The sequence below is a fragment of the Astyanax mexicanus genome, chromosome 1 (assembly GCF_023375975.1).
Source record: "Astyanax mexicanus isolate ESR-SI-001 chromosome 1, AstMex3_surface, whole genome shotgun sequence".
Lineage (NCBI taxonomy): Eukaryota > Metazoa > Chordata > Actinopteri > Characiformes > Acestrorhamphidae > Astyanax > Astyanax mexicanus.
This window is the reverse complement of record NC_064408.1, coordinates 83,420,777-83,997,492: the sequence shown is the minus strand read 5'-3', so window position 1 is coordinate 83,997,492 and position 576,716 is coordinate 83,420,777. Positions and strand designations below refer to the sequence as shown.

Here is a 576,716-nt window from a genome sequence, read left to right as displayed (position 1 = left end):
GCAAATGAAGCTGCAAAGCTTTGATTGATGCAGATGTAGAGACAAATGAATGAAAAATGCAAGGCTAATTCACTTTCTACTGTGAGGGTTGATCATTTCCTTCTTGTACTCTAGACTAATTGTGATGCTGAAGGCAGCGTATTGTCACTCTGTTCAAGAGTACACACTGCACTGCTATTCCATCAGTCTCATCTTTCATATTTAATCTCAACAAATCTTAACACAGAACAGCATCCTGTCTGTATGAATATTCCAGTTAAGAAAATTGAGATTACAGTATATAGTATATACCACCAAAATTTCCAAAGGTGTTCCTTCCACAATTCCTTTCACTCTGAGAAGATGAATCAGAGGATGGCAGGTCTGAAAAGATGTAGAATTAAGGAGATACAGAAAAATAAACATACATTTCTCAGACCGATCATCCCAAAATCCAGACCTCAACCTCTTTGAATGTGTATGGGATGTCCGAACTTTGGAGGTATTGAAAGATTTCCAGCAGATTTCTGCAGCACTAAACACTGCAGAACTGAACATCTGATATTACTAAAATTTAGCTATTGATGCTTCTGTGTTGTTTTCTGTTGAATATATTTCCATATATTTTTTCATTATATGCACTAAGCTTTTTTAACCATTTCAATTTCTGCTCAACCTTTTGTTCAAATACATTTTAGGTCACTGTATCTTGTGAAAGAAGGTGGTGAGCGTGACCTGATTGTGCCATCTCTAAAAGTCAGATATTCCACTTTAGAAATATTTAGAAATACGATGAGCATTTTTTTTATTGGCAGAATTTTATTGAACAAAATTATATAATTCCATACACATACACTTAATTTATTTACCACCTTATTTTAGATTAAACTATTAAAAAGAACAGAAAAACAAAAAAATACTGATTGTTTTTATTATTGACCCAAACAAGTAATACACACATTTTTGTAATTGATGTAGACTTTAAAGGGTTAAGTCTAAACTTAAACCTAACCCAGAGCTTAAGCTCGGAAACCAATTCGAAATAGATTTGGTCTTTCAAAAATGTAAATAAAAAAGAAACCTCCGATTTTTTTTTCTGTACAAAGTCACAATGTTTCTACTCCAGTATGTATTAAAACAAGGTCTCGCTTTCACACATACAAACACACACACACACACACACACACATTGAAGACGGCCCATTTAACACATCAAAGCCCAGAGGCTGTAGACGTTGGGCTAGAGGAAAAGAGAGATGCAACCAGTGTCCCACTTTAATCTTCTTTAGCCAGCCATGTGTGGAGACATACACACATGAGAACAAATTCCATTCAGGGCAAAGATGCTAACACTAAAGGGGTGGATAGGTCCTTTACACCTTAAAGCACTCTACACACACACACACACACACACACACCCACGCATGCGACACACACACACACACAGACAAAGCCATGCCATTTCAAAAAGCATTTGAACTGTGTTAAGAGGCATAATGCACATCCTATTAATTATTAATCATTTCTGGTCCAAAATAAACACTTGGCTCCAGACTCCTCCAGTCTTACAGCGGAGAGATGAAAGAAAGAGAAAGAAGGGCTCACCCCTCCATCAGAGTGAAGCACAGACATCCGGATTAAATTGGGGTCATGAGCCCCTTACTATCACTCTTTTATTAAAACACACAGATTCACAATCCAGACGTGTGGATGGAATTCCACACATGCCACTCGCTGTTGTGTCATAAAGAAGCAGCTAAGATGGCTGCCGTCCACAAACCATTACTCTAGTATTAATATTTTAATAAAGGTGCTACAAAGGCGTATTTGAGCTGTGCTACAGAAGAACCACTTGGTCCTACAGTTTATAAATGACTATAGAGTGAAGTGTTTCCTGATTCTGCAATGATTTGTAATTGGCTAACCTTGAGGTTTCATCTTGCAGAATTTATTTGTTTGAAAAAATGTAAATAATATAATATTCGAACAATAGACTTAAACAGCGCATTGTGAATATATAAGTGTGCTAACTTGATTCATTACAATTTTTAAGTTTCCATCTAAGACATATCTATCTATTCAGCCCTTTAAAAATCACTAAGTAAAGTAAATCAGTTGAGCTGCTGGTGAAACTAAACACATTCATTCAGTCTCTGCAGTTTGCATTCCCCAGTCAGCAGCAGTGAGTACATATTGTGCCAGCAGTGGTGTCAGGAGGGAAAAAACACAAACTGACAACAGATTATATATAAAAAAGTGTTAAAAATCCAAGCCCCATTGTTAGGTAATATCAATAAAGGTGAATTGCCACTTTGACAAAAGGTCTGTGTCAATCGAACAATTTATTAAAAAAGGGGTAAGGCTAGGTAGTCAGAGACAGGCAGGGTCAGTATAAACAACATACAAGAGTGAGCAGGCAAAAGGATCATACACGGTGAATCCAACTGGTAAAGGGCTAAACAAATGTTTAGTAGAACTGCTAGCAAGCAAGATTCAATAACCAGCAAGGAGCAACTGAAACAGAGGGTTATTTATCTTAACAAGACCAGGTGTGAGCAATCAGAAGCTCGGAGAGAGTGAATGCCGGAGTGTCATGTGATCAGTCCAGAAGAGTCCAGAAGATCCGGTGTGAGTGCATGCTGGGAGTTAGAGTCTTTAATGTGTGTATCAAAGTCCAGAGCAGGCAGACTGATGACATCAGGACTGACAGTTATATAAAACAAGACTTAATAAAACTATAATGCACAGTTTACCTCCTCTATCACATTCAAAACTGGGTGATGAAGCGTTCTGAATTCTGAATCGATATGTTTTTTTTCTCCCTTGGCTATTTATACAACCTGCACCCTGATTGGACTCTTGCTTTAACTTACTGACAGACAGAGATTGTAGACATTTCTTCAGTTTCTACCCACAGCCGGTTTAGTGTGTACTTTATGTCCACTCCATGTGTTCAGTGACGCTCTGACCCTAGGGCTGAAAGAGGGGCTCTGAAATGTCTCTTTGTTTGGGAGACTGGATTAGTAAAGCTCTAAGTCACTGCATTTACTGACCATATTGCTCAGAATTAGTTAGTATGAGGTCATACACTACATGCCATACCCACAAAGACGCACACAAACACACATCTACACACACACACAGTACCTGTACAATGTACAGTGTCAGGACATGTACACAGGGAGCAGCTGGTGGGTTTAGCATTCCACATCAGCGTCAGGGTGCTCGAGTGCTAACGGGATTGGGATAAGCCATTCAGAGTGACAAAGCAGAACTGGGGGACCCAGCAGACCCCCCATTCTCCTCAGCCGCCACCTTAGACCCTAAATGTTTCCTCATTAGTTCACTACACTGCCACAGTTGAGGTTTAAAATGAGGAGATGTTTCTTCTACAAGCTGACTATGAAAAACTACACTCTTTGTGTGCTCCCTATACACCCTCCCCTTTAGAAAAAAAAACTCATGGAATCTCCTTAATATTCAGTATACATTAATTAATTCAAAATTCCCATGCATTTTCAGACCATTTTTGTTTAGATCCATGTGTCAGATTTTACCACAATGTTAAGGGCATTTGGGAAACTGGATCCAAATAAAGAAAAGGTGAAGGTCATCTGCAGGGGTCAAAATCTATATAAAATTTATTTTTGTGTTCCCAGCTTAGCTGTTTAAATTTAATATAAATACATTTAATATACATTTTCAAGATTTACTCATAATTAACATATTATTTCAAATATAGAGGAATGTTAAACTTCATTTTACAGTACTTTTTGTTCATACTATATAATTTCATATATAGTATAATGGATTCTTTTGATGTGAGGGGTTTTGCCTTGTCTTCTTTCATATATATATTAGATCTTTCAATTACTTATTTGGCTGTTTTTAAGTTATTTAAACATGTCTAAGAATTTTGGATAACTTCACCCCTTTAAAAAAGTAACCTTTGACATCACTAATATCACCACTCTTACGGTTTCTTTTTCAAGGGACAGAAGACACTTACTGCATGTTTAGCAATAATTTATATGAATTTTACTACAGTTTGATCATACTGTCTCAGTAATTAAGTTTAAGCTGTCCACCTTGTCGTAGTAAAGTACCATATTAAAACAATAATAGAAAAAATATATATATATCTTTAAAACAGAACAGGGTCACCTCGAGCAATTTAATTGTAGGTCAATATGTTATCATCAAATTGTCCACTTTGTTATTTTGCGATAACTCCACCACTTTACGAAAGTAATCTTTGACATCAGTGACATCACCACTCTTACATTGTTTTTTTTTATTTTTTATTTTTAATGGACTGGAGACACTTGCTGCATGTACATCAACTGATAATATGAATTTCACTAAATACTGATTATATTGTCTCCATGCTTAACGGAGGTATAGCTTAAGCTGTCTACCCTGTTGTGGTACCATAAGTACCATAATAAAACAATAATAGAAAAGAAAGCAAATCTTTGAAATAGAACACCATGAGTAATTCAAAATATTTGCAAATCAAGGTCAACATCGAATCGAATTTCCATTTTTTTCTAATACTGTCCACCTTTTTGTGCAGCTTGCTATAATATGGTGGATGCATGGTAGATTTTTTTTTTTTAAATATAAAGTAATTAAGCGTATGCTATGATTTCTCTTATAAATAGCCAAAAAAAATAATTTAAAAAGTTTATAATAATTTTTGGAAAGTTTTTTAGGTATTCTGATATTGATCCATGTGTGTGAGAACACAAAATGAGAAAAAAAAGTTCACTTAAGGCAGGCAGCTGCACTGGGTGAATAGTAGGTAAGAAGAAATGAGGTTCACTTGAGGAAGTGTTGAAGCTCAGCTCATGTGAAGCCACTCTAAGCCCTTTAGTTGAGGACCTGGCTAACAGCAGGAGGGCATCTGAACTCCTCACAAAAGCTGAACAATCCACATGCGGATATCTGCTTCATGCTTCTTATAGAGGAAAATTATTAGAGATAGAAGAAATCTCTCCAGGCATGTGAGCATTTCTTTAATTGGATGGCTCTGAGAGTAAAGTGAACTCTTTAGAGTCTGTATGGATTCCTGACATGATTGTGTGTGAAAGAGCATGGTGAGTGCCTCAAGGGTGTACTAGCATGCCTTTTCCGTTTTATCGCTGTATCACATTCCACACACACAATGAACAGAGCAGCACCCCCTGTGGGTCTCGACTGACAATACCACAATCTCTCCACATCCTTTCATTGAGGAGACTTAGGAAAAATGCCACTGAAAGCCAGGATGATGGATGGAACACATTTTAGCAGTAATGATCTATGCTGTGGCAGAATATAAAACCCACTCTGACCAGTAGCTCCATCACAGGTAATCTCACTGGGCCAGGAGCAAGTCTGTGTAGAGATCAGTGGTGGTGTGTGGGGGGCTTTGATGGTGAAAGCTCAACTGTACATGGCTGTGATAGACACATTTCAGCCTGGTATGAAAAAGCCTCAAGTGACCACATTACTTCTCTTTGGGCATCTCTGATAGCACCATATAATGTACTCTAAAAGCCCAGCTACTAGGATGTTGTGGCCGCTGGCTGATTGTTGGTTATTGATTCAGTACAGGCAGATAGGTACAACTGAGAGCAGCTATCGATTCCCACTACCAGAGGAAAGATCCTTAAAGATGGAGGAGAAATGATAGTTGGCAAAATGCTTGAGGCATAAAGCTTAGACACTGAGCTGAACTGAAGCATATAGCTCAGAGTCTACACTGATCTTAACTAACGCATATTGTTTAATATCAGACCTGTACTTTTTTGATGTGATGCCATTAAACAAGAAATAACAAAATTTGAAAGCTGATGTCATCAACAGTTTGATGAGTTCCATCTTCTTCCATCTATGATTCATCTAATTCATCAGCTACCAGGTTTGGTAGGTGATTTTGAGAAGGGAGATAAGCAAACAATCCACAGTTGGAAATGGATCTCCTAGATTGGACATGATGATGACCCCTGGTGAGAAAATTCTACTCTCCCTAAGGAACTAATAATGATAATTTGTTTAAATGTTGGGGTTGGAAAAAACATGTTGTTCCATGACTCATATACTCAGTCACATCAGTGCTACCCTCAAGGCTACATCTTCTATACCTTTAGATTAAACGTATAACTGTAATAAACCTGTTGTTGTTGATATAAAAAGATTTCACCTGTGAACGTCGATAGTGAATCTGGTACAAAACCAGCCATTTAAATTGCTTGTGTCTAGAGCAGTGTTTCTCAACCAGGGTGCCGCTCTGGCTTCATCGGGGGTGCCGTCAAAATATTGCGCATCACCTGCATATTTCCTTTCCAGAGTCAGCGCGTGTCGGGGTGTGTCCCAATTCACAGGCAGCATACTCTGGAGGATGCGACCCACAGAGATAGGCGGTGTATTACTGCGCAGCTGTGATGCAATCTGTCTTCGAATACAGCCTCCGAAGGATGCGGCCCCTAAATTGGGACACACTGTAAAGTTTTTCCCCCACGCGATGCACTGCGAGAGTAGTGTGAAGCGCTCAAGCTCGCATGAAACGTTTTTTTTTTAAAGAAGACTGCAGGTTCAGATAACTCTGAATCGGAGCCATTAACTTCTTCATCCAGTGGTAGTTCAGCAGTAAGTGTAGCAGAGTATTTCACTCGTTTGAAAAGTCTGCAGGTTTCGCGCTAATTGTAAATAACCCCCCACCCCCCCCTTCTCACCTGAAATAAAATATTCCGCCAGCAAATCTCCTCGTTCTCACCTGAAGTATTGCGCCAGCAACCCCCCCCCCTACCCCCCCCGCCCCATTTGTAAACTGGGGTGCCTTGAGATTTTGCATACTTTTAAAGGGTGTCGTGATAGAAAAAAGGTTGAGAAACGCTGGTCTAGAGGCACACACTTACACTGACATGCCAAATGTCATGGGGTATGGGACTGCCAGTTTACATTGGTAATGATAGTGGCTGGTGATATATAGAATTGTCTGTGCAAACAGACATGTGACTTTAGCAGAAATCACATCCACAGTCTATGCTTCAATGGGACATAGCACTAATCATGATTAATATTATCCTGCTATTCAATGTGAGTGGCATTGTCTTTGCCTTGCCATGAGCATGCTAACCAGTATTCAACATCATTCACAAAGTAACACCTCACAACGTACACAGGTGTGGGCATTCTCAAGACATCCCCAAAGGTGACATATCATGATAAATGTACATACTGTTATACCATGACTTCAGGAAAAAAAACACCCACCTGTACAATAAAGCTAATTTCTGTCAGTAGTATGTTAGCACAAAGCTAACAACTATTCACTTTTAAAATATTGCTAATTCAGGATTAAATACAAACATTAAGAGCTTGATTTTACATTTATAAAACATTGCTATGTTTTATTAGGCCTTCTGTAGTGTGACAGTATCTCCCTTTGTAATAATTGCTGCCATTGTTTCACATTTACTACATAAAATTTTGATCAATCTACTGTTCAAACCGATAGCCAGAGATATATGTAAGACAGAAATTCTGAGTGATGTTTATTTAGACTGAAACAAGGGAGGTCCCTGTCCAGTCCTGTGACTCGTGATTGGGGCTGATCCAGGCATCTTTTAATGGATTGGGCGTCAGCTATTTTAATCTCAATCCATTTTTGCATTCACTATGGTTTTCAGAGTGCCATCTGGTCTCTTCCAGGCACAATTAACAGACATTATTGCCCAGCTGACTGCACTGATGAGAGTTCTCAGAAGATGAATAAAAGAGTTTAAAGAGTTTTAAAGACTCTGTGAGCTAAGTAGGTAGGTAGGTCAGAATGGATGGAAGATATTAAATACACTATAAAACAGTAATACAACAATCAGCATTAAACTAAATAAATCAGTCCGGAATGTCTCATTAGATAAACTATGACTATGCCTATGGCTAAAATATGATTCTATCAGCCACTCTTTTAGTCTGTATGGGAAAAACATACAAATCACAATGCCGATAACTGTAGACATGCAGGTTTATCATGACTGAGTCAGAGAGAAAACAGTGAAAGTTCATGTCTGAGCAGAAAGGAACAGGAAAAGACTCTGGACAGAGAGAGGAGTCACACAGGGGTGAACCCCAGACAAGCGTTCTCAGAATGGCAAGAGGTAAAAGGCTGATTTTAAGAAACACTGAGATGATTTCTCTCTTTCTGTGCTTTTATGTTTGTGCTATGTTTATACTGTTTTTATGGATGTGGTATGTTGCTGGTTAGCTAAGTAGAGCTAGTAAAAATGTTCATTTAGGTAATAGCTAACTCTTTTAGGTAGTAGCTAGCTTGTTTGGGTAATAGCTTACTAACTAGTTAGATAACTGCCTTTTCCATGCACATCACTTGCTATTTGGTGAACTTGTTTCATAAGTGAAGTTGAGTCCAAAAAGGCAGTGATGTGCAGATGCTAAGGCCCAACATGCTTGGGCAACTACCCTTTTGCCGTCCTTGGCTGATATTGCCCTTCCGAGGGAGGGGAAAAAATAAAATAGGCAAATATGATTTCATATTTCAACAAGATTTTCTTTATAATTCGTAATTTTGATTGAAGTTTCGTAAAACAAAGTTTTCAGAGTCAATCATTCAGATTCAGACACCTCGAGAGATAGGCAAAAGGGAGGGGCGCGGGCGTAGCACTCTTCACTAGAAAAAAAAAAGCGCAGCACACGACCGGGCGGAGCTTCAGCCAACTAGCAGAGGAGTTTGAAGATGCCGTGGGAGTAGAGCGACTGCCCTGAAGGTGAGCTTGAAATGTAGCCTTCACAGTATTACAAGACATGATCACAATCAACTTCTCTAAAATCCGATGTCGTCGAGTTTAGGACGTTTAGTGATCCTAAATAATCTGACAGCCACCTACTGTGCCACGTTTAGGTAGCAAAAAAACCCGAAAGCCAGCTTGCTTGCAGTCAACGTTTTACACGGCTCAGGTTGTTTTGTGGGAGGCTAACCAAACTAAGTTACATGCAGCTGATAACATTTCATTTTATCATGCAAGATGAATGACGGACATAAAGCACGTTTTGTTAATGCAGAAAATTCGAAATGCCCACGGAAAAGAGACGAATACAGGAGAGAGAGGGACCCTTTTTTTGGGCGCGGGGGGTTGGTGGGTGGTGCCCATTCTTCAGGTTAGAGCAACTGCCCTTCAAGATTCCTGTGCACGTCCCTGCAAAAAGGTGTATTAACTTTACTGAATAATTCATTATCTGGGGCAGATTTGGTCTGAAGTGCATTTTTACAATAAGTTTCATAAATCAGAAAACAGTTTAATGATGCATTGCTAATAGGAGGAACAGCAGAATGACAGTGAACATTTACTCCCGGCCTGTAGGGGGAGCATCAGAATAACACAAACCCAGGGTTGCATAGTGTGCCTTTAAGACATTTGGATTGGATTGGATTGGATTGGATTGGATTGGGGACAAAATAATCTGATTGAAACATGCCTACCTAAAAAAAATCAAATAAAAAGAATCATAATTTCTGTGCTGTTATGGTGGAATTTAAAAGCACTATTAGCACTATTAGCTTGCTCTGAATATCGTGTTTGTTTCCAGTGTTTTACAGGAGGTTCAGTTTTAAAGTCCATTAATTGACATTGTCAATGTATAGCTTAAAAAGAAGGGATTTATAAACAGACATTAACATTGGTCATTTCTGTGTGGTTTTGTTGGTGTGGGTCTACCAGACTTACCTTGTGAGCTAAATTTGCTAACAAATCAAGTTTAGATTTGTCTTTTAATGTTTGGTCTACCACTTTCCACTTTGAGTAAGGTGTTTTTAGTAAGTAGTTGTGTTAGAAAACTAAAATGTAATTTTATTAAGAAAAGAACGTGGTTTGGTTCAGTGAGGTTAACCACAAATGTTAAAATTAAAAGCTAATTTAATAAGCAGGCGCTTTGGAAATGAGTCCCTTTTTTAAATGTAGGGTTGTTTTTTAATGTAACATGAACAGTTACTTTTGCAGAATGAGTGTGTGTGTGTGTGTGTGTGTGTGTGTGTGTGTGTGTGTGTGTGTGTGTGTGTGTGTGCGCGCGCGTACATCCTGCAGGCTTTGTCTCCTTTTGATTAAAAGCTAGTGGAGTAAGAGTTTATACTCCATTGAACTGAACCACAGTAAGAGCAATTCCATTTCACATACTGGTGGATTTTTTTTTTTCATTTCCAAAGAAGAAAGAGAAAGAGAAAGAGATTCTTATGGGACAGTGCATTTCCACTGGCACTGACATATTTGGCAAAATCCGCATTGGAGAGAGAGCGAGAGAGAGAGAGAGAGAGAGAGAGAGAGAGAGAGAGAGAGAGAGAATGAGGGACGGTAAAATACAAAGGCAAAATTGGTTCCTCGCATCAGGGGATTCCTTTGATTGAAGCTGACACAAACACACATGCACAAGCATGCATGCACACACACACACACACACACACACATTCATACGCATACACACACAGGTTCTTATGCGGCACCTGACACTGGCAGCTGCCTTCTGTGGTGACATGTTCTCACTTGCCATTCCAGCTAGCCAAGCTGATCCTGACAGGGGACACAATCACATCACACACACGCACACGCCCGCTCTGCTGGAGGTGGCAGTTTCATTTGGGACTTGGAGGTGAAAGGCAAGCTTCTATTAATGTTCCCATTTATCTCATTTATATCCTGTTATTATTTGTCACTTGTTTGACATTAATCCAGAAAGTGGCTTAATATTTAAACAAAAAAAAATCTTACATTTTTATTGGGATCTATACAGCACACCTAGGTTATATTTTGAATAAGGCTGCATGACACCCAACTGACATAAACATACATAATCAATAATATATTATGTTAATTTTATTAAGTTAAGAAAACAAATACATCAATTGACACAGATTTGTGGTGACATTAGGTTGTAATTACATTTGCTGAGATGAAGTGACATAGCATTGTGGTACCAACTAACTTTGTAGCTCTTGTTTTCTGATGTGTCGGTATCTAAATGAGTATGGTATGAAACAGCATATCAGATAGGACTACTATAAAACTGAATTAAGGAATATGCTTAAGTAAATGTTACAATTTTACAGCACATTTCCAGAAACCCAAGGTCACTTTACAATCAACATTCCACACAATCCTTTACACTCAGCACTCTCATGCTAGTAGAATGTGGGAGGAAACCATGCTTGAATCCAGGACCCCGGTGAAGAGATGGGTGGGAACAAGATAACCACCAAACCAACATGCTTGATGTATACAGGGAATTAATTTATGAAGCTTTATATTTCATCTGTCATGTCTGGTGCTGAAAGCATGTCTGAGTCTCCCACATCCAGCTCTATCTGCGATTCCCACAGTAACAACTACAATACCCAGAACGCACCACTCCATGACACAACACACACTCCCGATCACATGACACATCACATGACACCACCAGGAAGCCCCGAGTACTGATTACTCAGAGTATTTAAGGACCATGCTCACGCTCACACCTCGCCGAGTATCTGTTTGGTAAATCCTACAATACAAAGCGTTTCTCTTGCCCTTGCTATTTTCCGTGTATGATCTTGTTTTTGTTTTCTACCGACGTTGATTTTTGCCTACTCCCTTGTGTTGGATATCCGTGTATGACCTGGACTGTTTCTAGTACTTTGGATTTTTGCCTACCCTGTGATACTGCCTACCTGTGTATGAACTCTGGACTGTCTTCCGTTTATGGTATGGTTTCTCTACACTGTGTATTATTGGTAATGACCCTGTTTCCGTTGACTACCCCTGTCTGCTCTATAACTTTTAATAAAGTTATTTTATTGTATCTGCACCAGTCTCATTCCTGTCTGGCCCTGACATCATCTGTATCACATGGATGCAAGAATTCACTTGGCAGTGGTGAGGTTGGGCACTGATGTAGGGCAGCTAAGCCTTGCATCCATAAAAAAAAGACTACACATATATAGATGTAAAATTACAGTACAGTTGCAAGAAAAAGTATGTGAACTCTTTGGGATGACTTGGATTTCTGCATAAATTGGTCATTACATGTGTTCTGATCTTCATCTAAGTCACAACAATAGACAAACACAGTCTGCTTAAACTAATACCACACAAACAAATTATATGTTTGTATGGTTTTATTGAACATAACATGCTAACATTCACAGTGCAGGGTGGAAAAAGTGTGTAAACCCCTAGGCTAATGACTTTTCTAAGAGCTAATTGGAGCCAGGATGTGATGAGATTAGATGTGTTGATTAAAGTTGCCTTGCCCTATAAAAACACACACCAGTTTGAGTTTGCTGCTCTTAAGAAGCTTTGCTGGATGTGAATCATGTCTCGCACAAAAGAGCTCTCAGAACAACTACGCTCAAGAATTGCTGACTTGCATGAAACTGGAAAGGTTTACTAAAGTATCTCTAAAAGCCTTGATGATTATGTGTCCACAGTAAGACAGACGTTCTACAAATGGAGAAAATTCAGCACTGTTGTTCTCTCCCTGGGCGTGGTAAAGTTCTGTTAAGATGACTGCAAGCGTAGAATGATCAATGAGGTGAGGAAGAATCCTAGAGTGCCTATCTTTGGCACATGCTAACATTTTTGTTGACAAATCTACAATAAGGAAAACATTAAACAAGAATGTAGTTCATGGCAGGACACCACAGAGGAAGCCATTGCAGTCCAAAAAAACATTGCTGCACTTTTTAAGTTTGCAAAAGAGCACCTGGATGTTCCACAGCAGTACTGGCTAAATATACTATGAATAGATAAAAAAACAAAATTGAGTTGTTTGCAAGGAACACACAATGCTATGTGTGTAGAAAAAAAGGCACAGCACACCAACTGTGAAATATGGTGGAGGGGGCATCATAGTTTTGGGCTGCTTTGCTGCCTCAGTGTCTGAATGGATTGCCGTCATCAACAGAAAAATGAATTCCCAAATGAACTAAGACATTTTGCAGGAAAACTTGACCATCTGTCCACCAACTGAATCTCAACAGAGGATGGATGATGCAACAGGACAACGATCCAAAACGTAGAAGTAAATCAACAACCGGCTTCAACAAAATAAAAAGCGCCTTCTGGAGAGTCCTGACCTCAACCCAATAGAGATGCTGTGGCATCATGACCTCAAGAGAGTGATTCACACCAGATATCCCAATAATATTGCTAAACTGAAGAGAAAAGGTGCAAAGTTCCTCCGGAACATTGTGCAGGTCTGATCTGCAACTACAGGAAACGTTTGGTTTGGTTTTTGCTGCCAAAGGAGGGTCCACCAGTTATTCCGTTATTAACCAGTTATTAAATCCAAAGGTTCACACACTTTTTCCATCCTCACTGTAAATGTTAACATGTTGTGTTCAATAAAACCATGAAAACATATACTTTTTTGTGTGGTATTTGTGTGACTTAAATGAAGATCAGAACACATTTTATGAACAATTTATGCAGAAATCTCAAAGAGTTCACATACTTTTCCTTGCAACTGTAACTGTTGAATTTGTATGTGTTGAACTTGATGGCATGATCTTGTGGTATGTTTATGAGGGATATGGTTCAGGTGTGTTTGTGGCATATTAATTTAAATTTGGTCCAAAATGGTTGATTTGATATATTTTTTGATTGATATACTTATTTGATTGAATCACATAAATGATTATAAAGTATCTTGGATGCACAATTACTGTTATTATTATGTTATATTGAATAAACAGTAATTATTGTTAAAATACAGGATTGTGGCATGTTATATGTTAAACAAAAAAATACAAAATGCAGATTTATTTTCTAATTTATGTTATTAAGAAAATCAATAAAACATTATTTACACAGGGGTGTGAAAATGTCTGCATGTGACTTTTGGTCCACAAGAGACATAATAATGAAAGTAACTGTGAGTATATGTTACATGTACTAAGTATGAATGACCTCATATGTTGACATTGGATAAAAAAAAGCAATGTGTGTGTCTGTGTGTGTTTGTGTAGGACCAGACTGTAGGGGTCTGCCTGGCCTAGCTGGTCCTGTGGAGTTCCTTCTTCATCCCATGCAGACTGTCTCGGACACAAGCTGCCACCCCAACCCCCCTATTTAGGACCCCTTTCCCCCACAACCCCCCCCCCCCTCCATTCTGCGATCGGGCACCCATTTGGCTCCATTGTCTGGGGTGTCCGCACACATCTGTCATGCATGGGCAACATTGGCACTGACAGATCAGCTATTGTCCCCTCAGCCGAGGGGAGGACGCAGCCACAGTTTGGGGTAATTGCTGGTCCTAATTAGTCCGTCACACGCACGCATGCACTCACACACCCACACACACACACAGTACACATATGGAGACCTAAACACACACCCATGCACACACAATTGTTTTTTTAATTAAACACCATCCTGTCTCTAATGAGCAATCCATGCAATCCATATCGGCCCATAAGAACCAAGCCAGACATTGCGGATTTGGAAAAGTTCCACTGGCGCAGACAAAACGGCGAGGTGTCACATGTTGCCATGGATTCTGTAACCTGATGGCAGGAGCTGGATTGGCTCACTGTGGGAATACCCAGGAGCCTCTCTCCACCTGGCCTCCTTTACTCAGCCTGGCTCAGCACAGTTCCACAGGAGCCAGCAGCGCTATCACTGCCTCACACTGCACACACTACACCTGCTCTAATGATCAGCAAGGCCAACGAGGAAAACGTGTGACAATATCAGTGGAAATCACATGAGAATCTGACCTGCTGACCTTAGAAACGTTTATAGAAGATCCAATAGGGGTTTAATGGTGCAAACAGTAAACAATTATGTAGGTTCTTTATTCTAAAGCACATTTAAAATGTGCTGTACACTTTTGATCCAAAGAAAAAAAAACATACAAAGACACCAAAAAAATCACATATTTTTTGAAGTAGATAAAAAAGCGTATGCTGTTTCAGAGTCTCATTGCTTCTGTAAAAAAAAGGCTTGATCCCTCTCAGGCTTTGGCCAAGACTGTGAAACAGTCAGAAACCGCTGATCAAAATACCCCAAAGACCTGGAATGGGAGAGGCTTAAGTATCTAATGTCTAGTAAAATGTATGACAAATAAAAAAAAAATGTAAAAGCATACTAGGCAACAGTGGGTTGGTTTTCTTAAGGGGTGCACCCTACAGGATGAGAGTAAATGTTCACTGTCATGCTGCTGTTCCTCTGGTTCCTCTGGTTCCTAGCCCCGTGATTTATGTCAACCAAATGTGACTACATCCTGTATCGGTTTCTGATTTATGTAGCTCATGGTAAAACACACTTCAAACTAAATCTGCGCCAAATAATTATTGGTAAAGTAAATACACATTATTGGACTTAATTTTTTCAAATAGCAAGCGATGGAAAAGCAGTTATCTAGCTAATCTAGCTATTACCAAAACAGCTGACCTTAAACCACATCCTTAAAAACAGACGGACAAACACCTTAACAAACAGTGACTGCACAAACATGCATAGAATGATAGAAATCATCTCAGTGTTTCTAACAATCAGCCTTTTATCTCTCACCATTTGGCGAAGAGAACCTTGATTCACAGTATGAAATGCATTGACTAACTGGAAAATGTTGCATAGTGTGCCTTTAAACCGAACCCCATAATAAACAGGAAGCCAGTGGAGACAGGTTAAAACATATTGGCATATGGTTAAACCAAATGAACTCTAATTAAACATAAACCAAAGCCTTAAAAACCTAAACATCAATTTAAAACATGAACATCACTTTAACCACAGTCTCCCCAATATCTAATCTTCAGACTAAATAATAAAAAGAAAAGCACAGCATGTTGATTAAAAGACATGGTGGTGGTGCTTTAGTTTGTGTTGTTCTGGTACGAGTAGATCAGACACAGCAGTGCTGCTGGAGTTTTTAAAGACAGTTTCTACTTCTACCTAGCAGCTCCCAATTGTAAAGTTAGAGACAGACATTCATCTGTTGCTGCACAGTTTGTGTTAGTCATCCTCTAGTCCTTCGCCAGGAATACAGGAAGCTATTGGCCAGACATTTCTGGTTGTTGGATTCTTCACAGTGCATCAGCACTGAGGTGTTTAAAAACTCCAGCAGCACTGCTGTGTCTGATCCACTCCTACCAGAACAACACACACAGAACACATGCCAGTGTCACTGCAGTGCTGAGAAAGACCCACCACCCAAATAATACCTGCCTTCTGGTGGTCCTGTTTTGTCCTGATCATTAAAGAACAGGGTGAAAGGAGGATAATAAAGTATGCAAACAAAGAAAAAAAGTACAGTCTTTAATCAAAGAACTTCAAACTGCTCCAAAATGGTGAGTAAAGCTGATAAACTGGACAGTGAGTGGTCATAATGTTCTGACTGGACTGTGTATTATGTTCGCACATAATTCTTCCACAATGCCTCAGAGACATTTAACAACAGTACATTAAACAATAGCACACTTTTTCTGATGTAAGGAAAAGTAATGTTACTTCCGTTTTCACCCAGAGAAATGTTTTTTTTCTGTTAAACAATGAGCATATTATTTCATCAGGTGCTGCTAAATGCACTATGAAAGGGGGATTGCATCATATGCGCTTGGTGGAAAGCAGCCCACAAAGAGACAAGGTGCTCTCTAGAAATAAACCTTACGGCACTCCCTGAAGGAACAATTGGAGACAGAAATTCCCAGATGAGTCTCTGTCTCCGGCAGCTTTAGACAGAGGAGCTCTGTCTGCACTCTGAAAATGTGTGAAACAGATTCCTACACTGAAAAAAAAAATCTTATTTAAATTTGGGAAACCAATTGCTCTAAAAAAAAAGTTAAATAAATATAACAGATATTTTTAAGTAACGTTTACGTAATGTTTTCAGGTATGCAGCAAGGAGAAGCAGAGACGGTGTCACGTCTGGTGCTGTAGGCGCTTCTGTTCCTTCCACTCTGAGCTCCAACGGAGGTTTGCAGTTAGACAACTACACTACCCAGAACGCACCACACGCTGACATCACACACACCTACTCACGTGACACCTCACCTGCTTCCGCCAGGAAGCCCGGAGTACTGATTACCCCAGAGTATTTAAGGACACTTCACGAACACACACTGGTTTCTACCACATTACAAAGCGTTACCTTCTCTGTGATTGTTTTTCTGTGTATGACCTTGCTTTTGTTTTTTCGACGCCGATTTCTGCCTGTACCTCTGATTGTGGATTTACTGTGTTTGACCTGGACTGTTTAACGTTCCCGATTTTTGGATTATCTCTGATGCTGGCTTCCTCGTGTATGAACTCTGGACTGTTTCCCGTTTATGGTATGGTTTATTCTCTGAGGCTTCTCTTTACCGGTGCTCTACTTTGTTTTTGTATCACTACTCTTTATCTGCGAGTGTCTGTATTCTGTGCACACCATGACAGGCGGACATATATGTGAGGTATTTATTAAACCAAAACAATAAAACAAAACAGAACATAAGCGTTAACTCAGTTTAATGTTTAGAGTTGTTCTGACCTTAAATAGCATAGTAACACCGAATTGTACTAAAAAGCTTACAATACTAGCAATAGGGGCATATCGTTTTTACAGTTGATGTCACAAAGTAAGTCTACACCCATTATTCAAAAAAAAAAAAATATGCAAGTAACTTATACTTATATTAAAGGAGAAATGGATTTGGGCTGTACATGTTAACAACTACAAACTTTTGTCAAGGAGCCCGTCTCCATTCACCCCTATAACAGGCTTACAGTGCTAGTGATAGGGGCATAGTGTTACCAATGCGAAGAAATCACTATTTTTACACCACTAACAAGCTCAAAGTAGCTCCTCACTTCATTGGGAGAATTTTGAGGGTCCTGACATATAAACGAGGCCCTGAGAACTTTAAGCGTGCACAGATAGTTTATTAAAAACACTGTTTATACACACAGAACCTTCAGGTATTTCTGCAGGCGCCACCATCTTGAAATCAATTCACAAATGAATTGCATGGAGCTGCTTTAAACTTGGTGTTAATGGTGTAAAAATAGTGTTTTGTTTCCATGGGCAATGATATGCCCCTATCACTAGCATTGTAAGCCTGTTGTAGGAGTGAATGAATATAACCAATATAACCATTTGTTACAGGCATCATTTATTTGCATAATGGGTGAAGTTTAAGTCTGTGCAATTAGCTGTAAAAAGCATTACACAACTAAGCTTGAGTTGATTTAGTAGTTTAATAGTGTCATTGAATGTTGAGATAGCAGTGCTACTGTGTCAGGATGTGCAGAGAGGAATAGAGAACAGTCAGCTGTTCATTGGTCAAAGTCTCTGAAGTCATTATCAAATGAAAATGTATACTTCAATTTTTTGTTGATACTTCCTAATATGTAGTTTGTTACATTTTTCTGTTTTTATGTTCCTTGCTCTCCCTTTTCTGCTGTAAGACTGAGGATCTCTGCACTGTGGGACTGATAAAGAATGATCTTGTCTTATTGTTTGTTTATTTATGTTTACATTAATACATCAATAATGCTGAGATTTGTAGTCTGCTCTTGCATTTCATGTATGACATTTAGACTAGTACTTAGCCTACTGTTCTCTAATGGCTTCTGATTGTTTTTCTGGGAGCATGGCAGATATATTTCTTTAATCTCTTTTTTTCCTTTCTTATTGTGAATTGTCAGTTGTGATGCCCTTCAACTAAGCGCATCTGTGCAGTTTTTTCTTTCCTCTGAAATGCTGGGAGACACTCTTGAGCAGTAGTTTTGAAGGCTGCATGCTTTTACATTTTACAGCAGTGATTTCATCCTGGAAAAAAACATCTTTGCGAAATGAAACATCCTTCGTTAGAACAGAACGGGAGGTTAATTCTTTATTTCCAGCATGAAAAGAAAAACAAAAGATAGAGTTTAAAGGAGGATTTCTGCTGGGTGAAGGACACGGCAGACGAAGGAGTAGGTTGGACTGTGAGAATGCAGCTGGTGGGGTCAGACTCCCACCTGCATGGATGTGTGCGGACACTCAGAAGTCAGAGTCAGAGGGCGAGTATGTGTTCTTCATCGAGGGACAGCGAGATTAAAGCTGAAGCAGAGTGTTGAAAGCAGGAGCACCCGCTGTAGGACGAGTGAGCTGAATTCAATTAATTTATTTTACAGCTGCAGAATCTCCCAAATAGCATACAGTAAACCATAAACACCACTAAGCACTATTGAGAGAGTGGAAACCAATACATAGAGATGCTAGTCTCTTCATAAACATTACTTTTAACAACCAGAGAAACATGGATAATATATCTTAAAATGATTCACATTTTATTCAGAAACTTTACTTCCATGCTTTATGTGATCTACAAAACATAGCATTTTTCTTGGAATAACAGAACAAAGGATTTAATTAATTGATTGAATAACTGAGAATCTAAAAAAACACCACCTTTTACATTCAAGTCCCCCCACAGTTTACATTTTAAAAGTACTGAACCTAAAAATGAATAAACAAATTCAATGCTTTAAAAACTGATTATATGTTCACTTTATTGGAACTTTCAAACTTGCACTCATACGGTTTTAAGGATGAATTGTTTATTTAATGTTTTTCATATCCTTGTATTCAGATTCAAATTTCTCATCTAGCAACTGTCCATAAATCATATTATACAAATATATTGTATTGTGGTCTGGTATAGTTTATCCAAACATAACTGTTTTGCTGTACTACGTTCATACAAAATTACATGCCACTGTACACATCCCATCATACTGGTCCTCAAAGGTCAGGCCCTGTTCCTAATGGATTCACTGATCAAAGGTGTGCTGGTGATTCTGCTCCCAGCTGTGTTCAATACCTGTCCAGTGTACTCAACCAATAAGAGCTTAGAACTGATCCAGGAATAGCACTGATTCTTCTAAACTTAGACCATGAGATCATTAATCATCTTCACATTTCTCCTATTTCCACAAGCAGGCGTTCTGCACTTCAGCACAAGCATAAGCTCTTAATATGACTCATATAGGAGAGAGCCAGAGAGAGAGAGAGAGAGAGACAGAACAGAGTTGGGGCAGGTGCAATGTACAATATATTTTTTCATGAAAAAAAAGCAAGTAAATTCCTTACACTGAATAGAGACCATTAGTAAATGTTATCCAAATTGCATGTTTGCTATTATTATTAATTATTATATAAAAAAAAGAAGTTCACTCCTCTGTACATACAGTCCATATATGCCAAACAAGCCGCTCTTAAAACTGCTTCAAATTCAATCATCTGAAAAAAGTGATTCAGCGTAGACTGCTTTTTTGAGTTCAAATATGTATGGTTGGCTAACTTTTTCAGCTCTTATTGTGTTTTTTTTTTGCCAATATTTACAACAAAAAAGATTATTTAAATACATGTATCATGTCTATTTGAATGTGTATCTTGGTCCTAAAAAATGAAATGCTTATTTTCCAGGAAACATGCAACTACTAAGCACTAATGGCACATAAAACAATTGGCTATATAACAAATAACAAGCTACAATATTGTTCACATCAACACTTTGAAATCTAATGTTCATATCGCTATTGATGTTTTAACTGTACAGCGTGTAGCTCCTTTATCTTTAGGACCATCCCAGCTAACAGAAAACGTTCTAAGAACAATTAGCACTGTTTTAAAAAAGGTTACAGAAATTATGTTTCAGGAACATTCTGAAAATGTGTGATATAATAATGGTTTGCATGACAATGTTATTAGAAGGTTTCTCAGAAAAAGGTCTAACTAGACAAATACTAATGTTATGAGAGCTTTAAAAGTAACATTCCCAAAACTAAAAATAAAACCAAGATAAAAGTGGCGTTGCAGCAGCAAAAACAGGATGTCTAAAAACTTTGAATAAAAACATTCTAAAACGTTTAGAAAACTAAGAATGTTCTGCTAACAGAAAATAGTTGGCAAGTCTACTTAAAGTGCAAATATCCAAACATAGAGCAAAGAAACAATACAACTATTATGATAGATATGAAGGATAGCAGGCACAATACACAGACAGGAGGGTGAAGCATTAACACAGCACTTGTATGACTAGAAAACTGAGGTCTTACATTAATGTGATTATGCATTTGGCTTGTTAACTGATGTTAAATGATTTATCACATACTCTGGAAATTATCTGTTTCTATGGGGAATGGATTACTGTGATGACAGAGACTGTGATGCGGGCAGAGTATACTGAACCAAGCACGGAAAAAGATGATGTCATTGATGCGATGTTCCTGTAAACATACATGGAGGTGCTGTGCCAAATACAGTACAGCACTGCTGTCAGAAAAAGCACCCCTCTTTGGAGCATGTGCTATGTCACCATGTATGTAACCGTCACTGAGATAACCGTCTGCACTTTTATCAAGAAACGCACTCCCGAGAGAGGGTGCTTTTATGGTGGGGGTGCTAAATTCGGCACAACACTGGCTAGCCCACTGAGCAGTGAGTGAATAAAGCGTGCTCGGGCACTGATTGTTTAAATGCAGTGTGAGTGCAGGCCTGCGGAGGGGTGGGAAAGAGGCAGATCCCAAACGTGCCTATTGTGAGTACACCCTTAAAACATCTTAATATGGCACTGTGTGTTTGATTCATGGAAACAATTGTGGACAGTCTTGGAGAGGCTTGGGGAAAAACCTTTGCAGACAGTTATAAGAAATCTACATTGATGTACACTGTGTTTAGCGTATTGTATATCTAGTTGCGAAAGTTGAGAAAGCCTTGAGAAATGTTATCTCTCCCAGATGTGAGAAACATCTGCATTCTATCACATGCAGATTAGTTTCTGACACACATATAGTGTTTAATTGTGTGTGACTATTCTCTCAGCACGTGTGAGTTTGTGTGAACTTGACTCACTAATTAATATCTTGGAGAGAGTGACTCAGGCGCTGCTGTAATCAATCCAGCCTGGGACGGCTCCCGCACGGAGGGAGGATTTCTGCTAATCCCAGGTTTAGTGAGAGATCTAGTTGAGCATATTCTCTGGATTAACGCTACACAGGCATTATGCTCAGGGATTTTTCCCTCAGCCCATCTGTGGCGTTCACACATTCACAGCAGAGGAGAGCTGAGATGAATGAGCTACTGTGTCTCAGTGTGTTTATTTTCCAGCGTTTAGTTAACGCTAATTTAGTTTAGTTAGAATGCTAAGTATACAATTAGCGCGTGACTAACAATTCCTTTACATGATCTCAACAGTTGCTGTTGTCTAATAAGCCTTCCTTTTCTTTTTATTCGAGTTTCAAAAGAGGAATCACTATTAGAATGTGTTTGGATCTCTGTGTTGTTCTCCTCAGAGCAGAGCTGTTATTTACTGATGGTAATATTTAACCTGGAATAGTGTATCAGCACAGGCAGCATGTCTCCAAAATCAAAACCTCAGAACGAGACTGTACACACCTGCAATCTAGTCAGTATTGCACTCTTTAAATATTATGGAGCCCTATTTTAGCGAACGATTTAGGGCGTGTCAGTGTATCTTTGCTATCATAATGTCAGGAAAAATATGCCTTGCTAATTATCTTAAATAATGATGAGTGCGTTTTGGACGTTACACGAAATAAACCAGTTATTGTGTCACTTGCCATTCTCTATAAGAGCCAGGATCGCTCGGATTTGGTGGATTGGTATTTTTATGGCACAGCGCTTCGGAGCATCTCAGGAGTGGAAACTAAGATGCTCATTTACGCTGAGAAAGTGCGTGAGCAGGTCATTTATGGGAGCAGCAATGTTATTTTATTTAATTCTGTATTCTGTTTATTGTTAATGTAAAAGTTGGGTTTGGCAAGGCATGAAAATAGACTGTTCGCGTGGTGTAGAATAGCAATGAGCATTGCGACGCACCTTGTGCAGGGTGTGAGAAAGAACCCTATGTCTATTTTTATTTTGTATACAGTGTATTTTACATATTGTTGTATTTTTGATTGCTGTGTTGCTATCAAACATACCTGAAGTCCTCTTTCCAAATGAAATGTCCTTTTAGAGAGGTATTGCTAATATAATAGAACTCTCTGGAGTAGATAAATCAAAAATGCAAAAAGCAGGTTAATGCAAAAAGCAGGTTAAACCCCCTTTTTATAGTTTTTTTTTTTAGAATTTCTGAATTAAAATGAAAGAGCAGGTATGTAATGCATGTGTTTGTCCATAAAATGAATGCAAAATTACATTACCTCAGGACATGGTTGTAAATAATAAGTACAACTCTGTCCTCCTGTGTCTGACCACTAACAAACAGTGAAACATGAAGAAAGAAGGCGATGATCAAACTAATATCTGAGTAGTCCTCCTCCCCATAGCATCTGCCCCTACACACACCCACACACACCGGTCTGCACAAATCAGGCTAGTTAAACATGGCACACTTTTACTGCCTCTTCTGTAAATACCTGCCAATCTCTGGAGCGCCAGCACCTGGAAAATCAATCAGCTTTATTTACCCCCTTCCAAACACAACAAACATAGGCAGGAAGCAGGAGAACGAGTATTCAGTGTGAAATAATAAAGTAAACTGCTTTTTCTTTAATATCCCACAGGCTGTATAACTGTAATGTGCAATATCGAGTTATCTGATATGACACGGGTGTAAAGCTGTAATTCATGTCATGTCCTAATAAACGGCCGGTGAACCTGCAGATGGCCTATTTTAGTTTCTTTGGGTAAACTTAATAGAATCTGGATACACTGAAAGCAAGTTTACATCAAGTTTATTCATGAAAAATTGCAATGCTCATATGAGCATGCAAGTCCAGTGGGAAGGGATTAACAAATTCACAATGCTTGATGTCAGAAGCTTCAAGAAGAACAATGCATGTGTGTGTGTAATGCTCACAATAGACCTTAAGCTGAAGCAGATTGTCTGACAACAAATATATTTTTATTACAGTCTTCAAACAGCAATCCTGCAGTTTAAATCTAAAATCATGCAGATTTAAAGCCTATTTTAAGCATAACAAAAATATATTTTAAAAATGGGGCTGCTATGGGGATGTTTATGCAGACTTTTTTGTCAGGCAGAGAAGTGCATTTTTTTTGTTATTGATGTCAAATATTAAATTAGGTCATGTTTCATTTTAGCAGTTGGGAATGTTACTTTTTATTTCAGGCAAATCTTGACAAATCTTACAAGTACATTTTACTACTGTATGCATGAAGCAACATGTAGCTTCACTCCAATGTCAGTAGCCTAACCTGAATTTCGTTTTTTTTAAGGTTCAGCTTTTTACAACATGGGGCCCAGCTAGAAAGCATTATATACAGGAGATGCTTTACATCAAGATGATTATTGTATATTGTAAAGCTCATTCTACACAATCACTCAGTTATGATTCACATTGTACCGTGTTCACACTGTACTCTACTGTCATGTCTGGAGATCTAGCCTAATAGTGTTTTGTTTTACTGTACAACCCTGTATCAGTATAATGACAGTAAAATGAATTGAATTGAATTTAATTGAAATGTCTGTTAAACTGTGTAAAGTCTGCTGTATTTATTGTAGTGTTCTAGTTATATGTTGCACAATTTCTTGCATGTTTGCACTTTGTGTTGTCCATAATATACTGTTAATTCTCTGCTGCACCATGCTGGTTCTGAAGGAACATAACTTTGTTCCACTGTGTATTGAGATGGAATGAGAATAAAAGCCTCTTGACTTGACTTTATCAGTTTCTAGTAAAGCGTCACTTATTCTGGCTCAATGTTCTCATTGGCATCAATAGTTGAAACATTAAAGACCATACTGACATATGGCAGAATGTAGATAATGAAAAAGAGAGGGGTATGGTTTGATCTTTGGGGTACATCTTGTGCAACAGCATCAGTAGCAGATTTGTGTTTTGTTTATGACTATAGACAAATCTTCCTCACTTCCTCACCCAAGATGGCGGCGCGTCCCACCCAAGATGGCGGCGCGTCCCACCCAAGATGGTGGCGCGTTAACACGCAGCGGCCGCTCCGGGTCCGTTAAATGGTGCTTTTGTGTTACTATTTGTCGTTTTTTTCCGTTTATTTCCTGCAAATATGTGCATCGGAACACCCGTGCACATGTTCTACCACCGCCAGACCCTGCTACAGTGGAGAAATCAGCCAGAAAACACGCTACCGGACGAGGTTCTGCAGACGCTACTTGAGCTTAGCCTGCTAAGAGACCCAGGCCGCCAGCCCGCGGTGTTTCCTGACGCCGGAGCCCAGCGGAAGTGCCATCGCAAGCGGTGGCTAAAGGCTAGTCCTAGCCGGCCGGCTATACCATCGCTCTTTCTGGCAAACGTCTGTTCCCTCGACAATAAACTGGACTACATCCGACTCCAGCGAACTACCCAGCGTGAGTTCAGAGACTGCTGTGTTTTGTTTTTTGTGGAATCGTGGCTGAACGACAACATTCCGGACAGCGCCATTCAGCTAGCCGTGCTAACCGCGTTCAGAGCGGATAGGAGCGCGGCTCTATCCGGGAAGACCCGCGGTGGAGGCGTGTGTGTTTACATCAACACGGAATGGTGTAACAATGCTGTGACTGTCGCCAAACACTGCTCTCCGCTGGTGGAGTTCCTGATAGTCAAGTGCAGACCTTTTTATTTAGTACGGGAGTTCTCCGCCGTGCTAATAGCAGCTGTTTACATCCCACCCAGCGCTAGCATTGGTGCTAATGCTAAAGAGGCTCTGTGTGAACTCTATCAGACTATCAGCGATCTGCAGAACAAACACCCAGACGGACTGTTTATTATCGCCGGAGATTTCAACCACGCAAATCTCAAGTCAGTGCTCCCTAAATTCCATCAACATGTGGACTTTGCAACGAGAGGAGCGAGCGCGCTGGATCTTGTTTACACAAACATCCCCAGCGCATACCGGGCGGAGCCCCGCCCCCACCTAGCTTTCTCGGACCACATGTGTGTTTGGCTGACTCCAACATACACACCACTCATCAGACGCTCCAGACCAGTTCAGAAGCAGGTGAAAACCTGGCCGGCAGGCTCCATCTTTGCCCTTCAGGACTGTTTTGAGTGCACTGCATGGGACATGTTTAGGGAGGCTGCTACTGAAGGCGATTCTGTTGATTTGGAGGAGTATGCAGCATCAGTCACTGGCTACATCAGCAAGTGTATTGATGATGTCACTGTCTCCAAGACCATCACCACACGCCCAAACCAGAAGCCTTGGATGACTGCTGAGGTACGTGCGCTGCTGAGGACCCGCGACTCCGCCTTCAGAGTGGGTGACAAGGTGGCCCTGAGGAAAGCGAGAGCCAACCTGTCATGAGCCATCAGAGAGGCAAAGCGCGCACACGCCCAGAGAATCCACAGCCACTTCAAGGACACGGGTGACGCATGGCGCATGTGGCAGGGCATCCAGGCAATCACCAACTACAGGACATTGCCACCGTCCTGTGAATGTGATGCCTCCCTCCCTGATGCCCTGAACAATTTTCATGCACGGTTTGAGGCACAAAACAACACGTTGGTGAAAAAGACCATGCCCAAGCTGGACGAGCAGGTGTTGTGCCTGACTGCAGTGGACGTGAGGAACACTCTGCGCAGAGTCAACCCACGGAAAGCTGCAGGACCAGACAACATCCCCGGCAGAGTGCTCAGGGAGTGCGCAGACCAGCTGACAGATGTCCTCACGGACATCTTCAACATCTCCCTGTGCAGCGCCACTGTCCCAACGTGCCTCAAGTCCACCACCATCGTCCCCGTGCCGAAGAAGTCCACAGTGTCCTGCCTCAATGACTACCGTCCCGTTGCACTTACACCCATCATCATGAAGTGCTTCGAGAGGCTAGTCATGAGGAACATCAAGACACAACTGCCCTCTTCACTGGACCCCCTGCAGTTTGCGTATCGTCCCAATCGCTCCACGGACGATGCCATCACCACCACCCTTCATCTCTCCCTCACCCACCTGGAGAAGAAGGACACTTACGTCAGAATGCTGTTTATAGACTTCAGTTCAGCATTCAACACCATCATCCCACAGAACCTCATCAGGAAGCTAAGCTCGCTCGGCCTCAACACCCCCCTCTGCAACTGGATCCTGGACTTTCTGACGGGGAGACCCCAGTCAGTCCGGTTCGGGGGCAGCACCTCCAGCACCATCACACTGAACACTGGGGCCCCCCAGGGCAGTGTCCTGAGTCCTCTGCTGTTCACCCTGCTGACTCATGACTGTGCTGCAAAACACAGTTCTAACAGCTTTATCAAGTTCGCCGATGATACAACCGTGCTGGGTCTCATTACCAAAGGCGACGAGTCAGCATACAGAGAGGAGGTGCAGCGGCTGACAGACTGGTGTACAGTCAACAACCTTCACCTGAATGTGGACAAGACAAAGGAAATGGTTGTTGACTTCAGGAGAGCACAACACACCCACTCTCCACTCAACATCGACGGGTCCTCTGTGGAGATTGTTAAGAGCACCAAGTTCCTTGGTGTCCACTTAGCAGATAACCTCACCTGGACCCTGAACACCAGCTCTACAGCCAAGAAAGCCCAGCAGCGTCTCTACTTCCTCCGGAAGCTGAGAAAGGCCCGTCTCCCTCCACCCATCCTCACACTCTTCTATAGAGGGACCATTGAGAGCATCCTGAGCAGCTGCATCACTGCCTGGTTTGGGACCTGCACTGTCTCTGACCGCAAGACCCTCCAGCGTATTGTGAGGACAGCTGAGAGGATCATCGGTGTCTCTCTCCCCTCCATCACGGACATTTACACCACCTGCAGCATCCGCAAAGCAACCAGCATTGTGAATGACCCCACCCATCCTTCACACAAACTGTTCTCCCTCCTGCCTTCGGGAAGAAGGTACCGCAGCATCCGGTCCAGCACAACCAGATTCTGCAACAGCTTCTACCCCCAAGCCATCAGACTCCTCAACTGCAGAGACTGAACTGATGGTTTTTCTGTACATGCACACACACTCTTACCCCACTTACCCCAGAAAATGGAAAGCACTAAAAACCCTACTACCTCACTGGACTCTATTACACACTGTGTAATAGAGGTAATTACTACCTCACTGGTCTTTTTTGCACACTGCATAATTTGCACACTGTCTTGATATTTATTATTCTTTTTCTGTATTGTGTTGTATTGTCTGTCTGCACTTTTGTACTGTTGCACTTATTGTTCTGTCTACACTGTGTTTATGTGCACCATGGTCCCTGGAGGAACGTTGTTTCGTTTCACTGTGTACTCTGTATATAGCTGAAATGACAATAAAAAACACTTTGACTTTGACTTATATATATCCAGCACTTAATTAAAAAATAAATATCCCAATGTAGAGGGTAGACTTTTTAAGTCTTCCTTGCCTTGAGTTATATTGTCATTGTCAAAAGCAGCAGATTTTACTCAAACACTGTAAGAACAGTTGGCCAGCCTGTATTCCCCATGTGCGCCCATTATTTGTCCTTGTTTTGTAGTGGAGGACATTTTTTGTGATGCCCTGTATCGATGCTTTCTTTCTATAGAAAACTAGGACTGGATTTGGTGAAGGAGTGTATGGACAGCTGGCCTGGCGTGGACAAGGAGTGCTAATGGTTAATGAATAGGTGTCACCTGCTGCCTTCACACACAGACAGAGCAGGTTCACACGAGGCCCGGCTGCTGCAGGGAGAGCCAAGCAGCTTCTTTTTTTTTTGCCAAAGCCTTAGCCTATACACCACTCAAGGTGGAAGATTCAAAAGAGCGGGTTTACAGGCTATACGGATGCACCGTGTGGTAATAGAACAAAGCCTTGAATTGCCATATCTTCTGTTCTCTCTTTCTCGCTCTCTCTCTTTCTCTCTCTCTCTCTCTCTCTCTCTCAACCTCTGTAAGCCATGCTCTGGAGTGTTGTGTGACAAACAGAGCCATTTGTGATGGCACAAAGCCAAGCACTTTGAACCAAAGCCAAAAGCAGGAGGGAAGCTTCAGACAGGGACAGAATAACACTTGCTGGGAGAGCAGGTTGCTGAGGCAGCTTTGGCCCCAGAGCCAAAACCAGTCAGACATATCATGTAGGCATCTGACGGGAGGGACGTCAAAAGAGAAGTATGTTCCAAAAAATATTGTCTATAAATGTACTCGGGCAATATCCAAATGATTATATACAGCAGAGGCATATTGAATGTGCAACTCTGTCTGCAGAGAAGAGCCTTGACCGAGAAAAGAACCTCAAAGCAGAGCTCAAATCAGAATATTTAATTTATTAAATGTTATTTAGACGTGATTTCTACTTAAATGAGCATAATTAATTTCAAATTTAAGTTAGCTAGCAATAATGCAAGGCTTAGTCTATTTTCAGTGAAAGACAATACCAAACCACATCCAGGATTAACAATCTGAAAACTAAACAACTGCCAGTTTCAGAGACCAGGGTGCCTGTGATGGGTGCCAACCCATGTCCATCAGACAAGCCACTGGTTTAATGTCTGCCTTAATGGTTTGTACCAGAGCTACAAGGCAAAAAAGGAATATGTGTCTAAGTCATCACACAGTTAGCACTTTTGTCCGGGTTTTCGGTAACTGCTTATGTGGATTCTAAAATTGGAAAAGACTGTTTTTATAAACTTATAACAGTAGCTAACATTATTAGCTTCCATGTTGAAATCTGAATTTTGTCTATTTTGTATATACAGTACCAGTCACCTTTCATTCTGTGTTTTCTTTATTTCTTTAATTAAATGTATTTTCTATATTGTAAATTAATATTAAAGACATTAAAACAATTAAGGGACACATATGAAATTACATAGTAAACAGTAAAAAAAAATAGTTTGTCCTTCACAATCCCCCTGATCTAAACCCAACTGAGATGGTGATTTGAAATGATTTGGGATGAGCTGGAGCTTCACAGTGTGAAGGAAAAGCAGCAACTACTGTTCAGCACCACCAGAAACTCCTTCAAGATGCTGAGAAAAATATTCCAGGTGACTCTCCCTCATGAAGACACTGAGATTAAAATAGCAAGAGTCTTCAGATCTGTCCTCAAAGCTAAATGTGGTACATAGAAGAATCTAAAGTATAAAATATATTCTGGTTTGTTTAACACTGTTTGTTTACAAAATTATTCCACATGTGCTTCGTATATCTTCAATGTCTTCAATATTAAATTTACAATGTAAAAAATCATAAAATGAAATAAAACACATTGAATGAGAAAATGTATGTCCATACTTTTGAACGGTACTGTATATTTAGGTCAGAGTGTGACGATTTACGCTCACAGTTCCCAGTTGCTAATAGTTGACTTTTAGCTCCTACTATGTTAGCTACATAATGCTGAGTTCCATTTACCTCCAGTTAAGCTTTCATTTTATTTTACACTATTTCACAATAATCCCACAAAACAGGCAGCAAAAGACTTTGGAATTTACCAAAACTTGTTTGACAGTTATTTGGCAATGTTTTCTGGTGACTCCAACCAAAATATGTGCGATTATTTGTTTCCCAGCTTATTATTTTTAGCATCCCAGCCTGCACACAACCGACCTTCAATGTTAAAATGAGTTTGAAATATGACTAAAGTAATGTCTGTTGTTTCAACGTTGAAACAACGCTGAATCAACATTTAATGTTCAATGGTTGTGCTAAAGTTTTACATTTCAGCATCACCATATAATTTATAAAAACGGTGTTTTACTTCTATTTGCAGCAACTGCTTTTTAATTTAACATCATGTTCATGTTCTAATAGTTTTACTGTTTTAGTGTTTTTAAGATCAGATGTTCAGTAATCGGATTGGTAGTGGTGGGTAATTTTCGTTACACTCAGATTAACTGCAGTGATGTAAGTTTATTGTTAACACTTTGTTAATCATAAGATTTTCTTATTTTTGTGAGCTATGGTTTATTAAAGGTAAAACGTATGACGTTGAAAACAACAATGAAATATCAACGTTGATTTACTTTTCAAAATCAACATTGATTCAACGTTGATTAAACCATAACATCTACATTGATCAACGTTTTATTTATTGTTGAAATGCCAGCTGGGATTGTCTGACATTAGCATTGTTAGCAATGCTAGTTGTTGATAATGCAATATGTCTAAAGGAAACATGTCCACAGATTGAAGCTGGGCAGTAGTGTGTGTACAACTGACTTGATGAGACTCAAATAGATAGAAGTGATAATTAACTGTATAACACTAAAGGCTTTGCTACAGAAAGTTGGTGAGGCTCTCCTGATATTCTCAGTATTAAATCTGAGGAATGTTTTGATATTTTCTACTCTAGAAATTCTAGAATTCACACTCAAATGAAATTCAGCATAATCATCATATCACTAGTGTGAAACTAAATGTAGCAACTTTCAGACACTACAAATATCGGCTGATCAAATACATTTTTGAGCATTTTGAGGATGATTTTTTTTTTTTTTTTGGCAAACATGGACCAGAGCTGGATACTTCTTCACAGGTTCTGTAACAGACGAATAAATAAAGCATTAACGCCACCTAGTGGCTGCATAAGGTAAACAGTGACTTAATGTTGGTAACGAGATTTTTTCAAGGTGAAGCAGAAAAGCAAAGGATTATTTTTCAATTCTGAGTTTAAGTGGCAATCTTGTCTCCATATTGGCCAAGGTCACAAATGACAATAGACTTAGAAGTACATGCTGCATAGCAATGTCAATTTAAAGTTAACAGTAAATGTAGCTCAATGTGTTAAGCTCCTGTAGTCACAAATGCTACAAATGTAGTCTCCCTTTTTCTGTTTTCCATTGTTTCATTCTTTTTAATCTGGCAGTTGTTCTTATATATATATATATATATATATATATATATATATATATATATATATATATATATATATATATATATATATATAAAAATACATAAATTGTCTGGTTTTATAAGTTGTAATCTGTTCATATATATATATATATATATATATATATATATATATATATATATATATATATATATAAATACATAAATTGTCTGGTTTTATAAGTTGTAATCTGTTCTTATATATATATATATATATATATATATATATATATATATATATATATAGTTGGATGTTTTTTTATTTAACAATTAAAAATAAACTATAAAAACTATAAAAAAATAAAGTACAGCAGTGATTACACACTTTAAATCACTGAGCGTAAAAACACAATAGAGACCTTAAGCTAGTTTCCATAGTAGTCCATTGTGAAATGCTTATTTATTTTTAAGATTAATTGTCTCTGTTTAAATGTCTTATAAATTAAAAGACTGATTAAAAAAATTGTATCAATCAAATTAGACACTCTCGGAATTGATTACTATCAGCCCTGTTGAATGTAACAATCAATTAAACTGAATCTATATTAAAATAACTATGAATTTGCTCTGTAACAGAAATTCATTCCTGTGAATATGTGGTCATCAGTTTGTGATCTGAAGTTCCTCACAATTGGGTTAGACAGCAAGACAATCATCATCAAGCACAAAAGCACAAGAATCTTCTTATGTATGGCTCAAAATAATCAATAGGGAGTTTTTTAGTAGCATAGTCAAAGTCCTGTCTGAAACACAATCAGATTAACATGAAATGATAACAAAAACATATTTATCATACTGTGCTGGAAACACAGAAGGAATGTGGTCTCCATCTTTGAATTTATCCATACAGTGAACACACACACACACACATACACACTAGTAAGCACACACATTTAGTGACATGTGCTTGCCGGACTGTGCAGCCACTACTGCACTGCATCACTTTACGTGAAGGTTAGGGCTTTACTCATGGGCCCAACACACATACACACATACACATACAACAGGATTTTTATTGTGTGTGTGTGTGTGTGTGTGTGTTTGTGTGTGTGTTGTCTCCCATTCACACAAACAACATTTTAGGATACTGAAATTAGAGGTTTTTGAAAATTCTTGCCAGGGTGGAGTTTTTTTCATAACCCATTGTGCCGTGTTTTCATGTCAATGGGCAAAACACAGCTTACTGACAAGTTTGGCATTATGAACTTGCACATGGTTGTTACCAATCAATGAGTGGAGTTTTTTTTTTCATTAAACTGTGATAAAACATCCAACACTCACAATATAAAAAACTAGAAAGCCTCCACCTCTATGCCAGATCAGTGTTGTGTGGGTTCTTGAGAGACTGAAGCATTTTATGCAGGTATAATTCAGGTTCTCACCTTATTATTATATAGTAACACAATTATTACTTATATATTGTCAGCATTCTAGAGTGGAAGTAGAGTTTTTTTATTTATTTAAATACTGCTAGAGTTAAAAAGTAAAGAAAATCTCCCATAACAACATAAAATATATTGGTCCTTATGGACTGGGCTCTAAACAAGCAGTTAAAGTGCTTAAATGTGGTTGAATTAAAACAATTTTGCAAAGAATGCTGGGCCAATAGTCCTTCACCTCAATGTCAATAACTAATCTCCACATAAATATTTAATTTCTTTTCCGTTTGCTGCTGCAATAAATACATGCACAACCATTTGATATTTATCATTTGTCAAACATTAAAATGCATTGTAGTGAATGCAAGGAGTGGATAATATGACCTGGTTTAAATAGCCTGCTGCATTTTTACCAAGAAAACATACTATATTTCTTTGCACAATTCAGACTTAAGTGGTGTTACAATGGCCAGTATCGCATCAAGAGTTAACAATGGCTATATTGTGCAACCCTGTATCTTATGTTTCCTTTACCTTCCCTTACTGACTGAAGGACAAACAGATCGATAGAGTATATCAGGATTTTTCAGAATGCACACATTGCCATATACAGCACATCAGGGTCACAGCTAATAAGACCTAGGAGTTAACAAAATGTATTTCTAAAGCACGCAAGAAGAAACCTTCATGGAGTGCATCCTTGAGTGGAAACAATTAGAACAGATCTACTATGGGTTAGGAATGAATGGGTTTGGGAGGCCATAGGGTTAGATAAAGGTCAAATCTTTCTCTATCTGGGAAAGCAATTTCCAGCTTGAAAAAGAAAAAACAATGCAGAAAAATATTTGAAATATCGAGTCAATTTCCTTTCTTTTCATTATTCACAATTAACTTGTTTATTTACTATTGACCATAATGTACTTCTTTGATAAGTTTATTGTGGCATTTAAGGAGACAGAACATACCACTAAAAGAAACTGTATGTTATCCATCTAATGAGTGATTTACAAATCTAGTCATTTAACTTACTAATGGTTTAGTAGTTCAGTAGTAGTAGTATGTTTGGATGAACAGCAGGTGGCGATCAGGGACCACTAATTTATTTACTGGGCCTGGTGGAGGATCAAATGATTCTTAAACAACTGGTAGCTTTTAACTAGGTGTAAAAACATAAATTTAAGATAAAAACCAAAAATACATAATATCTCTACATTTATAAAATAAATAAGATCAGTTTGAGCACAAGAATATGTTTAATAATTTGGGAATTAATGTCTGATTCAAGAAGTCTGGTAATACTTTCAGATTTAGCCTATTAGAGGACTTTTGTTATAGGTAACTTTTATTATTCTGTAGCTGCTGTTTATTGTTTATTTGGACTTATTAAGATGTCTAGACTGTCACTGTTTTACAGATGTGATATATAAAAAATATATATCCAAATTATATTATCAGGAAAACAGCTGCTTTAATGGCGGTGTGTGTACTTGATCTCTTCAGTTTTGTGTAAAAAGCCAATGATCAGCAGATCAGACCCACCTGAGACCTGAAAACAGCCCACCTTAATCTCACACAGGTCCACTCTAGGCCTTATATGCAGAGTACAACACAGATAGAGCCCCTGTTTAACTTTAACACATTAACTCCACTGTTCCATACTGTTCCAGTCACTGACCTCAATAGATGAGACCAACGACCATGGTGATACTTGTAACACTTGGCCAAAGTCCAAAACGATTTTCTGCCAAAATAAAAGTCTCTCCCTTAAAATGGATAAAATTATTTTTTTTCAGTAAATCAGTCAGTTAAAAAAATTATATGAACTATTTTAAGAAAATGTAGAGTTTTAAACGTTTATTGGAATTTGATAAAAGCATTAATTCATGTAGAGAAATTGTTTTAAAAGCAGTGACTAAAACAGTTTTGCACTGGGTAAATAATGACAAATATTTTACAAGTGTTTCCTGAAATAGATTAAAATAATATAGTCACAGAAAAAATTGTATTACTCAACCACACTAGTTTTAGTACTTCTCAGTTTTTGTGTTTTGTTATTTGAATTGGGGTGACAGCAGATAGAGGAGAGAGGCAGCATATAGAGGGGACTATGCTGCAGACAGGAAAGAGAGGCAGCAGACAAAGGGGTAGAGGCAGCAGATGGAGGAAGAGGCAGCAGATAGAGGGGACTATGCTGCAGACAGGAAAGAGAGGCAGCAGACAAAGGGGTAGAGGCAGCAGATAGAGGAAAAGGCAGCAGATAGAGGGGACTATGCTGCAGACAGGGAAAAGAAGCAGCAGACAAAGGGACGAGGCAGCAGATAGAGGAGAGAGGCAGCAGATAGAGGAGAGGCAGCAGATAGAGGGGTGTAGAGGCAGCAGACAGAGGGGAAGATGCAGCAGATAGAGGGGAAGAGGCAGCAGACATAGTGGAAGAGGCAGCAGACAGAGGGGCTGAGGCAGCAGACAGAGGAGGAGATGCGGCACATGGAGAACAAGAGGCAGCATATAGAGGGGTGGAAGAGCAGCAGACAGGGAGGAGAGGCAGCAGATAGAGGGGAGAGGCAGCAGATAGAAGGGGGAGGCAGCAGACAGAGACCTTTCCCCATAGGAATCTGTTTAAAAGTGTCTTTTGTTACTTTTTGACTTTCAAAACTTTCAAACGGCTCTACAGGTCACAATAATTCCACAATAATGGTTTAAAGAGGTAATTTCTAATAAAACAGTGTAATAAAACAGCGTGGCTAAAGAATATTTAATTTACTAACAGTTCTAATTTTGTTTATTTATTAACAGTTTTTTATGATTATATGTATTATTACACTAAAGTACCGAGATTTTCTGTTAAATTAGCATGCTAATTAATATTACTTAAAATAACACTAGTGGTAAAATGAAATTCCACATTACGTGATGTTTTTTCTCGTCATAAGCGGGCTTTTATTTTGACGGGAAAGTCATATGACTGTTCTGAAACTGCCGCTCATTTCACGGATCTACTCAAATGGTAAGTTGTATCATTTCCTGCTGTGATTTTTCTGCTGTTTCAGTGTTGGGAAAATTAAGGCAGTAGTTTAACTGGGTAGAATAATCCTGTATCTAATGCTTTTAACTTGAGGTTTATACCAGTATCCCAGTCTTATGAGCTATTCTGGTGTCTGTTTTTTTGGTTATGCATTTTCCAGGTGGCTCTTCCTGTAGATAAATGTATTATCTTTTATAGTAGTGCATAATGAACATTCACAGTACATTTGCCAGTATTGAATTAACACTGTGAGTCTCAAAACCAGCACACTCATGGTTACTTTAATACCAACAGTGCTGATATAACACTGGCAGATTTAATATGATAACTGTCTACTGCCAGATAGTCATTGAATGTTTGATAAGAAACACCTGCAGTATATTAATTGCTGCACAAATGATAAGTCCCCAATATTCTGTACATATTCCCTATTGTACGTAGTAATAATGTAGAGACTATATGAATCCTATATAAAAATACAGCAAAGCTAAATAAAGGCTAATGTGGCTTTACTTCTAATAAAAACACTGCCTGGTCCACATTATTTCTCCATATCTCCACTTTCTTTTATTTTCTTCACAATTTCTCCCTAATTTACACAGCTAACTACCCAATCCACTCATTAAGACTGCCCCTATTACTAGTCATACCCCAACACCAGGAGGGTGAAGACTAGCATATGACTCCTCTGATACATGTGAAGTCAGCCATCGCCTCTTCTTGAACTGCTGTTGATTCAGCATTGCCGAGTAGCATCACAGCGCACTCGGAGGAAAGAGCAAAGACTCGGTTCTCATACATCAGCTCAAAGACGCCTTGTGCTGAGCGACATCACCCTTTGGTGTGATGTGGGAAGAGAGCGCCGTCTACCCAGCCAGAGAGAGCAAGGCCGATTGTGCTCTCTCAGGGCTCCGGTAGCCGATGGCAAGCTGCATGAACAGGATTTGAACCGGCGATCTCCTGGTCATAGTGGCAGCACTTAGCCTGCTGGACCACTCGAAACCCATCTCCACAACTTTCTTTATGGGTCCACAGTAGGGCTGCCACAAACGATTATTTTTATAGTCGACTCATCACCGATTATTTTTTATGATTAGTCGACTAATCGGATCATACGTTAATTGAATATAAAACACAGTTTATCACAATAGAATGCAGCTGCTATTATACAACCAACATTAGATTTCAGCTATATGCTAACTAAAAATAAAAACAATTAAAATCATAGTTCATTAAAGCTTTAATGAAATATGCAGCTTGTTGTAACAGACAATTATTTTACTGTTTAGCATAAAGTGTAAACAACTGTGTAAAATAAGGATAAGGCACTGGCATTTATGAAACATCTCAACCGTGAGGTTGTTTGAACTATTATGAAAAAAAAGTATATTAATAAAAAATGCCTCTCTGTCCAGATATTGTGTACATTACCGTACACAGGGCAGCGGTCTGCACAGTGGCAGCGGTCTACACCACACATGACTGATCTGTGAGTTTACTGCACCGAAAAGCACTGAAAACAGAAGCCACTGTCAGAATGAAATATTTCTCTGTAGTTTATCGGTTTGGGACGGCATTTGTGACAACGTCTGGGTCCGGATCCGGATCGCGGTCCGCCTATTAGTGACCTCTGTTTTAAAGCTATCAAGATGAGTAAGTTAAGTACTAAGTTAACGCTCTGTTTACGCTAATTTTAGCAGCTAAATAGCAATTTAGCTTCTTCGTCATTTAATCAGCCACAACATGCCTCCTTTTCAGGTGCTCGTGCATCGCGGTTGTGCTGCCGAGGAAGGCAAGTTCTTCATTGCAGATATTGCATTGCACGCGTTTCACTTTTATTTTCTTGGTGATCCCACACTTTTGAGTTCTGTAGCGGGGTAGCCATGAAACCAGAGCCTGTCTGTATAATGTCCTGAGATGTCGTCCACTACCTACCCCGGTTTCCACTACTGCGCATGTGCGTCCAGGACAGAAAGGCAGTCGCAGCAGTTTGGAGAGAAAAACAAAGAAAAAAAAAAAACGACTAATCGACTATTAAATTAGTCGTCGACTATTTTAATAGTCGACATAATCGTGACTAGTCGACTAATCGTGGCAGCCCTAGTCCACAGATACATACTGGGGGAAAAAGACAAAGTCTCTATGGGCTACTTAAAATAAGACAGACCCGAGTGTCCAGAAGCTACAGCTGGAGAATGAGTGAATAATTTACTGTGAGCCTCCACTATTGTTATGCTAAATTACTCTAAATTGGGCTTATGTAATCAGAAGCACTCTTAAACTACCCTTGTCTCATTCCCACCATGGAAATATTTTTGTTTTAGTCCGTCCTGAGCCACTACAAGTGTTTATGTGTAGGTTTATATGCCTACACACTGGCAACGGGGAGGTTTAATAAGCTGAATACAGTGAAGAAGCACTTCAGCCCTGGATGATTAGGCTAATTTGGCGTGTTTAAAAACATGTAGCCATCATCATGCCCTGCCTTTTTAGAGCTGAACCTTGTGGAAGCAGCTCGCTGACAGGTTATGAACATTATTATTATCACCAGAATCGTGCCACTGCATAACCTGGCGTTCAGTGAGTGTTGGTGTGTGTGTGTGTGTGTGTGTGTGTGTGTGTGTGTGTGTGTGTGTGTGTTTGCACTATAAGAGTAGTACTTTCTCAGCATTCACACAGTCTCATTCTACAAAAGATATTAGATTCATAGTTGATCATACTAGTCTCATGGCCACCTTTCAGGCTGTCTTTATAGTGAAATTCATGCCCTGCACTGCTTTAGCTATAGATGACATGATTGCGAAGCTATTGGAGAGTCTTTAACCATAGATATTTGAGGAACATTATTCTTAAACATAGGCCTATTACCACAATGCTGACCGTGATTATCCTTGCTGGTTGGACTGTAGTGAGCTATTCACCCCAGGCATTGATTTTCCAGCACTACATGAGTGGCAAAGGGCTGAAGCTTTCAATTTACACTCACAATACACCATTACACACCTTCTGATCAAGGTCAGGTTAGACCATCAAACATACATACTTATATATATATATATATATATATATATATATATATATATATATATATATATATATATATGTATATATATATATGTATATATATATATATATATATATATGTATATATGTATATGTATTTATGAATATCACACTTTGTTTTGTGTATATATATATATATATATATATATATATATATATATATATATATATATATATATATATATATATATATGAATATCTCCCCTCTATAGACCTTTTATAGTGAAGATCTGATGTGTTTGAAAATGGTATGTGATGCTATATATGAATAGTGATGAATAGTGACAGTAGGGAATGTTTAATAAAAGAGGCTTGATTAATGCTCCATATTAAGGCCATATGATCTACTAGATGTGGTGAACATAGACCGGATTTTGTTTTATAAAGTTAAAAATGTGTGGAATTTAGAGCAAATTAAATGACTTTCCGTATATGTAAGTTTATATATATCTGTGTGAAATTTACACAGATATATATATATATATATAGTTTATACAGATATATCCTGTGTATGCCCCCTTTCAACAGCTCAATTCTACATCTAATGTCAAATATGTCTTCAAAACTTCAATATATTTAGGTTAAAAGGAAAATAGTAATCTGATATTTCAGAGAGCCACTGCTTTGACTGTAAACCCAAACAGAGATGTTGATGACTGTCCCTTATATTTTAAAATAAGATTAAAACTATTTATAATGTTAGTTTATGAACATAAAGGTCAATGAAATGCTGTGTTCGCAAGCTATGTATTTTTAGCACTGCACAAAAGGTAGTAATGTCTCATTACAGCTATATTATTATTATTGTATCGTTATTTATTATAAATTAATTTGCTTTGAAGTATAAAGTACAAATCACATATAAATGACAGCATCAATCAGTAAAAGAAATTAAATTGAATTTGTTTTCATTTTAAAGATACTATGCAGCGCAACCCACTGCAGTACAATACTGGCATTTTCTAGCGGCTCATTTGCCTATTTCCAACCTTCTGCAATATCAGTATTTCAATGGCCAGTATACTAAAGATTGCTGCTATGTTGTGTAGCCGTGGTCCTGAAGTGTGGAGAGAATGGAAAAGAGAGGGCTAATGGTGAAGCAGACGGTAGTGCAGGGGTCTGAGGGCTAAGGTGGATTTACAATGCTCCAGCTGGCCGGCGTCAGGGTGTTTAGGCCTGAAAAGGCGTCTCTTATGCAGCCTCCAGGTGCCCGTCCGGCTTCTTTCACAGCCGTGATGACCACAGAGAAACGAGCAGAGATAAGCGGAGAAAATGGAGCGGGAGGGGCCTGCGGAGAATGGGAGAGAGTCTGAGGGAGTAAAAGAAAGAGGGGCAGATAAAGATGAGCAAGAGAGAAAGACGTGTTGAATGAATGCGTTGACCCACAGAACACAAAACGCAAACACTACTCACTCTCCAATACACTCACAGCTTGTGGTTTATATAAAGAGAAAGACAGACACAGACACACACACGCACACACAGGCCCACTAGTATTGACAAAAGTATCGCTCGCTTGTTCTTTGGTGACGCCATTCATGTGGAAGTCACAATACATTGAAACAGCATGTTATTGTCCACTCTGAGTAATTCTCTATGACAGAGTTTTAATTGTTGTATGTTGAGCATGTTGATTTCCCATGACATATTTAACTGAACTTAAAGACCCTTTACTGATGGGACCATTAGTTGCATTCGTGTTTTCAAAGCATTTATATTTGGTGTCCCACATCATATTCTATTGATCAGTCAGAATGAGCCCACTGAAAGAGGCACAACCTAAACAACCTAAAACTTGGATTTTAAAATATAACACACACAGCACTATGTTCTTAAAACATGTTTAAAAAATGGCAGTGAAAGGTGAAAAGGTGTATTTTTCAAGTGGTTAAAAATATGTTAGTGTGGGGACATATAGACATGTTTTCTGCTTTCACTTTCAGTCAAAATGCAACATAGCTTCAATGCACATCACTGGCATTTTTAATTATTTCATGCGCATTATGGAAAAACAGTATTGAAAAACCTGCCCATTCAAATTTTCTGGTACCAAATTCATCCCAAAAGTATTGGATGGAGCTCCATCATTCCAGAGAACACAATTCCACTGCTCTTAAGGTCAATGCTGGTGGGCCACAAACCCCTCTATAGCCCACACCTGGCATTTAGCCTGGTGCCAATAGGTACATTTTTATCTGCTCCAGAGGGTCCTATTCTATTGGCAAAACTTATTTACAAACTAAACAGGATTTGTTTGCATATTTTTACATCTGTGCCAGCAATGGTGCAACATAAAGTAGCTGAATGTCTTCATTATGAAGGGTGTCTACAAACATGTGTTTATATATTCCACATCATCGCTGTCCAATGAAAAACATGCAGCTTAACAGGAGCAAGATAAAAGCTTCGTAACTTTCAATAGAAGTCAACGTAAAAATAATTTATTTCGGGTCATTTTGGAAAATTTATATTTGTTTATTCATTAAGACATTTTGACACAGTGTAAGGGACAGTTCAGTGTGTGTTCAGATTATGTAGTAAACTAAAAATTAATCTCAACAAAAAATTAGATACTTGTTTTTCATTTGGAAAGTACTGTTTTTTCTAATCTCATAGAAACATTTACATACTGTTACAGATTAGCCCCAGCCATTCAGACTGAACTTAAAAACAGTTTTAGCTCAGACTGCCATTGGAATAAGGCATGTTAAAAAGAGCAGCAAATTAGAACAGAGCCAATTTGTGAATAATAAGCAACATAACATAAACAGATTCTGTATTCTAGTAATAAAGTAAGTAATAAACCAACTATACACACACATATACTGTTATCTCTCTCTCTCTCTTTCTCTGTGTCTTTTTCTCTCTGATTGTCTGTAGGACAGTGTGTGTTCATCTCTGCGTGTGCTTGCCTTGCGACTGGGCCCGGGGCAGGAGCTGCTGTCCAGTCTCCTGGCTTTTGTGGAGGAGCAGAAGCTAAAAGCGCCGTTCATCATCACTTGTGTGGGAAGTCTCACCAAGGCAACACTGCGGTTGGCCAATGCCACAGCCAATAACACCAATGAGGTACATGGCAAAATCCCTGTACTTTTCACTATATATTTTTTTTGTTTTTACCTGTTGTACATATCTTTGTTTTAAAACTACTCTTATTGCCTTTAACAACACTTGAAATAACATTCTTATATGTGCCCAATAATGAACAAAATACTTTATGCAGTATATATAAAGATATGTTAATATAAAAAAAACTGCAAATTAATAATTTTCAGTGGCAAATTAATTAATGCATAAACATTGAATCACTAGACTGAAGTGATTTTCAATCGTGGGTTTTTAGTTTCTTTTTGAAAGTAGAAAAGAAGTAGAATTGTGATTATCTACACTATAAATAAACAGTTGTTTTATATAGTACTAAAATAGGATAGCATTAATTTAATCTCTGATTTATTGTTATTTAAATTCAGAAAGTTCTCAGTCTTCCAGAACTGTATATAAGCCATGCGTGTAACCAGCACAAGAGGGGGCATATATTCCATGTAAAACTGGAACTGGAAATTCTACTGTCTGATAATATTTCTAATTTGGATTATTAAAATAATAAAACTATCAGCCCAGGGATTGAACCCTGAGGCACACTATGTGAGCAGCTAATGCGTTGTCAACCCAAAACCTACCAATAGTCTAACTGTGAAACAATTGCTGTCTATTAGTGAGAAATATTATTAAGTGCAACATCAGTGAAGCCAATTAGCTTTTCAGGGGCAAAATGCCAAGATACACTGTGGCGTAAGAGGGAATAAGGTTGAGTAGACCCAGATTGCTTAACACAGTCAGCTACATCCAACCTCTGAACCCTTACTGATATCTAGATGTTCTTTTAGCTGGGCTAAACAGTGTGCTCACATAAATTGCCAATAAGAGAAAGTTACGCTTTGTGCGTTCAACCATTTTTAACAGTATAACATGGACAGGCCATGTTATACTATATCACATATGCAAAAATGTGGGTGATTTTAAATAATTGGATTAAAATAGCTTTTCACTTTTTCAACAGTAGGTAGTTTAGGGCACAAAACTGTCAAATCATTGTTAGGGATGATAAATGTTTCTATTCATGTCAAGAAAGACACTTTTGTTTAACACAAATTTGATGAGTTGAAGCTAAACATACCTGCAGCATTAGCACACAGCTGCTATTAATTAAATATATTGGTATGTATCTTTGTTAATTGTGTGGAGATAATACTTTTGACATGCCGTGTGTGTGTGTGTCTGTGTGTGTGTGTAGGTGATTCATCTACAGGAACGGTTTGAGATTGTATCTCTGGTGGGCACACTGAACAGAGAAGCTCATTTGCATATCTGTCTGGCTGATAAAGACGGCAAAACCATTGGGGGTCACGTGCTGGGTGACCTAGAAGTGTTTACCACAGCAGAAGTGGTCATAGGAGAGGCCACTGGCCTCCACTTCACCAGAGAAATGGACAGCAGGACCGGCTTCCCGGAGCTGGTCATTCAAAAGCGGTCAGAGCAGATTTAGCACATTTACATTCTGATCATTTTACAAAACTGAATATTCACCCTTTTTGAGCAATTTGACCGACTTAGTGCCTTGATCTTGATCACAAGAAACACGTCAGCAGCTGATCAACTACATTTGGTGTATGAGGGAATTGTGAAAATTTGGTGTCATTAACTGTTATTGGACTATTGTGTGATGATTTTTATGTGGTTTCTGACAATGTATAAAATATAGTTTATTGATGTAGTCTTGACACCAGTGTGCTCTAACTTTAACTGTAACTGGACACTGATTGATTGCAGAACTCTATGCAAAATGTGCAAAATAATTTGTACATTATTACTCTAAATTAAAGGAATTGCTTGGTGAAAAATAAATCTCTTTGACCAAAATTGTATTAATATATTTGTGTATGAGGTTTGCATCTTTTGTTTTACCCTATATCTTCAAAATTTTTGTCTAGTCCAGTTGAACATTATGCGGCAGTTTCTCGGACAGTTTCTTAAGCCTAATAAAATGAAGATTTATCATTAAAATGACAATACTGCTTCAAGACTAGCCTTAATCTCTGTCTGAGAAACCAACCTTAAAAATTAGTACTGGCATTCATTTTGAATCCTGAATGTGTAAGATAACAATATTTCTAGATATGTTTGTCACAACCATTGTAAGACTGGTGATTAAGATCAGGCCTATGTTAATGCTACATTGTTGGACACTGTAACACATAGATTGTACTTGACTTTTTTTGTTTATCCCTATTAGCTCTAATAATGATAGCAGCTATGCTTTTGGGGGTCCATCAGACATAAAACACACAAACATTATACATACATGCACAAATAAAATATATACATGTATCCAAATGCATACAAAATAAAGGAAAAGAAACATAGGTAAGTAAGAAAACAAGTTAAATGTAATAAAAAAGTAGAAAAAATCCAGTAACCTCACTATTCCCATTGACAGTAATTTCCCTACTCTACATTTCACTTTTATTTACTTAAATGTAATGGTCAGGAATCAGTTAAATAGGGTCTTTTTAGTTTTTGTTTTTTTTTAACCATACTTTATTATCAATTTTGAGCAGTGAGTCAGGTAAAAAGTTCCATTCTATAATAGCTCTGTAAATCACAGTTTGACACATGTAATTAGTTTTAGCTCTCTGTAATTAAAAGTAGTTTTTTGTTGAATATCTCTTTGTATTGGTTTCTCTCTAATTTATGCATATTAATTGATCGTAAAGGCTCAATGGATATTTTAACTCCTATATGTATGTAGTCATACAAGGTCCCACAAGGTTTGTCTTATTAATATCATTCTCCCTTAATCTGCATTAATTGTAGTTTTGTTAGGTGATTTTCGACCACGCTGCTGCACAGTAATCTAGATTAGACAGTACTAATGACTGTTACTAGCTTTAAAGCTTTTGATGGAAAAAATCCTGAACATATTCTTATTACAGATAAACAGAGTTCTTATTAAAGAGTTGAGCTTAGTAATGACTGTCATATGCTGCCATCTTTGCTAAACTACAGTTTTGTTTTGTTTTTTTTGCCCTGCTAGAGCTGCCCTGGTCTGTTGTAGATGCCGTTACTGTGAACGCAGAGTGTGAAATGTCTTAAAAATTACGAATTCCATTACTCAATACAGAGTGAAGCTCTGTGTAAAGAAGCGAAATAAGTGCCTTAACTCTGTTTCTGCATCTTTGTGAAATGGAACATCTGCACTCAATATTACTATGCGTAATGTGTGTGTGGTGAGAGGTGTAAAGCACTCTACAGCACTGGAAATGTGTTCTCTGGAGTGATGAATCACGCTTCACTGTCTGGCAGTCTGATGGAGGAGTCTGGGATTGGCAGAAGTCAGGAGAATGCTGTTCACTGGACTTTGCAGTGCCAACAGTACAGTCTGATAGAGTAGAGATAATAATGGTCTGAGTTGTTCCCATTGTTCCAGTGGAAAGTAGTGTTTGCTAAAGCACACAGACACATTTAACTGAAGTTTGTGCTTACAACTTTGTGAAAACAGACCCTGTCCTGTTCTAGCACGTCCTGTCCAGACCTCAAACTGCACTGAACACTGTTGAGATGAACTGGACAGTTGGATGCAAGCTGGACGTCTTATACACGTGTTATTGCCTGACCTCACAAATGCTTTGAATGGGCATAAATTCCCTCTGACACCCCCAACTGGAAAGCCCTTCCAGAGGAGGGGCCAGCCTTCTACTAATGATAAATTGCTTCCATTAATTGTAGCTACATCATCCTTGTAGCCTGGAACATGTAACATGTCTTCAGCCAGGTCAACAATATTTAGTGTAACGAAAAAAATATATATATCAAAGTTGACCCCATAAATAGGCATGGGATTTATGTGAATGCTGACACCTTACAATCAGATAGTTTGGAGATTTAGCCTGCATAATGGTACATTGTAAGCTATTTATTATAAATATAGTAAAAACTATATAAAAAAAAACTAATTAAAGTTATGAGATTATGAGACCACTTAACAATTATGTGTTTCTTTGATTTTACCAAATTGAAAACCTCTGGAATATAATCAAGAGGAAGATAGATTATCACAAGCCATCAAACCAAACTGAACTGCTTGAATTTTTGCACCAGGAGTGGCATAAAGTTATCAGAAAAGCAGTGTGTAAGACTGGTGGAGGGGAACATGCCAAGATGTATTAAAACTAAAATAAAAAAACTGGGTTATTCCACCAAATATTGATTTCTGAAATCTTAAAACTTTATGAATATGATTTTTTTTTTTTTTTTTTTTTTTTTGCATTATTTGAGGTCTGAAATCTCTCTTTTTTGTTATTTCAGTCATTTCTCATTTTCTGCAAATAAATGCTCTAAATGACAATATTATTATTTGGAATTTGGGAGAAATGTTGTCTGTAGTTTATAGAATAAAACAACAATGTTCATTTTACTCAAACATATACCTATAAATAGCAAAATCATTGAAACTGATTCAGAAACTGAAGTGGTCTCTTTTTTTTCCAGAGCTGTATATAATACCTATATTAATATAGTATAAAATGTTTTTAAGTCACTGATTACAAAACAAAATCCTTAAAAATAAAAATGGTATCTGACCTCAGGACATTAGTAGGAAAAACAAAAAATTTAAAGATACATTTGCTGCTAGTCAATCAAAGATCATCTTGACTCTATGCCACTAAGTGTGCATTTGTCTAAAGCTGGGAAAAGGAACAGAAGCTTGATTAGATCATGCCTTTAGATTAGATGGCGTATTGTTTTAAGAGATTCAAAGAACAAGACATTAAAACCAAACAGTTTTCTGTTTATCAGCTGTGATGAGGCTGTGATTGTATAATGAGCTGTATTCATACTGGAGTCATACTTTAGCATCAAGCCTTTGGCTCAGAAAGGGCTCTTCAATCAGTATATTTTATAACTCGGGGGTTTCATCGATAGCATCAGGAATGTTAAACCCTTCATATTTATCACCAATCTGCGCACTGTTTCACAATTATGTAACACATGAAAAAGAAGCAATTACACAAAAGTGGACATGTTGGTTATTTCCTGCTAAGCAGCTATTTGGAGTGACCTTCAGTGACCTCACGCTCTCAATCTGCACAGAAGATGTTGAGTAACAGCCTATTTATGATTAGCCTGCTCCTGTGGTCTTCACCTGCCTCCTAAAACTGAAGAATCAAGTCACAGCCAATGATAGCACACCGTGGACAGAATTACGTGGAATATAAATGAGAGGTAATGACTGATGAGTGTGGTGGCACAAGGCCATTGTGAGCATTTAGATAAGAGTAGTGCTTGAAGAAGCTGCAGAGCAACATGGACAAAAAAAATGTGTTTCCCCCTCCAATCAAGCCAAAGACAATGGTACAAACTGATGCTAATGAACTCTGGTGAGTTGAGCTTAACCTTGTTGGACATACTCAGCATTCAGCACTACACACACATTTACAAAGCATGTGGAAAAGAGGCAGATACTGTAAGTGCTTCACTGGAATTAGCATCACTTACCTATTCAGCAGAGTGGCTGCTGGCTGGGATTTCAGCAGCTGTTTAGGGTGCAGTAAAGCTCCCTCTCTCTCTGTCACTGCACCATGCTGCTGCTGATGTCAGAACATTTTTTTTCAGGCTTATATCTGGCATGTTTTGTGTGTTTCTGCCTGCACTGATTTGTTGACTCAACAAGCCATACTTATAAAATTCAGTAGCTTCTACCTAAAATATTTCATGTTTTTAATCATATGCAACTCTGATGTGTTAACTTAAATAAATACATTGAATAAAATAAGTTTTTTCACTTTCCATTGAAATTTCCCACTGGCTCCAGGCAGCATCTTTTTGCATACTGGGCGTGTCCTTTTGTCACTGACACTTACTATTAATGTGTAGTCATTCCTACAAGCCACCTTCTCTTAGGTGTATATGTCAGTTTCATGAAATAACTGACTGCCTAGCATCAGTGTTGTAGTCTTCTCTGCTGCTGCTTTATGTTAGTTAAAACACTCATAAAACTTAAAGAATCATCTACACATACAGGCTGTAGAAGAAACCTCACTGAAGGTCTGAAAAGTTTAGTCGTTCAATATTTGCATACATCTCTTTCTAGAGAATATATTTAGGCAGTCATTTTATATATAAAAAAACGCACATGGTAAATTTGGAATCAGTAACTCACTGTTTTTTTTTTTACACAATTAATTACGCCACCAAGTTTGATCCCAACTTCCGCTGTAATCTGCCCCGCCCAACATGCAGATTTTTTTTCTAGTTTGGTTTGCCTGTGGTAAGAACGTGATCTCATCTCGATCCGACCCAGCTATCAAATATACTTCTTTTTAATTGAGCTAAACTGCTGATAAGGTGAATTTTAATCATATATATATATATATATATATATATATATTACCCAGATAGTATACTGCTGTGAACAAAGCAATCTCTACTGCTCTGTGCTGTTTACACGTGTGGTATGTGCAGTGTTCACTGCACACATCTGCGCTGCGCATCCCATTGAAAACACTTTGTTAAAAAGCGCACCGTCAAATGTTTAGTGTTCTGTGTAAAAGAAGTTTCTCGCTATATTTACTTTCTTGGTCCTGTGCTGAACAGCTCTGACCAATCAGTGGAGACAACGTGCTCGCGTGGTTTATTGGTGCCTATTTTGGTGCGTTAGGTTTATTCCTGTGTGAAACCAAACCAAACAGAGGGAGAAAACGCTCAAAATAAACAACTCACCAACTGATCCGGACCATAGAAACCAACTACAGGTGTAAAAACGCCATACACACTAGTATTTTAATTGACACCACTAATATGAATATTATTGCATTTTACATTTTATATACCGTACTTTTCACACTATAAGTGGCACCTAAAATCCTTTAATTTTTCCTCAAATCATCGGTGCATCTTATGATCCAGTGTGCCTTATGTATGAATTTAACTAGCAGTTAGCTGCTAATGCTCCAGTCTTAATGCTGGAGACATTTGGGAATCCAAGCTTATTGTAAATAAACGGAAGCACTTTACTTACCCAAATTAACGGTTTTTAGGAGAGATATACACCCAGCACTCGTTTGAATTTGAAAAAAATATTTAATTACAGTTTTGTTTACTTAGCTTTACTTAACTTAGTTAGCTAACCAACCACCACCACCACCCCCCCCCCCCCCCCACACACACACACACACACACACACACAGTGGCAAGACCTGCTGAATTAGAATTTCTATAGTGTCTCTTACAATGTGCCTTATAATCAAGTGTGCCTTATGTATGAAAATAGACCAGAAAATAGATGTTCATTTATAGTGTGCCTTAAAATCCAGTGCACCTTGTAGTATGAAAAATATGGTGTATATTTACAGTAATCACAGGCCATCATGTACAGTAATTCCATTCTCAGCTCTGGCAGCTTTTGTGTTGGGTAGTTTCTAGAAACTGTAGCAGACTGCAGCAGCATTCTCCCTCTAGAACTCAAGCGAAAAATATGTCCATGGCGCATGAAACCACATAAATGTTATAAGCGTAACATATAATAAAAATGCAAATTAAGTCAAGTGCAGCTCTTATATATGAGTGGCCAATCTTAGTATGGATGAAGCTCCCCATTGGATCCCCCAGTCAGCTTGAGAACGAAATACAACTGTCTAACGAAATTAGCGATCAGCACTAACCCCCAGCACCTGCTCTCGATTACTGTCACCCCTCAGACATATGTTTTTAGATGCTGTCCTGTCACAGACAATGCTGGCGGCATGCAGGGGCCATGTGAGGGGGGCATGTGCGTCTAATGAGTGCAGAGTCTACAGGTTTGTAGAGGGAAGCTAACAGGAAGCTGCCAGACACAGGCCTAAATGGAGCTCCCTCGAGTCGCCAGCACAAAGCCTGTTCCTTCAGGCATCTTTGAGCTTTTGTTTGGGTTTGTTTGCTCAGCCTGTTGGCCGGGAGCGTTGGTGGTCTGCCCTGACCCCACATCTCCCACCCCCCCAACTGCTTATCCTACACATTCACACATTCAGCTCAGAGAGAAATGCGCTGGGATAAATGAGAGGAGGACCAACACTGCGGTGATTTGGGTGCTGACTTGTAGAGAGCTATTATGTTTGATCTATGTCCAGAACCTGTCCGCAGATTCGTTTGTTCTGTATTCCTGTTGAATTTTTACAGGCAGAGGTATATACATTACAGTAGCATGTAACATTATGGGGTAACTATTGACAAAATGTATGTTACTGTTACAAAAGGACCTGATAGAAAAAGTGCTAACCTCATGCATGGTCAGTATTTACTAATAACTCCTTCTATCTCTATTTGTAAACTTATCATTTTTATATCCAGCTAAAACATGTAGGGTCAGTTTTTTCAGACAGGGATGATGCCTAGTCATAGAATATATTTTCTGTTCCATTTAAAATGCTATGTAGTCCAAGACTAAGAAATTGCCCCTTAAATATATTTATTTTCATCCAGTTTTCCCTGAAAATGGCTTCTATTTCTGTTAGATTCCAGTACTCATTTGCAGGGACTGTGGTTTTTAGGTCTATCCACATATTTTCAGCAATGTATATGTCAGGGGCCATGGCAAAATCTCCAGCTTGTGCCTATTGAGGAAGTCCATGGTAGAATTTGTGGAATGTTTAGAATCATTATCCTGCTGTTAAAGCCATCTTTTTTCATCATTTTAGCCTTTTACAGATGATGTGAAATTTGCTTCCAGTAATTAATAATATACATCCTTCCTTTCATCAGTGTCACTGGCTTCATCGACCCAAATCATAATCAATTTAAATCTCCACTCTCAGGAGCTGTACTTTTTATCAAATAATGCTGCGTTCTTCTTCAAACATACCTTTGCTTATTGCGGTCAAATGTTACATTTAACGTAAATTGGTCCACAGGACTATTTTGAGGTTTTCTTTTAAAGATGCTTACATGAAGGCCATATTTGTGCATGAGCCACAACAGTGTGCCACCACTGCAGAGTCTACTAAATGTTACTTTTTCAATAAAATGAAGTTTTGCTTTGACTTTCTACCAATTCTACAAGTGGTTCTCTTAGGACGTTCTCATACCTCATGCTCTGAACCAAACCAAATCAAATACATTTCTAAACTTAGAATGTTTTCCCCTTATTATACCAGGTTAATCTACACCTGCAAAATGCAGTTTAACTCAGACTTGCAGATTACAACTAATATTTGAGTTTGCTTGAGACTGGATCCCTTTCTCCCATGGAACAGCTCAAACTCTGTAGATGATTGTTTGTGGTGTTACATATGGGACCAGACCAAGACCACCTCCTTTAAAGCATCTGCAGTTATTTTGGTCCACATACAAGTTAAATTACTGCATTTACACCTGCCCAGTCTGATTTAAACAGATTTAAGAGTTTAGTTTTGTAAGACCTCAACTGGCTCCCCACATATTAACTGACATTTCTCCAATGCATTCCAAATGGGGGAAGTAAAAGACTTATGTTTTTATAGTGTTCTTGTGCTTTATAGACCTCAATTAATTAAACTTTCAGAGTGCTATTGTATGTGGCTGAATGTACAGTAAGAGTAAATAGCCATACCCAACTGTAGCCTTGCAAGACTTTGCCTCAACTACAACCATAAATCAATTCTGTCTTGACTGTTCTTAAACTCGACTGTGGTCAAACATGAAAGGTACGACTGGAAATAACCACACTCTTATACTCTTGTATGTTTTATATATATTATTTTTTTAACTAATTACTTAATAATTTAGCTTTATGACCTTAACTCTCTTTTGAACTGTGTCACAATGGCACAAGGTCTTGGAGGTGGTTTGTATTTTTTCAGGAATCAGGAAGGTCAGAGTGTTTTCATCAGCGAGTGCTGTGAGCAGAACGTGACCCTCACTGGCAGATAAACTTCAATGCTGTTCTGCCATTGGGATCGATGAATATTAACCACTCTTTTCTTCTCTTTCAACTTCTTACAGACTTTAAGACATTTAAGTATAAACAGGGATATACAGGGCCTGGTTTCTGTGTTCATAAAGAGCTGATCAATACCATGATGAGAACTTGTGATTGTCCTTCTGCCAGACAGGCTGGAGCTGATCACGTCTTCTGAGCTGGACAAAAGGTGATAACTGGATGTAGTTATGCTGATGTAGCCATATTGATAGATTCTATCCAATCTAGAGGTCTGTGTTAATTTAGGGAAGACGGCCAAGCGTCTTCACCCCCACCCCCCTTTTTTTTGTTTCTCTCTCATTTTCACTCCTTTTTTCACGGGGTTGTGAATGTGAATATCAAGATATTATTATACTATGTGTTGACCCTTTGATGTTCTTTTACACTTTTATAATGTAATGTATCTCTTCCTTTATGTTTATTTTTATTTATCTGTACTTCTGAAACTTTTTAAAAATGATTTCAATTATTTTTTTTATAACCGGCAAACTTCTGATCATAGTGGCAGCGCTTAGCCCGCTGGACCAAAGAGTAATGGCAAATGGGTGTGGAAATAGTTTGTGATTGGCTGGAAGGATTTCCATGACAGTGATGTCAGACTGTGGAGAATTCTGGGAATTGTAGGGAGAGGATTGGACAAAGAGGGAGAGGGAGAACCTGGATGTGTAAAAAAAATACACAGTTTAGCCAAACTATTGTTAGAACTCAACATTTTAAAAGATCCTAACTTTTGTGTCTAAATCCATCTGTAAAACATAAAAAAATCTGACATAATTCTCTCTACACCTAACCTGACTCTCTCTCTCCCTTTCTCTTCCCTCTCTCTCTCTCTCCTCTGTCTCTCTCTCTCTCTTTCTCTGTATGTGTGTCTCACTCTGTCCTCCATAAAGCTTAATGACCACAGTAATGGCCACTGCCTGTTCCACCACTGATGGACCATTATCATGCCCATGTCCATTTCATCTCTTCCTTTTACAGCAATACAGTCCGACTGGCCATATGCCGCTCTCTCTGATAAATTAAATCTGTGACAATTCTCTCAATGAGCCACTTTAATAAAGGGTATGACACTCGTTCACAGACATTAAGGGTTGCGTCGATTGATTGATTAAAATGTGCTGTTTTAGATTATTGATTTTCTGATTTTCTTTGTTTCATAATGATAATAATCAACATGGACAAATCAAAATTACATCACAGTAGCAATGTTGCTTCTGGGTGGATAATGTTGCATTTCATAACTTCAATTAACAAGTTATTATTAAAGGATTACAAATCAGTTTTCGAGGAGATAATAAAGCACTAAGAAGAAATGTTCTTTATCTGGTAGTAAGAAATGATACAGATGTTATTATAATTAAAATTTAAATTGTTTGGATTTCATTAATATTTACAGCTACCTAAAACAGAATGTTCAGCCATGACCAGTTACTAATTGGGAAAAACCTCCAACATGTGTGTTTGAAAACATTATAATTTATAGAATCATAGATTATTAGTGTATTTGTTTCTGTAGTGTGTACTTGGTAATTCTATTAAAATATAAATATCTTTTTTAATGTTTATTAAATATTTGCTCTAGAATTATTATCATTAATGCTGTTGTGTTGTGTTCTGCTGTCTTGGCATTTTGAATTTGGGCTGACTTTGGGCACTGTGAAGCAGCACAAACTGACTGTAGGATGAAAATCCCTGTAGCATGGAGGATGAGTAACTATATATTTGCATATAACTATAAATCATATGATGAACACTGCAGCCAGAATCATTAATGTTATCTCAGTTTTACTCAGTAAGATAAGTCTAATAATGTGCACAGAGTTTGGCATCAGAACAGATACATAAGAAATACAAGCTAAACAATATGCTTTCTCAAATTCCTGGTAATTACTTATCAAAGTCCATTTATGCTCTTTGTGATGTTGACAACCTTCCAAACTATTCTGACATTGGTCAGAAAAAAACACAGGGAGTTCAAAGTAAAATATGGGGCAAGAGAGGCGGGGTCTAAAGAAGCTGAACAGAATAAAATCCTGTCTGAGGACAATTTGGTTTATGATGTGACAGTCGTTATAATGTATCTGTCGATTGTAACCATTTGTTGTAATGTGTCTGTTATAATTACTGTTTTACTGTTAAATCAATGTTTATTCACAAACAAACAGAGAAAAAAACATGGTTTCAATTCTGCAACTTAAAGTATCTGTTAATTATTGATATTGCATCCTAAACAACACTTAAATTACCAACAAAATCTGCATATTTAATAGTGACTTATTTGCATTTATTATTTAGGCTATACACTGTAGCATGAAACACAATGATGGAATGATGTTTTTATCCTTTTTTTCACCTGTTAATGCTGGGGTGAAAAGCCACTGGGTCTGTGAACGGCACAGAGCAGAGAACTTGACCTGAGCTGAAGAGCACACTAGTGAATGCACCCAACTAAACAGTCTGGAGTACGTGGTGAAAAGAAGTGTAGCTCCATCAACCATAACACAGTGTCTGACACTCCAGGTCATATAGTCTCGTCTGACAGTACTGGAACGGCAAGGCCAGCTCTTTTGTTTTTGCTGTGCTCTGAAGACTCAGTGGCGTCTTATTTAAAAAAAGATGAGTATGATTAATAATATAGTTTCAGATTTTATTTTCATCTAAATGTGTTAAACGATTTAGAACATATGATTTGGGTGTTTTGACTGAGCCATTTTGTAAGTGAGCAAAACAGAGGGATGGTATCACAATCTAACATTTGAAGAAGACTGTTGACTTTCTGTAGCTTTACTGCTGCCTTTTTATGAATGTGTTGGTCGTGTTTATAATTAGTGCTAGACACTTTGCATTGAAGAGTAGAGTGAGAGAGCAGAGTGAAGGGTATCTGCCCACCTCTCCTCGTCTCTGATGGGGGGATTTTTTTTCTTTTGTTTACTCTCCACATGCCCTTCAGTAACGCACACTTCTCAGTGTCAAACTTTATTCAAGCCCTATTATACCGCATCCTAAAGCTGTTTATGAAATATGAAAATCTGTTCAGCGGTGTCATTGTTTACTCTTGTGCCTCTTGAGATGGCGTGGGAGAGCTCTTAAGAACTTTTATAAATTAAAACAAAAGACAAAGAATAACAGAAGCATGTCAGACTGGATTTCATGAAAATATGTAATCAGAAGGTCAAAAAGAGGACAGACATCACTTACACAATATTACACATCTCTTATCCTCTAGAGATTTGACTATGGTTATGTTAGTGCAGTCAAATTTGATTTTCATTCTTTAACCTCATGATAAGTATCTTAATGAAGAGGACATCTCATTTCGCTTTCCAAAATACTGTAAAACTGTAATATACAGTTGTGCTTCACAGTATGTACTGTATTTTAGCCTACTAGAAGATATCAACCTGATATCTTCTAGTAGGCTAAAATATATAGATAAAGTGATGCTTAATGTGCGTAATGATTTTCTAGCTAGGTTTGAATTTTGATTAAATGTCTGCCCAACGTCACTTGCGGGGTCCAGGAGATCTGCAAAGTGATTGGTAAGTGGGATAAAATTTGCAGCACCGCAGCTATAGCAGATCCCAGGATAGAGCGAGTGTGTACACAAGCTTCCTGAGAGTTGACAGAGCTCGGCCAGGTCAGTTAGATTATTGGAGGCAGAAAACAAGACAATTTGAATTAAATCCACTTTATTTATCCCCGAGGGGCAATTCATATACGGCACACAACACTAGACAACAATAGATAAAAACATAACATACCAACGATAAATGTTAAGGCAATTAATGTGCAGATGTAGCAGGTTTGATGCCGATAAAAATTCACATATACTTTTAAATAAAGATGCACATGCAACTAACAATTATTTTTATAGTCAAATAATCTGAATCTAATCTTGATTTTTTTTTTCGCTGAATATATCATGAAGATAAATTTGATTTTAGCATTTTATTTGATGAACGGATTGTTTTGGAACTGCTGGTCGAGCTGCCACATTCCACAAGGTGGAAAACGTTAAATGCTAAGTCTAACTTGTTTGCTAAACGTGAGTGAGATACAAATTTACAAAAAAAAAAAAATCTTGTTTAACTACTCTAACAGACTCTAAGAACACTGAGTGAGAGAAACAAATATAATTAACTTACATATAATTAACTTGAATCTGCTTCACCTGGCTTTCTGTCCAACATTAAAGGGTAGCAACTCTACTTATGTGTGTAATAACATAGACTCAACTAATCAATTATTAAATTATCTAAACAACATTAAAAGTGACTGATGCACTTAACTCTATTTAAATTCTTAAAAAAATGACTGCACGTCAACAATTGATTAGATTTTTGAATGTACTGACCGAACTTTGCAGGCAAGATAAACCCATAATATGGTGGACTAAGCAGTCAATGGCAAGACTAGATTTTGTGGGTGTGTACATGCATGATGTGGTTAAATCAAGCCCAGACGTTTTATTGGGAACTCATCTTCTGTGTTCTGCAAATTTGCAAAACATAGTATTAATACTAATATTTTTTATGATGTGCGGTAGTTGTAAAAAGAATGTTTATATTTTAATAATTGTACTATTTTACCCACTTCTATAAAGTAAAACTATCTCATTCTACCAGCTTCTTTTAAGCAACGATTATTAATGGAATAATATTATGGAATAAGTTTACAAAAGGTTTACTAAAAATGGAGATACACTGATTTATTAATTTTTTTACTAACAATGGAGATACACTGAATAATGATGGATAATGAGAAATATTTAAAATTATTTTACTTCTCAACATTGGATTTTTAAAGGCAAAGAGAGCTAGGTTAATGGAGGCAGATAAACATGAAGCAGTAAAGCAATAACCCTAATAGCAGGTGAGAAAAGATCTTTAACTGTATACCAGCAAGGTTCACCAAAGAGGTAAGTGTTTCTAATAACGTGGCCTGTAAATGTGAACAAACATACTGTAAGACTTTCTATTCATATTCTGGTCTGTTTGGATGATGATAAAAAAGGCCTTGTTCACCAAGGCCAACAGGCTGGAGCAAAAACCCTGGAGGAGAAAAAGCTGCTTTGGCTGTGAGCTGCTGAAATACGCTATTGTGCTCCCCATACAGAGGTCAATTCACAGGGCACATGCACGCCAAGGTTTTACTATTGATGTTCTATATTGTTGTTTATGGCAGCACAACTAGTGCTATAGAGGTGATAACATTAATGTAAATATTTACTATTCTATACTATATCATTCGTATTCATACGTGCAGGATTTATCATCTTCCTGTATTGTGATAATTATTTCAAGAATTCAACATGTATTTACATTACATTACATTACATTACATTTGGCAGACGCTTTTGTCCAAAGCGACTTATAATATTGAAGTGCAAATAATAGAAGAGGTTAAGTACAAAAATAATAGAAGTTAAAAATAAAGCATCTATAGATAGGGCCTTAAGGAGGTCAGAGGGAAATAATGGGATAGAGGAGTAGAGAAGAGGAAGAAGGAGATGAGGTTAGAATTAGTTAGTTTGTTAGAGGTGTTAGGAGAGTAAGTGCTCTTTGAAGAGCTCTGTCTTCAGGAGTTTCTTAAAGATAGCGAGAGATTCTCCTGATCTGGTAGTGGAAGGTAGTTTGTTCCACCATTGGGGAACTCTGTATGAGAACAGTCTGGATTGCTTTGTGTGAGTGTTTGGCAAAGCGAGGCGACGTTCATTGGAGGAGCGCAGCGACCGGGAGGTAGCGTAAGCCTTCAGGAGCGAGTGCAGGTAGGAAGGAGCCTGTACTGTCATCACCTTGTAGGCGATTGTAAGAGCTTTGAATTTGATGCGAGCAGCAACCGGTAGCCAGTGGAGCTCAATGAGCAGCGGAGTGACATGTGCCCGTTTTGGTTGGTTGAAGACCAGACGTGCTGCTGCATTCTGAATCATCTGTAGTGGTTTTACTACGCAGGCCGGGAGGCCAGTTAGTACGGCATTGCAGTAGTCGAGGCGTGAGATTACCACAGCTTGTACCAGGAGTTGGGTGGCCTGTTGCGTCAGAAACGGTCAAATTTTTCCGATGTTGTAAAGCGCAGAGCGGCAGGATCGAGCAACTGAGGCCACATGGTGCGTGAAGAGAAGCTGGTCATCAACCAGAACACCCAGGTGAGAGAGAGAGAGAGAGAGTCGATGGTTATGGCAAAGTTGTGTTGAATAGAAGGTTTTGCTGGTATGACCAGAAGTTCAGTCTTTGAGAGGTTTAGTTGGAGGTGATGTTCCTTCATCCATGCGGATATGTCTGAGAGACACTGTGATATTCGTGCAGAGATTGAGTGATCATCGGGTGAGAACGACAGGTATAGCTGAGTGTCGTCAGCAAAGCAATGGTAGGAAAAACCATGTGAGCGGAAGGACTTATTTATTGGATAAGGTAGATTATGTCCACCTTAGAAGTTTATAAAGGTTTGCTGTTTGTGTTTAACACATATTCTTTACATGTTTGCTCTGTCCACACTGAAGCGTGGGCCCTCTTAAAGAAGAATCCTGTTTTTAATCCTGTTTTCTGTCTGAACTGCCCTTTGAACTCCATCACAAACATGCAGACTGAAGGCAAGGGATGTAGCAGCTGCTAGGTATTGACTTACGCCTGTCCATTAACTATGTGAGCCAGTGTGTATGCATGCCCTAAAGGATATAAAATAGTTATTTTTATATGTTGTTGCTGCTAAATGCTAAGAACAAGAGGCATTGGCATGCAGCAACACCTTTTATTCTAAAGATACAATGGCAAACATGTTTTATGAACCTGAAAAACTAAAGTAGAAAATAGAAAAAAAAAGACTTAATTTCGTACATTTAAATGGTTGAGATGCAGTGGCGTGCAGACATAGACATCAAGTGGTGCTAAACTCTGCCCTTTATCAACCAAAGTGCCCTTTTGAAACTTTTTGTTTAAAAAATATATATATATATTATTATTAAGAATTTACTGAGGCCGGTTTGAAATGATCTTTTGAAAACCTAAAAACGATTAAAAACCAACATCATCAACCAATCATCAATCAATCCACCCCCAACCCCCCCACCCCCGAGCACTTGCCCAAAATGTCTGTGTACGCCACTGTTGAGATGTGAACAAAGCGTGTTTGCTGTAAAACGTTTCATTGTTAAAACATACTGTGACAGAATTGTTCACAATGGTGGTGAATGTAACCAGCTAACAGGTACATTATAGAAAGTTATTACAAGGAGTGGTTGGTTTTAACGATCCGTTATACTTTCTGATTCGTTTCTTAGAATATTAATAATTTATCTGTGTTGATTCTGAATTTTCTACTTGTTTTCACTGTGGTTGACACTTGATGTCTGTTGACTTGGCTTGACATAGTTGTAAAAAGGCACATACAGTCATATGAAAAAGTTTGGGCACTGTGCATCGGTCAACAATACAGCACACTTTGCACAAGGAGAAGCTGTATGGGAGAGTGATGCGAAAGAAGCCATTTCTGCAAGCACGCCACAAACAGAGTCGTGTGTGCTTTTGCATAGCTCAGGTGACTCTGTTTCTTGCAGAAATGGCTTCTTTCGCATTACTCTCCCATACAGCTTCTCCTTGTGCAAAGTGCGCTGTATTGTTGACCGATGCACAGTGACACCATCTGCAGCAAGATGATGCTGCAGCTCTTTGGAGGTGGTCTGTGGATTGTCCTTGACTGTTCTCACCATTCTTCTTCTCTGCCTTTCTGATATTTTTCTTAGCCTGCCACTTCTGGGCTTAACAAGAACTGTCCCTGTGGTCTTCCATTTCCTTACTATGTTCCTCACAGTGTTAACTGACAGGTTAAATCTCTGAGACAACTTTTTGTATCCTTCCCCTGAACAACTATGTTGAACAATCTTTGTTTTTAGATCATGTGAGAGTTGTTTTGATGAGCCCATGATGCCACTCTTCAGATGAGAATCAAATAGGAGAACAACTTGCAATTGGCCACCTTAAATACCTTTTCTCATGATTGGATACACCTGGCTATGAAGTTCAAAGCTCAATGAGGTTACCAAACCAATTTTGTGCTTCAGTAAGTCAGTAAAAAGTAGTTAGGAGTATTTAAATCAATAAAATGATAAGGGTGTCCATACTTTTGCACCGGTCAAATATTGGTTTAATGCATATTGCACATTTTCTGTTAGTACAATAAATCTCATTTTAATCCTAAAATATTACTGTGTCCATCAATTATTAAATATATCAAACTGAAATGGCTGTTGCAAACACCCAAATATTTAGAACTAAAAATGATTAAGATTAATAGGGGTGCCCAAACTTTTTCATATGACTGTACAGGGAATTGTAGGGGGGAAAATAATCTCTAAAGATTTTCCAGTATTTTACCATCTTCATAATATATATATTGAGCAATATATCCCTAAAATAATACCACAATATTTCAATGTATTTTTTATGATACAATAATATTTTGGCAATATGATAAAACAGAACAATATTTTATTAATTTGAGAAATATACTACTGCAACAAAATATTAATATTTTGCATGCATATAAACTGCAAACATTAATAAAAAAGGTAAAGCTTCAGTAAAAGCAAATCATATACAAAATATCAAAGAATATATTGCAAAACATACAAAATAGACTTTCAAAACAGAATAGCATCATTATCGTGAAGTGAATTTTATATTGTTTTAATATGGCACACCCTATTTGCATTCATGATAACCCTTTTACAGACACTATATATGAATTAGAGTAAATACATTTCCCTATAATTAACTATTCCCTGCATAGTTAATGTATCACATAGAACATGTTTATGTTTATGATGCTGTAACAAAAATCTACAAATATATCTTGTACACTTCCAATAAAATTTAAATACAGTATATACACTGTGTATATCTGTACAGTGACCTTGCTCTATAAATTGATCATACTGATCATCTTACAGTGTAAAAACAGGATGTATTGATATCTCCTAACACTTACAAAACTATTACATTCTCTTCATAACTCTCAGCTTGACTGATCCTAAGTGTACAGTTGCTCAACAAAACCCTACCACTGTCTTTTTGTTATTCTGGCTGGCACCGTCTTCATTCCTGTCTCAGAAAGACTAGAATGGGGTCTGAAAATGTCTAATGCACCAACAGAACACAATGCTCTGAGGAGATAAAGTGTAAATTGACATATAACCCTCTAGAAATTATATGTTTCAGGTTGTCATTGTGAACGCCAGAAGCCTCTTGTTTGGGGCACTCCTGCTGTAATAGAAAAGAAAAGCCAAATGGATTTGCTCTCCTCTGTCAGGCTAACACATTGCAACCAGCAGAACTGGCCCAGCGGCACCTTGAATCAGGCATTGCTGCATTGGCTGTGACTGTGCAGTGGAGTAAATGAGATTTTGGAGTGGGCAGCCACTCCTGTCTTTCTTTTTTGGCCCCGATTTTTCAGTTTCTGATTCTCAGGCCAAGAATCCATCCTGTAAATGGTAGCAAACTAGGGCTTCACAGTGTACTTTTTGCTCATAGTAACTGTGACTTGGCCACTGCAATTCTGATATCACAGATGAATACAATACATAAATGAAAATCCAACCACTCTGTGTTTCTAACCGCATGGTGAGGAGCTGAATGCTGAAACTGCATGCTCAGAATAATTAAGTCTGTGCTTCATTCAAATGCAACTGACCTGAGATCAGTTTTATCCATAGAGTGAAAGGTTGTTTTGTGTAGTGCCCAATACACACAGTATCACAGCATTGATCCAAAAACACACTTAGCCACACCCTAAAGATGCCACATATTAGTAGGTCTGACCATCCCACTATAGGTAAAACAGGCGTGCGCTTTAGTTAGCCATACGGTAATGTACACTGGTTAAAATGAACCTCTGGACAACATCATCAAAATACAGGCTCGGAAAATAATTGAATCCCACTCAAGCTAGAGGCTAACAGGGGGAAAACGTGTTTGTTATTAAAATCCTTTATGCTGGATGCTCATTCTCTGCATTTCCATGCTAATGGGAGGCTAAGGGCTCTCACACTCGCATATTAGTGGCCATATCAGGCCGCCTGCCAGTGTGGTGTCTTGCTTTTAACAGAGTGCTTTCAATTCACATCAATTTAGCCCAATTAAACTGCTTTGCGTCCACCAAGAGTGCTTTAGAGCTGTGTTTCAACCCACCCCTTTCAATTAGGCTGAAGGAAAAAGATCCTAGTTTCAGCAATTCACTGAAATATTCAGACTTTCTCTATCTGGCCACTCTAAGGTATTGTTAACCAGTTGTGCTAGTTAGGGACGTATGTGAATACATATATGACTTATTTTTAATAATAGAAAATTAAGCTAAAGGCTACGTAAAGTTTTGTTGGCATAAAACATTTTAAGCTACAGATCTACTGCCAGATTTTTTTTTTAACTGTATATCTTGATACATTTTTGGTTCAGCTGTGCAGTGTATTCACCGTCAAACACAGAGGAGCATGCAACATAAACTATAACACAGCTGCAGTCTAGACCCTGTCCACATGTAGATGTATATTTTTAAATAATGGAGGTATTTCTCTCCATTTCTAGCAATATATCTGAAGATCTCTTTGCAAGCATGGCTCTAAAGTAGCAAGATTGACTCAAAAGAAAACAGCACATGCAGCTAATGCCACACAAAGTTTGTGAAGTATAAAATCATTCCACAAATAAACCAGCAGCTTTTACGTGCATCTAAAAGCCTAACCAAACATGAAGATATTCACATTGTGTTGTTGAAGTAGCAGATGTCCATGACTCCATATTACACACACACACACACACACACACACACACACACACACACACACACACACACACACACACACACACACGTGACTAACCTGACTAACACCAGATAAAAAAAATTAACATTGCAAATATTTTGGGTAAATAATGTAAAAATATTAATTCCATCATGAACAAGACCCCTGAAATATTCACTGATGTTCAATAAGGTTCAACTAATTTTATTAGGTCTCTTTTGGGTCAAAGTCTTTTCTACTTTTGTTATTCTTTCTGTCTTTTGTAGTGTATCAATTTATGAAACAAACTAAATAAACCAAAGCAAATCAGAAAGCAAACACAGGTAGCAAAATGTAAACCAAATAAACAAAACAAAGTAAACTTTACTACGAGAAGAGACAGTAAAAACCAAACAAAAAAACACTAGATTAAGAAAACAAAACTAAGAAGATTAAACAACAAGAAAACAAGAAACATAACAAGCAGCACAAAACCCTACAGACCTGACAGAAGCACTCAAAACATACAAAAAGCTACACAGCATAGTAGCACTTAAAAGATCCAACACAAAACACTGAAACAAAGGGACTTAAATACACAAGGAGGGTGAGGAACACCTGGAACTGGTAATAAGGGGGAGGGGTTACAAACAAGACACAAGTTGACAAAACTTATAACTCAGATTTATTGATTGCTATCAGGATGTAAATAAAATTTCCATAAATAAACAATATCTTAGGTAATTTTTCAGACAAATGATCTACTATGCCTTTAAGAATAAGATATTTTCTTAAGGCACTGTTGAACAGTGTGTTGGTAGACTGGCAATATATACTTGAGGTGGTAGATGTCCTTGTAATGAAAACGGAGGTTGTTTTGTACATCGAATGCGACTGACCTGAAAGATCAAAGTATAAACAAAGATTTCAGCTGTCTTATACAGATGCATTTGCAGTAACTTAAGACTTTTCTGCTCATAGCAGACATTTCTGCACACACACACAAACAACATAATAGTGAAACTTTATATTCAAGTTCAAGAGGCTTTATTTTCATTACAATTATATACAAGTACACGGTGAATTCACATTCCATTAAGACTACAGAAAAGGGAAAAATCATAGAGCATAAAAAAGTATGTTAAATGTGAAAAGTGCAGAGATATGTAACATAGGTGCAGAGGAGTAGGACCTGCAGGAGGTGCAGAGATATGCAACATAAAACAACATGTATTTTACAGTCAGCTTGAAACACATATAGGGCCCTTTTTTAATTATTTATAGGAGAGCTGTCAACTGTGCACGGCACAGCTTGATTTAGGGTGTGTCGTTGTGTCTTTGTTATCTTGAGGACGCAAACAATACTGTTTGTGCGGCTCGAAATGCACAAAAGGCGTGTACTAAGTCTCCTAATTAATCATGGGTGTGTTTTGGCATAATGTAACCATGATAAACCAATCAGCATTTTACCTACCATTCCCAGGTGAGCTTGGCACAGAGCACATCTCTTTTACGCAGCTTCAGCAGAGGAAATTTACCTGTGCATTCATGCACTGCAGCATGTCCATGTGTGTGTGCAAGTGAGGGTGTACGCATGGTGAACGCGCACAAATAGCGCTTTGCATCTGGGTAGTCAAGATAGAAATGGATGTCTGATAATTGACTGTTGTCAGAGTTTACATCAGTCAGTGGCACGCTTGTGTTTTTTGCCTCTAAGATAACGACACACGCAGGCCGAAGGCGTTACACCCCTGCGGACGGGGTGTAAGATAGCAATGAGGATCACGATGTGCCTTGCAGTGGGTGTAAGATCTGCAGGCTTGCATAATCTGTCAGATACGGGATTAAATGTATGTTCCTGGACAGGTGACAGTGTAGTAGTATAGATGCTGAGGGTTTGTCTGCATTACATAGTTTTCTATGGGTCATAACAAAACATTTCATGTCACTGCTTTATATAATAAGGATTATATATAGATGCCTTAGATGTCTACATCTTACATATCCTTGCTGACCAGACAGAAATCTGACCAGTAATCTAAACATCTACCAGTTCTTCAAACCACCCTGCAAAAATCTGCAGATGCAAGCATAGATTTTGGTTTGGATCAACTTAGACTAATATAGAATTCATGCTGTTTTAAACATTTTTTGAACTGGATGTTTAAGCATTATATAATGAGTGGACAAATTTATCATCCAAAAAGTTTTCTTCTGTATATGGATATAGGTCCAAAAATAATGATTCTGTAGTGAAGGTTGTTAAACATTGTAAATGACCTGTATTACCATTATTCACTAAACATTAATTAATTAATATCAACCTTTCTTTATTTAACCACTGACTGATTTAAGGTATCACAACAGAGTGTTTCTTATCAATTCTTCATTACAGTAAATCAATTAAGCTGCTGGTGTAACTGAACAAATTCATACAGTGTCTGGAGTTCACAAAGAAGTCAGGAACCAAGCCTGTTTTTTTTCTAGCCAGAACATTATTTATACTGCACATCAATTAACAGTACATACAGTAGTATATTATGATGTTTTGTTCTAACAGTGCTGACATATTTCAAAGCTATCACTTCACAATGACTTCAATGTCCAGCCCATCGTGCTTGACCACTAATGCACTGGGCAAATGATATCAAAAATGGGTAGAGCCATATGATGGTAATTTCCTTTCTTATTTTGAGTCAGAGAGAAGCTTTTCAGTCTCATTTGACATATCCTGTTGGGCAAAATATCCTTGTCCATTATCAAATATCAAATAAACAAAATAATGGAGTATAAAAGCCATTTTGTATCATTTTCAACATAGTTTAGTTTATGCTATCTAGTCAATTATTGGTATTAGCACACTTTTATATGAACAATTTACCCATCAGTTGTCCTCAAAACTGACTTTTTCAAGCTGGGCCTATTTTTACATTTAACAACATATCAAAACAGGCCTTTACAGAAGGATTCCCTACTGACCATTTAATGCTGTCTTTTAGCGATTCATGGTAATGGTGAAATAGACCTAGTGGCCAGGCTAATGGGAAGATATTGTTACTAGCCTTTAGTAGTACCACAGCATTTACATATGTTTACAATGATTAAAGGATATGCTTTACAAAGAACAAACATGCAAGAAAATGTTAGAAGTTGTTTTATCATATCTCAGGATGAGCAGGAACTTGTACATCCATAGCTAAGCTAACCGTGATTGTGTATGAATATCAGGCTGCCCCTGGTTCTCATTCTTTTTGCTAAACAAAGCGGACTTAAAGAGGTTCCTCCTCAAAGACATCCTCAAAGAGGCCCATGGTTCAAGACCCTAGCTCAGCCTTGGAGGTGTAAATTGATCTTTTGTGCTGTCGGAATTCATCTTAAGCTTTTCATGTTGAGGCATCCAAAACTTTTTGGACACACAGCCAGCTAATCATGGGATCGAATAGGAGTGGTAATAGTAGCCCAATAATGGCTTCTCAAAAGCCTGTTAGAAACAGTATCACCCCCTCTACAAATGTGTGTGCTCAGAGGGAGAACAGTGAGAATCCCAAAACTCAAATGGAATTTTAAAACTTGTATGATCTTTTAAGGTAGCAGAATTGAAATAATTAAGTCTCTCTTTAGAATTTGGGAAGTTGGGAAGCTGCCACCCCCCTGTGAAAAAGTCCTCCCAGTTGTAAATCTTCAATTTTAATTTCCATTTGGGTAAACATCATATTTTATGTATATATTTAAGTCCACCCCATAACCCTATTCTTACCTAAAATATAATGTTTATATTATAAATACATTAAAATGAAAAACTACGTGCAAGTCCTGTAATAACATGAATGTTGGAGACTTCTTCATGCATGATGCACCATGACCTTCTTGGATTTTCTATCATTCCTTTGAGGGCTTGGTACATTCATATATGTAAATGGTCATTGTTCAGTAACTAAACAATGAATGCAGTTAATAAATCTACTTGTTTTCTAACATGAGTTGATGTTTAAAAGAGACTGTCCGGGTCTGAATCCATACTTCCTTGTGATAACATCGTAGAAAGATTAACTCCATCTTTAATGTAACACAGCTAATAGTAAAGAGTAAATAAGTAATAAGACATGAGACAAAACAAATGAGTGAGGTACAATAATGAATTGACATTAGGGTAACAGAAAAGAAGCGCAAGCTCAATCCACTTTTAGGCTTATTATACATCATTAAACAGACAGGTGATACCAAAGCTAATATATATTAAAAAAATCTGGCAGTTGTTCAGTACATTGTGGCACAGTGTCATGATGTATGGACCAATAGAAATGCTCCGAACAACTTGCAATTTGATATTTTTACATTGATGTTCAGTGAATATTTTTAGCTTCTGCTATAAATTTGCCATTTTAGAGATACAAGGTTTTTGAATGACAGTGATGTGTTGTATCACAAAGGCTAAACACACTGATTGACCTGTTACAGATGCATCATAGCAAGCACAGATTATGTCAGAATTATTAGTAATAAATTAAATTACCTGTGAATACCTGAAGCCAATTCAAATCCGTTTAGTTCAGTTTTTTTTTTGTAATTTTATGCAATTCTTTTACAATTCTATATGTTTAATTCAATTAAATGTATTATACTTGTGAAATCAATTACATTCTAAAAATCCAATTATCTACACAAAAACTAAAGTAAACAAAAACTAGAAGTAAGAGTAAATACTAATGATCTCTAAATTTAAAGAATTCATATTTTATAAAGTAAACATTGGCTTATGCTAAGCCTTCGAATGTTCTGCTTTATGTCCAGAAGCAGTACACTGAAGCACAATAACAACACGTTTGCCATGCGAACCGAACGCATTTATGCTCCTTTGTGAAGCACCTCATTATGTACAGGGCCGATTCATTAAGTAATTGGTCTCCAGTTGTTTACATGAGTATTAAGGTTGTCCATTCAGGGGCCTTTGAGAGACACATTGTCCCAATGTTACACGTTATGAATACAGAATGAGGGTCTGGACCTGAGTTCACAAAGCACGCTGCTGTTTCAGGAGCAGCAACACTTCTCCACATATATTGACTAACGTCAAAACACACGAAGGGAATTCTGATCCCAGACCTGCTCTCCTCTCCTGAGACGTTTCCTGAGCGCTTCCTGCAGTCTGTGAATTCTCATTGGCCGGACGCATGGCTCCAGTGAATGACAGTGGAAGAGTATTGAGAGCCGGGCTGCATTGTAATGACTTTATGGCAAATAAAGCTCGCAGATTTAATGCATTCGGCCTGCACAAAACAGCGGCCATTAGCACATTTATCTGTGCTCATTTCTCTATTATGGCCTTGGAAATGAGAAATTGATATTTCTTTTCCTTTTTTAGCCTCTTTTTTTCCATGAATGCTTGAAAACTGACTGGTAATTAGAGATTAGCGCTGAATGTGGTGGGATGAGCGTAGCGAGAAATTGATGAAAATTGAGGTAAAATTCAATGTCAGTGCCCTTGCTTCAGCTGGAGCACACAAAACAGAGTGAACCAGTCTTTCAGATTGCTTAGATTCACAAGGACCTAGACACTGAATTCCTAGTATTTTGATTCAATAAGATTCAATTCAATCATGTCATGGAAGAAGCAGCCTATTCCAGCTAGAAGAAGAGGTACTGTACCTACTAAACACAAAACGTTAACGTTTTTGACTGACATCAGATGTGGGTAATAATTATTAATTTTTATTAAATTTCATGTAAATGTGCTGCATGTGTATTTGCTGGAGTATTTTTATAGATAGTAATACTTTTATTTTAACTCAGTTATATTAGCAAAGAAATGTTCTTTTTACTTTTATTTTATTTTATTGCATTACCTTTAGTTGATTATTTGTTGAAATTGCATTTCTAGTTTAGTTTCTGACACCTCTCACTTAAGAGCTCTTCTGTTTTATTTCTCAGGATAAATAGATCCAACCAGAGTGCTTAGAGAAGATATACTAAATATTATATATATATATATATATATATATATATATATATATATATATATATATATATATATATATATATATAAAGAGAGAGAGAGAGAGAACGAGAGAAAGAGAGAGAGTGAGAGAGAGAGAGCTCTGGACCACTTCAGTTTCTGAATCAGTTTCTCTGATATAGGTATATGTTTGAGTAAAATGATCGTTGTTGTTTTATTCTATAAACTACCGACAACAACATTTCTCCCAAATTCAAGATAAAAATATGAAAAATGGCTGAAATAAAAAAAAAAGATGCAGAGCTTTTTTTAGCTTGTGATCATCCATCTTCCTCTTGATTATATTCCAGAGCATTTCAATTTGGTAAAATCAAAGAAACTCATCATTTTAAGCGTGCTTTTATTTTTTCCAGAGCTGTATATATACATGTGTATATACCTGTATGTATGCACTCACTTACAGCTGGATGGAACCTACAGCAGGCAGCCAACAGTTGCATTAGCATTGACCAACTTAAGCCACAAGGGGACAGTCAAACTTTGAGTGGGAAAAAACACTTATAGTTTTGAGAGCCTACCACCTGCTCCTGTGCTGATCCATTACTTATATACAATATTTACCTGCACTGCGTAAACGAATACATTCCAGTTACTACATTCAGTTTTATATTCACATAAAACACATAATACGTATATTAAATTCAGCAATTTGATTACATGCAAATCAAATTAGCGCAATTACAAAAAACAGCAAGGAAAAAACAAAAGACTCCTCCAGCACGGTTTTAGTCTCGGTAAAGGCTTTATATAATACAACCCCAATCAATGTTGCATTTTGTACAGTATATAACTAATAGTATTAGTGTTAATCTATGGGAATTCAGCTACTATAGGATTTACCACATTATGCTCACAAGCAAGTTTTTTTTTGGTTACAAGCCAGATATATGATTGGTGTAAAAAGAGTCCCAAGGTTTACCATTTTACATTGAAAAATGTTATTTTTGAATTGTTGCACTGCCCATGCTGTCTTTTACAGAGTGACGAACCCCCCCCCCCCCCCCCCCCCAATCTATCTATAATTCTGCAAAAAATCAGTCTCTTTTTTTTTTTTTTTTTTTATTCAATCATTGCCAATTAAACAAATATTTGGTTTGAGAGGTGTTGCTGGATTCAAATTCAAACTGGGCATTAAAAAACAAAAACAGTATTATTTTTAACAATTATTTTAGTATTAAAAAATACGTTTTAAATTATTTGTACATTGTTGCATTCTGTTTTTATTGATATTTTGGACAAAGACTGTTTAGCCATGGTGAGCGTCATGCACAAATCAAGGAACCTCAAACATTATGGAATAAATATACATTTTTGCACAAAACATTTGACTGCATCAGCATTGGGTGGTACATTCTTCATTTGGTATGGCAATTAAAATGTATCCAGTAGTGTGCGTATCATAATACCATTATGTAATGAAAAGACGCAGGGTAAAATTCAGCTCTGTGTAGTTTAGACACATTAGACATGTTGTAAATGGTTCTCTTTTTTCATTAATAGGAAGAGACTACTGAAATGCGCCGAGATGTGGTGATCCGCTGCTTAATAGTGTACTTCTCTGAAAGTGTAGATGATCTTATTAAGGATTACCATGTAAGTAAACTTACAGAGATTCATGGTTCTAAATAGTGTTTGGGCAATAGCTTTGCAGCTGCTTGTGAATATGGTTTTCAGTCACAAGATAGGAATTACACAGCAATTAACTATCAATGTATCAACATGTGGTGTAGAAGTCCATTCACACCAGAGGTGCTGCACCAAAAGTACCATGGAGCTGTGGGTGGCTATATAGACTGCATAGCTTAATATCCCTCTAGATGGCCACTGACCACGTGCTAAAAGGGGCCCAACAACAATACTAGTTAGTGTAAATTGTAAATGTCGCTAGTTTAATTCCTCTTTCAGGCTTAATGTGTAAAACCCTTAATTTTGAAATGCAGAAATTCGTCCAAATGTAGCATTAAATATGCTTTTTTTTATTTTAGGGTGCTCCATCTGATGAAGTAAAAGAGGATCTTGCACAGCATACAATCAAAATTGTCACCAAAGGTGGTTCTACGGAGGATGACCTGTTGGATGTTGGGATTGTGCTGGAAGGCAGAGAAGTACTGTCTGGGTTGTCCAGTGTTGCAAGGGCGTGTGCCTTGTTACTAGGTCTGATCTATGCTGTGAACCTTAGTTACCCCAAACAACTCAGGTACACGTTTGAATTTTGTCAAATGATGCTGTTAGAACTGGACAGTGGGAAACTTTCACCAAAAGTGCACGCACTGAAGTCCAAGTTGCTGAGTTAAATGTGTGGATATCAGTGTCTCAAAAGAGGTATGTGCAAGTTGCTAAGCAGTAGGTCTCAGGGACTTTTGTTTTGTGTAAAGTGATGCTATTTTTGGCTAATGACATGTTGTCATGTTGTAATATTGAAACATTGTCTTGACTACAACTTTCAGTTTGTTTTATGCACTTTATAGGCTAACAGCAGTGAAAAAAAAATATTTTAAATGGATTTTCTTTAGTTTTGTGTAACTTGCTGCAATTTATGGTCACTGATGTTGTTGGCATATTCTAATGACAGTGTTGTCTTTGTAAGTGTAACTGTAGTTCCCCCCCCCCCATACTTTTACTAGTCAGCCATCAATCATTAGGATTTTAAAACTCCTAAAATGTTTGGATTTTTCAGATGATTGACTGTTAAAGTTGACTGTTAAAACTGGCAAGCTTTTGTTCATTTAAAACTATACAGCAGGTCTCAAGGCCTCTTTAAGGAGTCTGTTGCATGTTTTGTTCATTTTGCACTTAATCTGAATCTGTATGTTGGACTGAGAAACTGAGTTTTTGGTTTCAATTCTTAAATATTTTAGGAATTTAAAAATACTGTACCTCAACTTCATGCATTGTTAATGTATGAGTAAGAAATGTATTAATAAAAATAAATTCAAGTAATACATTTTGTATAAGTCAATTTGTACATTTATAATTTGTTAAGGTGAATATGTAAATTGAGCTTGATTTAATTGAGTTAGACTAACTTAATATTTAAAGGTGAATATGTAAATTAAACTTGATTTCATTGAGTTAGACTGACTTAATATTTAAAGGTGAATATGTAAATTAAACTTGATTTCATTGAGTTAGACTGACTTAATATTTAAAGGTGAATATGTAAATTAAACTTGATTTCATTGAGTTAGACTGACTTAATATTTAAAGGTGAATATATAAATTAAGCTTGATTTCATTGAGTTAGACTGACTTAATATTTATAGGTGAATATGTAAATTGAGCTTGATTTCTTTGAGTTGGACTGACTTGATATTAAGTTGTATGAGTCTAATACAAATGAGTTGGTGTAACAAAATATTTTTAGTTGAACTTACTTAAAAATTCATCAAGTTGAATTTACTTAAAAAAATTGGTGCAAAACGTTGCCTTGATTTTTTTAAGTAAATCCAACACATGATTTTTTTCAGTGTACATACAATGTTCACATTGTTAACAACCTATGCGCTCACTGTTCTTTTTAAAATGTTCTTTTGTATTGATATACCTCCTTCACTTCATCATATTTAACCCATGTTTTGAGACAGTTTTCTTGAAACAGATCATCTCTACTATTGAAGGTAATAGGAGTGCCTTCAAATGGCTAGTGGACGCTTTCAGTTTGTGTGAAGACTGTAATTGTAAAACACGTTATGATTAACATGATTTTTTTAGTCTATTTGCCCTGACAGATCCCATCATATACTTAAAGTGGCACTTTGGCCGAAATGAAAACCATAGCCATCCCTTATTCTGACGTAAACATGCATACTTATGTCCCACAGTGGAGCTGCAATTTATCTTGAAGGTGGGGGAACGTTTAAATAAATAGCAGCACTAATAGACATATGTCATTTTGTAGTGGGCACCATGTTGTTTATGCCCACATTTGGTGTTCCGTGTGTAAGCTAAATTTTCCAATGGGGAGAATTTTTTTTATCACCTCAATCACATAAATAAATAAATATGCTCAGAACCCTATAGAAAATGAAAAAAGCTACCAATTACTGTTGCATTAGCTTAACTGTAGCAAATTCTTATTACGACTCTTAAACAATCTCGTAGTTCAGAAAATCCAGTGATAATCAGAAGAAAACTGTACGCAGAATAAAACATATATGGTTATGAACATATTTATTAATCACAGATTGTGATAGACCCCATTCATTCTGCTCATTGCGCAATTAAGCCTAGACACGGAACTCCAAATATGGGCGTAGGACTACAGAATGCTATGGCTATGTTAGTCACTATTGTGGGAGATTATCATGCATTTGTGTGGTGCATCTTGGGTACAGAACTGCTATATCGTTCACTCGATTTAATTATTTTTTTTATCCACGGCCCCTCCCGGGCTCTGTACCTTGGGTACTGTAGTAAAAGAACATTAAATACAAGAAGTACAAGCATTAATTTTGTCCAACCAGTAGGGCTCTGAGATACATTGTTAAACAACAGAATTATACACAGCATACACAAATAGCATACGTGCTGTTATCATGTCTAAAAACCTTTTAAATGGTCCTTATTTTAGAAATCACACAAGCAAATATGCTACAACACTGTGACATAGTACGAGGGGAAGGGGATGATAATTTAGACTCTCCATTGAACTATGGTTTTAATGTGCTTTAGGAATTTGGTTTAATTCATCGTCTAATTAGACAAACTGTGTGTGTGGTACTTTAAAATATGTGTACAAAAGGATGCATTAATGAACATGGGTTCGTGGAAGTAACATGAAGAGAGCGCACACTGTTCACTTATGAGGAGAGAAAGAAGATAAGGACTAGTCTCTGCATATGCATCAACCACATCAAAGCCTCTGCATAGAAATGAGTCTTATACCAAGAACCTCATATATAATCCCATGCCTGTTAATGAAGCATCAGCTCACTACTAGAAATGCAATTAAAGCACATTAGCCCCATGCTCACTGCATGACCATGACGCTGACCTGCACATGAACTGTCTCACTGTCTAATTGGGTTAACTGTGAAATGAGGAGAGTGACACAATTTTAAGTGATATCCCTTCCACAACAACAAAATAATAAAGTGATTCCAGTTTGAAAACATTTAATATTTACAAGAGGAAGGCATAGTGCAGGTAAGTGTACATTTTAAAACAGATTTAGTAAAATGTAGAAATGTAGTACAGGATTTAGTCAGTGCACAAAAATGGGTAAACCTGAATGCTGGAAAGATTCTTCCCCCTGCTTGGGGCATGAAGAAAAAGTAGTCTTTGTAAGTGTGAGCAGAATCTGTTATTTTGTTTCGTATCAATATTTAAGGTTCGTCTCATCAACCTCCAGTTTAAATGATTCTCTGATCCTAACCACTTGTAATTTTGAGCTGCAACAAAAATAGCAGCAACTATTAAATTCAGCATTAGGGTACCTATGTAAGTTTAAGACCAGCTTTTGAAAGTAGTTGGATTTGGATGGTCTTCAATATTCAAGATGGCCTTAGCTGGTCAGAAAAAGAGCTTGTAAGCTCTTGACCAGCATACCCAGATAGCAAAAAGTGATTAAATAAACTTAAAATTTTCTCTAATGCACTGATACAATGTTATGGTTTTATATAGGTTTTTGTATCAAACTTATATTTAATACAACTTATATTATATATTTTTAGTATTTTTATACTTATACCCTTATACTCTTTGTATTTATTTTCTTATTTTCATAAGAGCTTCATGTAAGGCTGAAGGGGGCTGCTTACTATTTGTTAAACAATAGCTTGCACATCACTTTAAATGGTACAAACTAAGTCTTTATTATAATCGAGAATCGCTAATTTATTTGAAGAATATATAATGCTTGTTCAAGCTTACTCACACAGGTTGTCTAGCTTTTTAAGCCACATATAATTGCAGCAATAATGCATTACCTAATTGTAAATAGAGAGAAAAACAGAAGTGAATAGGAATAAAAAGTATTTCACCGGGGGGTTCGTGGTGTTTCTACAGAGCCTCTAAGGTAACAGCATAATCAAAAAAATAAAAATAAAGAAACAATATAATGTGTGGCCACAATTTATTACAGTGTGGGAACAAGAATCCTAATGTGTGGCCATGACTTTTTAAGCTGCGGAAACAAGATCCTAATGCGTGGCCAGGTTAGGCGAGATCAATTTGGAATTTTGGAAATGAGATAATACATTTGTTGGGATGAGTTATTAAGGCGTGGGAATAAAATGCTTAAATACTGGCCATATAAGTAGTTCCCACAACTTAATAATTGTGACCACACATTATAATATTATTTTTCTTTTTACATCATGGGTTCCTAGGGGCTCTGTAGTTTCTGACCAAAACCACTCGAATACAAATCACATCATACTTACAATCTCCAAAGCGTTGGATTTAAAAGCTGCATAAATTTGTGTTTCTTCATCTAGTTTGCCAATGCAGTTCCTGTTATTTGCCATATTTTGACTCTACATTAAGTAACAAGCAAACTGCAAGTGCTTTTCCTGCTTAAGCACACTTGATTCCATTCAACTGTTAACTGTCATATTTAGTAGGCCAGTTAGAGCAGGGGAATTAGTTAACTAGTTACTTAAGCTTGCTGGAGTTTGCCCTACTATGAGACAATGTTTAATAATGGTTGGTTGTCTATTATAAACATATAAAGCTGTAATCCACCAAAACATGTATGTAACACATTTAATGTTCATTGCTCATGCCTGGTCAAGCTTACTTATACAAATTGTCTAGCTTAGTCTGATCAACACTGGTCATGATCTAAGCTGGTCAGCATGGTGTGCTTATTATTTTTTTTTTTAAGTGTGTGATGTTTTTGAGAAAGGCAGGACTCCCGCTATAATTAACTATCTGGTGTGATCTGGTCAGGTTGATGAATGAGTGGATGTAGCTGTGTGTTTGAGACTGTGGGGGGCGCGCTGATCTGCTCTGCTCCGCCGCTGCTGCTCTTGAACCGGAATAAACCCGGCCTGTGTTTGAGCTGTAGCTCTTTAGCTGGTTAAAAGCACGCTGCTCCGCTGCGCTACAGGCTCCCACTCATCCCGAGCTGTTTTTAAGTTTCACACAGATATATTATTTTAAAAACACGGTCAGTTTAAACTCGTGGTTTTAAAGAGAAGATGGGAGTGCCGGCGTTTTTCCGCTGGCTGAGTCGGAAATATGCGTCTATAATTGTGAACTGTTTGGAGGAGAAGGTAAGCTAAGCTAATGCTACAGCTAGCGCTAGCAATAGGCTAACGCTGCTGAGGAGAAATGCCCTGTGGAGAATAACACGCACTTTTTAGTTAGCTAACAGAACACTAGGGGGAAATATATGTAGGTTAGAGTCTGTAGGCAGTTTAATAAACCAGGTTTTAACATAACTCTGGAGCTAACGGGCTGAGTGGTGTTGTTAACGGTCTCTGAGACAACGGAGTCTTTTGATACACAGCGGTTAATTAAATAATCAAGCGTTAGCTAACTGAGGATACTGCTAAGCTAACTAGCTAAAACGTTAATGTCTACGTTCAAACAGCAACTGTTCACAGCTAACCAGAGCTAAGCTAAGCTAAACTAGCTAACTCTGCCTTTATGTTATGCTGGAAATGTTATGTTACCTATGTTTAGCTAGCTAGTTATTCACTAGGCGCTAGTTAACTAACGTTAGCGTTAAAAAAATATATAGAAAAAACGCGTGGCAATAGGGGTGTGCAATATGCCCCTAAAATAATATCACGATATTTTATGGTATTTTTTTGCAAAAAACGATATTCATGGCGATATGACTAAACTAAACACTAACGTTACTGCAACAAAATAAATATATATATTTTATTATTGGATACGATATGATATGGCACATCCCTAACTGAGAGATAAAAAAATATACTAGTATTTTATCAGATTTCTAAATTAAGTTAATGATCCAGTCTCATATTAATAATGGACTCCAGATATCTCCATATATCCAGGACTGAAGTAAAGTAAATAATATTATCTGTCTGTAGTAAATATATCATGGGAAATGAGAACAGTGTGCTGTGTTTTTTTTTTTTTTTTTTTTGCTAAAAAAGTAGTACCCTGATGTGATAATTAGTGGTTGGTGATTTAATTCATAAAATTAAAAAATGTTGCAGGTATTATTGCACACAATAAGATATGACCCCTAGCCATGACTTTTTAAGGCGCTGAAATGAGATCCAGCGAAACCTCGTATTTCAGAGTTGTAAAATCTGATTTTCTAAATTGGGGTCTTGTCAAAAACTCTCCAATTAAAAACTATTAACCTACAGGAGTCTCTAGTTTAGCCACATATAAATGCAGAAGTGATGTAACACACAATTGTAAATAAAGAGGAAAACACAAGTGAACAGAAATAAAAGCATTTCTCCGGTGTGTGTTTCTACTAAGCCCCTAAGGTAACAGCAATAGACATTAAAAATGAGGGTGCAGAAATGAGATCCTAGTGTGTGACCATAACGTGTTAACGAAATAATTAAATCCTGGCCATGTAAGTCATTCCCACAACTTAATTATCTTGTTCCCACGACTTAAGTTGTGATCATACATTTATTATTTTTATTATTATAATATATAAAGTAGACATCCCAAGCTGCAAAACACAATTTCCTCTCAGTTTGTGGGGAAAAAAAGTCTTGGTCGGCTGCTTGCACATTTGCATTCACTCCTGGGACACTCATTTTAGATTCTGGGAGATTTAATCTGACTTGCAAGGATCAGGGAGCAATTATTTATATACAGTAGATTCCTGCAACTTCCGAGAGATTTAGAACATCTGCATTACGTCACCTTAGGGGCTCTGTAGTTTCTGACCAAAACCACTTAAATACAAATCACTTATGAGCTTGTTTTTTGTCTAGTTTGCCAGTGCACTTTTTCCTGTTATTTGCCATAATTTGCACCTAAATTGTAGCAAGTAACAAGTAAACTGCACGTGTGTTTCCTACTCAAGCACACTTGATTCCATTCACCTGTTAACAGTCATGTTTAGTAGGCCTGTAAGAGCAGGGGAATTGACTAACTAGTTACTTAACGGCGTGCTGGAATTTGGCCCCCATTTTAACACCCCTTTGCAAAAGAAGCTAACTAACCTATAGTACACCAGGGATCATACCAAGCTGCACCAAGTGGACCATATATAGTACCAAAAATTTTGATAAACAATATTATTTAACGACCATTAAATTACATAATAAAATAGCATAATGAAAGACATTTTTTTTATTATTATACATAGTTAAAACAATGAACTGACCAAACAGTTAGTAAAACCACCACATTAGACTCATGGCACATTTTTTTAATTATTTTTTTTAATTCAATGCCCTATGCCGATGTATACAGTGTAGCATACATTCTTTTGTTTTACTTGGAAGTAACTGTGTCCATTGTTTTTCTTTCTTTTTTTAGTCTAAGGAATGCAATGGAGTTCAAATACCAGTTGACACCAGTAAACCCAACCCAAATGAGGTGGAGTTTGACAACCTCTATTTGGACATGAATGGAATCATCCATCCTTGTACACATCCTGAAGACAAGTAAGTATCTGAATTAGCTTGGAAGATAAATGTAAAAAAAGATGGTCAGTATTTTTTCCAGACAATGTTTGCTTTACTTTTCAGGCCGGCACCGAAAAATGAAGATGAAATGATGGTTGCCATTTTTGAGTACATTGATCGGCTTTTTAACATCGTTCGGCCGAGGAGAGTTCTTTACATGGCAATCGATGGAGTTGTAAGTATGGTCTGATTTTTAAATGTTATTTTCAGTTTTGACAAGTAGCAGCAGGGCTCCAGGCTAACATCATCTCACTGTACCATAAATAATAAAATAGCACAAAGTTAAAAAAAAAAAAAAAAAAAAAAGATTAAAGCTGTTTTGGGGCACTTTTGGAACAGAGAATTTGTGTGCTATAAAACCAGTTATAAGCAGTTTTTAAGGAAACTGCCTATTGATGATGCTTATTATATAACAATAATGTAAAACTGAGATAGTCTGTGATTACCTGTATAGAATTGCACCGTGGAGCTCAAAAGGTAAAGAACAAAAAATTGCTGCGTATCCAGCACTAAAACATTATAAACAGGATTCCCTTAGTCAGCTTTTTGATGGCTGCTGCTGTACTTCTACAGCACTTGTTGTGTGTGGTTAGCTGTATTAGTTGCTTAGCCAGCCAGCCAGCCAGCCAGCTAGCTAGCTAGCTAGCTATCTATCTAGCTTTGCTGCTCATTGATTTAGCTGAAAAATGTATTATAGACTGCAGTATTATTTGTTTAGTAGGGTTAAAATCTTTATTATCTTCCACTTGGGGTGTTATTGGTCCTGCATACATGATCTGAAGAAACAAAACTCCAGACTGACTCAGCTAAGTTGAACCTGTAACTGGTCTGGCTGCTAATGCGTATTTTGCCTGAAAATTGCCCAATACCAATACATAGATGATCAATCTTCCCATCTCTAATGTAAACTCACAATTTAAAACCAGGAGAGAGGAGCAGTTTAAATGTTTTTAATGGCAATGTAAAAAAAATAAATCAGGAAATCTGCTGTGTTGCATCATGCCCTTGCTAACCAGTTATTTTACTGCAGTAATGTATTTGTTTTAATATAATTAAATAAAGCTTTACTTTTATTGAGTTTTATTTACTTTTTGTTCTGTTAATTTGCTACATTTAATCATAATTCCACTTGAACTTACATGAATAAACAATTGACATTATGACAGTAGAAAAATATACAAGTAAATGCAATTGTAATGTTAAAAATGAGCAAGTAAATTGTGACTGACTGATTGTCAGTTTGGGATAGCTGACAAAAATGCTGTATTGCTGTATTTTGTGCAGTATGTCCTGATTATTTTAGTAAATGAGGCTGGTTGCTTTGCATGATTTTTTTTTTTTTTTTTTTTTTTAGGCGCCTCGTGCCAAAATGAACCAGCAGCGATCCAGAAGATTTCGAGCTTCCAAAGAAGGAGTGGAGCTTGCAGAAGAAAAACAAAAAATGAGGGAAGAGATTTTTCAAAGGGGTAGGATCATGCTTTGAGTATCCTGAATGTTGCTGTATTGCAGTACTAACTGCATGTATATTAATATACATAGCCTTAAAGTATTGATGAGACCTGTACAATGTTTTGAGCATTATACTTGAACAAAAGTACAGTATTTGTGAAATCACGAATGCAGAACCCATGATCAGTCATTTTTAATGGTTTTACCTCAAGTTCACTGGAATGTGTGTGAGCACCATGTTATTCGTAATTCTTTTTGATATAATGGTTTACTTGAATCCTTAAATAGGAAACATTTTTCGGTTCTTATTTGACACGAATAGTTTATCTGTCCATCTTAGGTCTGTTAAGATTTGTTTTATTGATGAAATCATTTTAATTGGAATGTTTTTTAAAGCATCGTTTGTCCTTTTCAAGGTGGGTACCTGCCTCCTGAGGAAATCAAAGAGCGATTTGACAGCAACTGTATCACTCCAGTAAGTTGCAAAATCCATCAAAGATTTTATCTTAAAATAGGACTGCTGGTGTTATTTAATCCAGTTTACAGTTCAGTCACTTTTGTATTCAAAATAAAAACTAAGCATTTTTGATTGTTTTCATTTCTGTTTTGTTTAAAGGGCACTGAGTTCATGGACAACTTGGCCAAATGCCTTCGATATTATATTGCAGATAGATTGACCAATGATCCTGGATGGCGTACTATCACAGTAGGTCACATGACACTTGATCACTGAATTTTAGTGTTTTGTCATTAAGTACTAGTTCTGTGTTTTTTTTTTAAGGTTGTATGATGTTGGAGTATCTAACATTGTGCCATTTTGTTGTTTTGCAATATTGTGCAGTTAGGGTTGCAGCGGTAACCGGTTTCACGGTATACCGTGGTATTAAAATGCACGGTTATCATACCGTGTGTGTTTGCTTATTACCGGTAAAACGCAAGCCAGCGGAGAAACTCACCCGCGCATGCGCAACTCTGCTCCGCTTCAGCTACTCAGCACACAGCGGTGAGAACAGCAGAAAGTGCATCAGACTAGAGCTTAGATTCTCTGCCCGAACCAGACCTGACCCGAGGACCGACCCGAGATCGGGTCCGTTCGGGCCGAGATTTCCCACCACATTCCTCGGGCCGGGTCGGGTTGGGCTCTAGAAAATAGTCTGAGATGTAGGCATCTGTTTTTTAATTATATATTTTATTTTTAAATAAAGCTCTGGTGTGATAATCACAATGTTAATGCTAAGTAACCAATTATTATTGTTAATGAAAACGAACCAAATAACGAAAACTGAAAGTGAAACTTAACTAACTTATTTATAAGCGCTGTTTTCACTCCCGCAGTTCTACAGCGGGAGGTGTTGTGCCGATTCTGTCCGCGAAGCGGGAGTCGGATTGAGCAGGGAGTCGGATTCGGCATAACAGCGGCAGCGCGGCTGCACCTCGCGGTCCGCGGTGTTAGTTGTAAGCGCTCGCGCTAGCCGCAAAATATGACAGAAAACACTGAGAAACTGCAGAATTATGAATTGGACTAAAATGAGCACGAAGAGATAAAAGAGAACCTTTACCTGTGAGTAGCTCACATCAGAACACGCTCTCTCTCTGTCTCTCTCTCTCGCACGTGAACTTCTCCGCACTGTGTTTAGCTGTTCTTAAAAATCATTTTTATTAAATAATAGTTCTATGCTTCTATGTTAGTGTTAATTAACATAATTCTGATCATATTTCGCTCATTCAAACAGCCTGAAAACAGACTTGTAATCTTGTAATCAACAAGCTTGTAATCAATGTGGCCGTAGTCACAGCTAAAGGAGGAAATACATCAAACCTGTTCTCCCATCTCCGAGAACACCACCCCGCTGTGCAGCGCAAAGTATGTGTTCAATTTATAATTTAAATCTGAACCTAAATAAAACCTCTTTGTAGTCGTGCACAACCCATGCGGTAAGCGCCCGCAAAAGCGCCGAGTTATCCGAAATTTGGGCACGCAGGTACAGGCGTGAAGTGCGTGCTACGATGGATTCACGTGTCCGTGTAAAGGTACTGGCCGGACTGGATGTGAAAGACGCCATTCATTTACATGCGTTCATTTTCAAATTCTGACGTGCCTGTTTTTCATATGTTGAAGGTTTTAAGGTGTGAAAGCCTTAAAATAGAAATCTCTATTGTGAGGATCATGTCAGAAATAAATCCCCTCTTTCTGCAGTATCTGGTTATATACCAACTTTTTTTTATATATATATACACTCTTAATGCCCTTAAGAGTAGTGGAAAAACATGGTTTCCTTCACCTGATGGTGTAGTTTCTACAATAAATAGTTAATTGAACAAAAAACCTTTGTTGTAATTTCTTTAAGGGTCAGTTTAATAATATATGTAACAAACTGTGATACCGTGATAACCGTGATACCGCGGTATTTTCCGAGACGGTTATCATACCGTGAAAATCTCATACCATTGCAACCCTATGTGCAGTATTGAAAAAAAGAATTTACACCAGATTTCTTTTGAAGTCAGTGATTCAACATCAAGTTAACAATTCCCTCTGTCTATAAAATATTGGAGTAAATATTTAATCTGCCTCTGATAGATATGGAAAAATAACCGTACAAATTTCTCTTTATATTTAGTACATTTTAGAAGGACAGTTAAATTTGCCGTGTGAAAGCATCTCCAGCAGTATTGCTATTGCACATTTTTAACAATACGATTTTATTGGGGTGTTTGTTTTATTTGTATTATATTTTTAGGTCTTTCTGTCTGATGCCAGTGTTCCTGGAGAAGGAGAACACAAGATCATGGATTTTATCAGGAGACAAAGGGGTAAGCCCGTTAATCTTTGTACTGAGGTAAAAGACACTTGCTTAGTTTACATCCACATTTGCCACGAAAAAAAATATTCATCTCTGCTTGAAGATTGTAGACATTTGGAAATACTGAGCTTGAAATGCAAATGAGGCTTAAATTGTCCAGCTAAATAGCAAACTGTGAAAATGTGTTTTTTTTTATGTTTTGCCACAACAGTCGAGAATTATAGAAGAGTTATTCGGTATTTCGGCTTTTGTATATCATTTGGCATTTTGTACATGTTGCTACTATGCAAATAAATTCATGAAAAATGTTAATATAAAGAGGACAATCTGGTTATTTAGTTTTGGCGTATTTATTATGAAGTGTTCTCACATAATAGCTTTGTTTTTGGTAAAATAGTTAAATATACATTTGCCACTTTCCCAGGAGCTTGTTTTCTTTATGTTGGTTTAAGGGCTGAACAGTTATTAAGGATCATATAATGCAATAGAAGGGACTTATTAATGGTCATATAATTGTGTTTTAAGAATATGCATTTTCTCTTCAGTCCATTTCCACCATTCCCCTGTGTTGTAGTGCACATCTTAAGCTTTATTTACTTGCACTGATACTAAATAAATGTATTTGTATCTGTTGTTTGCAGTGTATATTACTGTGAATTTCATACTTCAGAAGTTTTTTTAATAGACCTACATTTACTGACCATTTAATTAATTATTTATTCCCCCCCCCCCCCCCCCCCAGCTCAACCAAACCATGATCCGAATACTCATCACTGTCTCTGTGGTGCTGATGGTAAGTGATTTTTTATTTTTTTTTTCTCTTATTCATATCTGCATCCCCTTCTGTCTTTTTAACCCGTGCAGCTGTTGATTTTTAATGAATGGAAATTTGTTCTAATATGTTTCTCGGCTCTGTTCCGCACTGTAGATAAATTGCAGTAATATGCTTGCTGATGCTCAAGAGGGATTTATTGAACTGGTTTAGTAATGGGTGGAACAGTCTGACTAAACCGCTGTGAATAGCAGCAATTACTCTGGACATGTAATATAAAGACTAGCAATTGACGACATGTGATGCGCTTGGTGGAAAAAGGAGGAAAAATATTGCTTTGAATGAGCTATGAGTGGAGCTTGGGGTGTTTACTCCTTTCAGCATTTTTAAATTATGCCTGTTAGTGAAAGCTGCTTCTGTGAGAATGTCTGTTAGAGGATATTATTTGCGTGTGTGTAGTAGATGTAACTAGATCAGTGATTTAATTCTTATCTCATTATTTCATTCGGCGACTGTCAGTGTGCGCACCATAATAGAAAATACTGTATTTACTGTGAGTAATGTGGCCCTGTGGTAAAATGTATTCCTGTGTCGTGGTAATACAACCCTGTACGGCATAGGAGTTTTAAATTAAATTAAATATGCTTTGTGTACTAAAACCTTATGTGAAATGTCCTGGCAGTTTTTTTTATTGATTATTTTTTGTAAGGCTTAATGTTATAAATACTACAGTAAATTGTAACCTTATCAACAAGTTTGTTAAAATGAAAGACTTGTGTGTACTGATGTAGATGTTTCTTGTGTTCTCTAGCTGATCTGATTATGTTGGGCCTGGCCACTCACGAGCCCAACTTCACCATCATCCGAGAAGAATTTAAGCCCAACAAACCCAGACCATGTGGTCTGTGTGGACAAATAGGCCATGAACTTAAAGACTGTCAGGGAGTGGCTAGAGAGAAGAAAGGAGAGGTATAACGGTTGTCATTAAACTTCTTGTTTGGGTCTAAAGATTGTTGCATTATTTGTCTAATTACCAGGCTAAACATGTTTTTGTTTCTACAGCACGATGAGTTTGCAGACACAATTCCAGTGTCGGAGCAGGAATTTATATTCATTAGATTGTCTGTTCTGAGAGAGGTGAGTTTATGTACATACAAGCACATGCACAAGTGCATAAACAATGTTGTAGTGTCAAAGTGAATTGACTGTATAGAAGCAGAAGTTAATACCCCATCATGCAAACTGACTGGTTTTATGTAGCCTCTTTTTTCCATCTGTGCTGCTGCTAGTACCTTTTCAATTTAATTTGTTCATTTGTCCTTGAGTCCTTTTTGTTGTTGCTCTGGCCGTTGACGGTTGTTGCTCCTTTTTTAGTATCTCGAGCGAGAGCTGACTATGGCCAGCCTGCCTTTCCCCTTCAACTTTGAGAGGAGTGTAGATGACTGGGTCTTCATGTGCTTCTTTGTGGGAAATGATTTCCTGCCTCATTTACCCTCTTTAGAAATCAGGTACATCAAAATGACCTTCATCTGCTGTGCTCTGTGTTGGGAGTGTGCTAGGTTCCCGCTATGCTTGACTATGGTAGTTTTTCTTTGTGCGTTTTGTGTGTAGACTGAATTTTATACAAATTGTGTGTCCAAGTTATTCTTACAGTAGTAGTGGCACATGGCCATTTATGTATACATCCTTCAGAAAAGCTTCTGCTTTTCAGTTTTTTTTTTATTATTTTGGTACATATGTTTTAAAAGCATTTTTGCTGTGTTGAATTATCAATGTTACAAGAAATGTTTCTCAACCACCTTCAGCAGATTTGATCCCGTTTCAGATTCTTTCTCTGATCATTTTTTAAATGTGTGCTTTTCAGAGAGGGTGCTATTGATCGACTTGTGTCCATTTACAAAGATGTTGTTCACAAGACTGGGGTAAATTAAATCATTTTTGTGCATTTCTTCAGCTTGGCCATGCCTGATCACTTGAATACTGTATAAATTATGTTTTCGTCTAGGGTTACCTCACTGAAAATGGCTTTGTGAACCTGGAGCGAGTAGAGCTCATAATGCAGGCTGTTGGAGTTGCTGAAGATAACATCTTCAAGAAGCGCAAAGATGACGAGGTATGTACAAACGGTAGCAATGAAAATACACAAATTTTCACTGGAAGAGCAGTGGTTACAGCTGTATCTTCTAGCTGTGGGTGAGTTTGTTGAATACTGAATAAAAAAAAAACATTTTTCCTGCAGGAGAATTTTAAAAGGAGAATGAAGGAAAAGAAGAAACGAATGAAAGTAAGTGGAATTGGTTTGTATTTATTCAACTTGCCTTTCTTTTGAAATATGGTTTTCCTACGTGATATAAGTTATGTCAAGGTAGTTTGAATAAACCTTTGAACTTTGCACGCGTTCTGATGCACACACTGTATGAATATGGTTGCGGGGCAAGGTCGTTTAATTTAATTGACTGGTGCTGAATACTTTTTCATTATTTGACTCTGCAGTTATGGAGAAATATTCACCCATAATGAATAGTGCACATGGTTGTGAGTATGCACATATAATTGAAAAGAGCATACATTAGTTAACTGAATTGCTGTAGTATTGAGATTTCATGATTGTTCTGGGGGTAGGGCTGGTTGGAGGTGAAAAGAGGTTGATGGAATAAAACTGGCAATGTCATTTAGTCACTTGTGGTTAGAATGCACTGTAATAACTGTGAGTGTCGAATGTGATTAAAGTGTAAAATGCATGGAATTGTGTTTAAAACCTTTTTAAACCCAAATCTCCAGAACCCATGCTGTTTACATTTGTGTATTTGTTCAACATTCAATTCAGTCATTAGCTTATAAAATACCTTGAAGGCAGTGAGCAATGGGAAAACATGCATTGAATGTATTAATTTGTTCCTAGGCAGAGCAGGGCCCAGCATATCTCCCAGGAGGTCAGTTTGCTCCTCAAGCTCTAGGGGGAAGAGACCGACCAATGCCAGTGCAGAATGCACGTCACGCCGCCTTTGACATGAGGATGCAAGGAAACCGCAACCAGCAAAACAGGGTATGTCCTTTTATATGCAGCACTTGTGTTGCTGAAACTTGTATTTCTTGATTTTTTTTTTTTTGGTTTTATATTTTGACTGGAGACATTTTTCATATTTTATGATAACACTGGCTCAGGTATAATAATTGTCCTATGATTTGTCCCCTGCCCCAAACAGGATGCTGCTTCATCTCTGAAGGCCATGTTGAAGAATGGGAGCAAGGCATGTGATTTTTTTTTTTTCCCTGTCTGTTTTAATCAGTGTACATTTAAAGCAGGATGACCTTATTGTGGCCAAAATATAAATTCATCTCTTCAGAAACTCCACAGTAGTTTATAGTTCCTAAAGCAAAAATTGTTTAACAACTTCGTTAGTGAACATGCATTTTGTAAGTGCTACTTACATCTCCTCATGGCAGCAAAGAACACTTTGTATACATCTGCCCTTATAGTAATAGAGAAAAATGTTTTTTTTAGGTTTGTTTCAGTATGATCTATGTATGTATAGGTTTTTGTAATATATGTTTTGCAGAGGAAAGCGTACATCCACTGTGGGTTGAGCTTCTTAGACTAGATGACAATGTTTATCTTAAGGCAGTCCGAGGAAACTGTGTAAAAATACTGTAGCCATAATGCTGCCGGAGGCTCCCTTCTGTTCCTTATCCTGAAAGATGGCCCTTGCTATTCATGTGGGACTCTCATTTTGCACAATTGAATATAAATGCATAGGTCTGAATATGTGACCTTGTATCTTTTTGTATGCAACTGTAATACTTTTGCATAATGCATAATTGCAGACACTGCCCTTTTCATATTAGGATTCTGCGGGGACTAGCGATGGCATGGACAATCGTGGAGTGAAGAGAAAAGCAGAAGACAGCGACAGTGAGCCAGAGCCTGAAGATAATGTCAGGTAATAAGCTGCTTGGATTGCACCATTACAACTCATTAATCTCTTCTTCAGTTATGCCCCAATCCCCCCGCACAGCTCTACTGGTGGTACCTTCTCTAAGTGTCAGTGATTTAATACAGAAAAATATTCTCTGAAAATTCCTCTTTGCAATAACCAAAGCTGTTAAATCCACTGGGCTAGATTGGTATTCATGGCAGCTTTCCTTGGCCTATTGGGGCCATGTAGAGGATTGGCTAGACAGATGTCATGCGTCCTTGATTGTGAAGAGAGTGCTGCTGCATTTCCACAGCCTACCAGAAAAGCCAGGCCCAGCACTAAGCTGAAAAAATGCATTTCTCTTTGCTCGTCAATGGATTCTGTCACATCTGAAATTTTATGAGGAGTTGAATATGCATGGAAAAGAATTAATGTTCTTGACGCATTAAAAAAACCCTTAAACTACTGTACTGGTTAACTTAAAAGAAGTAAATTATTCCTTCCCCCATGTCCGCTGAACTGCTCACCATTAATGCTTTGTTTCTGCTCTCAATTTATGCTTTACATGTTGCTGTGTTTGCTAATTTTATGTTGCATGTTCCTCAGGTTATGGGAGGAAGGCTGGAAGCAGCGTTATTACAAGAACAAGTTTGATGTGGACGAGACTGATGAGGAATTTCGCAAAAAAGTGGTCAAGTCCTACGTGGAAGGCCTATGCTGGGTTCTTAGATACTACTACCAGGTCAGTTTGAATAAATAGCGAAGATGGGAAGATAAGTTAGGACTTTAAAGTGAAATGTTTATAAGATTTGTTTTTGTGTGTATATATGTATTAGTGTAGTAATTTATATGTAAAGATTCACCCTGGTTCATTTTGTGTTTACGGTCTAACAGTATGGGTTCAGTGTGCTCAGTTGTTAGGTCCCACTTTTTTGATGGGGTAAAAGGTGAACTTTTATAAATATTTTATTTTGTGTTTATATTTATTTAATACAGTATACTGTTGCAATATATTCAATCATAACCCCTGTATTATGGAACATGTCGCCAAGTCCTTGTCAATACACAGCCCTATGATAAGGACAGAAAACTTAAAAAGCATTTCCGAGGTGCAGCAACAGAGGGAGCTCTTCATGCTGCATACTGTGTTGCTCCTACATGATATCTCGAGGCTGGTGGCAGAGTGAAGTAGAGGTCCACAGTAAATGCTCGCACCAAACTTCTACTTAATCTGTGAAAAATGAGTGCAGCCAACCAAAAAAAAAATTTTAGTTGCCTAAACTAATTTTATTGTTTTATTGTATTATAATTCATATTTGTAATTCTAACAATTTTAGATCACTCAATTGTATGTGTGTGCATAACCTGCCCATGTCTACATGGAAAGTGCCATTTTTACAAGCTTGTGTTTTGTTTTTGTTTTTTTGTTTTTTTACATTTTATGCTAAATCTGAGCGTCGTTCTTTATCGAGGCATTGGTCATACAATGAATCAGATCCTGTTCCTTTCTTCATATCCAGGCATAGAATTGTAGAATTGCCTCTCACCCTTCTGTTTGCCCACCACTCATGGGATCAAACAGCCTTTTCTGTGTTTGCCTTGTACTTTGGAAGATCTGTGTTATCTAGTCAGTTGTAAATGTAGGTCTTGATCTTTTAGCTTTAAATTCAATAATTAGTGGTCTATTCTCTCCAGCAGATTTCAGTCTGATTAGGGCTCAGGGCTGAGGGATTTGTATGCAGTAATTGGGAGCTGTACACATGCTGGGGCTTGTGTTTGACTCCACATGCTGGGCTGTGGAGAGCGCTCCCCTGGGAACTGCTGAATGGATTCATTATGAGGTCTCGCTATAGACGTGTCTGTTACCCTACGACACGCGTTCATAGATTTACTGCAGCCTGACTCAGATGTGTGCCTGCGCACACTCAAACCTGAATAGTAAATGAAGATATGTTTTCAGGGGCTAATGTAGAAGGCAGGATATTTTTTTTTCCTCTCCGTAGGGGTTAGGGATATTATCCTTGAATAATTAAATAATGAATGCAAATGTATTTTTGTTCTAAAGGATGGCATAGCTTAGCTGACCTTGTATTTCCTTACACTTGACCACAATCATATTCACAGTGATTGTAAACAAGCTTAAAACACAAAAGTGTGATTTGTGTGATATTTGTATTGGATGTTTAGACCTAGGTTGTTAACGACCCTCAACCACACAAACAATTGCAGTTTATTATTTAACTTAATGGAAGGTCACTTCTCATGAAATGCAAATTCCAACCCCCAAGGATCAGGCACTTTTGTGATTTTGCCTCTCTAAACTCCTTAAATCGTTTTCATCTGTGAATTTTAATATATTTTTACATTTACATTTTGCAAACAAAGTGCACCTGCAGATACAGATGGAAAAAAAACTGCTACCCAAATACTCCCATCCGTGTTATAGTAATTTTATATTCAAAGTTCTTACACTCTATTTAAACAAGAGCAATGACAGTTTAATGAAACATGCATTTGTTCTTCAGGTGCTTTGATATACACAGTATGATCAGAACAGTCAAACAATTAAAGAGTTCACTCTTTATGCATGCTAACATAAGTTGAAACACTATTGTGTGTATATATCTCTGTATACCATCTCCTCCAAGTTAAGTCATTTTCTCTTTCACAGGGTTGTGCATCCTGGAAGTGGTACTTTCCGTTTCACTATGCACCGTTTGCATCTGACTTCAAAGACATCAAGGACATGTTCAAGGAGTTTGAAAAAGGGACCATGCCTGTAGGTGGAATGGCAAAACTTAATCTGTTTTCTCCTGCTTTAAAAAAACAAAAATAAATTAAATCCATAAAATCAAACTGGTAAATGTTCTTTGTCAAGAGTACAGCATTGGTCAAACTAGGTGACAAACTTTTTAATTGACACTAATGTGTGTAATAATTTTTTTTTGTTCTCTATACACGGAGCTGAATTTAGTTATGGGTTACATTTTACACCCTGTTGGGTCATGTTTAAGATACCTTGTCATTCTTATGTGTTTCTTACTTTTTGTAGTTCAAACCTCTTGAGCAACTAATGGGAGTATTTCCTGCAGCCAGTGGAAATTTTCTACCAGAAACCTGGAGAGCACTCATGAGCAACCCCGTAAGTGTAATATTTTGTATGTGAACATTTCACATACCTAAATCTGGTGGCTGTTGGGCTTTTTAAATGATCTTAAAACGGGTCTGGTTTACCATCATTGGTTTGATCTTAAGATTTCCTGTTATTTCTGCTTTAAACAGGACTCTTCAATCATTGACTTCTATCCTGACGACTTTGCAATTGATCTGAATGGAAAGAAATACGCCTGGCAGGGTAACCAACAAATTCTACTACAAATATCTTACATTATCATGGCTGATATTGAATTTTAATATTGGTCATGTACTTTTGAAGGTGTTGCATTGTTGCCGTTTGTTGATGAACGAAGGCTGCGGGGAGCCTTGGCAGATGTCTACCCAGATTTAACCACAGAAGAGAGTAAGTGCTGAAAGAACCAGTTGATTAAGCTTTATTAAGAAGCAGTCTTTTAAATTAAATATTTGTGGTATTTTATGATTGATTGATGTGAAGCAATATGAAAGTACTTTATATAATAAGGAGTAAAAAAAAAACTGAATACCGTTTCATGTGTCTTGGATCTCTGAGACAGGAGCAGTTGTCATAATAAAAATGTTTATTATATGCCCTGTCTCCCTTTTTTAAATTTCAGTCAGAAGAAACAGTCTGGGGAGTGATGTGGTTTTTGTGGGGAAATCGCACCCTCTGTGTGACTTTATCAAGGAACTCTATTCTTCAGAATCTCGTGAGGTATGTAAATTTTATGCAATTTACTGAAAACTACCCAAAATAACTTTTCAAACTATTTTAGATTGTTTGCATGTTGACCCGTGCTTTGTGGGTATTTTATAGAAGCATTGGAGGGCAGTGCATTTACTTATCTGTACTAATCTGTTTTAATCAGGGCACTGAGATTCCTGCGGAGCTGTGCCATGGAATCCAAGGTACATTAAATCTTGATGAAGATCCTATTCTACCAGATAAGTAAGGAACAGACACTTTTTTTGGTTTCTTCTCACATTTACTATTTGGTCCTGCCCTTACCCTATGACCTCTTGGTTTAGGGAAAATGAGATAAAATCTAACTAGATTCTTTCTCTTGCTCCTCCAGACCGGTTGAGTCTCCCATCCCAATGCTGAGAGATATTCCATACAGTAGTGCAGTGGGGTGAGCTATGTACACCTAATTCTGTTTAAGTTAAACCTTTTAACCAATACAGCTTTTAAATTTAAGTTCTTTCATTTTTTTTTAGTTCTCTTGCTGAAGATGTTCTGTTGCGCAATAACCACCTATGTATGCCTGCTATCTTTAGGCATTTATGAGGTTGCCTTCTAACGAGAACCTCCTTTTACCATTGTACACTGACTTCTATGGAATCCCTTTTCTAGATCGTGTCATACTCACTGAATATACAGTTTGGACAAGGCTGTTGCTTGTATTCTGGCCTGGAACAATTTGCGAAATACTTTCGCTCAATTTCTCAGTTCAACAGGCTTTGCACATAATGCTTGGGATTCTGATGGCCCAGCCTTTGATTTTCATCACTGAGGAATTCAATAAAGATTTTTTTTTATCTGTAGCTGGGGATATAATTGTGCTTTTTCTTGCTTTCAGAATCAAATTCAAGGATCCGCAGTATGAAGGAGGTCACGTGTTCAAGGCTGTCGTCCTTCCCGGGGCTAAGTACGTATTGCCCCTCTCTTCTCAGTCATTAAGTGGAGGAACGAATGATTCAAGGTATTAGAGTAAACTTGGGAATATTTTGGAGGCCGCCAATTGATGACATAAAATGGAAGTCAAACTAACACTGTTTTTAAACGAAAAAGTGCCCTTTTAGAGCACATTACTAGATTTATATGTTTATAGCTTCTATGCACCCTGCTCACCCAGCCCTTGGTCATTTAAATTGTGTATGAATACTACTTTGGATACATGTGGTGCATGGGTCCATTTCGGTCTGTCTTTATCAGGTACTGTAATGGATTCTTTTTGTCTAACATGATTTAATATTTGTTTCCAAAAAAACACAATTTCATTTATATTCTGCTGCATTAAACTGTTACATGCCAAATCGGGCACTTTCTGACTTTCCTCTTTAAATGGTTTGCACGTTCTATCTTGAGTTAATTGCACAAGCCAAATTGTTGGTACAAATTGGGAAACCAGAAGTGATTTTTCAGGTACACGCACATTAACTGTAATGTGTTAATTTTAATGTACATTCAGAATGCCAAATAAGGTGTTAAAGCCTGGAGACTGGGAAAGGTCGAACAGAGGGCCATGGAAACCTCAGCTGGGGTTCAATCCCAACCGTCAGCAAGTCCACCTGGATCAGTCTGCCTTCAGGACATTAGGGTATGTTTAAACATTTACTTATTTTTACATAAAGAAATACCCTTTCAAAAAAAAAAAGTTGACAAAGTGACTTACCATTATGCTTTACCATTATGCACATAATCTTTTTGTTTTAACAATTCAGGAGTGCTAGCATAGCAGCTTAAAACTTAATTGAACATCTGGCAAATTCATCTGGCCTGAATGTTAAATGATGAATTATGCAACATGCTGTGCAAGTGTGATATATGCAGATTTTTGGCCACCATAGCCTTAATTTCTTAATGAAAGCCATTACTGGGTTTGATTAGACTAAGCTGACAGGTGCTTGTTCAAAAACCAAATGTCCTTTTTTATTTCGTTTTTGTATCGTGCACCAATGTTACAGACTGGTATCCGATTTATGGTTAATTTTGTGTAATTATGTTCGCGTGGTGCAGGACATTTTTACAAATGAGAATATATATTTTTATTAATTTTATTTATTTATTTATTTAAATACACAGCCATCATGTAAACAGATATCAGCAAGGAAGTGGACAGCACAGCCAAGGACCACCACGTGGTGGTCAGTACAGCAATGCTCCACCTCCCAGTGTATATCATCAAGGAAACTACAGACCACCGCTCAGAGACCACCAACCCCCATTTCAGCGTGAGTTCTTTTTCTTGCCATCTTAAATATGACTGAATTTGATCATGGAAATGTTTTAGAGACAGTCCTTGGAATTTCTGAACGTGTCTGCCTGGCAGTAGGAGCAGGAGGAGAGCTGTTTGGCTCCAGCATAGTTACATCCATATGTCCAGGCAGTGTAGCCTGTGATGCGTAGCCGTAGATTCCTCTTCCCTACGCTGTGCTTTTCCATACTCACTTTGATGTGCCAATTTGCAAGTTGATGAATAATCTCATCTGGCTGTTGATAGCTTGTGGGCGAGCCGAGGCCATCCTGCTGGCACTTAATGCAAATTTGTGTGTGTATGGGTGTGTTTGTGTGTGTCTCCCTCTCTCTCCTCTCCCTTTCCCACCCCCTTTAGCCTGGTCACCCAGATATGACACTTTTCTTGACCCTGCTGTGCTCTCAAACTATTGCTTCAAGTCAAATCTACTCTGCACAGTAGGGATTTTTATATGTACGTTCTGTACCACATCAGTTGCAGATGATTAAACAAGACAGACTTCTCCAGAATCTTCCAAGTTCCAATCAACAGACATTTTAGTTAAGTTGCTTTTAATTGTGGAAGTGTGTTGGGGCTGGATACTTCAACAAGACAACGACTCTAAACACTGTTCAAAATCTACTGAAGCATTCATGCAGAGGAACAAGTACAGCCTTCTTAAAAGCCATCTCAGTCCCCAGAGCTGAATATTACTGAAAATCTGTGGTGTGATTTTAAAGCGGGCTCTTCATGCTCGGAAACCTTCAAACCTGACCTAGATGTTCCATGAAGATGTTTTGTAAAGACGAATGGTCCAAAATACCTTCAAGCAGAAGCCAGACTCTCATTGGAAGCTATAGGAAGTGTTTAGAGGCTGTTATTTCTGCCAAATATTGATAATATTGAAATTTTTCTGTTGAGGTGCCCACATTTATGCATCTATCTAATTTTGTTTGAAGAATTATTATTGCACAATTTCTGTAAATCCTGTAAACTTCAATTTGCTTCTCAAATATGACCGTTCATCTGCTGTATGATATATTTAACTGAAATTGCTGATCTGAACATCCAGTGATTTTTAAAGGAAATCAAAATGATCAGGGTGCCCAAACCTTTTCATACAACTGTAAATGTGCGGTGCTATTATCAAAAGAGGTAATACCAGTAATAAAGTTGTTGGAGTGGTGTGAGGACTGATCCTTGGTGACCCTGTGGTGCATTTATCATGAATAAATGACCCCCAGCAAATGGTAAAACATCCAAAGTAAATTTAAGAGTGTCCTTGTGTACATTCATGTATGGTCTTTTTAGGGAATGCTGTGATTAGATTTTTACAGTATTGAGATTTAGTTGCTCTAAGAACCTTAATTTTAGCACTGTATGGTCTGAGCGGAAATATTTAAATGAATGCAGAGATATTCTCACCTGCATGACTTTATTCATATTTGAAGGTCTCACTTTGTTTTTCTTGTCTTTTTTAAGTTAATAAGCCTGGAGTATGCATTTTGTAAAGATTTACTTTTTTCCCTCTTTAATTTTTTAAATACTTAAACTTCATAGAATTTCGGACAGTCAGTTTCCCACCATTGCTACCCCTTTGTAAAGGCAAAGTTTCCCCAAGAGCAGTGGTGTATAGGTAAGCCTCGGTACTGTTTGTATCTTTAGCCCAATGACACAGATTGCCCATTATGTTTGTGATCCATCGTGTGTGGTTGGGGGTGGGTGAGTGCATGTGCTGGCTCTAATGGAGTGTGTTTGAGTAGATGTTGCAGTGCACTGGAGAGGGGTGAAACCCTAGTTAACTTCCCCTTTTCACTGTGCCTCTACCTCCTGCAGTGCCGTAGCAGTTCAGGGGCTTTAGACTTTTGCTGGCTTTAATTGAAGCAGCTGGTGGTAAGTAGGGCATTACTGGCTTTGAGTTGACTATCGGACTGCCATATGTGTATTGGTGGAAGTGAAAGTCATCGGTCTTGGGTTCTAATAAGTTATGTCTGTGCAATGTCCTCCATGTTAATGATACTAGGGGAAGGCTGCAATATGCAGATGATTCTGCTAACCCTCTTGTGTAGTGGTTACAGTTCTAGTCTAAGGTCTGAAAGTTTACCCAACTGTTTTGTGCAGCATTTGCCTGATGGGTGACTGCAAATTGTCTCCCTGCTGTGCGAGTGGTCTGTTTGGTGGCTTCGGGAGTGCGTCAGTGTTTACTAAATGTGGATTGGGACGATGTAATCCCTGTGTTCAGTTAATGAGAAGACAGTTTACAGGGGATTGTTGATTTAATCCTATTTGTGCTTTGAGTCACCTGCTCTTCACTCTTTTATACTCATTCATTTGTTAACTGTAGTCTGGGTTCATTAAACCACAACACAATATATTAGTTGTTTGCCTTGTATTTGTATTTTATTTTTAACAAACCAGGGGGTGTAAAAACTATAATTGGAGTAAAAGTGGGTGGTCTTCCTTTTGTTTTGTTTTTTGTTTTTTCCCCCCTCCGGGCGTGTGGTCATTACATTTGAAACACCACACTTTCAAATGTGGAGATAATTGGATCTCCACAGTTGACTATTAAAACCTATACTGAGCTAGCATCTGCAGGCAAGTCTGTGTATAGACATAGATGTTTAGATGGAACTGTTCCAGAGGCCAACAACCCATCTAAATGAATGCTCAAAGAACGGCTGTGATTCAGTTGGTGACCTTTCTGGGGCTGATGTTTGGCCTTCAGGTCTTCAGAGCAGTTAGATTGTGTTTGTGTGCTATTTAAGTAAACAGAAGCCTGACTGCAGGTGTGTGGTTGCTATTATGGCAAATATGGAAACATTTCTGTTTTCAACAGAGGACTGAAACCCATGCTTGAAAATGACAGACTTTTATATTTTGCAAAAGCTCTCTCTGTCTCTCTCTCTCTGTCTCTCTCTCTCTCTCTCTCTCTCGGTCTCTCTCGGTCTCTCTCTCTCTCTGTCTCTCTCAGCCACTCACAGGGCCTGCCCCTATAAAACAAACAAGTCTGAGCTGTGCAGCTGGTTATTGCCTTGGCAACGGTAGATTGGGAAGAAGCCGCTTGCTACTTTTTGAAAGTGTGGCTTTGTGAAGGGGTTTGCAGCGCTGGAACTAGAGCACTTGAGCCTTCCACAATGCCGCCAGATGAATGCTTAGTTCATTTTGTAGGAGAAGAAATGCAAATGCAGCATTTTTTTTCCTCCCCCTCCCTTTTCTCTCTGCTGTCTCCTTGAAGTACTGTCTATTTAAAAAAAATCATATAACAGACTTTAATTGTATCAGTGCAGCAGTTTTCTTATTTAAGTTTTATTTTAATTGCCCGGTTATCTATTTTTAATCCATAGGTCAAAGCGAATTAAAAATAAAATTGGTGTCAATCATTCTGCAAACTGGAGGATTTTTTTTCCCTCCTATATAACTGAAAGAGCGCATAATATTCTTGCTGTTCTATTCATGTTAAGCAATGCATCTAAACTAACATTTAAAAATCATTCCAATAGATTCCAGGCAACATGGATTTCCAAGAGCACATCCCCCGTCTCAACAGCAGTACCCAAGGTAAGGTTACGGCTTTGTCTGCCCTCTATATTCACCATATTTAAGCTATGTCGCTTCATCACACACACATTACTTAAGGTCATCACTGAGCTCCTTTCCACAATGCATCCATATACATACATTTCCAACATTGTTCCTGGAGGACTTGTACAGGAGGACAGATGTGCAATATCTATACACTTTTCTGCACAAATGTGCAAAAGTTTGCTGAATGACTAGACCTGTTAGTTTCAAGAAGTGTTCTGTCAGAATATGTGCAGTTACCTTTTTTCCACCCCTCCCCTTTTTTTGTAAAGATACTTGGTTTCTTCTCCTCACCCCCCTCCTCTGTATATAGGCTCCATGGGGGGCTTAGGATGGAATTAGTTTCGGACAGGCTAAACAAATTTTCTCCTGAAGAGGTTTGCTGGACTTAATGAGGCAGCACTAATTCTGTTGCACCAATATCTCCTCTGTGCCTGGGCCAGTGTGGTCACACAGACTGCCCATTGATTCTGGCTCCAGACCTCTTCAAGTCCTAATCAGCTTCTTTTTGGTTGAACTTTTTAGGCCTGCCAGTCCCATTGTAGGCTCATGTCACCTTAGGTCAGTAGTTATTAGTGGCGACTGCGCACAGTTTCTTCAACTACTTAGGACAGACCCAAATGAAATGCATAAGAAGCCTGGAGGAGGGATTATGGATTCCACTGCCTTTTGCTAAGGCAGGCATTGGAAAGAATGTGACATGTTTGAGTAATGAGGGATGGGTAGCATTCTTTTTCTGCATCTTTCATCTCAGTTGTAGCACAATTAGTCAGTATAGGTGCCCTATTTTATGTATTGCCACATGTTGCGGACTTTGTATTCATAGCAACCAACACACAGACCATTTTAATCTTACCAGGAAATGCTTAGAGAAGGTGAAAGTCTTGTGCCACATTAGAACATATAGTTAATAGTTTAGCTGGACGGTATGCTGATGGAGAAGAGGGATTTGATTATTTATTTATTTATTTATTTTTTTAAATACACACTTCCGTACCATATGCCTATTTTTTTTTTGTTCTGGAAAAATTACATCTGCTAAAAATGGAAACTATATATATATATATATCACAAAAATGTCAAATTGACACTGAATTTGACACATGTCAGATTAAACCATAACTCATCATGACTAGGGGGGAGTTCTAATTGGTGTTAGATAATGTGCTCTTAAAATACTAAGGGCAGAATTGGAATGAACAAGAAGCTCATTTTCAGACACACATTTTATGTCTCTAATGGCAGACATTCAGAATTTTGAAGATAACAAACAAAAGAGACTTGCTAATATACTATAAAATTCATATCAGATCATCACTAGTTTATTTTAAGTCAGTGTTTTCACTTGCATTTTAGGCAGCCTCGGCAGACGCACACTCCTACACCTCCCCCTTCAGAACTAAATGCTTTTGAGGAGTGTGGGACAGAGCTGAAAGACAATTTTCTTTATATTTTTTTATGTGAGAAGAGTGTAAATAAATTTTTTAGCATCACTTAATTTGTTACACTACATAACTGTTTTCCTGGCTAAAATCTATAAACTGGGGCTAGGATAGTAATGTTTGCTGTTCTAACTTGGCCACAGTCTTACAAAAGACAGGCTGCTTATCTGTGTAAATTGAGTAGCACTGCAGAGGTAATTTTAGATTAGATTTTTTTTTTTTTATTATTAAAATTCCAGTTCTGAGGTACATGTATGACTGGAATAGCACAACTCAACTAAACGATGTAATGAAATTATGAAAATTGTACTTCAGAAGTAAATGTGTTGGTTTGCCTGTCAGAATATTAAGGAGTATAAAATTAATACAGTTACGCTTCTTTATTTAGTGGTAAAAAAAAAGTGCCAGAATATATAAAAACCTGCAGAAAACTGTGGTATTTTTGGTTCATCTCAAATTGCAATTTAATCAAAGCAATCATTTATAAGCTCTTGATACTTTCCCCCTGTGCATGAGCAATGTCCCCTTAATCCACGTATGTAGTCAGGTGATACACTCCTTACATGGAAGCAACCAAAGAAAAATGCAGTGTTGATTAAAATAATTGTTCATTAATTATTGTGGTTAAATGTCCCATTTATCCATGATGATTCCCCCAGCACTAATATGCAGTATAGCAAAACCATTCCTTCCTGCCATTGTCTTCTGAATTAAAATCAACTCTTCTGAAATGTAGTTCTCTTCCCAGTTTCCTTGGTAAAGGTTTTTCTGGAAACAAAAAAGACTTTAGTAGTTTGATTATGCTTTTTCACCACACTTCTGAAAGATTTACAGTAAAAATCAGATTCTACTTTTTATGTCTTGGCATGCACGTTACTTTTCATTGTATACATTTATTTGTATTGTTTTGTGATGGTTCTAAAGTCAAAAGTACTTTACGGCTGAGAGAAATGCAGTCATAAATATTTTATAAAATAATACCTTTTGGACAAGTTTTTATATGTGGACTTCTACAGACTGTACATGCCAGCATAATAAAATGTTCTGTTTAAATTATTGTTTCATAGATTATTTCCGTGATCAAGGTCACGCACATTTTTATTTTCATTATTTTTAATATTTTTGCTTCATCTTCTCAGGCCTCAGTATGGAGGTCAGGGTTGGGACCGAGCAGTGCAAGCTCAAGGCTCTGCCTACCAGCACAACTCGCAGAGAGGTCGTGGAGGACCAGGTGGCTACCACCAGCACCCACAGCACAGAGATGACCGTAGACCACAGGAGGTATTTATAACGCTTGTCCAAAACCTACAGATTTTGCATTTAATTTTTATTGAAGTTCATTTTTATGATTCACTTCACCAGGTTAGATGGTGTTTGTGCCGCGTAATCGCAGTAAATCGGGAACAAGCTAAATTTCTTTTGGCAGTTTCATGCACTTTAGTTTAGTCATTAACCACTTCTCTCTCATATTTGGTTCTTGTATTGTTTCATACTTTTTGTTTTTTTGTTTTGTTTTGTTTTTTTCTCCAGGGGTACAATTCTGCAAGAAATTATGCCCTGCCTCCACAGACAAGACGATACAACTGGAATTAAATGTTCAGCTTTCTGTATTGGGGATAATTGGTGTTGTGGGTTTTTTTTCTTTTTTCTTTTTTTTTATTAATGAAATACTTTAACATTTATGGGCTGTTGGTTTGTAAGATAGTACAAAGGAACATGTTCATATGTACGTATTTTTAAAAAATATGCGTCTGTAAACACAATTTTACGTTTTGTTTTTATCATTTTTCTTTCTTTAAATGTCCTGCTCCCCCTATGTCCTAAAATACTTGTGCAACTCCCCTGGAGCCTCTCATTTTAGCAGTCAAAATAATGTATTATTTGACTGGATGTTTGACATAAATCCTCTTGACAGGTTGAGCTTTTGGCCCTGTGTTTTGTCTCATTGGCTGAATATTCATAAATGTATCCTAATGAACAATTATACATGTAGATCTCTGCTTTGAAAGCCTAGTCTTTGAATGACAATGAATTAATTGGTTTTAGTCAACGGTGGTCTTCAATTTGAATTCCGCTGGCCAGACATTTTTCATTTCCAAGTTTTGTCTGTGAATTATTTTGAGTGGCCCTATTTTATTTTTAGAAGCCTTAATGTTTGGTCCATTCAGTGGCTCTAGGTAATATTTTTACAGTATGTGTTGCACCAAATGTACAGCTTTTAGTTATAGCTTAGTCTATAGCTCAGAAACGTTTGCTTTTTTGAACATTTTATTTTTGGAGCTACTGGATTAATGCAGCTTGTATGTAAGGCTCCTTGGCAGTTTGTGATGTTAATCATGTAATCTGAACATTTGGTTTAAAACTCCACTTGTCTGAAAATGCTAAATATAAAAAATGTGTGAAGGCAACAGTGTAAATGTATTACAGGTGCAAAAGTGTTAAGGTTTATTTACTAAATACTAAAAGCACCTAAATCTTGCCAAAAGGACAAGAATAATTTGCAATAAACATTAGACCGGTTTAGTGATTTGCCAGCCTGTTCGACTACAGTAAATGTTATCACTGTGTAAAGCAGACGGAAGAAAATGTTTTGTTTCCGAGTTAGTACAGAATGCTTTATTCAAACTTTTGATTAACAAAAAGGTAAATTTTGAGCTGGTTTACTTTTTATTTCTCGAGCAAATGGGTCCTCAAATAAAAACTTGGCAATAAAAAAAAGATAGAAAAGCTCAGCCTTTTTTACATAACTGTTCAATGCCCCGCTGTGATTCTCTTTCGTTTACGCGAATTGAAAATTTATAATTATCATTTTCATAGTGTTGTAAGAAAAAAAAACTTTCGAATGTCCACGTGGTGTTAGAACTGAATCGTCATGCTGTGTAGCTTTTTCTTAACTTAAAAAAAAAGACAGAACAGAGTAAAATCGGTATCCAGTATTAGATATGCAGCCTACATTGCCCTTCCATTTTTATTCTAAAAATCATATTTTACAAAGTGAAAATGAGATTTGATGTTCTGTCCGGCACGTCTCTTCTATCATGAAATAAACAAAATAATAGAAATCAGTCCGAGACTGCAATTCCGAAATCAAACCAATAAAAATCCACACATTTACAAGGCAGCGCGTCTTTCGCGTATCAGTCGTTTGTTCTTAGACTTTTTCATTTTCCCCAGGTCGGGCAGTTTTCTGTCCATCGACAATAAACAAGGGACAATAAACGTTATCGTTTCTGAAGGAATCCTCAGTCTACCACGTCCTGCCGTACAGCAGGTTTGAGCTGACCATGTTGGCCGTGTACTCCGCCAGCGCGTCCGTCTGCGGCAGGCCGGTCATGTGGAGCGCAGGCGGGCTCGGAGTTGCTATTTCCTCCAGATCATCCGCAGACCCCAGTGTGTCCACGGTTGGAGGCTGCCCTCCTACCGCCCCCATCACTCCACCGGCCACGTTCTGTCCCTGATGGACAACTGTGGACGCATTGCCTCCGTTCTGGCACGGTTTTCCATCCTTAACCAGCACTGGCACTGCCACCCTTCTGGGGGAGTGCTGCTGCTGCTGTTGGGCGCAATGTGTTCCCCCGTCCTGGTGCTGCTGGGCCACTTTATCCTTCGCCTGCCGCTTCATCTTGTACCTGTGGTTCTGGAACCAGATCTTCACCTGATTGGGCGTCAGGTGAATCATGCTGGCTAAGTGCTCGCGCTCAGGTGCCGACAAATACCGCTGCTGCTTGAACCTGCGCTCAAGCTCGTACACCTGCGCCTGGGAGAAAAGCACGCGGCGTTTTCGCCGTGGCGTCCCGTGCAGACTGACCACGGTCTTGGTGTCCATCCCAGCCAGCGCGCCCACTGCCATGCCCGCCGAGGAACCCATGAACCTGGAGACTGGAGAGAGAGAGAGAAAGGGCAAGGGATGAGCTCTACACCAAACTGACCACTTGTTTACTGCACTCTTTAATCTGTTCTTTCTAAATTACATTGGTTTGGTTTGATTCAGAATTAAAATATAACAGTAGCTGAACGATATGTTTATTTTTTTTATCAACCCATTTGGACTAATTATTTTAAAATGTAATTTTTTTTTTCTGTCGATCAGTGTCTTCCAAATTTCCTTTTTACTGTTTACAGTTATGTTCAATATTCTCCCAAAGTAGTTGAGTATATGTTAAAATCGTTGAACAAATAACTCATTTTTGCGCGCGCGTTGACTTGGAGTTGCAGAAAATAACTATTAAAATATGCGATCCTCGGATGTTCTAAATTGTTCATCTGTGTGACGCAGAACTCTTTGTATATTCTACAAAGCTGTGGCAGTTCCAGTTGTCACATAACTCTGTTGTTTTGTTGAAATAATGCATTTTAAACTGTATATAAATCTCCAGTAAAACACCGATGAGGTTAAACTTACTGGTAGGGTACCGTGGCTCTGGGTTTGCTCCGTACCACGCCGTGGCTGCCGCTCCATTCCGCATGCTCTCCTGATAGGAGGGTAGCTCACCCACATTGCCGATGGTGCCGTTGCAGTATCCCCCCACCGCGGCGTGCGGGAACTGGGCCACTGCTGGTGCCATGTGGTAGGAGGAGGCCGCGGGACCGTGCTGTTGCTGCATGGCCGCCTGACACGCGTGCTGCGCCGGCCGGTACGCGCTCTCCATGCCGGCAAACTTCCTGAAGGTCTCCTCGATGGGACTGAGAATGTCTGTGACCGAGAAAGGGGTCGAGTGTTTGGGGCTCAGGGACATGGTGCGCTTTTGCCCCCCCAGTAGTCGGTGCGTGAGGAGCGCTCGGAACTGCAGGAGCGCCTTGGAGAGGGAGACGAGCTTGGACGCTCTTATCTCAGCTCCATTGGAGCCTCACGCATAACCGTGGGCTTTGCGACAAACAGGAGGCGGAGCTACGAGCATCATGCAAAGCCAACAATGACCATTCACAGTTAGTTTTTTTTTTTTTTTTAAACATCACAACTGAAGAACCAACGCATATTGCATATGGAGCAAGAACTATTCAGGATGTGTTTGGATATTGAAAAGTAGGATGATATCACCTTTACATAAATTGGAGCTACAGACAGTTTTGTAAAAACACCAATACATTAGTCACACAGTGTGTACATTGCAAACGCGGATGAAAAGAAAATAGCAGTAATAAACATCTTAAATTACAGATAATTTCAAATAAGAACGTATAAGTAAATGCAATTAATGACCGCTTTATAAAGTGTTTTTCAACTTTTATCCCTTTAGCTGTACTGTCTTGCCGCCAAATTGGCTTTTAACTGTTTAGGGTGGCGCTTCACCAGCAGACTACTTTCTTTAACTCCTGATGACTTCATTAAAATATTAAAGATTTTACTGCTGACTTCTTATTAACAGAATCAAGTGTTCCTGGAATCCAATCTAGTAACTGCTAGGTTATGATCAATAGATTGTTCGTCTAGTCAGTGGATTGATGGAGAAGTGTATAGTTAAGACCACAAAACCATAGGAACAAAAGGCTGTAAATGTGTTTTTGTACAGCCGTAGAAGAATTCAATTAAGTTAAACAAAGTTTTTATCAATTTATTCGAACAATAGAGCACAGTGACTTTAAATCTCTTTAGCGAAACATGGTCGCTTACTTTAGTGTATTCACCCAGTGTTGATGTTATTAGCATCAGACGTTTAAACACGATTCATCATCACCGGTTGTTCAGGTTTTCCTCATGCTGATCTAGAAGCCTCTTAACTTTATGGAGCCTGAAGTCAGAGGGCATGGCCAGGCCACTACATTCAGCTGAGAATGGGCTGCGCATCAGTCTGCAAAGAGCAGCAGGACACTAGGAGAAACCCATGCACACCGAGGAGAAAACGAAACTGTGGGAAAAGTTTGGGAAAAAAATCTTGACCCGGCTGTATAGCTGTATTGAACGCTGAGGTAAAAGGTCATATTCTTTATTTATTGTTGTGAACTATTAACATTTTTCGCAATTTGATTTTCGATTTATTGAATAGTTTGTGTGTGTGTGCACTTGTGCAGGAAAAAACGCATTCACACAAACTAAATTACAAATTATTATTATTATTGCATTATTTTCATGATTAACACATTAATAATTATTTGTACTATTTAGTAAACGCATAACGCACCATCGAATCTTTTAAGGATGCCTAGGGCATTGTGGCACAGTTTCTATGTGTATACAGATCTCTGCTCGTACACGTTAACAAAAAATTAAATGGGACATGGTGAGGTCAGTGTTATAATTTGTACATAAATATTTGTACAAAATACAGTTCAATATTTTATATTATAACAATGTTGACTGGAGCGTCTGCTCAAACAGTATCACTTATACGTATATGATGTGATGTTTGCTTTTTAGTTTTTTAGGTTTAAAATAGGTACACTGTGCAGGACAATAAACAGTTTAGGTATTTTCTATTGTTGGAAAATAAAATGTTCCTGAAACAAGAGAATTTGAGTGGTCAGCATAGTCGCTTTAGTCACTTCAGGGCCGTGTAGTCTTGTGTCTTGGGCCCCTTTACAGACCGTGAGCTGAAATCCTAATAAACATCTCAAAGCCTAGATTTAAGCATTCTGCTAATCGCTTACTGTAATGAAATGAATTCTCGCAAACTCCGGAAAGCCAAAAAGCTGGAATGATATAAAGCGAACTTTTAGTTGCTAGTTAGTTTAGTTGCTTGTTGTTGCTATAATAATAATAATAATAATAATAATAATAATAATAATAATAAAAAAAACACTTTGAAACAATCATTGACTTCCATCTCCATTAGATCAGTTGATTGCCGATGTTAATACTTAACATTTTTTCTTTTTATTTATTTCCCCCTGCTCCTCTTGAAATTAAACCAGGTGTGTGTGTGTCTGTGTGTGTGCGCGCGTGTGTGCGCGCGCGCAGAGTGGCGCTACCTTCGTGTGATGGGGTGAAAGGTCCTGCCAGCCCACTTGAGCGACCCTTTTCTTCAGCGCCTGCCTTGCTTCCTCCCGCAATTAATGTGCTTTAAGGATGGAGATGATGCTAATGAAGGCGCCAGAAAACGAGGCGCAGCGAGAAACGACCAGGACATTTTTGAAGTTTTGAAGATATCGAATTTAATGGACTGTTTTAAAGGAATAGACCAGCCTTTAACTGAAGGCCTGAATAGCAAATAACGTCGCAGACACAGTTTAGGCCTTACTTTGTGCTTTCAGCGTATCGGTGTTGTAGAGGTAAGATTGTAACCATTCATTTAAAAGCATATCTCTAAGGCACAGTGCTGACACTTTAAAATGAATTTAATTTAACTTTATTTAATTTAAAACTGGTTTAATTAAGCATATTTAGGGTTAGATTACTAGAAAAAAAAACAGATTTAAAGACTAGTATAAATATAGCTGGTAATTATGAGTAGATTTAAATAGAAACCGAATCTAGGCAAATAATAAACAACTTCGAAACCTAATGCCTAATTAAAAATAAAAAGGAAAATCTTAATTATTCGTTTTGTTTTCTAAAAAAGTTATTTAGGGAACTCTAATTACTACGTCAAATAACTCTTTTGATACATTTTATTAAGACATGTTTAGCAGTGTAATTATATGTGTATACGCTTTTGCTCCAACTTGTGTATTTGTTCTAATGATTATAGTTAGTATAGTGTATTATAAAAAAAATCTTCGAATTTGCAACTTTTGGGTTTTTTCTTTTCTATGAAGAACATGAGCTATTACTGATTTACGTTTCTAAATTTACTGGATTATTATAAAAAAAACCTTTAAATGTAATATACCAATTAAATGTTTTCATAGGATTGCATCCAAATGCACAAACCTGTATGTTGTTTTGAAAAGTCAACAGTTCATTACAATGCAGATTTAAATTGTAAAAGGCACGGATCAGTACCTTACTCTGATCTAGATGTGTTCAATAATTTCATATTTTTAGGATTTGAGTATGATCTAAAAATCGAAAGCAAAAAATGTCCTACAGGTTCCTCTAATTGTAGATTTAATAATATTTTCACCTATTGATTTATAGCTGCTGAACTGACAGGTTTTAATGACCTTGAGTTGTACAGCTAGTGAGGGACATTAGACACAATAACATACCCGGTATGTGGTACGATCGATATTGAAGTAAATAAGTTGTGGGACAGCTTTCATTCTAAATGTTAAAGTGATGCACCAGTGGTTTCTACTTGTTCTTCCAAAACAAGCCCATACCCCCTCCCACCCCCCTCCTAACAAATCTCAGAATGGTGGGAGGTAAGTATAAAAGTTATCATGAGTTTCTTCTGCATTTACTCACATTTGTGGTGAGTAAAATTCTGAGGCACAAAATAAAAATCATATACGATAAAAGAAATGTTTTTGTAAGTAATACTTCTAATTTTGTAAGGGAGTAATTATTAACTTTAGATACAATACAATTAAATAAACATATTACTTTATTTGACATTTACATATTAATTTATATATTTCTTTTAGTGGGTTTGTTGATAGACCCAATTGACAGGAAATTAGCTTATTCTAACAAACTATTTTTTATAAATTCCACTGCAGTTGTGTAAGTTTATTTCGCCATATATCTTCATACTGTTTGCCATTTCTTTCTTCTTTGACGCAAGTATTTCACTTGAATACCTATGGTTAACTTAATACATGTAGATTGTCAAAGCAAATGTATCTGTTTTATTTATACAACTTGTGGAAGAAAATATATGTACCGTATCAGTCTTCATGAATAAAAAATAAATCCGATTTTTATTACAATGCCTCCTTATTCGCATTTTATTTTATCGTCTAACATTTTGAACAGCTTTTCCACGTTAGTACATGACAAATATAAATAAATAAATTAAAACAAAATTTTGCTAATTGCTATGGTGTGTTTTGGCAATTAAAAAAAAATTAATACACCAAAGTGTTTTTGTCGCAAAACACCTTTGAGTCACATATTTCCCTGAAAGTGCCATTTATTAGTACTGTTACTTATGTTCAGCTGTTGACTTAAATAGGAAACGAAAAACGCGCTTTTAAAAAAGAGCAATTTGGAACATTTCTATTGGTTTATTTATCATTAACTTTAATGACATGATATAATGATATATAATAAAGATATAAAAAAACAGCGCCCAGATTCAAGTTACACCAAAAGGTGAAAAGCGGTAACAATGCAGATATAGGATTTAGCTCGCGCGAAAGAGAAGCAAACACAGTTTGGACGACAAAATTTTGCACGCCTTTTTTTAAATGTGTAAAATTAAATGAAATGCACATTAAAATGTTAGCTTAAATGTTAGCTTATTAGCTCAGGATTTGTTTTGTAACGATGTATAGTGTAACTTATTAAGAAAATTTATTTAACTCCATAATTTCTTACATCCATGACGGAGTCTGTACCCGAGATCTGTAAAGCCTCTCTCACAGTTGTCACAGTCAGTGAGTCAGTGACTCACTGACTGTAACAGTCAGTTACTCACAGTCAGTGAGTAACAATACATTCTGATTCTAATACAAAAATCTAAATTATTTATCATCAGTACACTGGTAATCAAGCAGATTTGATAGATACTCTGTTAAGTTATTAGATCTCTGCTGAGGCCTAAATTCAAAGTGAATGAGAAATAATGCATGTTGTTTTTTACTGAGACATACTTATGTGTGAAAATATCAAGGAGGGTCTATAAGCTAGGTATGTTTTCTCTGGAAGAGAAAAAAGGGGAGTGGTAAGACGGGAAGGTGAAACGTGACATTGGTTAATACTGTTAATATTTCTTTAGTGTATAGTGACGTAATAAATCACTGAGTTTGATAGAAGGGTAGGAAATAATTAATTTATATAATTAAATTTCACTGAAAGGTCAAAAAAGCCGAATAAAGGAGAGTATCCCTGAACTCAAATCTACAAGTGTGCCCTGCAGAATTTCAAGTATCTTTATTGTTTTATGACTGAAGCATTCAGTTGGCTTGTGTTACATGATTTAATGGACCTGCTTAGAAAACGAAACATACAATATATTATTACATGCTACAGTCTTCAAATATTTCAGTTACAGTTATTATTACATGCCCGTTTATAGAATTGCGAGATAAAAAGGCACACTAAATTCTATACAGAAGTATACATTAAGCCGTTGTTTATTTATGTTCTGAGCTAAACAACATCATCTTAATCATAGAACATACATGTTTCTTTTTTACGTCACATACAAACATACAGCCTATTGTTATTCATTGCTAATAAAAGTGTCAAAATGAAAATATAAAAATATATATCAGTGCAACGTTTTTTGCATGTTGGCAGGTAAGAAACCTAGTTGTAATTATCAGCAATTAAAAGTTACGCATGACCTAAAATTGGTCTAAATATTATGATCCTGAAAAAAAATTCAATTCTGAGAGTATATTATCTCACGTATCTTATTCTCTTCATGCACTTATTTCTGATCAGGGTCACGGTGGGTCTGGAGCCTACACAGTATGATTAGTCACAAGACAGGAATATCCTTTGACAGAGTGCTTGCCCAGCGCTGGGTAATCTTGTGACTGCCATGCGTCTTGTGCTTATATAGTAGTAAATTGACATATTTAAAACACAGCAAACATAATTTCATGTTAGAATGTTCAGTATTCAGTATATAAAATATGTTCTCTTAAACATCTTTTATAACCAATCCTCCACTTTCAATGATATGGGGCTTTGTCACATTCCGTGCTAAATTTAACATTGGTTTAAGCTACATCTTTCTCTCTCCATTTCTTTTTCTGTTCTTATCTTCCCTTTGTCCTACCTCACCCCTTAATCCACGTCCTTCCCCTATTTTCTCTCTTTCGCTCTCTCTTCTCTTTGCTTTTGCTTGCCCTATCTCTCTTCCTCTCTCTCTTTAATCCTCTGCTCTTGTGAAGTGCAGTAGGCCAAGCAGCTGTGTTCCCCCTGCACTTGGAGAGGCTGCCCATTCAGTCCACTTTAACTGCAGGGTCCAGACCACCTGGCCCCCCTGCAGCTGACCTGCAGCCGATGTTAATTTCACTGACAAAAATAATGACTAAAACCTTTGTTGACTGCATGATTTCCCATGAATACAATAAAGAAACAAAAACAATGAATTGTTCATTTAGTATTTACATCTGCAAACATGACACAACAAAAATGACACAGGTGCCAGCTGATTTTGTGTATTGGGTTAACAAGCTGTTAGGATTGGAAATGTTCACATTACTGTACATTGTTAACAGCGTTTACTTAAGTACAACTGAAACAAGCTATGTACAATGCCATTTTCAAGAAAAAATAAGTACTTATAACAAACATCAAAGGCCAAAGGATATTTTCAAGGGACTTTTTAAAGCATATTTGAACTATAAAGAATTTTCTCTGTTTTTAATCGTTTTCGTGCACATTGTGACACAGTGCTCGTACTTTCAATACAGAACAGTTCAGGGCCCAGTTTCCCAAAAGCTTCTTAGCTTTTACAACATTTTAACATGTAGAGAGATAGCGATCAGTGTGAAGCTCACTCGACTGTTTAAGAATCATCTTAGTGCTAAGAACCTTTTGGGAAGCCGGACACTGCTTTTTATTTCCTTTTGATAGAGTTTCAGTACAGAGAGCCTAATAAAGGAAACTTTCAAATAAGGGAAAGAATATGATCACATTCTAGCTTCTTCCATGAACGAGCACCTCTTGCAAGAACATTGATTGTTTTTCAACTGTTTGGCTTAATCAGTAGGCCTTTAGGCTGAGGTCTGCAAAGTGTTATTCACAACAGGATTAGGAAAAAAATCATAAAGGAAGCCAAGATGAACATTCACTAACTTATATAATGATTTTCATCCATAATCAGAGGCACCATATGGGGGATTTAGGAAGACTCTAAGGCCCTATGACTGACTAGGGCCCTAAAAACGTGTAACAATTAAACTGTTAAACTTTCTACCTTCATGGAATGTTTAAAACATGTTCTTGTAGTAAAATAAAAAAATAGTTTTAAAAAGAAATAGAATCTTAGAAAGACCTGCTCATTAAACTCTATGACAGAAGAGGAAGAAAAGAGCGACAATATTTTAAAATGGAAAAGGGTGCAGCAAGTGTGTGTAGCCTGTGAGCGTGTAGACTGTGAACTGTTGCCTTAGTCCATAGTAAAATAGACTATTTAATTTAGAGTTATTTAACAAAGGTTTCAATCCCCTTTCAGTCAACATTTAATCAGTGCAGGCAGCTATTCATACTAAATGAGTGTGTTAGTTTGGTGCTGGTTTAGCTGTCACCCCCGGAGGCCAGTGCTGGCAGTGCTTAATTGCCCCATGTATGAGTGTGTAAATGAATGCTTGTGTGTGGGATGGACTGGTGCACTGTGCAGAGTTTTTTTTGCCTTAATTCCAGGTTTGCTTTGGACACACCATAATCCTGAACAGCCACAAAAATGTGACAGTTGGATGCAACATGTGTTTTTTTTGTCTACAATAAAAAATAGACCATTTTAAGAGGATGACCAATTTGTGTATCATTTCTGTTTTATCTAATTTCCTTTTTTTCAACAGGGCATCTCTGTTTTACTGTAGATTTATAAATAAGGTCAAATAAATAACTGAAAGTCTGATTAAAGCAAAATTACATTACCAGAGAAACACTTGATTTGATTGAATATTTTAATATAATTATTAATAGTAGTAGTCATTATGATGATGATGCACAAAAACTATTAAAATTGAACATTTCATTTAATATCTACATCTATTTATATATTTATATATATTTATATCTACATTTGCAGCTAGTTATTGAGCAAGTGAATTCTTCTCAAATGAACTTTGATAGGGAAATGTCAATTAAATGACCACCTCATTCCATTTGTATCTCTTTAAATAAAGGAATTGTTCTATTTTAAAGAGCACTCATTGCTGATGCAGGTGTTTAGTTACCCACACTGTTTGTAAAATCTCCAGATATTTACTGCTAATGCAAGCAACATTAGATGCAAGAGGCTCTCTGTACTACTGAAGTATAACAACTCACACAGGTCAACATAACAGTGAGACTTACTGCAGTCTACCACAGTTCTATCACAATACATAACTGAACTCAGACTTAACTGTGCTCAGTACTCTCATGATAACTATCCTTTTGCAGCACTCAGTTGTGTCAGGTTGTGTCAATTCATTATTTCAGATGCTAGTACTGACTATAGCGGGAAATGGAGGACCATTCTACCCTCCCAGAGAGAGTGAAACAAGTTATGCTCTCTTGGACTGCCAGGTATGGATGGATATGGCATCACAAGGGATCAAGACTGCAATGATAAAGCTTATACTTGATGGTTGCACCCTATGAAAACCGTATGGTTCCCTTCGCTGTAAACATTCTTTCTGCAACTTCATTTTCTTATTGGGTACGAAAGGACCAATGACTACAGTTTCTTTTGTCTTTGGGGTTTCTTTTATTTATTAGCAATACAATACAATACAATAAGATCTTGATGCTATGAAACCAGTCATCACACATTTTGCTAAGCATACAACAAACAAAAAATGTAAAAGCATTGTATTTAAAGCCATTATGATGGCCCAAGTATTAAATAACATTAGTTTGTTAGCTGATTTTGTAACAATGGACTGCAGCATTAAATGACCTTCTGAAATAAATACTGTATGGACGTATAACATGAAATATTAAATTATAGGTTGTGCCCAACACCCTTACAATGTTGTCTTCAGACATGTTTCAGTCTGATTTTCTGGTCTGCCATATTTAACATTCTTATGTTTTTTTTGTCAGTTTTCAAAAGGCCTGTTCCCTATCAAGACAATGTGCTGTTTGAGCCTAGTATGCAAGCCTTTAAATCTTTATATGTACCTACATTACTACCTCGTTAACATAAAGCCATAAAATTTAAAAAACACCTCTTCCATAGACTGTAGTATACAGTCATATGAAAAGGTTTGGGCACCCCTATTAATCTTAATCATTTTTAGTTCTAAAAATGATTGGGGGGTCTAGTACTACCTGGTTTTTGGAATTTCATTGTTGAGTTTATTTCTGAACTTTCCAGACTAAATCAGACTATGGTTGTGTCCAGCTTTTTTGTCATTATGGGATGATTCTGTTTTTTATTTGAAGCTAGTACAAAAGAAGATTCTTGTGGCATGCTCGAAAGCCCATATAAAGGTTATTTTAAGGCAGTACTATAAGCCTAATAATCAGCTGCGTAACTTAAGGCTACAATAATGTAATTATTGACCATTCTGATATTGAAGTGATCTATAACCATGCTACATGAGACTATTTTAAAAGCAGTAAGTAACTAAACAGAGGTGTTTGGATTGTGAAGGACCATCTTTACTTAAAGTGGTTATTTTGTATGTGATTATTTATGTATGTCTGTAGTGCATGTGTTTGTGTATGAACTGGTGCAAAATTGTGGTTTGACAGGTCTTAGTCAATCTAAGCAAAGCCCAATTACAACATGGTCCAGGCTAAAATTATGCAGGTCTTTAAGTCTTAATATGTTTATGTTACTACTACTACTTTACATAAACAGCCGTAAAAATAAATGTGGTGGAGGCATGCTGGTATAAATATCCAGCCAACAGCGTCTTCTGATTAAAAAGTAGAGTATGATGAACACAAACTGTGCAGCAACAGATGAGCTTCTGTCTTTGACTTTGCGGCTATAATTGTACACAAGGTGTATTAACTGTGTAGGAAGTTTCTAAAAGAGTGAACAGTGAGTGCACAGAGTGTTTTAAAACTCCAGTTCTCAGTTTCTGCATCGTATTGATAGCATCTTCTTTGTATGATACAGCTTAAACTTGCATTTGTGAATTGGAGGGTAAAATGTGTTCACAGACAATAATTTCTGGAAGGTTTCCTGAGCCAGACAACAGTGTCCCTTACAAACATACTCTGCTTTTTTGATGATATTATGTACATTTTTGGAAATTGAGACACAATTTTTAAACAGTTTTTTGGCAGATTGGTGTACCTCTGTCCATCTTAGTTTCTGAGATAAATTCTCTTTTTTAAATTCGTTTTATGTTATACTCATTCTGCCTTTTGTTATCCTGACCCAAATACTTTGAAATGTTTTGCTGCCATCTAATGTATTTTTTCCACTTTTAATCACTTTTAATATGTGCTTTTGATATGTGCTTTATGTATACTCTATTGCGAATAAGCCTGAGTCTGTTGCAACAAAAATTAAACATTCGGTTAATTTAGGCTGTAATTGGCTCAGTAAAACAGTAATATAGCACTAAAATTTAAAAATTCACAAAGCGTCCCTCAAAATAGTCTATAATTATTTATAGTTATCATTCAACACCTGATTTGTCAAGTGAATGCCTGTGTAGAATAAATCGTGCTCGTACAAATCCAAGCGCTGGCTAGAGGTAAATCTGGAATCTGATATTGGCTTTGTGCTTCAAACTAGCAATCAAAATATATCGATTACATTAGTCAAGTTAAGTGCTATATATACATGAAATATATAAAACAATAAAAAAACTACTGGAAATTGAGAACCAAGTTCTTCACAGGCTACAACAGCCCACTCGGAATTCGACAAAGGATATGAATGTAGGTCAATGCTGCCATCGTGTGGTTCATCTCGACACTGACGGAACAAGTACTTAAAACTGAAACCTGGAACAATAAGCTGAAAGTTACATGTCTTCCAGCTTACTGATTCTTTAAATTCGCTAATATTTAGTGTGTACATATTGCAGAGTTAGTCAAAAGAAAAAATACAACTTTTAAGTAGCATGAAAGCACTTTTTTATTTTATTTTAATTAAATATGAATACAATCTGATCAACAAAATGTGTGTTCAGTGTGAAATATGCAGCCCTATGTCCCCTTTACACACATAGAACGTTCTATATTCGGGAGTTTACCACAAATTTATAATTTACAGTGCAATGCATTTGTTTCTGTTCAACCATGAAACTGATTAATAACTCGAAGCACACAAACAGTCGCTTTTCTTAGATAGTTGCTTGCTTTTGTAAGAAAATAATTATAATGTTTAAATGGTTCTGCTACGTTGTGTCAAAATTATTTTCGAATTAAAAAATGTTAGCTTTGACCTGTTTTCTTATAGGACGTGTAACTCCAGTTTGGATAAAGTTTCAAACTGTCTCAGAGTTAACTTGTTTCTTAGTTTACTTAATGATTTGTTAAGTAAGCATTTTCGTCTGTGTTACAACGTTCTATTTCTCGCTTTCGAAAAAAAACCTGTTTTGTAAATGTAGTGTTCACATCGTCGTTTTCTGCGCTTTACTTAAAATTAGGTAAAATTCTTTTGGAAGGGTTACAAACTTAGCAAAAAAAAACCTACTATATCAATTTAAAAAATGGCACATTTTACAAATATTTTAAAAGCCCTTTAAATGTAAACTTTTCCTCGTTACAAAAATGCCCATTGAGGTGTTATAAAGCAAATGTTCTTTTGTTAGTTTCAGAATATTATTTCCTTTTGATATGAAAACAAAATTAAGTAAATTAAGATCTCGTTGTGTGTCTGCAAGCATCTTTCAGTTTATATCATTTAAACCTCCAGTTTCCATCAAAAAGGCAAGAAAACTCTGGTTTTACAGTAAAGTTCGTTACGAAGAGCTTTAAAACTGCTCTTTTGCCAATGAAGCTTACAAGGCATGCAACCTGATCCAAAAATGCATGACCATTCATACACTCACACAAATAAATGTACCAAAAGGAATTTTTCGGGGAGGATCCAATAGAAAAGCCATTTTGGATTCCTCATAGAACCGTTAAATCCGTTAAATTAAATTGCTTTCTAAAAAAAAAAGGGTAATTCGATGGTATATGGCTCCAAAATTCCCATTTGGTCTTTATCTTTTTAGAGTGTGCCTACATCCCTTTCCAAACCTTTTCACCAATGACCGCCAAGTCACCATGACCAGGGCTGCACGTGAGCCAGATTCGAGCAGACAGCGGAGTTAAAGTTTACTGGATGGAAGTGTTGCGCTCCCAATGGAAACTGTAGTCCCGTATGAAGAAGAGGAGCAACGAAGTCATGAGGCTTCACGCTACAAGTCCTGTGATCTCTCAGCAGTATGGGCACGGCCAGTTCCCTCCCCCTCTCGGCCCTCTTCATCTTGTACCTGTGGTTCTGGAACCAGATTTTGACCTGGGTGGGCGTCAAGCGCAGGCTATGGGCCAGGTGTTCTCTCTCAGGTCCGGACAGGTATCTCTGCTGCCTAAAGCGGCGCTCCAGCTCACATGTCTGCGCTCTGGAGAACAGCACTCTCCTCTTCCTCATCCTCCTCTTTCTTTCGGGCCCCTCTGTTGTCGCTCTGGCCTCGCTGCTTTGAGATCCTTCTTCAGCCTCCAAACGGTCTTCTGGATCAGCTTCTCCCGGGCAAACTGATAATAAATAAATATATTATTTTTAGCTAATCCAGTCACCTTGATTTACCGCACCAACCTTTTAACCACTTTAACCACATTATAAAATACCTTTCAATGACGACACTGAAGCTAATTCATTTAGGGTTTACTCATCATAATGCAGCGACACTTTCAAAATAAGAATTCTATTGTGCCATATAAACACATACATGAACATCTATAAATATCAAGATTTGGCTTCTGGCAATCCTAACCTGACTTTAATTCAGAATGAATGGCAAACTATTTTGATGTAGTTTGACAAGGGAAACTGCGTCTATTCGCATCCCCCGTGTACGTCCTAATAAAAAATAATATTTATCAGTAAATAAAGAGACTTACACGGAGACTGATACTCCGAAGTTCCCATCCAAACAGAATTTCTCGTGGAAGTCCCAGTGTCCGCGAGCCTCTGAGAGGTGGCTGGTGGATCTTCATCTTCAGTGTCCTCCGCTCCAAACTCTTCTTCATCGTCATCATCATCCACATCCTTTAAGTTCAATATATCCCGCACAGAGAATCCCATCTTTGTATTACTCATTCTCAAATAACAAAACAACAACGTCTAAAATATCTTAATTGGTCTCCTTCTTGTCAGGTCTTTCTAAGGGAGTCTTCACAAGTTAACTGCATCAAAAAACTCTTTAAAAAAGAAAAAAGTAAAATGCAATGAGACAATCCTCCGTTTTTGCTGTAAAATCTGTGTTCTTTTGGTTGGGATTTATCCGGCATGAGTTTTCCCAGCAGCGGAGAAGAGAGAGAGACGTTGATCAGAGTGACCCCATCCTCACACTGATGGAGTCTTTAAGGTCGCTGAGAAACGCTGGAGCATCACAACCTGAAGCCAAAAAAAGGAATCGAGGGCGGGTCTTGGAGTCAAGTGGATGAACACGGTTTTTAGTGCTTAATTTTAGGCAGGTTTAAATAACTAGAATTTACAGTATCTAGCTTTGATGCATCCAGAGTACACTGAGTGAGTGTGGCATGATGTGACCCAATCAGAAAGGTACTAAGGATTGATTTGGCCCCAGATTTACATATCAGAAGTGTCCACTGCACAAATGGAAACCTTTTGTTGCCAATAATTAGCTTGTGCTTATGCCGAGAAAAAAAAAACTTTTTGAAATGCAATTGGTTGGGGACATTAGATATCGGTCGTAATGGACTGTCTGTGGTGAAACGAGACTTGTTTGAAATGGCAAGTGGCCAATTTATGGAAACCTTTTAGGTCAATATTTTGCTACGGGATTAAGTCAAGTGGCATAAACATCACGAGCGACCTGTAAGGGGAAGAACAAAAGGCTGTTACTGAGCTCACTTATGGCTGCATGCCGTTTAAATGAACGTCATATGATCTGGATTGTTGATACTTAAACCGATCTTAAGGGCCTTTCGCCTACACTGAATTCCTACCTTTGGTGCTTGATAGTGCTGATGTGATTTACATATTCATTAGACTGCATATGGAATATAAATACAGGGGGCACACATTCAAACCCTGTAGAAGTGTCTTTTTCAATTTCCTCTTATTTGATCAACACATTTTTACATTATTAACCAGTGCAGAGTGAATATGACACTACTTATGTTGACTGTTGTTCATTTAATAAAATACTGATATTTTAATTAGGTTTATGATATTACCATTTTAATAAGTGAAAGTTACTAAAAAATATATATATATATATATATATCTTTGCAATATATTAATAAAAAAAATATTGTATTATTGTTTGCGCATATTGCAGCAGTAATGCCTTAATTTAACATTAAGTTGTTGAGGCTAATTATTTCTTGATGCGATGAAACCACACTCCTACTTACTTTTCGCAATGGGGCTGTTTTATTCATTAGGCTAAATAAGGGTCATAAACAACTAATGCAATGTAAACATACTGGGCATTTGGGCATCGTCGTGTTCAGAACATTTCTAGGGGTCACACACATGTAACGTATGTATGTATGTAGGCCTATGTATGTATGTATGTATGTATGTATGTTCTTGTTGCTGAACATTTCACACAAGATGGATTCATGTTGTTTAACCGTATTGTTTTTTTTATGTCCTGAGCTTGTATGTGATGTGGTTGTGGATGGCTCTCACTTTTTCTAGCCCATCCTGGGTGGTCGTGCTAAGCAAACACATATACAAACCGATTTCTAAGCTTCGGGACAATAGGAGGAGTGCAGACCAATGTCCGGCTCGCTCTGGAGCTTTTTGTGCTCGATCAGGTTTTGCATTTATTTGTGGGCTGATTGACGCCCCTCACAAAGCGCCCTGAGAGCGGGGGGATAAATCTGAGGTTGCTCTGTGTTGTCATGGTGCTCTCAATAGACTGGACCTGCTTCTCCATTTGCGTCTAAGGCTGGCAGCTCTGCAGAATTTTTGGATTTTACACACACGAATAAGACCTGCGATGCCTATTCCTGTACACATCACCATGCTGTTTGTTAGTAAACACTGATCTAATCCAGAGAGACAAAAGCGTGCCCTTGCGTGGACATAACACAATAATCGCACTTTAATTTGCTTTGACATTTCTTCCAGTTCATGGTAACTAGCTTGTTTTTCCTGTCACAATGTGTGCACATATTATCACCTGTGTTTTCACAACGCTTTATCCTATTTAAGTTCTAGAGAAATGTACGAGTTTTGATCTTCTATTTGCTATTTAAGGCATGTAGTCCTCATTGGCCTAACCCCCAACAACGCGTTGAGCTGTGCTATTTGTCACATATTATTTTGTGTGCAGTTTTTAACAAGAAGACTATTAAATATTTTAACATTATAGAATATATGTTACACAATAAACTGAACGCCGGGCTCTAAAGGAAAACTGTTTTGTGTAATGATTATTCTCACTTCTAGAGAGTAATGGCTTCTACGAGTTGCTTTGTTAGCTGGTTGCATATGTTGAATTAATGAATGGTTAAGTGTTACTAGCATATCTGCACACATTTACACCATATTTAATCAAATGGGAAGAATCCGCAGTAATCTCGAATCTTACAATCAGAATGAACAGTCAGTAGTTGAAACTGTTTTAACTCAAAAAATGCAAAAAAAAGTTTTCCTCTTGAAGAAAAGAACACCTCCATCCACACGACGTAAGTAATGTAAACACATGTGAAGGTTAGAGAGGAACAGTATATATCTAGTACACCTGCACAATATTTCATGCAATTGTCATCACCTATGTAAAAAGCACCGTGCAAACAAAAAAACAGTGTTAAATCAAACCACTGTAATACTCTTTGAAGCTTGATAATGTCAGGTGAAACATATTTTGTTTGGGAATAAACAATAATTATTTAAACAATTCTATAAAGTTATATAAACTTAACTCTTCAGGTGGTCACTCTACCAGAGGTAACACAAACATAAATTTCAAAGCAGTTTGCTGTACTATATATATCCACCAAAAAAAAATGAAACATATGGCAAAATGGTAAAATGATGACCAACAGGCATGGTTGTTTAGAAAAAAAATTTGATGGCCACATCACACATTTAAGCATCACCTAATATACATGCCCGAGTTTAAAACTGAAGTTGCTGTTGTTGTCTGCTGCAGAGTCTGGCAAAAGTGTTCAACCTAATCAAAGAGTGTACATTCAAACGTCGTTCATGCAAATCTTTGCTGCACACAATAACTGTTATGGTTTGTAAAATGCAATAGCGTTTTATGTGATTTACCTACAGCATTTGTATTGACTTATTGTAACACAGCAGCCAAATTGCAACCACACTTGACAGAGGAATCGCTGTGATGCTACTTGCAGTTCGAAAGCAGCAGTTCGAAAAGAGACGGTGGCTGACTTTTTTTTTATTGCAGGAGGCATGTGTTAGTCTTCACCCTCCTGGTGTTGTGGCATTACCTGTGATGGGATATACAGATGATTAGCAGTTGTAGCAGCTGAATGGGTGGAACAATTGTCCTAGCTAAATTTGGAGAAATGGGAAAGAATAGGGTAGGGAAAAGGTAGGGAGTGTATGCCCAGGAAAGGATTGATCATCTTACAGGGCCAGGACACGCAAAAGCTGTGGGATGACCCAAGGAAAAAAACACCCAAATCGGAAAAAGGTTGGAACATGCAAATAAAAAGGCTGCAGTGTTTCTTCCATGTACTTTGAATATTTAAGCACTTAATTTATTTATTTTATTAATATACATTAAATCCTGCATTTCAGGTCTGCAACAGGTTTCTTTGAGTTAAGGTGGAGAAAAGTTATGGCTAGTAATGAGGTAAAAAAAAACTAAATAATAAAGAAAATTTGTACGAACGTATCAATGTGGTTTCCAGTATAATCCTCTGAGGCGCACAGATGAGCAGAGATTCACAATAATTAACAATAGCTGTTATAACCACATGGGAAAAGCACTTTAATATAAAGTTACACATACAAATGACACTAAAAACTTCACTGTGCAAAACAAATGGTTTATGTTATCAGTATTTTGTCAGCATTGACCAAATACAGAAAGCATCCTTTTTGCTAGTTCAAATAACCATCAGCTTATGGCGACCCAGGGGAGAAAGACAGAGGGGAAAGAACTATGGGCAGCCTCAGTTTGCTATAGGAAGCAAGTCCCGCCTCTCCTATAAGTATTCAGAAAGTTGGGATAACAGAGGTAAAGGGGGAGTCCAGCGGATTTATAGGATGTTAGATTGAATAGGGGAGGTGCTTCAGACATGATCCACCTGGCAAAATTTATATTATTATTTATATGTTTTTCCATAACAACACTTAGACTGTTATCAGCAGCATGTCTAAGAGTCAGGTTGTTTCACGGTGTGGGGGCGTGTCAGTACATTATTCTGATGCAGCATTTATGCAGAACAGTCCGTTGAGATTATAGAGCAACATATCCTGCCTTCAAGACCACATCTTTTTCAGGGTTAAATTTTTTTTCAACAAGACAATGCAAAACCACATACAACATTCATTACAAAGGCATGGCTGCAGAGAAATAGGGTACAAGTACTGGATTGGATCGCTTCAGTCTGGACCTTGAGAAAAAAAACAGTGTTCCTAAAAAGTTCCAAGTTACAAAGTCATTAATTATTAATGCTGTTTTTACATGTATTGATTATAGCGTTAAAACACTAAAGGAATCCAACATTAAACATCTCTGCTTTGTGGTTTATTATGGGATCTGCAAGACATTATAATGTATACCTTATAATAAATGTATTTATTTCAGTTCATTAAGGTATTTAATTATTTTGGCTAGTGAGTTGGAATATGCTACAAGACACATTAAAATAGACTGGCTTGTCTTAGTTTGTTTTCCTATTTGTTCTTTCTTATTTTTATTTTTTTTACTATTTTCAAAAACAGTTTAGTTTTTAGCATATTATTATTATAGTTTACTTTATTTAGTTATTGATTTTATTATAGTTTTAACTAAATAATCTGTTTTGCTTTTTTGGTATTTTATTTTTTATTGCACTGCAACATAACAGTTGGAGGGGAACAGTTTTGTAACATGCCTCGGACTACTTGTTCTCTCTCCACTACAGATTACATTCAAATTTATATGAATTCTAAATGCTTTCATTACTGGTTCTGCTATACTCCTGAATATATCAGACCTGTGTGGATGTATAATGACTTTTTTCAAAGATGTCTGACACGTGGTAGTATGGTCTTTCCCAGCTTTATTCCTCCTCTATCTCTAAGGGAGTTTTTCCTTGCCTTTGTGCTCACTGGGGGTTCTGTATTTTTATGTTAAATGTTTTGTCTGATTCTCTGTCCTGTGATCACATTTCTGTAAAGCTGTCTTGTGACAACATTATTTGTAAACAAAGCTATACAAATACATTTGATTTGATATCATATTGATTGGAATTTTTTGACATCTATGTAAGGTTACAATCAACTATGTTAGAAATAAAGATACAAGCCTAAAAAATTTCACAATATCTACTGCATATGGTAACATGATTTCAAACATATTGAGCAAACCTAAAAATGACCAATGAGAAGTTTTAGAAGATTTCAAATATATTTCAAGAGACAAATACGAAAGCTTGGGGTCCAAAACTGCACCCTACCGGAGAACTCCAGAATCAGACTTGACCAGACGTTTCTGTAAGTGTTTGAAGGGTAAAGGCTTCCATCTAGTGGTGCAGGGCTGTTTTAACAAATCCTGCGCGTGGTGGTTTCCCATAAAACTGTTATAAATCCCTAAAACATCGACACATTGTTGTGTTTCAGATTCAGGAATACCTATGCCCGGTACTTAAGGAATGTACGGGATGATTATCTGATTATCTACAAAAAGTGTGCAGATGTGTGTCTTCGTTTAATTTTATGCTTTATGACTAACGTCTGATGTTTTTGATTTTATTAGTTTATTTATTTGTAGTTATTTAAAATATTAATTATATAACATAATTAATATTTCAGAAATGCAACGAACCTAGACAGGCATATCTTTATAGAAATCTGACAAACCTTTTAAATAAAATGGAGTGTTTAACATGGACACAAGAGGGAGCAATTGGACAAGATCTGCACTGCAGCCTTTTCATCACCCTTATCTTCTAGTTGTGTATAGCAGACTAATTTCCTAAATTAAATAACTTCAATAAAATAATTACTTAAATAAATGATACTTGAGGACAAGCAAACACTTTGCTAATGTATTCCTCATTCATTAGCACAGGAAGCAAAATCTTCACTATTGCATTATTTTTCTGGACAGCGGAGTGACCAAAGCAGCAAACATGCAAATGTAGAAATGCAGCCAATATTTGGAGTGATTTGGTGGACTCAATTGATGTGTTCTTTGCAGCATAAAATCACGGAATATGTACAATAGGAAGGTGAAAAAGGAAAAACAGTACCACGAACACTGAGCGAAAGTGGCAGAAAACATTGGCCATAGTTGTGTTTATTTAACTATTTTTATAGTTACAATACCAGGGATTTTCCCAATAGCATGGAAGTATATTGCGTTGAGCTGTAATTCCCGGCCTGTGTATAAGTGCCTGTATGGCACAGTAACAGCCTGGTTACAGAATGCACGGACTTGGAGACAGAATATTGCCTAGACCGTGAGCATCATCTGCAGGAATTCATTGATTGCGTTCATTGCAGCATTAATGTCAAGAGCTCTACCTGCATTTAATGATTTATTCGTGGGTTTGATTGGTCAATTCAAATATGCCCAGTTAGACTACAAGCTACAGACAAAGTTGGAATTGGCGAATTTGGCGGTCCCTGGTGTTTAAGGTGCTGAACTGCAAGCCGAATCCACTTTAAATAGTACGTTAAAAATTAAGATTAGGTCAGGTTACTCTTTAATCTGCGAGCGAGTTTACGTAGTACTTTAGTTACGCACGGGTTTGGGAAACACTCTTTAATTAACGATCAATCTTAAGTACGAGTTAAGGAAGTTCTTAGCGTTACGAAACTTTCAGGAAACCTACCCCAGTTCAATTATTTTTTAAGGGACAATATCCTAATAAGGACCAGGCCTACATCACTCAGCCAAGGCTTATGTCGGACCACGGAGTTGTTCGTTTTGAAGATTCGACGTTGTGCACAACAACGAGCTCAAACAAATTGGTTAATTACTTGTACAATTGTGCTCTTTATAACGGTGGTCTAATGATTTAATTTTTCACATGTAGAGGATATAGGAACAGTTTTAAATACACAGTCCAAATGAGTCCCAAACCCTGATGTAACTAATGTACTATCTCACTTGCAAATTAAGGAACGTTCCATTCCTTTCTCTGAAAGTACTTAAAAGTAGGGAAGATTAGATTAGATGGTGATAGCTGGCGTTTCCTTTATGGTATATGGGATATTTATCCCACACTCTAATCCTCTTTTATCGCACTAACACATAAGAGTTATCGGTGGCTGTACAGGTAATATGGAGTTATCAGGGGCTCGTAACTGACATTGAAGCCGTTCATCTAGGCAAACTTGTAAATATTCAGCTTGTATACATATATATTTGTAGCATTAGACATTAGTTCCTGTTGCGTTTCGTTTGTTTCGTTTCGTTTTTTATTCGCTTCCGGGGGTAAAAATAAATTTGAAAAAAGAAAGAAAACATTGAATGAGAAAGTGTTGTGTTCAAATTTTGACAGATACTGTTAATTGAATTTTTATGTCGCAAGAGGTATGTTTTAAGAAGAAATGGTGCATTTTTCAATTAAAAATCCCATTTAAATATTCTATTCAAATATTCTATGTAAATGGGACATTCTTCACAGTCTTCAAGTAAGTGTATGAATAATGGTATGGATATTGTTTAAAATTTTATTATCACTATATATCTTTCTTTCTTTCTCTCTCCATCTTCAATTATTTAAAGAATGATTTGAACATAAGAAGTTTGTTCATAAGTCCTGTTCTTCTGAGTTCAATTAGAATTTTTAAAGCAAAACTAATCATCCAACTTCAGCACTTGGCCTCAATTCTCTTCTTGCTGTATGCAATCACATTATCTGAAATTTAAGTTTCCAGGTTTATCAAGCAGATAACGTTTAGCAGAGAGGCAAGTGCCGGCGTTCAGCAGCGCGCCAGAGACTGTTCAGACTACGGAGTGATGCAGGTAGATTGGAGCTTGGAATTTGCATGTCCGTTTCATGACCTGACCGTGAACTCTTCCGATGACGTCACGCGAATTTAAATGTTATTATTTGTCTGGTTTTACACTACACACAGTGATACAGTTCTTAATTCTGTTCCATAAGTTTGGGAAATACTTTAGTAAATAAATATATTTTTTTAGTTATTTTAGCCATTGATATTCAGCTAAGGCGTTCTCTCAAAAATAATTATTTAAGTAACATACATACATAATTGTATATATTAATGATTTTGTTCATGTTCATAATTGTACAATAATTTAAAATAATGATACAGTGAATGTATGAAATCATTACAAATAGTTATTAATATTTATGTGATTAGTAATCTCTACATAAGTTATTAACAGATTTAATGTATTTAATATATTTTTGTATGTATATATATATATATTGTATATATATATATATATATATATATATATATATATATATATATATTTGTTATATATATATATATATATATATATATATATATATATATATATATATATATATATATATATATATATATATATATATATATATATATATATATATATATTTGTACAATATGTAAATCACGTATTTACTTTATGCTAAGAGATTTTGTTAAACGAGTAGCAGTTTACTGCAGTATCGCGGTCAACCAGAAGAGGGAGCTCAAGATATAAGACCTGTCCTCTCCGAATAAGGCTGTCCAAAATACTCGTATATGTTGACTAAAAATGAACAATTTACAATTTTTCGCAACACATAGATAAGTATACTCAGGTTCAAAAATGTCCTATATCCATTTGCATAATGTGATCTTTAATATTGCTCACGTCAGTTTTTATGTTCTTACTGAAACTGCCATGAAAATAAGTGTTGTGACAAGATAAAATATACTTGTTTCTAATGCAATCATTTTATTTTATCGCACTATTGATTTATTGCAGACAAATATGTTTTATAAAAGTATTAGCAATTACAGCAACGATACTAACATAACATAAATATATCTGCTAGCACCGAAATGTCACGAGAGAACATGGTAATTACTGTATAATGAACCATCTCCCTTTTCTTAAGGAAAGAACAACGTAAACTAACACTTTTGGTCCTTGCTGTTTCTACATGAATATGATGTCAGAAAGAGAAAAATGACCTCTGGTGGAAACAGGGAGGAGTTGGAAACCCTGCCAGAGAGACTGACGCCTCAGCTTGCTCGACCACTTGCGGTCTGTGGACAGATCAGTGCAGTCCTTCTGCGTCCTGAATCGAATTTCAGTAAGGCCTTTGGAGGAAGAAGAGGGAGGCCCTAACCGGGAAACGGCTTTTCCAATGTACAGGAAGAACAGTTGGGCTCACCGGGGCTTTTACAAGAGCAACAAATAAAGCCTGCAAATGGGTAAGACTGAGTATTTATATTAAAATATTGGGATGGAATTCAAAACTTCATTTAGTTTGCCTATATTTGTTTGCTATGTAGATCGTTACATTTCAGACTTTGTTAGAATCTGAACATGAGAACCTGTATTTTATTACCTGCAGTGTATTACCTGCAACGCACTGTATTTACTTATATAAGTATAGATAGTTTCTATTTCTGTCGAGTTAAACCAACGCTAACCTAGATCTTGGTGGATCAAAACAACGCTCAGTGTGGCAGTATTGTGATCCACCATGATCTATATCTGCTTTGGTATGGCTTAAGAGGAGTTTTATTAAAACTTATCATATTAGAACTACCACCTTACTGACAACTTAAAAAAATACAAACATTTGTAGTTAGCAGTTTCATCGACTTTATTGCTATCTTTAAAGCACTGTGGGCCATACTGTTATATTATAGAACGAGTTAAGCATAAATGTGCCATATTTACCTTAAAAAGCTGATGGTTTCACTTAAAAATTGTGTGGTGTATAAGAAGTGTATAAGGACGATTTAGTTATTGTTGTCTTTTTGTTTATTTAACAAATTTGATGCTTCTGGCCATATCAAACTAGCATTTAAAGAGTATATAATACAGATTATCTCCCAATCATTTGGGTTTATGTACTAATCCAATGTGATGTTTATATAGGCAGATCTACACTTTCATCAAATTGCAAATTGGAATTAAACTTCACGTAGAATTAGGTGTAATAGGCCGAAAACAATAATCATGATGTCGAAGCGTAATAACAAATATATTGTTACGCTGAATGAAGGTGACTTTTAATGTGTAATGACATTAAAGATAAATACAACTTTATTAAACTGTTACTGTTATTTGTTTTAAAGGTGCATTATACGAGTATAATAACCCTGGCGTATAGGGAAGAAAACTACGAAATTATGGAAAATCTTGCATTATTATTTATTTAAACATAATTGCCTAGTTGTGTAGTGTCTAAAGAATTACTTTTTGTCAGTCAACTGGACAAAATGAGTTCAACGTTTATTAAAAGAATTAGGGCTGTAATATTTGCAATACATGCAATAACCAGGTGATAATAGACCAGGTAATATTTTTTTGTCTGCTCATTTCATTAGTAAGATTACAGCTGCATTTAATTATATTTTGCTCTCTGTTTTCTAGTTGTTAGTGTATTGGTTGCCACTTAATTTCCTCTCTCTCTGACGAATTTCTTTTAACGTATGCATTAAATTAAGGTTTTCGTGATTCTTTGCCTAATCGAGAGTTTCTAGGAAACCCTGTCATTTTTTGGTGTTTTTTACATTCTAAATACGTTCTATGCGCTCACATCTCATGTACGAAAACCCACAGCATCAAGTTGAATGATAAGATTAAAGTAGGCGTTATGGTTTGAAAACAGCAACGTCTGTATTTTCTTTGCACAAAAAACACTGATGTTGTTTGTTGTGGTCTTTGCAGAGCAGCCTTACGGTGAGGTAAACCAGCTTGGCGGCGTGTTCGTCAACGGGCGCCCGCTGCCCAACGCAGTGCGAATCCGCATCGTGGAGTTAGCGCAGTTGGGCATCCGACCGTGCGACATCAGCCGCCAGCTGCGCGTCTCTCATGGATGCGTGAGCAAGATTTTGGCCCGCTACAACGAGACGGGCTCCATTTTGCCCGGTGCTATTGGGGGCAGCAAGCCACGAGTCACCACCCCCAACGTGGTCAAGAGCATACGGGACTACAAGCAGTCAGATCCAGGGATTTTCGCCTGGGAAATAAGGGACAGACTCTTGGCCGACGCAGTTTGTGACAAATACAACGTCCCGTCAGTCAGCTCCATCAGCAGGATCTTGAGGAATAAGATTGGAAACCTGTCTCAGCAGGGACAGTACGAGAGCGGTAAACCTTCTCCCCCACAACTGTCCTACAGCCCCGTGTACCCGTACTCCTACCCCAACGCCGGATCGCCCAGCAGCGCCAAGCTGGGCAGCCCTCCCGGTATGGCTGTGACGGCGGGTCACATGGGACTGTCCAGGGCCTGGCCTTCCGTGCATACAGTCAGCAATATTTTAGGAATACGAGCCTTCATGGAGCCATCAGGTAAGTCCTTATAGTTTACAAAACACTGTGGCGGTAGATGTAACACATGCCCACATTCATTTTCTTCTGGTTCTGAAAAGGGCTGAAATACGCCGACAGACTGTTGTTGCATTTTAAAGACCCGACAAATACTGAACTTCAATTACTGTATTAAAATCATTCTACTAGTCGAGATAAAATGCATATATAAATGCATATTTTTTAAAATACAAAACTAAACTTTAACATATTTTTTTGTTGTAAGTTTACTTGACTCATGGCTTATTTGTAATAAAATTGGGTTTAAATTATTCGCTTTTGTTTTGGTCATATTATATATTGAACACATTATTTTACATATTGAACATATATATATTGAACACACTCGTTTACATTCTAAACTATCGTTGCTGTGCATTTGATAGATGGAACATATTGCAAAATAAATGTCTCATGTACAAACATTTAATGCAAGATTAATCAGAGTTTAAGCTGTTTTAGCTACTTACGTTGTAGTACATATAAATAAAGTAAGCAGAATACAAACATGTTCTCAACTTTTTTTGTGTGCATATTGGTAATGCTTTTTTATCTTTAGCGATCGCCGGTCCTGAGGGCTATCAACCGAAAATGGAGGAGTGGGCGAGTGTCAACAGAACACCATTTCCCTCCAGTCATGGTCTCAATGGCATTGAAAAATCAACCCTAGAAACGGATATTAAATACAACCAGGTAGGTTTCACTTTAATTAATATTGTACACTGTGTGCTGTCACCTTTTTTCTTTCTAAACCCATACTGTGGTGAATGTGAATTAAGAATATAAAATAATTAAAGTTAAATGGTGTACTGGGCACACACAATGTATTTCATGTGTTCATTCTGATATGCGGCTAAAATTATACCAAATAGTAATGCACATTTCAAGGTTTGGGACGACAGTTTGCAAATGCCTTTCACACTGTAAAAAGTGAAGCATGGAGCTGTTCATTCAAGCTAATAAATATGATTGAACACACAGTACAATTATTGACTTTATTGTGAAACTCAACCTTTTTGAATTTTGATGTGTCAATTTTGATTCAGACTAAATTAATTACAATTCTGAAGGAAATAAACCAAATGTTTTGGTTCCACTGAAATCATACTCGAAGAAAATAGATAAGGATGTAATATTTTTAATTTGAATCAAACATGAATTGCGCATGCGCACTGTGGAGCACGGGAGAAGTTGTAGAGAAGTGCTTCAGAGCACTGAGGGAGAGAGGGAGAAAGTGCCTGAACGCGCTCGCGAGAGAGAGAATGAGAGAGGGAGAAAGTGCCTGAACGCGCTCGCGAGATAGCAACGCATGCTTATGGTATTGTGGCGTCGGGACTGGAGGGGGGGCGCAAGGAATTATGGGAGCTCACCCTGTTGGGGGAAGTGGGTGTTTTTCTGCGTGTTTATGTTACTGTTTATCCCAGAGTTTCATGTCATGTTTTATTATCACTGTTCTAGTATTATTCATGTAGTTATCAGTTATGTGGTTGTTTTGTGCCTCACCCTTTGTGTGTTTTCTGTGTGTGGGAGTGGGGTTAGCTGCGTTGGAGCTATAGTTAGTTTTACTTTCAAAAGTGGAATCCCACGTAAATCCAGCTCTTAGTGTCCTCCTCAGAGCAAAATAAAAAGAGCAAGAGAGCACTGAAACGAATCTCGCTGGTAATCCGTCCTCTTCCACGCCACAGTAACTTCTGGAACTTCTGAATATGCTGCCATGTTTTTTTTTTTTAAGTTCGGTTCAATTTAAATGTATTAGTTTGGTTCCGAAACTGAAATGTAAAGAATTTAACTTGGATCAAGGTGAATAATTAATATTGGGTCGAGTGAAGTAATAGGGTTTATGTCAAAATAAAATAATAAGGTTGTAACAATTGACTTTATTTAGATTGAGTGAAGTCAAATAGTTTAGATGCAACAAATGGACATCAATTTTTTTAATTTGAGCAGGGCTACACTTTTTACAGTGCAGATAAAATATGTTTAGTTTATTATTGAAACAGTTCTCATATTTATTGTATTTATTTTGCATATTGTACATTCGAATAGATGCATAGACAAAAGAATTAAGCGAAAGAGTAATTTTAATCTTCTGTACCCCTTTTTTCCTCTTCAACCACAGTCTTCAGCTAATCTTGCCGGATATGTTCCCGCGTGTGCCTACTCAGCCAGCCAATACGGTGTCAGCGCATGTAGTGGAGCTTCCGGTACCTATGCCCCTCATTGGCAGTCTCAAGCCTCAGGGGGTCTGAGCCACGCGGGCGGCGGGGCAATGGGCCAGCACGGCCACAGCCTCCACAGCGCTATGGCCTTTAAACGACCAACGCACGGTAAATCTCTCGTAATCTTGACATTTAGAGAGTCTGATATCAGAATTAAATTTATCATTACCATTTACTTGTCATTTTAATTCTGTGGTTGCCTTTAAGCGTTGGTGTATTCAAGCGCCAATAGTAAGTGACACCAATACAAGTCTATCATTATTTAATCGAACGTGATCATCAAATACATTAATCACTTTTAAACTATGAGGTCAGAAACTGTTTTATTCATTATAGACCTCAATGAAGATTAAGATACATTGTGTATAATAATAATAATAATAATAATAATAATAATAATAATAATAATAATAATAACAATAATAATAATAATATCAATAATAATAAAGTAATAAAACTGACCAGAATACCATCGAAGTATATTTTGTTTTATATTAGTTTGTCTGATTTTATACAATTTTCTCTATACATCTTTTCTCTATATCTATTTTTCTTACTCTCTCTCTCTCTCTCTCTCTCTCTCTCTCTCTCTCCTACACACACACAAACAGACACACACACACACTAACGACAAAGCCTTTGACAACATAGTGAAGTTAACGTTGGCACCGTACTCGTCCACGAATAAGAAGATACGTCGAGCCTTTCCTTAAAACCTTTATAAATATTGAATAGTGAAAGCCAGTGTTCTTGACGCGAGCGGGTAACTACATTGTCACTTCTGCTAGATATGCATGTAAACTATCGTCAACAAAAAAATCTTAATGGCCTTTTAAACTGAATAAATGACAAACTGACTTTAAATCAAATAAAGTGAAAACTTTTGAAATGTATTTAAACTTTTGTAGTTAAATAATCATATATAGTGAGATATAAATTCTGTACTTTCTCATATTCGTAATTAATTAATTCATATTAAACTGTTTTAAATTATCTGTTTTAAATTATTATATGTTTGTGTTGAACAAACTCAAAAAAATATCTAAATGTACTCAGAAAGTGAAACTCACAGCGACCATATAAATTTAGTTGATTTCTGTTTATGTGCCATACTGTTTTTCGTCCTGATAAAGTTTTAAAATAGACAACATTTGTAGAGGTATATGCTAATTGACTTTTATGTGGGTAAAATAAGTGGATGTATTCACCAGTAACGAAGGTTACAAAAAAACATTTCATTAATATAATTAACTAAATTAAACATATTGGACGTTAAAACAACTATTTTTATGCAGTGTACTGTTTTGTCTTTTTTGTACAAAAACATTTTTCGGCCAATTATTTTTACCTCCTCAGTCACTTTAGGACTCACAGTTAATTGTTTGTTTTTATATTAATATTTTTACTGGTCAGTGATCAAAATACTCTATTCGTGTAAATTATTTTGCATTGTCACTATCTAATGGGCCTTTTTTTTTGGATGAACCATGGAGCTGAAGTTGTTCTGTACCGCTCACTGGTACATGTTTTAAATGTACATTTTTCAATATCATGAATGTCTCCAAGAAATCGAGGAACTGTCGACATTTGAACTAAACTGAGTTTCGGGCATATGATGGTTATGAACTCAATTTGTTTTCTTGTTTCGTGTTGGTTTTTCAGTTGGGGAAAGGAAGCTCTCTAGTCTGAGTCCAGTGGGCAAGCAACAGCACGAGGTTTTGAGCGGACCCCCAGGTCTACCCGGAGCTCCCTCCTCCTCCTAACCCCTCCACAGTCAATTGCACTCACATATTCGGGAGGGGAAGCTTAAGGGCGGCAGCAGTAAGTTATTACGGTCATATCAGCGGTCTGAAATAGGCACGCGCAGACAATTAAGAGAAATTAATTTAACTTTGAAAGCTGGAACTGTGGGAGTTTATGACCACAGGTGATTTCTGCAATATTTGCAGTCCATTAGTTTTTTGTAACGTTTCCTGTCTTTTTCCGTCGCTTTTTTCTTTCAGTTGTTTGTAAAACATGTTTCTTTTAAATAATGCATAAGACCGCAACAACAATTGTTACTGTGAAAAGTAAACAAAATGCAACCTTGGACTTGATTACATCTTGATTACATAAATTAAAACTTAATTTGCTTTAAAAATGTAAGCCTGATAAACTACAGGCATTTCTGGAACGTATTAATAAAGGAGGAACGTTGCAAAAAACGTTATATTTTTATAAATCCAACTGTGTCTAATAAACGCATGTTTTAAGAAACCTATCCTGATTACAGTGCATTTTTCTTCTTTATTTAACGCTTTTATTTTACAGCTTACCTTTATGTCTTAATGTCCAGCCAACATATGCTGAAAAGGGGATCTGAAATTATTAAATCTGGTGATAATTGTTGACTGTATATTTATTGGTAATAATGTACAATAAGGGTCACAATAACTACGACTTTATTACAATAGTAAGAAACATTATTAATTGGTTAAGTAATTTATAATTGATTTTTATGCTTAGGTACATTGTAAGTAATAATTAATTAAAACATTAGTTTAAAAATTGTAAGCATTACCTGATCATTATCATTTTCTGATTAACTCTCATTAGAAACAAAATGTTTCAGAAAACACGCATACAATATTTTGTAAGGTGCCAATTAAAACGACTTTTTATTTCCACTAATTAATTAAAAACAATTACAGTTGGTCACGTGCCATGCAATCTGGGAGTAATATAAGAGTTTATTAATAAAAGTTGTATTAGACAAACGCCCGAATATGACCTATTCTAATTTAGTGAAGGATCTTCTTCTCGATTTGAGCTGATTAAAAGATATGTTCAAATGAGTTTCTCCTTTTCAGAAACACAAACTGGATATAATTATGTTTTTTCATTGATAACATATTTTCTTTTTCATTCCAACTAGATATATATCACTGTGAGCTCTACGCATAACTGATTATAGGAGTTCTTAATATGATCACACATATGACTCAATGGAGTATATTTATTATATATCTGTTATGTTATATTTCTGTTTTTCCTTTGTTTTATGTTCAGGAATTATGCTTTTCTTAAGTTCACTTCTGTCGGGTATTATTTAGATTTTCATTCATTTATGACTTTCAACATTTCACACAAATGTCCTGCAGCAGAGGACTGTTAAAGAGTCAATGTAAAAGAACATGGTTCTTCTAATTAGTTTAATATGAAAACACTCTGATCAGAGATCAATAAGCTCTTCCTTTTTATACCGGTGTCGGTGTCTCCTCGTCATCTATTGACTCTTAAAAAAAAAAAGAATGTATGTATTTGGAAAATATAATATGAAAACCATTATAACACATGTAGTACAATACAATAAACGTAGGTTGAAATTTAAATTAATAATATTAATACTTAAACATGTAAGTCGTAAAAATGGCTATAATAATAATAATAATAATAATAATAATAATAATAATAATAATAATAATTATTATTATTATTATTGTATAGAAATGATATAACTAAATTTATTTAAAAAGCATCTCATATTTGGCCCAAAATCTACATAAAGAACAAAGGTTTAACAATAACAAACAGAAACAAATTGCATTAAGTATAAGTATTAGTTGATAAGATTAAAAAGGATACACAGATTGGCTATATGGTTACTGCATAACCTGGCCACGGTAGTCCAGTTATGCACTGAACTGTCAGGATAAATCTCACAGCTCAGTTACAGGATGCATTAACCCAGTCTTTAGTCAATCTTCAGTCCTATTCTTCAGCCTTCTTTCAAAGTTTACCTGCGTTTGCTCAGACAAATCCGGTAGCCTATATGTAACGCAAGGCGATACCTGATCCTACAGCAAACATCTCTATCTGAAGCAGGGCATGCCATCACACAGCAAGACAGGAGACAAATGATCAGCTCCCCCTCACACACAGAACAATGGAGTGTGTGCACCCTGTAAGTTAGTTCCACAAAATAAACTACCGCTGCGCAGAGCAGCGCAGACACACACACACACTCCAGGAGGACTTCATGAGTTCTGGGAAGTTAGGACCCAGGGGCTGCTATAACAGTTCAAGTTCTCCAGCATATAAAAACACAGGGTTCACGGTTAGGGACATGGTTTTCAAAGACTTACTTGAGTACTATTGTTGCAGTTTATTATTTCAAACTTTTTTAAAACAAATCTTTATTTTATGTTTTTATGCATAATTAATCACAGAATAAAGCAATCCATGTATTTATTAATTTAGTCAAATCCCGGTTTTAAACAAAAGATGCCCTAAGTAAAGTGATAAAAAAGTATAATATGACGATACAACGATTTTGCGTGAAACTACACTTCTAAAAATAAAGAAAATGTTTTTGCTAGAACCAGTGATTTGATTCGGTAAATTTTTAAAGTCATAAATAACTACCATTTTATCTATTTTTCCTAAGACTCTTTAAAGTCACGCATTCATGTTCTGTAGGCAACGAAAGTGGTTCTTCTGCATCAGAGGTTATGAAGATGCATGCTTGCACAACTTAAGTTATCTGTCCCTTAAATCACTTTGATTTAGTAAGGTTGAACAGTTGGTGAGTAGTTTTGGTGAGCTGATCTATTCTAAAAACAGCGACCAGGAGACTCGTGCGAAGAGACTTCAAAGCAAAGCGCACTTTAATCCCCTGTTTGGATGCTAGCAGGTTCGGTGTGAGGCAATCTGAAAGAAAGCTGTCATTTTTCTGCCCAAATGATTAATGAGCAGAGACAGAACACGCTGATAACACATCCCAAACACATGATGTGTCCCAGACTGACGTGATAATTACAGGGTATTTAAAGTGTACACGTCCGTGTTGTGTTTTTTTTATTGTCCTCCACACCTTAGAGTTTGTACATCATTAATCTCAGCCAAGTCAAACATGATTAAATGCAACAGACAGCACCTTCTCCAGGATGCATGGGCTCAGTGTGCCGAAGTGGAGCAGACTGCAGGCGCCTTCAGATACACTGCAGACGGAGCATAAAACCACGGCCACACATCTCCACCCTTACCGCCATCAACAACACCTATCATACATACATACACACACACACACACACACACACACACACACACACACACACACACACACACACACACACACACACACACAGTCCTTCTCGCAGACGCGCATCATATCGTGCAATATCGAGCAGCATTGTTTGATTGCTGCATTACTAAAACTTGTCCATTCTACTATTCAATTGCATTTATTAGAATAAAGAGAAATGCTACAGACTGGTCTCCAATCACATAATGTGGTGTATTCATTCTTTGGGTTGACATTTAATATTACACTGTTTATTTTATATTGTAATGTTAAGTATAAATAGCATTTATATTTGAAGTCACCAGAAAACTCAGTTTTAAACTTAGTATTACTTAATTAATTAATTATTTGTTTCAGCAGGGTTCGTAGCCTTCTCTCCATCAGGCGCAAAGCAAGAACACCCCCTGAATAGAGCACCAGTCCGCGGTACCACACGCAACAATTCTAAACGAAATATTTAAAATTAAATGTTAAATATTAAATCACCTTTTACCTTGTATCCGTTTGCATTCCTTGTATTTAAGACCAAACTCAGGAAACATATGAACCCAATTTAAGTTCTAAATGTTGTGTTCTGCTGACAACTAAAAAAACGACGCCCCACCAAATAGTGTTGTGCAACATGCCTACCTAAATCAATATACACATTTGGTCAATGTTAGCTAAACTTCAAGGTCAGCTGCTGGCTGCAACTAATTCTTAATGCTGTGAATTATACATTATCCTTTAACAGATATATGCTTGTCACACAGTGGCAGAAACCACACGAGCAACTCTTTAAGATATTTATTAAGTTTCATGAAAATAGCACCACTGGTACTAAGGTACTGTAAATGTCCAATCGCGCATCATACTGACCACTCTCTCTCCATGTTAAAATGTTTTTAATGTTAACTCTTTCAGACCTGAATTATCTCCAGTGATGGATCAAATGTAAGAATGCTGTTTTATGTCTGTAATACACAGAAAAGAAGACTCTAACATTTTATAAATCCACGTATTTAAAATATTTAATAGCTTTTTTTTATTTCCATTGCATTTGAAGCCTGTGGGTAATATTTTAAAATGTTTATTTCATAAATTTCATTCATTATTTCATTCATCATTCATTCGTCATTTCAATTTTATTATTTCATCCCTAAACAGTTAAAGAACATGATTAAAAAGTGTTCTAAATGACAATAAATTAGTAAAAATTGTAATTGTAAAATCCATTGTAATAAATGCAGGGTCTGAAAGGGTTAAGATGCTTTTGGGAAACCGGACTCATTTTGTTGAGCTGTTGTGAGGACATAGCTCGCGTAAACAAAACAAACCTGAGCAAAAAAACTTTAAATTGGGTTTTGCGCTATTAAATGAAGCAATTCTGCACAGTTTCCTTTTCTACTCATTCTATCACCATCGCCCAGTCCAAAACACCATTAACTCTGCAGGGGATGTTTGGGATATTGGTTACTGACAGTTCTTGTTTCCTTAACTATTTTTTTGCACATTATAATACGAGCACATTAATTTCTGTCAGAATCGTAATGAGAACGATGGAATTCGTATAGGCCAGACAGGCCATGCTTTATGAAGGGAGCCTAGAGCCCAAGGATCAATCAGAAAAGTAACGATGAACTGATATACACAATGTCATAGATGTATAACTTTGTTGACGAAACTCAGTGAAATTTATTTTGAACACACTGATAAGAATTCAGACACTAATGTCCTACTGCAAAAAAAAATTAACGTTTTGAAGTATACATTTGTTGTCATAAAACATAGATAGGATCCATGTGTATAACTCAATGCAATAAATTTACATGCTCAAGGAAATGGATATGTTTTGGCCTGAAACACTAATGAGGAACTTCATGGGAAATGGTTGCTACATTCACTTCAATAGCCTGCATAAGATAAAATTTCATTGTTAACTGCTTTCAGTCAAGTGTGTGTGTGTGTGTGTGGAAGTGAGTAGGAAAGGTCGAGATAGGCCAGAGAGCTAAAAGATCTGTCAACTGTTGCAGCTCATCTATTCCTCTCAGTCACATTGTCTGGTCTTCAAAGACACTTCAGGTGTGCTGCTTGACTTTTGTTGAAGCTAATGGTTAAAGAGAGGCAACACATGGAAAAGGCAAACCGTGTCCTGTATCTAGTGTCTGATTAATCCTATGGGTACTACCTTAATCCTAGATTGGTATTACCTCAAATAAAGGGCTTGGATAAATAACCTCATACATTTTTACACACTCTACATTTATTCACTGCATAGTTATACAAATATATATAGAGAAAATGTGTAATGTTGCTACAGAAGACAGAACTATAGTATATAAATAAAATTCTAAACAAATTAAACAATAAGAACCTTATTAAAAGTCTCAAATGTAATAATCAATTAAGCCAAGAAGAGCAATCAATGAGTTCTAGCTCCAAATGATATATAAATATTTTTACAATGCTGGTTGTAAGGGACATTAAATTAGAGTAAAGAATTATATCATACATTCAGTAAAACAATAATAACATGTACATAAACAATGAATAATAACATTATTATTTTTTTGTCAAGAAAAATCACCACAAAGGCGTACAATAGGAATCCAAAGTTCTGTGTGTGTGTGTGTGTGCCTTACCCTGGCGTGACTAAATGGTGCTGTGTTCCAGCTTAATGCATGACTTCTCCATAGGCTTGTACCAGCTCTACATGCACACACACACAGACACACACACACACACACAGACACACAATTATACATTTAATGACTGAGGCTCAAGAGCTCTTTTGTGCCTGTAATTGACTCGAATGAAAATGTCTCGCAGTCACTGTTCACACTTTAGGCAGTAGTTATCTACAGTTACACACCTGGGCCTGTCTACAGTGATGCCATAACATACTGACTGTCGCCATGCTAATGAGAACAGAACCTATTTGCATTGACTTTACCATTTAAACTGTATTCCAGTGTCCCTGTGGATGCCTCCTCACTTACTGTCTTATGCAGTAGTTCAAGGTGACATACTCCAACGGCACAATACCATTTTTACCTTCTTTAAAAATGTGAAAGCAGTAGAATTTCTGAGTGTGGATACGACAGAATGTGGTAAAAAATAATTACATCGATGTGCTGATTGAGTGGACTCATAGGTCTTCATGTGAGTTATTCTTGGCAGATTTTTTTTCTGCAGATTCATCCACGCTAAAAGGAGACCACACCACAACACATGTTTTAAAAGTACTTTTCTCTGTGCTCTGTGCAACTTCACATTCTTCCTAGAGAGATCTTTAAATCCCACAATCCCCCAAACTTATGGACTGTCACTTTAACAAACTATTTAAATGTATGATTCAGTAGCAAAATGAACTTGGATGAAGAGGACTAGTAAAGAGTAAACCTATTTACCATAAACTTGTGGTTAACTGCACAAGTTTGACACAGAGTTAAACTAGAGGCAGGCTTCTGCAAAGCTTTGTTCGTGACATACAGGTATATAGACATTGTCAAAACAAACTGGTGTTAGAACAAATCATTGAGAAGGACATGCACCCTGTTCCCAAACAGATACAGTAGATCTCTACCTGATAATAACAAACTTAACCAGTCTGTCACACAAACCCAGCCAAGCTTCTCTTTCATTCTCTGAAGTGACTTCTCCACGACCTCGTTAGTGTTGCATTAGTGGAGCCGAGTCTGGCGGGTTTTTTCTCCGTGATGACATCAGGAAGTCTCATGGCTCTTTTGTATGAGCAACTCCACTGAACTTATTCTACTAATGTGAAAAAGAAAGAGAAGAAAAGTGAGGAAGCTAAAAGAGCCGCAATGTTGCTTATTGATCTCGTCATGGTGACTGCCTCTGAAAAAGCTTCATGAATGCAACTGCCAGCTGATAACATTTTTAATGAATAGCTGCATGTATTCTGCACTACTGACTGATTGGCATCGTCCGTAGAAGGCAATCTCAAATTCCATCTTCACTTGCTGGGGTGTCTAGCAAACAGCTCAACTCAGGTGGCCAATATGGAATAGGTTCCCTCTCTAACACAGCACCACCCAGGTTTAACCGACAGAATGTTTGATGTGTTGTTTGATTGTTTTTTATATCTATTTTTAATAAAAAAAAATCATGAAAAATTTGAACTACTATCCATATGGCCCTAAAATACCAATATTGCCATTATTATTATTTTCTTTTTTTTTTGCAAAAGCTGAACTGAAAGAGCAAAAACAATTATTTTTGGTTTCCGAGGTTACAACTAGGTTTAGGTTTAGGACTATGTTTGTGGGTGGGTGTTTGTGTGTTGTTTTGCCCTACAATCTACACTACACTTGCAATGCTGATGCCACTGCAGATAGCAGTCTATAAGAATTTACCTCCCACAACGAGAGCCATGTTTAGACCTCAGCTATTACATACAAACACACTCCAGTGTGATGCTGAGAGAACGCACGCACACACACACACACATTGCCAACACTCCTTCCTTGAGGACTGCATTTGTGCCCAAGGAAAGAGACAGCTGGCAATTAGCTAATACACTGTACTGATACTGAAACATTGCAATGCAGTTTACACAATACTCATTTTTGTATTCAAGCATCCATTACTTTTTATCTACTTAAGGGTCATACATTGAATACAAGAAGCAAACCTCAGACAGCAAACATGTTGTGGCTAATACATTTAGACTGATGATAAAATTGTGCACATTTGATTATTGCTAAACTATTCCTTTAAAAATGGGCCAAAAATAGTAAATCAGCTCTGAGGGATGCACAGCAGATAAGGTCATTGTTAACAGAATGAGGGCCTATAGCAGACAACTGATGTTACCATGGAGAGGTGTGTAACCTGAGCTGGTTGTGTGGACAGACAAGTGAGTGTGTGTGAGACACTCCTCACTCTCAGAGGAGCCTTAAAAGCCTCACTTCCTAATCCCTAAAGCAAATATTTTCAGATTATTTGGTCTAATGGTATTGAGGCGCACAGCCTCTGTGAACAGGGCAGAGGATTAGGACATCAACAACACTCAGGTGTGCAGGGCCACAAAGGTCAAGAACAAAATATACTTCAGTAAACCATAACTGGATGGGCATATTTATTGATGTTTTTTAAATATGTTAAAAATAGGTTTTTGAATATAATTATTTCTAAGTATATTTATAATAAAACAATTTTATTTATTTTATTTATAATGCAACATTTTAAGCATTTTAAATAATTAATGTGACCTGAGCAAAAGTTCCACCCTTTGTCAGAAATCACATTGCAAACCATTTTTGTAGCCAACTAAATGTCTGTGTCATAGTTGGAACTTTTCCCACACTGGTTTAAGCCTCTATTTCTGAAATATATTTACACTCTAATCTTTGTGCAGTTTGTTTCAGTAAAAACAGATACTCCAACAAAAAACAAGAAAGCAAGAAAACGTTTTTTAAATACCCCTGAATTCAGAAGAAACAATAAATGAGTGGGTATCCCTATTTTATTTTTGTCACTATAGTGCATGTTTTGGATCATTTCCTTTTGCAGACATTCACCCTTTATAACAGATAGTTTGTGTCCATGCCTTGTGGGTATTATGTGGAATCAATTTTTTCTCCACCCATGCTAATGACAGTAAAAAAAGGACAAGAATAAACAAAATATGGCAGATCCAGCTTTACAATTGTCAAGATACATGTTCACTTCATCCTTTTACAGAACCTTCTCCCAAAACTCAAATGGATGCTGTAAATGTTCTGTAACATTTATATTGATGCACCGCCTTCTTGAATTGGGTTCTTGGCATATGAACTTAAATCTGATTTGCTTGTATGGTGTCTAAGCAGTACACAAGCATATGAGCAGTTTCTTGGTCATCCATATCATCTTGACCTGCAGAGTTCCCTATTCTCAGCTTCTTCTTAATAACAATTAGCACTGTAGAAGACAAAAGCTGAAAACATTTTGGTATCTACTTATAACTTCCCCTTGCCTTGTGCTCCTTTTTAAGCAAGTTGCTTAGATATGCATATGTTTTGATGGGCGTTATTTTGGTGTTTTAAATGTAATTTATATAATGTAGATTATAAATCAGATACAATTGACAGGTTAAATAATAATAAAATAAATAATATAATTAAAAGCAACACTTTGCAAAAAAATTACAAAACATTTAGTGTGCCAAAACATATTAACAGGCTAAAATTTCCCCATCAGATGACATTACCATCGCTATGAGGCTTGAAAGCTAACATGTGCCTCTTCAGAGTCACATGAAGCCTGACCAGAGTTTTTAACACTGGTCCTAACACAGCATCACTCGTGCCTTAATGCATCTGGAGAGGAAACCAACTGTCAGTTTTATGTCTGTTTATTCACCAAAGACTGCAACTATTAGGAGCCCTATTGTGCACCTTTGTGTATTTTAAATTGCTAATACCAAGGATGTTTGCAGCAAAAGGAAGAAACTTTGGAAGTCTCCAAGACTCAAAAGTGGAACTCATCTATCTCCCGTCAACATGTAATAACAAAATAACATAATACAGAAGAGTTAGAAGTTAGTAAATAAACCATATGCAAAAACAAACTACAAACTACAATTAATAAATAATACAAAGAAAGTGAGCATAATTTACCAGCAGATGTTAAAACTGAAGTCTATCAAAAAATATCTACACTGTAAAAAACCCATTTTACAAAAGCTTAAATGACTTTTTTATCAAGTTGATTGAGCAAAATAGTCTGCAAAAAAAAAAAACAATTTTGAAAGATTATGTTACACAAACATTAGAAAATAAATGATTTTGTGGTGCAAAAAGTATAAGCACTATTTTATTGTTGTGAGGTTATTTTAGCACAGGTATTTTAGCAATGGAAAGGGAAGAACAGGAGAGAGTCAGAGGCACATGGTGGTTTTAAGGTGGTAGAACTGGTCCACACAGGGGAGCAGAAATACCTGATGAGGGCCTTATAATATTCAGCTATTTAAACACAAGGTGGATTGGAATCCTTTTGAGGGAACGGCTCGTCTCATTCAACAGTCGACCGTGTTGAAGGCGAGGAGAGGGCAAAGTGAGTGTGTTCAGAGCTGAATGGCCTTTGTGTGCAGACTGGTGTGCGGAAGATATATCTAAATGTGGGAGTATTCAGGCTGTGCAGTGGAGGAGAATGTTTTGAGCGCAGTGCTGGCCCTTCTGGGTGGCACTGTGGGCAGCACTGATATGATAGTATTGAAAGTGTGAAAAGGCGGTGTGTTACAAAAAGTAGAAAGGAAGTGGGAGAGAGAGGCTAAGTAGAAATATGGGCTGCTATTCACAGTGAATACACAGAGCACAATGCCAGAGCGAATTACAGAGGTGGATAGTAACTGTTTGTGTTTAAGAGTTCCTCAAATTTTTCCAATACGATTTTGACAGAGTTAGTCCCATACCAGAGAAAATACTATGTTACATACATAGTTTGTCTACAGTATTTAGCCCTACTCATGCTTGATGTTGCTCACACAACAGAATGTCTTATCGAATGTCTCATCTAAACAGATTGTACTATTTTTATATACTATTTAAGATACTACTTATTATTTTAAAAAATACTAATATCTCAATTACATTTTTAAACATTAAGATGTATGGATGATTTACAATGTAATATGTAGTATCAAATTAATAAATAATTTAGACATAAACCTGTCTGCAACTATTTATAAATGTTAATTACTGCTGTAAGTATTGATATCTGTGACCCATTCTGAACCCTTATTTGGTAACTAAATGTTACCAAATTCTCATATGCAAAGTTTTCTTTTTAATTTACATGAATGCATGGTAGTAACTCAATGCATGTTAGACACAATTAGTTACCACTAAGTATACCACTTAAATTTCTTTTGTCTAATAAATTTAATGCTGAAAAAAATCCTTATGAAATCATTCTATCTCAGAATTTAGAAATTAAATGTGTATAAGAATGTATTTCATTTAATCGTTAACACAAACTGAGCTGGCACGATGTGTGATGTGTTCAACATGTCCTCCACATTTATTATGCAAGTCTAAAAGTCTTTTTAGAGAAATAGTCTAACATATTTTTTAATTATGCAAAATATGCTAGGTTTTCCCCACACATTCACTGAGGCCTTTCAAAGTACTTAAAAACTTAACACTTGTACACCTACTCGTGCAATGGTCTAATCAGCAAATCTAGAGGCAGCAGTAAAATGCGTAAAATCAGATATGGTTCATAATGTGATCTCAGCGATTTTAAGCATGATATAATTGTTGTTGTTTGACGTGGTGGTCTGAATATTCTTATATATTTCTGCTGAGCCCCTCAGACTTTTTAGAATTTTTAGAAAGGAAATGCCTTGTTGTTGAAAGAGGTTAACAGAGAATGCCCAGATAGGTGGCAGAAAGGCTACATTAAGGTGAGCAGAAATGTAGCCTGTATGTCCAACACATCCAGCCTTGAGGCAGATAGGATACAACAGCAGAGAACCAATGTCAGGTTCCAGTTTTACCAGTTTTAAACAGAAATAAGCTGAAGCTGCAGTGAACACAGGCTGGTCTTAGTCTGGTCTTATAGAGCACAAAGAATGTAGAGTCAGATTTGGTCCCACACGCTTGAATCTACACACTTTACCTGCTTTGTTCCAATAGTCCAGACTGGTGAAGGTGGAATAATGGTGTGGTTAATGTTTTCTTGGCACATTTTGGACCGGTACTGAAAGTACTGCATACTAAGTAAATATGATAAGTTAAATGAGTGAGGAATAAGCATCTAAATCTGGAGGGTTGTGGAAGCTCAGTTAAAAAATTAAGAACATAAAGGTCATTTTTATAACACCCAACTTTTGCCTTAGTGTAGCTTAGCCAATTAATCTACCTAGTTACTAGAACTCCCCTCATCTTATACAATGCTCCTGACTGTACACTGTTGAGAACAAACACAAGTCTAGAGGAAAGTGCTGGATCCCCAGCTCTGATAAATCAGCCAACAGACATCTATGTAAGCCAGCGTTAACATGGGAGTGATGTGGGCAGAGAGCACCATCTACTCACCAAGAGACAGAGCAAGGCCAATTGTTTTTTTTCTCCTGATCCAGCTGTTTTTGTCAAAAGGAGATGACCCAGGAATTATACAATAGTCTTCAGGCAATAGTGTCAGCTTCCTTTAGTTCATTATCACACAATGTACCTCAATCATGTGTTTGTGTATCAAAGTTTAGCAGCACCATTACTTTCTGTTCTTAAGCAGCAGTCCTTCCCCATGTGCTGAGGGGATCTCCGTGCCATGGCCTACGACAACCTTAACCAGCTGCAGATGTATGCTATAAAAGCCCCTGACCCACACTGCCTCCACCAGTGCCAGCAGGCAAGCAGAGACATCTCATCTCATCTCAACCACACCAGCCCCAACGCCAGGTCACTAGTGATATACACGATGGGGCACTTCACAACTGTTTTATATGAAGGGAATGATGAAATAAATCGGTGAATTAGACCCTGCTTGGGTTCAGTATTCAGAATTGGGAACAGAATTGGGTTATTATTTCCATCCTGATCCCTTTTTGCTTCCTTGATCTGTGGACATCACAAGCAGCACAAGCATTCATGGCAGCACTAGTCCATCCATTAATCCCATTAATGTGCAATAAAAATATGTTTCAACAACGCCAAATTTACATTGTGATAATACTTTTTTAATTACCTTGAATCCCAGACTGGTTGAACTTTTTGCATACTTTTATTTTAATTTTTTTCCCATTTTCTGCCCAATTTACATGGCCAATTACCCAACCCACTCATTAGGACTCGCCCTATCACTAGTAATGCTGTAACACTAGAAGAGTGAAGACTAGCACATGCCTCCTCCGATACATGAGAAGTCAGAGCCCATGCATCTTTTTGAATTGCTGCTGATGCATCACAGCTTGTACGGAGGAAAGCACAGCGACTCGGTTCTGATACATCAGCTCACAGATGCCTTGTGCCAACTAACATCATTCTTTGTGGTGATGTGGGGAGAGAGCGCCATCTACCCACCCAGAGAGAGAAAGGTCAATTGTGCTTCCTCTGAGATCTGGCAGCTGATGGCAAGCTACATAAACAGGATGCGAACCAGCAATCTTATGATCATAGTGGCAGCGCTTAACCCGCTGGACCACTCTGAACCTCTGAACTCTTCTGACTGTTTGAATTTTTTATGCTTTCGATCAATAGTTATTTAAATCATATTAAATTGAAATTCTAACACATCTATATGGTGTATTTTGTTGATGACATTTCTCCACACAACAGGAGCTTCATAAGACGAGACCTAATGAAAAACCCTTGTGATTACTGACTTTCTGACCTTACAAAGTTATTCTAAGACAGGAAGCTGATGTCAGAAGCCATGTGCCATGTGTTCGAGTTTGGCTCAAGCTGCAGCTGAAATCAACAGTTTTTAACATACTCTTGTTGACATAGCCTCACCAGTTTCCCTTAAGGGAATCCCTGATGCAGTCCCAAGAGCCATTCCATTAATTTAGTGGCTCAAGTAAAGTTGACAAGAGAAAATTAATGGTGACACATGAAGTCAACAGAAATGTAAGACCAGGACTGCCATTTTGGGGGGACCCAAATGTAATGGTCCTCCTAACATTTTTCTCCACATTAATCAGTGCGTCATCGCTAATGTTGATTTCATACCTTATTTATGCATACCTTATGTGCCTGCGGAGAAGTCATACTTAGTAGTATGTTTTATGTATTCTATAAATAAATTTAACTTCATGAGTGCTTAGTTTTTTTGATATTGAATGTACATTATGTGGTTTTCTATAGGACTCAAATGGGAAAGGTAAAAATTGGTCTTTTTCCCCTCAAGCATGGTAGTATCAACAGCACATAAGATCAATACACCAGTTCAGCATATCATATAATCTACAGTACCCTTAATAATAAAAAAGATGTATGAAGAATGGTTAGGTAAAAAATCATTAGAACATTTTTTATATTTAAATATCGATGTTCTTTATTTAACTAAATGCTTTTATACAGCTATACAGTAATACGTATTTCCTAAAATAATTCTAAATATGATTTTTTTTATAGCCCTAAAACTACTACTGTTGCTAGTAACCAAAATAAAATCTTTATAAGACCCTTTAATTGTTAGGCTGTACTTAAGGGTATAATCCTTCAAGAGTTCTTCAGTTAGGGCAGTTGTTCTTTATAGAACACTAACTAATTAAATAGCCATTTGTAGATTGTTTGATGTACAATAGGAGTAAGGTGTAAAGGAACAGTATTTTTGGACTACATTTAATGTAACTTTATTTAATTCTTCCAGTCCAAATAACCTTTAGCCTTTAGTAAGTATGATGTTCAGTGGGTAAAGGCAGACCATTTTCATTTTATCTAAAAGAAGAACACCACTGAACATTACTGTCCTTATGGCTTGTAGTAACTATTACATCTTTGCTTCATTGTTGCAATTAAGACCTAATGGGGGTCAAAATAACATGATTGGTAACTGAACACTGCCATGAACACTGTCGATATGACTTGATCAAAAGGTCCAAAGAGGTGATAAAAATTCCTTTGTTACAGTAAAAAAGCAGAGTTACACTCATTAGATGAAATGCCATTAAAAGCAACCCTGCAAGTTATCAGGTTACTTTCCGACACCATGTTCTTTTTTATTTGTGCCACTGATAAGAGGCTTTCATTAGCTTTAACTGTTCTACAAATGTATTTTCCTTAATCAGCATCACTGCCTTAATAGTGCTAACGTTCATGGTTGACCTGTTACAGCTTTGCTAATTAGTCTGGGCACAGAAATTTTAAGAGAATATATCTGTAGTTACCTATACGATTTACTGTTATGATGCAAAAATATCTATCAATAAACAACATGTAAATTCTTACACAATGATAAGTACATTCAAAATGTGTTATTGCCCTCATCCCACTTTTCTTATTCTTATTCCAACATCAAAGGCAGTACAAAAAAAATGAGGAGGTTATATATAAACACTAAACCCTGAAGTGCCCAGACAACATCAGTTTGCAGAAATATGAAAAAGTAAAACACATGAAGAGATGAACAGCCAAAGCACATGTGTTCGTTTATGCTTTTTACCAGAGGTGTAAAGCTCCACTGCTGCTCAGATGAACTGCAGCCGAACCATACAGAGGCGTAGGTAGTAAAAGCTGCAGTCAGACAGAAAACGCAGCCGCTGATCAACTGCAGCTGAAATGAATGACACTTGCTGTATGTACAGTAACTGCCACTGGCTTCAGAACAGGGCACTGAAGGCCAGAAAGTGGCGCCATCAAACACATAAAACAGTGGGACACTGAAAAGACACTGGCTGTGTTCCCTTTATATAGGCTAGTATTAGACACTACAGATATATCATTTACTCCAAATAATAGAAACAAATGATTCTAGCAGTATAGTAGTTCAAAATGTGATCCTACAGAAAAAATAAACCATTAAATTATAGAATGAACTTTATTCATTCACTAGAATAGTAATAAGCTAAATATATCCAAAGAAATCATTATTTTCAGGGACTGTTCCAAACCCTAACTACTATTTCAACTATTTTAATTTGTGGAAACAAATGATTTTTTCATTTTTATTCAAATCTTTTAAATTACTGTCCCATAATTTCAAGCCGCTACCCTTGAAAGTGTTTCAGTCCATAGGCAGAGCCTTCTTTAGTCACAACCCTGCATTTTAGATCAGGGCGTTGTGTTCATGTGTTTATTCACATGCACTTATGGGTGACAAGAGTTTGATGTGTGAAAACATTACACATCTTTCAAAATATGTATACTGGTGGTCCAGTGTGTACAGTAATGTTAAAACAACTCAAGTCTCAAAGATTTATAAAATGAAAATATTACATTTCATAAATTGAAAAGTAAAATGTAGAATATAGACCATTAAAGCATCACCTATCAGTACTTCTTATTTGAAGTTATTTCTAAACTGTAACACACTATCAGAACCAAGGTGTTATTTACTGTGTGAAAATTGAAAGATAATGTTTGCTTTTCCAAGCAAATGAATATGGATAAAAATAATCCTATTTGTTTTATAAATTAAGATGTAACTGCTACTTGTAGTGGCAAAATTAATTATGAGGTGTATAAGAGATGAGCAGATGAACTAGATAACCTGTGCTTCAGCCTACAGCAAGACAATTATCAAAAACATAAAGCAACAAAGAAGTTTTTTTCAATGCTAAAAACTAAAATTCATTGACTGGACAAATCAGTCAGAACAGTCTGTTCTGAATCCAACTGAGCCTGTCTTCTATATGCTAAAGGAAAAAAAAAACTATAAATAATGAAGGGTAAACACTGTGTACATATCATTTTAATTCCAAAACAGCCTTTACTCCTTTAATTTTATGCAAACTTTTTTTTGTAAACATTTCTTAACTTTCTTCCTCAATACAACACACAACTCCTTCTTTTAACATGCAACTCCACTCATTAAATGTGATTCATTATTAATTATTAAGGTGAAGTGCAGAAGCATGGTGCCCTCACAAATGAAAGTTGATACATCATATATTGGGGATTAACTAATTTAAAGTTACATATTACAAAATAACTCTCATGTTAGCCATAGCTTGCATGCTAGTAGCTTAGATGATACTGTTTTAAAAGACGCTAATAAAACAGCTTTGCTTTTTAGAAGTAAATGAGAAAGACAGACCTCCTGCTATGTTCCTGTACATATCAGACATCCTTTTTTTCTTCTGTTTGTCTAAATGTTATGCTTAACCTCCTACGGAATCTTCTGCATACAAACCTATAAATACAGCAGCAGCAATATGCTTTTGCCATTGCTAATCTCTGCTACAAAGCTTGTTGTTCTTTTTGCCCATTTATGGGACACACCATACACACTGCCATGGAATGTATTGGATCGGCGGACCACCCACCCTTATAGTGTTGAAATAGGGTCCAGAGAGGGCAATTAAGCTGTTTCCAAGGGTCACTCCAGTCTCACTCGTTAAATCTGTATGAATCCTGGAAAGAGGAGGGGGGATTTTACCCCTCTGGCACGCACCCAAGATCATAAGGTCGACACTGACACAGGCCTGTGGATCAACAGTATGTGTGGTGAGAAGGGAAGCTTGTAGATCAGAGAATAATTCATTAATGAGCTATAGCACATTATTCAGTCATCTCTCAGGTGTGTGTTTGTGTGTGAAAGATTGCCTGTCTGAATATCTGCTAAAGCAGACGTTTCAGATCAGAATGAGTGTGTATGTGTGTATATATGAATTAGAAATAGAAAGAGTACATAAAATAAAAAGCCTGCAGTAACTTACACAAGTCAATTTATTTACATAATAAAATTGACAGAATTATTACCTTACATTTGTAAATTTGCAGGCCCCATACGACTGGGTAAGACCAAGATAGTGTGTGGAATTGGACATAAAATTGAGAAGGAAAAATGCATAAAAGAAATGGCAGATGAATATGCATTTAAACATATCAAGTTTGTGTGAAACTACTAAGTAAATAAATAGACTGTCTGCATGTTACAGTCCCAGAGAGAACAACAATTAACAAACCAATGGTAATTGGTTAGTCAGATAAAAAAATCATTTAAAGGGGACATATTATATCTTAGAAGTTAGAATAGGTATATAATGTGCTACAGAAAACATGTTAATTAAAAAAGCTCACCAGCTCTATTCATGTCAGTTTCCACCCCATTCAGTATTTGACATTTAAGGGCTCTCTCACTTTTATTTAAATAGGCTGTTGCTGGTCATACTCCATGTGTACTGAGCATTTACCATACATTAGGTTTACCTTGTGCTTAATAGCAAAACATGAAAAAACTAGTTGATGCTTAACTTTGACAGAAGCACAAAATGTATTATTTAAAAGTACTTAGACTTGCCCCTTACAGTAGGTACAGATCCCTCCCTCAGAAAAAGTCTGCTGTCTAATCCAGCTGTGTACTGTCTGAGATTCTAGGTGGATGTCTTAGAGAAAAATGCACACTTCCTAATTGTGATATCACAATACAAAATACAAATACAATATAAAAAATACAGAAGCGTGACAAATTGTGTATTTTAATAATAATATGTCCTCTTTAGAATATTATTTTGATACAAACATTTAAGAAACATATGTCAAATGTTTAAGAACATTGGAATATGATCCATTAACAGCTTTCATTCAGTCGCTTTGAACACTATGATCATTTCCCCACTGTTAAAGGTAGCTAAGAAGTTTTGTGACAGTTTTGAGAGCTGTCATAATAGAACTACTGAAGAATGTTAGTTAACATGGTTGAAAAACATCTTCTTTGGACATTAGTGTATATCTGGGTAGATTAGAGTAGATTACAGGTAATTCTCACTACACAGCTGTATTGGTCACATTTTAGCATTGTGTTCACACACCATGAAATCACTAAGAGCCTGCCAACATCTTTCACCATGCTTACCGGATAGGCCTGCAGATACACCCTTTTCTGTAAACTTGATCAAAGACACTATTTTGATCAAAGACACTAGGTTTTGGACCACTCTCATTTCAACAAATGAGCTAACATAAATAAGGAACATCAGCCCTCTGAGGTCATTCAGCTCACGGTGGTGATGACAGCATATGTAGATGAGCTAATATGCTAACCTCAAACATTCAGTGAGAGATTAAGAGCCTCAGACGATATATCCTCTGTTTAGGTTTCACATTAGGTTCCCTCGCCACAAGAGTCATTTCTTATCTTCCCTCAGTGGACAGAGAATGGGGCAGATGATTAAGGTCAGAGAGTTATTGGCAGCATTTGCTTCTGCAGTGGAATAAAAAATATGTGGGTGGTTTTGGAAGTGGAAATGGGTTTTGCCAGTGAAATGGATAGATTTCACAGATGAAAAGTCTTTTGGTGATGCATAATTGTATATAATTTCCAGATTGGTATTTCCCAGCCATATCCTATGACCAGCCCTCTTCCAATCAACTGTAGTGTTTGACAGGGAGCATCATTAGTCACTATACAGTAAACTGTCAGTCGTTGAGAGACAGTACAAAAACAGACAGTAAAAGAAATGTACCAATTGCAACATTTCCTTAAGGAAATGACCACATCATGTCATCTGAACTGCAGAGATCTGTCAGCACCAGCAGTGTTAAAGGAAAGACTTTGTGGTGAGCTGTTTGATTTCTTCCATTCCAAGTGATGGGAATTGATTGAGTTATGATCCAGAGACAATTACACACAAGTTTCAGGATTCCTGCATGAATGCTTCTTCTCTATGATGAAAAACCTCTGTACCAATGTTTAAATAAACTTTGAAAATAATTCTTCTAGGTAACAGAAAAAGTTTCCATAAAGTTATTTGTCAAAATAAAAACTTTTTAGCATTATATAGATTCCCTTTTTTTTACTAGGATTATAGTAAATTAGATTTGCAGCATTGTGAAATACAATACAGTATATGGATAGTTTAATATAAAAAAATGAATGTGTCTCTACCACATAATGTTTAATGATATAACCTTTATAACCTCAGTGAGGGCCTAACTTATTTTTCTTTGTCAGCCATTTTGGTGAGTTGATGTTGTAGAACTGAAAAGTGGCAAGCTGGCATTACCTGAAAGGGTATATAAAATATCTCAAATATCTATCAAGACCATTCTGTAAACTAACAAAATATTTAGTTTAGTCTACTAATGAACACCAAAATGTATTGCAATTAAATTATAATTTATTATAAATAACTATGCAATACTAGCAATCTGTTCAATTCAACTCTAATTAATTTTCTTTATGTAGCACTTTTTAAGACAAATGTTGTCACAAGGCAGCTTAACAGAGATACGGGTCTAAGCCTCTTATGAGTAAGAACCACAATGATAGTGACAACAATAGCAAGGAAAAACTCCCTCACACTAGAGAAAGAAACCTTGTAAGGAACCCATGCTCCTCTGGTCGAACAGCATAAACAAATAACATAACATCATGTATAAGCTATACATTTCTCATCTTCTGCTGAATCAATGTTATGATTCACAATGTTCTGATACCAACAAAAAGTAGTGTGCAGTGAGGCCCTTCTTACCCTTCAGAGAAGGGGTGACAATAAATGCATATAAATAATTACATAATTTGTAATCAGGAAATATATATCATAGCTATTGTAAGTGTAAGAATTTATTTTATAAATTAACTAAAATAAAAAAACAGCAACTAATTTAAAGAATTAGTCTTATCTGACTGACAGCGGTTTTAACCAATCACAGCTTTTTAAAATGGCTTCTGCCCCCACCTGACTGCGTGACCCTTCTCCTGATTTTGAGAAGAGTGTAATAATGAATCTATTAGCAAAGTCGAAGGGCAGTCTAACCAATCAGAATGATTTTCACTATGGGGGCGGGGCCATGGCTGTCTAACCCCTTCTCAGCTGAAGGTGTTGAAGGTGCTAGGCGTTGCTTAGTCATAAACAGAGCTCATGCTGGATTAGTTCAATAGTTAGAGAAATATCATGGAATTGCGGTGGCGAATGAGACAGATATTGTGTTATATCATATTAAAAGACCTTCAGTGTGAAACTAATTCACAATAATAGGCCACCTGACTGGTGAGTTTTTATGTGTACTTAACGTTTTGGCTGACCTGGCATCTTGTAGACATACAAATGAGTGACATTTGTTGAACGGTTGTACTGTAGGCAAATTAAGCATTTATTGTTGGGTCTATTGTATACTTGTGGGATGTTGATGTGTATTAAGTTAATATAACTAAGTCAAGAGAGAGAATATGTATTTATTGTAATATTTATCTATGTGTCGGTCGGCCGGCCGGCGGCGGGGTGGGGGGGGGGGGGTGTATGGTGGTGGTTGCAGAATGGGTACCGACTATATTCACTGCACGCCGCTGCCAACAACCCCAGGTAAAATTTTGAGTAGGCACCCATCAGAATCTGTATGCCTTGCTTTACATTTTATGTCACTGACGAAACATTTAACAAAAAGTACAGTGTGTCTCAAAAGTAAGGAATCATCCGGTATAACACTTCAACATTATGCCAGACTGTTATCCAATTTTAACCTAAACTGTGGTTAAAGGCCATGTTAATCCACGTTACCAACATGGTGGCAGGCCTGAATGTCTTCACGGAGTAAACAAATGCATTGACACGTGGTGGCTGAACTTTTGGGAAAACTGCCCAAAAATCATTGTCAAATATCGCAGACAACATTTTATTTCAGAAATAGCAATAGATATGAACCCTCAGCCAATACTTGCTGGGGTATTTAGATACATATTTTCCCCTTTCATTTAGTTTCCCTTTTGTTTCTGAAATAAAAGAGTTGTGTGACTTACACTGATATTATGGTCCACACACCTTCCTGTTTATTAGACAGCATTTAAGATGGCCAACATGCTGGTGACAAACAGGTTTCACCTTCCCCAACAGTTTGAGTTTTAAACTCGATCAATGTCTGCCAAACTTTTCATTTTATATGGGTATTCCCTTACTTTTGGGCACTTTGTGTTTTACAGTATTTAAAGGCACAAAAAATCAAAACACAGCTGTTTTCATTAACGTAATTAACATGATTATATTTTCTATTATAGTCAAAATAAAACTTTTTATTAAGTAATAACCATATTACAATTTTAGCCACAAAAGGCCACATGCCATTACTGTACAAACTGTACAGTACTGTACTGTACACAGGGGTCTGGAAGTTAAAATATATATTTTTTTAAATGGTAAATGGTGTCACAATAATTAATATGAAGTAAAATCATGGTAGAAGGGGTTTCATGATGCATTGAATTGCTTTCTGCTATCATATCAAAAATAATCATAGTCATAACATAGACACCCCGAGGACATCAGCATATACTAGAGTGACCACACAGCAAAAGTGTATGTGTTAGTATGTGTGTAAACTTGTTGCACAGTGCATGTCAAGGTGATGACGTGAATGATATCCCTGCCCTTCCTCCTAAAATGGTGCGAAAGCACACAGCCCTCATTCCTTGCCTCTGTGTGTGTGTGTGTGTAAAGCAGAGAGATAATCGTCTCTGAGAGCTGAGGGCCGTTGGTAAATTACCAGCCCATGAGGGAGATAAAACTTGTCAAAACTCCCTCTGCTCCAGCACCTGGGCTTAAGAAAGTGCTCCACATCTCTCTGTCTTATCAGAGCAGATTAAAATCAAGATTTGGTTGACTTGAAGGTAAAGGCCCCTTTTCAGGTTAACTCAAAAATTGTTCGTTTTGCACATTCCCAGAATTCCAGCCTGTATATGTCTGCACTCTGAAAAACTACTGCACTGAATGTTGTGGTTGGTGGGTAGGAGAGAGGCACACCATAGCACATTTTGGTTATTTTTAACACAAATTTAGCAAGATTTGTATACAATCAACTTGTAAGGTTGTAAAAGAGATTCTTCACAAGTCAAGAGCCTTTTATTGTCATTAAATGTGGATACACAGTGCACAGTACATAAAATGGCATTCCTCCAGGACAAACAAGGTGCAAAATAGAACAAACAAACAACAAAAAACTATACAAGAACAAACACGCAAATAGAAATGTGCAAATGAAAAAATAAAACTTTACAATAAATAAATACAACAGATATTTTAAAAATTAATAGACAGGAAAATACAGAACAGACACATTACATTATGAATGTGTGTGGAGAGCATAAGAGAAGAGTTATTTAACTTGCTTTATCATACAGGCATACATATTTAGCTTATACCATCCATAAACACAGCAGTCACTGGGGTAGACAGATTTATTTTTACTGAGGAAAACAATACTAAATTAACAATATTTACCAATTTAAAGGTTCTAACGGATCTTTACACTCACATATTTCTTGTATTTTTATTTCTATTGCTCAAACAACCCTAGCATATTTACACGTGTAACCACAAAACATATTCAACACATCACATTTAACCATATTAGATATTTAGTCCTTTTCTAACAAATTCCATTTTCATATAGTAAATAATAAATCAGTTATTGCTAAAAGTGACAACAGTTTGATTTGAAAAGTGAGAAGTTTTTGTATTTGTAGAAATGATGTACATACATTGCTGACTCACATTCAATTAGTGTCAAATTCAATGTATCACTTTCTCAGTGCCACTAACTCCTAGATATAACCTAAGCCATGCTGCCCCTTAGTCACCAGCACTGCATTTTATTTTTTTAAGTGTGAAAAGGGAGAAATAAGGACCAAAAGCATGCATGTGTGTGTGTGTGTGTGCATGCGTGTGTGTGTGTGTATCACCATTAATTACAATGAATACAAGAGAGGTTAAGTGGAACCTATTAAGGACAATTACAATACTAAGGGTAATTACAATTCTTGGCCACCTAAAGCCTACTAAACCCAAAAGAAACATCAAAAGTTTATTTTTTGACTCAGATCTTTAAACATTGTTTGAGCTGCCTAAAGCCACCGCTGTTGCAGATAAAAGCAAGCCAATTTGTTCCAACTGCTGCAGCGTAATAACTGTAGATTGGGTGATAGCATCTCCCTGCCCCTCCACTCATTAAAGAACAAGACTGCAGCATTAAATAATTCTGCTATCAGAGAATAAGCCAGTCTAACTTTGATGTTGTTAGTTTAGAGAGACGCCTCAGCTCCATTAGAGGCTGTATTAGGCCGGCGGTTGGCAGAGTGGCGACTCTAATCTTTGCTGCAGGCCAGTACAGTGCCTTCTTACTAATTCCAGGAATTTGGGCCACCACAGTTCTTGTGGAAACATACCACACAGACTGAGTTTAAAATGTTGGTAATACTTTACAATAAGGGTACATTAACTAACAGTACTTATGACAGAATGTCTCACTTGATTTTTAATTGTCACCAGTTAAGACATTACTAACCAATGCAACATTTTTAACTAATGACTTATTTACAATAGTTTTTTAAGGACCATTAAGGATTATATATTTTCAGCAGTAAAGGATAAAATGATCAGGATGTATTATCAGATATTAAGAAAACAAAGCACTGGCAGCTACTGTCAGCAGGGTTTTAGCCAGTACATTCCTATTTGGAGTGTGCAGTCTGTCACCAGTATCTGTGTTTGTTTTTGCCTGTGACTCTGCCTGCTGCTCTTTTCCCAACCCTAATTCCACCCTGAGGTTGCCAATACACAACAGCGAGTGAGGGGTGCTGCAGCATGGAAGCTAGCAAGCGGGCTGCTTCAGCTGAAACCTTAGCTGCTACACAGCCTAAAAAGCTTCAGCATCTTGCAAAAAAGCTCAGTGACCAAAGAAAGTATAAAACTAGAGTAAATATTGGCAGTGAGTATAAAAGTTTCTCTGTCTCTTCTACCAGCAGCACCTGCCCAGTCTTCACTTGACATCAGTGAGGGCACATCATAACTGAGATCCAGATCAGGCTGCAACAAGATAAAATGGTAGGCTACTCAAATATAGATGTATATGTTATCTGCGAAACTAAGAAGTATATTACTAGGACCTGTAAATTAGTTACTCCAGCTCTGGGGTGTGTAGTTTTGGAGCATTTACATGAGCTGGTTTATAATGTGCAAAAAATAAAAACACTCAAAACATATTCATTAGCCGATTGTTGCTTGTCATGGTAGAAGTTACTGCACTTCACACGCTCGCTCTCATTTCCTACTGAATGAACGTTTAATAATATATTAACTAGTGTTGATTAATAATTAGTTGAGACATTACTTCACTATTTCAAAACGTTTACTGTTTACTGTGCATAAGTACTGCTATTTGTGACTCGTATTGTAAAGTGTTACCAAGTTGTTACCAAGATGTTTAACACACTCACCATTGTATGGTATTTTACTACAACAGTATTCTCTGTACATATAATATCCCAGCAGCCCAATAATATAAACTAACCAATACAGTGTTTTGCATATACTTTACGTGCCTTAGTACTACTAAAGCACTATAGCACAATACAATCTAGAGTACTACCAAATGTTAATGTTGTAGTAACTTTAGTAACCACCATATATTCTTGCATTTCACATGACATCATAACATATAGCCATTACTATTTTAAAGACCAAATCAAGCACTAGCTAGCGAGAATCCCTTTATGATAATTTGCTTAGCATAGCTTAGCTGCCCAGTTAACAAATTAGCAATCACTGTAGGAAGCTTATCCAAAGCAGCTTTAATCCCATGTATTCAAATCAACTTAATGTGGTAAAATCAAGTCCTCCATTGACCATGGAGGACCATGGATTGCATTATCCGTTTCGCGGGATGTGTATTTTGCAGGGTGTTCTCCTTGATTCGCTAAAATCCCCTCTAGATGGTTAGTTCTATACTTAGCTACTTACTCACCTAACAAATTAGTGACAATTTCACCATTATAGAACTTAATTCTGTATTGAAATTCAGCTCTCACAAAGATAACATCTTTTAACCTTGAATTCCCTTGTGTTTCTGAGCGCTTTGTTTTTTTGCACTGTACTCTGCTAAACCTGTAACTAACCCCTCAGTGATAAACACTGTAGCTATGGCAAATAAATAGGCGAGTCATTTTAACAGAAAGCAGACATGCTATTTGTGAGTTCTCTACTGGTGGAATGTGTGCCAACTTGTTAGCTGGGTAGATAAGCTAAGGACATTTTATTTGAAATCTGTTATAATAAAAAGCTGATATGCTTTCACCAATGACAATACCATAAAGTGGCAAAGGCAAAAATTGGGGGTGGTGGGCACAACACCAAAAAAAATCATACCTTTTATTTTTCTATTTGGGTCTGTGTGCAGCCATTTAATAGGTGAAATACACCCATACCAACTTTAGTAAAGGAAATACAAAATTGAATTGTTCTTAAAATCTCTCACTCCCACATGTTTCCAGATTGCATTAACTGTAGTTGGGTCCGTGGGTACTCACCTAGGCCTTTCTCAGCTGGTGGCACAGAGCCACTCACACAAAGAGCTCAACATCTCAGCTGCACCTGGCAGCCAGTAGAATTCAGGTCTCAGCCATTTGAATGTTTTTGCCACAACAAATTGCCCCAACCCAACTAGTATGCTGATATGCACAGCACCGAGCACCTAGCTATTCAGCTCTCATGGCACTGCCAACTGGAGTACTGTCACACTGGCACTGGATTCTCAGAAATTAGATGTTGCCTCAAATGGCATTATGACTGGCTACTCTGGTTTTTGCCAGCTTGCTATTCACAATCGTACTTGCCTCAGCTCAGAGTCACATTATTGTGTTTTATGGAGTTCTTCTTCTTTCAGATTTTTTTTGAAAAAGAGATTTTAATCCTTAAGGGACTTCCTAAATAAAGATTAAATAATAAATATAGATAGGTTGCCTTCTTTTGCTTTCTATGCACCATCTTCTGCTTGCTTGCTGAATCTCTGACAGTCTTCTGTTGCTGTGTTGGTTTACTTCATCCCCCATGGCTCAAAATATTTGTTAAGGATTCTTTGTAGTTCCTCCCTCTGAGAGAACTCGAGATCCCACTTCTGACACCACTGAAGCTCAATGGAAGTGTCTGGAAGAGGTAAAGCTCTTTTGTAAACTAGCTCTTGATACAGGTGCGACAAAAAGAGTAAGACCCAAGAGCCAGACTTACGCACCCCAGCTCTTTCATAACATTCCATGTGCCTCGTCCTCAACCTCTTTTTTAGGCTGGCCTGAGCCATACTGCCACAAATTTTCCATTTCTTTTTACTCTTTTAATAATGTTCTCACGCATTTGTTGTCTGTTGTTTGCTCCACTTTATCTTCCTTTTGTGTACACATTTTTAAACCAGTAATTATTACAGTCACCTATTGACATTAACTTTTTGAAATCACATGATTATTTAGATTGAAACTGCCCAGTCCAAACAATTTTTGGGACAATATTTCGGGAACGGACGTACAGTATATAAACTAATGAAATTAAGTTTAAGTCTAATAAAATTATTTAAGCAACCCAGTGCTTTTTCAATTAGCATTTTTTCTTACTGTCCCAGCCTTTTCTGATTTGGGGTTGTTTATACACTATCATGATTACTAACAACTGAGAAGTTCTTCAGAAACTATACACATTGTTTCAACAGGCATCTTTTTATCTTTCACCAATCACCCAGTTTCTTATTACACCAGTCTACAAACCAGAGGCCTAGGTCCCTTGTGTCCTAACGTCTGATGTTAGAACCGTCCACATCAGTGAACGCAGATTTATCAGGAACCATCCAGGAAATTCCCAATTTTACATCTGAGGCCCATCTCCAAGTATGGCTGTTGAGCTTGGCTGAGCGGACGTGAATTCCCAGTGGCCATAGACCGTTGGAGAGGCAGTGATGCACACCGCTCAGAATACACCATTTGATCTGGAGAACACACAGTCAGATGGGAAAAAATGACAGGAGGAGTCAAACTAGGGGTAGTAATGGGCTTCCTGGAGGATGATGGGTCCTGATATACTTTGCTCCTACTCAGCTTCTCCATTTGCTTTAAGAAGTTCTTAAAACCATTGCCCAGAGGGAGCACCTAATGTGACCAAAGATACTTCCTCAAGTAATTGTACATGCTTAATGCTGGTGAACATTTTTTTTTAAATGGTGATATGATGGTTGGTGTTTTTTTTTTGTGTGTGTTGTCTTCAACACACAATAGAATAGAATTTTTCTCAAATTGGAAAAAAGGGAAAAATTGACATGATTTGATTCAACTTCCTTTCTATGTGAATACAATATATTGCCCTAACACGGCTTTGTTTTTCAGCTTTTGGCATTAATTACACTGATGTTATGAACATTTTTAAGCACACAATTTGACATTTAATGCCTTGGTGTTTTGCTGTTGTGCATTGCAACATTGTGTCAGTTAAGGTCTCTTCATGTCTGAGCAAAAAGAGATTTTCTTTTCATTTCTTTATCAGATAAGACTGAAATGGTGGACTGTTAGATGTTTATTATTGCAAAAGTCTGCATCTGTAATCTTGTAATGTGGAGCCTTGCTCTCCTGGGATTAGCCCCAGCTACTGTAAAGAATACTGAGGGGGTTTCCAGTAGTTTTGGTCATGTTTACTTAACCTCTACAACCATTAGTTTAGGAGCCAGCCAGTGGGTAACAGTGATTTAGCAATGTAGTCATTTTAATTTAATTGTGTTAATGGGAGGCTTTTTGAAGGCTCTGTTTGCTTTCACTAAGGCCTTATCAAAAGCCTTGGGTATAATTTAGATTGAAAATGACTGCAGCTATTAGAAACATACCAAAGGTTTGAATTGGTTTTCCTAACCCTGGGTGGTATAATTTCGAAAGCCCCAAGTCTGGCACGTTTTGCCTCTTTACATTTACAGCAATAATGACCAGAATGTTGCCTGAACAACACGAAAACAATGATCATTTTTTATTTGTTATACTATTTGATACTGTCACAATATCCTACCATTGATTTAAAACATCCAAATATTATTTCTTATACTTTAATAAATAACGTGTCATAGCAACTTCATCATTTGAATTTCCTGAATAATACAAAAATAAACAACATGCAAAAGGAACCTTTTCCATGTTAACCCTAAACTGTGTCTGGTTTTATTTATGGTAGGTCAAAACCATATGGCTAATGTTGTTAAACCACGGGTTTATACTTTTTTATTTTTCTTTTTTTAAACAGAATAAGCAATACCAAGCCTGGAATGTGCAGAACTTGCACATATAATATATGAAAACGTTAAACTTCATTTTGAATCTTAAGGATCAAAAAGTTATGCCATCCTATAAACTCTATAAAAGCAGTATGCGATCTGGTTTTGGTTTAGAAATGTTGCATATGATCAACTTCACCCACCTGCCAAAGAATGCTAACAGTACAGTCTGAGATATGAGGTCAACATGGTCCGATGTGAGGTTCAAGGTAAATGCTTCAGAGGGATAACTCCAGACTTTTTAATTACAATGGCCAATAGTTATCTTGCACTGTGATCTTGTGTTGTGACTTAGTGAGTCTTAGTAAGTCTTTATGATTTTCTATGAATATTGTTCAGATATTTCAGATGGATTAGTTATTAGTAACACTTGAATACAGACATGTGACCCGACAAAATCAAAAAAGTTTGAGATTTTGAATTTAACTTCACTGACTTGGACATATAATCAGGCTTCAGCTTTAACACTTGATAATACTTAAAACCCTCATTTTTAAAACATTTGTTTTAAATAAAAATATGTGCTTTGGGCCTATGTCTGTCTATCCATCTTTTCTTGTGTTTTTTCATGCTCATTGTATAATCTGCAGGTCTATCAACACATGACCAAGCAGCTGTTTAGTAAACTGTAGCAGCAGAACAGTTCTACAAGTAGACCAGTTGTTGAATGACACAAACTATACGAAGAAAACTTACATAAAGTTCCTATATGTATCTAAAGCCATTGGAGCTAAAAGTAAGTATCTAGACTACTGTCTTACAATTATATTGCCTTGCTTACTGGATCGAAATATATTACAATATATTGAATCAGAACCCCTGTATCATGATGTTTCATATTGCCAAATTCTTGCTGACAGACAGACAGACAGACAGACAGACAGACAGACAGACAGACAGACAGACAGACAGATAGATAGATAGATAAATTAAACTCTAAACAACACATAGAAATCAGTTTAAACATATGCAATATGGTCTGTTCTTTATCTGGGGATGAAACAATAGAGCGTGCAGTTCCCCAAAAAGCATCCAAAAAAGAGCAGTTTCATGGTTTGAAATTCATATGAGAACATGATTTATTGATGGTGTGAACACTAGCTACATCCATATTTTTAGTTTTCAAAGCCGAGAAGAAAAGAAAAGAAACTTCCAAGTTTTAGTGAATTTCAGCATTGCTCTTTATGGTGCGCATGTGACTTGGCTACACTTTTAAAGGCGTTTTAAATGAGGAGAGAGGTCTGGAATTGTTTTTATACTACACAGCAAAGAGGAAAAAAGTATGAGGGTCTGGAGTAAAAGGTAACAGCTTGGACTGGCAGCAGAGTGATGGAGAATAAATAAGGCATTTCATCAGCTTCATTAGGCTTTAAAGTTACAATGGCTATAATGGTTTCCTCTTAGACTCTTAGGGGAGTTACATGTTTAGAATGTGTGTGGTTTGTATTTGTGTGTGTGTGTGTGTGTGTGTGTGTGTCTTTTATTAGATTTAAAGGTCCATGTCCAATTGAAAATCTTTACCTTGCGTGCTATTTACATTTCATAAGAGGCTACGGAATCCAACCAGCGAATGACTGCAAGTTTACAGCATTTTATACTAAATTAAAAGCTGATTTCTCATAATTAAGTTTTATACTCTACAAAAAAAGTCTGGTCCTGCCTAAGTCTAGCAGACCCCTATAGATTCAACATCTCTGTTCATACTGAACTGTATTAGAACGGTTAGGATTAGGATCAAGGTTGGGTAAGGCACTGCGGTAGGGATTAGGAATTAGGGAATTAATTGCACACTCAGCTGAATTTAAGAGTATATACAAAGTCATCTTTCACATTTCTTATAACATGAAGACAATGTGCTTAAGGACAGAAATATATGGAAATGGGCGTGAGCATTTAATGACATAAAATTACTATTGTTGTTTCCATTATTTTAATTTTTACTTTCATTCTGCCATGATTTCATTAAATATCATAACATCATATAGACTAAAAATTTCAAAATGTGTTCATTTAGATCGTTGTATTAAGCAGCTTTAAACAGTCTTTCCGAGTCAAGAAAGGTGTGTAAGTAAATGCTCTTAAGAGTAATTGTAAGAAACTGAGACTATACACACACCCTGTCTGCACGCTGCACTGACAATGAAAGACTGTTAAAAGGCTTTAGAATGTCTGTCTGCCTGTCTGTCCACATGCATGTCCATCTGTCTGTCTGTTTCTCTTTCTCTCAGTGCCAGAAATCAATCACCTACACACCTAAAGGCTGTTGTTGTATATTTTTTGGATTATTGTGTTGTATAAATAAATGTTTTATACTGTTTTACCTTTAAGACAATTTCTTCAGCTTCTGATCTTTTGACAAAATACAAACATTTTTTATTTTTTTTAAATAAAACATCTCTAAATATTAAACATATTTATGTTTTAACATAATACAAACCTATAGAAGTATACAATTATTTATATGTTGTATTATATGTTAAATGCATCTATTCTAACTATTCTAATGTAACTATAATAACTATAATGATAAAATATTCTATTCCATTTTTAAATGGAAGGTTTTGTACTATCAGTAATGATTCATAGAGCATCTGCTCTATAGGAACCATCCACACATACAGTATGCCAACAGCTTCATTTCCATGCACAGAAGATTTCACTCTGTATAAACAGTCTATATGATAATCTCACACTACAAGTCCAAGACAGAAAATGAACTGCACCAAACAGAGCACACAGAAATATATTTAAGCATTAAAATTGAAAAGAGGTGATGTGTTATTTCTCTTGTCTCTTTAACATGTTTCACCAATTGTTGCTCTTTTTTTTAATGTGTGGTGCTGTATAAATGAAACTGCTTCTACTGCTACTGTTATTACTACTGATACTAATAATAATAAATTCCACTGTTTCTATAATGTCTCATAATGATTTGTTTTATCTTAATAAGTATTTTTAAAAATGTTTCACATTATTAATTTTCATTCATAAATTTCTTCCATGCAGAACGTAAGACACTACACAATGCTGACCAATAAAACCAAGATAAATCAGAAAAGGCATATAAATTCTCCAAACGCTTTAATCTAATTTAAGCAATATTTATTAAAACGTAATATTAACACTCAATACCAATATAATGTCCAGGGCATTTTTTTGTATTATTTACAAATATTGTGTAACATTCTTTCCAATATTTACACTAAATTTCAACTTTATTACAAATATAGAGGAATGTTAACCTTCACTTACATGTTACATTTTTACAGGTTTCTTTGTGGATTGGGGTTTGGCCATACACACAGTGCTGCACCATTAAGTTAAAAGTAGGTAAAAAGAACATTTTTCTTACAGAGTTTGAAAAATGTATTATTCATTTAATTATTCCTTCAGCTATTTTATTTTATAAATAATTTCATAATTAATAATATTAATTTCATCAAATATTTCTTCTATTGTCTTCATACTTAGCTGATACAAAGTTTAAGCTGTCCACCCTGTTATGGTAAAATACCAAATCAATTAAATATTTTTAGAAAATACAAATGTATCTTTGAAACAGAACATTGTGATTACGAACAATTCAATAAGTCAACCATTTGTCAAATTAAATGCCAATTTTTACTAATACTGTCACACTTGTTGTGCAGCTTGCCATGGCTGTTGAAGCTTAAAATGCACAGTATTCTATAGTGATCATTCTAACACTCAATACTACTACCAGCAGTTAGGAAAGTGAGGCTCCACACAATTTAAAGCATTAAAAACTTTAGTGAGAAGTTCTTCCTAAGTCTAGATAGTTGGACAGGTGAGACCATGTGAGAGCAGGTGATCCACTTGACCAAAGTCTGTTTTTTTTTTTTTTTTTTTTTCCTCCAGCACTGTAGAGACTGTCCCCCTCACTGCTCTCCTTCACACCAGCGCAGGGAGGAATGGACAGGCCACAGCAGGCTATGGGTCAAACATCACTTCAGAAATAGACTAAATTCTCCCTCAGAACCAGCCGTCAGTTCCAATAATGAACGAATCTACACATATACCACTGATGTAGAAGATATTCAGACATTTGATTTTACGACAACATCGCCACCTAGTGTCTGAGACTGCTCTCGTTGGGGGACACGCACAGTGTGTGTCCTACAGATATATCACACTTTACACACAGACAGACAGAAAGACAGTTAAATATAATATATAAACAATATAGATTATTTATCCCGGTAAAAATCTAAGAATCCAGTAGCTTTAAACAACACAACTAGATAAATACAATCAGAGAACCCAGGATAATAGAATAAAGAGTACTGAAAGTTTGGTATAACCATGTATTAGATGGAGCTATTAGCCAATAAGTAATGTACACAGCAAATAATGTACCATAATCAACACAATCTGTTGATTTTGTCATTTTAAATAAGTTAGCAATTCCTTCACAGAAAACAAACCTAAATATGTACATTTTCTGTACATTTTAGACTCAAGTAATATAAACAATTACATGGGTAATAAATATATTTTTATTTTATTTTTTAACAACAATATTTATACTGTTAATACTATTACAAAAAATAAAATATATACTACTACTACTACTTCTACTACTACTACTACTACTACTACTACTACTAATAATAATAATAATAATAATAATAATAATAATAATAATAATAATTATTATTATTATTATTAAATATGCTGCATTTAGAAAATAAACAGCATCAGTGTATTTGAATGTAATAAATTGTCCTTACAGTATCCACAGTACATGTAATTTGACCTAAGCTTTTGTAAAAGACTATGTACAGTATCAATGACTTTTACACCACTTTTGATTAAAAACTACAACAATTCTTTTAGGGTGTACTCACACTCTGATCTCTCCTCTCCACTCTGGCAATCGGTTCTGACACACCATCCCCTCTAAAGCTTATTTTATTCTCGAGACTTTCTGCTCTCTCTCTTTTTTTCTCTCTCTCTCTCTCTTAAACACTAGACATCACTAAATATTTTTCAGTATTTTTTTACACACTGCTCTCTAATATAACTTATACTGTGCTTTTTAAAGTAGTGTTTTATGGTTGCGAGGTCCACTACAGTAAATGTAAACTACATTTCTTATTTTAAATCAAGTACTTGATATGTCTAAAAGAATAAAGGCTTAGAATATTTTTGCATATTCTAATAATTTGCATTGTATTTCATACACTTCATGTTCAGTTTTTCACTCTCATATTTACAGTAAATTATAATTATTAATATCTTTTTTATTGACCCTACAGTAGACTCATGTGAAACCCCATAAGATATGCTAAATCAAGTAGTTACCAAAAAAATTCAGCCTCAGGGTTAATAGCTAAATAATAAACCTAGGGTTCAGTGAGATTCCATGTACACATTGTAGTTCATCACACTGAACTCCTACTGTTTTCCTCTTTCTCTTTTCTCTTGTCTCTTTTTCAGATGTCTCAGATGGTATAATACACTGATTAATTTAAATTAAATGTTTACATTTTGCAAAAGCAGGCAAGTGCCACATAACTGTTTTTTTAGAATGTAAATAAGTTATTTTACTGGAGAGAATAAAGGTTTTGTATCACCTACACATGTAGCCTGTATACGGGCCTGCTTTGTATAAGCATGTGTAAAACATGTGTTCCTATGACATGACTTATAGGTTGTACTACAAATTACACTAAATAAAGAAGAAGAATGGGCTTCAAACCAGGTGTTTAGAAGTGCATCAGATAAAATTACATTTTGTTACTGAATTGCTGCAAAAATGTACTTTAACAGGTTATTATTTGTGCACATTAAAGATCTTTAAAATAAGGCTATGACCACTACTACTACTACTACTACTACTAATAATAATAATAATAATAATAATAATAATAATAAGAATTTTAATAATAATAATAATAATAATAATAATAATAATAATAATAATAATAATAATAATAATGGTTCTAAGAGTGTTTAAAACATATCCTTGACAATTCCATTGACTTGTCTACTTATATGGAGTGTACTTTAAAAGAGAGAATACAATGAGGAAAGTAAGTATAAAAAATAATTTTGCAAAATAGCTGTGCTTGTTTGTATCATTAAATGACGATAAACTCTTGATTCATATCAGTGCTTCAAAACCAGATTGCATAAAATGTGTAGATAATTTCCACATAAATAAAGCATATCACATAATTTGTTTTTATACTTTTGGCCATAAATTGTGTTAGTTTCTTCTTCCTAAATTAATTAGTCTTAGTGTGGCCTAATAAATAACTTCTGACCTGTACAGGCGACAGTGACATTTATTTATTTTTTTTACAATGAGTGCAAATTAGAAATGCCCGTACTCCTTACTAATGCTGTAGATCATATCTCATCAGATCAGACAGTTACTCTGCTATAACTTTCAGGGCTGTAAAGATAAAGCTGAGAATCTCTGGCTGTTTTTACAGACATGTGGGATAGACCACCAGCAGAAACGGCAGAAAGCAGCTCTGATGGAGCAAACAAGGCCAACACACCAAAGAGACCCAAACGCAGGGGCTTTTCAAGCTGGTCCAAACTGAACGCACTATTAAGTTAAGTTAGCTTCTGGAAAATCACTTGTGGTCTTACTGGTCTGGACTGGAGGCTGAGGCTCATCAGTGCAGCACACAGGCATTAGTGTATCAAATCTTCATGACTTTTCTTCACGCTTACGAAACATTTACTAACAACAGCGATGTAAATCACTGACATTAGATTTGATTACAAATATGTAGGAATTGATACAGTGCAACATGAAATCTCAGTCGAGCTAATTTGGACATTTTAAATAGCCAGAGATTTGTTTCAGAGGAGCCAATAGTAAAGTCTGACATCTTATAAACACATTATTATTTATATATATTTTTTCTATTTTGTTAAATGCACTTTTTCTTTATTTTGACCAAAACATGGAAACATTTCACTTTTTAATCAATTTTATACGCCAGTATAACTATCAAATATATTGTGTGGTACTGTATACATATATATATATATATATATATATATATATATATATATATATATATATATATATATATATATATATATATATATATTACACAACCACTCTTCTCATTCAATGTGTTTTCTTTCTTTTTAAGATATTTTTACATTGCATATTTAATATTGAAGATAGTAAAGCTATAGGAACACATGCAGGATTATTTTAAAAAAAGTGCTAAACAAACCAGCTTTATCTTTGAGTACAGATCTGAACACTCTTACTATTTTAATTTCAGTGTCTTCATGAGAAGAGTCACATGGAATAGTTTTCTCAGCATCTTAAAGGAGTTCCTGGAGGTGCTGAACAAGAGTTGCTGCTTTTTCTTCACGCTGTGAATCTCCAGCTCATCCAAAATCACCTCAAATCACCATCTCAGTTGAGCTTAACTCAGGGGATTCAGGAGGACAAACACCTTTTTACTACATAATTCCATATGTGTCCCTTAAATGTTTTCATGTATTTAATATTAATCTGGATATAATAATATTATACATTCACAGTGTGCAGCAGGTTAGGAATAACTTGCCATATTAGTCCTTTTTGCAGTTTTTGTAATTGATTTCTTTATATATTTTCTTAAGTTATTTAGCAAGTATTCTACTATCTAAGTAATACACTGTGATTATATATGTAAATATGTGGTCAATTTATCTACGTTGAAATTTGATCTCCACTTGATGAGATCTAGATGCTTAAATTATAATGTTCATTTGAGCATAACTTACTTATTTTTACAGTTCCCTTATGTCCTGTTAATGATTTAAACACCATTTAACAATGTTAGTATATTAGCATATTAGCATGCTGTATACACTTTCTCTGCAGCCACAGTGTTGAAAACATTAATTCAGGTTTTATTTGGACATGAGTTTGTTCCTGCTTGAATCAAACTAAATGAATCACTTTTTTCAGCTTGCCTGTACACCCTGTAAGAAAGGCTGTGGTGGATAAAAGCACCTGTAGGCATGGCAGTAGCATGTGTTTTTTCTTCTTCTTCTTGTGAGGCCTGCACGGCCTTTCTTCACATGGAGCTGAATGATCGGTGAGGGAATTAAATGGAAGTTGTAAAAATAGATGAAAAAAAGAAGACGAATCCTGTCCCTCTTTGGCCGAAGTGGTGGTCCGCGCGCCGTCCCGCGTGTATAGTCTACAGCTGAAATCACTGAAGATGTTTGTGTTTGGAGGGAAAATTTCACATCTATCATTCATTTGGGGGCTCTCAGAGCCCAGGCCCTTTCCACATTTGACATGGCGCTCTGCAGAGTGCGAGCAGAAGGCAGTACAACAGCGAGGGGCTCCAGCTTTACGTGGCTACTCCTCATTCGTTTTATATTGCCAGCCCTGATGTTTCAATCGTTTGCTTTTATGCTGCCACTGTGGCCACAGCAGTGCCTAAAGCCCAACCACACCTTTAATCATCGCTCTGGAACAGGGTATTAAGCAGATGCTAAAGGGGAAATCCCAGACAGAAAGCACTATAACCAGTGTTTGTGCTCACCAGGGGAATAGCTGGTAATGCTCTCAGATAAAATGCAAATTACTTCATGTTCCACATTAATAAAATGCCAACCCCAACAATGATGTAATATATATATATATATATATATATATATATATATATATATATATATATATATATATATATATATATATATAATAAAGCTTCATGTTCTGAGATTGACTGGTAATTGATAATGATAGTTGAAAAAGGGTCAGGAGGAATAATTTAATACAGTAAGTGACAGAAAAAGAAAGAGTGTTTGGTCCAAACTCTCATTGTTGTATAATGCTGATGACAACTTCCTAAAGAGCCCATATAGTACATATTTTTTAGATATAGGTGTAGTTGATTTAGTACACAGAAAGCAAAAGTATTAATTCCTTATAACATTTGCATTTTCAACCCTTCTCATGTATAGGACCTCTCTTCTGATTGGCTGCCCTGTCTCATGACTCACTGTGAGTCCACTTTAAAACACAGTATATAACTTTAGTATAAATGGGTGGAACTATTTGTAAAAAAAAAAAAAAAAAAACATAAATTCATATATTATATACTTGTGAACGCATTCAGTTACATTGCTGACATGAATGTGCAAATGCACGCCCTCAGCTTGTCTAGTCTTGTCTATTTTTGTACTGTCGATACAATTGAATTATCTTGCGCAGAAGATCCAGGCGTGGACAGGAGGTATATAAACATCTTATCGGCATTGAGCACCGGAACTGTATTTTCTGGAATGATGGTGGATGAGTTGGGGATGAGGAGGGGTGGTGATACTCTAACACCCTTACCTAACTAACACTCTTGTCACTGAATGTAATCAAATCCTCACAGCAATACTCCAAAATTGTGTAGAAACCCTACCTTGGAGAGAAGACAGTTACTCCACCGGTGATTTCAGAAGGAGAAACAATGGAGTGTCAACAGGTGTCTCAACACTTTCGCCCATATAGTGTATGTAGACTGTATGTACTAGACAAGGGGTCGCCAACCCTGCTCATAAAGAGCTACCTCCTAGCAGACTTTATCTCCAGCCACTAATTAATCCCATCTGATCCATATCAATTACTGCCTCCTGTAGAGCTTTATCAGATGAACGAGGTGTATTAGATTTGGAATGGAGGTGTAACCTACAGGACATTAATACTCAAAGAGCAGGAATGGAGACCCCTGTACTTGAGAGTGCATTGTTTATATACAATATTAAATTAATCAGTTAAATTAATTTAACTTCATTGAATCAAGATAAATTTTAGTCTAAAATGTTGCTTTTCCTCCACTGACACTGTAATCTTTCCAGAGATAATGTTAATAGCATGAATGTCAGTTACATTAAGCCGAGGTAAATGTAAGTGATGACTGGAAATAATGATTATATATTAAGTGAAATAGAAGCTAATTATTTGAGTATAAACTTGGGAAGTGGCAGCTGAAACATAAACACACCTCTAGAAGAACAGCAAGTTATTGTTCAAGATAATAAGAACAATCTAAATATATATAGGTAAGTTGCTTCAAAGAAAAATATATTGTCACCTCAATACATCTTGAGCTAGACAGGATGTTTATAAAAGTGTATACTTCCTTAATATTTTATACTATAACTACCATATGAGACGGTAAACTCAGGACACTCATAGCAGATGTACTACATTTCCATATTTATCTACACCACTGCTGACACCCTTCACTGAGACCCACGTGACCAGACTTGTTCTCTGTCTAATTACAAATAAATGCCTTAGAAAAACTCCTGCTGAAGCCCAGGCGACTCGGTTTGTATATTTTGCTTGGCCCCTGTAGGATGTCTAGAGGCTAATTCAGTATGTGTCCTTTAGTACTATTTAATGTAGAAACTCCAAAACTCACAAATGCAGTATAACCCAGTGGAATGTCCTGAATTCATACCAATACACCAAATGTGTGATATATCTTCTCTTCTCCCGCAGCAGTGATGGAGCGCTCTCTGGATTGATGGGTATATCCAGGCCGTGGGTTTTTGGGATGGAGCTTGCTTCACTTCCTACTGTTTTTCTGTCTGTTGGTGGCCCGGGCCCTAATCGGTCCACTCTCCCTCAGTGGCCATAAATTGCTCAGATGAGATGAAGTCCTTGTGTTCCTTCCCCAAACTGCTGGGCGAAATCTGCAGGGCTGTGTTTTGACAGCTCGAGGCCCTAAATCATTGTTTTATGACGGCTTGAGGAAAAAAAACGTGTCTGTGTTTCTGCTGCTGATTTATGCTCATTGGAGTCTAGAGAATATGATAATTTGGCTTGAGCAGATGGATAGAGAGATACCGAGGGGCTTTCAGTTCCACACATTCGCACTGCACCGCACAAATGGAGTCCACATGCTCAGGCTCCTCAAACATCTCTGTTCATCTGCTTACACACGCAGGCAGCAGCAGCAGCAGCAGTTATCGTCTGGTTTGTTGTGAATTACGTTCATGTGGGTTTCTAATTAACACAAACTACATGCCAAAAGTATGCAGGCAGACATTTTTTTTTTTTCAAATTTTACAAGGAAAATTCTTTAAACCCATTGAATATTTTAGACATTTTATTCAGTTTATTTAATATTCACTTTTACAAAAAATATTCAGTTACTAATCTGATTGTATGGAAATAATTTAAGTGTGAATATTAAAACTGATAGTTAAGTGAAGTCAAATCTGAAACAATTATGTTTTAGATAAGTGGAAAATAGTGTAAGTAGGATATTTTTTTGACCCAATGATTTAATTCCTATTTAAGCCCACTTCTTTACAACCAGTCAGAAACTGCAGTACCATGTTGTACTCTGTACTCTTGAACACACCTACTATAATAAAAGAATAATAACAATTCTTATTCTTCAATATTATTCATTATTATTTTATTATAGTATGTTCACAAGTACAAAGTACAGCATGGCACAGTAATAAAAAACAAATAAATAAATAATAATAATAATAATAATAAAAAGGCTGAAGTGTTTTTTTTGTACTGGAGCTATACAGCTAATGTTGCAAAACTTTTGTCTTTAGCCAATTAAGTGAAGCATGTTGTAATTTACCCTATTACACCCTTTTTTTTTTTAGCAACATAATCACCTCAAATCATCTGTAGTTGTTCAGTACTTTCTCACAGACTTGTTTATGTGATTTTTGACAGTGTATAATTTCTCTATTATCTTTCACCATGGTCAAATGCACATTCCACTGTTGTAAACTGTACTAGTAGCCATTTTGGAGCCTGCTTTTCTTCTATGCCTCTGTCCACCACAATATTATTTTAAAGTGTTATTACCAAGATATCACATTATTTTATTATATATTTTTTTCTTGGTGAAATGATCAAACAAATTAGTGTTTTAAACATATTCCTCTTACAAACATAAAAGTTTAGCAACATGCTAACTTTGTTACCTTTTGTGAGTTTAACTGTAATATGCTGAAAAAAATGCTTACCTTTGGAAATTCCACAAAAAAATGTTCCACATGTGTGGAGTGATTTACTTGTTGCTGACTTCCTCTATGCCTTAGAACAGAAGAGGCACACTATTGAAAGACACAGTGGCCTCTAGTGGATTTGTAGTCTACCCTAACTCTCCTTAGCTTGTTGTTAAAGATGGTAAAATTAACTGTAGCATGTTTTTCCCCAAAACTAGTGACTAAAATGTGCTCTAACAGAATGTAGAGCAATATGTTAAATGGTTAGATAGTAGGTCGGCCATACTGCATTGATTTAAGATGCTTTATGAATGGTTCTCTGTTCTGGACAGCTTCTGTAAGCTACAACACCTGGAGCACACTGGCAGCAGAGTGAGCGAACGGCTCATGCTCCACAGCGATGATATAATCATATACCTCTCCAGCTGGCTGCTGCAGTGATTTACACCAGCTCTGTGGGATGACCTAAGTTAGGGCCAGTATCTGGCAGCCATTTGCACAATTCTTTCCTTCCTTTTTTTAACTGAAATGTTTTTTGTAACTGCAGGGCCAACAACTTTACGAGCGCTAAGACTAAAAAAAAAATGAAGCAAATGTTTGGCCTGGTATGTAAGCCGTAAACACACACACACACACACACACAAAGTATTTATTTTGACCTCCACCAGCACTGTCTGCATTAGCATCCTCAGCTAATCCCTCTAGCACTGAGCTACCGTAGTTGGGGCTCTCAGTTGTTTCACACTGCTAGCGTCTTGGATGTTTTTACACAGATCGGATACTCATGTGGCTTTAACATGTTGGAGGTCATGGCCCATCTCCTGGACAGTGGTGGTCTGACCTGAGGGACACAGGATGCCCAAACCACAATGGCACTCATTCACTTTTCCAGAAGGCTCAGTGCGCACACAGGAAGCCAAGAAAACTAAACAATGTTGTGGGTCATAAGCTAGCAGATGGTAAATTAAAAAATAATTGATTCTACTAGTTTTCAACAAAAAAACATTAATTCATTTTTCCCAACAACAAATTACTGTACATATGTGTTTATTCTACAATTGCATATCATTCTAACATATTTTTGCTTCTTCATTTCTTACTGTTGTCTCCAAATCATCATCCCTGGATCCCATGCTCTTAACGCCATGTTATAATTGATCCCTGACCTCAAGCGCTCTACAGATCTACACACAAGTGAATTGTGACACTCAGCTGATAGGGGTATTACGTGACTAATGTGGGAACAGTAGTTCAGTGCCAAAACTATAATGCACAGAGCTACTGGAACATCAAGTCTGGAGACAAAATAAGGCTAACTCAGACACTGTGGCTAATCATAATACTGAAAACAAAGCTAATCCTAATGCTGGAATTAAATCAGGAACTGAAGCTAATTTATGTATACAGAACACAAAGCTTATCCAAAATATGGAAAACAATGATAATTTATAAACACATTAGTAAATATAAAAATAATATAATTGTTTTAAATGTAATTAATCTTAATGAAATTAAAAATGTAAAAAATATATATTTATTAAAATAGTAGATAGACAATAAACAATATGCCTAATCCAAATACTTTAACATGGGTAACCAAATAACTTGATTATGGCTAGAACAAATGCTGAAAACAAAGCTAATTCCTGTTAGGGTTAAAATCTGAACAATAAAATTCTGGCTAATCCAAAGGCTAAAGGTAATCAAAATTTTTATCTGGACTCCTGTATAAAATCCTTATAGGCTAAACAGAATATTAACATACTTGTAATCTAAGTACTGAGAAAAGAACCTATAACCAAAATATATATTTTTAATTAATTAAAAAAAAAAAAGAACACTAATAAAAATACTAAATAAAATTATTTTTGTTATGTTTAGGGGAAAGGTTACATTGTTTTTACACAATGACACTAAGGTATGTATTTTTTCTTGACTCTGAAACCAGAACTAAGAGATATTCCAAATCTCTGCAGCAGACAGTGGCTGCCTCCCTGTACACGCCGGCTCATCTACACTTGATTGACAAAACTGTCCAAACATCTCCCAGAAATACACTTCAATCATTTTGCTGACTGAGCGTTCACCGTGGTCCTCTTCATCACAGACACATGGAGGGGTCTCTGGCGCTTTCCCACACTGCCCCGTGCACAGGGCCACAGCATGGAAAGCCATTTCAGACATGGACGCAGTGCTGCTGATGGCCACCCATGTCCTCCCCTAGGCCTTTGGCCTCAATCCTGCAGATGAGTTTTCCTCACCAGTTACTGGCAGTTAGCTCAGCACAGTTCAGCCCTGCAGAAATGACAAGGGATACAATTTTGAGTGACAGTTTCTTTTGGCCTGATCTGGAATCAGATTATCCTACCCTCAGTCTGAATCATTGTAAGAGATTTCAGATACAGGATATAATATACAGTAAAAAAGGATATGGATGAATGAATATTTGTTATTCTATTATATATTATATTGCTTTACTTTATCTTAATGCAAGAATTTAATCATTTAACATATAATTGCACAAAGTGATTACAGTGTTCCAACATAATAACGTGTTATATATCATAGACAAGTGATTTTAATCTTTAAATTAGAGCCTAATATATCATAATATTGCCATAACTCTAATTAGAATTATTATACATAATAATATGTTACATGTTATACATAGTTACATGATTCAAATTGATGAGACAGAAAGGCATAATAATAATATATATTTAGGAAGACTATATAAAATAATATATACAACTTTTAAAAAGCAGGTTGGGCTTATGGATTCCTGTGGTTGTTGGTGTCAAATGCTGACCCTACCAAAAGAACATAAAATTCACACTGTCCCGTTCTGGTGACTTTGTGCCCACAGCAGCTTCAGCTTTTCGTTCTTGGCTGACAGAGGGGGAATGCAGTGGAGTCTCTTGCTTCTGCAGCTCATCCACCACTAAGTGTGTTGTATTGTGCATTCTGAGATGCTTTTTGGCTCACCTAAGTTGTACAGACTGTGTTTTCTTAGTTACTGTATCCTTTCTGTCAGCTTAAACCAGACCAGATCATTCTTAGTTGACCTTTCTCACTGACAAAGTGTTTCTGTATGTAAAACTGTTGCTTAATGAATGTTTTTCTTTATTACATAATTATAAAAGAGTGTTTTGCTGAATATCTTAGGGCATAAGCAGTTATTTTCAATAAATAATCAAACCAGGAGCAAACAATCATGTATCACTAAAAATCACTGAGATCAAATGTTTCACATGTTAAGATATTCAATGTAAGTATTTTCTGAAGCAGGTGACTTTACTATGGTAAATAAGTATACAAATGTTCCGAATAATGTATACAGTAGCTGTATATCATTATCTCTCACAATCACTTATTATTTTTCACTAAAATGTCTTATTATATCATCATTACAGACTAATAAGTATATTAGTTATAATAATAATAATAATAATAATAATAATAATAATAATAATAATAATAATAAGTATCATTATTTTCAGTCATAAGTATAGGTTTCCATAGGTATCACATTTATACACAACATGCTTGAAGCTTAAATAAGAGAGAAATACAGTACAGTTCTTCAGTTGAACTTTGCATGTGTTTTAACGGTTTTCTTCCCTGCCAGTATTTCTGTTGTATAGGTCTCATGATAAGTTACTCCAGTAGAGGGCATACTAAACCTTACTTTTGGTTCAGAACAGTTGCTGTGAGGATTTATACTTTCTGAAAAAAAAAAAAAACTTGGGTGGTCTCTTCAAGAGCACATCTAAAGTACCATGATTTATAGAATCACTTTGTACCTTATTTTCAAAGCGATTTTAATTCGACTTCTTGTTGTGTGTTGTTTTTTTTTCAGTCGAATACTATCTGCACTATCTGCAGGAACTGAATATATGATCCAAAATTAAACCATTATGACTGTTGAGGATACTTTTACACTTTCCAACATTGCAGCATTCTCTCAGTATCCTTTCCAGCAACCGACTTACAAACAATACTTTTGTTTAACATTTTCTGAGCTCTGAATTAAGACTTTTTATCATGAATACAGTAAAACAGGGAATTAGTTTTCTATTTGAATTAGACATTTATTAGACCAGCATTATATATAAATATATATATAAATTCTGGCAGTTAGATTTGTATCTGTATAAATTCTGCATAAAATGGGATGGAGTAGGAGGCCAAAGCCTTCCTGGCCTTGTTACTTTATTACAATAATGCCTCAAGAGCTTATCAGCACATAAATTGGAGTATGTATATAGTATTTATTTATTGTATTAGTATCTATTCCATTTAAACAATATATTTTAAATATTTTAAAGTTTTAAAAATAAGTAGTACAAAGCATAAACTTAAACCAAAAATTAACTAATATCAGTTCTATATACAATATGTATAGCCTTTTTTTTTTTTTGGAATTTTATGATAAATAGATTTTTTGAAAACCCTTTGTTTATTTGTTCTTGCATGAAGTACGCATGTTTGTATGACAAATCAAATTGTATTTAGAACAACATTAATGGAGCTAGTTTGCCTAAAATCCAAATACATCCTGTGCCTCATTACCCTCTAGAATTACACAGTATGAACAGCAGGTGGAGCAATACCATAACAGAACAGCTGCCCTTTCTTCAGACAGAATCTCAGCGCCTTATTTCAACTCTTTCCCTCTGTAAACAATGCTGCTATAAAGTTGGTAAACTCTTTAAATTTTCTTTTATAATCAGGAATGAATTTAGCATATCACTGGTCTTCACTACATCAGTATACAAAGGCCACTATGCCTTGTTACGAATGAAAGACACAGAAAATGTTTATTATCTTACCAGACTGGAAAAGGTTACACAATTAAGCTTCCACCAGTCCACTGGGAGTTAGATTATACAAAAAAATAAACTAGGGAAATATCTAAGGATCCATATCCTCTGTTGCACTAAGTAGCATCAATCCTCATGAGTACACACTCAGGCAAACGCAGAACATAAATGCTGTACATGGCAGTATATAAAACTGCTGATCTAAACTGTCTCAGGCTCTCTTTCTGTCACATTAAACACAGCGGGTCATGCAGCAGGACAATGACCCAAAGCTATCCAGTACATCAAGTCAAAAAATAAATTATTACAGCAGGAAAAATTCTACAGTTTAATGGCAAATCAAAGTACAAATGTTAATATAATAGAAATGTTGTGGAAAGGCCAAAACAATTGAAAGGAAGCCAACCAACATACTAGGTTTTTATGAGGAATGAGTCAAAATTCCTCCAATCTGTGGATGATTCGTCACTAGTTCCTGTAAATTTGGTTCTCTGTATATTATATCCATGCTTAAAAATGTTTTTGTAAAAGTTTTAAAGCCTTCGGAAACTATTTGCACTGTAAATGTGTACGAATTTTTGTCTGTTAAACACAATTTAACAGAAGAATAAACACAACTAAATATGAAGTCATGGGTTAGAATGTGCTGTTCATTAGTAAAATTATTGATATATTTGATATTGATAAAATGTTCAGCTCACCCATTATATGGCAATATAGAAATATTGATCCAATATTTATCGCTTCACTTTTCCCACTATTATGCCTCTACAATTTTCACATAATGCACCATATAAGGTAAGCTGAGGTTTGCCAGTTGTTCAGCTTTTCTTGGCTCAGTATTTTTGGCAGAAAGAGTCTTAATGGATTTGGTCACAGAAGGCCGTGGAAGACAGTGGATTATATGGGCGTTGTAGCAGGTGGTGGAATAAAAATGTCTCTCTTTCTCTAATCAGTGCAACACAACATTAATTGGAGGATTTTCTACCAGACTGGCCTTTAAAAAATACCCTGCAGATTACAGTCAGAGAAGCAGGAACTGAAAATGGATAAATATAGGTGTATAGATGGATTGATCAGGCTCCTTTTTATTCTCTTTCCCCTTATAACTGTACAGTAATCCAGTGGTATCTGCTAAATTGCGTGTCCAGCTGCAGGCTATAAGTGCTGCAGTATTGTATATATCCCTTATATATATTATTTTGTATGTTATGTTCTTAAACAGATGTTATTACTAAAGAGATAAATATACAAATATTAAAGATGGTCATAACAGTGGGATGAAATTTTTTGAAAGATTATTAGTGGTGCATATTCATACCTTGAAAACATTTTTTACCAGTCAAATTCAATTAAGAATGCTGTAAATGTACTATTTTTTAAATAAATTACCAAAAAAAATGGTGTATGTACATGCATAATTCGTCGCACTGATTTATGTCTCAGTCCATTTGGGGCCTTTGACCCACAGCTGAGTGTGTGTGTGTGTGTGTGTGTGTGTGTGAAAGAGAGAGAGAGAGAGAGACAAAAGGTCTGTGTTTGATTCGGCTTAAATCATAAAATGACACTCCAGCTAAATAAAATGTTTGCACAGGCTGTGTGAGCTGAAGCTGATATGTAAATCTTAGCTTTATTCTTTAGAAGGGTTTGCATTCAGCCTTTTAACCAAACACTCACAGAGCCCAACCAATCAAACAGCCTGCATAACAGTGAGGGGCCATTTTATGGAAGTCACAAGGAAAGTGCTAATGGTGATTTTATTATTATTATTATTATTATTATTATTATTATTATTATTATTATTATTATTATTATTATTATTAATCTACTAATTAGTATACACTGTCTTGTTAAGGAGTTGGAGGAGCAATAAAAGACAAAACATTTTATTATTCTTTATTTACATTCATCATGAAAATGAAAAATAAAATAAAAACCAGCTGAACCACCCAGATGAAATAAAACTTAGTGGGTAGTAATGCAAGACTGCTATGCAGTGGCAGCAAGTCATCTTCATTACAGGAAGTTTGAGTACATTAAATTAATGAGGTAGATAAATATGTTGGCAGGTGGGTGGGTTGTTTAGTAGGTGGGTACGTTGGTAGGTAGTTTGGTAGGTGGGTAGGTTGGTAGGTAGTTTGGTAGGTGGGTAGGTTGGTAGGTCGTTAGGTGTGTAGATAGTTTGGTAGGTAATTAGGTGTGTAGATAGTTTGGTAGGTGGGTAGGTTGATAGGTAGTTTGGTAGGTGGGTAGGTTGGTAGGTAGTTTGGTAGGTGGGTAGGTTGGTAGGTAGTTTGGTAGGTGGGTAAGTTGGTAGGTAGTTTGGTAGGTTGGTAGGTAGTTAGGTGTGTAGGTAGTTTGGTAGGTAGTTTGGTAGGTGGGTAGGTTGGTAGGTAGTTAGGTGTGTAGGTAGTTGGATAGATAGGTAGGTAGTTGGTAGGTGGTATGAATATACGTGTGTTGGCAGGTGGGTAGGTAAGCAGGTAAGTGGGGTAGTTTAAAAGGTGGGTAGGCAGGTAGTTTGATAGGTGGGTTGGTGGGTAGGCAGTTGGTTTGATAGATGGGTAGGCAGGTAGTTTAGTAGGTGGGTAGGAAGGTAGTTGGGTAGGTAGGTGGGTAGGTAGGTAGTTTGGTAGGTGGGTAGGTAGATTGGTAGGTAAGTAGGTGGGTAGGTAGGTAGTTTGGTAGGTGGGTAGGCAGGTAGTTGGGTAGGTAGGTGGGTAGGTAGGTAGTTTGGTAGGTGGGTAGGTAGATTGGGAGGTAAGTAGGTGGGTAGGTAGGTATGTAGGTAGGTAGGTGGTTTGATAGGTATGTGAGTTAGTAGGTAGGTGGGTAGGCAGGTAGTTTGATAGGTAGGTAGGTAGTTTGAAAGGTGGGTAGGCAGGTAGTTTGTTAGGCAGTATGAGATGGATTATCATAGTAGTTCATTTGCAAAAACGGATCGTTGATATACTTTAAAAATATCTTTGTCAGGTGTCAAAGTAAAGCACACTGTAAACATCAGCATGAGCAAGCCACTGGAATATTAGTCTAATTAAATAGCCTTCTCTCACCTTCGACAAAGAAGTGAAATAAAATTGCATCTCTCTCTAAATCCTCTGAGGAGCAAAGGAGAATGAAAGGTCGTAATGAAAAGTCAACTTCTCCACTTTTCCTCTTTCAACACTTCCCTCAAAAATCACATCACCGAAGCTAAAACTAATGGAGGAGTATAAGACAGGTTCTTATTCTCTCTCTCTCTTTCTATCTCCCTCTCGGTCTCTCTCTTTTTCATTCTCCCTCTGTCTCTCTCTTTCTTCTTGTATAAACAGATTGTAAAGCTGCTGATAATTTCTGCACTGACGATGTCATTTACAGCTGTCAGCTCTGTCGCTCGGCTGTGTTTGCTTTATTAAAATATGACCTCTATTTCTCTCTCTCTCTGCCTTAGAAAAAAAAAATCACATCAGTCCACTTCCATCACGCCTTATCTGAAATTCATAGGAGGCAAACACACATTCGAGGGCTGCTTTCTGTTGCCATGGAGACCTAGAGAGAAGAGGAAGAAGAGACTGCGAAATCACAGAAAGAGCATATCCAGGGCTTCAGTGTAAGTTTCCTTTAACGAAGAGAGTCTGTTTTCCTGTTAGACCTCATTTATTCTGAATATTTGTTTCCAATTTTAATCCATTTTATCTGAAACATATGCAGCCAGAGTGCTGGGAGGAAAGCACAGCCACTCAGCTCTGATAGATCAGCTAAAAGAAGCCTGTGCTGACTAACATTACACTATGAGTAATGTGGAGAGAGAGAGAACCATGTACATACCTAGAGCACAATGGCCAATTGTACTCTCTCTGACTCCGGCTGCTGATGGCATCATGACCAAGGATTCAAATCAGTGATCCTCACACCATGGTAGCAGTGCCTTAGTCTGAAAAGACAAGCTAAACTGTAGATAATTTAACTGTAAAGTTAAACACTGCAGCTGTGAGGTTAGAAGGATAAGCTGGATTTAAGCAGGTTACCTGAAATATAACCAGCTATCACAATCTAAAAACACTTTAGTATTTAACCACAGTTGCTTTGTTGATTGGTTTTAGAAAACGACATCTTTTAATAGTCTTTGCAACTTATCTGTGTCCAGTGCAAACTGCATTACTAAAATATATTTTTACTGTGTTGCATGGTTTCTAACCCTATATGACTTATCTATAATCATATATAATTTATCTAACTTTATGCCTGATTAATAACTTCAGGCCTGAGTGCTAAGTAATCTGCACTTGTGTCCATGTTTAGAACTAACAGTGTGTCAGAAACCATATAATTATATAATAATCAAAACTGGATGCCGTTTCAGTTAATGAGCACCGCTGACAGAGACACCATGATGAATAAAAACTTAGAGGAATCTAGACTAGACAACAATGTAATATGTAGTTATTATAGTTTTGTTTTCACAAGTTGTTTCCTGTTTTAGCACATCTAGTTTAATTGTTAAAGTTTTATTTTTGCACTGTAAGCCTGATGAAGGTCTGAGTACTAACGGATGTTGGGATTACAATAAAATTAACCGTCTTTAGCCAACAAGCATTGCTTATTTCTTTCTTTAGGAATGACTCAAAGAGTCAAAGTGTGCCCATATTCCTTTTTTGTTGGATGTGTCTGCACTAAACGCAGGCCTGAACCTAGGATTCTTGTACTGCAGAGCAAGCAGGCACATGTGGAAGAGTGTGTGTGTGTGTGTGTGTGTGTGTGTTTCAGCTTTAGTTTGGTTTCTAAGAGCCGGTAAAACCCAGTTGAATATAAAAATGGTGTGTTGTTTTTGCGCACAGGTGGCGAAGACTTTATGAAGTCCAAATCTTCCAGCGTCTGCTCAGCTCAGTGCAGCACTTTTTCATTCAGCTTTCACTAGTCCTGCTCCAGCAATGCCTCAGTGGTACAATGCACAGGTCGCTTTGGTTGCTTTTATTGTGCGGCCGCTTCTCGTCGGGCCGTTTTGATGGGATTAGGTGTAACTCAGAGCTCTGTCAGAGCAGACTTAGTTCACTAAATGAAGGCTTAAGGGTGTTAGATGGAGGAGGCTTTACAAAAGCTAAGGCCACCCAGGCTTCCCACGAGGATGTGTAATTGCCCGAGCTGCCCCGATTCGCTGATAGAAGAGCAGTTCTACGGCTTGTTCTAAATACTAAGTGTTGGGATTAGCACCGGTAAAGCTGATCTCAGATCATAATGAATAGGTAACTTCTGCCCAAAACATTACAGGTTGCCAATAGCATGAAAATACAAATTATAGGCAAAATCTGATTGACTGAATCCAACCAGAATATGAAGATTGAGACAAGTGCTTCACTTCAGCCAACCAAGAGTAAATATATCTGTCCTATTTAGAGCGCATATGAAAAAAATGCACAAAAACAATCTTTCAGAAAAGGGTTTATTACTGTACCTAAGAAAGAATCCAGTGCATAATGTGCACAAGCAGGTACTCTTATATACTGATAAGCATGGAATAGAAATCAATACATTTATATTGACAGTAGAAGCAATACAAACTTTAGGAATTGACCTACAGTTGTATACAAAATTGTACCTCTTTAAGTTAGACTTAAAATTTGACATGAAAAAGAAGACAATGCAATCTAAAAATAACAAATCTATTTTAAATAAATTGTAGCTTGGAAAAAATAGGAATTTATCTTAATGGACTAGTTAGCACTGGTTTGGAAAGTCAAAAACTGTGAAACGTCTATAATAGATCCTCTGAACCTTCACTAACACTCAACAATAATAGGCTCCAACTAGCAGATGATTGTATAAAACAGTAAAAAGCAATAAAAAGATGTGCTTCCAGTTCACAGTTTCCACGTCTTAGAATGGAAACTGATCTGCATGACCAAGTAAAGCCAGCATATTCATATGCAAGCAAAGGACCTGTACAGAGGTTTATCCTATACAGAAGTAGAGGAGCACTATTCTATGCTGCAGCATTGCTTTATATGTAAAAAAAAATCACTTGCCTGTGATCTCATGTCACTAAAATATCACTCTCTAAATTTTGTAAAACAGCATAGCAAAATAATCCAGAGACTTCTAAATTGAAAATCTGCAATTTCTGGAAGCAAATATGACACAGTAAGTCAGGAAACAACAACTGAAAAGCCTACAATACATCAACACAATAATCCACACCCCCCGAAATCCACCAAATGTTACATAAAGAGACACACATTTTTTTAAATTACCCTTAAAGTCCATGATCTGAATATAATTGTGAATTTATGGGATCTTGCAATAAAAATAATGAATGCATTAAGCAGGAAAAGCTGGGTGGCATTTTGACTTACTGATGGTGGTTGTTCTTGTATGTAAATTCATATTTTGTCTGTATTACAAATTTTACCAATCTGACATTCTAACTTATCTCCTTTTTAAAGGTGCGTTATTAAAGCTGGAGTTGGTGCATTTTTAACAAAGTTAAAGTGTTTTCATTTGCTTTTAGTCTAATCTGTGTATAACTGTGTTCATTGTTCTGCCATTCATGTGAATTCAGGTACATAGACAGACAAGTAGCCCCTGCAATCATTTTATTTTGTGTGCATTCTCCAATTATTCACAATGAAATTAATGATTGGACCCAGTTTTTCAGTCCTGTGGACTCCACAATTCACATTCTTATTTTTTGTCAGAGCTCTGGATATAGATTATGAATTGTTATTGGGATGCAAGGAACATTTCAATAAATATGAAAAAATAAATCACCTACTCCAGCTTTTATTATAATTTTTTTGAACTATGAAACTAATACATTGGTTTTCTGTAATTATCACTGCAAGGAATGCAATGCTGGGCTACAAAGGGGCAGCACTATTGCACTGCAGTACCATATGTGTAAGAAAGCTAGCCAATCATTTTTTTTTTCTTTTACAAATATGAATTGTCTTTCTGAGCAATATAACTGTTTTCAGAATAATTTTAGAAATCCTTCAACCAAAATCTATGTATTTGGGTCAGTAGCTCTCTTTTAGCTTTAACACTTTCACTCAGGCTTTAATCAGCTGAAAATGTAACATTTGCATTTAAACAATGCACTGATGTCTTAATAAGATATAAGACTTATTCATGAAGAGCAAGCTGCTATCAGTTACTGTTCTTCTAGCAGCTTTGTGTTTTGCATTTGGTGTGTGTGTGGTGGGCAGTGGTTAAGGGGGCGATTTTCAGAAAGGGGCTTTGTATGCAGAGGGGGCTTTATCTCCTTGAGCTATGCTGAGCTGCAGATCAGGCTTAGACAGACCCCCCCCCCCCCCCCCCCCAATACACACACACACACACACATCACCACCACCACTAAAATTCACATGCACGTACACACACGAATACACAAACACACTACTGCATAGACACATGTGCAGTCAGCATGTATTACATAGTTTACTCAAGCAGCGATAGGTAATTTATGAATAATAATGATGCTTGCAGACCATCAATGCTGATCATCCTGTGCTATTGTCATCTTTCTGTCACTACTGAAAGCATGCAATTCAATATCAGGTTTTTGCGAACAATAATGAAATTTGTAACACAATGGAAAGATGCTCCAACTTTGACCTCATGACCAAAACCATTTTCATTCATCGTACACAGAGCTGCATTTGGAGAGTCACTGGATGTACCTGGATCCCAGATTCAAACAAATATAAAAAAATATAATTTATCCTATTTGCATTAAAGAAGCTGTAAAACTATCAGAAGCTTGATTATTGTATTTAATTGCTGCATAACCATAATCCCATTTTTCTACTATAACAGTGAAATGCAGCACAAACTAAAAAAATATGTTGCAAACAGATTTAGAGTTAACAGTTTATAGTTTGTTCTTTATACAAAAGTAGTTGATCTAGGAGATTGTTAGGGCAGTAAATAAGTAATCAACATCCGTAAATAAGTGCTAGTTGATAGTCCCAGTTTAGAATTAGTAAAATTCTTACAAGCAAGTCTGTTTACTCCATGGCCATATTTGCAGTCTGGCTGGACAGTTATTTCTAGTCATACAAGAACAGGCTCCTATCTCCTATACTGGAAATTTAAGGTCAAATTACTGTTCCAACATAATTATATGTAATATATCACTGATGAAATCTGTTAAAAACTCATGAACTGTGGTGTTTGACTTAATAATGCACAATAAACTTGATTGTTCTGGCTACTGCGCCTGTGCAGATCTCCACAATGAGGGAGGGCCTCCCCACTAGCATACTGACCCTCCTCTTTTTGGATAGATCCCTTTCATACTGCACTCAGTGGCTGTTCTCCTCATTAGAAACGTCTCTGGTATTCGTAGGTTACAGGCAGGGCTGCACAAAGTGGACTGTGTTTACAGTACAACAGTACTAGCATTGTAGCGCAAACATAGCTAGCCTTATTTGCACAGCTATTTTGTATAAAACTACTATTTTGCAATTCATACACTGAAATTATTTGTTAATTGATTTTTCATACTTTTGATGGTGAACCCATGTGGTTTCTTCTGAATCAGTGGAAAGCTCTGTCAGCCATCTAAGATTTAGATTTTGGGAACCTTCTGGGTAACTAGCTAATGCTAATGTAGCTAATTATCAGTCCTCAGTCCTGTGACACTATAGTTAGCTACATATTAGCCCATTTAGAGCTTATTATAGCTTTAGCTTTAGAATTCTTGAAACCTTTATTACGGTTGTTTTGTTACAAACAAATATACATTTTAAATGCTTACCTGGAAGTACAGGAATATGGTCAAAGTTTTTAGCTAGCAAATGGGAGGGAAGTAATGGACATGTCTTAAAATATATTTAATAACACTACAAAAAATATACATTTTGATTTGATGCTTTTGGTATTTAGATCCACAGTCCAGTCTACATTTTACAGGTTTTTGTATATTAAACAATAACAGGATTAAGATGAAGCCAGTCATAAATTAAATGAAGTATTAATCTCATTAAAAACATACTCGGCTAACTAACGCGTTATATGCCAGTACCACATAGGCTTCTATAGTCATGGCTGTCACTGTTTCATCCAATCTCTCCATCTCTATTCGTCTTTGTGCAAAGGCCAAAACCACACTGGTGGTGTTTTCCGTGTATATATACCCTCACCCGGGCTGAGTAAACCTTGACATGTGGATGGCGAACTTCCTCATATTTGCTGTGGGCTTTATCACAGCCTGATTGGCTTCCAGGACAAACTTTAGGAAAAGGAAAACATTGCAAACAGAATGTAAGCCAACACACGGCGCAGCTCCAGCACTGTGCTGTTGACACGGATCTGGCCTGTTTTACTAAGGCTCTCGCTAAGAGATGCACAGCAGTGAAAAGAAAACTTTCACAGAAAGGGAGAGAAATTTCAATATATCACAAGCTCATGTGCTTTTTGATGTCCTTTTAGTCTCTTTGTCTAATAGTACAGACAGGACAGAATATTAAGGGTCTAAAATTGTGACACATCAAAAGAGGTCATTCAGTAGATTTTGTAACAAATATTATTTATTTAAGTAAATTATTAATACTTGTTTTGATTGCCATTGTGCTGTAATATGCTGTAATATGGAATCATGAATATGCTAAAACAATACTTAAATCAAATAGTTTCTTACATTTTTTTCAAATTCTTATACATGTTTCATTGCAACATAAAAACATATTGACTGCAATTTTTCTAGTACTTTAAAATAATTTCATGTAAAAGTTCAGTCTAATTCTAAATGAGTTTCTTCTCAATGACAATTCAAAGTGCAGACGTAATAATGTGTGCTGCTTTAATCAGCTATTTGTAGAGTAGCTTCTTTAAATTGATTATGTACTATATGTATGTGTGTGTGTGTGCGTGTGTGTGTGTGTGTGTGTGTGTGTGTGTGTGTGTGTGTGTGTGTGTGTGTGTGTGTGTGTGTGTGTGTGTGTGTGTGTGTGTGGTTGTAAGCATTGATGACAGTACAGGGGCCGCTACTGTTTACCTGAAGCAAATGCCATGACTACGTGCGTTTAAAGACTGACACACTGGACACTGGTTGACCCGGACAATCAAATAAACAAACACAAACACATACACACATATACACACACATGCATATCACCTCCAGACACTCACTCACACACTCATAGATCATATACAAACAAATCATTTCTCTTGTGTCAAAGACAACAAATTAATGCTTGTATCTCTAACACATATTTATTTACTCTGATTGGCTTATTTTAGAAGCACCACTGGTGGAAATTAATATTTAATAGGTTTGAAAGACATATAGAAATACTAGTTAGAATGGATGATGCAGTGCCACTCAATACAGTGATGTGACAGTCAGTGAAACATTTACATTTTTGGCATTTTAGCAGACTCTTCTTGTCCAGCTTATCAAGCAGCGTACAGAAGTGCACATTTTCTAGACAGATATCCCTAGCCAGTATACAATCTGAAGATACCTCCAAGCTGGAAGCATCATTCCTGATATCTATAGATACAAAAGGTGAGCAATACCCAACAACGCAGTATCTGAGGGATTCTCTGAGGGACTAGCTGGTTGTTATTATAATATTATTATCTATTACTCTTTAACTCTTTGCGCTCCACCCCAGGTGCATTTAGACATCACGCAAATGAGAAGATAGAATAGGCAGTAAAACTCAGCATATTTGAATGAGAACAGAAAAAGATCATTGTGTCCGTAAGATGCTTAGCTTTAATACGTAGTACTTAATTGAAAAGGTACACAAATAAATATTCTAGTCATTCTAGAAAGAACAACTGTTGTCCATTTGAACACCAGTAACGTGGAGTTTAATACCCTTTTCTCAGTTGTACAGAAATGGTCATCAACATGGAACATAGAACATTCCCTTAGCAAGTGTCTTAATGACCCCACAGAGAACAATTTACAGCTTCAGTTCATTATCCATGATAGCAATCCTTTAACGGCCCAGAAACAGACTGTCTGACCAGTCCATTGTCTATATGGGTCAGTCAGAGTCTAACTTTGTCAGTCACATACTTAACATGCCTCTCTTATCTGACATCTCACTTTAACTGCCTCAGACTGATCACTTAGCTCTTACCTGCAAACAGCCTGTAATTAGACACAGCAGTGTCCCTATGTGATGTGATCAAATCATTTCAAATATACATTCATGTAGACATTAACAGTTCGTTCTGAACTTTATATTTACTAATATGTCACTGAGCTGAAGTTAGAACAGAAGTGTTGCAGCCAAGTCAATGAAGGATTTTGAACAATTTAAAAATCATTCAAATACGCTGTCTAAACATCAGTCAGAGACAGCCAGAAAAGCATGATCAATGAGACTGTTTTTATTTGACCTCTGTAAAATCAGTTGTTCTAGTAATTTGCTCAACATGAGCCTAGTCACGTGAGCTGATAGCACACTGAGCTGATATCAGAGGAGATAACGATAACGCAACTGAAAATTTGTTTACTAACAGGAACTGATTCACTTTAAACACATGACCATATATATATATATATATATATATATATATATATATATATATATATATATATATGTATATATATATATATATATATATATATATATATATATATATATATATATACATATATATATATATGTATATATATATATATATTTATATATATATATGCACTGGGGTACTGGTGCATTCTGCTACTAGTACAGGGACCAAAAAACTCTGGCTCATTTAAAGTCATTTTTTATTGATTAATGAGAACTGTCCCTGTTAAATAAATAAATAAATAAATAAATAAATAAATAAAGGTAACTAAAATAAACCATGTCGTTCTATTTCTGCATTATGTTGTTCAAGTTCTAGTATTTTGTACACAGAAAATTCACCAGTGTTCAACAGTAAATTCACTGTTAGTGTTAAACTAACACTGAGAGTGTAAAATGTAACAATGGTGAATTTACTGTGTAGCTTTTTATACTTTTCTGACAGGTTTAAGACCAATGGCCAAATTACACATTTAATTGTTCTTTTGTTCTGTATTTATTGATATGTAAAAAGCACATTTTTTGGATGTTTAGATTATGTACCTAATCAAGCATCAAGCATAAAATAATACTTCATAATACTTCATCTTGAATAACATAAAATAAAACAACTTATTAAAAGTAAAATTATCTTCTACAAACTTTCTTTCAAGCCAGAAGAACAAGCCTAAACAAAAAGTTCTTGTAAAATGACTCACAAATGTTTAAGAACCAAAAGCCATTGCCCATATGAAGAGCAGCCATATAGAAGCTAAAATTCTGTCAATACTTTACTCCAAGTGTACAGAAAATTACTTAGCAAAAAAGCGCAATTTACATACGACTTATTAGTTCAGTATAATCTCCCATAATTGTTTCATTGAATTTTTGTGAAAAAAAAAAAAAATAGGGAAATTTTGCAAAATCAAACATTTCTAAACCCTTAAATGATTCCAGATGGATTCCAAACTCACTGTAAACCTGACTGTGATGAAGCAGATAAAAAGAACATAGAGGGATAGATGGGTTGATAAGGTACAATAATTGTGTAAATGTTTGATATTTTCATATTTTATTCACCCAAACATTCATTCAGTCTCAAGTTCACTAGTGTTTTAGTCAGCAAATGTTAACTGCAGAGTACTGTGCACCTGAAAGGGTTCATATGCAGGTGTTTCTTCATGACATGTGTTGGAGGCCTGGCTGTGAGTCTGTGGCTGAGCCTCTTTTAGTGCTGATGAAGAAGCTCAGTGATGTGTGTTTACCTAACTGCAGCATAGCTGACTGTGTCACGCTCATGCTAGCCCTTTATCCCTCGCTCTCGCAGCACACTTCCAGCTTTTGTCCCCTCAGCCCTGCAGCTGCTGAGGAGCCGACATGTTTACCTGAGAGACAGGTGATCCAGCCCAGCTGCCACCTACACACACCTCACACAACAGCTGGCCTCCTCACACTCACAGTTTCAATAGCATCTTAATAGCACATAGTACTTTACAACTGTCACAGTCATAATACTATATCATCTTTATCTGGAACTGACTGACAATTTTATTATTCATTTTTATGAATGTTAATGCAGTAATACAGTTAATGCAGATCATATTGCAAGTAAATTTGGACAGTTCCAAGTGTTGGTCCCTTATCATGACCCATTCATACCATTTAAAGGACAGCTGCATGAGTTATAATGCTTTAATATGATGACAATATGATGGTTTACAGAAAGTTTCAGTAATACTTTGGTGAAGCATTGTGTAAAGTATTTCTAAACATAAGTAAATTATTGCTGTATGAAAACATGCATTTCAAGAACTTCTGGAAAAAAACAGTGACAGCATATACCATAGAAATCCACATTTATCATATAACAATTGCTGCTAATATTATCAAATCCGTAACATAACCATTTAATTCATAAACCATTCATTCGTCTTATTTCAAGAAATTACCAGCATCCACTATACATACATCACAAAACAGGCAAGTTTTTTGATAAACATGTGAGGTAATGTTGTGTGCAATCAATGAATCTTAATAAGCTTATCTGATGATTTTCTTCTCTTGAGTTTTATTGCAGTTTATATCCACCCGATTCCCCATTCAGTTTCTCCTAAAACTTCTTAATTACCTGACTATACATTCTGATCAGCACTGATTTGGGTGTGTATAATGAGGTTTAGCATGCACACATTTACTATAACAGTCCTTTGCTGAAAATTAGATCGGCAGAAAAACCTGTTTCAGCAATAAGAAGAAATAAATGCAGTTTTAAAAAAAATAAAATTAAATATATATATTTTTCTTTTTTTAATCCAAAAGTACCAAATTCTCACAGTAAATACTGAAGATACATACTGTGCAGTCCTTTTTCGAATTGGTAAAAACCGTATTGCTCGCTAATTGTTTTATTAGGGGTAGTGTTTAATTAATTTTCTGAAGTAGAACCAGATCTCAAAATACCCTCCTTTTTTGTTTGTGTCTATTGATACTAGCTTTAAAGATTTGAAGTGAGTGACTGAGAACAGTATATCTGCCTAATGAAATCTGCATATGTTGCCTGAATTAGCATTTTAAAATTATAAATATAAATACTGAGAACAGATTGTGGACATGCGGAGGTAATGTCAATTAATTAATTCATTATTTAATTAATTAAAAATGCATAATTTAACAGTTGCTGTGGCAAAACAAAATTTATCTGCTCATCTGAACAATGTAGATATTATCTGTGTGAAAATATATTTAGCAGTTTTTTAAAGCTAACTTTAAAGAAATCACAGCTTATACACAGTGCAAAGCTTTAACCAGTCTGATCTCTGAGCCAAAAGCTATTAAACAGTCTGAAAATAATTTCAGGTTATCCCCTCATTTTATTCCCACAGAAACAAACAATGTCATTTTGATCAATTGCAGATTTGGACGGTGTTTTAAAGGGTCACGTTTTGTCTATGCACACCCACTGGCAAGCGTGCCTCCAAGAGAGGCTTAACTAATTGCTGTGTGTTGACTGTTGATGGCAGCTGCTGAGCTGAAATGGAGTTAACCCTTATCAGTCCTCTATCTCCTCACTGCAGGGCCACCATCCCAGTGAAGCACGGGGGACAGCGAGGCTGCCTCTAAACGCTGCACTTGAACCTTGACCAGGGTCCTGTTAAAGGTTAATGTAGAGGGAAAAGTACAGAGGACCACACACAGAGGCTAGCAAGAGGCAAGGAGCACCAGCATGCCCACTCAAACCTTCTGCGGTGGGCTGTGGATATATTAGCATAATCAGAGACTGCACAGAACCGACTGAGCTTAGATTCATATTTTACAAGATCATTAAAGTATTATTAAATTAATTAATAAGAGGAAAGAATCCTGGTTTACCCCGAATCTCTATCTAAGAGGAAAATGTTATCTTGTTTTAAGTTAAATTGAAGCTACTGTAGATAGCAATAAAGGAAGCTTGAGATTATCATTTATTATCAAGACTTAGGCTACCAGTATGGTTTCTTATTCTGAGAGCTGAGAGATTTAGGGTTCAAGGTGACTGCTCCTATTGTTTTTAGCTGTGTAATCTATGTCAATTTAGTAAAATAATCTTTAATATATATTTCACTGTATAACTCACTATTATCTAAAAAAAACTCATCACTGTCCAATGAAAACAAGTATTTCCAACACAGCAACTAGAAATAGAGTAAAACATTCATGACTTTCAATGGAAGTCTATATAAAAAATTTTTTTTTTTCATGTCATTTTACAGAATTTATTTTGGTCTATTCATCAAGAAATGTTGACATACTGTAAAGGACAGTTTGTGTGTTTGGATTATGTAGTCAACTAAAAATGGACAAAAAAGGAGATACTTGTTTGTAATTGGACAGCGACATTAAGTAAAAACAATAGTAGCAGTCAGATTGATACCTAAAATTTACTCATAATTTTGTAGATAACAGTGTTTCATCAAACATTTCAGAAACCACTGTATGAAATCATAAAGCTAATTTTAATATCATAGTCCTGTTACATAATGCATCACTTAGAATGCCATAAAACAAGTGGTGAGTATTTTCAGTGGGCTATCGCTTTAAAACCAATCAAAACATCTCCATCACAGCTGTTGATGGACAGGTAATTCACCAGATACAATAACTCAAAACTGGCTTTGATCTGAATAGATGCATATAAATACACAGGTCCATTGTCCTCTAAAACATCAAAGAGTTTTGAAGGCAGGTCACTTTTATAGGTAGGTGATGTCATTTCTCCACCAGGAAGCTGTTTTGTTCGATTTGTTTCCTTCTCGCCCTGCAGACAACTTTCTTCAGCTGGCGACGCTGCAGGTTAATACCAAAACCTTTATCTCCAGACCCATCTGTGTTAAGGGATGTTAAGCCGCAGGTTACTGGAGCCTACAAAGGCTTTCCTGCTGACGCACCACAAAGCAGAGAATTGGAGGCTTTAGCACTTACCTTACTGGCTCCGTATAAAAGCTTTGATGTAAAATAGAACTTGATTAAAAGCAACCGTACAACCACAAACCAATTATTTTAAAGGGGCGTTTCATGAAAAATGCTCTTGCTTTTATGAAACTTATATATTATATATAAAACTATGTATTAGTATTATTTTTGTATTATTAAATGTAAGAAGCTTTAAAAAAAAGTTAACACAAACACACAAAACATTGTTTTTTCATTGTTGTTTAATACTAAAGTCATCCAAACTATAAAGAAAAACATATGAAATTATCCAGTAAACAAAAAAGTGTAAAAACAAACCAGAATATGTTTTTTTTTTATTTTAGGTTCTTCATAGTGTGCACCTTTTTGCACTTCTTGGCTGGATTTTCTCAGTCAGTTTTATGAGGTAGAGTCACCTGGAATTCAGGCTTTCAGTTAACAGCTGTGCTAAACATGTCAAGAGGTACTTACTTGAATTTCTTGTCCTCTTAATGTGTTTAAGAGCATCAGTTGTAAAGTTGTGAAGAGGTAGAGTTGGTATACAGTGAATAAGCTCTATTTGAGTAATGTTCTAATTCATATTATGGCAAAAACTTCTCAACTAAACAAAGAAATAAATGAAGGTTGGTCAATAATTTCAAGAACTTAAACTGCAGTCGCAAAGACCATAAAAAACATTGTGATGAAAGAGTTTCCTCTGTTGTAAAGGATAGGTTCTTCAGAGCTACCAGCCTCAGAAACTGCTGAAACTACTGGTCCCGTATTTCTTCACCAGTCAAAATGTTTAAAGCTGAAATGTGTTATTGTTTGTTAACTGTGCTTAGAAAGGTAAACATTAGCTTGTTCAGGTTAACAATGCGAATGCTAACAGTGCGAGTGTGTGATATTACAACACAGTTGTCTGCAGCAACCACTGAGATTTTCTTAACACTAAAATCACTGCACTGTTTGACCTACTGATACATCCTTACAGAAATGCTACATCTCACTTGTAAAGTCAGAATTAAAAGCAAGTATTGATCAGTTGCTTTGTTGTCAGAGTAACATAAAAAAAGTATCAGACAAGATTCGTTCTCACCTGTGTCTTGGGGAAACCGCACCAGAAGTGTAGTCTTTGGAACACGAAGGCACTGATCTATATCAAGTTAAATGGACATATGCAACTACACAGAGTTTCCCACAAGACACAGGAGGTAGTATTTACCACAATTCAGACGACACACGAATGAAGCATTATAGCTAGAAGAGCCAAGCTTCATCTACGTGACCTGTCTGACTACCTGCCTCCTACTTACATATTTTACAATATATTATATTATATTATATTATATTATATTTATTTTTTTATATCAGGCATTAGAATGGAAATTTGTTGACCTGTGTTTTGGCTGAATAATCATACATAACACATTTCATTTTATTCTCACATATTAAATCATTCTATTCAGTAATTTTCATGTGGTGGGAGCTGCTATCAGTAAAACAAAACAGCAGTGTGAGTATAAATACGTAGCTTAGGGAACACAAAAAAGAGAATGCAAGTTAAACAGTGTGATCTGCATACAGCCACAGATTCACTGATCCTCTTTGTTATTGCTGCTGTTTTCATTTATTTGATGTTTGGGGCCAATCCTGCAGAATCATATCAATGAGTCAACAATTAGCCTTGTACATTCTACTTTTTTACTTTTTATTCATACATTTTAAAAAATGTACATTTTAGTTGTGTCAAATGCAACTCTAAAAGACTTAAGAAATTCACCATTTCTGTTATTTAAGTCACTATTTAAAAAGGAAACATTGTAAAATATGAATATTGTTACTAAAATGTGTTATCATGTGTAATCAATGTGTTATTTTCCAAATAAATGTCCAGTACATTCTGCTTTTGCTTATATATAAATAGAAGGATCAAAACATTGATCCTGATACTAATGAATTATACTAAAGAAGTTATAAATAATTAAGCAACACCCTACTTGTGGAGTCTGCTATTTAACCAAACAATGAAACAAAACACATATGAATAGTTAAACAATTAGCAGCCTAAAATGTTATTCACATTATCCCTAATCAATATAAATATTTATATTAAGCAAGCCAAGCAATATATGCAGGTTGCTTTAACATTATCATTATAAAACAATATTGGTAAATTAACTACTTTGACTGTGAGCTGAGTATTACTGTTTTCATTCCTTCATAAAGTGTCATTTTTAGGTATATTATGAAACCAGTTATGTAAGGTATTAAGTTCAGGTAAATATTTAATTTTAAACATTAAACAGATTTATATTTTCTTATATGAATAAGCATGATTTGACTAAACCACAACACTTTTTTCAACACTATTTTATTGTGTTGTAATGTGCACTGTTCACATACTGTACGACACTATTGGGTATCCACAATGACCTGAAATAAACTCTTTTTAAACTAACTCCCATTAAAAAGCTTTTTTCTCTTTTCTGTAAAGTTGCTGTTTTTTTTTTTTTTTTTTTAGATACATGTTTTCATTGGACAGTAACGGTATGTATATGTCAGTATATCTCTTGGATTCTTCTTTTCAGTCTGTATTTCCTTTGGTCAGTTTAATGTTGTGGCACTAACAAATGCTAATTTCACACTAAAGACAACTTCAGCTTCAACCTCCATGTAAACATGCCCCTGTCACAAGAGGTCGAGGAAATAGCCCCACTTGAGAAAAATAAATTTGTTTTGTCTTGGAAAGTGAGGGTCTGGACACCATTAATTAGTTTGCTCTTCCCCTCACACTTCACCATCCACTGCTAGCTCCTCAAAAGAGTTAGCATGCCTGCGCTTGCACTGTGCTAATTTCTTCTTTCTCCTCCTTTCTCCCTCTGTGCGCTCTTTCTTTCTGCTGTCAGCCGCGCTCTGTGTGAATGGCTGGCGTCTGGGAGAGAAAAGCTGCAGGACTTGAAACGCGGGCTTAAACGAGGAAGCGGTGGTAAACAGTGCCTATCTTTGGGTCAGACATTGCTGGCAGTGTTTGCAGTTGTCCCTGACTCCAAAACACCTGTGTTTGCTCACTGGCTTTCCCCAATCTGCAAGAAAAAAGACCCCAGCATGTCACATGGCGAGCAAGATAGTGGAGGCTCCATGGGAATACAAAAGGCCCTGGCTTTTAGCACTGTTAATCATTAATGCTCACCTTTCCTCAGCTTTGTTCAATGTTGTTCTAATATTGCAGACTAGCTACATATCATATACATGATGTCACAGATCAAAAGACATTGCAAAATATAAAAAAAGAAAAGGTGATTGGAACCTAAGGGACAGTTTAGCTTTACAAGGTTTGATGTCTTTTCTTGCTCAAAATATAAAAAAGGCTAGCTGTTAAACCACAAACATCTAAATGAAAATCTTCAGTTTTACATAACTAAGATCTCACTATTAAATCTATATGTCTACCATCCTTTCATAGATGTCAGCCTCCATTCTGTAGTATTTTCATAACAACTTTAAAGTCATTACCAACAACAGTTTGTCAAGTTCAGATTTTTGATATTTTAACATTTTTCTGGTTTAATAATACAGAATCAGATATTCACTTTTGCTGTTTTACAGTTAAATAGATCAATAGTCACTCATACACAGTTATAAACACAATAACATGCAGACAGAGTAAGAAACTAGGAGAGATCATAGCGAGGCTGGGTCCTGAACTAATTAGACAGAAATTCTGTTAATTTACTGGGGGATAGTTTGTGTCTAGTAAGACTAACATTCAGAGAAATTAATCTGAAAGCAGTATGATTATTTTCATTAACTGGGCAATTTTCTCATATCCCTTTGACTTATGCAGTCATATACCTGCAGAATTTTGAAGAAAATTCCATTTATATCAATAACCATATAGGTTTTTATACTTTAAATATATAAATATAAAACATATAAAGTACCTAAAAAATAATTTTTGAGTTTAGAGTTTTTTCAGTTTAAATAAACGTGACGGTATAGAAACACTACAATATAAAAATAATTGTCATTATTTGTGTATTTGAGTACTCTCAAGTATATTAATAATACTGTCATTTTATTACGTTTATTGTGCACTGATGCCAATGCCAATACTTTTTATTTATATTTCTTCAGTTTCAAAATCACAAATTAAATTGTAGAAATTGGGAAAAGTTCGCCTGGATCATTATTATATTAAACATTTATTTCTGTAGATTTACAATACACTGAAATGAATACAGTTACAGATATTGTACTGCACAAGTCCAGCATCTCCTAAACATTCTGCTCACCCATAGTCCATACTCCAAAAGTCAAAATAAAATATAAATATGAGTTTTGTAAACAGTTATACATCTGATTACATAAACATGACTACAAGCTCTAACTGACCCAGTCACACTGCTGGACGTGTGAGGAACTGTGATGTTTCAATCAATATATTCACATCACAATTAAAATGAAAAAATCAATATGCCTCCATCTAAAAACAAACATCTCTGTCCAGTCTTAATACAATCATATAGGACTGAGGTGAGGAGGAGGTGCTGAGATGTGATGAAACTGCTGTTTAAATAAAGTCTGCTCTAGATAGCCTTGGATGGAGGTGTGGCTGGTCAATCATTAATTCAGGCACTGGCTCTGGACAGACACTGTGCTGGAAAATAAAAGCAATGCTGGTGTGACTGAAAACAAACTAAGCGAACTAAATCAAGTATTTAACATAAATTGCACTCATTTACATTGTGGTTAAAGTAAAGAGGGTGTTTGAGATGCAGTGAGAACATACTGTACACCACATTCAAATACACCAATCAGAGCAAAGCGGCATCAGAGATGTTGCTCAGTGTAAAAGTGTTATTCAATAATAATTAGTTCTGGCAAATTTACAATCACATGTCTTTTTACACTGACATGCCAAATGTTTGTTGCATGGGAGCTAATCACTGCAGCACTGACTCTGGATGTGAATTATGGCAATCATTTATACCAACTGTGCTGTTCACATAGAAGTAGTAATGCCTTCTATGATGTGTACAATATTCCCAAAAGTATGCGCTCCCCTGCATTTGTGATGTAAGACTTGGATGGATTACTTCTACACCCTGCATTTAATGTAAAGTTATTTTAAGGCTGAATCAGAGCTCCAGGCTCTGGGCAAACTGTGTATCAACATCAGATGATGTATTCCTATCTATCTGATGTGATAATGATGTGAGATCAAACTTAGAATTAATGGTTCCTTTTTCCACCAATCTAAACAATTCTGATTAGGTGAGTAAGACTAGAATTCTAAAAAAAAATTGTCACACTGATTTCTAAAGCACTACAGAAGTCAAAAACTTGCTCAGCAAGTTCTTTTCCTGTTTGATTTCAATACAGTTAAATTATGCTGCTTTATGCAGCTTTCTTGGAGATTGTCTTCAGTACAAGTTTTCTGTGTAGTATTTATGATTATATTTCAGTTTTATTCCAGACAGCAGTGTTTACACAGACAGGCAGACACATGTGGTCACAGTTTATTGCTCTTTAGATCTTTATGATTACCGCTGGCCTCCTCTATTAAACACAGGGTTAGTGTTTACTGTATATATTACTGTATACGCTGTTTAGGAAAGTTACTTTGGCAAACATTTACAAAGCGACCCTCAATGTATACTGATAAAAGAGGTGACAAATTATAATTTTTGATAACAGACTCACATATTAGTATGTATTACTAATGAAATATAATGAACAAATCATTGCTGTCTAATGACAAAACAAACTAACTCCGTTTTTGTCGATTTTTAGTTTACTACATAATTTGAACAGACAAACTGTCCCTTACACTGTACCAAAATCTATTGATGAACAGACCAATAGAAATATTTTAAAATTACCTGAAATAAATTAATTTTACATTGACGTCCATTGAAAGTTTGGAAGGTTTCCTCTCTCTCCTGTAAAATTGTTGTTTTGGAGAAATTTCTTTTTAATTGGACAATGACGAAATACACCAAATAGCAGATACTAAATGTTTTTTTATATTTCACTATACATTCTCATATAAAATAACATACATGTATTTTTTAATTTTAGCAATAATATTGCTTTTTACCATTTTAATGAAAGGGTGTTAAAGACACAGATTTTTAAATGTGTGCACATAAAACTTGACTACGATGTCCATTCAAATCAATGAGAATTGTTATTTTTGTACGTTTTTATATTATTGTTCATGAGGCAACATTAAACTCTTGCAAATCACATCTCTGCTCTCAGGTCAGAATCAGAGTTTCAACAGGGCTGTGGTTCAGACAGAGGTGGCTGCTTAAAGGGGCAGGTAAAAGATGGATGGCTGCTTGGTTAAACATTGCCTGCATGCCTCTGCGGTGCCAGCGGAGGGTCACAACCTTAAGCTTTATTGTCTTCGGTTTTAGTCAAACACCTGAATTCTTTCTCTGTCCTCAAACTCTCTATCATCAGGACTGCTGTGAGGGAGTCAGAATCAGGTTAGTCAAGCACTAATGGAGGTAGGGTAAGGTAAGTGGGTATTATTATTAATAGTAGTAGTAGTAATGTTAATAGTAGTAATAGTAGTAGAAGTAGTAATAATAGCTGTTTTTTTTCTAATAGTTTTAGTCATTTTTGTAAATATTTGTGCACTACTACGAGGTCCTAGTCATAATGATATTACACAGCCATATTTAACACAGAAAGCATTTTATTTTCTGTGTGAATAAGTAATTTAAAGCTATTTATGTACAGTTGTTTCGAGTCCACACAGGCCAGATCACACTAAACTTCTCCCAGACAACCCACAAGCCCAGGCTCTTAGTGACATATAACACATATAAAATTAAGGTGTTGATATGTGCAGTCATGGCCATTACTCAAACTTTAGCTTTCTGTAGGTTTTTTAAAGTATTTTCTAGTGCCCATGTCTCACAAGGCCTGCAGACAACATCCACCATTTGGCAAAATCCAGTCAGGCAAGAAGATTTTTTTTGTTATTCTATTAATATTCACTACACTACAGTTCCCAGCGTGCACTGCAGTGTAATGTGCACTCTGACCCCTCCCCCAACAACAGAGGTTACAATTTCCATTCAATTTTCAGAGCCCTCTAGCGAGTTATTTTCTAAAAAGTGGAAAGCAACAAATGTATCAACTTTTTGTACAATCCTACAGCTACTTCACACAGAGGAGAATCACCCAAACTGCCCAGCACAGGTGTGAATGCTCTCTCTCTACCCCTCCTCTCAGAAACTGTTCTTAGGCATTATTATAACACAGTTAGCTCTGACCCTGCAATGTGATTGGCTAAGAAGCGTTCTATAAGTGCCGTTATCAGCCGGTAATGCACTGTAACCTAAGCTCTCCAAGTATTACTCCACCTCATACAAGTAACCTAGCAATGATGCAGCTCTTACAAACCTACCAGTGCAGCTACAAACAGCAGATATGGAACAATTTTAACTCACAGAGAGTTTGTAACCAAACAGATCGTATTTTCTCATCCTCTTTTACTTAAAATCTTTCAATAAATAGTGACAATGGAACCGCAATAATACACTCGAGGAGCGTGCTATAACATGTAATATTGTCAGCAGTGCCAATTTTACACATTATAGCACTCCCTCTTGTGTATTATTGCTTAAATTAACTTGCAGCAAAGAAAAGATAGCAGCTTTGTTTAAAGGACCCATACCTCCTGAAAACATTTATTTATTTCTTTTTCGTTTTTTTCTATTTTCTCCCCAATTTACATGGCCAATTATCCAACCCACTTATAGGACCCCCCTATCACTAATGATGCCCCAACACTTCCGATACATGTGAAGTCAGCCACCGCTTTTTTTCAAACTGCTGCTGATTCAGCATAGCAGAGTAGCATCACAGTGCGCTCGGAGGAAAGCGCCGCAACTTGGTTCTAACACATCAGCTTACAGACGCCTTCTGCTGATCGACATCACCCTTTGGAGTGATGAGGGGAGAGAGCGCCATCTACCCACCCGGAGAGAGTAAAGCCAAGTGTGCTCTCTCAGGGCTCTGGCAGCTGATGGCAAGCTACATGAACAGATTCAATCTGACGATCTACCAATCATAGGATCCAAGGATTCAAGTAGTGGCAGCGCTTAGTCCACTGGACCACTTGGAGCCCTACTGTAACATTTATCTGTAGCCTATTGTCAAATGCATGAATATTTTTAGCAGTTTGGGTTACATAGCAAAATATTATTTAAAAATAAAATTAAAGCATATACATCCCCTGGCCCCCAGATTTATAAAGATTGTTTAATATGGTCCTATATGTCATTATGTCTGACTGCCTGGGGCTACTCTTCAGTTTACTTTCACTTTTACACATTACTCAATGGTTTGTAGTTGCTCCAGTCCTTTACTCTAATCTACCACATGTGGAGCATCTGATTGACTAGCTAGTTATCATGCACAGCTTCTCTTCTTCAGAAGGCTACTGTTAGGTCATCAGTAAAATGTGGTGTCAGCAATCGGAAATCCTATCAGCTTGAAGGCAGTTGTTTAATTGTATCTCAGGCTATTTTAATGCCAGTTTATTCCCTCAGGCCAATAGGTTCAAAAAAGGTGTCAACTTTAGACCCAGAAACAAGCTAAGACGTTTGTGAGTCATCCTGCATACACACCCAGCAGGGCATTGTGCTTCCTACCAGTTCCTACAGCTCAGCTCTCAGAGCGGAAAATTCTGGCAAGTTCAGCACAAAGAGACTATACCCAGCAGTGACAAGTCTGCTCATAGCGTTTCATTCAACATCCTTTAATTGAATGAGAGGGATTAACGTAATGCTATGCTTGATTTTAAAAGAATTTGGAAACGATTCTAAGATTTCACTCGGAAGTAGATTGAACACACCTCTGCTGTCTTACCATTAGTGTCACATTTAAAAAAAATGTTTTATCTTCATTTAGATTGTTTAAATGGAAATGTGAAGAGACTAATGTAATTCAAATAAAAGCTATTTGGGATTATGACACATAGCTCATTTTACAAGACAAAAGATTTAAACAGTTTTAGAGGAGAAATGCATATAGCTCTGAAAAAAATTTAGAAACCACTTCAGTTTCTGAATCTGTTTCTCTGATTTTGCTCTTTATAGCTATATGTTTGCTGAATTATTTTATAAACTACGGACAACATTTCAATATTTGGTGTTTTTTAATCACTTACACACTGCTTTTGGATAACTTTATGCCACTCCTGGTGCAAAAAGTCACATAATTGAGCTTGTTTTGATGGCTTGTGATCATCCATCTTCCTCTTGATTATATTCCAGAGGTTTTCAATTTGGTAAAATCAAAGAAACACATCATTTTTAAGTGGTCTCTTATTTTTTTTCCAGAGTCCACAGCTTATGTTCTTGTGGAAGCCAAAGGAGCTTATAATTAAAGGCTTGATTTGCAGTTCCTCTCTCAAAATTGAGAAGAGTGAGAGTGCTGAAAGCTGGTGAGCAGAAGAAGTACACAGTAGCACTGAGGCATGAGGCTGGGAAGACTCACACACACACACACACACACACACACACACAGAAACACAGACTAATGCCTCCCTTTGCAAACAGAAATCAAACATCTGCAGTAACTGCATACTTATCTGAAAATTGGACTCTATTAGCTGACGTTTTTATAACATGACACTTTAAGGATATATAAATACATTGTATAAACATATAAATAAACAGTGACTCATATTATCTCCCCAATTTGGTTGTGTACAATTCTACCCACTAGTTGCAGTAGGTCTCCTCCTATCAAGAATGAAACCAGTGCAGGGAGGCTGAAGGATAGTTCATGCTGCATCCAAGACAAGTACCCCCATATGTTTTTGAAATGCTGTTAACCCAACATCAGTGCACAGCTGAACACACTTGGAGGAGACCACTAACTGCCACTTAACATCAGCTAAGAGATCCCCACTCAGTCTAACATCCCGCTTATTGATAGAGGAAGAGGGAGGTCCATCCAGACAGAGTGAAGCCAGTTATTCTAGTTATACTGCGTGTAGTTGTAACACGTTTTCACATTCATGAGTCGAGTGGTTTTTTTACCATTTACATGACTTCATGATGACACTTTTTTATCACACTTGCAAGTCCTGGAAAACTTACAACTTCATTTTTTAACCTCAACTGTTGGAAAACATCCCTAAAGTGAACACTACAGTAGCAAATTAGTGTCCTATTGACTGCCCTTGTGATTGAATGCGCACTAGGTTGCCCCTTTTTGCAATAAATTATGATGAGCCTGATCAGAAAAAAATATATTGTGTCATAATGAGAGCTAGGAGAGCTATTTTTGGTGCCATTCTGCCCTTTCAGCAGAAAAAATAGTGTCCTAAAAGTGTCCCAAAGGGTGCCCTTTCCAGTACAGAAAATGGAAAATGGGATGTGGTGCTGGATAGCTTTCTCTTACAGGTGGGAAAATCCAGCTGAGTTAGTTGAGTTGCACTTGACTTCCTAAAACGAGACTTTATAGAGGTAAATGGCTCAATTAGTCAAATCAGAGAAAAAAATATATAGAATGAGAGTTACATTTACGTTTGCACTCTAAAAATACTGTTTAAAGTTGTCTATTTGGTGCAGAAATGAAGTTTATTGTAGATTACGTACTAATATAAGTACATTAAAGATCTAAAGTTTCACTTTTTAATTAAAATCTGATTTTATTCTTATAGTCTAAGCAATAGACATATAATCTAAGCAAAATAGTTCATAATACTAAAAAAGGTTCTTGAAATCCACTTGGTAGTGATTCTATATATATCCATCTTCAAAAGTTTGTCCACCAGTTCACATTATCCACTATTTACTATAAGAATACAAAGAAGCAGATATTTGAGTTGTGATGGCTCTGTATATGATCTTTGAAGAACCCGTTTTAAGTAAATTATGTAATTGGCAACAGTTGCTGGCCGCATTGGTTGTTAATTGATATAACCTTAGTAACACTATGACATAATTCAGTTGCCAAAAAGAGGACTACGATTTCAGCCCGTTCTTTTAGCTCTGTGATGTAATTTTAACAGTGATTATTGATAATGCTGCGAAAGATCATAACCAAATCTTGTACAGATTACCTAAACATGCAGCACAGTTTGTGGCAGGCATATGTTTGCACAATGCTAATTGTGGGATAATAGTTTTCATTACTCTTTAGCTACACTAGCCTTTTAAATTCATTTCCAAGCAAAAGACATTCAAACACTAAACATGTCAAGACTAATAACTGGCCTAGTTTAAGAGGAGATCTTTATTTTAAGAGAAACTAAGAAAGAAGAAGAATTCTGCACCAGTCAGAGTAGGGTTATATCTATGAATATGCACAGGGTGTGCTTCAGTACTAGAGCCTTCTGTGCCGGAGGCTAGAATTGTGTCTTTGCAGAAAAAGAGTCAATCTGTTTGCCTTTCAGCTGCAGTGTGTGGCCACCCTGAGTGCCATGAAGCGCTTTCTTCAGGATGAGCCTGTGTCTATGGAAGAACAAAACCAGCTTATTCTGTGGTACAAAACAAGATTATTCAGTGGCTGATTCTGAAATGTTTACACTGGTCTTTTTAGTCAACAAACGGTATGCTCTGATAAAAAAAAAAAAAACTTCATCCAATATTCTTAAATGTATTCTATGATACTGTTTTTTATTCTACAAAAAGGATGTTCAAGGATGCTTCAAAATAACACTTCAAAATAACACCGTAACACCAGTTCCATAACATAGATAAAAATGGCACGGACCCTTTGATATTAAATTTACAAAGTAATGTACTCTCTATAGTTATGACTCAGCACATAAATCATTGTTGTTGCTATAACATAAGCTAATGACTGATCTGCTAATTGGTATTTAAATGATTAAATTACCTTTATTTATAATTTCAAAACATACAGTTCCCTCCATAACACATATGGTCCGTATAAGAAAACCAAACTGCAAACTTGTGTGAGTGTTTGTCATGTCACCAGCAGATTAACAGTTTGATGGGCACAGTAGTTTAGCCTCATCCTTTCAGTGAAGTGCATTAAGTTATATAGAGTATTTCACTGTTTTTTTTTTAATTACACGCAATTCCATTTTAGTGGCACATAAATTTATTAAAGCCTGTATAATTGGTATTATCTGTTTCCAACCTGTTTAGATTCCAATAAATACAAGAATACAAATCATATTGGCAACAAAGCATTTCAAATTAGAACATCTGTGTTAAGTAGTGATTCTCAAAAACAGTATCTGCTATAATAAACTAAACGGGATTCAGCTTATCCAACCTTATTTGTGGGTAAAGCATGCATGGGGTCAAATTAATTATTAATTAAAAATTACTGTGCTTTTTGCAGACTTGGAGATGTGCCATGCTGCTTGGCCACCAACTTCCCCAACACAATGTAAGTGCTGTGAATCCAGATGTGATCACATGACCTCGCAGTGTGATGGAAAGTGGGTATTAATGGTTCAGGGAAGCTGTGGGTGCTCGCAGCGGAAAAAGCGGTGCCTACAAAAGAAAGGCCTAAGACGCCGTTCTTGATTCATGGGAAAGCCATTGGCATGCCATTGTGGCTGCCCTTCTGCTGAGCAAATAGTCCAAACTGTTCATTCCCCGCTCTCCCATTCTTCCCTCGGCACATTGTTTGTGTCCTTGCATTTCATTCGGCCTGGGGAAGATTGCGTGGAGGGCCGGTGAGCAAACAGTCCGTAGAAGAAGCCTGCCGTCCTCCTCGTTCCCAGGAGATCTAGCATTTGGAGCTGAGGCTCCAGGCTGTCAAAGGGACAGCAGAGTTTATGTCAGGTTCCTGAATTAATTGCTTTAAGCTGAGAGGGCTGGCCACTTTAATCATGCCCATTCAGAGAGCTGGTTCCTACAGATTAAAAGCCCATTCACCATCACCTTAAAGTCCAATGGTTTATTAAATGCACAGAGAACACTTCTCAGAACCAAATTTAACAGAAATGTCATGAATATCTAGAAATTCTTTAGAGAATAAACTCAGCAAATGTCTATTCATTAAAAGCAGTGTTGTACTGAAGTAAAAAAACATGTAAAAACAGTGTTCTAAGGGAGTTATGTTTTTTTCTTATTTAAGCTAATATTAATATTAAATAGTTTTGATTCATCCATTGTAGTGTTTTGTAACATTATTTCTAGCAAATTATTATGTGCTAATAGTCTAATAGTCACAATGTCTATTCATAGGTAATAACACTGGAACAAAACACTGTAGCTTCTAGAACACAGTGTTCATTATAAATAATATTAATATTTGTGTTATATTATTGTCTATAGTTTTATGATTTGTAATACTACAATACTAATACTACAATAATCTACTTCTTTCTCCTTCTTACTGAATATGTTCTTCTGTATTACAATATGGCAAATACAGTCTACTGAATCTCTGCTCAAAAAGAAAAATAATAAATATAGTTAAAATATTTAACTTGGCAAAAACTATAATTATAACATACATTATCAATTTAACATGTGCCCACCTCGCTGATTTTACCATTCTCTGCTATTGTAATATCAGGAAATAAATGTTCATTTTATGTAAAGCCTGCTGCGCCGGGGTTGAAAAACAGTGGGTGGTATGTATTTTACAAGGCCAGTGTGTTAAACATCTCATTGATCACAAGTCTTTATAGGCCGAGTGTTTATTTTGGGGGTCTTGCTCTTAGAGGGGGAAACAGATGGGGCTAAGCAGAACTGGAACACATGAGAATGCTTATAAAGAGACCCTGTGCCTGCAGCCAGATAATCAGAAAGTAATCAACACTTAGTAATTGGACATTACGAGTGCTAAATTAAGAGTCGTTTTAAACTTTCACAAAATACCACTTATGAATTGTAATGGCTTTTTATATTAATACATATTTTTCCTTTACTAACTAAATAGCAAATGTTAGTTTTAGATATTTTGTTAAAAAATTTTTTCAATAATTTGAACAGATTAAGCACAAGGGATTGTAAAATGATAAACCTTAAACTGTTTTTGTGTTTACAGTATTTTTGTTAAGTCTGCTGTGATATTTAATTTAATAGTGTTTTAAAATATGAAGCATATTTTGACTATAACTTGTTCTTTTATATTCTTCAACATATACAGCCCACCTAAAAAATATTAAGAGAGCACATAAAAATTATGAGATTTTACCAAATTGAAAACCTCTGGAATATAATCAAGAGGAAGATGGATGATCAACAGCCATCAAATCTTTGCACCAGAAATGGCATAAAGTTATCCAAAAGCAGTGTGTAAGACTGGTGAAGGAGAACCTGCCAAGATGCATGAAAACTGCAAATTAAAAACCAGGGTTATTCCACCAAATATTGATTTCTGAACTCTTAAAACTTTATGAATATGAACTTGTTTTCTTTGTATTATTGGAGGTCTGAAAGCTCTGCATCTTTTTTGTTATTTCAGCCATTTCTCAGTTTCTGCAAAGAAGTGCTCTAATGACAATATTTTTATTTGGAATTTGGGCTTAGTTTATTTTGTAGATTCCTGCAAATGATTCAAAAACTGAAACACTCAAAAATAATATATTTATTTTCTTATATAATCATATTATTTCTACAGCCAATTTATCATTAATAACATTTATATTTTATATTAATTAGATTGATTTTATTCTTAGATGTATTACTGAAATCCTCCAGTGGACACATCCATTCATTCATGTCCCCCCAAAAAATAAAGACAGAGTTAAACACAAATTGGAAATGATATAACTGGTATTACACAGTGCGTTTCAGGATAAAATTGAAACATGAGTAAGAAAATAGATAAAAGCATTAGAATAGTCTCAGCTGGTCAACATGTCGGTACAAATGCTCAGAACACATAAAGGCTTACCTGAGGCAAGAAGAGAGAGAGAGAGAGAGAGAGAGAGAGAGAGAGACAGATAAAGGGAAATGAGCAAAGTGGGGCCTGATGGTATTCAGGGTTCAGCATTTAAAACCCTTCTTGGTACCTGCAGAGCATACTATATTTGCTGTACATTATGATAATGGATTTTATAATTGTCACCGTAAAATCTGTTTAATTACTTCCTTCTGATTCTTCCCCAAATATTTACCCGTGCCACTCTTACAGCATCAGAATTTCTGATGAATTGTAGAATTCATGTGTGTGTGTGTGTGTGTGTGAGAGAGAGAGAGAGAGAGAGAGAGTGCAGTAAAATGCTCTTCTCTCTCTTCATGTGAAATAGAGCTGAAAGGTCAGCTTTAGTTCAGTATTCAGTCCTCTCTTTCTATTCACACACACACACACACAGTCTCATACACAGTGACGGCTGTTGACACAGTGCGAGACGGCCATCCATGGGCAAAATGACTAGCCATGAAAGACCACCTCAGCAAGAAGAATGTCTCACTGCAGTGCCAGAAATACAGAGCTGACATTTTCTCACTTCTGTCCAGAACAGGTCTCAGCACTCAGGACACAGAACAGCTAACAGCTCTCAGATTTAGAGCTCAGGATGCAGAGACCAGAAAACAGAGTTCAAGGATTCAAATATCAGTATTCTGAGATCAAGGCACTCAGGACACACACTGAGCTCAAGACAAAGAGTTCAGGAATCAGACTCCAAGATTTAGAGCTCAGCACTTAGAATTCAGCATCAGAGTTCAGACCCCATAGCTTAAGATTCAGAGCTCAGGACCCAGGTGTTCCCTCCATATCTGAGTTTACTGAGAGTGAGAAATTGGGGCTAAACTGTAACAGACTGGTCCCAGAAAAATCCAATAGTAACTGATTTAACTAAACTGAGTTTAATTTAGTTTAAATAAATCAGAGTAAACTGAGTAGAACTTAATTAATCTACTTGAATCAAATTTAACTATAGTGATTTGAACAGAACATATGTTAATCAAGTTAGTTTTTATCAGATTGACCTGAACTGAGCAGAACTAAATTCACACCAGGTAATTGGCAAATTGCTGAAAGTGTTCATGTTAATCTTATTTTTAAATTAATGTTAAATTACCTGTTTAAATAGGTAGTATTTTGTAATGGAGGGTGTACCACACATTCAGTAAGTGCATATGTCTCAGTTTGACCAGCAATACAAATGCTGAATAGATTCGAGGATTTATTTTAGATCACTGTTACGTGATCAACATTTAAAAAGCAGAATAAAAGCAGTTTTATCCTCTTCTTCTGCTGGTTACTGTCTGTGTAAATTAAAGGGAAGAAGAATTTAACAGCCTGGCGGACAACAAATAACTAGCATCTAGATAAATTAATGATATTTAACAGCTCATTTTAGTGTAAGTTTTTACTGTTACTCTAAAATTTCACCGCGATGTGTCGGCAGTGTTTAAACACAACAAAAATGGAGGAAATTAAGTGTGTGCTCGTAGCGGCGCTCACCCGAGACACACGCACAAACACACACACAACCTCTAAAACACAAATACAAATATTTTCCGCGATCCACTCGCAACGCTTTTCAGAAATGATCACTGGTATGACAGTGCTGCTGCTGCTGCTGATGATGATTATATGCTTTGCAAAATTCAATTGGAAATAAACGAATTATTTAAAGGATATAAGAATATGGTGGGGGGGGGGGGTTGTTGAAGGTCGGGGGGTTAAGGGTTTGAACGAGGATACGAAATGTGGTGGGTTTATTCTTGTACTCGACATTTTAAAGTAATTATAACATCTTGGTTGCTAATATTGTAATAAAAATAATGACAAAAATAATATAAGAATGCTGCATATTGTTATTATTATCATTATTATTGTTATTATTATTATTATTATTATTGTTATTATTATTATTATTATTGTTATTATTAATAATAACAATAATAATAATAATAACAATAATAATAACAATAATAATGATAATAATAATAACAATAATAATAATAATAACATTTATTTATTTATTATTATTATTATTATTATTATTATTATTATTATTATTATTATTGTTGTTGTTGTTGTTGTTGTTGTTGTTGTTGTTATGGAACAATGATAATGTTAAAAAATAATAATAACAGCAATAATAAATCGACAGTAATTACTTTCAGTTAAAATCCATATACAGAGTTTTATGCAGACATTTCTCTTATTCTCACTTTATTATTTTATTTATGTTTCTAGTTTACCTTTGGCTTAATCATTTTACTAACCTTTTAAATATTTTTTGAAAAATGTGTGAAGACAAAACAATGCTTTAAAAAGCACTTCAGTGCTGAATTTAATAATGACTTCTCAACTACATTCATATTCACAATTAAAATGCCATAAATTACAGTTGTAACAAAACATAAAATAAAAAAACTACTTCTTCAGTCCAGTTTTTCAACATATTGGGAAAGAGTCTGAAGAGCACTGAGCATGTCAGTATCTAAAACACAGGAACTGGAGGTATTACAAAATGTACATCACACTGCAGCAAGAACATAAAGTCCAGCAGAGTCTATGAGAAGAGCTAGGAGGAGTTCATGATGGGCCTGGAATACACACCTTGGTAGTAAGAAGGTTCAGAGGAAAGATTATGGAGCTCCAAGCTGCTTTTGGTTGACATGCTGCCCAGTGAGAGCGAACTGGACGGTGGCGGTCCGTAGCCAGAGTGCTGCATGACCTGCTCGTAGCTTTTCAGCTCCATTCTGTGGTGCTGCTGCTCCGAAGACATGAGGTTGGTGATGGAGAAGGGGTGGTTGAAGGAGTAATGATGCTCAGGCTTGAGTGGTGCATCATGATGGTGAAGTGGGTGGTGCTGAGACAGATGCTGAGGGTGAGGATGAAGATGCTGAGGGTGAGGAACATGGTGTTGGTGATGATGGTGCTGCTGTGACAGAGGAACAGGTGATTCTGGTTGTTCTGGGCTCAAAGCCGGCCTGGCTTTGGCCTCTGACCTTTTCTGGTCCTTGGTGGGTGAGCTGGGTTGAGGGGAACCTTTAGAGTTTTCTCCTTCGCCTTCCTTCCTGTTAGACTCTTTTTCCAATAGCTTTTCACACTTAAATCGCTTCTGCCTCCTTAGGTAGCAGCCATTTTCAAACATGTTGCCTGAATCTGGATGCAGTGTCCAGAAGGAACCTTTGCCTGGTTTGTCTGGTGACCTGGGCACTTTCAGAAAGCAGTCGTTAAAGGACAGTGAGTGGCGAATGGAGTTCTGCCAGCGCTGTTGGTTCTGTCTATAAAATGGAAATAGATCCATGATCCACTGATAGATCTCGTTCAGGGTGAGCATCTTTGAAGAAGACTGCTGGATGGCCATGGTGATCAGAGATATATATGAGTATGGAGGTTTAGCATGTGTGTAGCTTCTCCGGTAAGCTTTGGGGTCCCTTGCTCTGTTGGCCTGGCCATACACTGGACTGACCACGTTCATGCTGGAGTATGAGGCCAGGGAGTTCATGGGAGTTGGTGACCCTCCACTCATGGGGCTCATGCTGGCGTTCAAACTGGTGCTCATGGTGCCTGGGGAACCGCCTGAAACTGGATGGCTCATTCCAGTGTTCATGTAAGGCATGGAGTTCATTGAGCTAGCAGCACAGCTCAGACCCTGGACACCCATGTAGGAGCCCACTGAGGTCATCCCCAGTCCACCACTCATAGTTCCAACCGTGGTGTAGCACTGAAAGGGGAAAGTAATTGTAAATATTCACATCACAATGTTTCTTGGTAACACTTATTTTACACAATCTGTTATAAAAAATTATATATATTTTAGCACCTAAAGATACAAATTGCTATATTTTATTTTATTTATTTGTTTCTTCTTATTTTTCTTTTAATCCCTTTCAACAACAGTTTAAATGCTGCATTTGAGATGTTTTTTTTTATATTGTGCAAAAATATTTTATTCAAATTAACATTGAATAAGGGTAATTTAGTGAAAACTATGATTTCTTCTAGAACCATAACAAATTAAGGGCGTTTTACATGCACATATTTTTCCTTGCATGGCCAAAAGGTTCTATATTCTTCTTTACCAGTTATGATCGTCTTAGAACTAAAAGGAAAAGACCTTATAACATTAGGGATTTTTTTCTTACTATCTGCAATGAACATTATACAAATTATTGTAACATTACATTATTATTTTGTGTTATTTTGGGATGCATATAAAAAATCTATTCAATTAATAATAAATCTAATTGATGGAATGATTTCGAATTTATTGGTTGTGCTGTAAATCCTAACACATTATCCGGGTTAAATAAGGTGATAAACGCTGACTGTGTTAAACGAACACAGTTATTATACATAAACAACACAGTGGGTGTTGTATTTAACACATCAGTTGAAGCGTGAGAACAAGCCTCACTTTCAGTCAGCCGGTGATTTTATTATCATAACATTATTATAACTGTGTAAGTTGGCATAATGCATATAATAGATAATAGATACTTTTTTATTTTTTTATTTACCAGTAAAAACATAACAAGGAATATTTTTGGATATCTTGGAATAAACGTACTGTATGTAGTAAACGCTTTAGCTTCCTAAATCCTGAAGTGCGGCTGAGTGCTGCTGAAATCAGGCTGAAAGCTGCGCAGAATAAACAGGATAAAATATATAAAAATAAAGGCACTGTTTAATAGGTTCTATGTTAAAATGTGTTGATTTTTTTTCTCTAAAATAATGAAATATGTCAGTCTGATTGTCTTCAGTTTATGAACTAAAAATAATGTTGCTGTGATTTTAAGTCTGTTTTAAGTTTATTCGTGTGGGGAACTACAGTAATTTATTTATCGTTTATTCTAGGAAAGAAATCATGAGAACTTCTTGCTCCTCGTTTTTCGATAAGCGTATGTAAAATTAATAAATAGGAAAGTCGAATATGAGTTCAGTTAAAATAATTATATTGTTTTTTTAATTTTATTTCTATTCTTTTGAATGCGCTTAAAAACGGAAAAATAAAGCAGACATTTGGACGCACTAAAGAACAACGCACAAATCCCGGCTTGTGTGCAAATCCGTTCACACCTGCAACACTTCGAAACGTTTTTCAAAACGGTTTCTCTCTACAAAACGAATAAACGGCTCTTTTAATAATAATAATAATAATAATAATAATAATAATAATAATAATAATAATAATAATAATAATAATAACAGTCTGCGTACAGTAGTTTCTCTCGTCATCGTATGGTGGGTCCTCGCCACTTTGCTCGGAGGGGGTCTGGAGGCGCCTCAAGTCAATATTTGATCGCAAAGTTAATATTATCTCAAGGCCAATATTGAACTGTAGACAGGAGGGAAATAAATACATAAAAAGTGCCCACCTCTGGCTCTGCGTAATAGGCGCTCCAGTCTGGGTGTCCGGTCTCGTGTCCTTCCATTTTCACAGCGCCCAGCATGTTTCTCAGACCCCAGCGGGACAGTGGATGAAGACAGAGGGTGAGGACAGACGGTGAAGACCCCCTCAGGCTGTGGGGGATCTATAGGCTGCAGTCCTGACTGTGCTTTACTGAGCGGAGCGCAGCAGCAGCTCATGTGGGAGTTCAAACTGTGCTGCGCCTCTGCTGACGAGGAACAGGCTCAGAGTGACGTGGGCTAATACTGCTCCTGCTGCTTCTGCTGCTGCTGCTAAAGAGGTGATAACAGCTCTGAGAGCTGCTACAGGCTTTCCCAACCCAGTCCTGGGGAACTCCGTTCCTCCCAAGTTTTAGCTTTTTCCCAGTAACAGCTCACACTCCAAACCAAGAGGTAACCAAGAGGTCCATGCATTCCACGTGTTCACCGTGTTCTCCAGTTCCAAACACTTGAACACTTGAAGTTCTCAAAGGCTTTTATTTTCATTAAACAGCATTTGACACCCGGTCAGTGCATATTTATCATATTTAGTCTGTTTTACAGCTCTAGATACACACCTGAAATGCAGAACCAGGTGCTTTAAAAAAAGAGTCTTCATTCATCTTTTTTTACTCCAGCCTTGAGGGACATCCTCCAATCAACAAAATGACCTGTCTTCCTTAATCAAAAGCAGTCCATTTATGTGGGATTATATGCCAGTCCACATTTCATATTGCCACTCCAAACACGTGCAAAATCATGCAATAATGTTTGAGCAAAAACTGTGTTACTGTCAACCAAGAAAGTATGTGGGCTGCTGCAGGGTTTACACTTTAGTCCTCCCAGATGAATGAAGTGAAAGAACCTTTCTGAAGCTTTTAGTTCCTGAGGGTTCCATCTGCCACTTTCCCCACTACCAGCACACTCGTAACACTTCCTAACATTTCTTGCTAATTGTCTGGATTAGAGTTTTGCCAAAATTGTTCTGTTACAAAAACATAAACAAGAATAAAGAACTAGATTTGTTAACTCAAAAGCAAAAACACAATCTTATCTTCCAGTAGGGGTGGGCAATGTGGACATGAAATAATATAATGATATTTCATGTTATTTTCACAATAACAAATACTCTTGTTGATATGACCAAACACTGAATAAAAAAGAAAGAAAAAAAATCAAGAATACACTAATGCAACAAAACGAAATTTTAATTTATCATTGCATACAATATGATATGGCCCACCCTTAAATGAGATATTAATTTTTTTTTTCTTTTGCTAAAAACTTTCAGGGTATAATATTGTTCATGATATTCCAAAATGTTGCAGATATTATTGCATACGATACGATCTGGCACACCCCTATCTTTCAGCAAAACAAAATCCACTGAAACTCATCAACTCTCTCATGTCAATGCCCTGTAAGCATTTACAATATATGTAAATTGTTTAAATAATGTATATATTATAAGACAAAGAAAATATATATCATTATTGTAACAAACTGCATCACAATACCAAATCAAAGAAAGTGTATTGTGAACATTATGGAGTTAAAAAAAAACTCAATGTGTTACATGATAGAGAGATTATAAGTATTGGTTTCAGATTTCAGTTTTTTTTATTTATTGTCAATCTAGTCCACATTTTTGCACTGTACCAGCTGCAAGCACTGCATGTAGCAAGTCTTCTGTGCCAGTTTTTGGCAAAAAAAAAAATCAAACAAAACATGGGCTCAGATCCTCACTTGTCTCTGTTAGTCATTCCTGATCCTCTTTTGGGAGAGCCACTCCACATTTTTGGTCTTTCCCAAACCTTAAACTTACACCTGAGCCAACATCTACATCTGAAACACCTGCTTACCTGACTCCAGTGAGTTTGGAGTTCAGAAAACTGATCTAAAACACCTCCCCTTTAAATCCCCTTCCTGTCCATCTAAGGACTGTGGAATCCCCTCCAGCCAGCTCAGTGTTTGCTCTATCCCAGCTCCTATAGCACACATATGCCAGACCTGCAGTGTTGTTGATTGTTTGGAGAGTGCAGGTGTTCCAGATGCAAACTTTCTATAGCTTCAGATTGCGGGTTCAGGTTTGCTTGGAACAGAGTTTTAAAACAGAAGAAAAATAAAGACAGACTGCGTCTGGAAACACTGGTCTGAAAGCCAAACCCACCTAATTACCTGGGTGAGGTGAGTTAATTTAGAATTAAGTGTACTATATGAAGCTTCCATGACCTTACAAAAAGGTTAAAAAACAAGATGATTTTTGTTAACTCGTGGTCCAGCAATAAGTGATACAGACTGTGTTTTAGATTATTATAATCTATACCAAATCAGCAAATTACCTTCTCGTTCAATCATACGAAGAAGTACTCTAACATGGCATTGTACAAATCCACTACTAAAAAAAAACTAATTTACTATACTTAGTGCCAAAACTAACTTTTTCTCGTAAGGATTTAGATGACAGGAAGACTTTAAGCTTCAGTAGGATCTTTCACTCAGCACCATCCCATCCCGTTAAAGCCTTTAGTCTGAGGAATGTGGATTGGCATTTCTTGTCAACCAGTGTGGTCTCATCATGCATTTACATACACTCTGCATGCTTTTAGGGTGAATGAAACCCTGATAAAAAATGTCAACCAATATGTGGCTTTTATATTGTATTACATTCAGTCTTGAACACTGTTATTGTATTTTAACTCAACTGAAACCGTTTCTGCTCAAGCTTCAGGTTCAAAGTCCAACTGATTGTATTTGGGAATTTGTTGACATGTCCCTTTTTTCGAGGACAGAAGAGCAGTGATTTGAGGTCAGTGGTTTCGAAACTAAGCAAACATGGTACTAAAGGGTCAACTCTAAAAACAAAACATGCTCTTATCTTTCTGCAAAACAAAATGTACTGAAACTCATCATCCGTCACATCAAAACCCTATAACATTTCTTTTTACGCCACTAGCAAAACTAGCAGCAATACAACGTGTGGGCATGTCTTAAACATCTGTCCAATACAAACCTTTAAAAATGACTTACAGCTGAATTAAAGTCATGTCAGTCAAATATTCCATTTGTTGCCATGCATTCCTAAATAGTCAGTGTCTAATTTATCAATCATTACTTATAATAAAAACCTATTATTACTGTTTAAAAAGAAGTTATTCAATTTTTACAATTTTCGCAGACCAAAAGAAATGTTTACTGTTACAGTAAACCCCATGGAAAGTTATGCATATTTTTGCTTCTCACTAAAAAAAACTAGTTGAAGGATTTGTAGTGATAAGACCATATATATATATATATATATATATATATATATATATATATATATATATATATATATATATAGCTACCTGTAATTAGTTAATTATATGAGGTTCAAAGTGTGAATTTATTCGATAACTTGTAAATATCACGACTGCTTTTTTCACTGCTTTTTTCATTGCAGTTTTGTTGTACACAGGTCTGTGGAGTTTGAGTGGTTATGATATTGGTGTGGTATTTGATAGTTGAAATTCATGGCTGAAAGTGTTACAGATGAGATTGCAAGGAGCTCCTTAGGAATAAAGGCATGATTTATCATAACTGAGCCTGACACACTCATGTGCAGGTAAAGGAAACATGGTTGAATATTTGGTTTATTTAATGTGTTTAATAACTAAACCTATCCTAAGAAAGGAGGAAAGGTCAATTTAGGTAAAATATTTGAAATTGTTTTACTTAGTGCACTAGAAAAAGGGCAGTCGTTTTAATAATAACCAATAAAATGACCATTAATGATGGCCAGGTTTATGGAGTGACATCAAATTAATACATAAATGGTCAAAAACCATGAGAGATGTTACCCTTTTTTGAAGGCATAGTTACACCTCAATGAATACATGTTAATACGTTGTTGAATTTTTGAATACAAGTGTATATGGTTTCATGTCAGGTTTTTGGTTAATTTTCTATCACAACATAAAATGGCACAGCTATCTTCATTGAAATATTCTAGAATAATCTAGGTACATTAGTGGCAGGACTTTCAGAAGTGAAGCACTTGCTGCAATCAGACTGTTAAGGGATGGTAAACATGCTGTTGTGGGATGGGGTTTGATCTTTTATCTGGAGCAGCTGCGACAGCGGCTGCATCTCTTCTGTTTACCTGCAGCTGAATGTGCCAGGCAGGACGAGTGGGAGAGCTGCCACACATTAAGGTTCTGCAGACAGCAGAGTTGGGCACAGTAGCACTGGCAGGAATATACTGAAATGATTTAAGAGTAAGTAGTTCTCTTAATACAAGCAGGTGATGACCATGGAGGTAGAAGAGGACCAGGAGTCACTGGCACTAATTCCTATTGATTTCAAAGGGATTAGCTCAATGGTGCATGTGCCCTCACATATACCTACCCTGCACTCCACTGCTGCTACCTGACATCACAATTTTAACCAAAGGCATAAGTTATATAATGAAAATGTGATTCAGTCACATTTCACTATTTTTCAATCCTAGATTTTTTTTATTTAATTTAATTGTATTTTATTGTATTTTAAGTTATGTGCATAAGCTAATTTCTGATGATTTACCTAGTAATCAGTTGTGTTGTGTTGTTATATCTAATTGTCATATCAGTTTCATTTCACTTATTTCACAATATATGATTATAATTAAATATTGGTGCAGAGAACTGACAACATTGATATAGTTATCATTGTTGATTGGCTGATGGTTGATTGGCACAATGTACTGACAACAGCAAAGCATTCATGGATGTGAAAAGATACAAAGGCCAAGAAAAAAGAAAACAATGCCATTTGACTGCCAACGTGTTAATACAGGATAATAAAAATATATAATAAGAAATATAGAGGAAAGTACATTTCAAATGTGTGAAACATCTTACAATGTGTCTTTCGAAAAGCATTTACTTTTTGGCATTTACAAAAAAGGTTATAAAAAAAACATTTATTTGTACTTGGCTAGCCAAGCCCTGACTCCTATTTATTTATTTATTTATTTATTTATCACCTCCAAAGCTGTTGAGTAAATTTGATTTTTGTCCAAACTACTGTCTTGATGTGAAACGTGGGCAGACTCTCCAATGTGTATTCCAGTGAGCCGATCCCTATTCTTATGGACTTCTCGCAGCTTAAGGGGAAACACTGTGAGGTCCTGATCTGAGTCACTAAAGCCAGAGGATCATGTCACCACTGCCCAGCCTGTGTTTGTTTATTCAAGCACACCCCTACAAGATCCCTATAAATCTGGCCTTTACAAGCTCTGACAGCAAACAGGCCAGCCACTGAAGAGGCCACAGTCTGGCCACCCTTCAGATTAGGACCCCATCAGCCTCCTGCAGCTCCACACAAAACACACCTACACTGCCCCCCGGAGAGAGAACACAATAGGAAGAAACAGTGGCCTGGTGGGGGAGAGCCAGCACTAAACTTTCTTTTACTGCTTCAATCCCCCCTCCTTTCCTCAACACACTCACATGCACAGAAAGAGAGAGAGAGAGAGAGCGAGAGAGCGAGAGAGAAACAGAAAGATAGTGAGAGCTAAACAGAAAAAAAAAATAATAAAAATAATGATGACTGAATAAGCAAAAAAATAACAATTTAGTGCTCCAAGTGAGCTGGTACTGACTGGTATACAGTTCCTGACCTTCTGCATTTTACTTTTTAGTGTAGGTACTTTTTCCTGCATACTGTGATTAATTGCAAGACACCGGTAAATACAAAATTTGTCAAATTTCCAGAATTGTTGTTACACTTTTTGTGACTTTTCCAACAAATAAAAAAAGATTTACTCTGGAACATCCAGTTGGCTATTTTATAAACCTCAACGTGTAAACTTTTAAATCAATATTTTTAAGTGGTTTTATGATATATGTACAGGTTGCATTTTTTTTAATACAGTCACTCCACTGTTACAACCATACCAGTGGACAAAGACAGTTGTAAGACATGCCCAGGGTGGTTGTAACCAGGGGTGTAGCAGCAAATTCTGTGCCCTGTACACTCTCAATGTCAGTGGGCGCCTATCCACGCCAGTACACAAGAAACGTGATGAAAAAAACACTTGTCCCCCTCCTACCACGCCCATGGTTGTAACATGTCTAAAATATAAATTATTATTAATTACAATCAATCAAATACTCAAAATAAAAATGAAATTGTCATGTACATTATTGGGACTTCATTTCTTTTTTTAAATATGCCTAATGATTACTTTCTTTCACACTACATAACAACACTACATAACTCGGTCACTATGGTCATTATTCCACTCGGTAGTCCACTTGGTCACTTGTCCACTTGGTAGTCCATTAATTTATGTAGGTCTAATACATAAGCTTTATAAACATTTTTTCATGTATCTAACATTGTCCTTATTCTTTCTTTATAATAATGAAGAAGATCTGACATATGCAGCAGCATCAGAAGATAAAACTCCTGTAAAGATGTTGGTAAGCAGTCATGAAATTATATTTTTAGCTCAAAAATCTTTCTCTGCCAGTTTTAAATACGGCTCATTTTTTGTTAGCAAGAAGATTAACTCAGCATGAGCACAGTGAGTGAAATCACTCTAGCTTGTTTCTGATTGGAGCAATTACATATTTGTCTTGCTACAAGTGTCCCTGTTTTCCCCCACATTACCAGTCAAAAGTTTGGACATACCTTAAATTAAAAATAAAAAAATAAAAAAATTCTTCATTTTACATGAATATAGAAAGTCATCCAAACTATGAGGAAAACATATGGAACTTTTTTCCATAGTAAACGAAAAAGTGCTAAAAAAAAAAAAAAAAGAAAAAAAAGAATATTTTTTATTTTTCAGATTCTTTAAAGTACATTACCACTTGCATAGATGACAGCTTTACACATCTTAGCTGAATTTATTCAGTCAGCTTCATGAGGTAGAGTCACCAGTAATAGCTTTCAGTTAACAGCTGTGCTGAACTTATCAATAGTTTATTATTTGAATTTCTTGTCCTCTTAATGTGTTTGAGAGCATCAGTTGTAAAGTTGTGAAGAGGTAGAGTTGATATACAGTGAACAGCTCTATTTAAGTAATGTTCTAATTCAAATTATGGTAAGCAGTACTCAACTAAGCACAGCAAAAAATACTTTAGGCATTGAAGGTCAGTCAATCCCAAAAAATTCAAGAACTTTGAAAGTATCGTCAAGTGTAGTCAAAAAGAACATCAAAAACGTTATGATGAAACTGGCTCTTATCAGGACTGCCCAAGGAGAGGAAGAGTAAGAGTTACCTCTGTTGAACAGGATCAGTTCATCAGAGTGACCAGCCTCAGAAACCACAAGTTAACAACAACCTAGGTAAGAGCACTTAAATGATTCATGGAGTATTATGGTTTGTTGAACAATTTTAAAACATGGTTTTATAACTTAATTCCTAATGTTTATTTTCATCACACAATGTATCAGAAAATAAATAAATCAAAACCTAGAGGTGTGTCTAAACCTTTGACTGGTACTGTACATATTTTAGCCAGCAAAGAACTCTATGTTTCAGGGCCCAGTAATGTTTTTAATGAATGTCTTTATGAGGAACAATTTTTATCAGCTAAGGTGTGTGCAGTTTATGTAATATATATTTTGCTTTTGAATTTTAGGTGATTAAAACCTCACTAAAGCATGGCAACCAATTTCATGACTAAGAAAACCTTTTGTAGCACCTCAAAGTTTCTAAACAATATTAACAACTTCAGCTCCAAATGTATGACAAACCACTATCCCGTATTTTCCCCTGTATTTGATATAAAAAAAACACACAACGTTTTGACTCAAAATTCACTTATATTACAGTTTTTCTCAATTGGTTTGGCTCATTTCTTGAAACTGAGATGACATTCCTATAACTAAAAGGTAAATTGGCCAAACAGACTTACAGTTCTTCACAACACTTCAGATAACCAGCAAAATGTCATATGTCTCCCAAAACGTTCATTCTTGCTTCAAAATGAAGTCTTTCTCCCATATAAATAGTCAGTACCATAAAAATGGCATAGATGCTTCTCAATTGCTTTGGCACATTTTCATTAATTTTGTCCATCTGTCAAAATAAACTGGACGGTGCAGCAAAACTACATGGATCCTCATCACTGCTCATATCGCTCCAAAAACAGTTTACCCACGTGTCAAAACTGATTTCCTTTCTCACACAAATCATCAGTGCCCCCAAAATGCATTGTCCCTTTGGCATTGTGTAAGTACTGCAAGTCAAAATGCTTAGATGTTTTGTCTTTATGGCAGAGGTCTAGCTAAAGGAATACAATGTTCACACCACACACACTGCACTCTTTCTGCTGAGGAAATTGTAACTATTTTTATTTACAAGTACATTTTTACACATTACTGTAGGTAGAAAGAAAAGAAAAGACTAAGGAAAATGTATCAAATATACTATGTATACAAATTACAAAAACCTGCAAAAACAAAACAAAATACATTACAGTAGGTAAAAAAATAGTCAAGCATCACAAATGCAATACAGTAACATTCTGACTACTCTGTGTCACTCCCCTCTCTCCATCACCTTCCTGGCCATCCATCCGCTGCAGTCTGTTTGGCCATAAATTCTCATCAACATTGCATCTGATATGTTCTTTAGCAATGCACTGTGGGAAGAATGCCTGAGCCATCCTCTACACTGATCGCCACAGGACTATATAATCGTTATATAATCACAGGACTAGCATCAAAGAACTAGCACCAGGCCAAGATGTATACAGTGGATAGAAAAAGTCTACACACCCCTGTTCAAATGGTAGGTTTTTGTGATGTAAAAAAAATTACAATAAGACAAATCATTTCTACCTATAATGTGACCTATAACCTGTACAATGCAATTGAAAAACAAACAGAAATCTTTCAGGGAGGTGAAGTAAAAATAAACAACTGAGATATTGAGGTTGCATAAGTGTGCACACCCTTTTATAACTAGGGGTGTTGCTGTGTTCAAATTTAACCAATAACCTTCAAACTCACTTTAAATTGGAGTCAGCACACACCTGTCAACAATTAAAGTGCCTCTGATCAACTCCAAATAAAGTTTAACTGTTCTAGTAGGCTTGTCCTGATATTTTTGTAGCCACATCTTTCAGCACAAGCCATGGTCCACAAAGAGATGCCAGAGCATCAGAGGTATCTCATTATTCATAGATATCAGTCAAGTGAAGGCTACAAAAGTCATTAAATATACCATGGAACACTTTGAAGACTGTCATCATCAAGTGGAGAAAACATGGCACAACAAGACATTACCAAGAACAAGACATTTGACAAAAATTGATGATAAGACAAGAAGAAAATTGGTCAAGGAGGCTGCCAAGAGGCCGACAGCAGCACTGAAGGAGCTGCAAGAATTTCTGGCAAGTACTGGCTGTGTAGTACATGTGACAACAATCTGCCGACTTCTTCATATGTCTGTGCAAAACAAACATCCAGAAAACATCTAAGCTCTACTTAATTTTCCAAAAATTCATCTGATATCTACCAAACGCATGTGGGAAAATGTGTTATGGTTTAATGAAACCAAGGTTAAACGTTTTGGACATAATTCCAAAAGGTATATTAGGCGCAAAAGCAACACTGCTCGTCACCAAAAGAACAGCATACCTACAGTGAAGCATGGTGGTGGCAGCATCATACTTTGGGGCTGTTTTTCTTCAGCTGGAACTGGGGCTTTATTCAGGGTGGACGGAATTTTGAACAGTTCCAAATACCAGTCAGTATTGGCAAAAACCTTCGGCCTCTGGTAGAAAACTGAAGATGAAAAGGAACTTCATCTTTCAGCACAACAATGACACAAAGGACACATCTAAATCAACATCCTGAATCCAGACCTGAATCCCATTGAACATCTGTGGGGTAATCTGAAGAGGGCTGGGCACAGAAGATGCCCTCACATTTTGTCAGATTTTGAGCAGTTATGCAAAGAAGAGTGGGCAAATTTTGCCACATCAAGATGTGTCACGCTGATAGGTTCCTACCCAAAAAGACTGAGTGCTGTAATAAATGCAAAAGATGTTGCAACAAAGTATTAGTTATATGTATTTAACCAGGTGATTTTAAGTTTTTTGTTTTATATTTTTTCGCTGTAAAGATTTATGTTTGTTTTTCAATTGCATTGTACAGGTTATAGGTCACATTAAATGTGAAAAAAGTTATGAAATTATTTGTCTTGCTTTAATTTTTTTACAACACAAAAACCTGGCATTTGAACAGGGGTGTGTAGACTTTTTATATCCACTGTATATAGAGCAATGCCAGCATTCAAAATAATAGACAACAAACTGATGGATTGGTCACTGGGACACTCATTTTCGTCAAAACCTGCTTTCACCTGTTACCTACTCACCTGATTGTAATGAATTTATGAAATGTTCCAAAATATTTGTTCTGTATTGTATTACAATTTCTTAATTCATTTTGAGAATTGAGCAGACTATTCTGCAGATGATGACTTATATGATGAAATTGTGCTGACATGTTTTGAAGAGAACAACCATTACACTGAGAACTAACCAATTAAGATAGATCAACAAGATGCATTCTTTTGGAAAATGTACTAAATGTAGGATGATTGTGTTAAGTGTAGGCTACTTGTACAAAACCATTTGCAAAGATGTACTAAGTGCTTGAGACATGTACAAAGCATTTGAAATGTGATGAAAGCAATGAGAAATGCCATTCTGTTATGAGAAACTGCAAGTTAGTTTGGGAATTTGTCCATGTTATTTTGAGAATGTCATCTCAGTTTCAAGAAATGAGCCAAACCAATGGAGAAAAACTGTAAAAGACAACAGGTTTTCAACTGTAGTTTTCTAAAACTATTGCCATAGTCAGGTAGTGTTTCCTTAGTGTACAAAATTAAGACTCAATAAACTGAGCAGAGCTGAAAAACAAACAATGTAGCTTTACTATTTATTTACTTCACAGTTATATGCAGTATTAATTAAGCGACACTTCTTACTTTTATACATAGTTTCTATGGGGAACTACAAATTTCGTTCCTGTAGCGACACCTGCTGGACATGTGTTCGTCCTACTGTCTTACAGTTTTTCTCCATTGGTTTGGCTCATTTCTTGAAACTGAGATGACATTCTCAAAATAACATGGACAAATTCCCAAACTAACTTGCAGTTTCTCATAACAGAATGGCATTTCTCATTGCTTTCATCACATTTCAAATGCTTTGTACATGTCTCAAGCACTTAGTACATCTTTGCAAATGGTTATGTACAAGTAGCCTACACTTAACACAATAATCCTACATTTAGTACATTTTCCAAAAGAATGCATCTTGTTGATCTATCTTAATTGGTTAGTTCTCAGTGTAATGGTTGTTCTCTTCAAAACATGTCAGCACAATTTCATCATATAAGTCATCATCTGCAGAATAGTCTGCTCAATTCTCAAAATGAATTAAGAAATTGTAATACAATGCAGAACACATATTTTGGAACATTTCATAAATTCATTACAATCAGGTGAGTAGGTAACAGGTGAAAGCAGGTTTTGACGAAAATGAGTGTCCCACATTACTGGTGACCAATCCATCAGTTTGTTGTCTATTATTTTGAATGCTGGCATTGCTCTATATACAGTGGATATAAAAAGTCTACACACCCCTGTTCAAATGTCAGGTTTTTGTGTTGTAAAAAAATTAAAGCAAGACAAATAATTTCATAACTTTTTTTCACATTTAATGTGACCTATAACCTGTACAATGCAATTGAAAAACAAACATAAATCTTTACAGCGAAAAAATATAAAACAAAAAAATCACCTGGTTAAATTCATATAACTACAGTTTTTCCCAAATGTTTAAACGCATTTCTAAAAACTTGGCTCAGTTTCTCAAAACTCTAAACACAAACTGAAAATTATTAACTCCTTTGTTGAAACTCTACAAATCTCCAGCAAAACTGATTCCTTCCACCAAAACAACACACACAGCTATTTTATGCTCATCTCTTACAGAGCATCAAATAAACACTGACAAGATAAATTCAAAGCACTATTATCAGAAGTGTTTGGTTATGTTTTTGACTTCATGAGGGCACTGTACAAATTCAAATGCATATAAGTCCATGGAAATATGTTGGCTTTCTGTTGTTTTTATTTATTTGGTGTGGTGTAGGACCCCCCCCCATTTACAGTACTACACAAATGTAAGCTATATTTACTGTCTGCAATATGTTGCAAAACTGTAATTTTCACCTATTTTCACAATGAGAAACATGATAAGAAAAAAATCACATACAAAGAGGACACAAAAATGTATTTATTGCAAAATGCAAAGAAACAGATCACTGTTCATCAGACCCCTGATCTCGATCAGGCAAGAAGACCTCATCTACATCAACTGCAATATTCTCCCTCGCCAAACAGCGGGGGAAAAATGCCTTGCATGGTGAATCCATCTTTGGCAATCATCTGCGTGGATGTCATCACATGCCTCCCAAATTACATGAAGTAGAGCCACACGCTCGTGGGGTCTGCGTTTGTACACTTTCTACCTCCATGCAGAAAAGAATTCCTCTATTGGATTGAGAAATGGGGAATATGGTGGAAGGTGCAGCACAACAAACTGTGCATTTAGAGAACCAATCATTGACCAGAGCTGCCCAGTGGAAACTTACATTATCCCAGAAGACAACATAGGAGGGCTGTATCAGTCACGTGAGGCCTCTTTTATATTCTGACAAATGATTGAAACGTTCTTCTAATTAAGTTTACAAAGCTGCAACTTGTATGAGAATACTTGGTAATTGGAGTTTTGTATTTGGAGGTCAGTGATTCTCAGGTGACCAAGGTGTTCTAAATGATGCAATTTGTGTTTAGTGATTTACAAAGCTGTGATTTAGAATGATATGTGAGTGAGAACATGTGGAATTGTGCTTAGAGTTTAGCAGTTTGGAGTCACAATGTTGACACATGAGCTTCATGTTTTTGGATTTGTGTGCATAGTTCCACATTTTGTGTGTAAACAATGTGGAAAAACTGTAATACTTTGTTGCAACATCTTTTGCATCTATTACAGCACTCAGTCTTTTTGGGTAGGAACCTATCAGCGTGACACATCTTGATGTGGCAAAATTTGCCCACTCTTCTTTGCATAACTGCTCAAAATCTGACAAAATGTGAGGGCATCTCCTGTGCCCAGCCCTCTTCAGATTACCCCACAGATGTTCAATGGGATTCAGGTCTGGATCAGGCTGGGCCATTCCAAAGCCTTAATCTTATACCGCTGAAGCCATTCTTTTGTTGATTTAGATGTGTCCTTTGTGTCATTGTTGTGCTGAAAGATGAAGTTCCTTTTCATCTTCAGTTTTCTACCAGAGGCCGAAGGTTTTTGCCAATACTGACTGGTATTTGGAACTGTTCAAAATTCCGTCCACCCTGAATAAAGCCCCATGCTGCCACCACCATGCTTCACTGTAGGTATGCTGTTCTTTTGGTGACGAGCAGTGTTGCTTTTGCGCCTAATATACCTTTTGGAATTATGTCCAAAACGTTTAACCTTGGTTTCATTAAACCATAACACATTTTCCCACATGCGTTTGGTAGATATCAGATGAATTTTTGGAAAATTAAGTAGAGCTTAGATGTTTTCTGGATGTTTGTTTTGCACAGACATATGAAGAAGTCGGCAGATTGTTGTCACATGTACTACACAGCCAGTACTTGCCAGAAATTCTTGCAGCTCCTTCAGTGCTGCTGTCGGCCTCTTGGCAGCCTCCTTGACCAATTTTCTTCTTGTCTTATCATCAATTTTTGTCAAATGTCTTGTTCTTGGTAATGTCTTGTTGTGCCATGTTTTCTCCACTTGATGATGACAGTCTTCAAAGTGTTCCATGGTATATTTAATGACTTTTGTAGCCTTCACTTGACTGATATCAATGAATAATGAGATAACTCTGATGCTCTGGCATCTCTTTGTGGACCATGGCTTGTGCTGAAAGATGTGGCTACAAAAATATCAGGACAAGCCTACTAGAACAGTTAAACTTTATTTGGAGTTGATCAGAGGCACTTTAATTGTTGACAGGTGTGTGCTGACTCCAATTTAAAGTGAGTTTGAAGGTTATTGGTTAAATTTTATCACAGCAACACCCCTAGTTATAAAAGGGTGTGCACACTTATGCAACCTCAATATCTCAGTTGTTTATTTTTACTTCACCTCCCTGAAAGATTTCTGTTTGTTTTTCAATTGCATTGTACAGGTTATAGGTCACATTATAGGTAGAAATTATTTGTCTTATTGTAATTTTTTTTACATCACAAAAACCTACCATTTGAACAGGGGTGTGTAGACTTTTTCTATCCACTGTATACATCTTGGCCTGGTGCTAGTTCTTTGATGCTAGTCCTGTGATTATATAACGATGATATAGTCCTGTGATGATATAATGATTATATAGTCCTGTGGCGATCAGTGTAGAGGATGGCTCAGGCATTCTTCCCACAGTGCATTGCTAAAGAACATATCAGATGCAATGTTGATGAGAATTTATGGCCAAACAGACTGCAGCGGATGGATGGCCAGGAAGGTGATGGAGAGAGGGGAGTGACACAGAGTAGTCAGAATGTTACTGTATTGCATTTGTGATGCTTGACTATTTTTTTACCTACTGTAATGTATTTTGTTTTGTTTTTGCAGGTTTTTGTCATTTGTATACATAGTATATTTGATACATTTTCCTTAGTATTTTCTTTTCTTTCTACCTACAGTAATGTGTAAAAATGTACTTGTAAATAAAAATAGTTACAATTTCCTCAGCAGAAAGAGTGCAGTGTGTGTGGTGTGAAAATTGTATTCCTTTAGCTAGACCTCTGCCATAAAGACAAAACATCTAAGCATTTTGACTTGCAGTACTTACACAATGCCAAAGGGACAATGCATTTTGGGGGCACTGATGATTTGTGTGAGAAAGGAAATCAGTTTTGACACGTGGGTAAACTGTTTTTGGAGCGATATGAGCAGTGATGAGGATCCATGTAGTTTTGCTGCACCGTCCAGTTTATTTTGACAGATGGACAAAATTAATGAAAATGTGCCAAAGCAATTGAGAAGGATCTATGCCATTTTTATGGTACTGACTATTTATATGGGAGAGGGACTTCATTTTGAAGCAAGAATGAACGTTTTGGGAGACATATGACATTTTGCTGGTTATCTGAAGTGTTGTGAAGAACTGTAAGTCTGTTTGGCCAATTTACCTTTTAGTTATAGGAATGTCATCTCAGTTTCAAGAAATGAGCCAAACCAATTGAGAAAAACTGTAATATCATTTTATCTGCAGATACAGCCCTAGAACAAGTTTATTAGAAGTAGCACCTCTTGCTCAGATGAGAGTTTTGCATATCTTAGCTGGACTTTCTCAGTCGGTTTTATGATGTAAAATGAAATGGCTTTTTGAAATTAGCTGTGCTGAACTTGTTAATTACTTGATTTTTTTGTCTTTTGAATGTATTTAAGACCATCAGTTGTGTTGTGAAGAGGTAGAGAATAGCTCTATTTGAGTAATGTTCTAATCCATATTATGGCAAGAATTATTCAACTAATTAAAGAACCAAAAATACTGAATTTGCTCTTTTGCTCTTATGGATTTTCGTTCCGTTAGCGACACCTGCTGGACATGTTCGTCTTACTCTCCTAATATAGGCATATTCATTTCGTCAGTATATACTATAACTTTTCCTAGAACAAGTCATTAGTTAAAACATCATCATCAAAACATCAGGCCTGTGCCCTTCTTTCGGTAGGAGACTTTCTGAAATTTTAAGTAAAATTTTCACATGTATTAACTGGAAATATAAACAGAGCTTAAAATGCGATTTTAGTATTAGTAAATTTCTTTAATGATTGTAAAAATATGTATCTACAATGTAAAAAAAAACAATTAAATAAAAAAACATTGAAAGAGAAATGTACTTTACATACTTTATTTATAAAATAATAAAGTCATATAAAAACGTCATATACACTATATACACATATACACTATATATATACAGTACCAGTCAAAAGTTTGGATACACCTCTTCTCATTCAATTGTTTTCTTTCTTTTATGATTTCTTTAAAGATTGTAAAAATATGTATCTACAATGTAAAATAATAATAAATTAAATAAAAAACATTGAAAGAGAAATGTAAATTATATTATTTTATATATATACTTTATTTATAAAATAATACATTATAAATAATTTTCTTTCTTTAAACGTTTTAATTTAATTTGAATCCCATTTGTATTTTTGTTTGGTTTTCTTTATTTTTATTAGGTGATGTATTTTTAAAAACGCACTTTTAAAATCCATATTAAAAGCATTAAACTTCCTTTGTAAAAAAAAAAAAAAAAAATACAAGAGCGTTTTAAAATTTCATAATAAAAGCCTTAAAAATCTCGTTGCGAATGTATTGTGGTCACGCTGAGGCTCCGTAGGTGATGTTCCTGTGAGACGGTGTGTAGCGGTGTGAAGGTGAGTGAGAAGCTACAGTAGTTAATTATATCAGTGGTTACTTTTCAGTCCTCCTGACTTACACTGTGAGTACTGTACTGTTCTTTTAGACAGAAGGTTTTAATCAGTGGTGAGGTCCAGGGCAGAATAAAACAGAAAGCCGTGATTCAGCTTCTGCAGTACTGACTCCACATGGACTTAACTAGGCTAACTCTACTGTCACTGCAGATGAGCACTGAAGAACAGCTCTGAATCACTCTGCTATAAACAGACAGGTGTTAAGGGCACAGAGGCTTTTCTCTTATTCTTCTTTATTCCTTTAATTGAACGGAGCCCTAGTACCCTGCTGGGCTGTCTGTCTCTATACTTTTGGATACAAGATGAGATACTAGGGACAAAGGTGTACAGTAAGGAAGTAGAAGTACTTTACTATTGTACTTTAATACTAAATACGTTACTGCTGTATCTGTATCTACTGGAGTATTCATTTACATATACTTATACCACTTATACTTCACCAGGTTACATATTGTTGATGCGTTTAATACTTTTAGTCTGATCAATTTTTGTGTTACATCGTTATTTTTTTTTTTACAATTATAAAAACGTTAGGAATCATTCCAAACCCACATTATCACTAAAGTCAGAGCGGTAGATGATCTGCACTGTCACCGGGTTTGATGAAGCTGCTTATTATTGAGTGAATCAAAAAACCAAGCTGATCTTATAAGAATACCACACTGCTCTTGTTCTGCCTGCATGCATTGAGAACACTTGAGCTGTGTTAGTTTCAAGATGTAAGAATCAGAAACACCACCTTTAACACCTTCTGCACCTTCAGCTTTGATTATACCACAGTTAGTTCAGACCCTGCAATATGATTGGCTGTGAGGCGTTCTATGAGTGCCGTTATCAGCCGGTAATGCACTGTAACCGAACTCTCCATGTATTACTCCAGGTAACCTAGCAACAATGCAGTGCTTACCAACAAAACAGCACAGCTACAAACAGAGCAGCAATGGAACTATTTTAACTTGTGGAGAGATTATAACCAAACAGATCATATTTTCTCATCCTCTTTAACTCAAAATCTTTCAATAAACAGCGGGAAAAAACTGGTATAATCACAATAATACACTCGAGGTTTGTGCTGTAACGTGTAATATTGGCACTGCTGTTCTGATCTACGACCACAGCACAGCAGTACCAATAATACACATTATAGCACTCCCTCTTTTGTATTATTGCTTAAGTACATGTTTGTGGGACTTTATAAGTGAAAGGAGGGATGCTTTAAAGGGGTAAGGGACAAAGACGATTTGGATGATTAGTTTTCGTTTTGTTTTACCACAGACTGTTGTTTTACCACAGACCATAAGCTCAGGGTTTTAAGGTGCTTAACTGAAGATAAATCTGACAACTAGGCAGGCAAGGAAGTGCTGCAGTCTGTTGAAGACAGTCCTGTTAAACCTTTGCTGTGTGTGGTTAAGCATTTTCCTGATAAAATATGCCATTTGTGGTCAAAAAATGTCTTGCACATAACACAGATTTTGATGCCCCTTTTATCACCACTAGAGGTGACTGAGCAGTTTAAGCAGTGGCTTTCCTTGTCATCATACCAGCAGTGTGTCGTAACTCACTGAGCGGGGTCTCCATACTTAAACCTGATTGCCTGTGGATCCCAAACTAAAGACTATTCAATTATAGTCCAATACAGTTCAGGTGATTGTGAGTGGATGACAGTCTAGAAAGCAGGCAATTAGTTAAAAGACCATCCTCCCTTTCTCATTCCAATGATGCATCCCTTCTCAAAGTCTGTCAGCATGACAAAATGTCTGAGTTAATCATAGAGGTATGTCTTACAATCAGTAGTCTCTTTACAAGAGGTTAACTGTCCAAAAGTAGCCTACGAGAGCAGTGTCCAGTCAGACCACAATTGTAATAATTTACATATATGCCTGAGACATAACTACTTGCAGAGATTTGCTGCAAGGTTGCGTTTTTTTGTTTCAGCAAGTCCAAAGTAACAAATTACATTTAGTTAGACCCACCATTTTTAGTCAGTGAGAGCTCTGGGCCTTTAAGCCACAAAGCACACAAACAATGATAACCTTGGTGTCTGAGTGGGAATTCGGTGGTTATGTGTCTAGGGCACCTTAGTCATGAAATTTAAGGCAGGTTTCTTCAATCAATCCCACCACCTCCCCTCCCAACCCTGGGCCTCATTAAGGGGACTAATCTGGCAACTCCATTCCAAATTTAGTTTCATTTCAGACAGGAAAAATTACAGTTTGGATGTTTTTTTTTTTACCTTTTTACACCATAATTCAAGTTTAGATAAATTTTAATCCAATTTGATTAGGAATGAATAAAAAAAGAAACATGCCTTCTCTATTATCAAGACATTATCAGCAACAGTTTCAACTTTCAAATCTTTTTTAGTGCTGAGCTTTGGGTGGGTTAATAAATGACACTGTCTCCATTCCAGATGGCCCCCAAATCCATGGAATCAACAGCCAGGAAAATTTTCAAAGGAGTTATTTTTCTGGAGGTTGCTGGTGTGTTTGCAGCCTATGGGCTATTTCTTAAAATGAACTCAAGTCGAGGTAATGATATTTTATTTATTTAAGAATATTCTGAAAAATGTTTCTCCCAGTATTCCTTAAACGATTCCTTAATTCCTGTCTTGCAGATTTCAGAGGTACAATGAACAAATACCTTCCATCCGTTCTTGAAGGTAAAGTAAATTTTTTATGATGACTCAATTTCCTCTATTTTAGGGGTTAAAATGAGTGATACTGTTTATACACCAAAAAAAACTGTAGTTAAATGTTTCATATTGTGTTCTTTGCAGTTTTACAGCACCAACAGTGAACAGTAAAATATTATTTATTGTAAAATGCACTTTTACATTTATGTTTAACATTAGTCCATTGTAGAAAATTTTGCCACCAATTTGGCAAGTGAACATGCCTGTGATCTGCCTGATAAGCATTTCTTCTTCCTTTTCTTAGTTTTTTACAAGGCCAACGAGTGGTCTGGAGTATATGGCATTCGGGAAGCAGATCAGGACGCGTGGTCTAAGCAAGATTAAATACACAAACACATGAGGACAGCTGACTTTTCATTTCTTTTTTCCAACAGTTCTTTTGCCTGTTTTGGGCTTTCCAAATGTTTTCCTCTTATTGAACATCGCCTTTTTTCTCCGGATTGTTTTAACATCGCGTCCTTGAATCCAGTCATCACGCTTGGATTCCCATTTCAGCTGCTTGACACCTGAATGAGGGGAAAATTGGGGGAGAATGAGTGGGCTGAGTCAGATATTGTGGACACTGACTAGTATCAGTCACCCTATTTTAATAACCAATATATTGTATCACTACTGACAAAATAACAAAAAAAATTTTGATTAGTGATTTCTTGGTAATTGAACTGTTTCTTAAGTACATATTTAATCAAAAACACATTTAAAAACCATCACCATCCAGTCAGTTGATCAGTACAGTAAAAAAACTATTGAATAAGTACAGCAGCAAATAATGAGCATAACAAATGGTTGATCACTATAATAATTATTATATGCTAACCAGACCTGGACATTTGTCAGCATTACAGAACTGTGTGTGATTCTTTTTGAAGGAACTTGGCTAGCATCTAGCCATTTGAATAAATAATTTAAATCCGTGACCTGTGTTTTTGTCCCTCTTTTATCTCACGTCTATTAGTTTGTGTTCGATACTCACTGGCTTTGTCTTTGTTGGCCATTGCATTCATGCCAAGGTTATCCAATTTGGAGTCCACATTCTCATCCAGCAGTTCCCCAAACTGGAAAAATTAAGACATTACATTAATTATGAACACAAGTGGGAAACAATGTGCTTTAATGGAGCAGCACTCACATAACAGAAAATAATTATATATTCTGTGTAATAATGTTTTACCTCTTCAGCTGATGCAAATATTGCTGTATCATGCTTCTTTCCTTTCATTTTCTTTTTTCCTGGATTCAAAAGAAAAGGGTGATTATTAATAATAATTGTAATCACAGGACAGATTAATTTGGTGCATCCAGTGTCATTTAGCCTATTGCTTTCAGAATTCTCAAAATAAGTTGTTGTAAATTGTGTAAATTTACACAATTTATATATACTCACGCAGTGTGATTCAGATTTTCTAAATGGAAAAGTTATTTACTTAAACTTAAAGAGAGACTTAATGTATTAAAATATCCCAGCTCACCAAAAGACTCCAAGAAATCCAACTGCTCTGATGACTTTCTTTTGCCTGTTTTGAGTTTTGTACGGCCATCTGATGGATCATTTCCAGAGAGACGAGGGGGAGAAAAACAAAGAAAGAAAAAGAATTACATGAGAGACCAACATAATACTATGAGTGACTATAATGATAACTATGTTTTGTATTGAAATTAACATACCATCAAAGTCATTACCATCCTCGAGCTCTGGTACTAAAAATAAATAAATAAATCATTTTTAGCTTAGGTGGAAACTACCAACAACCAAAAAACTTCCAAATGACCAAAATCATTAAAATACCTTCTTCCTCATCATCATCATCTCCATCAGGGTCCATAAACGCGCCACCTTCCTCCTCGAGCTCATCTTCTAGCTCATCTTCCATACTACCCAGAGAGACTTCCTCATCATCCAGATCATCATCACTATCCAGGTCAGAGTCAGAGTCTTCTGCCTTTTTCCCTTTCTTGGATTCCTTCTTCACATTACTGGAAGAAATTTTAAAGCAGCACTTTTATTGTCTGTATGCACATTTGTCAAGCACTCAAATGTAAATTAATTAATTTCTCAAATTGGTTTAGTATTTTTACAAAAGGCTATACAAAGAGCTGTACTAAAAACTAGTAAGGTATTTTGTATGCTTTCATGAACTCAAGAGTGCCTTCTCTTTTCAAGCTCCTTGCCTCTATTCAAATCAGTTCCCTGGGGTTTGCACATGGAATTAGGTTACTGCTTTGACTCGTATGGCTAAGGTCCCTCCTGCACAGAGAAATGCCAAGACCTGAAAAGTGCTGCTGTCCACCACTTTAGTGTTTATCTTTATTGAATATAAAGAAAAGCAATACATGGATGAACCTACAGCCTACAACTTGGCAATCCTACCATTTCTTAATTCGCAGTTTGAAAGAAATTATTTTGTGTAAAAGAAAATCAATAATAATGAGTCTCTCCAGAATTTATGGCTTGTGTACACTGGGTAAGATGGCTTTGGAAAACTGGAACCAGATGAATATTTGTTGTAAAAAAAAAAAAAAAAACATGTTTTAAGTTTTTATCTACTTGAGAGCTAAACATGGACCTGTTACTAATTCCTGCATTATCTAAACACAACATAATTACCTACACCTAAAACTTTCCTATTATATGCAATGTCTTTAATTCAAAGAAAGGTTAAGCAAATGCTTGGATATTTCTGTATTTATGAAGTCACTTACCCCGCAAAGTCCAGGTCATCGTCCTTAAAATCTGTGAAGTAGCTGTCGCTTTCTATAGAATCTGAAAAAGTTTTTAAAGTTAGTGACTACAGTTAAAAAAAATAAAATAAAATTCTGCTTTCTGAACACTGAAGCCATTTTCACTACTGCTGTACTTACCAAGCATTCTGTCAAACTCGTCATCATCCACGTCTTCCACACTCTCATCATCCCCTTCCCGAGGTGCCTTCTGCTGCTTCTCTCCTTCACGTTTCTTAAAGAACCTGAAGAGAGGAGTGATTTAGATATATTACTGCTGTTACAGTAGGTCCACATACATAACAGATCACAGGAATCACATTGTTTATATGTTTGACAAACAGCTCTGTCGCAGTGTTACATGGCTATTGTTTCCACTACTATTATATAGCTGGTCACTGATTCCGGAATCCTAGTGTTTGGCTTTTACATATAATGCAATTGCAAAATCTTACAAAATTTACTGAATTACAAGATGTACTGTAAGCACAAAGTGTGACTTTCAGCACAATTACATCAATTACTATCCTATAGCATTCTCCAAGCTAAGCATGAAACAAGGGTTTCCACTAATTTTCTTGATTTAGTTAACTAACAGCAATTAGTTAACTAAATCCAAATTAATCACAATTGCTTGGATTTTCAATGCAGTAAAAGTTAATTTATTGATAGGAAAGGTACATGATTGTCAAATTATTCTCATATTTGAGGCAAGTTAAGGTCGAGGTCCAGCCAACACCATTTAGCTCACACTTACCTGTAAAAGAACACCTCATCCACAGGGATCTGACTCTCCTCTTTGGCTAGATACTCTTTGCAGTTCACTATATAAAAACAAATATATACATATATAAAAATGCATGTTCTGCCCATGTACATAATGTGGATTTCTCTCTACTTTATTGATTGAAATACTTACCAGGTAATGACCGGATGTTGTTCATGGACTGTTTCTGCTTTGGCTGCATAACAGTGGCTTCTGTGTTTTCTGTGATGGAATAGACAAATCATAAATGTAGTGCAGATTTGAAACCCCTAAACCTCACTGACAAAGACAATCAGATTAGGAACTATGTGTAAAGCGCTACACATAGGGTTTGTGTTTGGTCCATGGAGATATAAGTGTGGTAGATGGTATAACGTAAAATCTATTAGATATGTTATATATAAAGAGGCTGAGTTCATTAGGAATATCTGGGGCTTATTAAATGTTTTTTTCCTAATAACGTCCAGACAAAAAATATTTTTTGACAATCATTATCATACTCAATAATGTCAGCTTGCACATTAATAACACAGCAATTAAGATATTAACATAGATTGTTTTTTTGCATACCTTGGCAAGACCATCAAGGTTTTTATTCGCACTTTGTTTAAAACCAGCAGTTTTATTTAATTAAAAAAAATGTATATTTTAATTACAATGTTTAAAGATTTTTTAAGTTGTTAGGATTTGAGAGCTCACACAACTTTTTTGGGTTATGGTAAATTTAAAATAACCTAGTCTCTACATCTCTGAATGACTTGCACAGAATAAGAAAAATCTATTTTAAAAACTTTACAGAAGCTGTGATAAAACATCTTACCATTTAAACTCAGTTCTTTAAGAGTAGGAATATTTTACTCACTTTTGCCCTTCATCGGTTTTGGGTTTCTGAACACGAACCGATCCAGAAATCTGATGAGTGTAAAGTCCTGCAGAGGGTCTCCTGTGTACTGAATGAACTCTCCCTGAAGGCAAATCAAACAGCATGTCACAGATTGTGTGTCTGTGTGTGTGTATACGAAATGTAATTGGAGTTTCTGTTCTGTACACATAAAAAAAAAAAAAAAGAGACACTCACCTGCATAATGGTCTTTGCAAAAAGTGCCACAGAGGGGTGGAAATGCAAAGAGAGCTACAAAAGACAAAAAAAAAAAAAAAACAGTAAGCAACAAAGTGCCTGCATGTGCCCCAACCTAATATTAAAAAAATAGTTAAGATAAAATATAATATTTGTACCTTCTGCAGCTCCCAGAGTGTGGTGTAGTTTGCCCCACAGTATAATGGATTTCTGAATATGGGGTCGTATATCTTCATGTTCTTACCTGCATAGAAAATATAGTTTCCATGTGAGTAGTTTTACAGAGAAAAATCCATAACAAAGGGACACAATTGGTTGTATTTTCGCCATTAACTATTTAAGCATGTAAACTGGATAATAAGTAAATATTTATATACATTTTTACAACAAGCAAGAGCAGAAGTTTTAGAGATATACAGACACTAGTTTGGTTTCCATCCAAATATTTCTGAATTTAATTGTAAAGATGGACAGCTGGATACTAACTACAGCAAAACTCAAATCAAATAGCACCACAAAGTCATGTTTAGGAATTGTTCCAATTTACCCTCCAGGTTTTGGTGATGCACCCATGATGCAGTTGGTTTTGGCTGCTCTGTTTTTTCAGTCTGTTCCTGTTCAGCTTTATCTGCATCCACAAATCTCTCTTCTTCATCATCGTCATCCTCAAATCCTTTTAGGTCTTCAAACTTTTCCTCCTCAGCATCCTAACATATTGCATATTTTTGAATAAACAAGAAAAACATTTTGGTTTTGTACAAGACATCCAAGGTGTTAAATATATCTAAAGCAAATTTAAAGTAAAACAATAAAAATATATCTAACAATATACAGCCATACAAAAAATAAGACCTTATTATTTGCTAACAGAAAAGATTTAAGATACCTACTAAGCTGATATTGTTTATCATCCTGTTACATAAACACAAATATTTAAAATCCATAATGGAAAACAATGACTGATTAATATACATGCTCTTTATTTTCACATTTACCGGTATTAAACATATATATGTCACAAGATCTGCTGGTGGGTTTACTCTGTTTTAATGATGATGCCACTAGAATGCTAATCAGTAAGCATCACACAAGTTATTTATATATTATCAATTTGTACATTCATAAAATAAAGAATGTTACTTTAGAATAATGTGTATATGTATATTTCGAATAACCTACAGGTATCACATATCAATCTAATCAACAGCATTACTCAGACAGTTCACTGAGAATTTATATAACTTTTTTCTATTGAATAACTGCTTTAAATTGAGCAATAGCATAACCCAGATTATGAAAACAGGATTTTAAAATACAGGTGTCTGTATAAAAATGCTGTGAATCTGCCTTGATATTTTGATAATGCAACGTACCCCTTCCTCCTTCAAAAGCAGTTGAAGGCCAGGTTTGCTCTTCATCACCTCAGATACCAGGAAGAGAGCGCCACATGCGAAGGTCGGGCTTTGCTCACAGCTGACCTGTAAGAGTCTCTTTACAAAAGCCTTGATCCTCCTCAGCACTATGTCTGCTTTAAGGGATTTATACAGTAGGTTGAGAAACATGCTCTGTCTCGAGCATATGGCCAGACCTGGATCCAACAGCTTCCTGTAAGAAACACACACACACACTCAATCTACAGCACTGATATTACATTCAACTAATTCATTCATACAGACATGTGAAGGGCTGACACTAATGGTTATTTTAGTAATCAAATAGTATGGGAGATTTTTTTTTCGCTTAGTCAATGGATATTTCTGTCATCCCCTCAATCATTGCATCCTATGAGCATGCCATCTGTTTTTTACTATTTCGGCTCAAGCCTGGGCACCTGTTAATTACACCCTGTCATCAAGTAATAAGCTCCCATATAAAAAAAAATACTGTTTGCTAAAACGTGAATATAAAACTTGTGTTAAAAAATGTGTTTGTGTGAACCGAGTGAGACAGCAGCCCTTACCCCTCCCCTACTGTGTTTCTGTCTCAGCACTTTGTGTAGTGTGGTACAGTAAAAACTAGTAGACATTAAAATTTGTCAAATTAGTCAACAAATGTTTATAATCAACACAGTTGACTATGTCTAAATCGTTACAGCCCTGGTCGTGTGTCAAGTATTAAAAACAACTGATTCCAAAACTGCTCAGAAAATAACAGTACAGCCAGATCTATACAATGTCTCATTACAAATGATCATCGTGTTGGTGCTTACTTGTACAGAGCTACATAGTAGCGATCAGACACCGAATTCTGCGAGTCCATGACTTGAAACAGCAGCATCAGAGCTTGCACAGCAGTGCTGAATTTCACTATGTGCACCACTTTAAACAGAGTGTCCAGCTGCTCCCGCACTTTCTCATCACCCACTTTTGCGTATGGATAAGCCCGGTTCACTCCTGTCAGCAAGGCACTAAGCATTTTAGAATCCACATCCTTCTTTCGAACGCAGACTCTGAAGAAAGTGAAGTAAATGGTGATGAGTTTGGTGGCCAGGTCGGCTTCTTCGTGGCTCAACATCACCTGGTTGAGGAAGCAGGCAGCATAGTACTGAGCTTTAGAGCTGATATTTGGTCTAAACATAAGGCGCTCCACTTCGGTGCACACCACCACTTTCATAATCGGGTGTTTGTAGAGCAGCGTCTCCAGCAGATATGAAGCTTTGGAGGCCACTTTGTACTCTGGATCTCCCAACTTGTTGACTATGTGAGACAGCAGGGCTTTTTCCTGCTCTGGATGGTTACACAGAAGCTCGTGAGCAGTGGTTAGTGCCTTCGTTTTGTTGGCCAGGATAGAGTCATGAGACAGAGTGTTAAGGGCCACCACAAACTCGGCCACCTGCAGCTTCAGCTGGTGTTCAAAGAACCAAAGGATCAGCCTCCGATCACGAGCATCACGGTTTCCACTAGCTTTCTCCTCCAGCATGTCGAAAGGCCGCTGTGCAAAGGTACGTAGTTTGCGGTTTTCTGGCAAAAGGTCAGAACACAGCAGCTCCCTAAGAGTGTCCAACGCCATCAGACCTTCCCTACGACTGCCTTTCTTTTTAATCAAAGTGACCAAACTCTCAATATGTGACAGACAGTGCACCGGAGCGTCCTGGATCAAAACAGTCATGGCTGCCATCCTGTCAGCAAGAGTTCCAGTTGAGACAACGCTCTTCATCCAGGCTGTGTTAGCTCCTTTCTGAAAGTTCTTCTTGGATTTGTAGAGTTCGGCTTCAGCCTCAAAGAGTTTACGAGCCAAATCTTTGTATTGAGAAACCAAAGACTCTTCCTGAGCTGAAGAGTTGCTTTCTGAAGTGTAGTCTATGTCATACCATTTCCCACCAGGTTTGACCAACAGTGACTGTCTGGGGTAAAACTCGAAGAGGCTGGCGTTCTGCTTGGCCTTCTTTACAGCAGCTGCTGCCTTTTTAGCCTCTTTATCTTTCTTCTTTTTTTGCTCAGATTCTTGTTTGGCTGCAGGTGTCTTGACAGGCTCTTTGTTTTTCTTTTTGTCTTTTTTATCCAAGGGTTCTGTGGGTTTCTGTTCTTGCTTTTCCTCACTGTCATCCTCCTCATCATCATCCTCATCCTTAATAATCTGGTTGTCCGAATAGGAACGAATGCCCAGCTTTGTGATGAACTGTTCCAGTTCCCCATCCTCCAAATCATCGATAGCACCTTTCTTTCCACCGTTTACAAGCTCGTTGCTGTCATCAATGCCAACCAGCATGACATAGTCTGCCTGTATAAAAAAAAAATAAAATAACTATTATTTTTTTAAATCAACCGGTCCTGTTTAAAAGTATCTCTATTAATAATTAATATCAGGAACTTCTGTCATTAAAGGTTTGACCCAAAAGTCAACTACACTTTCTAAATAACTTGGAAAGTAGACAAATTTGGACTAGTAACCTACAGTAGTGTTTTACATAGGGCTGAACAATATGGCCAAAATTTAAATCACGATATATTTATTTATTTAAGTCGATATGCTATAATTGTATTCTTTACACTATTTTGACATGGACAGTATAAAATATGTATTTAATCATGCACTGACAGAGCTGGGCAATATAGCAAAAAATATTGTATTAAAGGAATAATAATTTAAAAAGATTTTCACAATACACAACAATATTTTGACATGCAGACAAAATGCATCACCAGTGGCAGATTCTTCTTTCTGTACTATGCACAATATTTGTATGCATAGTATAGTCATTTTTATTATATCTATTTTGCTGCACTTCATCCAATTAATTAAAAGGTTTTATACTCTATGTAATGAAATGTAGCTACAGTTGGGTCAGTGTTCTTTAAGCACTACTGATATCCTCGATATGCTAAATAAAGCATATTATATATAGATAATAAAACATATATATATATATATATATATATATATATATATATATATATATAGACCAGCTCGAGTTCTGTAAGACACTCTCTTTGATCCTGCTAGGATGCTTTTGATGGGCTGTCTTAACAATTTACAACCTTAACCCTCCTGTTATGTTAATTTGTCAGGAACAGCAATGGTGTTCCAGGGTCAGTTTGACCAAGTGTATGTTTAATTATCCAAAAGATGTGTAAAACAAAAAAAAAAAAATCCTAACAAGCAGTGTTAATATTTAATTACTAACTCTATTACTTATTGTTCTTTCAATATTTAGTGCAGCAGTGTTACTTATCTCTAACAGGCAAGTTAATGGTTTATTTAGAAAAATTCACTCGTTTTTCGTAAAAATGTTAAATGTTTTAATACTCTATTACTCATAGACTAGCAGTTCTTGTTTTTGCAGGGGGTGGTTGCAAATATGCGAGATGAACAATTTTCATATTACGTTGATTACATTAACTAAGGCAAGCAGAAGAAGTTTTAAATTGAAAAAAACTTTTTTTTTTCCTAGATCTTCAAACTTTAAAACGGGTCACTTTGACCCGTAACATAACAAGAGAGTTGTGTTCGTTTTTTTTATGTTTTTTTCTTGATTCCACCTTAAATAGTATACATCTATTACTGTCACTGTGACTGTGGACTGAAATCAAAAATCCCATAATAAGATAAAACACCAGCAAGAAGCCAGATTTATCATCGCTAAAGTTAAACGGGACTAATCAACGATATTCAGTGAATCATATCGCTGTTTAAACTGATTCTACAGTCTCCTAAAGCAGCACTCAGCTCTCCACGTGTGGAGCTGCTCTGTTAGTTAGCATTGACCACTGAAGCTAGGTTAGGATTCTGCCCTGAATTCTTTACCCTAGTGCCTCCCAACCGCAGGACTCCGTCCAGAGTGAACTCCTCTTCCTCCTCCTCATCCTCCTGTTTCTCTCCATTCTCCTCTGCTTCATCGTTTTCATTTTCCAGCGCGTCCTCCTCGTTCTCCTCACTCTCCTCGAATCTCACGGCTTTCGGCCACTGTTTGCGTTTCGCAGCCATGCTGGAAACATGGGTTAGGAGAGGGGCAGGTCCTGGAAGGGAAGTAAAAACCGGAAACGCGGCTGCCTGATAAAACAGCCTTAGACGTTGTTGATACCTATTTCTTAAACCTTTATTATTTATTTATTATTAATTAATATACAGTTTAATAATTTAAAAAATTGTTTGGGGGAAAAATAGTTATTTACACTGCATCGTTATTTTATGCATTTATGTATTTATTTATTCGTTTATACTTTTATTGTATAACGGGATCTGTCGTCACGCCGTGGAGGAGCTGTCCTGATTCCAAATGTCTTTCTGTGCCCTATTTAGGTAGTGCACTTTGTAGTTACAAAACAAAAATGCTTCTACACCCCCCCAAAATATTGTTTGCCTATATAAATAGCAAGTTAGGATTGATTTAACACTAAGAATATTTTAAGTATAGAAACCACAGTGTTATAACGTCCACAGCTAGTGCACTTTCTAGGGGATAAGGAACTAGCTAGCTGATGTTGTTTGAGATCGAGCCTAACTTTGCAATGGCAGCTGATAGGGGGGCCAAACGTGTATGTTTGAATGTTTGCTCGTGCACATGTTATGATCTCTATTATAATTAACTCTAGGCCACAACTGACTCTCTCTCTCTGCTATGGCAGCAGTAGGAGTGTCAGTGTCGGTTCTGAACGTTTATTTTGCCGTTTAGTTAATTAATTCTGAAAAATACAGAAGAAACTCGGCTTAGTTTGAAATTAGGATATTACTGAAGATGTTCAGTATAAGCAGGACGTGTATGCGTTCATTTACACACATACCTGCTCCTAACAGGCTTTCCCTGCTGGACTGCTACTTAGGATGTTCCCAGAGGGCAGCAGGTGAGTGGGCTCTACTTCAGTACAACTACAATTGATGTTTTTTTTTTTTTTATCCACAACAGCTTCTTCCCTTCCTCCGTCCCAGCCACTGCCTCAGTGTAAAAAGAAATGACTGATTATTCTTTATCGCATCTCTCAGTCTCCTCAGTCAGACTTAAAAAATCCAACTTTGTATCCTTTTAGCTTTGTAGTCAATCATCAGTGCTTTCTGACTACAGTACCCAGCATGCATCACAAGCCATACACCAAGGTGACCCCAACCCCATGTGAGAGAGTACCACTGATGTCTATGACACAGTATTTAGCTTTCTTCTGCATTAGCCAGGTAACAGGTTAATTCCACATAGAAGAAGAGACATTCCTAACACGCCTGGCCAGCTTAAACATGTCAGACTGGTTTAGCTGGTTGACCAGTGTAGCTCTTGGCCAGTACTGGGCACTTTTTTTGTTTAATAGTTTGGCTGGCCTGCAAGCATGATGAACTTGACTCTAGACCAAGCTAGACAATATGATCTGTTTGAGACATGTTTAATCATGCTACACAAACAGCATTAAACTAAGGGTAACTAAACCCCCTCATTTTTGCTGACTCCACCTTCAGCTCATATTTTATAAAGGCTAAAAAATGCGAGGGTTAGTTTGGGATAGGCACTGAGTGATGTATGGGTTTAGATTTGGGGCAGGAGGGAGAGCTGATTGGCTGAGCTGCAGTAGCAGCAGTATGCCTCTGATAGCAGGGATTCACAGATAGTTGGATGTCAGCAGAGGGGCGATATTATTGATTATTGACTGATCTGCAAATTGTGATGTGTCCACATACCAAAGTACACAGAAACATCATCCTCATCTATAGCACAGTTGATCCTGAGAGGCACTGAGGAGGCAGAACTGACAGTAATAAAAGCGTTTTTTTAAGTTTAGGTAATGTTTATCCATTTTTAAGCAGGACTTATGTTTCATTACTTCACAGGAACACATTGGAGCTCTTAATGGAAATAATATGGTTTAGGGTTTAGTGGCTCTTTAACCAGCTACCTTACCAGTATGCAGTATGTTTTGTGTGGATTATCTGCTTATCAAACACCTTGGCCAGCTTCTAAAACATCTGAAGCACTTGATACCAGCAAGCAGCAAAAGCTGGTCTTGAGCTGGATTTATCAGCCTGTCACTCTCACAGTTATTCTCACGCTTGAGACTATTAGGGCAATGTAGTCATGTGTACAACATGTTTAGGATGTTTTTATTAATTCAGTAGGTACCAGCTTAAGTAGTACGTAGCTTCAGAATCCTAAACCTTGGAGGGGAAGCATTGTGTACACAAATTCACCAACACCCGACATTTAGATGAGTCTAAAGATCACATGTTCTCCAAGTTTTACAATAAAGAGCTCAACTATCTGTGTGGTAACATTGAGATAAAACTTTGTTCTTAATAGCAACTTTGTTCTTGTGCTCTTTGCTGCGTGGATCCTACAGAAGATATTATTTTTTTTAATGTACAAAAATAAATTAATAGTTTAAAAAAAAAGTCATTATTTGATCTGTTGCAGGAAGATGGACTGGTATATCGAGCAGGCGTTGTTTGTCCTCAGTGGAAGGCCAGACTGTCCCGTCTATGTTGAGACATCTGACCTCCAAGATTAAGGCTACTGGACCCATTACAGTAGCAGAGTACATGCGAGAAGTTCTCACCAACCCAGTTTCAGTATGTAGATATTTACTTATTCATTTTGGGCTGTTTCTTACTTCTGTAATTAATATCCTTATTTTTAGATTTACTTTAAAATGAAGTAATATTAAGTAACATTACATCCATATGTACAGTTAACATCTATATATTTCCTATTTTTTATCTCTGTAAAAAGATCTGTTAATGTGAATCACTTCTCTGCTGAGCATCTTTTGTACGCTAACCGGTTAATTCTAGTACAGTATTATTTATTCTTTGCGTTAACACAACTTGTTTGATGCTTATCTTGTTAATAGGGATATTATGTGAAGAATGATATGCTTGGAGCTGAAGGGGATTTTATAACATCACCAGAAATAAGCCAGATGTTTGGGGAGGTGAGTGTATAATGTGTATATACTGTGTCTTATATTGTTTTGTTTTCCATGCTTAAAGCAAAACGGTGTTATGGTGTGAACACAGGTTTTCAGTGTAGGGTCAACTAGTATAGTACTTTATTTAATAATGATCTAATATTAATTTTATATAAGTGGTCGGTATATATTTTTGTAAAGTTTCTCAACATAGACATTAAATGTATTGTCAATGACTATTAACCACTATTATTGTGTATCAGTATTCTTGATTACTTAATTGATATTGACCTTAAAACAGTCATCAACCCCTAGTTCAGAGTGGTCTGTTGTGAAATGGTTAGCTTTAGAGAAAAGTATTAAATTAGAAGTTTTCACATTTGGTCAGTGGACCCAAATGTTATTACCAAGTCCTAAATACATGAAAAGTATTGTGTAAAAATATATTTTTTGCCCTAATGTATATATTTTAAATCAATTCATTGTTAAATGTGATCATTGTTTAAGTTATTTGTACATCAGTACATATAAAACTCAATAGGTAACATATATAAAACAATGTTTGGTGTACTGCTTATTATCACCACTGTAAATAAATCTGCATGGATCTGCAATTTATCAACAGCACACCATTTTACAGAAAAAAACTCTAAATCACTGTCTCTCCACTCTAAATCACTGTTTGCATAATTTTTACTTAATTATTCTATATATTAGTGAATGAAATATGAGGAATTATGTTTTCCTGGTCTAGCTGATTGGGATCTGGTGTGTGAGTGAGTGGATGGCTGCAGGAAAACCCAAAGCATTTCAGCTTGTAGAACTTGGGCCAGGAAGAGGGTCTTTGACAAGTGACATTCTCAGGGTAAGTAGTTTAAAGTGTTTTACATTATGTTTAAAATTATTTACAGTTTTGATGGGTATTTTACCTGTAACAGCTGAAGATACAGACATTAAAAGGCAATAATCTGTAAAAGGGGAGGATACAAAAATAAAAAGGGGGTAAGGAAAGTCTTAAAAATTAGAGTTTTTGTATATACAGTTTTTACAGGCGAACTTTCCATTTAGTTCCCTTAAAACAGATCATTTGAATAGTCTATACAGCATTTCAGGATGCTATCTTGTAGTACGTTTGTATCGTTTCTAATGTTTAACCCTCCTGTTTGTCAGGAACAACAATGGTGTTCCCAGGTCAATTTGATTAATGTTTAATGTTTAATTATACAAAAGATGTCTGAAACAAAACAAAACAAAATCTAAGAAGCAGTACATCATTACTGCAATGGTGTTCCTTACCTCGAACTAATGGTTCAGTTAGGATAATTTAGTTATTTTTCATAAAAAAAAATACATGTTCAAACTTCTTTATTACTTTTGAAAAACCAACATATAAAACACAATACTTTTACATAACATTGAAATATAACATTTTAGTTTTTAGTTAAGTTTTAGTTTAGGTTTAGTTTTTGCATGGTATGGTTGCGAATATGTGAGATGAACCATTTTCATATTATGTTAATTACACTAATGAGGGCAAGCAGAAGAAGTTTCATGCTAAAATAATGTTTTTAACTACTTTTCCTAGATCTTCAAACTTTAAAACGGGTCAATTTGACCCATAACATAACAGGAGGGTAAATGAACAGTAGAGGGCACTGTTCAGCTGTGTTGTGAATTATCCAACCCAAAATACATATTTACATATCTTGTTTCACCATCTAATCAATCTTTAAAAATAAATTCACTTTCTACCCCTAGTAATTACCTCCTGATACATAAAATTTTACTCAGGGTTTTTGCATTCACAATATATTCCTAAATTCTTTGGAAACCATTTTCCCTCACACAACACCAAACCGCTTTTATGCTTCACAGTTGGCAAGGCGTTCTAAGGCTTGTTCATAGCTGTTCTCTCTAAGAGTTCTCTTGGTCTTCAGATCTCATCTGACCTTCACTGTTTCTTAATTGAAATTTCTTAATAATAATAATAATAATAATAAAAACACATTGCTCTATTATTATTGAATTAAGTACCAAATACTGTTTTTGCAGGTTGTCTTTTATTTAGCCACTTTTTTCACTATTGCTGCATTTACAAAGAGTGACTCACTACATACTGGTTGTGATTCAATTATTCTATTGTTTAATGTAAATTATTCTGTTTTGTCACTTTTCGGTTGCTGAATATTTGGTTCATAGCTAATAAATATGCCATTTTTTCTGCATATTGTAGAGGACAATTTCTTTTTATTTGACAAACTGATCATATGGGGAAATAAATAAAATATACATTATAAAGTGCAGAGGTGTTTATCTGTATTATTGCAGTATATATGTGAACATTAAGTATATGTTGTGTATTAGGATATGTGCATGACCCCATGTCCAGAAAGGGTACAGTAACAAGTGTTTACCTCTGTGTGTGTTACAGGTTTTCAGTCAGCTGCAGTCAGCATTGAAAGGGGCAGCAGTGTCTGTGCACCTGGTTGAGGTCAGCCCAAAGTTAAGCCAGGTCCAGGCTGAATGTCTGGCCGGAGATCACACTCAGGTGTGTGTGAGTGATGAAGAAGGGGTGTACCGTACTGGGACCACACAGTCCGGCCTGCCAGTCTCATGGTACCACAGGGTAGAGGATGTTCCCAGAGGTAAACATGCTTTATACTTTAGCAACAAGCTCATTTATATAAACTGATTCTTATTATAGTTGTATCTTTCTCTTTACCAATAGGGTTCAGTATATTCTTGGCCCATGAGTTTTTTGATGCTTTGCCAATTCACAAATTTCAGGTAAGCAGAACATTGAGATTGTTGTTTGTTAAATTATAGTGCAATTTGAGTAACATGACATTTATTAACACGATTTAGTTGCATAAACATAAAGAGGTAGCATTTAAAAACAAATAATTACGAAATAAAAACGAATAAAAAGTAATACAGCACTGTGATTTGTATTTTTACATGATTACATTTTATTTTAAAATAAACATCCATATTAAAAAGTTTGAACACTATTAATCAGATTATATGGTGATTTTCAAAGTGAAAATAAGTTAACAAATCTTTTTCATGTATACAAATCCTAAAAAATCAAATATGCCACAGTGATTTAGACATACAATATTTTATTTTTTCCCCAATTGTAGTAAATTGTGTTTACTGATAAAACATTAAAAGTAAGTGTCTCTGCAAAGTAAGTAACTTATTTACTAACCAACTTATTTATAACTTGTTTGTAACTTATATATTTAGTGGTTTTATGATTCATATTTCTTTCTTTCTAAATAAAACCTATAATAAAGTTTTCTACAGCAGAAGTATAATAGTAATAAAACAATAAAGAAATATAATACCCATAAACAAGGATACATTCTCTTAGTTTCATGTGTGTAATGAGTTTTTATGATTGATTGTGTTTTTATAGAAAACAGAGAAGGGTTGGAGGGAGATCATGGTTGATATTGACCCAGAAGCTCCAGAGAAGCTGAGATTTGTGGTTTTTCCTGCTCCTACACTGGCCTCTACTACACTTATACCAGTGAGTGCTTAGACTTTATAATGGAATCTCTAGTAAAATTGTATTAGGAACAGTAAAACATTATATACAGTAATAATCTGCTCTGTGTGTGAGTGCATTTAAGCATTATTATCTGAAATCTGTGGACTTACTTGCATTTATTATTATTTAATGCTTTTAAAAACATTGATTGCAAACTTTGTGGTGCATTGCATTACAGGTTGTGAAGATATGTGAAAGTGTGGAAATAATCCCCAAGAGTTCATTAGGAAAAGATTAAATAAACACAAACATTGATTTCCTTGGAATCAGAACCTCTTTTATATAGTTTATACATTCAGAGATGTGTTTGATCTGGCTTCTCTGGGGGAAAATGACACTCTTTAAATGGGCTGCCAGAGGTTTACATCATGTGTGCAGTGATTGAGAGAAAGCCCTCGGTTTAATGCCAGAAGAGTTCCACTAAACGTCTCTAAACTAATCTTCCTGCCCAGCTCTGACCTCTAGGAATCATATACTATTAACAAATTTATATGTTTATTTGATACATTCTTCAGTCAATACGTCTTTAAAACATAAATAATAATAAAAATAATGGAAATATGTTTTTTTGGAGCGTTTAACACTATACAAGTGAACTTTCTGAAAGTAAAGCCAACACTTAAGTCAAGCTAATATGTTTGGCTCAAGCTAGTCTTAATACAGTGGTACAATATAAGATAATATTGCGCAGTGTGATATGTTGTATTGCTACATTCTTGTTTGTTATATGTGCTAACATCTATGCTATTAGCTAACAGGTAATGGAATTTATATGTAGCTAATGCTGTTGTTTTGTCTTGTTTCTGTTTCATTTTGTCGTTCTTCTTCTTATTTTACAGGCAGATGAGAAGCGAGAGCATGTGGAGGTTTGCCCAGACAGTGGAGTCATTGTCCAGAAGCTGGCCAATCAGATTGCGGTGGAAGGTGGTGCGGCACTGATTGCAGATTACGGACATGATGGGACAAAGACAGACACTTTCAGAGTGAGCTTCCTCAATGAAAGCTGTTCTATCAAGCTGACTGTTTGTTTATCAGTGTGTCTGAGTCCAGTCTGCCCTCTTTGCCCTCTGCATGTGACTTTAGGAACTTGAGGTCAGATGTCCTCGGGTGTAATCACTCAGCTTAATGAGGCCCATCTGCCCTACACACCACAGTGTTCAACATGCAGGAGTGTGTGTTTGTGTAGACATTCAATACACATACAATACTAGAGATATGAGTAACTTAAAGCAGTATTTCAGTGATTTCCACCTTTATAGAGATTCTGAGCTTTACATTTTTAGTTTTGTACTTTGTAACCTTACCAATTATAATTTATATCATACCAGGTATCATAGTGTCTTAATCACACATCAGCACTTACCTAAAACCACACTAAAGTAGTAAGTACTTAAGTAATAATTAACAGACTTACTTACTGGGGGTGTGCCATATTGTATCGTACACAATAATATCGTAAAAAAAATACTTTTTACAAAATAGAAAAACACAGTTCACAGATTTTTATGTCTTTGCTGAATGTTTCACACTGTTGATATTAATTTTGTTTCAGACAGTGATATGGTCTTGAAATTAATAAAAAATATATTGTTTTGTGAAATACCATGAAATGTTGTGATATTATATTAGGGCCATATGCCCACCCTAAATCCTAGCATATTTTCCCAGATTGAGTGATGGAATTATGTCATGGTTTTTCAGTCCTGGTCCTGTAACCTACCTGCCCTGCAAATTTATGGTTTCCCTTCTCCCAACAGACCTAATTCAACTGAGCAGCTCATTATCAAGCTCTTTCAGAGTTCCAGTGTGTATATTAAAGCAGGCAGTCCTCTAAAATGTGCTGAGGAAGAAGCACTGGATGATGTAGACTTGTTTTATTTTAATATGCTGTAGTAAAGGTGTCATAGGTTTAATAGTAATAAGCATGCCAGTAAGAGAAAGGTAGAGTTTCTAAGTACTTCTGAAATGTACTAAGAAAAATCTAGACTAAACTGAGTTTTCTTCTGAAGGGCTTCCGGGGCCATAAGCTGCACGATGTTCTGCTGGCCCCTGGCACTGCAGATCTAACTGCAGACGTGGACTTCAGCTACCTGAGAAGGATGGCTGGAGATGAGGTTGTTTGTATGGGACCTATCACACAGAGACTCTTCCTGAAGAACATGGGAATTGACACACGCTTACAAGTAAGACTGACTAATTATCTGTAGACAGACCAACACACTTTATATTTCAGTTCGTTAATTAATCTGTTTTGTTTATGTAAGAAGGTAGAAATTGTACTTTTTAAAGGAATTGGACATATTTATAAGAAATGAGTCTTCACATTATATACAGCACCATTAGATTTTAAAAAGGCACTCCAGCAATATAATGAGATAAATATATACAATTCTTTTAAAATGCTACTCCAGTGCAATATGACAATATATAGAAGACCTTGGCCTTGGCAAGATTTATATATAAAATACAGTATTTTGGAACTGTCAGCACAACAAAATTAATAATTAAATCAGGTATGTATGTATATTTTGACCTTATGTTGATACAAAGCAGTTCTCATGTGTTCCTGCTACTCTCAAGATACATTAGAAGGGGCTTTTCCTAGCTTGGTTCCTGTGTGTTATGACCAAAATGTCTATATTGTTTTAACCAGTTGTACCCAGATTAAAACTATAATCATAATTGAAACCATAAACAACTGTCACACACTTTTTAATAAATGTTTGTCCTCCGTCAGGTCTTGTTAAGAAACTGCCGTGATGCTTCTACACATGCTCAGCTCATCCAAAGCTACAACATGCTGATTAACCCTGAGAAGATGGGCCACAGGTTCCAGTTTTTCTCTCTGCTCTCCCACAGCCGGATGGCTGAGCCTCGGGAAGAGGGAGAGGGACTGAAGAGGAGAAAGAAAGGCAGAGTGCCGCTGCCTGTGGCTGGATTCACTCATCTGGGACTGCAGTGAGGGATGCTGAACTCATGTGTGGGAAGATGAGTTCAGGCTTATTCAGATATACAATGGAAAGCAGTAACTGGACATGTGCTGAGAAATAACATTTTCCATTGACTGACTTCTGTCTCCTAGACTGCAAACAGGTTATGAATCTCTGACTTTGGGTTGAATGTCTAGTTGTTCCCCACATGACATTATGGTGAATAGAGTGTAATTACACATGTGTTCAGTCTCTCAGTATTTTTGGAGTAAATTGTGTTTATTTAATTAAAAAAAGGTTTTATAAAGAATATGAATATTTTCATTATTTGTCTTGATGGCTTGGAAATTTTGTTAATATTATAACAGCAGCACACTACCTAATACATAAATATATTACCAGTCAAACGTTTGGACACATTGCAAATTAAAACTCATCCACATTATGAGGGAGCACATAAGGAATCATCAACGTGATTAAAAGTGTTAAACAAACCAAAATACTCTGTAATGCATTTCGGTGACTGGTAGGCTAGCTTGTTAACTAGCTGTTGCCCAGCATAGGATTTAGCTGGATAACCAGCTGTATTATTTTTATTATTTTTTTCTTTGAGGGGGGGTTATCGTTATGTTTCATCATAATGATTTTTCCTTTTTTAGTTAAGTAGTTTTTGCCATAATATGGATTAGAACATTACTCAAATAGGGCTATTCATTCTATACCAACTCTACCTCTTCACAACACATTAAGAGAACAAGAAAGTTAAGTAATTTATTTATGACAAATTTAGCACAGCTGTTAAGTGAAAGCTGTTCCAGGTGACTCTACCTCATAAAGCTGACTGAAGAAGTTTCAGCCGAGATGTGCAAAGATGTCATCTGTGCCTACTTTAAAGAAATTACTTAGTTTTTCATCATAGTTTGGATTATTTTAGTAGTAATCTACAATTCAGAACATTTTAAAATAATGAAAAAAGCACTGAATTTAAAGTGTGTCTAAATTTTGACTGCTACTGTATATTATTATCATTTAAAAGCGTGAGAAGGGGAAAGTGATTTTTTTTGGAAATCAGTAAGTGTAAACTAATATCTGAAAATATATTTTTTTTACCTTTTAAATCAATGTGGAAGGTAAATACTCGTTAATATGTATAACATATTGATAGTATAGACTAACAATAGTGAAATAATAGCAAATTATATGTGATCAAAACATGATAAATATGGAGCATTAATATGGAAGCATTTCAGGTCACAGCCACAGTTTACAGAAAAGTTATATATATAGCTATCTTACATCAAGAGCAGCTAGTATAAGTGTAAGACTAATATTGTAGATAGAGATGTTGCACTGCTACATTGGCTACTTTAGCTGTGTGTGTATAGGTTTGTAGAGCCCTATGACAGACTTTGTGTGTTCTCATGCAAAGCAAGTGACATTAAATAGGTAGGCAGCCAAGCCATCCCATCATAGGACAGACATTTTACAGTCATTTGGCTTCATTTGGATGATCTCTAAGGTTTAGCTTTAAGGGTGAATGTTTTTTAACTTATAATTAAAGCTGGTGAATTGAACATTAATGTTTAATGTTTTTCTCAAATTCTGTGGAAAATCCACATATAGAACATATACTGTCAGACTGGACTAAGTAGAGTTTAATTTTGGAACTGCTAAAACATCCAGACTGTTTCTCCTACTCCTACCTCACCTAGTCTGACCCAGTACTGACAAAAGCATGAACTGGTTTTCTCACATCATGTGAAGGTGTCTATATACAGACATAGATTTCTTATCTATAGTTCACAGATATAAGAAGGCTGTTCTAGTAAAATTACTCAGAGGTGATAAAAATAGATGCTTAAATCAATAGTAACAGCAGGTTTACAGCTTAAAGGGCAATCTTCTTCATTTCCAAAAATTTAGTATAATTTAATCCTTGAGACGTGAACACAGTCATTCAGTGTGGTGTGATATGAAATGTGTCAGAAAAGCCAGCTGAGTCTGATTTAATCTTGGGTGCTAGTGATTGGGGACAGATCTTTGATTATACCTAGCTTCCTCACAGAAGATTATTGTACATGGTGGTTATGAACGATGCCTCAGACACTGATTTATGATAGTTTGAGGAGGTTTGGGTCTGATCAGAGTAAGATCTTTAATGTGATTCCTGGATTCTATTACTATTGCTCTTAAAAAGTAAATACATTTCTCTATAATTAAATATTTCACACCAATCCCCACTAAATGTAGTAATTTATTGTAAATTCATTTCAAAGACTATATCACCTTCGAAGATCAATGGAAGTAAATTCTGCGTGGCTCGAAACTCGCAAAAGGCATGACGTAATTGTCTTATGGGTCATGTGTGTGTTTTTGGCATAAAATGAAATAAACCAATCAGTGTGCCAGTTGTCATTGGTCAGGCAGGTGTGCTCTGACTTTGGCGCATTTGTATGTTAACAGTGCTTTGCGCATCTCAGCAGAGGAAACTGACCTGTGCATGATGGTGAACACCTCCCTTTCAGACCATCACGCCAATCAGTGTAAATGTACTGTTAGACTGTTGACGGGGTTTAAGATAGCAATGAGCATCTCGACATGTCTTGCGCAGGGTTTGCGATAGGGCCCAATATCTTACTTTTCTACAAATTGAAAATGTGCATAAAATATGTATAAAATAGGCACAAACAAATATAATGTGAGCATATGAACATATATGCCTTGAATTATTTATCGTCCTGTCCAATGAAAAACAAATATTTCCATTTTTTGTTGATTTTAGTTTACTACATAATAAAACATACAAACTGTCCCTACACTATGTCAAAATGTCTTGATTTCCAATATAAATTCTCAAAAAAAGACTTGTAATAAACTCTTTATACATTGACTTCCATTGAAAGTTAAGAAGGTTTTATCTCTCTCCTGTAAAATTACTGCTTTGGAGCTACATGATTTTTAGTGGACAGCGACATTAAACCCTATAGAACATACAAATAAAAAACATAAAAAAACAAATTTCCAATCAATATCCAATGCAAAGCTTATGGAAAAGAAACTGTGTGTTCAGCTTCTTCGGCTCCAGTGATCAGATGTAGAGAGCTGGTCCGGCCGAGGTGGAGGAGCCCCCGGCTCCGTCTGCTACGGGTGGAAACCATTACTGGCCTTGTAGAGTCGCCACATCTGTTAGTCATTTAGTTGGAGTGGCATTAGGGAGCTCACACACACGTACACACTCACCCACTGAATGCTGGTTTATGTCCTGACAGCAGTAGCAGTAGCAAACATATATGCTCCTCACTGCTTCAGTGGCAATTAAAAGATAGTGTTACAACAGAGCCTCCCATCAGTACGGCACTCAATAAAATATATACTTTTCTTTCTGCTTGGAGAGAGTTACTGCTACATAATTCATTAAGACGTATATCTAATGATAATTGTGCAACTTTCAGAATTGTGCCAAAACCATTACTTAATATTAGAGAACAAAGGAAAGTTGTACTGCCCCAACTTTTTTTACCTTTAAGACCATTTTCCATTTACCTAGACCAATTTCGTACTATATTCTGGCACACAGACTCACACACAGTTTTGAAGTCAGTTTTGCTTCATACACGTGGAAAACTGGTAGCAAGCCGAGTACTGCAGGCGAGGCGTGATTACCCAGCAGCACTGCTTTCTCCCCACAACCCTGGCTGTTCATTTAGCATGAGGCCCATGGGGAGCAGCCTAGAGTAACCACAGACTAGAGCTGCTCTCTTCTATGAACTCTGTGATCAAGACAGTCAGCTTCACTTAAAAAGACCATGGCCACATTCATGCTCGACAGTTCTGGATAGATTTAAGTTTCTTTCTTTCCATTGGCCTGGTTTAGTAACTGTCTTTAGGATAGAGCAAAGACCTTTAATATGTAACTCAATTTAAGGTAACTGTATGTTCACATTAAATGTAAAGTGCTACCTATAACACTTCATTCCAAAGAAAGTCATAATTTGCCTTCTTCAGCTTAATTGATCTAAAAGATCCAAACCATTAAGAAAAGCATTTTTTACACTTTGACTAACTGGATTGTGATTATTTGGAACAAATTGAAACAACAAAAAGTCTGAAGCAAACAAGTTAGGTGTGTATAAAAGCAGTCTTAGTCTTATAATTAAAGCAGCCTGTGACTTTAAGACTGAACTGTGTTCTTAATAGCTGCCTTGTGTTTAGCTTATTAATAGTGTAAGCAAAGTATTTTTCACACTATAAGGCACACTTAAAATACTTTAATTTTCCCAAAAATCATCAGTGCACTTTATGTTTGAATTCTATAATTTAGGTTGTAAGGAGCAGTAAAGCCACTCTGCTGAAGTCCAGCTTTATACAGGAGTTTCAGTTTAGTTCTCCAACACTGAGACTGGAGCAGTGAGAGGTGTTCAGAGGTGAGTATATTGAACTGTAGTCTGCATGTTTACTGTGTTAAAACAAGCTACATGGGACGACCCGCTACCTAATATAGTAACACTCAGTGTTGCACTGTCAGGCGGCATTTACTAGCGCTAACCGCGGCTAGTGTTAGCGGTTATCCGCTTATGCTAATGCTGCCGCACCCAGCTTAGTGGAAATCGGAAAATATAAACTTACTGCTTACTGGCGGCACTTTACTCACCCAAATGAACAGTTTTCAGGAGAGAAATCTGTGTAGATTAACATCCAGCACTCGTTTGACTTTAAAAGAAAAGACTTACTTATTTAACCAATCCCACCACCACCACCCAGAAGCAAGACCTGCTAAATTAGAAGGAAAACATGGCGACACACCTGTTCCTTACTAGTGTCACATAAAGTGCCTTATAATCCAGTAAAATCAGGCTATGAAAACATGAAGTAAGAAAAACTTAATTTGAACACACACTTTCTTGTTTATCTTGTTTATCTAAAGGGCATTAAAACTAGAATATTAGTTTAGGAATAATACACTCACAGAAACAGTGTCAAAACTAGTGCTAAGGTAAGCTAAACTTTATTAGAGAGACTGTATTTCATCAGCTCTTTCTAGGTTAATTATAATGAGCTTAAATATTTGTGTCTTTCTCAGCATCTCAGCAGTTCTCCAGCTAGCTCCACCTTTAATTAATATAAACATGGTTTCCTGAGTGTGATGAACTGGCTTCCTGTTCAAGGAAATATTCCTGTCTTGCACCCAATTATTGCATGTAGGCTCTGGACTAGAATGTCACAATACTAAAAAAACCTTTTACATTAAAATCATTAAAATTGTTTTATTTTGAGTGGTTAACTGATTAAAAAACATTTAGACACTTTAAGTTTTCATTTAGCTATTCTTGTTAAAGTATCAAGTTATTTTTATGTGCTCAAGAATATCCTGTCTACCCTGTCATATCGGGATATGCTTGTCCATTTAAGAAAGCAACTTTTGATATCAGTGATCATTTGTGCATGCACGGGAGGTTTGGCAGTGTTGAATCAACACTGTTAGTGTTGAATCAACACTTATTGGTGTTGATTCAACACTAACAGTGTTGATTTAGCAGTAGCGGTGTTGGTTTAGCAGTAACAGTGTTGATTTAACACTGCCAAATTTCCTGTGTGTCTTTGTGACACATTTAAATTTAGTATAATTAGAGTTTGTTTTAGCACAACAGCAGCATCCCATTTAAACAGCTCATTAAATATATTATTTGAAAAACAGTTTGGTGTTTAAATTCTACAAATGATCAAGCTTTTTCATAAACTCTAGCCTGATCAATAAAGATAAAAACACTGATGTACTTCTTCTGTTGTGTCTAACATCATACAATGTGTCATTTATTTATGTATTCTATTCATTATTTGTAAATACATATGTAAATTGTTGGAAAACTTCCACACCGCACACAAAAGAATCAAAGTCATTCTTTTTTAATAAAAAAAAAAAAAAAAAAAAAAAAAATCATTAAAATTGTTTTTGCGCTTATAAAATATACAGAAATACAAGTCCCCAGGAGTAAATGATCAAACATGACATTATATTAATAACTCTGGTAGATATGTCAAGGAACTTGAGAACTGTGTAGAATTTTTATTTAGACAATGTCAGAGACATATCTGTAATTCTACTTAATTAATAATTAATTAATAAAGATTTCTTTGTAGTCATTATACTTACACCAGTCAGGTGTAACATTAGGTCCTGCTCTGTTTTTACACCCATTATCCATCCAAGTTGCCAGGATGCACAGAATAGACCACAGAACAGGTATTATTTGGGTGGTGGGTCATTATTAGCACTGCAGTAACACTGACATGGTGGTGGTGTTTTAGGCACTATCAGACAGGATTAGTTTCTCAGGGGGACGTCTGTGAAAAATATCACTCAGTGATAAAACTCTTGCATCCGGACTGCAATTGAAATTTGGATCCTGACTGGACTAAAATTACTGGAGGACCACTGCATTCAGCAAAAAAAAAAGGTAATTCAGCCTGTAATTTTTTTTAGAGGACGCCTGAGAAAAACACGCACATGGTCGGGAATGAAACAAGATAAGGAAATGAATAACATAGGACCCCCCCCATAAAAGAGAAAACGACCCCAGGACCCTCTGAGAAACTAATCCTGTGTGTGTTTTGCTGGTATAAGTGTTTCAGACACAGCTGTGCTGCTGGCATTTTTAAACACCTGTGCAGGAACAAAAGAGCTTGTCTCTGATTTTACATTTACTTTACATCTGTCTAATAGAGTGGACACAGTTTTTAAACTCCCACATCACTAAAGGGTAAAAAAGGGATGCAGAGCTTCTGATGGACTACGGTCTGTAATTATAGATCTACAACGTACAAAAACGTACAGAAACATAACAAGAGATGCTACTATAGGTTTGCTAAATACTAAAGGAATCTATTTTCTTTTTTATGCACCATGAGGTTGGACAGGAGTACTGATGATACCTGCAATATACTCAAATGCAATGTTGTCATATTTCATCCACCATATTGTCATATTGCATCAAACTTCTGCAAAAAAAAATGCTACAGAGGAAGAGGAAACAAATGCTGTAAAGAGGAAGGTTTTATTAGATATGTGAATACTAAAATATACAAAACAGTGATTGCTGCCAGTCCAGTGGCAACCCAGACTAACAATGATTCTCAGGTGCACAACATCATCATCATCCTTATCATCACCTTTACAAATGTGGTGGTCTTCATTAGTCATTGTCTTACCCCCACGCAGCTTATCACATTGTCCAAAAGCATGAAATATTCTCCCAAAACTCCCCATTCCTTATTCCCCCCCCAGTGAATTATCCAGACCAATAAATGGTGACATCTATATTAAGCTAATACTGTCTAAACAAACGAAATGAAATTCCTCCAAATTTGGGACTTGAGGTTTTAGGCAGTGGCTCCCATTCGGAAAAAAAAATAGGAAAAGGAAACATGGTGCACGAAATCTACACACAGTGAGTGAAAATGTAACTAATCCAATGTACAACCATCCTCCCAGTTCCCTGTGCTAAAATGCTAATCCTTCTTCTTCACAATTCATTGGTCTCACCAGCAGACAGGGACCTTAGAATGCTGAAATCAACCTTCATGAAAAGACTGAATAAAAATGTCTTTGAAAAACTTATCACTACAATTAATAATATTAAAGGGATTTTTAGGTCACAGTGTACAGACCAAAGGGTCTGAGGGTAAGAGGAATGTTAGCTAAAATGCAACACCCCCAAAACAGCTTACAGTTGGTGAGTAATGACTACCGTCAGTAAGCTAATAAATGTCAACGGGAACACTAAAGCAGCTGGAGGATGTTACACTATGTAATCATATATCACCACTGTGAAATTGCGAAATGGAAGTTTACTGAGTAATTCTAATATATTCCATGACAAAATGAAACAAGAAACTTCTGTGAGCAGGAGGCACTTCAACTTCATAAACTGTCCCCCAAAGGAAAAAGGAATACATCACAATATATTCCAAATTTAAATAGAATATACTGAATATCTCCAATATACTGGGTTTTTCTTTATGGGGAGGTGTTACAGTGTTAGAAATGTACAGTGTTAGAAAAAGTACAGCATGCTTGTCTGCAAAAGTGCTGCACTTCAGTCACAACAAGTAACAACCCAACACAGCGGCATGTGCTTTTTATCAACACAAAGCAAATCAAAACTAAACAAATGGACAATTAGACACTATTACGGTCTTTACCATCACCTTACCAATTACCAAACCAACTGATACAATTTCAGATTCATAGTGTTTAAAGTGCAAAGATTCTCAGGTTTTAGTCCAATCAGCTCCATATTTGTGTCAAGTCCTGTCTTCCTTTGTAGTCTTCATATCTCAGCTGCAGGAATGAAAATCATTTCTCAATGCAACAGCACATTATTGCCCTTTCCATGAGTCATCAGTGAACTTCATAAGCCCCTAAATATAAAATCATGGATTGTTTTGCACCACTTAAAAATAAAAGCTTCTGAGTTTAAAAAGACTCCATAATCATTCATGATGACACCATATAATGATATTAACTCTTACTGGGATTCTATTTCAATTATGCTTTAATAATAATTTATTAGTAGTTTGAGCCCTTGACAATTTCTGGTTACTCTTAGAAAATTCTCATTATAATGGCAGAATTATCATAAGTAATAATTTTGGGAAACGTTCACTGTGTAATAATAAGCAATAATTATCAGATATATTTATAAAAAAATTAAGCATTCTTGTTTTTATGACTACACTTTTTTTTTGTTGGCAGAAAAGGGCTTCCATAAGAAATATGTTTATATAAAAAAGGAAAAAGCACTTTTGTTTTGGTATTTTCTCCTAAATGCTTAAAAATCTTGTGTCAGAAACTACAGAGAGTTTCCAGACATGAAAGTACGGGCTTGAGATGGCCTTCATCATTGTATTTTTCTTCATTTCACCAAAACCTCAGTCTATAGAAACACCTCAGTAATAGAAACTGCGTACACATTATTTGTGTTCCAGTTTAGAATCAAGAACCCTCTCACAATCCCAGCACATCTACTTTATGTACAAAAAACAACTTAAAATATCAATATTGTGTCAAATATTGAACGTCTGCAAATTGTGTAACACTCACAATGAAAGTAGAAAAATATAATATAGCTTTACAGGCTACAATGCTCCCATTTAGTCCTCCTAATCTGAGTTTGCTCCAAACTCACAGAGCCTTTTGTGGGTGGAGAGGCAGTGCAAATGTTTATTACTGTTAAAAGGAGAATTCCCAAACACTCCTCACTCTGGCTCAAGAGACCTGTAAGTCCTGGACTGCTGAAAGGGCGGTGAGTGAAGAGAGGGAGAGAAAGAGAGAGAGAGAGCGCCACATCACGTCTCTGGAATGTAATGAAAGGAAAACAACCTGAAAACGAGCGTTGTGCCCTTGTCCTGGTTTCCCACTTTGCAGAGCTTCTCTTCACAGCTGCTAAGTCGGTAATTACTTTCTGCCCCCTTTCACTTTAAACATCCTTCATCAGAACATGACGGCAAGTACTTTTCCACTTCATACTCCCAGTCTCTCTGCAGTGGCGAGGATGACGGGCCAGAGCACCTCTAGAGCAGCATTAGCCCTTCTGTCAGTTTCAGAAGCAGGTGTAGGAAGTTCTCCTGGCCACTAGGGGTCCTCCTCCATGTCGTCCAGGTTCGGTGCCATAATGAAGTGCTTTGGATAGGGCAGGTGCCTCTCGTCAGCATACTCCTCCCAGCGTGCGTCATCGCTTTCGTGAGTGATGTAGCGCTCTCCTCTCCGGGTTTCAAACTCTCGAAGATCCAGCCACGTCTGATAGTCCTGAGAGAATTACAGTAAAATTATTTATTTATATTGTGTCATAGCTTCAATAAAGATAATTTAAGGGTTGACAGTCGGGAGGATTTTCCTGATTTTATCATTTTTCTGTCTATAACTCGAAGTGAGCTACTGTATTTCAAAAATACCAAGTACTAAATGCTTTCTAGCGAAATTACACCTTTAATGCCATTTTCTCGGTACCCCATAAACAAACAAATTGCAGCAGCTATTTTTTAAGTAGTAAAGAAATAGTATTATACATTATTACTATGTTAGCAAAACTAGGTCTGGTATCGCTAACAATGCTAACCTAGGAAAAATGCTAATAGTGATAACCTGGGACATAAAAAGTGAACATATTTTGGTTGGAATTGAGTTTAACTTTTAAAGCCCAAACTATTAGATCTATTCACTTTTTATTGCTAAGCCCACTTTCTTAAAGTAATTTCTTCTGAAACTGTGTTAGAATATCCAGTTAGTTTATATGAAATGTTTTTTGGTCGTATCGTATTTAAAGTAAATGCAGCCTAAAGTAGTTACTGCTGTGAAAACTGATCATAAAGTAGCTAGATATACTAACCCAGCATTTTAACAGTCTATTTAACCTTCTTTACATTAATTTACTGCATAGCTAACCAGCTTTCACACACAACAAACAAAAAGATAGCACTGCTGAGCGGAGCTAGCTCTCTAGCTAACTTATATCCACTGCCTTCAAGGGAAGAGGAGCTGTGTGCTACACTCAAACGTCCATACCTCTGCTTGTAGAGGGAAACTCAGTTCTGAAGCTCTGGTAAAGCGGATGAGTCGGTGCTGAGAGTCTGATATTAGCTTTAGAGCTAATCTACAAGTGAAGGGGCACAGAGGGTTTATGTAACTGGTAAACCTCACAGCACACCCGCTTTACCAGAGCTTTAGAACCGAGAACCCCTTTCTCTGGGTTAGGATGTTCTGGTATTGGTTTATGCTCTGTACAGTGGTAAGAGTAGACATATGTGCATTTGGTTGAATGTGTAAAATGTAGCTGTCAACAGACACTGTCACTGTCAACTATAGTCTGACTAACATAATTTTAATGCTTTTTTGACACTCATGCAGCAGCTGCTCTCACTTATTCAGTTAAACACTTCTTTATAAACAGTGATTGAGAGATTGTCCGTACCTGAAGCCAGGGATGACTGAGAGATTTGTCTACACTATAACGTTTTCTCATCTTCACTTGGAGCAGATTGTTGATTAAGTCGATTGCTGTGTAAGAAATGGAAAAGAATTGAGCAAACTTTCACTTTGAAGACATTCCATTTGCTATATCTCTAATCAAATATATATATATATATATATATATATATATATATATATATATATATATATATGAAACTACACTCTAATGGTAAATATACAGCATAATATAAAATTTTAACAATGCTAAATAATATAGTGAAAATGTCAAAATGTCATATAAATACTCAACCATAGATCTTTTAAGCTGCACTAAATTACACTTAAGTACACTTTTACGTGCAAAAAAAGCATTCCTCCTCCACACTGGTTAAAATGATAGCCATCATGAAGGCACACCCGCTGTACCATCCTACCTTCCCCAGAGATTTCCTTCCAGGGGTTGGCCGGGTACATGAAGGCAGCATTCTGGATCTGGTCGTTTATGTCCTCGTCTTCATTAAAAGGGAAGGTGCCGCTCAGGCTCACGTAGACGATGACCCCAACTGACCACATGTCCAGCGAACGGTTATATCCTTTACTGCGCAGAACCTCGGGGGCCAGATATGCAGGAGTTCCCACAACTGACCGCCTGAAGGACTTTTCCCCAATGATCCGGGCAAAGCCGAAGTCACACAGTTTTACCTACAATCAAACACACAGGGATGATGAATTTGTACACAATATATATATATTTTTAAATTAAATAATGGTTTGCAACAGATATACTAAACTGCCAATTATCCAAAATATACTGTAATATTTATGCTATTGTAATATTTTATTATTACTAAGAATTTGCACTGTTATAGCAGCATAAACTATAGAAGAAAAAGTGCGTATAAAAGAGTATAAAAAGAGTATAAAAAGAGATACATAGAAAGGTCACCAAAAGGAGATACACATCTAAACAAAATATATAAGACATTATAATTATAATAAATATAAGACAATAATTTATAAATAGAAAAATAAATACTAAATATGGAGAGAAGAAAGAAAATACATACTATAAAACTAGAATGTTTGCAACCAATTGTTTTCGGCTTTTACTCCCACTACCTTCAGCACTAGTGGAGTCAGCTCACAAATATGCACAAAACACTATTTACAGTGGTCATTAGCTCCCGTAATGTTTTCTGTTTTTAACTTCTTTCTGCCCTTAAGTAGCCTTTCTGTTTGTGGGCTGCATGTTGTACAGTCTGCTAATAAATTTACCCAGCAATCTGAACTTTCTTTAACAATGTATCTGCGAACAAATAGTTTTTGTTATGTTATAAATGGTATTATATATAAGTTTAATGGTAACACTTTACATAATGGTCACAAATATCAGTACTTATGACACTAATAATCATTGTTTAAAGGTTAAGTACTGTCTCAACTAATCATTAACATTAGCCCTGTGTGTGCATGTGTATGTGTGAGTCTTGTATAAGAGGGCAGTGATTGTGCTCACCTGTGGAAAAGGCTCTGCTGAGGCCAGCAGCACATTCTCCGGCTTCAAATCACAGTGAACAATGTTCTTGAAATGGAGATGTCTTAAAGCTACCAGAATCTGAGACAGAAAAAAAGATCAACAATGTTTTTTAAAACTGTGCACAGCAGATTTCTCTTTGGAGAATGTGTAGTTGCTACCACATATTAGCTATGCAAACATATGTAATACATATTTTACTGATAAAAGATACAGCCATACAGTGCCAGAAACCACTTAAGCCCCTATCTACTGGAGAATAGTGAAGAACTTCACATGGTCTAAAAGTAAGTGTTATGGTTATAATGTATATTATAAAATTGAAACATCATAATTAATGGAACGGAGAGGCGACTTTATTTCACCATTTCAACCAACATACAGCTCTGGAAAAAAAATAAGAGACCACTAACAAACTATGAGTTTCTTTGATTTTACCAAATTAAAAACCTCTGGATCACAACCATCAAACCAAGCTAAACTGCTTGAACTGTTTGCACCAGGAGTAGCATAAAGTTAGCCAAAAGCAGTGTGTAAGACTGGTGGAGGAGAACATGCCAAGATGCATTGAAACTGTGATTAAAAACCAGGATTGCTCCACCAAATATTGATTTTTGAACTCTTAAAACTTGTTTCTTTGCATTATTTGTGGTCTGAAAGCTCTGCATTTTTTTCCTTATTTTGACTATTTCTTGTTTACTGCAAATAAATGCTCTAAATGACAACATTTTTATTTGAAATGTAGTAATGATATGTAATGATATGTTGTCCGTAGTTTATAGAAAAAACAACAATGTTCATTTTACTCAAACATTAGAGGTGTGCCAAAAAATCGATTCACATAAGAATCTTGATTCTCATTTACTACGATTCAGAATCGATTTAAAATGTCCCAAAATCGATTCTGAGGGGCGGGTTTTAGACTGATTTTGGGCTGGGTATTTTTGTTGGACCTGGCAACCCTGGGGATAGCGCTTGTCCTTTCAAACGGAGATCTTCCAGACACACACAGAGCGTAGGTGTTTGAGAATCACCGGTAAGATGGCAGAACAAGCACTATATTACATTAGATTAACGTGTAGTTTCAATGTTTTATGGCAGAATGCTTCATAACAAGCATAAAAAAGATCGCTAGTAGTTAGTTTCAGTAACTGTTAGCTAGCTAACTAGCTAACTTTCCAGTTCCACCTTAAATAACGCTACAGGTGGCAGCGGGCTGCAGCATTTAAGGCGGAACGGAAAAATACAATAAGCTAATCAGAGCTAATTTCAGCTCCTCATCACAGAGGAATTAAGGAATGGACCATATGAATTAATTTCTCCACCTCCTGCCCCCTTTCTGAAGAAATACAACGACCTTAAATTAACTAGTTAATCAGCAGCTGCTCCTGAACTTTAGCGCTCCACTGCTATCATCACATCAGCCCAGCAGCGTCACCTACACACCACCGCTAGTAGCCTGGTAATAAAGCAGTGTTATTTATTATTTATTTATTGTTCATTAACGTCATTGTGATATCCCAGTGATTCCTCTGTCACTGAGGACCCACATTCCTGCACATTTTATTGTTTTTGTAACACATTACCTGCTCCAGGACCAGTGTATATTATGGAGGGTTTTTTTTCAATAAGATTCATAAGCCAGAAGCAGAAATTTTTATAATTCAAATCGTTTTGAATCAAAAATCGATTTTGAATCGAATCGTGGCCCCCAAAATCGGAATCGAATCGAATCGTGAGATAGTAAACGATTCCCACCCCTATCAAACATATACCTATAAATAGCAAAATCGATTCAGAAACTGAAGTGGTCTCTAAATTTTTTTTCCAGAGGTGTAATCCATTGCAGTTTGCTAAGTTTGTCATTTATCATCTCCTTTTCTCTTAAACATACTGAGATATGTGTTTTTATGTCATATCAGTACTAACAGCACCTGCTAAAACATCTCAGAGAGCTGCCCGTTATGGGGAGGAATTAGCCAGCGCTGTTCTGGAAAGCTGGTTACTAACCTGGGTCACCAGGAATTTGGTGAGGCGCTCAGGAAGTCGACTTTTCTCACTGGAGAGGATCATCTCTAGCATGTCGCCATGGAGCTTCTCCATGACAACAAACACTCGCTCTGGAGTCTCAAACATACACTCGAGGTTTACAATGCCAGGGTGGTGCAGATTCTGGGGGAGAGAGAGTGAGAGACAATTACTGACAATTATAATTATTTCTGAGTGTCAGAAAGAGAGAAGAAAGAGCAAGAAAGGGTGAGAACTGTGAGACTCAGAGTTACAGAGAGAAAGTGAGAGAAAATGCAGAAAAACTGAGAGAAAGAAAGAGGAGAGAATCAGATGAAGAGCTAAAAAGTAAAATAAAGAGAAAAGGAAAAGACAAAATAAGACAGAGAAAGAAAATAGACGAGGGACAGAAAGGAGAAAAGAAAGCAACAGAAAGAAACTGAAAATGAGACAGTGAAAAAAGAAACAATATAATTGAAAAAATAAGAGGCAGGGGGAAAGGAGAAGAGGAGAGAGCAACTGAGAGAAATAAAATAAATAGAAAAGTAATGACAGAAACAGTAATGATAAGAGAGAAATAATGATAGAGAGACAATGTGTGTCAACCAAATAGAAAAAAAAGAGAGAAAGGAAGAGAGAAAGAAGTGACATTTTCAATATTAAGCCAACTCTGTGTTTTCAGCTGCCTCACAGATGTGTGCAGCTTTGTCTGTAAGCACTCCCTGCTCTGCACTCAACCACAAACTACACAACACTTGGCATGATCACAACATACACCATATCAAACAGATGGATCTGATGTGCAGCCAATATGCAATATTTCTGAATACATAACCTCCATTAAAAAGCGTGTCTTTGTATTTTTACCTGTAAAATGGCCACTTCGTTCCTCAGCTGGCTCTCCTGCTTGGTGGGGAATCTCATCTTGTCTATAACTTTAATGGCCACATCCCTCTTTGTTTTTCTGTGCTTGCCTTTAATTGAGAAACAACAAAAGCTTCAGTAAAGCAGAGTTCAAAGCCATCAAATCAAGCGCCTCTTACTGGCAAACCATTCAGAGTTTCTGTGTTCTCTTTAACTCATTAAAATCTGCCCCCAGAGAAGGGTGTGTGCTGTATGTCCACAATAGTCATAGTCATCAGAATTTAGAGTGTAGAAGCTACTGTATATACTGTTGGATGCACAGCAACAATAAAAAGCATTTATAATGCAGAAAGTAATATAAAACTAATCATTACACACATGTGGTTCTAATGGATATGCTACGCTATTAGAAATATATCAGTTTCTACAGATAATTGTTTTAAAAACATGTTATGTTTAACACTTTATTGAACAGCAAAGGAAATAATGTACAAAAAAAATCATCATTTTATTAGTTGTACTGCATTTGTAACAATAATAAATACAATATGTGCATTAAAAATATATATTAATTGCATGTGTGAAACTGAGTTGCACCGAAAAACAGGCATTTAGAGTTCAAAGAGTTAAATAAAAAAAAGTATAAAGAGCGTCAGTCTGTCTCCACCTCTGAATGCGAGTATTCAGGATAAGAGAACAGGGTGACGCTGAAGAATTCCACTAATAAAAGTTTATACGTGTCACACAGACAGAGAAGCAAGCTTTCCTAAAAGTCACGGAGAGGGAGGAGGCCACACAAAGAACTTAAAGAACCAAAGTATAAAAATGTCAGCTTTAAACAAACTAATAAACAACCCTGTATAAATCCTGTATAGGTTAATAGCATAGACACACATGTTTATATATAAAACAGTACTTAAAAGAACCACACACTGAAACTTTCTGTACAGAACCAGTTGTATCACAAGTGTAATATGTTTGATTGAGTGTAAATGTGCCATATAATTAAACCAAGTTCATACAATAGGCAAAAATGCAGCACAGAATGAAAGAATGGCAGTGTGTTACCTCCATACACAATTCCAAACTGCCCTGATCCCAGCACCTCATCAGCAAAGATCTGGTACACTGAGCTGATATCCTTAAAAGGAAAAGCACTTTCAGTACAGCTCCATGAAACTGCGTTTAATAATGATGCACTGCTGTATTGTAAGCTTTTAGAAAACTACTTATTTCAGTGACAACAGATGAACTTTAATATTGAGCTAAATATTGCACACTTACATTGAATACAAAAACATGTAACACATAAAAAAATACATAACTTTTAATGATATAAGACAATAAAAGGAAACATACGGTATCTATAAAATTATATAAAACAATAAACTAAATAATACACAATAATATTAATAAAACATTAAAAACCTAATAGATAAAATAAAATATTAGACACATATTGTGTTTCAAGTCTGTATAATAATCTTATAAACTGAAAGCATTCGAGTTAGAATAGATCATAAAGCAAGCATTTTTAACTTATCTATGATGGAACATATACACTATCTAAAAAGGTTTGAGAAGCATATAAGTGATGCATACAAGTACATTCAGGTTCTGAGAAAACTATGTATTTATAGACCTTCCTGTAGCAACGCTAACTCCTCAAGTCGTCAAAGCCTGTGGCGGCATCGTGCATCTCTGAATACTACCTACAGTTACAAACATATTTACAGATGCATGTACTCACCACATTCTCCTTAATCTGAGAGTTGGATACTGATATGCTGATGGAAAGCTCTTCTGTAAAGAAAAGAGTAAAAAACAAAAGTGTTAAACCTCAGATTATCACAAAAACTTAAAACAGGTTTTATTATTTTATTTCCGGATCAATCCGCACCACATCCACAAACAGACGAAGAGATATTTGAGTTATATCTGTGCTAGGGCTGAGCATTGGCTAGAATGTGGTAAAATGACTGGTACGATACTGGGGTTACAATTTAATACACTGTGATATGTTGGGATACTGTAAGCAAGGCAATATTTTTTGCAATTTTTAAAGCAAATTTTCAGTGAGCCGTCAGAGTATAAAACATACCATCATAAGCTTTGGATAGAAGAGTTAAAAAAGATTGTCCTTTTTTGTAATCGGAAAAAAAAAAAAATTATGAACCTATTATCTTTTTTTACATTGCAATACATAAAAAAAGTAATTTTGATCATTAAAACTAACAACAACAGTCAGAAATACAGACTTTCCTTTATCAACGCAGACTGTAAATTAACTATAAATGTAACACGTAGCATTATTATCTAATGCATTTTGCAATTTAATGAGAATTGCACAACAGGAGCATTACATATCCATTTCTAGAAGTTAAAAGTGCACACATTGCACACACAGCAGCAAAGAGTTAATGTTTTTTCGCTAACCACTCTACTCCACTGCCAACCCCATACACTGTAGCCCATCTCCACAGCTACATGCCTGTCTGACATTTACACAGCATGGCTGTGTTTAAAACTGTGCTCAGGAGCCGACCGAGAGAACAAATCAGACAACAAACTGGGCCAGAAACGAGTACGACATGTACTGCCTTTATAAATGTTATAAACAAACTGTCATACAGACGTTTAATGTGTTAACAGAAGCTGTCTGTAATTGTTTGCATTTGTGTGACAGATGCAATAAAGAATATCATTTCTATTTATAAGCCACGTCACAGCAGACGATGACACACAGTTTGTGCTCAAGAAAGTGGAAAACTAGCCTTCTAGCCTTTACTAGGGATGCCCTGATCCATTTTTTCCATTGACCCCCAAACCACTCCCAAACGCTGCAGTGAAATCAACAAATGCCAATAAAACCAGAAAAGAGCTCTATTCTTATCAGAATATCAAAGTGTTTCTGCAATAGTTTCTAGCTTAGTCATAATTTAAGATGAAAGAGAAAATGAAAGATGTGGCAGGATTTTATTTTACCACTTGCTTTTTGTGGAAAAGACACATATGGATGCATCACACCCATGTGATTATATTTTTTATCAATCTGTGTCTTTAGAAAAAATCTACTCAATTATTGAGTGTTTACATTCACTTAATAATCTGATACACAAGACAATAATTGGATCTAAGAAACTGAACAACTTGAATAATCAGATAACTGTGGTAATCTGTTTATAATCTGATTATGAAGTACATGTTACTACAGTACACTACAACTGCAAGGGTTTTCATGCTGCACTGCATCACACAGTTGCACACTGCAGAAACTGAAACTACCATGTTCTATTCTAAAATGAACCTCACTGCTGCAGGCTGTAAATAAAGTCCATTTATATTTACTGCACCTCTACTGCCGAGGCATAGCTACATATGTAGTAAATAAGGATCAAAGGATTGGACGTGGATCTGTCTTAAACTTATCAATACTCATACCACACAAATATGCCTGGACTGACCCCAAAACCCTCTCTCTATCCCAAGATTTACTATTCAAATCAACCCATAAAACCTCACAAGTTTTTATTGGCATCTCTGATAAACAAATTCTGTTTATATCCATGTCAAACTCTCTTACACAAACTGTCTTATCTTAAAAAATGGACCAAAGCACAGACAGAATTTAGGCTTCAGGATTTGTTCATGTTTCCAGTTAATGGTGATTTTTACTGTAAAGGAAAAAACAGAAAATTTACTGTAATATGATTAACAATTAAATGTAACAATGTTAAAGGTAATGTCTAATTCAATTTTTGATTTGTTTCCGTTACTAGTTGACATGCTGACAGATTTCTTATTAACTCCACAAATTACAATTCACATGAAAGGGATAGTTACCCAGACAGGGAGTAAGCTCTCTTTTAGAATATATTTTCAAAAGGAAAATATAGTCTAAGACTAGGCTCAATCCCTGTCTGGAAAACTGCCCCTTTCATTTATAAATTTACACAATATCTATACAAGACAATATTTTGTGCTAATATAATGAATATCCTGTCTAATAAGGTGCTATAATGGGTTCTTTGAGTGAACTTCAACAGGGTAACTTTACATTAAAAAAGAAAACATTACTAATTTCCACCATTAATGCAATACAACTGTAAAACGGAATAAAAGCAGTAAAACTATTTAATCAGACTTATATTGCCAAACTTTTGGCATGAAATCCATCTACAATAATCTAAACTGTATAATGCAGGTCTGGAGCTTGTCTGGTTTGCAGTATTGAAAAAAGTTTTGTCTGAGCAGCGAGAATATACAATATAATCTTAAAAATTATTGTGATTAACACTTTTAGTAAAGAATTTCACAAAGATACACACCTATATATACAATATTTTGTGCTAATGAAATAAATCTCCTGTATAATAAGGTGCTATATGTGTGTGCGTGTTTATATTTTGATATACTATTTTTAAGAGTGCATTATAAATATAATTACTGCTGGAACAAACAATAACTCCAACATGGTAACTTCACATTAAAAAGAACTAAAACTATTTAATCAGATTTATATGCCAAAACTGAAATGAAATCCATTTACAATAGTCTAAACTGGTTTATGCAGGTATGGAAGTTGTCAAGTATTAAAAAAGTTTTTTTGTCTGAGCAGCGAAAATATACAATATTTATCTTACAAATAATTGTGATTAACACTGTTAGTACTAAATTTGCACATGCACATATCACCCTTACATCTATTTTACTATGTAAAGATTATGCAACAGGAAGCCTTGGAAGACCAGTTTAGTATAAAGATTATCTGTGTCCTTTTGAGACACAAAGAACAATGAGATCAATGCAATGTCTAAACCTTGTGGTAAATTTGTATATCTAACAAGCAATTGTGAATGTCATTAGAAATTAATTAGCGTTACGAAACACAAACGACAACAGACACAATCACTCCGCACGGCAATTACTCTACAGGGCAGGCAGGGATACTGTGAAATTGAATGGACTGTGGGAACTATTGATTTCACCAGAGTGCTGACTGGGTCAAGGTTAGAGACAGAGCAGTACATATTATGCAAAGAGAGGGCATGTTTAAATACTCTGTATATCTGTAGTTACACTGTCAGACATGCTGACTCCTTAAACTGCAGGGCTATAGTTCAAGTATTAATCATGGGATATGTTATTTAATTATGACTAAGAGTAATTAAGTGAGAATGTTGCAGTAATGGTGCTTGGACTGCTGGTTTGTACAATCATAGCAAATCAAAGGATTCAGGCCACAGCTTCAATTTCAGTCCTGTAAACCAATACTTCTAAATATCTGACTTCATCATTTTGAGAATAAAAGGCAGTTTGATGTCAGTGTTAACTCAACACACCACATAAAAAAGGTTCTGCAGTGTACCTTTCAGGGTTAAAGCAGTGTCATATAGTGTCAGTGGAGGCATCACCTGAAGGGTAAATATTTAGAACATCTTATGTGCCACAATTGTTCCTCACACACCTTGACTTCAGGCTTTCGTTTAATTTTTGGATTAATAAAGATAACCTACATATATGTACCATCCACACATCAAATAAATATGAAGATAAACTTACACTGTTTGTACCATTGGGACCAAAAATGTGCAGTTTTTGTGAACCTTTTTTTTTTGTTTTACGTTTAGAATATTGCCAAATGAAGTCAAATATTTTTAGTTTAAGAGCCTGCATCTAAGAATAAATCAGTAAAATGGCAGAATGTACATATATAGATAGATTATAAAATGTTCCAAATTGTAGCAAATCAACAAAACATCATCTTGATCAAGTACAATGTAAGATTAAGTTATTTTTATTGGATCTAATGAACATTAAGATCATTTTTTCAGTCTTCCCCAAAACCAAACTCTTTCAGAACTCTTTCCCTAAACCTTAAATATTTGAGTGAAGCCTTTCTTCTATTACTTATAGCACACTGTGGACAAAGTGTTGAAGTTATAGAAATCTTTAACAGTGTCTTCAATATTCACACTAATCTTCACCTTCCATACCTAGAGCATAAGATCAAAGGAGGCAACATCCCTCTGGCATTAAGTGTGTTTTGAGTCTATGTTTTCTATTGAAACACATTGATTGGAATTGTGTGCAATGAGCCACAGATGCAGGGAATACAGATTAGGGGTGTCACCGAGTTTGATATATGTTCTTTAAGTTCTATGAACTACAACTAAACATTAATCATTTCATGTCATAACTTTCAGGGAAGGATCTAAGCAAGATATTAAACTCTTCAGACATCTGGACACGCTGAACAATTCTGGAACAGTCTCTAGAACAGTGTTTCACACCAAACAACTATAATGACTTTGTTCACACCTTAGCCATTTAATTATGAAGAATTTTAGAAAAATGGATGGAATTCTCCTCTTTGAGAGGAGCTCATTAGGAGGGAGTGGTGTGCTGTAATTGAAGTCCTGCAGTGTTTCTGGGTGGAGTTGAGTGTGTATCTCTCTCCTACAGGCACACTGAGGCTGTCTGCCCAACGATTTAGTAATTACAATTTTCTATATTGGACTAAAGTTTCAGTCCTGCACCCACAGGTGTAGATGTTAATAATTATTTAATACATGTCAAGCTTTAATTTGATTTTTAAACACATAAAGACCATGTGTGTTTATATTTGTCCATACAATCCGTATATACAAACCAGTATCTGTATACAGTTGGCTGGTCTTTTCTTCTGCTTTTTAAACTTTTTTTTACATTACAAATTTTTTTACAAATTATGAGTGTTTTTATGGATTTCTAAAAAAGTCAGACTGTTGTAAATTACCTATTATACACTGATTCATACTGGAATCAACAGCACTTTTACAATTATTAGTCATATTGTCCAAATTAACACAGATTACAGTCTGACTGTATAAAGTAATGCATGCTAATAATTCAATTCAGTTCATTTAATATGTATTTATACATTTTTTTAAACAAATGTTGTCACAAAGCAGCTTTACAGAGATACGGGTCTAAGCAGGTCATCTTTGGGTAAGCACCAAGGTAACAGTGGACTGAGAGGAGGAAAGACTCAATTCTCTACATAAACTAAATTCACTTCACATACATTATTCCAATACTGTTACAAACTCTGCACACTGCAAATCCATTTAGGAAACTTTATTTTCAAACTGTAAAACACTATGCTCACTGCAGATTCAGACTCAAATAAAAAGACTTAACAATGACTGCCATGACACTATAAAAAGCTATTCACGATTCATACTGGATTAAAATATTACTAGCGGACTGCAAAATTGTCCACACTGCAGATTCATACTGGACTGAAATCACTCCACAGTTACTACATTAAAAAGTATGCATATTCAAGATTTATACTGAATTAATGTCAGCAGTATCAACTGGTAATAATTTCAATTATATTTTTGCAGATGATGTGAAATTGCAAATGAAAAGTGTGTGTGTGTGGTGTGTTAGTAACTCACTGTGGTCCTTGCCGTGTCCCGGGCCGCTGATGCTGGGCTGTGGGGTGACGGGCATTAAGGCCTGGCGAATGGCCTTCTCCCAGCTCTGAGCCACCTCCAGCCCCACTCCAGTCGCTGCCAGGCTGGGGTTGGGATGCAGGTTGCCTGTGTTCTCCCCAACATAATAAACCATGTTGTCTGTGATGATCTCAAAACAGTGAGGATTTCCCCCCTGAGCCAGACTGGTGAAGTCTCGCGCAAACTCCAGCTGAAGAATCTCTGACAGCGGGATCTCCTGTGGAACACACACATGCAGACATAAAAAACACCATGATGTATCAGAAAACCTGAAATAATATATAGACTAAAAGAGCTTATTATGATAATTGTCCTGACTTTGTTATATCTGACTGGAAAATAATAAAATCAAATAAAAATAAATAAATACATAAATCAAGTGTAAATAAACACAAACACACATACACACACACAGGCGGCTAAGGTTCAGCTCTGTCTTTGTCCGGTGTTTCTTCAGAAAGAATGCTGTTCTGCTAGAATAAAATCCAGAGCACACTTCTCCACTGAAAAAGCTTTTCTTCAACTGTGGTCATTCTTTCTGCAACTCTCTTTCTCTCTCTTACTCTGTCTGTCTGCTTCTTTGTTGCTCTCGCTCTCTCTCTCTCTCTCTCTTTCTCTCTTTGCTTTCTCCTCCACTCTACTTCTCAGAAATCAACTGAAGGTTTTTCAATTGCATTCAGTTCCACCATCCTTCCTTCAGGCCAACCCACCCATGAGGAGAAACTCATTTAAGAGTAGAGCAGAGCTCTGGGCCAGCCAATCAGAGGCAAGCTGCCTGCTGACTGCCCACACACACACACACACACACACACACAATCAAACACACACTCTCTGGCTGCAGCGTGGGGCCTGTGTGCAGGCTGGGCCATAATGCCTGTGGTTTGCCCAGAGCGCCACATGACAGGCTGCAGGGCGAGGGTAGAGCTGCCCTGATTATAGGGCAGAACAAAACTCCATAGAGCCAGACACGAGCCATGCTGGAGGACGACCAGAAACCCCGCCTGGACTGGAGAGACCCCCACCCTTTACTTGTGTGATTCCTTAACCCTTTATACCACAGGACCTTTACTCATATAATGTCACATATTGTTCCATGACTACTATAAATAAAGTTACATATATTTAAATGATTAAGATGTGAAGTAATTCAGAGTGGTTTGGTGTGTAATGTTCAGAAAACCTTATTATGTAATTAAAAGTAAGAATATGAGTACATTCAGCTGAAAGAGTGTTAGTGACACCAGAATAATCATAATAATAGATCATCAGAACCTCATCTCATCCCCAACTTACCTTAAAGTGGTGAATGGTGCATCATCATTCCAGAAAACAGAGTTAGGCTTAGAAGGCTACAGAACTTGCATTAGAACTAGTGCCAAAATGTTTGTGTTTATTTCCCCCAAAGAAATCTACTCTATTGGCATTATTTCTTTACAAGGACTTGACAAGCTCTGTGTGTGTGTGTGTGTGTGTGTGTGTGTGTGTGTGTGCATTTGCACATCTACATCAGCAATGGGTGCAACTTAAAGTAGCTAAACAGTCATTTTAAGAGGTGACCACAAACATTCAGACTTTTAATGTACACACATATACAGTATAGTACACTACCACCCAAACCATCCATCATCAAGCTGCAACCGATAACATCTTATAAAATCAATCAATACATATCTACCTCACAAAGCAGTGTTACACCCATCTAATAATATCATACTTTCTCCCTTTTCTATTTTTAAGCCAAATCAAAGGAGGGGTCACTCTCTGAATAGCTCAGACTGGCCACAAGCTTTACTCACATAAAACAAAGAAAGGATCAGTAAGGAGAAAGAGATAGGAGCAGGGTGGAGATAGGTACGCAGGGACAAAGAAAGAGAGAGAGAGAGAGAGAGAGAGAGAGAGAGAGAGAGAGAGTCCACCCATAGCCCTGCCTGTCTGTGGGAGAGGAGTAAAAACTGTCTCAGACAGACAGCAGTCTGGATATTTAAACTGTTGCAGTAGGCGAATGATTTAAATAGATCTTGAAGAGTCCATCAGACTGGTCCCACACATTTCTACAGCTCCATAATTACAACTAGACCCAAAATAGAAACAAATAAAGTTGCAGATCAAAAATGGATGAAGGATTAAAAAAATAATGTAATAATCGCTCATAAAGATACAGTAATAGGAGTGTGAAGTTGACATTCCCTTAGAGTAAGATCCAGTGCAATTAAAGGCTGTTGTGTCTGAAATCTGGACGTATTTACTTCAAACGACTACCAACAGTATTTTTAAGACTGGCTGAAAATTATTATTTTATGAATAATACATTATACCTGTATTTCTTCTTCTGTTCATAGCAATAAGGATTTTTCCCCAATTTATAAAATTAATGCCCCACATCATTTTTTTGTTTGTTTTGAAAACAACACAACATTCAGTCTTGTAAGATGTCAAAAGTCTCTCACACAGACCTGATCACATCAATATTAAGGAGCCTTTGTACTTTGTTGATGTGTGAGAAAAAAACACTTTTTAGAACTGTGTAACTCTGCATAATGTATTAGTTACATTAGTGTAAAGTCCTGTAATATTACTCTATCACCTCAGTCCACATACTTCTTTCACTTTCAGTGACGGTTCTGTATCTCTCAGGTTGTTAAATGCAAATCAAGGGTGGATCAAACTAATTACACTTCCTGACTGTACCACTGCTGCTTTAAATCTGGTAGTCATCTTAAAGAGTGTAACTGTTAGACAATTTGCACCAGCCAGTGATGAAAGCTCATCTGACACACATTATCCTGTGTGCCACAAACACAAACCAGAGATAATTCACTCTTGATGTTGCTCTGTAAAAAGGTAGTTTACCTTGTAGTATTTGGCTCCGGAATCATTCTGGAAAAGGGTCAGGGTCTTGCTGTCCAGCCTCCAGTAATGCCTTTTCCTCTGAAATACACCAATCAGCAATGAGTGCACTAGTAACTAAAATATACTGTTATATGAGAACATTAGTTCACATTCACAACATTTCTCTTATTCAACCCATTAAAGCATATGGACCCGTGCATCTTATTATGTTCTTTATTTCATCACTACTGATAGATGGAGGTAAAATAACTGAACACATAAACTGGAGAAGTTTTCTTTTTTTTACATTTTGTAAAATGTATTTAATAGAAACATGATTTTTGTTGTGATTTGAATCAGATGAACTATCAGCCACAAATGAATATAGATTAGACTATGGTTAGAGAGGATGCTGGAGGAGTCTGTCTTATTTAAACCTCATATATTAGTTTGGTTTGATCATGATTGTTAAAGTGAGCGGATCACCATGGCCAGATCTAAATGAGCTATCTGAAGCCTTCAAAAATATGTAGATGTAAATGAATAATGTGTATGTATGTTATATTAAATACTTATTCATTAACTTTCCATTTGCTAGTGCTCTCTCTTTACATCTATTACATTCATTACAGGCTCAGTCTGTTTCTGAATGATTTGTGTTAGTCTCACCAGATTGTCTCGGCTGGTGTAGTGCACCATCCACCCTTCCTTCACCAAAGTGGAGCTGCGTCTCTTGGTGTGTTTGATGGACTGAACCACTCTCATCAGAGGGATGTTAGTGCTGGTGGAAGGACTGCAGAGAATGAGAATATCACAGAGTAACGAACACACATCAGACATATGCTGCAAACTGTAAGCCAACATTTACAGAACAATTACAATGAGTTTTTATTAGATATTTTATAAGATATTATTTATTCCTCATTATTAATTACTCTCATAACTTAACATACTCTCACTGACAAAAAACAATAATGCAGCAAGAAGAAGTTGTTGGAACTGAAATAAACTTTACATGTGGGAATGTAATGGTAATACACAGTACCAGTCAAAAGTTTGGACACACCATTCAATTCTGATTAATTGTAATTTTTTTTTTTCTTCAATGTAAATGAATACTGAAGTCATTCAGAGTCGTTCAGAGTATAATCGGCCTGTAGCCTGCTGCTAACCCTGACTAGCACTGCTGAAGCAGCATTGGCATTACCGCTAGCAGTTAGCTGCTAATGCTAATGGTCCAGCTTTAGTGGAAATCTGGGAATCTAAGCTTACTGTAAATGAACAGAAGCATTTTACTCCCCCAAATGAACATGGTTTTCAGGAGAGAAATCTCTTAACAAGTTCAGCACAGCTGTAAACTGAAAGCTATTTCAGTTGACTACTTCATTAAGCTGCCTGAGAAAATGCTAAGATGTACAAAGCTGTTATCTAAACAAGAAGTGCCTACTATGAAGAATCTAAAATATGAAAGCATATTCTGGTTTGTTTAAAACTTTTTGTTTATTTAATGATTACATATGCTTTTTTCATATTATAGTTGGAAAGATTTTAGTATTAATCTACAATGTTTACTGCACTATTGTTGTTATGTTTCTCTAAAACACAGTGTGCTTTTTAATTCAATTACATTTCACGGACTCTATGAGGTTGTGAAACAGAGTCTGTAAAGAAACAGAACAGTGATTGTGCCAAGAGGGTACGTAGAGGGAAGAGATTGTCACCTGATAGCCTTCACTGTTTCCTCATCCTTTTCCCCGTCCATGAATGAAGCGTCCATGAAGAAGATCTTATCCTCTGGGGTGGAGACCTCTTCCGCATCATCCATGACACGGCTGTTCTCACTGTTCACATCACTGCTGTCCACTTCCATAGTGACCTCAGAATCAGGCCCTGGACTTGCTGGTTCGGCACACACACATGCGTGCGTACATACACACAACATTTAGCTCAATGTACATACTTTCAAACAACACTCATTTGCAGAAACAACTATAAGCATACTGTTTTAATGAATGATTCAACAAGCGAAAGAATGACATCACATGGTGTTACTGAGCTAATGGCTAATTATATAGACACTTTCAGACTCTGTTTGGACTCTGAAAGATGCGGATGTTGCTCACCTCCATTGAACACAACCTCACCCAAACAGTCTCTTGGTACCTTCGAAGCACATCTCTTGTGACAGTTGAATTTGCAGTCTGAAACAGACAAATGCCAAGGTAATTTATTTAATGCACATCATAAAGAATAACATATTACTTTAATGTGTTTCTGCTGTGCAACAAAAAAATATTGTAATGCATTTTCTAAAAAAAAAAATCGAATTAACTTTAAATTATTAAAATCCTCTTCTCAACCTTTTTTGCCTGCATGTGTGTGATGGGTTATGGGTTGTTTTGATATAGTAAAATGTTACACACCCCACAGAATTTAAATGCAGCAGCACTCACTCACAAATTAAGTGTATATTTAATCAAATTGTGCTGCACCATGGCTGGTATACTGATCTATGAAGCCTTTTTCCTCTATTGTGTATTATTGGACAAGTAAAACCCTAATATTTACTGTATAGCATTTAGCTGGTGCTCTGATTAAGACAGCTAAATGCTTTACATGTCATAAAACAATACAACACAGTATTACTCGTATTACAGACGTGTGCAAATGTAGTGTTCAGAGTCTTGTCTAATAACTCTTATACTTATTAGTATAGCACAGCATGGTCACCCAAGCTAGGAACTAATGATATATAATTGAGATCGCAAATATATAGCAAATAAATTGTGGAAATTGTGGTTTGTATCTCACAACAAAACCCTCATCAAGCAGTGGTGTTATCTATTGTACCACATCAACCACTGATTAACTGTAACTTTTTAACTGGGCTCTCTCCCTTTTGTTTGAGTTAGGGTTCGTGCTGCTGCGTTTTCATGCAAAAACAATTATAACAGCATTACAGTAATTGATCCGAGAGTAATAAACCTATTAACAAGTTTCTAGCCAAAAAATAACTTACTTTAACAACATTTCCTAAATAAAGTACGCAACATTAGTAACATTATTTAAATTAAAGTTAGAATTTTAAATTGCACATACTTTCACTCCTTACTGGTCATAAAAATGTCCTAAAATTATAAAATGTTCATTTTGTGTTGGTACAGCTGTAAAAATAGCATTAATCTTGCTCAAATATTGAGCAATATCTGTGCTTGGCTGTGTCTTGCTCTCCCCTACCCCAGGCTCTAGTCGTATGACTGTATATTGGGTTGTGGGTTAGAGGTGTGATGGGTTACCCTTGCACTGCATGCCCTGGCGGAAGAGACCCTTAAGCAGGCGTTTGCAGTACTGGCAGATGGTTGGGCGTGTGTATGTGTGCACGTTGAAGGTGTGCGGCACTTTGACTCGACCCAACACCATCTTCTCCATCCAGATTGGCCGGCCACTCCATGAGGGAATCCGCTTCCCTGCCTCTAACAATGGTCTTTGCTTTAGAGATAGAGAGGGGGTGACAGAAAGAGGAAAAATGTTAGTTAACTTCAGGGTAGAGTCAGCAGACTCAAACTAAAAATTACAACACATTGTTTGTCATTTTATTATTTTTTTGGGTTTTAGACTGCAATAATGTATTGTCCCGACGGACAGTTCTGGTGGAAGCAGGAGTTGAGTGTGCACATTGAATTCTGCTGTGATTTGGGCAGCCGTGTTTTTTTGGATACAGTCCGGGTTAGCACCCAAACGTCCCTTTCAGACAGCTTCCTCTTGCGTCCACAGTTAATCCTGTTGGATGTGGTTGGTCCTTCTTGGTGTTATGCTGACATTACCCTGGATACCGTGGCTCTTGATACATCACAAAGACTTGTCTTGGTCACAGATGCACCAACAATTTGTCAACAATTAGATAGAGGCTTAGTGTCTACTTTTACTGACGGGAATACAATGCCTCCAGCCTACTTCGGTGTACTTTATTTCAGGTAAATAGTAATCATTCATACACATACAAACCTCATTTTCAAAAGACCCATTAGTTAACAGCGTTTATATCATCAAAGTAGCAATAATAAATTACATATTTTATAAAGCATGTACAGATCTCCATTAAGTATATTCGGTGCATTTACTTTTTTTCTGAGAGAGAGAGATAAAGAAAGGTGGAGGCTGAGGCACAGATGCATTCTCTACTCATATAAAAAATAGATATAAATGATTTCAGGACAAAATGTAGATTATTTTCAGTGAAGACGAAATACAATCTAATATCTCTTGATTCATAGAAAATTTGTTACACTTAAGTATCTTATGAGAAGGATGAAAGTTAATAAGTTGCTTTGGGAGATCTTTAAAACCAAAATTGGATTTATTACATTTAAGATACTCTGCTACCTCTACATAAGTGTGCTAATGACTTGATGCTCCTTTAGATTATTTCCCACTAATGAGCCAATTCTGTGTCCATCTACAGTACTTTAATTCTTTACTGTTTTCCTTGTTTTTGGGTGTTGCTTAGTTTGGCATTTTTATGTACCATTTGACCAGCTTTGGGACATCTATAGGAGATCCAGATGACATACACCCTTTTGTTCATTTACTTTTGCACATATATGGCACATAACACCACAGGGTAAAGTCAGTGTATCTTCAGCAGTGTGATATTGATATATACACAAACAATGGTTCAGCTTGTCCTGGGTCAGTTTGCATGTTCCGGTCCTAATGTCACTGATTGTGCTGGTATTTTTAAGATATAATATGTTAATAAGCTAATTCCCACCATGGCAAAAATAAAAAAGAGATCCTTATCAAGAGGAAGTTACAAACTATATATAAATCTGTATTTGAATAAAGGAGCTGTTTGTACACTGAACACAGTGAACGCATGAAGCAGCAGGAACAGTGTTTGTTCATAACAGTATATGATCTGGCTAATATATCAGATTAAACTGCACCTAATCAGCTGTTAGCTCAATTTAAAAGAAGTGTATTTGATAGCTGGGTTGGATCGAGACCAGATCACGTTCTCACCACAAGCAAAAATCCTGTGCATTGGGCAGGGGAGGGGCAGATTATGGCAACATTTTAAACTGGGAAATGGATTTACAAAACAATTTAATATGTTTAAGATATATTACCATGGTATCTGCAAATAAGTTTGCTCATGACTTGATGTTGTTATAGGGTCTTTCTCCACTAATCATTTGTGGTCTCTCTCTCTCTGATAGGTTTGTTTTATTTTTTTAATGATGGCCTCCTTCACTTGCATTAACACCACCTCTATATAGGATCTCTCCTGTAGATAAGACTGTAGACCTTCATTTTCTCTGCATACTTTATTTTCTTCCTTTCGCCCTGTTCTTTAATGATCAGGACCTTACAGAGGCAGCACAGAGCAGGTATTATTTGGGTGGTGGAATCTTTCTCAGCACTGCAGTGAGACTGCAGTGGCGTGGTGGTTAGTGATAGTGTGTGTTGTGCTGGTACGAGTGGATCAGACACAGCAGAGCTGCTGGAGTTTTTAAACACTGTGTTCAATGATTGACCTCTATATTAGACTCTCCTACCTAGCTGCTCCATTGTATATCATAAAGTCAGAGATAAAGTTCATATGTTACTTCACAGTTAGGCCTGTTATACTACGTTATTGACGACGTCGATAATAGCCATTGGGTTTCCGCGTGAGATTGTTTACATGAGAACGAGTCCTAGTGATTCCCAGCAACTTTCAGCACTGTGCAGCGACATCTATCGGTTAGGAAATGCTTTAGAGCTTTAGAGAAGGTTTAGAAGGTTCAGAGTAGTCCAGTACTCCGGACGGACTAAGTTCCACGGCTCCGGCGTTTGAGTATTTTGGCTTCAAGTCAAATGAGTGAGGAGATCAGCACGAATCAGACTGTATGTTTACTTTGTTTCAAAACAGTGGCAACAAAAGCCACTAACCTGAGATCTCATTTAAAGCACAACCATCCAGCCCAATTTTCTGAGATGAATATTGAATATATATATTTAATAGAATGATTCTGCTTCAAGCCCCACGCGGTAAACATATTGGTGTTCCTTTTTTGGAATTTGTCTGACAGTTAAAATACATTTATAGCAGGAGCTCTGGTCTGCTGAGCCATCTGTGTCTTTAATCATATGTACACTTGTGTTTTTGAACTAATTCGTGTTTTATAGCATATACATATACAATCAGAAAAAGGACTCTGCAAGTGCCTTTGTGTGAATGTATGTACATATTAATCTATTTGTTTTTTTTGTTGTTTTTTTGCTTTTTTTAAGAACTGTTTAATATTTAGTGTTTTATATTTAGAACCCACAGTGTCCCAGTGTGCTTGTACTTTTTTATTTATTTAGGGTATTAAAATATTTTTAGATTGAAAGCCTAATGTCTGCTCTTAATAATAAAAAGTAAGTTTTTTTGTTACTGAGAAAATTGTCTTAAAGCTCCTATGGGATTCCAGAAGCAGTAAAAAAGCATTTGTTATAGAGGAGCTTTAAAATGACAATATTCTCTTTTATCGCAATAATTTCTGGGACAATATATCGTCCTGAAAAGTTTGTTATTATGACAGGCCTATTCACAGTTTGTGTTTGTCGTCCTTTAGTCCTTCATCAGATTGATATTCCAAGTCTTTGTAGGTTAAACTGAAGAGCAACACAAACCCACCAACACAAACATGCACAACGCATTTGCACAGGATGTGCCAAAGACAACGTGTTTATTCAATAAAGATATATAAACCAGCCTTAAAACACCACCACATTCCCAGTATCACTGCAGTGCAGAGAATGACACACCACCCAAATAATACCTGCTCTGTGGTGGTCCTGTGGGGTCCTGACCACTTAAGAACAGGGAGAAAAATATGCAGAAAAGCAAAAGGACTACAGCCTGTAATTACAACTACAAAATGATCCTTATAGGATCAGTTGAGCTGACAAAATGGATAATGAGTGTAACGAGAGAAACAAGGAGGTGGTAACAACCATGACATCTAAAAACAGACAGAATGGGAGGGAGAGAGAAAGTGCGGCTACCTCCTCAGGGGCTATGACCACGCTCTCTGGGACCACAGGCCGAGGAATAGACAGAGACGAACCCGGCAGGGACACGTTGGACAGCCGTCTCTTTCGCACTCCAGTGCAGTTGTTGGGGATTTTAAACGCACAGCGCTTGTGATAATTTAGCCCACATCCTTCAAAACACAAACACAGTCAGATAATTAGGCCCAAAGTGCTTCAATAAATAAATGCACATATTTATAAAATGTGGAAATTCTAAAACTTCATGGATCACCATCACTCAGAAATATAACATTTATTTCTGTAAAATTATAAACGCAGTAGAACATAATATAAAACAAAATGCAGGTTAAGGTGCAGTATTCCAGCATCACCTTAACATTCAATATTTTCTAGAGTTTAATAAATATCATCTATTGTTCAATGCTTATACATAAGCTTATACATATATGAAGCAAAATTAAACACATTATAGAACATGCTATACTGTACAGGTTCAGGTTGAACAGAAAAAAGAGTGCATATATTTAGTTAGGTACACATCATTGTGCTCATTTGTACAGTACAGTGTAAATAGCAGACAGAACTAAATTTTAATTTCACAATTAGAAACACATCATTTGTTACCTGAAATAAACAGAACTGATTAATGTATTCAGATTCATTCATCACAATTTTTTTAGTGCTACACATGCTGTATTATAAAACTGTTTACAGTTTACAGGATGAAATACAAATACTCGTCAGCCCCCACTAGTGGCCTTTCAGTCACCTTTCCGGCTCTTTCTCAAACACCACACACTCGTAATTTGGACAAAAAGCCTTCAGCGGATGTGACACTGTAATTTAATGCACTTGCTATAATTGCTCCATCATAAAATAAGCCATTATGGCAACTTTTAGAATGGCTAGAATGGATGCCTAATCGAGAGGTGATATAACAAACCCACTGAGGCAAATACACCCACAGATCCACCTTTTAAATTGAGTATGACCTCCACATAACAGTGGCTTTGCAGGACATGAAAGCTTCGTCCACTTTAAAACAGCAGGCAGGAAGCCACCCACTCAGGGGAAGCGTCCTGGAGCACTGTCTCTTTGATTATAGCTCAGGAACAGGATAGCAGGGGGAAGCTCACCGACACTCAGCTCTTGCTGTTTAAGGGAAGTCTTGCGCTACCACTATTTTTTTTTTATTTGTATGGGGCATTAGTGGTTTACAACACCACACAATTACATATGGACTAATACTAAGAGGAGTAGGCTAATAATACAGATATGATTAATTTTTGGTGTCACTACCAATATACCGAATGACCAGGTTATTCCATCAATGGATTTTTTTTTTCCTGATGGCACGGGCATATTCCAAGATGACAATGTCAGGATTCATGGGGCTGGAATTGTGAAAGAGTGAGCATGAGATCATCATTTTCACACATGGATTGTTCACCACAGAGGTCAGACCTTAACCCCATTGAGAATCTTTGGGATGTGCTGGAGAAGAATTTGTGCAGTGGTCAGACTCTACCATCATTAATGCTACAAGATATTGGTGAAAAATTAATGAAACACTGGATGAAAATAAATCTTGTGGCATTACAGAAGCTTATCGAAACAATGCCACAGTTAATGTTTTCTGCAATTAAAGCTAAAGATGGTTTAACAGAATATTAAAGGGTGACCTTTTTTTGGTGGCGACTTTTTTTTTGGCCAGGCAGTGTATAAAGTTAGGCTGTCAGCATTAAACTTTCTCAGTAATCTGAACTTCGGAAACAAGTGACCCAGTATTTTTTAAACACACATTTTATAATGTTACAAAGTTTGTCCTCAGTTTCCTCTCATATTAGAGTTTTTATTTAGAAAATTAAACATGATTCGTCACAGTTTTAATTATTTTTACTCCTTCCCCTTCTCTTCTATTACTCTCTCTCTCTCTCTCTCTCTCTTATACACACATACAAACACAAACATACACCACTGCTGCCCTAAGTTTACCATGTTTTCTCTCCAACTTGGCTTAATCCAACTGTTTATCTGTTAAATTTGTGTTTAACAGAAGAAATTGTTTTGCTGTTTGAGCTGCAAGTTGAGCAGCTTCTGTGTCCGAGCTGCTTACATTCTCTCTGAAATCTTGATCTCAGAAATCCCTGTTCTTCTCTGAAATACACTGAGAAGGATAGTGGGTAAAGACAAGTCTCCTCTGACATGTGTGAAACCACCGCCTCTTTTTTAACTGCTGTTAATGTAGCATTACTGGGTAATCAGGGTGCTTCGAGGAAATCGCAACAACCTAGCTCTGATACATCAACTAACAGATACCTCTGCTGACCAACATCACACTAGGAGCCATGAGAGCAGAGAGAGCATGGCCGATTTCTTGGCTGCTTTCTTTGACTCTCCTGGGCTGCTAATGGCAAGCAGCAAGATGAATGTTTCGAAGTATAGTTTAAAACTGGTGTGTGTCTCTAGAAACAAGCTTCCAGGGTAACTTATCAGTGCTCTTCTCTGTGATTAGCCGCACTTACCCTCACACTTGAGGCCCTGTCGTACAAGCCCCCAGAGCATCTCTCCACAGTCATCGCAGAAGGCTGGGGCTTTGTAGGAGTGAACATACAGGGCATGAGGACGGATCTGGAAGTCTTCAACAGTGGCCAGAGCTGCAGAGAAAAAGACCAAAAAAACATAAACTTAAAGTAAAAAAAAATTAACTAATGTAATGGGTACCAAGCTGGCAGAATTATACATGCAAATATGAGTACATTGTGGATTAGCATAATGGAAAATCTCGAGCCACAATTAAAAATCAGTATAGCTGAATAGAACAGCGTAATGATAGGGATTTTATCCTCTAATCAGGAATAAAAAAGGCAAGACTCCTTATTTTGCATTAAACTACAACTACTACAGACAGCCTTTGGAATCTATTCTGATTTGTTTGGCATATGAATGCATGGCTGCTGATGCATATTGAAAATATACTTTATACCTTAGATTCTTTAAAGTAGCACCTTTTGGGTTTTCACTTGTCACTCAACTGCTCCTATAAACACTCCATCCATCTGTTTTCTGTGAATCAGCTGAAAGAGTTTGGTGCCAGGAATCATATGCTGTTGGGATGGCTCCATTATTGTAACGTCACCCACCAAACCCCAGCAGAGCCCCGCCTTTTGACTTTTTTTTTAAACACACACACATTGATTTAGCATTTTTATTTTTATTTTTATTAGCATTAAATAATTCCATAATCTTTTCCTTGAATTGAAGTACATCGCTCCTTCAATATAGTTAGAAATTTAGGCTTTACAAACATCTCTATCTCGTAAGATTTAAGCAACTCTTTATCTTAACAAAATTTAATTGGATGTTTGAAGGTAATGTGTTCTTCTGAGCCTTATACATAAACAATAATCATCTAAATCATAGAATTTCAATTATTTCAACTGATAAAACAGTGTATTTGATGGATGACTGTAATTTTTTCTAGTGATAATTCTTACAGCCCTTCTCTGTAAAACAAAAATAGAATTTGTAACTGTTTTGCATGCTTTCCCCCAGACTTCAATACAGTAGATCAAGTGTGGAACAATTATTGCATTATACAACATATACAGAGCTTTATTATATAATAATTTCCTTACTCCTGCTTACTTTGTACAGCAATGCAATAGATTTAGCGATTTTTGTTGTTGTTTCTTAAATGATTTATGTGAGGTTTTCATGTCAGCTTTTCATCAATGATGACAGCCAAAAACTAATTTTAACACCATCAACTCTAAATGGAACATTAATAGTTTTCTTTGTATTACTGAATATGATGCAATTTGTTTTATCCAAATGTATTGATAATTTATTAAGTTGAATGATTTGTATTTAAAATGTACTTGTAATGATTTGTATTTTACAATTTTTTCTGTCTGTATCATATCCCAACATCTGTTGTCATCTGCAAATATAATACATTTAAAAAGTCCTGACACATTTATCCAAATTCATAATCATAATAGGTGTGGTAAAATCATTCAATATGATACAATACAGTGAAATTTTCATTCATAAAAGAGATCCTTAAACCAAAATGAAAATTATGAAGTAATTAACAGAAAACAAGAGTATAAAAAGGTCCAGATAACACTAATATTAAATCTAATATTATGTATGGCAGTTAGCTTTTTTGAGTTGCTTATTTAAGTGGTCAAGTATGGCATCTGATCGTATCAGTCAAACCAGTACAGAACAAAATAAAAATAAAAATTGTTATGAAATCAAGTATTGATGGCACAGTAACTACTATGCTTTAACTGGTGCCAGTGAAACAATCTGAACCAGACAACCAAGAAACATCACAAAAAGTCACTAAAAGTCAAACTCTGTCAAGAACTTTAGCAACACACTAGGTGTGAAAACAGCCAGAGAGAGAAAGAGAAAAAACAGGAAACACGCAGCAGCTGCTAAAGATACAGACTCTCTTCATCCAACACTCATACAATTACCATCTTCCATACAGTCACAAACTCAAATACAAATTTATTTTACAGGCTAGCTAATTTCTCCCATAATTAGAGTAATTGCACAGTTTTTACTCCGTAAGAAACATCTTAGGCATCATGCCTGAGTGTCTTAATAGAAGAAATCAGCCCTTCTTCCATTCAATCTAGCTGCAAGAACATAAGACCCGCTGTAAGAAAAATGGAAGAAACTGCCCCTAAAAGCCTCTAATGGAGGGCTAATAATGATCAAACCATAATAATGCCTTTCTTCTAGCTGCTGGCTTTCTCTCTTTTCAGAAAAAAAAAACACTCTTGGTGTATTTTATAAGGCACACTTTGCAACAGTGAGTGACAGCCAAGGAAAGGCGATCTTTATTCTCTGTGTAAGTCATGATATTAATAGCGAGGGGCCAGAGCCGTGTGCCCCTGGTGCCTGATGTTGTATGAGTGACGTCTCAGACTGTGAGGACGAGGTTTTAGGAGACTGGGGACAGTGTTAAGGCCTCAGGGGTGACACAAGTGACACAACATATCACTTATCAATCACACATCAGTCATCAATCATCAACATCATTAGGATTCGACTGTTTCCGCTGGACATGACCTCTGGTCATTTAAATTTACTCCTGAAGTACAGCACTATAGAAGAGTCCTTTAGAAAACTGTTAAATCCCTTAACAGGCCAGGATTTTTGTACATTTTCTGTCTGATATTACACCCTTAAATTTTGAGGATTTTTATTCAAGCATTACATAAAAAAAAGCTTTGATAATAAAACATTACTGAAAATTAAAATTGTAATTGTAATATAAAGTATAGAAAAATATTTAAGTAAATCTGCAACTGTCAAAATATAATAAATAAAATCATAAAATTGGCTCTTTACTGAACCTTATTTTGAAATCAATACAAATCCTGCATACAAATCAAACAGCTTATCGCCTTTCATTTCATTATTATTGTGTAGTTTTTACGTCTATTTTCAAACATGTAAAAATTGGGTTGATTCCTGTTACTGTAGATAAAAAACAAACTGCTTTTTCAAGTGTCCTGTAAGAGATCCAAAGCCCTCACATTTTCAGAGTGTAAATAACTTATTTTACTGCAGAGAAGAAGGTTTTTGTATCACCTAGACCTATATATATATATATATATATATATATATATAAATATATATATATATATATATATATATATATATATATATAGATAGATAGATAGATAGATAGATAGATAGATAGATAGATAGATAGATAGATAGATAGATATAGGCACTATAATACTCTATACAACACCAGAATAACCCTAAATGAACAGAAATCAGTCAGTGACTAATGATATAGTTTAAAATTCATGATATAATGATTAGATAATCATAGTTCTGTTCACTCCAACCTTTACAAGAATTTGTTCAACACAAACAACCACATCACCTGACACATTAAATCACACTCTTTTTTATTGATGCTTATATAAGTTCTGGATGTGTTTATTTTTGTATTATTTTCTCTTGTGGCCTTTTGCAATATATACTGTACTACAATTTGAAAATTAATTCAACAGATTTTAATATAAGTCAATGATCCAATCAGTCATGGTACTACTATTGCACTGAATCCAAGATTAAAGTACTATGAATGATATTTGCCTGATATAATCTGTTTCACGTAGATTCCATGGAAGATGAGAACAATGTGAATTTTCCTTTTGTTCCAAACAGCAAATACGTTGTAGCCTGATGTGTTTAATTTCCCTTATATGACATTGCTTACAACAGTAATGTAACTATTGCACATACAAATTTTGAATGCCGATGCTGAAAAGATATATTTTTATATCAACCCTGCCAAGTGGAGATGCAAAAATGTTGAGGTGAAATAAAAGCCATTATATTTATAGCCTTCCTAAATATACTTCTTGTATAGACTACACTTTTTACAATCATTTGAATACATGATAAAATTCATACTTTCTGATGACTTTAGAAGTAAACTTGTGGAAAGTAACAGAACAGTGATGTTAAAGAGTCTTGGCTTATGTAAAAATGGAATATACTCTAGTGCACCTTTAAATCAACAACAGGAAAAGAAGTACATGCTGTAGAATGATCAGTTAAGTAGGTTGGTCAACTATGCCGGTACAAGGTATTTTTATTCCTTTTGCTACCATGTATGACTTAGTTTTCACAGAATTAAACACAATTTCCTTTTGGGACCTCTTCTAAACTTGCGATTGCAAATTGTGAATTTACACAAGCTATGTGTTCTATGTGCAAAATGACTGTACTTTAGCAGTGTTGTGCATAAGTGCATATAAAAAAACGTATCTATATATTTCAGTTTTTCTCCAGTAAATGGGATTTAGGCAGTAAAGATGCTAGCATTGCCGCTACTGTGTTCTGACTGGTTGGTGATTTGATGCTGGATAACTGAAGTTTAAAAGCTTAATAAATAATTTGTAGTACTAAAACATTTCATATGGTTCTATATTAAGGAAATATTGAGCATGAATTTCATGAAATTTCAATTAATTCAAATTAGTATGAAGTGAACTAGTTCATGTTAAATGTGAACTGGCACAACACTGCACTTAAGGCCTTTAGCATATTTTCTGCAGAAAGGACATTAGCTTGGCATTAGCAACCAATGTGGGGTAATGTGCCAAAAAAAACAGCCACAGATGATGTGCTGTTAAACAGACAAGTTGAACTCGGAGGATAAAGAAATTGTGTGACAACATCTGTGATTGGTAGTTTAAAAAAGTGCAGTGAAGTGCAGTTGTGGAGCATACAGGACAGGCAAAGAAATTAGAAGAAAATATGCAAGTTGATAAGTTAGCGAAGGCGAGTCCGGCTTATGGCAATGTTTTCGAAGTTTGCTTTGCAGGAAGTATGCAGAGGCCTTTACAGAATAAAGCTTGGACCCTCATTGTCATAATTTGTAATGTAATTTATAAATAGACACTTAGTTCTAACAGATTGTGATTTTGCGAGATATTAGTACACAGAAATCAACATTGAGGAGCTCCTGAAACATACATGTGAACACTTTGGTAACTCCAGTCCTTGTATACAGAAGAGTTTAAAGTGAAACACTCGAACTCATTAGCTAATTTCACCCAAAAACAATGACCAAACTTGTATATCTAATAATTACACAGCACATAATCTATAGCAAAGCTAACTACACTAAAGAGTGTGATTCATTGAAATAAATGACATTAATCCTTTGATAATCCTAGTTTACCGGACATGACAGTAAACTTCTGAACTACTGATACACTGTACAGCACTGATTAAATGAAAGGCATCTCTCTCTCTTTCTCTCTGTAATCAATAAGCCAAACACTGAGAGACTCTTCAGACTCTAAACAGCTCCATGGCAACTGAATTCCCGAAACGTCCGCTCAGAGGAATGTGCTCAGAGGAATGCACTCAGAGGAGGGGAATTCTTCCGAAGAGCACCAGAGGTGCGGAGAAATGAGGAAAACCACACACACACAGACACACACACTGTTCAGACAGAAAAACACTGAACCACTTCCCCAGAGCAGTCTTAAACTTTAGTTGTTTAAACCTGCACTGAAACCATACCGCTCCATTTCACTCCTGCTGCACTGTTATAAAACTTTACTGTGCTTTAATGCTGTATATTAGTTCTTCCTGATCTCTGCATTCAAGGCAGTCTAAGAGACTGGACTCTGCTTACTGGTGCAGATTTGAACTGGCTCAACTCATCCCTGACTTGTATTGAATACTATGTTACACTCTGTGAAGTCCCCCAGGGCTCGGTTTTAGGACCAGCACATTTTAAACTATATAAAATATATCAAGTCCTGCATGAGTAAACAGTTTCGAAGGCAAAACAGAAATGATCCTTACAGTGTTCTAACAGTAACTGAATAAATTTGTATCTTCACGTCTAAACTACTGTAATGAGCTGCTCGCAGGTGTCCTTAAAAATACTTTTTTAAACCTAGTCATAAAGTAGACAAATTATAATTTATCTTTTCTTAAAGAGTGGCACCGGTTACCAGTGTCATTGAGAATTTAATTTAAAATAATATTGCATACTTTGTAGTGTTTACTATGCCTCTACATTTCAGCATCAGGATTACAAGGCATATACCTTCAAGAGTAAATAGATAGAAGATAGCTATTGTTATAAATTCTTTTTGACTAGCCTTGCATCCAAAGTCACTTTACACTTAAACTGTATGTAATTTTATTTTAATAATATTAATGGATGGAGTATAACCTAAGAAATGTCTTCAATGTCTAAAATAATTTGTAAAATGTAATAAATACATTAAAAAAATATGGCTTAAATTTTCTACCTGCTAAAATGAATATGAAGATGTTTAAAATTACTCCAATACTTATCCTCATACTTATCAGACCCTTAAGTTCAGAACATTTTTAGAAACACTTTTTATAAATAACTGTTTATAGGATATATATTAGCTGGTATTTCATAATTAAATAATTCCACATACTAACATGTCTGCTGTGAACCAGGAAGGAGACAGGAGAGAGCAGAGCCAGAAACAAGAAACATTACTTTAGACTAGGGACTTTAGATTATTTTTCTACAATTTGTAAAATTAATCCATTAATTAAGGACATATATATTGTAAATATCACAGATGGAATCCCGGAACTGAGGAATTAAAGTGGAATTCAGATAAAAAAAATAGAGATACACTGAAAAAACTCTGACCGGCACTGTAGCCTTATGCTGGTGTTCTGAGTAATGAACAGACGACATACACATATCATATCAAATGTTTAATATAGATATCTTAGAGTGTAGTTACTCTTTAAAAAATATTTTGTTTTGTAATTTTTATATGTTTATGTAATTTCATTTGTTACTAACTGATGATCTTTACAGGGAGCTTTTATTACTAATATTATTTTATTCATATAAATTCTCTCCCATTTTTCTTCCAATTTAGCTAGGCCAATTGTACCACCAATTTAGCTAGGCCTGATGAAAGGAAAGAGCACCATCTACACACCCAGAGAGAGCAAGGCCAAATGTGCGCTCTAAGGGCTCCAGCAGCTAATGGGATGACCAGGATTTGAACCAATATCCCAATCATAGTGACAACGTTTTAGACCGTTGGACCACTCGGCCCCCCAGGGAGCTTTTAAGTCTATGCCAGTTATTCACTCATTCATTTGCTCCTCAGCTAAAATGACAAACATAAATAAATTGATAATGAATGTGATTAAATGTGATTGATTTAGATTAATTAGTCACAGAGCATGTAATTAATTGTATTAGTTTCGCCTGACAGGACTATTAAAAATCTAAAAAATCCAAAATGTGACATAAAATCAATAAAAAACAGTGAAAAAAAGCAACAGAATTTGAAAAAAATATATATAAACAGCTTTCATAGGTCCCTATTAATGAAAACTATAAAAAAAAATATTATTCAGTGTAAAAATAAATGTAATGAATGTAGAATAAATAGCAGGAAAATCACAGGAAGATCTCAAAGGGTTAACTCAAATAAGCATATTTCTATCTGAAAATCACTTATTTGTACAGACAGGCTGCAATGTCCCAATCAGCTCTTTTTACTTTTGAACCTAATCGCATTTCTGAGTCTAGGCTGAGCTAAGCCATTTCATGTTTTAAGCTATTAGTTATATGAACATTTGTTAAAAGGATGGCACTGTTAACCTAGAATATGAATGTAGAGCAAACTGAACCTGAAAGGTCAGGTTTTATTATTATTTTTGTTCTCTATGGACTTCCAGGAAAAGCTCAGACACATATTTGATACATATATATATATATATATATATATATATATATATATATATATATATATACACAAAAAACAAGTCTAAAACACAGTCTTAACCGAAGACTGTGTTTAACATTCACTTAAAATAAAAGGTTTTAGGGTCACAGTGATTCACCGTCCAGCAACAGAGCACAAAGCTCAACAACAACATCTATCTGTTTCTGCCATCCGTCTGAGTGTAAGCTAAAGCTGCTGGCACCAAGACTGAGGGCCAGTGGCCAGGAGGCGCCAGACGTGGAGAGAGGGTGAGAGAGAACACAGGCCACAGGAAACACAACGCACTGCTGCTGTCTGTGACCCGGGTGTGGCAATCATTTACTTATACAATTCGAGAGGCATCTCAGTTACATTGATGATTAAAATATGTATAACCTCAATACAGCCCTATGAATCTGGTAAATTCCTAGATTTTTAATTTTCAGGTAAAAGACAATTTAAAAAATATTTGTTTCCCATACTTGAGGCATTTCTGTGATCTGATTATCGTGACATTTTAACATAACCTAAAAAACAACTGTCAACTGACTATAAAATAAAAAGAGAAAAATCACAAACATAAGATTTATGCAATACAACAATGAAATGTAAGTCTGCTTGTTTTGAGACAATGCTTGCTGCATTGTTTTTAATGTGTGATTGTATTTAAGGTAATGCCTTCAAACAAACATATTAAATCTTAACTTTTGCAAGTTTGCTTTTATATTACCATTGAAAGCTGAGGGGGGTTTTCCTTCCCCTGTAAAAATGTTGTTTTTGCTATGTGCTATATATTATTGGCTCCTAAGTTGGATGCTTGGTTGTTCTGTTGGGGTATTTACAACACTTTAAAGAAAAACATGTAGTGTCGGTACACTTGCATCTCACATCATTCATTCATTGTTTTATCTGAAATCAAGAGCATTAAAAAAGAGAAAATATTTATATCAAAAGAGCTTTCACAGGCTAGCTATAGAACTGAAATGAAAAGAGACAGAGAGATAGACAGAGAGAAAGAGAGATGCGTACATTGATAGATAACTGGTGACAAGCCTGTTGCAGTACGTGCACACACAAAATTAAACCATGCAAGAGCCTTGCACCAAAAGAAGTTTGCATGAAGAGGAAGTGGTGTGTGTGTGTATGTGTGTGTGTGTATGCGTGTGTGTTTATGTAGCAGTGCTGTTTCTGTGTGGAGAGCATCATACATGCAGCGTATGAATACGAAAGCCGCAGCTGCTCAGGTGTTGGTTGAGTTTCACATAACCCCGTCAACATACAACCACACCAGAGAACAGCAGGAGGAAACGAGCAGCTAACCAGCAAATTCAGGTGTGTGAGTGTAAATGTGTGTGTGTGTTCTCGTCTTTCACACACATGCTCTGAAAGGACCTGGAGCTATTTTCCTAGTAAATCTAGAGCATAAGGAAGAGCACTATCCCACATATGCAGCACCAGTGCGACTATCTGATCTCACAGCAGTTTAATCTAATCCTGATTTGATTCGATTTTGAGAATGATTCAATGCACCATGAACTAATCTGATTATTTTGTTACGATATAAAAAATATACATAAAAATAGAAGACACTACTGTTACTAGATGAGCTATTTATATTCTGCCAAGTAAAGATATTACACTTTTATGTTTTTTTACCATGGTATTAAGAGTGTAAATGCACCCTCGACAGTTTACTAATTACTGTAAGTTTATGTTCATGTTCACCTGTTTAAAATACAAAAATAAAAAGCCTAGCAAGAAGACAAAGTGTGCAGAGGTGATGCACTCAAAAAAGAAAAAAAAAGAACATGATACAGTAACTTTAATATTGTGCTACTTTCTTTTTACATTATTTTAATTTTAAATCATTTATTTTGTTTCATTATTATTAAGCAAATGTCTCCAACATATTTTGGTTTCCACTGAATATCTGAAACAATTATATTTATATTGAAAAATATATTAACATGTTTGCAGTAGTACATTCCTGAAATTAATAAAAAAATTTAGATATATTTTTTGTCCAACAATATTGTAATCACTAAACTACTGAAATATTGTGGCATAATAAAAATTCATTCAGTTGTTTTTATTTAATTTTCCACATTTCTTTCATTTAAGCTATCTTCACACATTCTTATATTGTGAAATACTATATTAATGTAAGTAAACACATTTTTTCAATCATTTAAAAACGGTTTTAAAATCTTTTGACTGTAAAAAAATGAATAAATCCAGTGTGCTAGTCCTGTGTGGGCAAAATAATCATGTCTAAGATAAAAAAAGAAGATTATTGGTGCTGTAGGTGTAAAACATTCAAGAAAAAAAGTATTAAAATAAATACATATCCAGAATGACTTCTATTTAAAAAGTGGGATCAAATCTTCGGCAGAAAAATTGACAGAGAACAAATTTTAATGGACAGTATATTTCTCAAGAAATAATTGCAATAAACTATTTTACTGTCAATTTAAGATATTGTTATGGCACTGATATAATGATAATATAACAGTATAATAATTCAACTACACACTATTAAAGAGTAATGAACATTTAACTATTAAGAACATTTAGACACTGGAATTGAGGAAAACAAATGTAATATTCTAAGTAGATAATATTTAAATAAATTAAGCAATTGACATATCAGCTTATTCACATACACACATGCATAATTATTGTAACAGGTATAATACGATATAAATACTGGGTTTGTAAAGAGAGATCAGTGTGGCTATAAACTGAAAAAATACAGTAAAATAACAACTGCAACTGTCATGTTCATCAAATTTTAGCGGATGATTCACTGTTATACTAATCATTGTGAATCACTGTGTACGAATTAATCGTCTAATTTTACACCCTAATTATCTTAGCAGGGCTGTTTGCTTAAAAATCCTGACATGTCAATTTACTGAACAATGTGCCTATAAGCTTAAAATAACAGCTGTAAATTCTTAAAATAAACAAAATATCTATTTAAATGCATTAATACCAAAATCTAATGGGCAAGGTAGATTTTAGAAAAGGGATATTAACATAGTGACTCAGGCTTAAAGCAACATGTATTTTGTAAGCTTTGCTATCAGTGGTCTTATCAATGGGAATCTTGAATCAGTGGATTTGCAGAAGGATCCAGTGCTTTTTCCTCCAGGTACCACAACAATTTAACATCCGCCCGCACTAATTACACAGCAGCATTCTCTTGTGTGCAGGAGGTTTAGATCCATTATCATTCTCTAAGGCTCTATCACATCCTTTCATCACTTAAATGGTAAATTAATACATGTAGAAAATTATTGCATGCATAACTGTGCAAAATAATTGTGCAAATAATTGTGCAAATAATTGTGCAAATAATTGCGATCAGATAATTACGTAAACATTTTGGAAGGTCTTATAACAACCCTTACAACCAGACAGATAAAGAGTAACAACCCTGCCCACACCATTTCATCCAATCAGAATACAGAGCCTGCTATCACTCACCTGAGAGCACCACCTCTATCAGGTCTCCTTCGTGGATGTCTTCAGCTGAGGTCAGCCGCTGCAGGATGTTTTCTGAGTTTAAGTCATGGCGGAAGAGCAGGATCTTGTCATACATGCCAAAAAATCCACATTCTGGAAACTGGAACAGGATAAAGCGAACAGTGAGCCAAAACAGATACACTCATTTTTAGTTTTTATTAGCTTAGGTCAGCTATTCAACCTGAGACATACTGGATGTAGCACAACAATAATATTAATGATAAGAATGTATTGGTAGACTCATACAATAGTGACAGAAGTAGCAGTAGCATACAATCATATACAGATACTTGGGTTCCCCTGTTTACATGTTTGTCGTGTTTTGGTGAAAAAAATCTTTAAAAACAAGACACAACATATATTTAATTACTATAATTCTTTTTTGTTAAAAAATATGATTTTAATCAGTTTCTGCCCAACATGAATAGGAGTTAATAGGAGCTCTATAACCCGTATGATTTCTGTTGTTTTTAGTCTATGATACTTCATAGCATCTGTGTTACTAAAGAGAATAAAACCCAACCCAGCCCGAGCCCGTGCACGTTCTGCTCGTTCTGCCCGAGCCCGACCCGACCCGAACCATAAACTGTCATTATGAGCCCGAGCCGGACCCGATCCGCCCCATAAACTGGCTGTTTTCGGGCTGTTTGAATGAGCAAAATATGATCAGAATTATGTTAAATAACACTGTAACATAGAAGCATATTATTTACTATTATTTAATTAAAATGATTTTTAAGAACAGCTAAACACAGTGCTGCAGGTCAAACGCGGAGGAGTTAACGTGCGAGAGAGAGAGACACAGAGAGAGACACAGAGAGAGAGAGATTTGCGTGTTCTGATGTGAGCTACTCACAGGTAAAGGTTCTCTTTTATCTCCTCGTGCTTGTATTCTAGTCCCATACATAATTCTGCAGCTCCCTCAGTGTTTTCTGTCGTATTTTGCGGCTAGCACGAGCGCTTACAACTAACACCGCGGACCGCGAGGTGCCGCCACGCTTGTGCCGAATCCGACTCCCTGCTGAATCTGACTCCCGCTTCGCGGACAGAATCGGCACAACACCCCCCGCTGTACAACTGCGGGAGTGAAAACAGCGCTAATAAATAAAATAGTTTAGTTTCACTTTCAGTTTTCAGTTTTCTGGAGCCCGACCGGGCCCGGCCCGAGGGAAATCTCGGCCCGAACCGACCCGATTTCGGGTCGGGCCTCGGGTCAGGTCGGGTTCGGGCAGAGAATCTAAGCTCTACACCCTTGCACTCGCCCCCTTTACGATTCTTGTGCACGCAGCAGCAGCCTGCTGTCACTTACACAGACACGGAGACAACGCTGTGTATCTACTTCTTGTGTGTTCTTGTGTCATACTTCATGTTTACCTTAAGTGACATTGCACGTCCTGCGATGTGACTATTGTGCATGCACAATTCACGATGACGATGCTTAAACGCTATATCGTGCAGCCCTACTTTCCATGCTTTTTTGATTTTAATGTAAAGCACCTTTATAGACAGCCAAGAGAGTGCTCTACATCAGTGATACTGTGTGTCTTTGGTTATTTGGAACAGTGTAAATGCAGTACTTGTTAAAATGGAACGCATTGGAAATTGGATATTGTAAAGATGAGGTGAAATATATACACCTGGCAGGGGGTGGCAGGAGCGCTTATGTGTGGGGAAACACTGAACTGTGTGAGCAGTTGAAAGAGTGTAAGCTGGAAACCCAAGCCTTGGGCAGCCCCTCATTAGTAGGCCAGCCATTCATCTGCCCTCAGTCATCAATAATGCCTGAGGCTCGGCCGACACTCTACAATCAGCACGGGCTGGAGGACCACTCAACTACAAAACCAAACCTCAGCTCTGGACAACACTGGCCTATCTGTCAGCAGCGCAACAGTGTAGCACTGCTCCAACAGAACAGCATCATGCTGAACTAAGTAGAATAAAAAAAACAGCAGTAATGAACTGAAACAACTAAAACAACACATCCCGTACTGAAATAATTGAATATATTGAACAGTTAAACAGACACACTTGTACAGCACAATGAGAGGTTCTGTTCCAAAACACACACAAGGCAGCTCTGGTACAAGCAGACACACTATACGCCACACTCCACAGGGCACTATTAATGTTTTATAGCCTCACGACTGACAAAGTACACTAAGTGCTACAGTTAATATGCGGCCTAATATTGGCACGCTTTAGGGTTAGCGTTGTCACTTAATTAACTGAAATGATGCTGGTTAGCCACGTAAAACAATACTCTATCTGGCAGCCGTGATCAGGCTACATATCAAGTTTTAGCTGTCACATGTTTTATATGCCAAAGACACCTGTACATTGAATAACTGGGGCGAGGCTCAGGTCATTTCTCTTAATACGCATGAGCATATAGTAGGTATGAGTGCACCATTGTGAACATTTATCTTAATGTTCATAAAATACAAAAAAATTACAGAATTTAACTCCATATTGCCATATATTATGTTGTATAACTGTTTGTTTGTTGTTTATATGCATGCACTAAATACGCTAAATATGCTATATGTGGTAGATTATTGTTGTTACATTATTTTATTTTTGCTACATTTTTTGTTGTTTATTTTCATGATTTAATACAACATCAGTCTTGGTAAGTCTTGGTAAGAAACTGTTTTGGAAATAGACAAAGCAATAATTTAGTTTCTACTGAATGTATAAAACTGTTGGTACCACTTTAGAATAGGGCTCCTTTATAAAGGGTTTATAAATAGTTTAAAAGGGACTTTATTAATGGTTATAGATTAAGTTGTAAATACTTTAAAAACATTAATAAGCACTAAATAAATACACATAAACAGAAAGAACAACAGTGAACATTTAGATTTAACATGTCTAGTAAAATAATATAGAAACTCAGTTTGTAGTTAAATAAATAAAGTTATTATCAGAAATGTTAATGATGACTTATGGATTAGACAAAGTAAGATAAGCATCTAGTAAGATCTTAAGAGGTTTAGCAGTATAAACAAATGTGAAATCACTAATTGGTACATAGCAGGCCACTGTTGCCCTTCCTATTTATGTGTTGTAACTGCTAATTAATGGTTTATAACCTAATTAATAAGCATTAATAAACTCCTTTAAAAACTATTTATAAATCCTTTATAAAGGAGCCTTATTTTAAAGTGGTACCAACTGTTTCATACTGATTTATACTAAAAGTAAAAAATACTAAACACTTCATACTAAATATATATATATATATATATATATATATATATATATATATATATATATATATATATATATACACACACACACACACATTTTTTTACACTATTCTCTTGAAATGAAAAAAATATGAAATGTAATGTAATGGCATATTGCCAAAAATATCTTGTTCCAAACATACCTTGAATTATTGTAGAGCCATATCACTCACCCCTACATGTGTACGGAGTGGTTGCCAGATTAATGGACAAACTTCTGAAGTTGTGGGGGCATTTAAAATTCCTAGATCCATATGGTCATGAATGTACCAGGAATATATCATAGAAGGCATTACCACATACAGGGGGGAAGTGCAGTGAGTAGTAATGATTGTGACCGGCAGCATCTGTCTAGAATTGTTCATGCAAACAAACAAGCAACTCTGGTGGAAATCACATCCACATTCAATACAGAAGGCACAACAAACATATCCTGAAGGTCATGTTTAGCTTCCATTGTATATGACAAAAGTCATAGGACATAATACTTGTTCCTTGCATGTCAGTACAATATCTTAAAGCTGCACTGTATAGTGCCCTAATCTGCTCTGTGCACAAGATGATATTTTAGCCACAAGCTTAATACACTAGCCAAAAGCTAACATGATAGTTACGCTACACATGTTCAGTACAAAACAACATGATACACTGCAATTTTACACAATATGATATGCTGTATGGAAACACTTGGCATTAGCATGCATTAAAAATGTAACAATGTAAATTTAAACCAGTACCTGAATGAGATGGGATCGTTACTTCATTACCATATCCCCACAGCAACATTACACACTTGTTGCAGATAATTTCATGACAGTTAGTGGCCAACTAGGACATTAAACCCCTCCGCAGCCTCATACAGTAAACCAGCACAGAGACTACAGGACAAGCCATCGATTTTCCTGCAGCTGCCAGAGTGTATCTGTGACTAAATCCAGGTCAAGCTTCGGGCGCCCTGGTGCCTGTATAAGCCCTTAGCTTTGGATTATAAAGACAAAAAGAATCAACTAATGTAATTTGGAGACCTGTAAACAAACCAAGCACCACATGCTACAGTGGGTTAAAAAATGCAATGCTAACAGCATCTGTATAAACTGTGAAAGGAACAATTTGGTGAACCATACAAAAATGAAGTTAGAAGTTAGCTTAAAGGCTTCCAAATAGTGCCTGTGAAATGAGCCTTTGCATGTTTATGAGCTGCATACCTGCTGCAGTTTAATTTGCCTGTGGCCCTGCTCTCTCGGCCAATCACAGGTGTCGCCGTGTAGTGTCTTCAGCCACAGAGTTTGTTCAGCTTCCATGATTGAGACATCTTTAGGCACTTCTGATTATATTACAAACATGCCTTCACAGTACCATGCTACATGTCTTTTGCCATGTTCCATTAAAGCCAAAGGATGCCAATAACTTAATCTATAACAAAAAATCTATCCACAGCACCAAAACATTCTCAGTCCACTAACTACACATTACCTTAAAATAATTCATTTAATATTAGATATTAAATAAAAAAATTAAATCATTCACAAACCTTATTATTTATGCATTACTTTATATATCCCATTGAACCTTTTATTCATTATTTATTGTGACAACTGTGAGTTTTAGTTCTTTTAGACTTGAGTAAAAGTACAAGTGCTCTATCAAAAAAGTGACTTGAGTACAAGTTCCACACTTAAGAGGAAGTACTTAGGTATTCAACATATTATGTACTTAAGTATTGTAAATAGTTATTATAAAATTTAGTACTGGAGCACTGAAAGTAAAGGTACAGTACTGTGTTGTGTAGTTTTTACAGAAAGCAGTAGAAAATTCTCAGAGTGAAAGTTAGAACAGGAGCAGCGTGGTCTTCTTATAAGATCAGCTTGATCACTTGATTCACTGAGGAGTTTCATCAAACCCGGTGACAGTGTAGAGCATCTAACGCTCTGATATGGCAGTGATAATGTGGGTTTGGAATTATCATAATTGTAACGATGCAGTTAGAGACCGCTGGGGTTTGGGGTGTGGGTCTTGAGTAACTTAGTGAAGAGCCACTACCTCTTAATCTCCAGAGACACTCATGTCATTGCTACAGGCAGCTGAACAAGTCTTCCTACTGGGGAAGTAATCTACTGTGCCACCCAGGGTGCACAGGAAGCCGTGTTTGCGAAATACTTTGTTTTTGGCAGAGATTGGGTGCACTGCAGCATTTGCATGTGCATGCATAGCTGCTGGAGATGCTGCAGATGCTATGCTAACCAAATTTTTCCAGTGGTAAAGAAATTAAAGAAATTAAAAAAGCATGTTTTTTTACATCAGCATACTGTAACCATCAGAGATTTTTAGGCCCGGCTTTAACAAATGCCTATTGTAAAAAATATATATATATTATTACAGCAAAAATAATCATATTGGTGTTTTACATTAATAGCTAATATTGGCCATTTTTTAAACAGTATCATATATTACATATACACTATTCACAAATATAATTAATTCAACTTCATGTAGTATAATCAGTAATAAAATAAGTGATGTATTTGCTTCACTATGCTGATCATACTGTTAAGTACCTGTATCTATTGAACTGTGAGGCTCAATACAAATTAGGGATGCAACAACTATTTGGCAACTGAAATAATATGCTGAAAAAAAAAACACTTTTGGTTCCTATTAGCAAAATGTTAGTTTTCCAGCGGAAAGGTACATGATGTACAGGGCTAGACTAATGTCTACTGAAAAAAATAGCTTTAACATTAGTTTTTTTACCAAAAGACTGATTAGTTTTTTTCTGTATAAATTTCACTGACATGTGACTTAAGCAGGACTGTTAAGTTTCGTTTGTGACTGAAATCCCACTCCTGAAGAAAAATGGTATTAGAACTGCGAGGTATTAAGGTAAATCTATTGCGTTTTATTTGTCTGCTGGGATATTAAAAATGTTATGTTTTCAATAAAAAACATTGCTTTTTCTTAAAAAAAAAACATTTAGGCTGTTTAATTAATTCAATGGTGGCAAACATGGCAAAATAAAAAAGAAAATCCTGTTCTGAATTTTTATTTTTATGATTCAAATATAGTTTTTCTGAGCATCTCTACTACAAATGTGTACACTGTACATTTACACTCCTATTAATTACATTACATGTACATAATCATGTAATATAATCTGCATGTATAACACAACAAAAGAACAGTAATAACTGTAGACCAGGGGTTACGGATTAAACGCTGTTTCAGCACACGCAGTCTAATCCCTGAGTGCTCGGCTAAACAACGCAGTAAAAACACACAGATAGGAAATGAAGGAGTAGAAAGTGATTGGACTCATTCTGTGGCTCTTCACGAATCTGTCACCTCACTCAAGCACTCAGGAAAACACAACAGGAAGCACGGCTGACCGGATCTCAGTCCGCCATGACGCCAGACTCGGTCACCAGGAAGGAGGAGGTTCAGCTGGAAGACACAAAATTCACAGCCACAATAGAGATCCCACAGCTAAGCCTCAACTCTCCCCTCCACAGCAACACATTCAACCATTCAAAAATTACATTAGCAGATCCACACAGCAGTGTGGGGGACTACATCACAGCAAAGTTATTCACCAAGATCTGCTCAAGTCCAAACTTAAAGAAAACGAACCTGTGAACTCTCACTGGTGGAGACACCTCATACTGAGTGAAGCAGGTGCCTGTGTCTACATGAGAAGCATGTAAATAAAGTAGTGCCACACGATATGAACATAAATTCATGAGTCTGAGAGATTTATGGGATATCATAATCACAGTAGAAATAAACCCAAATTAATTAAAGGATAAAAATGAAATCAAAATAAATTCAACTAAATACACTAAAGTTTTTTTAAATATGTATTCGCATGTGTATCAAGTGTTAAAGTTTAAAATTTAACAGAAGAAACATATTCTATACATATTCTCAATCTACTGCTGATGTTGTTTGCTGGAGTTCACATTAGGAATCAGTCAGTGCTCCTTATGCTCTGGTCAATAAATGTACCTGTTTATTGTCCAGGCTGGGTATCACTGTTGACATGCGAGAACATAAAACTTTATTAGCCAATAAAGCCTGACCCTACTTGGACAATTGTGACATTCTTATTTTGGAATGCATATAAATTACATGTTTATACATTATTATTAGTATTATTAGTATTATTAGTATTATTATTATTATTAGTATTATTATTATTATTATAAACAAAAAACTCTTGTATCAGAATATGTATTGTATTGACAGCTCAGATCAGATTAGAAAAAATGTGTGTGAAAATGATGTGTGACTGTAAAGAAAATGGGTTAAATAACTCCTGACTGGAAGAGCAAATTCCAAAGTGTCTTTAGATTACAAGCAGACAAAACACGGATACTTGCTACATGTACAATGATATACATGGATATTGTATACACTACACATGTACATATTGTATACAGAAACGTACAGTACTGATGGTACACATTACTAAGAATGAAATAGAAACGACTAAAGGAAGAATGTCTTCAAGTTGACAAAAAAGCAAACAGCACCCCTAAGAAGGCTACTACTGCCTCAGAGGTAACATTTCAATAAACTGCCCTACTGAGGCCAAAATACTAATTTTATTGTAGATTTTATACAGTTAAAAAAAGTGAAATTATCACTTTTGAAACATAGTATGGCATTTTTGTCATCAACTGTATCTGCATGTTTATTTAATGAATATATATTTTATGTATGCAGTTATGTATATGTGGCACTTTAATATAAGGACTGTGTTAATGTATCCAAAGTGAGAGATCTCTGATACACATTTTTTGTACTGCTGTTTCTACAGACCAGCTAAGAGGACTGGTATGATTTAGCAAGTTTTGTAATAGTCAGACCTGCAGTAATGGCTACGGGTCAGGCGCTTTGAAAACGACTCCATTTAAAAAATTACAATTACTGAAAAACACTTCAGTTGCTCCACTAAGCGGTTAATCACTTAAAAGCCTGGTGGATCAAACTCGGGTCTCTTGATGGGAATTGTATAATAGTGTCCTATCGTCTGTCCTGGGATAATCCCTGGTCCAGGAATGAGCTCCAGCATCACAACTATAACCTTAGCTACTACAGCAGCATTAGCAGAACTGATCCCAGATCAGCAAGAAAGAGCAAAAGAGCATAATCCCAGCAAGGCAGCCTATGTTCCTGAAGCTTTCACCACCCTTTTAATAAAAATGTCGCTGCTTAAATCAGGTGTCTAGGTTACACAGTTTCTGGGTCCTGGCCCACTTGGATCCAGTCTCTCACAAAAATGTTAATGCTAGTTCTTTGCTAACTTAACCCAGAGAGCAAGATTAACTGAATTTAACAGGTTTATCACAAACTAAGGGAGCATGGGTTTAGCATACTGCTGAATGGTAAGACTTTCTGCTAGAGGTCGGCAATATGACATGATCATTTTATCATTCCTGTAATACATGTTCTCAGAGTAGCCTATACCGTGGATATCATCAGTACTCACATACTCAAAGACCTAACAACTGCATGCTTATTAAAAATGTACGATTATTCTTGTTTATTCAGATGTATCGCAGTACATTTTAAATTAAAATCTTTTTTTTTAAATCTTAAGCATATCATAATTAGAATTACTATATTCAAGGGAAGGTATTTAAATTGTGTTTTTAAAGGATCTGTCATTACTTCTGCAACTTTACTGCAATCACATGTACAGCGGTATGAAAAATTTTGGTCACCCCTGAACTTAATTTTCTTTTATAAACCTTTGGTTGTTTAGATCAGCAATTTCAGTTAAACATATCATATAGCAGATAAACACAGTGATATTTAGGAAGTGAAATTAAGTTTATATGATTTACAGAAAGTGTGCATTATTTATTATTTATTTATTTTATTATTATTTAATTATTTTAACAAAATAAGGTAAGTGCATAAATTTACGCACACCACAGGAAAATCACATCAACATTTAGCAGATCCTCCTTTTGAAGAAACAACAGCCTCTAAACGCTTCCTATAGAATCCAATGAGAGTCTGGCTTCTGCTTAAAGGTATTTTGGATCTTTCTTCTTTACAAAACATCTCCAGTTCAGTCAGGTTTGATGGTTTCTGAGCATGAACAACCCGCTTTAAATCACACCAGAGATTTTCAATCTGAGATGAAGACTGAGATGATCATTCCAGAATGTTGTACTTGTTCCTCTGCATAATTGCCTTAGTAGATTCTTTTTATTCATTTCTAACTTTTATCCCTTTTTCCCCAATTTAAAAGGTTAATTACCCAACCCACTCATTAGGACTCCACCTATCACTAGTGATTCCCCAACACTAGCACATGCCTCCTCAGACACGTCAGCCACCTCTTCTGGAACTGCTGCTGATTGCCGCAACAACAATTGTGCTTTCTCAGTGCTGATGGTAAGCTTATGGCAAGCTACATGAACTGGATTCAAACCAGTGATCTCCCGATCATAGTGGACCACTCAGAGCCCTATATGCCTTAGTAGTTTTTGAACAGAGTTTTTGTTTTCAGGTGATTTGAGAGTTGTGTTTTGAGGCTCCCATGTTGCCACTCCTCAGAGAAGATGCAAAGAGGAGAAAAACTTTGGCAATTGGCAACTTAACCCCTTTTTCATAACTGAATTCACCTGTGTAAGTAGGTCAAGGGTCAATGAGCTTACCAAACTAATTCTGTGTTACAATAATTAGTGATAAAGGTGTTCAAATCAATAAAACGGAAGGTTGCCCAAATTTGTGCACCTGCACCAAATTTTGTTTAAAGAACAATTGCACACTTTCTGTAAATCCTATAAACTTCATTTCACTTCTCTGTAACAAAATCTAACAAACAAGCCTGCCTAAATCATCAAACCCTCACAGTGTGTTGAGTTGTAAAGTAACCTGACACTAAGTAATCTGATGCTTTCTGACACTGTATGACACACTGTTATCTATAAAAACAGACAGCAGTACAGACCAAACTCAGGCTGTGAGGCTGTGTATCTCCTACTGAGTTTAGCTACTGAAGATCTTACAGTATATCTTTTTTTTTTCTTTTTTTATTAATATGGTTACGGTGAGCTTCAGGCATGTAACAGCACTTACAGTGCACAACACTTACAGGGAGCTACGAGCTCAAATTACCGGTTAGTTACAGTAGCTTCATATCCAAAACTAAAAGGCAAACAATGCCAAGTTCACACTGCTGCCCTGCTAACTCCCTGGAAACCCAGGAAAGCTTCACCTGATCTTTGGCCTGTGTCACCATGGCAGTAGCATGCTCACAAAAAGATAGCATACACACACATACAGAGGGGCTGTAGCAGGTAAACGCTGCTGGGCAGGAAAGAAAACAGCTCTGTTTCTGGTCCTTGATAATAATCAACAAGCTGTTCAGCCCAGGTTTGAAAATGAAAGGGTCATTAAATCCATTAACGCTGACTATGGCTCCACTGACGGTCACAAGAGTGCTTGAAGCATTAACACAGAGCTAATGGATACAGGCTAGAGTCGTGTGTGTGTGAGCATGGAAACAGTTATGTGTGTAAGAGTTACTGAAATAAATAATATAAATATGCATCATGTTCCTGTTTGCTGAACATAATGCAGATTTAGTCTTCTAACACTTAAGATTTTTTTGTTAATTCTGTAAAAAAGTGTTAGCTAGCTGTTAACGCTAGTTACGTATGTAACTGTGGTTATGTGAATAGTGGATGACCGCCAGGGCGGTGCTTAATGTGAATGTATTCCCTGCCGTGCCCACGGCGAACCGAGAGTTGTATACCAACGAAGTCACTACACGTGACACAGCGTGTGACGCAAGCGGGGTATAAATGCCCCCTGGCACTCGCTGCTCCTCCTCAAAACTTGGTTCTTCTCGCAATCCGAGTGACCAAGAACCCTGGCGGTCATCCACTATTCACATAACCACAGTTACATACGTAACTAGCGTTATGTTTCATAGTTACTGACCGCCAGGGCGGTGCTTAATGTGGATGATGCATACCAGCGATGTCACGAGGAGATTCCAGACAGAACCGCCGTAGATAAGCCCTCGGCGGCTGCCACGTTCACACTGTAGTAACGAGAGAAGGTGCATGGTGACGACCATGTGGCCGCTGCACAAATCTCTAGTAGAGACACTCCTTGAAGCGCAGCCCAAGATGTGGCGATGCCTCTGACAGAATGTCCTGTAGTCGGGGCAGGCAAAGGGCGATCTGCAGCCCTGTAGGCCCCCTGAATAACCTCCACAAGCCAGTGGGATAGCCGTTGCTTCGAAAGTGGTTTCCCCAACTTCGCAGCAGAAAAACATACAAACAGCTGGTCCGTTTGACGAACAGCCGTCGTAGCAGAAACATATGCCCGTAGAGCTCTTACAGGGCATAACTTTAGCCTCCTGGTATCAGAATCGTCCCCATAGGCAGGAAGATCAATGGTTTGGTTCACAAAAGCAGGATTCAACACCTTAGGCAGAAACGCAGCGTTCGGCCTCAGTTTCACACTGCAATCATCCAAGCCCCACTGTAAACACAGGGGGCTGATAGACAGCGCATGCAGCTCACAGCTCCGCTTTGCTGTGCAAACAGCCAACAGGAAAGCAGCCTTTAGAGAGATCCATTTCAGCTCTGCCCGCTCTAGCGGTTCAAAAGGAGCCTTGCAGAGAGCGTTCAAGACTAGCGGAAGATCCCAGGGGGGATACCGCGGCTTACGAGGGGGAGCCAGTCTCTTAGCTCCCTTCAAAAAAGCAGTCACAAGCTTATGAGAGCCCAAGGAAGTACCGTCCGCCAGCATCACGTGACAGGCTAAGGCCGCCACGTATACCCTGAGCGTCGAAGCGGCCCTGCCTTCCTCCAGTAGCGTCTGGAGAAAGGACAAGACAGTCTGTAGTGTGCAGAGGTGTGGTACCACACCTTGGTTAATACACCAAGCTTCAAAAGCCTTCCACCTGCCCTCGTATAGAGCCCGCGTAGAAGGAGCTCTAGCATTATCGATCGTGCGTCTGACCTGGGCCGTGCACGAGTCTAATGTGCTGGTGGGCCTAAGGGCCACAGCCATAGCCGGAGTTGCTCCGGACGTGGGTGCCACACCTGTCCATTCAGCTGTGAAAGCAGGTCTGCTCGACACGGAAGTTCCCATGGAACCCCATGGAGTAAAGACAGCAGCGTTGGAAACCATGTTTGATACGGCCACTTGCTGTTCCAGGCGTACTCTGTCCAATACAGCCGGAATCAGAGGCAAAGGGGGAAAGGCATAGAGCAGAGTTCTCGGCCAGCTGTGAGCCAGGGCATCCTGGCCCAATGGGCTGTATAGTGCCATCTCCGAAAACCAGAGAGGGCAGTGTGTCGTGTCTGGAGAGGCAAAGAGGTCTACTCGAGCCTCCCCGAACCGTTCCCACACCAGCTGTACCACACGCGGGTGTAGCTTCCATCGTCCTGGGTGAAGAGAACGGCGAGAGAGCGCATCCGCCGTGACATTGGTGGCGCCTGTCACATGAGATGCTCTCAGAGATAACACTCTGGGGTGAGCCCACGTCCAGAGTTCTTGTGCCAGCATCAATAGCCTGCGGGACCGTGTTCCGCCGAAGTGGTTTACATGATAGACTGCTGACACATTGTCCGATCTCACCAAGACATGTCTGCCGTGGAGCACCGGGAGAAAATGTCTCAGGGCGAGCACTATGGCACGTAACTCCAGGATGTTGATGTGGTCTCGCGCCTGCCGCATGGACCAAACACCCTGCACTGCGCTGTGGTTCCAGACAGCCCCCCAGCCTGTGGCTGACGCGTCTGTAGTGATCACTTCTCTGCGAGAAGGAATCTGTCCCATCGTTACCCCTGACAGCAGGAAGGGTGCAGAGTTCCAGACATCAAGGGCAGCCAAGCACTCGCTGGTAATGCGAACGCGTGTGTGCCTGTGCCGTGCCGCATCCAGTTTCAGACTGATGAGCCACATCTGAAATGGTCGGATGTGGAGCTTCCCCAGTGCCACCACCTGCGCAGCGGCGGTGAGAAGACCTTGTAGTCGCAAAAGCCTCACATACTGCACCTTGGCGCCCCACCTGAGGCTGTGAATGGCCGATAGTATAGCCGCAGCGCGAGCTGAAGGCAGGGTGGCCAACATGCGACGTGAATCCAAGACCATGCCTAAAAAGGTTATGGACTGAGCAGGAATTAAAACACTCTTGTTCCAGTTCACCGCGAGCCCCAGCGCTTGCGTGTGCTGCAGTAATCTGAGTGTGTCTGTGTGAGCCCTCTGCTCCGAGGGGGCACACAGCAGCCAGTCGTCTAGATAGGGCAAGATTTTCAGCCCCTGAGCCATAAGGGGGGACAGGGCCGCCCGCATACATCTCATGAACACCCTTGGTGCCAGTGAAAGGCCGAACGGTAGCACTCTGAACTGGAATACCCTGTCTCGGAAGGCGAACCTGAGAAACCGTCTGTGTTCTGGAACGATTGGAACGTGAAAGTAGGCGTCTTTGAGATCCACTAGGGTGAACCACTCCGCTTCGGAAACTGCGTGGAGAACAGTCGCGGTGTGTAACATCCGGAACGGAAGAACTTTCAAAAATTTGTTCAGGCGACGGAGATCTAAGATCGGTCTCAAACCGCCGTCTTTCTTCGGAACAACAAAATAAATTGAGTAGAACCCCTCGGGGTGAACTTGAGGGTCTACTAACTCTATGGCTCCTCTGGCCAGCAGGGAGCCTATCTCCTGGGAGAGGCTTGCAGCCCGAACGGGATCCCGAACTTTGGTCACCGTAGGGCGAGAACATACTGGTGGCCGGCGGCGAAACTGCAGTCTGTAACCCACTGTCATGGTGCTCGGAGCCCACGGGTCTGAGATCATCTCTGTCCAGTAGGCCAAATGTGATGGTGAGAGCAACAGCGTCACCGGCCGTAGCATGTCAGCGGCGGTCAGCAGCGGCAGCTGCGCGCAGCTTGGAAGGGTGGGGGGGTCGCCTAGGCGCTCTCGGCGGGACCGTGGGGCCTGCGGGGCGCGGCGGCGGAGCTGCGGCTCCGAAGCGCCTCTCTCTATCGTGTCCTCGAGCCCGCTGTAGTGGGCGACGAAAACTCTGTGGTTGCCCGGTATTATGCAGCTTTCGAGCCTCCGTCAGGGAGGATCGTCGTTCCAGGGCTTCCTTGGCTGCTGGTCCGAAGAGAGACCCGGGTTTGAGAGGCACGGACCGCAGCGTAGCTCGGCAAGGTTCGGGCAGAGAGGATTGGGCCCGCTAGCCGCTCGTGGCGGATAGCCATGGGAATCATCGCGCAGTCGATGCATGGGTCTGTGAGCGCTTCGCGCAGATGGTCCAAGCCCAGGCACGACGGGCACAGTCGGTGTCCGTCGTCGGGCTCCAGGACGGCCTGGCAGTGCATGCAGCTAATCGAGGATAGCATAGCAGCGCTAGGTAGGCCGCGGCTCCGGGGGGGGGGTCTGACAGCCGCTCGCGGTGGCCGCTGGCTCGCTTCGGGCGTCGAGCGCCTCGCTGCCCGCTAAGTCACTCGGTGTACCGAGCACCAGCTAGCTGAAGCAGATAGCTCACGAGGAGTTTGCGCTAGTTAGAGCTACGGTTGAGAGTACTCACCGTGTCAGGCTCCGGCGAAAAGACACAGCAGTGCTGACAGCCGCTCGGCTGATAGCTACTCGTGGGGCCGCTAGCCTCTGGTTAACCCCGGCGTCGAGCGATTCGTAGCCGGCTAAATGAACTCGGTGTACCGAGCACTAGCTAGCTAGGGCAGATAGCTCGCGAGGCGTACGCTAGTAGAGCTAAGGAGAGAGTACTCACCGTGTCGGCTCCGGCGAAGACACCACAGTGTAGATAGCCGCTCGTGGGGGCGTTAGCTGAGGCTAATCCCGGCGCCGAGCGCTTCGCTGCGGTCAAAGTGAACTCGGTGTACCGAGCGCACGATAACTGAGGCAGCAGACAGGTACTGAAGCTAGGTTAGAACTACGGTGGGAGTCCTCACTGGTTTCGAGCTTCGACGGGAAATGCACAGTAACCCGAAGCTTGGAGCCCCAAGCTTCGTGTGGGTACTGGCGACAAGTAATCCAAAATAGGAAAAGAAAAAAGGAGAAGAAAAAGATGATGAAAAAACAGCTCTAGAGGTCGGAATCCGAGCTCTGAAGCGAGCTGCACTCAATCGGTTCTGGGCGAGAAGAAAAAGAGGAGGAGCAGCGAGTGCCAGGGGGCATTTATACCCCGCTTGCGTCACACGCTGTGTCACGTGTAGTGACTTCGTTGGTATACAACTCTCGGTTCGCCGTGGGCACGGCAGGGAATACATTCACATTAAGCACCGCCCTGGCGGTCAGTAACTATGAAACATAACCACTCTAGCTGATGTTAGCTAGATGTTAACTACTCTAGTTTATGTTAGCTAGATATTAATTGAGCTAAAGTTAGCTAGATGTTAACTAATCTAGCTTATGTTAGCTAGATGTTAGCTACTCTAGCTTATGTTAGTTTGATGTTAACCACTCTAGCTAAAGTTAGCTAGATGTTAACTACTCTAGTTTATGTTAGCTAGATATTACTCTAGCTAAAGTTAGCTAGATGTTAGCTACTCTAGCTTATGTTGGCTAGATGTTAACTACTCTAGTTTATGTTAGCTAGATATTAATTGAGCTAAAGTTAGCTAGATGTTAGCTACTCTAGCTTATGTTGGCTAGATGTTAACTACTCTAGTTTATGTTAGCTAGATATTAATAGAGCTAAAGTTAGCTAGGTGTTAACTACTCTAGCTTATGTTAGCTAGATGTTAATTGAGCTAAAGTTACCTAGATGTTAACTACTCTAGTTTATGTTAGCTAGATATTAATTGAGCTAAAGTTAGCTAGATGTTAACTACTCTAGCTTATGTTAGCTAAATGTTAACTACTCTAGCTTATGTTAGCTAGATATTAATTGAGCTAAAGTTAGCTAGATGTTAACTACTCTAGCTTATGTTAGCTAGATGTTAACTACTCTAGCTTATGTTAGCTAGATATTAATTGAGCTAAAGTTACCTAGATGTTAACTACTCTAGTTTATGTTAGCTAGATATTAATTGAGCTAAAGTTAGCTAGATGTTAACTACTCTAGCTTATGTTAGCTAGATGTTAGCTACTCTAGCTTATGTTGGCTAGATGTTAACTACTCTAGTTTATGTTAGCTAGATATTAATTGAGCTAAAGTTAGCTAGATGTTAGCTACTCTAGCTTATGTTGGCTAGATGTTAACTACTCTAGTTTATGTTAGCTAGATATTAATAGAGCTAAAGTTAGTTAGGTGTTAACTACTCTAGCTTATGTTAGCTAGATGTTAATTGAGCTAAAGTTACCTAGATGTTAACTACTCTAGTTTATGTTAGCTAGATATTAATTGAGCTAAAGTTAGCTAGATGTTAACTACTCTAGCTTATGTTAGCTAGATGTTAGCTACTCTAGCTTATGTTGGCTAGATGTTAACTACTCTAGTTTATGTTAGCTAGATATTAATTGAGCTAAAGTTAGCTAGATGTTAGCTACTCTAGCTTATGTTGGCTAGATGTTAACTACTCTAGTTTATGTTAGCTAGATATTAATTGAGCTAAAGTTAGCTAGGTGTTAACTACTCTAGCTTATGTTAGCTAGATGTTAACTACTCTAGTTAATGTTAGCTAGATATTACTCTAGCTAAAGTTAGCTAGATGGTAACTACTCCAGCTTATGATAGTTTGATATTAACCACTCTAGCTAATGTTAGCTACATGTTAACTACTAAATCTAATAAAAAGATTCCGTAACTTAAGCTAAAAGCATTAACATCCTTTTAACATTAGCTAGAGTAGTTAACAACTAGCCAACATTAATTATAGTAGTTAACGTCTAGCTAACAGTTAAATATTTTGATAGATAATTATTTTAGCTAATGTTAGCTAGATGTAAACAACTCCAGCTAAAGTTAGCTAATTGTTAACTACTCTAGCTGATTAGAAGGATGTTAATGCTTTTAACATTCTAAATACTTTCTATTAGATGTTGGAGCATTGCTGTTGGAATTTGATTGCATTCAGCAAATGGAGCATTAAAAACATCAGGAGGATCACCACCCCACCTCAAACTCAACCAAGTATTCCAATACTGGATGAAGCACCATCATTTTAGAAAACACTGTTCCACTGCACCACAGCTCAGTGCTGGGGGACTTTATTTATCTTTAGGCTACACCTGGCATTAGGCATGGTGCCAAACGTTTCCTGTTTATCTGATTTTGGCTGTACTTCTCCACAGAGGAGACAGACCCTGAAAGTCTACACTTCATTCACAGCTTGACTGATTCATTTAAAGTCCACTGTGGTGATGTACCAAGCTAAGATTACTGTATGGTGTCACTCTCCAGATGTGTACATCCTGAAAATGCATTTAAGAGTCACGGCAATGTATTTTTGACATATTGTCCACTCTTATTTTAGAATACTGACCTAACAATAATGAATCTATCAGTTCAATTTCCACAGCTGCTCATCCTGCATCCTATGACACCAGAGTTTTAGAGTAAGGGAGGAGGAAGCACTACACACTACAGCAACCTCTTTGGAAAAAAAAAAAAAACACCCACACACATGTGCACGTACACACACACACACAAAACATCCAGCTGTGCTCAATCAGATGGAAGTCTACAGTTTTTCCACAGTAAACGCGAGTACATACGAGAAGCATTCACTTTTATACCCCACTCTAAGACAGAATTCATATGGTGAAAAACCAAGTAACTCATTTACATTTTAATGAGCAGAACAGTGATTTAGATGTAAAAAAAAATACATGTGATGAGAGAAAGTAGTAAAATATTAAACATAAAAGATAAGTTAAATAAATATCCTTATCCAAATATGTTCAAATCTCAAGGCAAATAAGTTTACAAAAAAGTGTAAACCTATAAACATAGGGGTGGGACAATATATCGATGTTGATGTTGTATCTCATCAATATGTGGAATCAAATATGAATATTTTTATTGAAACATCATATGACTCACCACCCAATTTGACATATTAAAGTTACTGCTTCATTACGCCACATGGTGGTGCTAATCAAGTAAATAGGGTAAACCTGCGGTGATGAATATTGTTTGTCAAGTTTTGGGAAACTGACTCCAGTAAAAACATAATTCCTGGTATTTGCTTATTTTAACATATTATACCTTCTTCTGTAACACAGATGCTGTGAAGTGTCGCAGAATCACAGTATTGTGCTTTCCACCCCTAGTAAAGAGTATATCATTTATCATTAGTTATTATTTACTTCTTGTTTTTCCCAAATTGTATTTAAATAAATTTTAAACAAAACATTTAGAGATACTCTCTTGTGTCCGGTAATGCTTAAACCTACAAATAATGCTTAAATCTGTTATTTTTAAAGTAATTATCATATATAAAACATGAACAGTGATTGTAAACATGTCAACAGTAGTGTGTACAAGCACACTGTGCAGATTCATCAGCCGTCTTTTCATCTGAACTGGCGGAGTTTAGGGTGTAGTTTGTTTCCTGTCAGGCGTAAGGTGAGAGCATTCTGAGGAGTTGAATAACAGCTGATCTCACAGCAGCGGAAAAGACGCTGTGTTTGGCCTCCTGCACCTCCTCCATAGCCTTCTGGAAGTGTGTGAGAGGAAAAAACAGGAAGCTGATCTGAGAGCAGACACAGCTGGGTGTCTTTAGCTTTTCTTATAATGACTCCCGCCGACCCCAAACCCCCAAAGTTCCTGCCCTCATACAGGACGAGGTCACATGTCTGTCTGAGATGCAACACTCAGAGATAAATGCTAACAGCCTTTCGGTCTCACTGACTCCTGTTCAAATACACACACACACACACTTACAATCAAAACCAGCTTACACATATGCAAATAACTATAATGAAACAAAGAAACAGACAAATGAATGCACTGACGTGATATTTAAATATGTATAGGAACATTTTAAATTTGAAACAATTATTCATCCATAATCTTATCCACTTCTTCCTAGTCAGGGTCTTGGTGGATCTGGAGCTAATCAGGAATCATTTTGCTTAAGACAGAAACGCCCCCTAGACAGGGTGCCAGTTCATCACAGGGTAGCACACACAACTATACATTCACACAATCATCAACATACACTCTTAAAAATCAGATGATACAACAAAGCAGTAGTTCTCAAAGTGTGATTCATGTACCACTGGTGGTCCGTGAAGCATCCCAAGGAGGTACACCAGATGATCTCATAAAACTGCATATTAAGGGTTGAAATCTGTCAAGTTTTCACATGTAATGTCATTACATTTGTTAGTGTTTAGTGTTTAATGCTTAACCCAACAGACCCTATATGAAACCCCACACTTCAGTTCTTCACTGTAACAACCACATTACTATAAATATTATTATCAGTTTCATAGACCTGTAAGTAGAACCCAGTGGAGCTCCACAAGCTAAACCTACAAGCTATCAAGTAACTGACAAGTAACAGTTTCTGCATTAAGATTAATACCTGAATAATAAACCTAAGATTTAAGGGGATGCCATATGGACTAGGGGTGTGCCTTATCATATCATTCACAATAATATTGTTTCCATTAATAAAACAATATAAAAATGCATAGCATAATAACAGCAGTATTCAGTCTTGAATCAGTATATTTATTATTTGTTTTGCATTAGTTTCCAGTATAATTGTTTATGTTCCATTAATATGCATGCACTAAATATTTTGTGGTAGATTCTTTTGTTACATTGCATTATTTTTATGTTGCATTATTTTGGTAAGTCACTGTTGTTTACAAATAGACAAGAGCTGACAGATATCTTGCTTCTGCCAAATGTCTGAAACTGTTACATTTATACAAAACATACAGCTTTGGAAAAAAATAAGCGCCCACTTATAAATGAAGAGTTTCTTTGATTGTACCAAATTGAAAATCTCTGAAATATAATCAAAGGGAAGATGGATGATCACAAGCCATCAAACTTAGCTGAACTGCTTAGATTTTTGCACCAGGAGTGGAATAAAGTTCCAAAAGCAGTGTGTAAGACTGGTGGAGGAGAACTGTGATTAAAAACCACCAAATATAATATATATATATATATATATATATATATATATATATATATATATATATATATATATATATATATATATATATATATATATATTTTTTTTTTTTTTTTTTATTTAATATATGATAACAATTCCACCAAATATTGATTTCTGACCTCTTAAAACTTTATGAATATGCATTATTTAAGGTCTGACAGCTCTGCATCTTTTTTATCATTTCAGCCATTTCTCATTTTCTGCAAATAAACGCTCTAAATGACAATATTTATTTGAAGAAATGTTGTTTGTAATTTATGGAATAAAACAACAATGTTCATTTTACTTAAACATCATCCTTTAAATAGATAAATTGATTAAGAAACTGAAGTGGTCTCTTAATTCTTTCCAGAGCTGTATGTTTTGTTGCATTAGTATATTTAAAGGACATATTTTCTAAACGTTTAAAAACGTTTCTAAAAAGGAAAGCATTTCTTCTATGCATGGTTTTGCAATGTAGGAGGAAACTGTAATACCCAGAGGAAACTCATACTGACATGTGAGGAATACACCTCCTCATGGACAACCCATGAACCCCAGAGCCGTGTAACACCATTGTCTCACCCACAATTTTATACAGTGTCTCTTAGACTTAACCCACGGGGATCCATGTGTTTCTCATGTTTCAACCTTTGGTGGAAACTACTGTAAAAAGGTCTTTTATTGCAGTTCAAAACCAGTAATGTAGGGAGGGGCTAAAGTTATGCCCTTACTGAGCCACAATCAAATAAGAGGAAATAGAGGATTTTAATTATATTCTATCAGTCTGTGTTCATATTGAACCTTGAACTCAGAATTTGATCACATCATATCAATGACTACAGCATTAATTATTATGCCCTTATGCACATGCAAGTAAGTTAAAGCTAACATCCCCGAATGTGGAAATAAGTAGATACTCTGCATGGTGTTCTGCTGGAAAACACATCAGTCGAGTGGACATCAATTTGATTAGTGCAACTGTCATTAACCAGACCAGGTATCTAGATGATGTGCACCATGGCAGCAGCAGTGCTGTTCACCAGGATGCTACTATTACCATTCCTAACCTAAACTTGGTAATGCATCATCGTGCAGGGCTTCTGTAATGTTCTACATCGTCTCTCAGCATGAAATGTACCTTACTTTTTATAATTAACAATATATTACATGTTGTGGAACTACCAGCAGTGAGAAACCCTTTCCATACAGAACAGCACTGCTTACACTGCTCCGTCACGTCATCGCAAAGCAATGTATCCCATTAATTTTCAATGAAAGCATCGGCTTCGTCAGACGCAGTCGCACAGTGCATCATGGGTACGAAAACATTTTAGTTCCGCTTCCAAGCGCTCCAGAGATGCATGGAAGAAAAGCTAATCATTGCAATTTCCCTGTACTTTATGATCAACGCCTGCCGATTTTCAGGGACTCTGATCATTGTAATACAGCGCAGAGAAAGGTGGTTGAGATTGTTGGGGTCTCTGGTCTCTGGTGAGTTACTCTAGCTACATACAAGTAGGAAGCTCATATTCTATTCATTGTCGTTTTGTACTAAAATACACAACACATCACAATACTCTGCTAACGAGTTGAACTTATAAACAGCAGTGAAAATGCAATTAACTTATTTCACTTGTACTAAATTAAATGATTTACAACAATTTTATTTTCTTTATACTTTACTTTTAGTACTTGCATAATTTTATGTCGTTAATGCATTAATATTTAATTTTTTCCATTACTACTTGCCAACCACCCTTGAAATTCCCTTGGTATAAACAGGCTGATTCTTTTACTTTGTCTGATGATAAAAAGTTAAATATATATATTATAATTATTATTATATAATTACATATTTGTATTATTTTTTGTTGTTGTGTATAAGCTCACCCAGGAGGTTAATCTAATTAAATTAAACCGAATTAGTGTGATCTTCAAAACGGGGTAATGGAGATTTTAAATGTTTAAATATAGAACCAATCAAAGTGAATATCAGTAGAGTCTGCTTCTGTCAGAAACCTGTAAAAAGCTCTTTTATGTGGCAGTGATTTTGATATTTTTCACTTTTCCTTAACTGGCACAATATACAATTGTATGTACATTTGATAGCTTTAAATTGTATTATTTGTTGATATTTTGGCATGTATAACTGCCTTTTTAAATTGTTATGTAAAAACTAAAAAACACAAATGCTCATGTATTTGAAGAATATCGGGATCCATAATTGGTCTAAATCTAAATCTTTTTATGATGTATGCAGTGATTCACAGTGTTCCATAAGGACTGACGGCACCCATGATATACTCAGAAAAGCACTTCATATTGTACATATTGTTTTCAGGAAGCTACCTGAGTAGGTCTACATAAACATCCTTGACCTTGGGATTTTCCCCTAGATGTGTCATTTATTGTCTATTCATGTTGTCATTAACTGAATTTAATATTAACATGAGGAAGTGGAAGAGTCAATAGAAGTCAGAGTAACTGAACCAGAACAGGAATGGTCAGAAATGAATCAACTGCTGAATGAAACATCAAATCACCAAGCCCATCCTTCACAGTGACGTGTTGTATTCTTACATGACGTAGGAACACAGAGAACACTACAGACCAAGACAGCAATTAAAACAAGCCACGAGGCATAAAGCAGGAGTTTGTGTCTGTATTAATCCAATAAAATGCAACTGAAGATTCCAAACGCTGTAAAAACTGATTCACAGTTTACTTGTAAACACGGCTGATTCATTTATGCTAAACGATTTCCTTCAAAACAATGAATGTGAACAGCTGGTGTGTGACAGCCTACAGGGAACTTCCCAAGCTAATTCACACACTGAGCATTGTGTGCTCACACTATTCATTCCAGGTTTAGTCAATTGGAAAAACAGTCAACAATGTTTACTAGATCAATAGGGATGGATCATTCAATAAACTAGGTTTCTCAATAAGAAGTACGTTCTTAATGAATCCTCTGTAAAATGCTAACAAAACACACCTGTTAATGAGATAGGGAATAATAATAATAACCAAACCTCAGCAACCTCTTTAGGTGTTAAACAGATGCAGTATGTCAGGATAAAAATCTGAGCTACAGATATACCCCAACAATAGAAGTGCTATTAAGTACCAGCGAAAATACAAACAAAAGAAAAGTAAAATAAAAAGCATGCACATATTACAAGTAGTACCAGCTTCTGATATAAACCACATGGTTGAGTTTACATTTTATTTAAAACAAAACAACAGTCTATCTGTTTTTTTTTACCTCACTGACTGATCCACATTCAAAATCAATGTGAAACACTCAATGCATTATAGAGTATTACAGAGTTATGACACACAGCTATGAAACCCTTTTTAAAATGTCCATGTAATTTGTCTGCAGTTGTTTTAATATTAGTCTCGATGCACAATCCAAACTGAGCGTGTGTTAGGATGCAATGTGTGTGACTTGTCCGAGTCTCACATTTTTGCAAAGCAGTGCTCTGTTATGAATCAGTGCCGGCACATGCAAATGAGGGAAAAGTGCAATTGTACCACATTTTACAAAAACTGTAAAACCTGACCTCAAACTAATGATGTGTACCTATCTTATACCAAACCTGAAAAAAATGTATATACGCACACCACACTGAACTGCTTGAATTTTTGCACCAGGAGTGTCATAAAGTTATCCAAAAGCAGTGTGTAAGACTGGTGGAGGAGAACGTGCCAAGATGCATGAGAACTGTGATTAAAAAACAGGATTATTCCACCAAATATTGATTTCAGAATTCTTAAAACTTTATGAATATGAACTTGTTTTCTTTGCATTATTTGAGGTCAAAGGTTGTGCTGGAAAATAAGACATTTGACTCTGGTCCCTGGTCTCGAACCACTAGTATTGATACACAGCTTATTTTATTTAAAAAAAAATAGAATTATGTACATCACCCCTAATATACGGTTTGCTAGGTCAGTTAAGTGACCATTTTTTCAACTTTGATTTATCAATAAATCCTAACATCAAAAGAAATTTCAGTTTGTGTACTTCATGCATTCAATATGAGTCAAACACCTAAATGCATGATGAGAAGTCTCTGATTGTGCTGCGTTCATGACTCTATTCCAGTTTATAACTGCATAAGCTCCTGTTTATTTAATCTTGTCGTGTGTTATGCAGAGAGCAGGAAAGCAGTGCATGGGGCGGACTGAGCCAGAACTAAGCTGTTTCCCCGTGTCTTTGTGCCTTATGGCCATCAGGAAGAACAAAAGTATCTTGTCTGAGGCAGAGACACAGACAGAAACTCCACTGTGAAGAAGACTTATTTCACTTTGGCACACAAAGCAAGAACTGGTCATCTTTGAAAGGATCAAGAATCCACAGACCGCTAGAATCTGCCTGAACTGACACCACCGAAAACATTTCTAACACTGGAGACTCTGAGCATTCAAGCTTCCCACTATATGCAGTCCTCTGTTCTCTCACAGCTTTATAAACTCTTTTAGCCTGGCTTGACCCACTAGATTCAGAAACGGTGTGTGTTTCCAATCAGCGATTCTCACACAGGCATGCTAACATTTACATGCTTAACATTCAGAGAATACAGAAAATCAACAATCACTAAACAATCAAATTACCCCAAATGTACACCAGCAGTCAAGACTGTACACACTGTATGACACTGTGGCCCATAAAAATGTGTAAAAATATGACTTCAGGCTTTAGGGTGGCTATTGTACAGTTTTAGCTATGCTACATTCTCTTTCCTGTTTTTATGCAGTGCTTAACACCTCATTTTTATGGTTAGAATTCAGATAATACAAATAATTAACAGTTTAACTCCAAAATGTACACATTCAAATTTCAGCCGGCTTATTTTAAGATCTCTGCAGTATATTGTGTTTCTGACTTAGTTGTCTCTTAAACTTATTCTTTTTAAATGTTCATATAGACCAAAAAGGAGGAACATTTCAGTCTTAAAAAAAGAATCCTATGCTTTTCTTATTCTCAAAAATGTATTGCAATTAATTGCTTAGAATGATCTAACTTTTTATCCTGAGGGGGTTATGAATTCAGAAACGCATTATAGAAAAGATGCTCTTTAAGAAAGTATTTTCTTCTTTACATGTACACACTGTTTTACACTGCTGCCTTTACAAATGTGTGAAAATATGGTCACAATTCAGGTGTATTTCCTGCTACATGTTTAGCTATGTTATATATTTCTTTGTTTTAATGCACTGGCTTAACCCCCCAGACTCATAAAAAAAACTGTGTCTAAAGTGTCTAATCAGCATTTCCTTAGTATTTGCAAGTTTATTACAAAAAACAAACAGTTCAAACCAGTTAGAGGTAATGTTAAATAATGATTTTTTGTGATGCTACTTAATGGGTTAAAGCTTTTACAAATTCCTAGCTATATCAGCTAAACAGCTCCAGTGCAAAAGTAAGAAAACACACTGCAAACTTTAAATTTCTTTAGGGTGTGCCATATTGTGTGACATATGATGTGCCATATTGTATTGTACATAATAATATTGTTATCATGTATTTAACAAAAATAAAAACATACTGTAATAACAGCAGTATATTGTCTTAAAAACAGTCGACTTAGCATTGCTTTATTATTTAATGTGAAGCTTTAAAAGTATTGCTTGTATAAATGTTTATCTTTGCAGTTTATATGCATGGACTAAATTCTGCACTTTGGTTTAGCAGTAGACAATTTTTACTGTACATTATTTTTGTAACATTATTGTAATTTACTACAACATCTTGGTAAGTAACTGTTGTTTACAAAATAGACAAAAGCTGTTTTGGTTTGAAACAGTAAGTTTTTTGTGTTTTGTCCTAAAGTCAAGAATATCAATATCATGTAAATACCCTGAAACACTGCGACATAATTTTAGGTCATATTGTCCACCCCTTTTGTCTTGGATAATAATGTATATTTGGGGTAATGTGCTAATCTGATGTTTTACTGTGTAAATTTAAAGCTTTAGAGTTTTTAAAAGCTTCAGCTATTAAAGAATTATGCTGGCAGCTTCCCCTGGGCTAATTCTGAGTTCACTACGAAACACACTGGCAGGTACACGTGTGTTCCATCTCGGTGGGAGTAGTTGTTCTTTAACATAACACTCTCTGTTGTTGGAGTACTAGGAACTGTGATGTTTGTGGCAGTGATTTCCAACTATATCAAAGGGCAGAACTAATTTCTCCTACCTCCTTTCTCCAATGTGGAAAATGCTTAATCCAAATATAGGTTTCCAGCATTATATACAAACATGAGTTGCATATCTAAAACCGTCCTATTATAAGTAGTATTAGAAGTAATAGTAGTAGTATTTTTCAATGTTTATAGATCACAGTGTGTCATACAGTAACAGAAACTACATACGGCAGTCTATTATAGATTACTGTTTTATGATTAAGACATGCAGCTAACAGAGTTTACTGATGGGGTTTAAGCTAGAGCTGGATAATATATCACAAATTCAGATTCCAAATATTCCAAACTATTTAATACAAGATATAAAAATATATCATAGTATATATTTAAATATACAGCATAATGTGCCTTTGGGGTTTCAAATAAATACTGATACTTTAACATTATGCTTTATTACAGCTTTCATTGTATCATATTTTATATCACCAATTCTCTTATGCACATAATGTTTGGATGCAGCTCCTCAGCCATGAAAACCCATTCAATGAAGTTCTCTACACACTGACCTGTGCTAATCTGCTAATCTGATGTGAAGTTTGGAAGTCTGTAGTGACTAATTCTGCAGAAATTTGGTGACCTCTTAACAGTATACATTTCAGCATCTGCTGACCCCGCTCTGTCATTTTACAGTTCTTACATTCCCACTTCCACTTTGTCACAATAACACTGACAGTTGACTGTGGAATATTTAGTAGTAATGAAATTGTACGACTGGACTGTTGCTCAGGAATGCTATGTTGCTATGACAATATCTCACTGAAATTCCCTGAGCTTCTGAGAGCAACCCATTCTTTTATTAATGTTTGTAGAAGCAGTATTCATGGAGAATATTAGCTATCTAACAAGCCAGCTTGTAGCCTGCTATTGTGTTCTATACCTGGCAAGCCAGGGTGATGAGCAGTGGGCAGGATGAGAGGCAAAACACAAACAAATTTTACTCTTCAACAGACAATTTTGAAACAAACATACTGGTTGAAGCAACACTGTCAAAAAATGCCAGTGCCTGAACTTTAATATCTAATATTTAAGATCTTTCATGAGTTACTAGAGAACAAATAAAACTTACTGATCCTTAAAGCTTTATTTGTTCACACTATTAGCCAAATAGTTCCAATACAAAACTAATGAACCAAAATTTAGACAAAAAAAAAAAACTTCGCTGATTAACAACATTTGGGAGAAATAAATCCATTTTTCACTAAACAATTCCTGTAACCCAACAATGGTGTTTTTGCTATCACCCAGATTATGAAGCCTGGTCCAGTCACCTTTTGTCTCTGTCTTGACCTCGTTCTCCACACAATACTGAATCCTCCTCCACCCATAGGCCCCTATATTACACCACATACACACTACAGTCACCACATAGTTCTCCAGAAACACTTATCACTCTCAATAAGCGGAAGCCATATCGAAGAGAGGATCTGAAAATGCCATTTTCACTCCGAGTAACAATGAGCTTGATGCAGATCTTGACTTTGACTCCTGACTTTGTCCTGAAATCGGATTGTTTAAAGACTACAGGTCATTATCCTCAAATTCAGGAGGCAGAGGATAGGAAACTGGAGTCTACAAAAGAAAAGAAAGAGAAAGAAAACCATGCATGTGCTGAAGATATTGATATTATAGTATTATATATATTTAGTTTTTTTTTACTGTTCAAAAACAGTGTACTGATTTTTATTACAATTATTAGCTTACATTTAAAGATTGGTGTCAAACAGTGTTTCATTAGATCCCACTGTTCTGATTGCTTAAATATCAGACTTTTTAATTTAAACAATCAAAATATATCAACTTGCTTGCAGTATTACAATATATTGTGAAATATTGCATTGTACTTCCTGTATCATGATAAGTATCGTATTGCCAAAGTCTTTCCCAAACACAGCTCTAATATTGTGTATGGTGCAACTGTGTTCCAGACTGTAAGACATGATTTATGGAGCATATGCATTTAAGGATCCTACAATTCCAGACAATAAAAGTTCATTCAGCCACTGCTGTGGAATCAGTCCATCTTCTCGTCAGGAAAGACAATACTACAATATAATTTTCTTTTCTGATGCTGATTCTGAAATCTTTAGTATCGTTCAATATCGATCTGATATATGTTCCTTAAAGCTGATGTCCGTAAGTTTTGGGAATCAGGGATTTAGTGAGAATCTGGTGAAAATGGGTAATTGCACAGAGCATGCAGAAGAATCATTTTAAACTGGGCAGGTGTGATGCAGCCTCCTTTCAGAGGTGATTCATCCGATTCCAGGTTATGTTCAGTCAGAAAGAGAAAGCGCTCAGTCAGAAACTGCTGAGGGAAATGTCTTCAGAGGATGTAAGAGAGTTATTACATACGGTTGTCAGTTTTGTCAGTGAAAATGAATGAAGTGCCACTGAGGTCTGAGTTTCCTCTTCTGAAGTCTCCATTGCTCCACCAGCTGCTCGTATTCAGTAAAACTGAGCCAGATCCTTTTTAGAGTTTGTATGTGTGACGTAAGTACGTAAAGACGTGTCCAGAAGAACTCCCACAAAAAGCGACCCGACACCCCAGTTTTTAGAAAAAATATATTAGGCTTAGCAGGAATGGCTGTTCCAGCACACTGTTACCATTAAACACAATATTTTATCCCTTCTCCACTCAGAAATGCTTCGGCTTTCAGTTTAGAAACAAAATAACACAGACTGCCACTTCAAAAACTGCTGTATTTTAAATTCCATCACTTAAGATTAACAGCTTAAGATAAACCATCAACCTCAAAGTACTTAAACACTGCTACCCCACATAAATGAACACACAGTTATAAAAACCTGCTACACAGTGTAAGTCTTTAATAACACATGACAATGATTCCACTAACTGATTTAGACTGGGGAGACTCCAGCCTCTCCAAACTCAATAGTAAACCAGCTTAGCCATTTAACAGCTAATAACCCTGTACAGCATATTAATGTGTAAGCCAACACAGTCAACACAGTCACACTCTCTTACTCCCCCAGGGCTTTATTTAAAGTTTAGGAGCAGCAAAACTTTTCTGCTTAAGATACAATTTAATTTGTCTGTTGTATCAAATAGAGAATATGATTTTCAGCTAGTTTCAGTTAGACTTTAGCTGGTGATCTGAAAAAAGGGTACATGACAAATGTTTTGTTTATCATTATAACAATAATGGTCTTTTTAATACTGACCTCACAGGAAGCTGTAGTATGCAAATAAGCCTTTAACGGAGCAAAGATTTTGCACTGTGTGATTAAGTCAGTAACATGATTACAGTTAAATGCTCAATGCTAAAACAATATACATGTATTGTACAGCTTTACCTCAAGCTACTACAAAACCGTTCTACTGCTGCACTCTGTTGCAAGAACATGTGAGAGATCACTGATGGTTATCACGTCACCACCAGTAACAGAAGCACACATTATTACTGGCACTGTAAAGTTTAAAAGCTTTTGTGTGGGGTTACAGTGAGTCTGCAGTATGTCAGTGAGGAGAGACAGAGCCTCACAAGTTCACTAAACACAACAACCAGCTTAGTAAATCGGAAAAGCTGTTAGCAATGTCTAGATGGGCTGGCTTTGATAGAATTGAATCTCCTGCTAAAGATAACTGTTTGGAAATCAATTGCTGGTGTAGAAGACTAGGGTTTGATTGCCCAGCCAGGCAACCACCACCATACTACACCAATTCTTACCTTTGGACAAGAACCCTGACACTACATGTGCTCAAGAGCATTTGCCCAATGCCAATAATTTAAATGGAAGAGGTGATACCCACTATAGTACTATGAGAACTGTTTAGGACCCAAAGCATGTCCTACAGCATTTACAAAGTTTACTCAATGATGGTTCTGGGGTTGTGATTATGAGAAGAAGTTTGGCTCATTATTCTGAGGTAGCAGAGCCAGTATTTTAGAGGATGTTCTCATCCAGAGTGATGTATTTGGTGCATTCGTACAATTCACTCTTTTCACATTTCCACTAAGCACTTTATGTGAAAAATGTGAAAAGAGTGAATTGTAAGAATGCACCAAATATTTGGCAACCAACAATAATTCCCTGAAAATGCACTTGCGGTGTTTGACCGAATAAGTGAAAAGATCAAACAATTTTAATACTAGACAATGACTTTTTATTGGAATTTTTATTTTACGTATTGTTTCAGTGTCTTCTCTAACAAAAGAATAAAGAATAATTTAGTCAGCAGCACTTAAAGCTCTGCTGTACACAGAGCATGGAATTAAGGACAGGGACGAAACAAAAGTGAGGTTTGGGTTAATTTTTATACTCTACTCCAACAAATTACGCTAAATAAAATATTCAGCCTCACTCATCATTCTCTGTATCAGTTTACTAGCCTTTTGAAAACGGTCTGTTTTCCAGATAAAATATACGAGCTGGGGTTGAAATAGCAGATAACATTAGCTGAGCTAATTTAGTCTAACCCTGTGCTCACAAGTCTCCAGAAGTCTGTCTACTGCAGGTGTGTTCACGGCCACTGGTGTGAACTAACCTTCATGTTTAAAGCCACACTGTTTGGGATGGGAATAAAGTACGGTAGGACACAAAAGTTCACAGAGCAGGAGGTGGGCACCTCGGACCCCCATGTTTGGTCTTAAGAATTCTGCCACTCAGTTTAGAGTTTCACTTCACACAGTCATAAATATTTTGTTTGCATAAAGTTGAGGAAATCACAACTCAACTTTTTTGCTTGCCATTCCTATAGGAAATGGCCGGTCACTGTCGGTTGCTCTGTCGCTTGCTACTGTAAGTCTGACTGCATTTCTCTCAAATGTAACTTAAGTAACACTGCAGAGGTAATTTATTATCAGAATATCAATTTTGAGGTACATTTATGACTGGAATAGTGCTGCTCAAGTAAATTCATAATTAAAATATCACCACTATAAAATATTAAGGTAAATGTATTGCATTTTGCTGCTTAAAAATGTTAATTGTTCGCTAAATATTTTTGTCGTTTTGTAGTTGCGTTCTCTTTTAAAGAGAAGAAAAAATCATGTTCATCCTTTGCCTTTCGACTTAATGTTTAATTTTCTTTGGTCTTGACCCAAAACATTTTTCTGGTGCATTTCCAGTGACTAAGAACAAAGAAACCCCTAATTGTAGGTACTGCCAAATACAAAAGTCAGTATGGATACCTAGATATGAAGGAAGCACAATACTCAACAGTCAGATGTATTACATACACTACACTATGCCTACACTCAGTTGCCTACACTTGACTTGTCAGGCAAGTCAAAGCAAGTCAGTAAAATGCAACCACAAGTCTTTACTAAGTGCAAGATTAGTACTCCTAAAAGAGATTCATATCCTGTTGCCATTTAAAGACAAGCAAAGAAGAAAGGTGTCTAAATCTTAGTTAAAATAAAATGATAAAACCCAAGTCAAGATTCCATTCCAGTCAAACTGAAGTCATCAATAAAATTATCATAGCTGTACGCAGACTTTAAGTATTTAAATAAGATTGTTCCACTGTTCCCAAAAGCAATTCCTACACAATCATGTTAAAATATGAGAGTGATTAAAAGGGTTTCACATGAAATTTCCTCCCGCTGCTTAGGTAAAAAATCCTCCAGCTGAGTAAGCGGGCCTTCCCCCCCAAATGTCCCACACTAAATGAGTGTGAGCTGAGCAGCTCCCCACCTCCTCTCCCCCCTTCCTCTCCTCTCAGCACACTCAGATTCAGGTCCGCTGGAGTCCAACGGGACAGAGCGGCGACCGGCAGGGGAGGGGAACTTCCCCTCGACTTCCTGTAGACCTGAGGGACTGCCCCCTCCCTCCCACACACCCACATTCCCACATACACACACACACACACACATGCACACACATTCTACATTGAGTATACTGGAATAGCCCAAATCCTAAAAATACTCAGGTTCAGTTCAAGGGTGGGTGATATACTGTATGTTACTGTAATCCTAATAGTAACTTAACAATGTGATCTCCTAAACAAATACCATCAGCACTTTTAGCACTTTTGATAAATTATACAGAACCTCTTAACAAAAACAACCAAAAATTCAAACTGTCAAATTAAAATGTAATGGAATTTCATATGATTTTTTTTTTTGTCTAATAATTTTTTTTTATCATGTTTAATAATGTGCCATTTCTTCACATTTTATGCTACAAAGGGCCTAAGAACCTCCACTGTGGTAACAATGTTGTGGCTGGGAGGTTTCAAGTAGTCTACGTTTAGTAGGAGTCGAGGTGGAATTGAGGTAAAGATCTTAAAAACTAAAAAATTACATTAACACAATAAAAACATGTATTTATTTACCAAAAGTCTATATGGCCAAAAAATGTATTTCTTTTCAATAAATGTTTTATGTGTACTATAATTAAAACATTTATTTTTACTTCACACTGTTATGTGGTGTTATTTGTGTGCTTCTTTCTGTGAATAATATCACTCTCCAGAGCGCATCATTCAGCTTATACAGTAAATAGCACAGCTAACAAACACCACTAACCACAGAAAACAGCCACAGAAATAAACGCTGCAGACCACTTTCTATCTCCATCAACAGTACATCAGCAGCAGCAGTCAGAAATCGAATGAAATCACATTCAAAATATTTTAGTGCTAGATAAGCAGCAATTTATACTTCATGTGAATTCACTGCATGTGGATTCTTGGTCTCTCTAAGCTGGAGCTAAATCGGAGAGTTAGACTATTGTTGGTAATATTAAAAACATAACTTAGTTACATATTTTACAGGAAATATAAGCTACTTTGAACAGAAATGTGACTCTGGAAAACAGAAAGTGAGGTGGCTACAACCCCCCCACACACACCTGCAGTATTGGTTTCTAAGTAAATAAAAACAAAATTATAAAAAAATATTTACAAGTATATTACTTTTGAAAACAATTTATTTTGGTGAGTAAACCCCTTCTGCTTATTTATACTCAGCCTAGATTTACAATATTTGCATAGAGGTGGGCGTAATAAGGGGAATTTGTATGCCTGACATCTATGTGTGCGAAAAACACTGATCAACCCATCTCTAATTAGGAGGAACTGCTCTTAGTATAAAAACTATGACACATATGTGAATCCTATTGGGTGGTGTTCCAATAACAATATCCTTAACAAGAAACATGGAAATTCAACTGTATCTGCAGCTGCATCAGACGTAGTTCCAAGTAACCCCCTTTCTCTCTCTCTCTCTCTCTCTCTCTCTCTCTCTCTCTGGTGAACACTTTCTGAATGGAGGGACCCTTCCTATTCACAAGGTCAAACACGAGCCAAAGTCATTATTTATTACACAAACTGGCCAGAATCACCAAACACTTTCATTCCAGTGACTCTCCCTTTCCTGCAGCAGCACAAGCACAACAACACAGGATGCAGGTCATGTTTTGACCCGTGTATGACATCATTCCGTTTGGCCTCCATGCTTTGCCATAAACAACAGAGAAGGCCAGGAGTGTCGAAACAGCCGCCCAAAAACTGCTTATCGAAACACTTGAATTATAACAGAAACTGAAACTGTTCTACTCCAGTACAAACGCTCTGCAGCACATAATACATCATGTAAATGCTGCTAAACTAGTGCAACTCCTGTGAACTTGATCACTTGAGTCTGTTCAAGTCCAGTAAATGCATTTATCTGTTTTATTAACCACATGTTGTAATAATGGTTAACAGCAATTTAATTTTAAAGGGATCCCAGAGTGCCAAATTGTATTTGGGATGGCAAAGTTAAATAACAAAAGTTTGGTATGTGGAGGTAATACTAGGGGTGTGCCATGTCATATCACTCACAATAATATTGCCAACATTTTTGAATATCGTGAATGATATTATACCCTGAAATAGTGCTGGGCGATATGGGAAAAATCATATATCACGATATGGAATTTTTCATATCGTGATATACCACATTTAAGTATGTTTTCAGTTATTCTTCGAAAAATATGACAAAATAATATCATTGCTTACTTTTTTCCAACTTTATTTCAGTGACATTAAACCCAACTTTCACAAATGAGAATTACCACCTTTTAGAGCAGCAATATATATGTATCAATTAAAAAAAACAGATGAGGTAGATGCAGTAGTTAATTTTTTTAAAAGAACAATGTGTCTCCATTGTTCAGCTCTCATGAGTTTAATAACGTAAAGTATGTTGTAAACCGGCGTGTCCGCATGTGTCCGTCAAATAACGTAAAGCAGCGTCATGTCCCAGAACCACATTTTTTTTGAAGATTACTTTATTATCACTTATATAAACTGAGTTTATGCAAAGTGACCACACCAATACATTTCATCGAAGCCTACTTTATATATTTGCATGAATAATTGATGAAATTACTAGTGAAATTACTTTTCTATCGTCCCCACGATATTTATCGCCATATCGCACAGAACTACCCTGAAATATCGCACCATATCACCCACCTCAGGGTACTACATTTTTCCTGTTTTCAGCAAAAGAAAAATGTTCTCATTTCCCATTATATATCTACTAGAGACAGATTATATCTGTCCAGTATTATTTATTATTACCATATATATTATTTTCTATTATATATATAATATATGGAGATATTTGGAGTGCATTATTAGTATCATGACATTCTGGATCACTGACTTCTGTTACAAATCTGATAAAATTCTTATATTTTTTGAAACGGTTAAGGGTGTGCTAATTCACATCGTACGCACTAATAAAATAAAAAAATATTTTGTTGCAGTAGTGTATTCTCGAAAGAATATTTCTGGTTCAGTGTTTTGTCATATTGCCAAGAGAATCATTATCACGAAAATACCATGAAATCTTGTGAGATTACTTTAGGCCATATCTCCCACCCCTAGGTTACACAACCATGAACCGCAAACACTGCTGTGTCCTGCATACACTGAATACAGCTGTAACATTCTAAACCCCAACATGCATCATCAGTCTGGACTCATTTTATTTATGACCCCAGATTTCACGTATACCCAGCCCACTAGTAAAAACTCTGCAAAAGCTCAGACTCAGCAATTACGAGGCCGTTTTTCAGACAGGGATTAGTCCTAGTTTTGGACTATATTGCATCTTAAATTGAGATTTTTCATTACAAGGAATATATAGTCTGAGACTAGACTGAATCCCTGTCTGAAAATGCAACCCACAGTGTTAGAGTTGCATCATAAAACCAGCTAGTTAAAGCACAGCTGACTGTTTTTACAAGCACCATGTAAAAAACAAAATCAATGTGTTTCATTCTAAGTCAAAGTAACAGGGTAATACACAGGTTTGTTAAACAGCATCAGAGCAAATTTCATATTAATCAAAGTCACAAACATAGCAATCATACATTAGCAAACAACTTAAACCGAAATTAATTATTTGACTCCTCTAAAGGAAACATGAATGATGTACTAAAATGCAAAACACGTTATTATGGAAGATCTCCTTGTTAGCTGAGCATTTATGCTGTATGGTACATGGTGGGGTGATGTAAAGGGGAAGTGAACCATTATATTTTTAATTACTATAATTATACTTATTCTGCCATTCTGGCATAGGGTGACATCATCAAAAAGCAGAAGATGTTTTAGCGTTAAGTTTTTCATTATAAAGAATTGTGCTTAATACGGGCACTAACAGTTAATGATATGGCAATATTGCAATACTTTTTGTAATACACATTTTTTTGTGCTTTGATAGCATGGCTTAGTAAACTAAAAAAAAAAAAAAACATAAAACCAATGCTATCAAATGTTTTAAGTGCAATAATTTGTATTCAACGTTTCACAAACTATATACAACTGAACAACTGCTTCTCTGTAATACAAATTGCAGTCAGTATGTCAGCATAATGTTTAAGGTCAGAAAAATGTGTGGAGAGATACGATGTGTACAATGTGTACTGATCCTAATGAAATGTTATAATATTTCATCCTTTACTAGAGAAATGCATTAAAAGTGTCCATTTTAATGTGAGTCTGACTACAGCCTCATCTAACACAACTACAACAGTGCTAGCTGTTTACTCCCATAAGGACTGTTAATATTCATTTTCAAATTACTGGTATACAGATTTTAAATAAAGCATTTTAAAATGCATTCTGAAGTATTTTGGCTCTGTTTCTTAAAGTAACTCAAGTTCCTTAAGTTCATCAGTGCGCCTCGAGTCTTCTACAGATCTGTGATGAAAACATACTTTATTTTCAGCCGTAACTGAATCACTATCACATGGCTAAAAAAATGAAACTGGGTAAAAAATGAAACATAAACATCCACTGACCCAAGAGAGAACTAAAGCAGATAGATAACACAACTGCAGTGGAGCACAGTGGAGCACAGTGAAGTGTTTTGAATAGAGGTTTATTTGGTTATTATCTATTATCTATCATCTGTGAGAAGAGATCATTTGCAGAGAGGTGAACAGAAAAATGCCACATATATCTCCGCATGCAGGAAGAATAAAAATGAAATGTTAATTCATGCCAGTAACTCTTCATTTACTTTACAATATTAATGAGGAGTTTTTTTTATTTATAAATTATTCAACAATTGATAATTAAACTGGTAAACAGAAGCTGTTAATCTGTTTTATTATTAATTATACTTTTGATATTAACAAATCACAATATTTTCCAAAGAAAGCTATATTATTGCACAGAACAAATTGTTATGAATGTTATTGCCTTAACCTATGATACATTATATGTCCAAAAATATTCAAAATTCCTGTTTCTTTAGTAAATTCTGCTACTGCTACGGCACACCCAATGATGTCACAAGTGTTAACTTGCTCACAGTATTTCTAATCTCTATGCAAAGTGATAATAGAATGAAATACTGCATTCTCTGGGTAATGAGGTTACATTAAATGCCTTTGGGATGAGCTGGAACATGTGTTTATGACAGTAAGGGTAACACAGTCAACACTGTACACTATATGTCTAAATGTTTTAGTATGAACCTTTTATTAAATGTATCATCCAACTACTTTAAGTTGCATTCATTGCTGACACCGATTTGAAAATGCACACACACAGCTTGTCTAGTCCCTGTAGAGAAGTAATGCCAATAAAACAGAACTCTCTGTAGCAGGTAAACATGAACTTATTTACACCATGCCCAATGTCTGGCATAGGCTAGAGGGATATAAAGCCAGCAGCATTGAGCTGTTGAGAAGAACTTGTGTTGTCTAGTGGTGCACAGGAAATTTGGCAGTGTTAAATCAACACTGTTAGTGTTAAATCAACACTTATTAGTGTTAAACTTTACACTTGCAGTGTTAATTTAACACTAATAGTGTTGATTTAACACTGCCAAATTTCCTGTGTGGTGATCATAAAAACATCCTGACCTTTCGAACACTCTTGTGGCTGAACTCAATCAGTTCCTCACAGCAATATTCCAAAATCTAGTAAAAAGGACAATACTCCGAAAAATGCCGTAAAAATGCCTTTTTGATTTTGGAGAAATATTGAATAGGTGTCCCAATATTTTGTCCACAAAGTGAATATAAAGAGTAATTAATGCTTGTTACAGTTAATTTCACTTTTATACGTTAACATTGCCATATTATTCCATGTCAATTTACTGCAAAGCTGGCAAATACAATCACTGCCTCTTTTTGCAAGCATTCAGTGAATATTGTGGATGCGTCATTACAGAAACAATATCACTATATTGATCCTTATTAATACCTTTGATATCAGAAAAAGCTCTGGATTAGATAGTGCCAACAAATACACATTTTGCCTAATACTAACTGTATGTAGCCTGCAATCTGTAGCACCTTTGCATGTTAATAAGCATTTACCTTTTGGTCGACTATCGAACACACAAGATCTTTCACCGCTGAAAGTGACACATCGCTGGCATCCAGGTTAACAGTTTCCCTGGTTAGTCCGATCTGCAGAAGAAAGGAAATACCATGGAAGGACCCCCTCGAGTTGGTTGGGCTAGGTGCGCTCAAACTGCCATTGGAGAGCCGGCCTAAAACAGTACCAGGCGGACTGGGGGACGGCGTAGGGCCCAGGGGGGCAGCATGATGCGGGGGCAGGCCGAATGCTCTTTGAAAAGATGGTGGGGACGAGCTGCTGCAGGTAGACATTTGTGCTCTTTCGACGTTGTTTTCCTGGTATTGAAACTAGACCAGCTGCTAAAAACTCATGGAAGCTGAAGCATGTCCAAACTCCAAAGACCCAGAGCCGCGTGCTACTCCATGACTTCAGTCCTGCCTGGCTGCAGTTAGGCTGCTTTTAACATGCCTGTGTGAATGTTCCACCAATTTTCGCTTGTTTATGCCTGTGATGTCGTTTTTCCACTTTGCTGTTGGATGAAATTCAGGTTTGCACCAGCAAAGCACCCACCCTGATGGACGGAGACATTTATAACATGTTTATTAAACCTGAATACTCCAGCGATGAATATTTCTAACAAAAGTGTTTGCCGTAATCCAACCACAGAGGTTTGCCAGAGGTTCGGCGAGGGGCACAATCCTGGATGTATTTCTTGCCAAAGAACACTGAAGAAAAAACACATTTTAATGCATAGTTAGTGAAAGCCATTACATCTAGCCACATTATTGACTCTTATATCTACAGCTGCACATATTATTATTACAAACATATTATTACATACATTTTTTTTTATTCTTTACCTCTCATGGTTCATTTTTATGTGTCTAAACAACAATATTTGTTTTTTTACACAACCATTCATAACCTATTTTAAAATATTTTTTTTAAGTGGTAAGCAGCTTGTAGCAATAACATAGATATATGTAAAGGATTAAAATAGCCCAGACTGAAGTCTGAGCTGAAACACCCCTTATAACTTCAGAATAGGTGGGTCCTTAACTGCTATCAGCTGAAATGAACGATGAACTGGCTTTTCTAACAGCAGAGCATAGTTTCCATATAGATTATATAGACTATACATCTTGGAGAGTGATATTCTAAAACTGTTTACATACTAATATCAAATTAATTTGTTTCAAAATAGTGAGGACATTCAACTGAATAGCAACAGTATGCAGATGTTTTTTTTAGGACATTTTTGTTGATAAATACCTTTTATTTTGTTATGTTACATTATTATCAATGTATACAAATTCAGAATCTTAGTAAATTAATATTTACGAAATAGACCAACGTTTTTTGTTTTGTTTCTACTGAATGTATAAAAGTCTTATATTTATCCTAAATAAATCTTTATTATTTTTTTTTTCTTGCAATAGTATACTTTTAAAATTAATTTAAAAAATGTCAATATTTGGTCATATCATCAAGAATATCGTATTGGCAAAATTACCCTGAAATATCGTAATACTGTTTTAGGGTCATATTGCCCATGCCTAGTGTACATTAACAACAACAACAACAATTTCATATAGATATCTTCTTTACAATAAAGGAGTACAATACCTATAAAAAAAGTATAAAATGTATACTGTTGCACTGATAACTTTTTGGGGTGTGAGGAGTGCTGCTCTTTATAAATATGAAATCATATAATAATTAATCAGTGTCATCAGAGATAAAATCCCCATCTAAAGACTGCAGGACGTTTATATAGAGCTTTCTGAGTCAAACTCTCAACACAACATCATTCTCCACATCTGGACTGGTTAATGTGAATCTGCTGGTTTCAGGGGTAAATAACACACTCCGCACAGATTACAGCAGGCAGCTCTACACACATGAAACAAAGCTTCAGGTCTTTCATATGAAGCAGAACATCAACATTATTAAAGCACAGTAAGAACACTGTACCTCTCTTTACCTTCTCCTTCACAGGGCGGGTTTCCACCACATGCAGAATTCCTCCACAGGCCACTTTTCTCTCTTCAGAAACTCAGAAACTTCCTCCAGCGGTTCATGAAGTCAGTCTCCCAGCATCGCTCACAGTTTCAGCTCAACTATATCCCTCTCCACTCCGAGAGCTGGAGGGTAAAACACAGCTCCCAACAACTAACTTCCCACTGATACAACTCCTCAGTTCTCTCTCTCTCTCTCTCTCTCTCTCTCTCTCTCTCTCTCTCTATGAGAGCAGTTATCAGTGTGTGTATGAAGTGGTAAACGGATCAGACGCTTCTGGGGGAGCGAGTTCAGATGTATTTTTTTCCCTCCGAAGGGAAATGAACTACTATTTTCAATGAACTACATTTCCCAGCAGGCACACCTATGCGAGCCTGTTCTGCGCAGCCGCAATAAACTCTCCTCGTAGCCACCCGTTTTCCTCCAAATTCGGTTTAATCCGAGTCTAAAATCTACACAGACTACCAATGAATACACTACCATTTAAAAACTGTTAAATACATATAGAAATGTATTAATTTATATTAAATTAAAAGAAATAACACTCTATACTACCAAAGAAACAAATTATACATACAAATACATTATTTATTAAATATATACATATATTATAAATTTATTTTATAAGTATATTAGAAATATAAAAAATATATACACTACCAAAATAAATCCACACAGACTACCAATGAATACATTACCCTTTAAAACTTTCAAATAAATATAGACATTTATTAATTAATTTAAATTAAATATAAAGAAATAAGATGTACTGCCAAAGAAACAAACACGTAAATTATTAATTAAATATGTACATATTATTATAAATGTATATTACAAATGTATTATAAATATGACAAAAAATATGCACTACCAAAATAAACCAATCGATAAATATTTAAAATTCACAGTACTTTTCGAACTACAATAAATTGGCTTATATCATTAAACAGGGATATAAAAACAGTAATGTTATGTGAACAGTGCTGTATATACTGTGATGAATGCACTTAATGTTAGTGTACTCTCTCTGACATTTTTTTTAAGCAAGTGAATATCTAATATGACTCCTATACACAATTTGATCTTTCTAGCTCTAGCTGAATTGTGGCATGGCTGGGGTGCCTAAGTAAACAAAACTGTAATTCTCAAAAAAAAACAAAAAAAAACATTTTCATTCAAAGTCAAACAAGCGCTGGATGTTAATCTTTACAATATTTCTCTCCTGAAAACTGTTTATTTGGGTGAGTAAAGCGCTTCCGTTTATTTACGGTAAGCTTAGATTTCCAGTATTTTAGCATAGTTAGCAGAAGCGTTAGCCATAGTCATAGACATGTATACATAGATGCTGAGGAAGGTGTTTAATACACCTATAATAATCAAAACCAATTTATACCGTATACACACATATATGATGTGTACATAAATATAAATTAATTCATTTATATAATTATTAGTATGCCATACCATGTCTGTTATTGTTAAAGAGCATAATACAAAGTGTTTCAGCATGAAAGCACATATTTGTAATGTGTCACAGCGTCCTAAATCATTACTACATCTCTGTTGTTTGTAACAAACCAAACCGTGTGAAAATCTGGTATAAATTGGTAGAGCTAGCTCTGCGGTTTGTGGCTAATGCTTGTGCTGCTCTCGGTACTGGAGAAACTAATAACCTGACCGGCAGAATTCATACAAAAGGCGCACCAGATTCTAAGGCGCACGGCCGATTTTGGGGGAAAATTAAAGCATTTTAAATGCGCTTTTTAATATATTTATAATATTTATAATCTATTTCGATTTATAAATGTGAATAACTAAAGTGGAATTCATTAATTTACAGTAAAAAAATCTTCCAACAGCATGGACTTGAGTCTCTATTACTAGCCAATGACAGTGAAGCAGTACAGCCTATTAGCCAATCAAAGCGAAGCAGTCGGACCTACAGTCCAATCACAGTTTAAGGGGGCGGGACCTCCCTGAATACAGGTGTGAAACGGTCTGTTTCCAGTCCCAGTATAATGGCTGTGGTGTCTGCGACCTCTAACGGCTCGACTGAAAAGCGGTTAGAAGAAGCAGAAGGAGGGAAAAGTGGATGGCTGTCCAAGAAAACTCAGTTCACACGTCGTTGGAGGCCGGCTTGGTTTCAGATACAGGAATCCAGACTTATCTACGGAGGAAACGAGCAGGTATCTTATCTAGCCTGGGTTTAATAGCGGCAGGTGTCTGCGGGCTCTGAGACTTAACGGAGCTAACGAGGCTTATCAGCTTATCAGCACAGCAGCGAGAGAGACAGACAGCAAACCACAACTAAACTACTATATAATAATAATTCACTTTAACAGGGTAGATGTGGCCTGAAGCCCCCCAGAGCTGCTCTGGTTACCCTGGGCTGTGTTGTTGTTGTTATGTTGCTATGCACTCAGACCCTGTGAGTTCAAACTCAGGAGGAGGAGTAAAAGTCAAGTGTGTTCACGACTGCGTGTGCCAATAGCCGATACTGTCAGATATCGTGGTAATTTAACTTCCAACACGATCATGATGTTTATTTTCGTGTTTTTGTTTCATGTGCCATGTGCTTTTCTTCCTATTAAGCTTTAAAATGTAATGCTACTTTCAGTAATGTAGTCAGAAATTCATTTAATTAAGGTGTAGAGAACATGCTAATATCACCTCATGATTAAAATAAATGTTTAAAAACTTAGGTTTGTTAGATTAGAATAGTCCCGAAATCTAAAAGTAACACAGAACATTTTATTGTAAGCTGTATTCTTCACTTTTAAACAAGTTATAAGAAAAGGCTTCACATGACTTAATGTAGTAAAACAGTGACATAAGCTATTTTTTTGAACATGATAACTCATTACTGGCAGCTGATTATCTAAAATTAAAGAAATAAAGTCAAACTGTTTCTTCCTCAGATAAAATCATTATAAGGTAATGTAGACATATTACAAATTACAGTGGGTGGGCAGGTAGTGGGATGCAAAAAAAGAGGATGTTTATATAACAATTTAAAAAAACAGAAATCTGAAACAGGTTAAACAATAAAAACTCAATAATGAGCATTTGCCTTAATAGTCCAGGAACGGCGGCTAGGTGTGACAGTGGAAGTACGTTGACTTTGAGAATTTATGTTTAAAATGTATGTAAATGTTATGTCCTTTTATTTATAATCCTCCTCCTAAAATCCTCCTTCAATTAAAATACTTGATTACAAAAAATCTGTAATACAGGGTTGTTCATTTTTTTTAAGTGAACAGTTCCAAAATAGGTTATTAATTTAACATCAGACTGAACAAAGCAGAACCAGCAGCATTACTTATGATACCAGGGGCACTATTTTCAGCTACATGTATCACTTGTTTTAGCTATTGTTGCAGTACTGTAGGCATGAGGAAACAGTAGGCATTGAGGTTAGAATACCCCAATATTTTTGTTGGATCAGTAAAAACAGTGTAAGAACAGTACCATTTTCTTCTTTGCAAAACTGTTTATTTATGTTTGTTTGAAATATTGGTTTGTCTGACAACACAGGAATCCCAAGCTTTTGATAATATCTGTAAACTTAATATCTGTGGTGTGTGTGTTTTTTTTTTGGCATTTTGTTATTGCAAAAGTTTTGTCTCTTAATTTAGCCTCAGCATGGTAATAAAAAATACTTTAATTTAATTTCACTATATCTTCAGATACGGAGGGGTCTGGATTCTTTAGGACATATAGCGTTCCAACTATAGACTGTATATGGTTCTAACTGAATACTAGGGGTAACTGCAGTGATATAACTTCTCATAAAAGTACATTCGTGAAAACAATGTGAGTACTATGTGAGCAAAAATATCAAGTCCTCTAATTATTTCACTAAGTACTAGTGAAGTCTAAAACTGTAGTGGAACATCAGAATATACCCATTGTCTTTCAACAATTTGGTTTGTTGTGAAACATATGCCGACTGTTACAGCAGATTAACATTATGATCACGAAAACATTGATTCCAAACTAAATAGTACTGCACATGACATTTCTTTTTATATTTTCATTGTAGATTTTGATAGTTACTCTGCACACTGTTAACTGAGAATTGTCTTCTAGACTGCTGCCAAAATAATCAGCCTGATCGGAGCTCAGATTGAGGCACTGGAGGACAACGGGCGCTTTGGCTGGACAATAACTCCTAAAAACAGTAGACGGACCTTCTTTCTGCGGGCTGGCTCAGCCGAGGAACAGCAAGAATGGATGGTTGCTATCTGTGAAGCACAGATGAGCTCTGGGGAGCATTCATCAAATGCATGTGTAGTTCAATAACAGGCCTGTAAAACCCAGACTGAACAATGGTTAGATTAATTTACAATTCAGTTCATCACAGTCTCTACTTTCACCACTGCATTTGATTACTCTTTTACCATTTAGGATTGTTTATAGACAAACAGATCAAATGTGAATCTAAAGATCTGAAATATTTTTTTATACTGATTTTTTTTTTCATTTTAACTTTTACCATATCTGTGTAGATAATGATTTTGTACATGTATAGACAGTTAATTTTTTAATACAGTTCACCATGATTAAACTTGGTTATTCCTTGAAGGATCTGCAGATCTGCCGTGAGTCATTGATAAATAACATGATTGATTAATTCTCAAATGTTCACTCTGTGTAAAGGAGGGTCAAAATTGGGATATCTATACAGGGTAATAAATGTACAGGGTAATAATGTACAGTAGGGGTTGCATAGACTAGACGACTAATTGACTAGGACATCCACTAGTCACTGCAGTACAAAGCAACAGTAGCAAAGATGCAGGCAGATGGTAAAGAAAGCAGTTCTTCTGTGAATCACAGTACAATAAAAAATGTAAAGCACAATCAGCTCAAAATTAAGCATCAGTTGCTAATTGCTAACACCTGTGGTAGTAAGACTGGTCACCAGGAAGTCAGCATCAAAGAATTTATAAAACATCCACTCACGGACAAAAGATGCTTATTAGCTTTATTGTTAAAGATTAAACCATGTTTTGTTGTTTGTGCAGCACTTAAAAGAAACAAAAATAATCTCCTAATTTCTTTTTTGCTTTAGCTATAAACATTTCGTATATAAGTTTATTAAGCAACTTTACAGAGTTTTTATTGATTTTCTAATTTGTAAAATTATACAACTAAATAAAAATTATGTCCTAAAATAAAAAGGTTTGTTTCCTGTAGAGGATGTGTTCACTTATTTAATAAACAACATGTAATTCTAGCTGCAGTCCCACATTATTGCATATAATACTTATATTACTTATACTAATACATAAAAATGCATGTAAGTCTTTCTACACTTTTGGAAGTATACATTTCTTAAGCAAGTTTTAGGGTTTAAAACTGTGCAGGAACCCCTTAAGGTGCCATAAAGAACCTTTAAGAAACATTTTTCTTCTAAAAAAAAACTTTTCTCAGTGCATCTTTAGAGGTTCCTCCTTCGTTTCAGATGAAAGAACCAAAGAAGGTTACTCACAGAAGGTATACTAAATTTTAACCATGTAGTTTATTTTTTGCCAGTAATATACTTCGGCATGTTCTATGAACATATTTCATGAAATATTAGCATAGAATTTAAAAGGGTTTTATTTACTATGTAATGTAAGAATGTATGTAACAACAGTGGAACCATGTATTTGGTAAAATTATAAAACTATTTTATAAGGTTCTACAGAGCTGTATACAAAGGATTTTCCACCAGTGTGAAGAATTCTTTAGTTAGGAAAAGAACCCCCATCCAGGTGTTGCTTTGATTCTCTTTAAAGCTATTGCTTATACTAAGGAGTTCTTGAGGAATCCTCAAGAGGTGTAGTTATAAATATTACATCTTAAATTTTATATATATATTTTTTACAAAGTTTTATGGGTTACAGATATTTGTATTTCCTTAACTAAAAAAATATATAAGTGTTATACAATATAATGAGAGGTCTAAAGTGTATGAACGCAGGTGTTTATGCATTAGTCATTTCTGCTGATATTCTATGACCTTTACCTTCCTTTCCATCTACAGCACTGATACCTGTTGAAAAAAGCCTTGATGCATAATACATCGATGGTTACTATGATACACTCTTCCGTCAGCAGTGTCCTGCTGTGAGGAGATCTGTGTGCTGAGATCTAGAAGACATTTGTTTAAAGTGTAAAAACTGTGTTATGAAATGCAAAACATGCAGAGATAGAGGATGAGGCCTGCTCGTCGTTCTGGTGACACAGAGGAGTACCTGTTTACAGGCTTGACAGGGAAGCTTTTACTTGCGTGTGGAAAGATCTATACAGAAACAATCATACAGAAGATGGACAAGGAACTGTTGTATATGTCCCTTTATCGAAAGTTGTGTTTCCACATATGTTATTTATAAGGTGATATGATATTCATATGGTATTAAACGTTAAATTCATACACCTTTGGAGAAAAATAAGAGACCTCTTAAAAAGGTTTTTTTGATTTTACCAAATTGAAAACTTCTGGAATATAATCAAGAGGAAGCTGGATGATCACAAGCCAACAAACTTGCTTGAATTTTTGCAACAGGAGTGGCATAAAATTATACAAAAGCAGTGTAAAAGACTGGTGGAGAAGAACATGCCAAGATGCATGAAAACTGTGATTAGAACTGGTAATTATTTAAGGATAGGAACGTTTTCAGTTTATGGAAACTGATTGATTTCCATCATCCACTTGAATCTTGAAATCTATATAGTACTTTTTGATCGCCTTAAAAGACCAGCAGAGGGCAGTGTTTAGTAAAAGATCATAAGTGTGACTTGTCGAGTTGTCCTTTAACTTGTCTTGCTGAGTAACGTTACAGTTTATAAATATTTCTAATTTACATTTCTAGTTAATTAGTGCAGTATTGATTTGTAGGGCTTATTTAATTTAGTACCCTTAGCCACTGCATACAGCCAACTCCCAGTAGGACATTTTTAGTTAAAATTAGTCTTCTTGTGCTAACGTTACACAGAAATAAAATGTGCTTTAATCATCATCAAGTGTGCCTTACACTAAGTAAATATCCACGGTTGAGGATACAAAAGTAATCAATTAAATAAAGGCACAAAAATCTTGAATACTAAAAAATGTTTTCCTCGAGAAAAAGACTAGTTTAGCATGCCTTGGTGCATCCAATGTTCAAAAGACCAAAAAGTGTCATTAAGAAAAAATAAATATTGCTAAAGTTCTGCATACACCAATACAATTTGTACAAAAGACTGCAGAATTGAGCATTCTGTTAAGACACAATGGGAAACCCTGAAAGAGGTAAGAAAAATGCACAGAATATTGTACAAACTGCAAAAACCTTTGCAAAGTTAAACAATTGCTTTTAAATGCTCTTTTTTTGCACCAAACACTCTATTTTCATGAATAAAGCCAAAACCAAATCCTCATCCCAACTGTGAAGCATGGTGGAGGGAGCATTATGATTTGCTGCAGCTTTGCTTTCTTAGAGCCTTGACAGTTGGTGAGCCATGACCTCAAGCTGAAAAGACATTAGGTTGGGTGATGCATCAAAACAACGGCTCAAAAAAACACAATTAAACAATGGTTGAAGCTTTGTTTTTTGGAGTCTAGACCTTAAAACTTTAAAGATACTGTGGCGGTACCTGAAAGATACTACATGCAGGGCATGCCAGAAACATGAATGATGACCAGAAACCCATTGGTAGGAGGAAAGGCTTCGTTCGGCAGGAAACGGTTGCTGAAGGTGATTTGTGCTACAGGTACATTCCAGGGTTTATTTAACTGTGGATAAAATGCAGCACAGTACAAAAATATATTCTAGTACAACAAGATTTATTAAGTCTAGTGCTGCTGAAGGCCATTTAGGGGCAATGTTTAACATTTAAACAGAATTGAGTAGATAAAACATGAAGAAAGCAATTCATTTTAATGATTTATATTGAACACTTTATTGTTTTTCACATCTTCAGATAATTCTGTTTCCCTCATATCCCATCTTGTGTCTCTTCTTTCTGGACAAGTTCCCATAGGAAACCCAAAGGTAACGCCCAGCGCACAAATATAGCTTCAGCCTGTCATCATGTGAACCTCCAAATTTGCCTGTCAGAGAATGTAAATCACACATAAACCGTCACTCACACTTCTACAAGCAAATAGATAACTGTAAAAGCCACCAGTCAGTTCTCTGAAATTATTTAAAGCCATAATTAGTACATAGAAAGGCATTTTGGTTTTCTTCCAATTTTAAAAGTGTTATTTTTTCATTGCTGCTTCTTGCCTTTCTTGGAGGGGAATTTTAGAGGAGGGAGAAGCTCCAGCTACTTTTTTTGGCATATCCCCAGCTATGTTTACCTAATCTACAGTTCTATTAAAGGGCCTTAGCCATTTTTATTAAATTCCTTATTGTGTAAATACAGACAAGCCTTATTGGCATTCTTTTCTTCTTGACTTTTAGTTGAAGAATTTAAAGATAAGTAGAGCATTAAATCAGGTCCAGGCTGCTTTATTAAACTAATGTTTGTTAACAAACATATGATGTTCCCAATATAAGGAATAAACTGTGAAATACATATAGTTGTTTTTTTGCATGGCTTTTCTGAAGGAAATAAAAAGAAAAAGCATCTGGATGGTTAAAACACACTGAGATGTAAAGCGTTAATCAGAATGGGGGGGTGAGGTGTGAAATTGTTAATTGTAGTAAAACCTACCTACCCTGATTTCTTTACAGTGTTGGTGACAGGAAGCATGAACACATGGCAAATTATAAGGAACTTTTGGTAACATTAACAGCACTTACAACAGAATATCTCAGAATTGACAGTAGTTAAAACTTTGTTAATCATTACATTATTTTTAACTAATGTCTTAATTCATTATTATCTACAACATTCTTAGGCCTTAATTTTAGTAATGTTTAAAAATGTCAAGTTAACTTGTGTCAACTAATAATTATTTGAGACATTACTTAACCATTTATCAATCTTTATTACTGTTGTATATACTCCCTGAAAAAAAACATACCATGGTTAACTAGCTCTTGACCAGCATAGGCTATGTTTTTTTCTGGATGACCAGCTGGTCTTGAGCTGGATTTTGTAGCAGGGCTGTTATTTGTGACCCTTACTGTAAAGTGTAAGCGGAATTTTATTTACTATCAAAAACTGTGAAACAACACGTCTTCATACACGCTTTATATAATCTCTGTCCAATGAAGAACTTGCATCTCTAAAACAGCAACTTTTCAGTACAGACAAAAAACATTTAAAACCTTTATTGGAAGTCAATGTAAAGAGAGTTTATTTCAGGTACGTTCTGAAAATTTCTCTTGGTCCGTCCAAGTCCAAGTGTGTGTTTTAATTATGGATACCACTTTAAAATAAGGCTCCATAAAAACAGTTTATAAAGGAGTTTATTAATTATTATTTATTTTGTTATAAACCATTAATAAGTAGTTACAACACATAAATAGTAAGGGAGACAGTGGACTGGCGTGTAACAAATAGTGATTCTACATTCATTTATACTGTTAAACCTCAGATCTTACTTAGATGCTGATCTTACTTTGTCTTTTCCATCAGTCAGCATTAACATTTCTGTTAATAACTTTATTTATTTAACTATAATTACATATTAAATGAATAAACTGACTTTTTATTAGATATGTTAAAAAAAGTCACCATTGTTCTTTCTATGTATGTATTGTAAGGGCTTATTAATGTTTTTAAAGTAAACTAATATGGAGACACTTGTTTCCACTGGACAGCGATGATATGCACTGTTAATTGTCAAATCTGAAATAGTATATATTGTTAGAGGCAGTATGACTTACAACTCCAGCATGATAAAATTTTATGCAAAAATCTTCTCATAGCCATTTTGTGAAATTCCTTTTTGTGAGAAAATTTCTATGAGGGAAGATTTAGACTACTCTATTACTACGCTATCACTTATAAATGATGAGTTTCTTTGATTTGAACAAAATTGAAAACCTCTGGAATATAATCAAGAGGAAGATGGATGATTACAAGCCCTCAAACCTGAACTGTTCAAATTTTAGCACCAGGAGTGGCATAAAGTTATCCAAAAGCAGTGTGTAAGACTGGTGGAGGAGAACATGCCAAGATGCATGAAAACTGTGATGAAGAACCAGGGTTATTCCTCCAAATATTGGTTTCTGAACTCTTAAAACTTTATGAATATTAACTTGATTTCTTTGCATTATTTGAGGTCTGAAAGCTCTGCATCTTTTTTTTATTTCAGCCATTTCTCATTTTCTGCAAATAAATGCTCTAAATGACATTTTTATTTGTAATTTGGGGAAACGTTGTTCATAGTTTATAGAATAAAACAACAATGTTCATTTTACTCAAACATATACCTATAAATAGCAAAGTTCCAGAGCTCAATATTATTAGGGCAGTATGATTTCAGCATGATTCAACTTTAGGCAAAAATCTTCTCATAGACATTTTATGAAATGACTTTGTGAGACAAGATTCAGATTACTCAGACATATGCGGATTCATTCACCACAATTTTTGAGAGTTTCATATCAAACCTTAATAACTTAATTTATATATTAGCCATTTAAAAGTCAGAAGTTCAAATTTCAACAAAAAACAGGGCCCAGATTCCCAAAAGCATCTTAGCATTAAGATTTTTTTTACACGGAGAGAGAGAGAGAGAGAGTTCAGTGTGAAGCTCGCTCGACCATCTGATAATTTTGTTAGCGCTAATAACGTTTTTAGGAAACCCAGCCTTGTTAATCAGCTAAAATAAACTAAACACATTGTTGGGGAATGTGAGAGAGTGTGAGAGACTGGCTACTGGAGTGTTTATTGTGTGAAGTTGCCCAGTCTGAGTGTGAGTGGTCACCCCCCTCAGTCAGTGTGACCTGCTGCTGTAACATGATCCGCCCTGACAGCCAGCTACAGCTAACTCCTGCAGTCTATCTCCACAGTCCTCACTCAGTCCAGCCCAGCAGCACACAGCTCCTCACTGCTACACCAGCACTGCTACCTCCTATTTACCACTTGCTTTTTACAATGAGAGAAAAGCACTGAGGACATGAAGAGTGGGTCCTTCAGTGACTGACTCTAGTTCTGGATCAGAGACGAGCAAAATGGAACCAGTAACAAAGTGGACTCCCAGTCAGGTGGTGGACTGGATGAAAGGTAGGAGCTACAGTCTAAACTTTCTCTCTGTTGTTCACTTGGCTCATTGTTTATTGGTTTGACTCCAGGCTCTGGAATAAGTGCTGTTGTTCATGGAATTCCCTCCTGATTTTAAATAGCAGCTCTCTCTCTCACCTGTAGCTGTGTGGACTACTTGCAATTGCTGTACTTTCTCACATGTGCGTGGAATAAAGCACACTTTCACTGTTCATACACTGAAAAGTATGGAAGCCCATTTCCGCCACCTGAAGAAAAAAAAAACGTCCTCAACTAAGTTATCTCATAAATATGACTTACTATCTCATAATTATGACTTTTTATCTCATAATTATGACTTACTATCTCATAATTATGACTTAGTATCTCATAATTATGACTTACTATCTCATAATTATGACTTACTATACCATAATTATGACTTTGTTGAGGACGTTTTTTTTTCTTCAGGTGGCGGAAAAGGGCTTCCATTGGTAAAGTGTATTATAGAGATATTAAATATTTTAGCAGGGTGTTGTCTCAGGTAGTTGATAGTAAACTTGATTAAAACACTCAAATCCTGTATCTGTAAACACTCATAGCTGCTGTAAACCCATTTGAACAACAACTGCCTTCAGCATTTCTGGAATATGTGCATTTTATCTCTTTTTATGTATATATTTAACCAACATCTATTTATTTTCCAAAACCTTTATTATAGATTTTTGCAGTCCTAACTTATTTTTTGTTACTTTATCTTATTTTATTTACTGTGGTCTTCTGTGTGTGATCACACAAGGGTACTACTTTTTTGCTGTTTTTAGCAAAAAAGAAAAATTGAATTCTGAAATTGAAAATCTCACCTAGGGGTGTGCCATATCATATTGTATGCAATAATAAAATTAGTTTCAATTTAATTCAGTGTTTTGTCATATCACCAAAAGTATTGTTATAATGAAAATACCATGACATATTGTGATATTATTTAGGTCCATATCGCCTACCACTAATATGTGGTGTAATAAATAACTTCCACTGGTTAAGTCCAGCAATAATGCATTGAGTAAGTATGGGCTTACACAGTGCACAAGCTCAGCATCAGTGGGACAGAGTGATCTTCCTAGCATGTAAACTCATGTAAATTCTTCAAAACCTTGCATTTGCTTGTGTAAAGTTCAAATTACATACTTGTACTCAAGTGAAAAAGTACAATGCAGAAAAAGTTAAATATGCATAAATATATTCTGCTTATTTTAGAGCACATTTTCTGTTGAATTGACCAGCTTATTTGGGAGTATTGTTTACATCAGTTCAAAGTAACTTATCATAAATGTCACATCCATAACATAATGTTTCCACCATTATGTATATATGAATATGTTTGTGTGTGTAAACTTATTTTGATTACAATTTGGAGTTATTTGCTTTGCCGACCAATTTCTTTCCTTTGCCTTAATGCTTTGTTTCCCCATTTGTTAATAAGAAGAGAACATGCGTGACCTGTTTAAGGTTTCTTGCATATAATGTTTGCGTTCAACTGCCGCTAATACAATAGAGCATTATTAAGAGCAGATTGGTGAACGCATTGGGCCTCTTTGTGTCACACACTGTGAATGCCATATGCTCTTTGTTTTAGTTGACTGTAGTGTAAAACTCATTAGTTAAGTGCAATAGACTCTCTGTTTGTGGGAAAAAAACAATAGCATTTGTTTTCACTTTAAGCTAAAGGTACTTTTCTTCTTTATATGTCTGTCTTTCTGAATTCTCAGCTTTATTTCCACATTGAAAAGCATTTACATTCAGTTGCATTAACCCTTATCCAAATTAAATTACTAATATTGTTGTTATTTGTGAGCATTTTCTTCATTTGTAAGTAGATTATTTTATATAAAACTAGAAATACAACAATCTACTTCTATTGGCAATGAGAAAGTTAATTGACTAAATAAAAAATATACCAATTACCAATACTGGAGCTCAAAAAGTGACTCAAATATACAGAGAAAATGGTACTCCTAACAACTATGCGAGACCTGGAAGACCACCAAACCCATCACAATCAGATTAACAGTACTTAAACCTTTAAGGGGAAAATCAAGCTCTACCCTGTCTTTATGTCTGAAAACATCCACAGGTGATAGCATGTATCCTTCCATTTTGAGAGGATAACAAAACACAGTGGGTCTGAAATAATTTGGAGCTGGACAAGAATCTCTTAGACAAGAAACTTAAGATTCCAGACCTCAACATCACTGAATGTGGTTCGAGGACTTACTCCTGAACTTGTAAGAATAAACTTCAGAGAACTAAGCACTGAAATATTGTTTTATTATTTGTTATTGTTGGATTTAATCATTGAGGTTTCAGTGTGATGTTCTATTAAACTTGTCCTCTTTTTTACCACTGAAAAATCAAGTAATGGCTCTTTTGACTGGTGGTGTTTGTGGTCTTAAGTCCCACCTCCTCAATACACAACATAAATGTATTGTTCAGCAGAGGCACCAAACAATGAAGCTGACCCAATAGAAAGTTCACAAAGCTCAGCGGCCTGCAGTGTTTTCACTGACTAGGCTGACCTTTCACACTGGTCTCAGAGCAGTGCTGAGAACAAACAATGTCTGGAATCTTATAAATAAAAGAAAAGTAGTTTCTTTCATGCACTGTCAGATTAATGCATCTACAGACATTTGTGCAGCTGATAATGAACTGGACACTAATAATGAGACAGTAATTGCACTGTTATTACTATTATAAGTGTGGAGGCATAAAAAAAATCCCCATCAAAACATAAAAACACTCTGGTCGCAGTTCAGCTGAATAATAGTGTGTGCTCACATCTCCAGTAAACAGCAGGTTTTAATCTGCTGAGCCAGGCTTTCATACAGCTCTGTGTTGACCCAGCAAATTCTATAGTCATCGATACTCTCTCCTTACATCACACACAGTCACAACACCTGCTGCTCAGCCAGAGTGCTGGTCTGACTGTACACAGGGACATTCGATATCACAGCTTTTTTCATGTAGACTGTTAGGCTGTGTGGCAGTAGATACACTGGCCCTATGAATTTGTTCCTTTGATCCTCTTAGCAAGTGCAAAACATGATGAAACTGGCTTCTCAAAAAGAGATGCACACAGAAGGAATTAGTCGACAGGAATGAAATTTAATGGGTAGGACTCCCTTGTGAACAGAAAGTTTACTTAAGAGCATTAAAAGCATGTTCAAATTCAGTAAAGAATACAAAAAGTGCATTTTCAATTTAATATACTTTATGAAAATACACATTAAATATACTCTCTCTGTATTTCCATAAATACATATTTTTAGGCAATATTCCTTAAATTATACGTTGTGTTGATAGAAAATATATCTATTGGCATTAAATACTGCTTAAAGTGCACTAGTGTTTTTTCCCAGTAGCATTAAGGTGCATCAATTCACAAAGAAGTACATTTACAATATAATTAAAAAATTGTACTTTAAAAACAGGTTCTTAAATCTACAAAAAAGCACTCAAAAGCACAAGTTAGTGCTTTTATGTTTAATTATATCTTAATTACAATTTAAATATACTTAAGTTGCCATAATTTGTTCCAAAATAGTACATTTAGTATGTATTTAAGTGCATATTTTAATTTTAAAAGTCTCTACCTTTCCATGTTAAGTATACTTAAAAAGTATACTTAAAAATATACTTAATACACGTTTCTTTTATAAGGGTTGATTTTGTAATGCATGCAAATGTGATATTCAAGATCAGTGGCTTGGTGGTTAGCATGTTTGCCTCTCAGTGGTGGGGTCTTGGGTTCAAGTCCCAATCTGGATGAAGATTCCTTTTTCTCCCTCTGGGCATCTCGCACAGTCCAAAAACTGGGATCCTGGTGATCAGGTGAATTGGTCACTCTAAATTGCCCTGGTCTGTGTGTGTGTGTGTGTGTATGTATGTGTGTGAATGTGTGCCTGTATGCCCAGATATGGACTGGTACCTTATCCGGGGTCAGTGCCTTAGTGATAGATGTGGTCCTCCAGATGGATGGATGGATGTTCCCTGTATGCTATGTGTGATTGGCCACTCCTTGTTGGTTGAGTGCTGAGTGTAAAAGCCATGTGTAGATTGTGTGTGTGTTGAGTGTTAAGCATTCTTGGGTGTCCTAAAAGGTGCTATATAAGTAACTTCATTCATGTTCTTAACTGACTATATATATAATTTTAAGTTACAGTATTGCAAGTTTCCATTCTGACTTGTGCTGTTGCATTGGATTCTATGCAATAGAATTATGTCATAAAGTTTGAAAAGATATCAAAGCATTTGGAACAGTTATAGAAGGGTAGATTGTAGTGCTCAGGAAAGCAGGTTGATCTTATTGATGTATTGCACTGGAGATAAAGGTGTGCTGATGTTTGACCTAGTGGTTGAGGTGTGCCATTTTAAGATATTTATGGTTAAAAGCTCTCAAAAAATGCAGGTGGTTTATCTGCAAAGAAAAGTGCTAAACAAATGCAGTTTCACTGAACTTTGGTCCTGGCAGTAAATGTACGTTAAGTGGAGATGTGAGAGCAATCGCAAGCAAACAATACAACCGAAACCAACCACTACCCATATGCTCATTAACTACAAGCCGTTTAGTGAGTCATACATGAAATATGCATAGCTAAATTCACCGCCTGTTAATATTTGAACATTTGAATTGACATATGCAATGCAGGTGATTATAGTAATGTAAATTTCAGAATTTTACATTTTAAACTATTTAGCAGATCAGATGATTTCAGAGTGATGAGAGTGTGTCTGCAGCTGTAGAGTGTGTTAGAGAGTGTTAGGCTGTAGTTAGCAGTGAGAGTGTAATCGTGTGCAGGCTTGCCTTCGCGTTTAGCCTGACAGGTGCAATCACAGACTATAAACACAGATGATGCACGATGAAACTACAAAGCTGCCTCAGGCTCTTTCTGTCCCTGCTATGCTTTAGTTCAAAGGCTTGATATCAGTATTTCTAATAATATAATGCCACAGATTGAGATTCATGTATAGTAAGTCTATGATGCAACTAATCTAACTCTGTAAGAATGATTGGGGCTGTATCAAATAAATACAATAACATAAGTAATAATTTTGCAGGATAATATAGAGAAATTTTCAAATGATTCTGAGACAAAAATCTAAGAAAATGAATATGCATAGTAATTATGTTAACAAGTGGAGGTCACATATTGGTTTAAAAACAAAATATGTTGTGTTTAGAAAGAATAAAAACTGGTTTATAAAACATAACTGCTATCAGAGCTCATGACCATGGAAATTGGTGTAGTGTAAACTAGGAAATTGATGTAATGCATATATGCCAGTGCATGTAGTCATGGTAATAAGAACAGTGTATTGGCAAGATAGGGATTATAAGGTAATATTGCGGTACTGTAAGCAAGGCAATATACTGCAAATGTTTAAATAAGTGTCATAGTATAAAACTAGATCAGTTGATTAGAAATTGGGGCCGATCATGTATTTTTTAAAGGACTGGCATTGGGTGAAATAGATCCGGATAGCTGAGTTATCAAAAATGTAAAATTACGTTGTTACTCCAAAGGCGTTCACACTGGCAGCAAAAAGTTCCTCATGTTGTCAGTTGTAAATGTGTTCATGACCCCTCATGCTGTCGCATTATTTATCAACACCAATTTATGACTGATTAGCACACATTATTTTTATAAAATCTTTACATTGAAACTATTCATTAAATTGATTCATACAGTATTAAAAAACAAAATATTGGCAAACTTCGACATTTCAGTATATTTTACATCCCTAATGGTAATGCATACTACAAACCATGTTATTTTATGTAGGGTAATCATTTAAGTGGGTGTGGCATAGTCATGAAAGGGACATACCATATCTATAGAGTTTATTATTAGTTATTAGAATGACCAAATAAATAGGTGAAGCTTAGGCACAGAAGTTGATGTACCATAACTATTGAAAAATGTTTACACAGATTTACAGATTTCCCATACAAACATGCTGCCACACTGACTTGCTACCTCAAATGACTGTAAAGCTCCACAGAGGATATAAATACTGATGCAGACTTCAGCAGTTATACTGATAAAGACTTCCCTCCAAATAAATGCACTAAAACCCACACAGAGCCATGAAATTTTTTTTAGCATAAAGCAGCTCCAGTTTGTGCTAATCTTTTGGGTATTTTTTGTTGCTGCAGGCATCAGTGTGTTCCTTAACTATAGGCTAACCCTTAACTTATCAGCTACTGCCGAATAATTGATTGATTGATTGAGGTTAACATTAGCTAAGTATGAACACGGCCATAAACAGCTCAGTCAGTAAGAGGGCTGACTGTATTAAGACGTGAACTGCAGCTGTTTGCAGCAGGTGCTGGCGGATGAGTTATTAGTTCCTACTGGTGGGCTTTATCTGGGTCAGTGGGGTCTGCAGTAATAGGTGAAGGGCTCATGTTTGGAATTGTACATCCCTGTTCATGTTGACCTCAGTCATTAGCACAGTTTACAGTTCTCTGTGTGGTGTATTAGAGTGGGTCAGGCTGTGGATTTACATAACTGGAAATGAGTTGTAATGGTTTGTTTATCTTTGATTTGTAGAGAATTAGTATCACTTTGAAGGTTCAGAAATTATATGAAAAGTTCATATTGCAAACACAGATACCTTTATCTGTTTTTGCAAATGGACGCTTCTAATGCTGATATTTAATGGCCATGCCTAATGGCTGATAAAATAATTTTAGATTTATCTGGTATTTTTAGTAGTTGTGAGTCAGGCCGTAACAGGTAATGAGAGTAGGTTCTCTCGCTAGACTCTGTGCCAGGCCAAACATCGGACACTGGAGATTTGTTAACAAGAAATGGGAAATATGTCTTTAATGGTGAGCATATGCAAAAATAACAAACACAGACAACTAACTAAACCTGAAACAAAAAAACCAAGATACAACCCTAACTCCTGCCAACAAAACAGGAGAAAAGAGTAGACAAACATCATGGCACTTACTGACAACTTTTCCACAAAAATATATAGTAAACAAAATTAAAAATCAGTGGCCTGAGCATGATATTTTTCCAGGTCATGAAAGGGGAGACGCCCTAAACATCTCTCTCTCTCAGTTCTGGCTTTTCCAGGCTTTATAATAGGAAGCGCCCCTGGTGGCCAATCTTGGACCTGCACCTACAGAAAAAGAGCACAAAAATGTGTGAATCTGTGTTTAATCATCTGACCTTTTTTATAGAATACAAAAGTACTAGGTTCATGCTAGAGGTAAAACTGGCTCCTTTTAAAAGTGTATTTTTTTGCTTGTACAGGTCTGATCCAACCATTAAACCATTCAAATGCTTTAATGAGTTTTTTCACGTTCTATAAACTTAGTTACGGTCATGTGCCCTCTTTATCAAAATAATAAAAAAGCATGAATGAGCTTTTCAGTTTATTTATCTAATTTGAATTAGAATTTTGTGTCTATATTACATTACATTACATACATGATCAATGTATACTTATTAATGCTCTGTCATGATTCATTAAAAGCCATTTCTTGTAACATCATCTGGTTGAATGTGGATTACAAATATTGAGGGATTTATTAGGAAACTTCAGTTGTAATGCCTTTTCCTGGCTGTCAGGTAAACAAATTCCTTACAGTCATTTGGCTCCCGTTTAGTGTAATCCAGCAGCAGACAGGCTGCTCTTATGTCACAGCTGGAGTTAGACCAGAGAGCACATGGCAGAGGAGGTTTTGTTAAAAATGGTAAACATGAGTGAAGGGAATCCTTTCTGTAAAAACTGTTGCTCTTTTAGTCTGTATGTTATTTTGCTCCTCTATCACTTTCTCTCACATCTTAAGGATGTGCAATCTGTAACTCATAAATAGCAGCAACAAAGCCTTTTTTAAACAATTCATTGAGATCATGAAAAAACTCATACTGGTTCCTGTATAATTCCTAGCAGTAGTAGAGTAAGTAGTGAGCAGAGTGGTGTTACTGGGCTGGACTGGACCCAGATCAGTCCATCACCTCTGGCACGTGCTCTGCTGTCTAAGCTGTGAATAAGTGGAGTTTGGCTGGGGACAGCATTCCAGAGCCTGGGGGTCAACAGCGGGAATATTTAGCCAATTACCCCTCCCCTCCGACCCAGAGGAACAAGAACAGGCCAGAAAGTCGATAAAAAAAAGCATTTCAGACTGACCCCCATTCTGTGGTCATTACATCAATCTTCTTCACAAGTGGAGAAAAGAGCATGAGAACCACAGAGAAACAGGAGGAGAGGATAATGAGAGAGACAGACAATCAGAGAATAAAGAAACACACTATATCCGAAAGGCTTTATATATACGTATTATACATATACATTATAAATAATTTTATTTTATAAGTTTTTCATTTTTTTTAAATAAATGAACAATTACTCAACTGTGAATTCTCACTTGCTGCATGCAGTGTTGTTTAGCCGATGCAGAATATAGCAAATTGCGGGTCAGTCTCACAGGAAGGATCTGTATTGTTCAACACAATGAGTTGTTTGTTATTGCGTTTGAATGGGAATGTCTGGCTGTTAGATACTGTATATGTTGTTTTTTCGGTTGATAAATAATTAACCTCTTAAATTCTAACTACTCATTCCATTTGCATTGCTTTGCATGTTTTGAACAATTAGTAATTCTTAGTAAGCATAAAGTTTTTGATTGTAATTATAAGTAATGTATTTAATGTTGCAGTGTGTATATGTTTATATGTTGGGCTCCACAAGATTTCCTATTCTGTTAGAAAGAAAAAAGGAAAGACACTGAAATTCAGGGGCTCAATTTATTACAGTGTATTTACACCAGTTTTCGCATTAGTGGATAAATGATTAGATGATAAATTCTTTTAAAAGGTAGCTTCACCAGGACAGCAGAATTCAAAAGTTTTACATTTCATTTAAACAATGAATCAGCTACTATAAATGTATCATGATTTGAAGTTTTACATTTCATTTAAACAATGAAACAGCTACTATAAATTAGGGGTGTCACGATTCTCTAAATCCTCGATTCGATTTCATTTTCGATTTGAGGGTCACGATTCGATTCGATTCTCGATTTTCTTGTTTTTTTTCTTGTTATTATTTTATGCCTCATAAAATTTAAATAATATATTTATTATTATTATTATTATTATTATTATTATTATTATTATAAATATTATAAATATTATTATTATTATTTATTAAGATATATATGGTAATGCCATCTAGTGACTTTTTTTGGTAGCAACAGTGTGCACTATTAAAACAAGCAGTTTATCAGAGCTGTGTGTGGATGGCTGGTGAAACTGCTCATTACATGAAGCTGCAGTTCTTCATCCAACCACTAGCAGCAGCAGCACCCCGCTCTCTTCACTCAGTCACTACTTCAGTACAGCCCAGCCACGGGCTACAGAGCTCAGCCAGTCCGTTTTTACTGTTTCTGTAAACAAATAAAGGTTTTAACCCCACTAACCGGATAATACAGCTCACTACAGTTCATCTTTCAGCCCAAGCAGCTAACAGCAGCAGGTTAGAACAGCCGACACGGAGTCACTGCTCGGATTACATTATAAACAGGTCAGTTAGCGCGCTGCTAACCTCAGGATGTTTATAACTACGGAGTTTAGTGGACACACCACGGCCGCCAGGTAAGTCTTTTAAAGGCTACTGAAGACTATTAAAGGCTATTAGAGTGTAACCCCTGGCTCCCAGGGGTTACAAGAGGTTATTGAAAGCATTGTTGGGGGGCAGAAATCAGTACAGGCTGGTTAGATAAGTGATGTGGGTATTGTCTTATAAATATTTACACATAACTTATATCTCTCCTGAAAAGCTTTTATTTTAGTCAGAAACACGCTTGTGTTTACTTTATCTGAGAGAAAGATGTTTTTTTAATTCAATGGAAAGCAACAGGTGTAGTCAATTATAAGTTTAAGATTTTTAATCCACCTCACTGTGATCTATAGTCAGTGTTCTCAAGTCACACTGACACACGCATTTCAGCGAGTTCACACGCTCTCACCTGCGCGCACCCACCCCTCCGTTAGATACAGATACAAAACCTGCGCGCCCAACCCCCGCCCCCCCTCCCCCGTTGGACAGATAAAAACAGTGATCACACTCCCGCCGACTGCGCTCATGCAGTGGCTATCTCTATTTAAATGAATAGGATGCGCTGTGTTGGTGCCGCGCCATTTGCGTAGCGCGCTGCGCTGTTTGCGTAGCGCGCGCGGGAGGGATCGTCGATCCTCTTTTTGACTTCGATACTCGAGATCGTGACCTCATTTCGATTCGATTTCGATAAAATATCGAGATCGTGACACCCCTACTATAAATGTATCATGATAGTTTGAGCAGGTTAAAGTAAAAATACCAGTATTCTGTTCGAAATTTATTCTCAGTTTAGGCACAACATTTATTTTGGTAATGCCCATGGCAGAGAGTGCGATAAGTCAAAAAGTCTTTACTATACTACACTACACTACTAATATTTTAAAGCAGAAAGCAGAAAAATAAAAATTAACTACATATTTCTGTTGTTTAAAGTGATAAGGAGGAACATTTGTAAATATTGTTCCCTATTGGTACACTTGAGTGTAGTAAAGTCTTTTCTTGAGACCTTTGTTGAAAGCCTGGAGCATATTCAGTCAAATCCTGAGAACAATAAACATTCCTCAGGTCCCTAAAGAGCTGGTGTAAAAGTCTAATACGGTGCTACTGACTGTACACACAATAACTTTCCCTTTGCCAGACTACTGACTTCTGAAAGGCAACAAGCCAATTTTCTGAAAGAGAGATCAGGATAGAAGGGGGTAGGGACTATGGGAAGAGAAAAGAGAGGGAGAGACAGAACTGTAACTAAAGACTGAGAGCACTGAGGTTTGTATATGTTATTAAATTGGATAGGATTTGAGGGGAATATGGTGAGGATGTGGATTAGTGAGCTTTACTGAGGGTGTTTCTCATCAGCTTCTGTGAGTGAAGTATATGTTCTGGTCCTCAGTTTAGAAATATATTACTATACTATCCAGAGCCATGCTGGTTACTTCCATGCCTGTTCCATCATTAGGACATGTGAAGATTATGTGAGGAATCTGTACGAATTGCATTTGGTTAACAACTAGTTTCACTAATATATTAATTATTTCATTATTCATTATTTGTATTATTGGTATCTCAGTTGAAAAATCCACTTCAGGACTTCAGATAGGAAAGCTGTTCCTTTTTTGTTGAGCGACTTGGTTAACCAGCTCTTAATCAGCACAGTGTCTTACGCTGGTTAAACAGCTTGTTCTTGCTACTCATGTTGGTCAATGTGCTTGGTCTTGGTGGCCATGCTGGTCAATCTGCTTGGTCTTGGTGGTGATACTGGTCAGTCTACTTGGTCTTGGTGGTTATGCTGGTCAATGTGCTAGTTATTGATGGTCATGCTTGTCAATCTACTTGGTCTTGGTGGTTATGCTGGTCAATGTGCTTGGTCTTGGTGGTCATACTGGTCAATCAACTTGGTCTTGGAGGTTATGCCGGTCAATTTGCTTGGTCTTGGTGGTCATACTGGTCAATCAACTTGGTATTGGTGTTCATGCTGGTCAATTTACTTGGTCTTGATGGTCATACTGGCCAACTGACTTGGTCTTGGTGGTCATACTGGTCAATCAACTTGGTATTGGTGGTCATGCTGGTCAATTTACTTGGTCTTGGTGGTCATACTGGTCAATTGACTTGGTATTTGTGGTCATGCTGGTCAATCTGCTTGGTCTTGGTGGTCATGCTGGTCAATCTGCTTGGTCTTGGTGGTCATGTTGGTCAATGTGCTTGGTATTGGTGGTCATGCTGGTCAATGTCCTTGGTATTGGTGGTCATGCTGGTCAATGTGCTTGGTCTTGGTGGTCATGCTGGTCAATCTGCTTGGTCTTGGTGGTCATGCTGGTCAATGTGCTTGGTCTTGGTGGTCATGCTGGTCAATCTGCTTGGTCTTGGTGGTCATGCTGGTCAATCTGCTTGGTCTTGGTGGTCATGCTTGTCAATGTGCTTGGTCTTGGTGGTTATACTGGTCGATCAACTTGGTATTGGTGGTCATGCTGGTCAATCTACTTGGTATTGGTGGTCATACTGGTCAATCGACTTGGTATTGGTGATCATGCTGGTCAATCTGCTTGGTCTTGGTGGTCATGCTGGTCAATCTGCTTGGTCTTGATGGTCATACTGGTCAGTCTGCTTGGTCTTGGTGGTTATGCTGGTCAGTCTACTTGGTCTTGGTGGTTATGCTGGTCAATGTGCTTGGTATTGGTGGTCATGCTGGTCAATCTACTTGGTCTTGGTGGTTATGCTGGTCAATGTGCTTGGTATTGGTGGTCATACTGGTCAATGTGCTTGGTATTGGTGGTCATACTGGTCAATCTGCTTGATCTTGGTGGTCATGCTGGTCAATTGACTTGGTCTTGGTGGTCATGCTGGTCAATCTGCTTGGTCTTGGTGGTCATGCTGGTCAATCTGCTTGGTCTTGGTGGTTATTCTGGTAGACAAGCTTGGTGATAGTGGACTCATGCTGATCAACCAGCATGGTCTAGCTTATTCATACCAGTTGTCTAGCTTGGGGATGCTGATCATGCTTAAAGACCATCTAAATTAAACATTAAACTCTATTAGGAGCATAGTGTTTGAGCTGGCCATGCTGTTCTTTTGCAGAGACTACCAGAGACAAAGGTCAATTTCAAAAAGCATATTTATTCCAGATATCCCACCTACAAACACTGCTCCTAAAAATGTGTAAGAGGCTCAATATAAAATTTCCTGATTGCTGAGATATAGTAAATTATTTGTGGGCATTTGGGAGCCACTATCAATATGCATGAAAATCCTGTGACTTTTGGGAGTAGTAAGATGTCTAGTATTCAGTGAATAATACGGTTTTGGTTTTAAAGGTTTAAACTGTTGACCAACATCTCACCTAAGCAAGCAGAATGCAATAGGGTTTTATAAGGCTATCAGAAGCACCATCTTCAATCACACTTCAGTTTCTCACGTGTGTGATTGATGGTAACATATGGTATGGCTCCATGTTAATGCTTAATGTGGCGATTCGGTCTTACCCGCTGTTTACCCTCTGAGCTGTATGAGCTGTGAGCAGGAATGTTCCCAAGCAGACAGCACTGATGCTGAGACATACTTCCACATTTTCTCATGTCAGCCTCAGGCTTTGAAGTGCAGTCCAAGCCAGAGAGCTGATCCAAGCTAGGTGGTGATCGGAAAATCACACTTGGGAGGTTCCGGTGACGTCATCCACCTGAATGGCAGCCTAAGATCTCGGCTCCTCCGAAAAACTAGCATTTCGCCCCTTTAAATCAGCTAAAATAATTGCAAGTTTATATTACTAAGTGGGGCAAGAATGGGGAAAAGGGACGTGAACAAAAAAAGCACTACAGAGGAGCCGACAAACGAGGAAAATGCAGAAAACAGCTCCACACAAGCACAAGGTAACGAAGCTAATGCTAATCCTCAAGTACACGAGGCAGCTAGCTTGGCGAGAGTTCTGGAGGAGATACGGGACTTTCGCAAAGATGCGAACCAGCAGTTATTTGATATCAAGTCGGAGCTTAACAATATCAACCGTAAAATAGCTCAGGCAGAGGCACGGATTGAAAAGACGGAGAGTCGCGTACAAAATGTCGAACAAGTTCTGGACAAACTGATAAAAGTAGTGACCCAGCAAGAGAGCAAACTGCTCGATCAGGAAGGCAGGTCTCGGCGAGAGAATCTGAGGATATATAATGTCGCAGAAGGAGAGGAGGGACCGTCTATGGTGGAGTTTATCGAGACTTTACTACGGCAAACGCTGGAGCTACCCACGAGCACCCAGCTGGAGATTGAGAGAGCACACCGCTCCCTCGCTCCGAGATCCTCCGGGAGCAACGAGGATAAGCCGCGGTCAATAATAATCAAATTTCTCCGCTACAAAACCAAGGAAGAAATCCTTCGCAAGGCATGGGGCCAGAAAAGAGTGCTTTGGAAAGGGAGACCAATATACTTTGACCAGGACTATCCTCCAGCAGTACTACAGAAACGCAGGGAATACTCCGAGGCAAAGCGAGTGCTAAAGCAGAAAAGCATACGCTACCAAACCCCGTTTCCTGCGAAACTGCGAGTATTTTACGAGGACGGGACGCAACTATATCACACAGTGGAGGAAGCGACTAAAGATATGAAGGACAGAGGATTCCCTGTCAACGTGATTACATCAAGAGAGAGCCTGACCGAGCAGCTCTCCCGCTCTGCGTGGGTAACTATGGGAGAACTGAGAAAGCAGAGGCAGGTGGAGGAGCGAGAGAGCAATATCCGAGAGAGGTTACGAACCTTCAGAAGGCAGACTTCACCTGCTTTGGGCGAGTAAATACGAGTCCATTGACTTGGACAATGCGGACAAGCTAAAATATAGCGCACAAATATGTATATATGACGCTGTCCTGTCATTGCCATGCATAATATGCTGCATTCCCTACGTACAGTAAGCCATTATATTGCATTCTGATATAATATAATTTCTGATATAATTTCCCCTACTAATATCGTAAAAATACATGGGAGGAATACATGGGAGTTAATGGACAGTTTTTTTTCTCTTTTTGTTGGGACTGCTTCGGTGGGGGCCCTCTACACACAGATGGTAGAGGCTTTCCCCCACGGCTGGATGTTTTTCCCAGCCCCATATAGGGTCTATTATTTGAGACCCCAGCCTTGGAACCAGACTCAAGTTCATGTTCGAGTTTCACTGTTATTGGTTTTCTTTTTGTTTGCTTTTTCTCTTTTTATTCAGGGGGTGGATCAACCAAGTTCTATGTCTGTGAGTATAATTGGCCACCAGTCTGTAAACACATATGGCTAGTAATAAGGTAAAGATTATTTCTTTCAATGTAAATGGGCTGCTAAACCCTATTAAACGGAAGAAAATTATATCTAAAATGAAGAAAGAACAAGCCCATGTAGTGTATCTACAAGAAACTCACTTAAATGATAAGGAACATGGAAAATTAAGGGGGATGGGCTTTACACATTTATTTTTCTCCTCATATAAATCTGGACATAGGAGAGGAGTTGCTATTCTTATATCAAGTAAGTTACATTTTGAGAAAAAAATGGAAATGGGGGATAAAGAGGGCAGATTTATTTTAGTACAGGGAAAGGTAGAGGGACAACCAGTCACCTTACTAAATATTTATGCACCACCAGGAAGTGACTTTAGTTTCTTCCAGAAGATTACTAATATTATGGTAACGAAAACAGAAGGAATTTTAATATGCGGAGGAGACTTAAATACACACCTACAACCTAAGTTGGATTCTTCTAGTGGAAAAACCAATGAACCAAAGACACTACATAAGAAAATAAACACTCTTTTTAAGGAGGTTGGTTTAATAGACGTATGGAGAGAACTATTTCCGAACAGACGGGATTATACATATTATTCTGCTCCTCATTCCCATTACACACGGATAGACTATTTTATTACATTTGCAACAGACAAAGATAATATACACTCCTGTGGAATTGGAGCGATAGACCTAAGTGACCATGCGCCTATATATCTGTACGTTGACCTTGGTACTCGGCAAAAGAATACAATTTGGAGACTAAATTCAAGTTTACTTAAGGACCCTTGCTTTAAGGAACAAATTAAAACAGAAATTACAAACTATTTGGAATTTAATGATAACGGGGAGGTTTCCCCGCCTATATTATGGGATACCCTAAAGGCAGTTCTACGGGGTAAAATTATAGCAACAACAACTTATAAGAAAAAAATAAAGAACCAGAGAATGGAGGAGTTGCAAAGGAAACTGAAGGAATTAGAAAAAAAACACAAGTCATGCAGGGCACAAAACATATTTGAGGAAATTAGGAACATTAGATATGAAATTAATAGCTTGACTACACAAGAAATTAAAACAAAACTAAAATTTCTAAAACAGAGATATTATGAAAGCGGGTCTAAATCAATGAAAATATTGGCTTGGAAATTGAAAAAAAAGATAGCAGAAAATACAGTACATAAAATTAAGGATCCAAGAACGAAGAAAATAAAACACAAGCTAACTGAAATCCAAGATGCCTTTGAAACATTTTATAAAACGCTATATTCAAAAATTCCAGGGGGAAGTGTGACCCAGATCGATGCTTTTTTGAACTCATTGGAGTTACCTACTTTAAATGATGAACAAAACGAAGTGCTTATTAACGACATAACTGAAGACGAACTAAATGCGGCAATCAGTAAACTCAAATTAAACAAATCACCAGGACTGGATGGTTTCACAGCGGAATGGTACAAGGAATTCCGTAAAGAACTGATTCCGGTTATGCTTCCTACACTGAACTGGGTTTTGAAAGAGGCACAAACACCACCTAGCTGGAAGGAAGCAGTAATTTCAGCTATATTAAAGGAAGGCAAGGATAATACAGAGTGTGGGTCATACAGACCAATATCTGTTCTAAATGTAGATTATAGACTCTTTACTTCTATTATGGCTAAACGACTAGAGGAGTTTCTACCCAGATTAATTCATAATGATCAGACTGGCTTTGTAAAACAACGTCAAACACAAGACAATATACGAAGATCCCTACATGTCATAGACCATATACAAAAAAACAACATAAAAGCCATAGTGATGAGTGTTGATGCTGAAAAGGCATTCGATTCAGTTAACTGGATTTTTCTTTATAGAGTTCTACACAGATTTGGCCTACACGAAACAATTATTACAACTATACAGGCCCTCTATAATAACCCAGTAGCCAGGATTAAGATCAACGGACATTTATCAAATAGCTTTACAATAGAAAGGGGTTCTAGACAGGGATGTGCGTGGTCACCCCAGTTGTTTGCTCTATACTTGGAGCCACTGGCCCAATTCATTAGACAAAAGGAGGACATTATTGGAATTACAATTAAAGGGGTAGAACATAAACTAGCTTGCTATGCCGATGATATCCTCGTATACCTAGCACAGCCAACACATTCTTTACCCCACCTGATGCGGTCGTTTGAACTATATGGTCAACTTTCAGGATATAAAATTAATGTAAGCAAAACTCAGCTACTCTCATATAATTATAACCCACCAGAAACAATTACAAATAGGTACCCTCTGACATGGCACACAGGATTTCTGAAATATCTAGGGATTACAATACCAAAAGATCTTGCAAAATTATCAGAATATAATTATCAGCCTATTAATGAAAGAATTAAAGAGGACATCACAAGATGGAATCTAATTCCTTTTTTTAGTTTTAGTTCAAGGATTGAATCCATTAAAATGAATGTACTACCGAGATTATTATATTTATTCCAAACCTTACCTATAGAAATTAACCAAAACCAATTTGATGAATGGGATAAAATGATATCGAGATATATTTGGCAAGGAAAAAGACCTAGGGTTCGCCTTAAAACCTTACAACTAATTAAAGAAAAGGGGGGCTGGGGTCTACCCTCTTTGAGAGATTATTACCTTGCAGCACAAATGAGGGCTGTTATATATTGGTGCAACCCAATATATAATGCACACTGGAAGAATATTGAAGAAAAAGTCATCCCCATCCCCATACAGACAATCCTAGCAGATGACAAACTACAAGACTATATAAATACCATTGAGAATCCATGGGTGAAATGGACCCTTAAAGTGTGGAAAAGGATTATAAAAGAATATAACTTAGAGGGAGACATTGCAATTCTTAAATGGTGTGCATATGATTCTAACTTTACCCCAAACAAACTGGACTCCAGATTTAAGGACTGGACAACCAAGGGAATAACAGCACTGTGTACAATCCTGGAAGAAGGAGCACTACCTAGTTTTGAAAAGTTTAAAAAAAAATATTCGTTAGAAAAACAAGATTTTTATCGATACTTACAGATGCGAAACTTTATTAAAACAAAGGCACAAAATATAACTGAGTTGAGTGCAGGTCTAATGGATTTGTTCAGGAAAGCATATAATGCAGATACCGGTGGCAGAATTATTTCGTGTTTGTATGGAGCCCTATCAGATTTAAAACCACATTCAACTCTATATATTAAAAGTAAATGGGAGAGGGAAGGAGGGATAACTATATCAGATGAAGAATGGAAAACAATATGGAGATATCAATGGAAGTGCACTAGGTCCCTGTATTGGAGAGAGTTTGGTTGGAAAAACCTGATAAGATATTTTGTTACACCCTCTCAGAAGGCCCATTATGATAATAACCCCCCAGTGTGCTGGAGGAACTGTGGAAATTTAAATGCTACACATTACCATATATTCTGGGACTGCCCCGGTATTAAGGACTACTGGAAGAGGATACATGAAGCCCTACAAGAGATATTTGAATGTGAAATTTCCTTAGAAAGTAAGACTTTATATTTTGGGCTCATACCCCAAAAGTGGGAGAAAAGGGATAAATATCTAATGAACATATTGCTGGTGGCTGCCAAGAAAACTCTTACTAGGAAGTGGCTATCACAGGAGTGTCCTACTATAAATGCATGGATGGATATTATAATGGATATATATGAAATGGAGAAGATAACTGCTTTTGTTAATCTTACAGTGAGACAATTCCTCTCAGACTGGAAAAAATGGGTCGAATATGTCACACCCCTTAGACCTGACTTCATATTCACAAACTAAATATATCTCTGTACAGATAAGATCACCCCCTGTATGTATATAGTTTTGATATTGTGGGCACTATTTGTTTTTTTTTTTTTGTTCTTTCTGTTGTTTGAGGGTGGGAGGGGGAGAATAGGAGGGGGAAGGGGAAGGAGGGAAGGGGAAGAAAAAAGAAAAAAAAAAAAGAAAAAAAGTTTTAAGTATGGGGACTTACAGAAATGTTTGACTATTGTCTGTTTTTGATGTATGTGTATGCGTACATACACACACAAAGATTTAAATGTCCCATAATGACATGTATGATTCTGTATGACAATAAAAAAATAATAAAAAAAAAAAAAAAGGAAAATCACACTTGGACTTGAGTCGTCTTTCTCTCATGGGAAAGTACGTCCAGGTTTTACGGACCACTCACAAGAATGGTCTTTCCCTTAAAGTGCTAGTTACTCAGTTACTTTCTGTAAGTATAAACAGTGGGCTTTACATGCTAATTAAAGTGTTGGAAAGGGAGACCTGTATTTAAACTAGTATTTGTAAAGCTAATGCACACAAGGCTGGCTGTAGACCAGTGGGGCTATGTGATAGAGCCACATATTCAAGAGAGTATTATTGAATTGAGTACAGAAAGAATTATACATAGAAAGAATATGGTGACAGGTGAAACACATTAATCAATTAATTCACGTAGCAAGATTAAAATTTAAGTACTATGTTGGTTTTTGTAACACATTAATCGATTCATTCAACGTAGCAAGATTAAAAGTTTAGCACTATGTTGGTTTAACTATTGATTTTGATGAAAGTTGCCGGTGTATAATGTTGGCACTAATACCACTGGATACACCAATGACTAGGATATATTTGGTCAATCAGGTGACAGAGACAGAGCAAGCACATTCTTGCAGTTTTGACAGTTGGATGCATAGTATGCTGCTTCTGAGGTAAACAGAACATGCATTTTAAATTGTTGTGCTATTTGTTTTGTTTTGGTTTAACTAATAACTGAATATGAATTATTTTGAAGGGGCATTTAAATTAAAGCTATCTGCCTTACCATTACTGTGGTAAAAAGCTTAACTGTGACTAAAAGTTGTGCTAGCCATCTTGCAGGGGGGGCTAATTAGCTAACATTTAGGTAGCTAACATTTTGTATCAGGTGTGGATGTTTTTAAATGGAGTACATTTGAACAATTGTTGTTGTACATTTTTTTAACTTTGGACTTTTTGATAAAGCTTTTATCGCCAGCAAGTTAGCTATCTAGCAGTAGTTATCTAAGCTAGTTAGATACCTAGCATTAGCTAGCTAGTTACTTAGTTATCATACCTAAACTAGTCTTTTTAAGCAGATATTATCAAAAAATACCACATTCCACAAAATGGACCTACACAAATTAGGGTTGATTAAAAAAATACTGCAGTAACAGTATTTTTAAGGGTTTAAAGATGATTGAAATAGTGTTAAAATATTGCTGTTGATTCATTATTAATTTATGCTGCAAAAGTGATGATAAATCAACATCAGAAGCAATGTTGATTAAAACAATGGTTCAGTAAAGTTAATGTTGATAGTTTAACATTTAACATCTATTTAACAGCTATACATTTATTGATTGCTAGCTTTTTAGTCTTTTATGTCAGTCACACAAAGCACAGTTTTACATTTCAAATCTTATAAAACACTACAACAACATTTTCTACCTTTAAATGTAAAAACAAAAGCACCATGGACTACTGTTGCCTGCTATGAAACAAGCTGTCTCACCTTTGTTGTATTTTATTGTTGCTGTCCAAATATTTTTTGTTAACTACATAATTTGAACACACAAAAACACACTCTCCCGTACACTGTGTCAAAATGTCTTGGTGAAACAGATTGGAGACTTGTATTGCATGCGGGAATATAAGTGCTCGGCCGTGTTGCCAAGATGGCCGCTGATTAAAGCCTATAAAGACTACACTGCCAAACTCCTGTTGGTGATAAACATAACAAAATACCAGTCAAACCAGCTAGCCAAACAGCCACACATCATAGTAGTAATCAAATTAAGTGCTAACAAGCTAGTTGTTAGGACAAGCTAGGACTGTTTTAGGCCCTTAACATACCCTAAACCTAAATATTTACAACTTTAATGCTAAAACAGCGTTCAGGCTGTTTTCCAGCAATTACTGACTGTCACAGAAGCTGCTAACTCCAGGAATAATTTTGCTCTACACAATCTAACCGTACTCAATATAAATTCAGTATACTAGAAAGGCCTCCATAAAGGTTTTTAAATGACCCTGATTTTAAAATAGAGTAGTATTAGTGTGTCGCTGTGCTGATTTTAATGGTTCTATTACTGGGGACTCTCTCTTTCTAAAGGATGGAGAATGCAGCTGTTGTCCTTTGGGTGAAAGAGGGGTTGCCGTGCTTGGCAGTGTTTGACCTTTGCTCCCTCTTACACCCTGACCCTCTCTGTGCCTTTGATTTCAAGAAATAGAGTCTACCCCCCACAAAGAGGCTCTATTCAGTCTGCTGTCACTGCAGCAGCAGACAGCAAGACACATGGAGCCCTCCCCCACCGCCGTAAACAGAATATACAGCAGAAAAATTACCCCAATACTTTCTCCAGAGATTCTCAGCTCAGTGACACGCCAGTCTGCAGCCCAGTGTCTCTTTAGTGTTTAGATCTGTGCCTATTTGGTCTTTAGCTCATTCCTTTTTTTTGGCTTGTATGTAGTCTTTAACTGTAAGTCTCGTCAGTCTTTAGCTCGGTGTCTTTGGTCTTTATCTTAGTGCCCCTTTAGTTTTTTGCTTATTAAATGTAGTCTAGAATAGTGAAGAATAGTGAAAGTCTTTAGCTCAGTGTGTCTTTATGTTTTTACTCACTATAACTTTTACTGAGAGTCTTGTTAGTCAATCTACAGATCAGTGTCTCTGTAGTTGTTAACACCCTAATGCACCCTAGTGTTTGCACCCTAATGCTTTATTTTGTCATATTTCAGTGTCTTTAGTCCTCAGCTCTTCAGTGTCTTTTTTGTCTTTAACTAAGTGTCTTATTCGTCTGATAAGTGTCTTTCGTTTTCAGTTTAGCATTTATTTTTGTTTATAGATTAGTCTCTCTTTTCTAAAGCCCAGAGTCTCTTTAGTCTTTAGCACAGCATTTTTAGTCTTTAGCTGAGTGTTTTTTTAGTCTTTAGTGTAGTGTCTTTAGTCTTTAACTGTGTGTCTGGACCTCACGTCTCTTTAGTCTTTAGCTCAGTGTATTTAGTATTTTGATAAGCCTATCTCCTTTAATTCTTTAGCTCAGATTCTCTTTAGTGTTTAGCTCAGTTTCTGTATTTAGCTTTTAGCTCAGTATAGTTAGTGTTTTGGTCAGTATCTCTTTAGTTTTTAGCTCAGCTTCTTCAAATCTTTACCTCAGATTCTCTTTAGTGTCTAGCTCAGCTTCATTAAGTGTGCAGCTCAGTGTCTCTTTAGTCTTTAGCTGAGTGTCTCTTTAGCTTAATGTCTTTAGTCTGTAACTGTGTGTCTGCACCTCATGTCTCTTTACTCTTTAGCTCAATTTTTTAGTGTTTTGGTGAGTATCTGTTTAGTTTTTAGCTCAGCTTCTTCAATTATTTAGCTCAGATTCTCTTCAGTGGTTAGCTCAGATTCTGTTTTTTATTTTTAGCTCAGTGTTTACGACATTATATAAAAGCTCTTTTTACCAACATTGATTAGCATTTTAAAGTTAGAAGTGGTAGATTAGACAGATTGGGCTAGTAAAAGACACTTCTGCTGGGAAAACAGAAGAGCCATCTGTCAACCTGCAGGACAGACACACAGAAGATGTGTGCTCTGTATGTGAGCGTGGTGTTGAAGACTAGTGTTTTAAATGCTGCAGTCGTTGTTTCTGCGCCTTTAGGGCAACTTAGCGAGTTGTTGTTAAACCATCTACGTGGCAACAAAGCCAACTCTGAAGAACTGAATGAGCTGTGTGTGTTATTTCAGCAGGTATGTGTGAATAACCTCATATGTGTGAATTGACAGTTTTGCCCTGAATTTGAGCTTTAGACAGGTTTCTGGACCGGGCCTGAAAGTTATTGGGGTTATTGTACAACATAACTTAAGCCTAAAGTCATGCTTATCCCATTGGAGAGGCTGACGACATTCCTATTGAGCTTATTTAGTCTTTGAGCTCATGTTATTTAGCTTGCAAAAAAATTCTCACTGTAAAATTATTGATTTTGCAATTTTGTTGGTAAGTAATAAAAACTCTTCCACAGGAAACAAATTAAACATAAAAAATAATTATAAGTTTTGTATTTAATGTTAGATCAGCAAGTAAACAATACATTGCAAAGGTTTTAGGTTACTATAGAAATGGTCATTTAAAAGCACCTTATGTTATTTAACTTTCATCACAATATTTTGGAAGATCTGGGCATATGTAAACTTCTAATCATAATTAGTGTATGGTTTATTAATTTGTTTGAATATTTATCATAAGTTACATTTTGATTGATCATTTTATTTCCCTTTTGCCTTTGTTTTTGTTGTACTCTGTGGAGTTCGGCCTGGGGTGTAGTGATATTTTCATTCATTTTTCACATGTACCCCTTGTAAAAAAAAAAACATTACGATTTTTTAAAGCTCCTTATCAGGGCAGTAAGTGTGAATTTACTGAGTAAAACACACATTTTAAAATAACTTCAAATAACAAATATGTTAAAAGTAGTGGATTTATAATGCTTTCTTCATTAAAACATCTTGGTCACCTTCCAGGGAGTCCCCTGGTATTATTCTTTATACTGTTCTTAACAAACACCTGGTTTGATAGTGTTTAGTGATCAGGTGAACTGCTGATAGAATTGAACACATCTACTGGGGTATTGGCTGGGATTTATTGCTTTGTGAGATACTCGTCAGAGCTGTGTAAAGATCCTGTATTGACTCAGTGCTCCAGTGTTTGTTCTAACACTCGAACAGTGTCAAATAAGGCGAGTCCTTCAACACTCTCGCTGAAAGAGCCTCTGTGTGATTTCTCTTTCTCTCTGTCTCTCAGGCCTGGACGACAGTCTCCAACAGTACATTCCGAACTTCGTGAAGGAGAAGATCAGCGGAGAGCAGCTGCTAAAGATCTCCCACCAGGACCTGGAGGATCTGGCCATGAGTCGCATCGGACACCAGGAGCTCATCTTGGAGGCTGTAGACCTGCTCTGTGCTCTGGTCAGTACTGGAACTTGAGTTAGAATGCAGAATAGAAGGTGATAAATCTGTTCATCAGGTGGTTAAAGAAGTAACTGTTTTATTTTACAGCAAGTTCATTGCATATATTTAAAGTTTAGTTTAGAAAGATTTATTTTAAAATGTTAAGTTACACACTTCTCTCCACATCATCAGACACCTCACTGTAGGTAATGAACCCTCATACCAAAGCTGAAAATGATCAGCCTTTACCCAGCCTGCAGAAAACGTTTTGAGAATGTTTAACAACGCTCTGAAAAGGTTCCAGGAAGGTTAGTCTGTACTGTAAACTTTTTATGTGACATAAAAATTATTTGCATCACGTTACTCACAAAACGTTTCCAACTAGACAAATACTAACATTATGGAAATGTTAAAAGTAAAATTTCCATAACAATGTTGCAGTGATGTTAGCAGAATGTTTAGATACGTTAAATCAAAACGTTCTATAAACATCCAGAAAACGTGTCATATTTAACATTGTAAGAAAATTAACAGTAACGTTCATTTTACTAACCAAAAATTATTAGCTGGGTAGTTTATCCTTGATATACTTGATATTTTTGTTTTAGACAACTCTGTGTTCCACAGTTAATCCTTTCAGACACAGAGAATTTCTATCAAAATGTTAGATTTCCTGATATGGATATGTTACAAAATATTAAGCAGATTTTTTAGCTGCAGTCTTAAAGGTCATTTCTCAAGTGGTTTCTCTAAGTAACACTGTGTACTAAGTATAACATATCACTTTTTAGTATATGAAACCTCTTTAGAAGACAGTATATTACTTTTCAGAAAAACTACAATTTGTACATCACTTCCTGTGTGCTACATTTTAAAGAAAACATTTACTATTTAAATGTAATTAATTGAGAAAAGAGAAAAATGCCTTAAAATGCTTAAAATGTCTACCCTGCATCAAGTTAGAGGTTAAACAGAATAAAAATCAAATCTACTGATTCCTCTTAACTAAAATTTAGTCTGGTGCCTAAAGTTTGCTTCTCACACACACAGAGAGACAACTCAGGAGTTGAAACTAATCTCAAATAATCTTTCCTATGTGGTCATTGGACGACCAAGCGGGGCACAGGAAGCTTGGTTCCCCTGTAGTTCCCTAACAAAGAGTAGAAGGGACTTAATAATGATATATAGTTCTTATGAAGTTATTTTTGCAAACCTACAGTAACCAAATAGCACACTTAAATAAAAAGAAATTATAGTGGGACCATTTAAAGCAGTTTTATAGTTAATAGTGTATATTATGTATATGATGTATAGTCTATAGGATAGGAGGAGGCTGCAAGAGAAAAGGAAAGAAGGGATTTCCCATAGAGTCCAGTCAGCTGCATCTCTCCCACTCTCTGTTTTCCTGCCTTTGCCTTGGACCTCCTCCTCCTCCAGCTGTAAATGGATCACGTGTAGTGTGCATAATGTGGAGATTGGCACTGAAAGCTGTGTAGTTGTGTGCATTTCTGTGTGTGCAAACTGGTGTTTGCTGCTGCTTTGTGCTAATACTCTATGCTATTCATAAAGCATACAGTATCAGCTGACTGTAGAAGAACATTAGCCAGTTAACTGGAGTTATCAGTGTTCGCTCTCTATTGTAAAACTGAACTGAATGAACTCAGCGCTGATAGACAAGAGCACAAAGCCTTATACTGTGAGACTGCACTGTATTAACCAATCACGGGTGATATCAGGATACACGACTCTTGTGAAAAGCTGTTTGAATCTATTATTCATATAAATGCTTCTACTGTAGTTTATGAATTTGTCCTACATTTAACAGTCAAGTAAAAAGTCATGTTTGCTCATGTGGTTACCAGTCTGCACACCTGATTAGTTCATTAGGTGCTTAGATTCATTTTTTTCTTTATCTTTATCTTCTGGAAAAATCCTTTCCATTTTGCATTGAATTGTGGAATAACAGTGTTTGTAATCCTTTTGGATTTTTTTAGTATACCCAACGTTCAGACTTTTATTTGTACTTTACTCGACATACTCAAAATTTGTTTAAAAAAAAAGTCATATTTAAAATAAGAGAGATAAGAGAAGACTAATGTTTATGTGTGCATGCTATAGAAAACCAAATCAGAGCATTTTTACCACATAGGTAAAAAACAACAACAGATTTCAGTTCAGAGTTTATATACATACACACAAAGTGATCTCACTTCACTTCAAGTAACTAGTGGCCTAACGATCACCTTGGTCAGTCAGTCATAATAAGGTAATTATAAAAAGCCTGCCACCAAACTAAATCAGTCCATAATGTCTCATTATATTGTGATTTATATTTCAGTACTGAATAGCAGCACATGTTACCTAAACTGTGGGGCTGTGTTATTAATAGAAACACTAAGATACAGTACTGTAATGGTGACCCTGTAATCTTTAAATTTCATCAGTAAAAGATGTGATATTTTGGTCACACAAAGTCACATGACGGTGTAATAGAAGAGTAAACTGAAGCATTAGTCTACAACAACCGCTCACATGATGTCAGGGTTTTCAAAAAGCTGTGTTTTGCCTGTTCGTATGGAAACATTCAGGCTGTACTCAGTTCAGATTGAATGGTCTATTACATGGCTGTGATGTATTTTATATATTTCCCCCATAAACTTTTCTTACATTCCCCTCAGGCCTCTTTATGTTGGTTTAAGACTGAAGGCACACAGCAGTGGTGCAGAGGAAATGAGCAGGGTGCAGTAATATCTATCTGGAATAGACATTACATGTTCAGTGTGGAGCTGGTGAAGGGAATGAGGCTGCAGCAGGAATGTTCTGAAAGATATCTCCTGGAGAGCAGGAAACAGATGTGACCCACCCACCTGTCAGAAAACCCCCCGCCCTGCTAACACACACACACACGTATATACACAGTGTGCAAAGGCAGGAAAAAGTGTCACGCCATTGTTTCTGCAGTTTCCGTCCGTTAGAGTCAGATGATTTGTTCTACCCGGTACTCAGTGTTGTTCATGTAAGAATTAGACTGGTGGTCAGGATTTCTTTCTCTGTCTGCTGCTGTCTATATATATATATATATTCTTAATTTTTCTTTACAATGAGGCTAACGTTTCTTGATTTTTTCTACATGATTTTTACCAATTAGCGTAGTAATTATGACATTAATAAATGCTTAAATCATCGCAGTCTTGCTTTAGTATATGTCAGAAATTTTAATCTTCTTATTCACTTGCTTCTGTGGTTTTTGGCACTATGACATGCTATTATATATGACACAATTGTGTTTGTGTTGATTGGCACTTTTTTAAGGGGGCAGGGGATTCCAGAGTCCAGAGTGGTCACGACAAAGATGTTATTCTTTGTTTCAACCTCTTTTAATAGAGCCATGTCAATGGGTGGCACCAAACCTTCCAAAAAGACAAATTAGTATAGCTGCAGTCATTTTACACTGACATAAATTTGTAATGCAAGAAAATATAAGGAGTAAAAAATATACAGTGAAAATCCAGTAAAAAAGTACTGTTAATCAAGCATTTTCCATTTCTGTTGTTACCATACAGTCATACAGTGTGAAGCTACATTAGCATAAGCAAACTCCGGACATAAGCAATGTCTTGATTGATTGACTACAAGTAGGTGTAAAGAAATTACTTTAAGCTTTCCAATGCAGTGCTTATTAATATACATTAACTTATAAACCCTAGTTATGTTTCTTCCTACTTATTAGTATTCACTGTGTTTCTGGGGAACTGCCTATGGCTGAAACATGGCTGTGTGTGTGTGTGTGACAGCAGAAAGTTTGCTCTCAGTCAGGCTGTGAGAGAGTGTAGTCAGACCCATCCTCACACCTTGGGTTGGATTCACACCTCTGCCATGAAGTTCACTGAAGAGGAGGCACTGATAATAAATGCTTTGTTCTCAGGGTTATTGCCACCATCATGTCAGTGTCACTGCAGTGCTGATGATAGTCCATCACCCAAATCACCCATTATATTGGGTTAACTCTGTCCTGTGGTTACAAACTGAGCTATGATTAATGGGCCAGCAGAGATCTAACAGAGTGGAGATACCAACAGACTGAAGTTAGATCTGAAACTGATATAGCCCATATATACCTTTTGTACCTGAGTCAGACCCTAGCAACACTCAAAATAGAAACCGAGCACAAGGGTAGCCCAACAAATGATATCAAATGAATCTGACTGTAGTTTAAAAAGTGCCTAAATCTAAACAAACCTGATGTTAATAGAACAAATGTCAGGTTTAGACATCCCTTTATAATTGTTTTAGCGCCTGCAGTGGACATTAAAAGTAGATTTGTATCAAAAGTGGTCAAAGATTGTGATCATAAGGTGAGGGTTTCTAATCAGAGGTTGGAGAATAGTATGTACATATTGCATCAGTATCTTTGTATGTAATTTTTTTGTTAGAAAAGCAAAGGCAGTATAGTTTCCAATAAAGGTGAACGTAAGGACACATTCTGTATATTTCATCTGTTAATGCTGGTACAACAATAATAAAAAAAGCATTAAGATAATTCTTGATGATATTGTGTATGCCTAATACATATCTTCAGTCCCAGATTTATATATTAAATATACATATTTGTAGAAAACCATTATGATATGGTTATGTATATTTATACCATTATAAGCATTATGATATAATACAGGAGTAGGGGCTATGGTGGTTCAGTGGTTAGAGATTCAGGTCATTTATGACAGGGTTGCAGGTTCATTATTTAGGTTTGGTAAGATGCCACTGTTGGACCTTTGACTAAGGTCTCTAGTTCTCACTGCTTTACTGGTGCCTGCTAAGCATTTGTAAATGTGTGTGTTCATTGCACATGTAGGTTAAGAATGTAGGCTATATTTCCTCTGTGTGTCCAACACAGGTATGTCCTTTCTGCTCTACAAGATTAGACTTAATTGATGATCATGAAATGACAACACATACATGAAACCACATCATGACCATGATCTTCAAACACCAAATGGGAATGATATTACATGATAGTTATTGCAATAGAAATACTAAGATAATGATAGTATTATTAGTATACCCCCCAAGCAGCTCAAAGGTGAGGAAGGCCATTCTGATTTTCCATGATGAAAATGCGACAAAATTAATTCTACAGAAACAACACAAAATAAATACCTGAAAATACAACTCTATTGTCAGATTATTACTTGATTTATTGTCAGCAGTTAAAAAGTCCTGAAATCTTGAGGTCCTGCATTTCCTTTTGTACTCACCCCACTAATAGCTAGTCTCCAGACTCCAAGGCCAAAGTCTTGCCCCTGGCTGGTCAGCACTGGCTTTCTCATGCTGTCTATCATGCAGTGTTTGATCAGGCCGGAGGAGGCGGGGCTCTGGAATTCTTTTGAAGTCAGGTGATAGACACGCGTCTGCCTGACCGCTGGCTGTTCCGCTGGAATGCGGCGAGGCTTTTAGCCGCAGGGTCATGAGAATGACCCATGGCTCAATCTGCTGTCACACACTGTTACTGCCCAGAGAGAGTGTTTGCTTTAATCGGCTAATGCGCGCTGGAGTGGAATATATACTGAAAGGTACTTCATTAATGAATGGGTTTATATTAGATAAGTCCGGTATGTGTGTGAAGGTGCTGATGGTGGAAAGATTAGGTTGTTTAATCATTAATGTGTTTATTTTTGTTATAATGACTGATAAGAGTTTTTTTTTTGCAGAACTATGGGGTGGAGACTGATAACCTGAAGACTTTGGTTGGCCGGATGAGGGCAGCGTCCTATAACCTGCACAACTGCGCTTCAGAGAGGAGGAAAAATCCCTCATATGAGAGCAGCACTTCCAGCAAACCACCTAATGAGTTCCTAACTGCAGTGGTGGAGCTCATAGGGACAGCCAAGAGCATGCTGGCCTGGCTGGACAGGTACAAAAAGCACATAAACACATACACATGCTGAAAAACAAATAAAGGATGGTTTTAAATACACACCCTGACACTTCATGTACCCCATTTCTTGATGCCCAGTTTGTGTTGTAGCCTTTCGTCAGTGGTCTGTTTTTGACCACAGAGCTACTTTTGGCTAGTTATTTTTGGATGGGAAACCCACACTTACCACAGAAGTGACACTGATGAGTGCAAAACATAAGTATAGGATTCTGACAAAAATTACCAGTAACTAAAAGTACAAGGTAGGGTTTCTAATAGTGGAAGGTGAATGAAAGTACACGGTAGAGGTTTCTAGTAAAATGGTCAGTAAATGGAAGTACAAAGTAGGGGTTTCTGACATAGTGGCCAGTGATTGGAAGTGTATGGCAGGGTTTTTCAATAAGTGTCCAGTGAGAGAAAAAACAAAATAGGGGTTTTTAATAAAGTGACAAATAAGTGGGAAGACAGGGTAGGGGGGTTATTAGTGTCCAGTGTTTAAAGTGTCCAGTGAGTGGAAGAATAAGGTTGTTGTTTCTAATAAAGTGGCCAGTGAGTGGAAGCACACAATAGGTGTTTCTAATAAAGAGGCCAGTGAGTGGAAGTAAACAATAGGTGTTTCTTATAAAATGGCCAGTGAGTGGAAATAAACAATAGGTATTTCTAATAAAGTGGCCAGTGAGTGGAAGTAAACAATAGGTGTTTCTAATAAAGTGGCCAGTGAGTGGAAATACAAAGTAGGTGTTTCTAAAAAAGTGGCCAGTGAGTGGAAGTATACAGTAGATGTTTCTAATAAAAGGGTCTAGTGGATGAAAGTGCAAGGTAGATGTTTCTAATAAAGTGGCCAGTTAGTGGAAGTACAAAGTAGGAGTTTGTAACGAAGTGGATGGTGATGATTTATAAATTGATAAACATTGCAAGTCACATGGTTTTAGTCTTTTATTAAGTTTGTTTTGGTGGATATACAAAGTTCCCTCTGATCTCAGTCTTTTTTAACATCACCTGTTTAAGACTTTTCTGTGTTATTTTTTCTGTGCAGTCAAAGCACACACACCTTTACAAAACAGTATTTAAAAATTAAGTAATGCAGATGTTCATCTAACACACAACTTTATCTGTCATAGCGTCTATACGCTATACTACTTGCTGGGACTTGAGATGACATTCCAAAAGCAGAAGCTCAGACAGGAATGTCTCTGTGTGGTGTAGAGAGAGCAGTCAGACTTAACCACATCTCTCACTCTCTGTCTTCTTCTGTCAGGACTCCTCTGACGGGCATCAGTGACTTCACCTCCACCAAGAACAGGATCATCCAGCTGTGCTTGGAGCTCACCACCACTGTACAAAAGGTATGAGGCCTACACTTGTTCGACATCCTGCAGAGAGATTTTTCTTGTAAAAATCATAAAAAACTAAAAGATGAAAATTAATACACAGCTCTGGAAAAATAAGAGACCACTTAAAATTATGAGTTTTTTTATTTTACCAAATTGAAAACCTCTGGAATATAATCAAGAGGAAGATGGATGATCACAAGCCATCAAACCAAGCTGAACTGCTTGAATTTTTGCAAAAGGAGTGGCATAAGGTTATCCAAAAGCAGTGTGTAAGACTGTGATTAAAAACCAGGGTTATAATGTTCTGCAAATAAAGGTTCTAAATCAGAATATATTTATTTATAATTTGGGAGAAATGTTGTCTGTAGTTTATAGAATAAAACAACAATGTTTATTTTACTCAAACATATTCCTATAAATAGCACAATCAGAGAAACTGATTCAGAAACTGAAGTGCTCTCTTATTTTTTTCCAGAGCTATATGCATAGATGTTGGACATTCAATATCAATCATAAAATATGATCAATACATTTATCATTTCATTGTATATATATTAAAAAAGAACATTACATAGTGTATAGCCTAAAATTATTGTTAATTATTATATAATGCTTTGGTCAAAATATGTCCATTAAGTTATTCAAATAAAATGACAAAAATCATCAAAAATACATACATAAATAATAAATGCTATAAATGATTAGCTACATTTAAAAACTAAATAAAGAAATACATTCAACTGCTAATGTTATAACAATTAGCTGCTCACCCTGGAACCTAGACAAGACCGATTAAATACTACAACACTAGTTTGTACAACATTTCTAGAGCTGGGTCATGACACCTGTGATATCTGGGTGTATACTAATATTCCCTTATTTGCCACATGATTACACAAACCTAAATTAGTTTGACGTTATTTATTATTTCATATTATATTTGTGGTAAACATCCTCTAACCAGGACCTAATTAAACCTTTCCCCATGAGGCCCTACTATCATTTGTTTAAAAACATGACACACATTAAAATGTATTTTTAACTGCATGAAAACAAAGTTACATGTATAAGTAATGGAATTTAATAATATGGCAACTCTGCATAGGCTAGGTTAACCATTAGCCCATTGTGGATCTGTTTATGCTATCTGTATTGAAGGAGGTGAGGACCTTTAACAGTGAGAGGAAAGTGAGAAGATCCTGTAATGGAGCACATATGGTTTTACTGAGTAAAGGCTTTTCCCTGGTATTCTGGCAATGTGAGGGTTGAGGCCTCAGAAATGTGCTTTATAGTTATGCTTACCCATCCTTCATTAGTGGCTACCCTGAGGCCCTGAGAACGAGGCTACAGTCATCCGTTACGCTTGTAGGTGTTTGGGGATGGTTGGTTAGAATCCAAATTACATGTTTTTTTATCAGCCAAGCCATGTCTGATGCCTGAAATTAGCTCATTTTGTTTTCCACTAGAGGATTGTGACCTAGTCTTGTTATTAGAAGCAGATATTGGTCTGTACAATCTCTAATAAATAATTCAAATAAAGAAATCAAATAATAAGCCTTTAATTATTAAAATGCCATTATTTAAATGAAATTTTAGATCTGTTTTTTTTTAAAAGGTAGCAAAGAGTTTTAAATTGTTTGTTTGGGATATCTACATATTTGGAATTTTGCTAATCCAGCAGAAGTTTTGTTACGTTTAAGAAAAATGTCTTTTAGCCTTTGAAATTAGCTCTTGTTCCTGCTAGTTGTTTCATTATGTGCATATTTTAAGTATACTAGCTAGCTGTCATAATAGCTAATCCAGATGATTTTTAGTATGTTTTAAAAGAATGTTGTCTTGCAAAAACTAGATTGATTTTAGCCAAAAAATAAACGTGCTTGCAGATCATGTCAAGTTGTTTTGCCCTTTTTCTTTAAACACCACATTTACTGCAAGTCATGCTTATTCATTCTAATGGTTAAAATACTGAAGTATTTTATAATCATAATAATAATAATAATAATAATAATAATAATAATATTAGTAGAATACCTATGCATTGCAATTTGAAAGAGAATGATATTATGATAATGACTGACCATTGCAAAATAAACAAAGAGACATAACTACACAGTAAAGTCAGAAACTACACAGCACATTTGCCAGTGTTAAATCTATATTATTATTTTAAAATGAACTGGTTGATATTTGCAGTCTTTTCTGTTCGGTCCGAACCAAAATAGGTGGAACCATGGTCCAGTTTGTCTGCAGTTTGAAAACAATTTTCTATATGGTTTAGACTTTCAGACCAATTACAGGAAGTTGAGTCAGTCTTTAAAGAAACCAGAGGAAAAAAGTGGTGTTATGCTAAAATCCGAGTCCCCCTGGCTTTCAGGCACATCCTGCAGCAGAGACTGGGATTTAATTTATTAACTGTAACAGTAGATTCATTATATTTACTAAATAGGAGGAATCTAATGATAGTATTTTACACTCATTCTGCTGGTGCATGTGTGTGAAGAAGACTCAGATTCTGACAGAGAGACAGAATTTGCAACCTAGAAAACAATTCGCCAAACTCATAACTAACATCCTACAAACCAGATAACATGAAGTACTGAGAGAATCCACCAAGGTAGCTGATGGACACTGGATGTAGTAAAGTTCTTTAGTCCAATCACTAAACTGCAGTGAGAATCAAAACCTATTGACCAAATGTTCACAGTGTAACAATGACACAAACCTTGGTGCAGACTCTACTCCAGACTTTTACGTGTGAAAACAACCAAAAGATCTCATTCAGCAAAGGTAATGGCATCAGAAACAGCTAAATATTAGTCTACAAAATGAAAGTAAAAGTGTTTATTAGTTTATCTACAGCAAATCTGAAAAACGTCAGGCACTGAATGTGTATTAGCTCTGTACATTGGTATAAGAAAATAGGTGTAAGGTTTTTTACTATTCTATAAACCGTAGGACAGATTTTGTGTGTCGGGTCTCCTCCTCTGGTCTCACATTCCTTAAGCATTCATTCTTGGTATTTGGTTTATGAGTGTTTTGACATTTTTGTTTATGTGTTTACCATTCGCTGTTCACTTGTGGGAAATACGCAGCGCTGTGGCATCTCAAAGAGGATTCTCTCTTTAATTACAGGACTGCACTGTGTATGAAATGGAGGAGAAGATATTGGAAGTGGTGAGTAGAACATCCCTCCTCTGTCATAGAAAGTCTCCCAGACTGCATTCATAACACAAACACGCTCTTCTATCCAAATTAAAAGCCCAGATTTGCCTTCTGTTCTTGAAAAGCTGTGCAAAAATGTGCATCCCTATTGTGCAATCAGTGCTATAGGATGTCGGATGTTTTTCTCGGGGCAGTGCCTGAACATCCTGTGGTTAGATAACTCCGCCTGTGGAGGCCCAGCGGACGCAAACCTCCATTCAGGCTTATTTTAGGAAAGCTGTTTTCTTCCACATTTCACTTTTATTGGCAGATTATAATGAGAAAGACTGTATGCAATGCTTTTCCTTCATCCCTAATGTGGTTGCTTAACCAAGACGTGTTTGTGATCTGCACTGCAGCAAGCAATGGAAGTTTATATAACAAATTATAGTGAGCTAACTGCCTGTCTAATCCAATATACAAATAGGGATCATTTCAGTTATTTCCATATCTTATTAGATAACCTTTCAAAACTGAAGATGCATCTTGGCTAATAAACTTTGCAGTATGTTATTTTAACATTATTTGCTTTTGTGGATTTTTCCGTATATCAGACTCCCGCTGACCATATGTACTTCTAAAGAATAAGTAGATTGATATATAACTGTGTGGATCAGTTATTTATCTTAGTGTTACTGAACTCTACTAAAGCATGAGTAGACTGATAAATCAGCGTGCAGATCAGTTATTTATCTCAGTGATACTGAACTCTACTAAAGCATGAGTAGACTGATAAATCAGCGTGTAGATCAGTTATTTATCTTAGTGTTACTGAGCTCTACTAAAGCATGAGTAGACTGATAAATCACTGTGCTGATATCAGTTATTCATCTCAGTGTTACTGTGTTAAGGTACTGTATTTTTAACCCAAGAAAACACGTTAGTGAAATGTTCTCACTGTGAACTTTACTGTTTCTCTCAGGCTCGAGTTTTGACTGGAATCTGTGATGCAACCATGAGGATGACATCTGATCCCTTAAAGAACCGCACAGCCTGTCTAGAGGAGGTTCACATCACCAACATCAAGCCAGGAGAGGGCCTAGTGAGTGGCATTTTACACAATATAGATATTTAAGCTTGGGAGACCCAGCTGTAATTCCACATATAATGGTTTGTCTTTCGGTTTGTTTTCCACAGGGAATGTACATTAAATCCACCTATGATGGATTACATGTTATCACAGGAACCACAGAACACGTGAGTACAATACATTTATCCTGAACTCACATATCCATTGCTGCTGCCCACCTGTTGTCTGGTCACATGCCCCTTAGGGGCGAAGTATAAAGCCTCTGGCCTCACTCTCTCAGACTCTCAGTCTCTCTCTCTTATTCTGCTCTGTACAGTCACCTGCAGACAGGACTCAGCGGATCCACGCAGGAGACGAGGTGGTGCAGGTCAACAGACAGACAGTGGTGAGTGCTGAATGCCAGAAAAGGTCTTTGATGCTGATATTTTCAACATATATATATATATATATATATATATATATATATATATATATATATATATATATATATATATATATAAGATATCTATGAATTGTTAAACTTGAGCAAATATCCATACATACAGCTCTGGAAAAAATTAAGAGACCACTTCAGTTTCTGAATCGGTTTCTCTGATTTTGCTATTTATATGTATATATTTGAGTAAAATGAACATTGTTGTATTATTTTAATAATAAACTAAATTTTTCCCAAATTCTAAATAAAAATATTGTCATTTAGAGCATTTATTTGCAGAAAATGAAAAATGGCTGAAATAACAAAAAAGATGCAGAGCTTTCAGACCTCAAATAATGCAAAGAAAACAAGTTCATATTCATAAAGCTTTAAGAGTTCAGAAATCACAGTTTAATCACAGTTTTCTTGAATATTGGCATGCTCTCCTCCACCAGTCTTACACAATGCTTATGGATAACTTTATGCCTTTACTCCTGGTGCAACAATTCAAACAGTTTAGCTTGATTTGATGGCTTGTGAAAATCCATATTCTTCTTGATTATATTTTAAACTGTAGATTAAATGAAAATTTGAGCTACGTATTGGGAATGCATTAAACGGAACATTTCTGGTTGAAATCAAAACAAAATGTAACATAAGGCCATATGCCAGATACAGAATGTTTTTTTCACAGGTTTTCATTCATTTTGCCAATTTATTTTGCTTTTGCATAGTTTAAATAACTAAATACCTAAATGTTTTTTTAGCTTTTTAGCTTTTAGCTTGCTTCTCTAAGGTAAAACAGTTACACGATTTAAAAAACATTTATTGAACACATATTTGTACATTTAAAAATACTTTGTAAACATTGCAGCAGTCACACCAACAAAACACAAACAGTGTTTCAGCTACATTCAGTTAACTGCTCCAGGATTGTATGAAACATCATAAAAAGAGGAATACAGGAGGAAGATGAGAGTAGAGAGAATGTTGGATGTAATTAGCTATAGTTAAGTTAGATATGTTTTCTATTTAGAATGTAATGTAAAGCCAGTTTCACACCGTACCCCACAACACACAGACAGCAGGTCCTAATGTTAGATAAAACACTACAGTGTGACTTTAAATAAATTAGTCATTGTTCACTCTAAATGATCATTTTCACTTGTTTGGCCAAACACAAAATGAACTTTTGGCCATTTTACGCCAAATCATTTTGGTTGCCGGTTTGGTACTCCAAATACCCCAAAGGTGTTCTCATACCTGAAATGTCGTCAGTCATCTAAGACGTGTTTGTTTCATTTTGTCTTATTGCAGGAGACTTTATCTGTCACTGTAACCATCTTGAAGTCTGAACAGTAAAAGGCTTTAATGTAAATCTAAAGAAAGTAATTACATCCACCAATAAGCTTACTTATTAATCTACATGGACGATATGATCTTTTCCTAGACTCCTAGTCTACAAGCACTTGAATATTAACAATAGTATCATTATAGGTTTGCTAAAGCACAAGATCACATCAAGCTTCCTGCATATTGTTTTGTTAGGTGGGCTGGCAGCTGAAGAACCTGGTAGCAAAGCTAAAGGAGGATCCTCAGGGTGTTGTTCTGACTCTGAAGAAGAGGCCTTCAGGAACCTGCAGTTTCACCCCTGCTCCATTAAAGAACCTCAGATGGAAGCCCCTGGCTGGGCAGGTAATCAATACTTATCATTTGAGGACATTAAAAGGCAACTTTATATTTTATTTTAATATTTGTTTTATTTGTTGTTAAGGCAGGGGACGCTTGTTGTTCAGGCAGGGAAACCCTGTACTTACATGTAAAAATTTTGTAATAATGACTTTGAATTTGATACTTGGAAATACTAAAATAATTTGATACCCTACACCCCTTCCCTGCCAATACAGCACCAGCATGTGGTTCGTATTTTAGCACTCATTTTCTAGCTTTTTAAAAACATATTAATCCCATTTACAGTATGTTTGACTGAATTATATAGTGATGCAGTGACGTGCAGTGAATATAGTGGGTACCCCTTCTGCAACCCCTTTAGTTTCACATTGAAGGACAGCCTTTAAAAAGGTTTTTTAGTATGATATGACACAATATCTCATTTGCAGCCGCAATTCCATGATAGTTAGCTAACTATTGAACTAATCCAGCATGAGCTCCGTTTTACACTAAGCAACGCGTAACACCTTCAACACAGCACTGACAAGGGGTTAGACATCCATGGCCCCGCCCCCGTTGTGAAAATCATAAATCTGATTGGTTAGACTGTCCTTCGACTTTGCTAATACATTCGTTACTACACCCTTCTCAAAATCAGGAGAAGGGTCACGCAGTCACGTGGGGGCAGAAGCCATTTTAAAAAGTTTTGATTGGTTAAAACTGCTGTCAGTCAGATAAGAGTCATGTAGCAACTAAAAAACACAGACTAATGCTTTAAATTAGTTGCTGTTTTTTTTATTTTAGTTAATGTATAAAATGAATTCTTACACTTACAATAGCTATGATATTTCCTGATTAAACATTTTTGTAATTATTTACATGCATTTATTGTCACCCCTTCTCTGAAGGGTAAGAAGGGCCTCACTGCACACCACTGCAGTGACGTATGCCTTTTTTTACATTATCATGCTTTGTTTGGGTTTGACAAGAAAGGACACATCCCCTGCCACCCAGGCTGTGTGTTAATGGGTGGGTTTCTGGGGGTGCAGCACAAAGAACAATAGCACTCTTCTCACAATCGTGACTCACAAAAACTCACCACACAATCTCACTCATCTCTGATTATCTTATATGATCATAAACCAGCACACACACTTTCTGTACAAACCTGACATTGACGTCATTGGTCGTCCCATGGCTTGTAAGGTAAAAAAACACAATGGGAGTGTGTGTGAGTTCGTACACCTCAGTGATGCCAGGATGTGTGTTTAAACCAGATTACCTTTCTGCTGTAAATGTCAAGAGTCAGTTGATTTCTTTAGCTTTGGTCCACTGTTCTTCTGGCACACTCACTGCCCACACTTCACTCCTAAAGGTCAGCCTCTGGACTACACCCTGAGGAGAGTTAAGACACTGTTTCAAAGATGCACATTGAAGATGAATATTGAATAACAAAAAATGACCACAAATCAGTGATCCAACGTATAACGCCATTATATAATTAATGCATTCTGTGTATCCAAGATTGGAGTAAAATAAATTACTTTGGGTAGATATAGCATAGTATTAGGTATTAGGTATATCAAGAAAAACTGGTGATTTATCATTTTGCATCTAGCAGCAAAAAACAACATAAATGTAAAATTTCATTAAATAACATTGTAACATTTAATGAATGCAGAAAAGAGATATAATGCTTCATATATTAGGTATATTTTCTCTCCTGATGTTTGTAATTAGTCTGTTTTTTTTTTCTTTTTTTTCATTTTAGGTAATTTGTATGATTTACTCTCTTTCGGAGTGAAATTTTAAAAACAGAAGTTGTTGTTTTGTTTTAGAACGGCCCTTATGCTCCCGCAGCCCAGGTACCCCAGCCTCCTGTGGAGAACAGTGTTAAAAAAGAGAAGCCAGCCATATTGGACCTGTACATCCCCCCTCCCCCGGCTGTGCCCTACGCTCCACGGTGAGTGGCCCCCTACTTACTCCCTCACTTTCACTTGTTCTGCAGGGTGAACTTTCTGAAAAGCAAAGTGTGTGAGTGTGAGTGTGTGTGTGTGTGTGTGTGTGTGTGTGTATTTAGCGGTGTACCAGGCTGGGTTTTTCCACACATTAGTGACACTGCAAGGTTCAGAGTGAGTGCATGGTCCAAATATATCCAGACAAGAGTGTCTCTGTGCTCAGAAACTGACCTCTGATTAAGGGTTAAAGGATTGTTAAAACTGTGCTTCAAAAATCCTTGAGCCACAGTCTCTAAGGATGATTTCACACCACTGTTTTATTCAGACTCATTTAGGTTTGTTTCTGGTAAGAATGTGATCTGACTTCAACCCAACCCAACAATCAGTTGGGTTAACTCCACAGGTTTACTTAGCTGCTATGCAGGTCTACTGATTTAACATGGTGTGTTATCAAGATAATCAATCACAACATCTCAAATCAGTGTTAGTCCAGTATACAGGAACTTCTTCCTGTATTTACTCTACTTTGTCCCCACCCATTTTTTGCACTTTGGTTCACTTACGGGTTTCCCTGTGTGAAAGTAAACCAAACTATTGGGGGAATGCTTCAAATTTCATGCGTCAAACTCCTTAACTGATCTTGCCAAGTGCAAACTAACTACTGGTATGAAAATGCCATAACTGTACACCAGCAGTGATACAAGGCTTATATGTGAAATATTGTTTATTATATGCAGTATATATACACACCTTTCTCCCTTCAGAGATGTAAAGTCCAGTGTCTGTTCTGGTGTGACGATGAGGACAAAACGTCATGAATCACCCAACTCATCTCTGGACCGGGCAGGCAGGCGGCGCTCCAACCTCTCTGACTACATCGCCAACCAGCCGGTCATTGTCGTCCCCCCACCAGAACCTGTAGTCCCACAGGCCAGACTCCGCCAACGCACGCCCTCTAGAGGTCAGGACCACAAAAGCCTTTTTACTATTAGAATAATGCTTCAGCCAGTCAGCAGATTTACACAGACAGTCCCTTTCCACAGAAAATGTAGGTCAAGAGCCAAGACGTGTTTGGTGTCTAAAGTTTACTCTTTAGTTTTTTATTAGTTGGAAGATAAAGTATAACACAGCAGTTAATTAGCCTTTGCAAATGTTGCCTTTGCAAAAGCCTTTGCAAACCGTTATAACCAAGACTGAGAGTCAAGAAGAAGGGCTGGACACAGACCAAGAAAGAAACCAGATTAGGAAATGTGAAAGAATTGAAGCATTCTGGATGAAACTAGGGCAACTTAAAAAAATCTACACCCAAATTGTATCTCCCCAGTATTGTTTATTTTAATCCATTCTTTGATAAACTGAGTGCTTTATTAATATCAGGAAATGCTGAATGATTGACTTTTGGTGAAATCTGGTGAAAATTCTTAAAATGTTTAATTTAATATTTCAACATAAAGCACAAAACCCAAAAATATTGCAATGCCAGTTTTTTTACCATATCGTGCAGGCCTAGTTAAAACTGTAACAAAATGACTCAAAATGATAAATGAAGAAACATATATATATATTCATATAGTTGTTTTTCAATGATGATAACTGGTCTTTAACATACCAATTTGCAAATCTTTTCTACCCCAAGACAAGACAACACCAAGATGATTAAGTGGCTTTAATAAAAGCAAAATTAAGTAACAGTATTTATATTACAAAGTAATACATTGGTGGGTGGAGTCTGGATTGGATATTTGAATCATGTCTGAAGCACCAACATAGACAAGGCCACAGCATCAGATTCTGTTCAGTCTTTGTGAACAGAATCTGATGTGATACCATAAAACAAGTGTAATTGTCTGCAGTTCATTATGCCTCCAGCACTTGAGACTATAAAGAATTTGCTGATGTTTTCATGACGGCTTCTTAATGCGTGTGTGGAGAAAGCAGGCACAGTATCAGTGTGGTTTGTGATAACTTTATGAGATTGCTGAGATGTTTGTGCAGTTATGAAGTGAGTGATTATGCCCGTATGTATGTGTGTGCTTCAGGAAAGCCGCGGCCCGTGTCCATGCCGGCAGACGCCTGTCTGGGCCTATCCCACTCTCCCTGCCCACCCCGCGGGCTGGGAAGGAAAGGTAACAGCAACACCTGTCTGTGTTTTTCACCTGAGCCAAAGCAACCACAGCTAATCTCCTTCTCTCAGGCAGAGCTTTATTACAAAACATTACACACGTGCTCTGCATTCCTGCACTGTGTTTATGTGTCACTTATTACATCAAGGGTCACGGTCAGTTAGGCCATAAACATTGCTTTATGAGGTGTGCATTCATAAAATATGCTGACATGCTAAAGCAAGCTGTTGCATTATTTGTTTTAGTTCCATTTTTCACTTTTTAGAAATTTCAAATTGGTAGCTCTCACCTGTCCTTAGTGGACAGCATGTGTATTTTACTACATTTCAGTTTCTGGTAGGCTTTGCAAAACTAGGTATTTTTAATAGTGACTAGTTATTCCAAAAAGTAGTTCACTAGTTAGAGAAATTCTAACAAATCCTAGGGTAAAAAGAAATCTTTTGAAATGTATAGCTCTTTGTATCTTAGTGCTGTTTATTGCTAAATGACAACAACAATTAATGTGTCAAATTTGTAAACAGCTAAAAACCGGCTATATATTAAACTATATATTAATGCTGCCTATACGATACTTTTAAAGAGGAAAGTATATACAGTACCAGTACCAGTCAAATGTTTAGACACACCTTCTCATTCAATGTTTTTTTTCCTACATTGTAAACTAATAAATAAGTTATCCAGACTATAAAGGCACACATAATGAATCATGTATTTAGCTCAAAATTGTTAAACCAAAATACTTTCTGAAGAATTTAGGTGTCTCCTATCTGGGTTGTTGTTAACTTGCGGTTTCTGGTTGGTTACTCTGATTGATGAACTTATCCTGCGGAATAGAGGTAACTTCCTTTCTTCCTTTTCTGGGGCAGTTTTGATCATAAGACAGTTTCATCATAACTTTTTTTAAGTTTTTTTAAGAGTTGAGTTCTTACTTTCTTGCCATAATATGCATTACTCAAATGGAGCTATTCACTGTATACCACCTCTACCTCTTCACAACTTTACAACTGATGTTCTCAAACACATTAAGAGGCAAGAAAATCAAGCAATTAACTCTTAACGAGATCAGCACAGCTGTTAACTGAAAGCCAGAATTCCAGCCGACTCTATATCATAAAACTGGCTGAGGAAATCCAGCCAAGGTGTACAAAGCTGTCATCTAAGCAAGCTACTTTAAAGAATCTAAACTATAAAACATTCTGGTTTGATTAACACGTTTTTGGTTACTAAATAATTGTGTTTTCTTCATAGTTCGACTTCAAGAACATTTTAAAATAATAAAAAAGATTGAATTTATGGTGAGTCCAAACCATTGACTGGTACTGTACATTTTGCAAAGCAATACCGCACAGGATTTTACTTTACATCCTATTTTTCTCAATGGCTATTTAAACAAAAGTCCTCACAGCTCCATATTGCAAGATGTCCATAGATCAATCGGGAGTGAGACCATATAACCTTTTATTATAATAATCACTTAAGTGGTAATAATCGCTTTTAGAGCATTTTACTGAAGTGTAATAATAGTTTTGTGTAGTTTGGCTCAAAAAAAGTGTTGCTGCTGTTTTTTTCTCCTTCTGACGAGTTGAAAGCTGCCCACTGTGTTGACAAGTGGATGTACTGATTGACTTGTAAACTAATGATTAGTTTATTTGTCCCAGGTGTGTATTTTTAATCTGTATTATATTTCATCTCTTTCACAGGTGAAGACGCATTGCGGCGCTATCTGAGTAATGAAAGAATCCCCACCATCTCAGAGGAGTCCCCATGTTACCCCGTCCCGTACAGACCCACAGGTGCACGGCTGGTCCGAGGGGTCGACCACATCCGGGGCAGTCAGTGTTTCATCAATGCTGATCTGCACAACAGCGCCACCATTCCATACCAGGAGGCAGTGGCCAGGAAAAAAACTTCAAAAAGCTCCAAAAGACCTCCATCAGAGTCCTCCCTGTTCAGCAGCTGGCTCTCTAAACTCAAACTCTTCTCACATTGACATCCCAAATAGACATCTCAGCAAACATAAAACATCTGATAGAAGTAGCCAGCATATCCCAGTTAGCGTGGGGTCATTTCTGTAATGCTAACAGTTTTTCAACTTCATTCACTGTTAGAAACATTAACATTTTGGTTGAGCTACTTCTTTAAGTGTAGTCAATATAGTTTATATTTCCTATTGTTAGATTATTATAAGAACTTAATACAAAGATTAAACTTTTCCTAGACTTACTAATCTTTGTTGTTTTTTTATAGTGCAATAAGATCTTTATACTTGATACAATTATGACAAGAAAAATGTCTTGAAATTCTTCAGAAATCAATTTTAAATAAAATTCCAACTGAAACCACACAATGAGAAATACAAGACATATTGAATACATATAAGATGCTTTTATATGCCAAGTTACTGTTATACGTGTTTGGGTGTGTGTGCTGCTCGTGTTCTTGTTCCTGGTCAGTCACCACACACTGTGGCTTCCATTTCTACTCAGTATTAATAAAATTTTAAGATTTAATGAGAGCTCTATAGATTAGACAATTACTGTAATTTTCTAAGATATTTTCTCTGCAAATCTGAAATATCGCCAAGTAAATGGATCTTAAATGTGGGCAATATATCTAACAAATCTTATTGTGTGATATTTTTACCTATTGACTTTTATATTGTATGCATTTGTTCCACCAGCAGCTCCCCTAATTAATCATGATGAACGAATGGTTAGATAATCAAGGTTTTAAGAAAAGGAACCGAAAATACTGGACTTTCTTTAAAAGAGCTCTGGAAATGGTTGATCTAGAACACTGCACTTGTTTTATTTGTTATTTATATAAATTATTTATTATATTAATTAATACAGTTTAAAAAATAAACTCTTATTGTCCATATAATCAGCTTAACATATTAGGGCTGCTGTAAGACAGTATTGTTGGTGGAATAATTGTAATAATTCTAGTTTCACAACATCTCTATCTGATAATGGGAAATATTAGATGTATTGCCTATATTTGAGATCAGCTGCTCTCTGGTTTGTTACAGTCATGTTTTTTTATTGTAGAGAAAGTCACGGGGTCTTAACAATGCTGTGTATACATTTGTCTTTTTCAATGAGAAAGATTCTGAATCAGGTCAAAAGCATTTCTCCACATCTCTGTAAGAGGACTGTACCCTTTTTTATTAGTAAGTTATTTCATTTGTGTTAAATAATGACAGGGTATGTTTGCAGTACTGGTTCAATCTATTGCATATTAATGGGATGCAGTTTCCCAAATATGATTTGTTTAATTTGTTAGTTTATTATATAAATAATTTCTCAGATACCTTGCCACGAGGGTTTTGAAATGTGGAAGTTTTTATTAGTAAGCTATGGAGAATATATGTGTGCACAGTATGAGAACAAGCGTGTGGATGAATATCTGTATGAGTATGCTTTTGTAAAGTGTAAAATATTTTATATAGTTAGAATGAACTTTTTCTGACTGCTGTGCCTTGCAGAGTGGCTGTTTTAATAAAGGATTCTTCAGGCATTCGTATTAATATTAAACATGCAGTAATCTGAAAGCTTTACATCTAACAAATTATAAGAAAGAGACTTTGTGACATTGTGTTTTGTTAATAGAGTATATAATTGCTTCTGTTAACAATGGGCTTTCCTCCCAATCCCCACTGAATGCTGCAGTACCTCTATGCAAAAAATAATGAGTACAACAAATGTGTCTGAATAAAATGATACAGTGCATTTTTCTACATTGTTTTGTTCCTAAACTTTATAAAGAATAAATCTCATTCATTCTTAATCTTTCTCAAAACTTGTTCTGGGTTTTTTCATGTCTTGTCACTTATGGTGTCCACACTTCCTAAACACTGGTAGTCATGACACCAACTGCCATGAAGATCAAAGCATTAAAGATCAAGTTGATCTTATAAGAAGACCACACTACTTCCACTTAAGTCACTTTTTTATAGAGCACTTTTACATAACTCTGGGTCAGTACTTTATACATGTCTGGGATGTGCCATAGCATACTGTATGCAATACAATCTCCAAATAAACTTTAACCTTCATTTTGCTGCATTATTATTTTTTTTTTATTCAATGTTGTGTCATATCGGCAAGAATAACTTTATCTCAAAACTGCCCACCCCTATTCCTATTCCATTAAGTTCTAATCGGACTCATAATAATAATAAAAAAATACTTATATATTTAGCTGAATTTCACATCTATTTACGTAACCATTTTAAGATCGTTAAGTAGAATGGAAAAATATATAAAACGTTGTTTATGATTGGCTACAGAGAGCTGTGAGTCATCGTTAGACTTGTATTTAACAGATGATTGGTGGTTGTATCTGTGGGGGCGGGGCAGAGACACGCTTTATGATGAAATGTTATTATTCACGCAGAACCCGCAGAAACTTCCTCTCAGACTAAATAATTACTACTATGAGACAATTTCTCTAAACAGTTGTGTTCCTTTTTCTGAATTACTGAAATAAAGTAACTTTTCTAATTATATTCTAGTTTTTTTTTAGATACACTAGTAATAGACACAGATGTTTATAGGCCAGGGGTGTCTATGGCCCGCGGGCGGTTTGCGGCCCGTTTCCTTTTTTGGAATGGCCCGCGACGTATTTTAGAAATAAAAGGAAAGTTGGGCCGCTGAAAATGGTAAATTATAATCATAATTGAGAATTGCTCATATATTTGAAAATATTGAGATATTTTTACAATATCGCCGAGCTCTAATAGACACTAGAGTAGTTCCAAAAAGATTTAAATCTTTCGAAGAGTATCTATTTCAGATGTCAAATAAAGGTACATTTTATAGCCCTAAGTCTTTCTTGTGTCTCCAGTATGTGGTTGGGAGCTCTAAAACAAAATTTGAGACAAAGTGGTGAAATAAACATTAAAAAGTGTAAGTAGTTAGTTAGCTGAATTGGTAATATTTGTGTGAAATAAGCCGTTAAATCGGTGATATTATATTAAGTAGTAAGTAAGTCGTAGTAAGTCATTAATTTCGCTAGGTGGCGTTGTTGCGAAAGCATAAGGTCCTAGAACTGCGGTCCTGAACCTGCAGGGTCCTAAAACTGCAGTCTCCGAGGTTGCAGCTATACTATTGGCGCTATGAAGCAGGTTTTTATAATGTGAGATTAAAGTTTGAACGCTAGGTGTCGCTATAACGTAAACCCACTTTAAAACGCTCCTCCTCTCCATAGCTTTCATTCCTTCATTATGCCTACATTAATGTTCCTGAGCTTTTGGGAGAACATGGCAACTTCAAAGAAACGGAAAATAGACAGCAAATGCAGGAGATTTGGAGTTCAGAGGGACGTGTTTATGTCTGAATATGTCAGGAATCAGTTGCCATAATAAAGGAGTATAATATTAAGAGACAAACAAAAATGTTTACCCAACACTGTCAAAGATAGATGAAGATAGTAACTCAAGTAAAATGATGTGTAAATGATAGTTACCAGGAAATGTATTATTATAAGTAGTATATTTCATTATTTGTTTTAATACAGAGTCTGTGGCGCGTGACTGCACATGTATTTCTCCTTCTGGCCCCCAACAAAAAAAGTTTGGACCCTGTTCTAGGCAAATCACTGGGTGTGACCGATCCCTATTTACTAGGGCACTATTGAATATGTCAGCCATTTTTCTTTGAGTGTCCGAATCATAAGGGGGGATTCGAACGTGATTTTGAGGGCACTAAAAACTCCCATAATGCATCATGATTTATAGTAAACTTCGCTGCTTACTAAGCGAGCTAAATGTGTCCCAAAATGCTTTGCGGGTCTCGCTACAAAGCAACAGACAGCCGAAGAAACGGAGAGGACAGCGAGCCATCAGGGTTGCCAGATTGTTACAGTGGGATTCAGATTTCACAGATTTCCAATTCACAGGGTAAAACGTGTTTCAAATCCACAAAATTACTGAGAAAACCACCCAAACAGCTGATGTTCTTCATATTAACAATATTACAGGGTTTATTCCAACATGATCTTAACTAAAATATTATAAATATCTTAAATATCACTGATTACAAAAAATATATTTAAATGAGTTTATCTGCATATTCGTATTATGTGTTTTGTGCCTTGTATCATTGGACACACGAAACAAAAACGTAAAAGCAGTACATAAAAACAACTTTGCAAGCAATGAAGGAAAGAAATAACTTACTCACATATAATAACGATTATAAACACAGCTTCAAATTTCCATCAGCAGGACTAAAAGCTCTGTCTCTGCAGGGTTAGATAACACCACAGAGTTAAATTTCCAAACTCTTTACACCTGGTAGTTTTGTTCACCAGGCAAACCACAGCGTTTCCTCCAGACAATTTCAGATACAACTCGACATTTGGCATGAAATCACCCAATCTGGCAACAGAGCGAGCCGGTGTACGCTGCTATTTTTAAGATTTTCTTCATGTAATGTGAGGATCATCTTTTAAACAGCGTGAATATAACAAACAGATAAATAACGTCATGATCAGCTCAGAGCTTCACTATCTTTAATTCAGAGCTCAGTTCAGTGTGTTTATGGAGTTTTAAACACGGCTCAACCCCCCTCACCTGTGTGTGTTTAGGCGACCGGTGCTGGCGCATGATAATGATGAGTTAGTGTCCGAATTCACTCCAGGTTTACCACTAATTAGTGAACTTATTAGTATCTCCCTACATATCGCAACACTAATGAGGGAGTAGGGAGCCATTTCGGTCACAGCCACTGTTATTTTAAGAAACAGCGGCGCCTAGCGGAAGAGCGGGTGAAGCGCATCAACTTCTGCTAAAGCGTGTGTGTGTAACCTGTAGTAGCTGGTGAAGTGTAGAATTTAGTGAAGCCTGGCCCAGTACACACACTTACACACCGGCGTGTTTAATCAAAAAGTGTTTAAAGAGCGTAAATCTGCAGTATTTACAGCCTGGTTTATGAAGGTATAGCTGATTAGATCGATCACACTGATTATTATTGATTAGCTGTGGTTGATCTTTGACCCAGACGGCTGAAGGTTTGGAGGTCTGCAGATGTGGAGGAGGTCAGGGGTTAGTATCTGAGAGGTTTCTCATTAGTCAGCATGTCCTCCTCCACCACAGTGTTCCTGAGAGCCATTTTATACACAACCTGGAAACTGCAGTTACTCCAATGCTGGCTGCAGGTAATTTAATAATTTAATTAATGAATTTACTAGATTAACAACCAACGTAGCTGAAGAGGTGTTACTAGCTAGCAGCTCAATGAGGCCTTTAGTCCAATCCCTTTAGATTTAAAAACCTAAACCTCACTGTTTTTACATGAAAAACAGGTTATTTCAATATGTTTTCAATATATGTTTCAATATTTTTCATTTTATTTTGTGGTACAATTTAATTGGATTTTACAAGACACAGAAAGACACTGGCTAGCTATCAGTATTTGTGTTAGAATTTTTTTAAATAATTATAAATGCACAGAAAATGTAAACTATGTTGTAATCTGTTGTAGATAAATCTGTTTTACAACACATCATTTGTGCTTTTTATATAATGCAGTTTAAATTAATATTGGGACATTTGAGAAATAAAGTGCACTTTTTAAACAAGCTTTAGGCTTTGGAAAAAAATAAAAATAACTTCAGTTTCTGAATCAGTTTCTCTGATTTTGCTATCTATAGGTATATGTTTGAGTAAAATAAACATTGTTCTTTTGTTCTTAAAACTATGGACAACATTTCTCCCAAATTCCAAACAAAAATATTGTGATTTATTGATTGTGCATTATTGAGTTATTTGCAGAAAATGAGAAACAGCTTAAATGAAAAATATGCAGAGCTTTTAGACCTCAAATAATGCAAAGAAAGGTTCATATTCATAAAGAGTATCTAATAGTGCAGAAATCAATATTTGTTGGAATAATCCTGCTTTGTTAATCACAGTTATCATCTTGGCATGCTCTCCTCCACCAGTCGTACCCGCTGCTTTTGGATACCTTTTATAGTGCAAAAATTAAAGCAGTTCAGTTTGGTTTGATGGCTTGTGATCATTTATCTTCCTCGTGATTATGTTCCAGAGGTTCTCAATTTGGTAAAATCAAAGAAACACATTATTTGTAAGTGGTCTCTTATTTTTTTTCCCAGAGTTGTATATATTTAATTTTATGCATTTTTAGTTCAATTTATAGATTTTCTTGTTTGTGCATATTATACTGACTCTAGGAGAAATACTGAAAATAATGAGTTGTTTTTGGCATTATTGACAGTGTATCCTTGTTACACTACATGAAGTTTACACTGTAAAGACGAAAGTGTTGTGGACACCTGTTCATTTTAGTATTTCCCCCAAAATCAAGGATTAAAAAAAGAAAGTTTGTGCTGGTTTTGTTGGAGTAAATGTCTCTACGTTCTCTACTGGATGATTTTTGCTCAATTTTGGATGATTACTTTAATTTAATCAGTGAAAGAGCTGAGAAATACTATCTCTATCTCGCTGGTAGCTGGTTTCTAATGCAGCAATTTGGCCTTTATCAGTCAATGTGTTTAAAAAGCTGGTCAAAAACTGACCCTCTACATGGGTTTTATCTGGTTAAATAGCTTTTGGCCAGTATAGTGTGTGTGTTTGTGGTATTAGATTTTAGTGATTGGCCATGGTCCTGTTGGTTTAACTTGGTGATATTGGTTAAATTTATTTTGGTTATGCTAGTTAATCAGCATGGTCAAGCTGGGTCATACTATTTGTCAGGTTGATCATGTTTGTAGGTCAGCTTAACAATCAAACTGGTCAACCAGCTGACTCTTCACCTCAGTCATCTCTACTTTGCAGAACTTGCTTTCTCCTCCCTCTGCTTCACCAGTGGAGATCAACATGGATCAGTCTGTAAGTAATTCCTTTTGAACATGTGTCCTGCACTCATTCACATCTTCATAACTCATGTGTTGCTGTGCTTTCACCAACCATAGTTCTAACCATAGTTCTTTATCATTTCTATCTAAGCACCTATTCTATTGCCTTTTTATTTGTTGTGCTAATCTGATGTTGACGAGAACAGGGTCATTTTAACCTTTTAAGACTGTATTCCTCAAGCTGAGAGAGGATAAAAGGATAGGACCTAGACTTGCTTTGGGAAAACATCTGTTGTAAAAGTGCTATAAAGTGATATAAAAAAACAGGAATATTTAGTAGATTTCTCCAGAAGTCAATGGCTAATGTGTGTGATACTAATAATTCACACTATGTTTAAGAATGTAGTAAAATAAATAATACCTGAAAGTTATATTCTGTTTTGCTTGGTAATGGAAAGTCAAAACTGTACAAAAAGTTGTGAAATTGTGCATTTGTTGTGCATTTTCACATTCTGATGGCAATGCTGAAACAATTTATTGGGAGTAAGTATCTTAAATTTTGACAGTGTGACTACACATTATGGCATTACCGTTTATCTCTGATATTTTAATTTATTTGTAGAAATTATCTTTATTTTTTTAAATCTGCTGCTGGTCTGCCAAAAATCTGCTAACTAGAAAAGGTTAGCTAAAGAGTTTAATTAAAATTTAGATTTACCCTTTACCTCAAATGCTGGCACACAGTCACATTATTGACATTATTGAAATAATGGCACACATTATTTTTGCACCAGAACTTATAAGCATAATGTAGCTTACAAGTAATGGAAGCTTAATCAGCAGAAGTTAGCACTGTGCTAACTGTGTGCCTAAATTATACCAGTGCATCTCAAAATTAATTTGGAAATCAAGGGAGCAGAGTCTGGAGGAAGAGTGAAGAGACACTCAGTCCAAACTGCTTGAGGTCTAGTGTGAAGTTTCCACCAATCAGGGAGAGTCACCAGTCAGAGAGACATGTCATCTGCTGGTGTTGATCCACTGTGTTATATCAAGTCTAAAGTCAGTGCAGTGTTTTCCCAGTAAATCTTACAGCACTTTATGCTTCCCTCTGCTGACAACTTTTATAGAGATGCAGATTTCATTTTCCAGCAGGACTTGGCACACTGCCCACACTGCCAAAAGAACCAATTGCTCTTATGTAATATTCAACATTCTGCACCCCACTGTACCTGCTCAGCTGCGTTAGCCAGCAGTGCTTGAGCTAAAGGTTAGGGGTTAGTGGTTTGAGATGTTATTGATCTATATCTTTGAGGGTCCAGAATGGCGTCAGCCTTGAAACTGTGGGTGGTTGGGTGCATGCATGAATGTATGTATGTGTGTGTCTGAGTGTGACTTGTGGGGGGGGGAAGTGTGTGTGTGTGTCTAAGTGTGGTGTGTGCGCTCTTAAACTGCAGTTAGTGTCATTGTGCTTGTCTGTGTGAGAGTTGTGTGGGCTGATGGCTGTGTTGCTATGTTTTAAAGTAAAGCCCGTTTGCCTTTACTCTTCTCTCTCTTTAACTCAAGATTCCTCTCCAAGACTTTACCAGTGTGAGGTGTCAAGGTAGGCAACTTAAAACACACACACACACACACACACCTTTAAAACACACAGACATGCCTGTATTCATTATATCGCTATGTGTTGTCATTTGTGGAAGTCATTATATAAAATAATATAAAACACTGATAAAGCTTTTTATGTTTGATTGCCCTAGAATAGTTTTGATTCAAGCTGTTTAATTGTTGGATGATGTGATAGACCAACACCTACAGAAACTTCAAAGGAGCATCTCAAATAAATCAGGAGCCTCATTAAGTGTAGCAGTTATATATTTCATACTGTCAAACATGGACAAGAACACAATTTTTTTTTGTATTATTTTATTGTATTTTGTTTTACAATTAATGTTAATATTTTTGTCCCAATATTTTGCCATTTCCAGTAAAATAGACTGTTATTTTCAAATAATGCCCTCATGGCTGTTAGGATGAAGGCTAATATGCACGGTGACTAGCATCAATCTCCTGGGTGATTGGATAGAGAGCTGGCCATCCAATTCAATACCCCACCGAGTATAAGACACTTTAAGCAGATAGAAATGGCATTACAGATATAGCCAGTGTTTTAACAGAGCTTCCTTATTTTGTGTTTAGTTTTATCTGCACTAAATGTCATTGCATGTCTTCTGTAACAGCCTTTAGATGAGACACACACACACAAGCCTACTTACTAGTTAAGCAAGTGTACATGTACAAGCAAATGTGTGTGTGAGAAACATATGACCACAAAAACCACTTGTTCTCTATCTGCTGCCAGCATATATGCTTTCAACACGAGCATTATTGCTTTAGAGTTTGTAAACATCATACTGGTGATTTTTGTACTGGGTTATAATTCTGAAAAAATAGCAAATTTTACAATGTAACATTTTGTTGCACACTCTGATTGCATTCTTGTGTTTGGCTGACTTAATTCTTACATAAAAAAAATATATATATATTTTTTTTATTTATGTTGAATAGAAATGCGTTGAACATGATTACAAGGCCACTTTTTGCACATTTTAATTTGTAGTAATCAGTCACTGATTCAGTATTCATCTTTCAGTAACATTTCCGATTAAAAAAATATATTAAGGTTGGGTTTATATTGGATTAATGCAAAATGTTGTGATACACAGTCACAGTACAGTATAATTCCTACATAAATAATAATAAAGTCATGTCTGTTTCTATGTCCTTCAGATAATGTTGTGATGAGTCGGAGGAGAGTGTCGGTGAAGGACCTTGGAAAGGTGGACTGTCAGGGCTGGCTGTACAAAAAGAGAGAGAACAGAGGATTTCTGGGGCATAAATGGAAGAAGTACTGGTTTGTGCTGAAGGGAAGCTCTGTGTACTGGTACACCGGGGTATCGGTGAGTCCCAGGTCTCCTCACAGTCACAAAATTTGCTGCTGCATTTAAGAGTAACTGTTATTTGTTAGATATTTGTTTGTATATTCCATACTGTCAAACATGGACAAGAAGACAATTTGTATTTTTTTTTTTTCATAAACCTTATTTTTTAAAACCATTGATGCTAATAATTTAATTTATTCAAATATTTAGCCATTTCCAGTACAATAGACTGTTCTTTTCACATGATGCCCCCATGATGTGTCAACTTCCGTCACATATGACCAGATTAATTTGGTGCATTACTTTTTTTTTTTTTTTACTCTGACCAGAGGAGCTATTTACACGGTAGACAAAAAATGATACGCCCAGGAGTTTTATTTTGACCAAATAATGAGCTCATACTTCACTTTTTAATTTGATATTGAGGATGTGAAACAGAAGCTAGACTTACAGCGAAGATTTTATAACTGATCAGAACAGACAAAATATTAGTCCTGATAGTACAGAACACAAATTATTGTTTTTATACCACTGTTTGTTACAAAGTTAGTAAAGAGTCTTTGATGAGTGCTGATTCCTTTCTTTCTTGCTAGCACAATAAGTAATTAACATATGAAAACACTCCCAGTAAGTTTTCAAAAAGTGATTAATCATGCTTTTAGTGTGAATTAGATTACAGGCCATTTAGATTCATTTTCAAAACTTAATCAAAACCCAAATCCAATCAGAGTGTGTTTATAAGCACAGTGTAAAACCTGCAAAGCTTCATATGTGTGCTGTGAGTCTTTTGCATCACATCTCTGTCTCTATTTAGGACGAGAAGGCAGAAGGATACATCAACCTGAAAGACTTTACTCTGGACCAGGCACAGGAGTGCAGAAAGAAGTTGTGAGTATTTTTTTCTTTTCCAGATTATACTGTCTATTATGAGTAAAAATGAACTTATTTGTTGTATTGATTCAAAGCATCTATTTAGTCAAGTTGAGAACACGCCCAAGGATGCAGGTTTATAATTCTCCAAGTGTATAACAAGATATGATGAACAGAAAGGCCAGAGAAGACTGATGGAAAACCCTAATCAGCTCAAGTGTTGAGCATGGAGACTGGAAGAAACAGTTCATGTTCATGAAGCTCTCCATATTATCTAACAAACATGGTGGAGGTAGTGTTATGCTGGTAGCGAGTATTGAGGTGGAACTGGGTTTAAGGGTGTTTAATGACTGTTGATCAGAGTAGCAGGAGAAATTCTAATGTATATAAAGCTATAATTGTATACTCCGAGTCAGTGTGATTCTGAGAGATGTAACTAAGATAGTTAATGGCCCTCTGCAAAAGCTACCCATGAGCATTCACAGGCAGAGAAATGTAATGTTAAAAGTGGCAGCTTAGTCACTTAACCTCAAACAGTTTACCATATTTTCCACTTCCTGAAGACAACACTTAAGCCAGAACGACCCACAAACAAGAATCAACAAAATACCTTATCATAGCCTATATTTACTTTACTAGTAAAGTCTGTACTTTCCCATCCTAATCTATATTTGATCTTTCAGCAAAATTTACTCTGTCTTAGCTGTCTAATAAAAAAAGAGGTATCTGCATTTTTGTTGATTATTTAGTTCACTAAATAATTTAAAGATCCCTTGAACTGTCCCTTTAATTTTTTTCTGCTGAAGGGACCAATAGAAATTCTCCAAAATTACCTGAATTAAACTCTTTTTACATTGACTTCCTTTGAAAGTTAAGAAACTTTTATCTCACTCTCTCTCTCTCTCAGTTGGTGTTATTAGCTACAATATGGAATTTACCACGATAAAATGTATTATGTCAGAAAAAACAAATTATGTCACTAGGGTGTACTCTACCAGCAAACTTTGCTTAAGTGTCCTAAGTGTGCCAACATAGCCTGTATGCACTTTTTTTTAGCACAGATTACTTTATGTGGACTTTCCCAATCTGTCTATCATCTGTCTTTACCAGTGTAGCCTATGTTCACTTTGATGTGAAATCTATTTGCACTGTAATGTACGTACATACCTGATGTATATACTCAGTTACTGTACTTCTTTAGTGTGTTTTGGGTCATTGTCTTGTTGCAGTACCCAGTTGTTTCCAAGTTTCAATATCTAGCTGATGGTATAAACTCCACCAAACACACCCTATAGTTATGGCAGCTAAACAACTCATATAATTTCATAAAATGTTCCTCCAAAGGGTTTTATTTATCCATGTATACCATGAATTTGAAGATGATTATTTTGAAGCAGGGGATTAATTTCGGGACAGAAGCCTCTCAGTTGATTTTGATTCAGTTTAATGCAGACTTGGTGCCTCTGTAGTTCTTTAGTTGTTTGTGACCATCTGAACCAATGTCCTTTCAACTTTCTCATTGTGCTTCCCAATTCCAGTTCTGTCAAACAAAAGAGAAACCTTAGTCAATCATGGTTACTAACAAGATGTTTAAATTTATCTCTAAATTTAAAATAAACATGGAAGTTATCATCCACAAATGTGTACTTGATAATTTTGCTCTAGTATATTAACACATGCATAATTCCTTTGTTGTTTGTTGTTCCATCAAACATATATGTTGTAATTCAATTCAGCTATTGAGAAGTGTGTGTAAACTTCTGACCACAACTGTATGTATTTTAATTTACCTGAATAGCCTATGATTTACAGGCAGAGTCTATATTAGCATTGCCATTTATGCAAATATCCACTATCAATACTTTCATAGTCTGTCTGTTTTATTTACTAACATGGTCCATATTTACTTTTGCAATGTCAGTGCAGTCTGTTCTTTATTTTAGTCATCATAGTTTTTTAATGTGTATATACAGAATGTATATATTATATTGTGCGTATTCTCTCTGAACTTCTCCATCATGGTCTGCATGTCTGTGTTTTATCAGAATACATGTGACTCGCTGTGCCAGCGTTAAAAAACATGTTGGTGTTGTCACTGTACTGCTGAGACAGTTTTAAAATATCACACCTCACTAAGGTCACTGTACTTCATGTAAGTAAAGCGTCTAACAGGCATGCGAGTTGATTGCATGGTTAAGCATCTGCTCTAATAGCATGCTGTCACCTCCTCCCCCAGGCACAGGAAATGGTCTGGTGAACACACTTTCTTAAATTGAGCACTCGAACATACATACTTCCTTTGCAGAAGGAGCTGGCTCATATCGCTTTTATCTGCTCATCTGCATTAAATGCATTTGCTTTTAATTTTATGTTTATGATTATGAATTTATTGTATTTTACTGACTTTTTTTATAGTATTTTGACCAAACATGTATGGCTAATGAGGCTAACATGTGAAAAATAGGAAGCAGGATAAATAAGCCTGGTGTCTGTTACATGATGACAGCTGCTGGCTTTCATTTGCAGTAGCTGTTTAGAAAAGTTGTCTTTTTCAACTGAACTGTTCCTTTTAATGCTGTTTTCTTGTGCATAAAACTATTTACAATGTCATGTTTAGTAGATGCTGACCTTGTACACATTTCTTGTGTGTGTGTCTTTATTTTCCAGTGCGATTAAAGCCAGCCACCCGCAGGTTGTGACTCTCTTCTTTGCAGCTGAGAATACGAAAGACATGCACAAGTGAGTGTGAAAAGCAGAAGTGGGGAAATGCATTGAGTGTGTGGTTCTTTGTGGTCTCACATACATGCTCTTGCTTATGCCTGATACATGCTGTGATACATGACTATTTTAAGGCTGCACACTCTGGTCCAGTTGCTGAATTGGCTATAAATGGTAAATGATACCTATATATGTGTGTCTGTGGGTGTGTTTGACATTTTACCATTTACCTTTATATGTATTTGTGTATACACTGATCAAATATAATGTGACCCTCTCCTTGTTTCTACATCTGTTTTCAGCTCCACTTTGTAGTCTCATAATTACAGACACCAACACGAACTGTGCAGCAGTAGATAAGCCTCTGTCTCTCTGACTTTACGTTTATGAGGTGAAGCAGCAAGTTGGAGTGTCTAACAGTGTGTCAGATTAACTCACCATAACATGTTAAAACCACTATTACAAACTGTACAGCGGGCAACACTTTAATTGTTTGGTTTTTTTTTTATTTTTTTTACCAGACATGGATATATTTTAGAGTAGTCTGAGGTAAAATGAGTTTTGATGGGAACCGTGATGCTTCTGAATGCATTAAATGTCTAGGAAGGGAAAAAACACTGCCCGCCCACACTAAAACCTGATTGGCTGACTCACAGATTCTTTGCAGAGAACAGGCCAATCAGAATTATCTCTGGTTTGCATGTGCTTCATGAATATGCACACACGAGGTTCAGCTTTCTCTTCTTCTCCCTCTCTTTCGCACACACGATTGGATAAGCCTGTGTTAGTGGCTCGTTCTAGATTGTGGGAGATTTTATTCGAGTTGTGGGCATCAGGGTGCTTTTACCAGCACAACATACACGCCACACTCCACCAGTGTCAGTGTCACTGTAGTGCTGAGAATGACCTATCACCCACCCAATGCCTGCTCTGTGGTGGCCCTGTGGGGTCCTGACCACTGAAGAACAGGGTGAATGGAGGTGGTCATAATGTAATGCTTAATCTGTGTACATATGTATGCTCTTACCAGCATAGTCTACATATAATTCATTGTATTTTAACAATGACTCTTCATATTACCTCAGGTTATTGTTATAGTATAATTGGATAATTGCCTGAAAAGCAGTTTCATAGTCAGGTGTGGGTTATTCCATTGTTATTTCATGACTAAGTAAGAAGATTGGAAAAATATAAAGGACATAGATCCATCTAAGCTTGATTTTAGCAGACTAGTTAAATCCGTGCTAAACTCAGTGATATATCTTTAAAACTAAGGGTGTATCTCTGAACCCATTTTGTCCTTTGAGTTTTAGAGCTGTAAATTTGACTGTGGTGGTGAAAGGCAGATCAAATTCTGTTAGCCAATCAGAGGCGACATATTTGCATGTGTGTATATTCATGAGCAAGAGCCAAAACCTGTCTTTCTTCAGGGACCTCTAATTCAATAAACTAAAGCAGGGCTACACAGAAACACCAGAGAGCTTTTTTCGCGAAACAAAACACCTTAATTTTACTCAACTTGTACACTGTGATATATATATCAGAGTAATATTAACTAGTTTAATTACTTTATACATTGTGTGTGAACTAATATATTGATAAGTGTGTGCAGTGTGAGTAAAAGGGAATTGGTACTGCAAAGGTATTTGTAACAATTTATCTTTAAAAGTGCAGAATATTTTCAAGAATTAAAGAGGTCATGTATGATCTAGTCCTGAAGCTGGTTTTCTGTTTGAGTCTGTGAGGGTGAAGGGGTTTTTCACACACTGATTACCAGAATCAGGCTGTGTGTAGGTGGGCTTTTATTGTGGCCAAAGGTAATGGAGGTTCTAGTTGTTTTAACTGCTTCTTTAAACATGTATTCATTCGCTCAGGTGGTTGAGTAAGCTAACTGAAGCTGCCAGCAAGCAGGAGCCCACAGACACTGCGGGTGAAGGTAATGATGCCCACCATACTATATATAAAAACACACATACATACATACAGTTATAAGGCCCACAAATTTACTTTGGATTTCATTGTTCTGTGTGTGTTTGTGTGCATGTTCAGAGTGTTACAGTGAAGCCAGTGATGATGAGGATGAGGAGCAAGATTCAGCAGAAACGTGTGCACAGGACACTGAGCAGCTCACCACCAGCTCCATCAATGTAAGTAGTGTGTCTTTACACAGTTTACACAGTTTTATTATTCATCAAACAGTGTAAAGCATTTTATGCACACTCTCTATACATCACTTCGCTATTTTCTATTCGTAGCTGTTTATTTGCAGTTTGAATAATAAAAAAAAAATCCATGGATCATTTGTGAAGTTGTGTTCAGCAATTTAACTTTTATCACAAGGTGGTATGAATATGTACAAATTGGAGATTTTTTTTTTTCTTCATGGCAATTAATCACTTTATCAAGTTTGGCCATAACCTTCTGCCTAAATTCACGCCTGGTGAAGTGTTAGCATTGGTGTTAGTAGCTCTCTCTCATGCACACTTGCACATGCAGCGCTTTTGGAAGGCAGCAGTAGAGCCTGAAGGGTTTTGACTTGTATGATAAAAAAAAGCTCCATTACACAATTATTTTTTATTTTTTAGTTTAGTTTAGTTTAGTTTATTTCATTTTTTGCCAAAACATATACACACAAAAAGAATAGATAATAAAGAAAAGAGAAAAGGAAAAAAAAAAAATCACATCCTGTATCTTGCATTTAAATCACTAAAACAACCAAAAAGGTATAGGCTGAAGCTTTAGATTATTTTGCCTACACTTTTTTACCTAACTAATATATGTATGTATTAGGGGTGTCACGATTCTCTAAATCCTCGATTCGATTTCATTTTCGATTTGAGGGTCACGATTCGATTCGATTCTCGATTTTCTTGTTTTTTTTTCTTGTTATTATTTTATGCCTCATAAAATTTAAATAATATATTTATTATTATTATTATTATTATTATTATTATTATTATTATTATTATTATTATTATAAATATTATTATTATTATTTATTAAGATATATATGGTAATGCCATCTAGTGACTTTTTTTGGTAGCAACAGTGTGCACTATTAAAACAAGCAGTTTATCAGAGCTGTGTGTGGATGGCTGGTGAAACTGCTCATTACATGAAGCTGCAGTTCTTCATCCAACCACTAGCAGCAGCAGCACCCCGCTCTCTTCACTCAGTCACTACTTCAGTACAGCCCAGCCACGGGCTACAGAGCTCAGCCAGTCCGTTTTTACTGTTTCTGTAAACAAATAAAGGTTTTAACCCCACTAACCGGATAATACAGCTCACTACAGTTCATCTTTCAGCCCAAGCAGCTAACAGCAGCAGTTTAGAGCAGCGTCACGGAGGCACTGCTCGGATTACATTATAAACAGGTCAGTTAGCGCGCTGCTAACCTCAGGATGTTTATAACTACGGAGTTTAGTGGACACACCACGGCCGCCAGGTAAGTCTTTTAAAGGCTACTGAAGACTATTAAAGGCTATTAGAGTGTAACCCCTGGCTCCCAGGGGTTACAAGAGGTTATTGAAAGCATTATTGGGGGGCAGAAATCAGTACAGGCTGGTTAGATAAGTGATGTGGGTATTGTCTTATAAATATTTACACATAACTTATATCTCTCCTGAAAAGCTTTTATTTTAGTCAGAAACACGCTTGTGTTTACTTTATCTGAGAGAAAGATGTTTTTTTAATTCAATGGAAAGCAACAGGTGTAGTCAATTATAAGTTTAAGATTTTTAATCCACCTCACTGTGATCTATAGTCAGTGTTCTCAAGTCACACTGACACACGCATTTCAGCGAGTTCACACGCTCTCACCTGCGCGCACCCACCCCTCCGTTAGATACAGATACAAAACCTGCGCGCCCAACCCCCGCCCCCCCTCCCCCGTTGGACAGATAAAAACAGTGATCACACTCCCGCCGACTGCGCTCATGCAGTGGCTATCTCTATTTAAATGAATAGGATGCGCTGTGTTGGTGCCGCGCCATTTGCGTAGCGCGCTGCGCTATTTGCGTAGCGCGCGCGGGAGGGATCGTCGATCCTCTTTTTGACTTCGATACTCGAGATCGTGACCTCATTTCGATTCGATTTCGATAAAATATCGAGATCGTGACACCCCTAGTATGTATATATATATATACTCGTTACCTGGAAAAAAATTTGCTCAGCTGAGCTTTCCAAAAGGCCCATTTAGGCCATTTAACTGTGACACTGTTGTTTTATTGAATTAGAATAATGGAGAAACCGTTTCATTGAATTAGAATAAATGCTCGAATTTTTGTTTTCTGTGAAGAGTATTCACTGTGCAGTATAAAGTCAGGGTTGAGTAGAATTTCTAAGTTGTAAAATCAATCATGGGTAAGCAGCGCGACCTCTCAACCGGAATAGTGGCTCAAATTCAAGCCATTCGCCAACAAGGCTTGACCCAAACTAAAATTGCTGAGCAGCTCGGCATCAGCCAGTCTTCCGTCTGCAAAGCGCTCAAGAAAAACTGCAGCAAGCGCACCAACTGTTCCGGCGTCCGAAAAACTTCTGCTCGCGACAACAAGCAGCTGAGAAAGATCGCAGTCAGCAACCGGTTCAAGTCCACTTCCGAGCTCACCGACTTGTGGAACAAGCAGACCGGCACTGATGTCTCCAGATCAACCACTTACCGTCGTCAGCGCGAACTCGGCTTCAAATCTCGCGTTCCAGCAGTAAAACCGATGCTGAACAAGAAACAAATGGAGAAACGGCTGAAGTGGGCCAAAGAACACGGCGAGTGGACTGCTGAAGACTGGCAGAAAGTGGTCTTCAGTGACGAATCACGCTTCTGCATCTCCTTCGGTGACCAAGGTCCTCGTGTCTGGCGTCGTGGTGGCGAAACCTACAACCATGAGTGCGTGAAAAGATCCGTCAAGTTTCCCCAGGGCGTTATGGTCTGGGGATGCATGTCCGCTCGAGGTGTAGGGAAACTCTGCTTCCTCAAGAAGACTGTCAATGCTGCCGTATATCAAGATGTTCTGGAAACGTTCCTGATTCCGACTGTTGAGGAACAGTTCGGCGAAGAAGACTTCATATTTCAACAGGATCTTGCACCGGCTCATGCGGCAAAGTCGACCAAAGATTGGTTCACTAAAAAACAGCTTGAAGTTTTGGCATGGCCGGCCAACTCGCCTGACCTCAATGTCATTGAAAACCTTTGGGCCATCGTCAAGCGGAAAATTCGCGACAGAAAGCCTACTACGCTGGACCAACTGAAGCAGAACATCGCCACTGCCTGGGAAGCTGTGAGTGCGGAAACTTGCGACAAGCTGGTCAAATCGATGCTGCGGAGACTTCAGGCAGTCATACAAGCCAAGGGGGCAGCCACAAAATACTGAGAAAGTGATGATTGTAATTATAATAAAAATTATTCTAATTCAATGAAACGGTTTCTCCATTATTCTAATTCAATAAAACAACAGTGTCACAGTTAAATGGCCTAAATGGGCCTTTTGGAAAGCTCAGCTGAGCAACTTTTTTTCCAGGTAACGAGTTCTGTGATTAGTCTAACGAGTAGGACAGGTGCAGTGAACACCTGATTTGCTTTCTGCACAAAAAATGCATTCAAAGAATTTCATGATTGCACTATTTCAAATTATACTAATTCGTTGACCAGCACCTGTATATATAGATTTAAGAAAATGTGTTAAAAGGTTAAAGCGATTAATCACAAGTAATTTTTAAAATGTTCTATAAATCCTTTCTATCTTAGTGCTTTAAGACATTTTGCTTGCTGTAAACATTAATGAATATAAATTTTAAATTAGGAAACAATTTACACATTATTAGGATTTGAAGGGTTTACCTTCATTCAGCACCTTTGTGCACTCAGTAGCATTTTACAGTCATGTTTCATAACAACATTCAAAATAGTAAGTAGCAAAGCTTCCCATACACCGGCTTTGACTTTTAAAAATTTGCATTCATCACTGAAAAAGAGGAAACCCACACAGACAGGATCCTATTAATGTGTGTCCTTTATCTGATACAGTTTGTTTTTGCCTGAACATGCACCTTGCATGCTACAGCAGATTACCAGAGATAGTGTTTTTAGGTGGGTGAAATATGTAAAAATCTCAACAGATTTCAGAGTAACTTAGAAGGGGCTTAGTCAGACATTAGAAGGTTAAGCAGAAGTGAAAGAAAGGGTTCAAAACATTTCTCTGCTTGTTGGTGCAGTTTGCTTAGTTTGCACTCTTGTGGTTATTCTGGGACTGAGTGAGACTTTTTGTGCTTCACTTACTTCTTATCTCAGTTTTGGTAGCTGATTTTAGTTTTAGTCTTTGAGTTGGCTTTCTATACAAATATCACACTGTGTGTGTGTGTGTGTGTGTGTGTGTGTGTGTGTGTGTGTGTGTGTGTGTGTGTGTGTGTGTGTGTGTGTGTTTTTTTCTCATTCAAAAAGAAATATACAGCTCTGGAAATAAATGAGACCACTTAATTTTTTTTTTAAATTTAAAAAGATTTTTTTGTGTTTTACCAAATTGGAAAATTAAAATATAATCAAGAGGAAGATCGATGATTACAAGCTATCAAACCAAGCTGAACTGCTTAAATTTTTAAACCAGGGGTGGCATTAAGGTATCCAAAATCAGTGTGTAAGTCTGGTGGAGGGGAACATGCCAAGATGCATAAATAACTGTTTTTTTTCCACCAAATATTGATTTCTGAACTTCACTGACTTAAAGTTACAATAGAATGGAGCAGATTACACCAGACCCACTCTAAATAACTGTTTATTTTAATTATTTAATTGTGCAGAAGTGTTGGAAATATCTCCAGCATTTAATATTGTCTAATATAACTTTCCAATTTTAGTACATTTAAAATTCCCATCTCCAGACCAATGCCTTTTTAAACCTTGTTTGTGTGTTTGTTGTACAGGGCTGTTTCCCTCCTCCACGCTCCTGTTCCTCTCCATGTCCAGTGATGATTCCCCTGGTGTCTCCCGTTGGTAACAGTACAGATTGTGCAAGTTCAGACACAGAGTCATGGCTGGAGCTCAGTTCTGACTCCCACGCCCTTCAGGTGTCCATCAGCGAGGAAAGTGGACCTGGGCACCTGCAGGACTTCCACAGTGATGAACGTAAGTGACCAATGTACACTTTTATCTGCCTAAGATGCTCGTTTTAGTGTATACCAAACAGCTGTCCTTGACCCCCCCCCCCCCACTCAGCTTTAAAATATAAAGACTGTAATTAACAAAGTAAATACACACATTACACACAGAATAGAATCCACTTCACATAAAGGTGTGATCATACAAATGCATTCAGGTTTTCATTTCAGTCTAGAATATAATTTAGTTGATGTCTGCAGGACCGTGCTTTTGTGAGAACTGCATTAGAAATGTGCATAACCCAAGTTATATCCCAAGTGAGATCCTATAGTATTTCTCTACTATCTCAGTCCGCCTGCTTGTTTTACTTATAGAAACTCATGTGTAAATCTTGTCCTTCTAGGAAGCCTCAAAGCACAATTTCACTTCTTATTTTACTTGTTAAATATAGGGAAGCCAGGAGCAAGTCATTACTTGCAATAAGAAAAAGAGAAGAAAGGATTTAAGTGTTCTTTCAAAACATTATGCCCTTTTCACTTTATTCTAGGGCTGCACCTATCAATTTTTTATTGGCTATTTTTTATTAGTCGACCACTTTTACAGTAATAAAATACAAAAAAGCAAACAAACCCAGTCAGATGTTACACATTTCACTATATGGCTTATGTATGTAAAATTATAGCACAAATAAACTGATTTGTTCTACTTCATCAATTTTGTTTAAGGTACTACAAATGATAAAGATATCAGGATATTATTTGATGAAGCAATCTTTAATATTTCATAATCTTAACAAGCCTACAATCCCAAAAGCTGCACTTATTTAACCCCTGCATGTGCAAGCATAAGGTCAAAATCTTAAGTGCTAGAAATGGAAAGTTGGAGAACTCGATTTCTTATTACTTACTTTAAGCCCTCATGCGCCATACAATCCAGCATATCTATCTGCTCCTGTGTACGTCTAGCTGCTTGGTTGTCATAGTTCTGTACATTTGTCTGAAACATAAAAATGGCTCTAATTTGACATTGAGTTCAGTAGTGTAAGGACGTTATGCAAATCTGTGTAATTTGCAGTCATTGGTTAAGTTGCCAGGTATGTAAACATACACATAAACCTACTTCCATTACATACTTCTTTTTAAGCAGTTTGGAAGCTGTCAGTGTTCTGGTCAGCAAGCGTAAGCTTAAATGTGATTTAAAAAAAAAAAAAAAGATGGTTGAACTTTAGTGCTATTCTTGCTTGCAGATCCTCCATCTGATGAGTTGGAGATGCTGTATTTTGACCTCAAACATGCCAGCCTTACGCCATGTGGAACACTTCAGCCTTTATCCAAGAGAGACTACAGGTCCTCCTTTATCAGACGCTGCAAAAACGACACCATCAACGAGAAACTGCACCTAGTGAGGACCCTCAACAGCACTTTAAAGGTAGGACTCAAAAAAAAGACCCTGACATTACACCCAAATGCCAAAAGTCAAGGGATAGCAGCATTTAAATGACCATACCTCAGGGGACGGCTTGGGAGCACCTGTATGATTGTGAGTGAGGTTTAACACTGGCCAGAATTCCTCATGGCAACCTGAAGTGAATTATTAGAGTTTAATTGAGTGGGAAATAGTGGGTGCCTGATAGATTAGGACATTCTGTTCCATTGTGTCATGTGTGGCATTATCCACCCATAGTGGAGATTAGCAACAGGGAGGCACCCTGTTCGTATTTTTTATGGTCAGTCAGCTCAGAGCTTTTGTACATAGATCTCTGGAAAAAATTAAGAGACCACTTTAAAATGATCAATTTCTCTTATTTTACTATTAAAACCTTATTGGATACCTTTGGAATCTAGTCAAGAGGGAGCTGGATGGTTACAAGCCATCAAAGAAAGCTAAACTGCTTAAATTTTTACACCAAGAGTGGCATAATGTCACCCAAAAGCAATGTGAAAGAAGAAGAAAATGCGAAGCTGTGAGTAAAAATCATGATTATTCCACCAAATATTTCGGAACTTTTTCTTATTTAAAAATTAGTATTGTTGTTTATAAATGAATAAAAACTAGTTTTCTGCATTTTTTGAGTTCTGAAAGCACTTTTGTGTTATTTTGATTATTTATAATTTTTGCAAAGAAATGCTTTAAACAATATTTTTCATTTGGAATTTTGGACAAAGTTTGATACAATAAAACAACAATTTTCATATTCCAATTAAAATGTAAAAATTACTGATAATTTTAAAGTGGTCTCTTAATTGTTTCTGGACCTGTATATTATCTGTAAAGCCACAGTAAGACAAAGCAGCGTGTTTAATTAGGATGAATGAAGAGTGAGGCAGGTGCTTGAATTGCGATTAGGTTGATGTTGAGAGAAAAAAAAAAGCTTTTACTTAAACTCATCACTATTTTATATATATTTTTATATACTTTTTTGTTAGTTTTTTTTTTTTCCACAAGTAAAGCCATGTATTGTTCTGATCTGTCTGTGTGTTGTGTTCCAGGCCAAAGAGGCAGACCTTCTGGCTATAGAGCAGGTTCTGGGTGATTCTGCTTTGGAAGCCAGTAAATACCGTCTGTGGAGGAGTGCTAATGTGCTCTTGATGGAGGAGATCAGCCACAAGGTTCAAACTGCGGAGGAAACATTGCAAACCCCTCAGCTTATTGAGCCCCTTCAAACTCCTCCACAATGTTCCCCTCCAGCTATTTACGCAGAGACCACCCTGTGAGTGCAGTAGCAAGAATCGTCTATTAATTTAAATGTTTTAAATTATACAGTATTGGACCTTCTTACAGGTTAGATTTTTTAAGTGTTACTTTTTAATGTAATTTAAGAAGCATGGCTCTATTCATCAGCATCCTCTGTTAATTTAATTTGTATGTCATTTTAGACTATAGTATTAAATGAACTCTGCTTGGTTTTAAGAGTTTGAAATGTTGTGGGTCTGAGGCAGATGGCAGATGGCAGTATTGAGATTCTGTTAATGCTGCAATAACTCGTTTCTGGGTGTTCAGGAAAATGTAAGATCACATGTTTTTGTCCTTTTTTAGTCCAAAAGATATTTAAATATGGTACACTTTGCAATTCAGAAGCATGTGAGTGAATGTTTTTATCACTCTAACTTGTGAATACTGTGAAAACCATTCTGCACTCCAATCGTATAAGGGGATACACTTGCTATCTATCACTAAATGTTCATTTCAGTAAAAAAAACACTTTATCACTGTTACCTTCACACACCTTCTACTGTAATTCTGCCTCATGGTAAAAAAAAGGTGATGTATAGCTTTGTTTCAGACATGGACATTTCATGGTTTATGTTTTAATATCCAACTCCAGGCCTAGCAAATTCTCACTGGTTGTTAGTCATGGTTATAAGAACCCTCCTCATCTGATGGAGTGTTGTGTGGTATGAATGGGATAGAGTTAAATTCTTCTTTTAAGGCATAACTTGCAGATAAAAATGTTTTTTAGTGTTTTAGATAAATGTGTGTTTACTACTGTAAATAATATCCTGATGTATTATATTCAGTATGTTGCTATGTCTATGGATGATTGTTTGTTTTGTAAAATATTTTTGTTTTTTTTAAATGTGTGTCATTCTGTAAATTAAATACTTAGTGCTGGTGACAATTATTAAATCATATTATAACCTAATACTGTGTGTTTTAATTTAAGTGCACATTTGCAGGTTTTATGTTATAGAAATGGTATAGAAATTTATAGAATTTTGCTGTCTGGGAATATATCAAACATTCTCACTAAACTGTATGCAAAATGGGGTGGTGATTCTATCCATCCAACAGTGCAAGTACTGTATATATGTTTTATTATGAAGTGATCTGCATTTCCATTAAATTACAGTACCAGAGCTCTGTACTTTCTTACCATTGTAAATTATATTTTAAACAGTATTTTGACCAAACCAGAATTTATTTTACCCACGAGCTTAGAAAGTCTAACTGCACTAACATTAATTAGATTACACTGGCTGTTTTACTTTAACATCAGACTTCCTGCAGTGAACTTTGTTAAAAGTGTCTGTTCTTGCAACCAACGGCAAATATGTATGATCTATAATCGTATGATTAACTAGAGCTAAATGAGTTCAAATGGATTACAGTCAATAATTGTACATAAGCATGGACAGCACAACATCTTTTAAAACTGAAGTCAACACAGTTCTAGTGCCTGTTGGCTGATTACAGTATGATTTGTGTAGCTCTGCCCATTTCAACATGTTTCAGTGACAAAACAACTCAGTTTCAATCTATTTGTTTTTTCTCTAAAGATGTCTTTCCATCTCCAGTGTCTAATTTCAACTGTTAGTTTTCCCTCTTCCAATGCTGAAATTTATGTTTGATAGTGTTTGTACTTTGTCTTTCTTACTAGGTTTACTAGTCTGAATAGCATTATTCTTTCTTCTTTTGATTATTACTGGGTTGTGTTGACTCACTTGCAGCAACTCAGGGGTTAAACTGGTCTGAGTTCTGATGCTGTACTTTGATGGAATCTTATTTTTTTTATAACATACATATACTGGACTTTTCAGAGGGTAACATTACACTTAATAGACGAACTGTGTATCCAGGTCAGTCAAGTTAGTCTGAGCCACCCTTGGTCTGGCTTCACTTTTGGTCTTCACTGAGAAAACTCTAGTTACATATTGGACAACGTGGTGCACAATTTTAGCTTAATTATTATAGAAAGATAAAGGAATGATTGCATTATTTGATGGCTTAATTTAACTTCAGCAATATGTGTCAAACTCTTAAACAATAATTGTTTAACAATAGTAATTTAAATATTCCTGGTTCCTGTCAGAACTACTATAAAGATGTGAGTTGAAACTTTGTCTATAATGAACCAGTTCACACCAAACCTCACAATGAATACCTGTTTGCATGCCAACTGTTGAAGTGTTACTAAATTGGTTGAATTTCTGTTAGGCCACAATTTGTTGAATGCTGCATTTTTATGAATCCCAGGTAGCCTGTGTAAAGTAATTCTAAGTATTTACAGTTATGTAATGATAATAATGACTCTTGCTTGAGCAATAGTGCTTTTTGTGCTTATTTTCATGGTTTTAACAAGCCTTCACACAAGTCTTTCTCTAAAGCTCTCTCTTAAGCTGCATTCCAAAAGAGCAGAAAAGTGGACACAGGCTTTTTCAGACCATTACACAAAGCCAGTAAGAACATCAGTCCACTGGCAGCCATCTGCCAGCCTGTGTGAACTAAAGAAGAATGAATGGAAAAAGATTACATATGAATACCCCAAAAAGATTCATCAATGGCAAGCGGAGGAACGTGGCTCCAGCATGCAGATCATAATCAGCCATCTGTTGCTGCCTTTTGTGTGGCAGCTAGAGGAGTGCTAAGCCTGGGTGATGCTGCTGAAACTGATTTAAATGAGAATTGCAGTAGTCTGTGCACTAGATGGCACTGTGCTGTCTGCTGGGGGATGAACTGGGACCTGTTTCCCAAAGGCTTTGTAATATTAAGAACATTTTACCTGGTATAGAGAGCGTGTTTAACTCCTTTAACCCTGTATCTACAGTATGTACAGTCAGGTCTTCACCACAGTTTCAATGGCCCAAAAATAGAACCATGTGAGACTAAAATGTGGTCAAATGGATATCAAAACAACTTACAATAGTAAAAGTTATAATGGGCATTAGGATTATTAATTTAAGCCCTATCAGGATGGAATTAGTTCCTCAGGGGGTCCTGGGGTCATTTCCTCTGTGATATTATTCCCGTCCAGAATCACCATGTGTTTTTCTTCGATGTCCTCTGAGAAAATAACACCTAGAGTTTTTCACAAAAAATGGGTCCTCTCGTAATTTTAGTCCTGTCCGGAGTTCCGTCGCCTCGCATTTAATAAAATATCTATTTTTCCACTGCCACGCACCGTAATTACACTTCCACTGAGATCTACATCAGGGATGGGCAACTTCCATGATGGAGAGGGCCACATTTTTTTCAGCATGACCATTGGAGGGCCACATGACCTCGCACTTCAAATAATTGAATATGAAAAACGCTACAAATGATTTTCAATAAGAACAAATTTTATATGAATTTATATCTGTATGTTTACAGCACCAACATTTATCAACAACTATTTTCTGCATATTAATGCATTTTAATATGGCAAAAGACAAACCGTTTGCTTAAAAAAAGTGCAAAAAGGAAGTCCTTCATATCAAAGAACAAAAAGTTTGCTTAAAAAACTGATTGCAAATACAGTAGTTCCTCTGTGTAAAATAAGTTCATTATAACAAGTCCTTCATAAGCAACAAGGACAAAACATTTGCTTATAAAAGTGCAAAAGGCATTTGAACTCATTTATAACAAAGAACAAAAAAGATTTAAAAACTGATTGCAAATAGCTCATTCAATAATAGCAGAAAACTAGACCACAGAGGCCCAACATTTATTGAAGCTAATGAGAGAGCTGTGGTTTGGCCTGCTGGCTCACAATGGACTGGATGTCAATGTCAATTTTCGTGGTTGTTTGGCAGCGCCCTCTAGCGGTCAAAAGTAGAATTACGTTTTTTTTGTTTTTTTTTTTAATTATGAAATTATGAAATTATTTTTGATCTATTCGCGGGCCGCACTGAGTCATGACGAGGGCCGTGTGCGGCCCCCGGGCCGCCAGTTGCCCATCCCTGATCTACATAAACACAACAGCCAGTGGAAATGGAGGAGCTACTGAACTTGATGTCATGTGACTGAGAAAGCCAAAAAACTCAGCGGTCCTCCTGATTTTTCAATTGCAGTCTGGATGCAAGAGTTTTATCACTGAGAAGAAGTGTGAAATATTTTTCACAGACGTCCCCCTGAGAAACCAATCTCGTCGGTACAGGGCTTTAATAGTAGTTATATACCTAAGATTTAATGGGCTAATGTCCTGCACACTTTACTTTTGAGCTAAAATGTAACTGGTTCATATTCCCAGGCCTGGGACCATCTGCAGTAGGGTATAACAGTTTGAATAAACATTAAAAGCATACCTGTCAAGTCTCCCGTTTTGGCCGTGAAACTACCGTATTTTACTCCTCTTTCCCGCCGTCCTCCCGTATTAGTATTTTCCCGTAAATTTCCCGTATTATATTAAAATAAAAATATATATATTATTGAGGAGACATGGCACTGACCGCTCTGTCTCTTAACCAATCGTGGAGCCGGTTCAAGGAGAAAGTCCCGCCTTTCAGTAGAAACAGCCAATCAGCTTGCAAAGGAGGGTCAGTGTGGGGAAGCCACAGGCAGCTAGTCGGAGCTGCTGATGTTAAAACATATCTGGATATACAGCGATTTTTCTAAAAGAAAGGGAACGGTAGGCTAATCATGTAAACTGTGATGAGATTTTTCTGATAGCTGCTTAAAAATACTCGTCTCTGAAATAAAACACACAGATTAAACCTTTTAAAATAAACAAATTTACAGCTTGTGACTCTAGAACTAGAAATGTGGAGAGGACCGAAATTAACTGAACTGATCAGGGGTGGAGTGATCAAAAGGAAGAAGTATTAATTAAAAATTATTGTGTAGGCCCCTAAGGACAAATTTTTACTGATGAAACATATCTGGTCCATGTCCTTTTAGTAAAAGCTCATGATACTATGTTTAGGTCACCAACAGTCATTTTGCAGAATTTGTGCACCCTTTGTTCAATTTTAAATCCATTAAATAAATAAAAAATATATCATATAAAAGAGTGCATTTATTACAAAAAAGACATGAAATCTTATTTTTTTTTAAAAAGAAAAGGATTTTTAATTTGGCTGTATTAAAAGAATGACATATGTAGGAATGTCCACAAGATTTCAGATTCTTATAATCTGATTGTAGTGTCTAAGTGGTTCACTTGTGGTTATTTTAGATTTTTTGTAAACCTGTCTTAAAATGTAAGGGATAGATTTAAAAACTGATTGCAAATAGCTCATTCAATAATAGCAGAAAACTAGACCACAGAGGCCCAACATTTATTGAAGCTAATGAGAGAGCTGTGGTTTGGCCTGCTGGCTCACAATGGACTGGATGTCAATGTCAATTTTCGTGGTTGTTTGGCAGCGCCCTCTAGCGGTCAAAAGTAGAATTACGTTTTTTTTTGTTTTTTTTTTTTATTATGAAATTATGAAATTATTTTTGATCTATTCGCGGGCCGCACTGAGTGATGACGAGGGCCGTGTGCGGCCCCCGGGCCGCCAGTTGCCCATCCCTGGTGTAGAGGGTGGTAAAAATTGTGACCAGTGACATCTGGCTAGAATTATCCACATATATCTCACAGGTCAGAGGAGGGTTCTTTAGCATCCATAGGACATATCAAAAGTCATAGTTAATTATTCTAGTTCCTGTCTTAAAACATTTGGTTTGTCAGTGTATTTCATTAGGAGTCCAAGAATTATCTGTACTGTTTACATGCATGCTTTTGTTAAAGTTCCCTCTAGAGTGCCAAAAAAGAGGCAAAGTGTCCTTTTGGCTGCCCTTCTTGTAAGGAAAAAGTTATAAAGTGCCCCACTAGGGGGCCTCTTTATTATAATAATTATATAATAATTATAACGTGACCTCTAAATCAAGAATGAAGACACATGGATGGAAGATGGAACACAGAGGGAAACTGATCTCTGCTTTTAACCTATTAGTGCTGCGGTGCCAAGAGAGTAGTGAAGGTTGGGGCTGTTGCTTAAGGGCCCAACAGTGGAACCATGTCATTGAAACCCAGTAGTATGTCTCTACGCCAACTCTACTAGACAGTGTCCCAAAGGTTGCCCTTTATTCTATAAATGCTCTGATAGTCTGGCATGTTTGCAGTGTATTTTACACAGGTCTTAGTGCTGCTTTGGCTAAAAGCCACAAAGCTGAAGTCATTCGTGATCTTCCTAAAGAAATCTCTCCTGTCCGCCTACTTTATGTTTGAGTGACCTTTGAGTAAGGGCTGATAGTGGATGCCAGAGGGATGAGACATATTCTTTTTCAATGTCATACGTCATAAAAGGCATTACCACCCACAGTGGACCGTGCAGTGGTTGAAAAGTTTGTAACCAGTGGCATCTGGCTTGAATTTTCCATGAGAACAGACAAGCTACTCCGGCAAAAATCACTTCCACATTTAAGGTAGGAGACCCCGCACATATATCTAGCAGGGCAGTGCAGCATTCTTTATTTCAGACTTTCCAAGTCTCCCGGAAGTTGCAAATGCCCTACCACATATTAACAACGGCTCTCTGATAGCTGCAAGTCAGATAAAACCTCCTGGAATCTAGAATGAGAAACAGAGTTTCAATCAGTCTTTGAGTGTGGGTGGGCAGTGTGTTTTCCCTCAAGGTATCATGGCTCCCATCAAAACTTATTTCACCTCTAAATACTCTAAAAGTAAAAAAAAACAATAAAAAGTCATGCCTGCTGTACAATTTGTAATAAAAAATATATAGGTCCGGAGGTACCTCCCCCAAAAATATATTTTTGTAACTTGGAATGTTTGTTATTTATAGGGAAAAAACACTATTTACAGTAAAAAAAAAATAAAATAAAATAAAATAAAAAAGTGCCCATTTAGGTGTTCCATCGAATGAGGCAATGCCCCAGCAGTGGATAAAATGTGATATGATGCCCTGTAAGTGGCAACACAACAGAATAAATTGTATTTGATGCTGCAAGACAAATGGTCAACAATGACACGGTTTAAAAACAAAATCTTATTCTAAAAATACCATTTAATTCATCCATTTATATTTTTAGTTTTAGCCACACTGACCTGCCTTTTAAGTTGATGGACAACTTTGCTTAAGTTCCATCATGTCCATCATGTTCTGTAGATTAGCTTTAGATTTTCCTAAACAGAAAGAAAGTGTAACTTTATTTTATGCCACACAACACTGTGCAGTACATGAGGTTCCAGGGTTGGGAGAAAGAACAGGTTTACAACCACTTTGCTACATTAGGCTTGTTCCACTGAGGGTTTTCTCACCTGAGCTTATGAGACCTCCTTTCCCCATATAACTCTTCACCTGAAGCACTGGATGAACTTCTTGCTCCCCAGTTCAGAACATCCTGGGTTATGGAGCTGGAATTAGCTTAGCTGTGTCCTCAGGGCTCAGAACAACAGCCTCTGTTTACACCGGGGACGCTAGTCACAGGCTAACATACGACTGTTTCACATAGTAGAGGTCAGATAGAAGGCAAGAGAGCTAAATGCGCTGAAAACAGAAGAAAGCCTGAGTGTGTGTGTCACCAGTTACTTTATATTAACACATTTGTTAGGGATATGAAAACAGAAGATGTTGAATTATTATTAGCATGACATTGTGGCTAGTGAGTTAGCCTCGGGTTATTGTGCTGGCCTGTGGCTTTAGAGCACAAGATAACAACACTGAGAGGCAAAGATTGGGTTTCAGATATTAAACCATGTTCTAAAATAAATAAATAAAGATATTTATATATTGCACATTTCCAGCCACTTTTTTGGTAAATCATCACACTCCCAATAGTTATTTTATTTATTTTTTAAGTGTATCTATGTGTATATGTGTGATTATAGGTAATTAATTAAAGCAGAAACAAACAAACAAAAAAGAATAAAAACTTTATATGGGACATAAATTCATATATAAATGTATAAATTCAGTTTAAAAATTATTAAATGAAACAATCATTATATTTGCAGTTTTAAATACTTAATTTCTTTCTAATTTCTCTGATTTATTAAATTTTAATTTTGGCAGCTCTGGTCTTTCATAAAGAGGTAAACAATATAGCCCAAATTTGTATTACGGTATTTCAGGGTCTTTTACCAAATTATGTTATTGACAATATGACAACAATTAAACCATGTGTTTAATAACAAGAATACATTACTGGAACCACACAAATAAATTTTTAATATAACATTCAGTAAAAAAAAATGTTATAAACTGTAGAAAACAGTATGTAACAACCAATAAGGTAATATAAAAAAATAGCGTAATTTAACAAAAAAAAAAAGCCTTTACCACAAAGTTAAAGTGCAAAATAATTTGTTTACAATACCACTATTATCACTATATGGACTGTTTCTGTTTACAATAACAAACCTTCCATACATTTGCTAATTTATATAGATAAATATCTATTTATATATTTATATATTCCACCATCCTTTGGACTAATTCAACCCAATCTACTGTAACTCAGTTCAGTTCAATTCCTCAGAAAGTAATGGCCCGGGTCACATGAACATAAAGCAGACGGACAGAATAAATCTCTTTATGAAGATCACGGATGACTTCAGCTCTGTGGCTTTTAGCCAAAGCAGCACTAAGTCCTGTGTAACATACACTGCAAACATGCCAGACTATCAGAGCAGCAGCAAGTTCAGCACAGGACTTGTATGAACTGGATTTCTACCTAATAAATTTCTCTACAGTCAGGCTCACTCAAAACACCCATAATTTTCTGAGTGCTCTCTGCATTCTCTCTTTCTCTCGCTCTCTCCCAACAGACAAGACAAACACAAGTCTGTGCTGAAGAGGTTATTATTATTCCTGCTGGCCTCACTTGTGTCCTGCGAGTGCAGTATTGTATACACACAGATAGCAGAAGATAGATGTGCACGTGAACCTCCTTGGCTGTAGTGTATCACTCCAGAGTCTGGAGGCCCTCTCATCGTACCATGCTGTTATTTTTAAGCTTAAGGTCTTACACACAGCTTTATTCTGGAATCTTCTTCGGCTATTCTTAGAAAGTCATATTGCTGTGGAAACTTTGGGGGAGTAACCTGTGTGTGCAGTCTGAGAGGAGTGCACGTGAACACACAGCCTTAGAAGTTTTGCTACACTCCTCGTCTTCTGGTGTTTTTTGTACCATGAGATGTTTTGCCTCCAGTTGAAGCCTTAAGGTGCCACTATTCTACACCCGTTTAACTCTATTTAAAAGAAGTATATCTCATATTTGTTGTGTATTTATTTTTTGTCTGTAATTCCACTTACATTTACTCTTTATAGATGTCAGAAATTATGCAATTTCAGTGGAAATTGCAGTTGATTACAAAGAAATAATATAAATGATATGATGCTCAATGTCACTAAAGGCATTACCCAACCCACTTATTAGGACTACCCTTATCACTAGTGATGCCCCAACACCAGGAGAGTAAAGACTAGCACATGCCTCCTCCGATACATGTGAAGTCAGACTCCGCCTCTTTTCAAACTGCTGCTGATACAGCATTGCTGAGTAGCAGCACAGCGCACTCGGAGGAAAGCGCAGCGACTCTGTTGCGGTACATCAGCTCACAGCTCCTTGTGCTGCGGACATCACCCTTTGGAGTGATGTGGGAAGAGAGCAATGCCAATTGTGCTCTCTTAGGGCTCTGCTAGCCAATGACAAGCTACATGAACAGGATTCGATATTATGTAGTGCCTTCTATACCAACCCTACCAGAGAATGTCCCAAGGGTGCCCTTTCCACTAGAAAAATTTGATGTATATCGATGTGTTGCTGTATATGATCAGTGGCGGACTTAGCAATTTGGAGGCTCAAGGCGAATTTAGCTAGGGGGCCCATCAATAAAAAAAAGATCAATAAAATACTACAAATATTTAAAATGAATAAAAAATAATTAATATAAAATAAAAACTCATTTAAAACACAATCAAATCTATCTAATAGTGCACAGAATAATATCAGTTTCAGTTAGTTTCAGTTTCAAATAATTGAAACAGCTCCCCGAAACCTCAATTTATACTTTATATTTGACAATATTTGATTAACTTTACAGGTCCTCACTCATCTTAATTTATTTAACTAAACTGAGTTTTCAAATTATTTCTAGCCTCGCGCTGAAATCAGCTCCGCGCTGCGGAAGAGAGAGAGAGAGCGCAGCGCGGCGCATTTTGCCTGATTTCTCTTGATTAAATATCAATAAACATGTGAATTCAATATCTTTTAATACCATATATTTTACTTCACTTGATAGGATCTTATTATTTTTTTTTTTAAATGCAATGCCGCGCGTGCTTTCCATGTGACTGACGCTAAACTGTTTGATGCAGCTGTTATATTATATTATGTTATATCAATACCATTTTAACGTTTTTCGTTTCTATGTTTTGAAATTCGTTAGATTATATTTTTGTCAACATTTTGGGTTTATTTTCGTTTTGTTATTTTTCTAATAATAATAGAATTTGCATAATTTAAAGTAAGTCAATAGTTACTTTTACTGGTAACTAGTTACTTTTATAGTGGGGTAACTCCTTTAGTAACTAGTAAATATAACTGATTAGTTTTTCAAATTAAGGTGCCCAACTCTGGTTGACAATGAGCAAGTTTCCCAACGCACAACAGCAGGCTTATTCTATTTGCTGAATAACATGAAATGTTTAAAATTAATACAGACATGTAGAAAAAAAAGCGAAGACAAGCTGTAACCTAGATATAAATAATAATAGAATAATAATAGAATAATAATAAATAATAGAATAATATGCCAATTAGGCATATTTATAGCAGTAGGGTATTTTAATCCACTCTAATTTACTCTAATTCATTTAAGTTATATACCTGATTTGATCTTTTTCCATACAATCCCTGCTAAAGTTTTAGGTGAAGGAGACCTGAAGAAGGTCACTGGAAAAACAAAAAAGTGGGCGTGGCATCGCGATGGTTACCATCCATCATGTTGGGTCATAAATGACATAGATGATGATATCTTCCATCGGCACAACCCAGCACAATCGGCACTTGGGCAGTGGCGCTTCATGGCTTCGCTCACAACCCACTTGTGCACTTAATTTGACCTTAATTCCATCTTTCACAAGCAGGGCATTTGCGGTTCACCGGCATGGCCACATGGCATGAATGGAATATTCCATTTTAACGCGAAAGAGAGGGGGTGTGGACTGAACTGTATTTCTTTGTAATTTATTGTGTTGTCTTTGTTTCCATTTTAAACATACAAGAATCATAATTTATGAACACACTATCTGTGAATTACTGTCCAAAGGGCCCCATTTACTAGCTGTAGTTCTATGGGAAGTTTGCAGCTATCAGGGGGCCCCTACAGTGGGCTGCAGTGGGAGGGGCCCAAGGCAGTTGCCTAGCAATGCCTCTATGCAAAGACCGCCTCTGTATATGATTTTCCTAAAGGATTAAATGTGATGTGTTGCCCTGTACCCTTACAATAGGATTAACTGTATTTGATTGTTCAAGGCAAGTCAAATTTTGTCATCCATCCCTTTATGTTTTTAGGTTTAGCCACGCCCCCTTTAGAATGTACAGGCCCTATACCCAGCAGGTGGTGCCCATTTATTTTTTTTTTGCCCCTGCCTTTTAAACAGCCTGAGTCCACCACTGGACTGTACTGGTTGTGAAAGGTATATTTTGAAACCTAAGCAGTGTTTACATATTTTTTTATTATTAAAATAAGAGAATTTAATTATTTAAACTGGCTAAGTTATATTAATCTGAGAAAAAAGGCACTGGTGCTCTAAGAAGTTTAAGAGATTGTTCTTTTACTATGATGACTTCTCAATCAAAGTAATTTGTTCATGTATTCATGATTTTAAGATGTTTTTCCTGCTAGGTCTCCATTTATGGACACACTGGAGAGTGAATGGGATGTTCTAAAACTATAATAATGTTCACATTATCAGCATCAAAACCAAGGAGACTATAGGTTTTCCGTTAAAGCTGATCACCAGCCTGATATTAGTGCTTTCATCTGACTGACCTCAAAAGCACACAGCTTGGCTCTGAAGCCGCCGAATCTAGGGGATGTCTTTCAGCCTCTTGCATGGCCTGCAGAAAAGTGCACTTGGGCCTGAACCCAAGACTCAGTTCCATACATTCCTCAGAGTGATGTGGTTTTGAGCTGTGCTTGGAGTGCCTGGAAGCTGCACAGAGAGAAAGCAACAAAGAGGAGATTCAGTCTAACAGCCTTATCTCCACTTCAGAGCAAGAACAACACTCCTGTGTTTACTCCCAATAAAAATAAAAACGGGCTAGAACCAGGTCTGCTATAAAGGCCTGCTGTTGCCATCCTCTTGCTTTATAATGTAATTATACAGATATTCATGTGGGGGTTGTGTATAAGTTTGGGGAACATAGGAACAGGTTATGCTGTAGAATCATTGCAGTTATATATCATACTGCTATCCCATGATTTATGGCATATCATAGTCTACAGTTAGAGGTCGCAGTCCTATAGGTCTTAAGAGCCAAATAAATATACGGAAATATACTGCAATTCGTTTTTTCAATTCATTTCTTCATCTGCAGACATTTTGAGTGAAAAGAAGCTCCAGTATTTCACCACACATCCCAGAACAAAAGGAAAGCTACAGATCTTAATCTGTATCCTTGAACTCCGCTCCTTGTCCCAGTGTGCAAATTCCAATCTGCCTTTATCCCTACTGTCAATAGCACTCTTGATGGGTTTTCTGTGCCTCAGCGGACCAGTGTGAATAATAACGATATTTGGATGGTGGGGGTGAGTCTGTTTCCCCTGAGCATTCTTTCAGCGCTTCCTAAAGAGTGAAATGATTATATATCCCCCTGTGTGTGGATCTCTAATACCGATGCCCCCTGGCTATGATTATGTAGAGTGAATGGCTGCTGCTTGTCTTTAAGAGGAGGCTGTGAGGCTGAGATGCTAATGGTGGATTCGGATGAAGGCACGGAGGAACTAAGGTGCTAATAGTGTTTGCCCCACTATGTTATCTGTCGTCAGGCCCTGGAGCTACAGCTGTAGGCTACATTTTGATACATACTTGAGTTTATGTAGCTGAAAGAGCCTCACAGTTGCTGCAGGGCAGTTGCAGATAAAACAGTGACCGGTCAGGTGTCACCGAGTGGCAATAAAAATAAACTAAATGAATGAATCACAAGCAGAATGAACCCAGAGTGTCTGACTGGCTGATTAGCTGTGAGCTTGTGTGAGACATGTAGGTCAGGGTGCTAGAGGAGAAATGTGCTAATGTGTGTGTGTGTGTCTGTCTTCGCTGATAAAGTGGATCAGGTCAGGGTAGTAGCACTCTGCCTCCATCAGCTCTTTTTCTGTGCCACCTATTTTCCATCAGACAAAAAAGTGAAAACACACACAGACACACAAGTTTAATTCTTCTCAAATGTATATGCTGTTGTAGATAAGACAAGCACACTACAAGGCCGAAGAGGTCCTACATATCATGCAAAAGAAAGGATCCTTTGAAACATAACAATAAATGCAAAATTAAACAGTTTTTTTCCACAGTAGAGAAGAACCACTGAACTAATTACAATCCTGTATAAATGATTCTTTAAATACCTAATTTACAATTATATGCTTTAATGACATTTGGCTGATGATTCCAGCTAAAGTGAGCTATATGTGAATTATATTACACAGTTTATACAGTTTATACAAAAACTTCACACTAACTACATGCCAAAAGTCATGGAATAGCAGTATGTAAATTGATCATAAGGATTTTCCTCAGTAGATGGTTTGGGAATGAACACACCTGTATAAGCAGCGAGGTGTTGTGTCTTGTGAGTGAGGCTGAAAACTGGCCAGCGTGTTAATGAGAAGGCGATGTGAATTGTCTGATTTGCCGTGAGGTCTGATAATGAATGGCAGATGAATGGAACATTCTATTTCTGAAGTTGTGTGGGCATTTAAAATTCCTTGATCCACAATGTCACATGTGTACCAGCAATACCTCATAGAAGGAATTACCAGCCACAGTGAACAGTGCACAAGAAGGTAATGATCGTAACTGGCAGAGTCTGGCTAGAATTTTCTGTGTGAACAGACAAATCTCATCCACATTCAATGCAGGAGACTGCTTACATATTGTCTAGCATTCTGTAGCTTTAATAGGACATGGCAAAAGTCATGGATCATGATACTAGTTCAAGTCCCATGGCTTTTGCAATATCAAGTTAGAATGACTACCATAGGTGAGGCATGTCGGGTTTGCCTGTACAGGAAATGGAACCCTCTGGGGAAGGCAGTGTAGTCACCCACTATGCTACTCCAATCAGTTTCTCCACTATAAAGAAAAGAAACATTTAACCAGCGTGTATTTTTTTTAAATAAAGCAAAGGAAATACCAAAAATATGAATCAAATTCATATACAAGGGCTGCTTCAGGAGAATGTATGCGATAGAAGGTATGAGAATTATCCTCTTAATTTACTAAAGAACCATTAAAGAACACCTTCTTAGTTATACATTATTGTTTTATATACCATTTACTGTTGTTTTTTCCCCAAATATATATTGCAAATATATATAACAGTTACAAACTTCAGATCTTAAAGTCACATATTCTCTGGTCATATGAATACCTATGACTTCACACTGAATAAGTATTAACAATGGAATAATTATTTAGATGAATGTTTTTCTGTACCTTTGTACTATTATACTGAGTTCTCTGATTTAATTTTTACACACAAAATGCGTGAACACCTAACTGACTAAGAGAGGCTTCAGAATTTCAAAGTTTTATTGGAAACAGCCAGACAGTGCTATGCTGTTAGAAAGTAATTTGGGGAAACAAGACAAGTAGTCTAGTAGTAAATTGAGATCAGGCTCATGTTGTTATAGAAGATAATGGGCTAAATTGTGTTCACGGGGAAGCACTGAATGTTCCATCCTTAAATAGGTTTCACTTCTGATTTATGTGTAATGAACAAAAGCCTGTAATGCTGCAGGGTTTTTTTTTGTGTGTACAGACATTTATTTATTTCTTTTACTATTTCAAATTTAATCATTTTCAAATCACATTCACTGTCTTAGACTCCACCTTTTCCACAGTGCTGCCAGTTCTGGGAGGCTGAAAGCTAAAATGTGAGTCATATGAAGCTCCAGTGCATCTTTTGAAACTGTTGCTAATGCACCATCATTACGCAGTTGAACATGCTCAGAGGACAACTTTGACTGCCAAATCTTTTATGTCAGCTAGCAGACACCCATACTGACTAGCATCACACTGAGTGATGGAGGAGAGGGAGGGCCTCTCCTCCATCTACTGGCCATGGATGGCTGTGGTAATACCAGAGATCAAACTGCTATGCTAAAAGTCCAGCTGGTCATCTAAAGAAAACATACCCTATGCTTGTCAAGAGCTAGTTAATGAGCTTGCCTACCGGGAAAATGTATGTTTTTTTTTTTGGTTGACCTGCTGGCCTTGAGCTCAATAAATTTTTTTAGGCATTTCTAACTGCTGACTGTATTCTTAAAAAAAAAACAATGCCTGGATATGCAATCTGATATTTAGTCACAGGGAAGTGTCCACTAATATGTCCTAAATTCATCCATTTAACAACAATCAGAATGTAGTATTGCCTTCACTTTCATTTCAACATGTGTTAGCCTTTACGCTGTTTGTGCTTGTAACATTTTTTGAAAGGGAAACCAATACATTAGAGAGAGAAAAGAATAATAATCATAACCACAATAGCTTTTATGATTATTTTTTTTTTATTTACTTCTATTCTTATCTGTTTTATTGTGCCACCTATTCAGCTGCTACTCAGGTGTATACCCCCCATCACAGGTGATGCCACAACTCAAAGGTGGGTGAAGACTAGCAAATGCCTCCTTTGACACATTTAAAGTCAGCCACCGCCTTTTCTCATGCTGCTGCTGATGCAGCACTGTCGAGTAGCATCACAGCGCACTCGGAGAAAAGCGCAGCGAGCTTGTTAAAAAATAAAAGCTTGTTTTAGTGTAAAGTTTTAAAAAAAAATCCATCTCAAGACCAGTTGGTCACTCAGTGAGAACATAGCTTGTGCTGGTCAAGAGCTAGTTAACAAGCCAGACAACCAGCATAGTTTTTTTTTTTTTGGTCTTAAGGTGAATTTTTTAGCAGGGCTGTTATTCTCGATTTATGCCTGTGCCATCAAGGAAGAAAAAATCCATTGATGGAATAACCTAGTCTATATTCAGTATATTGAGGTAGTCAGCTGACCTCATTCTTTCAGCACATACTGTTGCTGAACTTAGACCTGACCAACTGCAGCATCAACCCCACATCAACAATAGTGATTCAAGGGGTTTCAAGGTCAGTGTAACATCGATAAGTTAAATTTTCTGACTGTTTCAGGCTCAATGTGAACATAGAAATTTGGGTATAAAACTATTATTTATTATTTATTATTTTTTTCAATTTACTTGGGAAAAGATGAATTTGTTCTTTAGTTTTTAATTTCTGCATTTTGCTAACAGTTTTTTGTTCTTGTAACAAAAATCTTATGGTATAATGCAACCTACTTTTGCTACAAGATGAAAAATTAGAAAATTGAGACTAGATTTGTTCCCTGAAATTCTAATTGTGAGGTGCAGAAATAAAAATAAAAAACTAGAAAATTGGAAAAATCACCAAATGGTAAGAGTTAAATAATAAAGAGGTTTTACCATATATTTTCTATTTTCGGATTTAGCCTTATATGGTCAGACAACTGAATTGATAAAGGTTACACTGACCTTTCAACCATCTCTGTGTCTTTAGAATGAATCAGTGGATCTTCGCTCGGTGAATCGAAGCTCTTAAGAGTCGGTTCAATAACTGAATCAGTATTTCCACCTCTGCGGTGTAAGAGTTTGGGAGGGGGCGTGGCCTCCGCGATATTGAATCTTGCGTGGCGGGCAGTGTGAGTCAGTAGTGTGAGCGGAGGACACGCGCAGCAGCAGGAGCAGCAGCAGCAGCAGTGAGTCGGTTCAGCGTTCATGGAATAATAATTGAGAAACTTCAGTCACTCCAGCAGCTGGTAAGTAAAACCTGAACCTTTTCTCCGTTACTCTGTTCTCTCCTGTTATCTGGGGATGTAAAGCTGTGATGAGTGTAGCTGCGCAGGTCGTGTTTAACTTACTGGATGCAGGCTGAGTATTTGAATGTGAGAGTAGCTGTGAGTCTCTGTTAAGAGTTTCCATCATCCTGCTCTCTTTAAATAAGGGTCTCAGGGTAAGACCCCTCAGGTTGTTTTATATAGTGTGTACTAAGTATCTAAATGCTCTGTTATCATGTTATTATCACCCCCCCTGGTGAAAACACCAGCTGTGTGGAGAATTTACAGTCTGCACTGTAAACCCACAACTAGGCTAAACTCAAACCAAATAAGTCTGTTTTATGTCAAATTGAATATTTCCAAACATTATTCAACTAGGTGAACATTTGTGGGCACATATACATTCAAACAGAGGTTACTGAACACAGTTGAATCATCTAATAATAATTGAATTTATTATGTTGCCATTGACAGCTTCTTTACTTCCACTTACTATCAGTGTGTAGTGATCCCCCCAGGCTACCTTAGGTAAACTTGTAGATAGGGGTGTTGAATGCAATAATATCACCAACATTTTTATATATTGTGAACAATATTATACCCTGAAATATCGTGCCATATCACCCACCCCTAATTATCACATCAGGGTACTCCTTTCTTTTGCTGTTTTTAGCAAAAGAAAAACTGTTCGCACTTTACATTATATATCTACTAGAGACAGATTATATCTGTCCAGTATCTTTTTTTTTCTTTAATCCTGGATATATGGAGATATATGAAGTGCATTATTACTCTCATGACATTCTGGATCATTTACTTCCGTTACAAATCTGATACAATCCTTGTATTTTTTAATATCTCAGTTAGGGCCATATCATATCATATGCAATAATAAAATTCAATGTTAATTTTGTTGCAGTAGTGTATTCTTGAAATCATTTTTTTTATTCAGTGTTTTGTCATATCGCCAAGAGTATCGTTATCTAAAAAATACCATGAAATATTGTGACATTATTTTAGGGCCATATCGCCCACCACTACTTGTAGATCGTCTATTATGATTAAGTGCCTGGCTTTGTGTTGTAGGCTTTAAGAACAAGCATAATTGTCTGAGCTGCTCACTTTATGTTAGCTGTTTGATCTATACTGTTCTCGCTATACTATTTTCTTTCTTTTTCTTCTTTTCTATGTGTAATTCAAATATGTATTTTACTTCAATGAAATAAAAACCAAAAAAATAAATACAAATCTTCTTTTTATTAGTCTGACCATAACAAATGAATGATTATTCAAAACAATTGATATCACAAAAAAATAAATACAGCACATGTAAGCACTGTCGTAAAAACAGCCTTCTTCCATCTGCGTAACATAGCTAAGATTAGACGGTCCCTCTCTCAATCAGCTGCTGAGCTCCTCATTCACGCATTCATCTCCAGCAGGGTAGACTACTGCAACGCCCTATTGGCTGGCATTACCTCTTCTTCTGTCCACAAACTCCAAATGATTCAAAACTCTGCTGCTCGGTTGCTCACCTACACTCGCACTCACGATCACATCACACCTGTTCTTCAAGATCTTCACTGGCTTCCTGTTAAACACCGGATTCACTTTAAGATTCTCCTACTTACCTATAAAGCCTTAAATAACCTGGCACCTCCCTATCTCTCTGACCTTCTTCATCCCTACAAACCTTCCCGCTCTCTCAGATCCTCTACTGCTGGGCTTCTAAATGTCCCGTCATCCAATCGTCGTAGTTTCGGTGATCGGGCTTTCTCCAGGATCGCTCCCCGACTATGGAATTCTCTTCCAACTGCAGTTAAGCTATCTCCCACTCTTCCCATATTTAAATCAAATCTTAAAACTCATCTATTCTCTCTTGCTTATGGTCTCTCTTCTGCTTAACATTATGTTTGATCTCACATACTATAGTACTGCTGAGTTGGAGCTCCACTGTAAATGTTGTACCTGTATTGTCTGTGTATTGTATATCTGTATCTTTGTACCAATAATTGTAAGCGTCTTTGGGTTTTAGAAAAGCGCTATATAAAAATAAAGTATTATTATTATTAAATAATAAATTAATTTACAATTTAGGCCAAATAACTAAAGGTTTATTCTATTCAACTCAAGTTTTAGGAAAATATTACTTTAAAAATCTTAAGGCAACCAGTTTCCTTAAATAATTTAGGTAAATTCAGTCCAGGCTTACAGTATCACAGAGCAGCTCTGCATCTCCTGTGGGTTTAGTATACAAAAAAAACGAGCAAACATCTGTATTAATAGTTAAAAATGGTTATTGACACCCTGACTTTTCTCTTTTTTTGGGGTTAATGTGAGAGATAAATGCATTTTCTTAAAACAGGATGAAAGAGGGGTTGGGGAGGGTGGTTTTGTTTGCTGTTTTCTTTTTTCTTGTCTTGTTAACTCATTGTAAAACGGTATCAAAACTAATAAAAAATTGGTCACAAAAAAAAACAGGATGAAAGTGCAGTGTGCACTCATTAGTATGGGGCTGACTCCCCCCCCCACCAAAAGTCCCCTGTGGACTGTGAACCAGTTACAAAGCAGTGGAGACCCACAGAGCCTGACCTCCCCCATTCATTCTGATGTCTCAAGAAACACCTGCTACTCTCTGCATAATCATTTTACCACTACACATCTATCTATCTATCTATCTATCTATCTATCTATCTATCTATCTATCTATCTATCTATCTATCTATCTATCTATCTATCTATCTATCTATCTATCACACTATTATTGTCATTCTAAGACCATTAAATGCCAATGACATCATGATAGTTGAATTGCATAATAAAGCAATTACACCCCTTTAGACGACAAATTTGCAATTAATCATAGTTTGGAAATCAAATATATTGTTATAGTATCCTACCTACCTACTTATCTATATATTTATATATCTATCTAGACATATTAGATACATATGTAGATACATAGACATAGTCAGTGCAAAAAAATACATATATTCTAAGGCATTTTGGAGCTTTTCTATTGATACAGTCATCATGAAATTTTTACATGTCAGATTTAGTTGCCACCTCACGGCAAGATGTCAAAAATTTAAGGTTGCATGAAAGCAGCAATCTTATATACATACAGGAAATATTAGCGATTGAGCAATACATTGCTCTGAATATCCAGAAACCTACGTCATGAATAACAAACACTTTTGTTTTATTCCTGGTCAATGATCATTAGGACTTTTATGCTTCCAAATACGTGTTGTGTTGTATTGGGACAAGCCTGTAGCAGTTGGGTTTTTTGTGCTGTTTAACACAGCACATAAAAACACAGCCTGTTGCCCATAAAATGCCCTAATGCATCTTCATTGTGTCTCAAAGCGGCTCCTCCTCCACCTTCCCCCTGGCCATGTGTGTTAAGATGTGTGTGTGTGTCTTTTGTTGCGCTCTGGAGAAGTGTGTGACGCAGCAGGTTGCTAAAGAGGACACAAAAGGTTGGCTGGAGTCGGGGAGTGTGGCGCTCGAGAGCGGCTCAGAAGATGAAGCTGATCTTAGATCAGTATCAGATGCAGTAACTTCACCCAGTTCTACTGCATCTGGCACAAAGAGAGCTCTGTTGTGGAAACACTAGCCCATAATCACCAGTCTCTCACTCTGCCTTCACCAGTCTCTGCCTCATATATGCCTGGCCCTTTTGATCAGGATGGCCACATCATGGAGGAATGCAGTCCCTGCTGTTTTTTTTACTTCTGCTTGGAGTTTGGCCTACAACAGCATACATTTGAAATGCTATATTTGACAAATCCAGACCAGTCCAGTGGTTACGACTGAAGCAGCTTCTTGTGTGTCCTCAGAATGCTGAAGGAATATGGAAATGAAGACCTCCATGAAAATGTTCATAAATTCACAGGTCATTTTTCACACCAGGGCAAGTTTAATACAATAGCTCAAAGGAATATAAAATGTACACAGTTTTCCCCTTGTTCACAAATGGAGAGCTGATACATGTTTGCTGTATGAAGTTGCACTATGCTAATTGATGGTATTAAAGGAGAATTACACCAAATTTATGAAGTTCTGTATAATTTAGTGGTTGAGACATGCGAACAGGAGAAAGATCCATGATATTGTGGTGCTGGTGTGAAAAACCCTCATTGAGGTGAAGATTTATGCAAACAGAGTAGCCAGAACAAAAAAAATGTTTTTGCCTTGTTAAAAAACACTATAAACTATTTTGTTGTCTATGAATAAGGAAAAAACAAAATACTCAGAACTACAGATCAAAATACTGATTCAAAAACATATTATATTATATTACATAGATGGGAGACTGGTCTTGTGTAACTGAAAGTAACTGCCCTGCAGAGCTAAAATTTGGCCTCCAAGTGAACAGACCTGCCTATAAGGACTTTGCTGACTGCTGACTGGAGTATATAGCAAAAAATGTTATTTATTTATTTATTACTTGTTTTTGCTGAACTATTGCTTTAACAGAAGCCACCTGGAACAGATGGTGCACTCAGCACTCTGCACAAGCTCTTAATTGCAACAAATCAGCCTTGCTGTTGGGTTTCGGTGGAGTGCTAGTGCATGGTATTTCATGTGCTTATCTGGCCTTGTGGTTTGGCCAGCCAGCTGATGTTAGTCTACCTGATGAGCTCTGTTAGACTGCAAGCACATGGAGCTGAAGCGTGGCTGTGGAATGCTGTGTTCAGTCCAGCATCTCTGAATCTGAGTTGTGTCCAGAGCTATTAGAGTCTGTGTTTTCTTTATGCTGACGAGCTCTCCCGGAAAGTCTCAGCTTTCATATGGGAACCCATCCTGTCTGCACGGGGGTCTCTGTCTCCGTCTCTGTTATTCCATAGTATAGTTTCAGTCTAGCCGATTCATATGCTAATTCTAGTCAAGTCAAAATATGAGCTTGTTAGTTGTGTCTGCTTCTCTAGCCTGACTTTTTGTAAAAAGGCCTGTTTTGGAAAGCAAAACCAGCCAGCAGGACCTGAACGTTTGGTGTTTGGTGCAAATAGGACAACAGATTAAACATGTTATGGTTTAGTTTGAATGCAGTGGTGTTTCAGACAGACACATCTTGCTTAATACTGTCACCTGTCTTGTTTTATACTGTCTTTTCTTCCTTTTTATGTCCACTTTCCCTCCTTTTGCAGTTTTGCATCTGTTTCATGTGTCTCACCTGTGTCTAGTCATCTGGCCTACCCTGGTATTATCTCTAGTTGTTTCATACTTAGTCTCAGTGTAATAACACCTAAAGCTGGATGGTATGTCCAACATTTATATCACAAAATATTTATTAATTTTAAAACAATATAATTCTGATATTGTTATGAAAAAGCAATTAGTATAATAGTATAAAAACAACCAGCTGTGATATAAGTAATCATGCCCTGTGTTATAGTCAAGACAGCTAGAGCTGACATGAGCCAAAACAATACCTTAAGTCTGAGTCAAGAATAAGACTTTTAGTAGTTACGTCTGAGTCAAGACCAGATTAAGTTTTTTTTTTTTATCATGTAAAAAATAATAAGAAAAATAAATTGTAATTTTATGTTCATCTATTAGAATTATGGTACCGTGTACTTAAAATATAATACATAGTCTAAAATGTACTTAATTATTTATTTTTTTAAATGTGTGAATTTTGTGTAATTACAATAAAATGACAACTAAAACACGTACTGGCTCAGTGCGAGCCTTGGCTGGGTTCTTTTTTTTTTTAATCAAATAATTGTTATTGTAACATATATATTGATAATTAATTGTTGTCCAGTCTTGCCTACACTTTGATCTCTTTGTTTGACATTGCCTTATGTAGCCATCTGACCATTCTTATTGGTTGTGCTCATCCTTTTGTAGACCATTTTTTCTAGTTCACAATCTTACCTAGTAAGGAGGTCATTGTAATGAACTTTGCATATTCAAACAACAGCTGCTTTATACTTAAACGTATATTTTGCATATATTGATCAAATCAAGCATCTGTAGCGTTTATTTCAAGACCCATGGAAACCAAATGGCGCTCTCAAGTATCCTTTTTAGCCAGCCTCTCGAGATCACACCCCATAGCCTACCCTTCTCAGGGGACTATGGATGAAGTGACCACCTCTGCGTTCTTAAGGTCACTAAGGGACCATATGGGCAATGGACAGCCAAGTTATTGTTTGACTGATTAGGGCCTACACCTAGTTAAGCTTTGTTTAAAACTGGCTTTGTTTAAAACCACAAAGCGTAGAATCAAATGGAGCAGTATTGAATGACTAATTATAAATGTGGCCCATTTGAGACTATGAGAAACAGTAAAAATTAGGGTGATTATAATCAATTGACCTATCTGACACCCGATAATGAGATTTGGGTAGATTTTAAGAAACATACCCTATGTTAAACACATGTAGCTTGATTATCCACAAAACTACAACCTGTTTACACTGTGACCTTTCACATGTACACATAAATATCATTTACATGTTGTTGTAATTAGTAACACATTAGGTTTGCATGTTTTGTCAAGAAAAGGGTTTATTACACCCTGAATGGCAGTTGTATCTATTACACCTCATTTACTGACACATTAACGAAAAGTTTTACAACAAATAAGTTTGCAGTAGGTTGTTACTGAGGACAGCAAATATCTTATATTTAAATTCTTTGATGATACCATACAACTAGGCATTCACCACTTGATGTAATCAGTTGAATCCTTAATGTTTTTAAAAATATATGTTAGTATATATTAATAATATAATATAATATTAATATATATTAAATGTATTAAATAAATAAACTCAATTGAAACACTCTAATTTGTCCATAAGGAGTGATTTGTACTAGGTAATATTTATTTTTGATTGGATAGACCCATTAAAATCAGAAAATCACCTGTTTTTGTCCTCTTATTTTTGGCCCATTATAAACTAGAGATTGTGACAGAACAGTTGTCAGAACAGCAGAGTCACTCGCGGTCTTCAAACGTCGACTGAAGACACATCTTTTCAAAGAGTTCCTAAACTAAAAAAAAAAAAAGGTTCCTAGGGTTCTAAACATGATCAAGCTCTGTGTATCTCTTGATCCTAGTCTACAAACTAGCTTTGGATATTTGAAGTAACATCGAAGCACTGTTGTCGCTCTGGATAAGGGCATCTGCTAAATACCTTAAATGTAAATGTGACACAGATATTATTTTCATTACCATGGTGTGAGGTATAGTTGCACAAGCAAAAATGTATGGTCATGTGGTGTAATGCGTGATTGCCTCTGGTAAGCAGAGGTAACCTGAGGTGGAGCTTTAGAAAGTGACAGGAGAGGATAAGTGTTCTGCACTGCTAGTAAGACTAGGTGGTTTCTCATCTGAACTGAATTAGCAGCTCCTGCTGTCACAGCTAGAAAATGTGATGTAAAGAGGGCTGAGCAGTATGACATTATCCTGAACAGCGAGGGCGTAGTTTTCATTTTAGAAGTGTGGGTTCTTAAAGAAGATGGAGCGTTAACATGGAAATGGGTGTAGCTCAGTGGTGTAATTCTATTTCAGCCCATTATTCTGTTTCTGTCAGACAGGGGAATGTGTGGCACATTTCTAGTCAGATCAGAGCCTATACGTATTTTGATGTTCTAACCAGATGCTGACGGTTACGATCATTTCCCCCCACTGCACTGTCCACTGTGGGTGGTAAAGTATTCTATGGGCCCTATCTTAAACCCTACACAAGGCATTTCACGGTGCTCTTTGTTATCTTACACCCTGCAAACAGGGTCTATTTTCACACATTGCAAATGTGACGTTTTAGTAACGACAGAGCTAACAAATATATCTACGCCAGTGAACATGGCGGTCTGGAAGTGAGGTGTTTTCAGGTAAATTCCTGGTGTATTCCTACCTTGGCAGTGGAAAACACAGGTGCACCCCTGACTGATTTGAACCCTGATTTTGTTGTTCAAAATTCAACACACGGTACACCCCTTGTTATACACACACAAGAACACACTGCAATGCACAAACCCAATTTTTACATCAGGAATAAACAGAATACAAAATAAAATAACATTGTTTTTCCCGTAAATGACCTGCTCGCACACCTTCAAAGTGTGAACAAGCAGGTCAGTTTCCTCTGCTAAGAAGGTCAGAAACACTCTGCCATTACAATACCAATCTGCTAAAGTCAGAGTACACCTTACTCTTGAAGAGAATGATAACAGACACTCTGACACTGATTACCGGGCTATAGATGGCTAAAATATGGCCCTAACCTTTATTAATGGGACACACACGACACTGTGGATTGAGAAATTTTAAATGTACATTTTATTTGTTGTATTTTTTGCCATGTAAGTGAACATTTCTGTTGGTGGAATACTCCCTTAAGCATTATTCATTCTGGCTCTTGGTCTAGGAAATGGAAAACATGAAATACTTGGACAGGCACCAGTGACCTTGAGTGTTCATTGAGTCATATTAATGATGCCCTTTTGGTGTTAATGTGTGTCTGCGTGTGTCTTCTTTTCTGTCGTTCATCTTCTGTGGACAGAATGAGGCTCTTTTCATGGTGATGCATGAAACCAGAGAGTAAGTGAGAGAGGTAAAGACGCGTCTCTGGTCTCCTGCATTAATATTTTCCATTGCTGGTCATTGCTGGCCTAGCTACACCTCTAATTGAGTTTTGAAAGTGCCTTCATGTCTTTTGTGGGCAAATGTAGAAGAATGACCTTCTGTTTCCAGCTGTCTGAACTGCTGCTGTGTGGAATTTGTGGTGGATTTTCTACCTAATTAACCTCCATTTTCTCGTGCAAAGGGACGTTTTTTTTTTTCGATGGAGGAATGTGATATGGCTTTAGTGCTCCTTGCGTTTGGTTATTTTCTCTAAGCCTGGCTCACGCGCAACATTAGCCTGCTTGTTTGGGCCCAGCGGAACCGTGTAATTCCACAAAGGCAATGTAGACTCTACAGCTCCAGAGACGTGGAGGGAGCTGCGATAACATCTTCACAGTTTATTTTAGCCAAACTCGACTTAATTCATTGCACTGCATGCCAACGGCCGGCATCACCAAAGCCTCACTACCTGAGGAAGCAAAATGCAGGACATTTTTGCTTTGATTGTTGTTGTTGTGTGTAGATGTGATTGAGTTGTATTATGTTAAAGTTTTGCACACTTTTTTCACTAAACGTTCTCTCCAGTGTGATGAGTTTAGTCATGTTTAATATCGAAAGTTTGCTTGTTTGATTTTGAACTGGAGCTTTGTGGCATAGAAACGAACTACAAGGGCTTATTAACCCCTTACGACAACTGCAAAAAAGGAATAATCCATTCTTTGCTCCTCTGATCTATTTACAATCCCATTGTAGGACTTTAAATCATAATATGACTTTACATTAAAAATATAATTACCTGAATCTTTTACCTCAATTAAGATTAATCAATGAATGTTTTAACAAATTACTTATATTTAAGTACAAGCTGCTTCGTTTGCTTGGCTCTGTGGCTCTGTTTTTAAGTTGTCCTACATGTTGCTTTCATGATGTACACTGGTATTAATCTCTAATCAACATTTTAAAAACAAAACTTATTTTCTATTGTTACACTGCTACTTTCACATTTAACATACATTCAGGAATGTAGGGATATTTGTACTGTTCCATCAACTTTTTTATTTTCTGGGGGGTTTTGTCTTGTTTTTCTTTTCAAATGTGTATTAAAAATGTTGTAATACACATTTAAATTAATTGTTGCCTTATTGATTGCAAGGTGCGCAAAAACGTTTTGGCATTGGTTCCAAACATTATTTGTTAGCTAAATAATTTACAATTAAAAAATACAAATTAAAACAACAAACAAGCCTTGGATCATTGCCAATTAGGGTGAACTTTGTCCAACTCTGGTTACTCTGGTTATCTATACCTATTTTATTGTTTTTTTTTTATTTGGTATGCTTAATGTTGGTCCAAATTGTTTTTTAAATGCTGCTTCTATTGCTGTCTTACTATATTACTATGTACTGTTTGTATGTACACCTGTGTATATGTGTTTATCTAAAAAATATGGCACATGCCCCAAGCTTCTCAGCTGAAAAACCACAGGTTTCCACAGCAAAGAGCCACTGAGCATCAGTACGTTTTTGCTGCTGAACGTCAGGCCACAGAGGAAGGGTAGGGTCCTGCCTAAGAGCAGACATTCACCCAAAATAAACAGAGCCAACATTGTCCTTGGCAAGCCTAACACCCACCCCCCTCCATTTTTTTAACGTGTGGAAAAGCAAATGTGGATTTAGCTGAATGTGCAGAGTTGTAGGTCTGGATTTGGCTGATGCTAAAGCATTAATTCAGAAAGTGCTACTGTGACTGAGTGAGGCACTAACACTGCGAAGGCTTCTAAATTTGTTTTCCTCTTAGAGTGATATGAATGGATTTCCTCTCTCTCTCTTCAGTTGAGCTCTACAGCACTCAGTCTTATTTTCTGGCTTTAATGAGATAGAGGCTACAGCAGGAATGTGTCTTTTCCTCACAGTCATCATACTAAATACACAATTCCCTCCAAAATGCACCAGTGCCCCCTCACCAATACTAGGTGGTGAAAGATAGCTTGTTCCAGCTAGCAAGCTCTGTATCATTTCAGTGAGGTTCACGTTTCACTGAAATAAATACTTTGAATTGACATGGTAAAACTTTTACTTATGATTATATTTAAAAGTATCTACTGAAATTATTAGTCACATCTTACTTTGGACATTTTTTGTACTGACATGCCAAGAGGTACAGAATATAAATTAATCAGGAGATCGCCTGTTCGAATCCTGTTCATGTAGCTTGCAATCGGCTACCGGAGCCCTGAGAGAGCACTATTGGCCTTGCTCTCTTTGGGTGGGTAGATGGCGGTCTCTCTGAAAATGCGCTAAAAATTGGAAATAAAAAATTAGGAAAAATGTTTATGAAGTCTTACCTCAAGGGGGGACAGCTTGGGATTGTCCACACCTGTATGAGTTGAACAAGGCCTGATAGTGGCTTCCAGGTGGATTACCCATTCCATTTCCGAAGTTGTGTGGAATAAATCATAGAAGGAATTACCACCACAGTGGACAGTGCAGTAGGAGATAATGATTGTGACTGGCAAAAGTCATGGGACATTAAACTAGGTCATGTGCCAATACATTTGGCATGTCAGTGTATTTTAGCTCATAAAAGTAGAATAGAGTCTTGAATTCCTACGATGGGAGATGCTCATATTCTTTAACTTTCTCAGTACTTGAGTAGTTTTAGGGCTGATACGTTTTGACTCAGTTTGGTTTTAAAAGTTATTTCTACGTGAGGCCTTATTTTAATAACTCGGCTTGGCGTAGCTTAAGGCAACATTTTTACTGTACTTTATACTACTAGAGTCCTATAGTCTCATTAGAGCATAATGTCTCATGCATGAACATAAAGCTTCAGGAAATAGGAAACCTTAATCCCAGAACATACAAACATATGAAACTGAAGATTACCAAGTGCCCACAGCTGTAATTTACTGAGTCTTACTTCTGTATATTTCTATTTAGCCAAGCTTCATATTGAAGGGGTTTGCGTGCAGAATTCTGAACATGCACTGCTCTGTTGAAGGCAGAAACGCTGTGTAATAGTTCTACATGATGTCCACAGGTCTACTATATCAACACAAGTGTCTATTTAGTGTGTGTGCATTACTGGTTGTGAAAGTGTATTTAGCAATTACATAGCAATAACATTAATGTTTAGTTTTGTTCTTTTTCCCTTCAGTGTTCCCACAGTGTTTTGGAGATGGTCTGTGTATAACTTAAATTATCTCACATAGGCTATTGTTGGACCTAGACTGAGAATATAATACTACAATAGTCTATGCCCCTTGTTATAGTATATAATATTTAACATTGGGCCTGCTTTAATGGCTTTTTAATGGCCATTCCCACTCAGGAAATAACATATTGCTACATCAATATAATCAATTGGGAAAAGAATTTATTATATAAAAAGCCTGAGTTGGATGCACTACAACAGCACACGGCCATATCAGGTTCTACCTCAAAGAACTGCAAATAACAGAAAGCTAAAGCTGCAGTTAACACAGACTCGCCAAAACTGGACAGTTGATGATGGAACAAATGGATACTATGGACATGACTCTATGAGCCAAACCTGCGTTCTGTCTGCAGTTTAGGCTGGTGGAGGTGGTATAATGGTGTGTGGTAGCCTATAATATCAACAGTCATCACCTGAAACTTGAATACCACAGTCTGTGTAAGTGTTGCTGTTGACCACGTGCTTCCCTTCATGATCACAGTTTACCGTCTATTGGCTACATTATTCCACTGCCTGTTGAAATTGTTCCATGAGCATATCATTGAGAGTCCAACGTTCTTCAGTGGCCTTCTCAGTCACCAGATTTTAATCCAGTAGAACAGCTTTGGGATATGCTAAACCAGAAGTTTTTTTATTGCAGTCCCATTAGTCAGTCTTAATGGGCAGTTGGTATAAATTTCCCTGGGTGTCATCATCCCACTGATGATGAATGTGCCTCGTCTGTGAGTCATGCTTGTTTTCAGAGGCAGGACAGAATAAAAAAAGATGTTGACGCCAATTTAATTGCTTGCCTTCTTCAGTGTGTCTTTAGAGATCAGCCACAGACAGAGATGGACTTGGTGCCCATCCCTCTCTTTGGTTTGGTTGGTTAAGTAGACACTTGTTCCTGTTTCTGTCAGAGTGACTTTACTGTTGATTTCACTGCCTTTAGCACAGTCTTTTTATTCGCGATAACCTCCTAATGACATCATCCTGCTGTTTCTTCCCAGGCATTCCCCTCCGATAATGAGAGGCCTTGTCCCACAGCTGTGTTTAATTGCAGATACTCCTCCATTTCCTTGTTTTATTTCGCCGTTGTTCCCAGAAGAGAGAGAGATAGGCCTAATGTGCTCTTTCATCAGTGCACTCACTTTCTTGTGCACTTTAAGTACATGGGTTGCAGTTGGCACAGTATATGATGTAAATGAGCCAAACACACACACACACACTTGTTTTTATTCAGTGTCAGAATGTGGAATCATGCATTACTATTATACTGGACATGTGTAAATAACTGTAGATATAAAATGGCCTGTATGTTGTAATAGGTATATTTATACGTTTAAGAACATATATAATCTTTTGTCAGTGTTTATAGAATTAATGATAGATTCAATAAAATAATAGAGGTCCTTTGCATTAAGAAAAATATATTAAATATTTTTCATAAAATATTAAAAAATATTATATATTAAAACACAAAGTTACTGTGCCTCAAAATATATAAATCCATCTTTGTATTCTAAGAATTGTGTCTACCGTTCAGATCAATAAATAGACCTTGTTAAAATATTTTTATCACTGTTACCACTGATACTGGTAGTGTGATTTTGCATAGCAACTGAAAAAAGACTTTAATTTAGGATTAATCCGTTTTTATATTTGTGACAAAATAGAAACAAACAGCTTTATTTAAAGCTATCAAATATGCAAACTATTGTTTTTTTAAACATTATTTTCAAGGTAGTCAAAACTGTGAAAACACAATATAACTTGTATGAAGCAAATATAAAAACAAAGTTTTAAATCGCTTCAATCAGCTTTTATATTGAACAAAGTACAAACAAATCTTCTTATATTTTGAGAAAAGTCTAAAAAAGTATAAAAAATTATAAAATCACTGATACATGAAAGGGTTCCTTACAGGTTTCCGATTGAATCACTAAGCTATTTACTTAAAAGCCTTTGGGCAGATTCTATAAGGAAATATGTACAATCTTAATTGCCTCATTTAAAAAATTGCATTAAAACATATGCATAAATTTGATTTATCTCCCAGCACTAATTAGTACTTTAAGTTTGCCCTTGTTTTCATTTATGTCTCCTGAAATTCAAGATATATTTCTTTTTGAAAATATACAAAAACAAGCACACATACACTCACATACATGTGGGAACAAAATGACATTTTGTCTTCTTTGTTTTCATTTGAGTGTCTTGTTCATCTCTCACATGCCCTCTTGTAAGATAAAGTGTGTGTGTGTAAATTGTGTGTATGTGTGTGTGTCTGCAATAATAAGCCACCACTCAGAGATATTGCTCAGTCTGTGTCTGTAGGGCAGTGGGCTTTATGGGGTAAATTGTAAGCTGCTAGAAATCCCTCACGATTTCTTTTCCCAAGGCTTTCTATGAACTTCACTGACCTATAATTCTGTCTTCTCTTACAGTTGGGCACTGGGAGGTGATGGGATCCTGAATGTTTCAGGAGCTGTAAAAGCAGTGATGGATGCAGATGTTTTCTTTACGAGCGTCTGTGCATTAGATGGAGATGGAGGCAGTAGAATCTGGAATAATAGCCTTTACCCTTATAAGAAGACAGTATGTTCACTGGATGTGTGAACGTTGGTGCAGGGATTTGTTTCTGTTTTGCTTTGAGAGTGCATTAGTGGGATCAGTGTTGATGATAGCTGAATAGATGTGGATCAACAGTGGAGCTCCAACACATGAAAGGAGCTTCTTCATTCCAGCTCATTTCAGTCTTTTCCATGGAGATAATCACTTTATTTCAAACTAGAGGTGTTTGATGGGTCTTTGTAAATTCAGCTCATCTCATCCCTCATCTGTCCATCTTTTCTCAGGAATGTTTTGTTAAGCTTCATCACTTCTGGTAATCCCATAGATTTTTGGTGGGTTTTTAAAGGTGTTGGCTTAATTTCTTGAGCTCATTCCAAAGGTGTTCAGTAGACCTTCCTCAATTCAACTCAGTTCAAAGGTGTTTGATAGAGCTTTATCACTTCAACTCAGTCCAGAGGTGTTCAGTAGAGCTTCACCTTTTCAGCTCAGTGCAGAGGTATTTAGTAGAGCTTCATCATTTCAAGTCAAGTCAAGTCAAGTCAAGTAGTTTTATTGTCAATACTGCATATGTACAGGACATACAGAGAATTGAAATTACGTTACTCTCCTTCCCAATTTTACAGCAAGTACAGATAATAGATATAATAAAGGAGAATGGGAGACACTATGTGTACAATACAGCATGGACACAAATAGACATACATGAGACAAAAACAAGGTGCAGTGGTGTGGGGGAGGAATAGATATATAAATATAAGTAAAAATAGATATATAATTATAATATAAAAGAGTGGGAGACACTATATGTTCAATACAGCAAGACACAATAAACATACGTAAGACAATAGTGCAATATTGATGGTGATTGAGATGGAATGACAGTAAAAATAGTAAATAACAGTAGTGCAAATACGGTATATGGTATATAGCTTAAGGCTGGTAAAGTGAATGGGTGCGTAAGTCCTTAAAGTTCACAGTTTAATTAAGTGGAATTAAAGTGTGTATAGACAGTGCAAGTATAGCAGTAGTGCAGGTGTTGTGTAGTGCAAGTCCGTTTGGAAGGGACCAGTACTTTGTGCATTGTAGTGCAGAGTTTCAGTACTTTATTAGTGGGGGGGTTCAGGATGCTGAGGGAGTGTGTGCTGGGGGCAGGATTGGGATGGGGGTAGAGCAGGAAGAGAGTTCAGCATCCTCACAGCCTGATGGATGGGGCTGTCTCGCAGTCTGCTGGTCCTCGCCCCGAGACTCCGCAGTCTCCTCCCTGATGGCAGCAGGCTGAAGAAGCTGTGTAGTGGGTGAGAGGGATCTCCTGCCAGACGGAGGGCTTTCCGTGTGAGGCGGGAGCTGTACAAGAGAGATTCATCAGTTCAACTTAGTCCAGGGGTGTTTAGTAGAGCTTCATCACTTTAGTTCAGAGTCCAGAGTCTCATTAATTTAACAGAGGCGCTTCCCTTCTCAAGGATAATTTAAGCTTGGGTTTACCTCCTCTAGAGCCTCAGAATTTCCTGCCACTGATTTTCTATAGAGATTACATGGCTGTGTGTATGCATGCAATGAGTGTGACCATAAAGGCGCTGAATTTGTTAATCAGAAAGAAATTCTGTATATATTTTTGAACATGTGGGGTAGTTTTTAATGCATGTACACATACAGTGATGAATAAGGCAGCTCTGCCTGAGGGAGCTTTGGTCCATCATTGTTTTCCATGTGCTCCAGTGCTCGAGAGCCTCTCCCACTGTTGCATAACAGGCACGGCTCTTAAATTCCCGGTGGTGAGATCAGATTCTGTGGCACGAAGCTGAAGTTTTGAGCTGAAGTTATGTAAGAGAGCGAAGGGTTTGCTGCTTTTCTCCTGTTTACATGTTCCTCTGGCCTGGAGGAGAACTTTTGGGGAGGAGAGTGACTGAACTACAAAACAACTTCTGCAGATTATAGTTGGAACTGGATGGGCGGATGGGCAATGGCAAGCACGGGTGTGCCGGCAAATCTCACGCCTTTATGTATTTCTGTTGTAAACATATGCCAGATAGAGAGCAAAAATAGGAAGTTGAGGTGGTTCATCCTTTCTCTGGTGTGTTAGTTTGTGAGATTGTGTGGATGTTCTCAAGGCAGAGTGGAGGTTGTCCCTTATTAGATTAATGTAAAATGGTAACAAAGCATGAATCACAAAATTGTGAATATAGGGTAAGGGTGAAATATTTTGTGATGTTTTGTTTTGCAATACTGTATGTTTGTATACTGTACAATTATTAAAATACTCTTTTGATTTTTTATTATTATTTTAGCTGTAAAGATTGGTGTCAGGTATGAGTATGATAGTTTTGTGTGTTTTGTATACTGTTTTCCCAACATTTGTGTGTTTTGGATACACTACAGTTTCCCCAAAATTTTATTAGAACAATCGCAATATATTGCCTTAATAACAGTATATATAGCAATATGTTGCATCGCAAATGTATTGTGTTGCCAAGTTCTTGCCAATACACATTCAGCTGTACGAACATCTAATAAAGAACTGTATCACAATGTGACAGCACAGTGGGAGCTTATGAATCTGGATTTTTTTTTTCTAGTGCCTATTAAACCATTTTCTGTACAGATTGCCTGTCTTGCTTAGTGGATGTGGGAGGGGCACTTGGCAGCGGTAAATGGCAGTTGGCAGGAAAGGGCTAAAGAACAATAGATGGTCAGGGGAAACCACTTTTTTATAAGTTAGTATGTGTGAGAAAGAGACAGTGAAAAGGGCAGAGAAAATGCCAGAGGGAGGCTGATACTTGACCAGTTGTTCTTGACTAAACGGTATGTCAGCAAAATTCTCTCTCTGACTGTGAATGCACAGTCATGGCCATGAGCCAAGAGGTGCTCTTTTTTTCTTCTGAACATGTCGGAGGTATTTTTTCACAGGCGATCAGGCAGGAAAAAACACTCCTCGCATCACCATCATTTCAAGCTCTTTGGGCTCCAGGTTGGAGCACTGCTTTTCTTGTACTAGTTCTGCACAGTGTATGGGTTACTAATTGTTATCATGATATCAGCCTTCAGGACAGTGATGTTTTAGAAGACGTTGCAACATTTCAACAAATCACTCATAACTTAACATAACTACCAGCAGTGCTGTTTTTGTATACTTCATATTGCTACATGTCAAATGATGGATGGATGGATGGACAGACAGACAGAATCCATGAGTATCTGTTGTACATCACCAATGTTCTTTGGCTAAATGAAAGCAACATTATGTGATGATTAAATCCTCCTACAGGCAGGAACTGTAATTTGTGGTTTGATCCACAGACACAGTTAAACAACACATTACTGGTCAATCTGAGAGATACAAAACTGTCACTGAAAGGGAAAAAAGCATGTGGACCTATGTTAAAAAATAATATTATAAGATTGTATACAAATATGTCTAAGGTTACGCAGCACTATGCAGTTCTTGCAAGCGTTTTCTTGCCTGCTTTACCAAAGTTCCATAGTGCAGTGTGCTAAACCTGTGATAGGAAAAATAGTGGTGCTACTCTCCCTATTACAGTCAGTGAAGCATCATCACAATTTTGACATATGAATATGCTACAACACATTGCTTTAAGGCATTCACATGATCCAGTAAACATTCATTGATCCAATATATTTTTTTTCTCAAAACCATGCTTACAGTTTGCTAGTATCTATAAGATCTATGAAACCATGTTGTAATCGCAGCATGCAGCCCTATCGTGTACTAGGCCTGACCACATAGTATGAAAATAAAACAGTAGCAGCACAATTGGTGGATGTGGCCTGGCTGTTTCTGTCTGGGTGGATTTATTTTCTTCATACAGTTCACTTTCAAGCTTTCACATTCCTTTCAGGAAGCACATCCAGATGACCTTTCACAGTTTGTATAAAGTTTTAACCCCCTAAACTCCAGGCCTCTTATTTTCTATTTAATTTAATCTAAGATTAATCCCAGAACTCACATTAGAGTAAAAAAAAAAGAGTAAGTTAACAAACAAGCAAATACTACCAATAGTACTTAATCCAAATCCAAATAAAGAGAATTATATGGTATTGGTAGAAATTGTTAGCTTGATTGGCATGATTGTGGTGCAGGCGCAGGGGCAGTTAATATCAAGTTGGTATGATTGCAGGTTATCAAAAAGGGTCTTATTCATCTGTCATTTTATGCAGTGCTGATGAATATGTATTATTATAGACATATTAATCTCAAGGGTTTTCAATACTTGAAATACTTGAAAATAACCTGAATGTTATTGGTTTCAATTTCAGTTAATTAAGCCATTGAAAGTATTGAAAAAAATATAATTGTTAAAACAAACTAAAGCTATACAGTATAGAATGATGTATAGTACTGTTGTAACTTTCTTTACTTCCAGATCTTATCCAGCTGTTAGCATGGCTTGCGGCGTAGCACTATAAACTGCTATGTTTGTGTGTATGTATGTATGTGGTATTGCTGTGTTTACTCAGGCTTAGCACTAACCGCAGCATCCTGCCCATTAGTGGCCAGTAGATGCATTTACGTGTGTGTGTGTGTGTGTGTGGGAGCCTCTGGAAGGAGGCTGGTACTATAAGCAACACAGGGTCACTTTCAGCTCTCACAGGTAGAAAGCCTCAGCAGGCTACAACTTGTGGGCAATATATTTTAGGGTATTTTTGTGATAATGATATTCTTGGGAATATAACACACCTTTTGACTCACCAGCATTACATAAGCTAATAATTATTAGCTAAGCTTTTTTTTGTCGTTTTGTGTTACCATCAGGCCCTTAAAGTGGGCAGTAGTAATATTTAGAAAATATAATATAAACATATATACATAACAAGCACACACTGGTCTTACACAGTCTCGAGTAAATTCTGTTTTAGCCATTGCAGTCTAACATCTAGGGAATCTGCAGCCCCCTCAGCACTTCCTGGTTCATTGCGTCAGAGACGATGTATACCTTTACTTTGCTTTAACATGCATTTTCTATAATTAGATCTTGGTTCGGATTTAACTTTTCTCAACTTTAATAGCTACTGGATAATGACAAAGAGAATTGCTCTTATGGATTAAAATGAATTAGAATAGTAGGCACCCCACACTTTTGATGGAGCTCGGCACATGCTGAGGGCCAGTGCACCTCACAACACTAAACACAGTGGTGGTGCTGTAGCATCTCCGCTGGAGTATAATCCCGTTGGCATTGATGGATGGTGGCTGGAGCAGTGCACCTGTGTGATGCAGGGGCATCTGGACACTGAATAGGCGGCCTGTGCCGGGCACTCGTCCTGCATTGTGCTTTCTTATCCTTCTCTTTCCTGAGGAACAAAGGAGTAGAATAAAGGGGTGTGTTTCGCCGGGGGGACTGGATTTCCCAGTGTGAGTGAAAAGTTTAGAAAGCAATGACAAATAAATAACTGATGTCTAAATCCCACCAGATGTGAATCAGTAATGAGCTGCCTATTGAGCCACGAATAGCTGTTGAATTAAACTTTCAGTTATACTGAACAGTTTCTAAGCTTCTTTCAGAATTAATGACATAAGTTTTATTTATTAATTGTTGAGAATAAAAACTGTCACCTTTACGTCTTGGATTTTTCCCTCCTTTTTTGTTCAGGGGGAAAATATATCAGGTTGTTTTGTGGAATTTCTATTGGTCCATCCATCAATAAATTTTAACACAATGTACAGGATAGTTTTTGTTCATCAAGAATTAAGATAATTGTTTTTCATTGAACACCAATGATTTTTACTTAATTGCCAAACTCTATTTTTTTTATATTTCTGCTGAATGTTACATTAGTATTGTTTTATTCCAAATGCAGTTGTAGTAGTTTACAATATAGTACTGTACACTATAGAACAAATTTTTTGATTTTCTTTCTGTAATAATAAAAAAAAATCACTGTTTATATGACAGATTAAATAATACTAATTCAGGGTGTAATTGGATATTCCCAAAAGGCTGGTTTGTATGTAATTCTGATACTAGGTAAAAGCAACAGAAAAACTGGCGGCAAGATCACACACAAAGGATGTCTATACCTTAAAAGTGCTGGTAAAATGCCCTATGTAATGATCGTCAGTTAGTGAAAGATATTTCAGCACTGTAGTATAGATTTTTTCATTTTCAGTAGGTTGCATTATATATGGTAAAATACTGAAAAAATCCCCAATGATACATTTCTGTAATCATACATGTGGGGAACCCTAAAGGCCTTCAGGGTAGAATTATTGATTCCTAAAAAACATGTGTGCAGTTTTACTACAATACAATTTTTTTTTAGCCCTACAATTATTTTTCTTTGATGCAAAAACAGCATCAAATAATAAAATCTGTCAAAAGTGATGCTAAGAGAAACATAGCTACACTGACTGTACTGCATAAAATACCAAACACTAGTTTAATGCGGGAATGCCCCACTAAACTCCAGCCCAAGTGTTCTCTGTTCTGAGGACAAAGAGGAAGAAAAGACCTTTCAAGGTGCTCGCTCTAGTGTTCATGTTTATGGAGGAAGAGGAAAAAGTTCATACCACCCGTACCACCGCACGGAAGCAGCTGCAGGGTCACACCCAGCGCTGTTCTGCTCCCCACCTGAAGTAAGCAGAGCTCCACCCGTCTGAATACAGCTGGAGCACAAGGGCTCCACTCAGGCAGCAGGAGAGAGTGGGTCAACCTGACTTCCTGTAGCCTAAACTGCCATTTCCCACACACCACACACTCCAGAGGGTGTACATGTGTGACCTCACCTCTCTGAAATCTAGTTACAGCTTTACCTTTAGTAAACGAATCAGTGCATCACGAAATTTCAAATTCCACAAAGATTCATTTACATATGATTTGATTTTTTTATTACTCAGAATTATTACATTAAACAAATGTTTAAAAATAAAATTAAACTCTGGCCTGACTCACTTATCACCAGTTAATCAAATAAAAAAATCACAACACACTTTGTTTTTTTTGTTTTTTAGTTTTTCTGTTTATGTATTTGCTCTTATTAATAGCAGTCCTGCCCATAAATGGCTTCTAATGTCTAAACATTTTTTCAGCCAATTTTAGCATTTAACATCATTATATCAATTCATGATTATCAAGCCAATCATTACAGAATCGAAGCAGTTGAATCACCAACTTATTACAACCTCTCTGTTCCCATGGGAAGTCTCTGCACTCCATCTGTAAAACCCGCCCTTGGCCAGGCCTTCCTGTGGTCCAAAGCCAGCTATACCTCAGCTGCCCCAGCGCACAGCTTTTCCTTCCTCTCCGGATTGTTCTGTGACGCATGCGGCCGCTTTCCTGTCATGATATGAAGGAGGAGCGGATGGTGTCAGCTTTTGTGCTAGTAGTCCTTCTGACCTGTATTTGAAGGCTTTTCTCTTGGCTTTCTAGTTGTAAGACGGGGCATTCTGTAACCACTGGATCACTGTAGGGTAAATATGGAAGCTCTATAACTCTAAAGCCCAGTGCTGGGGGGGATTTACACCCCTCTTACTACACATGGAATTCTGCAAGGTGACCTTAGGCTCACTTGTTGTTGCTCCAGAGCATCCAGTTCTATTGGATTTTTAGTTTTATCTCTAAAGATTATAAAAGCTATAATAACTAAATTCACTCTTTATTAAACAGTATTTTTTGCCCTATAAGGCACATTTAAAATCCTTTCATTTTTAAATGTGCCTAATGTATGAATTCTACCAGTCAAGTTATAAGGAGCAGTAAAGCCACTTCGCTGAAGTACAGCATAATACAAAGTTTTTCTCCAGTACCAAGGCTGGAGCAGTATTAGCATTAACCGCAGCCCTAGCTCGTTCACCGTACAGAGGTGAGTATATTGGATTGTAGCCTGATAGTGCCCTGGGTTACCAGAACACTCAGTGTATTCTCAGTGTAGCGCTGACAGGCGGCATTTACTAGCGCTGCTAACCATGCTATAAATAAACAGTTTTCGGATAAGAAAAATCTGTGTAGATTAACATTCAGCTCTTGTTTGACTTAAAATATTTTTTTTTAGAATTTCAGTTTTGGTTACTTAGGCACCCCCAGCGGCAAGTCCTACTTGAATTAGAAGGGAAAAATGGTGACACTTTTGTTTCTTACTATTGTCGCCTAAAATTCGCCTTATGATCCGGTGCGCATTATGTATGAAAATATACCAGAAAAAAGATGTTTTATTGACAATGCGTATAATGAAGCGCGCTTTATAGTCCCTTAAATACGGTACTTTTGGACATGCATTGTAAAGCAGTTCTGACTTGCTAATGCTACATCATGGCAGCTTTAAAGCATGAATTCTACTTTCTATTATCCGTTATTGCTTCTTTTAACTGCTTTTTTTATTTTATCTAAGCCACCTGAGCCTTGGTGGTCAGTATAACAATTGCTTGCAAAATTGTGGCAAATTTTCTCTTTTTGTTTATATTATCGGGAACAACAGAATTTCTCACTGACCTTTGGCATGTTTTAATGTAAATTGAACATATTTATTCTGGTTTAACTGAATGTGTTACAATTTAAAATAACTAAAATCTGGCACTGACAAAAATATAATACCTCATGATACTTGTAGCCTTTTTCACAAACACTTGATTAGCCTTGCCTGTAGCATAGCATTTTAAACTGGTGTGTTTGTGTTTAGCTTTGAAGTATTAGCCACCACAAGATCCTTAAAGTACTTACAGCTTATAGTTTACAAGGAATATTACGGAGTGTGCTTCCTTTGAAATCATTGGTCTGGATGTTCTCTCACTGGTAATGGTTAGCATTATAATATCGTGCAACAAGCTAATGCCAGGAGCAGGAGAAAAGCTTTATTGGAAACTGGCTGTGCCCTCCTGACTGCAGTGTTGTTTGTTGTTTAGCCGCTGGTGGTCTGGCTAGTTTCAGTGTTATGGCTGCTTGACAGCATGTAGTGTTCTGCCAGTCACATCTAGTCACAACTTAGTCACAGCTTTAATGCAAACAATCTGGCAGCCAAATGCTAATAGAAGCGCTGCTGAATGTATCAGATTTTTTCTCTTCTTTCTTTCAGTGTTTGTCTGATACCGGGCGGCACATTGTATTGTAAACACAAATAGGTCACACTACACAGTGATTAACTAGTAGATAGTAGACATAGTAAAAAATCATGATTTACATTGTTAGCAGCATTGTTTTTACATTTTGCTATGGTTTTTGAAATGAGTGATAATTTTGTACTTTAAAATGAGGCACAGTATGACTATAAATCTGGTCATGTTCATTTCTAGCATGATTTGGTATCATGATATTAGCATCAGGGCTGTTGCTGCATTTATTTGATATGTACAGATCCTAAAAAAGCCAAGTTTATTTTGTGTCACAAATTACCACTTTTTAGCTTGATTAAGATACTAATAGCACACAAAGCCTAGCTGCTTCTGTTCTCAGAACAAACGACTGCCCATCCCAGAGTCTATACCATAAGGTTTTTAATGTGTTTGGGATGACTTTGATGGTGAAAAGCAGAAAACAACTTTGTTTGAACTTTGGCAGTATTGTAAAATCAGTTGAAAAGAGGGAGGGGGGAGCTGTCTATAAAGAGGTAGACACATAAGCACTCTGATATTAGATTTAGCTGTTATTTTTTTCAGGCTGTGTGTATGTGTGTTTCCTGGACAGTTGAAGACCTGTGGGAGTAAAGAGGTGTTTCTGTTTTCCTCTTTTCATAATGTATCTTTTTCCTTTTCCGCTCTCCGGAGCTCCAGCAGATGCAGCTCTATTTTAATCTCTCCCCCAGCCCAGATCATTCTTACACCAGCACTGATTTATCCCATTTTCCAGCTACTAATATCATTCATTTCACATCTTTTCCACTTGGATTGTGTTTTTCCTTTACGTGTGTGCTATAAAATAGGTACATTTAGCAGCTTATTGGAAAATCACTGTCTGAGATAAAAGTCTTAGTTTATTTTTTCATTCTCTTAAATGAAACAGAAAACAGAAAGTCTGGCAACTTGGTGCTGACTTAGAGTAGGAGTCACTGAGAAGTTGCTGAAATTTATGAATTAAAGTTTGAAACGTGAGACGAGAACATATGTGATGTAACAACATTTTTCCTGGCAATTTTTTTTCAGAGACAAAACAGCAAAATTTCAAGCAAATGTGGGATTCTTATATTAGTTGTCTTTAAGTTTGGATTTGATTTTGATTAAATAAAATAACAAGAGGTTCTCCATGCATGCATTCTGAATGAATAATAAAGGCAGCATGAAGCTTCTTTTACACAGTGGCAGAAACTCGGATAAACCTACAATTACACACACTGATCTATTTTACTAGGGCAGCAAGATAAATCATATTTGTATACGTTTAAATTAAAGCACTTTGAAAGCGCTGTGATAACATCATTAAGAACACCATTACCTATGTGCATCAACAGAGGGAGCTCTTCATATCCTAGACTGTGATTACATTACATTACAACCAAGCTGGAGGCAGAGCAAGGTAGAGGGAATTTGAGGTCCACAGTAAACAAACACACACACACACCAAACTGTTCTTAGCCAGGGTAAAATGAGTGCAGTCCATATCATACGCCCCTATATTTTATATGACTAACGTGAACACACTCTAGGAGCAGAGTGGACAAACACACACTCACACACACACAAAGACTATCTCTGAATATAGATCACCAATAGGACATTAAGTGTGTAGACATCTCCCCATTCTGAGCTTGAACTTGTCATCTATAGAATAATGACGCACATATGCCACGACCGGTCTCTGTATCAGAGTTAATGAATAAAAGTCTGGTGTCAAGAGCAGATGGAATTCCAGCACATACAAACACACACACACACACACATAAGCATACACGCAGACAGACACACAGAGCAAAGAAACTCAACAAGTGCATTTGACCCGTCAGAAGGGGTCTATCCAGGGGTCTTGTCTCATTTCAGCGCTCCTGCATTCCAGTGCAATATGGCACTCTGGAAGTTCGGAGGTCAGGGGTGACTGAGCGCCCCTCTGAAACAGCAGATGGCCAATGAAGCCAGCACACTCACACACACACCCCAACAAAAAGGACCTTCAGACCGAGACATATCCATTCACACCATTCAAATCATCTTGTTGCAGTCCAGAGAGACAGACGTCCCACAATGCACTTGTTCCGCCTTCTTAGACGCTCGTGTCTGAGGAACAACTCGTCTCATTGGCTGTCTTCTTAAAAGCGCTGTTGTTCAGCACATCGTCCCGCCTGCTGGTGATTATCATAATGAGCAAGTGATCCAACCCCCTCTTTTTTTCATACAGATTTAGCACAGATAGATTTAGATAAGCGAACATTCTACTGGATGAAGCTGGAAAGGGATAGATACACAGTTCTTCTTTTATGGTCATAGACCTCTTAAGTAATTTTTGTTTTGGATTATTTAATTGGATGCTTTTCCGCCAGACTTAGAAACTTTCTTTCGATGCTGTTTTCTTGAACATGGAAGAATCTATAGCTGCTTTGTGGTAAATGTTTGGGGCAGGGCTGTTTGAAATGTGTTTTTAAGCTAAAATGTTTCTTAGAGTAAGTTTCTAATCTAGTGGACCAGAGTCCGAATCAAGGTCAAAGGGTTTGTTGAATTGTGTTTTTTGGTTTCAAACTGCAGTTTAATGAGTGGATTAAATAACCTTATTGTCGTCATCACTTATGTGGGCTATGTCTTTGTATCCTTGACACTGATTGATTTGTAAAATGTTGTAATTTCTGAGAGTTACCTTTCCAGGTGCACCAAAATTGACTCCCTTCACATGCACTTCTATCATGCAGCAGAATCTCCACAACAGATTGATCTTGTATTCCCTTTTAAAAATAAGTGTTACTCTACAAGCATGTTTGCCTATACTGCTGTGTAATAAGCCTGCACATAAAGAGGAATCGAACAAAACCAAACAAGGTAGCACCTATAACTCGTAACATGGCAGCTGGGATAACAGAATTGCTGTAAGAATTGTCTTTACATCTATCAGGATAACTACAACAAAGTTTAATATGAAGACTCATGTTCATGTTGACACAGTTTCTTACTAAGTGTGTATGCAGCTAATAAGGGAAGAGGGGCTAACACCTGCTAAGGTTGCAGATCTGGATAATAGAAGGTAATGTCAGTGTTCAAATCTGTTAGAATGCTATCCTATAAAGTAGTCACCCATTACTTGTATTGTACCAATATTGAAGCTAGTTTTAACAAATTTTATATATGTAATTTCTGCTTGATTATTTTGAATAGTTAACCACCATTCATTGGCTGCTCATAATAACAGTAATAACATTTTACCAGCCTTTTTAGAATTAATTACTAGTGGAATTGGTGTTGTCTATGTAGGAGGGAAATGGCTGTAGTGTAACCATGCTTGTAGTATAACTATGGGAATGTGTGCAGCATAAACATGGACATTGTGTAATGCAACCAAAAATATGGATGTGGCATTGGTGTATTGTAATTATGGATTTAGTGCAGCATAACACTAAAAATGGGTGTAGTACAACAGTAGCATTGTGTGTGACATAACCATAAATCACAATGCAAAATGGTGACGTATAAGCACGAAAATAAATGTACATTACCTCACAGATACAAATACCAGCCATGTAGCTGTATTTCAGTTGGATTCAACCCCTGATTAAACTTTATCTTAGTTGTTTGTATTATACCAACTGGATACTGAGAGTAAATACTTGCATTATTTACATATTTCTCCCCACTCTGTGTGTGTGTGTGTTTGGTTGTAACCAGCTGCCTGTTTCATTGAGCACACAGAGGGCTTTTTGGTTGGTTGGTGTGTGTGTGAGTGTATAGTGGCTGTGATAGTGGCTGTATTCAACTCCGGACACCTCCTTTCAAATCCTTTGACCCTAACTTCAGGGTCAAAGGTCAGGGAAGTGTTTCATGGTGGCACGCATTGAAGCCAGGACAGGATGGGTGTTGATGTGTTTAGCTGCAGCTGTACCCTGCCAGCCCTCAGTCGCTCAGTCGCAAGATAAAAAAACTCCACAGCTGCCGGAATGACTTCTTCCACTGAATAAGAATCTATAGATTCTTTAGTTTTGTTCAATGGAGACTTTTACCCAAATAGAAAATGATTTAGACACAGGTCTGGCCCACATCTCCTATTTTCATCCAGCTCACTAGTGCCACATGGACTGACGGCAGGTTACCAGATGATACACCTCATATAAACACCACAGTACAGGTCAGGCCAGATACTCCATGGAATTACACATGTGGACAAATTGGAGTTGCCAGAACCCAGCCTGTTTTAAACAATTATCAGGCTCATCTCAGACAACTTTAAACCAAAAATAAAAAAGGGGTTTCCGCTAAATAATTTTATATCTAATTTTTATCACATTTTCTTCCCAATGTACACGGCCAATTACCCAACCCACTCATAGGACTCCCCTATCACTAGTGATGCCCCAACACACCAGGAGGGTGAAGACTAGCACATGCCTCCTCTGATACATGTGAAATGAGACAATACCTCTTTTCAAACTGCTGCTGATGGAGCATTGCTGAGCAGCATCACAGTGCACTCGGAGGAAAGCGCAGCGACTCGGTTTGGATACATCAGCTCACAGACGCCTTTTGCTGATTAACATCACCCTTTGGAGTGATGAGGGGAGAGAGCGCCACCTACCCACCCGGAGGGAGCAAGGCCAATTGTGCTCTCTCAGGGCTCTGGCAGCTGATGGCAAGCTACATAAACAGGATTCGAACTGGATCTCCTGATCATTGTGGCAGTGCTTTATAGGTTTTTTCGCTTTTATTTAGCCTTTTTTATTTTCAAGTGTTGCTTACATCTGTTAGCATTCTAGTAACTAGTGTAAGGCAATATATTGAGAACTATCAATATTTTTATATGAGATATAAGATGAGAGAATATCATTTATATCAATAAATGATATAATCTATTTTTTTTGCCCCTCATGGTAATAACAAAAAGTCACTGAAGTCACGGATCCATGTTTTAATAAGACACTTTTATTAACATTGAGCTGCAGATGAACAAGAGATTATTTTAGAGATGGAAAGATCAGTCGGCTCTGTATCGATATCAGCAAACTGGGAAGAGAAAGCTGAACTGTCGGAGATAATTGGAACACAACATAGTCTGCATAGACCTGTCACGTCAAATGTTTTCATGAAAGCTTTCACGTGGAGTCTTGTTTGGAAGTATCCTGTTACCTCTTAGCCATTATGGTTACAGTCACATGAAAATGAATGAAAATTGTTTGGAATTTCCAAAGCTGAAAATAAACAGCGGGACAGAATGAAGTCTGCTCTTGTAGAGCCTTGTAGCAGTACGTCATGGAACCGTGGAGCAGCCAGAAGGAAAGCGTGAGTGCTGTTTGGATTTAGGGGAGGAGGGGGGCTTCCCACCCCACAGCACACACACACACACACACACACACAAGGGCTGGCTGTGTTTCTGACACATGCCCCTCCCTCTTCTGTTTCCCCACAGATGAGCAAGAAAGGCCACAGAACAGCTAGAGAGAGAGAGAGAGAGAGAGAGAGAGAGAGAGAGAGAGAGATCGTAAGTCAGAAAGTCCTGCAGGACCAGTGGAGTAAAGGATTGCACAGAGGAGGATAACAGAACAGCAGCAGAAAAACAGCGGGACTATCAGAACACTGCAGTGAGGAATATGGGAATATGAGGGGTTACTACTGTTCATCCTAAGGACTTCAACAACAACAGCTGGTAAATATAGCTAGTCCTACTTAAGGATGCATGTGTCACAGTGAGCAGGAGAGAAAAAGAGAGAGCGTGAGACAGAAAATGAGTGAAAGAGAGCAAAGAGTTAAAGAAGTATGAGCAACAGAGTGTGTTAGAGTGTGAGAAAAAGGAAAATGTATATTATTGTTTCTGCTTTAAACTATTTAATCGTCTTGTATTGAACTGATCTCTCCATGCTATCCAACCAAATGTTTTCATTTATAGCTAAAACCAAAAATATACTGGTTTGGACAGTCTTCACAGAACATTGTTCCAAATCCCACTGAAAAAAGCAGGATACCAAGGGGTGTAACTTTATGTATGTATAGTGACCTGTAAAAGGGAGCATCCATTCTGGCCTGAACACCAGTGCCATCTGCACTATGTAACTTTAGTGGAGCCGCACGAAACCTCAAGGGGGAACTGTGTAACACCACTGTGCAACCTGACTCAAATCCTGTAATATTACTCTGCTTCAGTCCACATGCTACTTTCACTTCTTTATCCATCAGCTTGCAAACAAATGCATGTGTACAGCTGTCCATAAGGGGGGCATAAAGTATGTTTAAGGGGAGCCTATGAGCAAAAAACAACAATAATGTGTCCCAAGTGTGTAAAAATTACTAATTGTAACTAGTTTTTGAGTGTAAAAAGTGTAAACTTTGAGTATACTTAACAATTTGTTGCATACACAGAACAACTCCTTTTCTGAGCACTGCAAATGCAACTACTCGGCTACTCAGATCAGGAAAATAAAAATTGGTGGCAAACATGCAGGTGCAGGAGAACACTTAGCACATTGCTAACACTTAGTAATGCTACTAACCCACACTTATGCTAGCCAATCCACACTATACCAAGAGTAGTATATAGTATATACCTTATAGTATTCGTGTTTAGTATGCAGTTGGAATTAATTATGTTTCTAAAGTGAAACATCTAAAGTTTCTTCGTTAACAAGGACACACAGTGTCACTGATACATAGCACCAAATCCATTGATATTTGCATACCTATAAACCCACTTGTGCACATGTTTCAGCTTCTCCCCAAGTGAGTGAGTGAGTGAGTGAGGCTTTGTTAAAATATATAAGCTCTGGGTGTGTTATTTATTCAACACTGTTGTTTATAAGACTTTATTTCCCATTACTATCAATCTTTTAATAGCAGTTCCTGTCATGGCTGAGAAACCACTTTGTTTGTTTATATTTGTGTTTACAGATCAGAATGGGGAACACAGACAGTCAGTACAGCAGCTTCATCATCCCCAGCAAGTCCCGACCCTGCTCTCTAAAGATAAATCCCTCCAAAGAGGAAGCCCTGTCCCCCCACAGCTGGTGGAGGAGCGCAGGAGGAGGAGGGGGAGGAGAAGGAGGAGGAGGAGCGTCTAACTACAAGTCCTGCGGCTCATTCAGAAACAGCTCAAACCAGCACAAAAATGGCCAGCCATACGCCTCACGCCACTGTGAATACATCAAAAGCAACAACAACAACAAGCAACAGCAGCACTGTTCCACACAAAACAACAGCAAGCTGGACTATGGGTGTCTCCTGGCTCAGCAGAACGGCTGCTATGTGTAATTATGTCTATTTATTATATACTTCATGAATGTTTTTGATACTTAAGCATCCACAAATCTCCTTAATATAGTTTATTGAAAAAGTGATGCATTGCACATATAGCTGTGGAAAAAAATAAGAGACCACTTAAAAATTATGAGTTTCTTTGGTTTTACCAAACTAAAAAAAATCTGGAATATAATCAAGAGGAAGATGGATCACAAGCCATCAAACCAAGCTGAACTGCTTGAATTTTTGCACCAGGAGTGGCAAAAAATGTCCAAAAGCAGTGTGTAAGACTGGTGGAAGAAAACATGCCAAGATGCATGAAACCTGTGATCTCTTAAAAAAATAATGAATATGAACGTGTTTTCCTTGCATTATTTGAGGTCTGAAAGCTCTGCTTTATTATTTCAGCCATTTCTCATTTTCTGCAAATAAATGCTCTGAATGGCATTATTTGTATTTGGAATTTGGGAGAAATGTCTGTAGTTTATCAATTAAAACAACAATTTTTATTTTGCTTAAACATATACCTATAAATAGCAAAATCAGAGAAACTTATTCAGAAACTGAAGTGGTCACTTATTTTTTTTCCAGAGCTGTATATAAAACATGTATTACTTTTATTTGTTTTTATAAGCTTACCGATGAAGTTTACATGTAACACTCTTGAATTGAATGTTCAAAAGTGAGGCAAGGCTTGTCAAAATGTTAATACTTATAGGAGGGATGGGCATTGTTCTGCATTACGTGAGGACATAGTGCTACAATACTAAGCTTTATTTCCGGCTCATAGTTTAATGTGAATGGAAATGGCCATTTTATTATGACTATATTCTGTAAAATAAAGGCTTTAAACTTATTTGGAGCAATGCCATAGAAGAACCACTTTAGGTTCCATAAAGAACCTTTCAGTTGATGGTCCTTTCACAGAACAACTGAAACCACTTAACTTAAAAGTTCCTTAGGGGACCAAAATTGATTCTTCAGTGGCATTGCTCCATTGCGCATTCATTATTTAAGAGTTTATAACAGTGTCAGTGTGTGCATGAAAACAAATCTAGCTCCAAATTACTGTCTGTAAATCATACAGTACATCAGACTTGGACTGTGTACCACTACTAACTATCTGTCTATTTGTTCATATATAATCTTATAGTCAGGGCAGTAGCCCCCGACCCTCAGCCAAAAGCTCTGGCTCTGAAGATCTTCACAGCAGAGGAAGTCCCAAGGTGCTTTTCAGGCAGGACGGGAGTTTGAGGGTTGAGTTTACCAACAGCAGGCCAGAGCTGGATGATGTCCCTAAGGACTCTACTCTGAGAGACAGTAAAGGCAGCTCCCTCAGCTCTGAGGCGTCCTGGTACGATTCTCCATGGGGTACAGGGACAGATCTCTGTGATAACGTCTTTACCACTGGTCAGCCTTCGGACAACAGTAGCGGCTACACCACTCTGTCCTCTACACGGACTGATGACTTCAGCTCCTGCCCCACAGTCCAGCTGGACGGACACGTGACTGAACTACTCCAGGTAAGGGTGCACGATATGTACAGCTCTAGAAAAAAATAAGAGACCACCTAAAAATAATGAGTTTCTCTGATTTTACCAAATTGAAAACCTATGGAATATAATCAGAGAAAGATGGATGATCGGATGCCATTAAACCAAGCTGAACTGCTTGAATTTTTGCACCAGGAGTGGTAAAAAGTTTTCCAAAAGCAGTGCGTAAGACTGGTGGAGGAGAACATGCCATGAGAGTGAGACATGTTGGGTCAATGGAAGAAAATTCCTATAGTTTTTTAATAAAGCTATATAGATCACAGACCATCATATGCAATGTCTTTTTTTTTTTTTTTTATATTGTGCACAAATACTGATATATATGTTGATACAGATATTTCTATAGTCATTTGGGAGTAGATTTTTGTCCAGTATGAATTTGCAGAAGCTTTTCAACGCAGTTCAATTATAATTTGCTGCAGTATTTTGCTAAATATTTGAGCCCTTCCTACATATAGCAATAATTTGACTATTAAATTATTGAAGTTACTTATTATTATTTTTACAGTAAAAAGTCAGTCAGGAAGGCACTTATATCAATAGTAAACAGTAAGAAATAGGCCCAATTCTCTGTATGTCCTGTACATATGCAGTATTGACAATAAAACTACTTGACTTGACTAATTGTAATGCGGTGATATTCTTTTTTGCAGCCCTATCACCAGGCCAGGATCAACAGCAGCCAGTACAGCAGCAACGGCTACGTCAGCAGTTATTCCGGACGCACTGAGGAGGACAGCGGCATCGGAGACTCTGTCCTGCTCTCTATAGAGCCCAAAGACTTTGGATTGACCTCTTTCACTGAACTCTACACTAACCCCAACCTAACCGGCCCATTTCCCACCACTGGAATACTGCCAACAAGTCATGTGCAGGACATGCCTGACCTCCAAGAAGAGGCTCTTGAAACCCAAGCTTTTACCTCCCTCACACTCCCTTGCAGAAAACCTGTCAGTGACACCAACAGCAGGAAAGACTCGCTGAAGAGCCGCATCCGCCGCCTCAGTGACTGGACGGGCAGTCTAAGCAGGAAGAAACGGAGGCTGCAGGTGAGGGAGTGACAAAAGACGCTGATGCGGGCGGACACAACACACCACCGCCAGCGGCTCAGCGCTATTGTCCACACCAAGCAAAACACACACGCTGCTTTCACGCCTGTTTGAGTGCCATCAGATGAATGCAGGCTTTTGAATGTTTCACATCTGCGTGTAATTTGGGCATTAGCTGCGTCTGCTATGCTTAGGCTCAGGTCTTTTCAGTATAAAATGACAAGATGAATGTTACACTAATTTCCTAAATCGATTGTATATTTTTCTGAAACTGGGGGTTTACTTTCAGGAGTTCATAGTTTCGTAGATTGCTACTTGTTAAACTCCAGAATTCCTTTGATTTGACTTATATAGACAACTGTGGCATATATGTATGCCAGAGGTTGACTGATGCATTTAGTTTTTTGGTCGATAGTGATATTGTTTATCATTACATGAGAATAATGATAATCAGTGTGATTGGGTTGATATTCACTGTTCATTTGAAATCTAAATGGTGGACACAGTAAGGAATACTATACACTATATGGACAAAACTATTGGGACACAGGTTTATTCACAGGAAAGACCTTCTGTTAGATTTTGAATCATTGCATTAAGCAACAATAGCATTAATGAGGTCAGAATGTTAGAAGATCACTGCCCAACCTCATCCCCAACTCCCCAACTCATCTCAAAATTAGTAGTTTGAGCTCCATCATTCAAAGAACACAAATTCACTGCTCTACAGCTCCAATGCTGGGGGATCTATACCAGTTCCTGTAGTCAATGGCTGGCTAAAGTCAGAAAAGTGTTTTATTTAAAGTGACTGAATGCATTCATTACAAGGGGTGTCCCAAACATTTGGGCATACAGTGAAATTCCTGATCCAAAGTCTGACTGTTAATTGGTCAACTCCCACATTGTCAGCAGTCATTTTTTAGTCATTGCATCACTGTTTGGAAAACAATTAAAAAAAATAATTTAATTTACAGATGTAGAAGACCTGCCAGCACTGGAAATAAAATGCTGATAGCTTCTACCCCATGTGAAAACAAGATATTCAATGATTGGCCCGACAGCTCCTTTGAGGTGCCAATATTCCCTCTTTTAACAGTAAGAGAAAGTGTATAGCAGCACTTAGAGCTAGGGTTGTCACGATATCAAAATTTTGACTTCGATACCGATACCAACTGTAGTATCACGATTCTCGATACCAAAACGATACTTGGAAGAAAAAAAAAACAATAAAAATATCTGAACATAAAATGTTTATTTTTGACTGAACTGGATTGAACACTGAACAATAGGTGCAAACGTTTTTGTTCTAAAATGAAACAACACTTCCTAAAAACTAAAACTAAAACCAGAGGTAATGGTAGCCTGATTATGTGAACCTGACGGGCGGGCAGAAGTTAAGTTCTGAATAAGAAAAATAAAGAGACAGAAGAACATTACAATGTTATGTTCATTTTAACACTCACTGCTCCGTTTTATTAATCAACCGTTTACCGTTTTTAATAAGCAGTCGCTAGTAAATCTTAGTAAAGCTACAGACAGAGTGTATCTTGACTAACTCCACTAACCTGTCGACTTCTCAGCTCTTTGTAGAGATCTGGGTGCTTGTCTGCTATTATGTTAAATAACACTGTAACATAGAAGCATAGAACTATTATTTAATTTAAATGATTTTTAAGAACAGCTAAACACAGTGCTGCAGGTCAAACGCGGAGGCGTTCACGTGCGAGAGAGAGAGAAACAGAGAAAGAGACACAGCGAGAGTGAGAGTGAGAGAGATTTGCGTGTTCTAGTCCCACACATAAGTCTGCAGCTCCCTCAGTGTTTTCTGTCGTATTTTGCGGCTAGCGCGAGCGCTTACAACTAACACCGCCACGAGGTGCCGCCGCGCTTGTGCCGAATCCGCTACTGAATCCGACTCCCGCTTCGCGGACAGAATCGGCACAACACCCCCCGCTGTACAACTGCGGGAGTGAAAACAGCGCTAATAAATAAAGTAGTTTAGTTTCATTTTCAGTTTTCGTTATTTTCGTTATTTTATTTAAAAATAAAAATATAAATAAAAAACAGATGCCTACATCTCAGACTATTTTCCCACACTTCACTCCTCGCGCCCGTTTTGTCCACAAGTCGCGGACGAGAGACATCTGTTATTTTAGCCGTCGCCATTCTACACTCGCTGCTGCTCTGCTGGCTTGCGCGTGAATCGATTCATTTGTTCAGAACACTAAGTTTATCTGAATCCTGCCACACCGACTGCTGCGGTGTGAATCAGTTTTCTTATGAACTGAATCAAATCGCGCCTACTAATTTGACTCATTTGAAGCTAGTGACTGGGCTATATACAGTATCGAAAGCATCGAACGCTAAAGAACCGAATCGTTTGTGATGACGTAGTATCGAAAAAGAATCGAACCTTCGGTACACCGTGCAACTCTACTTAGAGCCTGGTCAGTGCAGTGTTAGTCTTGTAATGTGAGTGTGTGTTAATATTTACTCTCCTCTTTATCACTCCAGTGTGTGCTTCTGCTTCTTTTGTCCCTCAGGAGCCGAGCACTCTGGAAGTCTTCGAGCCGCTTAGCAATGGAGTGGACGGCCTGCTTGGTGACTCCAGCCTTCAGCTGGGTGGCGGCCCGTACTGGAATGGCCTTGTGTCCAGCCAGACGCAGTCGGCCTGCTCTCTAACTGACCCGTACGTGCACTGAAAAACAATGAAGTAGTCTCTATGCTTTGCTGAATTTAGAGCAGCGGTTTTCATAGATATATATTATTTTCATTACATTTGGAGCAGTTCTACAAATGACAAGCTTAAACATTTCTAGATGGCTTATGGTCATTTTGTATTGCATTCTTTATCCAGTTACAACCATATAGTGGACTAAAATTGTTAATATTATTTTTTCCACATTATTTCTATTTTTTATTCTTGATGAAGTTTGGTAGTTAGGTGTACTCATAGCTCCAACATTTCTCTAAATATGTTTATTTTATATAATGGAAAATCATTGCAACCAAGTAAACACCAAAAAAGCAGGCTAGAAAAAGTAAGTGACTCACCTGGATTTCTGCATCGATTGCTAATAAAATGTGGTCTGCTCATTATCTATATCTATATCTTTGTTCATAGACAAACACCATCTAACAAAATTAATACATAAACAGTAGTACTGTTCATGTCTTTTCTGCAGCACATTGCATAAACACACACAGTGCAATCTAGGAAAGTAATCTATAGCTCAAATGACTTGTCAATGTTTATTTTTGCTGTCTTTAAAATTGCAGCTATACAGTTTTCATGATGATACCGTATGTTTTGCACTATAAGGCACACTTAAAATCCTTTAATTTTCACAAAAATCGTTAGTGCCTCTTATATTTCGGTGTGCCTTGTATGAATTTAACCAGTCAGGTTGTAAAAAGCAGTAAGGCCACTCTGCTGAAGTACCAAATTATACAGTAGTTTTAGTTTAGTTCTCCAGCAGTATTAGCATTAGCCGCTAACTGCACTAAGCGCTAGCTCTTTGGCTGGTCAGAGGTGAATATTATCAGCCTGTAGCCTGCTGCTAACCCCAGCTAGCACTGCTGGAGCAGCATTAGCATTACCTGCTAGCTTCTAATCTTATCTAAGGTTACTGTTAATAAATAGAAGTGCTTTACTCTCCCAAATAATCAGTTTTCAGGAGAGAAATCTGTGTAGATTAACATTCAGTGCTCTATATTATTCTACAAAATTGTTCTATATAATATGCCTCTTGTTACCTTTGTTATACCTTTGTTTAACAGTGTGCAGCAGAGCCAGAGACAGAACGTGTATGAGAACTTTAAGCAGGAGCTGGAACCGGGTGGAGGCTGCAGCAGTGCTCTGTCGGATGCTCTTCAGGCGTGGGAAGGTGATGGGGAGCAGGGCGAGAGCAGCAGTGGTTCTCTGGGTTCTCTGGAGCAGATGGAGCTACTGTTTGAGAAGGAGCAGGGGGTGGTGCGCAGGGCCGGCTGGCTGGCCTTTAAACCGCTCATCAGCCTGCATAAGGAGCGCAAACTGGAGCTGCTGACTCGCCGAAGGTGGAGGCAGTACTGGGTCACACTTAAAGGTGAGAATGACTCTATTGAATACAGTCCTGTTCCCAGAATAGCTCTGGCCTGCACGTTTTAGTGCCTTCCTGCTTCAGCATACCTGAATCAACTAATCAGCTCATTAACAAGCCCTTCCTGAGTTGAAGTGGGTGTTTTAAAGGAAAACAGTAAAAATGATAAAAAGGTTGTGTGGGAACCAGTGGTATACAATATCAGTCAGTGTACAGCTTAATTTTACAGGGACAGTTCACACAGTTTACACACTTTTACCCTTATTCCCAATGTAGCTGGATAGCCAACACATGTTTGCTTCTTTAGTTTTGCTCTAGAGCAATGTTTTGTTCTCCTAGCACACATATCCAGAGTACACACTTCCTCAATCAATGAACGCTTTAAAAGACTCTCTTAAACATCTCTTTGGGGTAGGTGCTAGAACTTGATCTCCTTTATTTCTATTCTAGGAAAGCACTATCAGGAAGTATACGAAAGCAATGTAATTCAGAAAAGTCCAATACAGCATGCTGAGTACAGGGTAAATTATAGTGGTACAATATATATGGAGCATATGTTGTAGATATAGAGCATATAGAGCATTACTCTCCATTCACCTAAAAAAAATCAACTTTTAGTTTTATATGATCACGTGACAGAAACATTATTGGTCGAGTGAGCATCACACTGAGAGCTCTCTCTCCATAAGAACCTCTTGAGATCCTGCGTCCTTATAAGGGGACATTACATTTCTGCTCCTCTGCATCATGATACTTAATTTTTTACACTTATTGTAACTTTTTTTTACAATACATTATACTCAATTAATTCAAAACAAGACAGCATGGATTCCAGTCAAACGTTTCTACAGCCAGCCCAGACAGAAACAATGGCAAAAAGTAAAAATTCTCATCCAAATGTATGTTTAAAACTACTTTATTTACTTACTGTAGAAAGCTGAAATTTTGTTTTTGACTAATTAAATCCTTCTGATTCCAAATGGCAAGCATAAAATAAAGTACTATTCTCATATAAAGACATTGTTTTTTGCATACACACAGTTTAGTGTTAATACTTGTGAAATTAAAAAATACACAGCAAGCTAAAGTCTGGGTCTCAGGAGGTTAAGACACGCTCAGTGCTAAACAAATGGAGCCAACTGTAGACAGCATACATCTTATTCTTATCTACTACATGTAGTGTAATATTTGGAATTATTTCATAAATCAAATGTTATAAATGTTTTTAACCTCATGTTTTATTTGTTTGAATATAGTAAAAACTGCAATTCTCTATCCATTGAAATATCATTGTGAATAATCAGAATTAGTTTATTGGCCAAGTACAGTTGATGCTTGCATAAATGGACTGTGTGAAATACAAAACTTAAAAGCATGAATAGAACAAAAATAACAGCAAATATATAAAGATCCTATTAAAATAAATGCAAATAATGGGATAATACAAAAATGGGATATGACCATAATAAAAGGCAAATAGAATCTCTGTACTTAATTGCTGTATTTTCATTTTATGACTTATTTCATGGTTAAAAGCCTTAAAATTATATGTGATACAGTAAACAGTTGCTGCTAAACATTTTAGTACAACTTTATGAAATGATTGGTACAACCAATAAGGCACTGTGTCACACCTTACTAACAACTTGTTTTTGCGTTAAAAAGCTTTGATATCATTAAGTGTTTTTATGTAGAAGCATTTTTACTTCAACTCTACTTTAATTCCACTTTTACATGAGTACACTTACTTTATCATTTTTTCTACCCTTCAGGCTGTACGCTGCTGCTGAGTGAGGCTAATGGTAAAGGATGTCCAGAGCAGGAAGCCGCCCCACGTTACGCCCTGCAGGCTGAGGACAGTATAGTACAGGCTGTCCCGGAACACCCCAAGAAAGAGCATGTCTTCTGTTTGAGCAATGCTTATGGAGACGTCTACCTGTTCCAGGTTTGGATAACACTCGATCAGCCAAGACCTGTTTGATGTTAGAAGTGTAATTTTCACATACTTGTTTTAAATGCTGTTAAATTGTTGGGTAATCTTAAATAGTCTTGCTTGCATAGACTTGCGATGTGGTCTGAGGTAAGCATGTGATATTTCAGAAAGCAGTTAGTGGCATTTTAATAGGTGAGGTATATGATTTCATCACTCTTGTTAGATATATTATCATCATAACTCACAAATAACACAGCACTTCTTTAACCCTTCTCTCCCTCCAAACCTAGTTTTAACTGATTACATTTTCTGACTACGGCATATGAAGGATATTCATGTCTCATATTCTTCTAAATGATGGTCTGCTAACTTGTAGCAGAATCACGCTCAGAAACCACTTTCAGCTTCAGAATGGATTTTTCTTGTTTGCTTCTCTAGCTCATAATGACAATGTTGGTCTACATAAAATGTTCTCTCTCTGCCAGTTTCATAATGATGTCTTGGTAAACTGTGTGCTGTAATGAAAAATTGGCTTTGCGTGTCTCAGCTGGAGGGAAGTGTGCTCTCATGTTTTGTTGGCCTTGTTTTTCCGTGGGAATTGAAGAAAGCCCCGTTGTGTTAAGTGTTCTTCACTTTTCCTTTATGGTTTAAATCATAAAGCCCTCTCTGCTTCGTACACACACATAAACACAGTATGTGTATAAGTGTGTGTACACACAGTACAAAGACCCCATTTGTAATAGAGTAAACAGAGCAACAAATTTGCACTTTATGATGTCCTGCTGATTCACGTATGTCACGTTTAGCGGACAGAAATGATATTGCACTGGTTCTTCTCCAAGCAACACCACAGAAACAGGGCAGCTTGCCCTACCACAGTTCCAGTTGCTGTCCAAGGGTTTGCAGGAGCCTGGCTTTGGATAATGTGTTCTCTTTGTATGTATGTGTGTGTAATTTCCTGAATTTTCTGAGCACACAAGTCCAGAAAACCAGTTGTAAGACAAAGAAACAAACACAGTGCTTAAAACTTTGTAGTGATTTTAACAAAAATCATGCGTGTTTCTTCTTTAAAACTGAAAAAAACAGCATCATTTCTGTTTTCTTTTATTTAGGTTAAGACTAGGGTAAGGTTTAGAACTTGGTTATAGTTGTGTTGGTTGTGTATTGCAGCCGTATTGTTATCTGATTAATATGTTTTATCTTTCTTTTCTGCCGGATATTCACAGTGTTTGAGGAATCAACACTGTAGTTCCAGCTACGTACAGTATGGTCTTATTGTGCAGCTTAGGATTGTAAACTTATTGGTCCAGTGGACTAAGGCACTGACACTATGATCAGGAGATTGCTGGTTTGAATCCTGTTCATGTAGCTTGCCATCAGCTGCTGGAGCCCTGAGAGAGCAAAATTGGCCTTGCTTTCCTTTCTGGGTGGGTACTCGACAAGCAGTTCAAAAGAGGCGATGGTTGACTTCTCATGTATCAGAGGAGGCATATGCTAGTCTTTACCCTCCTGGTGTTGGGGCATCACTAGTGATAGGGGGAGTCCTAATGAGTGGGTTGTAAAGAAAATGGGATAAAAAAAAAGACTGTCAAATTATCAACTTTTCAGTTGAACACTGAAAAGTTTCTGGTTTCTGTGTAGTAGAGGATCTTTCTCAATTCTTCACTGTAATAACGAGGGGCTTCAAAACATTTTGGCACAGTGATATAAATACACTAGCTACACCCACCCAACCATATGGTTGCACATGGTGCTTAGCAAACACTTGACAACAACGTGAGAAACCATTTCAAACATCTGTGATACTTTACAACAAACTAGCAACTAATAACAACACCAGAACAACTGCCTGTAATACCACTGCAATCAATGTACTAAACTGTAGCACATTACTACTTTAATACATTATACCAATCACTGGAAATATCACAGGAGTCATGTACCAACACCATAGTAACCATCCAGGACACCAAATCACTCAGCTTACAACCACATAGAAACCAAACAGAATTACATAGCAACAATGTACCAACTGTCCAGTAGGATGTTTGCTTTAACAAATACACATTTCTAGTTACAAATACAGCTAGACAATATAATACTATATGCAGAGGTCATTGCATTTTATTTCGAAAAAACATCAACTTCACAGCTTTCTTAATTTTCAGTGGAGGTCAATGTAAAAATAGCACTTTAAAGTAACACTGGAGCAAACCTGTAAATGGTAACTTTACTGGAGAGGTCAAAATGTTTCTATTAATCTGTTGATCAAATACTCTTCACTGTATCAGTGGTTTTATAAGTGCACTCTCTTTCTCTTTCCTCTACAGGCTGCTAATCAAACGGACCTCGAGAACTGGGTGACGGCTATCCACTCAGCCAGCGCCTCACACCTGGCCAAACGTCAGGGCAAAGAGGATACAGTGCGGCTGCTGAGGAACCAGAGCAAAACCCTGCTGCAGAAAATCGACATGGACAGTAAGATGAAGAAGATGGCTGAGCTGCAGCTGACGGTCATTAGTGACCAGAAGAACAGGAAGGCTGTAGAGAGCCAGGTGAGCCCCAGAGGAAACACTAAGGTCCTTTCAGGAAGGGTTTTTGTTTGTGTGTGTGTGTGTGTGTGTGGGTGTGTGTACTCGTGCATGTGTTGTATATGTAGAATATACTTTGGAATAAAATAAGAGACTTAAAAATTATGAATTGCTTTGATTTAACTAAAAATCTCTGGAATATAATCAATAGGTAGATGGATGATAACAGCCATCAAACCAAACTGAACTGCTTGAACTTTTGCAACAGGAATGGCATAAAGTTATCCAAAAGCAGTGTATAAGACTGGTGGAGGAGAACATGCCAAGATGCATGAAAACTGTGATTAAATATATGAATATGAACTTGTTTTCTTTGCATTATTTGAGGTCTGGAAGCTTTTTTGGTAATTACAGACATTTCTCATTTACTGCAAATAAATGCTCTATTTTTATTTGGAATTTGGGAGAAATGTTTTCTTTAGTTTATAGAATAAAACAACAATGTTTATTTTACTCAAACATATATATATATATATAAATAGCAAAATCAGATTCAGAAACTGAAGTGGTCTTTTAATTTTTTCCAGAGCTGTATACATAATATATTGATAGATTACTAAAAGTATTGTTGTTTACAAAATAAACATTTACAGATTATTTGTTTTCACTTAATATTTAAAACTGTTATACTATTAAAAACATTTGTTGTATTTTTCATTTTTTTGTAATAAAAACCATGAAATATTGTGATTATATTTTAGGACCATATTGCCTACCCTTAGCATGTCTCAAGTCTAATTTCATGGCTGCACTTTTTTGAGAGAGCTTACTATTGATATGTTTGCATTTATGTGTGCAGATCCAGCAGTGGGAGCAGAACCTGGAGAAGTTTAATATGGAGCTATTCCGCATGCGCTGTTATCTAGCCAGTCTGCAGGGCAGTGAGCCTCCCAACCCAAAGAACCTGCTGGCTGCTGCTGGACGCCCGTCAAAGACAGCGCTCAGCCGCTTGGGAATTTTCTCTGTGTCATCTTTCCACGCCCTGGTAAATAATACACTAACACTCCTATCTTTCCTAGATGTTGCTGTGCATTAAAATGGAGATATAATGAGAGCATATGTGTGTTTTACACTTATTGAACTTTGCCATGTAAAACCAGAATGTGATATGTATTTATATGTTATTTGTTACAGAATATAAATAGAGGTTAGTGTTTTAGTCAACTTCAGTGTCATTTGTCTGTCTGGGAATGTTCTCCTCCTTTTATGCATTTGTGAATAGTAACCAGCACTCACTTTCCTAAAAAACAACAGCAGAGCTAATTAAGAGAGAAGCCAGAGCTCAGCATAGCCTGGTGATGTTTCCATGAAATGTAATTCAGCTTTAATACAATTTATCTCATATCTTTCTAAATCTGGCTCTTAAATAGGCTCTAAAAGTATGTCCTAAAATTGCATTCTGTGTGTTTGTGTGTTTTAAGATGTGCACTCGTGACGAGGCCACTCTGAAAAGGCGTTCCCGTTCTCTGTGTCGTGGCGTTCGGAGCAAACGGGGAATTTTCTCCTCTCAGAAAGGCCAAGACAGCCTGACCAGACGGAACCATGAAAAGAGACAGTCTCTATCACAGGTAGGACTTAAATCAGAGTTAAAATGGCTATAAATTGACACGGCCATAGGTCAGAAAATTTATGAAAAAAGGTTGGGAAAAAGGGGTTTCGACTTTTTTTATGGGATTTAGCTGAAAACACGGCTAAAAAAAAAAGTAGAAAAGGGGTCATTGTCTCTCCTGCCTTCATATGGTTGCGGAAATAGACAGATTTTATTACTACATGATTCTGATACCTTAACACATGAACATATGACCAACTGTTGCACAGTCCACTTCCTCGAGTTGAAGTGATAAGAAGTGTTGTTAGTGCAGATTTTGAACTAAAAAAAAAAACAACAACACAGCAACAGAATGCAACCAGTCAGAGTAGAGCTTATTTGTTATGTTTATCTGTTTTTTTCATAAAAAATTATAGAAATTAATTGTGCAAACCTTTGTGGGAAATATATATATATATATTTTTTTTTATTGTTTAAGTGTAAACCCACATCCCAACGTTTCCTTAACACTCTGTAGCATCACTTTATAGCCTCAGCCAACAACCTGCTTGGGGCTGTGTGGGGGAAACACTCTCACATTCCCCCTTTTTTACCTATATAAACAGTTCTTAATGAGTGGGTGCTTGGCCCCTGGCCCAGTGGCACATTTCTGTAGCCCCTCTGTTTGAAAAGCAGTGCCTGGCTGATAAATCTGTTGGAAAACACAGATTTCTGGAATGCGCTTTAACACTCTTCACAAGGCGTGACCGACAAATCCCCCGTGCCCTTTTTTCTGTTTTGCTAATAATCTTTTCATCTGGCTAATTGCTAAGCCATTGGTCATGAGTGTGTTTGGGAGCCTTTCAGCATCAGGATTCAGCATTTTGCACTGTTTAGGTTTTAGTAGCTGCCTGGGCGAGTGCATGACTGCTTCACTTACATCTCTGTAGTTTTTGACAATGAATGATGTACTGTTACCTACTAACTTGGACACAGTTATGCTCAGTAGCTAAAAAACAGTAACAGCCATGTTGAAAACATATGTTGAGTAGCCTACTAGAGATAAATGAAAACATTATACAGTGTACAGTGATAATATTTATTTAGTTTGCATGATGATAATTGATGCTATTTTAGTTTTTTTTTCACTTAATATTAGCTATTTTAGTGTTGTGACCCCAGTGTAAAAACATAAATAAAAATGATAACACCTTCTATAAACATACTCAAAACACATTATTATGCATTTATGAAGCATTATAATCATGGTTATACATATTAATACATTTTTTATTTTAAAGTTTATTATGCCTTATTGAATTGTGATTATATTTTACCATAAGGTGTGCTAGTAATATGTTATAAACCCAGATTAATTAACATACAGCTATGGAAAAAAATAAGAGAACACTTCGGTTTCTGAATCAGTTTCTCTAATTTTGTTATTTAAAATAAAATGTTTGTGTAAAATGAACATTGTTGTTTTATTCTATAAATTACAGACAACATTTCTCCCAAATTCCAAATCAAAATATTGCCGTTTTGCATGTTCTCCTCCACCAGTCTTACACACCTCTTTTGAATAACTCTGTCACTCCTGGTGCAAAAATTCAAGCAGTTCACTTTACACCCAATTCCTGCACTCACACACTCTGCATTATGGTTCTATAGAAATAAACAGACATCTGTTTTGTCCACTTGCTCTTTGCTCTGATAATCAGAACTACTGCTGCTCTCCTGAGCTGTCAGGTTAGGAAATGCTCTAACCCCCGCAGGGGTATTACAAACTCCCAAACACAAGAGCGTTGTTCACTTCAGCTCAAAGCTGCAAATGCAGCAGCTCCAAATCCACACACATGATTCCTGCTTGACTCACGTGCGATTGAAGCCAATTGCTCAGCTCCTTCAGCCTGGTAATGACCCAGAGGAGCTTAATCTCAGCCAAACGACCCCTAATAACACACCCCCTCCAACAGGGCCGTTACCATAAGCCACATGTGGTTAATTGCTGCAAGCTGTCGAGAGCAAGACAGAAACAGAAGGTTTGTGTAAAACCACGCTGTCCACTTAGATATCACACAGCTGGAAAAACTGCCCCTCCGTCGTCTGAAGTCTGCCCGACTCTGGTCAGCAGTAGACACGGCCGTGGGGAATTTGAGGGGAGTCTGTGTGATTATTTCCAGAAGGCTTTGATGACTTAGCTGAGTTGAGTTCGCATCAGTGACCCCCAGCAAGCAATGAACTGCTACAGATGCTCGACCACTTCAACTGATGTGCTGATGCTAATCCATAGCAACTTAACATGTCTTGTAATATGTTTTTTGATTGTAAAAAAAACGCTTTATTTTAGTTTTTTTTTTAAGCAGCAGTAGCCTTATATACACTTTATACACCTCTAGATCAGTCCCAAATATTTATCATATACAGAAGTCAATATTATAACATATCAAAGACCAACCAGAGTATTTTAAAGAGCCTGGGGCATGAAAAGCTTCAAAGCTCCAACAAAAAAACATCAAAAGTGTGTGTTTTTTTTATTTTTACCAAATGTTTTTTATACTTAACAATAAGAAAGTTTTACTTTAGTGTACATGTCTTAATGTTTGTTGAGGCCTCCTCTAATAACTGCATTTAGCTACTGTAAGATACATTTGAGAAGAAATTGGGAGTTGGGAATGAGGGGTCATCCATTATCCATTATCTGACTGACTCACTGTGCTCCTGTGCTGAATGCAATCAAATCCTCAAAGCAATGCTCCAGAGTCTTGTAGAAAGTATTCCCCGGACAGTACAAACAGTTACAGTAACTCAAACAAAATCCCATGCTTTATACTCAAATAAAGTTTCAATCTGTGTTTTAACCATAGTTTTTGTAAACATCTCTGTCCATTTCTACTACACTAGTGGTTGTAATAAATTACCCAGCTATGGTTAGCCACCTTACTTACTGATTCTTAGTGAATACCTGTTCAGCAGATCGATGGCTGCAGCTCACTGTTTGCGTGCTGTTCTCTATACCTGGCAACCCTGAGTGTGGAAATGGGTATGGGGGAGTGTCGGTGGACAGATTCAGAGGCCAGATTCCAAACAGATTTCCATGACGTACTGCAGAGTGCAAATAAGAAAATACTGCCTGAAGCTCTGCTGAGACCTCAGCAGGTTTCCTTAATATCTGATTATACTTTATGATCATGTTATGAGTTTCTACAGAAAATAGAATCCTTAATCCTTATAATCTTAAAGTAACGAGTTATACCACTGTATAGCAGTATAGCACTTTATACCAAAGAACACACATATTAACATGGAGCTGAAGTTAAAAGTTAACACAAACCTATAGATCACATATAGTCTTGTTTCTGATTAAAAAGCTCCAGTGAGAACATTCACATCTTAAACAAAAGCAAGTTTCCCCCACATGTTTACTGTGTAGTGTAGAGAGTGGTGTGAGCTGTTAAGTCACTGTGTCTCTCTGAGGTGCTGTGAAAGAGGGTAATGGTGGCTGACTGAGGACAGACGGGCGTCTGGGTGAGGGAGACAGTGGCTCGTGCTGATGAAGGCTGCTGCATTAGGCTGCCCACACTGAGCTGTAATTACAGCATCACTCTGAGCTTTGATTATTTCCTTCCAAACCTCAGAACCCGTCTCTGTTCCGATCCGGAAAAAAATAGTATCAAAGCTGCTGACTCAGATGTATGGGTTCTAATTAGGGTCAAAGATAGACGCTGTGCTGCTTTTTTTAGTCGTGGATGTTGTGCTGGGTGTATTCTGATGTGTGTGTGTGTCTTTTTTATGATGCAGATATTCGAGGGACAACCCCCTGGAACTCTGTGCCACCCAACAATACAGAGCAGCTCTGAGGTATTACACACATCAAACTCATTTTATTAGGCTATCACACTTAAAGGTTTTGAGGCATTTGTGTAGTAAATGGTCAGATCATTATATTAAGATCAAAATCTTATAGATCTCTTTTTTCAGTTTACATTTTTACACATTACCTTCTGTTTTAACAGAAACTGTCCAACATTAACTGTTTTAAGGCTTAAAATGCCACTTTGAAATAAAGGTGTTCATTCAATTAAGTTTTTCTTAAATAATCTTCAACAAACAAGGTCAACAAAGCTTGGAAGTCATTATGCCTGATGTTTCCTCAACTGCGAGTCCTGCCGTTTGTTTTTGTGCAGAAAATAGTCACATGATCGGAGCCAAACGTTCTGTCCACACTAAAACACAGCTTGGGGTGTACAAACTAAAACACACCCTGCATTGTTTAGCCTTAAGAACTCCAAAGTGGTGTGGACACTAAACGTAAACGGAACAAAAGTGATGTATTTTAAAAAGAAAAGTTAATAGTGTGGACAGAGCCTTACAGAAATGCAACATTGGTATTGGACTGATATCAGTGGAAAGTGCTGAATGGGATTTCAGAGATAGTTAAGAAGCTGATCTGATTTAATCTCGTGATGGAAATTTAGTATGAGTAGTTTAAGCAGATGCTTATTTTCAGTAAAGAGCTTCAGTTATATTGGTCCAATAGGATTTATTTTACTCAAACCTTTTAGACAGGGAGAGGATTATTAATATCAGGATGTTTCATGTTTGATTATTGATTTCTAGAGAGATCTGTTGAAAATTCTGGTATTTTGTAAATAGAATTTTAATATGATTTAATTGTACAAAAGGCACAGGACACCCTTTTATTTCAGAATCTCTTTTAAATTCTATTATTGACTTTTGTTAAAACAAGATTCAGATAGAATATAGCATTAAATACAATTAAAATAAACTTATAGATACATAAATAAAAACATCAGTGTACATATTATGTTATCATTAAAATAAATAAATTATTAAATCTACAAATTAAGACATTATTTTATTTCAGAATCGAAATAGAAATGAAAGAAAAGGGAAAATGACATATATGAATACCCCTGCAAATATTATTATTTCGTTTCTGAAATAAAAGGATGTCCTGTGACTTTTGTTGAACTACAAAATATCACTAAATCAGTTATCCTGCTATGAAACTATGTAGTCACTGGTATCTGCACCACTATGCATTCACTGTGCAGTGAGTAAAGGGATCAGTGGATGCTGCTGTATATTACACATGCTCTAATAGCAGTAGGTGTGAACGTGCCAGGCCAAGTGTTCACTTTCTCCAGTCTGGATCAGCAGGTGCCCCACCAGGAAACTTTCTCCAGCAAATGGAGCCAAGTTTTCTCAGTGTCTTTATTTAAAGCCCCATGCTGTGCCAGGCCCAGGTGGCAGCAGTATTGTGGGACAGGAGCGTTCTCACCCCTCTAATCCCCTGAAGGAGGGAAGAGGAGCGGGTGTCTGAGAGAGGGAGGGGCGGGGGCTTACACAGCTGTCCCAACAGCCTGCTGCTCTGTTGACACTACGCTTTGTAAACAGGCCGGCGGCATGTGAAGAGCCCTCTGCAGAGGGGGAGGGGCCTCGATTCATTACAGCCTCTATTGTCAGGTGAACTCTGACCTCCGTGAGGTGTTGCCATGGGGAGTCATATTAGCATGACTTGTTGCATCTGCACATCAGAATATTAAGATACCGCCAGATATTTTATGATAATGAGGGATGTGGAGAGATATAGTTTTGAAATTACTTTTCGTATTAATATTAGTGGTTGTTTTATACAAATTTGGGTACCAATTTTCAATTGACATTTTGTTGATTTCATAAATGAAAGTAAGTGACCTTATACTAATCCTCAACAAGTCAAAAACTGTAATATATTTAGTCACTTATGAACATATTGGATATAGACAAAGTATTTTATTAGCAGACATTATATATATATATATGTTTTTGCAATATGTTAAACTAGAGCTTTTGAACTGCTTCAGAACCACATAAACTAAAGAATTGTATCCCTGTAGAGGATGATACCTTGAAAATTAACCAGGGGTACCCAAACTATTGCATATAACTGTATTGTAACTTTTAAGATTTGTAGGTTTAATCATTTTTTATTATTATATAATATGTACATTGATGTTCTTATTTATGTAGTTTAGTATATTTTTATTGTGTTTTTAATGTTATATTATTTCCGAATGTGTCTTCTTGTATTAACAAAATTCATAAATAGACTTTACAAAGAGATTTAATTAGTTTGGTTTTTAGTTTGGATTTATAAACCTATTCAGTAAAAGGTAGAAAAAATGTTGTATTTAATAATCCAAGTGTTTGGTAACAATGCAGAGATATTCAAGGATAAATAATGCACTATTTTACGATTTATGAGATATTTGAAAGCGTCAAGTTGCAATTGGCTATTTATTTGTAACTGTATATGCTTGTAAAGTCACTTGTAAAGACTCCAGACTTTTAAACTTTTTGATCAATCCAGCTAGGGGAACATTTAAATATGAAAAAGAGTATTATCTGGATGAATAAAAATATGAGATGTTAACAGTATTAAGGTAATGCAGGATTTAGCTGTCACTAGCATCATCATTAGTAAAGCATAGCAGAGGAACTGTGTAATATTAACCATCATTTGTTTTTGTGTCATGTTCCGTTTCCAGCAGAGACTGGACGGTTTATCCAAACTGCACTCTACAGCTCCTCCTGAAGGCCACTCCTGGGACTGTCCTGTAGAAACCCTGGTGCTGGTGTCTATGCCGGATGGCCATGTCCTCAGTGTTCCTGTTAAGCAGGATTTCCTAGTGGCTGACCTGCTCTGCATGGCCTGCAAGGTAACTCCTACCTCAAACACAATTTACTGCCTTCAGGAAACTTCTGAAGGACCTGCTGCTGCTGCTGCTGCTGAGTCAGCACTTCTCTATCTGCCTGCTCTCCTGTGGTTACCATATACTTAATGAAAGCAGAGGAAATGACTTACAGTTATTCCTGCCTCTGCATTAATTACCCCAGTTTCTTCATTGATTAATCATGGATTCTGTTTGAAGCTCTTCATTTTAATTTAACAGTTCCGCCAAAAAGCCCTCCTAACTCTAAATGTAGTTGATCAGCCAAGACATGTTTAGTGTCTGAAGTTTGACGAAGCTACAAGACTAATAAGGCTAACAGGTCATAGGAATAAGAATAGCTTAGCATTATGCAGCTGACACTGTTTAAGAATCACAGTTTTGTTTACTAGTGTTAAAATGTGCCATATAATCCGGTGTGCTTTATGTATGAAAATAGACGTTCATTGATAGTGCGCCTTATAATGCGGTGCATGGATTTTTTAAATACTGAATTAGATCTTCTATCCTACTGTTTGGGATAGTAGGATGGAGTAAAACAAAATTCTTCTGAAATGAAATCTCTAAAATGTCCAGTTTACTGGCTAATCTTGAGTGCTTTATGAATGTGTGCAGGCTAAGCAGCTGGAGCCGGTGCTGCACTGCTTGCGTGTGAAGAGGCGTTTGGGTCAGGATGGGGAGTCCAGCATTCCAGCTCCCACTGACCTCCTGAGAGAGCTGGTAAGATCTCAGCAGTGTTTCATGCACTGTTTTTTAAAACGCGTACAAAAAAAATGCATTCCATGATATTTTAAAGCATTTCTATTAATCTAGTCATCATCAATTGTTCACACAATGTAAATGACAAATGTTGGTTAGAATATATTAGTTAAGGAATAATAACAATAATAATAATAACTAGATTGCAGTTCCTACAGAAACTGCGAGTGTGATTGCAGTGCTGGCTGGTATCTGCTATGGTGTTGCTAAGGTGTTGCTAAGTGGTTGCTAGGTGGTTGCTAAGGTGTTGCTAGGTGGTTGCTAAGCTGTTGCAATGGTATCCGGGGTGGTTGCTAAGGTGTTGCTAGTTGGTTGCTAGGCGGTTGCTAAGGTGTTGCTATGGTATCCGGGGTGGTTGCTAAGGTGTTGCTAGGTGGTTTCTAAGTTGTTGCTATGGTATCCGGGGTGGTTGCTAAGGTGTTGCTAGTTGGTTGCTAGGCGGTTGCTAAGGTGTTGCTATGGTATCCGGGGTGGTTGCTAAGGTGTTGCTAGGTGGTTGCTAGGGTGTTGCTAGGCGGTTGCTAAGGTGTTGCTATGGTATCCGGGGTGGTTGCTAAGGTGTTGCTAGGTGGTTGCTAGGGTGTTGCTATGGTATCCGGGGTGGTTGCTAAGGTGTTGCTAGGTGGTTGCTAAGGTGTTGCTAGGCGGTTGCTAAGGTGTTGCTATGGTATCCGGGGTGGTTGCTAAGGTGTTGCTAGGTGGTTGCTAGGTGGTTGCTAGGGTGTTGCTAGGCGGTTGCTAAGGTGTTGCTATGGTATCCAGGGTGGTTGCTAAGGTGTTGCTAGGTGGTTGCTAAGGTGTTGCTAGGCGGTTGCTAAGGTGTTGCTATGGTATCCGGGGTGGTTGCTAAGGTGTTGCTAGGTGGTTGCTAGGTGGTTGCTAAGGTGTTGCTAGGCGGTTGCTAAGGTGTTGCTAGGCAGTTGCTAAGGTGTTGCTATGGTATCCGGGGTGGTTGCTAAGGTGTTGCTAGGTGGTTGCTAGGTGGTTGCTAGGGTGTTGCTAGGGGGTTGCTAAGGTGTTGCTATGGTATCTGGGGTGGTTGCTAAGGTGTTGCTAGATGGTTGCTAGGTGGTTGCTATGGTGTTGCTAGGCGGTTGCTAAGGTGTTGCTATGGTATCCGGGGTGGTTGCTAAGGTGTTGCTAGGTGGTTGCTAGGTGGTTGCTAGGGTGTTGCTAGGCGGTTGCTAAGGTGTTGCTATGGTATCCGGGGTGGTTGCTAAGGTGTTGCTAGGTGGTTGCTAGGTGGTTGCTAGGGTGTTGCTAGGCGGTTGCTAAGGTGTTGCTATGGTATCCGGGGTGTTTGCTAAGGTGTTGCTAGGTGGTTGCTAGGTGGTTGCTAGGGTGTTGCTAGGCGGTTGCTAAGGTGTTGCTATGGTATCCGGGGTGGTTGCTAAGGTGTTGCTAGGTGGTTGCTAGGTGGTTGCTAGGGTGTTGCTAGGGGGTTGCTAAGGTGTTGCTATGGTATCTGGGGTGGTTGCTAAGGTGTTGCTAGATGGTTGCTAGGTGGTTGCTATGGTGTTGCTAGGCGGTTGCTAAGGTGTTGCTATGGTATCCGGGGTGGTTGCTATGGTGTTTCTAGGTGGTTGCTAGGTGATGTATATGCATAAATTTGATTAAATGGTGTTTGCACGTTGCTACGCAACGTGCAAATACATCAATCAGCTATGCACGCTAGGTTGCTCTGGCCGTTCGGGGGTGTCCAAACTTTTGACCCGTGGCTCCATTACACACAGTACTGGGGGGCCGGGGTGTCCAAACTTTTGACCCGTGGCTCCATTACACACAGTACTGGGGGGCCGGGGTGTCCAAACTTTTGACCTAATGCTGTTTTATCCCATAGCTGCTCCATTACACAGAGTACTGGAGTTCTAGCTACCTGTCCTTCGATCTAGCTGCCGTCCTCCGATTGGCCCCATTCATTCCAATGGGGCCACTTCGTACGACAATCGTACGAAATCCGTACGACGTAACTTTTCGTAACGCATATTTTCGGAAAGAGCTCAATAAGTTCTACAGGTCCTCAATTGGTTTCATCTTCGTATTTCAAAAATTGCGACGTCCACGGGCGTGCAAAGTTCTGCCCATTCATTTTCAATGGTCAAAAAAACGCGTACTTACGAAGTTTTTACGAAAAACGTAAGTCCGATCGGAAAGCTGTATACAAGCCCACCATTCCCGATATGGACGCACGTTTTCTCTTTTGAACGAAGTCGATATTTCGAAAACTGCGGCACTAGTTAACCGGACAAAAAACAGGTGGAATAATAATAATAACTAGATTGCAGTTCCTGCAGAAACTGCGAGTGTGATTGCAGTGCTGCTTCATGGCTGGGTGTTATGGTGTTGCTATGGTTTCCATGGTGGTTGCCAAGCGGTTCTTAAGGTGTTGCTATGGTATCAATTTTATTTTCACATAATTTGGGGAATCTGTGTTTGTACAGTGATGTAGCATTAATTAATTAATTATTAATCATAGAAACATTATGGCTATGATCTATACTAGTACAGGTAGAAGTTTTAATAAAGAGATTACTTACCACTTTCTCCATCAACTTGGCCAAGAACATCACGCATTTTAATAATCACTGTTGTAAAAAAAATGATATCCAGTTATGCAGATGTTATATACAGCTCATTAACACAAACACAATTATCTCACAGTATTATATTAAACTCTTGGCCTTAATAGAAATAAAAATGCATAGTAGCTTAACATGTATGTCATGGCAAGTTGTTTTATCAAATTTTAATCTAAGAGTCCTGCAGAATGTTAAACCTGCAATAATTTTTTGATTTATCAGAAATGCTATAAGTCTATAATGCTATAATCAGCACCAAACTACATTACACTACGAGTAGTGTTTAGAGTTTTTCTCAAATAGTTAGCTATTAGAATGTTTTAATCATGATTAGGGAAAAAAAAACATATACTATACTGATGCAAATACCTGCCTGTACTGGTTTACACCCCTAGAACCTGGTGAAAAAGAGTGAAGTTATTCAGCTCATAGTATTAATGTGTTATTGTGATGACACAAACGGGGCCTGCTTTTGTTTAAAGCCCACTCACCACGTCAAGGTACAGGCCAAGAGTGGGATGTTAGTATGACACGACAAGGACAAGGTTAGTGTAAACTGACAAACAATACAAACTTTTAGACACGCAGACAACATAGAATTATTGCATAGAACTATTTACAGAACTGAATATTTTTATTTTTTGCCTTCAATTTTTTTGTATGAAATACAAAACTATTTACAAAACTAAACTTTATTTTTGCACATGTGAAGGATTTCACAAGTGATTTTTGGTATGGAACATTTGAAAAAAATGCATAGTAGTATTTACAGAACAATTTTTTGCCTTGCAAAATGAAAGATTTTTTGTATGTAATTTTTTGGAAGAAATGCCTAGAACTATTTACATAACTGATTTTTTGGGCCTTGCAAAATACAAGATTTTTTATGTAAATTTTGGGGAAAAATGCATAGAACTATTTACAGAACGTTTTTTTTTGGATTTCAACCAGACAACATAATACAGAGCCCAATACATGACATCAATACATTATACTCATTGCCACCAAAACCATATGGATTTTAACCACACAACAGATCCATTTTGGCCTCCCTGGCGACTAAGGCTGTACGGAGCCCCACTGACACCAATAATATGTAGTCAGTGTCGCCAGTTCCAAATGGATTTAACCACACAACAGATCCATTCTGGCCTCCCTGGCAAACTCAGGCTGCACCGAGCCCACTGGCACCGTTTATATATGCATGCTCAGTGTCGCCAGTTCCAAATGGATTTTAACTACAGAACAGATCCATTCTGGCCTAATTTTTATTCTCTTGCTTTTAGTTAGGCACAAACCTTAATTGTGTGATTCTTTTATTAATTATTTTACTTGTTTTGGTTTGTTATTTTGTGTTTTAGTTCCTGTTTGTTGTAAGTGTTCATTTGATTCCAGTGAGACTTGTTTGTTGTGAGAGCATTTATAAGTTATACAAATCCTGTGCATGTTCTATTGTGTTGCTGTGGCTGATTACAATTCAATCAGTACGTTCTTCTGTGTAGCTGTGGCCGCTTATGGTTTGCTCCTTTTATTGGTCTTCTGCAATTCCAACATATTGTTCCTCTGATGAAATCACTCCTTGATCACTGCATAGACGGGGTTGTGGTAACTATAATATGAATGCAAAACTCCTGATGATAAGCACTTTTGTGGTTGAGAGGTAAAGATGAGATCCAACAAAGTGTTTTTCTCAGTTGTTGCTCCCTGTATGAGCTGTGTGTATCCTCTTCTTGTGAATAAGTCATAGATGAACTTTGAAGTTGTTGATCTGAGATCTTCATTGAAATCCCCACAGATGATAACATGGTCCTGATCCATTATATCTATGGCATCCAAAAGACTCTTTAGATTTGAAAGAAAATCTGCTGTCTTGTAGTTTGGTGGTTTGTAAATAGCAGCTACAACAGCTTGTACAGGGTCTCTGATTTTGAGGGCCAGAAATTCAATGTCAGTGACGCCCATTACATACTGCAATACCTGGGCATTTATATGATTCTTCACATATATTGCAACACCACCACCTTTTTGGTTTGCCAACTGTGGAAAACTGCTATAGGAGACTTGTCTGTTCCGCTTGTACATGTTGTAGCCTTCTAGTTGGAGCTCCTCTGGGACGGCCAATCCAAACATGTGGGTTTCAGTGAAGCACAAAATATCTCCTAAGCAGATCTCATGGTGTTTTCGCATGTCATCAAAATGACAATGTAAACCTTCCACATTGTGGTGAATCACAGTTAAACAGTCACTGGCATTTGTTTTAGCATGCATCAGAAGTGGCATGACCGTTTCAACGTTTGCTTTAGGCATGCTTTCCAGTGAATTCAAAACTTCTTCGTTGCAAAAAATCTTCTTTTCTTCAAAATCGATGATGTGTAGGCCTTGCAAAGAGGTGGTCCTGCTGAGGGCTACATAAGCCATTCCTGGTTCAAAAATTCGCTTCAGAGATACTACAGCTGATGATGAAGTCATGCCTTGTACTTTGTGAGACGTGCAGGCATATGCTAGTTTTAAAGGAAACTGACAACGTACCAGTCCCTTTCTCTTGCACCGCTCCTCTACTCTCTCAATGAAAACAACATTGTCAGGACTCCCAGGGATTCGACTGCGTCTCTTGGCACCAGCAGTAGGGTTATCCAACTCCAATCCTATTAAATCCACATATTCATTGCCTTTTGTGTCAGTCTTCTTGACGATCTGTGAGATCTTTGCAAAAGTTCCATTAACCAAACCGTCTCCTGTATCTATATTACGTGTAATGACAACACGTACACCCTCTGACAACAACAATGAGTCTGGAAGATCTCCTTTGCGGCCTTGAAACGGAGCTGCTTGCCGTACCATTCTTCCTGTTCGGTCATCTTTCATATGGTCCTCTGCATCAACACGGGTTATGTCGGAACTAAGTGCAGAAAGGGTGTCATTGTTGTGTTTATCCACCTCCTTGTTTGTGGCAAAAATGTGTAACACATCCAGTGGACAGTCATCCTTCCTGGGAAAGGTGCGCGTAGCCAGCAGAGCTCTGTCACAGTTCAGTAATGGCTCGGTCTTCTTCTTAACACGAAGCCTGTTCAGCATTTCCGCAAATGGGGCATCCTGCTTTTGTCTCATGATTTCTTCCAGTGTGACGATATGGAAATTGTCTTTCCAAATGTCCATTGTGTTGTCTTCATAGACACACAGGGCCTTAGCCTTTCCAACTGGTGGTAGTTGAAAGAAGTCACCTACAGCAAGCACCGACACTCCTCCAAAGGGTTTCTTGCTGCCTTTAATCTGTTGTAGCCTTTGGTCCACATATGCAAAGAGCTCTTTGGAAACCATGGAAACTTCATCAATAACAATGATTTGAACATTTGAAAGTATGATCCTCATCTCATCCAAAGAATTTCCAAGTCCTTGGTACGGTGGCTTCAGGTTCTTTGGAAGTTTTAGTACTGAATGCAATGTGTTTCCCGAAATGTTGAATGATGCCGTTCCCGTGAAAGAGGTAAGTAGGACAGTTGGCCTTGATAGGTCATGCAGCTCATCCATACTGGGCAATCTTCTCAGAATTTTGGTCACTTCATTGTAGACACACTTGATCAAATGAGATTTGCCAGTTCCGGCTCCACCAGTGACAAAGTAAAAGAACTGGTCTGGCCTTTCGCCATTCACAAGCCTTAAGCTCCAGTCTCTTAGTTTATAAAACACAGCTGCTTGTGTTTCATTTAGGTTTTGGTACATCTGCCGTAAAACCTTACTACTCAGTGCTGGGCACTCGGCAAGCTGCACTGCAGTTGTTCTTTCAGAATTTTTTCTGTATTCTGGCACATCATCTTGCTCTTTATCCTCAGCTGGATCCATTGGTTGATGTTCTGAAATGGTCTCAATTCGAATGAGCTCTGTATTTGGAGCAAAATTGGCCCATGCATCCTCAGTGGGTCCAATTTTTTCAAAGTCCTCGATTGCACGCTCGATAGCATCACTGTCCTTTTCATATCGCTTTCTATTGTCATTCACAATTTCAAACACAGGCCTTATTGACTCAGAGCCAGAAAGTTTGATACATGCACTCTCATAGAAGAACTGGTAAGAATTAAACGGTGGTATCTTCAGCTGATGTTCATCTCTGTAGGGGAGGTAAACCTTAAGAAGACTTCCATAAAACTTTTCAGGGTCCTTTTTTGGGGAAAAACGTGCATATCTAATGACTGCAGGTTTGCCTTTGGTCCTCTTCTGTATAAATCCCATATTATCTTGAAGTGGAATGACATTTGGACCACCACTTTGTCTGCCATAGACAAGTCTGTAGTTGGATGCGAAATCAGCCATGCACATTGTTTCGAATTCAGGAGTTTCCGGTCTGGCTTTATACTTTTCTGGCAATCCAGCCATCCACACTTGATCTGAATCTGGATCCTTTGTCTCCAGTTTTCTCAGCGGTAGGCTCATCTTCACTGCATTGTCGTCTGTAGGAATAAAGATTACGCTGCGTGAGCAAAACTTCAGTTTTAAGCTGCACACACGGGTGACAGCCTCTTGCACACTGACCTCCCGGTTTTTGGAGTAAGCTTGCATGATTTCTTTCATCTGCTCAAGCTCTGATGAATTGTCTTTGCTTGATTCCTTAACAATTCGTTTGAGATAGTCACTCATCTCATGTTCGGCCTTGGTTATGTATGACAACATGTAGATGATGCAGCTGTAGGGATTCAGAATGTACTGAATGTCCATATTTGCATTCCATGCTCTCAACAAGTGTGGATTGTAGCCATTAACCCAACAGTCCTTGGGGTCACGTTTCATCATCACAGCACTGGAATCCGTTGTCATCTCAAGATAACGAGAGAAGTCGTTATAAGTCATATTGCATTTAGCAAGAATGTCATCTGTGCTTTGAAATGAAGCTGCTGAGTCATGTAGTAAATCCCAAACAGGCTTCAGCTTTGTTCTTGCTTGTTGATTTGGGTTTGGTCCATCTGGATCTGATGGTCTTGGTCTGCTAATGAAAGTTGACTTCACGGGTGGCTTTGGAAACCCGAAACGGCAATGTTTTTTTCCTTTTTTACATGACTTTGTGTGACTTTTGCTGTGAGACTGGACTTCCTTCACAATATTGTGCAGATCCGGGTCTGACTTTTCATCAGGCAGTTGGCATGAAATGTATTTATCAATGAATGCAGAAACCTTTTCATCTGGATCATCCTCAAACTTTGGGGCATCCTTAATCCAGAACAGGCAGTGAATGTGGGCTGACCCTCTGGCCTGGAACTCCACTCTGTAAAACATGTCCACTACTTCACCGATGGGTTGTGCAGGTGACAAGATCAAATCTCTCATTAGAGCCTCCACTCTCTTTTCAAAGAGTCTTATGACTGTCACAGGGTTGCTTCGAAGGATGTCGCATTTAGTGGACCAGTCCAATTCTGAGAAGTTCACAGTTTCTCCCTGTTGCTTCTTGATGGCTCCAATGATCTCTGGCCACCTCATTTCAGCAGCACTGAAAGTGCAAAAAAACGTAGGCAATCCTAATTGTCGTAAGCATGCAAAGAGGTCCCTCATAGTCTTTTCCCAAAAAGCTGGTGTTCCTCTTAAGGGCTGCATGAATCTTGTTGCTTCCCCATGTTGAACAAGTTTCTGCACCTCACGCTGGTCTTGCAACACTCGTGATGTAATTCTTCGTCCATCCTTTGTGAACGCTTTCCCTTTGCGCAGCTGAATGGACATGCTTGACATAGCAGCGTGCATTTCTGCCACAAACTGAGCAAAGAAAATGTAATTGGTGTCCATGGCAAAACGGTTGTCAGCGCTGAACAGCCTTGCATTAAAATATCTGCTTGGAGAAATCTTCTTGGGTCGATCTGATTCATCCAATGTGTTCCTACCTGTGTTGAATTGCACAGGAAATGCCATGGATTCCAACTTTGGAGTTTTGAAAAAGCTGACTGGTTGATTTCCTTCTGCCGGTGCAATTGAGTAAACATTGTCTCCAAATGACAGTATTTCTTGACCAACATCAGCTGGCTGAAGGCATGAATCAAAAGCAATCCCATAGTTTCCTGCAACACTGTTGTCCTGTTCGTCACATGCATTTTCATCGTCAGAACCACCATGTGCACCATCATCTTGGTTGGTGCAGACATTGTTAGCAACATTGTCCTCCAGTTTGTCAGATGTATTTTCAGAATCAGAACCTCCCTCTGCATTTTCTTCATTGTTGCTGCAGCCATCATTAGCAACACTTTCAGCACCGTTCTCCCCCATTGCACATTCTGTTGTTTCCAGGTACTCATCTTCTTCTTCCTCTCGTACAGCCACTTCTCTATACTCAGAATGAATTTCCTTTAATTTCATTAAGGCAGTTCTGACCTTTTTCATGTCCAAATTCTGAAACTGAAAATGTCCTTTGTACTGTAGGCGTCTCTTCAACTTCACCCTCAGTAATTGTGATTCAGATGGGGGTCTGGGTAAACACTGGACAGTTGACTCTACCTCAGAAGGTACGCATACCACTGCTCCATGGATAGCACGCTGTTGTCCCTTTGGAAGAGCAATGATTTTTGCAAAAGGTATGAACTTTGCAATGATGTGTCTCTCAAGAACATTTAGCCCTTGCAATTCATTTGGAATAGGGTCAAGCTCAAGGTTATTTGATACAGCAATAGATGGCAGATGACCAGTCTTTAGGTTTTCATGGCAGCTATGGCAAATCCACTCTTCCTTCCTTTCAGGCATTACACACTCGCCTTGATCTCTGCAGCTGTCTTCACATACATGGACATATGTTCCTGTTAAGCACATGGCTGTAAGCTCAGGGTCTTTAGAGTAGTTTGAAGACGCACACAGCCTCACTTGGTTGGCAAATAAGCATCTGTGGCAGACAGTACAAATATATATTGGTCCTTGCTGCACATTTAGTGCAAACAGTGATTGTGCCTGTTGTATCAGTTGGTTTGACTGGGTATCACTGGTACGTTGGACTGTAGTTGGCTCAGAAAGTTCTCTGTTGACTTGTCCTGTAGTGAAGCCAACAATGCTCCTGTATTTCTCCTTTATGCGGTTGCTACATCGTATGCTGTGCAGTGCTTTGAGGTCCTTGGTTTGTCTCAATTTAAAATGGCGGCTTTGTGACATACGGCGCCTTTCTTGGAACCTTGCATCTTGTTCATAATGCTTTTTAAAATGTGCCTTCATATAAGCCTTTTGTTTCAGCTGAAATGCAGTGTTATTTCTATAACAGCCTCTAATGTGCTCTTTTTTTTTTTGCTGCAATGCAGGGTCATTTCTATAACGACCTCTAGCGTTCTCTTTCTTTTTCATTTGGAATGCAGGATCATTTCTATAACGGCCTCTAACGTTCTCTTTCTTTTTCATTTGGAATGCAGGATCACTTCTATAACGGCCTCTAACGTTCTCTTTCTTTTTCATTTGGAATGCAGGGTCATTTCTATAACGGCCTCTAACGTTCTCTTTCTTTTTCATTTGGAATGCAGGGTCATTTCTATAGCGGCCTCTAACAATTTCTTTCTTTTTCATTTGGAATGCAGAGTCATTTCTATAGCGGCCTCTAACAATTTCTTTCTTTTTCATTTGGAATGCAGGGTCATTTCTATAGCGGCCTCTAACAATTTCTTTCTTTTTCATTTGGAATGCAGGGTCATTTCTATAGCGGCCTCTAACAATTTCTTTCTTTTTCATTTGGAATGCAGGGTCATTTCTATACTGGCTTCTAATATGCTCTTTTTGTTTCAACTGGAATGCAGGGTCATTTTTGTAACGGCCTTTAATGTGCTCTTTTTGTTTTTGCTGGAATGCAGGGTCTTTTCTGTAACGGTCTTTAATGTGCTCTTTTTGTTTTTGCTGGAATGCAGGGTCTTTTCTGTAACGGTCTTTAATGTGCTCTTTTTGTTTTTGCTGAAATGCAGGGTCTTTTCTGTAACGGTCTTTAATGTGCTCTTTTTGTCTTTGCTTAAAAGAAGGATCATTAATATACCGACCCCTGATGTACTGTTTTTGCCTTAACTGGAAGGCACAGTCTTCACTATATCGGGCTCTGATGCTGGCCGTCTTCTCTGAAGAAAGAAGCCTGTATCTATGTTTATCAGCATCTTTCCTCCTCTGTGACATTCTCAGTTTTTTTTGTTCTTTTTCATTTAGCAACTCTTGGTTCCTTTTTGACATCTCCAGTCTTGTCAGTCTCTTTGCAACTTTTTCTCTCCGAAGTTTATCTAGTCTAATAGACACCTTAGGCAGCATGGAGGATTCCTGTACCACACCTGGTTCACTCTCTGTTGACATTATTCCCATTTTGAGGTCTTCAGATATTTCTCTCTCAAAGCAGACAGGAAGCAGGTTATACTCGTTGTGTGCTTTTAACTTCAGAGAGTAGAAGAAGAGCTGTATCAGTCGGTTTGCCAGATCAGAAACGAAGTGAAAAGTAACCATCACTGCTTTCCCATTTTTGTCACAGCATGATCCATTTGCATTTCGAGAATGTGGATCAAAAAACCCATACCGCCCACTTCGATCTTTGAAAACACTTACACACAAACCACCAATGATCAGCAAGGCCTGTGAAAATTCAGTTCCAAGACCTTCAAGACGAAGTGACAGATTCAAAAAGTTTTGCCAGTCTTCAGGTGCATCTTGCAGTAACAATCCACCGACTGGGTTGGATTTCTTCACAACATAACGCCCTGAGTCAGTTTCAATTGTGTTTGGGAGATCATCAAAATTCAAATACCTAGAAATAAACCTGTTTTCATCCTCTAATCTGTGTCTTATCTGACCGTACAACTTGTCTCCTCTGTTTAAGATGCAATTCAAGCAGTCTCTGTTTATGTGTTGTTTCTCATTCAGGTGAGCTAGAAACATCAATGAATTAGCCACACATTGGGTTCCTCTGGTGTACTCTGAAAACCTGTAATCCGATTGACTGTATGAGGCTCTCACCGAAATCTCGTCTGTTTCTTTATAGGATGTACTGTTACTACTGACAGGTCCCTCACTGCTTTTGAACATGATGTCATTCTTGTCTGAAGCTTTATTATCCCTATTTTGACTTCCTTTGTTCTGCTCTGAAATCCTGTGATCAGACTGGCTGGAGGAGGCTTTAGGTGAAATAGGTATTGCAGTTTCACAGTTGTTGCTCACAGCTTTCTCAACAGTATCAACTAAATGTTCAGTACGTAATTTCCACTGTTCTTTTTTTGCACAGGATCTTTTGTTCTTTCGCGGCATTTTGGGAGTGAATTTCTTGGAAAACGATATATAATAACAGCTAAATCAATGTACCTTAATCAAAAACGCAAACAATAACCTGTAAACAAAACACCTCAATATGGATATAACTTACCAGTATTCCTGTTTGTGAACAGGAACACAATACAGCAAAATGACTCTGCAATCAGTCGACGCTTACCACTCTCTCTCCCACAACACCAACCTGCCTGCAATCTGCAAATAAGAACACAGCACGAATGAACGACAAATGTATGCCTCTTACAAAGCAATGCAAATATGACATTTATACAACCCTTGGTACTTAGTCGTTAAGTATTTATACTTCATAACAAACAACAAAATAACCTTGCAAAATTATTTTGCCTTATCTGCACTTCTCTAAAGCAAATACAAGCACATTTCTTTAATACAAATTAGTTTACAGTTTAAAGGGGTATTTAGAGGCCATGACATGTTGAGCAATACTGCTAGATTTGGTCATCATTTCACTTTGTTAATAACATAACATTAATCTAACCCTGATACCTACAACAGACAGGCATTTTAAGTGTGTGTGTTTATTTGAAAGAGTGTGTGTGTGTGTGTGTTTGAGCGTGTGTGTGTGTTAGAGAATGGGACATAGTGTGTTTGAGAGTGAGACAGAGCATGTGTGTGTTTAAGTCTGTGTGTGTGTGTGTTTGAGAGAGATAAAGTGTGTGTGTGTTTGAGAGAGTGTGTGTGTTTGAGAGATAGAGTGTGTGCGTGTGTTTGAGAGTGTGTGTGCGTGTGTTTGACAGAGAGAGTGTGTGCGTGTTTTTGAGAGAGAGTGTGTGTTTGAGAGATAAAGTGTGTGCGTGTGTTTGAGAGAGTGTGTGTGTTTGAGAGTGTGTACGTATGTTTGAGAGAGTGTGTGTGTTTGACAGATAGAGAGTGTGTGTGTGTTTGAGTGTGTGTGTGTGTGTGTTTGAGAGTGTGTGTGCGTCTGTTTGAGAGAGAGAGTGTGTGCGTTTGAGAGTGTGTGTGTGTATTTGAGAGTGTGTGTGTGTGTGTTTGAGAGACAGTGTGTGTTTGTTTGAGAGAGAGAGTGTGCGAGTATTTGAGAGAGAGTGTGTGTTTGAGAGAGTGTGTGTTTGAGAGAGTGTGTGTTTGAGAGAGTGTGTGTTTGAGAGTGTGTGTGTTTGTTTGAGAGAGAGTGTGTGTTTGTTTGAGAGTGTGTGTGTGTTTGTTTGAGAGAGATTGTGTGTGTGTGTGTTTGGGAGAGAGAGTGTGTGCGAGTGTTTGAGAGAGAGTGTGTGCGAGTGTTTGAGAGAGAGTGTGTGCGTGTGTTTGAGAGTGTGTGTGTGTGTGTTTGAGAGAGATTGTGTGTGTGTGTTTGAGAGAGAGTGTGTGTGTGTTTGGGAGAGAGAGTGTGTGTGTGTGTTTGAGAGATAGAGTGTGTGCGTGTGTTTGAGAGAGAGAGTGTGTGCGTGTGTTTGAGAGTGTGTGTGTGTGTGTTTGAGAGAGATTGTGTGTGTGTGTTTGAGAGAGAGTGTGTGTGTGTTTGGGAGAGAGAGTGTGTGTGTGTGTTTGAGAGATAGAGTGTGTGCGTGTGTTTGAGAGTGTGTGTGTGTGTTTGAGAGAGTGTGTGTGTGTTTGAGAGATAGAGTGTGTGCGTGTGTTTGAGAGTGTGTGTGTGTGTGTTTGAGAGAGTGTGTGTGTGTTTGAGAGATAGAGTGTGTGCGTGTGTTTGAGAGTGTGTGTGTGTGTGTGTTTGAGAGAGTGTGTGTGTGTTTGAGAGATAGAGTGTGTGCGTGTGTTTGAGAGTGTGTGTGTGTGTGTGTTTAAAACTGTGTGTGTTTGAGAAAGACATTGTGTGTTTGAGAAAGGGTGTATTTTAGAGAGTGTGAGTGAATGTGTTTGAAAGTGAGACAGACAGCATGTGTGTTTGAAAGTGTGTGTGTGTGTGTGTGTGTGTGAGGTTTTGTGTGAGCATGTGTGTTTGAGTGGGCGACAAGAAGTTTAAGTACCAAAACCAGTATTGCTGTTGTGTTAGTGCTAACTATGTAGCTAACTAATCCCTGGTTCAGTCCTCAAAATGGCCCCTATACATATATATATATATATGTATAGCGTCCATTTTGAGGACTGAACCAGGGATTAGTTAGCTACATAGTTAGCTAGTTATAACTTATAAATTAAAGCTAGGTTAGCTAGTTATTTATAACTTATAAATTAAAGCTAGGCTGGCTAGTTTTAACTTATAAATTAAAGCTAGGTTAGCTAGTTATTTATAACTTATAAATTAAAACTAGGTTAGCTAGTCGTAACTTATAAATTAAAGCTAGGTTAGCTAGTTATAACTTATAAATTAAAGCTAGGTTAGCTAGTTATAAATTATAAATTAAAGCTAGCTTAGCTAGTAATAATTTATAAATTAAAGCTAGGTTAGCTAGTTATAATTTATAAATTAAAGCTTGGTTAGCTAGTTTTAACTTATAAATTAAAGCGAGGTTAGCTAGTTATAATTTATAAATTAAAGCTAGGTTAGCTAGTTATAACTTATAAATTAAAGCTTGGTTAGCTAGTCGTAACTTATAAATTAAAGCTAGGCTGGCTAGTTATAACTTATAAATTAAAGCTAGGTTAGCTAGTTATAAATTATAAATTAAAGCTAGCTTAGCTAGTAATAATTTATAAATTAAAGCTAGGTTAGCTAGTTTTAACTTATAAATTAAAGCTTGGTTAGCTAGTTTTAACTTATAAATTAAAGCTAGCTTAGCTAGTTACAATTTACAAATTAAAGCTTGGTTAGCTAGTTTTAACTTATAAATTAAAGCTTGGTTAGCTAGTTATAATTTATAAATTAAAGCTAGCTTAGCTAGTTATTTATAACTTATAAATTAAAGCTAGGTAACTTATAAATTAAAGCTAGGCTGGCTAGTTATAACTTATAAATTAAAGCTAGGTTAGCTAGTTATAACTTATAAATTAAAGCTAGGTTAGCTAGTTTATAACTTATAAATTAAAGCGAGGTTAGCTAGTTTATAACTTATAAATTAAAGCTAGGTTAGCTAGTCATAACTTATAAATTAAAGCTAGGTTAGCTAGTTATAACTTATAAATTAAAGCTAGGTTAGCTAGTTATAAATTATAAATTAAAGCTTGGTTAGCTAGTTTTAACTTATAAATTAAAGCTAGGTTAGCTAGTTATAATTTATAAATTAAAGCTTGGTTAGCTAGTTTTAACTTATAAATTAAAGCTAGGTTAGCTAGTTAAAACTTATAAATTAAAGCGAGGTTAGCTAGTTAAAACTTATAAATTAAAGCTAGGTTAGCTAACTAGTTAACTTAAAGAAAGGTTAGCTAGTAATAACTTATAAATTAAAGCTAGGTTAGCTAGTTATAACTTATAAATTAAAGCGAGGTTAGCTAGTTATAACTTATAAATTAAAGCTAGGTTAGCTAGTTATAACTTATAAATTAAAGCGAGGTTAGCTAGTTTATAACTTATAAATTAAAGCTAGGTTAGCTAGTTATAACTTATAAATTAAAGCGAGGTTAGCTAGTTATAACCTATAAATTAAAGCTAGGTTAGCTAGTTATAACTTATAAATTAAAGCTAGGTTAGCTAGTTTATAACTTATAAATTAAAGCTAGGTTAGCTAGTTATAACTTATAAATTAAAGCTAGGTTAGCTAGTTATAACTTATAAATTAAAGCTATGTTAGCTAGTTATAAATTATAAATTAAAGCTAGCTTAGCTAGTAATAATTTATAAATTAAAGCGAGGTTAGCTAGTTTATAACTTGTAAATTAAAGCTAGGTTAGCTAGTTTATAACTTAGAAATTAAAGCTAGGTTAGCTAGTTATAACTTATAATACATCACATTAGGAAAATGCCAAGCTAAAGCCCATTTACTCCTTCAATTTTCTCAAGGTAATGTCCATTTAATTTGATTGTGTGTGCTGAGGCTACCCAGCTACCAAAATTTAAATTAGTAGCTTACATTAGCTACCCCAGCTAACACATTAGACCCTGTTCTACTGGTACAAACCTTACATAGCTTTGTACAAAATTCCAGCTTTCATCAAGATTAGTTACAGTTTTAAATCACAAAATAATTATCCAAACATCTATAAGTCTAAAGCAAGATAGTTTAGCTAATTAGAAGTTTACTAGCTAGCAGAGTTAACACATGGCTTGTATAAATTAATGTTAGTTTGACTCACCAGATATTTAAAGTTAAAGACAGAAGTCCAATGTCTGGGTGAAATCAGGCCTCGTCTTGGTTGTAGAAAGTCTGGATTCAGTTGAAGAAACGTGGGGTTTGTCAAAAAGCAAGAAAGCAAGAGATATCTCTGATCCAGTCACCTCAGTGGCATTGATCAAATCTGAGAGAAAATTGTGAATTCCAGACAGATGTACAGGAGAGAGGGGGGCTTTCCCCCCCTTTGTTATGTCTGGGTCTCTCTGTGTTTTTATTTGAAAAATACACTCAGCCAATCACCAGCAAGTGTAGTGTTTTTTTTTTTTTTCAAAATCAACTGTCCAAGTTCAAGCACCTGCAGCACCCCAAACTGACTGACCTTCACAATAAATCAGATTATGAATTTTAAGTACTTAGATACAGTAATTTCCTATTACTACTAAAGTCAACTAATAAGAAACCATTTAGCTAGCTAGCCAACAAATATATTAAGAACATATAAAGAGAAATTATTTTTTCACACATTTTTTTTACTGCTTCACAAAACATATTTTCTGTGCTTTAATTTTACTATGAGTATGTCATCATCTACTGTTGTCTACTGTGTATAGTCACATTCTAATTTTTGCATTAAATGTATGCAATTTACAGAAAAACACACGTGCTGGTGACCATGGTGTTTCTATGTGGTTTCTAAGGTGTTGCTAGGTAGATGCAAAGTTTTGCTATGGTGTTTCTATGGTATCCGGGGTGGTTGCTAAGGTGTTGCTAAGGCGTAGCTAGGTGGTTGCTAAGGCTTTGCTAGGGGGTTGCTGAGGTGTTGCTATGGTATCTGGGGTGGCTGCTAAGGTGTTGCTAAGGCGTCGCTAGGTGGTTGCTAAGGTATTGCTATGGCATCCGGGGTGGTTGCTAAGGTGTTGCTAAGGCGTTGCTAGGTGGTTGCTAGGGTGTTGCTAGGCGGTTGCTATGGTATCCGTGGGGGTTGCTAAGGTGTTGCTAAGTGGTTGCTAAGGTTATGCTAGGTGGTTGCTAAGGTGTTGCTTGGCAGTGCTAAGGTGTTGCTATGGTATCCGGGGTGGTTGCTAAGGTGTTGCTATGGTATCCGGGGTGGTTGCTAAGGTGTTGCTAGGTGGTTGCTAGGTGGTTGCTAAGGTGTTGCTTGGCAGTTGCTAAGGTGTTGCTATGGTATCCGGGGTGGTTGCTAAGGTGTTGCTAGGTGGTTGCTAGGGTGTTGCTAGGCGGTTGCTAAGGTGTTGCTATGGTATCCGGGGTGGTTGCTAAGGTGTTGCTAGGTGGTTGCTAAGGTGTTGCTAGGCGGTTGCTAAGGTGTTGCTATGGTATCCGGGGTGGTTGCTAAGGTGTTGCTAGGTGGTTGCTAGGTGGTTGCTAGGGTGTTGCTAGGCGGTTGCTAAGGTGTTGCTATGGTATCCGAGGTGGTTGCTAAGGTGTTGCTAGGTGGTTGCTAAGGTGTTGCTATGGTATCCGGGGTGGTTGCTAAGGTGTTGCTAGGTGGTTGCTAGGTGGTTGCTAAGGTGTTGCTAGGCGGTTGCTAAGGTTTTGCTATGGTATCCGGGGTGGTTGCTATGGTGTTGCTAAGTGGTTGGTAGGTCCTTCCTAAGCAGTTGCTAGGTGGTTGCTAAGGTGTTGCTATGGTATCTGTGGTGGTTGCTAGGTGATGTATATGCATAAATTAGATTAAATGGTGTTTGCACGTTGCTACGCAACGTGCAAATACATCAATCAGCTATGTGTTGCTAGGTGGTTGCTAAGGTGTTGCTATGGTATCCGGGGTGGTTGCTATGGTGTTGCTAAGTGGTTGGTAGGTCACTCCTAAGCAGTTGCTAGGTGGTTGCTAAGGTGTTGCTATGGTATCTGTGGTGGTTGCTATGGTGTTTCTAGGTGGTTGCTAGGTGATGTATATGCATAAATTAGATTAAATGGTGTTTGCACGTTGCTACGCAACGTGCAAATACATCAATCAGCTATGTGTTGCTAGGTGGTTGCTAAGGTGTTGCTATGGTATCCGGGGTGGTTGCTATGGTGTTGCTAAGTGGTTGGTAGGTCACTCCTAAGCAGTTGCTAGGTGGTTGCTAAGGTGTTGCTATGGTATCTGTGGTGGTTGCTATGGTGTTTCTAGGTGGTTGCTAGGTGATTTATATGCATAAATTAGATTAAATGGTGTTTGCACGTTGCTACGCAACGTGCAAATACATAAATCAGCTATGCACGCTAGGTTGCTCTGGCCGTTCGGGGGTGTCCAAACTTTTGACCCGTGGCTCCATTACACACAGTACTGGGGGGCCGGGGTGTCCAAACTTTTGACCCGTGGCTCCATTACACACAGTACTGGGGGGCCGGGGTGTCCAAACTTTTGACCTAATGCTGTTTTATCCCATAGCAGCTCCATACACTCACAGTACTGGAGTTCTAGCTACCTGTCCTTCGATCTAGCTGCCGTCCTCCGATTGGCCCCATTCATTCCAATGGGGCCACTTCGTACGACATTCGTACGAAATCCGTACGTAGTAACTTTTCGTAACGCATATTTTCGGAAAGAGCTCAATAAGTTCTACAGGTCCTCAATTGGTTTCATCTTCGTATCTCAAAAATTGCGACATCCACGGGCGTGCAAAGTTCTGCCCATTCATTTTCAATGCGCGAAAAAACGCGTACTTACGAAGTTTTTACGAAAAACGTAAGTCCGATCGGAAAGCTGTATACAAGCCCACCATTCCCGATAAGGACGCACGTTTTCTCTTTTGAACGAAGTCGATATTTCGAAAACTGCGGCACTAGTTAACCGGACAAAAAACAGGTGGAATAATAATAATAATAATAAGAAGAAGAAGAAGAAGAAGAAGAAGAATAAGACTTAAGAAGATCAATACTGTGATTGCATTACTGCAATCACACTAACTAGATTGCAGTTCCTACAGAAACTGCGAGTGTGATTGCAGTGCTGGCTGGTATCTGCTATGGTGTTGCTAAGGTGTTGCTAAGTGGTTGCTAAGGTGTGGCTATGGTATCCGGGGTGGTTGCTAAGGTGTTGCTAAGTGGTTGCTAGGTGGTTGCTAAGGTGTTGCTAGGCGGTTGCTAAGGTGTTGCTATGGTATCTGGGGTGGTTGCTAAGGTGTTGCTAGGTGGTTGCTAAGGTGTTGCTAGGCGGTTGCTAAGGTGTTGCTATGGTATCCAGGGTGGTTGCTAAGGTGTTGCTAGGTGGTTGCTAGGTGGTTGCTAAGGTGTTGCTAGGCGGTTGCTAAGGTGTTGCTATGGTATCCGGGGTGGTTGCTAAGGTGTTGCTAGGTGGTTGCTAGGTGGTTGCTAAGGTGTTGCTAGGCGGTTGCTAAGGTGTTGCTATGGTATCCGGGGTGGTTGCTAAGGTGTTGCTAGGTGGTTGCTAGGGTGTTGCTATGGTATCCGGGGTGGTTGCTAAGGTGTTGCTAGGTGGTTGCTAGGTGGTTGCTAGGGTGTTGCTAGGCGGTTGCTAAGGTGTTGCTATGGTATCCGGGGTGGTTGCTAAGGTGTTGCTAGGTGGTTGCTAAGGTGTTGCTAGGCGGTTGCTAAGGTGTTGCTATGGTATCCGGGGTGGTTGCTAAGGTGTTGCTAGGTGGTTGCTAAGGTGTTGCTAGGCGGTTGCTAAGGTGTTGCTATGGTATCCGGGGTGGTTGCTAAGGTGTTGCTAGGTGGTTGCTAGGGTGTTGCTAGGCGGTTGCTAAGGTGTTGCTATGGTATCCGGGGTGGTTGCTAAGGTGTTGCTAGGTGGTTGCTAGGGTGTTGCTAGGCGGTTGCTAAGGTGTTGCTAAGGTATCCGGGGTGGTTGCTAAGGTGTTGCTAGGTGGTTGCTAGGTGGTTGCTAGGGTGTTGCTAGGCGGTTGCTAAGGTGTTGCTATGGTATCCGGGGTGGTTGCTAAGGTGTTGCTAGGTGGTTGCTAGGTGGTTGCTAGGGTGTTGCTAGGCGGTTGCTAAGGTGTTGCTATGGTATCCGGGGTGGTTGCTAAGGTGTTGCTAGGTGGTTGCTAGGTGGTTGCTAGGGTGTTGCTAGGCGGTTGCTAAGGTGTTGCTATGGTATCCGGGGTGGTTGCTAAGGTGTTGCTAGGTGGTTGCTAGGTGGTTGCTAGGGTGTTGCTAGGCGGTTGCTAAGGTGTTGCTATGGTATCCGGGGTGGTTGCTAAGGTGTTGCTAGGTGGTTGCTAGGTGGTTGCTAGGGTGTTGCTAGGGGGTTGCTAAGGTGTTGCTATGGTATCTGGGGTGGTTGCTAAGGTGTTGCTAGATGGTTGCTAGGTGGTTGCTATGGTGTTGCTAGGCGGTTGCTAAGGTGTTGCTATGGTATCCGGGGTGGTTGCTATGGTGTTTCTAGGTGGTTGCTAGGTGATGTATATGCATAAATTTGATTAAATGGTGTTTGCACGTTGCTACGCAACGTGCAAATACATCAATCAGCTATGCACGCTAGGTTGCTCTGGCCGTTCGGGGGTGTCCAAACTTTTGACCCGTGGCTCCATTACACACAGTACTGGGGGGCCGGGGTGTCCAAACTTTTGACCCGTGGCTCCATTACACACAGTACTGGGGGGCCGGGGTGTCCAAACTTTTGACCTAACGCTGATTTATCCCATAGCTGCTCCATTACACACAGTAGTGGAGTTCTAGCTACCTGTCCTTCGATCTAGCTGCCGTCCTCCGATTGGCCCCATTCATTCCAATGGGGCCACTTCGTACGACATTCGTACGAAATCCGTACTTCGTAACTTTTCGTAGCGCATATTTTCGGAAAGAGCTCAATAAGTTCTACAGGTCCTCAATTGGTTTCATCTTAGTATTTCAAAAATTGCGACGTCCACGGGCGTGCAAAGTTCTGCCCATTCATTTTCAATGGGCAAAAAAACGCGTACTTACGAAGTTTTTACGAAAAACGTAAGTCCGATCGGAAAGCTGTATACAAGCCCACCATTCCCGATATGGACGCACGTTTTCTCTTTTGAACGAAGTCGATATTTCGAAAACTGCGGCACTAGTTAACCGGACAAAAAACAGGTGGAATAATAATAATAACTAGATTGCAGTTCCTACAGAAACTGCGAGTGTGATTGCAGAGCTGACCGGGGTACCCAAACTTTTGACCAGTTGCTCCATTACACACAGTACTGGGGCACTGGGGTGTCCAAACTTTTGACCCGTGGCTCCATTACACAGTACTGGGGCTCTGGGGTGTCCAAACTTTTGACCCGTGGCTCCATTACACACAGTGCTGGGGCTCTGGGGTGTCCAAACTTTTGACCCGTGACTCCATTACACACAGTGCTGGGGCTCTGGGGTGTCCAAACTTTTGACCCGCAGCTCCATTACACACAGTGCTGGGGCTCTGTGGTGTCCAAACTTTTGACCCGTGGCTCCATTACACACAGTACTGGGCTCTGGGGTGTCCAAACTTTTGACCCGTGGCTCCATTACACACAGTGCTGGGGCTCTGGGGTGTCCAAACTTTTGACCCGTGGCTCCATTACACACAGTGCTGGGGCTCTGGGGTGTCCAAACTTTTGACCCGTGGCTCCATTACACACAGTACTGGGGGGCCGGGGTGTCCAAACTTTTGACCTAATGCTGTTTTATCCCATAGCTGCTCCATTACACACAGTACTGGAGTTCTAGCTACCTGTCCTTCGATCTAGCTGCCGTCCTCCGATTTGCCCCATTCATTCCAATGGGGCCACTTCGTACGACAATCGTACGAAATCCGTACGACGTAACTTTTCGTGACGCATATTTTCGGAAAGAGCTCAATAAGTTCTACAGGTCCTCAATTGGTTTCATCTTCGTATTTCAAAAATTGCGACGTCCACGGGCGTGCAAAGTTCTGCCCATTCATTTTCAATGGGCAAAAAAACGCGTACTTACGAAGTTTTTACGAAAAACGTAAGTCCGATCGGAAAGCTGTATACAAGCCCACCATTCCCGATATGGACGCACGTTTTCTCTTTTGAACGAAGTCGATATTTCGAAAACTGCGGCACTAGTTAACCGGACAAAAAACAGGTGGAACTAGATTGCAGTTCCTGCAGAAACTGCGAGTGTGATTGCAGTGCTGGCTGGTATCTGCTAAGGTGTTGCTAGGTGGTTGCTAAGGTGTTGCTAGGTGGTTGCTAAGGTGTTGCTATGGTATCCGGGGTGGTTGCTAAGATGTTGCTAGGTGGTTGCTAGGTGGTTGCTAAGGTATTGCTAGGCGGTTGCTAAGGTGTTGCTATGGTATCCGGGATGGTTGCTAAGGTGTTGCTAAGTGGTTGCTAGGTGGTTGCTAAGGTGTTGCTAGGCGGTTGCTAAGGTGTTGCTATGGTATCCGGGGTGGTTGCTAAGGTGTTGCTAGGTGGTTGCTAAGGTGTTGCTAGGCGGTTGCTAAGGTGTTGCTATGGTATCCGGGGTGGTTGCTAAGGTGTTGCTAGGTGGTTGCTAGGTGGTTGCTAAGGTGTTGCTAGGCGGTTGCTAAGGTGTTGCTATGGTATCCGGGGTGGTTGCTAAGGTGTTGCTAAGTGGTTGCTAGGTGGTTGCTAAGGTGTTGCTAGGCGGTTGCTAAGGTGTTGCTATGGTATCCGGGGTGGTTGCTAAGGTGTTGCTAGGTGGTTGCTAAGGTGTTGCTAGGCGGTTGCTAAGGTGTTGCTAGGCGGTTGCTAAGGTGTTGCTATGGTATCCAGGGTGGTTGCTAAGGTGTTGCTAGGTTGTTGCTAGGTGGTTGCTAGGCGGTTGCTAAGGTGTTGCTATGGTATCCGGGGTGGTTGCTAAGGCGTTGCTAGGTGGTTGCTAGGCGGTTGCTAAGGTGTTGCTATGGTATCCGGGGTGGTTGCTAAGGTGTTGCTAAGTGGTTGCTAGGTGGTTGCTAAGGTGTTGCTAGGCGGTTGCTAAGGTGTTGCTATGGTATCTGGGGTGGTTGCTAAGGTGTTGCTAGGTGGTTGCTAGGTGGTTGCTAGGGTGTTGCTAGGCGGTTGCTAAGGTGTTGCTATGGTATCCGGGGTGGTTGCTAAGGTGTTGCTAGGTGGTTGCTAGGTTGTTGCTAGGGTGTTGCTAGGCGGTTGCTAAGGTGTTGCTATGGTATCCGGGGTGGTTGCTAAGGTGTTGCTAGGTGGTTGCTAGGTGGTTGCTAAGGTGTTGCTAGGCGGTTGCTAAGGTGTTGCTATGGTATCTGGGGTGGTTGCTAAGGTGTTGCTAGGTGGTTGCTAGGTGGTTGCTAAGGTGTTGCTAGGCGGTTGCTAAGGTGTTGCTATGGTATCCGGGGTGGTTGCTAAGGTGTTGCTAGGTGGTTGCTAGGCGGTTGCTAAGGTGTTGCTATGGTATCCGGGGTGGTTGCTAAGGTGTTGCTAGGTGGTTGCTAGGCGGTTGCTAAGGTGTTGCTATGGTATCCGGGGTGGTTGCTAAGGTGTTGCTAAGTGGTTGCTATGCGGTTGCTAAGGTGTTGCTACGCGGTTGCTAAGGTGTTGCTATGGTATCCGGGGAGGTTGCTAAGGTGTTGCTAGGTGGTTGCTAGGTGGTTGCTAAGGTGTTGCTAGGCGGTTGCTAAGGTGTTGCTATGGTATCTGTGGTGGTTGCTATGGTGTTTCTAGGTGGTTGCTAGGTGATTTATATGCATAAATTAGATTAAATGGTGTTTGCACGTTGCTACGCAACGTGCAAATACATCAATCAGCTATGCACGCTAGGTTGCTCTGGCCGTTCGGGGGTGTCCAAACTTTTGACCCGTGGCTCCATTACACACAGTACTGGGGGGCCGGGGTGTCCAAACTTTTGACCCTTGGCTCCATTACACACAGTACTGGGGGGCCGGGGTGTCCAAACTTTTGACCTAACGCTGATTTATCCCATAGCTGCTCCATACACTCACAGTACTGGAGTTCTAGCTACCTGTCCTTCGATCTAGCTGCCGTCCTCCGATTGGCCCCATTCATTCCAATGGGGCCACTTCGTACGACAATCGTACGAAATCCGTACGTCGTAATTTTTCGTAACGCATATTTTCGGAAAGAGCTCAATAAGTTCTACAGGTCCTCAATTGGTTTCATCTTCGTATTTCAAAAATTGCGACGTCCACGGGCGTGCAAAGTTCTGCCCATTCATTTTCAATGGTCAAAAAAACGCGTACTTACGAAGTTTTTACGAAAAACGTAAGTTCGATCGGAAAGCTGTATACAAGCCCACCATTCCCGATATGGACGCACGTTTTCTCTTTTGAACGAAGTCGATATTTCGAAAACTGCGGCACTAGTTAACCGGACAAAAAACAGGTGGAATAATAATAATAATAATAATAATAACTAGATTGCAGTTCCTACAGAAACTGCGAGTGTGATTGCAGTGCTGGCTGGTATCTGCTATGGTGTTGCTAGGTGGTTGCTAAGGTGTTGCTAGGTGGTTGCTAAGGTGTTGCTATGGTATCCGGGGTGGTTGCTAAGGTGTTGCTAGGTGGTTGCTAGGTGGTTGCTAGGGTGTTGCTAGGCGGTTGCTAAGGTGTTGCTATGGTATCCGGGGTGGTTGCTAAGGTGTTGCTAGGTGGTTGCTAGGTGGTTGCTAGGGTGTTGCTAGGCGGTTGCTAAGGTGTTGCTATGGTATCCGGGGTGGTTGCTAAGGTGTTGCTAGGTGGTTGCTAGGGTGTTGCTAGGCGGTTGCTAAGGTGTTGCTATGGTATCCGGGGTGGTTGCTAAGGTGTTGCTAGGTGGTTGCTAAGGTGTTGCTAGGCGGTTGCTAAGGTGTTGCTATGGTATCCGGGGTGGTTGCTAAGGTGTTGCTAGGTGGTTGCTAGGTGGTTGCTAGGGTGTTGCTAGGCGGTTGCTAAGGTGTTGCTATGGTATCCGGGGTGGTTGCTAAGGTGTTGCTAGGTGGTTGCTAGGGTGTTGCTAGGCGGTTGCTAAGGTGTTGCTATGGTATCCGGGGTGGTTGCTAAGGTGTTGCTAGGTGGTTGCTAGGTGGTTGCTAGGGTGTTGCTAGGTGGTTGCTAAGGTGTTGCTATGGTATCCGGGTGGTTGCTAAGGTGTTGCTAGGTGGTTGCTAGGTGGTTGCTAGGGTGTTGCTAGGCGGTTGCTAAGGTGTTGCTATGGTATCCAGGGTGGTTGCTATGGTGTTGCTAAGTGGTTGGTAGGTCACTCCTAAGCAGTTGCTAGGTGGTTGCTAAGGTGTTGCTATGGTATCCGGGGTGGTTGCTAAGGTGTTGCTAGGCGGTTGCTAAGGTGTTGCTATGGTATCCGGGGTGGTTGCTAAGGTGTTGCTAGGTGGTTGCTAGGTGGTTGCTAGGATGTTGCTAGGCGGTTGCTAAGGTGTTGCTATGGTATCCGGGGTGGTTGCTAAGGTGTTGCTAGGTGGTTGCTAGGGTGTTGCTAGGCGGTTGCTAAGGTGTTGCTATGGTATCCGGGGTGGTTGCTAAGGTGTTGCTAGGTGGTTGCTAGGTGGTTGCTAGGGTGTTGCTAGGCGGTTGCTAAGGTGTTGCTATGGTATCCGGGGTGGTTGCTAAGGTGTTGCTAGGTGGTTGCTAGGTGGTTGCTAGGGTGTTGCTAGGCGGTTGCTAAGGTGTTGCTATGGTATCCAGGGTGGTTGCTATGGTGTTGCTAAGTGGTTGGTAGGTCACTCCTAAGCAGTTGCTAGGTGGTTGCTAAGGTGTTGCTATGGTATCCGGGGTGGTTGCTAAGGTGTTGCTAAGTGGTTGCTATGCGGTTGCTAAGGTGTTGCTAGGCGGTTGCTAAGGTGTTGCTATGGTATCCGGGGAGGTTGCTAAGGTGTTGCTAGGTGGTTGCTAGGTGGTTGCTAAGGTGTTGCTAGGCGGTTGCTAAGGTGTTGCTATGGTATCTGTGGTGGTTGCTATGGTGTTTCTAGGTGGTTGCTAGGTGATTTATATGCATAAATTAGATTAAATGGTGTTTGCACGTTGCTACGCAACGTGCAAATACATCAATCAGCTATGCACGCTAGGTTGCTCTGGCCGTTCGGGGGTGTCCAAACTTTTGACCCGTGGCTCCATTACACACAGTACTGGGGGGCCGGGGTGTCCAAACTTTTGACCCATGGCTCCATTACACACAGTACTGGGGGGGGCCAGGGTGTCCAAACTTTTGACCTAACGCTGATTAATCCCATAGCTGCTCCATTACACACAGTACTGGAGTTCTAGCTACCTGTCCTTCGATCTAGCTGCCGTCCTCCGATTGGCCCCATTCATTCCAATGGGGCCACTTCGTACGACATTCGTACGAAATCCGTACGTCGTAACTTTTCGTAACGCATATTTTCGGAAAGAGCTCAATAAGTTCTACAGGTCCTCAATTGGTTTCATCTTCGTATTTCAAAAATTGCGACGTCCACGGGCGTGCAAAGTTCTGCCCATTCATTTTCAATGGGCAAAAAAACGCGTACTTACGAAGTTTTTACGAAAAACGTAAGTCCGATCGGAAAGCTGTATACAAGCCCACCATTCCCGATATGGACGCACGTTTTCTCTTTTGAACGAAGTCGATATTTCGAAAACTGCGGCACTAGTTAACCGGACAAAAAACAGGTGGAATAATAATAATAACTAGATTGCAGTTCCTACAGAAACTGCGAGTGTGATTGCAGTGCTGGCTGGTATCTGCTATGGTGTTGCTAGGTGGTTGCTAAGGTGTTGCTAGGTGGTTGCTAAGGTGTTGCTATGGTATCCGGGGTGGTTGCTAAGGTGTTGCTAGGTGGTTGCTAGGTGGTTGCTAGGCGGTTGCTAAGGTGTTGCTATGGTATCCGGGGTGGTTGCTAAGGTGTTGCTAGGTGGTTGCTAGGTGGTTGCTAAGGTGTTGCTAGGCGGTTGCTAAGGTGTTGCTATGGTATTTGGGGTGGTTGCTAAGGTGTTGCTAGGTGGTTGCTAGGTGGTTGCTAGGTGGTTGCTAAGGTGTTGCTAGGCGGTTGCTAAGGTGTTGCTATGGTATCCGGGGTGGTTGCTAAGGTGTTGCTAGGTGGTTGCTAGGTGGTTGCTAGGGTGATGCTAGGCGGTTGCTAAGGTGTTGCTATGGTATCTTGGGTGGTTGCTAAGGTGTTGCTAGGTGGTTGCTAGGCGGTTGCTAAGGTGTTGCTATGGTATCCGGGGTGGTTGCTAAGGTGTTGCTAGGTGGTTGCTAGGTGGTTGCTAGGGTGTTGCTAGGCGGTTGCTAAGGTGTTGCTATGGTATCCGGGGTGGTTGCTAAGGTGTTGCTAAGTGGTTGCTAGGTGGTTGCTAAGGTGTTGCTAGGCGGTTGCTAAGGTGTTGCTATGGTATCCGGGGTGGTTGCTAAGGTGTTGCTAGGTGGTTGCTAGGTGGTTGCTAGGGTGTTGCTAGGCGGTTGCTAAGGTGTTGCTATGGTATCCGGGGTGGTTGCTAAGGTGTTGCTAGGTGGTTGCTAGGTGGTTGCTAGGGTGTTGCTAGGCGGTTGCTAAAGTGTTGCTATGGTATCCGGGGTGGTTGCTAAGGTGTTGCTAGGTGGTTGCTAGGTGGTTGCTAAGGTGTTGCTAGGCGGTTGCTAAGGTGTTGCTATGGTATCCGGGGTGGTTGCTAAGGTGTTGCTAGGTGTTTGCTAGGTGGTTGCTAAGGTGTTGCTAGGCGGTTGCTAAGGTGTTGCTATGGTATCCGGGGTGGTTGCTAAGGTGTTGCTAGGTGGTTGCTAGGGTGTTGCTAGGCGGTTGCTAAGGTGTTGCTATGGTATCCGGGGTGGTTGCTAAGGTGTTGCTAGGTGGTTGCTAGGTGGTTGCTAGGGTGTTGCTAGGCGGTTGCTAAGGTGTTGCTATGGTATCCGGGGTGGTTGCTAAGGTGTTGCTAGGTGGTTGCTAGGTGGTTGCTAGGGTGTTGCTAGGCGGTTGCTAAGGTGTTGCTATGGTATCCGGGGTGGTTGCTAAGGTGTTGCTAGGTGGTTGCTAGGTGGTTGCTAGGGTGTTGCTAGGCGGTTGCTAAGGTGTTGCTATGGTATCCGGGGTGGTTGCTAAGGTGTTGCTAGGTGGTTGCTAAGGTGTTGCTAGGCGGTTGCTAAGGTGTTGCTATGGTATCCGGGGTGGTTGCTAAGGTGTTGCTAGGTGGTTGCTAGGCGGTTGCTAAGGTGTTGCTATGGTATCCGGGGTGGTTGCTAAGGTGTTGCTAAGTGGTTGCTATGCGGTTGCTAAGGTGTTGCTAGGCGGTTGCTAAGGTGTTGCTATGGTATCCGGGGAGGTTGCTAAGGTGTTGCTAGGTGGTTGCTAGGTGGTTGCTAAGGTGTTGTTAGGCGGTTGCTAAGGTGTTGCTATGGTATCTGTGGTGGTTGCTATGGTGTTTCTAGGTGGTTGCTAGGTGATTTATATGCATAAATTAGATTAAATGGTGTTTGCACGTTGCTACGCAACGTGCAAATACATCAATCAGCTATGCACGCTAGGTTGCTCTGGCCGTTCGGGGGTGTCCAAACTTTTGACCCGTGGCTCCAGTACACACAGTACTGGGGGGCCGGGGTGTCCAAACTTTTGACCCATGGCTCCATTACACACAGTACTGGGGGGCCGGGGTGTCCAAACTTTTGACCTAACGCTGATTTATCCCATAGCTGCTCCATTACACACAGTACTGGAGTTCTAGCTACCTGTCCTTCGATCTAGCTGCCGTCCTCCGATTGGCCCCATTCATTCCAATGGGGCCACTTCGTACGACATTCGTACGAAATCCGTACGTCGTAACTTTTCGTAACGCATATTTTCGGAAAGAGCTCAATAAGTTCTACAGGTCCTCAATTGGTTTCATCTTAGTATTTCAAAAATTGCGACGTCCACGGGCGTGCAAAGTTCTGCCCATTCATTTTCAATGGGCAAAAAAACGCGTACTTACGAAGTTTTTACGAAAAACGTAAGTCCGATCGGAAAGCTGTATACAAGCCCACCATTCCCGATAAGGACGCACGTTTTCTCTTTTGAACGAAGTCGATATTTCGAAAACTGCGGCACTAGTTAACCGGACAAAAAACAGGTGGAATAATAATAATAATAATAATAATAACTAGATTGCAGTTCCTACAGAAACTGCGAGTGTGATTGCAGTGCTGGCTGGTATGTGCTATGGTGTTGCTAAGGTGTTGCTATGGTATCCGGGGTGGTTGCTAAGGTGTTGCTAGGTGGTTGCTAAGGTGTTGCTAGGCGGTTGCTAAGGTGTTCCTATGGTATCCGGGGTGGTTGCTAAGGTGCTGCTAGGTGGTTGCTAGGTGGTTGCTAGGTGGTTGCTAGGGTGTTGCTAGGCGGTTGCTAAGGTGTTGCTATGGTATCCGGGGTGGTTGCTAAGGTGTTGCTAGGTGGTTGCTAGGGTGTTGCTAGGCGGTTGCTAAGGTGTTGCTATGGTATCCGGGGTGGTTGCTAAGGTGTTGCTAGGTGGTTGCTAGGGTGTTGCTAGGCGGTTGCTAAGGTGTTGCTATGGTATCCGGGGTGGTTGCTAAGGTGTTGCTAGGTGGTTGCTAGGTGGTTGCTAGGGTGTTGCTAGGCGGTTGCTAAGGTGTTGCTATGGTATCCGGGGTGGTTGCTAAGGTGTTGCTAGGTGGTTGCTAGGTGGTTGCTAAGGTGTTGCTAGCCGGTTGCTAAGGTGTTGCTATGGTATCCGGGGTGGTTGCTAAGGTGTTGCTAGGTGGTTGCTAGGGTGTTGCTAGGCGGTTGCTAAGGTGTTGCTATGGTATCCGGGGTGGTTGCTAAGGTGTTGCTAGGTGGTTGCTAGGTGGTTGCTAGGGTGTTGCTAGGCGGTTGCTAAGGTGTTGCTATGGTATCCGGGGTGGTTGCTAAGGTGTTGCTAGGTGGTTGCTAGGTGGTTGCTAGGGTGTTGCTAGGCGGTTGCTAAGGTGTTGCTATGGTATCCGGGGTGGTTGCTAAGGTGTTGCTAGGTGGTTGCTAGGTGGTTGCTAGGGTGTTGCTAGGCGGTTGCTAAGGTGTTGCTATGGTATCCGGGGTGGTTGCTAAGGTGTTGCTAGGTGGTTGCTAGGTGGTTGCTAAGGTGTTGCTAGGCGGTTGCTAAGGTGTTGCTATGGTATCCGGGGTGGTTGCTAAGGTGTTGCTAGGTGGTTGCTAGGTGGTTGCTAAGGTGTTGCTAGGCGGTTGCTAAGGTGTTGCTATGGTATCCCGGGTGGTTGCTAAGGTGTTCCTAGGTGGTTGCTAGGTGGTTGCTAGGGTGTTGCTAGGCGGTTGCTAAGGTGTTGCTATGGTATCCGGGGTGGTTGCTAAGGTGTTGCTAGGTGGTTGCTAGGGTGTTTCTAGGCGGTTGCTAAGGTGTTGCTATGGTATCCGGGGTGGTTGCTAAGGTGTTGCTAGGTGGTTGCTAGGTGGTTGCTAGGGTGTTGCTAGGCGGTTGCTAAGGTGTTGCTATGGTATCCGGGGTGGTTGCTAAGGTGTTGCTAGGTGGTTGCTAGGTGGTTGCTAAGGTGTTGCTAGGCGGTTGCTAAGGTGTTGCTATGGTATCCGGGGTGGTTGCTAAGGTGTTGCTAGGTGGTTGCTAGGTGGTTGCTAGGGTGTTGCTAGGCGGTTGCTAAGGTGTTGCTATGGTATCCGGGGTGGTTGCTAAGGTGTTGTTAGGTGGTTGCTAGGTGGTTGCTAGGGTGTTGCTAGGCGGTTGCTAAGGTGTTGCTATGGTATCCGGGGTGGTTGCTAAGGTGTTGCTAGGTGGTTGCTAGGTGGTTGCTAGGGTGTTGCTAGGCGGTTGCTAAGGTGTTGCTATGGTATCCGGGGTGGTTGCTAAGGTGTTGCTAGGTGGTTGCTAGGTGGTTGCTAGGGTGTTGCTAGGCGGTTGCTAAGGTGTTGCTATGGTATCCGGGGTGGTTGCTAAGGTGTTGCTAGATGGTTGCTAGGTGGTTGCTATGGTGTTGCTAGGCAGTTGCTAAGGTGTTGCTATGGTATCCAGGGTGGTTGCTTTGGTGTTGCTAAGTGGTTGGTAGGTCACTACTAAGCAGTTGCTAGGTGGTTGCTAAGGTGTTGCTATGGTATCCGGGGTGGTTGCTATGGTGTTTCTAGGTGGTTGCTAGGTGATGTATATGCATAAATTTGATTAAATGGTGTTTGCACGTTGCTACGCAACGTGCAAATACATCAATCAGCTATGCACGCTAGGTTGCTCTGGCCGTTCGGGGGTGTCCAAACTTTTGACCCGTGGCTCCATTACACACAGTACTGGGGGGCCGGGGTGTCCAAACTTTTGACCCGTGGCTCCATTACACACAGTACTGGGGGGCCGGGGTGTCCAAACTTTTGACCTAATGCTGTTTTATCCCATAGCTGCTCCATTACACACAGTACTGGAGTTCTAGCTACCTGTCCTTCGATCTAGCTGCCGTCCTCCGATTGGCCCCATTCATTCCAATGGGGCCACTTCGTACGACAATCGTACGAAATCCGTACGACGTAACTTTTCGTAACGCATATTTTCGGAAAGAGCTCAATAAGTTCTACAGGTCCTCAATTGGTTTCATCTTCGTATTTCAAAAATTGCGACGTCCACGGGCGTGCAAAGTTCTGCCCATTCATTTTCAATGGTCAAAAAAACGCGTACTTACGAAGTTTTTACGAAAAACGTAAGTCCGATCGGAAAGCTGTATACAAGCCCACCATTCCCGATATGGACGCACGTTTTCTCTTTTGAACGAAGTCGATATTTCGAATACTGCGGCACTAGTTAACCGGACAAAAAACAGGTGGAATAATAATAATAACTAGATTGCAGTTCCTGCAGAAACTGCGAGTGTGATTGCAGTGCTGGCTGGTATCTGCTAAGGTGTTGCTAGGTGGTTGCTAAGGTGTTGCTAGGTGGTTGCTAAGGTGTTGCTGTGGTATCCGGGGTGGTTGCTAAGATGTTGCTAGGTGGTTGCTAAGGTATTGCTAGGCGGTTGCTAAGGTGTTGCTATGGTATCCGGGGTGGTTGCTAAGGTGTTGCTAGGTGGTTGCTAGGTGGTTGCTAGGTTGTTGCTAGGCGGTTGCTAAGGTGTTGCTATGGTATCCGGGGTGGTTGCTAAGGTGTTGCTAGGTGGTTGCTAGGGTGTTGCTAGGCAGTTGCTAAGGTGTTGCTATGGTATCCGGGGTGGTTGCTAAGGTGTTGCTAGGTGGTTGCTAGGTGGTTGCTAGGGTGTTGCTAGGCGGTTGCTAAGGTGTTGCTATGGTATCCGGGGTGGTTGCTAAGGTGTTGCTAGGTGGTTGCTAGGTGGTTGCTAAGGTGTTGCTAGGCGGTTGCTAAGGTGTTGCTATGGTATCCGGGGTGGTTGCTAAGGTGTTGCTAGGTGTTTGCTAGGTGGTTGCTAAGGTGTTGCTAGGCGGTTGCTAAGGTGTTGCTATGGTATCCGGGGTGGTTGCTAAGGTGTTGCTAGGTGGTTGCTAGGTGGTTGCTAGGGTGTTGCTAGGCGGTTGCTAAGGTGTTGCTATGGTATCCGGGATGGTTGCTAAGGTGTTGCTAGGTGGTTGCTAGGTGGTTGCTAGGGTGTTGCTAGGCGGTTGCTAAGGTGTTGCTAGGGTATCCGGGGTGGTTGCTATGGTGTTTCTAGGTGGTTGCTAGGTGATTTATATGCATAAATTAGATTAAATGGTGTTTGCACGTTGCTACGCAACGTGCAAATACATCAATCAGCTATGCACGCTAGGTTGCTCTGGCCGTTCGGGGGTGTCCAAACTTTTGACCCGTGGCTCCATTACACACAGTACTGGGGGGCCGGGGTGTCCAAACTTTTGACCCATGGCTCCATTACATACAGTACTGGGGGGCCGGGGTGTCCAAACTTTTGACCTAATGCTGTTTTATCCCATAGCTGCTCCATACACTCACAGTACTGGAGTTCTAGCTACCTGTCCTTCGATCTAGCTGCCGTCCTCCGATTGGCCCCATTCATTCCAATGGGGCCACTTCGTACGACATTCGTACGAAATCCGTACGTCGTAACTTTTCGTAACGCATATTTTCGGAAAGAGCTCAATAAGTTCTACAGGTCCTCAATTGGTTTCATCTTCGTATTTCAAACATTGCGACGTCCACGGGCGTGCAAAGTTCTGCCCATTCATTTTCAATGGGCAAAAAAACGCGTACTTACGAAGTTTTTACGAAAAACGTAAGTCCGATCGGAAAGCTGTATACAAGCCCACCATTCCCGATATGGACGCACGTTTTCTCTTTTGAACGAAGTCGATATTTCGAAAACTGCGGCACTAGTTAACCGGACAAAAAACAGGTGGAATAATAATAATAATAATAATAATAATAAGAAACAGACTTAAGAAGATCAATAGTGTGATCTGCAATCACACTAATAATAAGAAGAAGAAGAAGAAGAAGAATAAGACTTAAGAAGATCAATACTGTGATTGCATTACTGCAATCACACTAATAATAATAAGAATAAGACTTAAGAAGAACAATACTGTGATTGCATTACTGCAATCACACTAATAATAATAATAATAATAAGAAGAAGAAGAAGAAGAAGAAGAATAAGACTTAAGAAGAACAATACTGTGATTGCATTACTGCAATCACACTAATAATAAGAAGAATAAGACTTAAGAAGAACAATACTGTGATTGCATTACTGCAATCACACTAATAATAATAATAAGAATAAGACTTAAGAAGAACAATACTGTGATTGCATTACTGCAATCACACTAATAATAAGCATGTTGTTAGAGTAAGACTATTTCGCAAAAAAACTAATTTTGTAATTTTTTATTAATATATGTTTTTAAAATGTTTAATTTCCCAAACAGGTGTATGATGAACTTGAGGTTTGCCCGCTCAATGTTCTCATCCTAAACATGTCACGTCCAAACACATCCATTGATTTTGGTGAGTTGCAGGACATGTAGTGGGTATATGTTGTATATGATTTTTAATGTACATTTAACATACATTTTTAGATTAAGAAACAAAAATATACGTTTTTCTGAAAAAAATAAGATACAAATAGTAAATTCCAACAAATTCAAACATAAATGATGTACTCTGCTACTTATGACTACATATCTTGTTTATTTATTGATAACATTCAGAATGTGTTCTAGTGATGATTCCTCCATTTCAGCACTGGAGGTTCTAGTTGCTCGTTTTTAGCTATTGGATCTCATGCAAGGTTAAAAAAAAAAAAACTAAATAAACTGAAACTCTTGTAGGATTGTTCAGTTAAATCAATTGTATATCACCACTCAAAACTTTAAACCTCCATGATAACTTATGATAGGTTCATCTCACTCTGTCTCTTCTTATCTGTGTCGTATCTGATATATATCTGCAGGGTTTGCTGTAACGGGGCACGTGGACGGCTCGAGGCGGAGTCACATCTACGTTAGTGAGGTGCAAACTGAAGGCTTGGCGTTCACTGAGGGTAATCCATCTCTGTAATCTGATCTGTCCTTACGGAACGTAGTTTACATTCTTTCAGTGGATGATGAACAGAGTGATGGTATGCACTGGATTACAACGGTGTGATGAATTGAGTGAGAGTTTAATTGCAGGTGGGGCCAGATTTACATGTATACAAGTATCTAAGCAATAAAACTGTGCTTGTAAATGTTGGTAAAGTTTATAAATAAGTGTATAGAAAGTGCTAGTGTTGAATCTTACTTTATTACTCAAGTTAAGACCCTATTACTGCAATTTTATACCAACATCAAAAGACATTGAGGGCACATACAATTCTATAGTTATCTGATTGTTCAGCTGATAATATGAACATGCTTTGATTTCTTAGGCTACAAATAGGCCTAGGAAAAAAGTGAGCTGGATTTCAGTTCCAAAAATTCTCAGGGCATGTACATGCCCGTATATGTTTTCTTGATAGGGTCATATTTGCCGGTAAAGTGGATCCATGTTTACAAAAAGCTGCAGCAGGAATAGTTTATTGGCTGATTGTGAGCTGTTTTTATGGTTTATGATTCTGACAGTTATTTTATGTAAATAAGGGTTATGGAGAGATATAGATATTTAAATGAAATTTTGTTGATTTTATCAATAAAAATAAGTAAATACAAGAAACACATTTAAATATATAATTTTTATCTGAACAGTTTTGTCACCATTTAACATATTGGACATTAGCGTTTAATTTGCACGGTGTGTCTTTGTGGAAGATGGAACCTTAAACCTTTGCATAAAACTGTATTGTAATTTCTATATTTAATAAATTGTATTTTGATGATAATTTATTTGCATAATAATGTTCTCATTTATTTATTTATGTACTTATTATTTATTTTAATTGTATTTATCATAATAAATCTGAATATGCCTTTCATTAGCACAAATAGACTAAAAAAAAAATCAGTGTGTTTTTTTATGATTTATAAACTCTAACCTTTACAACAAAATGTGGAATAAAGTGTTTTGTATGTAATATTCCAAGTGTTTGGTAACAACACATATATATTTAAATATTAATAATAATAAAAATAATAATGATAATAATAATAATAATAATAATAATAATATTTAAAAAGCTGTGACAAACAGAGTTTATTGGCTGGTTGCAAAGTAAAAAATTTGATTGCTGCCTGACTCATGTAAACTTGGAGTGTTGCCATTATCTGATTACACAAGTGCATGTTAACGCTTAGTTCAGATTACTGACAAAAGCTGATTTTCTGCAGTTTTCTGCAGGATTATTATTAAGTGCATGTAAACCCACTCACTGTAGTGAATAACCCCATTCAATCAGAAGCTGCTAAAGCAAGAAGCATATTTAAGTTGTATAAACATTTGTTTTGTAACAAATGCAAAATAGAGCCTTTGTCTATGTATTAGCCTACTATCTGAAGACGTGTGTGTTGTGGTTGTGTTTGGTGTGTGCAGGACTGAGGGCTGGAGATGAGATCTTGGCTGTGAACAGTGTGAGTGTATCTACTCTGGACCTGGGCCTCATACACACCTTCTTCAGCCAGAACACCCTGCAGCTGGTCCTGCGGAGAGAGGAGTGCGTATCTGATGATCAGAGCAGTGCCTGGCCAGAGTGCGACCCTGCTGACCCCTACTGCCCTCCTCCACCACTCAGCCACAGCCATCCACAGCTGGGCTCTTTAGGTGTGACTTCAGAGGCTGAGTTTACAACACACTCAAATTCCACCAACACCAAACATGTGGTATTTCATTATCATTGAACTTATATCATCGTTATGATGATATACGTTTTCAAAATAGATACTGCAGAGTGTGACGTGACATAATGAGGCTGGAGGTAGATCGACTACTTCTTATCCTGGGAAAAATAAAACTTAAACTACTTTGGGATTTTTTTTATTGTGTTCCACATTGATATTGAAATATCACACAGCAAAAAAACTCAGTTATGATATAATTGTCCACACTTCTTTCCTCCACACAATTGCTCTTTATCAAAGCAAGCTATAGTTCATGGTCCTTTGTGGTCATAAACAGAGTAGGAACCTGTTCCAACTTAAAAAAAAGCCCCATTAAATCTCTGTTAAGAAATCACAATCATTCCCCGTTCTTTCAGCTCTTTAACTGCTGCATTTCTATAGTTAGCATTTTGCATCATATTAAGCTTTTGAGTTCGGCACAAAACTAGATTTGTTTAGTCTGCAACCATGACAAAGGAGCTCTGATTGGTCAGCCTGATTTTAAAGCATCTGTACCATTGAGAAAATGTAGTAGGTTTTTTATTTTGGGCCCTAACTTACACCCTGAGCAAGGCATGTTGAAATGCCTATTGCTATCTTTCATTCCACCAACTGTTTATTTTGACACCTTGTGCATGCTCAAATAACGACAGAGCTTACGAATATACCTATGCTGATGGGCGTAGTGGTCTGGAAATTATGTGTTTAGGTACATTTCTGGCATATTGCTATCTTGGTGGCAGAAAACAGTGACAAGTTAAAACCTTGACTACAGTCAGCAGTCAGACATTCATTCCTATCTTAGCTACGCACGTGCACCATGTTTGTTACACACACACACAAGGACACGCAACAGCACAAACCCAAATTTTACATCAACAATAAACACAATGCTAAATAAAATAATATTGCTGTTTCTGTAAATGAAAGTCAGAACTCACCTAGCTCTCTTAAAGGGACATGCTGATTGTTTTATTTCACGTTATGGCCAAAACACACCCATGATTAATTAAGAGAATGAATTCATGCCTTTTGCGTCTTTCAAGCCGCACAAGGCATATTTTTTTATGATACAAAAGATACACCAACATACCCTAAATCAAGCTGCACGGTGGCTGGCTTGCATATAGAACGGTAAAATATGGTCCTTTGTGTGAAAGTCACTACTAATATACCTGTTTTTGTTTAAAAAACAAATGTTTCTTTCATCTGTAAGAATCAGACTCGGAATACAGCTTCGTAGTGAGCCACCATTGATCCTTTATTGTAATCAAAGAGCTCGGCGCTCTTTAGAACCTCCTGCTGCTTGTTGTTGCTTGATCATGACTGACATGCCTCACAGCACGACTGTCATATCAAAGCCCTCGTCAACACTCACTTTTAGTCCTGCCTTGAGCATGAAGAAAGGACTTTTATTAGGCATTCTGTTAGAAATAGTATCATTTTTCTGTAGAGAGTGATTTGTAATATGATTCTTCATTTAGTATTGTTGGCATGTTGATCACGTGTCTACACAGTGTTTATAAAATATCCAGATATGCCAAGAAAATTGTGTTTAAAATGATAACATACGGCATGTTACACTAACACTTCCCCACTGCTGAATGCCTGAAACACCCACAGTCTTGTAATAAATAACACTTCAGTATTTATACCAGTTGGGTATAAATGAAGAGTGTAAGTGTTATTTAAACACTGGGGTTTTTGTAGCCGTGCTGAATTTGTCTTATTTAAAGTGGCAGCCTACTGAACTGTACTGTGCGCTTTAACCAGAGTCATGCAGGGGTCTCCCTTGGCGATATGCCAGGTTGTGTGCAGACAGAGCACAGGCTGAATGAATTGCCTCAGCAGGACCGTTAGTGAAATCAGATCAATGCTGGTTTACGCCAGTCAAGATCACTTACCGTCGAGCTGCCTCCCTCGAGGCCTAGCCAGAGTAAAACTATCTTTAACGGCTAACTCTGTCACAGCTTCCCTCAGTCTCACTCCATCAAATAAACTCTGTAAAAAAACATTTATTACTACTTTACACTTATAATTACACAACTTTATTCATAACAGTAACAACACACACCTTTTAGACAGCACATGCCTTTAAGCAGATTTTAATATTTGATTTACATGTGATGAATTAGAATAGAACTGTTATCACTGAGGAAGCTTTGCAATCAGCCAATAATAAAACACAATTTTTATCCACATTTGTTATTGACAGACAGTAAAACTACACAGACCATACATTCATACTGGAGTAAAACCACTCCACAGTTTTTTACAATCACTCTGTAATGTGGAACACATTGCAGATTCATACAGGATTAAAACACCTCTACAAATTATTATGGTCAGACTGTACAACTGTACACACTAAAGATTCATACTGGATGTATGCCATTTTACCATGCTTATTCTTACACTGTAAAATATACAAACATTAAAAATATATATTTTACAGTCAGATTGAAAAAAACACACTGCAGATTCATACTGGACTAAACTCACTCTACAGTTATTCTTACACTATTGTTAAATGGTTAAAGCTATACACACTGCAGATTAATAATGGATTAAGGTCACATTACAATGTGTACCATTAGACTATAAAACTACAAACACTGTAGATTCATACTAAAATTAAACATCTCCATAATTATTTTTGTGAGACTGTAATAATTACAAAGTGCAGATTCATTTACAGTTACTAATTTCAGAGTGTAAAAACTCCAGAAACTGTAGACTCATACAGGACTATATTACTTCACAGTAATATACCCAGATTAAAATAGTTCTACTGTCAGACCCCAAATACTGCAGATTCATACTGGATTGAAGTCACCAAACAATTATTACTATTAAAGTGTACAGCAAATTGATACTGAAAGTAAAAATTGCAGAATTTGTCAATTCAAAAAATGGTCCTACAGTTTTTTTCACCAATGCATTATGTACAACCTATGCCAAATAATAACTACGTTTATAATGAATAGCTTTGTGTTAATCCTGCAGTTTAATGAGGTTAACTGTTTTATCCCTTTTTAGAAGTGTCTCAGTTGCTGGAGGTTCGAGGAGATTCGATGGTGTCTGTTTCAGAGGAGGCACAGGATAAGACTGCAGAGCGCTGCAGAAAGGTAAGCTGGAGGAGTGTAAGGAGTGTACAGCAGGGCTGTGTGTTATCTCTGTGCTGGGAGGGGCAGGGGACAGAGTGTGTGATGTAGGAGGTGAGGGATGAGAGCGTGACTGGTGACGGCTGCATTATCAGAAGGTCAGGTGGAAGGTGGAGCAAGCCAAGAGAAATTCCTCAGCTCTGACTGGATGTTTGGCAGTGTCAGATTCCAGAGTCTGTTTTGATTTTGGTTAGTGGAAGCCTTGTGCCAGAAACACCACAAACAAGAGCACCATCACAAATAACAAGCTGTGGAACAGATTAGGAGCACATGGTGCACTGGATTCAGATGTGTACATCATTTCTATACTGACAAGCAATCATTCTTTGAATATATATCACAGGAACTAGTGTCCCATTACTTTTGCCATTTCCCATGGAAGCTAAAGAACACTGCACTGACCTGTGGGATATGCATTTTGAACCTCCTGCACTAAATGCAGAAGTGTTTCGATTCGATAGAGAGTTGATTGCCTGTTCAAACAGACAATTCTAGCCAGATGCTGCCGGTCACAATCATCACCATCCCCTGAAATAACACATAGTTGTTGATAAATTAAATCAAATAAGATAGTAACTGTATTGATATATTGTTGTTTAATCATGTGCAATTAGTACTGTTCATTGTATTATGTATGTATTACTGCATCACATATGTTTACTGTAAATGTATTACTTAATTATATTACATGAACAAAATTATTGACTGACAAACTTATTTACTGACAAACTACTCCTTATTTTGTAATCAGCACACCACTGTATTGAATCATATCAAATTCTGACCTTTTTAAATCATTATACCTCTATTATACTAATAAGATTTATCTGTAAACTATGTATACATACATAGTTACATCTGTGCTTTTCCTTGTGTTAATATTCTGTTTGTGAGTATTGTAATGAGTATATTATTATAATTCTTTGTCCTTAATGCCATGGGATTTTCTTTCATTTTTCAAAATTGTCATTAATTATTGTAGGAATAACAATTGTTTTCAGACGTGCACACATACTCAGGTGTGTCTAGACGTTCCTGATTAGTGTAGACCCAGCAAAACTGTTTAAACTGGCACTCAGACCATTCAAATGTTTTTGTATTATTTATTTTTATTTTTTTCAGTCTCTTTTTGGGGGGTGGGGGTATTTTAACAGTGTTAAACAGCTCTGCAGCGCAGCTCAGTGGCCTCCCTGGGGAATTCATCAGTTTGTCAGCACTTTATTACTCTCTGGCAGGGCAGATTATGATGACAAATGGCTGGAATTCTCCTGGAGATGCTGCAGGACGAGCATGTGTGTCTCTGAGATAAAGCTCCTGAAGCTCATTCTCATTCAGTGCTCCTTTCACTGTGTCCTAAACTGCACTCTTTTACTGCAGCAGTTTATTCTGTATAGGTCTGATGATTATTTAGCTAATGGAAAAAATTGTAGTATCCACCAGAAAGTGCCTTGCATTTTTTTTGTATTATTGTGATGACTTTATGTATTATCTATTTAATGAAAACTGATAAGAACAGAAATCCACTCCTAGCATCAATACCACCCCACAGACAGAAACTTTAATCCTTTCACCGAATTTAGCATTTTCTTTTAATATTGATGCAATAATTATTTATATCGATTTGCTGTTTTTATCCATGTATTTGCAGTAAACACTGTCAGTGTATACTACACTGTCAGTACACCCAGATACTTTTTTCTCTTATTGATTCTAAAATGTGAAGAGCCCTGTTTAATGGTACTTATTCCTCCTTCTTTTCTCCAGAGTGTGGAGCCTGCATGTCCACTGTTCCAGCCTTTCCCAGAAGATCCAGGCCTCACTGTGGACGGCTACAGAAACCCTTACTCCACTGAAAGTGCTCCAGCCAGAGCCAGCCCACGCCACATGTCCGTCACAGAAAGACTGCACAAGGTCATTCAGGAGCTGGTGGACACAGAGAAGTCATATGTAAAGGTACGGAGACAGATCTTACTTATCTGCTCAGTGAAAATCTCAGAAAATACATTGTCAGGATGTAGAGTTACCAGTTTAATTTCCTATATAAGATACACTGTTCACTGTTCATTTTAATATAGGATTTTTAGGGAGTCAATCATTTTTGGATAAAATGAGATGTTCCACTCTCACATCTTAATCAGATACCATTAATATTTATATGCTTTTACTTAAGCATCCCTGGTACTGGTGTTTTAAGAATGCAGTGAAAATACAGTGTCAGTACTAATTTATTTTATAAAGGGCACGCTACATACCTGAAGCAAATGAACAATGGTTAAAATAAACGTTTCTTTTTTTATAGTACGACATTAGGAAATAATTCTTAATAAATGTTAGCGTACCCTTATATATTTAACTTAATTGTAAAATAATAAAATATTACTCTAAACTTTTGAGCAGTATATACATATGCATGTTGTTAATAACTACTGTCTAATTGTGTCTTTCTTTTCTCTGTGTTTTTACATAAAGGATCTGGGCTGTCTGTTTGAGATCTATTTGAAGCCTTTAGAGAGACAGACGTTCCTCAGCCATGGAGAGGTGAGTGTAATACAGGTCTATAGATAGAGCTCTAGAGAGCTCTCACACACAGATATAAAAATAAAAGCACAGTATTGAGTCTACTGGTTCCAGCGTCAGTTCTCTCTTCCTGCCACTAGATGGAGTCTCTGTTCGGCAGTCTCCCAGAGATGCTGGACTTTCAGAGGATATTCCTTCAGACCCTGGAAGAGAGAACCACCTCATCTCCAGACTTCAGGACACTGGAGACACCTGAGCAGCTCAAGGTAAATCAGTGAATCAGTGTTTGAACCTGTATACATTTGCACATATACACTATCAGTCAAAAGTTTAAGAACACCCCTGTTTTTTAGTTGTCCAGTAGCTGTGCTATATGACTCAAAACAAGGTGCCTATCAGTGATTTACCATTTTTTTATTATGTATTTTTAATGCACTTCATCTTCCAGAACCTTAAGTCTTCACTGCTGAGACTTAGTCTAATGTTAAGCTGAGCTAAAGGTGTTGTTGCCATGTGGGTCAGTCAGACAATGATCACAAGCCATCAAACCAAACTGAACTGCTTGAATTTCTGCACCAGAAGTGGCATAAAGTTATACAAAAAACAGTGTGTAAGACTGGTGGAGGAGAACATGCCAAGATGCATGAAAACTGTGATTAAAGACAGGGTTATTCCACCAAATATTGATTTCTGAACTCTTAAAACTTTATGAATATGAACTTGTTTTCATTGCATTATTTGAGGTCTGAAAGCTCTGCATCTTTTTTGTTATTTCAGCCGTTTGTCGTTTTCTGCAAATAAATGCTCTAAATGAAAATATTTTTATTTGGAATTCCTGAGAAATGTTGTTTGTAGTTGATAGAATAAAACAACAATGTTCATTTTACTCAAACATATACCTAAAAATAGCAAAATTAGAGAGTCTGATTCAGAAACTGAGGTGGTGTCTTTTTTTTAGAGCTGTATCTAGATTCATGTGGATGTGTCCATATACTGTAATGTGGTGACTATAGCCATGCATTTCTTCCAGTAGGATAGCACTGTTTGAACATGGTTACCTTTTTTAATGTTCAATTTTAGCAAAGATCTCCAATAAATAACAGTTTAAAGCTTGATAATTTTCTTAAACTTGTGTAATGTAATTCTTATATATTGCAGTATCTAATGCTACCTTTCTTTCCCGCTCTTTTTAAATGCAGAAGTTACTGTTCTCTTTGGGTGGATCCTTTCTGTACTATGCTGACCACTTCAAGCTGTACAGCGGCTTCTGCGCCAACCATATCAAAGTCCAGAAAGTTTTAGAACGAGGTAAACGATGTCACTGAGCTTCTTCGTTTGTATCCTGTTAGCTCACACACGTGCAGCAGCATTACCTCAGGCCACCTTCAATATTCTTCCTGCTGTTTGTTTTACATCTTTCTTCCTCTGTTCACATCTGCAGCGAAGACAGACCGGGCATTCAAAGAGTTCCTGGAGGCGAGGAACCCCACCAAACAGCACTCGTCCACTCTCGAGTCCTACCTCATCAAACCTGTGCAGAGAGTGCTGAAGTACCCTCTGCTGCTGAGAGAGCTGGTGTCCCTGACTGACCCCGAGAGTGAGGAGCACAGCCACCTCACAGGTGACACATTACACTTTCTAAACCCTTCAAACAATGAAAGATACAAGGAAACGTTCCTGTCACTTTCCTTCATACACACGTTAATCAGGTTCTCAAGTCAGTTCTTCTATCCTTTTGCAGAGGCTTTGAGGGCAATGGAGAAGGTGGCCAGTCACATCAATGAGATGCAGAAGATCTATGAGGATTACGGCACTGTGTTTGACCAGCTGGTGGCAGAGCAGAGCAGTACAGAGAGAGAGGTGTGTGTAAATCTCATTTGTTTTTCAATCAATCAACTTTTGTTTTCACTCCTAAATGTAATGTAACCCTCATTTTTAACATTTACATTCAGCATTTATGATTTAAATGGATTGAATAAAACAATAAAGCTAATTTAATCAGGTTAACTATAGAAAGTACATAAACAAATTCACAGTAAAATCAGCCACGGTAAAAGAATAAAAATAAAAAAAGAAAGGCAGATGAAATTATAACATTGGAAATATAATAATGATAACAACAGTAATAATAATAAGTAGGTGTATATCATTGCTGTTCAAAGTACCTCCAAAACAGCAACTCTACAGGAGAGAGATACAGTAAATCCTTCTTAACTTTTAATGGAAGTTAATGTAAAAAAAAAAAGTTTATTTCAGGTCAGTTTAGGGAATTTCTATTGGTTCATTTATCAATACATTTTTACATAGTCTAAGGGACAGCTAGTGTGTTCAAATTATGTAGTAAAATATAACCATCACTGCCTTAAGGTGTCTTGACAAGTTTAAAGCAAATTTTTACACCAAGACATCTTGAGGTACATTAAGACCTATAACCTCTTTTTCTTGAGAAATGAAAGTTAATAATTATGTTGTATGTTGTAGAGAAAAATGATGACTGATTGATGGCTAGATAAAGTTTATTTTAACGTGTGTCTCTCAGGTGACGGAGATCTCAATGGGAGAATTCATCATTCATAGCTCTGCACTGTGGCTGAACCCCATGCCCTCACTGGGTCGAATGAGGAAAGACCCCCAGCTCACTCTGTTCAGTAAGTCTGACTCTGAGAGACTCTGAAAAACTGTTTTTTTTTGTTCACTGCTATTAAAATAATCATTAATAAGCACATTTTTCTGTCATATTAACAACACCTTTTTTCACCACAGTCTTCAAGAGGGCAGTTATTTTGGTGTATCGTGAGAGCAAGCTGAAAAAGAGGATGGTGAGTTTGGAAAACCTTTAGTAAATAAAAACATACTTTTTTAAAGAAAGACTGAAAATCTAACTTGAGTCCTCTCCGGACGGTATTAGTTTCTTAGGGGGGCGCTGTGAAAAATATTTCACACTTCTACTCAGTGATAAAACTCTTGCATCCGGACATGCTGTTGACTTGATCTCCTGTTACTAATCTCTAAAAAAAAAAGGGTCAGAGTATTTTACAATATTTTACTGTATTTAATGTAACGTCTTCAGTCGTTCTAATGTTTTTCTATTCATTGCTTCTTAAACAGACAAGCTCCCGCTCTGCAGATCTGGACCCTTTTAAATTCCGCTGGCTGATTCCCGCCTCATCTGTGCAGGTTCGCCCTGGAAACTCAGCAGGTGGGTTTTTATACGCGCCTCTCATTTTAAGTGCTGTTCACTATTAGAAGACCAGGTGTCTGTAAAGATTCCCCCTTCATTAGTCTTAACTCACTCTAACAGCTGTAGAGCCTATCTGAACCCTGTTCTCCTCACTCTCACAGGATCTGAGGACCCCTGTCTGTGGGAATTAATTCACACGAAGTCAGAAGTGGAGGGAAGACCAGAAACTGTTTTCCAGCTCTGCAGCAGGTGAGAGAGATGGCTTTATGTTCTAAAAAAAAGCTAAAACAGACAGAACAAATACAATGGCAGACTAATGACTGGATAAAAGAAAGCCTAATCGTTCGCATGTAAAATTATGATTATGACAATTTTGGAACCTAAGAATCTATAACAGTATCATAAAGTATGATTGCTAAATGATTTAAAAGTATTTTAGCAAAATTAATATTTTGTAATATTTTGTATCTGTAGTCCAACTAAAAGTGACACAAGATTATAGGTGGAGTTAATTGTACAAGGCTAGTGGTAATAGTGATTAAATAGTCTAGTAAACCCAATTAAACTCATTTAAGTACATTTTTTTTAAACATATTAAAAAAATTAACTGCTTTGTAGACCTGGGTGGTTATGTAAATGTAGGCAAATTATTATTGTCTGCAAATATAGAGTGAAACAAAATATTAACACTTATAATAATGTTAATATTAACATAATTATTAACATAATTAACATAATATTATTACATTTTCCAAGTTTATTATTTATGTACATATGAATTATAGAACTTATATATAATATAAAATATACATCAGTAGTGTCAAATGCATAAAAAATAAATACAGAAATACAGTAATATTAAATATAGTAAATTGTGAATTAACCCATAAGATCCTAGACCAGACCCATTACTAAATATTGATACCAAGGTGTACTTAGCTTAATATTTAATGGTTATAATCCTGATGAAACATAAATGACAGAATACTAATGTCATAACCTGTATTTTAACAGTTTGTCCTAAAAATGGTTTCAGAACTAGTTATATGGATCGTAACATCCAACTAGTTATATGGAACGTAAATGGTTCGAACAGACCTGTAGAAAAAAAATACACTTTTAAAATGAGCTGGTTTTATCTCCAGCACCAACCCATTACACATACATTCTGTAAACAAGGTCAGATAAACAAACACACATTCACACACTGTCCTGTGACGCTCTCTGGATGTTCTGTATATATCACCTAGGGACTTCATGACAGTCAAAAAGCTGTAGGAAACTTTCTACTTTCTTTTTTGGGTTAAGTAATAATATATGCACTTCATTTACACAATACACAAATTAAGAACTATCAGGTAGTAAACAATGTGCAAAATGCTCTGATAATTGATAGTTGATGCTAATGAGGAATATTGTGTGTTTCCTACAGTAATTTGGAGAACAAGGCCAACGCAGTAAAGGCCCTCCGCTCCATCCTGAGAGAAAATGCTAAAAGGAACGTTCCAGCTGAGCGTGGATCCAGAGACAACCTAACGTTTCCCCGGGGGAGCCACCCAGCAGCAGTCAGAAGCAGCTCCTGGCTCCAGAGACTCCAGCCGCAGTCAGATGCACTTAAACGCAGTCCACTAGACACAGACGAGGGCAGACTGCTAGGTATAGACACTCAGTCAGAGCCCGCCTGCGCTCCCAGAACTGACAGAACTGACACCTCTCACAGTAAGAGAGCTCGACTCTGCTCCCTCACCAGCTCACTGGAGGCCCAGCTCCAGAGACTGAGCTTCATGGACCCGCAGGAGACCAGACTCAGAACCTCCGGCAGCCTGCAGGCCAGTCAGCTCACCCTGCTGCAGGACACGTCTGCACTGGACCTCAACAACCTGCTGACTCGAGACTGCAGCGTACAGAACCTGAACTCTGTCCCTAATGAAGACTGCTTCTACGACACGGTCATGGGCATCCAGAAAGCTGTAATCCCCACACTGTAGAGTTAGCAGGGGTCTTCATTTCTGCACTTCTGGTCCTGGAGGGTCTTAGTCCAGCAGTTTTATGGTGTTCTTATGTGCTCAAAGAGTTAGATGTGATTCAAGCCAATAGTTAGTTAGGCTGCAGCCAGTGGGTTAAGTATGATGTTTTGGGTCCTCAATATAACAGAACCTCCGAAGTCATAAGTGTATAAAAGCATTGAGGGATGTATGGGCTTCAGTCCAGAACTTTTATTGGGATTGGTCACATTGGACCCAGAGTATGATGGCACCTTTAACATTGCTAATAGCTATGCCACTGGTTGTAGCCTGCAGTTATTTAGTTAATATAATAATAATAATAATTATAATAATAATAATTTTAAATAATAATCTTTGTAAAAAATTCAAAAGAAGGACATTTTGTTTATTTAATTGTATTTATTTTACTGTATTTATTGTTAAACCTTCAGAAATATTTTAATTTTCATAACATCCTTTTAAATTAGCAAAACAAAAAAGATTTACTAGATGGAAACATATCTAATATTGATCATGCAAAAATTGTAATTCATAAAAGTTTTGTAACTATATGAAGTGATCAATCGTTTTATTTACAAATTTTAACAAAGATGTTTTCTACATTTTTCCACACAAATATGTGTTTCATAAATAAGGCCCAATCCATAATTGCCCTAAAAATTGTGTGCGATATGATTTTCACGATAACGATACTCTTGGCGATATGACTAAATTAAAACACTGAAAAATGATTTTAAGACTACACTGATTCAGAATGTCATGCTACTAATAATGCACTCCAAATATCTCCATATATCCAGTATTAAAGTACAAAAAATGATACTGGACAGATATAATCTGTCTCTAGTAGATATATAATGAGAAATGAGAACAGAGTGAATTTTTCTTTTGCTAAAAACAGCAAAAATGTAGTTCCCTGATGTGATATTTAGGGCTGGGTGATATGGCACAATATTTCAGGGTATAATATCGTTCACGATATTTAAAAATGTTGCTGTAAAATATTATTGTGTACGATACAATATGGCACATCCAGACCCTGTAACATTCATATAATACACATAGAAATTTTGACAAACTGCAATACACTACAGGAAGTGTAGGGGGCGATATGACAGCACAACTTCAGTCCTCCAGGACCAGAACGTCAAGCAGAATACGCACAGCTTGCTTTAGCACATGCTACATTAGCCAGTTGGCTTTTGGCACAGATTGTGCATAAACCTTTAAACACTACAGAAAGACCAGCTGTGGTGTGTGTTGGTCGATATCTCACTGCCTTCTGAGGATTCTGAGCAGTAAAAACACAGGTTGCCTTCATTCGCTTTCTGGATACACACACTACGAGTGTGCAAGCCAAGAAAACAGTGTCCTTATATTTATATACAGCTTCCTGACAAAAGCTTTTCTTAGTCCAGTACTGGAACAGCTTGATTTTGTAGTGTTTTTTGTAATGAACAAAACATTTGAGCTTATTTCTAAATTATAAATGTTCATCTCTATTATGTAATGTGATGTGTGCAGTTTTTTTATAGTTGTTGTTTTTTCAGCGTTCACGTGATTTTTGTGATGGATGTAGCATGACTCGTTCCTTAAGTTGAACAGCTTGGAATACATTTCTTTATTGTTTACTGTAATTTACTGTATTTAAAGTACCTCCTAAACTCTATTGTCTTTTGTAGTGTTTGGTAATTTATTTGTAAAAAACATGCTATATTCACTACCTGACCAGCTCTTGACTTTAAAGATAATAAGCTTATATTGTAATATTTAATAAAATCTCTCTTCTACTCTTCCATTTCTGCTTGTTAACTGGGTCTCATTAAGCAAAGCTGCAGTTATGCTGTTACATTACAGCCTGACCTGTGAGCCTTGCGTCTGATGGGAGCTGATGAGAAACGAGATTCATTTCAAAGGGGGTGGAGATGTACTGGCACACAGAGAGGAGTTTGAATCACTGCTTTTATGCTGTATCTCTGGGCACAGAAACGAACTGGATCTAACAGTACTCTGCTCCTGAATAGAGAGAGAGAAAGAACCCAAATGAGTCATAATTACGGCTCTTTTCTTGAGCTCTTGCTTTGTTCAGGACTTCAGTGGGCGATGTTAATGTGAGCGTGTGGGTGAGTGGGCTTGGATAACAGCTCTCTCTGCCAGATTCTCTTTGTCACCTTTTCATATCAGAGCAGAGGAACACAGAGCATTAAGGTTATCTAGCAGAATGAAAAAGTTTCTCTTACATAAAAAGACTGAGTTACACAGACAGATTCAGACACTATACAAGACCTCATTTTGTAACATGATTATTATTATATAACTAATTATATTAGTGCATCTCAAAAATGTTTGTCATTAAAAAGTTACTTTATTACAGTAATTCAGTTCAAAATGTAAAACTCATATATTATATAGATGTATTACACACAGAGTGATCTATTTTAAGTGTTTATTTCTTTTAATGTTGTTGATTATGGCTTACAGCCAATGAAAAAAAAAAAAAAGTTTCTCAGAATTACAATATTATATAAGACCAAGTGGTACTTTTGGCAGTGTGCCAACAGGAGGAGCACTGCCACGAGGTCCTATAAAGTGACCTCCAGCAGACTACTAAACAAACTGTCAGAAACAGACTTTAAGAGGATGGCATGAGAGCCCAAAGTCCTCAAGAGGGACCTGTAGTCACAACCCAGAATCATGCAGCTTGACTGGCATTCAGATATTTATTTCATTTTAAAGTGATGGATGTCATGACAGAAATTATCATTGATTCAATGATGAAACAAACTAAACGTTTTGGGCATCGCAATAATCAGTCAGCTAATTTGGCTAGATAACTGCCTTTCCATCGCTTGCTATTTCGCAAACGTTGCTTCATAAGGGAAGTTTAGTGCGGATATGTGTATTTACTTTACTAAAATAGCTCATTATTTAGTGCAGATTTGGTCTGAAGTGCGTTTTACAATAAGCTTTTTTTGGCATGCATAAAACTCAAGAAACTATTCTGTCTAGACTAGTGTTTACTGATGACCTAAAATGGTTTGATTTTTGTCTAATTCTATTTTATTTTAATTATGTAATGCAGGGCTCTCAAGTTTTGAAGTTTGTTGTCCACCGACGTGTGTTTCAGAAGTTTTGAATCGGACAGTTCTTTTTGCGCCAGACACTCTTGCTGAAACTCCACCCTCTTTGACTAGGTCTGCCTAACAACAGAGCGATCTATATTCTGATTGGCTCAACGAGAGTACATTATAATATACAGCCGATGGATTGGCAAGCGTGAGAAATACCATGTGTGGAGTGTGAGTGTGTGAACTCGCTGAGGTGTGTGTGTCACACGCTCAAAGCGTGAGACTTGAGAACACTGAGTAATGTAAAAATCCAATCACACATGGCTAGGGAAAGGAGGAGGGGAAAGGGACAGCAGCATGATAGTGAAAATTTACTCTCGGCCTGTAGGGGGAGCCACATAAAAAAAAAAAAACAATAACCAAGGGTTGCCTTGTGTGCCTTTAAATTTCGTCCAGCCCCTACATGGGTTGGTGATTTTGGTTTCCATTGACTGATTTCATGCCAGTTCATTCTCAACTAATTGCAAAATTTATTTAAGTATAGATTTGAATCTTTAATCTTTTCTATGCGTGATCCAATGTGTGATTTAAGTAATTCCTTCTTTTTTTATTTATTTAGTGTGAACCTGATAGATATTGGACATTGGAACCTATTTTAACGTTCTTTAGGTGATCCGTCAAACAAGCACTGTGCAGCTTGATTTAGGGCATCAGTGTGTCTTTGCTTTCATAACGACGAGAAAAGTAATTTATGGGTACAGCAATGTTATTTTATTGTGTATTCTGTTTATTGTCGATGTAAACTTCTGTTTGTGCGCGTGTCATTTTGTCAGTAAAGAGCGGGGGGTGTACGCACGCTTAGCGTGCACGGCGGACTTGTGTAGCCAAGATAGCAATAAGCATCTGACACGTGACTGTAGTATAGATTTTTATCAGTCAGTGGCATACTGGGGTTTTCTCTGCCAAAATAGCAATATAAACAGAAATATACCTGAATGCACCTTATTTCGAGACCACCACACCCATCAGTGTAGATATATTTCACAAACATCTTTGCCATTTGAACGCCATGGGCTTAAGGTATAAAATTAGTCTAAATAATATAATAGTATGGTTTTATAGTATTAAACCATAAGATATTGTGGATGGAAATCATACTGGAATAGAATTGAGTGAAAAGAGAAATATATAACACACTTTTGAGCTCGGTGCCAGCAGTTCATCTGTTGCCACAGTAACACCTGTGTGGAGGAGTGTAGAGACGGCCCACTACACACACACACACACACTCACATAAATGCTGAATGAGGCTCCAGCCTCACAACACACTGAGGAGTGTGTGGAGGAGAGTGTGTGAGGGAGAGTGTGTGCTAAGTCTGGGCTCCTCCTGCCCTCTATCTGCTCTGAACTGAACTGACAGGGCTGGAGTTAAGCACAGAGAAAACAGCGCTGCTTGGATTCTCCTCTCTCTCTCTTTCCATCTCTCTCTTTTTCAGCTCTTTCTCACTTGGGGAGATCTCCAGCTGCCTTCACTCAGCCTCCTGCTGGAGGAGAGTCTGAGAAATGGGCATGTATCTGTCTGATGGATCTGAAGAAGGATCTGGGGCTGCTGGAGCTGGACTGTGTGGACTGTGTGAGAGACTGTGAGCTGCTGACTTTTTGTGTCTGTGTTTTTGTGTGGGACTCTGAGGAATGTGCTGATCTCTACACACTCTACTCTGGACTCTATGCTGGACCTCACCAACCCCTGCCATGGACATGCTTTGGACATACCTTGGGCAAGCACACGTTGAATTTGGGTGTGAATAGGTGTGGGATTGTGAGCAGAGCATTCTGGGCTAAGTTCTGGGATGTGCTATGACGACAGGAGCAGAACATACAGGTGTGTACAATCTACAGTTATATTACTTTTATAGGTAGAAGATGCTAAATGAACCAAGAAACTAATCTACAAGATGTGTCAGAGATCTGTTTTGATTAGACCTAGAAAGCTGTCAATAGCTATTATTAACACTGAAAAGTCTGTCTTTCAGCATTGGATTAAGACTAGCAAAGCCTTACTATTCAGCTACTACATGGAAAATTATGTAAACTGATTTATTCAATTTTTTTTAAGAACGCAGTCCTGCACACACCAGCAGCCTCTGACTATTTAAGGGGTTAATCTTGGTCAAGCTGTTGCTCTAATAGCAACATTAATGTGGCCCATGTACTAGTGACCTACATTCCATATAGAATGATGAAGTAGAGGTGAGACAGATGTGGCTGTTGGAAATGTTAAGCTAGATCTAGTAGTGTTATAACTAGACATTAAGTAATGTGATTGATCTGACAGCGTTGGTTTTTAAAGGTAGGGAAGATGCTGTCTTCTCATATCTGTAACACACAGCTGTAGTAATAAATACGGCACATTCATAAAAGTAATTATTTTTTTTGCATACTTTATCCTAATTGAGAGTTTTCTCATATCATGGAGTTTATTAACCTGATTACTTGGATATATTTTAACTTATGTTACTTTGTAAACGCCTTTTAAAGATGATTTATCACATTTCAGAGCAGAATACTTGTGTTTGAGCATCCTCACATATCTACCAACTACTCATAGTTAGAGAGTTACATAGAACATCGTAAACCTGAAGCAGCTGTGCATGAGCTTTTAAAAGTACTAGAGCTGGGTAATATATTAATATTTTATTGTATCAAGATCAAGATCAAGATCAATTTTCTTATCCTATTGACAATATGCTTTAATGTTGAAATATTGTATTTAAAGAACACTGACCCAACTGTACATTTCATTACAAAGTAGTCTTTGGCTTTCAATACAATACCTGTATAATATCCACTGATATTTTGTGAATTATCATGTGATCTGGGTGCTTTGAGGAACTTACACGATGGGTTGAGTGTAGAATCAAGTAAATTATTAAATTGGTTAATGAATCAAGTGCAAACACGAATCAATGATTCAAAATATTGTTAACAAGCCCGTGGCTTGATATCAGTCTCTGAGCTTGTGTATACACTGCTGCAGGGAAACTCAGAGACGACGCAGAGCTTTCCGCAGACACTGGATTATACTTCAGAACATGAGTTTATGACTGAAAACAGCCAAAGAATGAAGCGGTAAATGGGTCACAGAAAGTTACTGTGAAAGAAACTTTGAACGATCGCTTATTATTGAGTGGAGAGCTGGAGAGCATTAATGGTATGGGGGGGTGGTTGCAGAAAAGTTCACTGCACGCCACTGATTTTGACCATATCGTCCAGCCCTAGTTTCTACCCTTTTATTCAATGCTTAGCACTACAAGGGCATCCAGTACCTTTGGAATGAGTTGGATAAGTGGGCAGAACTAATCAGCTAACACAGGGGTGTACAATGTAAACACACCCACGTTGCCTGATGAGATAAATCTGGTGTGCTGGAGTAGGGCTACCCCCAAATATTGCTGGAGACCAGCACTCCAGGACTGGAGTTGTGCACTCCCTGACCTTATAAACATTATTCAGTAAGTAATGTCATGATATCAAGCAAAAGTTAGTTACCGCAGCAAAAATACCCAGAATTCCAGAAGATATGCTGGATGAGCAGGTGTCCAGTATGGAGTATAGGTGTAAATTCACAACACACGCACATGCATCAGGTTTAGTGAGTGCCCTATTGTTCTTTATAACAGTAAGAACAGCTGTACATCAGTCTGCCTCTGCAGGACTCTTTATTCTATTGTTCAAATCCACATAAAGAACAAAGAAGAGCCCGGCCTCCAATTCACACCTAAACCCTCTCACCTGACCTGTAGTTCACTCATTCAACTACAGACCAACACACTGAACACGAACGCTGGAATTCACACTGAATTCACACTAATATAATACTACACCAACACAACTTTTACCAAACCTAAAAACCTAAATTCAGTGTTTTTTTTGTATTTGTAAAAAGTATGTTGCATTGTAGATTAATATTAAAGTCATACAAACTATGTGTTAAACAAAAAAAGTGTGAAACACACCATATTTTTGGTTAAACAAATATCATCTGCTTAAATGACAGCTTTGCAAATCTTGTCTGGATTTTATCAGTCAGCTTTATGAGGTAGAGTCACCTGGAATGGATGTGCTGAACTTACTAATTACTTGAATTTCTTGCCTCTTAATGTGTTTGAGAGCATCAGTTGTAAAGTTAAAGTTGTGAAGAGGAAGAGTTGAGATATCTAAGTCGAATCCATATTATGGCAAGAACTACTCAACTCAAGTAAAGAAAAAAAATCTTTAAGAAATGAAGGTCAGTCAATCCAAAAAATCAAGTGCAGTCGCAAACACCATCAAATACATTATGATGAAACTGGCTCTCATCAGGACCACACCAGTAAAGAAAGAACAAGAGTTACTTCTGTTGTACAGGATAAGTTTATCAGAATCAGAAACTGCATGTAAACAGCACCCAGATAAGATCCCCCTTAATTAGGGCTGCAACGATTAGTCGATATATTCGACAATGTCGATTATAAAAATGTGTCGACTCCGAATGTTCATTGTCGACTAATCGTTAATTTGCACCACTCACACAGTTTACTCTTGGCAACAGATTCCAGATTTCCTCACTAAATATCATCACTTTCCACATTTAAAGGGCAATGTTCTGGACATTTGAAGGGCATTTAAATACCTTGTTCAGTTGTTTCTATTATTGTAAAGCGAAGACATAGAAAGAAGCTAGAAACAGAACAGCAAACAGAAATGGAGGGCATGGCAGAAATAATCGTTGACTAATCGACTAATCAGAAAAATAATTGCCAGATTAGTCGACTACCAAAATAATCATTAGTTGCAGCCCTAACCTAAATGCAGAGTGTTTTGGTTTGTTTACCACTTTTAATTTACTACATTATTCTTAATGTGTTCCTTTATAGTCTGAATGACTACTATTAATCAAAAAAAAAAAAATCCAAACTTGTATATTTAGTTCATTAAATACATTCAACACAGAACTGTTTTTTCAAGGCAGCTGTAAGTCATTCTTTTTCTTTCACAACAGTAAACAAGTGATTATTTTTTTTCAAAACTTGGGTGCACAAGAAAACAAACTCCTGCTCAGTCTGCCCAGTACAGGACTTTCCATCTTGTAAATGTGAGGCTGGTCAGTTTTTCCAGCTCAAGAGTTTTATAACCTTATATGAGCACACTTTTTAAGGAGTTACATGATAACATTCTCTGTTAATCTGAGTGAGTTAAGAATAAGTAAAACAAATCTTGGATATCTGTATATACAAATGCTTTGGGCTAAACTCCCCAAAAGCAACAGAACATGTCTTTTCCTGTTGCAGTTTTTGGTTAACACAATTTCTTTTTTTGTATTTAGAACTGCTCTAAAAAGTAGAGATGCTACATAAATATTTAATCATTTGTGACATTGTGTATTATGAGATATGTAATGGGTAATACAGTCTGGGTGTGCTGCAAATCATAATCTGGCACACAGGAACATATCCAGGATAAATAAAAGGTTTCAAAAAATGCAATGGCCAAACCATCGTGGCATAGATAAAAAAAAATCTTGTGTCTATAAAGACTTAAAAGTCTCCTTCCACTAAAATATTATAGATCTCTCTGAGTTGTAAATGCATGCTGCATATGAAACTGTTCCTCAACCTCCACTGTCTGCAGATGCTAGTAAAAGAAAATATTCGGAAAAACGAGTCAATCAGGGAAAGCACCCGAGTCTACGTCAACCCGTGAATTAGTATTCATGGCCTCGTCCACCTTGGCTTGCGACCGCCCACAGACACAGCTTAAGTAAGCCAGGCATATCTTGCCAGACAGGAGCTAACAGCGTTGGGAACAACATGGCAGGTCGTTCCTGTGTTATTTGTGCAAATAACACGCCAGTGTAATATGCTTTACCCAGTAGTTCAGAGCTAAGGAACAAATGGTTAGAATTTATCTATGAAATACCACCAGCGAAGTTCAATTGAGATATGTAGGTGTATGTTTAGAACAGTTCTATTTACACTAGTTAAATGTAAGACTCCGGGGTTTTGTTTTACTTTCTGGACCTGGACTACCCACCTCTGTGTGTAACTATAGGTTTACATAGGATCTCCGAAGGATTTCGCATTTTACAGAGACACTTAGACTAGGTCAGTGGCTGAACTGCACTTAGCAGGGCATTACACATGATGTAAAGTAACATATGACATTGTAAAGACTGTTATTAATGTAAAAATGTTTGTCCATCTCGCTGCATCGCAGTGCTGTTAGCCAATCAGAGGTGAGATGATTGCATGTATGAATATTTATGAGCAAGAGCCGCAGTCCTATCGTTTCTCCTCCTCCACCGGACTAAAGCAGCGTTATACCGGATCACTTTTTTTCACAAAAAACAGCTCACATGGAATTCATTTATACTAGAGACCACAACTATACATTTTAAAACAAAAGAAAAAAATGATGGAATGAGACCTTTAAAGCATTCTTCAGAATAATGTTTGATTGCTGCATCTGTAATAGTTGGTTGATTACCACCAAAACACAAAAATTTGATAGATTTTGAGTAGAGACCTACTGCCATTCACTGTAAAAGCAAAAAGGGCTAGCTACAAGAAAATAGAAAATGTATTAGAATTTTTGGCTGCCATAAACAACCATGCACTACAGATCCTACAGGCAGAAGTTAAGCTGAGAAAAAAACGTTTGAAATTTCTTTTGAAAGTCTCTTCATTGGGTTGAGCCTGTTTTTTTTTTTGGCATAAGAATGACCCATTATTTATTTATCCTGGATATATTCCCGGAGTATTCCTTTAACTAGCTCATTCAGATTACATAACACACAAGCACCATTACAGTCCAGCACAAACGCAGTGGTTCCCATCTCCCTCTTCCCACGCTTTACACTCTGGCTTTTCTGACCTAAAAAAGAACCAAAGTGGGTGTTTCACAAAAAAATGGGAATATGGACTATGAGCTGCCCATGCTCCACCTACAAATACATAATTTCTTTATAAATATATATATATATATATATATATATATATATATATATATATATATATATATATATATATATATATATATATATAATGTCATTTACATTTTTTTACATTTACATTTATTTTTGCACAGCCAATGATCCAACCCACTCATTAGGACTTCCTTATCACTAGTGATGCCCCAACACACCAGGAGGGTGACGACTAGCACATACCTCCTCCGACAGATGTGAAGTCAGCCACCACCTTTTTTTGAGCTGCTACTGATGCAGCATTGCCGAATAGCATCACACGCACTTGGAGGAAAGTGCAGCAACTCAGTTCCGATACATCAGCTCACAGATGCCCTGTGCTGTGGACATCACCCTTTAGTGATGTGGGGAGAGAGCGTCATTTACCCACCCGGAGAGAGCAGGGCCAATTTTGCTCCCTCTGAGCACCGGCAGCTTGATGGCAAAGCTGCATGAGCTGGGGTTTGAACCTGTGCCCCAAATACATAACTTCAATTGTTACTGTAGCTAGTGACAAATAAAGAGTATATGTATTTTCTCACTAAATTTCAGAATATTTCACATTTAAATGTCTTCAGGGCATTTAAATTCTACATCCAGTGTTTTTCATCATTTTAAATTGATAAAGAAAGCAAGAAACAGGAGCAGGAGCAATTTACAGGAACCAGAGATATAGGCGTGGCAGAAAAAACGTAACCAATCAACTAATCAGAAAAATAATCAACAGATTAGACTACAAAAATAATCTCTAGTTGCAGCTTTAGTTTAGTCGCATACAACTGATACACTGTACACCTGTGCTGAGCAGTGGGACAGGAAACATTTGGTGTAAGTGTAGCTGCAAATCAAGTAATAGGAAATATGACTAAATAAATGATAGTGTCACCGAATGTTCTGAAGCCATTTAGAGCCTTTTACTTCAGTGTTTAGTCCACAATTTGTGATAGTCTTTATTTTACATCTCATCCTAACCTAAACATCTTAACCATTTTTGAGTGTTTTTTATGTTGGGCTTTTTCCATTTCTGTTTAAATTCCAATGAAACCTATAAAATATTTCAAATTTGTTTCTTTAGAGCACATTGAACATGCTGCTTTTTTTACTGTATGCAAACTTCCAATATTGTTAGGTTAAATTACTGTATTTTTTGCACTATAAAGCGCACCGGATTATGAATTGTATCATCAATAAACATCTATTTTCTGGTCTAGTTTCATACTTAAGGTGCACTGGATTATAAGGCGCATTATGTGACAATAGTAAGGAACAGGGTTGTCATTATGTTTTCCTTATAATTCAGCAGGTCTCACCGTTTGGTGGCCTTCCACTAAAGAAACCCGTGGTTAGCGGCTAATGCCGCCTGACAGTGGTACACTGAAGAACCCTGAGTGTTCCGAATAGCCAGGGCGATATTAGCTAGCGCTTCATCCCACATAGCTTGTTTTCCTGTGGTAAACACACAGACTACAGGCTGATATACTCACCTCTGAACAGCAAAAGAGCTAGCGCTGTGGTTAGCGGGTAATGCTAATGCTGTTCTAGCAGGGCTAGCCAGCAATGTCAGCAGGCCACAGGCTAATAATACTCTTCTCTGAAAGGCGAAAGAGCTAGCGCTTCGCGCGGTTAGTGGCTAATGCTAATATTGCTCTAGTCTCAAGTCTCGGTGCTGGAGAACTAAACTGAAACTCCTGTCTAACTCTGTAGGCTTTACTGCTCCTTATAACCTGACTGGTTAAATTCAAACATAAGGCTCACCGAATTAAAAGGCGCACTGACGATTTTTGGGAAAATTAAAGGAATTTAAATGTGCCCTAAAGTGCAAAAAAATACGGTAATGCAGTTTATTTTTTTATGTCACTGGCAAAGCATCGTAAATGTGACACACTCTTTGTTACTCTGATCTCTGATGTTTAGGTTTGTTTATACCTGCACTGTCATATATAGAAAATATGCTCCCAGGCTTCAGATCTATCATATCATCTGTGTCTGTGTCTCTGAACTTACTCAAAATATCCCAGCACGATCAAACTGCCAGCATTTCTATCCTTATGTTATTTTTGCACAGTAAGAATGTAGGGCAGTCTGTGACATGCCTGTAATGTCTTCAAATAATATTTACTGAGTAAATGCTGATTGGCTGATGATCTAATATGGATTTTTTTCTTCTATACAGCTCACGAGGAGCGCAGTTTGCCACGGTGCAGAATTTACACTAAATCAAGCCAGTTTAACAAGAAATGAGCAAGAACAGGAACAGAGGCCTACATACACCAGTCCCTGAATACAAGTGAACTGCATTATTTATCCGTAGCCTCATACACAATCCCACAACTGGGCCCACAATCAGGCATGCTGACACACTCCAATGTGTCCCAATTCAGGACACACACTCAGTCTCACACCAGCGCATCTACTTAACCCCTTAAAGCACGAGGATTTATGCATGGGTGCATACTTTAATTCTCTCTCTTACATTCTCTATTACTTAAACAATATTTTTAAAGTAGCTACTGATCGTTTAATACTTATTAAATACTTACATTTTCAGTGAGGCTACACAATATTTGAGATTATATTGCTACATATTGTAACTTGAATACTTACACATTGTTTAAAACTTCCAGTCAATTAATAAAAAATAACTAATATTATTTGATTATGTTAATGTCATGATTCATTTATAAACCCAAAAGAACATTTGTGATTGGTCAAAATGCTCATAGTAAAACTACAGTGTGGTCCACTTGTAAAAATGTTTTGATTGTGTAATCCTTTTTAATATAATTTAATGCAAACATTATCACAATTAACACCAATTAAAGTGAAAAGTAATATATTAGTCTATTATAGTAATATATACAGTCCCCTCCAGAAGTATTGGAGCAGTAAGGCTGATCGCTTACTTCTGCTGTAGAGAAAAAAAGGGTTGGTTTTGAATTTAAAAGATTAATATGTGACAAAGGTCAACATTTCAGCTCTTATTTTCGGGCATTTACATCTGGATCTGATGCACAGTTTGTCTAAGCCCACTCATTTTTATTGGGAGCAAAAGTATTTAAACAGATAAACTTAAAATAAATTAAAGTGAATAGGACTTAATGTTTAGTTGCAAATCCTTTGCTTGAAGTAACCTTCTGCATTCTTCTTCTGTAATGCTTTTCTAGGCCGTGTGTTCTGAATCATTATCTTGCTGCATGATGAAGAATCTCCTGATCAGCTTGGTTTCATCTTTCTTTAAATTCACAGACAAAAAGTTCCTGTAGACTTCTGAGTTCACTTTTATCAGCGCAGATTAATGAGGCCGTCCCAGAATAAGCCATGCAAGCTTAAAGCATGACACTACCTCCACTGTGTTTCACAGATGAGTTTGTATGTTTGAGATCATGAGCAGATTCTTTCTTTCTCCACTTTAGCATTTCCATCACATTTGTAGAGATGATTCTTTGTCTAAACAGTCCATAATCAACCCATAGGCTTTTCTCTTTATTCCTTGGTAATTTCCAGCATGGTCTTCCTATTTGCCTTGTAAATAGTGTTTTTTATCTTGTGGTGAAGCCTCTGTATTTTTGTTTTTAAAGTCTTCTGTGAACAAAAGATTATGATACCTTCACTCCTGGCCTCTGGATTTTTTGCTGATGTCACTAACATTTGTTTTAGTTTCTTTTCTGTCATTAACTACTGCAGTTTTCCTTGGTCTACCAGTACATCATCTGTTATTTAGTACACCAGTGACAACTTTCTTCTTTAGGACACTTCAATCTGTTGTTCTGGCTATAGACAACATTTGTGCAGTGTCTCTGATTGATTTTCTATCTTCTCTCAGCTTCACGGTTGCTTGTTTTTAACCCATAGACAGCTTTATGTTTGTTTAAATAATCAATGTAACAGGACACACCTGGGCAACAAAAAAAACTCTTCACAGTCACATGTTCCAATACTTTGCACACAATAAAAATGAGTGGGTTCAGACAGAAGGTATTATCTTCCGAAGTGGGTATCAGATCCATATGTAAATACCTGGAAATAATGAAATGTGAGTCTTTTGTGTCATTTTAATCTTTTAATTCAAACTCAAGTGTTTTTAGTCTACAGCAGAAATAAAGGGATTGACCTCACTGTTCCAATACTTTTGGAGGGCACTGTACGTGGCATGGCCAGCAACAGCTTATTTGCATAGAAGTGACAGAGCCCTTAAGTAGCTCAGAGGTACACTTTTCATAATTGTACCCTCAAAGGTATAATATTGCTCTTTACAGGGTCAGATGTGTTCCCTCTGAAGTGCAAAGTCTTTCCTAACAGCAGGAAGTACAGATTTATACCATTTTACCAGTCAAAAGGTACATTACAATTCTGTATCACTGTACTAACAAACAATACATATTTTAAAAATACATTTTTCATTTGAAAGCCAGACAGTTTTGCATCAAGTTCTTGACACATATTCAGTTGATGATTATGTTTAAAATCTTTATAATCTTCACTGGTACAAAAATGACTTTCACTTAATGGTACTCTGTTGTCCCAGAGTCAAGTCCCAGAGTCCCAGAGACAAGTTTTGTACTATTTTTAGCACAAATCTATACTTACTTTTCTTATTGTGTATATTCTAACTTGTATAAAAAGAGGTACAATATGTCCCCTTCAAATCAGCCTGTCTGGAGGATGCCTACTCCTCTACCATCACTGGTTCATGCCCCACTAACAGCTGAGATATGCCACTAATTAGAACATACAGTATCTGTAGTTATGATAGCCCTGGCATTTATGACCCTACAGTCCCACAGGACGCCACAATCCGTCCCTCAGCATGTGGCCCTCCATCATCAGCCAGTCATAGGTCACATAAGGAAACAATGAGCTGAATTCTGGGTCAAGCGATAACTTTTTAATATATGTAATTTAAATGAAACACTGTGGATTACACTTAATTTTACACTGATGAACACTAAGTCAGTTGTGTTGTTTTAGTAAAGTTTTAGTAAGTTGTTTGGTCACTGAAACCTTGGTACACCTATACTGTTCCACTGGCATTCTCTATTTGCAAAAGTCCTGCAATATGAAAGGCACTAAAATCCTTGTTTTTTGTGATTTATTTGATAATTTGAGATACCATCCTACCACTTTTTGTAGTGGTAGTATGGTATTGGAGTTTAGTTTTTCAGCCCTCTGTCTCTGTTTTCAGTATTGCAGTTAAAAAGATCAGTTATCATAAATAATATTGCGTTTACATTGGGCTCTGGATCATAATGACAGTTTAGGGACCAGGTCGGGCTCGGGCAGAATGTGCACAGGCTCAGATAGAGTCAGGCTGGATTTTTTTGGGCCTGATCTTCATGTCTGTAAATGTTATAAAACTGATGTCTGTTGTCATTGTAGGGCTGGGTGATGTGGGTATACTCAAATCTCAGTATACATAAAAGAAATGACAGAAAAAGAAACCTTAACAATGTATGATACAAGAGTATCACTGTTTTTTTAGCTTGTTAATATCTGTGTGGTATGTAACTGATTCAGCAAACTGCACTGAATTCTGCTGCATGAGATAAAGAAGTAAACTTCATGCTAATCCTTTAATTGTGAGGTTTTTACAATACAATTTGTGTCATGCTGTCAGAAAATTGTCCACACAGAGGACTCATGCACACTCTTTTTACAAAATGGTAACTTGGTCATTTTGTATATTTTGTACAAAACAGTATTAACTAAAGAGATACATATAATAACAACAGCCCTAAATGGTACTTACTCATATTATCAATTACCTTAGAAAAATTAAGAGACCACTTCAGTTTCTGAATCAGTTTCTCTGATTTTGCTACTTCTAGGTATATGTTTAAATAAAATGAACATTGGTGTTTTATTCTATAAAATACAGATAACATTTCTCCCAAATTCCAAATAAAAATATTCATGAGAAATGGCTGAAATAACAAAAAAGATGCAGAGCTTTCAGACATCAAATAATGCAAATAAAACAAGTTCATATTCATAAAGTTTGAAGAAAAGTTGCTTTTGCAGTTCAAGCTGTTTAGCTTGGTTTTGATCCTCCATCTTCCTCCTTATTATATTCCAGAGGTTTTTAATTTGGTAAAAATAAAGAAACTCCTCATTTTTAGGTAGTCTCATTTTTTTTGCATAAAGGGGCAATTTATAGTCTTTGGATTGTTTTGAGCAGTGACATGCAGTTAATACAGTGGTACACCTTGATTGGTTAGTACCGCCGTCGGTCAGATAAGAGTCCTGTATCAACTGAACAACACAGACTAATTCTTTGAATTAGTTGCTGTTTTTTATTTTAGGTAATGTTTAACATATGCTTACACTTACAATATTTATAATATATATTTTCTGATTAAAAATGATGTAATTATTACATCCCCTTATTGTCACCTCTTCTCGGAAGGGTTAGAAGGGGCTTACTGCACACCACTAGTTTTAAGGTTATTCATGCAGAAAAATAATTCCACACCCTATATCCGAATTTATGTTGGTCTTTTTTTACCCCGGTGTTAAATGGCGTTTCTCTGCCATTTCTTCAAACTTTTGCGAGCAGCTTTGTGTCCTGCACTCACTTTTTTTTCATGCTAAAGCTTTAAGATGGGAAGTGGACGGGGGTGTAAAATTATGTATAATTGCATGTTTACCCTACAACCATATCTGTGTGGGTGGCCCTGTGGGAGACTTTGTTTAAATGAATAAATACGATTACTGGGGATCATGTTATTCACTGCCTTAGACTTGTCTTGTGTATAGCATCCAAACATTCTCATCAAAGTGCTTAAAGACAGAGCTTGTGCACACTATAATTTTCTCCATCTGCATTACAGGGGAAAAAGGAACCGGCAGTATATGTCAATTGCGGTTCAGCACATGCTCACTGCACCATATTCCTGATGTAATATGGCTACGTCATACGTAATTTCACAGTTGTCACAGGTAACAGAAGTTCATTTCCAGGCTGTTCTTTGAGGTTGTGAGATTACTGTATGCAGAGGAAATGAACGTTTATTATTGTTTTGTGTTTTTTTGCTTGCGGCACTTTTGTTCTGCACTGCCTCAGTGAGGGAACGACCTTCAGGTGAGAAGCTTCAGTCTTCAGGCTTGCGGCACTGTGGACAACCATTAGTTCTGCTTCATTCACACCAAGGACGAACATTGAGGTGTTCTTTATTATTATTTTTTTTCTTTAAAGCAATACAATAGAAAGACAATAAAACATACTTCATGAAGTCAGAGTGGAAAAAGCTGACCATCCTACTGTTTTTCTTGTTTTTTAGTGAGCGGATTCTTCTGTTTCTTACCGGTAGATCTTTGCGAACTGACTGCAGCACCATAGCACGCAGCAATCGTCACCAAGAAGGTAAATATAAATGCTCCTTTCAAATACGTGCATGCCCTTATCTACAAATTACCAAACCAGCAAAAGAAGAACGACAAAAGGAAGGGGCGATTAAATTTTTTCTAAGGCTCTGTGTTGTCATATGGTTGGGAGAGATAAGAGAAAAAATCAATTAACTCTCATAAAACTTGCGTGCCTGTCAAGACTGTAAATTGAATTTTTGTGTAGTTGTATTTTACCTTGCAATTTTTGACAAGAGGGTTGTTGTAACCCCATCGCTTATTGCCAAAAGGTTGCTTTGCAGCTGTAAAAGCATAAAAAATGATTAGGCTTTCATAAACGCTACAAAAAAAATCACTGGCATGAAAGGCAAAATGCGGTGCCGGTTGAGCGCTAATGTTCTAAAAAACAGAGGGGAGGGAGCAAAAAAAAAATCCCAGTAAAATAGAGAGTCCCTTTTGGCAGGCACCAGCCCCCTGTGCCTCATCTGTCAGAACGTCATGCTTGCTCGCTTGGTTCAATTCTCATTTCGCTCTTTATCGCAGACCAGTGGAGCCTGTGCTGAGGAATTATCTGCGGCGAAGACCTGCGCCGGACTGATAGGGAGCCGCAGAGCGAGGAATTGGAGGGCCACCGCAAGGTGAGAGTCGGTCGAGGGGAAGGGGAGCTGGAGGCTGGACTCCCGCAATGCCTTCGTCCACCATGCAGATGCTCGCCTTCATCCTGGCGTTGCTGGGGGTCCTGGGTGCCACCGTGGCCACTCTGCTCCCCAACTGGAAGGTGAGCGCAGACGTGGGCTCCAACATTATGACGGCGATCTCGCAGATGCAAGGGCTTTGGATGGACTGCACGTGGTACAGTACTGGAGTGTTCAGCTGTACGCTCAAGTACTCTGTGCTAGCCTTGCCTGCTTATCTCCAGACCGCACGCACCACGATGGTCCTCTCTTGCATGCTGGCCACTTTTGGACTCTGTCTGGCTGCCTTGGGGCTAAAATGTACCCACTGGGGTGGCAGCCACCGCTCCAAAGGACACACAGCCATAGCTGCAGGGGCTTGCTTCGTCATTGCTGGAGTCTTGTGCCTTGTTCCTGCATCCTGGTTCACCAACGAGGTCATCACCACCTTCTTGGACTCTAAGGTTCCTAAGAGCAGCAAATACGAGCCAGGGGGAGCTGTTTATGTTGCATTTGTTTCAGCAGGGTTCTTCTTAGCCGGAGGTGTGATCTTCTGCTTGTCGTGCCCACGAAGAAGAAACGGTCCATTGGATTCTGTCTCGTCCCACCCCGACAAGCTATTACACCAGCAGCATGAGCAGATAGCCAACGACCGGGACAAACAAAAGCAGCGGCGAGAACAGCAAAGCCAGACAGAGCCACAGGAGCAACAACACAAAGAGAAAACTGCACACCAGGACAAGCTCCAGGTGGACGGACTGCAGCCGGACCAGCCCAAGCCAGAGAAGCCTCAACCGGAGCAGGAGCAGCAGCAGCAGTACTACTCGCCGTCCAGAAACAGTCCAAGAAACAGTCCAAGAAACAGTCCAAGAAACAGAGCCCAAGACGTCAAGGCCGTCTACAGCTTGCAGGACTATGTGTGATGACCCAAAGGCAGGTAAAACCCACGGAAAATGGATGCTGTGGCAGGGCTGTCTCTCTTTGTGAGGAGGAGAAAAATAAGCAGCAGGAGCAGCAGGAGAAGGAGGAGGAGGAGTAATGACTTTGACTGTGTTATCTCCCCCTCTCATCAGTTCTTTTGCCTACTGCAAGCATAAGCTGGGGGTAGCTCCGCCGCCTTGGATCAGGAAAGAACCGGGTATCCTCGGGCAAAAGCACAGAAAACGCTCAGTGCTGCAGTGAGCATTAAAAGAGAATACGAAAGAGAGAGAGAGAAAATGAGGCTATTCTGCACAAATGCAGCAAATTTTAAAAGTTCTAAGGAACGCTGCTTTTTGGTTGTTAGAAGAGAGGCTGTTACTTACCAAAGGTTTGAACTCTGCATGAAAATAGCTGCCCAACATTCAGCTGGAAAACAAAATAAAACTTCACATTTTTGCATTGATCACATTTAGAATTCAGTTTAGTACCATTCTGCCTGTGCTTGCTTGCTCTAGCTTGTGAATAATACAACAAAATGCTTAGTAAATACAAGAACAACACAGGCAATTTAAGCTTTAAACTCAGGCCTAAGGGCATGCTTCACACCGTTTGAAAAACAGTGCATACAGAATAATAAAGTGCACAAAATCATAATTTCCATGAAAAGAACACACAATGTCCAGTCCATATTTTCCAAAGAGGCAGACAAAGCAGCACAGATCATCTGAGGTAATTACGCTCTTTGCTTTCCCATTAGGTTTCGCTCCGGATGGGTGCACACTGCTCATTTATTGCTAGCAAACGCAGATGCGTATGTGTGTGTGAGAGAGTGCACATACACACACACACACACAAGCATTTTCTACCCTCCCTCCCACTCTTGCTGCGAGGGTAATAGGGTCTTGCACCCAATCATCTTTACTGTGTGTGACTGCCTGTCATTGCTGCAGCTACCGCACTAGACACTGTTCTGGGGCCAGCGGGACGCTGTTTTGTCCCTCATGAACGGAACAGGACAGAGGAGACCCGTGTCCCATCAGGCGAAAGCCTCAGGAGAGACAGGCCTCCCTGCTGGCCAGCAACTGGACCCCTCACAGACTCAGCAGAACCATTTTGTGGCCATTTACTGACAGCCATTTCAAACGAGTCACGGTTTACAGAGAAAAAGAATGTATTTTCATCACTTCACCTTCACAGGGACAATGAATCTTTCATCTCTGCTTGTCTGCACTACTCATGCTGCTCTTAAAGTAATGGTTTGGCTAAGAATTGAATTGACAATTTCCTGGGGTCGTATATAAACAGTAGATGACTTACAATGATGACATGTTGGTTGTCTGCAGTTTGCATCTTTAGTTTTCCACTGGAGCTTTAATTCTAGGGTAGCTAACAGATAATGAGCATCTGCAACACACAGTTATCTATACAATTTACAAAAAATATGGACAACATTAAGGCTTCATATACTGTACTGTTAAAATATTTCAATTTCCAACTGTTTATACATTTCATTAATGGTAAGGACAAACCTATTCTTACACAATGAACCATTGTCTTTACTGTTTTCTTTATGTGTTATGTGTTCTTTCTTATGCCATTTCTTATACTCACATACTCAATACATCACTATAACAGTTAATGGATTAAAAGCTCTGACACAGGGCTTAAAATAGGGATGAGATTTATTTTTTTCCCAAAACTTCCTTACATTTGCTGTTTTCTACAAAATATCGCACTCCACATTTATTTGAATAATCTAGCCAGGGATGTACGATCTAAGTAGGGCCGTCCCATATGCAAAAAATATTGCATCATGATATTTAAAGACATTTTCATGATGCACAATATGTATCATGACACACTGGCATACAGACAAAATGCATCAGTAGATGCATCAGATTCTCAAATTTAAAATCTCTATTCAGACACACTACCTCATGTAGTATAATGATATTTATTTGAAATGTGCATTCAGTTAAACTGCACTAATTATAATATTTGTAAAGAAAGTGTAAGTAAGTGTAGCTGTCAGAAAATTCGCCAGTGTTAAATCACCACTGTTAGTATTAAAATTTACACTCTCAGTGTTCATTTAACATTTAATAAAACAGTGTTGATTAAATACTGGAGAATTTACTGTGTTGGCAATGATGAGGTCAACAAAATATTAGTATTTTTTGTATCACAATAACAAAATGTTATGTATTCATCACTGCCAGAAATCTCATTAGAAATCACAGACACAGCGCAGACACAGATAGTGTAAGCTTATAACAGTCTGACTAAATTAGACCACATTTTATATGAAGACTAAATCTCAATCAAAAGGATCAATACTACACAATGCTTCAATAACGCAAAAATAAAGAAGCAAACTTCAGAGACCAATCATGTCCTGCCTGACTGACACCATTTGTGGAAAGTGTTCATTTGTTTTTTAGTCAAACCATCGTATAAACAGTCTACAGGGATGGCAATAATGCTGTTTCTTTACTTGTCTTGCATCTGGACACAGATTCATTCAGAAAATAGTTTTACTAAAAATATTTGTTTTCAACACCATCGACCACGAGACGTTGCAGCCAAAGATGGACATCCTCTGCTATATATATCACTAAAACCTTCATGAAATTTTAAGAAGAGACGATTGTTCAGAAAACTTAAAAGCACTGTGTCCTGCCTCCTTTCTCTCTACTTGTATGCTTAAAATAAAATACTGCTAAGCTGCTAAAGGCAAAACCCCAAGCATTCATAAATTACATTACATTTTAATAGCAGCTGATGTTTTATTAAAGCTGTTCTTATGCTTGAACTCTGAATGATCATTCCATCACAAATCAGGGAATACATACAATGATGAAAGCGATGATCTGAATTTGTGTAATTCAAATGTTTCTGCAACTTTCTAATATAAAGATTATAAGACATGTTATACTGTTTTGCCTTTTATTGACTTTCTCTTGACAGTGACTGTAACATACTGTATTCATGTGGAAATGGTAAATATATCTAAATCTTATTACTTCTATCACTGATATTGTATGAAGAAAATCAGCCATAACATTAAAGCCAACTCCAAAATAATAGTTCATTTTAACAGTCATGGATAACGTACACTCAAATTATATACAGCAAAAAAATATATACCACCAATATTTATTATTTTAAAATTACCAGTTACTTCACAGTGCTTATTTTAATTTACATTTACAATTACTGTTGTAATTTTTTTTTTGGAATCAGGAAATAAGTTAGCTTTTCCACACATCAGTTACAAATTTATCCTGAGTAAAATGGTGGCTCAACAGTGAACACCCTTAACCAACTTCCAGCCCAACACCACAACTAAATCCCAGTAATATAAATAAACAAATTTAACACACAGACAACCCCCCACAAACAATCTAATGCCCCCGAATAACCTCCAACAGAAAAGAAAGGTGGCCACAGAGCATGCTGGGAGCATTCTTGATGGGTTTTCTGTCCTATTTTCTACCCAATTTGGAAGGCCAATTACTCATTTCACTCAATAGGGCCCCCCTCATTACTAATGCTCCCAACAATAGCAGGGTAAAGATTAGCGAATGCCTCCTCCAACATGTTAGGCCAAGCTGATGCAGCATTACTGGGTAGCCAATGTTTATAAAAATAAAGGTGCTGTAACCCAGTTCTCATACATCAGCTGTCCAACATCACCTTTACAGTAATGTGGGGAGAGAATGCCATTTACCCACACAGAGAGAGGCAGCAGCATGATCCAAGATTCAAACCTACGATCCTTAGATCATTGAGAGAGCACCTTACTCCACTGGACCACTCTGAGTGCCCGTTTATGATGTTTTAACAAATAAAACATCTGTGGATGTTAAGACAACTTCCTGGGGGGAAAAAATTATACTGTGACTTAAGTTATCACTATGAATTCTACTGTGTAGGTACTGACCACTACATACCAGAAAATCCTACAGGCCATTCTAGAACTCTTCTGACAAAGTCTTTTGGCCTAATTTCACCTCTTATAGGATTTAATGTTATGGCTGACTTGTGTAACAGTGTACAAGGTTCTTGCGGGAAAAAGAAAATATACAGCTCTGGAAAAAAATAAGAGACCGCTTAATGATGAAGTTTTTCCTTGATTTTACCAAATTGAAAACCTCTGGAATATAATTAAGAGGAAGATGGATGATCACAAGCCATCAAACCAAACTGAACTGCTTGAATTTTTGCACCGGGAGTGGCATAAAGTTATTGTGTAAGACTGGTTGGGGAGAACATGCTAAGATGCATTAAAACTGTGATTATAAACAGGGTTATTCCACTAAATGTTTTCTTTGCATTATTTGATACTTTGCATCTTTTTTGTTAAAAAACTATTTTTAATTTTCCGCAAATAAATGCTCTAAATGACAATATTTTTATTTGGAATTTGGGAGAATCAGAGAAACTGATTCAGAAACTGAGGTGCTCTCTTATTTATTATCTTTTTTCTTCTTATGTACAGTACAATGCAAGGGTTTGGGGACCTTTGGTCAAATTACATGCAAACGTAAAATACTGGTACATATCCCCTACACTGCTCATTTAAATTCACACAATGACTGTTTTGCTGTATGCTATTATGTTACTACCTGAGCACACTTTTTCAGTTTCATATGTGCCAAACAAAACAAAACTAAAGCACCCTGAAGACAGTCTTCAACCGAACTTCTTATTCCCATGACAATCAGGAACCATCTAGGATGCTAATAAGGAAAAACTTTCGAACGAACCAGGCTAAAAAGAGGGATCCCATTCTATTTGAGGCAACACCAGGAGAAATGGAGAACAGAGTTAGAGATTACACTATGAAGATGATGTGAGTCTTTAATAATGATTAAGAGGATTAGGTGGATTTAGTCAACTGCTTAAAAAGGTAATACATTTGTAATATAATCAAGAATAGTGTGTAGAATAAGCAGTACAGTATTTGGAGATTCTATTAACTATTCTTTCCTAACGTCAAATAAATAAATAAATAGCACAAAAAATTTAGAACGCTTATGCAGTATGTTACAATGGTGCTTGAAAGTCTGTGAACCCTTTAGAATTTTCTATATTTCTGCATAAATATGAGCTAAAATATTATCACATTTTCACACAAGTCCTAAAGGTAGATAAAGAGACTTTATCCTTTTTTCCTTTTTCCTTTTATTCCTTTTTATTACTTTTTAATATTGTTACACCTTAGCCCATGTCTGTCTTCTGTTTCTGCCTTATTTTGTCTCTTGTGCTCCTGCCCCTCTGTTTACCTGTCATGTTTCCCAGCCATGTGCTTGTGTTGTTGTTTTTTTTGTACCTGTCTCCACCCTAGCTCCACCCCAGCCCTGCCCTAGCTATTTAGTGTTCTCACCTGTGTCTTGTCTGTAACCCCGCCCCCTCGTCATCCTAGCCCAGGTGTTTCTCACTCTCCTCATGTATTTAAGCCCGTCTGTTTGAATGTTCAGTGTCGAGTCTTTTGTATTTTGTATTTTGTATGCTGTATCTTTGTATCCCTGCAGTCCGTTTGTATCCTAGTCTTAGTTTCTTAGTCTGTGTTTCTTGTATCCTTGTCTTAGTTTCTTAGTCAGTGTTTCTCAGTTTATATTTATCCTAGCCTTGTTTTTTTTGTATGTTTTTTGCGTTACCCGCGTTTTGTTTATTGTTTTATTTTATCTTGTTTGTTTAATAAAGTATATATTGCACTTACGTCCATCCCTCCGTCTCCCGCGTAACAAATATTATATTTTTTGGGGAGCAATGGCTTTATCCTTGCATTGTTGTTCAGCGTATCCTGATGGTGATTTCATAAACATTAACATTAGCCAATAAGAGAGAGGCCTTCAGTTGCTTAGAAGTTACCCTGGGGTCCTTTGTGACCTCACTAACTGTTACACGTCTTGCTTTTGGAGTGATCTTTATTGGTCGACCATTCCTGCGGAGGGTAACAATGCTCTTGAATTTCCTCCATTTGTACACAAAAAAATTGGATGACATTTTAGGTCACATTTATGCAGAAATATAGAACATTCTAAAGGGTTCACATACTATTTTGTTTTCTATATCAGTTGTTGTAACATTAATATATTGCAAATGCAGCAATATATGTTTTTACATATTTACACAAAATAATTTAATTAAACCAGGGGTACCCAAACTCGAATATACTGTACATTGTATCTGCTAGGTGTTAAATACCTTTATTCCTCATTTCTGAAAGGACCATATTAGGGCTCTGTATGATGGTGAAGTTGTTCATGCTGTTTCTGGAGAGTGTGTTGTCAGTATTCATGATTAAAGTACAAGCCTGTACCAATGAACATTCTGTCTGTTTCTTCTTTTTATTCTTCAGCTTCAGCTCGTATTAAAGGGAACTGTCTAACACTTGAATAGCTTCTCTGCAAGGCCTGCTGACAGCAAAATTATAAGGTCTTTAGAGAACATCTTTCAAAAGAGCTGTCATTCAAAGCTTTGCTCGAAGATCAATCTTTCATCTCTTTGTTCTTCTCCTGATCATGAAGCCGAGGGGCATTCACTAACTGGGATGTAAACAGTCACTAGAATGGGCTTAAGTTAAATGATTCACTGTAGAGAAACGAATCAATTATCTTTGCACAAATTTTAATCACAAAACAGGTAACACTACACACTGTACAATAGTGATGTAAGATATGTTGCAATATTTTGTTTTGCAGTATTGTATCATTTTATAAAAAACACAGGTATAAATATTTAATGATTAGTTTACATGTACAAATTGGTGTCAGAAATGGTTTATTTAATGTTGTGTTTAAACCCTGCCCCAAATTGCAGTGTTGTTTTCTGTCATTAGATCCCACTGTTCTGATTGGATAAAAAGTTAATTTTCTTTAACTTAGAGGTAAGTGGACCTGATACTGTACTTGTTTCACTTATTAACTAAAAACGTAAAATTAATTATTTGTAATAAATATGTTACTAACAATTGTTCATTTGGTTTAGTTGTCACTAAATAGGCTAAATGTTTTTGTATACTTCACTCTAGTGGCCCCACACTCTTGATTATGTAAATCATGGGTTTTGCTGTGTGCCATGGGTAAAAATATAGTGAACTACACAAATCAGCCACATCATTAACATTGACCATTTATGGCATGGGCTCCACAGCAGCAGATCAATTAAGTTCATAGATGCCCATGATGACCCTGTTACCACCAGTTCAGCGGACCACTTTTGGTTGGTACTAAAAATTCCATACTAGAAATAAAAAACATCTGGCAACTCATCTGATGTTTTGGAGATGTTTTGACCCAGGCATCTAGCCATTACATTTTAGCCCTTATCACAGTGACTGAGATCTTTTTGCTTAATACATAATAATAATAATACCTAGTAGTCTATATCTCATGCCTTGACAGATGCTACTGTAGATCAAAATAATTCATGTTTTTAAATGGAGTGGTGCCAATATAATGATTGATCAGTGGACATAGTAAAATCATACACAGCTTTTGACTTTTAGTGTTAATTTCTACACCATAATATTATAAAGTTGAAAGTTGAAAGAAAAAAAATAGTGATATTCCTTCTTTAAAGGAACGATCAATAAATGAGAATGAGCGAGTGAAATGGCTACAGCAGTCCAAATTCCAAACACTGGATTGAATTTTCTGCCCCACCCACTCCTTTCCAGATGCAAAGCTCACCCGGATTGCCAGATTGATGCACAGTGACAACCAACAACGAGTCTTACTCTGTAGCTAACCAGTGAATATATACATGTTTCGTGTCCAAAATGCTGTGTCTCTCTTATGGTAGTGGTGGTTGTAAATTACCCAGCTAGGGTTAGTAACCTTACTGAAGCTCAGTGATTACCTGTTTAGCAGAAAAATAGCCAGCTCTCACGTTTCCATGGCTGCAGCACACTGTTTACGTGCTGTTGTCTATACTTGGCATCCTTGAGTGTGGAAATGGGACTGGAGGATTGGCGGTTGGCAGGTTTGGAGGCTATATTCCACACCGACAAGACCTGTCAGTGCTTAAACCTAAGCATGTTGAATATCTGATGATACATCTTGATCATTTTCTGAGGTCCTACAGAAAATATAATCCTTAAGGGTCCTTTAATTCCATTATTCCACTCTGTTTAGATGGTTAATTGTTAAAGACGTAATCAGTAAATTACCTGATTACTAATATTATTAAAGATAAGAGCTGTATTTTGAAGCAGATTTACAGACAGGATGTCTCTGGACCTGCATATTCCTTTTTCATATTGTGCATTTTATTCTGTGAGTTCGTGCTCAGACTGCCAACACCTGCACATAAAGGGGGGCTTGGGGTACAGGGCTTCTCCCCATCAGGATCTGCATACACCCTCTGTGAGGGAAACCAAGCGGCAAATAGACTTCGTTTACACAGCTGACTGCCCGGGCCTCAGCAGAATGACGCATCTATCCATCCAGCCTCACTTTACACGCATCACTCTGTCATTACACCAGCTGCCATTCTCATAGGTTTACTCCATTTATAGAAACAAACCTTTCATAAACCTCCTCATTTGTTTTTAAAATTCATACATCTACCTATACATCAGTCCAGCAGATATTTCTCCAAATTTATCCTCAAGACCATTTTTTATTATAGGCATTTTCATCATTTGTGACACAATTCACAAATTCTATATTATATGAATTTTCTCTTAGTGAGCTCTATCCAGGCTTCAATACAACCTCTACATGACAAGGTTAGTTTAACATACACTACAACAAAGACTTCCAAAATAAACAATGATACAACCCATGTCCTTCTCTAAACACACACAAAAGAGTATGGTAAGTTTATGCACAAATATTAAATGCATTTCGGACATCATGTAAATAAAATTGATTTCAGCCTTTTTGCTGTTCCACAATATGGTCTTAATTCACTGGTCATATTTATTTTGATCCAGGTATTTTCATGTATTTAGGAAGGACACTTGTTCAATTACCATTGCACTGCACCGTACTAATAAACTATGCATTTATTTTATGTTATTATTTGTGTTTACACAATGTTACCAGATTTTAATCAGTGATGTTTAATTGAGGTTTTACCACCTTAGCAGGTGTAGCATCACATCATGTGACTGGTAACTAGGTAACAAGGTAGGACAAAACTGTGGAGAAAGTTGGGTACAACTGAAAAATAATTGGGAATGACAATTATGCTCAGAAAAGTGTAATTTTAATAAGATAAAATATATTCACTAGCCAAAAGTCATGGGATATCAGTGTGTAAATTGATTAGGAAGTGTTACTCCAGGGACAATTTGGAACTTTTGGGGATAACCAGAAACAACACAGATGGATATAATAAAAGATACAATATAAGACCGAAATAGACGACAAGATTGTCTATATTAGAATCAGGCTTAGGGCATTTAATAATGGTGTCACAAATTAATTGCTTTCATAATAATAACAATAATAATGATGATGATGATGATTATTATTATTATTATTATTATTATTATGTAAATAGGTTTTGTATTGTATTTCTCTGTATAAGGCAAATGTTTCCTACTTCCCTACTTAAGACATACACTGTTTCCACAATTAATTGGAGCAGTTACTGAAATATCCATAGCAAACACTGTCACAGGCAGCTATATGACTCATGCACTCATACTGTATCCTCATAAATAGAAAGTTATCTACTACCAATGCAAGACTGTAAAACCTATTATCTACTACCACAGTACGACTATCTATTAGAGGAAGATATGTTGAGAATGTTCCCATATAAGGCTATTTAAAGAGGTCCTCCTCTCCACAAAAGACCTCCACTCACTGATAAGGTCTGGAGGTGTGTGAGCCGTGCCAGAGTGCCTCAGGCTAACAGAGAGTTCTGATGGGCTGCATATGAATGCACGTAGTGATGCTGACACACTGGCCCTCCATCTGCCTCTAGTAATGAGGTAAATGATCTGAAGCGTTTTGAAAGGGGTCACTTTGCATGCGTTCCCTTCTGAGGCTGCACGTGTATTTTTAGTGGTGAACCTGACATTATGATAAGTGGAGCTGTACGTTGCCTGTGGGCAACATCAGGAAATAAATGAATGAGTCAGTTCATTTTGACTGGGGAAAACACACACACACACTCACACACGAAAATGTCACCATTTGACAAACTGACTTTACAAATCATACAACTACTACTGACCAAAGAAATACCTGTATTTTAGGGTTTTTCATCAGCTTTTCTGACTGTCGGTGAAGAAAAGTTCTTTTAGTTCTTTTGTAGGCTCACCCGCTATTTCAGAACCATATAATTTGGTATACGATGCATTGTAAACCCTAGAACATAAATGAATTCATTAAAATAAGCACACAAAGCTTAAATAAAACCCATACCACTATAATAACAAAGACATAAGTGTCTTCACTTTACGTTACTAAAACTGAGAGTAATGTTGTGTTTTGCTTTGTAGAAAAGGCAGGGCTAAATGGCATTTTTAGCCTTTTGTTGAATTTTAACATTTCTTTTTGAAGGTTAGATTGGGGTGCTGTTTAAAGTTATTCATTACTTTTTCCATTATGTATGTTAAAGTTCAGCAGACAACACATCTTAAATAACTAATACAAAGGTAAATAACTTGATGTGGTCAGTCTCTAATCTACAGCTGTTGAAAAAATAAGAGACCACTTAAAATGTATGAGTTTCTTTGATTTTACCAAATTGAAAACAGATGGATAAGCACAACCATCAAACCAAGCTGAACTGCTTGAATTTTTGCACCAGGATTGGCATAAAATTATTCAAAAGCAGTGTGTAAAACTGGTGGAGGAGAACATGCCAAGATGCATGAAAACTGTGATTAAAAACCAGGGTTATTCCACCAAATATTGATTTCTGAACTCCTAAAACTTTTTAATATTTACTTGTTTACTTTGCATGATTTGAGGTCTGAAAGCTCTGCATCTTTTTGGTATTTCAGCCATTTCTCATTTTCAGCAAAAAATGCTCTAAATAAAAATATATTTATTTGTAATTTGGGAGAAATGTCTGCAATTTGTAGAATAAAACAAGAATGTTCATTTTACTCAAACATATTGTGGCGTCTGTGTGTGTGTGTGTGTGTGTGTGTGTGTGCCAGCTTTTAGTGTGCCTGTGGGGGCCTACCATCTTTGTGTTGGATAGCTGGGTTGGTGGCCTCAGGGCTGTTTGTGCTGTGGTGGCAGTTGGGTTTCGCTCTCCTAGCCTTGTTAAAGGCTATAAGTGAGTGGCAAGCCTGTTAAATAAAGAGCTGTTGAGTACTTGCAATGAGTCTCCCGAGTCCTCCTTCCTCTTCCACGCCACATTTGGTGTCAGAAGCGACCCTGCTGGATGATATGGAGCTGCTGGCAGGGGAAATCGAACGGCTGGAGAGGATAACGGCGGACCAGCGGACGAGGGGCAAGACTCACCAGCGGAGTGGACCCAGACCGGACGGCGCCAGCAGGCTGTCCGAAGGTCGAGCCCGCGGAACGGATGGCGCGAGGACGGCGGCGCCGGCTCCCAGAGTGGACAGCGCGATGACGTCAGCGCCGGCTCGCGGAGCGGATGGCGTGGAGTCGGTGGCGCCGGCTCCCAGAGTGGACGGCGCGCTGACGGCGAGCTTGACGGCTCATCCCCGCCTGTCATTCTATGACGGCAGCGCTGACTGGACGGCCTTCGAAGCCCAGCTGGAGATCGTGGCGGGCCGTGCGGGCTGGACGGATGCTGAGACGGCGGCCAACCTCTGTCTGGCGCTGCAGGGAGACGCACTGAGGGTGCTGATCGAGCTTCCCGCGGAGTGCCGCTGCGAGCTGTCTGACTTGACGCGGGCGCTGAGAACCCGCTTCAGCCGTCAACCTTCCGAGGCGGCCGCCAAAATGCTAGTGGCGGACCGGCGCCGGCAGCGGGGAGAGACTTTGGCCGTGCTGGCATCTGAGATGGCTCTGCTAATCCGCCAAGCTTATCCGGCATTTCCGCGAGCGGCTCAGAGAAGTCTCGCGCTGGATAATTTCCTGCGCGCCCTAGAGCCAGACGAGCTGCGCAGACATGTGAGACTGGCCGACCCACAGACCCTGGAGGCCGCGGTGGAGGTGGCTGAGCGGTCCGAACTCATCCTGTCCAGCCATCCGGAACCGTGGGGGGCGTCGCCCGGAGCCCATGATCCACCGAGATGGAAGCGGAGCCGGCCTGAGGCGCAACTGGAGTGCTGGCATTGCGGGGGGCGTGGCCACAAGCGAGCGCAGTGCGGCCGGCCGGGAAACGGAGCTGGGACCACCAAGTGAGGGTTACGGTGGCCCCAGGGATCCTAGGCTTACCCTCGGAACCTGATCACGGAGCTGTCGGACCCGGCGGCTATTTTCTGAAGTGCACGCTGAATGGAGTGACGGTGGACGCGCTGGTGGACACGGGCTCGTCAGTCTCGCTGATAAAGCCTGAGCTCGCGAGGGATGTGGCAGGCGAGTTTGTGATGGACTACAGCCGGCGCATCGCTCTCTCTTCGGTCACCGGAGATCCTATCGCTCTCCTGGGACTAACGGAGCTGACAATTGATGTTGGCAAGGGCCCCTTTCAGCAGGAGTTCTGGGTTGGGCACATCAACGATCCGTGCATTCTGGGCAAGGACCTGCTTGCACGCGTTGGAGCCGTCATTGATTGTGCACGGGGCTCGGTTCTGGTGACTGGACTCCCTGTAGAGGAACATGACGAGTGCGGGGTAAGTGAGCCGTTGGGGGGGGATGCGTGTGATTCAGTGCACGTTATGTTCGAGGGTCCGTTAGATGCGGGGTTAATTATCGATCCGATAGAAGAGATGCTGGAGCGCAGTTGTGTGGGCTTATCAGAACCCCAACAACTGCGCTTACGCGACCTGATTGAGCGTTTTCGCGCTAGCTTCGCTGTGTCTGAGCGTGAGTGTACTAGGACTAGCCTTGCGTTTCATTCTATAAACACAGGTGACACCCAGCCCATCAGGCTGAGACCGCACCGTCTGGCATTAGCGAAACGCATAGCGGCTGAGCAGTTAGTCCGTAATATGGCGAGTGCGGGCATTATTGAGCCTTCGAGCAGCCCGTGGTCGGCCCCAGTGGTCCTTGCAAAAAAGAAGGACGGGAACTGGCGTTTTTGCGTTGATTATCGCCGACTTAACGCCGTCACGAAGCTCGACTCTTATCCGCTTCCCAGGATCGACGATACGCTAGATCAGCTATCGGGCTCAGCCTGGTTCAGCTCGCTAGATTTGAGGAGCGGGTATTGGCAGGTGCCCCTAGCTGAAGGGGATAGGGAGAAAACCGCTTTCTCGCTCGGCTCGGCTCTATGGCATTTCACGGTGCTCCCGTTTGGGTTGTGTAACTCGCCGGCTACTTTCGAGCGTCTTATGGAGCGCGTGTTAAGCGGAATCCCGCGTTCGTGCTGCATTGTTTACCTGGATGACCTCATGGCGCACGGGACCGACTTCGACTCCGCGCTCTCTCACCTCGAGGTGGTGCTCGGCGCGATTCAGGCGGCTAACCTGAAGCTCAACCCGGCGAAGTGTAACCTGCTGAGGCAGCGCATGAACTTTCTGGGCCATGTAGTGAGCAGTGCTGGTGTGGAAACCGACCCTAAAAAGACGGAGGCTGTCCGTGACTGGCCTGTCCCACGTAACGCGAAAATGGTTCGTAGTTTCGTGGGGCTCGCATTGTATTACAGGCGGTTTATCAGGGGGTTCGCGGACGTGGCGGCGCCGCTTCACAATTTAACTAGACCGGGTGTGACATTCCGTTGGTCTGACGAGGCGGAGCGAGCGTTCGAGGAGCTAAAAAGCCGTCTATGCAATACTCCAGTTCTAGCGTATCCGAATATGTCGGAGAGTTTCATTGTGGATACTGATGCGAGCGACCGTGGCCTCGGAGCGGTCCTGTCACAGGTTCAGGATGGCTCAGAGCGCGTAATAGCGTACTATAGCCGCCGCCTGGACAACTATTGTAACTATTGTGTAACGCGCCGGGAGCTACTCGCGGTGGTCGAGAGCCTTAAACATTTCCGACCGTATGTGTATGGGGTCCCATTTCTGCTGCGCACCGACCACGCCTCGCTACAGTGGCTCATGCGTTTCCGCGAGCCCGAGCGCCAGCTTGCGCGCTGGATATCTAGACTCCAGGAGTTTAGCTTCGAGGTTGTGCACCGACCGGGCCGTATCCATGGTAACGCGGACGCTTTGTCTCGCCGGCCGTATGCGGCCATTGACTGTAAGCATTGCGCTCGTGTGGAGGAGAAATCCGCTGAGACTGCTCGTTGCGCTGCAGTCTCAGCGGATGTGGCCGGCAGTGTAGCGGTGGCCCAGGTGTCCGTAGAACAGTTCCGAGATGCGCAGCGGGCGGATCGCGACTTAATGTGGGCAGTACATGCGCTCAAGGCGAATGTCGCGCCGTCGTGGGAGGAGGTGGTACCGTTGGGTCCGGTCGCTAAAGCGCTGCGCTCCAACTGGGCTAGCTTTAGCTTATCTGATGGCGTGCTGTGCCATACCTGGGAGGATCCGGCAAATGGGCGGCGCGTGTTTCAGGTGGTGATACCACGGGCGTTTAGGGATTCGGTCCTACGGGGAGTCCATGGGTCGCCTGGGGCTGGGCACTTTGGCGTTACCAAAACCCTGAAGCGCCTGAGACAATGCTTCTATTGGCCTGGGTGCAGGGCTGATGTGGAGCTCTTCGTGCACTGCTGTGACGTGTGCGCCGCCAAGAAAGGCCCCGCGAGGGCGCCCCGCGCCCCACTTCACCCCTATCAGTGCGGCGGCCCGATGGAGCGGGTGGCCGTGGATGTGTTGGGCCCCTTCCCGGTGACGGACTCTGGGAACCGCTATGTCTTAGTGGCGATGGACTATTTTACGAAGTGGCCGGAGGCCTACGAGGTTCCGGGACCAAGGAGCGGTCACTACTGCGGATGTCCTGGTGCGGGAGTTCTTCTGCAGATTCGGGGTTCCGGAGGAGCTGCATAGCGACCAGGGGAGGAACTTCGAGTCGGAGGTCATGGCGGAGGTCTGCCGCATCTTGGGCATACATAAGACCAGGACGACGCCCCTTCATCCGCAGAGTGACGGGCTGGTGGAGCGGTTTAACCGCACGCTGGCAGCGCAGTTGGCCATGGTGTCGAGCAAAGGACAGCGTGACTGGGACAAACATCTACCGGTCGTGCTGCTGGCCTGCCGCTCGGCCGTGCAGGAGACGACAGGATTCACGCCGGCCCTGCTTATGTTTGGTCGCGAGCTGAGGACGCCGGTGGCTCTGGCTTTCGGGGCACCTCCTGATGGGGGCGAGCACGCTACGGACGCGCCCACTTTCGTTTCGCATCTTCTGTCCTCACTGGATTTAGCGCACGGGCTCGCGCGCTCGAACCAGTCTGCTGCCGGACGGAAGCAGAAACGCGCGTATGATACGCGCTGCTTTGGGGAGCCTTTATCTGTGGGGGCGAGGGTTTGGCTGTACAACCCTCAGCGTAAGAAGGGACTGTGCCCGAAGCTTCAGCCGGCATGGGTGGGTCCGTGCTTGGTGCTGTCCAGGCTTGGGGAGGTGGTGTACAGGATCCGGTGGGGCAGACGCAGAATGATTGTGCACCGCGATCAGTTGGCCCCTTACTGTCCTAAACTGTTGGACACGGTGGGCGGCGGGGCGGGGCCTATCGGACCTGATCCCGAACCCGGCCCGGACTCTGGCTCTGCGGAGCCGCTGGCGGGTGGCGCTTTGCCCGGACACTCAAGGCAGCCACGGGTGAGAAGGCCGCCCGCCCGCCTGGAGGACTTTGTGTGTGACTGATTGTAAAAAAAAAAAAAAAAAAAAAATTTGTTGTTCATGGGGTTCTTGTTGGGTTTGTGGGGTCGCCGGGACGGCTGACCCTTAAGGGGGGGGCTATGTGGCGTCTGTGTGTGTGTGTGTGTGTGTGCCAGCTTTTAGTGTGCCTGTGGGGGCGGGGTGTGGTAATCCGGGGCCAGCGGGGCATTATGGGGGTATGTTTTGGGTGGGTTAAGGGGACCTACCATCTTTTTGTTGGATAGCTGGGTTGGTGGCCTCAGGGCTGTTTGTGCTGTGGTGGCAGTTGGGTTTCGCTCTCCTAGCCTTGTTAAAGGCTATAAGTGAGTGGCAAGCCTGTTAATAAAGAGCTGTTGAGTACTTGCAATGAGTCTCACGAGTCCTCCTTCCTCTTCCACGCCACAATATACCTATAAGTAGCAAAATCAGAGAAAAACTGATTTAGAAACTGAAGTGGTCTCCTAGTCTTATTTTGATTATTTTGAGACATATTTTTGTTACTTGTGGAATAATCTGTCAGATATAACTATTTAATATTAATGTTCATTTATTTATTTTTATGTACATTTTTGTTTTCAGCAAAAAAATATCCTAAATGTTCTAAGTAAGCAGCTGTATAGAAAATGTACAATACCTTCTGAAGAACAGTTTTGTCATAAAATATTGTCCAATTAACCAATAATGTCATTTTGAGTTGCCTTGATTTATGCACATACTAACACTTTTTTGTAAAAAGAACTTAATTCAAAAACGTATTATTTTACATTGGATTTAGTTTAATTAATATTTAAAGATTAAATAATACTTTTATTTTGTTTTTAGATAGTAGTAGCATTTATAATTTATATAGCCAGCATTTTTAAACAAGATATATGCGGTTGTTCCTTCAGACACATATACAAAAGCATGTCAATCTAACACTAATAAAGAAAACTAATTAACTAAATTATATAAGGTTAAGCTAGGAGTCTGAACATGGAGTTAATGTAATTAAGCTAACTAGCTGCTATTTTTAGGTTTATGGTAACATACATACTGCAATAAGGGGCACAGACACCCCTTCACACACTAATTCTGTGAAATTGAATGTGTTTATTTATAATACTAAACTTTTAAGATCTTTTCTCCCCTCTGGTTCAGTTTGACAAAGATTTAAGTCAGGTCATTTAGCAAGCTAGGCTAACTAAGCTAGCTTGTTGAAGAGTAACTGTTTATTATACTTTGGGTGTATTGACAAATATCTTTCAGTTAGGATTACTTATCTTAGTATCTATAATTACATAATCATTGTGTGAAACCTTGTATTTTATATGCATAACCAATACTCACCTTACATTTGATCATTTTTACTCACAGTGTATTTTACACGCATTTATATAGAAGATTAACCAATAATCACAATATATTCTTTACATATATAGTAAAACATTGTTTGATCAGGCATGTGACTAACACAGACTTTATTATGACAAATTAACCCACACGATACATAAGGCGTTTACTAACACATAGGGTCTATTGTATGGCGGTCTAACCACGCACCACTAACACATTAACATATAACATATGAGATTTATTGTGAGACTTATATAGCTCATGCTTGAAGCATTTCGTTTACTGCATGTCTCTGACTAACGACCATCAATCATCATCTAGTGCACTCTGTATGAACTAAATTGATACAAAGGAGGCTTCGGGACGAACAGTGCGGCCTTTCTCTCTGTGCGTGCAAAGTTCTTCACCTACTAAATCGGGAGGACGCGCGCACATAGGGAGGGCGGCACTGTCTAATTACTGGAACAATATCACACTGTCTGACTGGACCCAGTCAATTCTTAAAACAATACCACACTGTCCGGCTGGACACAATCAAGGCCAAACATTAGTGGTCCGGTCAGACCTGTGAAACTTGAACACTAACACGTGAAAATATGCATACTAACATGAGATGATTTTAGCAACGCCTCATCAGCAGGTTTCACGTCATTTAGGGTATAAACATGGAGTCAGATCAGAGGGGGGTCAGAACTTATACTGAGACAGCTAATAATTGGTTTTGTATGTTCTCCTGGATCCAGTACTTTGTAATAAATACTTGGTTTGCTTTCAACTTCACTCCACCTGTCTGACTCTCTCTATCAAACGAACACGCAGGGGAGTTGTACCCCGGACGAGAGGTGGGTGTTGACCCACCTTTCATTTTCTTTTCTACAACATTGTCAACGTTGCTAGCCAGCTAGTTAGGTTAGCAAACTAGCACAAAATTATTGTTTTTAATTGATGAAACTAATTGATGTACTCTTTTAAACCTGATAATCAGAAACTCATTAAAATGAACCAGAAGTACTCACTTTCAAACTGTCCTTAGATCAGGGGTCCCCAAACTTTTTCCTGCGAGGGCCAAATAACTTTTCACTTCTCTGATGGGGGGCCGGAGTTAGTTTGATACAGAAAAAGGGTGACAATCACAGGGGTGCTGCAACATAAACATTTATTTTTTCAGAAAACACCACATAACCAAACATTAATAACCCTTTCCGGGATCTTCACAGAAAAAAAGTCAGGAAATGAAAAATAACACTATTAACAAACTAAATAACACTATTTAAGAAAAAAATAACACCATTAACAAACTAAATAACACTATTTAAGAAAAAAATAACACCATTAACAAACTAAATAACACTATTTAAGAAAAAAATAACACCATTAACAAAATAAATAACACTATTTATGAAAAAAATAAGACCATTAAACAAAATAAATAACATTATTTATGAAATAATATCCAAATAACCCTCTCTGGGTTCTTCACAGAAAAAAAAAGTCTGTGGAACATTAACTTTGTTGTGCTGTGCACATCTTAACAGGTAAAGTTATCAGAGCAGAATCTCTTTCTTAAATGACTCATATGAGTAGTCTCTCAAAGTTCTCGTGTTTCTTTCTCGTGTTTGTAGGTTCTAGAAGGCTTGTAGATACCACTGTTTGCAGCTTTCTCTCTCATCAACTTCCTTGTGACCTACACAGCACAGTACATTTTACTACCAGTATGGTTGTGGGGATGGATTTTATCCCAGTTGATTTTATTATGATCATATTTGTTTATACTCAGAATGACTCATTCAAGTCAGAAAAGTGAGCTTACCTATGTATGTTCATCAGTGTGAACTGTGGGCCTGCATTTGGCTGGTGAGAAGTTCAATGTCAGGTTCCATTCTAGTCACAGCCAGTCTCAAACACTGAAGCAGATGTTCATCGGTCAATCTTGATCTCATCGGAGTTTTCAGGAGTTTCATGTGTGAAAAGGTTTGCTCGCAGATATACGTGCTGCCAAAAAGTGTGGACATCTTCATTGCGTGTTTTTTTATGTTAGGGTACGTGTCGTTTGGGAGTGCGGCATAGAAGTCAATAAGACTGTTGGGCTTGAACACGTCTTTCAGAACATCACAGTTCTGTAACTCGGCCAACTCAAACTGATAAGAAGGCTGGGCTTCATCGATGTCGGCAACAAAGGGGTTCTGGAAAAGACGGATTTCTTTTGCATTAACATGTAGTTCACGGAATCGCACACCGAACTCCCCCTTGAGCATTTCCAGTGCTTCCACACACTTTTCAGTTGGGAACGGGACTGCTGGGTTCTCTGCAGAGAGGTTTTGGGTAGCAGGGAGATGGATGAAGTTGTGCTTTTTCACTTGTTCCAAAAGCAGCGCTAGTTTCACCTCAAATGCTTTTATGTGGGAATACATGTCGCAAATGAGTTTCCCCTGGCCTTGTAGCTGCAAGTTAAGGCTGTTCAGCATTTCTGTCACGTCTGTTAAAAATGCCAGGTGCCATTTCCACTCTGGGTCCATCAGCTCTGGGACCGTTTTGTCTTTTGAGTGAAGAAATGCGTTAATTTCGGGTAGCAGCTCATAAAAACGCCTCAAAACTCTGCCCCGGCTCAGCCATCGGACCTCCGTGTAATACAGCACATCGCCGTACGCAGACTCCAGCTCAGACAGGAATTGTTGGAACTCCCTGTGTTTAAGTCCCTTTGCTCTGATGAAGTTTATGCATGACACCACAACCTTCATAACAGAATCCCACTTCAACACTTTGCAGCACAGTGCTTGCTGGTGAATTAAGCAGTGGACTTGTAGCGGGGCGGTGAGACCCCGCTCTTCCATCTCCCGCTTCACGCGTCCTGTTAGACCCCGAGACGCGCCCACCATACAAGGAGCCCCGTCAGTCGTGATGCTGGCAAGCTTTGACCAGTCCAGGTCCAAATCTTGCATGGTTTGGCATACTTTGCCGAAAATATCCTCCCCCGTTGTAGTCCCTTTGAGACTTTGGAGGGCTGCTAGCTCCTCGCTCATCTCAAAGTTTGCGTTAACTCCACGAATGAAAATTACCAGCTGCGCTGTGTCCTGCACATCCGTGCTCTCATCCAATGCTAATGAAAAAAAGTCAAACTCTTTTGTCTTCTGCTGCAGCTGTGCATACACATTACCCCCGATTTCTTCGATGCGTCTGGTGATTGTACTCGCTGACAGACTCACTGCATTGAACACATCTTTCTTCTCGGGACACACTTCCTCCGCGACAGCATTCAAACATTTCTTAACAAACTCTCCATCTGTGAAAGGTTTACCGCTGCTTGCTATCATTTGAGCAACCCGAAAGCTGGCCCGAACGGATGACTGGTTCAGCTGAGCTTGGCGTACAAATGTATTCTGCTGAGCTAACAGTCCACTTTTTAACTTTAACAGTTTGTCTGCCCGCATTTGGCCTTGCAAGCTATCATATTTGTCTTTGTGACGGGATTCATAGTGCCGTCGCAGATTGTATTCTTTGAATACCGCCAGCGCCTCATGGCAGGTGAGACAAACAGCCTTTTCTTTGCATTGAACAAAAAAATAATCGTTTGTCCACTGCAAGTTAAATACCCTGCATTCTGAATCAATTTTTCTCTTACCTAACCTTTTCGCCATCATTACGTTCTCTTTGACAGGGGGATTTTTTTTTCCTGCGGGTGGGGGTAAGGGGGGGGGGGGGGGCGGGGGGTATTTGTTCAGGGGGCCAAATGTGGAGGCGGGCCGTATCCGGCCCGCGGGCCGTAGTTTGGGGACCACTGCCTTAGATTAAACACACCGCCTGGCCAAAAAAAAAGTCTCCACCTGGATTTAACAAAGCAAATGATCTGGAGTTGCTGCAGTTGGTCAGGTTTAGGTTCAGCAACAGTATGTGTTGAAAGAATGAGGTCAACTGACTACCTGAATATAATAAATATAGGTTATTCCATCATTGTTTTTTTTTTCCCCTGATGATACGTTCATATTCCAAGATAACAATACCAGGATTTATGGGGCTGGAATTGTGAAAGAGTGATTCAGGGAGCATGAGATCATCATTTTCACACATGGATTGTTCCCCACAGAGTCCAGATCTTATCCTCATTGAGTATCTTTGGGATGTGCAGGAGAAGAATTTCCTGCAGCAGTCAGATTCTAATATCATCGTTGCAAGATCTTGGTGAAAAATGAATGCAACACTGGATTGTAATAAATCTTGTGACATTGCAGAAGCTTATCGAAACAATGCCACAGTGAATGTGTCCTGCAATCAAAGCTGAAGGCGGTCCAACACAATATTATATAATATTATATAATTTGGGCAAATTGCTTGCTATGCCAACTATGGCAACCAAGACGCAGGTCTACAAGTTCTACTAAAAAACCTGAATAACAGCCAACTACTAACCAGCTAACAATATTGGTTAGTAGAAGGTCTTCTGAAAGTTTTAGTTAACTTTTTTATAGCATTCAATCTGTTAAGATTTGTGGATGTTCTTAGGACATTTTCGTTTAACGTTTAAACTTTTAGGTAACATCGCTGCAACGTAACTGTGTCAGTGTTTTCAAAAAAGATTTATGTTACTTTTGATGTTTCCATAACTTTATTAATCATCTAGCAGGGAACGTTATTTGAGAAAATGTTATAATAATGATATAACCATTATTATGTCACACATTTTCAGAAAGTTCCTGGAACATTATTTCTGCAATGTTACAGGCTAACCTTCTTGGAACTTTTTTCAAAACATTGCTACAGTTTCTTATAATGTTCTCTGTTAGCTGGGTATTGGATAAATTGGTAAAATTGGTAAACTGGATATATGTAAAACACATCTAGATATAAACTGTAAGGCATTGGGTAAAAGTTGACATGTCAAGGGGCTCTGAGTGGTCTAGCGAGCTAAGGGCTGCCACTATGATCAGGAAACGCCCTTTCAAATCCTGTTCATGCAGCTTGCCATTGGCTACCGGAGCCCTGAGAGAGCACAATTGGCTTTACTCTCTCTAGGTTGGTAGATGGCGCTCTCTTCCCACATCATTCCAAAGGGTGATGTCGCTCAGCACAAGGCATCTGTGAGCTGATGTATCAGAGCTGAGTTGATGCTCTTTCCTCCGAGTGCACTGTGATGCTACTCTGCAATACTGCATCAGCAGCAGTTTGAAAAGAAGCGGTGGCTGACTTCACATGTATCAGAGGAGGCATGTGCTTTACCCTTCTGGTGTTGGGGCATCACTAGTGATAGGGGAGTCCTAATGAGTGGGTTGGGTAATTGGCCGTGGGGAGAAAATGGCAAAAAAAAAAAAGTAAATATATAAATATATAAATAAATAAACATTTGACCTGTCAGATTTACCACTAGCAATTAGAGGTTTAGCATGAAAGGGCAACAGCTGAGGTCAGCCAGATTTGAGCAGGTACACTGTAGCACCCATTATCTGGACTTTCAGAAATGAGAATAGACTCATCAGTGTTCAACTGGTTCTTGTAAATGTTTATTTAATTAATGGTTTGTGTGTCATATAAACATAAAAAACACAATTTTGAGAAGAGATAACATTGTTTTAAATGTAAAATTTCATTTTGCAGGAGAATTGAGGGTTTTTTCTCATAGTGTGTGTGTTTTTTTATTTGTGTGTAGAGTTCTGAGAGTATGAGGCATGTTTTCATACATGTGTACACGTGTGCAAACAATCCAGACAAAATCTATGCAGGACTTGAGCACTTCCAGCAGAGGGCAGCACTAACTCAGTCTTTGAGGGGCACTCAGATTCTCATCGGCTCCTGTAGCTCATTTCACATTTAGAGAGATAAGCTCAGGCACAGGTTCAGGTCTGGGAATGTGCCTTAAGGACTTTCTGTGCTGGACAGGTGCTGCTTATCTTCTTATGGCTTTACAGCATTACACAGAACTACCATATTTCAGAGCAAACTGCATCACACTGTGTTTCTAGCAAATACAAAATTATCATAACCTTATGTCGATTGTTTCACACAGGCTGTATATGTATTATAATACATAACACTCATCTATACAATAAATATATTGATACTAGTGAACTATCTGTATGTGGCTATCTAGGTCAAATTGTTGATTCACCTCTAGATACATAACATAACACATAGCTTACAGATGAAATTCAAATCATGAAGTGTCATGAAGTGTTGAATGAAAATATTCAGCAAAATATCTATACAATATCTCATAATTTTGAAGCCATGAGGCTCAACATGGAAAAAATCTAATTTACATTCCCAGCAGCGTAACACTTAAACCAAAGATTATGAAACAATTAATACAAAGAAGTTATAAGATGATTTCAGACTTAACTGATTTTTTATTATGACTCATCAAAGGACAGCTGATCAAAAAATAATTAATTTGCAATAATTAATGTAATAAAGAACAAATGTAGTCATCTTTCAAAAAGAGGCTGAAAAACTGCCATTTGGAATTTAAATACAATTGTTTGGACGTAATAATAATGTAATAGTAATAGTAATGTACTATTTCCTACTATTTAATACTATGTGTATTAAAACAGTTTATCTATTGCTGCTGTAGTGCTCTACTATATGCAATAGCTAAATTCACCATGTTTAGCATAATCTATTTACCGTCAATATGTGCAATATTATCACTTATTTACGATTTATTTGCTATTTATTTTATCAGTTTATGTGCAATAGAAATGGTTGCTGCTTACCATAGGACATATGTTCTGGGGAACCATGTTTCCTCTAATCTTAGTTTTTCTACATCTATATTTTTAGTATTGTTATGTTTTTTGTATGTTGTATTCAGTGGTTTTAAAAGTGTTGCAAACACACTTTAATATCAGACATAGATAACCTGAGTAAATATAAAAAAGCATGATAATTTTATTAATTAAAGGGAAAAAACTACCCAAACCAATCTAGCCCTGTGTGAAAAAGTGTTTGCCCCCTTAATCTAATAACTGGCTGTGCCACACAGCAACAACTGCAGTCAAGCTTTACTGATAACTGGTAATGATTCTTTCACATTGAAGGAATTTTGGTCCACTCTTCTTTACAGAATTATTTTAATTCAGCCACATTGGAGGATTTTCCAGCATAAACAGCCTGTTTAAAATCATGCCACAGCTTCACAATCAGACTTTGACTAGGCCACTCCAAAACCTTCATTTTGCTGGTGTGCTTTGGATCATTGTCCTGCTGCAGAAACCAAGTACACTTGAGCTTAAAGTCACAAACTGATAGAAATTGTCCTTCAGGATTTTCTGGTAGAGAGGAGAAGTCATGGTTGCATCTTTTAAGTTGTCCAGGCCCTTAAGCAGCAAAACATCCCCAGACCATCACACTACCACCAACATGCTTGACTTTCGGTTTGATGTTCTTTTTCTGAAATTATTTATTAGTTATACACCAGATGTAACAGGACTTACACCTTGGAACTCTCCCATGGATTCCATTTTCACCCTGTCTCGGAGGAGTTTTCCATGCCCTTCCTGAGTAATTTTGGTAGGCCAAAATTACTTTTTTAAGTGTCACTCACTTTTCCATTTTTTCTCCATAATAATAATAGCCCTTACTGTGGTTTGCTGTCCCAAACCCTCAGACATTACTTTGTAATCTTTTTTAGACTAATATATGTACCAAAGTTTTTGTTTTCTATCTGTTTTTAAATGTATTCTGAGTAGTGCATAATGTGTTGCTTTTTGAGAGCTTTACTTTTTCACATAGGGCCAGGTTTGTTTGGATTGCTTTTTCCATTAAGAATAAAAAGATTTTAAATAAATTATATATTTTTGTTTTTTTTCACTCAGGTATTCTAAGTTTGATATTTTATTGCTATTAGAGTTTGTTTGATAATCTAAAAAAAATGTTTTTTTTGTGCTTTTTATATTTATATATTATAAATATATATGAGTATATTTGTATATTACACTTCTTTTCTGTCCTCTGTTTTGCTGTAATGTTGCAAATTTCCCTGCTGTGAGATTAAGAAAGGTTTATACTATTTTATTTGTGGACATAAACCCATTAAAAAAAACTTAATATGGGAAAAAACTGTACTAAATGGGTCCCTTTAATATGAAACGCAATATGCTTTTATTTCGAACCAACCATTTGAAATTTCATTAATCATAGTAGTCTCTAATAACTTGCATGTTTTCTATGTTTTTTGACATTATAAGTAACACACAACAATTCTACATTTACTGTAGAGACATTATTGTTAAACTTTTCTATAGACTTCTGTTGTTGTGGTGTTTGACCAAGGAACATTCAGACACCAAACACAACTGTAAATCTATCTTATGATGTGGGAATTCAGTGCAGGCTGAAGATTTTAACCTCTGAATTTCTCTGAATTTTTTTGGCCAGCTGTAAGAATAAGCCTGAGTCCACCCACGCAGCCTGACTTGTGTGAACCTTCTTACGGTACAATAAAGGGGTCAAGAGTACTTGCACACCCCACTGTGTTCCATTAAACAGCCAATAAACCACACATACACTACATCCATGTCACAGTGACATGCATGCAGTGTGCTTCTTGGGCAGAAA

The 576,716-nt window shown here is 37.5% G+C and overlaps 15 protein-coding genes and 1 long non-coding RNA gene across 20 annotated transcripts; 10 read left to right on the top strand and 6 right to left on the bottom strand.

Moving 5' to 3' along the window:
- Positions 1 to 13,875: 13,875 nt before the first annotated feature.
- LOC125804916 (uncharacterized) lies at positions 13,876 to 17,352 on the top strand. The gene is made up of 2 exons (XR_007441143.1): positions 13,876 to 14,248; positions 16,842 to 17,352. It is a non-coding gene; the product is annotated as an uncharacterized LOC125804916 (long non-coding RNA).
- Positions 17,353 to 36,043: 18,691 nt separating this feature from the next.
- On the top strand, positions 36,044 to 44,248 carry LOC107197779 (bifunctional protein GlmU). The gene is made up of 3 exons (XM_015607393.3): positions 36,044 to 36,100; positions 42,062 to 42,247; positions 43,473 to 44,248. The coding sequence occupies exons 1-3, from the start codon at positions 36,098 to 36,100 to the stop codon at positions 43,722 to 43,724; spliced, it is 441 nt and encodes a 146-aa protein (XP_015462879.1). The 5' UTR covers positions 36,044 to 36,097; the 3' UTR covers positions 43,725 to 44,248.
- A 31,693-nt stretch (positions 44,249 to 75,941) lies between these two features.
- On the top strand, positions 75,942 to 100,509 carry xrn2 (5'-3' exoribonuclease 2). The gene is made up of 31 exons (XM_007255447.4): positions 75,942 to 76,167; positions 78,383 to 78,510; positions 78,595 to 78,706; positions 79,886 to 79,997; positions 80,397 to 80,455; positions 80,597 to 80,686; positions 82,722 to 82,794; positions 83,527 to 83,577; positions 84,368 to 84,525; positions 84,619 to 84,693; positions 84,931 to 85,064; positions 85,421 to 85,478; positions 85,562 to 85,669; positions 85,796 to 85,840; positions 86,459 to 86,602; positions 86,763 to 86,807; positions 87,403 to 87,497; positions 88,080 to 88,215; positions 90,145 to 90,252; positions 90,526 to 90,615; positions 90,756 to 90,828; positions 90,910 to 90,993; positions 91,226 to 91,323; positions 91,478 to 91,557; positions 91,685 to 91,741; positions 92,189 to 92,257; positions 92,801 to 92,929; positions 93,415 to 93,563; positions 97,066 to 97,123; positions 99,729 to 99,870; positions 100,120 to 100,509. Exons 1-31 carry the CDS (start codon positions 76,093 to 76,095, stop codon positions 100,180 to 100,182), a joined length of 2,898 nt encoding a protein of 965 aa, XP_007255509.1. The 5' UTR covers positions 75,942 to 76,092; the 3' UTR covers positions 100,183 to 100,509.
- nkx2.4b (NK2 homeobox 4b) lies at positions 100,225 to 103,456 on the bottom strand. The gene is made up of 2 exons (XM_007255448.4): positions 102,992 to 103,456; positions 100,225 to 102,468 (listed from the first exon to the last, which is right to left on the bottom strand). Exons 1-2 carry the CDS (start codon positions 103,323 to 103,325, stop codon positions 101,837 to 101,839), a joined length of 966 nt encoding a protein of 321 aa, XP_007255510.3. The 5' UTR covers positions 103,326 to 103,456; the 3' UTR covers positions 100,225 to 101,836.
- A 9,671-nt stretch (positions 103,457 to 113,127) lies between these two features.
- nkx2.2b (NK2 homeobox 2b) lies at positions 113,128 to 116,785 on the bottom strand. Its single transcript, XM_015607394.3, has 2 exons — positions 116,318 to 116,785; positions 113,128 to 115,951 (listed from the first exon to the last, which is right to left on the bottom strand). The coding sequence occupies exons 1-2, from the start codon at positions 116,514 to 116,516 to the stop codon at positions 115,476 to 115,478; spliced, it is 675 nt and encodes a 224-aa protein (XP_015462880.2). The 5' UTR covers positions 116,517 to 116,785; the 3' UTR covers positions 113,128 to 115,475.
- A 9,009-nt stretch (positions 116,786 to 125,794) lies between these two features.
- Positions 125,795 to 132,555, top strand: pax1b (paired box 1b). Its single transcript, XM_007255535.4, has 5 exons — positions 125,795 to 125,963; positions 127,435 to 128,058; positions 128,636 to 128,769; positions 130,196 to 130,403; positions 131,958 to 132,555. The coding sequence occupies exons 1-5, from the start codon at positions 125,960 to 125,962 to the stop codon at positions 132,056 to 132,058; spliced, it is 1,071 nt and encodes a 356-aa protein (XP_007255597.2). The 5' UTR covers positions 125,795 to 125,959; the 3' UTR covers positions 132,059 to 132,555.
- Positions 132,556 to 210,915: 78,360 nt separating this feature from the next.
- LOC103033433 (hepatocyte nuclear factor 3-beta) lies at positions 210,916 to 214,410 on the bottom strand. Its single transcript, XM_007255439.4, has 2 exons — positions 213,981 to 214,410; positions 210,916 to 212,326 (listed from the first exon to the last, which is right to left on the bottom strand). The coding sequence occupies exons 1-2, from the start codon at positions 214,053 to 214,055 to the stop codon at positions 211,178 to 211,180; spliced, it is 1,224 nt and encodes a 407-aa protein (XP_007255501.3). The 5' UTR covers positions 214,056 to 214,410; the 3' UTR covers positions 210,916 to 211,177.
- Positions 214,411 to 230,390: 15,980 nt separating this feature from the next.
- On the top strand, positions 230,391 to 234,149 carry LOC103032791 (protein CEBPZOS). The gene is made up of 4 exons (XM_049484695.1): positions 230,391 to 230,483; positions 232,951 to 233,068; positions 233,155 to 233,199; positions 233,477 to 234,149. The coding sequence occupies exons 2-4, from the start codon at positions 232,951 to 232,953 to the stop codon at positions 233,554 to 233,556; spliced, it is 243 nt and encodes an 80-aa protein (XP_049340652.1). The 5' UTR covers positions 230,391 to 230,483; the 3' UTR covers positions 233,557 to 234,149.
- Positions 233,336 to 243,257, bottom strand: cebpz (CCAAT enhancer binding protein zeta). The gene is made up of 17 exons (XM_007255438.4): positions 243,039 to 243,257; positions 240,004 to 241,514; positions 239,168 to 239,399; positions 238,342 to 238,501; positions 237,953 to 238,038; positions 237,795 to 237,848; positions 237,579 to 237,681; positions 236,870 to 236,938; positions 236,708 to 236,774; positions 236,092 to 236,195; positions 235,933 to 235,993; positions 235,019 to 235,206; positions 234,898 to 234,930; positions 234,702 to 234,770; positions 234,404 to 234,462; positions 234,206 to 234,287; positions 233,336 to 233,738 (listed from the first exon to the last, which is right to left on the bottom strand). The coding sequence occupies exons 1-17, from the start codon at positions 243,216 to 243,218 to the stop codon at positions 233,587 to 233,589; spliced, it is 3,210 nt and encodes a 1,069-aa protein (XP_007255500.3). The 5' UTR covers positions 243,219 to 243,257; the 3' UTR covers positions 233,336 to 233,586.
- A 467-nt stretch (positions 243,258 to 243,724) lies between these two features.
- ndufaf7 (NADH:ubiquinone oxidoreductase complex assembly factor 7) lies at positions 243,725 to 252,914 on the top strand. The gene is made up of 10 exons (XM_007255437.4): positions 243,725 to 244,075; positions 245,626 to 245,780; positions 246,062 to 246,142; positions 246,873 to 246,983; positions 248,550 to 248,763; positions 248,847 to 248,905; positions 249,540 to 249,653; positions 250,514 to 250,657; positions 251,684 to 251,857; positions 252,412 to 252,914. The coding sequence occupies exons 1-10, from the start codon at positions 243,970 to 243,972 to the stop codon at positions 252,634 to 252,636; spliced, it is 1,383 nt and encodes a 460-aa protein (XP_007255499.3). The 5' UTR covers positions 243,725 to 243,969; the 3' UTR covers positions 252,637 to 252,914.
- A 6,723-nt stretch (positions 252,915 to 259,637) lies between these two features.
- Positions 259,638 to 339,759, bottom strand: LOC103031960 (serine/threonine-protein kinase D3). 2 transcript variants are annotated; one of them, XM_007255436.4, is made up of 19 exons: positions 339,408 to 339,759; positions 337,451 to 338,158; positions 299,102 to 299,240; positions 287,855 to 287,986; positions 285,342 to 285,499; positions 281,603 to 281,795; positions 280,430 to 280,507; positions 280,028 to 280,205; positions 278,976 to 279,099; positions 278,328 to 278,405; positions 275,421 to 275,694; positions 269,726 to 269,778; positions 269,044 to 269,116; positions 267,979 to 268,085; positions 267,115 to 267,276; positions 265,087 to 265,185; positions 264,005 to 264,272; positions 263,572 to 263,657; positions 259,638 to 262,409 (listed from the first exon to the last, which is right to left on the bottom strand). In XM_007255436.4, the coding sequence occupies exons 2-19, from the start codon at positions 337,742 to 337,744 to the stop codon at positions 262,236 to 262,238; spliced, it is 2,670 nt and encodes an 889-aa protein (XP_007255498.2). In that variant the 5' UTR covers positions 337,745 to 338,158; positions 339,408 to 339,759; the 3' UTR covers positions 259,638 to 262,235. The 2 variants fall into 2 exon arrangements, with proteins under 2 accessions (XP_007255498.2, XP_007255497.2); XM_007255435.4 differs by having other exon boundaries at positions 339,418 to 339,759.
- Positions 339,760 to 341,329: 1,570 nt separating this feature from the next.
- si:ch73-111k22.3 (pleckstrin homology-like domain-containing protein) lies at positions 341,330 to 344,650 on the top strand. Its single transcript, XM_049484668.1, has 2 exons — positions 341,330 to 341,638; positions 343,542 to 344,650. Exons 1-2 carry the CDS (start codon positions 341,471 to 341,473, stop codon positions 343,752 to 343,754), a joined length of 381 nt encoding a protein of 126 aa, XP_049340625.1. The 5' UTR covers positions 341,330 to 341,470; the 3' UTR covers positions 343,755 to 344,650.
- Positions 344,651 to 350,353: 5,703 nt separating this feature from the next.
- LOC103034830 (connector enhancer of kinase suppressor of ras 3) lies at positions 350,354 to 418,140 on the top strand. The gene is made up of 24 exons (XM_049475197.1): positions 350,354 to 350,606; positions 374,290 to 374,453; positions 380,147 to 380,349; positions 381,611 to 381,698; positions 384,819 to 384,860; positions 385,810 to 385,929; positions 386,025 to 386,084; positions 386,234 to 386,302; positions 387,881 to 388,027; positions 389,842 to 389,966; positions 390,726 to 390,922; positions 392,001 to 392,087; positions 393,785 to 394,071; positions 399,138 to 399,245; positions 400,885 to 400,938; positions 402,468 to 402,504; positions 403,689 to 403,858; positions 404,655 to 404,728; positions 407,378 to 407,449; positions 409,303 to 409,364; positions 409,478 to 409,575; positions 414,341 to 414,542; positions 415,762 to 415,943; positions 417,005 to 418,140. The coding sequence occupies exons 1-24, from the start codon at positions 350,555 to 350,557 to the stop codon at positions 417,227 to 417,229; spliced, it is 2,925 nt and encodes a 974-aa protein (XP_049331154.1). The 5' UTR covers positions 350,354 to 350,554; the 3' UTR covers positions 417,230 to 418,140.
- A 15,984-nt stretch (positions 418,141 to 434,124) lies between these two features.
- LOC103030910 (rho guanine nucleotide exchange factor TIAM2) lies at positions 434,125 to 533,831 on the top strand. 3 transcript variants are annotated; one of them, XM_049484657.1, is made up of 29 exons: positions 434,125 to 434,243; positions 463,092 to 463,328; positions 464,564 to 464,919; positions 466,065 to 466,434; positions 467,118 to 467,513; positions 470,057 to 470,202; positions 471,294 to 471,598; positions 473,365 to 473,537; positions 475,856 to 476,080; positions 476,916 to 477,101; positions 477,538 to 477,684; positions 481,446 to 481,505; positions 484,202 to 484,369; positions 484,997 to 485,101; positions 518,805 to 518,883; positions 519,329 to 519,418; positions 520,882 to 521,109; positions 524,205 to 524,293; positions 526,094 to 526,282; positions 526,799 to 526,867; positions 526,987 to 527,112; positions 528,046 to 528,154; positions 528,288 to 528,467; positions 528,588 to 528,706; positions 529,386 to 529,494; positions 529,610 to 529,665; positions 529,955 to 530,045; positions 530,189 to 530,276; positions 531,460 to 533,831. In XM_049484657.1, exons 3-29 carry the CDS (start codon positions 464,570 to 464,572, stop codon positions 532,013 to 532,015), a joined length of 4,809 nt encoding a protein of 1,602 aa, XP_049340614.1. In that variant the 5' UTR covers positions 434,125 to 434,243; positions 463,092 to 463,328; positions 464,564 to 464,569; the 3' UTR covers positions 532,016 to 533,831. The 3 variants fall into 3 exon arrangements, with proteins under 3 accessions (XP_049340614.1, XP_049340597.1, XP_049340608.1); XM_049484640.1 differs by having other exon boundaries at positions 484,199 to 484,369; XM_049484651.1 differs by lacking the exon at positions 463,092 to 463,328 and having other exon boundaries at positions 484,199 to 484,369.
- Positions 533,832 to 536,595: 2,764 nt separating this feature from the next.
- LOC103030598 (claudin-20) lies at positions 536,596 to 556,057 on the top strand. Of its 2 annotated transcripts, XM_007255431.4 has the most exons (5): positions 536,596 to 536,983; positions 548,932 to 549,040; positions 549,165 to 549,264; positions 549,382 to 549,464; positions 549,989 to 556,057. In XM_007255431.4, the coding sequence occupies exon 5, from the start codon at positions 550,131 to 550,133 to the stop codon at positions 551,040 to 551,042; it is 912 nt and encodes a 303-aa protein (XP_007255493.2). In that variant the 5' UTR covers positions 536,596 to 536,983; positions 548,932 to 549,040; positions 549,165 to 549,264; positions 549,382 to 549,464; positions 549,989 to 550,130; the 3' UTR covers positions 551,043 to 556,057. The 2 variants fall into 2 exon arrangements, with proteins under 2 accessions (XP_007255493.2, XP_022540482.2); XM_022684761.2 differs by lacking the exon at positions 548,932 to 549,040.
- A 13,935-nt stretch (positions 556,058 to 569,992) lies between these two features.
- Positions 569,993 to 571,597, bottom strand: LOC125799087 (general transcription factor II-I repeat domain-containing protein 2-like). The gene has a single exon (XM_049475051.1). It carries the CDS (start codon positions 571,595 to 571,597, stop codon positions 569,993 to 569,995), a length of 1,605 nt encoding a protein of 534 aa, XP_049331008.1.
- Between the last annotated feature and the right edge of the window lie 5,119 nt (positions 571,598 to 576,716).

Excerpts from the sequence above, each read along its gene's own strand:
- LOC107197779 (XM_015607393.3), top strand. Across the intron at positions 42,248-43,472 it reads CAGCCAATAACACCAATGAG|GTGATTCATCTACAGGAACG; the intron begins GTACATGGCAAA and ends GTGTGTGTGTAG.
- xrn2 (XM_007255447.4), top strand. The coding sequence starts at position 76,093 with ATGGGAGTGCCGGCGTTTTTCCGCTGGCTGAGTCGGAAATATGCGTCT. Across the intron at positions 92,930-93,414 it reads TCTGCCTTCAGGACATTAGG|CCATCATGTAAACAGATATC; the intron begins GTATGTTTAAAC and ends TTAAATACACAG. Across the intron at positions 93,564-97,065 it reads CCACCAACCCCCATTTCAGC|ATTCCAGGCAACATGGATTT; the intron begins GTGAGTTCTTTT and ends TCATTCCAATAG.
- nkx2.4b (XM_007255448.4), bottom strand. The coding sequence starts at position 103,325 with ATGTCCCTGAGCCCCAAACACTCGACCCCTTTCTCGGTCACAGACATT. Across the intron at positions 102,469-102,991 it reads AGAGCCACGGTACCCTACCA|TCTCCAGGTTCATGGGTTCC; the intron begins GTAAGTTTAACC and ends CTCTCTCTCCAG.
- nkx2.2b (XM_015607394.3), bottom strand. The coding sequence starts at position 116,516 with ATGAGTAATACAAAGATGGGATTCTCTGTGCGGGATATATTGAACTTA. Across the intron at positions 115,952-116,317 it reads TTCGGAGTATCAGTCTCCGT|TTTGCCCGGGAGAAGCTGAT; the intron begins GTAAGTCTCTTT and ends ATTTATTATCAG.
- pax1b (XM_007255535.4), top strand. Across the intron at positions 128,059-128,635 it reads AGCCTTCATGGAGCCATCAG|CGATCGCCGGTCCTGAGGGC; the intron begins GTAAGTCCTTAT and ends TTTTATCTTTAG. Across the intron at positions 128,770-130,195 it reads CGGATATTAAATACAACCAG|TCTTCAGCTAATCTTGCCGG; the intron begins GTAGGTTTCACT and ends CTTCAACCACAG.
- LOC103033433 (XM_007255439.4), bottom strand. The coding sequence starts at position 214,055 with ATGCTGGGCGCTGTGAAAATGGAAGGACACGAGACCGGACACCCAGAC. Across the intron at positions 212,327-213,980 it reads CCTATTACGCAGAGCCAGAG|TGCTACACCACGGTTGGAAC; the intron begins GTGGGCACTTTT and ends TTCCCCTTTCAG.
- LOC103032791 (XM_049484695.1), top strand. The coding sequence starts at position 232,951 with ATGGCCCCCAAATCCATGGAATCAACAGCCAGGAAAATTTTCAAAGGA. Across the intron at positions 233,069-233,154 it reads TAAAATGAACTCAAGTCGAG|ATTTCAGAGGTACAATGAAC; the intron begins GTAATGATATTT and ends CCTGTCTTGCAG. Across the intron at positions 233,200-233,476 it reads CCTTCCATCCGTTCTTGAAG|TTTTTTACAAGGCCAACGAG; the intron begins GTAAAGTAAATT and ends TCCTTTTCTTAG.
- cebpz (XM_007255438.4), bottom strand. The coding sequence starts at position 243,218 with ATGGCTGCGAAACGCAAACAGTGGCCGAAAGCCGTGAGATTCGAGGAG. Across the intron at positions 238,502-239,167 it reads TGCTTTTGAAGGAGGAAGGG|GATGCTGAGGAGGAAAAGTT; the intron begins GTACGTTGCATT and ends GCAATATGTTAG. Across the intron at positions 234,771-234,897 it reads GGATGGTAATGACTTTGATG|ATGGCCGTACAAAACTCAAA; the intron begins GTATGTTAATTT and ends ATGATCCATCAG.
- ndufaf7 (XM_007255437.4), top strand. The coding sequence starts at position 243,970 with ATGTTCAGTATAAGCAGGACGTGTATGCGTTCATTTACACACATACCT. Across the intron at positions 244,076-245,625 it reads ATGTTCCCAGAGGGCAGCAG|GAAGATGGACTGGTATATCG; the intron begins GTGAGTGGGCTC and ends GATCTGTTGCAG. Across the intron at positions 250,658-251,683 it reads CAAAGACAGACACTTTCAGA|GGCTTCCGGGGCCATAAGCT; the intron begins GTGAGCTTCCTC and ends TTTCTTCTGAAG.
- LOC103031960 (XM_007255436.4), bottom strand. The coding sequence starts at position 337,744 with ATGTCTACCTGCAGCAGCTCGTCCCCACCATCTTTTCAAAGAGCATTC. Across the intron at positions 279,100-280,027 it reads GAAACAGTGAAGGCTATCAG|TCCTTCCACCAGCACTAACA; the intron begins GTGACAATCTCT and ends CATTCTCTGCAG. Across the intron at positions 269,779-275,420 it reads GGGACACGGCAAGGACCACA|AAGAGCTTTCCATCAGCATA; the intron begins GTGAGTTACTAA and ends TTTTCTTTACAG.
- si:ch73-111k22.3 (XM_049484668.1), top strand. The coding sequence starts at position 341,471 with ATGGCTGTGGTGTCTGCGACCTCTAACGGCTCGACTGAAAAGCGGTTA. Across the intron at positions 341,639-343,541 it reads TCTACGGAGGAAACGAGCAG|ACTGCTGCCAAAATAATCAG; the intron begins GTATCTTATCTA and ends ATTGTCTTCTAG.
- LOC103034830 (XM_049475197.1), top strand. The coding sequence starts at position 350,555 with ATGGAACCAGTAACAAAGTGGACTCCCAGTCAGGTGGTGGACTGGATG. Across the intron at positions 381,699-384,818 it reads TCACCACCACTGTACAAAAG|GACTGCACTGTGTATGAAAT; the intron begins GTATGAGGCCTA and ends CTTTAATTACAG. Across the intron at positions 392,088-393,784 it reads CCGCGGGCTGGGAAGGAAAG|GTGAAGACGCATTGCGGCGC; the intron begins GTAACAGCAACA and ends TCTCTTTCACAG.
- LOC103030910 (XM_049484651.1), top strand. The coding sequence starts at position 464,570 with ATGGGGAACACAGACAGTCAGTACAGCAGCTTCATCATCCCCAGCAAG. Across the intron at positions 524,294-526,093 it reads CTGCAGAGCGCTGCAGAAAG|AGTGTGGAGCCTGCATGTCC; the intron begins GTAAGCTGGAGG and ends TCTTTTCTCCAG. Across the intron at positions 527,113-528,045 it reads AGACACCTGAGCAGCTCAAG|AAGTTACTGTTCTCTTTGGG; the intron begins GTAAATCAGTGA and ends TTTTAAATGCAG.
- LOC103030598 (XM_022684761.2), top strand. The coding sequence starts at position 550,131 with ATGCCTTCGTCCACCATGCAGATGCTCGCCTTCATCCTGGCGTTGCTG.
- LOC125799087 (XM_049475051.1), bottom strand. The coding sequence starts at position 571,597 with ATGCGGGCAGACAAACTGTTAAAGTTAAAAAGTGGACTGTTAGCTCAG.